The 576,716-nt window shown below is 36.9% G+C and overlaps 17 protein-coding genes and 3 long non-coding RNA genes across 37 annotated transcripts; 10 read left to right on the plus strand and 10 right to left on the minus strand.

Moving 5' to 3' along the window:
- Positions 1-98,019: 98,019 nt before the first annotated feature.
- LOC101895945 (uncharacterized) lies at positions 98,020-100,614 on the minus strand. Its single transcript, XM_005178631.3, has 6 exons — positions 100,422-100,614; positions 100,042-100,161; positions 99,813-99,973; positions 98,578-98,677; positions 98,461-98,511; positions 98,020-98,397 (listed from the first exon to the last, which is right to left on the minus strand). Exons 2-6 carry the CDS (start codon positions 100,153-100,155, stop codon positions 98,314-98,316), a joined length of 510 nt encoding a protein of 169 aa, XP_005178688.1. The 5' UTR covers positions 100,156-100,161; positions 100,422-100,614; the 3' UTR covers positions 98,020-98,313.
- Positions 100,615-102,055: 1,441 nt separating this feature from the next.
- LOC101895768 (ubiquitin-conjugating enzyme E2-17 kDa) lies at positions 102,056-117,710 on the plus strand. The gene is made up of 3 exons (XM_005178630.4): positions 102,056-102,406; positions 116,268-116,553; positions 116,625-117,710. The coding sequence occupies exons 1-3, from the start codon at positions 102,363-102,365 to the stop codon at positions 116,748-116,750; spliced, it is 456 nt and encodes a 151-aa protein (XP_005178687.1). The 5' UTR covers positions 102,056-102,362; the 3' UTR covers positions 116,751-117,710.
- A 2,402-nt stretch (positions 117,711-120,112) lies between these two features.
- LOC101895466 (FERM, ARHGEF and pleckstrin domain-containing protein 1) lies at positions 120,113-265,812 on the minus strand. Of its 8 annotated transcripts, none has more exons than XM_059123378.1 (17): positions 265,518-265,699; positions 261,121-261,332; positions 196,817-198,267; positions 167,076-167,308; positions 165,226-165,447; positions 164,907-165,150; positions 164,671-164,831; positions 164,404-164,478; positions 152,975-153,081; positions 152,653-152,771; positions 152,337-152,592; positions 125,569-125,825; positions 125,034-125,505; positions 124,454-124,966; positions 124,244-124,354; positions 122,591-123,047; positions 120,113-121,415 (listed from the first exon to the last, which is right to left on the minus strand). In XM_059123378.1, the coding sequence occupies exons 3-17, from the start codon at positions 197,069-197,071 to the stop codon at positions 121,343-121,345; spliced, it is 3,555 nt and encodes a 1,184-aa protein (XP_058979361.1). In that variant the 5' UTR covers positions 197,072-198,267; positions 261,121-261,332; positions 265,518-265,699; the 3' UTR covers positions 120,113-121,342. The 8 variants fall into 8 exon arrangements, 7 of the variants coding, with proteins under 7 accessions (XP_058979361.1, XP_019890661.1, XP_058979362.1 ...); XM_020035102.2 differs by having other exon boundaries at positions 120,114-121,415; positions 152,653-152,768; XM_059123379.1 differs by having other exon boundaries at positions 120,114-121,415; positions 124,334-124,354.
- Positions 265,813-266,895: 1,083 nt separating this feature from the next.
- LOC101895297 (tetratricopeptide repeat protein 1) lies at positions 266,896-268,165 on the minus strand. The gene is made up of 2 exons (XM_005178627.4): positions 267,389-268,165; positions 266,896-267,329 (listed from the first exon to the last, which is right to left on the minus strand). Exons 1-2 carry the CDS (start codon positions 267,958-267,960, stop codon positions 267,041-267,043), a joined length of 861 nt encoding a protein of 286 aa, XP_005178684.1. The 5' UTR covers positions 267,961-268,165; the 3' UTR covers positions 266,896-267,040.
- Positions 268,166-269,586: 1,421 nt separating this feature from the next.
- On the minus strand, positions 269,587-270,252 carry LOC131802779 (uncharacterized). The gene is made up of 2 exons (XR_009342383.1): positions 269,973-270,252; positions 269,587-269,899 (listed from the first exon to the last, which is right to left on the minus strand). It is a non-coding gene; the product is annotated as an uncharacterized LOC131802779 (long non-coding RNA).
- A 96-nt stretch (positions 270,253-270,348) lies between these two features.
- LOC101896273 (methionine synthase reductase) lies at positions 270,349-272,017 on the plus strand. Its single transcript, XM_005178633.4, has 2 exons — positions 270,349-270,575; positions 270,656-272,017. Exons 1-2 carry the CDS (start codon positions 270,462-270,464, stop codon positions 271,916-271,918), a joined length of 1,377 nt encoding a protein of 458 aa, XP_005178690.1. The 5' UTR covers positions 270,349-270,461; the 3' UTR covers positions 271,919-272,017.
- A 4,528-nt stretch (positions 272,018-276,545) lies between these two features.
- LOC101895127 (serine/threonine-protein kinase PAK 2) lies at positions 276,546-303,839 on the minus strand. Its single transcript, XM_005178626.4, has 2 exons — positions 300,605-303,839; positions 276,546-278,182 (listed from the first exon to the last, which is right to left on the minus strand). Exon 1 carries the CDS (start codon positions 302,886-302,888, stop codon positions 301,182-301,184), a length of 1,707 nt encoding a protein of 568 aa, XP_005178683.1. The 5' UTR covers positions 302,889-303,839; the 3' UTR covers positions 276,546-278,182; positions 300,605-301,181.
- LOC131802778 (uncharacterized) lies at positions 285,116-288,372 on the plus strand. Of its 2 annotated transcripts, none has more exons than XM_059123383.1 (5): positions 285,116-285,492; positions 287,508-287,593; positions 287,664-287,896; positions 287,976-288,129; positions 288,201-288,372. In XM_059123383.1, the coding sequence occupies exons 2-5, from the start codon at positions 287,512-287,514 to the stop codon at positions 288,314-288,316; spliced, it is 585 nt and encodes a 194-aa protein (XP_058979366.1). In that variant the 5' UTR covers positions 285,116-285,492; positions 287,508-287,511; the 3' UTR covers positions 288,317-288,372. The 2 variants fall into 2 exon arrangements, with proteins under 2 accessions (XP_058979366.1, XP_058979367.1); XM_059123384.1 differs by having other exon boundaries at positions 285,116-285,432.
- LOC109611820 (uncharacterized) lies at positions 297,616-298,294 on the plus strand. Its single transcript, XR_002194128.2, has 2 exons — positions 297,616-297,961; positions 298,027-298,294. It is a non-coding gene; the product is annotated as an uncharacterized LOC109611820 (long non-coding RNA).
- A 258-nt stretch (positions 303,840-304,097) lies between the features above and the next one.
- Positions 304,098-307,211, plus strand: LOC101894968 (fibroleukin). Its single transcript, XM_005178625.4, has 6 exons — positions 304,098-304,321; positions 304,385-304,527; positions 304,599-304,941; positions 304,995-306,156; positions 306,216-306,795; positions 306,870-307,211. The coding sequence occupies exons 3-6, from the start codon at positions 304,936-304,938 to the stop codon at positions 307,081-307,083; spliced, it is 1,962 nt and encodes a 653-aa protein (XP_005178682.1). The 5' UTR covers positions 304,098-304,321; positions 304,385-304,527; positions 304,599-304,935; the 3' UTR covers positions 307,084-307,211.
- A 2,531-nt stretch (positions 307,212-309,742) lies between these two features.
- LOC101894417 (uncharacterized) lies at positions 309,743-327,884 on the minus strand. Of its 3 annotated transcripts, none has more exons than XM_005178622.4 (13): positions 327,750-327,882; positions 326,672-327,043; positions 321,010-322,326; positions 319,490-320,936; positions 319,099-319,428; positions 318,834-318,994; positions 318,387-318,755; positions 317,653-318,142; positions 317,462-317,578; positions 316,590-317,394; positions 316,454-316,529; positions 316,267-316,385; positions 309,743-313,909 (listed from the first exon to the last, which is right to left on the minus strand). In XM_005178622.4, exons 3-13 carry the CDS (start codon positions 322,172-322,174, stop codon positions 313,283-313,285), a joined length of 5,706 nt encoding a protein of 1,901 aa, XP_005178679.1. In that variant the 5' UTR covers positions 322,175-322,326; positions 326,672-327,043; positions 327,750-327,882; the 3' UTR covers positions 309,743-313,282. The 3 variants fall into 3 exon arrangements, with proteins under 3 accessions (XP_005178679.1, XP_011290555.1, XP_005178680.1); XM_011292253.3 differs by having other exon boundaries at positions 326,672-327,060; XM_005178623.4 differs by having other exon boundaries at positions 318,519-318,755; positions 326,672-327,884.
- Positions 327,885-329,881: 1,997 nt separating this feature from the next.
- On the plus strand, positions 329,882-331,346 carry LOC101894802 (acylphosphatase-2). Its single transcript, XM_005178624.4, has 4 exons — positions 329,882-330,041; positions 330,724-330,882; positions 330,947-331,073; positions 331,135-331,346. Exons 2-4 carry the CDS (start codon positions 330,831-330,833, stop codon positions 331,247-331,249), a joined length of 294 nt encoding a protein of 97 aa, XP_005178681.1. The 5' UTR covers positions 329,882-330,041; positions 330,724-330,830; the 3' UTR covers positions 331,250-331,346.
- A 1,885-nt stretch (positions 331,347-333,231) lies between these two features.
- LOC101893683 (bifunctional methylenetetrahydrofolate dehydrogenase/cyclohydrolase, mitochondrial) lies at positions 333,232-355,664 on the minus strand. Of its 3 annotated transcripts, none has more exons than XM_005178616.4 (3): positions 355,497-355,664; positions 333,954-334,738; positions 333,232-333,687 (listed from the first exon to the last, which is right to left on the minus strand). In XM_005178616.4, the coding sequence occupies exons 1-3, from the start codon at positions 355,511-355,513 to the stop codon at positions 333,563-333,565; spliced, it is 927 nt and encodes a 308-aa protein (XP_005178673.1). In that variant the 5' UTR covers positions 355,514-355,664; the 3' UTR covers positions 333,232-333,562. The 3 variants fall into 3 exon arrangements, with proteins under 3 accessions (XP_005178673.1, XP_005178674.1, XP_011290552.1); XM_005178617.4 differs by lacking the exon at positions 355,497-355,664 and adding an exon at positions 350,829-350,986; XM_011292250.3 differs by lacking the exon at positions 355,497-355,664 and adding an exon at positions 350,360-350,534.
- Positions 343,908-347,967, minus strand: LOC101893515 (nuclear factor NF-kappa-B p110 subunit). Its single transcript, XM_005178615.4, has 2 exons — positions 346,389-347,967; positions 343,908-346,304 (listed from the first exon to the last, which is right to left on the minus strand). The coding sequence occupies exons 1-2, from the start codon at positions 347,322-347,324 to the stop codon at positions 344,133-344,135; spliced, it is 3,108 nt and encodes a 1,035-aa protein (XP_005178672.1). The 5' UTR covers positions 347,325-347,967; the 3' UTR covers positions 343,908-344,132.
- LOC101893968 (uncharacterized) lies at positions 347,942-359,604 on the plus strand. Of its 2 annotated transcripts, none has more exons than XM_005178618.4 (3): positions 347,942-347,967; positions 358,099-358,416; positions 358,566-359,604. In XM_005178618.4, the coding sequence occupies exons 1-3, from the start codon at positions 347,957-347,959 to the stop codon at positions 359,137-359,139; spliced, it is 903 nt and encodes a 300-aa protein (XP_005178675.2). In that variant the 5' UTR covers positions 347,942-347,956; the 3' UTR covers positions 359,140-359,604. The 2 variants fall into 2 exon arrangements, with proteins under 2 accessions (XP_005178675.2, XP_005178676.2); XM_005178619.4 differs by lacking the exon at positions 347,942-347,967 and adding an exon at positions 357,812-358,024.
- Positions 359,605-362,022: 2,418 nt separating this feature from the next.
- On the plus strand, positions 362,023-383,452 carry LOC101894252 (jmjC domain-containing histone demethylation protein 1). Of its 4 annotated transcripts, none has more exons than XM_059123259.1 (5): positions 362,023-362,181; positions 368,977-369,308; positions 377,044-377,204; positions 377,276-379,463; positions 381,636-383,452. In XM_059123259.1, exons 2-5 carry the CDS (start codon positions 369,258-369,260, stop codon positions 383,181-383,183), a joined length of 3,948 nt encoding a protein of 1,315 aa, XP_058979242.1. In that variant the 5' UTR covers positions 362,023-362,181; positions 368,977-369,257; the 3' UTR covers positions 383,184-383,452. The 4 variants fall into 4 exon arrangements, with proteins under 4 accessions (XP_058979242.1, XP_058979243.1, XP_058979241.1 ...); XM_059123260.1 differs by having other exon boundaries at positions 362,024-362,379; XM_059123258.1 differs by lacking the exon at positions 362,023-362,181 and adding an exon at positions 368,222-368,758.
- Positions 383,453-385,913: 2,461 nt separating this feature from the next.
- LOC101893344 (protein Red) lies at positions 385,914-387,764 on the minus strand. The gene is made up of 2 exons (XM_005178614.4): positions 386,160-387,764; positions 385,914-386,092 (listed from the first exon to the last, which is right to left on the minus strand). Exons 1-2 carry the CDS (start codon positions 387,723-387,725, stop codon positions 386,024-386,026), a joined length of 1,635 nt encoding a protein of 544 aa, XP_005178671.2. The 5' UTR covers positions 387,726-387,764; the 3' UTR covers positions 385,914-386,023.
- A 111-nt stretch (positions 387,765-387,875) lies between these two features.
- Positions 387,876-390,872, plus strand: LOC109611817 (uncharacterized). Of its 2 annotated transcripts, XR_009342365.1 has the most exons (6): positions 387,876-388,342; positions 388,403-388,516; positions 388,592-388,876; positions 388,952-389,261; positions 389,337-389,449; positions 389,519-390,872. It is a non-coding gene; the product is annotated as an uncharacterized LOC109611817 (long non-coding RNA). The 2 variants fall into 2 exon arrangements; XR_002194127.2 differs by having other exon boundaries at positions 389,337-390,872.
- A 113-nt stretch (positions 390,873-390,985) lies between these two features.
- Positions 390,986-402,669, plus strand: LOC101896319 (phenoloxidase-activating factor 2). The gene is made up of 2 exons (XM_059123263.1): positions 390,986-391,166; positions 401,237-402,669. The coding sequence occupies exon 2, from the start codon at positions 401,253-401,255 to the stop codon at positions 402,576-402,578; it is 1,326 nt and encodes a 441-aa protein (XP_058979246.1). The 5' UTR covers positions 390,986-391,166; positions 401,237-401,252; the 3' UTR covers positions 402,579-402,669.
- A 2,860-nt stretch (positions 402,670-405,529) lies between these two features.
- Positions 405,530-414,252, minus strand: LOC101896112 (uncharacterized). Its single transcript, XM_059123362.1, has 3 exons — positions 413,923-414,252; positions 410,121-410,319; positions 405,530-406,537 (listed from the first exon to the last, which is right to left on the minus strand). The coding sequence occupies exons 1-3, from the start codon at positions 413,975-413,977 to the stop codon at positions 405,583-405,585; spliced, it is 1,209 nt and encodes a 402-aa protein (XP_058979345.1). The 5' UTR covers positions 413,978-414,252; the 3' UTR covers positions 405,530-405,582.
- Between the last annotated feature and the right edge of the window lie 162,464 nt (positions 414,253-576,716).

Consider the following 576,716-nt stretch of genomic DNA (forward strand, 5'->3'; position numbering starts at 1 on the left):
AGGTATTTCACTCTTTTCATAAAGGAACTTCATGGGCTTCCCTTGTAGTAGACCTGCATATCAGGGAATTTCAGAGGGAATTTTAGAGATTTGCTTTTGCACAAGGCAGCTGTAGAGAAGCTCGGAAATGTGGCCCAGGGCCATCCAATAAGATACCTGCTGGGAGTCTTTGTATAAAGTGTGTAAAGTGGGGAGTTCTTAAGGAGAAACTGTGAAGAAGAGAGCTTTTACCGTCGCTCCACATAAAACTCGGAAGACTGGTTATACCCTACACCACAAGGTGGTCAGGGCATAATGTCTTTGTGTATTTGTTTGTAACAGGCAAAAGGAAACAAGATAGACCCATAGTTCCTTTTGATGATCTGCATAGAATCACATTCTGAGTCGATTTATGCATGTCCGTCCGTTCGTCTGTCCGTCTGTCCATGTATTTTTGTAAACAAAGTACAGTTCGCATTTATTGCCCTATCCAGATGAAATTTTGCACAAATCATTTGTTTGGCCAAAGGACGAACCCTATTGAAATTGGAGATAATCGGTAAAAATTTAGATATAGCTCCCATATATATCTTCGTCCGATTTGCCTTTTATTGTGCACCAAACGCGTAATATCAGTCCGAATTGTATGGAATTTTGCACTTACGATCAGAGTATGCCAAATTTGATCAAAACCGGTTCAGATATAGCTATAGCTCCCATATATATTGTTCATCCGATTTGTTATTTTTGTCCTCTGCAGCCGTAATATACACTCTGTAACAACAATATTTGGGGAAATATATCAAATACAGCTCAGAAATACATTTGCTAAATTTTATCGAGATCGGTTCAGATTTGGATATATCTCCCATATATAACTTCGTCCGATTTACATTTTATTGTTCACCAAACCTCTAATATTTGAACCAAATGGGATGAAATTTGGCACTTACGGCCGAATTGAGTCTAGAAGCTAGTGTGTCAAATTTGGTGAAGATCGGTTCTGATATAGCTATAGCTCCCATATATACTGTTCATCCGATTTGTTATATTTGTTACCCACAGCCGTAATATGCACTCCGTAACAACGATATTCAGGGAAATATATCAAATACAGCTCAGAAATACATTTGCTAAATTTTATCGAAATCGGTTCAGATTTGGATATAGCTCCCATATATATCTTTATCCGATTTCAAATTAATTGTGCACCAAATGGGCAATACAAGTCCGAATTTAAAAGATATGCTTCGGCATATTTAGTCCTTTGAACTTTAAATTATAATTATTTTTATTTGAAACAAGAATCGGTTATAAAGGGGATTTGTAATTGAGTAGAGCTTTTGCAGAAATAAACTAAAGATTTTGCAGAATCTTAGTCTCGAGGATTTCTATGTAATAAAGAAGGTCTCCAGGTCCTCTATGTCATGAAGAAAACTTCTTAGTGTTTCCTCTGGAGACCTGTTTAAGGAATCTTTCATATCCTATTAATTCATATCCTACTTCACATAGGAGCCCCTTCAGTCTTTCATTTCGTATAGAAGACTTCTACGTCTCTGAATATCGTATATACAATACATCTTCGTTATGACGGTCTCCACGTATTAATATTTACACAGGATACCTCCAAGTCTTCCGTTTACATTTGTAAAAGAACTCTGGGAATTATGTGGCTTTTCGGGGTCCCTTACTCATTTGGGTCTCTACTTTATATGGAGGAGTTATTGGGTTTTCACATAATGAGAAGACCTCTATGTATTCTAAATATATATAGAAGACTTCAAATTCTTCAATTTTTCAAAGAAGAACTCAAGGCTATCCATTCCACACGGGAGACCTCGAGGACTTCTATTTCATGTATTGCACTTAAGTCTTCCATATCACACTTATATCTTTTATTATAACACTTTTTCGATTCTGTATTTAACATAGCAATCTTCTAAGTCTTAATTTTCATTGGAGGGCATCTTAGTCCTCTGTTTCATAAGAAAGACCTTTATGCCTTTTAGTCAAGGTAGAGACACCTTATGCCTTTTTTTTCATAAATGTGTCTCCTGAACTTAATTAACATATAATACCTCTAGGTCTAATGGACATTATATGCCATATCGAAGAGCACTGGGTCCTTTAGATCTCTATTTCACACGGTGGAATTTTAAGCGTTGTAATCAAGGCTTCTACGTAATAAAGTATACTTCATTTCAATATATCTATGTCTTCCCTACCATTAGCTAACCATAACTTACTTTCAAATTCGCAACAAAAACAATAACAAATATTTCCCAACAGTAACAACAATAACCAACATACATTTCTTTCACCAAGCCAAATCTATCAACAAGTGTTCTAGAGTTTTAAAAAACCAAAGTTCCTTTACAACTTAGCCTGTGCGTGCAATTGTTTGTTACTTCTCCCAAAGATTCATCCATAAAATTTCCCGATAAATCAAACAGAAAAAATTGTTGCATGCCACATGAACGAAGAAGAGGCAGCAGCACATTGCATCATCACCAGGTCATTCACAGAAATTTGGAGTTCCGTTTTAAGATGCTTTCAACAGATTCGGTGATGGCTGCCATTAGAAATGCTGCACATATCATGATGGCAATATTATAAAGAAGAGAATTTGAAGGGGAAACACCAAAAAAACCTCTTAATGGTCTTCTATGCATAGCAGACTTCCTAACCATACCATAGATCTCCTACAGGCGGAGAAGACCTCTTACAAGTCCTCTAGGCGAAGAAGACCTCCAAAAGGTCTTCTATACGTAGACCTCCTACAGGTCATCTATACATATAAGAATTCCTACAGGTCTTCTATAGATAGAAGACCTCCTACAGGTCTTCTATATATATAGAAGACCTCCTACAGGTATTCTATACATAGAAGACCTAGTACAGGTCTTCTATACATAGAAGACCTCCTATAGGTCTTCTATACATAGAAGAGCTCCAAAGGGTTTTCTACACATAGAAGACCTCCTAACGGTCTTCTATACATAGAAGACCTCCCATACAGGTCTTCTATACATAGAAGACCTCCCATACAGGTCTTCAATACATAGAAGACCTCCTACAGGTCTTCTATACATAGAAGACCTCCTACAGGTCTTCAATACATAGAAGACCTCCTACAGGTCCTCTATACATAGAAGACCTCCAGGTCTTTTATACATAGAAGACTTCCTACAGGTCTTCTATACATAGAAGACCTCCTACAGGTCTTCTATACATAGAAGACCTCCTACTGGTCTTCTATACATAGAAGACCTCCTACTGGTCTTCTATACATAGAAGAACTCCAAAGGGTCTTCTACACATAAAAGACCTCCTAACGGTCTTCTATACATAGAAGACCTCCTATTGACCTACTCAAGGTCTTCTATACATAAAAGACCTCCGAAAGGTCTCCTATACATAAAAGACCTCCGAAAGGTCTCCTATACATAGAAGACCTCCCAAGGGTCTTCTGTTTATAGAAGACCTCCAAAAGGTCTTCTATACATAGAAGACCTCCTAAGGGTCTTCTATACATAGAAGACCTCTAAAGGTCTTCTATACATAGAAGACCTCCCATTAGGCTTTTTTATATGGAAGACATCTTGTTGGGCTTCTTTATATAGAAGATCTCCTAAAGGTCTTTTATATCTAGAAGACCTCATGAAGGTCTCCTATACCTAGAAGACCTCCTGAAGGTCTGCTATACCTAGAAGACCTCCTAATGGTCTTGTAAACATAGAAGACCTCCTACAGGTCTTCTATACATAGAAGACCTCCTTATGGTCTTCTATACTATATATAGAAGAAGACCTCCTAATGGTAGAAAACCTCCTAAAGGCCTCCTAAAAGTCTTCTATGCATAGAGGACTTCCTAAAGGTCTCTATTCATAGAAGACCTCTATAATGTCTTCTATACATAGAAGACCTCCTCCCCTATGCCTTCGTGTGACCCATTGTCCATCTTCCATTCAAACGTCTTTCCTTTTGTTTTCTTTCGCTGATGTAACATTCGAATCCTTTCCTCCTCAGATGAGTTGTTTCCTCCAGCTAAAGTTTTGTTATATGAAAACGTTTCGTTATCAGTTGGCGATCTTGTGTCATGTTCGGTTTTCATTTATTTCTTTGGTGAGATTTTTTCTTCGGTTTTCTACGCTCATTGCAGATCAGTTTTGGATTGTTGTTGTTGGCTGGACGTTAGCCAGGCATTGGTGGTTGGATGGATGGATGGAAGCAGCTATACTCTGGCATTGTGTGTTATAGTTGGGCCTCAGCTGAAATTGTTGTTGCTGTTATTTTGTAGATCTCTTGTCTAAGGTTGTTTTCGAGCTGGTGTGTGAAATGTTGTTGACTATCAAAATGGGAATTTATGAGGTGCCAAGCAAGGAATGAAACCCAACGAACAAACCAACCAGGCAGCCAGCCAGCCCATCCCCAGAAAAATATGTGTGAAAATACCAAAAGTGAATAGGGAGCACATGCTGGAGGAGGAGATCTGCATCTATTATAGGGTTGGAATTTTTCACACTAGATTTGTTTGGTGTTTTAATTTTTGTGTGGAAGAAGCAGATTTACTCTTCCTTGTCGAACATTCCTTTTTGCCTTAGATCCACATCAAGTGATACAAACCTCAACTACCAAGGGAATGACTTTATTATCTTTGATTTACGCTATAATTTTTCTAATTTAGATGTTATGAGCGGATGAGATTCATTGCGCGAGGTTAACGTCTGCTTAGATCGGCGATTAAAATAAATGTGAGCGCATTTTTGTGTTGTAATCGCCTGGTATGTTATTAGTTGGATATGAATTCGTTCTGAGAATAGTAATGTTCTAAGAGATGTGAGTGATAGTAAATTACCAAGGAGATGAGGTATGTGTAGGTTGGATGTGGGGGTTATCATTCTAAATAAATCCTCACGTTGGCAAGAGTTCAGTGTAGTACAGCGATGCAATCTACTGTGGAATAGAAAGGGGAGATTTTCCTGTTGTGTTTCTGGGGGTGAGAGGCTTATATGATTTTAGTGATGTAATTCACAACAGGCAGAGGACATTTTTATGGAATTTTTTCGGTAATACATTAATGCCATCTGCGGCCGAATAGAAAATTAATATTTAAAAGTGATGTCATTGACCTCCAGTAGAGGGGGCTTTATTGGATTTATCTATATTATTTAAAGAGTAAAGTAATTGACTGTGTGAATAACTGATTGACCTAACGATTCATCAAGTTCCAGAAACGGCTGAAGGCAGAATCTTGAAATTTTGGGTGAGAGTTACTCCTGGTCCGAAGGGGTCAGATAAGGCTGGGAAATTCGTACTAGAACCGTGCAAAAAGTACTAAATATGGTACCCTTTGTATTTGAGGAAGCAGAGAGAGCTAGAACACTTAAATTTGGAATGCGGGTCACTTATGGAGTATATGATGAATGTCCCAAAGGGTGTAAGGGTATGTGTACGAAAAGTACTATAATGTACCAGATTTGGTACCATTTCCCATCATGTGAACGGTTGGAACTAAAAACTTGAAATTTGAAATGGGAATGAAGGTTGAGAAGTACGGGTGAGATGAAAAAACTGCAACCAACTTCAGACTGTTGTCATTTCTAAGTCACTCGTCCGACAGCTGTTAAAATTATTCCAGTGGCAGGTTATTATATTGTTTCCAAGCGTACAAAAGCATTTTGGTGAGAATTTTCCAGAAAAAAAAATTATTCCGGATGGAATTCAAGCGTGACAGTGTGATTTCTTTATATTTGGCTGGAAAACCACAAGTGGCTATCGTTAGAGCACTCCAGGATTTAAATGTGAATAAATCTTTTGTATCTCGTACAATCGCATGTTAGACGGAAGAAACCAGCAACATCAGCAGAAATGGTTCGAAAAGTAAAAAAGCGTCTTGATCGAAACCCGCGTCGCAGTGGCCGAAAAATGGCTCGTGAGCTGAACATATCGCAATATTCCATTCGGCAAATATTGAAAAATGAGCTTGGGGTAAAGCCATTAGCCATTAAAATTCCAAAAACTGCAAGAACTTACACCGCAACAGAAAGAAAATAGACTCAAAAGAGCTAAAGAGTTGCTTCGCTTGGTTGAAAGTGGTGAACTGCCGAATTAGGTTTTATCCGTCTCCAATGAGAAAACATTCGCAGTTTGTAAACAAACAAAATAATTCTGATTACTTGCCAAAGAGGTCAGCTGAAAATGTGCACCTTCGGTTGGCCACCAGAACTCAAGCGCCGGCCATGGTGATGGTGTGGGCCGCCATAACTGCCGATGGTCGCTCTCCGCTCGTATTAATCGACTCGACCGTGGCATCAGAATAAATGCCGACTATTATAGCGAAAATATTCTGGAGGGTGAAGGACACGCAAAAATTTTGACCGCAGACCTTGGACATTACAACAGGACCCAGCACTATCGCACTCAGCACGCTCCACCCAAGAATGGTTACACAATGAGGTTCCTCGCTTCATTTCCAGCACACAACAGGGCCACCAAAATCTCCGGATACCAATCCGTTGGATTATTATGTCTGGAGTATTTTGGAAAGCAAAGTTGGCACTAAAAAATACCAAAGTGTCGATCACCCCAAGCAAGCGCTTCACCGGAAATGGCTAAAATACGGCAGAGCAACATTCGGTCAGCGTGTGAGGGTTTCATTGGCCGTTTGAAGGCCATAATTCGTGCCAAAGGTGACCAATTCGAACAAATCTAAACTTATTATAAAATTTGATGTTATTTCCGAAAGTTTTTGCTTTCATTCAATAAAATTTAAAAAAAATTTAAAAATTATGGCGTTTACTTAATTTTTTTATTTATTTATTTATTTTTTTTTTTTGACTGACTTTCATGACGATCCTGGTTGGTTTCAAGGTCTTTGTTTGTCTATTCGTTGGGCGCCACTGCGAACTTAAATAGGTTCCTCAATTTATGCGAAATTGTCGTTAATAGATCTAGCAAAAGTTTCAAAGACGTTGGCCAAACCTGAAAATGTTTTTTTAATTTTGTTGGAATTCTGTAACACATTGGGCGCCACTTTTTCCTAATTCGTATATAAAGGCAGTTTGTCCTTGAAGTTTATAGCTTTAGAAATGTTGATTGCATTTGAATGCTAAATATGTTGCTCACCAATGGAAAATATTCCCTGTTTCTATAATACGGGTAGAAGTCTCCATCACATTGGGCGCCACTTTCACCGAAGTTGCTTTAAAAGCTGGTTTCTTTTTGGAAATAGATTGCTTTGAAGGTCCTTGTTTGAAATTCTAAGCTAATTAAAACTATGTAATAATTTGTTCCATTTTTATTTCTTCGAAAAAAAAAAATTGTCATCAAGTCCTTCCAATTCGGGCAGAAGTTCAATTCTGGCAGAAGTCCCAGACACATTGGGCGCAACTTTCAATTTTTTTTTTTTTTTTGTATTTTTTACTTTATTTTTGTAGACTGGTTTGGTTTTAAGGTCTTTATTTATTTGTCTCTTAATTCGTTGGGCGCCACATCGATCTTAAACTGGTTCCTTAATTTATACAAAGTTGTCTTTAATAGATCTAATGGAAATCCAAAAGAAGTTGATCAAACCTGCAAATGTTTTATTTTTAATTTGGCAAAAAAAAATCCTGTAACACATTGGGCGCCACTTTTTCGTAATTTGTAAAGTAAAGCAGTCTGTTATTTGTAAATGGATAGCTTGGGAAATTTTGATTAGGGTGAAATGCTAAAGACGGGGGTCGGTCTTTAATACGGTTGGAAGTCTTCGTCACATTGGGCGCCACTTATAGCAAAGTTACCTTAAAAGCTGCTTGAAATTTGGTAAGAGATTTATTTCCAGATCTTTGTTTGAAATTCTGACCTCATTCAAGCTATCACCGCCAAAATCTGAACTTCAATAATCTATATAAGCCCCTCAAAACCTGAGACGACACCAAGTCCTTGCAATTTTCCTTAACTTCCTGCACAAAATTTGCATATCTTAGGTTTGGTATACCTTCACCACAATTTTGTGCTGGCAATAATGGTGGTGCTGGTGGTTGTGGTTGCGGTAGTGTTGAGCTAATGTTTATTTAACAATGGCTGCAGGTATATTTATGACATATCGATAGCCTTCTATTATATAATGGACAAAAAAAATGTGACTAAACCCCGACGAGCCAAAGTGGCCACCAAAACCAAACGAATTGCAAAAGATCTCATTGAGCGTGATAAGTTAATTTATGAAAATGATGCGGGCTTTTTGAAATAAAATAATTAATGAAATCATTTGTCAAAAATGGTTTCGAACAAATCACAGGGGGACACAACGTCACAGCAACACAGGCTTTGGGGGCAGGCGGGGTGAATTGGAGACTTGTTTTGACATCATTTATGTTTTTTTATCGCCAATGTGATCTAAAATGTTTGGCAATATTTCTTTTCTGTTTTTTTTCTGTTTTTTTTTTTTTTTTCTGTTTTGTTTTTTCTTTCTGTTGGTCTGTCTCTGCTGCTGATGCTTTCCAATCTCAGCCATGTCGGAATATGTTAAATGCCATTATTTAATAAATTGGAAATTTCATTAATAATGATAAAAATCAGTTGCTTTTTTTTTTTTTTTTGTTATTAAATTTTAGAGTCAAGCTAAACATGACCTTAATATTGGCTTTTGAGATGCCGGATATTATTGGAGTTTTTGCCATTGACCGGCAAAAGAAATTGCACTGCAATTGATTGGCTGTTGTTGTCTTTTTTTTCTGGTTTTGGCCTGGGTTATGAGCCATGGGTTCAAATGCAGCGGAAAAATCTCAGCAATTGAATGCTAAGCAATCATTAAGGTTAAATAGATATTTAAGCGATGAGCTTTTTTCTTGGCATCTCGCGGAACCTTTCCAAAACGGCAGATGAAACAATCATGACGACAGCTAAATAATATGGCGCTGAGTGGTGCTACTCCATGGCTGGTTGGCCTTTTTGCGGTCAACCATTGCCGTTTCTGTGGCTGCTGTAGTGGCTGTTGCATTTAATAATCCACCCAGCCAGAGAACCCGCACCAGACATGACAACCTGGCACAAAGACAATGCCAAAGACAATTATCCCAGTTGAGGGGGGAGAAAAAATTAGCCAAAAAAAAATTAGTCTTTTTTTCTGAAGGAACAAAATCTCTCCACTGCCATTGAACGATTCATTTCATTAAATTGCTGTTACTTTCACGACCTTTTTTCTTCTTCTGGGTGAGGTGACCCCAAACAATTACAAGCTGGCAACAACAACAACCACATCAGTGCCATTCAACACTCTAAGCAGCAGCAACAAACTCTGCCGCCACCAAGTCTCCACCATGTTTTTGTACCGAAAAAAAATTTGCCAAAACCAAGAGGATTATGAAAAGTCCATTTAAGGGGGCTTCTCAGCTTGGCCTGTCCTTCTGCCTGTCCAAAGCCATTGTTAATTTTCTTTTTAGGAAAAAAAACACAAGTTGCCACAAAAAAAAAAAACATTCAATTAGTACACATTAAATATTTAGTCTTGTTAAAAAATTTTCCCAGTACAGAAATGCCAAGTGGCGCCCTATGATAGGCAATGAAGATATCGTAGAAGGAAAAGTTATTCACTTCCTCATAAGAATACCTCTTTGATTCAAGGAGAGTGGGGGAGGGGGTATAGGGCAAGAAACTGATTAGACCGAGGAAAATTTTTGAAAAATTAGACATTTCGAGTGTTTTATAGAGACCCCTAAAATAAACTAATTAGGCCGGGGGGAAAATTTGAACAATTACAGGGTGAGATAAACAAAAAACTGCAACAAAGTCAAAAGCCATAATTTTTACATTAAAAATATATATATATTGAATGAAAGCTAAAAATGTCGGGAATAGCATCAAATTTCAGAATGTGTTTAGATTTGTTCGAATTGGTCAGGGCAAGAAACTGACTAGACCGGGGAAAAAAATTTAACAATTATATATTTCGAGTATTTTATAGACACCCCTAACAGGTTTCCATTCAAAAAGAAACTAATTAGGCCGAGGGGGAAGTTGAACAATTATAGGGTGAGATGAAAAAACTGCCACCAAATTCAGACTGCTATCATTTCTAAGCCACTCGTTCGACAGCTGTTAAAATTATTCCAGTGGCAGCTTATTTTCCAGAAAATGAGTTATTCGTAGTGGAATTTAAGCGGGATAGTGTGATATCTTTATATTTGGCTGGAAAACCACAAGTGACCAATGGTAGGGCACTCCAGCATTTAAATGTGAATAAATCTTTTGTGTCGCGTACCATCGCTCGTCAAGGAGTGCAAGAACGGAAACAGCAATATCAGCAGAAATGGTTAGAAAAGTAATGACGCGACTTGATCGAAACCCGTGTCGCAGTGGCCGAAAAATGCCTCGTGAGCTGAACACATCGCAATGTTCCATTCGGCAAATATTGAAAAATGAGCTTGAGGTGGTAAAGCCACTGAAATTCCAAAAAGTGCAAGAACTTACAACGCAACAGAAAGAAAATAGACTCAAAAGAGATAAAGAGTTGCTTCGCTTGCCCGAAAGTGATGATCTGTCGAATTTGGTTTTCTCCGATGAGAAAACATTCGTTGCCTAGCAGTTTTCAAATAAAGCAAATGATCGTGTTTACTTGTCAAAGAGGTCAGCTGAAAATGAACACCTTCGGTTGGCCACCAGAACTCAAGCGCCGGCCATGGTGATGGTGTGGGCCGCCATAACAGCCGAAGGTTGCTCTCAGCTCGTATTAATCGACCGTGGCATCAAATAAATGCCGAATATTATCGAAAATATTCTGGAGGTGGTGGTATTAAAGCCTTAAGCACGCAAACACATTGGCCGCAGACCTTGGACATTCCAACAGGACTCAGCACCATCGCACTCAGCATGCGCCACCCAAGAATGATTACAAAACTAAGTTCCTCGCTTCATTTCCAGCGCACAGTGGCCATCAAAATCTCCGGATACCATTCCGTTGGATTATTATGTCTCTGGAGTATTTTGGAAAACAAGGTTGACACTAAAAATTACCAAAGTGTCGATCAGCTCAAGCAAGCGCTTCGCCAGGAATGGACCAAAATGCCGCAGAGCAACATTCGGGCAGCGTGTGACACTTTCATTGGCAGTTTGAAGGCCATAATTCATGCCAAAGGTGACCAATTCGAACAAATCTAAACTTATTCTAAAATTTGATGCTATTTCCGATATTTTTTGCTTTTATTCAATGAAATTTCAAAAAAAAAATGTAAATATTATGGCGTTTGACTTTGTTGCAGGTTTTTTTTTTTTTTTTGATCGTTGCCCTCGTATCTTTAAAATTACGAACCCTATTTTATACCCTCCAACATAGTATGGAGGGTATATTAAGTTTGTCAGACCGTTTGTAACACTTCGAAATATACATTTTAGAACCCACAAAGTATATATATTCTTCATCAGCATAAAATTCTATGTCGATTTAGTGATGTCCGTCCGTCTGTGGAAATCACTCTGGCTTCCGAACGAAATGAAGTAGGTTGATAAAATTTTATTCAAATGTGTATTATGTCTGCAGGTTATTGAAAATGAGCCATGTAGGTCCACGTCTTCATATAGCCCCCATATAACGGTACCTCCCGATATTCGGTATTTTGATGATTTTAGCGACATTATTTACCGGAATTGTTTCAAATTTGGTATTTAAGTTCGTAATGGATACTACAGAATATGACAGAAAGTTGTATGTGCACATCTTCGAATAGCCCCTATATAACGGTACCTGCCGATATTCGGTATTTTGATGATTTTGGCGATATTATTTACCTAAATTGTCTCAAATTAGGTATTTGAAGTTTGTAATAGATACTACATCCTAAGACAGAAAATGAGCCATGTAGGTCCACGTCTTCGTATAGCCCCCATACAACGGTACCCTCCGATATTCGGTATTTTGATGATTTTAGCGACATTATTTACCGGAATTGTTTCAAATTTGGTATTTAAAGTTCGTAATAGATACTACAGCCTATGACAGAAAATTGTATGTGCACGTCTTCGAATAGCCCCCATATAACGGTACCTCCTGATATTCAGTATTTTGATGATTTTAGCGACATTATTTACCGGAATTATTTCAAATTTTGCATTTGAATTTCGTAATGAATACTACATCCTATGACGGAAAATTGTCTGTGCAGGTCCACGTCTTCGAATAGCCCCCATATAACGGAACCCCCGATATTCGGTATTTTGATGATTTTAGCGACATTATTTACCGGAATTGTTTCAAATTTGATATTTTAATTTCGTAATGAATACTACAGCCTATGACAGAAAATTGTCTGTGCAGGTCTACATTTTATAACCCCCATGGTACCTCCCTATATTCGGTATTTTGATGATTTTAGCGACATTATAAAAAGACTTGTTTTCAAGTTCCGCATTTGAATATTGTAATAGATTGTGACAAAACTCGCCTATGCTGGTCCACGTCGTCTTATAAACCCTAATATACGGCTACATTCGGTATTTTTAAGATTTTAAGAGAATTTTTAACGGATTTTATTTTTTTGAAAATTGCCAAAATTTTACCACATGGTTGAGGGTATTCAAAGTTCGGCCCGGCCGCAATTACAGCTTTTTTATTTGTTTTTTAAATTTTATTGAACGAAAGCTAAAAATGTCGGAAATAGCATCAAATTTCAGAATAAGTTTAGATTTTTCGAATTGGTCACCTATGGCACGAATTATGGCCTTCAAACGGCCAATGAAACCGTCACACGCTGCCCGAATGTTGCTCTGCGGTATTTTGGCCCATTCCCGGCGAAGCGCTTGCTTGAGGTGATCCACTCTTTAATATTTTTTAGTGCCAACCCTGCTTTTCAAAATACTCCGGACACAATAGTCCAACGGATTGGTATCCGGAGATTTTGGTGGCCATTGTGCGCTGGAAATGAAGGGAGGAACCTCATTTTGTAACCAAGGTCTGCGGCCAAAATGTTTGCGTGCCCAGGGCTTTAAAACTACCCCTTCAGAATATTTTCGAGATAATATTGGACATTTATTCTGATGCCAAGGTCGTTTAATACGAGCGGAGAGCGATCATCGGGTGTTACCACCACCTCCAGAATATTTTCGCGATAATATTCGGCATTTATTCTAATGCCACGGTCGACGAACGGAGAGCGACCATCGGCTGTTATGGCGGCCCATACCATCTCCATGGCAGGCGCTTGAGTTCTGGTGGCCAACCGAAGGTGCACAGTTTCAGCTGACCTCTTTGGCAAGTAAACATGATCATTTTGAGGGTTTTTTTTTTTACAAACTGCTGGACAACGAATGTTTTCTCATCGGAGAAAACCAAATTTGGCAGTTCACCACTTTCGGCCAAGCGAAGCAACTCTTTAGCTCTTCTGAGTCTATTTTCTTTCTATTGCGGTGTAAGTTCTTGTACTTTGTGGCATTTCAATGGCTTTTCCCCGATCTCATTTTTCAATATTTGACGAATGGAATATTGCGATATGTTCAGCTCACAACCTATTTTTTGGCAACTGTGACGCGGTCGCCTCTTTACTTTTCGAACAATTTCTGCTGATGTTGCTGTTTTCTTCTGTCCACTTCCTTGACGTCGGGCTTCGCTACCACGGTTGCACGGTAACGAGCGATGGTATGCGACACAAAAGATTTATTCACATTTAAATGTTGGAGTGCTCTAAGGATAGCCACTTGCGGTTTACCAGCCGATTATAAAGAAATCACACTTTCACGCTTGAATTCCATCACGAATAACTTTTCTTCTGGAAAATTCTCACCAAAATGCTTTTGAACGCTTGTAAACTATATAATGAGCTGTCACTGGAATAATTTTAACAGCTGTCGGACAAGTGGCTTAGCAAAGACAGCAGTCTGAAGTTGGTTGCAGTTTTTTTCATCTTGCCCTGTATATGCCTTAAATTCCCAAATGATTTCAGATAATCGAATTTTTTTCGATTTTCTTACCAAAATATGGTTGGTGGTAGGGAAACTGCATAGAAAATCCTGAATTGCACAAAAACCATAATAGCTGCATCATTGGTGCGGGGCTCAAATGAAAGGTCTCGAGGAGTACTTTCTATGTATATATGCCATATATATTTCCAAATGATTTATCTTCAAAGGGCATAACAATTATACATTTCGAGTGCATTACAGAATCCCCTATTGGGGTTCCATTCAAAAGGCCTGGGTGGAATCTTGTTCTGTGGAACCCGAAATTTCTCTCTTTAATCAAATGTTTTTATTGCACATCTTTAGAGAACAATAATGAAGCCCCTGTTACTTTTTTTTACCCCAAGACTCCATTGTTACCTTGTATCTTCAGGTCGACTTATTCTACCCATTTCCAAGGCTTACCTCACAATCATTATTTACCTTTGCCATATTCCATCAAGCTAAGCATATTTTTCTAACTCCTCATTAAATGTTATATTAACTAAGCCAAGTTCTGCTGCCTAAAAAATCTATCCTCCAAAAACCAAACAACAGCATTTTCTCAACATAGCTGCAATTTCTTTTTTTTTCTTTCTTGGTGATCAGTTTTTCCTTTAGTTGTTTGTTTTATTTTTTTTCTTTTCTGCTCGCTGGTACTTTCTTGTTATCACGATTATTGATGAAAAATTCACGATAATAAAATCGAAAACATTCACTGTTTTTAATCATTTCTGACATTTGACATGTTTGGTTTTTTTCCAACGTCCGTCCTTCCAATGCATTGATGGTCACTTTTTTTTGGTGGTTGAAACTTTAGCTAGTTTGTAGGCTTTTCAATTGGAAATGACGTTCAACATTTGCCAAAAAAATAGTTACAACAATGTATTTGGACAATTACATATTTGACTATAAATTAAGGAAATCTGAAAAAAAAAACTTGGAAGTTTGATTAAGGAGGTAGAGACATGCAACATCAACAGGGTCATAGAAGAGGCACAGAGCCACTACGCTAAGAAAAACAAAGGATCTACTCACAGCAATGCAGAAGGTTTTATCAAAGAAGAGCTGAAAGCCTTTTCAGAGAAGAGACGAGAAGAGAAGAAGGTCTTCTGATATTAGAAGACAAGAAAGTCTTCTCACAGAAGAGCTCAAGGAATTCAAATAGAAGAAGCAAAGCTCTTCTCACAGAAAAGCTCAAGGTCTTCCCCGAGGTGACTTTAAGTTCTTTTTTTATAGAAGAAGAACAGAAGGTCTACTTATCCATAAAAGAGCTCAATGAAATGTTTTTCTCCATAATAGAGCACAAGTTGGAAGAACTCAAAAAGTATTCTTCTCATAGAAGAGCCGAAGGTATCTTTTTATAGAAGAGCTGAATGCCTTTTTTATTCCTCTCATAAAAGAACTCAGAAGTTATTTATCTCACATAAGAGCTCAGAAGGTCTTCCTCTTACAGCAAAAGGTCTTCAAAACGAGCTCAAGGTCTTCGCCAGAGAAGAAGATCTGAGAAGGTCTTCTACAGAGAAGAGCTCCAGGGAAGATCTCAAGACCTTCTCAGAAAAGAGTTCAAGGTCTTCGATGAAGAAGTGCGCAAGGGATTCATCGGAGAAGAAATCAAGCTCTTCTCATAGAAGAGCTCAAGGACTTCTCAGAGAATGGCTCAAGGTCTTCTCAGTAAAGGGCTCACGGTCTTCTCCAAAGAAGAACTCGAGGTGTTCTTCCCTATAGAAGAGATCGAGGTGTTCTTCCCCATAGAAATGATCGAGGTGTTTTCCCCCATAGAAGAGCTCGAAGTGTTCTTCTCCATAGAATAGTTCAAGGTCTTCTCCATAGCAGAGCTCAGGGAGGTCTTCTCCATAGCAGAGCTCAGGGAGGTCTTCTCCATAGCAGAGCTCAGGGAGGTCTTCTCCATAGCAGAGCTCAGGGAGGTCTTCTCCATAGCAGAGCTCAGGGACGTCTTCTCCATAGCAGAGCTCAGGGACGTCTTCTCCATAGCAGAGCTCAGGGACGTCTTCTCCATAGCAGAGCTCAGGGACGTCTTCTCCATAGCAGAGCTCAGGGACGTCTTCTCCATAGCAGAGCTCAGGGACGTCTTCTCCATAGCAGAGCTCAGGGAGGTCTTCTCCATAGCAGAGCTCAGAGAGGTCTTCTCCATAGCAGAGCTCAGGGAGGTCTTCTCCATAGCAGAGCTCAGGGAGATCTTCTCCATAGAAGAGCTCAGGGAGATCCTCTACATAGAAGAGCTCAGGGAGATCTTCTCCATAGAAGAGCGGAAGGTCTTCTCATAGAAGAGCGGAAGGTCATAGAAGACTGGCCGGTCTTCTCATAGAAGACTGGCAGGTCTTCTCATAGAAGACTGGCAGGTCTTCTCATAGAAGACTGGCAGGTCTTCTCATAGAAGACTGGCAGGTCTTCTCATAGAAGACTGGCAGGTCTTCTCATAGAAGACTAGATGGGAGGTATTATCCTAGAAAGGGAGGTATTATCCTAGAAGACAGTGAGGTCATTTCCTAAAAGGCCAGAAGGTCTTCTCACAGAAGGCAGAGAGGTCTTCTCATAGAAGACTAGAAGATATTCTCACGGAAGACCAGAGAGTCTTCACACAGAAGATTAGAAGATATTCTCATGGAAGATAGAAGATCTTCTCATGGAAGATAGAAGGTCTTCTCATGGAAGATAGAAGGTCTTCTCATACAAAACCAGAAAGTTTTCTTATAAAAGGCCACAAGATCTTCTCATAGAAGAGCTATGATATATCTTTTAAAAGGAGACTTCCAGCTGATTTCCATTGCCCTCTTTTGGCAATTTTCCTCAAACTCTATTTTTGTTCATTTAACCCAAAAAATTTGAAAAAATTTACCCAAAATTATAATTTATATCTAGGCAATGAAAAAAGTTCCCATTAAGGCCGTTAACGAGTTCAACTTCCAGAAAATACGCTCATACACACAAAGACACACATACATATTGTGATTTTCTCTCAAATCGTTCATCTGCGCCACTTTTTTTCTTTTGCCCCGGCCAGACACTATAAATAAATGGATTAACAGAAGTAATTCCCATTAAAGCGGACGAATAACAGCAGCAGCGGCAACAGCAGCAACAGGAGGAATAGCAGTCAACAACAACAACAAAAACTAAAGCAATCAGAGCTTAGCTTACTTAACTGCTAACGATATTCAAATATTACCGAAGTAATGTAAAAATGTCATTGTTATTGTTACTACTCTTGTTGTTGGCATATGAAAATATTGCAAACAGGGATATGCGAATGGCATCACAGCAACAACACCAACAAAAAGCCAAGTTGCAGACAAGCGGGCAGCAGCAGCAGAAACAGCTACGGCAAGCGGCGCGACAACGCCAATGAAATGCCATACCGAATCCAACACCGCTGTGAAATGGCAGTAATGTGACCATTTAAGACCTCTTTCTGATGGCTTATGGAGTGAAAACGTCCTGCTGTGTAAAAACAAATTATAGGCATGTAATGTTGCATGTTGTTAGATGGAAATTTCTGTTGGTTGGTGGTGTTGTAAGACAGCGGCGCGGGGAGACCACAAATCAGAAATATGAACAAACGACCGAACAAACAGCCGAGATTGAGGAAGAAGTTAAGCTAAACGGTAAGCGTTTTGTTCACATTTGCATGGAGGTTCCTGGTTCCCCCCCAGTGGTGGATAATAAAAAAGAAAATAAAACAGCGAATCGGGGAAAAGGGATACTGAGATATTTGCTAAGACCTCCTGTTGCTATGTAGATTGCGAGGGGACAGTGGAACTGGCATAAAGAATAGCAAGAAAGGAAAGTCAATAGATTTTCCATAGGAAAATCAATGGATTTCCGTAGGGAAATCAATAGATTTTCCGTAGGGAGTTCAATAGATTTTTCGTAGGGAAATCAATAGATTTTCCATAGGAAAATCTCTAGATTTTCCATAGGAAAATCCCTAGATTTTCCATAGGAAAATCCCTAGATTTTCCATAGGAAAATCCCTAGATGTTCCATAGGAAAATCTCTAGATTTTCCATAGGAAAATCTCTAGATTTTCTATAGGAAAATCCCTAGATTTTCTATAGGAAAATCCCTAGATTTTCTATAGGAAAATCCCTAGATTTTCTATAGGAAAATCCCTAGATTTTCTATAGGAAAATCCCTAGATTTTCCATAGGAAAATCCCTAGATTTTTAATAGGAAAATCCCTAGATTTTCCATAGGAAAATCACTAGATAAGACGACCTTCTGAGTTCTTTTCTACAATAAGAAATCCTTCTGAGCTTGAGCTCTTCTCTGAGGAAGACCTTGAGCTCTTCTCTGAGGAAGACCTTGAGCTCTTCTCTGAGGAAGACCTTGAGCTCTTCTCTGAGGAAGACGTTGAGCTCTTCTCTGAGGAAGACCTTGAGCTCTTCTCTGAAGACGACCTTGAGCTCTTCTCTGAGGAAGACCTTGAGCTCTTCTCTGAGGAAGACCTTGGGCTCTTCTCTGAGGAAGACCTTGGGCTCTTCTCTGAGGAAGACCTTGGGCTCTTCTCTGAGGAAGACCTTGAGCTCTTCTCTGAGGAAGACCTTGAGCTCTTCTCTGAGGAAGACCTTGAGCTCTTCTCTGAGGAAGACCTTGAGCTCTTCTCTGAGGAAGACCTTGAGCTCTTCTCTAAGGAAGACCTTGAGCTCTTCTCTGAGGAAGACCTTGAGCTCTTCTCTGAGGAAGACCTTGAGCTCTTCTCTGAGGAAGACCTTGAGCTCTTCTCTGAGGAAGACCTTGAGCTCTTCTCTGAGGAAGACCTTGAGCTCTTCTCTGAGGAAGACCTTGAGCTCTTCTCTGAGGAAGACCTTGAGCTCTTCTCTGAGGAAGACCTTGAGCTCTTCGATGGAGAAGACCTTGAGCTCTTCTCTGAAGAAGACCTTGAGCTCTTCTCTGAAAGGCCTTCAATTGTCTCGTCTCTGTGAACGGCCTTCATCACTTCTCAGAAAAAAGAATACCTCCAGCTCTTGTCTGCAGAAGAGGACCATGAGCTTTTCTCTAAAGATGATTTTTTCATAGAAGATCTGTATATTTCCCCATAGAAAATTCGTAAATTTTACCACAGAAATTCTGTAGATTTTCCCACAGAAATTCTGTAGATTTTCCCAAAAAAAAATCAGTCGATTTTCTCATAGAAAATCTGTGAGATTTTCTTATAAGCAATATTTGAGATTTTCTCATAGAAAATTTGTGAGATTTTCTCATAGAAAATCTGTGAGATTTTCTCATAGAATATATCTGAGATTTTCTCATAGAACATCTCGTCAATTTTCTCTTAGAAAATTTGCAGATTGATTTCCCTTTAAAAATTTTTTAAATTTTCTAATAAAAAATCTATTTTATCTGGGCTCCACTGCCTTTCCTCCAACCACAATGAAATTTCGTTGTCATTTTTTTTTTTTTTTTTTTTTTTGTTGCCTCACACATATATGTGAGTTTTTCATGCCGGCAGTTTCTAGTTCAAACTCTTGGCCGATGGATGAAAAACAAATCGCTTATGCCCTGTTTAAATATTAAAACGGCTTTTCGAAGATTTTTATCAGAGATTAGTTTAGTTGGTATTTTCATATTTAGCTGAAAAAATGGATTAACGGCAATATTTCTTGAGAAGTTTTTGGAGAAGAAAATTAGATTTGTGTCATGATAGCGACGGCGGCAACGACAGCAGAGCGACATTTTTAGGTCTTTTTGACAAGAGCAGCGGTAATTTTTATGAATTTCCTTGGATGAGTGGATGGATACATGAAGGACGGCTAGGAATAAGTAACTCGCAAATATATGACCTATACGAGTATATAGGGAGGGGTATATGTGCATGGCAATTATTTTGAAGGACTTTTTTGTTGTTTTAGTCTCCCCTCATTGCTTTGAGACACTTTATGGCAAACTTTAGTATCGAAACTTAAAGAAAAACACTAATTTCTTGGATGGGAGGGCTTTGGTTAACCCCCTGTCCTTCATTTATGGATCCCCAGGAACTCACACACATGAAAATTATTTGAAAAATTAATTTCTTTCAGAGCGGCATTTTAGATCTCTTGACAAGAGCAGCGGTAGTTTTTATGAATTTCATAGAATAGAGAGATGTAGGGACGGATAGAACTAAGGAAATCGGCACATATGTGACCTATATATAAGGTGGTGTGTATGTGTATGGAAATTATTGATAAGGACCTTTTTTTGTTTTTGTCTCCCCTCAATCGTTTAAAGAATATTTTACCAAACCTAAAGATCGGAACATAAAGAAAAGCACCAATTTCTTGGAAGAGAGTATTTTGGGTGACCTCCTTCCTTCTTTTATAGATCCCCAGGAACTCACACACATGGAAATTATTTGAAAAAAAAAAATATTGAACTAAAAAAATCAATATTATTTTTGGGTCCTTCCTTCCTCTTTTCTAACTCCTTTGGAAGCACCACTTATTTTAAAGAATCTAATTTTAAACCTAAAAATATCCAATATCTTGGAAAAAAAAAATATTTATTTTTGAATTCCCTCCTCCGCCCCTTTAAAAGTCATCAGGGAACTTGAAAAGAAACATTAGTGCCTTTGCAAGCACTCCATCCTTTTAAGAAAATCATTTCAGATCGCAAGGTAGGGGTTTGAAAGAAAATATATTGTTTTTAAAGAAATATATATTTTTTCTTTTGGGTTCGGTAATCTTCATCACTTCTTTTAAATGTCCCCAAGGATCTCATACATGCAGGGTGAAAATAAAAAAAGTGCAACCAAGTCTAACACCATAATTTTTACATCTTTTTTTTTAAATTTTATTGAATGAAAGCAAAAATATCGAAAATAGCATCAAATGTTAGAATAAGTTTGGATTTATTCGGATTGGTCATATTTTGCACGAATTATGGCCTTCAAACGGCCAATGAAACCGTCACACGCTGCCCGAATGTTGCTCTGCATTATTTTGGCCCATTCCCGGCGAAGAGCTTGCTTGAGGTGAACGACACTTTGGTATTTTTTAGTGCCAACCTTGCTTTTCAAAATACTCCAGACACAATAGTCCAACGGATTGGTATCCGGAGATTTTGGTGGCCCTGTTATGCGCTGGAAATGAAGCGAGGAACCTCATTTTGCAACCATTCTTGGTTGGCGCGTGCTGAGTGCGATGATGCTGAGTCCAGTTGGAATGTCCAAGGACTGCAGCCAAAATGCTTCCAAGGCTTTAATACACCCTCCAGAATATTCTAATGCCAAGGTCGATTAATACGAGCGGAGAGCGACCATCGACTGTTATGGTGGCCCACACACTCACCATGGCCGGCGCTTGAGTTCTGGTGTCCAACTGAAGGTGCACATTTTCAGATGACCTCTTTGGCAAGTAAACGCGATCATTTTGCTTTTTTTTTTTTTTTTTGTTTACAAACTGCTGGACAGCGAATGCTTTCTCATCGGAGAAAACCAAATTCGGCAGTTCACCACTTTCGGCCAAGCGAAGCAACTCTTTAGCTCTTTTGATTCTATTTTCTTTCCGTTGCAGTGTAAATTCTTGCACTTTTTGCAATTTCAATGGCTTTACCCCGAGCTGATTTTTCCATATTTGCCGAATGGAATATTGCGATATGTTCAGCTCACGAGCCATTTTTCGGCCACTGCGACGCGGGTTTCAATCGCTTGTCGCTTCTTTACTTTTCGAACCATTTCTGCTGATGTTGTGTTTTCTTCCGTCAACTTCCTTGACGTCGGGCTATGCTACCAGTAACTCTACGGTAACGAGCGATGGTCCGAGACACAAAAAGATGTATTCCCGTTTAAATGCTGGAGTTCTCTAACGATAGCCACTTGTGGTTCTCCAGCCAAATATAAAGAAATCACTCTATCACGCTTGAATTCCATCAGGAACAACTTTTTTCCGGAAAATTCTCACCAAAATGCTTTTGTTCGCTTGTAAAAAATGTAATGAGCTGTCACTGGAGTAATTTTAACAGCTGTCGGACGAGTGACTTAGAAATGACAGCAGTCTGAAGTTGGTTGCAGTTTTTTTTTTCATCTCACACTGTATACTATGTTCCGCCACCGGAACTAGAACCCATTGCGAACTACAAATACGAATTTTTAGGCAAATCCGTAAAATAATGTGGCAAACATCAACGGTACCGAATATCGGGAGGTACCGTTTATTTAAAAAAAAATCTATTTCAGACCACAAGGTTGGAATTTGAAAAAAAAAAAAAACCTGATGTTTTGAAATAAATAAGTTTTCTTTTGAGTTGGGGGAAACATTTCTTTTAAATATCCTCTAGGACCTATATGTTGTTATTTATTTAAAAAGAAATTGATCCCTCCCTTTGGTATCCCTCCTCCTTCATTCGAATAAATCCCTCTCAAGCCCAAAACTTGGACCTTTCAAAAATTCCCATTATCTTCTAAAGAAATACTTTTTCTTTTGTCTTCCCATCTCCCCTTCCTGGGAACATCTCCAAGCCGAGTTTTTGTCCTTCTCATCCACCTCTGTGTTATGTATGACTGGGGAAACTGATCATCTGATCACTTCTCTGTCCAATTGATGTATTTATGTAAGTGGAAGAAAGTCTGGAGTGGGGTGCTATGTTTTGGTTGCTCCGCTCAACTTTTCCCAGGTAAAATGTCACTCATTGCGGCTCACCTGAGCCGCAATCGACATTATCTATTGATTCATGGCCTGGGATTGTTTTGGTTTTTTTTTTTGGGACACGGAAATGTCCTCTCGCCTGGTTTTAAATGTCTCACACCATAAAAGCAAATCATTTAATTTTAATATGACATCGAATTGTTGTTTTTGCTGGGTTGGCTGGATCGAGTGAACCATGATCCCCGAGGAAAATGAGGAGGAGGATGAGAGGCAGTTGGGGAATAGCTATAGCAAATTAAAGATGAAAGAAAATTTAAATGTGAACTGTTAAACTGTTAATGTTGTTTAACTGTCGAAGACTGTCTGCCATGGCAAGTAACCAACTAACCAACCAGGCAGTCAGCCTGCCTGGCTGCCTTGTGGTCTGTCCGTCCGTCTCCGTCTGTCCATTATGGCATAGTCAGAGCTTGTCAAACAGCCTTCGCTGTTTTGAAATCGAACTATAACTCAAATCATCAGACTAAACTTCCTTGCACCAGCATTGTCGGAGCTTTTTTTTACTGGGGATATTGGATATTGGCCATCAATGGGTTTGTTTTGCATAAACTCACACACACACTCATATACACCCTGACTTTAGATGACAACAACAAAACACAATTCGATTTAAATCTTCAAAACTGTATTTTCCGTCTTTCTGCATCCCACCAATGGGATGGTAGGGGGGCGAAGAAGAGCTGCCAGGACTCATTCACGATTGTTGCCGTAACCATTTCGTCGCTTGATTGTTTGCCAAAGCCAAAACGTTGGCAATTAAACATGACATGGTTGCAATAAAGATAAATATTTCGATTAGATTCTTCTATTTATATACACCAGCACACACACACACAGAGACACATAAATGGATGGATGCAAATGAACACACGAACAGAATTCGGATTTTTTTTTTGAGCAACTTGTACAAATGAGGCAACTAAACGACCAAAAACCCAATATCTTCACTCAATAACCATTCATTTACCTCAATTCCATGGTCCATTAAAAACGCTTGTCCCCAAAACAACAAATTAGGCACAGTGGGGGGGAAAATGGAGAATATTTTTTAGGTTAGTCATCCAACAAAAATATAAGAAATGTCACAGCACTTACGGGCTAGGTAGGAGTTCAGTAAGGCACCAAGTTCAAAGGATTTGGATTTTTCCAGCCAAATTACTTTTCTGGTCCTCAGGTTCTCAGGGCTTTTTAGGGCCCTCATGGGTACCTTTATATGTTTCACAGTGTGTTGTCAACAAAATTTTTGTGGGGGAGCTATCAGAAGGTGTTGACCAATAAACTTCATATTCAAATCAGATCTTCGATTAAAATATTAAGACATACCAAATTTTAAAAGGATCGTAGACATGTTTCGCAAGTTATGATTATGTTATAATTATGCTAAATTTTTATCCTTTGCGGGGGAGGTACCAGAAGGGGTGAGGCGATATTTATAAACTTCACACTAGATCTTTTTCTGTATTAATATAGGAAAGTGTGAAGTTTAGAAGGAATCAGAAGCATATTTCGATTTTATGAGGGTTTTGGTGACTTTAAATGTTAATCGCTTTGTGGGGGAGGTACCACATGGGGATGTCCGATGTATTCCATTTTCACGCCAGATCTTATACTGACAGAAATATTGAGATGTGCCTAGTTTCAAAAGATTCGAATGCACATTTCACGCTTTATGAACTTTCCGGTTATTCGAAATGTTGACCCGCAGTGAAGGAGGTACCACAAGGGATAGACCAATATATCCCATCTTCACATCAATTCTGGTGTTGCTAAATATATTCGGATGTGTGATATTTGAAGACTATCGGACTCTTATTTCATGTGTTATGTCAGATATAATTATTCCAAATTTTAACCCTTTGTGAGGGAGGTACTTGATAAAGTGGGCCAATATTGTTTATTTTCGCACCTGACATACCACTGTTATAAATACAGGGTTGCCCATATTCGACGGACCCATCTGGCAAAGCCATAACTTTTGACAGATATGTCACATCGCTTAATGACATACCGCGTTTGAAGCGTCAGTCCAAGCAGATTTTTACCATGAACCAATACACGCCACGCGAGCGCTCTGAAATAGTTGAAATTTATCTATTATTTATATCTTTCTAATTCGAAGAGGCCATATAAAAGTCGACCAAGGCGATCGGCCGAGAATATCGCTGCCGTACGAGCCAGTGTTGAGAGGTCCCCAAGAACGTCCCAAAAACGCCGTTGTCAGCAGTTGGGCATGGCTCGACCCACTTTACAACGGCTTATTCGCATTGATTTGCACTTGTTCCCGTACAAAATTCAATTGACGCAAAGAATGTTGTCTGCGGACAAGCCTCGTCGATTGGAATGGGCCCAAAGTGCCCGAAGGTCCGGGCAACCCTGTATAAGGACTTGCAAAGTTTGCACAAAATTGGATGAGCCTTTCATGTTCTATACGGTAATTTACAAGTTTTGGCCTTTTGAAGGAGTGGACCTATGTTACCAATTTCGGAACTCGATCTAAGTTTGAAAATATTATTACGATGTACCAAGTTTGGATCAAATCGGATACCCCTTCGAGAGTTATCGTGCGCACCAGCCAACCAGACAGACAGGCAGACGGACGTACGGATACCCCTAGATCGACTTCAAATGTCCTGAAACGGATTTGGTCCAAAGGGACCTATTTCGATGAGGCACGGTCTAAAACCGTTGTTCCGACGAGACACATTTTGGCCGTATCTGTAGATACCTCAGTTGGCCTGTTCTGTAACTTTTATCAATTGAAAAGTTGATCAATATGATCAATCAATCTATGGTTATTCTTAGAAACGTAGAGGCTAATTATAACCATAACCTATTACAATAATGGGTAACCTTTGGAGCCTTGTATAGATTTAAGGACTACAGCAAATTTTCTACAATTTGAAGTCTTTCTGTGGTTCTCTTGTATGGTGGAAGACCGTCTGTAAGTTGAAAAACGTCAGATTATTTTCGATAGGAGAAATTAACCCTCTGCCATTATCCATATATAAAATCCATCTGGTGACTCATATTAATAGAGTTATGGTGGTCTTTGTGATTAAAGTAATTTTAGTTTTTTTTTTTTCGATAAATTGAAATCATTTAGAGGTCTTCCATTAATGAAGAACGAGAAGGAGAACCCTTTCCGGGTTCTTCTACAGCTAGAAGACCCTTTGAGACGTTATATTTCCTAAATTTGTAATTCTACATATATATGTATAGCCGTCTGGAGCTTTCTCCAATTAGAAATCCTCCGAGGACTTTGTATAACGCCTCCACGCTCTTTTTTCTCTCTCTCTCTCTCTCTCTCTCTCTGTTTTTCTGAGGTCTTCTATTGAAGAAGTTCATTCTGAACCTTCTTAAGATGGATTACAGTGGTTTCTATTTACCTGCATCAACATTAGCTGCGCATTGGCCTTTGCAGACCAAAACACTTTTGTTATGCCATTTTTTTCTGAATCCCTTTATTTGAATTGTATTTAAGTGCCCAATCGATAGCTGCACATTGGACATTCCTGCCTCGAAAATTTGGTAATTTTTTTAATTTGGTTACAAAAGTTGTATTTATCTGCACAAGAAATTTTTTTGCAAACTCAAAAAAGACACTAAAAACTACCGCTTCGTTTTTGTTTTTGTATTCGCAAAAACAATAACAACACAAGAAAATAGCATGCATTAAAAACATATTCTCGCTTCCTCTCCCACACTAAAAGATGGTTATGCTGGATAAAACACCACTGATGCTCAAATACATACGAATAGAAAATTAAAGATACCTGCACTTTTTGTGCACGTAAGTAAAATTAAAGATACCTGCTTCATTGTGCAGATAAGTGCAATGAAGCTACCTGCATTTTGGGCATTGCTGCACAAGATGTCGTGCAATTTTTGATTGTGCAGGTAAGCAAAAAATACTGTATTATGTAGACCTCTGAAAACAATTCCTATCTATATTTAGAAGACTATCAGGAGGTCCTCTATACATGGAAGATACACTGAAGGTGAGCAGGGTGGTGGAGTACCTGGCCACAGAAAAACTAATTTTTTCTCATACTTCGCTAAAATTCGAACAAAAGAATAACACCCATGTTTTCCAAACTAGATATATTGTTCTATATTTCAAAAATATTTTCTTATTTCCTCCATCAATACCATTATTTGTGCTCATTTCTACTCTCTCACTTCAACACCTAACACAATTTGGCTTTGTTTGATTTTCATAATCATCTTCAACTCTCTCTCTCTCTTTAGACAAACTGTCTCGCATTCTGTCAACAAGGACAAATAACAAAGTTGAGCTGCTCTCAGTTCATAAAATTCAGAAATCCACTTTCTGAACAATCGAGCGTTTTTTATACCCTCCACCATATTATGGAGGGTATATTAACTTTGTCATTCCGTTTGTACCTCCCGATATTCGGTATTTTTAAATTATTAACCGGAATTGTTTCAAATTTGGTATTTGAAGTTTGTAATGGATATTACAGCCTATGACGGAAAATTGTCTGTGCAGGTCCACGTCTTCGTATAGGCCCCATATAACGGTACCTCCTAATATTCGGTATTTCAATGATTTTAGCGACATTATTCACCGAAATTGATTCAAATTTGGTATTTGAAGTTCGAAAGGGATACTACAGTCTTAGACAGAAAATTGTCTGTGCAGGTCCACGTCTTCCTATAGACCCCCTATAACGGTAGTTCCCAATATCCGGTATTTTTATGATTTTATCGTCATTGTTCACCGGAATTGTTTCAAATTAGGTATTTAGAATTCGTAATGGAATCTACAGACTGTGACAGAAAATTGTCTATGCAGGTCCAGGTCTTCGTATAGGCCCCATATATCAGTACCTCCCTATAATTGCTATTTTGACGAGTTTATTTCAAGTTTTCGAATTTGAATATGGAAATGGCTTCTGACAAGCAATGCCTATGTAGTTCCACGTCGTATAGAGCCCAATAAAACGGCTATATTCGGTATTTTTTAAAATTTAAACATAATTTTTTAAGGATTTTATTTTTTGAAAAATTCCAAATTCGTTCCAAATGGTGGAGGTATTCATGACAAAAAAAGCCTATGTAGTTCCACGTCGTATAGACCCCAATAGACCCCTATATTCGATATTTTTAAAATTTAAACAGAATTTTTTAAGGATTTTATTTTTTGAAAATTTCCAAATTCGTTCCAAATGGTGGAGATATTCAAAGTTCGGCCCGGCCGAACTTAATGCTTTTTAACTTGTTTTTTTAGGGATGTAGTGGGGAGTTTTGCTCTCAGTAACCATGTAATACCATCATAAGTCCTTAGACCGGACCATAGCACATATTTGCTCATTTTCACTTGAGAGCAAAAATTGCTTGAAGATTGGGAATTTTAACAGAGTCTAGCCTACACTCTTTTGTTATGTGCGGCAGCGCTCCCGAGTCACTCCTGTTTGAAAATTTTGAGTGAGGGCGGAATCGCTCGAACTAGACCAAGAGATGGCTCCAAAATGTTTATGTCCTAATTTGTGTGTACGTTTGTGTGTAGCAGCAATGGGATTTTAATGTTACGATGTACTGTCGATGAGTGGGAGAAGAGGGGTGGTGAAAGGGTAAGAGATCGGATGTGATGATGTAAAGAAAAAATAAATCATTTAAATAAATATCCACCGGGAGCCCGGAACATGTAGTACTTAGCCAGGTCTACTACGGAGCCACGACAAAAGGAAGCTCCACCATATCTGGAATTCCGGAGTTCTTAACCAGGTCGCCGTTGTGTTTCGAAGAAGTCCCCTAGACATAATTAACTCCTACCGCTCAACTGTCGTACTATCAACCCAAATAAATTGTGTTTCACTTTCTCAGTCATTTTATACATATCTGTGACGGACTCTGACACCCCCGCGATCTATCGCAGCAACCGGAGGAAAACTCGTCGTTACAACCAACGCCAAAACCAGTGACTCCGCTAAATTCCAATTTTCAATGTCATCTCCTTCGGTCGTCGTCATTATCAAATATCCACCAACGAATGACCTACATCCTAGTTAAGTAAAATTTTCAAATAAAAAATTTATTTATGTTTGGTGATTTGGTTTAGTCCAAAATCAATTTTTAGTCCAAAATCAATTTCGACTCTAAAAACCGGCCTAAGGTATAATCAAATTTAATTTGGGGTTTTGGCAGAAAATTCCAAAGATCCCGCTTTTAAACAGTGCTTTAATATTTTTCAGTTCAATATTTTTCATTACACCGATTAGTTATAACTTCAAATCCCAAATACGAACGATTTTTGGAAGAAAGTATGCGGTTTGGGTTCAGATATAATCATTTATCAAGGCCTCTTTTTGTATCCATAGCTATATTTGACTTCTATTGGCTCTCTTTAAGCAGCCTTTTTCAAATAATATCCAATGAGCTCTTCCCCCCAAAAAAATTCTTCCAGAAAACGCAAACTCCTCTATCCCCCACTGTTCCCCCATCGATTTTGTCATTTTCCTGTTTCCTCCATCTCCTCCAAACTAGGTATGGCGGTTTGTATGCAGATGGACTTGAGAAAGGCTTTCTACGTTGAACGTGAAGTAATTTGGAAAAAAATATTGAATGATCATGCCATAACTATTGCTTTGACTTCGCGGCATGGCAAAATGCAACAGCATTACCAATACCAACACCAGCTCCTCCATCCTGCAGCACTGGCAGACTTGCAGACCCTGCTATGCAAAAACAACAATTCCAACAACAATAAAAATCAAATCGAAGTAAAGCAGTGCCGTTTAATTTGTTCATGTGTTCATTTGTCGTCTTTTCAAATCGCCTATCTGTCGGTCGGTCGCTCGCTTGGTCTGGATGTCTGTCCATCCATCCATTTGGGCTACTTCCACAGATCTTTTGGTGGCGATTTGTGATTGTTTGCCATCGTCGTTTCCTTTCGCCCTCCCCCCTTTTCTTTTGGCCAAAATGGCAAATTTATATTTAAACATAAATGTTGTTGAAATGTGACAAACGATTAGAAAATTGATTGGTGGAGGAGGAGGAGATGATGAAGAAGAGAGGAAGGAGACGAAGAAATGCAAAGCTAAAAACAGCACAGATGAAGGGGAGCATAACAAAACGGCTTAAACGATTTATTTGGTCATTCGTCTTTTTGGCGCAGTCTCAGCCACCGTTAAACGGCTGACTGCCGAACTGGCTGCCTGACTGCCATGGGGTGCAGTAAGGAATTCCATTGCCTGCCTGCCTGCCTGCCTGCCTGCCTGCCTGCTTTCATAATGAGATTTTATCTAAATGGAACAACATTCTATTCGGGGCCCAAGTCACTTCTCACTTTGCGATAACGCTGTGAAATGTTGGAACTGATGAGATATTCTGGCCACAAATGATTTATAACCGATTTGCAGCAAGTCATTCAGGCAGCCACTTTTGCTGCCGGCAGGCTGGCCGGTCCATCTTCCCATGCCATGTCATATCAGTTGGATGCACGAATAGAAATGTTGTTATGCTTAAATACTTTAAATGATAAGCGTTTTAATAATTTCTTTTGCGGATTTGTGTGGAAATGTGAGGAGAAAATCAAATCCAGAATGGGGTTGCCATTCTGGAAAAATGACGTATCATATAAATTCAATGGAAGATCTGGTGGTAAGGTATAGCCAATCATAAGGTCTTTTATTATATGACCTTAAGGTCTTCTACGGCGTATAATCGGCCTTCCGGTCTTCTACGGCGTATAGATGACCTTAAGGTCATCTATAGCCTATAGAAGGACTTGAGGTCATCTATGGTCCATAGAAGACCTATAGGTCATCTATGCTTCATAGAAGACCTAGAGGTCATCTATGGTCCATAGAAGACCTATAGGTCATCTATGCTTCATAGAAGACCTAGAGGTCATCAATGCTCCATAGAAGACCTTAAGGTCATCTATAGCCATAGAAGACCTTGAGGTCATCTACAGTCCATAGAAGACCTCGAGGTCATCTATAGTCCATAGAAGACCTCGAGGTCATCTATAGCTAATAGAAGACCTTGAGGTCATCTATAGCCAATAGAAGACTTTAAGGTCGACTATAGGCAATAGAAGACCTCGAGGTCATCTATAGGCAATAGAAGACCTCGAGGTCATCTATAGGCAATAGAAGACCTTGAGGTCATCTATAGGCAATAGAAGACTTTGAGGTCATCTATAGGTCATAGAAGAACTTAAGGCCATCTATAGCTCACAGAAGACCTCGAGGTCATCTATAGGTAATAGAAGACCTCGAGGTCATCTATAGGCAATAGAAGACCTCGAGGTCATCTATAGGCAATAGAAGACCTCGAGGTCATCTATAATCCATAGAAGACCATGAGGTCATCTATAGTCTTTATAAGACCTTAAGGACATCCATAGCCCATAGAAGACCTTGAGGTCATCTATAGCCATAGAAGACCTAGAGGTCATCTATAGTTCATAGAAGATCTTGAGGTCATCTATAGTTCATAGAAGACCTTGAGGTCATCTTTAGTTCATAGCAGACCTTAAGGTCATCTATAGCCCATATGAGACCTTGATGACCTATAGCCAATAGAAGACCTTAAGGTCATCTATAGTCAATAGAAGACCCAGAGGTCATCTAAAGCAAATAGAAGGCCTAATGGTCATATTTAGCCTTCAGATCGTCTATTTTTCCATAGAAGACCTTGTGGACCTTTTGACCATTTCTTTGGTCGCAAAATTTGCCGAAAATTGGCAACATTTTCCCATTATTAATTGATCTAACGGACTTTTTTGCATACGCTCAATGGTTTTTCTCGCCAGCAGGTAGACAAACATTTAGCTGGTGTTAAATGATGTGGAATAAATATGTCAAATTGTTGGAGATTTTCTTTATGGAGCATCCATCTTTATTAACGAACATCGGCAAACGGCAAGTTTATGTCCTTATCTTTATGGCTGCATTTTGGGATAACAGCTAGCTGATGTGCGAAAAAATGGTGTTGAGTGGCTATTTGAAGCTCTCTATAAGTTCAGCATGCAGAGGAGGGTTATATAGGCTCCCAGGAGGAGGGCAAGAACAGGAGGGATCTAAGAAGACATCCAGGAGAAGATATTTATAATCTCCCAGAAAATAGTCTTAATATACGACCAAAAAGGGGTCTTTGAAGACAGCCAATAGAGGACTTCATAGACCCCCGGGGGAGGTTTTTATAGATACTCTGGAGGGTTTTTTATAGATACCCTGGAGGGGGTTTTTATAGACAACCTGGAGGGGGTCTTGATAGACAACATGGAGGAGGTCTTTATAGACACCCAGGAGGAAGTCTTTACAGACACGTCAGTGGATGTCTTCATAGACACCCCGGAGAAGTCCACCTTCAGGTCTTCTATCGGAGAAGACCATCAACTTGTCTTCTTCTTTCGGAGAAGACCATTAACTGGTCTTCTTCTTTCGGAGAAGACCATCAACTGGTCTTCTTCTTTCGGAGAAGACCATCAACTGGTTTTCTTCTTTTGGAGAAGACCATCAACTGGTTTTCTTCTTTCGGAGAAGACCATCGACTGGTCTTCTTCTTTCGGAGAAGACCATCAACTGGTCTTCTTCTATCGGAGAAGACCATCAACTGGTCTTCTTCTATCGGAGAAGACAACTAACTGGTCTTCGATCGCAGAAGACCATTATGTGGTCATCGATCGCAGAAGACCATCAACTGGTCTTCGATCGCAGAAGACCACCTACTGGCTTTCTATCGAAGAAGACCACCAACTGGTCTTCTATCGAAGAAGACCACCAACTGGTCTTCTATCGGAGAAGACCACCAACTGATCTTCTATCGGAGAAGACCACCAACTGATCTTCTATCGGAGAAGACCACCTTCTGGTCTGCTATCGGAGAAGACCACCTTCTGGTCTGCTATCGGAGAAGACCACCAACTGGTCTTCTATGGGAGAAGACCATCAACTGGTTTTCTATGGGTGAAGACCACCATGTGGTCTTCTATGGGTGAAGACCACCAAGTGGTCTCTATGGGAGATGACCACCAAGTGGCCTTTTATGGGAGATGACGGCCTTCTGGTCTTCTATGGGAGAAGACGACCTTCTGGTCTTCTATGGGAGAAGACCACCTTCTGGTCTTCTATGGCAGAAGACCACCAACTTGTCTTCTTTGGGAGAAGACCACCAACTGGTCTTCTTTGGGAGAGGACCAACAACTGGTCTTCTTTGGGAGAAGACCACCTTTATAGGAGAAGACGGCCTTCTGGTCTTCTATGGGAGAAGACGGCCTTCTGGTCTTCTATGGGAGAAGACGACCTTCTGGTCTTCTATGGGGGAAGACGACCTTCTGGTCTTCTATGGGAGAAGACCACCTTCTGGTCTTCTATGGGAGAAGACCATCAACTGGTCTTCCAGGGCAGTAGACAATCAACCGGTCTTCTAGGGTAGAAGACCATCAACTGGTCTTCTATGGCAGAAGACCACCAACATGTCTTCTTTGGGAGAAGACCACCAACTGGTCTTCTTTGGGAGAGGACCAACAACTGGTCTTCTTTGGGAGAAGACCACCTTCAGGTCTTCTTTGGGAGAAGACCACATTCAGGTCTTCTTTGGGAGAAGACCACCTTCTGGACTTCTATAGGAGAAGACCACCAACTGGTCTTCTATAGGAGAAGACCACCAACTGGTCTTCTATCGGAGAAGACCACCTTCTGGTCTTCTTTGGGAGAAGACCACCTTCTGGTCTTCTGGTCTTCTGGTCTTCTTTGGGAGAAGACCACCTTCTGGTCTTCTTCTATTGGAGAAGACCACCTTCTGGTCTTCTATTGTAGAAGACCACCTTCTGGTTTTCTATGGAAAAATACCATCTTCTGGTCTTCTATAGCCGAAGACCCCCTTATCCTCTTCTATGGGAGAAGGTCTTCTGGTCTTCCCTGAGAAGACCCTCAAGTCTTCTGTGAAGACTTGTTTGTCTTCTACAAGAAAACCTTCTTGTCCTCCATATAAAGACTTTCGGAAAAAGTCTTGTATCCAAACTCTCACTCGAATCCCCTTCCACCCTCCACGATTCACACGAGTGTGTTGCGCCGTTTTTCACCGATCAAAAACCATTTCCCAGCAATTATTTCACATACATTTAGAAATTACCTCGAGGCAGATTAGACACTCATATCATTTTGAAAAATGATATCAATTAATTTCCCTCGAACTCAAAAAAATATTGAAAGCAACGGGAAGAGGGAGAGTCAGTCCATCATAATTATGCTGCTTAAAAAAAAGTAAATAAATAAACAACAACAATAACAATAATAACAAATATTGCAGCAATAAGAAGCGTATGTTTTTCTCTTCTTTTCGGCCGGCTACAAATGATGTCGATAAGAAGCAAATTGCATTCCGACAGACGGTCAGACAAATAGCCAAATTTATATTCCCAAAAAAAAAAAAAAACTCGAAGAAGAAGCCGAAGAAAAAACAATATTTTTTATTAATGGAAGCACTAAAAACATTGACCAACTTACCTTTGGATACTCTGAGCAGACGTCCAGCATCAAACAGAAATAACGGCGCGAGACTCAATGTGCTGTGGAATACCGGATACGCTGCTGGCCGTTCGCACACACAAAATTTATTTTGTTTACTTTTTCTTCAAAAATGAATATTTTTTCTTTCTTTTTTTCCAATAAGAAAAACATTAACAAAATGTCAATAATTGCCAAAATCTGACAGTCCATACACTTGAAAAATGGAATCCGAAATGAGCCACACACAGACACGAGTACACACACACGCGGCAACGACACGACACACGCACTTACACTTTCCGATGTGGAAAAACTCTGAAATGAAAGCAAAGAAAAACAAATCATAAATATTCCATAATAAAAATGAGTAGCAATAGAGAGAGAAGAGGAGAGGTGGAGAGGGGAGGGTATGGGGATGACGGGTTTAAGTGCCAGAGGTAGGTTAATGAAACTTTTGCCGCTAAGTAGGATGGGTTGTGGTCTTGAAAGGTGTCAGTGATGAGTTGGTATTTTTGCTGTCGGTCGACGGCTGCTAGCCCCGAAGTGTTAATGTTTTTGGTCATAGGATAGGTTATGGTGGGTGTGAGGTAACACAGAGATATTAAGATGAAAGTGGTTTGGAGAAGACATGACCTTAACACTTCCAGCTACTTTTTACGAAATAGGTGAAATTTCTTTCATTAGATTGAGAGAGCCATTTAATTCAGATTTCCATAAAAATACCTTTGGTCTTGTGTTTGGTCTATGAGAAGACTATCTCGTCTTCAATGAGAATACCCTCTAGTCTTATATGAGAAGTCCTTCTCGTCTTCCATGAGAAGACCGTGAACTCTTCTATGAGAAAATCGTGAGCTCTTCTTTGAGAAGACCGTGATCTCTTCTTTGAGAAGACCTTCAAGCTCGTCTATGGAGAAGACCTTCAAGCTCGTCTATGGAGAAGACCTTCAAGCTCGTCTATGGAGAAGACCTTCTAGCTCGTCTATGGAGAAGACCTTCAAGCTCGTCTATGGAGAAGACCTTCAAGCTCGTCTATGGAGAAGACCTTCAAGCTCGTCTATGGAGAAGACCTTCAAGCTCTTCTATGGAGAAGACATTCAAGCTCTTCTATGGAGAAGACCTTCAAGCTCTTCTATGGAGAAGACCTTCAAGCTCTTCTATGGAGAAGACCTTCAAGCTCTTCTATGGAGTAGACCTTCAAGTTCTTCTATGGAGAAGACCTTCAAGCTCTTCTATGGAGAAGACCTTCTCGTCTTCTATGGAGAAGACCTTCTCGTCTTCTATGGAGAAGACCATCTCGTCTTCTTAGAGAAGACCTTCGCGTTTTCTAAGAGAAGGCCTTCTCGTTTTCTAAGAGAAGACCTTCTCGTCTTCTATGAGGTTGTCTGCTCTTCTCTGCGAAGACTGTCAATTCTTCTCTGAGAAGACTGTCTGCTCTTCTCTGAGAAAACTGTCTGCTCTTCTCTGAGAAGACTGTCTTCGTTCTCTGAGAAGACTATTTGTTCTTCTCTGAGAATACCTTCTGCTATTTTTTAAGAAGGCCTTATCGTCTTCTATGAGAAGACCTTCTCTTCTATTAGAGGTCCTTCTCGTCTTCAATGAAAAGACCTTCTCTTCTATGAGAAGTCCTTCTCGTCTTCTATGAGAGGACCTTCTCGTCTTCTATGAGACTGTCTGCTCTTCTCTGCGAGGACTGTCAGCTCTTTTCTGAGAAGACTGTCTACTCCTCTCTGAGAATATCTTCAGCTCTTCTCTGAGAAGACTGACTGCTCTTCTCCGAGAAGACTGTCTGCTTTTCTCTGAAAAGTTTGTCTGCTCCTCTGAGAAGACAGTCTCCTGTCTGCTCTAAGATCACCTACTGCTATTGTCTAAGAAGTCCTTGTCGTCTTCTACGAGAAGACCTTCTCGACTTCTATGAGAAGACCTTCTCGTGTTGTATGAGAAGACCTAAAGCTCTCCTTTAAAAAGAACTTCTGTTCTTCTCTGTGAAGACCTTCAGCTCTTCTAGGAGAAGAAGACCTTCAGGATAACAGTACCTTTAGCTCTTCTAGACTTTCAGACCTTCAGCTCTTCTGTGGAGAAGACCTTAGGCTCTTTGTGGTCCTTTAGCTCATTAAGCTCTTCTCGGTGAAGACCTTACGCTTTTCTCGTGGCAGACCTTCTGCCCTTCCCGGAGGAGACCCTCTGCTCTTCTATGGATAAGAGCTTCAGCTTTTCTATAAGAAGACTGTGAGCTCTTCTCCCGGAGAGGCCTTCTGCTCTCCTATGAGAAGACTATACGTTTTTCTCGGAGAAGAACATACCCCTTTTCTGAGAGGGCCTTTAGTTCTTCTCGGGAAAGACCATTAGCTCTTCTGTGAGAAGACCTCCAGATCTCCCAGCAGTAAACAATCGGCTCATTTGCAAGAAGAACTTTAGCTCTTCTCGGAGAAGAATGTCAGTTCTTTTTGGATAAGATCTATTGTTTTTCTACGAGAAGTCCTTTAACTCAGCGAAGAAGACATTCAACTCTTCCCTGAGAAGACCATCAACTCCTGTAGTTGTAGGCTTTCTTTTTTCTAAGAGAAGACCTTCGGCTCTTCCAGAATAGGACCTTTTGCTCTTCTATGAGAAGACCTCCTTCTCTTTTCAAACTAGAGACCATCAGCTCTGTTTATAGTCTTCTAATTTATTCTAAGAGAGGAACTTTTGCTCTTTTAGGAGCAGATCTTTTGATAATCATTTGGGAAGACCCTAAGCCTGTAATATACCCCTGAATTTCTCGAATTTCCTCTTCAATTTTATAGTCACTCTTTTTTTAATAAGGAAAACATTTAAAGATTTTCCTCGTTTTCTGTTTTTGTTTCTTTCATTTTACTTGGGAGATTTTCCATTACGCTTAGCCTTTTGTTTGAATCTCGGCTGCCATGCAACAATGCAATAAATATGAATGCAATTTTGAATGGACCCCGAAAAGCTGGTGGCTCAGATGGACCACTGGTGTTGGAGTGTTGCACTGCAACATGTTTTTCTTTCGCAAAATGTGGCACAATCAATGGGTGAACGCCAACCCGACTTCTCTATGGATAGTTACTTCTTCTTATTTTTATTCACTTGTTGTTACTGTTAGAGTTGTTGTTGCTGCTGTTGTTGTTGTTGTTTGCGTTTCTTTGTCTACTTAACAGCAATGTTGCAAAGTATTGTTCAATTGTTCCATGTTGGAGGTAGTTGTTGTTGTTGTTGCTGTTTGAAGTGAATCGAGCTTAGTAAGAGGCGCGTATTAAATGATCTTCACGACCTCAGAAGATTTTGTTATTGTTGTTGCGCAAAAAGGCACCAACAACAAGAAGAGAAGTGGTAAACGCCTTGTGCCAGAAAACAAAAGCCAGAAGAAGAAGAAGTAACTTTGCGTTACTTTTCGCTGTTGTTGCTGTTGTTGTTTTTTGTTCCATTGTGAAAGAAATGTCTGAAATCCAATACCCCCAAATCCAAAACAATGCATATCTCGGAGTATGTTACCGCTTACCGTTTAAACGAGACGCGACAAACGATAACACCATACCCAAGTCTACTCCAACCGATATATGGTCAGCGGATGATGATGATGCTGATGCTGATCACCTACTCCGACTATGGACTAGAGTGGCGGCAGCTGAAAAATTCACATTAGGATGATATTGAATACAAGTGGTGACCATATCGCCCAGACCCCATGTAACAACAACGCCACCGCATGCCACTTACCAATGTTTGTGTTGCACAGATTCGTGCCGGTAGCCGCCTAAAGGTATTTGGATACACCTAAAATGAAAAGGCCGAAAGCGAGACAAACAACGGAGTCAACGGTACCTATTTTAAGAAAGCTTTTCTTTGAATGTGATTGCTTAAGACGAGAGTTGTGACATGCGGGCGTAGGTGTGTGGAGGTGAAAAAGATTAGTTCCTTTAACAAAGGAGTAAAAAAGGGTTTTTATTAAAAGACCTGAATCTATTCTACTAAAGGAGCTGAAGAATATCCCCTAGAAGATCTTTAGGCCATCTCCAAAGAAGAGCTTTCAATCTCTATAAAGTGTCATTAGGTCTTCTCAGAGAAGGCCAAAAGATCTCGTCAGAGAAGACCAGAAGGTTTCCTAAGAAAAGGACAGAACATCTTATCAGAGAAGTCCGGAAGATCTTCTCCATAGAAGAGCTTCAGGTCTTCATAGAAGCGCTTAAGGTCTTCCCCATAGAAGAGCTTAAGGTCTTCTCCATAGAAGAGCTTAAGGTCTTCTCCATAGAAGAGCTTAAGGTCTTCTCCATAGAAGAGCTTAAGGTCTTCTCCATAGAAGAGCTGAAGGTCTTCTCCCATAGAAGAGCTTAAGGTCTTCTCCATAGAAGAGCTTAAGGTCTTCTCCATAGAAGAGCTTAAGGTCTTCTCCATAGAAGAGCTTAAGGTCTTCTCCATAGAAGAGCTGAAGGTCTTCTCCATAGAAGAGCTGAAGGTCTTCTCCATAGAAGAGCTGAAGGTCTTCTCCCTAGAAGAGCTGAAGGTCTTCTCCCTAGAAGAGCTGAAGGTCTTCTCCCTAGAAGAGCTGAAGGTCTTCTCCCTAGAAGAGTTGAAGGTCTTCTCCCTAGAAGAGCTGAAGGTCTTCTCCCTAGAAGAGCTGAAGGTCTTCTCCCTAGAAGAGCTGAAGGTCTTCTCCCTAGAAGAGCTGAAGGTCTTCTCCCTAGAAGAGCTGAAGGTCTTCTCCCTAGAAGAGCTGAAGGTCTTCTCCCTAGAAGAGCTGAAGGTCTTCTCCCTAGAAGAGCTGAAGGTCTTCTCCCTAGAAGAGCTGAAGGTCTTCTCCCTAGAAGAGCTGAAGGTCTTCTCCCTAGAAGAGCTGAAGGTCTTCTCCCTAGAAGAGCTGAAGGTCTTCTCCCTAGAAGAGCTGAAGGTCTTCTCCCTAGAAGAGCTGAAGGTCTTCTCCCTAGAAGAGCTGAAGGTCTTCTCCCTAGAAGAGCTGACGGTCTTCTCCCTAGAAGAGCTAAAGGTCTTTTCCCTAGAAGAGCTGAAGGTCTTTTCCCTAGAAGAGCTGAAGGTCTTCTCCATAGAAGAGCTGAAAGTCTTCTCCATAGAGGAGCTGAGAATGTCTTCTCCATAGAAGAGCTGAGAAGGTATTCTCCATAGAAGAGCTGGAAGATATTCTCCATAGAAGAGCTGGAAGATATTCTCCATAGAAGACGAAAAGGCTTTCTCATAGAAGACGAGCTACGGGTCTTCTCCGAGAAGAGCTTCAGGTCTTCTCAGAAAGGAGCTTCAGGTCTTCTCAGAGGAGAGCTTGAGGTCTTCTCAGAGGAGAGCTTCAGGTCTTCTCAGAGGAGAGCTTCAGGTCTTCTCAGAGGAGAGCTTCAGGTCTTCTCATAGAAGAGCTTCAGGTCTTCTCATAGAAGAGCTTCAGGTCTTCTCATAGAAGAGCTTCAGGTCTTCTCCAAATAAGAGCTTCAGGTCTTCTCCAAATAAGAGCTTCAGGTCTTCTCCGAAAAGAGCTTCAGGTCTTCTCCAAAGAAGAGCTTCAGGTCTTCTACAAAGAAGAGCTTCAGGTCTTCTCCAAAGAAGAGCTTCAGATCTTCTACAAAGAAGAGCTTCAGGTCTTCTCAGAGAAGAACTTCAGGTTCAGGTTTTCTTGAGCTCTCCTGAAAAAGCTGTAGGCCTTCTGCTAAAAGATCATTAGGTCTTCTCCTCGGATACCTAAAGCTTGTCTCACAACTGGTCGGAAGGTCCTCTCATCGAACTGCAACTCCATTTCGAGTGTAATTCCAGTAGCCAACACAACCACCATGAAAATCTCTCATACTTTTCATTTCGTTACACAAAATACATTATTTTCCGGGGGAACTTTGCCTGCCATTGTGGTCCAATCGCACTAAAACAACAACAACAACCACAGCCAAAAAAATTGCATTGTCCAAGCAGAGATATATTTCGTAAATTGGCTAGCCAAACAAAATTAAGACAATTTTTTGATGGTCAATTCTTTTTTTCCGTTTGTTCGGTTTGGCGTTATTGTCCCAAAGCCCAAACAGTTTCATATTCCAAGAGTCAGGGAAAAGAAATGGGAGACTATCTCATAACCATATGTGGAAGCCAATAACAACAACAACAATGCAACTCATAATGGCCAGGTTCATAGAAGTAGACAATTCGCACATTTCTCCCCCCATTATTAACTTCGCCATTGGAAGACAAAGTCATTTGTTTGTTTGCTGCTGTTGCTGCTGCTGTGGGCTTTCGCGGATACTGGAGGTACTTGGAGTGATGTCCTCCTTGTGGTCGTCGTCATTGTTGGTGGTGGTGTTTGCTGGCCCCCAAAAACTCCAATTGCAGTTTTATTTAGTTGAGTCTATAACGAATGAACGACGTCTATATTTAAAAGCTTATTGCCCGATTGGTAGTCAGTTAATAGTGTTTATGGTGTAGTTTATGCGTTTTAGAGATCTTTTTTCCGTGGATTTTCTTTTCGGAGGGGAATAGTAGGACGAGTTGGCAAATTTGATGTTGAAAATTAAAAAAAAAAAATTAGGTCACTCAATAGATCATAGGAGAGCTATAGCTCTTTTATAGACCATAGGAGAGCTATGGATCATAGGAGAGCTTCAGCTCTTCTATAGACCGCAGGAGAGCTTCAGCTCTTCTATAGACCGTAGGAGAGCTTCAGCTCTTGTATAGACCGTAAGAGAGCTTAAGCTCTTGTATAGACCGTAGGAGAGCTGCAGCTCTTCTATAGGACCATAGGAGAGCTGCAGCTCTTCTGTAGGACCATAGGAGAGCTGCAGCTCTTCAATAGGACCATAGGATAGCTGCAGCTCTTCTATAGGACCATAGGATAGCTGCAGCTCTTCTATAGGACCATAGGAGAGCTCCAGCTCTTCTGTAGGACCATAGGAGAGCTCCAGCTCTTCTGTAGGACCATAGGAGAGCTCCAGCTCTTCTATAGGACCATAGGAGAGCTTCAGCTCTTCTATAGACCATAGGAGAGCTTCAGCTCGTCTATAGACCATAGGAGAGCTTCAGCTCTTCTATAGACCATAGGAGAGCTTCAGCTCTTCTATAGACCTTAGGAGAGCTTCAGCTCATCTATAGACCATAGGAGAGCTTCAGCTCTTCTATAGACCATAGGAGAGCTTTAGCTCTTCTATAGACCATAAGAGAGCTTCAGCTCTTCTATAGACCATAGGAGAGCTTCAGGAAGACCTTCAGCTCTCCTATGACCTATAGAAGAGCTTTGAGGTCTCCTACGGTCTATAGAAGAGCTTCAGCTCTTATATGGTTTTCAGAAGAGCTGCTGCTCTCCTATGGTTTACAGAAGAGCTGGAGCTCTTCTATAGACCATAGGAGAGCTGAAGCTCTTCTATAGAACATAGGAGAGTTGAAGCTCTTCTACAGACCATAGGAGAGCTGAAGATCTTCTATAGACAATAGGAGAGCTGAAGCTCTTCTATAGACCATAGGAGAGCTGAAGCTCTTCTATAGACCATAGGAGAGCTGAAGCTCTTCTATATACCATAGGAGAGCTGAAGCTCTTCTATAGACCATAGGAGAGCTGAAGCTCTTCTATAGAGCATAGGAGAGCTGAAGCTCTTCTATAGAGCATAGGAGAGATGAAGCTCTTCTATAGAGCATAGGAGAGCTGAAGCTCTTCTATAGAGCATAGGAGAGCTGAAGCTCTTCTATAGAGCATAGGAGAGCTTCAGCTCTTCTATAGAGCATAGGAGAGCTTCAGCTCTTCTATAGAGCATAGGAGAGCTTCAGCTCTTCTATAGAGCATAGAAGAGCTGAAGCTCTTCTATAGAGCATAGGAGAGCTTCAGCTCTTCTATAGAGCATAGGAGAGCTTCAGCTCTTCTATAGAGCATAGGAGAGCTTCAGCTCTTCTATAGAGCATAGGAGAGCTTCAGCTCTTCTATAGAGCATAGGAGAGCTTCAGCTCTTCTATAGAGCATAGGAGAGCTTCAGCTCTTCAATAGAGCATAGGAGAGCTTCAGCTCTTCTATAGAGCATAGGAGAGCTTCAGCTCTTCTATAGAGCATAGGAGAGCTTCAGCTCTTCTATAGAGCATAGGAGAGCTTCAGCTCTTCTATAGAGCATAGGAGAGCTTCAGCTCTTCTATAGAGCATAGGAGAGCTTCAGCTCTTCTATAGAGCATAGGAGAGCTTCAGCTCTTCTATAGAGCATTGGAGAGCTTCAGCTCTTCTATAGAGCATAGGAGAACTTCAGCTCTTCTATAGAGCATAGGAGAGCTTCAGCTCTTCCATAGACCATGGGAGAGCTGTAGCTCTTCCATAGACCTTGGGAGAGCTGTAGCTCTTCCATAGACCTTGGGAGAGGTGTAGCTCTTCCATAGACCATAGGAGAGCTGAAGCTGTAATAAGAAAATTCCCATTGGTTTCCGAACACCGTGCCCCTCCGCCTCCTAACTTTGCAGCTCATTATTTTTTTTTCCTTACATCCACACATCTTTTTTTTCGTTGCTTCACGACACCCAATCGATGTTGGTCGTTGCATATGTTGCACATTAGTTTTCTTATCTGTAATGTCGCTTTAATGTTGTTGGGTGCTGCTAGTGCTGGTGTTGTTGGTATTACTATTGTTGTTGTCAGTGGATTTGTTATTATTACCAATGGTTGCTTGTTGCCATTTGATGGCAGTGGCAATATCTATCTATGCTTATGCGGTGGCGTTGGTGCTGGTCATTTTTTTTTTCTTTTTTTTGGGTGGCTGATGATGTGTTTTTTTCGGGTTCATTTCTCATTTGTGCTTTACTTTTGTTGTTGTTGTCGTTGTTGTTAATGTGAAAGTGTTAAAAATTTGAGCGGAAATTAAAAAATAAATACAATTTCTCCTCTGCTCCACCCCGCCTCCTCTTCCCTCTTGGAAAAAAATGATAATACAGTCCAGACGCAATGCCAAGACAAGTAGTTAATGCGATTTTTTTGCGAACTTTTTTTGGGTGTTTCAGTTTTTTCCGTTTTGCTACTGTTTGTTGTTGTTTCTGCTGCCTTTAAAAATATTTTGTTTTTTTTTTGTTTCATACGCTGGCGATTTGGTGTAATCTGGCAAAATGTCCAAACGTTAACGAATTTCAGTTTAAAGAGATCGTTAAAATTTATGGCGTCTCATTAAACGAAATGGAAAATGAAATCATGGAGTCCTTTGGAAGCCACAGAAAAAAATACAAAAAAAAAATATAAGTGAGATTTTGGGGATTTTCGGAAAGATTTGAGGGTGAGAGATTTATGTGAGGAAGATTCAAAAAATTGTGAAAATAATCTTGAAATGTTTCCAGGGATTTTTCTTTTTCTTTAAATTCTTGAAGGATTTATTTCAAGGACTACTAGTGCCATACAAAATGGAAAAAACTACAACCAACTTCAGACTGCTGTCAATTCTAAAGGGCTAAGTACATAAGAGGCTTGAAGTCATGGCTAGGCATATTTTGTGACTTTTCACAAAGCGATTACAGAGCCGCACTAAAATCCTGCCGTCGTTTTCCATTATAATTTGACATTAATATGCCAAGCCATGACTTCAAACGTTTTATGTACTTGAACCCTAAGCCACTCGTCCGACAGCTGTTATAATTATTCCGGTGACAGCTCATTATATTGTTTACAAACGTACCAAAGCATTATGGTGAAAATTTTCCAGAAAAAAAGTTATTCGTCGTGCAATTCAAGCGTGATAGTGTGATTTTATATTTGGCTGGAAACCCACAAGTGACTATGGTTAGAGATCTCCAGCATTTCAATGTTAATAAATATTTTGTGTCTCGTACCATCGCTCGTTACCGAGATACTTGTAGCGTAGTAACATCAGCAGAAATCTTTCAAAAAGCAAAGAAGTGACTTGGTCGCGTTGCAGTGGTCGAAAAATGGCTCGTGAGCGGAACATATCGCAATATTCCATTCGGCAAATATTGAAAAATGAGCTCGAGATAAAGCCATTGAGTTTCCAAAAAGTGGAAGAACTTACACCGCACCACCATAGAAATAAAATAGACTCAAAAGAGCTAAAGATTTGCTTCGCTTGGCCGAAAGTGATGAACTGCCGAATTTGGTTTTCTCCGATGAGAAAACATTCGTTGCAGCAGTTTATAAACAAACAAAATGGTCGTGGATGTCAATCCGCTGTACTATTGTGTCTGGAGTATTTTGGAAAGCACCGTGGCATCAGAATAAATGCCGAATATGATCGCGAAAATATTCTGGAGGGTGTATTAAAGCCTTGGGCACGCAACCATTTTGGCCGCACACATTGGATACTCCAACAGGACTCAGCCACATCGCTCTCAGCCCGCGCCACCCAAGAATGGTTAGAGAATGAGGTTCCTCGCTTCATTTCCAGTGCACAGTGGCCACCAAAACCTCCGGATACCAATCCGTTGGACTATTGTGTCTCTGGAGTGTTTTGGATAGCAAAGTTGGCACTAAAAAATATCAAAGTGTCGATCACCTCAAGCAAGCGCCTTGCGGGAATGGGCCAAAATATCGCAGAGCAACATTCGGGCAGCGTGTGATGCTTTCATTGGCCGTTTGAAGGCCATAACTGTGTCAAAGGTGACCAATTCGAACAAATCTAAACTGATTCTATAATTTGATACTACTTCCGCTATTTTTTGCTTTCATTCAATAAAAATTAATAAAATTTAAAAAAATGTAAAAATTATGGCCTTTTTTATTTCATCCTGTAAATGGGGATTTTTAAAAAAAAAAATTTCAAGGACTTTCATTGCCATAAACGGGGATTTTTTTAGAGAATTTATTTCAAGGACTATCAATGCCATAAGTGAGGATTTTTTAAAGAATTTATTTCAAGTACTTTCATGCCATAAATGGGGGTTTTCTAAAGAATTTATTTCAAGGACTTTCATTGCCATAAACGGGGATTTTTTTAAAGAATTTATTTTAGGAACTATCAATACCATAATTGGGGGTTTTTAAGGAATTTATTTCAAAGACTATCAAACCAAAAATGCAGATTTTTTTAAAGACATTTTTTCAAGAACTACCAATGCCATAAATGAGTATTTCTCAAAGAATTTATATCAAGGACTATTAATGCCATTAATGGGGATTTTTAATTTGGGATTTTCAGGGAATTTATTTCAAGGACTATCAGTGCTATAAAAGGAGATTTTTTAATGGATTTATTTCAAGGACTATCAAAGCCATAATTGCGGTTTTTTTAAGAAATTTATTTCAAAGATTATCATTGCCAAAAATGGGGATTTTTTTAAAGAATTTATTTCAAGGACTTTCAATGCCAAAAATTGAGATTTTTTAAAACATTTATTCCAAGGACTACCAATGTCATAAATGGGAATTTTTAAGAGATTTTTTTCAAGGACTATCAATGTCATTAATGGGGATTTTTAAATGAATTATTTCAAGGACCAAAAATACCAATACCAAAAAAATGGGTATTTTTTAAAGAACTTATTAGAATGCCATAAATTGGGATTTTTAGGGAATTTATTTCAAGGACTATCAATGCCATTAATCGGGATTTTTAAGCAATTTATTTCAAGGACAATCAATATCAAAGGACTATAGTATGCCATAAATGGGGATTTAAAAAAAAATAATTTTGGGGATTCATTTATTTATTTATTTATTTATTTTTTTTTTTTTTGAAACTTGGCAACCCTTTTCACCAACTCCCAACCGATTTACATGTTGGCACCTTTTTAAGACAATTTTCTCTTTGTCTTCATCATTTTTGTTCGTCAACCACCCAGTCCCCCTTTTTGCTGACCAAAACAAAATAGTTTGTCTTACTTTTCTTCCCCACCACCAGCGCAGCTATGTGACAGAGTGGCTGCGAAGTTTGTTGGTCTTCTTTGCTTGTTTGTTTGATGATTGACTACGAGTGCAGTTGTTCCCGAAGATGTGATTGCTGTCGCTGTTGTAATCCCATTACAGCACAGCACTACAAAAGTTATTTTTAAGTTAATACCAAAAATAAAATATTTTTTTGTTCAAATATTTCTCAATGCAACTCGAGAACAACTAGAAGAACTCTGCAGGCGACAGGCGGAAAAAAGCAGACAAACAGACATCAACAAAGACATTTCTCAATGGGACAGGGAAGAGAAACTGGGCACAGTGCTTGGGAATTATTCTGATTGATGGGTTTACAAATTATTTTCAGAATTTCAATGCATCTTCAAAAAGTAATTCATATTTGGATTACTATTTTGAAAAATAGTAAAATTCTTTAAAAAATCCACGTTTGTTGCCTGGATAGTCCTTTAAAATTTTCCGTAAAATTCCACAAAAGTGTGGAAATTAAATTTTTAAAAAATAAATTTTTGAAAATTTAATTTAATAAATCAACATTTATGGCATTGACAGTCCCTTCCTTAAAAAATACCCATTTACGGCATCGGTAGTCCTCGAAATAAATTCCATAAAAAATCCTTATTTATGGCATTGGTAGTCCTTGAAAAAATATCTTTAAAAGATCCCCATTTATGGCAGTGAAAGTCCTTGAAATAATTTTTTTAAAAATTCGCCATTTATGGCATTGATAGTCTTTGAAATAAATTCCTGAAAAAAAATTATGGCATTGATAAGCCTTGAAATAAATTCTTTGAAACATCCCCATTTATGGCATTGGTAGTTCTTGAAAAAATATCATTAAAAAATCTCCATTCTTGGCATTGAAAGTCCTTGAAATAAATTCCTTAAAAAAATCCCCATTTACGGCATTGATAGTCCTTGAAATAAATTCTCTAAAAAATCCCCAATTATGGCAATGATAGTCCCTAAAATACATTTCTTGGAAAATCACAAATTATGGCATCGATAGTCCTTGAAATAAATTCTTTAAAAAATCCTCATTTATGACATTGATAGTCCTTGAAATAAATTCCATAAAAAATCCTTATTTATGGCACTGATAGTCCTTGAAATAAATTCTTAAGAATTCCCCATTTATGGCATTGATTAAATAAATTCTTTAAAAAATCCTCATTTATGACAATGATAGTCCTTGAAATAAATTCTTTAAAAATCCCCATTTATGGAATTGATAGTTCTTGAAATAAATTCTGTAAAAACTCCTTATTTATGGCATTGATAGTCCCTGAAATAAATTCTTTAAAAAATTCTCAATTATGGCAATGAAGGTCCCTGAAATACATTCCTTGAAAAAACCCAATTTATGGAATTGAAAGTCCTTGAAATAAATTCTGTAAAAAAATCCAAATTAATGGTAATGACAGCCCTTCGAAAAAACTCTTTAAAAATCTTAGATTATGGCATCGAAAGACCTTGAAATATATTCCTTAAAAAATCCACATTTATGGCACTGATAGTCCTTGAAATAAATTCCTTAAAAAAATTCCCACTTACGGCATCGAATGTCCTTGAAATAAATTCTTTAAAAAATCACAAATTATGGTATTGATAGTCCTTGAAAGAAATTCTTTAAAAAAATTCCAATTTATGGCATTGACAGTCCTTGGAATAAATTCTTTAAAACATCCTTGTTTATGTCATTGATAGTCTTTGAAACAAATTCTTAAAAAAATCCTTATTCGTGGCATTGATAGTCCTTGAAATAAATTGCTTAAAGAAATCCCCATTTATGGGAATGACATTACTTAAAATAAATACTGTAAAAAATCCTAATTTCTGGCATTTATAGTCCTTGAAATAAATTCCTTAAAAAAATCCCCATTTACGGCATTGACAGACCTGAAATAAATTCTTTAAAAAATTCCCACTTACGGCATCGATAGTCCTTGAATGAAATTCTTTAAAAATCCTAATTTATGGCATCGATAGTCCCTGAAATAATTTTTTTAAAAAATCCCCATTAATGGTATTGGCAGCCCTTCGAAAAATCTCTTTAAAAATCTCAGATTATGGCATCGATAGTCCTTGAAATAAATTCCTTAAAAATATCCCCATTTATGGCACTGATAGTCCTTGAAATAAATTCCTTAAAAAAAATCCCGTTTACGGCATTGACAGTCCTTGAAATAAGTTCCTTAAAAATCACCATTTATGGTATTGATAGACCTTCGAAAAAATTCTTTAAAAACCCTAGATTATGGCATCGTTAGTCCTTGAAATAAATTCCTTAAAAAATCCTTATTTATGGCATTGATAGTCCTTGAAATAAATTCTTTAAAAAATCCCAAATTATGACACTGATAGTCCTTGAAAAAGAATCTTAAAGAAATCCCCATTTATGGCATTGATAGTCCTTGAAAGAAATTCTTAAAGAAATCCCCATTTTTGGCATTGATAGTCCTTGAAATAAATTCTTTAAAAAATCCCCATTTTTGATATTGATACTCCTTGAAATAAATTCTTTAAAAAATCCCGAATTATGACACTATAGTCCTTGAAATAAATTCTTAAAGAAATCCCAATTTATGGCATTGACAGTCCTTGAAATAAATTCTGTAAATAATCCCCATTTATGGTATTGACAGCTTTTCGATAAAACTCTTTAAAATTCTAGATTATGCCATCGATAGTCCTTGAAATAAATTCCTTAAAAAATCCCCATTTATGGCACTGATAGTCCTTGAAATAAATTCTTAAAGAAATCCCCATTTATGGCATTGATAGTCCTTGATATGAATTCATTAAAAAATTCCCATTTATGGTATTGACAGCCCTTCGAAAAAATTATTTAAAAATCCTGATTTATGGCATCGATAGTCCTTGAAATAAATTCTTAAAGAAATCCCCATTTATGGCATCGATAATCCTTGAAATAAATTATTAAAAAATCCCCAATAATGAACACATTCCTTGGAAAATTCCAAATTATGGCATTGATAGAAATTCTTTAAAAAATTCCCATTTATGGTATTGACAGTCCTTGAAATAAATTCCTTAAAAAATCCCCATTTATGGCATTGATAGTTCTTGAAATAAATTCTTTAAAAAATCCCCATTTATGGCAATGATAGTCCCTAAAATACATTCCTTGGAAAATCCCAAATTATGGTATTAATAGTCATTGAAAGAAATTCTTTAAAAATCCCCATTTATGGCATTGACAGTCCTTGAAATAACTTCTTTAAAAAATCCTTATTCGTGGCATTGATAGTCCTTGAAAAAAATCCTTAAAAAATCCTTAAAAAATCTCCATATATGGCATTGATAGCCTTTTAAATAAATTCTTTAAAAAATCCCCATTTATGACACTTAAAGACCATCAAATTTTTTTTTTTTAAATGCACGTTTTTGAAATTGATAGCCTCTTACACATTTTCCCCCAAAAATCCCCGACCATGTGCCCCTAGTTTCCAACTCCAAATACTTTGTCCACTTTCCAGCCACTGTCCTATGCACATGCCATGAACATAATTTAAGAACTCGTCATCTCGCAAGACTGCAAAATTATGTCTGATGCTCTTTCCTCATAACTTCTCCTTCGAAGAGTGTAGTTGTTATGGATGTTGCTGGCCCTTTGGACAATTTTATACTTCATTTGATTCATTTCTTGTGTTTTCTGTCTTCGTTTTCTCTCTTCAGTTGTTATTTTATCCTTCCATCATAAACTTCTCACTTAAATTGCGGTTGACTTAACTAACTGACTAAATGTCCAATTTCGTGTCAATTCATTTGTCTCCGTGGACATGGCAACTTAATAGAGAATATACAATTGTTGGGCAATTGGATGGCTATGATGATGGTGGTGCTGGAGATGATGGAGAAATCTTTGGAAACGAAAGAATCTTTAGGGATGGAAATGGGAAATTTTTATTAGAAGATAAATGAGAATGCAAAATAATACACTCAAGGAAATTTGTGAGTTAATTCCAGAGAGAAAAAAGTTCTCTGTGAGAAGACTTTCCAGGCCTTTTCCAGGTTTGGTCTACCTGGTTTTCAATGGGAAGATCAACCAACTCATCTATACGAAAATCAACCTGGTCTTCCTATAGAAGACCAGTTTGGTCTGCATATAGACCAAGGCCTTCTATGTGAAAATACCTTCAGGTCTTTATTAGAATAAGTCCAGTCTTCAATGAGAAGAAGCCCTTCTGGCCTTCTTTGATGAGAAGAAAACCTTTTAATCTTCTATAACAAAAAGAAGACCCTTTGCTCTTCTATGGCCAGAAGAAGAACTTCTGATTTCTCATGGCCAGATGGACACCTTCTGCTCTTCTATAGCCAGAAGAATACCTTCTGCTCTTCTATGGCCAGAAGAAGACCTTCTGCTCTTCTATGGCCAGAAGAAGACCTTCTGCTCTTCTATGGCCAGAAGAAGACCTTCTGCTCTTCAAAGGCCAGAGGAAGACCTACTGCTCCTATATCACGAGAAGAAGACCTGCTGCTCTTTTATGACGAGAAAAAGACCTGCTGCTCTTTTATGTCGAGAAGAAGACCTTCTGCTCTTTTATAACGAGAAGAAGACCTGCTGCTCTTTTATGACGAGAGGAAGACCTCTTGCTCTTCAATGGCCAGAGGAAGACCTACTGCTCCTCTATGACGAGAAAAATACCTCTGCTCTTTTATGACGAGAAGAAGACCTGCTGCTCTTTTCTGGCCAGAAGAAGTCCTTCTGCTCTTCTATGGCCAGAAGAAGACCTTCTGCTCTTCTATGGCCAGTAGAAGACCTACTGCTCCTATATCACGAGAAGAAGACCTGCTGCTCTTTTATGACGAGAAAAAGACCTGCTGCTCTTCTATGGCCAGAAGAAGTCCTTCTGCTCTTCTATGGCCAGAAGAAGTCCTTCTGCTCTTCTATGGCCAGAAGAAGTCCTTCTGCTCTTCTATGGCCAGAAGAAGTCCTTCTGCTCTTCTATGGCCAGAAGAAGTCCTTCTGCTCTTCTATGGCCAGAAGAAGTCCTTCTGCTCTTCTATGGCCAGTAGAAGACCTTCTGCTCTTCTATGGCCAGTAGAAAACCTTCTGGTCTTTTATGGACAGAAGAAGGCCTTTTGCTCTTCAATGGCCAGAGGAAGACTTTCTGCTCTTCTATGACGAGAAGAAGTCCTTCTGCTCTTCTCTAGCCAGAAGAAGTCCTTCTAGGTCTTTTTGGAGAAGATGTTCCAATTTTCTATGAGAAGACCATCCCGTCTTCTATAAGAAGACATTCCAGACTTCTATGAAAAGAGGAATCCCCCTCTTCTATGAAAAGACCTTCGAGTCTTTTTTGAGAGGAGACCTACCAGACTTCTATGGGATGAAGACCTCCCAGTCTTCAATGCGAAGACTTCCCAGTCTTCTATGAGAAGACCTTTCAGTCTTTTAGGATAAAATGTTCCAATTTTCTATGAAAAGAACATCCAGTCTTCCGTGAGAAGACCTTCGAGTCCTTTTTGAGAGGAGACCTACCAGTTTTCTATGGGAAGAAGACTTTCCAGTATTTTATGGGAAGAGTCTCTCCAATCTTCTAGGAGAAGACCTTCCAGTCTTCCATGAGAAGACCTCAAAGTGTTCTATTAGAAGACCTTCAAGTCTTCTATGAGAAGACTTTTCAGTCTTCTATGAGAAGACTTCCCAGTCTTCTTTGAGAAGGATTTAGAGTCTTCTTTGAGAAGGATTTCCAAGTCTTTTATGAGAAGACTTTCCAGTCTTCCATGAGTAGTCCTTCGAGCCCTCAATGTAAAGACTTTCTGCTCATCTATGGGAAGAAAGCCTTTGGTCTTATATGGGGAAAAAACCTTCTGGTCTTCTATGGCAAAAAGACATTCTTGTCTTCAACCGGAGGATCCATTGGTCTTCAATGACTTTCCAGTCTTCTATTAAAAAACATTCCAGTCTTCTATGAAGACTTTCCAGCCCTCTTTTATATGAGGACTCTCTGGTATTTTATGAGAATACCTTGTGATCTTTTATTTTCTCCCTTCGGCATCCCTATACCATCATTCTATTCAAACCCACAACAGCACCCATAAAAATTGCATCATTTAACGAAAATTTCAAATTACGAAATCTCAAAAATCTCTTATGACAACAGCGAAGTGAATGACATGGCCGTCAGCATCCAGCCAACCAACCAACCAACCAACCAACCATCCGCGCCATTGGGCGACTTCCTTCCAAGCCATAGAATTTAGCATCTTACATAAATGTTAATTTCCCATTAGAATCGACGGCGAATGCGTAGGGAGTTAAGAACATGTCCGACACAACGGCCATCTTGAGTGCTGTGGACCTTCAAGTGGATGATGCTTGAGTGTCCAAAGGAGAACATACTTGTTGCCTGAAAATGTCCAACATAACTTTTCAAGTACTTGTTGTGGAAAAGCCTCCACGCCATGCATGGCATGGTGAGGGAAATGCAAATCATGATCTCGATCATCATCATCAGCAACAGCATGGCCAACAGAAGGAGCAGCATCAGCACATCACATCAATGCCATTACCATCTCCGGAACATTTTCAACAACTTTAACTTCTCATAAATACTTCTAAATGGACATGGGCAAAAGGAAAATGTAATTTTTGGTTGCAGAGATGTCGAAGTTGCCAAATGGGAGATGGAGGAGATGGACATACATATGTGGAGTGGCATTTTAGAAAAGGGCTTCTTTAGGAAAAGGGTGAGACGAAAAATGGTTTTTGTAACGGAAATAAACCTTCAGGGTCAAGATATGAGATTATTAGCAGTTAAAACGTGGATAGGGTCTGCTACCTAGAAAATATCCTTCCGAATAGCTACTAAAATCAATTCCTCAACATCCACTTCTTTAGCATAAAAATATTTTTGGCGGCCAATTTATCCCCCCGACTTAGACTGACTTTTCCTCAGCAGTAATGCACATGTATCATCCAACCTATCTCATTAATGTACATTTTCTTCTGCCCCACCCTGTCCAACTTGCGACATATCTCTCAACACATGACCACTCTCATACATAATTTATTTGATTAGTTCCAAATGGTTGGCAATTGTCAACGCTTTGGTAATTAATTGGCAGAAAATGATTGATTTTCTTATTCCATTAGAAGGGTCTCCTCTATGTATAGGCGAACAGAATTGGCTGAGTGGTGCTACGATTCCAAATGATTGAAATATATTTATTGGCTACACCACAAATTGGAAGGCATGGCAAAACAAACCAGCTTTGCATAACGCAATATGTTTATTTTTATAACAACAATAATAATGGAAAAAATTCATAATTGTTCACAATATTCCGGATCTGATGGCGCCATAAAAATTGGAACTAACATTTCAAGGGCAAATTGTCATAAAAGACCAAATGAGCAGAGCATTGATAATAGAAACGTTGAACAACTACTCATAAGTACAGAGAGCAGGAGGTCTTCTAGAAGAGCTGAAGGTCTTCTCAGAGAAGAGCAGAACGCCTTCTCAGAGGAGAGCTAAAGGTCTTCTCAGAGAAGAGCTAAAGGTCTTCTCAGAGAAGAGCTCAAGGTCTTCTCATATAAGAGCATGAGAAGAGCTGGAGGATTTCTCAGAAAAGAGGTTTTCTCAAAATGGAGGTTTTCTCAAAGAAGAGCTGAAAGTCTTCCCAGAGAAGAGCAAAAGGTCTTCTCCGAAAAGAGATCAAGGTCTTCCCCGAGAAGAGCTAAAGGTCTTCTCCGAAAAGAGCTAAAGGTCTTCTCCCAGAAGAACTAAAGCTACAGGTCTTCTCAATTAAAAGCTACATTTTTTCTCATAGGAGACTTGAAGGTCTTCTCCTAGAAGAGCTGAAGATCTTTTCCTAAAAGAGCTAAAGGTCTTCTTCTAGAAGAGCAGGAGGTCTTCTTCTAGAAGAGCAGGAGGTCTTCTTTTGGAAGAACAGAAGATCTTCTTAAAGATGATGTGGCCGTCTCAGAAAATATCAGTTGTTCTTCTCAGAGAAGAGCTGAAGGTTTTCAACTAGAAGAACTGAAGGTCTTCAGCTAGAAGAGCATAAGGTCTTCTACGCCTAGAAGAGCAGAAGGTCTTCTACGCCTAGAAGAGCAGAAGGTCTTCTAGGTCAAGGTCTTCCCCGAGAAGAGCTAAAGGTCTTCTCCGAAAAGAGCCAAAGGTCTTCTCCCAGAAGAGCAGGAAGTCTTCCCAGAGAAGAGCTACAGGTCTTCTCAATAAAAAGCTACATTTTTTTCATAGGAGAGTTGAAGGTCTTCTCCTAGAAGAGCTGAAGATCTTTTCCTAAAAGAGCTAAAGGTCTTCTCAGATAAGAGCAGAAGGTCTTCTCAGAGAAGTGCAGAAAGTCTTCTCAGAGAAGAGCAGAAGGTCTTCTCAGAGAAAAGCAGAAGGTCTTCTCAGAGAAAAGCAGAAGGTATTCTCAGAAAAAAGCAGAAGGTCTTCTCAGAGAAAAGCAGTAGGTCTTCTCAGAGAAGAGCAGAAGGTCTTCTCAGAGAAGAGCAGAAGGTCTTCTCAGAGAAGAGCAGAAGGTCTTTTCAGAGAAGAGCAGAAGGTCTTCTCCTAGAAGAGCAGAATGTCTTCTCAGAGAAGAGCGGAAGGTCTTCTCCATAGAAGAGCTGAAGGTCTTCTCCATAGAAGAGCTGAAGGTCTTCTCCATAGAAGAGCTGAAGGTCTTCTCCATAGAAGAGCTGAAGGTCTTCTCCATAGAAGAGCTGAAGGTCTTCTCCATAGAAGAGCTGAAGGTCTTCTCCATAGAAGAGCTGAAGGTCTTCTCCATAGAAGAGCTGAAGGTCTTCTCCATAGAAGAGCTGAAGGTCTTCTCCATAGAAGAGCTGAAGGTCTTCTCCATAGAAGAGCTGAAGGTCTTCTCCATAGAAGAGCTGAAGGTCTTCTCCATAGAAGAGCTGAAGGTCTTCTCCATAGAAGAGCTGAAGGTCTTCTCCATAGAAGAGCTGAAGGTCTTCTCCATAGAAGAGCTGAAGGTCTTCTCCATAGAAGAGCTGAAGGTCTTCTCCATAGAAGAGCTGAAGGTCTTCTCCATAGAAGAGCTGAAGGTCTTCTCCATAGAAGAGCTGAAGGTCTTCTCCATAGAAGAGCTGAAGGTCTTCTCCATAGAAGAGCTGAAGGTCTTCTCCATAGAAGAGCTGAAGGTCTTCTCCATAGAAGAGCTGAAGGTCTTCTCCATAGAAGAGCTGAAGGTCTTCTCCATAGAAGAGCTGAAGGTCTTCTCCATAGAAGAGCTGAAGGTCTTCTCCATAGAAGAGCTGAAGGTCTTCTCCATAGAAGAGCTGTTGTTGGTTTTCTCGGAGAAGATCTGGTGGTCTTCGCAGAGAAGATCAGTTGATTTTCGCAGAGAGCAGCATCGAAGTCCTGTAAGTCTCCATGTTGATGGTCTTGTGTTTTTCTGTTTCTGTTTTTCTGTTACCTTGAATCGGCTGGTCTTCTCAGAGAAGTCTCTTAAATTTGATATTTTTATAGAAAACCGCTAATACTCTATTTTTTATTTTCCTTGATTTTAGCCATAGAATATAAGTCTCTCGCTGATTCTGGTAAAATTATAGAAAAAGCAAAGGTTTTTTATTCACTCTCCTCCGGGTGTTGTGGAATCTCTCATGTTCTTTTTTGTTGTTTATGTTTGTATGCACCCATTTGTTGTTGTTATTGCACATGCAATGCAATGTTGCAACAAGTACTTGCACTCCTAATGCAAGGCATTGTAGGTTCCTGTTGTTTAGGTTTATGTTATGGGTTTGTGGCTGTGTTGCTAGTTGTTATTGTTGTTACTATTCAGTGTGTGAGTGTGTGCGTTTTTGTTTATTTATTTAATGGGTATTTTGTTGTTATGTTTCCCCATTGCTTCTGATTTTTCTCTCCGAGGCGATGCACTCATTTCTCCAAAGAGACACAGGACCAATAGAGGGATTTTCCTTGTAGCCTTGTTGTTATTGTTTCCAGTCGTCTGATTTTTTTGTTGTTGCTGTGTTGTTGTTGTTACTGCCATCCACAGACATAGCCATCGATTGATTTGTGCCATAAATTTCCATTCAAAACAAACAGACAAAAAGTTCAATGACAAACAAATTGCTGCAGACACAGCCAACCAACCAACCGACCCCACAACCAGATCAGACCAGACCGGGCCAGACGTAATATACGAGACCATTGATATTAAACAACACTGCAGCAGCATCAATTTGGAGTGTATGTGCGTGTATGTGTTGGAGTTCGTTACATACATTTTTATTTATTTATTTATTAACATGCTCTCAATTGTCTGAAAGTAATTTTAAGAATTGTGGTTTTCGGTGTTTCTGTTCTCGCTTCTTATTGTTGGGTTGTCTTTGTTTGTTTTGATTTGTCTGCTCCACTTGGGGTAGGTTCTGCATTGGAGGTCACCAGAAGCGCTCAGCAACAACCATAACAATAAAAAAAAAAAACAAAGAAGGGCAGAACATCAGTGTTTTTGAAAATTTATACCCTAGGTCGTGGTTCTGGTTCTCAAGTATCGATAGCACAGTTTAACACCTAAATTCTGAAGTTCGAGTTTCAAGAGGTACAATTTTGTAATATTTTTTTTATCGCTTGGTGGGGAGAGGTTGATGGAAGATGTTGCCAATGAAGTAATAAAATTTTGAAATTTTGAATGGTCTTTTTGTCTGAGGAAGAAGACTACTGTTCGGGAGGTATGGAAAGTTGCAAAATGGTACAATATTTCTATTAAGATATCTATAGAAATTAGAAGTTCAAAATTGTGCATGAGGGTCACTCTTGGCCAGCTTCGTGCTACGTTACTAGAAAAAGTTCGAAAATATACCAAATGTTACCACATCATCAGATCACTTTTGAGTGAGAGATATCGATAGGAGTTCGAACTTAAATATTTGCATTTGGGTCGCTCTTACAATTTTTTATACCCTCCACCATACTGTGGAACAAATTGAGATAGAAGGCTAAAATTTTACACACATGTGTATTTTGCCAATAGGCAGGTTTATTCCATAAATGGGTCATATCGGTCCACATTTTCACATAGCCCCCCTATAACTATACCTCCCAAAATTCGGTATTTTGATCCTTGTTCACCGACATTCTTTCAAATTTCGTATTTGAAATTCGTAATGGATACTACAGCCTATAACAATGTAGTTAAAAAGTATCAGTCGGTTTTGCCGACAGATGCATATCCTCAGCCAATGTTCGATTATTTAAATATGTTTTGACTTGTGTTATGATTTTTCAAATGGTTGGCCCTCTATGGAGTAGGTTCTGAAGGAATGTGCCAATATTGTCCATTTCGTATCGGACCTAAATAAATGTGATATAAATATTACGACGTGCCAGGTTTGGTCTCTACTGGTTACATCCTTCACTTTATGTGAGATATGTGATCATTTTTAGAAAATGTTAAAATGTGCGTGAGGTACCAGATATAATCGAACGAAGTATTCATTCATTCATCGAATACAGAAAGAAATATTAGTATGGGCAGAATAACAAAAAAATCGATCGCAGGTTTCTGGTGGAGAGAAATTTTTAAATATGGCAAGGTATAAAGAATCCCTGACTTGTTTCGCAATTTATGAGAGATAAGAGTATGGAAAATTGTGACCTTTGTGGATGAGGTACCAGAAGGGGTAGAGTGAATTTAAATTTAAATTTTTAATTTTTTATAATTCTGTTGAATAAAACCAAAAAATGTCGGAAATAGCATCATTAGAATAAGTTCAGATTTATTCGAATTGGTCACCTTTGGGACGAATTATGGCCTTCAAACAAACGGCCAATGAAACCGCCACACTCTGCCCGAATGTTGCTCTACGGTATTTTGGCTCATTCCAGATGAAGCTTTGGTATTTCTTAGTGCCAACCCTGCTTTCCAAAATACTCCAGTCCACAAAAGTCCAACGGATTGGTATCCGGAGATTTTGGTGGTCAATGTGCGCTGGAAATGAAGCGAGGAACCTCATTTTGTAACCATTCTTGGGTGGCGCGTGTTGAATGCGATGATACTGAGTCCTGTTGGAATGTCTAAGGTCTGCGGCCAAAATGTTTGCGTGTCCAAGGCTTTAATACACCCTCCAGAATATTTTCGCGATAATATTTGGCATATATTCTGATGTCACGGTCGGCTGTTATGGCGGCCCACACTATAACCGTGGCAGGCATGCCCAAGGCTTTAATACACCCTCCAGAATATTTTCGCTATAATACTCGACATTTATTCTGATGCCTCAGTCGATTAATGCGAGCGAAGAGCGACCATTGGCTGTTATGGCGGCCCACACCATCACCATGATGCACCGAAGGTGCACATTTTCCGCTGACCTCTTTGGCAAGTAAACACGATCATTTTGTTTGTTTACAAACTGCTGAACAACGAATGTTTCCCCATCGGAGAAAACCAAATTCGGAACTTCACTACATTCGGCTCTTTTGAGTCTATTTTCTTTCTGTTGTGGTGTAAGTTGTTGCACTTTTTGGAATTTCAATGGCTTCACCCTGAGCTCATTTTTTAATATTTGCCGAATGGAATATTGGGATATGTTCAGCTTACGAGTCGTCAGCCACTGTGACGCGGGTTTCGACCAAGCCGCTTTTTTCTTTTCGAACCATTTCTGCTGATGTTGCTGTTTTCTTCCGTCCACTTCCTTGACGTTGGGCTACTCTACCACGGTATCATGGTAACGAGCGATGGTACGAGACACAAAAGATTTATTTACATTTAAATGCTCGAGTGCACCAGCTATAGCCACTTGTCGTTTTCCAGCCAAATAAAAAGAAATCACACCATTACGCTTGAATTCCACCCATCACGAATAACTTCTTTTCTGGAAAATTCTTGTAAACAATATAATGAGCTGTCACGGGAATAATTTTAAAAGCTGTCAGACGGGTGGCTTAGAAATGACAGCAGTCTGAAGTTGGTTAAAGTTTTTTCATCTCAACTGTATTTGTTTTGTAGAATCGGGTCTGACCCCGGTTCCTGGAACCAAACTTTTGGGTGGAATATTCGGGCATCCGGGTCACGGGAATAATTTTAAAAGCTGTCAGACGGGTGGCTTAGAAATGACAGCAATCTGAAGTTGGTTAAAGTTTTTTCATCTCAACTGTATTTGTTTTGTAGAATCGGGTCTGACCCCGGTTCCTGGAACCAAACTTTTGGGTGGAATATTCGGGCATCCGGGTCTATCCTCCAAGAAAAAAGACTTCCCCGGAATCAGGTTAAAAAAAATTCTTAAGCTAGAGTGAAACTCTGGTCTTCTCTCCAAGGAACTCCTGATATTCTATTGAAAGAACCCGTGATCTTCTATAGAAAGACCTCCTTGCCTTCTATGGCTATACTTTCCGATCTTGGGTGGTTAAATCTTCTGTTTTTACATTGGACGATCTCCTAGTTTTCTATGGAAAGTAATTTCTATAGGAAGATAACTTTGTCTTCTCTGCAAAAATTCTTTAGTCCTCTATGTCAAGAAGTTCTGGTCTTCTCAATTCAGACGATCTTGTTTTCTACTCACACATATTCTCGTGCACTTCATGCACCTTTGGAAAGGCCCTCTTATCTGCTAAGAGAATATCTACTGCTCTCTATCTGGTATTCTATATAAATACCTTGTAGTCTGATATTGAAAGAAACTTCGTATCTTCTATACTTATATTGGAAGTTCTTCCGATCTTTTACGAGAAAAAATTCTAGTTTTCTTTTGCGAGGACCTTCTGAATATCATTTGATTTTCTTCAGCATGAAATAATGATCTTCTATAGAAAAGCTTTCTGACCTTCAACGGAATAACTAATTGGTCTTCTTCGCTCCGATCTTCTATAGAGTTACCTCCTCGTTTGCAAGAATCTTTAGTCTTATAGGGAGATATCTTCTGCTCCCTTGCCTTTAGTTCTTCTGACACAAGATCTCCGGTCTTTTAAGGAAAAGAACCTTCAGATCTTCTATACTTCTATGGGAAGAACTTCTTACAAGAAATAATTTAGTCTTCTTTGCCAGGAATATCGGATTTCCTCGTTTCTCTTGGTTCTTATAGAAAACCCAAATGACATTGTTTAGGAAAATGTTTTGCTCTTCTATTGGAGAACCTCCTGGTCTCCTAGGTAAAGTCTTCTGACTTTGAAGCGGGATAGCTCCCTCTACAAGTGTTAAACACTTAAAATATCCTTATTATTTTTCCATCTTTAAAAGTCTTTTCTTGGCTCTTATTTAGTTCGGAGGCATAGAGAGTCCTATAAATTTAGTACATTTCTAGAAATCTTTTCTGCCCATTTGAGATTTACGAGATTGCCTTTACTTGGGCATTTTAGCTAAAACACCTTTCTAGAAGTCTTTTATGTTTAGAAGATCATTTTAGATTTTAATGCCGGAAAAAACAACCTTTCCCAATGTCTTCTACCAGTACTGCTCGTAGGAAATCTTGCCACATTTAAATAGGACATAATTTAGAGTTTTCTCTTCTGGTAAAATACTCTAGAAATCCTTTTTGAGACCGTAAATTTGGAGTCATATCAAAAAAGATGCCTCTTCTACAAAGAGACCCTTTTTGAGGCCTTCTCTTTTTAAAAAACCCTTCAGAGATTTCCAGGAGATAAAGGTCCTTCTCTAGGATTTTTTTCTGGAAGACCTAAGGCAGGCTTTCTGTAATTTGAACAGTTTCTAGAAGAATTAAACGATCCTTTAATGGTCTCCTAAACTTTAAAACTCTTCTGATCCTTAATATACTCTTTGAGAAGCTACCACGTCCTAGAAAATTTTCTAAAATTATTTTTATAAACAACCGACTCTCTGGGAGTCTCCAATCTCTCTTCCCCCATTCGTTCCTTGAAACAAAAATTATGTCATGCTTCCTGCAATACTCCACTAAATAAACACCTTCCAAACTGAACCCGTTCCTTGGCTCAAACACGCGATTTTTGCTGTTTTTGAGATCTACTGCTTCAAGAACACCATTCCAGATGCCTATTACACTATATGGGCCTTTTTAAGGTTATCTCTTCTAAGAAAACCTTCCAAGACTAACAGGTGGTAGAAGAACTTCTTGGGGTCTCCTTTTTTAGAAGACTTCAGAGAGGCCTTCTGCACTTTGAAGAGCAATCTAAAGCAATTCGAATATCTTATAACGATTTTCTCTCTCAAACCCCTTCTACAACTTATCAGAGTCTTTAACTCCTTCAAAACTCTCTAATTTTTTATGAACAACCGACTCTCTAGGAGTCTCCAATCCCTCTTTCCCCTTCGTTCCTTGAAATAAAAATTGTGTCATGCTTCCTGATATACTCCACCAAATAAACACCTTCCAAACTGAACCCGTTCCTTGGCTCAAACACGCGATTGCATGCAAGCGACCATTGTAACATTAGGTGTTATATATGATCACATTTGGCTAAGACTACACAGCGGACACCGTCGGCATCACCAGCAACAACACCACCGACCAAACGGCCAAAATGCGACCGGCTGACCGAACGACCGACCAATTGTCCAGTGTAAAATACACCTTCATTGGCCACAAAAACAGAACGAAACACAAAAAAACTATTTCAACAATGGATGTTGGCTAAGCTAGCTCCTAGTCGTCGTCGTCCTCATCATCATCCCCGTTGAGGCCTTGCCAAGGAAGGAAGAAAACCTTGTTTATCACCACAAAACATTCGTTTGCATCTATTTTGCTGTTACTGCTGTTGTTGTTGTTGGTGGTGGGAAATAATGTTTGTTGCTCGAAATGTTTCGTGTGTTGGCCGACCAAAAAAAAATATCTATCCGTCCGTCCAACCATTTATCTCGGTTTGTGGTTCGAAAGAAGGAAAAAAACATTTGCTGCTGCTCTCAGTGTGTCTCGTGTCTGGCCCGGCAAGGAAGAAAATTCGAAATGTGAATGAGGATGTTGTCGATGACGACAATGCGATGGCCCGATGGGTGATGATGAGGCACCAGTGATAGTGCAACGTGTTCATGTTGCTGCAACTTCGAGCACCGACTGCCTGGCTGGTTGCCGGCCTGCCTGCCTGTTTGACTGTGTTATTGCGTCAAGTTGAAAACGTAACACACGACGACTGAAAGTAGTTACAGCAACAACAACAAAAAAACTGAAACTATAACAAGTAACGACAACAACAACTACGGACATAACAACACCAACAAAAAATTGTTTAACAAAATAAATATTTATACAATTTAGCACACGCTCTTAATGTAGTTCTCTGCTTTAATTTCTTTTCGCTTAAAAGATGAAATTTTGATGGTGGGGAAGCGGGGTAGTATGGGAATTAAGGGAATACGTTTTTATACCCTCCACCATACTATGGAGGTCGATTTAGCGATGTCCGTCTGTCTGTCTGTTTGCACACATGTTTATTTTTCCAGTAGGCAGGTTAAGTTCGTAAAAGGGGCCATGTAGGTCCACGTCTTCGTTTAGCCCCCATATAACGGTACCTCCCAATATTCGGTATTTTGATGATTTTAGCGTCATTATTCACCGGAATTGTTTCAAATTACTTATTTAGAGTTCGTAATGGGAACTACAGTATGTGACGGAAAATTGTTTATGCAGGTCTTCGTATAGGCCCCATATACCAGCACCTCCCTATATTCGGTATTTTGATGATTTTAGCGACATTATTAACCGGAATTGTTTCAAATTTGGTATTTGAAGTTCATAATAGATACTACAGCCTATGACAGAAAATTGTCTGTGCAGGTCCACGTCTTCGTATGGCCCCATATATATGTACCTCCCGATATTCGGTATTTTGATGATTTTAGTGACATTATTAACCGGAATTGTTTCAAATTTGGTATTTGAAGTCCGAAATGGATGCTACAGCCTATTACAGAAAATTGTCTGTGCAGGTTCACGTCTTCGTGTAGCCCCCCTTTTAACGGTACCTCCCAATATTCGGTATTTTGATGATTTTAGCGTCATTATTCAACGGAATTGTTTCAAATTACTTATTTAGAGTTCGTAATGGGAACTACAGTTTGTGACGGAAAATTGTCTATGCAGGTCCACGTCTTCGTATAGCCCCCATATAACGGTACCTCCCGATATTCGGTATTTTGATGATTTTAGCGACATTATTAACCGGAATTGTTTCAAATTTGTTATTTGAAGTTCGAAATTGATACTACAGCCTAAGACAGAAAATTGTCTGTGCAGGTCCACGTCTTCGTATAGCCCCCATATACAGGTACCTCCCGATATTCGGTATTTTGATGATTTTAGCGACATTATTCACCGGAATTGTTTCAAATTTGGTATTTGAAGTTCGTAATGGATACTACAGCCTATGACAGAAAATTGTCTGTGCATGTCCACATCTTCGTATAGCCCCCATGTAACGGTACCTCCCGATATTCGGTATTTGGATGATTTTAGCGACATTATTAACTTGATTTTTTTCAAATTTGGTATTTGAAGTTCGTAATGGATGCTACAACCTATGACAGAAAATTGTCTGTGCAGGTCCACGTCTTCGTATAGCCCCCATATAACGGTACCTCCTGATATTCGGTATTTGGATGATTTTAGCGACATTATTAACCGGAATTGTTTCAAATTTGGTATTTGAAATTCGTAATGGATGATACAGCTTATGACAGAAAATTGTCTGTGCAGGTTCACGTCTTCATATAGCCCCCATATAAAGGTACCTCCCGATATTCGGTATTTGGATGATTTTAGCGACATTATTAACCGGAATTGTTTCAAATTTGGTATTTGAAGTTCGTAATGGATGCTACAGCCTATGACAGAAAATTGTCTGTGCAGGTTCACGTCTTCGTATAGCCCCCACATAAAGGTACCCTCCGATATTCGGTATTTTGATGATTTTAGCTACATCATTCACCGTTTATTTCAAATTTCGAATTTGAATATGGCAATGACTTATGACAAGCAATACCTATATAGGTCCACGTCGTATTAACCCCAATATAATGGCAATAATCGGTTTTTTTTTTAAATTGTAACAGATTTTTTTAAGGATTTTATTTTTTGAAAATTTCTAAATTCGTTCCAAATGGTGGAGTTCGGCCCGGCCGAACTTACTGCTTTTTAATTTGTTGTATATTTGGAGGGATTTCTCCCCTTTGGTGGAAGATTTTGAATCAATACAATCTATATCGGAATATTTGACATAATTCAAGCCATCCAAACAAGCCATTAAAACAACCCTTTCAAGCCTTTTGTTTGCCTTATAAAGCCTTTTGTTAAATACTAGATTTTGAAGAACATGTTCAAGCCTTCAAGACTGCATTTTTCAATAAATTATAAAGCCCCCCAAACTAACCATCATGTCTTTCAAACAGGTCCCAAATGCTGATAGTTTAAAATCTTTTTGAATTCTGCCAAACAAGTCGTGCTGTTTGCATTTTCAAATAAATTCTCAAGTCTTGTTTGAAAAGTTTGAAGGCCTTGACAAGGTTTGACAACCAACGCCCAGACGAAACGGCTGAAGCTAGAATCTTGAAATTTTGGTCGAGGGTCACTCTTGGTCCGAAGGGATTTTTGGAAATTCTTACTAGAACGGTACGAAAAGCACTAAAAGGTACTAAATATGGCAACCTTTGTATTTGAGGAAGCAGTAGAGGTAGAACTCTTAAATTTAGAATGAGAGTCACTGATGGAGTGTTTGATAGATGTACCAAAGGGAAATCCCTTTTTAAAATTCGGTACACAAAAAGAGTACCAAAAGTACTAAAATGTACTACATTTGGTAACATTTCGTAGCATGTAAACGGTTAGAGCTAAAAACTTGAAATTTGGAATGGGAATCAAGGTTGAGGAGTTGGATCGATGTAAGGAGATAATTTTGGTACTGATTTGGAGGAACAGATGGGGCTGGATTAGGATATGGAGGTACTTATCGTACGTACAAAAAGTACTAAATTTGGTACAATTTAAATTTCAGATTGGATTGTAAGATGTAAGTAGTTATAGAAATTTGTACATATGTGTACTAAGTACTAAATTTAGTACAATTTGAATTTCGAGGAACGAATGTGATCCTGAAATTTGAAAGTAACATTATTGAGGGAGTTTAGAATTGATATATTCAGGTAGTTTTCGAAATGTATACTTATGTAGACGAAAGGTACTAAATGGTACTACCTTGGTACAATTTTGATTTGGGTGAACCGATAGAGCTGGAATGTTTAAAATTGGAAATAAGATTACTTTGTCATTGCAGGACTGTGGGATGTAGGTAGTTTGGGAAATTCGTACTTATGTGTACTAAATTGTACAAAATTTGGTACAATTTAAAATGTGGGTGAACCGATAGGGCTGGAATCCTGAAATTGGGAAATAAGATTTTCATTGGATTGTACGAAATTTTTGTAATGGAGGAAATTAGATAGATCTTTGTAATGGAGGAAATTACAGATATAAAATTCTGAAATTTGATATTACTGACGATATCTGGAACTGAGATATGGAGGTGGGTTTCGGAAATGCGTACTATAATTGCGCGAAAAGTATTAATTGGTACTAAATTTGGTATTGGGCTAAGGGATAGATCTTATATTCTGAAATTTGATATTGAGATCTCTGTTGGTTTGTGTAATTGAGATACGGAGGTGGGTATCGGAGATGTGTACTACATATGTACGAAAAGTACTAAATAGTACTAAATTTGGTATGGGGATTAAGGTATAGAGCTGGAATCCTGAAATTTGATATGGATGTCACTGTTGGTGTCCGTAGTTGAGAGAAGGAGCTACCTATGGAAATGTGTACTATACCTGTACGAAAAATACTAAATGTTACTAAATGTATGAAAAATAGAGATAAAACTCTGAAATTTGATATTTAGATTGCTGAGTGTAAATGTATTTGAGATTTGGCCTTAGCTCAGAAAAACATCCTATATTTGTACCAAAAGTACTAAATGGTACAAAAATGGGTATTAGGTGAAGGGATAGAGCTGGAATCCTGAAATTTGATATGGATGTCACGGTTGGTGTCCGTAGTTGGGAGAAGGAGCTACTTTTGGAAATGCGTACTGTAATTGTACGAAAAGCACTGAATGGTGCAAAAATAAAATTCTGAAATTTGATATTCAGATTATTGAAGGTTTGAGATTTAGCGGTGATTTAAAAATTCGTTCTATATTTTTGTACGAAAAATACTAAGTGGTACTAAATTTGGAATTGGGTGAAGGGATAGAGCTGAAATGACGAAATTTGATATAAATGTCACTATTGGTGTCTGTGGTTAAGATATGGAGGTGGTTTAGGAAATATATATATATATATTTGGCTGGAAAACCACAAGTGGCTATGGTTAGAGAACTCCAGCATTTAAAAGTGAATAAATCGTTTGTGTCTCGTGCGATCGCTTGTTATTGTGATCGCTAGTGATGTGGACGGAAGAAAACAGCAACATCAGCAGAAATAGATCGAAAAGGAAAGAAGCGGCTTGATCGAAACCCGCGGCAGAAGTGGCCGAAAAATGGGTCGTGAGCTGAACATATCATTCGGCAAATATTGAAAAATGAGCTCGGGGTAAAGCCATTGAAATTTCAAAAAGCACAAGAACTTACACCGCAACGGAAAGAAAAAATAGACTCAAAATAGCTAAAGAGTTGCTTCGCTTGGCTTCGTGCTTTGTGGTGAACTGCCGAATTTGGGTTTCTTCGATGAGAAAACATTCGTTGTCCTGCAGTTTGTAAAGAAACAAAATGATCGTGATTACTTGCCAAAGAGGTCAGCTGAAAATGTGCACCTTCGGATGGCCACCAGAACTCAAGCGCCGGCCATGGTGATGGTGTGGGCCGCCATAACAGCCGATGATCGCTCTCCGCTCGTATTAATCGACCGTGTCATCAGAATAAATGCCGAATATTATCGCGAAAATATTCTGGAGGGTGTATTAAAGCCTTGGGCACGTAAACATTTTGGCCGTAGACCTTGGACATTCCAACAGGACTCAGCACCATCGCACTAAGCACGCTCCACCCAAGAATGGTTATAAAATGAGCTTCCTCGCTTCATTTCCAGCTCACAGTGGCCACCAAAATCTCCGGATACCAATCCGTTGGACTATTTGTCTGGAGTATTTTGGAAAGCAAGGTTGGCCCTAAAAATACCAAAGTGTCAATCATCTCAAGCAAGCGCTTCGCTTGGAATGGGCCGCAATACCGCAGAACAACATTCGGGCAGCGTTTGAAGGCCATAATTCGTGCCAAAGGTGACTAATTCGAACAAATCTAAACTTATTCTAAAATTTTCCCAAAATTTCCTGTTCCTCTCTCCAAATTAAAATAACACCTACCACCAAACTCTGCCATAGATTTGTTGTACAAGATTCTAGCCGACATTCTAAGACCTTTAGACGATTTTCCTTCTGTGTTCTGGAGCACTTGTAAAGTTTGCCTGATTTCTAACAAACAAAAAAACGCTAAACAACACATATGGTTGTTGTTGGTGTTATCACACACATCTTACCGTGATATTTACTTCACTTGCACTGGAGAACAACACAACATGCTCAACGAAGGTAAAAACTCTTTCCAGCTAGCTAAGGAAAAGAAGCGGAACGAATACAAGGGTTTTGGTTCGTTTAGATCCAGCTACAAATGGCAATGCGTATCGTCATCGTCAACGATGCTTGCCACATTCAATTTGAATTGGGGAACGGGGAATGCCGTAAAATGCACTTCAGCTGGCAAATGTTGTAGAACATTTTGAATTAAAGAAACTTGAAGTTCGGGGCAATTGGAAAATGGAACTGCATTTAATGATCCCTAGGGGTTTTTACTAATGTTCCATATTATTTAATATTTCGTTTTGGGAGGGGGAGGCTACGCGTGAGCGAAAAATTAGCTGAAGAAAATGGTTGTGGGGAAGGGTATGATTTACAGGGTGAAATAAATAAACTGCAACAAAATCAAACTCCATAATTTTTAAAATTTTTTTTCAATTTTATTGACTGAAAGCAAAAAATATCGGAAATAGCATCAAATTTTAAAATAAGTTTAGATTTGTTCGAATTGATCACCTTTGACATGAATGACCAATGAAACCGTCACATACTGCCCGAATGTTGCTCTGCGGTATTTTGGCCCATTCCCAGCTGAGTGCGATGGTGCTGAGTCCTGTTGGAATGTCCAAGGTCTGCGGCCAAAATGTTTGCGTGCCCAAGGCTTTAATAAACCCTCCAGAATATTTTCGCCATAAAATTTTAGATTAAGTTAAGATTTGTTCGAATTGGTCACATTTGGCACGAATTATGGCCTTCAAATGGCCAATGAAACTGTCACACACTGCCCGAATGTTGTTCTGCAGTATTTTGGCCCATTCCCGGCGAAGCTCTTGCTTGAGGTGATCGACAATTTGGTATTTTTTAGTGCCAACCTTGCTTTCCAAAATACTCCAGACACAATAGTCCAACAGTATCCGGAGATTTTGGTGGCCATTGTGCGCGGGAAATGAAGCGAGGAACCTTATTTTGTAACCATTCTTGGGTGGCGCGTGCTGAGTCCTGTTGGAATGTCCAAGGTCTGCGGCCAAAATGTTTGCGTGACCAAGGCTTTAATACACCCTGCAGAATATTTTTTAGATAATATTCGGCCTTTATTGTGATTCCACGGTCAATTACTACGCGCGGAGAGCGACCAACCTTGGTTTACAAAATACTCCAGACACAATAGTCCAACGGATTGGTATCTGGAGTTTTTGGTGTCCATTGTGCGTGGAAATGAAGCGAGGAACCTCATTTTGTAACAATTCTCGGGTGGCGCATGGTGCTTAGTCAAATGTTTGCTGGTTCGAGGCTATTATACACCCTCCAGAATATTTTCGCGAAAATATTCGACATTTATTCTGATACCACGGTCAATTAATACGAGCGGAGAGCGACTATCGGCTGCTATGAGGCCAACATTGCTTGCAAAATACTCCAGACACAATAGTCCAACGGATTGGTATCCGGAGATTTTGGTGGCCATTGTGCAGTGGAAATGAAACGAGGAACCTCATTTTGTAACCATTCTTGGGTGGCACGTGCTGAGTGCGATGTGGCTGAGTCCTGTCGGAATGTCCAAGGTCTGCGGCCAAATTTTTTGGGTGCCCAAGGCTTTAATACACACTCCAGAATATTTTCGCGATAATATTCGGCAGTTAATCTGATGTCGTGGTCGATTAATACGAGCGAAGAGCGACCATCAGCTGTTATGGCGGCCCACACCATCACCATGGCCGGCGCTTGAGTTCTGGTGCCAACCGGAGTTGCACATTTTCAGCTGACCTCTTTGGCAAGTTATCAGGATCATTTTGTTTGTTTACAAACTGCTAGACAACGAATGTTTTCTCATCTGCATCAGAGAAAACCAAATTCGGCTGTTCACCTCTTTCGGCCAATCGAGGCAACTCTTTAGCTCTTTTGAGTCTATTTTCTTTCTGTTGCGGTGTAAGTTCTTGCACTTTTTGGAATTTCAATAGCTTTACCCCGAGCTCATTTTTCAATATTTGCCGAATGGAATATTGCGATATGTTCAGCTCACGAGCCATTTTTCGGCCACTGCGATGCGGGTTTCAATCAAGTCGCTTCTTTACTTTTCGAATCATTTCTGCTGATGTTTCTGTTTTCTTTCGTCCACTTCCTTGACGTGGACCCACGCTACCAGTATCACGGTAATGAGCGATGGTACGAGACAATAAAGATTTATTCACATTTAAATGCTGGAGTTCTCTAACGATAGCCACTTGGGGTTCCCGGCCAAATATAAAGAAATCAGACTATCACGCTTGAATTCCATCGCGAATAACTTCTTTTCTGCAAAATTCTCACCAAAATGCTTTCGTACGCTTGTAAACAATATAATGAGCTGTCACTGGAATAATTTTAACAGCTATCGGACGAGTGGCTTAGAAATGACAGCACTCTAAAGTTGGTTGCAGTTTTTTTCATTTCACCCTGTAGGTCCACGGTTACACTTGAGTGGAGAATTATTTCAAAATGTATTACCATAACAAATCGATGCTCCAATTTATATAGGGGCTGCATAAAGACAGGATTTTTCAGAACATATTTTTATAACTTCCACAGTGAAAGGGGGTTATTAATTCTGACAACTCATTTGCAACGGCTCAAACATTGAAAAGGAATCACTTTATTTATATGCACTTTCGGAAATTATCACCTATCGAATTCTTTCTCCCAAAAAAATTACGAAATAACTGTATCCTCCTTATTTTCAAAATTTGAAAGAAAAATATCAACAAAAAAAGAAATACCCCGACGTTAAGCCTTCCACAACGGCTTTCAGTATTACGAAAGCTGATCTTTGAACCGTTTCGTCATATATTTCCCAATCCCTTATTTTACACATAGTATCCGACACAAAGAACGGTCTTATCCACAGCGACTGATGTGAATTTGTTGTTGTAACTGTTGTTGATGTTGTACAGAACTTCATGTTTAATTTGCACCACAAATAATCCTCCGTCATAATGAACAATGATCGGCAACTGGCCAGGAGGTAGTGCCTCAAAATTATAACATCATCATCATCTTCTTTGTCATCATGATTATGAATTTGAGTTAATTGCAACGATGATGATGATGAGGATGCTGCTGCCAGCTTATTTACAGATTAAGCTGATCCTCTGAATGGAAAAATTCTGAAAAAGCGAACTTCAGCCAACACTTGACATAAAATGCTGCGAGAGCTTAAAGCTGAAAACAAACATTTAAAACGTTGCAAATGAAGACCAAAAAGAAACAAACAAAAAATGACAAAATCGCAGAAAGAACGTTCTGCTAACGGCCATTAAATGGACGCAAAGAAAGAATATGTTTACCAAAAAAAAAAAAAATCTTATGTTTGTTGCTCAACGGGGAGGGTCAGGAAGACACATTTATGGCGATGGAATTATTTTTAGCGCTCAAATTTGTTGTTGTTAACCAGAGGAAAATATGGGTCACTAAGGGGATAGAAATGTGTGATTTCCATGGAAAACCCTCGAAATGGATCCTGAAGGCCTTCTATACAAGACCTTCCCAAAGCACTTCTATCAAAGCAGACCTCCCCAAGGTTTTCTATGGGAAGGAAAGTCTCATTGAAGGCCTTTAAGAAAGGAAGAAGACCTCCTAAAGGTCTTCTATGGAAGTTGACCTTTTCAAGGCCCTCTATAAAAGAAGGCCTTCCTCAAGGCCTTCCCAAAGGAAGAAGACCTTCTAAAGGTCCACCAGAAAAGAAAACCTTCCACAAGGTCTTTTATCCAAAAAGACCTTCCTCAAGGTCTTTTTCGAAGAAGACTTTTCCAAAGGTCATCTATTGAAGAAGACCTTCTGAAGGTCCTCCTCAATTTCTTCAATTGAAGAAGACCTACTGAAGGTCCTCCTGAAGGTCTTCAATTGAAGAAGACCTTCTGAAGGTCCTCCTCAAGGTCTTCAATTGAAGAAGACCTTCTGAAGGTCGTCTGTTGAAGAAGGCCTTCTGAAGGTCCTCTTTTAAATAAGACCTTCTGAATGCCCTCTTTAAAAATACACCATCCTCAAGATCTTCTATCGAAGAAGACCATACTCAAGGTCTTCCATCGAAGAAGACCTTCCCAAAGAAGACTTTCCCAAAGGTCTTACAAAAGGTCTTCCATCGAAGAAGACCTTCCCACAGGTCTTCTAGGGAAGAAGATCTCCTGAAGGTCTTCTATGGAAGAAGACCTCCTGAAGGTCTTCTATGGAAGAAGACCTTCCCTAAGGCCCTCTAAAGAAAATACGCATCCCAAAGGTCTTCTAACAAAGAAAACCTTCCCAAAGGTCTTCTAACAAAGAAAACCTTCCCAAAGGTCTTCTATGGAAGAAGACCTTCCCAAAGGTCTTCTATGGAAGAAGACCTCCTGAAGGTCTTCTATGGAAGAAGACCTCCTGAAGGTCTTCTATGGAAGAAGACCTCCTGAAGGTCTTCTATGGAAGAAGACCTCCTGAAGGTCTTCTATGGAAGAAGACCTCCTGAAGGTCTTCTATGGAAGAAGACCTCCCCCAAGGTCTTCTATGGAAGAAGACCTCCCCCAAGGTCTTCTATGGAAGAAGACCTCCCCCCAAGCTCTTCTATGGAAGAAGACCTTCCCAAAGGTCTTCTATGGAAGAAGACCTTCCCAAAGGTCTTCTATTGAAGAAGACCTTTCCAAAGGTCTTCTATGGAAGAAGACCTTCTCAAAGGTCTTCTATGGAAGAAGATCTTCCCATAGGACCTTCCCCCAAGGTCTTCTATGGAAGATTACCTCCCCCAAGGTCTTCTATGGAAGAAGACCTCCTGAAGGTCTTCTATGAACGATGACCTCCTGAAGGTCTTCTATGAAAGAATGCCTCCTGAAGGTCTTTTATGAAAGAAGACCTCCTGAAGGTCTTCTATGAACGATGACCTCCTGAAGGTCTTCTATGAACGATGACTTCCTGAAGGTCTTCTATGAAAGAAGACCTCCTGAGGGTCTTCTATGAAAGAATGCCTCCTGAAGGTCTTCTATGAAAGAATGCCTCCTGAAAGTCTTCTATGAAAGAAGACCTCCCGAAGGTCTTCTATGAAATAAGACCTTATAAAGGATTCAAAGGATTTTCGGAGGATAATTTAAATGGAATGGCCCATATGTTTCTTAAATTACATGCCACACGTGTTTATATCTCTGTGTGTTTGAAAATAAACATAAATATATGCATGCACATGTATACCTGCATACATACATATATATGTATATATTGGCATGTCCATCTATGTAAGTGTGTGTGTGTGTTTCGATGCATTCAATTTTATTTACATGTTAAACTGCACTTAAGAAACACTTCTCTCGTATTTTTTTTGTTTAAAAAAGTCCCCCCATTGGAAGAGGGTACCTCCTCTTCCTGACTGCAGCATCATGGCATGAAGTTTTGGAGGCAACTTGCTGAAGAAGAAGATTTTTGTTTTTGGGCAAGAAAGAGATTTTCAATTCAAAAAGTTCTTGCAGTTGTTGTTGGCGAGGATTTAGGTATTTATACGTATTTGGACTTATTTGCATACGAATGCAAAATAAAAAAAAATCTGAAAAAACACCAACAACTTGGCATTATTTATTTTAGAATTTTTCCACTACTGCTGCTCTAATCGTTGCACAGAGTGAGTGTTTTTTGGGGGATAAATCTACACACATATACATATCTACATACGTATGTATGTTGATGATTCTTCCTCTCGTAGTCCCGCAATAGTGACAACATAACACCAACAAACCGGACACTAGATGCACTGCAACACCAGCATATTCCTCTAATGCTACGCGCTGTGGTTCTGTGTTTGAGGAGAGAAACAACAACAACAAAGTGCACACCCAATAACAACAACAAAGTCTTCCCCACATCCCAAAATTCATGGGATGAATTCTAAATGCATGATCTATGTTAGAGGCTCTTCCGAAGAGTGTTTACTTGTCTGTATTTTTTGTCAATTTAGTTAGTCCTAATGTTGTTGTTGTTGCTGTGGTGTTTTTTGCAACATTTTTCGGCATTTTTAGTTTTGTTGTTATTTGTTTATTTTTGGTAATGGTTTTTAATGGCCAAACTGTGGCCAAGTAGCAGGTGGGGAGTTTTAAAGGCTTTTTGGCAAGAGGGCCTTTAAAGTCCAATTTTTAAAAGAAGAGATCGGATTTGAATATTATATTATAAAGAGAGAAGAGAAGAATAATAGAGAGAGAGAGAGAAAGTATTATCCGAAAGAAGGCCGAGGGGTCTTCAGTCCAAATGGCTTACACCGCAGAAGTCCAGAACGACTTATATGGCTGGCAGGAAGAACAGAAAGTATACAAAGACCAAAAAGCTCATAGAGATGAGCAGGGGTTCTTCAGGAATAGACCTACGGAAAAGTAGGAACTATTTTCTTAAAAACCAAGAACCGAACAAAATCGCTGAAAATTGTGAATTTTTCAAACTCGGGTGAGAAACGTGGATTTTTTCAAGAAAGAATATTTTTTCAAGGACCCTCATCTAAAAAATGTGGATTTTTTAAAGAATATTTTTTTCAAGGACCCTCATCTAAGAAACGAGGATTTTTTAAAGAATATTTTTTCAAGGACCCTCATCTAAGAAACGTGGATTTTTTAAAGAATATTTTTTTAAGGACCCAACAAACGTGGATTTTTTAAAGAATATTTTTTCAAGGACCCAACAAACGTGGATTTTTTAAAGAATATTTTTCAAGGACCCAATAAACGTGGATTTTTTAAGCAATATTTTTTCAAGGACCCAATAAACGTGGATTTTTTAAAGAATATTTTTTCAAGGACCCAATAAACGTGGATTTTTTAAAGAATATTTTTTCAAGGATCCAATAAACGTGGATTTTTTAAAGAATATTTTTTCAAGGATCCAATAAACGTGGATTTTTTAAAGAATATTTTTTCAAGGATCCAATAAACGTGGATTTTTTAAAGAATATTTTTTCAAGGATCCAATAAACGTGGATTTTTTAAAGAATATTTTTTCAAGGATCCAATAAACGTGGATTTTTTAAAGAATATTTTTTCAAGGATCCAATAAACGTGGATTTTTTAAAGAATATTTTTTCAAGGATCCAATAAACGTGGATTTTTTAAAGAATATTTTTTCAAGGATCCAATAAACGTGGATTTTTTAAAGAATATTTTTTCAAGGATCCAATAAACGTGGATTTTTTAAAGAATATTTTTTCAAGGATCCAATAAACGTGGATTTTTTAAAGAATATTTTTTCAAGGATCCAATAAACGTGGATTTTTTAAAGAATATTTTTTCAAGGATCCAATAAACGTGGATTTTTTAAAGAATATTTTTTCAAGGATCCAATAAACGTGGATTTTTTAAAGAATATTTTTTCGAGGACCCTCATCTAAGAAACGTGGATTTTTTAAAGAATATTTTTTCAAGGACCCTCATCTAAGAAACTTGGATTTTTTAAAGAATATTTTTTCAAGGACCCTCATCTAAGACACGTGAACTTTATAGGAATACTTTTTCAAAGACCATCGGCCGAAAAACGTCGATTTTTTTAAAAATATTTTTTAAGGACCCACGGATCAAAAAAAAAACTGATTTTATTAAGGATACTTTTATAGGATCCAATGTTCAAAACTTTTTTTCAAGGAACCTCGAATGTGAATCCTGGATTTTTTAAAGAATATTTCTTTAAGGATCCTCGGCTGATAAACGTTGATTTTTTAAGAAATATTTTTTTAGGGCCCCACGGGACACTGAAGGACCATCTGGGTTCCAATCATGGAAATTTTAGAGTATACCTTTCAAGGATCCATCTGGGTTCCAATCATGGAATTTTTAGAGAATATCTTTCAAGGATCATCTACAGATCAACTGATCTTCTCTATGAAGATCTATTAATCTTTTCTATGAAGATTAACTTAATATTTTTCACGAAGGTCAACTGATATTCTCCAAGAAAATCAAGTGATCTTCCCTATAAAATTCAGCTGGTCGTTCTCTGGTGAACAGCTGATCTTCTCTAAAAATAGCATCCGTTTCTTCTCTAAGAAGATCAAAGATTCTTCCTGAAGATCAACTGATCTTCTTCCTGAAGAACAACTGATTTTCTCTATGAAGATCAAGTGATCTTCTCTATGGAGATCAAGTGATCTTCTCCATGAAGATCAACTGACCTTCTCTGTACATATTAAATGATATTTACTATGAGAATCAAATGATCTTCCCTGTGAACTGGTGATCTTTTCTATACATAACAACTCTTGAGGATAGTATACATATAGAAATACTTTCAAAAGATCTTCTATCGAATGAAGGTATTTTCCAGAAGACCTACTGGCCTTCTATCAATAATATCTATTGGTCTTCCCCTGGAGGCAGAATATCTGCCATATTTGGCTCCCTTCTACATCCCCTAGAAAATACCTATTGTTGTTCTATGTTCCACCTGCCTTCGAGTAACTCCCTAACTGAGTATTTATGGTAAGTGTTATCTCTCAGTTCTTTTTCAGATTATTTTTCCTTGCTGCTGAAATTGGATTTTAGTTTCACATTTTCAGAATTTTAATTAATTTCTAGATTATTAAGAATAAAAACAAGACCAGATTGTCTTCTGGGAGATATTTATCTAGAGAACGCAATAGGCCTTCTTATATAAAATGTCTGGAGGTTTTCTTCTAAAGAATACCTGGGAAGAAATTCTTGAAAAGAAGTCCGGGAGGTCTCCTTATAAGGACGACCATAATGATTCCATCGAAAGGAGACAATTAGGTCTTCTCCAAAGCATCATAGTCGGAAAATAGCCAGGAGGTCTAGTTATGTTGTCTTCTTTTATAAAATCAGTTGGTCTTCTTCCACAACAGATATTTTTCTATTGAGGGCCCCAATAAAGTTTGTAGGGCCTTTACCCCACTTACCCCCAAAACGTCAGCCAAAAATACCCAATGCGTTTATATCTCCTGTTCGAGAGTGCTGAGCAGGCCGCCACAGAACTATGTTTGTGGAAATGAAGAGAAGAGCACTTTAAATTGACTGTTCTTTTTTTTATTTTCTTCCCGTTTTTTTTTTTTTTTTTTTTTGGTGTTTGCAAATGAATGGCATACATTTTATTTTTGTCCGTGCATTCGTTCGTTCTTTCGTTCAGCCGTTTTGTTGGTTCATCGTTTAGCCATATTCATTGGCTTATTACACACGATGTTAACAGTTTTTTTTTTTTTTCTTTTTTCAAGTTTTGGTCGGTCGGCTTTAGAGGATACTGACGACGATGACGATAAAAATTGCGATGATCTTCAGCGACTCCGTCAGCAGCATCATCATCTTGGTCGTCATCAGTGTCGTCATTAGCGGCAACAGCATCAGAACCACCATCGCCACCACCAAGAACATGGTGCGAGGCGAACAGAAAAATTAAATATAGGTCGAAATGATATAAGAATTAAAATATAAGCAAAAATATAACGGTTCCGAGAGGCACAGCAACATTTTGGGTTAATTTCTTCGTCTTAGGCCGGGACACAGGAATTCATGAAGTGTAAGTATTTTTAAGCTGGATATGGTTGTTTTTTGTGTTGTTTTTTTTCTGTTTTGGATTGGTAGGTATGTTTAATTCCCTGGTATTTGCAAAAGAGTTATCTCCACGAACAGAAACGCAAACATATAATGGATGAGGTTTGAAGAAAACAAAAAAAGTAAAGCACAAAACAAAATAATCCGAACAACAACAAAACAGCACACATTAAAAATGTATCAATTCCCCCCGCAAAACTCACACACGTAACCACCACCACCAGAGGTGGTGGGCCGGGGGACGAATACAAATCGAAATGAGGAACCCCACACCAAAAAAAAAAACCCAAACATACAACTCACGATCTGTTTCTTCACTTGCGCTTAAGATCAACCCACAGCGTTGTATTGTTTTTGTTATTGTTGTTATTATAAAACAGCGTAGGAATTGAAAACAGAAAAAAATTGAAATTAAAAGCCAAAATATCTGCCGCAAGGAACAACAACAACAAAAACCGCAAGACCAAAAAAACTTACCAAAAATATTCAGTTAGGGAGTTACTTTGAGGCAGGTGGAGTACAGAGCAACAAAAAAAAAAACAGGGTACTTTTTATGGGATGTAGTTGAGGAAAAAAGATGGTAGGAGACTCATTGGCCTTAAATCTTCTTGGAAAAGATCAATTGAATTTCATAGAGAAGATCACTTGATCTTAACAGAGAAGATCAGTAGATTTTCTAGGGGAAGGTCAGTAGATCTTCTTGGAGAAGATCACTTGATCTTCTTGGAAAAGATCACTTGATCTCCATGTTTGTCAGTCCTTGAAAAAATATTCTTTAAAAAATCCACGTTTATTTGGGTCCTTGAAAAAATATTCTTTAAAAAATCCACGTTTATTTGGGTCCTTGAAAAAATATTCTTTAAAAAATCCACGTTTATTTGGGTCCTTGAAAAAATATTCTTTAAAAAATCCACGTTTATTTGGGTCCTTGAAAAAATATTCTTTAAAAAATCCACGTTTATTTGGGTCCTCTTTAAAAAATCCACGTTTATTTGGGTCCTTGAAAAAATATTCTTTAAAAAATCCACGTTTATTTGGGTCCTTGAAAAAATATTCTTTAAAAAATCCACGTTTATTTGGGTCCTTGAAAAAATATTCTTTAAAAAATCCACGTTTATTTGGGTCCTTGAAAAAATATTCTTTAAAAAATCCACGTTTATTTGGGTCCTTGAAAAAATATTCTTTAAAAAATCCACGTTTATTTGGGTTCTTGAAAAAATATTCTTTAAAAAATCCACGTTTATTTGGGTCCTTGAAAAAATATTCTTTAAAAAATCCACGTTTATTTGGGTCCTTGAAAAAATATTCTTTAAAAAATCCACGTTTATTGGGTCCTTAAAAAAATATTCTTTAAAAAATCCACGTTTATTTGGGTACTTGAAAAAATATTCTTTAAAAAATCCACGTTTATTGGGTCCTTAAAAAAATATTCTTTAAAAAATCCACGTTTCTCAGCCCTTGAAAAAATATTCTTTAAAAAATCCACGTTTATTGGGTCCTTAAAAAAATATTCTTTAATAAATCCACGTTTCTCAGTCCTTGAAAAAATATTCTTTAATAAATCCACGTTTCTCAGTCCTTGAAAAAATATTCTTTAAGAAATCCACGTTTCTCAGTCCTTGAAAAAATATTCTTTAATAAATCCACGTTTCTCAGTCCTTGAAAAAATATTCTTTAATAAATCCACGTTTCTCAGTCCTTGAAAAAATATTCTTTAAGAAATCCACGTTTCTCAGTCCTTGAAAAAATATTCTTTAAGAAATCCACGTTTCTCAGTCCTTGAAAAAATATTCTTTAAGAAATCCACGTTCCTCAGTCCTTGAAAATATATTCTTTAAAAAATCCACGTTTCTCAGTCCTTGAAAAAATATTCTTTAAAAAATCCACGTTTCTCAGTCCTTGAAAAAATATTCTTTAAAAAATCCACGTTTATTTGGGTCCTTGAAAAAATATTCTTTAAAAAATCCACGTTTATTTGGGTCCTTGAAAAAATATTCTTTAAAAAATCCACGTTTATTTGGGTCCTTGAAAAAATATTCTTTAAAAAATCCACGTTTATTTGGGTCCTTGAAAAAATATTCTTTAAAAAATCCACGTTTATTTGGGTCCTTGAAAAAATATTCTTTAAAAAATCCACGTTTATTTGGGTCCTTGAAAAAATATTCTTTAAAAAATCCACGTTTATTTGGGTCCTTGAAAAAATATTCTTTAAAAAATCCACGTTTATTTGAGTCCTTGAAAAAATATTCTTTAAAAAATCCACGTTTATTTGGGTCCTTGAAAAAATATTCTTTAAAAAATCCACGTTTATTTGGGTCCTTGAAAAAATATTCTTTAAAAAATCCACGTTTATTTGGGTCCTTGAAAAAATATTCTTTAAAAAATCCACGTTTATTTGGGTCCTTGAAAAAATATTCTTTAAAAAATCCACGTTTATTTGGATCCTTTAAAAAATATTCTTTAAAAAATCCACGTATATCGGGTCCTTGAAAAATATTTTCTTTAAAAAGTCCACGTTTATTGAGTCCTTGAAAAAATATTTTTTTTAAAAAGTCCACGTTCTCAGTCCTTGAAAAAATATTGTTTAAAAAATCCACATTTCTCAGTCCTTGAAAAAATGTTCTTTAAAAAATCCACGTTTCTCAGTCCTTGAAAAAATATTCTCTAAAAAATCCACTTTTTTTAGATGAGGGTCCTTGAAAAAATATCTTCTTGCCGAAGATCCGTTGATCTCCTTCTATTGGGTCATTGCAAAAAATCTCTCTAAAAATGTTTGGAAAAACATTTTAAAACGTCTTAATTTTTCAATTCGCCATCCGAATGCCCTCCTCCATTCCATAATTAAAATGTTAAAATAATTTCAACATATCAAAGCCTCGTCTATCTCTATCTCAATCGCGTAGGGTATTCATGAGACGAGATAAAAAAGCTGAGATAAGAGACCCCCATTCGCCGGCAAACGGCAATGGCTTTGCCTCGCTTCACTTGTTCGTAAACAAATTACTAAGGAGCTACATTACGCTTACACGGCAGCGACAGCAGCAGCCAACACAACAAGAGCAACAACAACAATGCGTACGGAACCAACAAATAAATCACAAAGATTTCTTAACTTGTTGTTGTTGTTGTTACCGTTTGTTTTTGGCGAACAGAGAAGTATATCTGGTGAATGTCTTTCTTTTTGTTTTGGCCACAATGATGCTGGTGGAGCTGCTTTGAATGTGGCTCCGATGACGCTGATGATAATTGAATCAAAGAGTCTTCATTTATTTGCACACACACACTCACACACATAGAGACAATCTTACCTTAATTTGTTTCGCCAGAAATTAAAGTGGCCAAAAAGGCAACAGACATTGGACAACAAACAAAGCAGACAAAGCTAAAGAAGAAGAAGACCATGAAACCCCAACAACAACAACAAAAGCAACACATCATCTAATTATAGGAACTCATCCCAAAACTCAACGCAATTCAAAAGCAATTGAAGAAGATATGGCCAACGAATGAATGATTGCTGGCTTTGGACGACGGCGACGCACCAAAGCACCAGCATCGCCAGCCAGCCAGCCAACGCGGATGGTAGTGGGTCAAAGAAATGAAAACAAAGTGATCATTTCTTTAAGTTTGTGTGAGTGTGTGTGAATGTGTTTGTGTGCATATCGAAGTTGTCTGTTGTGATTTTGGCCAAATTCGTTTCACCATTCCGTTTTTTTTTCTTTTTTTTTTTTTTTTGGTTTATTGGCTGAAATGATTCTTTATCGTTATCGCAACTGTATATTTTAAATCAATTCAATTCATTTTTGTTAATAATTTTCTTAATGATTATTGTTTGCTGTTGCTGCTGTTGCTTTAGTTGTCGTTGTTGTTGTTGGCATATTCATTATTATTGTTGTGCTGCTGGAAAATAAGATGAATAATAGTCTGCTATCGGTGTTGAGAAATTTATGGAGCACTTTCATTTTTTTGGACTATGAGAGCTCAGGGGATTTCGGTAGCGAATCAGAGCTGCACTAACTTTTAAGGGTCAAAGGTTCAACAAAAGTGGAATTTTTAAAGGGACCCCTAGACCAATAAACGAGGTTGTTTTAAAGAATTTTATTTTAAGGACCCTCGAGGAGTAACAATTGATTTTTAAGGAAAAACATTCAAGCATTTCCAGAGACCAATAAACTTGATTTCAAAAAAAATATTAAGGAAACCCTAAGTTACTGCAATGAGATTTTCAAAATGTGCTTAAATAGTCGTGGATTGTTTAAGAATAGTTTTTTTTTTCAGAGACCATCCTTGTCTTAATCGCAAATTCAAAAAAAAATTACCCATACGGTAAAACGATACGGAAAAAACGAGCCTCATCGAAATACAGTTTTAAACCCTAGGTCTCTTTGGATCAAATCCATTTCAGGATATTTTGAGTGGGTCTAAATATTCTTTAAAAGATCCACTTTTCTCAGTCCTTGAAAAAAAATTCTTTAAAAATCCACGTTTATTGGGTCCTTGAAAAAAAATTCTTTAAAAATCCACGTTTATTGGGTCCTTGAAAAAAAATTCTTTAAAAAATCCACGTTTATTGTGTCCTTGAAAAAATCCACATTTCTTAGTCTTTGAAAAAATTTTTTTTTTTAAAAAATTCACTTTTTTCAGTCCTTGGAAAAATATTCTTTAAAAAATCCACGTTTATTGTGTCCTTGAAAAAATCCACATTTATTAGTTCCTTGAAAAAATCCACATTTATTAGTTCCTTGAAAAAATATTGTTTAAAAAATCTTCGTTTCTCAGTCCTTGAAAAACTATTCTTTAAAAAATCCACGTTTCTCAGTCCTTGAAAAAATATTCTTTAAAAATCCACGTTTCTCAGTCCTTGAAAAAATATTCTTTAAAAAATCCACGTTTCTCAGTCATTGAAAAAATATTCTTTAAAAAATCCACGTTTCTCAGTCATTGAAAAAATATTCTTTAAAAAATCCACGTTTCTCAGTCATTGAAAAAATATTCTTTAAAAAATCCGCGTTTCTCAGTCCTTGAAAAAATATTCTTTAAAAAATCCACTTTATTGGGTCCTTCAAAAAAAAATTCTTTAAAAAATCCACATTTCTTAGTCTTTGGAAAAAAAATTTTTTTTAAAAAATTCACTTTTTTCAGTCCTTGGAAAAATATTCTTTAAAAAAAACACGTTTCTCAGTCATTGAAAAAATATTCTTTAAAAAAATCCACGTTTCTCAGTCCTTGAAAAAATATTCTTCAAAAAATCTAAGTTTCTCAATCCACTCGTGGATATTTTAAGAAAAGTTTTTTTTTTTTCAGAGACCATCCGTGTCTTAATCGCAGATTAAAAAAAAATATATGGGTATATTATGGCTATAAGGGGTATATATCATTTGATACGGAAAAACGAGCCTCTCGAAATACAGTTTAAAACCCTAGGTCTCTTTGGACCAAATCCATTTCAGGATATTTTGAGTGGGTCTAAGGGTATCCCTCCGTGTGTCTGTGTATCTGGCTGGTGCGTACCATAACTCTTGAAGGGTGTATCTGATTTGGTATAAATTTGGTATGTCGTAAATTTTTTATCAAATATAGATCGAGTTCGGAGATCGGCCAATTTCTTCCGATACCTCACCAACCAAAGGTCGAAATTTTCTAGGAAAATATTAGAAAAGCGAGAGGATCATTCGATTTTGTTCAAACTTTACAAACTCCATTATTTGCATCAGTTCTATGGCAGGTGCGAAAATGGACAAAATCGGTCCACTTCATCTAGTACCTCCCCACAAAGGTTCAAAATTTTGAATAATTATGACTCTTATAAAAAGTGATGTAAGATTTCGATTGTTATACCCTCCACCATTCTATGGAGGGTAATTTAACTTTGTCATTCCGTTTGTAACTCCTCGAAATGTTTATAATAGACCCTACAAAGTACAGGGTGATATAAAAAATCCAGCAACAAAGTTAAACGTCATGATTGTTACATTTTTTTAAATTTTATTAAATTAAGCAAAAAATGTTGGAAATAGCATCAAATTTTAGAATAAGTTGAGATTTATTCGAATTGGTCAAATTTGGCACGAATTATGGCCTTCATTACCGCCAATGAAACCATCACACGCTGCCCGAATGTTGCTATGCGGTATTTTGGCTCATTCACTGCGAAGCGCTTGCTTGAGGCGATCGACACTTTGGTATTTTTTAGTGCCAACCTGGCTTACCAAAATACTCCAGACACAATAGTCCAACGGATTGGTATGCGGAGATTTCGGTGGCCATGAAAATGAAGCGAGGAACCTCATTTTGTATCCATTCTTGGGTGGCACATGCTGAGTGTGATGGTGCTGAGTCCTGTTGGAATGTCCAAGGTCTACGGCAAAAATGTTGGCGTGCCCAAAGCTTTAATACCACCGCCTCCAGAATATTTTCGCGATAATATTCGGCATTTATTCTGGTGCCACGGTCGATTAATACGAGCGGAGAGCGACCATCGCCTGTTATGGCGGCCCACACCATCACCAAGGACGGCGCTTGAGTTCTGGTGGCCAATCGAAGGGGCACATTTTCAGCTGACCTCTTTGGCAAGTAAACACGTTCATTTTGTTTTGTTGTTGTTGTTTACAAAAAGCTGCTGGACAACGATGTGTCCAGTTTTCTCATCGGAGAAAACAAAATTCGGCAGTTCACCACATTCGGCCAAGCCAAGCAACTCTTTAGCTCTGTTGAGACTATTTTCTTTCTGTTTTTGTTGCGGTGTAAGTTCTTGCACTTTTTGAAATTTCAATGGCTTTACCCGAGCTCAGTTTCAATATTTGAGAATGGAATATTACGATATATTCAGCTTACGAGCCATTTTTCGGCCCCTGCGACGCGGTTTTCGATCAAGTGGCTTCTTTACTTTTCGAACTATTTCTGCTGATGTTGCTGTTTTCTTTCGTCCACTTCCTTGACGTCGGGCTACGCTACCACGGTATCACGATAACGAGCGATGGTACGAGATACAAAAGATTTATTCACATTTAAATGCTGGAGTGCTCTAACGATAGTCCCTCGTGGTTTTCCAGCCAAATATAAAGAAATCACACTATCACGCTTGAATTCCATCACGATTAATTTTTTTTCTTTGGAAAATTCTAACCAAAATGCTTTCGTACGCTTGTAAACAATATAATGAGCTGTCACTGGAATAATTTGAACAACTGTCGGACGAGTGGCTTAAAAGTGACAGGAGTCTGATGTTGGTTGCAGTTTTTTCATCTCACCCTGTATTTGGTACTTTACGCACATTTCAACATTTTCCACAAATGATCGCATATATCATATAAAGTATAGGCAGTATTTGATATGGTTAAAATCTGGCAGGTCAGATACAAAATGGACAATATTAATTTCCTCCAACGGATCCTCCCCCGTAAATGAATTATCATAACGCACGTCGAAATATATATTTAAATAAACGGACATGTACTGAGGAGGGTATACGTCTGTAGGCAAAACCGACTGGATACTTTTTTGACTTGTTCTTCTTCTACAATTTACGGAATGTCAGATTTAATATTTACTTATCAGTCAATATCTTTTTTAGTAAATTAAAAATCAGTCAATGATCTTGGAAATCGATAAGCAATACCACCTATTAATTGATTTGCGCAATTTATTTGTATCTCAAAAATCAAGACGTGACGAAATTGAATAATGACATCTGTTTTGGTTACCTAGCACAGAAATGCAATGATATTCATACCTACACTGTAGGTATGTATGGATGTATTTCAATTTCCTGCATAATAAATTTCCCTTTGAATTTTACCGAAATCACTAATTGCTTGTAGAGTAGGCTTAACCAATTAAGCAAGAATATGCCAAATCGGAGGATCTGATTTACAAAAAAAAAAAAAAAAGAAAAAAACAACTTCTTTGGCATTCTTGTTTAGCGTTGGCAATAAGGATTTCCTTATTTGTGTGGCGATTATGCAAAACAAAGAAAAAAAGAACTTGTGGCGCCAATATCAGCAGAATTGATATTGTTGTTGTTGGTAATACTGAGATTATTAATTTTGTTGTGAAATCAACAAAGTGACTATTGGCTTGGGCGCCACAGGTCATTTAAAAATTTCCTGATCTTTCGAAAATCGTAGATTTTTATGAAATCTGCTAGGTCCAAATAATTAAGAAAAAAAACATTTTCCGAATCCCAATTTTTGATAAAGACTTTCATTTTTAAAAAAATCTGAAAAAAGTATCGTGAGAAAAATTATAGAACTTTTTATGAAAACCCTAAAATAATCAAAAATTGACCAATTTTGGAGGATCTGCAAAATATATGCCAAATTACTGGCTGAGATGAAGAAAGCTGCAACCAACTTCAGACTGCTGTCATTTCTAAGCCACTCGTCCGACAGCTGTTAAAATTATTCCAGTGACAGCTCATTATATTGTTTACAAGCGTACAAAAGCATTTTGGTGAGAATTTTCCAGAAAAAAAGTTTTTCGTGACGGATTTCAAGCGTGATGCTGTGATTTCTTTATATTTGGATGGAAAACCATAAGTGGCTGTCGTTAGAGCACTCTAGCATTTAAATGTAAATAAATCTTTTGTGTCTCGTACCATCGCTCGTTACCGTGGTAGCGTAGCCCGACCGACGCCAAGGAAGTGGACGTCAGCAGAAATGGTTCGAAAAGTAAAGAGGCGACTTGATTGAAACCCGCGTCGGAAGTGGCCGAAAAATGGCTCGCAAGCTAAATATATCGCAAAATTCCATTCGGCAAATATTCAAAAATTAGCTCGGGGTAAAGCCGTTGAAATTCAGATAAGTGCAAGAACTTACACCGCAACAGAAAGAAAATAGACTCAAAAGAGCTAAAGAGTTGCTTCGCTTGGCCGAAAGTGGTGAACTGCCAAATTTTGTTTTCTCTCTCTCTCTCTCTCTCTCTCTCTCTCTCTCTCTGATGAGAAAACATTCGTTGTCCAGCAGTTTGTAAACAACAACAAAACAAAATGATCGAGTTTACTTGCCAAAGAGGTCAGCTGAAAATTTGCACCTTCGGTTGGCCACCAAAACTCAAGCGACGGCCATGGTGATGGTGTCGACCGTGGCATCAGAATAAATGCCGAATATTATAGCGAAAATATTCTGGAGGGTGTATTAAAGCCTTGGGCACGCAAACATTTTGGCCGCAGACCTTGGACATCCCAACAGCACGCGCCACCCAAGAATGGTTACAAAATGAGGTTCCTCGCTTCATTTCTAGCACACCAAAATCTCCGGATACCAATCCGTTGGACTATTGTGTCTGGAGTATTTTGGAAAGCAAGGTTGGCAATAAACAAATACCAAAGTGTCAATCACCTCAAGCAAGAGCTTCGTCGGGAGCGGGAAAAAATACCGCAGAGCGTGTGTCAGCCACCAGAACTCATGCGCCGGCCATGGTGATGGTGTGGTTCGCCATAACTGCCGATGGTCGCTCTCTGCTCGTATTAATTGACCGTGGTATCAGAATAAATGCCGAATATTATCGCGAAAATATTCTGAAGGGTGTATTAAAACCTTGGGCACGCAAACATTTTGTCCGCAGACCTCGGACATACCAACAGGACTCAGCACCATCGCACTCACCTCTTTCCCCCCAAGAATGGTTACAAAATGAGGTCCCTCGCTTTATTTCCAAATGGCCACCAAAATCTCCGAATACCAATCCGTTCGACTATTGTGTCTCTGGAGTATTTTGGAAAGCAAGGTTGGCACTAAAAAATACCAAAGTGTCGATCACCTTAAGTAAGCGCTTCGCCGGGAATGGATCAAAATATGGCAGAGCAAAATTCGGGCGGCGTGTGACGGTTTCATTGGCCATTTGAAGGCCATAATTCGTGCCAAAGTTGAAAAATTCGAACAAATTTAAACTTATTCTAAAATTTGATGCTATTTCCGACATTTTTGTTTTCATTCAATAAAATTAAAAAAACAAACGTAAAAATTATGGCTTTTGACTTTGTTGTAGATTTTTTATCTCACCCTGTATATGCCAAATTATTGATTCTCTCTCTAATACTTCTAAAATACTATAGTATATATTATTTTTCCCTTTCCCCTGGATTCCAAATTCACCCCCCCCCCCCCCAATTATTTGCAAGATTTTCACATCCCCATTTTGAGAAAACCAGGCATTTCTTCCCAAAAAAAACGCCACACACGAACCTTCTCCTTGGGCAATTACAGCAAAATTTATCGGAATAACCTCAAAACAAAAAGTTTTTCCTTTTTTTTACAAAAAAAAAAATTAATCTCAAGCAATTGAAATGACTTTTACTTTGTTGCAGTCAATTTTTTGTATTTGGTTCACTTCACTGGGGATGGCGAGTGCGTAGGCTTCTTTGCTACATTTTGCAAAATTTATGTTTATGTTTTAAGCAGCCAACCAAAAAAAAGAAAAAGAAACAAAGCCAAAAGAAAACTAAAACTGAAAAACTTGAACATCATCACCCCAAGTAAAACAAACGTGCGTCCGTCCGTCCATTCGATAACCAAGACGACTATCTGTTTAGCATCAAAAATCAATTGCCGCCATTTGATGCTGTTACAATTGCCAGCAACAGGCATTCCCTGTCAATGGCAACAACAACTGCAGCCGGCAAGCAACACCGTTTTTTTCGGTTGGCTCTTCATCAATCCAGCAACAAAAGCAACAACAACAAGAAACTCCTCATGATTGCCATCAAGCGACAACAGAATTAGCCGAACGAACAGTAGCAACATTATTAACGATGACGACGACGATGGCGATGAACATCTCAACAGCAAAATCTTTGGGAAATAAAATGCGGCAACATCATCATTATCATTGGCATCGTCGACCCGTCACTGTCGTCAGCAACATCTGGAATATCCTCATTCGCATAAAAGCAAAAGGGACGGAAGAGAAGTAGATAAAAAAGAAGATCGGGTGATTTTGATGATTATACCCAATTTTTAAAAGAAGATCGACAGATTTTCTCGAATAGGAACACCTGAGCTTCCAGTTGATCTGTAGATATTTTTTTATACCATCCATACATATGGAGGGTATATTAAATTTGTCATTCCGTTTGTAACACCTCGAAATATACATTTTAGACCCCACAAAGTATATTTTCCTGATCAGCGTAAAATTCCATGTCGATTTAGCGATGTCCGACCATCTGTCCCTCTATCCGTCTGTGGAAATCACTCTAGCTTCCGAACGAAACAAAGTAGGTTGATAAAATTTTACTTAAATGTATATTATGTCTGCAGGACTTTTGGTATTAAAAACGGGCCAGGTAGGTCAATTTTTTTGGTATATGCCCCATATAACTATGCATTCCGATATTCGGTATTTTAATGATTTTAGCAACATTATTCACCGGAATTGTTTCAAATTTGGTATTTGAAGTTCGTAATGAATACTACAGCCTATGACAGAAAATTGTCTGTGCAGGTTCACGTCTTCGTGCAGCCCACATATAACGGCGCATTCCGATATTCGGTATTTTAATGATTTTAGCGACGTTATTCAACGGAATTGTTTTAAATTTCGTATTTGAAGTTCGTAATAATACTACAGCCTATGACAGAAAATTGTCTGTACAGGTTCACGTTTTGTTAAAGCCCCCAAACAATAGCACCTCCCTATATTCCGGGTATTGATTTTGATTTTAGCTACATTTTTTACCAATTTTTTTTCAAGTTCCGCATTTGAATATTTTACTGGCTTATGATAAAAATCACCTATGCAGGTCAACTTCATCGTATAGACATATTAGGGTCTATACGGCTACGTTCGGTATTTTAAAGATTTCAACAAAATTTCTAACGAATTTTATTTTTTTTTTAAATTGCCTAATTCGTTCCAAATGGTGGAGGGCATTTTAAGTTCGCCCCGGCCAAACTTAGTTGCTTTTTTACTTTTTTTTTTTTGGTCTTGAAAAAACTCCTAAAAAATCCACAATTGTGGTTTTGTGATTTATCCTGAAAAATATATATTTATATAACTACACTAGAGTTCCGACCTGCATTATTATTGGGACAGAAAAAAAAACGTCCCAATTCAAAGCGACAAATGTCAGGCCCTAGTGTAGATTTTTAAAAAAAATCTAGGGTTGTCTTTCGATGATCCTTGAAGAGATATTCCATAAAACACCCAATGATCCTTGACAAAACTAGTTTTGGAATCCGCGAGCGTTGACAAAATAATGTATAACCAGTAAGGAAACATCAAAAGTCGGTTGGGCTGAGTATATGATACCCTACACCACTCTGCATATTTAGTAGAGCTTCCGTAACAAAATAATTTATTTGGTGTAGATTATACCACCCATCAACATTTAGCTTTAGAGCAGTTATAATTTGGTTTCAGAGGGGACTAAGGTTTGAGAGGCATATCCAATTCTGAATCGATTTTCACTAAATTAGACGGAGACATTTTTATCTATTATACCAAATAACATTGCTATAGAGTGCATAATATCACTTCGAGAAGGATTTTATAAAATAAATATATTTCGGAGCCGAGTTCCGCCAAATGGAAACGTACGTCCCGAAATTCACTGCATTTGGGCTGATATTGGCCAAATAATAGCACAATAAACCTGAAATCGGATTGAGGATATATATGGGAGCTATATCCAAATCTTAGCCGATCTCGATAAAATTTGACTAGGGCATTTCCGAGCTCTATAAGATATCTGATACCAAATATCATTGTTGTCGGATGCATGTTACGAATATGAGGCACTTAAAGATCAAATCGGAAGAAACATATATATGAGAGCTAAATCCATATCTGGACCGATTTTCACCAAATTTGATGTACTTGCTTCTAGACTGAATTCGGTCGGATGTACCAAATTCAGGTCATTTGGGATGATATTGGCCATTTGGTGGGCAATTAATCCGAAATCGGCTGAAGATATATATGGGAGCTATATCCAAAACTAAACCAATGTTGATACAATTTATCAGAGGTATTTCTGGGCTGTGTCTGATATCTGGTACCAAATATCATTGTTATGGAGTGCATATTACGAATATGAGGGACTTAAACACCAAATCGGATGAAACATATATAGCTATATCTGAACTGATTTTCACCAAATTTTTTGTACTGGCTTCTAGACTGAATTCGGTCAAATGTGTCAAAATTCAGGTAATTTAGACTGATATTGACCATTTTGTGCGCAATTAACCCGGATTCTCATCAATTTCAATAAGGTTCGTTCTTGGGGCAAACAAATATTTTTTGGAAAATTTTATCTCAATTGGATAATAAATGCAACCTGCATTTTGTTCAAGAGAATACATGAACAGTCATACGGACGGACATACATGCATAAATCGACTCAGAAAGTGATTTTACGTAGATCCTTATCGATCCGTTCGTAACTCATCGAAATAATCATTTTAGACCCAACAAAGTCATTATATTCTTGAAAGTTGTCTGGTTTGATCGTGGATTCTGCAATGACAGAACTTGCACTATTCTTAAAGAAACACAAAATAGACCAATTTTCCCTGTCAGTACTGGATGGAGTTACGCTGAATCTCCTGAAACAAGAACATCGAGGAGAGTACTGAAAAAGGCCTCACTGCACTCTATTCATACAGGGACGCCATAGGAAAGAGCTATCGCCATTTAGCACCAGTTAGTACATTTCGAACCATTATAGTACACATGGCCCAAAACCACCTTCATATCTGAATTCCAGAGACCAACATAAACCGCAATGTCAAAATTGAGGATTGAGGATTACAATACACATGTCCCAAAACTACTTCCATATCTGAATTCGAAATACCAACCTCAATATCATATTTCGGGATTCCAGCTCTTTCATATCTCAATTCCAGTTACCAACAAAAACCTCAGTAGGCCTCAATATCAAATTTGAAGATGTCAGCCCTATCCCTTTACCCAATACACAACTTAGTACCATTTAGTACTTCATCCGTTCACCCTAAACCAAATTTTTCCAAATTTAGTACCATGTAGTACAGTTCTCACACTCCGTACGCATTTCCAAAACCACCTTCAGTTCGATATGTCCAGTCTACACATGAACAGCGATACCTATACCGAATTTCAGATTTCAAGCACAATCTCTTTAGCAAATACCAAATTGTACCAAATATAGTACTATTTAGTACTTTTTGTGCACTTTCCAAAATCACCTTTTTATCACAAACCTACCACAAACAGGGACCCCAATTCCAAAATTTCAAAATTCCAACTTCATCCATTCACCCTAAACCAAAATGTTCCAAATTTAGTACCATTTAGAACAGTTCGCATACTCTGTACACATTTCCAAAGAAACCTTCATATATCAAACTAACTTTCCAATCTTGATTCTCTTAACAAATTTCAAGATTTTAGCCCGATCCGTTCACACAATACCAAATGGTTCCATTTTAGAAGTTTTAGTACAATTTAAGAAGTTTAGTACCATTTTAGAATCTTAAAGTTCGAATTTCCAAAAATTCTTTGGTACATCTACCATGCACTCCATCAGTGCGTCTCATTCTTAGTTTCCGAATTCTAGCTCATACCGTTTGTCCTACATAAAATATTTAATTTTTATCCTTTTCACACGAATACGCACCTAGGCTGACTCTTTTGCATGATTTCAAAATTCTAACTTCAGCCGTTCCGTCTAGGCTTTGATTCTCACTGGGTCAGTTATTTCACTACTCATAACCAAAAAGACAGACGTACGACTAGATGTCCTAAAAGGCATTTTATCCAAATGTTCTAAAAGGCATTTTATCCAAAGAGACCTAGGGTCTAAAACCGTTTTTTTTTTCTTCGATGAGACATGTTTTGGCCGCATCAAATTATAAATATCCTCTGTAGATATATGGTTGAGGATAGAATAATAAGAGGTTCCTTTGTCCCGTTTCCTTAATATCCCATTTTCTATCATTTTTTATTTTAGGAGGGCAATTTTTTAATTTCCAAAAAAAAAATAATAATAATAATAATAATAACAATTATTTTAAACTTACCAATAGAAATTATTGCTGACGTACGGTAATCCTTTGTGGGTAATGACTTTCCAAAATTGTTCGATGTTTCAATAAATCGGCATTCGCACTACACTTCTCTCATTTGTTTGTAATAATTATTTTTTTTTTTTTTTGCAAAATAGGAATTCTCTTCTATTTTTTCGATAATAATTCACAATCAATTTTCCACTCGACAAAAATTAAATATTAATTTTCATATGTTTTTTTTAATTATTATTATTTCATAAAATATTTATGCAACCACTTGAGATCTCACTCTCTCTCCCCTCTCTCTTATGAAGAAATTCTTTACATTTTACAATAATTTTTTTCTTCAGTTCAAGATGTGTGCCAAGTGCGAAAAAATACCTTTTTTGTGCGGTGCGGTGATGATGATTTTTATCAACTTATATTTTTTTCGGTTAAATAAACAATAAATTTGTTATCTTAAGAATTTTTGTTGCTGTTGCTGTCGTTTTTATATTTTCTTCTCATTCTCAATAACTCTTCTGGGTTTTCATCTGACGGCGGCGTTGGTGTTTCATGCCCCCTTACGAAAGTACGGCACTCACTTCGCACTTGTTTGCCGCAAAAATACACGACGTTGTTGTTGCTGTTACTTTATACAAAAAAAAAAATATAAACCGAATGACGACACACATACACACACGCGCTCAGAATACAAAACGTACGTACCAATTTTTTTGTTTTATTTTAATTGTTTTTTTTTTCTTCTTATAAAAAATAAAATTAACTGAAAACAACAAATGGCATACAAATATTTTATTTGTTTTATTTTCAACTGACGTTCGTGGGTTTTAATAATTGTGGTGTTTTTGGAGGTATTTCACTTTTTACCTTTTTTATAAGAATTTAAATTTCTATTCTAATTGGATTCTTGTTTTGCACACTTCATTCAACTCCGATATTTGTTTGTTTTCTAATTAAATAACAACACTATTTTAAGAATATGCTCTTCAACTCCACTCTCTTTCTCTCTCACGCACATCAAAAATTATTAGCCCTTTTATGAACCTTAATGTTATTGTTATATTTTATTTCCGTATTTCACACAATTATTCTTTCTTTATTTATTGTTTTCAATATCACCAATTTTTCACAGACTCACGCCCGCTTCAGAAAAAAAATCATTATTCGTTACTTTTTTCCGTTTGCCGCATTTACCAAACAACGGTGTTCGTTCGTTCGTTTACTTCCTTTGCTGTTCGACATCCGCACGCTTCGATACGTTGTTGTTTAATGAATGATCCCATACCTGAGTACTCTGTAGTCTATCTATCTGCAGCAGTTGTTGTCCGCAATTATCATTAAGATGTGTGAGGCTGCTGGCAGATAGATCATAATGATGTTCAGTTTGGAGCTTGTGCCCAATGCACATTGGGTGCTCTATTTGGCGCCACTCAACACAAAACACACACGATCTCTCTCTGAGAAGAGAACGGAAAAAACCCCCCAATCATAAATAAACAACATATGTTGGTGCTCTTCTTCTCTTTGGGAGAAGGGTTAATGCAAGAGAGCAATCATTCGTTTGTTTACGTTATTTGAAAGAGGAGAGCGCATATTTTTTTGGAGGGAAAATACCAACATATAAACAAGGAAATGAAAGAAAACATTTCTTCTTTTAGAATTTGTGAATTTTTAAACGGAAACAGAAGTTATTTTTGGCTAATAAAGGAGTGTGGAAGGAGATTATTATTTAGCAATTGTAAGAGGATAATAGATAATATATTAAAGGCCTGCATAGTGGCAGCACTTTGTCATTTGTATGTATGTGGAATTGGAGGAATGTTATGGGCTGAAAGAACTTAGTATTGGAGTTTGTTTGTAAAAATGGTGGATATTCTATTCCTGCAATCTAAAATTGTTGGCAAACTAGTAGCAATTTTATGGGAATTCGAGATGTGATCAAAGAAGACATCCGACCCATGGGAAACTCGATTTAATTCGTTTTATTAATAGGAATGCGAAATGAAGACTTTCACGTAAAATGGGGTATAAATGGACTTTAAACTTGTATGTGAGTGTGTGTGTGTAGTTAAGTAGGTAACGCATATAGTAAATATTTCAATTCATTTAAAGGAAATAAAGACGTTCATCTGATTTTTCCTTCATGATATTAACAAAAAATTTAAAGCTAGTAGATTCTTGCAGCTACTGAAAAATATCATGTATTTTGTGTGAGTATTATAAAATATTAATTTATTTGAATTTCAGATTTCATTGTAAATATTTTATCTTTGCCGTCTGGACTCATCCCAGAATCTATGAATTGGCAGTGGAAGTCAACCGATTGGTACAGGAGCATAAGAGGAAAAATTGGCTAGACCATCTGAACTGTTGCAGCATTGGAAGCGATAAGAGTAAGCTGTGGGTAACTACTAAATCGTTCTCGAACTCTGGGAAAAAGGATAATAGAACCTGAGTCATCTTCAAATAGATCATTTGCCATTTTGGCTTAACGAAACTAGAAAATACAACACTGTCTTCAGCTACCATTGCCAACCGTGTTGTATTTTCCCTGTGATTTCGCAATTATCGAAGCATTTGGAAGATTGTTTTTGAAAAAATCACTTTGGTGAGTTTTCTTCGAGTCCTTTTGGTGACCAAAAAATGATTAACTGACTTGTATGATCGAAAAACGACTCGAAAATGACTCTCTTTAATGAGTGAAAAGAGATCAATTTAATATACAACAACAAAATGTAGGGGAATCGCAAATCAATCATTGAGATGTGCAAAATGTGACCATTTTCCGTTGTTTATTATCGTATTGCGATCATCTAGAGATTGAAAAATGATTAGTCTTAAAAAGATCTTGCAGCTGTTTGAAAAGTGATCAAAATTATATATTTTTTGATCATATTTTGCACAGATAGGTGCATAAATGCTGCTTGTTTTGTTATGCAAGGGCCGTTCTGTTTCTGGACTGACTATCAAAAAGTTGAATTACTGTTCATTTATAAAAAGTGCCTGGAGGCGTCAAAAGCAAAAGTGTATAATATTGAAAAGTAAAAAAATATGAAAAAGTGTACGTTTATCTCTTTGTTTATTTATTAATTTTTATAAAGGAAATGTCAGCAAGTTAAATTACAAAAATAAAAAAGGCTAAAATAAAAACGATGGCAAAAAAGAGGCAGAAAATTTAATTTTGCAAAAAAAAAAGTAGAACTGAATATGAAAAAAAAATGAAGAAAAGTCCAGAAACGTGAATTAGTGAAGCAAAATGAGACAGAACTTGATTTGTAAGTTAGAAAATTGGGTATTTGATTGATTAATTCACTACTTTATAAGCTATTAATACTTATATAATTTTTGATAATCTATTTCCAGAAAGAGTTTATTGCAAAAACCGAAAGGTTTTTTCAGATAAATTAGCCTGCCAATACAGCTGGAAGGGGACAGGGTAAATCTGAGTGCATTTTATTATTTTATTTAGTTACAGTAATCAAAAGTGAGTTTGTCTTTTTAACACATATAAAGAATTAGTAAAATGGACAGACTTGTACATATTTTATTTCAGATATATGTCATCTCAAATACTCAAGCAACGACAAGGATATGAACACAATCCTACAAAAACATTTTGTTCACGTTAGAGACCGCGTTACAAATAGAAAACGGCCCGATTGCAGTTCCTGATTTTTTGATTTTTTTAAATGATTTTTTTTTTCTTACTTATTTTTTTACAATCGCATTTATTGATATTACAGTACAAATTATATTCATAAAAGATGGATTATTTTTATTTTAAATAAATTTTTATATGAACATATATAATTAAATTCTTTTTTTTACGGTACATCCGAATATTTAGAAATCACGTACGTGATTCGTAGAATCGTAAACACTCATATAAGACTCATAAATGACTCGAATTTAAGACAAAGGGGACTCATAAAAGACTCCTAAATGAGTATACATATGAGTGATATATGACACTTAAAAGACTAATAAATTACCCACTTAAGACTCATAAATGATCAAAAAATGACTAAAAAAAGACTCGAAAAAGATTCACAAATTAAGCGTCTTAGCGCAATAAATGATTAGAAAACGACTCGAAGAAGACTCGTAGAACGATCAGAAAATGTTCGAAAAAGACTCTTAACTAATCTAGAGGAAGACTCATATGTGATTTATTTAGAAGAGCCGCGTGAAGTCACGTTTTTCTCCCGACAACTGAGTCTTTTATGATCAGAAAATGCGCTCATATTCCAGCTTTTTAATCGCGCTCGTTTCCGAAGCCTAGAAAATGCCCAGGGTGGTCACACCGTTGAAGCCAGACAAGAATGCCAGCAAAAGCGATTCATACAGGCCAATTTCGCTTTTGTCGCCAGTAGCAAAGACTCTTGAGGCTTTACACCTCTCCAGCATCAGAGTGAGCTATATGCACGCCATATCCACACATACCAGAGGAGGATCAAAACAGAACATATCGTGTGATAGCAAATTGCTGGTTTGAGAATGTTGAGAGAACTGCTCCCCAGCCGAGTTGTGTGGACGCAGTCGTACATGGAATTCCAGAGTATGAATTCCAAAACCCGTAGAGTAAAACAGAGATTCTCCCAAAGTGGGGTGATATCTCCGGAAATGTTTAACCTCTACCTTTCCGGAATTCCTTGCCCTCTAGACGACATAGAAATCGTAACGTATGCGGATGATTGTACGGTCATTGGGCCTCATTGTTGATGACATTTGTGTAAGGTTGAATGTCTATCTCGCAGAGCTTGCCGACTACTTCCACGCGGGAAATATAAACATATGCTTCGCTAAATCAATAGCCACAATATTTACCACATGGTCTGCGGAGATGAGAACAAAGCTGAATGTGCAGGCGAGGGAAATATAATTTTGATTACGAGCTACCTCTAGATCATAGGGATCACATTCGACAGCATTTTCAAACCACAGCGACCTGCGACAAAATGAAAAATATGAACAAGGTCCTCAAAGCGCCAACCTGCAGCACTTGGAGTGCGGACAAGGGGACCTTGTTGACCTTTAATAACGCGATATGTCGGTCTGTGGTCAGCTATTCAGCCGCAGTATGGTCTACGAATACAAGTACTGAGCAGTGGAAGAACATGCAGACCTGCCAGAATGTTGCACTGAGAACTACGACAGGATACCTACTCATGACACCAGTGTGAACCATCTATGGTTATGCACGTCAGCATAACCAAATGCTTTCGTTACAGTACCTGTTTTTGTGTTATTGTGGGAGTTATCCAAACCATGAAATAGTGGGAAGAGCTTATCAAAAGGACCCACACACTCTAGAGGGGAAGTCCCAGACCCAGAGTAGTATTCATACGAATGCTGTCACTGATTTTATTAACCAATACAGTACGAATGTCGTCCTTGGGGTCCACTTCCAATTACTTCAGCTCAAAAATCTCAACCTATTGCGGCAGCTGGAGTTACATGAAGAACCAGATTAAGATAATTCAATGTCAGGCAAGCAACAAAAAAAAACTTTGTCTTTATTTATATTTTTGTTTTTTTTTTTTTAACCACAATTAATGACCTACAAACATATTTTCAAATATGTAGGAAACAAGAAAGCAACCTAAGAAAATACCGTAGGCAAAAAAGGTTGCACTTTTAAGTGTAATAAATAAAGCATACTTTCAGGCGATGAAAAAATAGCCAACTCATTATCCATAATTTAACAGGTAATCTATTGGAATCTCTTTCCGAATTCAAAATTGGAAATGTTTTAGTAGTCTTTGATGTTCAACAGATATTACTTCGCCAAAACGTACATTCAACTACAATTTCAATAAAAGGCTAAAACGTGCGAAATGGGTCCCATCACATGCCTTTTGTATATTTTGTTTAGATATGTATTTCCTAAGTTTTCCGAGTTTGCACTAATTGGTCTGTACCAGAATTGCAAGAATGTAAAAGTTTTTACTACGATAACCGATTTGCCCTTTGTGATATCGAATAGCAAAACTAGTAGATCCTTGCAGGAACTGGAACAGAGTATGTAAGTATTCCTCATTGGCATCTGTAGATTTCTTCTTTATCAAGCCGTTCTTTTATAAGATTCCAGCTATTACAGATAAATTATCAATCTATCCACATAATTAAAAATATATATATATATTTATAGAAATTGTTTTAATTTGTGTGTTTGTGGTATATATCGTCATTGTATATTTATACATTTTATTAAAACTACAATATTTCATTGTAAAAATGTATAATTTTTTTGTACATAGTGTAAAAATGTATGTAGATATAAGGCAAAAATTGGTGTGTTTTCATTTTGGATTACCAAAACAACAATGGACGGAATGTAACATTAGTCTCATTAATAATTTAAAAAAATTGATATATATTGAAATGGAGTGTATAACTTAAAATCTATAAACTACTTTATGCGTCTTTGTTGGTCATCATGTTGTTTTTTGGACGAAAATGCATATTTTGTTAATGGGAATTAACTAATAAATATCTAAGTGAAGCTTTCGTTGATTCTATGGCATCAAAAGTTCAATATTGGGATTTTGTATTTCCAAAAATATTTGATACTGCGAAAAGACACAAAGCCAACAATAGAACTGAAAAGAAGGAATGTGAATATTAATTTTCAGGGAATTAAAATTATGGAGTGATATACTTACATTGTAGGACATCCAAACAAACAGCAAGAGGGCAGAAAATGTTTGCTCCAACTAAAAAGGAAAGAAACGTTTGGTTATTACTTTCCTAAGTAACCATTTACATGTATTATAGCTTACATAAATATAATAGCCGCCAATGAGCCACAAACCAAAGACCAGCTGGAATAATATGCCAACACCAACTAGGATCAACCAAGGCAATAGCCATCCTCTTGTGCTGGAAAGGTAGAAATTTAAGTGTTATTAAAACTTAACATTATAATACATAAGTTATTGTAAATATCGTCTTATATTTTTTGGACCATCTACGAACACCTCATTCAGGCCCTCTACAGTCCTTTTACAATCTCTTCCGGTCCTTGTAATGACGTGTCTATGAAGACTCACTTCTAACCTACTTCCTTCTGTCCATAAAGAAGCTCATTATGTCGAAAATAATGGATCCTTCAGATCGTCTACTATCGATACAATATCTTAGTCACTTCTAAAGACCTGTCTATGATGACAACTTCCTAAACCGACACCATTCGGATAGTGTATAAAGGACTCACGCAGCTCCTTCAAAAAAAATTGATTCTGTTTATCTGTCAACACACCTGCCATTGATTAACTTTTGTGACATTCTAGAAAGACCACCTTCAGTTGATCTAAAAAGACCACCTTCAGCTGGTCTAGAAATGCTATCTAGAAAGACCACTTTCAGCTGGTCTAGAAAGACCATCTTCAGCTGGTCCAGAAAGACCACCATCAGCTGGTCCAGAAAGACCACCTTCAGCTGGTCCAGAAACACCATCTTCAGCTGGTCTAGAAAGACCATCTTCAGCTGGTCTACAAAGACCACCTTCAGCTGGCCTAGAAGACCACCTTCAGCTGGCCTAGAAGACCACCTTCAGCTGGCCTAGAAAGACAACCTTCAGCTGGCCTAGAAAGACCACCTTCAGCTGGCCTAGAAAGACCACCTTCAGCTGCCCTAGAAAGACCACTTTCAGCTGACCCAGAAATATCACCTTCAGCTTGCCTAGAAAGACCACCTTCAGCTGGCCTAGAAAGACCACCTTCAGCTGGCTTAGAAAGACCACCTTCAGCTGGCCTAGAAAGACCATCTTCAGCTGGTCTAGAAAGACAGCCTGCAGCTCGCCGCCCTTTATCTTGCCCATAAAGATCCCAATGAGTTCGTCGGACTCTCTTCTGCTCGGCTAGGAAACACTCTTCAGCTAGTCTAGAAAGATTCGTTTAGCTTGCCTAGAAGGTTCCCTGCAACTCGTCTATAAAGGCTCCCTCGCCTCACTTCGTTATAGACTCCCTTGAGCTTTTTTAAATCCATAATTTATATATATGATCCGAATTCATACCTGATTTTAATTCCATAATACACCAAATACGAAGAGATGATGACCATAATGAAATAAAATATGAAAAAACCACCCACAATGGGCATGGAAGATCTGATGTCTGTTTCAAACAGTGGTGAATAGAGTTGAGACGAATCTCCGCCCGAAAGCATGTATGCAATCTGAAATGAAATTTCATCAGTAAACCACAATTAAATGAAACCTAGACAGACATTCACGCAAAACTTACCATTGTAATGAAAACCACAGAAATGGCAGCCGTATAAGCTGCCACCGCATAACTGCCAGTCTTAACATTGTTCGACCATATAATTGGAGACCAGCAAGATTCTAGGACGGCCATTTTAATCTAAAACAAAAAGTTGTTTTAAATCAGAGAAGCAGCCAAAATGAATTTCAAGTTAAATAAAAGAAATTGTTTGTTAGAGGCCTGTCTACCGCCCATCTCATCTATCCATTAATTCCAATTTGATGTCGTCGTTTCTGCATGTTGTTGTTTTTGTTATTTCTCACAGTCACACAGGCACGCCCTGATCACCAACCATTTGATTTGTCAAGCCAAGTTTTCTTTTTCGTGCTTGAGTCACATCGTCGTTTTATTATAATTACCTTTTATTTCGTTTGTTTGTTGTGTTATTTTACGTTTTATTTATTTAAACTATTATTTCATTTAATTTTCTTAAATTTATTTTAATTTGTAATCGTGTTTTTAAATGCTATATTGCTTGAAATGTAAACAAATTAATTTGAAACTGTACAAAGCCTCTCTTCATGACTACTTTGTACTCTCTTATTGGGTTCTCATGGGGTTCTTCTTCTTCTTACTATCGTTGCAATGTTGCCACAGTGAAAGAATAGCAAAGAGATATCGATATTTTCAACCATTAAAACTATCGATAAATCGTATTAATAGGTCATTTATACGTAGGCAGAGTTTGTAAGTGGGAAAATTTGACATGGTATTAAGAGAGGAAAGGAATAAAAATAAATAAATTATCCTAGTTGATTTGGGGATAAAATAGAAAATTAAAACTATTGGCCAAAATAAATTGACTTCTTTTAATTACTATACATATATATTCATGTGTTAATGACATTTTTCTCAAATGTCAAGCAAAGAATTGGCAGCTTCAATTGAACGATTTTCAAAGTATATTATTGAACGGTCTGAGTGGCATTCATACCGACGCAGTCGCGGATGCTATCAGCAGTTACAGGATGAATGCCATCCACGGAGTCCACTCCAATCCATTGCAGCTGAAGAACGCCAGCTGCCTAGACAAACCAGGGTAGTTTTGGCGCAATTACGTTCAGGATGGTGTAGTCGTTTCATCTGCCCGGCGTGTGATAAGCTGGACCTCTTTAATTTCACAGCCAAACATACCTAACTCACTCCAGAAGATCTCTGGCTGCAGCCCGTTAAAGTAGCAGAATTTTTAAACCTGGAACTTAAACCAGATAAGCATAATGCAAACACTCACATGTACTACTGCTACAACAAAAACAACATCAGTTTGGTCTATAATTTGACCATACAAACGTTTGGTCTATAAAAACGAACAACGCTTGAAAAGCATGGCAAACTTGGTAGATGGACTATTTGAGAACATGATATATCCTTTGTGTAAACCTAAGTCGACAGTATCTAGATCCTAGTTTAAAGGTGACGGTACATAAGCAGCTTGGTATCGTGGCTAGGCATATTAATGCCAAATTATAAGGGGAAACGACGGCAGCATGTGAGGTTCTGGAATCCCTTTATGATATTCGCAAAATATCCCATGCGAAGACACGTTAACATTTTTCTCTCGTGAATAAAAAAAAAACATTTAAGTTGAGAGTACATACAACAGCTTTTTTGACTGGCTTAATTCATCGGTTGGCTTTTTCGTAGAGGAACAAAGGAGTTTTAGGTTGACTCAGTTTGATTTTGACCCTATGCTCCTTTGTTCTTTTCCGAAGAAGCCAGCCGAGGACTAAGCCAGTCAAATAAGCGATTTATTTATTCTCACCCTTATTTTTCGTGGTGAAGCATATAAAAGTTTTTCACTCTTCACAGACAGAGAGACAAAAAACCCTTAGAAGAAATCCCCACATGTAAGTCTGCACTAAAAGTCTATGATCTCAAAATCGATTACTTTCGTAATCGTCAACATGACGATTTTCACCACTACCATAAGTCGACGTCTACTTTTGCACCTTTCCAACACACCAAAGGTCGACTAATCGAAAGTCGATTGACGCATCCCTAGTAAAATATTGTTCGTGTTAATAGAAAGACGTCGTAATTTGTGAGAAGTGACAACTCGAAGGGAAAACTTAAATATCGTCTCCCCCCAGAAAAAAAGCAGACTGAATTTTATTGAAAAAAGAAACAATTGCAAAAAAAGAACGCTTGATCAAGGGAAAGAAATATCATTGAAATACAAAGCGAAAACGACGATTTGCATTGCATTTTTTTTATTACTCGCCCAATACGTTGAAAAAAGTGGAAAGTGTCTCTTATTCATCGTCGAGCAGCACAACAGTTTTTATTTTGTGAAGAAAAAAATGTCGACTCCCGCACGAAGACGTCTTATGAGAGATTTTAAAAGGTATGTAGAATTTGAAGTTTCGTCATCATCGTCACTGCGGAAATAAATGAAATGCGCTGTGCTATGTAAAGGATATAAAAAACATTTTGTAGAAATCTTTGAATTGTGTGAACAGAGAAAAAATCCATTTCAACAAATTACGTGTGATTTGGCTTTGGATTTTGTGGTGTAATTTCTTTACATTTATTTCGGTGTGTATTTGTGTGTGTGTGCCTTTTTGAGGGAGAGTGAGCGCCAACGGTATGATTAGTTGGGAGAGCACTTTGGGGTTTTTTTGTCTTGTTTGTTTGCCAGAATTCAGTGGTGTTTTGTTGTTGCTTGGCATTCATATAAGACTAACAGCTCTCTTGCTCTCAGAGTTTATTGTTTTTTTTTTGTTTCTCACCACTGTATTCATATTAACAAAAATCATCGGCGTCTTTATTTTTACACATTCTTTATTGTTCTTTTTGTATAAAAATACTTCCCGAATTTTCTATTTTTTTATTTTTGTGTTTATTTGTTAGCCTTTGTTTGCTAGTCTGCTGTTGTTGTTTTGCAAAATAAATTTGGTTACAATTATTTTTGCACACACACAACATCTCTCTCCCAGACTCCTACTAGTCTGATAGTTTTCTCGCGTTGACTCATTCCTGTTTTTCTTGTATCTATTTTTATTAGTTATTTTCCTTTATGTCGTATTTTTCCTCACTTCTGGTGGATAATTCATTTTCTTTTTTTTTTTTTTTTGGGCCCGCTTGTGTTTTGCTTATTTTTTTGCCGTTTTTTTAATAACGTTATTTTTGCAAGCAAGGATCATATTGAAGAAGTCACCGAAATGTCAAGGATGTACGAAGGTGTGTTTGTGTGAATTTGCTCGCTCTACCCCAAATGGCTGTTATTATGCCATAAACAAATATTGCCAGCCAACCGCGCCACAACCGCCGAAGGTCATTGAAATTGGATTAATTTTTTTTTTTTTGCTTCGAATGGTTTATGTTTACACTTTGCCATTGCTGCCTGCCTGCATAGCCTCTGAGATATTCGTGATAACAGAACATAATAAAACAAATTGGGGCTTAACTCTAGTTTAGTAAAAACTCTTCAATTTTTTCGAAAATTTTTTCAGTGGTAGGTATTTTAACCATGATCCCGGGAAACTATTTTTTTCTTGGGGGACGGACCTGGGACCCCAGATTTTTGACCCGAAAGTCCGGGTTCAAGACCCCGACTAGACCCGGATCCACTTACCCGATATAGACAATATGGGTATCGTTGGAAAGCTTATGAAAATACCTATCCAACAAGTGGTCACATGATGGGGTAATGGGTTACGGTTCGGAAGTTATAGTCAAATTATCGATTTTTTGGACCCGGATTTTTTATAAAACCCCCAAAAAGTCAAAAAAGGGTCCATTATGGGGGACAACAAAATTGATGCCAAATTATAGCTGACACTTTTACCTTTCCAAAATGCTACAATTTGTGCTAATACCTTCACTGAGTCCAGAGATATGGGTCTTTCCATCCGCATAACCCGATTCTAACCAGTTCATTAAAACTATGTTTTCAATAAAAAATGGTATATTTTGCGTAAGAATGAAATTCAGAAATCTTTGGTACGCGTTAGCCGGTGTAGGACATACCCAGAGGAGAAAATCTCAAGCCCCGGCCGAAGGCCGGCTACTTACAAAAAGTATCCGATTCAGAAATCTTTGGTCCGCGTTAGCCGGTGTGGGACATACCCAGAGGAGAAAATCTCAAGCCCCGGCCGAAGGCCGGCTACTTACAAAAAGTATCCGATTTAGAAAACTTTGGTTCGCGTTAGCCGGTGTGGGACATACCCAGAGGAGAAAATCTCAAGCCCCGGCCGAAGGCCGGCTACTTACAGTATCCAAAGTATCCGATTTAGAAAACTTTGGTTCGCGTTAGCCGGTGTGGGACATACCCAGAGGAGAAAATCTCAAGCCGCGGCCGAAGGCCGGCTATTTACAAAAAGTGTCAAATTTAGAAAACTTTGGTTCGCGTTAGCCGGTGTGGGACATACCCAGAGGAGAAAATCTCAAGCCCCGGCCGAAGGCCGGCTATATACAAAAAGTGTCAAATTTAGAAAACTTTGGTTCGCGTTAGCCGGTGTAGGACATACCTAGAGGAGAAAATCTCAAGCCCCGGCCGAAGGCCGGCTATTTACAAAAAGTGCCGAAATTATGAACCTTTTGTTCGCGTTAGCCGGTGTCGGACATACCCATAGGTGAAAATCTCAAGCCCCGGCCGAAGGCCGGCTATTTACAAAAAGAGCCAAATTTAGAAAACTTTTGTTATTCCGACGACTGCTACGCGAAATAAACACTTTTTTATTAAAAACATCATTTTAATGAACTGGTTAGAATCGGGTTATGCGGATGGAAAGACCTATATCTCAGGACCCGAAAAAGGTATTAGCACAAATTGTAGCATTTTTGAAAGGTAAGAGTGTCAGCTATAATTTGGAAACAATTTTGTTGACCCCCATAATGGGCCCTTTTTTGACTTTTTGGGGGTTTCATAAAAAATCCGGGTCCAAAAAATCGATAATTTGACTATAACTTCCGAACCATGACAACTTACCCCTTGTTGGATAGGTATTTTCATAAGCTTTCCAACGATACCCATATTGTCTACATCGGGTAAGTGGATCCGGGTCCAGGTGGGGTCTTGATCCCGGACTTTCGGGTCAAAAATCTGGGGTCCCGGGTCCGTCCCCCAAGAAAAAAATAGTTTACCGGGATCAGGGTAAAAATACATACCTCTGGAAAAAATTTCGGAAAAATCTAAGAGTTTTTACTAAACTAGAGTTGTTCCCAAATTGGGAGAAAGAAATTAAAAATTATTGAAGAAAAAGCAATATTGATAGATGAGCTAAAAAAAGAAATGCCTACCAACAATAACAACCGGCGAAATTGTACCTAATTGGAAAATATTGGAAAGTTTTTTCGACGTAAATTAGAAGACTACAGAATATTTAGAGGACCTATGGAAAATGCCAGATCTATAGTCCATATCAGACCTATCTTGCATTGAATATAAAAGATCCATAGAAATCCTGAGGAAGACAAAGAAACGATATTCACTACAACGAGTTATTGAATGATGTCCCTACGGATCTTCCACTCCTTATTTCCAAATACCACTGGGCTTCAACATATTAAACTTGTCCGTAAGGTAGTACTGTGAATCGTGATAAACGTTCTGGTTGATTCCTGGATTAATATGTGTCGGCAACTGGACAGCTTCCTCTGATCATGGGGGAGTGTAGAGCCTCAAGAGTATTCGCTACTGGCAGCAAAGGATAAGTCTGCTTGTAAGATTGATTTTTTTTTTGTTGTAGCAGTACATGTGGATGCTTGTTTTTCGCTTCTGGTTTAAGCTCCAGGTTTAAAAATTCAGCTACTTGAAGGGGCTGTAGCCAGAGATCTTCTGGAATGAGTTTGGCTGTGCCATTAAAGAGGTACAGCGTATCGTACGAGCTTGTATCACACGCCTTCGTCAATTCGTGCCCAATACGAATTGAGACGACTGCACTATCCTGAACGTAATTGCGCCAAAACTACCCTGGTTTGTCTAGGACGGCATTCATCCTGTAAATGCTGATAGCATCAGCGACTGCATCGGCATGAATGCCACACAAACCTGCCAGAAAGGCTTCTTGATCTAGAGGTTCTCTCTTATTGCGTTGGACCTCTCTAGATCGGGTATGTCCTTCCTGACAAGCCTGGATGGGGAAGTTGTATCGACCATATGAAAGCATATGATTATGCTGACGTAAGGGAAGTACTTTCGCCTCCTCATGTAAATGGTCCACTAGTGTCATGAGGAGGCACCCTATCGCAGTTCTCAGGGCAGAATTCTGGCAGGTCTGGATGTTCCTTCACTGCGTAGCACTAGTATTCACAAACCACACTGGAGCCGCATAGCTAACCACAGACCGACCTATCTCGTTATAAGAGATAAACAAGGTTTTCCTGTCCGAAACCCAATTGCTGCCGGCTAGCGCATTGAGGACCTTGTTCCTACTTCTCATATTGTCCCAGATATGCTGTCGAATGTGTGACCTCCAGAATTTTGGGGTAGCTCTTGGTCGGTACTAAATTTCCCTCGACCTGCACCTGGTTCCTTTTCCAGGCTTCGGGAAATAACTTGGGTGGATAGCGACAGGTTGAGAACTTTCATCAGGTATTCGACTCCCAGTGTATCTAGTTGTTTCGGCCAGTTCTTTAGCCGCATAGCTGACCACAGACCGACCTATCTCGTTATAAGAGATAAACAAGGATTCCCTGTCCGCAACCCAATTGCTGCCGGCTAGCGCATTGAGGACCTTGTTCCTACTTCTCATATTGTCGCAGATATGCTGTCGAATGTGTGACCTCTAGAATTGGGGTAGCTCTTGGTCGGTATTAAATATCCCTCGACCTGCACCTGGCCCACTTTTTGGGCTTCGGGAACTATGTGGGTGGATAGCGACAGGTTGAGAGCTTTCATCAGGTACTCGACTCCCGGCGTATCCAGTTGTTTCGGCATTACCATTGAAATTCAGACTGGATTCTGGACCATTGAGATTCTGATTTTTGTGGGTACTCTAGACTGGCTTCAATAGTGGCACTAAACCGCCCATTTCCCATGTTTCCTGAACTAATAGGGTGGCAAATGATATTCTGGTGGTCCTAAAGTTTATGGTATCAATTCACTGATCAGATGAAGTTACGTATCCTAAGCAAATGAGGATAAACCGGAAATTTTTCGAGTGAAAAAGTGGTGATTCAAATTTAAGCAATCTCTATTTGTGAGCAAGAAGACATATCCAGCAGATATCATGAAGATATGAACAGGAAAGTCTGGTATCTTTAAATGTTCGCTCTTGAGAATTTCTAAGAACTCACTTGTGGTCTTCCAAAAAGACTTGCTTCCGACCGTCCCCAGGGTCTGGCTCGCGTCTTATATACACTAATTTAAACTCATTGCTCTGACTATGCGATGTATTGCTCGATCACCAACATGAGTGTTGACTTAAGTTTCTTATATTGGAAACCTTCGAAAAAGAGGATCTTTTGGTCAGTTAAAAAGGCTCTTGGCTGGTCGTCTATGATGCCTTCTCTTCGGTAATCTTTCGTACGTTTATATTTATTGGCCTATGAATATTCCTTTCTGGCCATCTATAATCTTTAATAGCCCTCTGTATCTTTAATTGCCGTATAAGTATTATCATGTTTTTCCTTACCTAAAAAAACATAGTCTAGCAAATATAACAGCAATAAACAGCTAAGTTTCCAAGAGCATTGTCAGATATGAGTCAATATTCCACAAATATTATCTTTGTATTTCAAACGAATATAGAAAGTAATTTCAAAAATAAATGCAGTGACTTCATTATTTAAATATTTCATATTGAAATAACAATACCCAACAGTCATCCTAAGTTGAATGCTTAAATTGAAAAAGAAAGGAGTGCTGTATGTCATACTAACCCCATTTCCCTATTCCTTTTCAAAGAAAAAAGCAAAAAGCATTCGTCTGTTAAAGTGTTGTTATGTGCTCACAAAACAACAAGAAAAGGAAATGAACATAAACAAAGAAATACAATCCTTGGCAAATTGCTTTGCAAATGGTCCGGCTGGTTTGTTGGGGGAGGAACAACTGGTATTACAAGTGCAATATTTTAGTTTTTTTCCATATTTTTTTCATTTGTTTTCATTCTTGTCATGGATCCTTAGGCTTGCTTGGGGTTGAAGACAATGTTTAAGGATTATTTTTTGCATTTGTCTTACAATAGATTAAATTACAAAGTTGCAGACAATTTTTAATTTCCTTAATGAAGTCAGCCTTTTAAGGGTTTCACATATCAATCTCATCGTTTAAAATAATTAAATTGGTAAATATATTGGGGTTTCCTTTATGACCAAAAAGTGGTCGATTGGTTTGTCCGCATAAATTTTCGGCTATGTTTTTATTTTGTATATGTCTTTTGGTCCTCGTCGATTATGAAATAGAAAAAATTCTTTTTCTTAAAAACACAAAAAGTCTAGTTTTCATTTTGTTTATCTTTACCCCTTTATAATATAAATATTTTTCAGCCTAAGAATTCCATTTTCATATTTTTGTTTATTTATATATTTTTTTAAATAAAAAACAAACACGCAATTCATTTAACCGAAAAGAAGGCTGCAGGGAAACTATGAGGGGTGCCATAGAGTGGCACAATGGGTTATGAGATTAGGCATGCATTTTCAAGGGAGCTGTTACGTATAGAACATCTATAGGAGCTCCTCAATAAATAGGAAATCCATCCATAATACTACATAGAAGACCGCAAAATAAATTTTCTTAAATGACGGACATAAAAAATGTAGATAAAACAACTATGAAAGCTATATTAAGACAAGAAGATTTTCTGTAGACGTAAAGCCTTTAGATCTTAACAAAAGCTATAAAGCACATGCAGTTATTCTATGATGATCGAATTTAAATGAGCGGATTTCCAGATAAATGGACTTAGCTCTGATTTCTTGAATAGTTTTTGAGCCTGAGCTTTATCCCTTCGAACTGATGATTTGATGATTTTGATATTATACTGCTAACTTTTTGGTCTTCTCCGCAGATTATCTATCAACCAAAAAGGTACTCTCTTTCGCATCTTTTCGGTTTGAAAATTTGGCTCTTCCATTGAGTTTTGTTCCGGCACTGAGCAATTGCTGCATTGTCAAGCCCAGTTTCTTGTATAAATCACCAATATCAGCCCGAAATGGTCTTGAGAAACTTCTTCTTCTCATTATATAGCATAGCAGTAGGGTCGCCGTCGGATCTGAAAGGGCATACGAACTGACTCCAAATACCATAAACAACACATTTCTGTTTGGTAAAAAAAGTTTGATCAATTGGATGTTTTTGTATCTCAAGACTTGTCTAGTGACATGCGTGATATGGATATGAACACCAATTTTAGGAGAGGGACCAAATAAATGAAAAGCTAAAAATATTAAACGGCCAAAAATTGCATTTTAAACCCTTGAAGAGAATATGTAAGAATACGTAGGTCTTTAAAACAAAGATGTGGAAGTGGGAGGCTTTATATTTTGCTATCTCATTAGAAAAAAGTCTTTAGTAGTACCAAAAAAGAGGCGGTCAACCCAATTTTCATCTTCGCAGTACCTGCACGTGACCGTGTTATTTAAATTTTTATACCCTCAGCCATATGGCTAGGGAGGGAATATATCATTTGATACGGCCAAAAAGTGCCTCGTCAAAATAACGGTTGAAGACCCTAGGTCTCTAGGTCTTTGGACCAAATGTTTTTCAGGACATTTGGTGTTGATATAGGGATGTTCGTCCGTCTGTCTGGCTGGCTGAATTGTGCGCACGATAACTCTCAAAGGGAGTACCCGTTTTGGTCCAAACTTGCTACATCGTAATATCATTATCAAACTTAGATCGAGTTCGAAGATGGGTAATATCGGTTCACTACTTCTGATACCTTCCTCACAAAAGGTCGAAATTTGCAAAGGATCATCTGATTTTGCTCCAACTTTGCAATACCTAATATTTGCATCAGTGCTAGGTCAGGTGCGAAAATGGAGAATGTCAGCCCACTCCATCAAGTACCTCCCCCACAAAGGGTCAAAATTTTGAATAATTTTAACTCTTATAAAATGTGATCTAATAGTTCGATTCTCTTCAAATTGAAAACATCACAATATTTTTATTAACCCAAGTTCTAGTGTGGAGATGGAAAATATCGGTCCACTACTTCTGGTACCTCCCCCACAAAGAATCAAAATTTTGAATACCCATAAAGCTCATGAAACGCGAAATTAACCTCCGATTCCGTTTACATCACATATCCATATTTTCATAAAAGCAAGATCTCTTATAAAGATGGTAGAGATCGGACCCCAGAAAGGGTCGATATTTTGAATAATATGATCCGAAATAAGTATCTAGTTCTCTTTGAATTTCACACATTCCAATATTTTTTATTAACCCAATGTTTTCGTTAATGTGGAATATATTGGTCCACTTCTTCTGATACCTCTCCCACAAATAGTCAAAATTTTGAATACTCATGAAACGCGAAATTAACAGCCGCACATTTCAGTATTTCCATAAAAGCAAGATCTCTTATAAAGATGGTAGAGATCGGACTATTCCTCCTGGTACCTTCCCCACAAAGGGTCGAAGTTTTGAATAACCAAAACGATCATAAGATCCGACATAAGCATCTTCTTCTCTTCAAAGTACACAAATCACAATATTTTTATTAACACAAAGTCTGGCGTGGAAATGGGATATATCGATCCACTCCTTCTTGTTCCTCCGCCACAAATGGTCAACGTTTCGAGTATACGCGAAGACGCGAAATTAAAATCCGATTTCATTCAGTCTTGGTACATCTCAATATTTCTTCCAACACAAGATCTTTCATAAAGATGGTACGGATCGGACTATTTCTTCTGGTACCTCCCACACAAAGGATCAAAGTTTTGAATAATCAAAGTGATCATAAAATCCGAAATAAGCATCCGATTCTCTTCATATTTCACACATCCCATTATTTCTACTAACAAAAGATCTGCTGTAAAGATGGGATGTATCGGATCATTTCTTCTGGTGCCTCCACCACATAGGGTTCAAGATTTTTGAAAAACAAAACGCTCAAAGAAAGCGAAATAAACATCCAATTCTCTTCAAATTTCACACATCAAAATATTTTGCCAATGAAAGATCTTTTGTGAAGATGATATATATCTGCCAACCTCTTCTGGTAACTCACCCACAAAGGGTCACAATTTTCAATACTTATATCTGTCATAACTTGCGAAAAAGTCGGCGACTCTTTACAGCTTGCTACATCTAAATATATATCTTAACCAAAAATCTGATATGGATGTGTAATTTATCCAAATTTTGTGATTTTGCATAAAATTCGATATAAATGTCCGATTCTCTTGTAATTTTGCCCATACCAATATTTTTTTAAGATGAAATATGAAAATGGAGTACTTCGGCCGACTATATATGGTACTCCACACACATTTTCTAAAAATTATCACATATCTCATATAAAGTAAAGTAGTCGATATAGTCCAAACGTGGCACGTCGCAATATTTATATCCTATTTATTTAGGTCCTATGCCCATTCCTTTGGCCCCTACTCCCATAGAGGGTCAACAGTTTGAATAATCATGAGACAAGTCAAAATATATTTAAATAATTGAACATTGGCTGAGGGTATACATCTGTCGGCAAAATCGACTTAGACGATATTTTACTTGTTTTAAATATAAATTGGCAATGTATCTGAGTCTAAGCCGGTACCTATGTCCGTATTTAAAAAAAAAAATATATATATATATATATATATATATATATATATATATATATATAAATGGCTAAAAAATACCGGCTTAATTAAAAAAACTAATCGAAAAAATACCTACATTTCATGTCATAGAAGAATCAATGAAACAAATACGTATAAATAATTTCAATCAAGGCAAGGCAAAAATGATAATTAGCAATGGCAATGAAAGAATTCACAATAACATTATGCCTGAATCAATTAAGGTACAATTTGTTGTTGTTGTTGCATTAGTTATTAATAAACACATGAAACAACAAATAAGACAAAGCAACAAAAAAGATGCGTCACTTTTACTTTTTTTTGCTTAGCTTGGCGCTTTTTTTTTACAAATTTGGAAACTTTTCACAAAATTGTAAGCAAGTAAAAGCCATAATTTCTAGCCAAACAAAGTAGCACTAAAAATATAATAGGTAAATGAATATTGTTGTATGCAGGCGCAGGCAAATTTATTAGCTGGCGGAAGACAGTAAAAATCATCATTAAAGTATTTTTTTTTTTCTGTTTTGCAGCAACAGGCCATCTATCGAGTCATCAGGCATAGACTGACCAAGCCCCAAGCTAACCGCCGAATCAATCTATATTTATGAGAATTTTTTCAAGTGATTGCATCAGGTGCTTGTCGCTCGCTCAGTTCAATTGTTTGTTGTACTTTTTGTTCTTGTTATTTTTCTTCTTTCTGCCATTGTAGCAGAGTCTTTGTGGTGGAGGCATGTGGGGTGTTGTGATGTTTGTATTTCACTGACTGACTGGCTGTTTCATTTCGAGTGCTGGTTAGATGACTTGCTAGCTGGCTGGCTGGTTGTTTAGTTGGCTAAAAGCCAGACATTGTTTTCATTAGTTTTGTTTTTGTTGTTTTTATTCTTTAATTTTTTTGTTTTTCGCCATCAAAAAACGTTGAACTTGTTATTATTAACAGAATCAATCTAAATATGTTACGTCGTACTTTTGTAGAAATACTGAAAAATACTAAGGAACCACAGAGAAAGAAAAAACAATAGAAAACAAAAAGTAACACAACAAATATAGAATGTAATCAAAATGTGTGCAATATGCGGAAATAATAACAGAATTGGCGTTGTTGTTGTTGCTCTCATTCTATAGACTACAATGATAGGCAATACGCGTGTATGCTGGGTGAGATGTTTTTTGTTTTTTCAATCTAGCTGATGGCAATCATTGCAAATTTTGCCGGTTAAATGCCGTATCAATTTATATTCCCACAAGAGGTTAATTAACAATAATACCATGTCAATATCAAATCAATAGATGGGAGGTAGGGTGCCCCGTGGCCTACATATTTGAAAAGAGAAGCTAAATGTTGTGAAACGTTATGAGTCCTAAAAGTTTGTAATTTTTTTTACAAAAAAAGGAAAAAATTCCACGAATATACGCTTGATATAGTTTGTGGAATATTGTCAAGATGTCCGTAATTTGGATCTTATAGTAGCTATGAAAATAATTAAAAAACAAGTTAAAAAGTATCAATCGGGTTAGCCGACAGATGTATACCCTCAGCCAATGTTCGATTATTATACCCTCCACCATAGTATGGAGGGTATATTAACCTCGAATTATACATTTTAGACCCCACAAAGTATATATATTCTTGATCAGCATAAAATTCTATGTCGACTTAGCGATTTCCGTCCGCATGTGGAAATCGCTTTAGCTTCCGAACGAAATGAAGTAGGTTGGTAAAATTTTACTCAAATGTATATTATGTCTGCAGGTCGTTTGGTATTGAAAATGGGCGATGTTAGGTCCACGTTTTGGTATATCCCCCATACAATGGTACCTCCCTATTTTCGGTATTTTGGTGATTTAAGCAACATTATTCACCGAAATTGTTTCAAATCTAATATTTGAAGTTCGTAACGTTTACTACAGCCTTAGACAGAAAATTGTCTGTGCAGGTCCACATCTTTCTATAGCCCCCATACAATGGTAACTCCCTTTATTCGGTATTTTAATGATATTTGCGACATTATTCACCAGAACTGTTTCAATTTTCGTATGTAAGGTTTGGAATCGTTACTACAGCCTATGACAAAAAATTACTTATGGTGGATTTTTTTTCGGGGGATTTTTTTTTTTTTTTTTTTGAAAAATTTCCAGTTCTTTCCGAATGGTGGAGGGTATAAAAATTTGGGCTCAGCCAAACTTACCTGCTTTTTTACTTGTTTAAATATATTTTACCAGATATTGTCGACCGAAGTATTCCAAAATTACGAGAAAATCGAAAATTTATATCCAATTTTATGCGAAATCATAAATTCCATATTCATTTCAGGTTTCTGGTTGAAAGAAATATTTAGTTGTATAGAATCGATGACTTGCTTCACAAGCTATGACAGATAAAGGTATTTGAATTTTGACCCTTTGTGGGTGAGTTACCAGAAGGGGTTCGCAGATATATATCATCTTCACAACACATCTTGGGTTAGCAAAATGTTTGTGTGTGTGAAATTTGAAGAGAGTTGGATGCTTTTTCTCTTTCTTCGAGCGTTTTGTTTTTTAAAAACTTGAAAGCATTGTGGGGGAGGTACCAAAGAAATGGCCCGATCTCTACTATGACAGATCTTGTGTTGGTGGAAATATTGAGATGTGCCAAATCTAAATAGAATCGGATGTTAATTTCGAGTTTTATGAGCCTCATGGATATTCAAACTTTGACCCTTTTTGGCGGGAGATACAAGAAGGAGTGGGCCGACATATTCCATATTCACATCAGGTCTTGTGTGAGTAGGAACATTGGAATGTGTGAAATATGAAGAGAATCGGATGCTAATGTCGGATTTTATAATCGTTTTGGTTATTCAAAACTTTGACCCTTTGTGGGGGAGGTACCAAAAGAAATGGCCCGATTTCTACCATCTTTATGATAGATCTTGTGTTGGTGGAAATATTGAGATGTGCCAAGTCTACCTAGAATCGGATGTTAATTTCGTGTTTTATAGGCTTCATGGATGTTCAAAATGTTGACCCTTTGCGGGGGAGATACCAGAAGGGGTGGAGCGATATATTCCATCTTCACACCAGGTCTTGTGTTAGTAGAAATATTGGAATGTGTGAAATTTGAAGACAATCGGAGTCTTACATCACATTTTATAAGAGTTATAATTATTCAAAATGTTGACCCTTTGTGGTGGAGGTACTTGATGGAGTGGACCGATATTGTTCATTTTCGCACCTGACGAATCATGGTAACATTAGAATTTTTTCAAGTTAGAGCAAAATTGGACTATCCTTTCCCTCTTGTGCAGTATAATATTTTTTCGAAAATCTCGACCTTTTATGGCGGATTTTTTTTTTCGATGAGGCACGTTTTGGCCATATCAAATGATATATACCCTCACTAGGCATATGGCTGAGGGTATAAAAACCACGAGTATGCCTTTGATCGAGTTTGTAGAATAATTTTCTCAGAAGACCGTGGACCTGAATGTTCAACGTTCTGCCGCCGGAGCTAGAGCCCATTATGAACGACAAATACCAATTTCTAGACAAATCCGTGGAAAAATACCGAATATCTTGAGGTGCGGTTATATGGGAGCTATACCAAAACGTGGACCTATATATACCATGTTCCGCCACCGGAGATAGAACTCATTTCGAACTACAAAACCAATTTTTAGACAAATCCGTGGAAAAATGTGTCAAAAATCATCAAAATACCGAATATTCTGAGCTGCGGTTATACGAGGGCTATTCTAAAACGTGGACCGATATAGCTCATTTTCAAAACCTAGACACTATACAAATTGTTCTGCTAAATTTTTATGCCCACGTCAAATAATGTGAGCTGTATCGTGATTTCAACAAACAGACAGACAGACGGACATTGTTAAATCGACTTAGAATTTTATGCTGATCATGAATATATACATCTTATGGGGCCAATGACGAATGGGAAATGGACGAGGTGTTACACGGTGGAGGGTATAAAAATATTGTTTAAAAAGTTACAATTATACCCCTGATAGAACTTGAAACAATATTGATGAGAATCTAAGATTATTTCCCTAATGAAGTTTGTAAAAATATTCCTAAAAATCAATTTGTGAAGTATTATTAAAAATCTACTACATAAACTCTGATAGATTTTGTAACAATATTCCTAAAAAATCGACCATTTAGCCTCTGATACAAGCTATAAAAATATCCATTTATTTGGCTGTAAAAAAATCCACAAGTATGGAGGAGTTTGTAAAATATTCTCAAAAGACTAGTGTTTGAAAAAGTTTGTTTAAAAAATTTTCAATTATAGTTTTGATAGAGTTTGAAAAAAGTGTCCTGGTGACTCTAGGTGTGTTTAAAAAATTCCTTTGGTAGTCATTGAAGACAAGATTGACAAAACATTTAAAAAAATTAAAAACAGACATACAATTTGCTTAAGCACCTCACGAAGATGTATTTATTTTGGAAGCTCTGGCTAACTATCTATTTCATTTTACTAATTCTATTGTTTTCGTTCTTCGTTCCATTTACAGACTTCAGGAAGATCCACCAACCGGTGTTTCTGGAGCGCCCACGGATAACAACATAATGATATGGAATGCTGTGATCTTCGGGCCACATGACACACCCTTTGAGGATGGAACATTCAAACTAACAATAGAGTTCACCGAAGAGTATCCAAATAAACCGCCAACAGTTAGATTTGTGTCAAAAGTATTTCATCCCAATGTCTATGCCGATGGTGGTATTTGTTTGGATATTTTACAAAATCGATGGAGTCCCACATATGATGTATCAGCTATATTAACTTCAATACAGGTAGGCTGCACGTTTAAATTTGTGTGGATAGTGATTTTAATGAAAAAATTCTCTTTTTTTTCAATTTACAGTCATTATTGAGTGATCCAAATCCTAATTCGCCAGCTAATTCGACAGCTGCCCAACTTTACAAGGAGAATCGCCGGGAATATGAGAAACGAGTGAAAGCTTGTGTAGAGCAAAGTTTCATTGACTAGCCATCCGCCGCCGTAGCCGCCGTTAAAGCCTTTAATTTAATAAAAATTAATCTTAAACAACAAAAACAACATTTTCACCTGGAGTTCATACTCACAATCATTTCCGTTTTATAAAACCAAACAACAAAATAAACTCTGTATTTGCCACTACACCAAAAACTAATCCCTCCTCTACTCTTGTTGCGCTCCCCATTTCACATGAAAAGGAAAACAAAAAAGAATATCCAAAAACCGAAAAAACCCAAATAATAAATCAAATTATTGTAGTCAGCAGCAGACACACATCCAGAGACACAGAATTGTTGAATAAACAAGAAAAAATATTTTAAATTCTATAAAAAAAACAACAAGAACAACAACTTAAAAAGTAAACAAAAGAGAAATTAATTAAAGTAATTTTTAATGAACTACAAAAAAACAAAACAAAAACAGGAAACAAAAGAAAATAGGCTTTTATTCTTTAGAAACAAACCACCATGGTTTTTTCCCCTACCGGTCCCCAGCAATTCTTTCTTAAAATAGCAATAAATAATTAATTATTATAATAAACAAAAATAAGCAACAACAACAAAATATAATGTGGTGGGAAGCGATCATTGTATTGTTTCAAAAAATACAAAAAAAGAAGTAGGAAGAGAAAATTAAAATATCAGCTAGGCAGAGACAGGCATTATAAGTAAAACAGAAAACAGAAAACAGAATCATAATAAAACAAAGTTATCCTTGTCCCATATATTCCCCCCCCCCCAGTCCCCCAGGAAAAACAAGTCGGCAACAAACAATCTTTTTAAAACTCCAAACACACACACACTTTCTCACTCACTCACATAAACAACTTACATTACATACGAAACTGAAAAAAAAACATAAAAATATTAATGTTTAAAGGAAACAAATCAATCTCTTCTTCTGTTCCTTCTCTTCGTTTGCCTTCCCCATACCGAAAAAAAACAAATAAATTCAAGTAAAAAGAAGTGAAAATTAAGAACACTTTATAATATAAACTTTGTTTATTACTATTTTATTTTCTTCGCTCTTAGCTTTAGTTCTCAATGATCTGATTTAGAAATTGTTAAAAATTGTTTTCTCAAAACAAAAACCAACAAACCAACAACTCTCTGAGATCTTTTTTTTTTTTAGAAATCCAGCATTTAGTTTGTTTTATTTTTCTTTTTCTTATTTTATCGTTAATTTTTTGTTTTCATTCTTTTTTCACCCTCTCCTTCACACCAATGAATAAACCTTTTTCCTAAGCGTTTTATTTTCTTTTTTTCTCTCTCTTATAAATATATATTTTTTTTAAATTATTCTCAATCTTAATCTTAGAATTATGTTAAAAAGTAAATTTATAATTACTACTATTATAAATGTAATTAAAAAATATAAAATAATAATAATAAAATAAAATCTGAAGCAAAGCATTATTAAATTATATGGTAAAAAAACATACAAATGATTTGTAATTAGTTTGGTTGGGGAATTTGGGAAAATGGGAAGAGGTCAAAGGTTTGGAGAAGGGTGGGTATGCCAGATTTGGAGAGGGCGCAAAGGCAATATTTGTGTATTTTTTTAGATTTAATTTGCAATTTCGATCGAGTATGTCATGTGCATAAATCTTACCTCAAATTAGACAGTGGGCTGTCGCAAATGACTATCGGAAGTGTTAAGCAAGGCACATCATCTTTTGGCAAAAATTATCTTCCAGATTGTATGTATTGTATCAGCCCAATTGCTATTACAAAACTCAGTTACCTCCGGATCAAAAACGCGCTTTTGAATGGCATAAACTATTGTATGCGAATAAGGATGTGTCTGGAGTTTACATGACATGACGTTAAGTTGCTGCACTTACAGTATTCTTGCCTTATTATTTATCAGATTTTTTTTAAGTTGCTGCACTTACAGTATTCTTGCCTCATTATTTATCAGATTTTTTTTTTTGATTACAACCTCTTGCAATGGGAAGAAAAAAGTCCGTAGCAGAATTTTTAGAGAAAGGGTAGTTAGGTTTAGGATGGTAGGAATTATATTATCGCCGACGCAGTGGCATAGAATCAATGGACTGTAATCGGTCGGAAATGCCACCACCAGCTTTGTTTCTGCAGAGGAAATTCAATGTAGAACCTTTGGAGTTGATATATGTTTCTCTGTTCTGTTCGTAATATTTGTATCGAACTTTTGTCGAGTTCGAAGGTCGGCAATATCATACTTTTATAGACAATATTTTTCAAAGAAAAGGCCCTCTCCTCTAGGTTACTCCGACGCAAACGGATGAAATTCAAGAAAAAACCTTAATCTTAATAATATGAAAAATTACTACACGTTGTTTTTTATACCCTCAGCCAAATGGCTACATGGGGTGTAGAGGGTAAGATAAAAAACTGGAACAAAGTTTAACGCCATAATTAATTTTGTTTTAATTTTATTGAATGAAACAAAAAATGTCGGAAATAGCATCAACTTTTAGAATAAGTTTAGATTTGTTCGAATTGGTCACCTTTGGCTCGTATTAGAAAACCAAATTCGGCAGTTCACCACTTTCGACCAAGCCAAGCAACTCTTTAGCTCTTTTGAGTCTATTTTCTTTCATTTTTCAATATTTGCCGAATGGAATATTGCGATATGTTCAGCTCACGAGCCATTTATCGGCCACCGCGACTCGGGTTTGGATCAAATCGCTTCTCCACTTTTCAAACCATTTCTGCTGATGTTACTGATTTCTTCTGTCTGTCCACTTCCTTGACGTCGAGCTACGCTACCAGTATCACGGTAACGAGCGATGGTACGAGATACAAAAGATTTATTCATATTTAAATGCTGGAGTGCTCTAACGATAGCCATTTGTGGGTCTCCAGCCAAATATAAAGAAATCACACTATCACGTTTGAATTCCATCACGAATAACTTTTTTTCCGGAATATTCTCACCAAAATGCTTTTGTACGCTTGTAAACAACATAATGACCTATCACTGGAATAATATTTTCATCTCATCCTGTATTTCGAGCACCACTTCTTTTTCAAAATTTCACAATTTTTTGTTTAAAACCTTTTTCGATTTTTGGCCATATATTTAGTGAAATTTTCTACCTTTGATAGGCAGAAGATATTCTCAAGGACTTGATAACACATAACTTCAGCCCTAGTAGAGTTAGATTAACCAATACAACTGGCATCAAATGGATTATATTTGACCTCATATCCAATGTGCCCTGTTATATTCAAATTTAAGGCTATTTTTTGCATACCAATTACTTTTGGTCCAATCGTTGTCAGAGTACTATGTCAAGACAAAATAATTACATTTTTAGGTTTCTTTTTTATTCATATTATATATCTTTATTTGTATTAATATATAAATGTAAATTGGTATTTTTCGTTTTCTCTTAATCAGCGTAAAAGTTGTTGTTAGCATAAAATATATATGTATATTATAAACCCTATAGAATACATACAAAAAGAAAAATAATACTTAACTTTTCTATTAGAATGAATGATAAAACTTGTATTTATTTTTTGGGAGAAAATAGAGTTTATGTTATAAAATTATGTGTGATTTTTTATTTTAAATAAAAATAAAATTAAAGAAATAAGGTTGCATCGTTTTTTAAGGCCACTTATCAAAGAAGTTGTTTTTCTTCGTTTTTTTGGGGGTGTTTTAAGGATTTTCAATAGATTTGTTATCGAGCTATTTATTATTATGTATATAAATGTATATAAAATAGATATATATGTATACTATATTTGTATGTATGACAAGTTGAACTTAATATTTAGAAGACATATAACAGGTTACATCGATATTATTTTATTATATTATATATTTATATTTTTTTTAGATTTGAATAAAGTACATACGTATACTTGTAGTTAGGCGTTGTTTGATATTGCAATAAGGTTAATATAATTGTATGATTTTTGTATGATTTTGGACTTGTTACTTTTAAAGTACTTTTTTAAAAAGAAAACAGAAAACAATTGATTATATTATTATATTAAATATTTACACACAAAAATAGAAATGCAAAATAGAGGAAAATTAGAATTCAATGTCTATTTTAAATACCTTTCTATTCAATAAACATAACCCCACTTTTCAAAAGGTTTCGTGGGGAAAAAATAGAAGATTTTCTTTTTAAATATTGGAGCATTTTATGATTATAAATGGCATAACTGCCGTATTGCCCCTTTATTTTGAATATAAAAACAAAAGTTTTGGATTTTAAAAGGGTGACTCCCTTCGCTAATTTTCATTTGTCGCCTGGAAACAAACTTTCTTCGTTCTTAAATACCTATACATATTTTTTCTGTAAATTATATGTGTAAATATTTATAACAATGAGTTTATTTGTCATTATATAAAAAAATATATTTTATTTTTCAAAAATACTTCAAGGCACTTTGTTTGCTAAGACTTTTCAAGGTATTTTCCATATTTTTTTTATTTTCATTTAGGTACATTGGGATGTACATTTGTTTGGATTGCGGGATTCATCCGTGATGTTTTTCAAACATTGGAGAATTGGGGTTTCAATTTATTTTTTTTTTTTAAATCAGGTTCGTACTTCGTTGAATATTTGTTCCTTTTTTTCCTTAATTATGAGCTGATGCATGAATATTTTTAAAATCCTGGGTCTGGGTGGTACTGCGCAAAACTTCCAGCCATCTAAAAAGGGAAGATAGAAAAAATAGTAATTATAAAAATTATTAATGCAGAAACCATTCAAAAATGTTTTTACAGAGAGAAGGCATGGTGGGGATGCTTTATGAAGAGAAGGCATTTGGAGTTCTTCTTTAAAAATGCGTTGGAAAGGTCTTTTTAAAGAGGCCTCCGAGAATATTTTATTAAAGCAAAGGATCGTTAAACGATTTTTTTATAAATTCATAAATTTCAGGAGCGTACGACGAGAGAAGGTGGGGCTCAGAGCGCCTCCGAATAGGTTACAAATCTCAAATTTATTGAACTTTTTGCAAATTTGGTTTTTTACCAGCTGGGTCGCCCAATATGGCTTCGAAAGACATTTTTCGGCATGTCCTGTTAAGATCTTTATAAGTATATTTAATATACAAAGAGGAAACGATGGAAGGCCTTTTAAGGGTCTCCTGTACCCAGAGAATTAATTTTGTAGAAATTCAGTTTCTATAAAAGACCTTTAAAAAAACTTCTTTTTCCTTGGAAGTCTTTTTAATGGTCGCCTGTAATCTTTAAAATATATATAAAAATCTATCTATGGACATCAAATATCTTAAAAATGGCTTTACGGAGACTTTTCAATTATCTTGTAAATTCGCAAAAAATACAATTAACAGTTTTTTTCCTAGAAACAAAGGACCTTAAAATTTCCTCTTAAAACAGCGTGCGTGCCTTTCCTTTTAAAGGTCGTCTGTAATCCTTTAAATGACTTCTTTAAATACAGGAGGACCTTAAGAATATCTTCTATGGGCACAGAAATTTTTTGAAAGATCTTCTATGGACATCAAATATTTTAAAAATGGGTCTATGGGCACAGGAGACTTTTCAAAAGTCTTGTAAATTCGCAAAAAAAACAATTAAAAGGTCTTCCCTAGAAACAGAGGACCTTTGAAACTCCTCTTATAACAGAAAGCCTTCTGCGTGCTTTTTATATACCTCTACAGGTATACTATGGACAGGTCTTCTGTAAATAAAACATCTTCCAAAGCTCTGCTTTTGACCTTCTTCTGAGTGATTTTTCTATATGAAAGACCCCATACAGGTTACCTATGGACAGATCTTCTGTAAATAAAACATCTTCCACACCTCTGCTTTTGACCTTCTTCTATAACACTTATTCTACTTCATCTTCTCCCGCTTCAACTTACCTCTGATATGTGTGTATACTTTCCGCCCTAAAGAAATACACATGATTCTTAAACGAAAGCTTGAATACAAACTCCTTTTGTACAGCATCTTGAACGCCGGGCGGTCCGACAGTGTAGCCCAACAGAGGCAGACTGGCCAGCGCTACTTCATCCTGATACGACTTATAGAAATACAAACAGAATGAGGTGAAGACAACCCAGAGTTTTTGCCAACCACTGGAATTCTTAAATTTACGCAACAAATAACCGGAAAGTTGATTTTCGGCCGAGATGAGATGATCGCCCAAACCGACGGTAGCGCCACGATGCCAACAGACGTGTGTGGCCGTATTACTTCTTGACGGTGGTGTTTTGTTTTGTTGCTGCTGCTGTTGTTGCTGGGCGAGTATCTGCATGGCTGTCATCGTTCCATTGCCATTCGTCAAACCTAACAGATCGAGACCTTCTTCGGAGGAGGCTGTAGGAGGAGAGAAGAGAAACGATTATTTTAGAATATAAATGATAAATGTTTGTAGGAGATATGGAAGATGTAATGGATGGTTTAAAAGTTCATTGTTAATCGTAATAAAAAAAAACTGGAGAAGTAGGGACTTTTTCATTCCTATGATGAACATCCTAACGGAATTCTATTCCAACGGAAAACATTGTCTTGAAAGACCATTCAAATCATAAATAATTCAAGAGAAATAATTTGTGAAGCTGGTAACGCTGATGGTTCCTTTTCGTACCTAGTGTAACCTAGTTGTTTTGCAAGTTGGAAATGCTATCGTTTTTTAAGAATTAAGAACTAAAAGTGTTTTAATAAACAAAATTTATAATATTAGCATTGGAATATACATTTTGGATGTTGATAAGTCTATGGAGCATTATAGAAATTTGAAAATACGACGCTTAACAGCCAACTTTATGAACGTTTCTTGATGGCTTGCATGGCCATGTTGGCTTGTTTTAATCAATTATTGGGTTAAAATGCAAAAATAATTTAAAAACATTGTATATGTTTATAACTAATTAGAAATGTGGTATAAATTAATGTTTTCTTAATTAAAAAATTCTTTGATGTGTTGCAAATATTTTTCGTCTAAGAAAGTGATGAAGAAATAATTTGCGAAGATGGCAACGCTGATAGGTCTTTTTCGTACCTAGTATACCCTGTTTCTTTGGCAAATTGGCGCAAATTTAAAGTAGATTCGTTTTCTTTTTTATAAAATTACGCAATTAAAATATACAATAATTTGATTCCATTAAAGGTTTGGATGTGGATTAGCCTGTGGAACAACATCGGAGTTTGGAACTATAATCTTGAAAGGCCACTTTCTAAAATACAAACGGAATCCAAACAACATTGTATACAGCGCGGCGGGTTTTTGTTGGAAATATTCCAATTTCTTTCCAAAAAAGTAATATTCAAATTTCGTTTCATTTCCAGCATTCTTTTGTAGAAAGATCTATCTAACTTCTCAAGGATGTTCTGTTCTCAAAGAATTTCTATTAATCTTTATTTTAAAATCTCATTTTTGGGAATCCATTTCTAAGGATCGATGATTAATATCCCTTGACATCCTATGAAGCACCCTTCGCTAACTGAACTAAAATGAAGCATGACTGATCCGCAAATTGATCCAAAAAACAAAAATTCCAAGACTTGTTAACCTTGACCATTCGCCGCAGCATCGCATCTGGGACGCAACACTTGCAATTTCAAGTAGAGGGATGTTAGGAAGTTTACAAAGCATTTCTTACTTGGCATTACATCGTCCTTTTCTTGGCAGCCAGAAAAAAAGATGAACAAGAATAACAACAACAACATATCATAACTACTACTCTTAACATAAACTTCATGCAATTACACTAAATACTCACTGCAATTTTTCAGATTTGTCAAAGTCAGCTGGGTATGGGGCTTGTTTTTGATATCCGCTGCCGCTTTCGATAATTCCGCTAGCCACAGAGTTTTCTCGGCCGTGGTGCAGGCACTCACAGTGATGGCACACTGGCCACCAAATATTGAAAACGAATTATGTTCACCATTTTCCGTCAGCAGAGATCGAACCGGTACATGGCCAAGAATGCGGAATGATTGATCAATGGGTGATTTGCAGCCGTAGAGAAGAATATCAGAGAATAAGAAAAACATTCGTTGTTGCAGGCCACGCTTGGAGTGTTTCAGCAGACATCCTTGACGTATCAGACGTCGTTGATTTTGTACTAATTTGTCGAATCCCTTTACATCACGCTGCAGTTCGCACAGGTGAATGAAATTCAGCGATTCGGGCATAAGATCGCGTATGTGTTTGTTGGTGCGGGATAGGAGTTGATAAACCGCCTGACAATCGGTAGAATCTAAATGCTCTTCGGTATAAAAGTCACAAAGTCCTGCAAAGGGAAGGAAAGAATTAGAATCTGTACTTTGGAGTCTTGAGGGGAGGAAAACTCCACTTACTTTCCAATATCAATTGATAGTGTAACATTCTCTGCAATGGCTTCATCAACAGCTCGCCAATAGGCAGATAGCATATCTTCTGCTGTTCAAATTCTTTGTAGATTTGTTGGAAACGATTATCGGTTTCATACATATCATTTAGACACTGCAGTATCTCGGCATGCGACTGGGCATATTCATCGTAGATCGGCAGAACAGCCATATTGCGTAGCATAACATCACCAATGCGATGACTATCATGGGTGCCACGTCCCTCCCACAACACCAGGCGATGTTCCAAATCACGCAAAAAGACATTATGATGTTGGGCCATTGATTCCAACATTTGAAAGAGGGGTTGTAGATTTTCCACATCATCCTCGGAGAGTTCTCGTCGGAAATTCGTATTCAAAATTTCCAAATCTTTCTTATACGTCCTCTCGCTCATCAGTAATTCCTTGGCCAGGAAGTAGGATTTTTCGGTGGGCCATTTCTACGAAGTAGGTAAGGAAGCTTATTAAAATCTGTTTAATATGTCAGTAATTTTCTAACTTACCCTCTTTTTACCTTCAGCATCACTATCGCCTGCATTCGTTGATCCACTGACGCTACCACCTCCCCCTACCGCACCATTTGTATTGACTACGGCCGCCTGCCCAGTGGCCAATTCATGCCGCTTGGCATGTTGTATCTCTGCCTGAATAACATCATAGGTACCCGCCTCGGACCGCGATAGCGATGAAGATTTATCTGAGCCAATTGTTAGATCTCGCCGATCCAATGACATATTGCCATTGATGCCATGGTAAACTTCTGAAATAAGAAATGGAAATTTTCAAATAAAATATGGGAAACAGCTGTTTGGGGGGCCTTTGATGATTATGGACAATTTTTGCATATTGAAAACCTATTAGAAAAAGGAGATTTACCCTCTTTAACATAGAAATTGAACATGTAAAAACTAACCACAAAAATGGTTCAATAAAAATGAAGGAATATCATCTGCGAGTCCCCTAGAAAGACCTCGTGGAATGTTTACTTCCCCTCTTAAATTGAAACTTCTTTATCAGGATTTTTTTCTTTAATGATTAATTTTTATTTATTTTCTCTTTTTGTTTCGTTTATTTTTCTTATTTTCCATTTCGCTTTTCAGTTTCTGTGTTCGGTTTTGGTTTTATTTCTTTTTGTAGATTAATAAATTTTTGGGGGATTTGATTAAATTGTTCGGTTGTCTTTTCTAGTTTCACTTGCATTCTTAACTGTTGTCCGTTTTATTTTAGTTTATTTTTTGTGAAAGTTTTTAGAATTTAAGTTTTTTTTTTTATTTTATTTATATTGCAGTTTTGTTGCTAGTTAATTTAGATTTTTTACGTGTTAATGGAAATGGTGTTTAAAAAATTCGTCACAAAAGATAATGCATTTGTAAATAACTTTTTTTCTAAATTAATGGAAGTTATTTTTTTTATTTTTTTTTTTTTTTGCCTTAGGAAATACTTAAAAAATTAAATTTGATTTCATTTTTCAATTAAATTATTGACACTTGATTTGGTTTGCTAATATAATACTGATTTTGCAAAACAAATTAAACTGTCTGCCTTGTTTCCCAGTTAATGACTTTTTTTAAAATTTGCATTTTAATGTTTTTTTGTTGTTTCTTGGAATTAAAACATTTAAGCCAAGTTAAAATAAATTGTTTGTTAATTATATATAATATTTGTAAACCACACAAAAATTATAAAAATTCCAATACAATATAAAAAAGCATTTTGGTTTAAAATATATTCAGCTTCAATCCAATTCGTTTTTCTACATTAATTATATATGGTTTTTAATTAAATTTCTTTTCTTGGCTCTTGTTTTTTGACACATATTGAACATTTTGAATGCTTTTTTCATTTCACTTTCATTCTGGCATCATTAGTTATAACAGGAAAAAGGTACAAGTTCTTATAATAAGAATGATTACTTAAATTTGTTAATATATTTTTTTCACTTTTTTTAATAAACGTTTGTTTGTTTTTATTCTTTTGTTAATTTGCCACTTGCTTTTGGGTTCTATAACATTTATAATTAAACCTTCATTTCGTTTGTTCGGTTTTTAATTTTTAAATATATAATTTCTTGATTTGTATATAATCTAAAATTTGGCACTAAATCCTAACTAATTGTAGTACTCGTTTTGAGGGGTGTTGGAGGGGGGAGTGGTTGTTGGGGAAGGATTTGTTATAAAATTTCTTAAAATTCTATGTATGGAAGTCTTCTATGTTTACAAGATATTAAATACGACTTCTATATTTTGTACACCCTCTAGAGGACTTCTATTTATAGAAGATCCTCAGGAGGTATTTTACGAATAGAAATCTCTCCAGAAGTCTTGAATATTCAAATTTGATATATTCATATTTGAATATCCAATCATGAATAATTATTCCGCACGGAATTTTTCCCATTTTCACTTTTTTTACCCAAAAAATAATTCCGAAGGAGATATTAGATATCATGATCGCGGCTTAACTCTATTATTTTTATTATCCCTGATCCCGGAAACATTTTTTTTCTTGGAGGACGGACCCGGGACCCCAGATTTTTGACCCGAAAGTCCGGGTTCAAGACCCCGACTAGACCCGGATCCACTTACCAGATATAGACAATATAGGTATCGTTGGAAAGCTTATGAAAATACCTATCCAACACTTTTTCGACTTTTTGGGGTTTTTATAAAAAAATTGGGTGCAAAAAATCAATAATTTGACTATAACTTCCGAACCATAACTTATAACTTCCGGGTCCAAAAAATAATTTGACTATAACTATATCGAGTAAGTAGATCCGGGTCCAGGCCGGGCCTTGAACCCGGACTTTCGGTCCCGGGCCGCCCGCCAAGAAGAAAATAGTTTGCCGGAATCAGGGTAAAAATAACTACATCTGGAAAAAAATTCGAAAAAATTGTAGGGTTATTCTAAACTAGAGTTGTTCCAAGATCGCTTTCAAAATTGTATTTTTTCCACGTTATATAGGTGTAGTGTTTATTATTTTTGCATTTTATTGAATAAATTGCTTTAAAGTGACCGAGAAATATTGGTAAAATTCGCCGTTCATGATTACTCTTTCAAGCTTCTATATATATTCTACATACATAAGACCCCTAAAATGGAAAATTAATTGTTTCAAGTCGCTTAATTGTTATACAAAATGCAAAACAAAAGAGCACTTCAAACTTTGCATCAATTGCATATGCAACATAGGTTACACAAGGTACGAAAAAGACCCATTCGCGTTGCCATCTTCACTAATTATTTTTCCTCAATTATTGGTGGATTTGTTTGAAGGATTTGTCTCTTTAGAAAAAAATGCATTCCGTGGGAAAGAATTCAAAAACCAACACCATCCGCCCCTCGTTAACCCCATTTAGAGTAATTTCATTTTTCTTTTTGTTGTGGTTTTTGTTATTTGGTTTGTAAATGTAATAATCTACAAAGAAGAGTTTTGGTTTTCTGTTTTTTTTTGTAAATTTGTTAAAATTAAAATCTAAATGCAAGTTTTGTTTTCGAATTTCGTTTTTTTTTTTCATTCATACTTCACCTTTTTAGATTTCTAACATTCAACTTAGACTCATAAAAACTAAAAGACACAACTAAATTATAAATACTATTTATGACTAAATAAATATACACAGACACATATTTATAATTAAATTAATTAGTTTGATTATATGTAGGAAGATTTGAAAGATTTTGATTATAATTGATAAATTAAGTTATTATATTAATAGGTAGGAAATTAATTGAGTATACACAATTTTTGATTACATATATATTTTTTTTAAATATTGTAATATTAAATTTAATAAAATTAACCTTAAAGAATTTTGATTTATTAAAGATATTTTTGATTTGTTAAAATGGAAACTATATTTTTGCCAATCGTGAAATTGAATTGTTTATTATAATTGTAAGCAGTTTTAGTAGAAACTAAATAAATGTTTAAATAAGAACTAAAATAATACACAGTGCTTTGTTATTGAATATTAATATAAAGATTCATGTAAAATTTTTGAAATTCGAAGGATAATTCTACCCTCAGTCATAAGAGGGTATATATCATTTGATACGCGCAAAATGTGCCTCATCGAAATAATGGTTTTAGACCGTAATGGGACTGCGGAATGATTTCGCATTTTATGAGGGTTATGTTGACCCTTTGTGCGACAGGTACCAGAAGGAGTCGATCGACACATCTTCATGCGAGATCCAATGGCAACTTATTGGGATATGTGAAGCTTGAAGAAAATTTCTTGAGAATTATTGGCATTTAAAATGTTGACCCTTTGGGTGGAGGTACGAGAAGCAGTAGACCAATATTTGCCATGTTCGCCCCAGACCTGAGTCTAAAATGGATATTACCACGGAAAAAGTTCGAGCTATATTAAGTACTCGATTCGTTTTAAAAAATATATGAGATATTAATGACTTTTGACTTTTTGACGTAGACAATTTTCACAATTTGGCAGAACAATTTGTATTGTATCTAGGATGGTTGGTATTGAAAATGAGATATATCGGTCCACGTTTTGGAATAGTCGCCATATAACGGTACCTCCAGATATTCGGCATTTTGATGATTTTCGCCACATTTTTGCACTGTTTTGTATAAAAATTGGTATCTGTAGGTCTTAATGGGTTCTACCTCCGATGGCAAAATATAGTATGTGTGGGTCCATGTTTTTGTATAGCTCCCATGTAACGGTACCTCCCGATATTCGGTATTTTGATGATTTTCGCCACACTTTTCCATGGATTTATCCAAAAATTGTTATTTGTAGTTCGTAATGGGTTCTAGCTCCGGTGGCGAAACATTGTATTGCCCACGTTTTTGTATAACTTATATATGACGGTACCTCCCGATAGTTGGTGTTTTGATGGTTTGTGCTACATTTGGATTTGTCCAAAAATTGGTATTTCTACGTCATAATGTGTTCTAGTTACGGCGGCAGAACATTGAAAATTTAGGTCCACGTTTTCCTTTAGCACACGTATAACGATACCCACCGATACTCGGTATTTCGATAATCCTAGTCACATTTATCAACAAAATTGTTTCAAATTTGGTATGTAAGACGATTTGATGGTAGATGACAATCCTTGTAGTATGGAGGTTCCCGTTTTGGTATGGGCCCCATGTAAAGGTCTCACCAACTATATGGTATTTGGAAAAGTTTAACAGCATTATCCAAACGGTCTTACTGGTATTTATAGTTTAAAGTGGAACACATGTGAATTCAGATACTTTTATATAAAAATGTTTTTTTTTTTACCCACAGGTGCAGGGTATAAAAAATCGACCCGGCGAATTTAATGTTTTTTGTTTGTTTCAATGTAAAATAAATTTTGGAAATATTTGACTTTATAGTCCATAATCCCTTTAGAATTTGGATATTTTCACCAATATGTCTTGATAGAGATGCATGGAGAGACCCGGGCCTACTCCGAAAAGGTTTCTATTCTGACATTAATAGCACCTGTTTCTACGAATTTTTTGTTTTTTTTTTTTACTGGTTGGGCGCCACCTCCCCACAAAATGGTTTCGAAACGTATTTCTATGTGGGTTCGTGTGCCTAGATATGGACCACTTAGACCTATATATTAACATTCAAAATTGATAGCACTCGTGACTTTATGTGTATGGATAGGATAGAAGTAATAGATTTCCATCTAAGGACAATGTCCCTTATTAAAGAGCAAAAAAAGGCAAATAACAATTTTAAAATATTTTAACTTAAATTTATGTAAATAAATTAATACAAATATATATATAAAAGAAAAAAAAAAAAAATAAAAATAATAATAAACTCAATATTGCAAAAAAATTGAAAATATGTAAATTTGGAGGACAGAAGTAATAGATTTTCATCTAAGGACAATAACACTTATTAAAGATACATAAAAAAATTAACATTTTAAAATTATTTTAACTTAAATTTATATAAATAAAAAAAGTTCAATAATAATAATTGAAAATAATAATAATTTTTTTTCTTTTTCTTATAATTTACGTTTTGCTTTGTGGTTTCGAACACCCTCTCCTTTCCTTTTTTCTTCTTCAATTTTGTTATTTGTCATAGTTGTTATGTTTCTTATTTCATTTCACTTCTTTCATTTAATTTTTGTTTTCTTTTCTTTTGACTAAACCTAAAATAACATTAGTTTCTCATTTTTTTTGTTGTTGTTGAGTTTTAAATAATTATCCTTTTTAAGTTTTGTTGTTTGTTTTTGTTTTAATATAAGTTCATTTTCTTCTTTGTTTTTGTTTTTTCCTCTTCTTCTTCGTCTTTTCATAATTCTCATTATTCGATGAATAAACAGTGCATTATATGTTTGTGTGTTTGTTGTTAAAATTATTTCACTTGAAAATAATTTTTGTAATTTTTCAACATTATTATTATTATGGGAACAAATTTGATGTTAATTTTTTGTTGTTATTGTTATTTATTTTATAAATAGATAACGCAACCTAATTAAATATTTCTTCTTTTTTTGTTCTTCTCTGTCATCTTGATTTAATTTTTAAATTATTTAGAATATTATCAGTTGTTTTTCCATTAAATATTTAATTTTCATTTTTCATTGGATTTTAACCTACGCAGACAACGCTACTTTAAAATTGGTGTGTATGTGTGTGTGAGTGTGTGTATGCAAGTTGGTTGTAGTTGTTTGTGTTTTATTTGTTGTTATTATTGTGTAAATTTATTAGTGATGCATTTGAAGTTTCAAAATTTCTTGTGAATATATTATGATCGCAATTTTATCTTATTAGAGTAGTGAGAGAAGATCCCCGGAGGGGCAAGGTGATTCAAGCGGATGTTATCTCGAAAAAAATGAAAAAACAGCAACCAACTTCAGACTGCTGTCATTTCTAAGCCACTCATCCGACAGCTTTCATTCAAAAAAATTAAAAAAAAGAAATGTAAAAATTATGGCGTTTGACTTTGTTGCAGTTTTTTTATCTATATATATTAAATATTTTTTATTTAATTTATATTAAAATATTTATTTTAAAATCGATTTCTTAATCGATTTAAAAAAATGTATTTTTCAAGAGAAATCCCCTCAAATCTTATCTCGCACCCTTGGAACTCTCTCTCTCTCTCTCTCTCTCTCTCTCTCTCTATTTATTTTCATATATTTGTTGACAACACACATGTATTTTCTCGAGTGTATAATTTTTTTTATTCTATTTTCATTGATTATTGTAGACCTCGGTATAGTTGTTTTCTTTATGGATTTCCAAAGGGAATACTATTTTTTTCGTTATGTTCAAAGTTTAAAAATATCAATAATTATTTTTCTTTTATTTATTTATTAAAAAAAGGTTTAAATGTTTAGACTATTTCCTTTTCGATTTTCTTAATATTTGTTTAAAACTTTTTGTTTGGTTATAAGTTTTCGTTTTGTTGTTTGTTTTGGTTTTGTTTTTTTTTTTTTATTTCAAGAGGAATGAAAATCAGTCTCAAAGAAATTAAACATTTTATTTTGGTTGGGAATTAAAAAGGAATTGTTGTTGTTGTCGTCATTCACAAAATTGTAATATTGTTCCATTTGTTAAGTAGTTTTTTTCATTTGTTGTTTATTTATTATTAAATAAAATTATTTGTTCTTAATGTTGACCATCAGTAGAATAAATCTAGACATATAGCATCCTTGTTTTCCTTGGAAGATTTGAAGTAGAAATTGGGAATATTTTTATTTAATTTTTTTTATTCGTTTAAAAAATGATGGTGTAGAGGTCTTTTAAGGCCTCTCAGACCTCAATTTTATAGAAGTTCAAGATTATATAAACTTATTCCCGAAGAAATCCTTACGGAGGACTGGAAAGTCTTTGTAGTTATGTACAAGGAATTTTGAATATTCGAATTCTATGAAGCTTTCTTGAAGCCAAGCTCAAGGGAATTTTTATAGAAGAAGTCAGAAAGAGTCCTTTTTGACGTTCGGAAGGAGGTTTATATATATGAGTTGAAGGGAGTCTTTATAGACGAGCTGAAGTGAGTCTTTTTTAGACGAGCTGAATGGAGTCTTTTTTAGACGAGCTGAAGGGAGTCTTTTTTAGACGAGCTGAAGGGAGTCATTTTTAGACGAGCTAAAGGGAGTATTTATAGACGAGCTAAAAGAAGTCTTTTTTAGACGAGCTAAAGGGAGTATTTATAGACGGGCTGCAGGGAATCTTTTTTACAGCCTGTGACAGAAAATTGTCTATGCAGGTACAGGACTTCGTATAGCCCCCATATAACGGTACCTCCCCATATTCGGTATATTTTGGCTACATTATTCACCGGAATGATTTCAAATTTGGTATTTGCACTTCATAACGAGTACTACAGTCTCTGACAGACAATTGCCTCTACAGGTCCAGGTCTTCGCATAGCCCCCCTATATCGGTTTCTCCTTATATTCAGCATTTTGTTGATATTAGCAACATAATTTAACGGAATTGCTTTAAATTTCGTATTTTAAAGTCCTTATGGATACTACAGTCTATGTCGAAAACCTGCGTATGCAGGTCCTAATCTCCGTGTAGCTACCAATAGCAATTTTCAAACGGTATTTGTCGACGATTTTTTTTTTATTTTTAAAGTTTTTTCAAGTTCCTTCCAAATGGTGAATGGTATTAAAAGTTCCGCTCAGCTGAACATAAGTGCCTCTTTTCTTGTCATTTTTTCATCATTTTATTTAAAAGAGTATCAAAATTATTGGAAAAAATCTTGACCTGCAGAGAGCTGTAGTTGAAGCCTCTTTTATAAAAAATTCAATTATATCTCCAGTTCCTTCTTCAAGAGAGAAGGTCCAGAAGGTCCATAGACGACATGTCTTTTAAAGGGAAGTGTCTGAAGTGTATCTAAATAGCGCAGCTGAAGACAATTTTTAGAGACGAGCTTAAGGAGAACTCCTGAAGATCAAATGGTAATTTCTGTATTCGAACTGAATAAGATTTTATACATAACCAGGTCATATATTCTGCTACAGGACGATTTATATGCCTTCTATAGAAAATTCATTCCTATTTGGACTTGAATATATGAAGAAAGTCCGCCAAGAAGATCTTAGCCCAAGTAACACAATATATGGAAGGATGATAAATTGATTTTTCGAATTCTGATGTTCTGTATCAAAAACAGCCAAACGCCCTCAAATGGAGAACTATTGGTATTTTACTTACGAAAATATTCTATATATTTATATAATAGTCATCTTCTTAAAAGGATTTTTCCAAAATAGAGTAGATCAAGAAGATTTTTGGTTTTAGAAATTCTCAAACCCTAAAAATCCTAAAAGTAACTCGCTTCTGAGTCAGGCCATTAAGTAACCTCAGATTCCATGAGGAACGCAACATATTCTGGATATCCCGAAAATAAATTTAAGGCAAGTTTACCACCATTAAAACAAAAAACATTTATTCTTCCTATGTTTTCCTTCAATTTTATATCCTATCACATTAAGAGATTATTTTGGTAAAACTACACATTCGGGACTAAAACCCTATTTAATATTTTTTTGGATTCCTACTTTACATGAACGCGTTTTATCGATTTTGAGTATTTTATTACAAAGGGATGATTACAGTTTTGCTATGTGGGTTAATTTTAAGGTTATATAGTTGCTATTCACGGAACACTATGACCTAAGCGGATATTCTGGAGAGCTGTGAATGGGGAATTGAAAGATTTTCCCACAGCTCTGTAGTAGGTTGATTGGATTGGATTTGCACAACATTGAAGTTTATGAAGTAATTTTCGATCTCTCTCTCTCTCTCTCTCTTTCAATTTAACTCTCTTTCTCTCGCATTTGTTCTATTATATTTATAAATCAGAGATGGAAATCGTTATATTGATCTGCTATGGATAGAAGAACCCCTCCTTAGTTAAAAAAGATAGAAGATTCCATACATGGAAGACGTGAAGGTCATCCGTCTTAAGAAGAACTTTTATGAATGGAAGACCTCTTACAGGACTACTGTAGATAGAAGACCTTCTAAACGTAGAAGCTCTGAAAAACCTTTTGTAGGTCTACTAGACATGGAAGACCTTCTGCAGCTATTTCAGATCTATGAGACCTTCTGAAGTTCTTTCAGACATAGAAGACCTTTTGCATGTCCTGTACATCTAAATGACCTTTTGAAGGTTTTTCAGACAAGGAGACCTTCTGCGGGTATTCTAGACTTAGAAAACCTTCTTCAAATCTTCTAGACCTAGAAGACTTTCTGCGGATCTTCTAGACCTAGAAGACGTTCTACAGGTATTTGAGGCCTAGAAGACCTTTTAAAAGTCTTCTAGACGTAGATCACCTTTAGCAGGTCGTCCAGACCTGAAATACCTTCCGCAGATTTTATATAGGTTTTCTAGACCTAGATAACCCTCTCCGAGTCTTTTAGACTTAGAAAACATTTTGCCGGTCTTCTATACGTAGAATACCTAAAAGACCTTCTGCAGATCTTCTCGGCCTAGAAGACGTCCCACAAGTTTTTTCTGAGAATATTCTAGACTAGCAGACCTTCTGAAGACGTTTCACAGTTATTTGAGGTCTAGGAGATCTTCTACAAGTTTTCTAGACATAAAAGGACTTCAGCAGGTCTTCCATATGTAGAATAACTTTAGCAGGTCATCCAAACCTAAAATACCTTCCGCAGATTTTCTATACGTAGAAGACCTTTTGCAGGTCTTCTAGACCTAGAATACCCTCTCCAAGACTTCAAGACTTAGAAAACATTCTGACGGTCTTCTAGATGTAGAATAATTTCAGCAGGTCTTCTAGACCTAAAAGACCTTCAGCGGATCTTCTATACGTAGAATACCTTCTGCGGATCTTTTAGACTCAGAAGACGTTCCACAGGTTTTTGATGCCAAGCAGACCCTCCACAAGTCTTCTAGTCTTAGAAGACCTTCTGCGAATATTCTAGGCAAGGAGACCTTTTGAAGATGTTTCACAGGTCTTTGAAGTCTAGAAGGTCTTCTACAAGTCTTTTAGACTTAGAAGACCTTCTGCAGATCTTCTAGACGTGGACGAACTTTAGCATGCCGTCCAAACCTAAAATATCTTCTGCAGATTTTCTATGCGTATAAGAGATTCTGCAGGTCTAGACGTAGAAGAGCTTCAGCGGGTCTTTTAGACGTAGAAGTCGTTCTGTAGGTCTTCTAAAAGTAGAAGAAGGTCTTCTACTCTATGTATGTCATTTATATGTAGAAGACCTCCTGCAGGTTTTCTTTACGTAGAAGACTTCCTGCAGGTTCTTCTATCGGACTTTCATTGAAATTTGGATAATCCATCATTGCTTTGGAGTAACTATCTATCTTTCCATTCTCTCTCTCTCTTTCTTTCCCTCTCTTTAGTTATTTTTCTTTTTGTATTTTTCTTTTTTTCTCTCTCTTTCATTTGGCTATTTTCTCTCATTTTTTTAATATTTTATTCTCTTTTTATAACTAAAACCCTATAAGGAGCTAAAAAATCAACAACCCTCCGTTTTTTCACAATTCAGTTAAGTTCCCCTCCCTTCCTTAACCTCACTGATCACTCAAATCATCGGAATCATGGAATTTCGGTGGTGGATCTACGCGTATATCTAGACCACAGGCAAAACGTTCATATTCTATGGGTTCGGTTTCATAGTCAGATAGAAAATCCGGATATGGCAAATCGAGATCACTTGATTTGGATTTACGTCTTTGATCACGTACACCACCACCACTGGACGTGGCACCACCACCACCCGCGCTGCCAACGCAGTCAACCGATCTACTGGCTGTGCTGCTGCCACTGCTGCTGGCTGCCGATTTGATGGCGGCTGCCGCAGCAGCAGCGGCCATGGCAGCTGCCGTGGAACGTTTGATGGTGCCGGTGCAGTGATAGAAACTATTGTTGCTGTCCTCACTACTATTGGCCATATCATCAGATAGACCACCCTTCGTTTCAAATTCACTCTCTTCGGGATTGCAATAGGAGCGACCATGATACTGGCTGGCCCCCGAGCTATAGGGCGTGCTGGAGGACTGCTGGGAACCCATTACCGAGTCTTCACGTTTTAGTTGGCGTTTTTTGGTGCGAGCAGGTTTAATGGGTTGCCCAGACGGTGGAGGCATGGGATGATTGGCTGGTGCTGGTCTACTACTACCACTACTGCTGCTGCCCAAGCCGCCGCCACAACTCTGGCTAGAGGATGCGGCAGCGGCTGCAGCTGCAGCTGCAGCCATGCGCTGTTGCTGGAATTGATGGGACTGTTGCTGGTATATGGGATTGGTTATGTGACTCAAGCGATCGTAACGTGGAAAACCCATTTCATCAACATTATCCGTGGCCATGTCCAAACTCTCAAAGGCCGATGATGTTGATGAAAAGGCCACTCCCGAATATTGCGGATAATCATCATACTCATCGGTCTCCTGTTCACGTTCCTCCAGCTCTTCGTCGAACTCATAGTATTCGCTGTGTCGATAGGAAGGATCTGAACCTCCAGAGTCCATTTCGGGCATGTAACCCTCTGAACATTCGGAACTTTCCTGTTCAACGAGATTTCTTTCGGAAGATCGTACACGTTTGGCGGTGATTTGTCGTTTCTTGCGATAGCCACGCGTCCTTAGCTTGGGATCTTGGGCGCGAACATCCACCGAGCTGTCGGTGTCATTGCCACTGGGCGGTGATTTGACCAGGGGTGCGGTGCGTGATATGGAACCCTTGCGTGGAGGTTTTTGTATCAACTGATTGGGTGGTGATTCGGAGCTTAGGCTGCTCGAATAGTAGGGGGAACATTTGATGAGTTTTTCCGCCCGGGCGGGCAGCATGGGCGAGGAAGTTTCATTGCTCGTTGTATTGCCACTGGTGACAGTGGTTGTGATCGTTGTAACGGTAGAGGATTCGGCATAGGTGGCTGCTGCCTCCTGCTCCTCCTCTTCAATGCGGGCCGGCGTCGTGGACTCCATCGATGATTGTTGCGACTGAGAGAGCATGTGCTCATGGAACGAATTCGATTGTCTTACTTTGCTGGTTTTGTATTCCCTGATTTGGGATTTGGACAGAGTTTTATCGTCGTAGCTGTGATGTTTGGCCAGGGGCTTTTCGCCCGGTGGTCCAATTTCAGTTTCTGGCAGATCTGTGGGTGAGGTAATTGGCGGCAGGGGTGGTATGGGTGGTGGTGGAGGTTTGACTTTTTTGGGTTCTTCCGTTTGCTTTTGTTTCTCTGCAGTAGCGGCGGCAGCTTCTTCCTCGGCCGCTGCCTGGGCTGCGGCAGCCTCGGCCACCCCGGGTTCCTTCATGTGCCGTAGCAGGGCCTGCATTAGGGGTTGTGTCACTGACATTTTGGGTTTTGTGGGTTTGGGTGGTGGTTGTGGGGCCTTGGGTTTGCTAACGGGAGGTTGTGGCGCCTTTCCCTTGACGGGTTTGGGTGCTGTGGCTGGTGGCCCTTGGCCACTGGGCTGGGCCGTGTGTAGCGGCACAAACTCCTGACTTTGATAACGTTCGGTTAACTTCTCACTGGGGGCATATAGTCGTTCCACAAAGGATTCACTTTCGGAGCACAACTCCTGGCTTTGATAGCGTTTCGACATCATTTCCAGGGAGCGTCGTTTCCTTGCCGCCGTGGTCTCTGCCATATCATCTTTTCCGGTAATACGCACCGGCATGCCTGGCCTGGCAGGCTCACCGGTTTTCCCTCCAGATCCCGAGGGTTTTTGGGCCACATCTTCATTGCTCATACGCTGTAGACCATTACTGCTACTGCGCCGATGTATCTGAGGAAGGGAACCCCTCTTTCCTTCCTCCTCCGGATTTTTCTCCCTGCTTCCAGTTTTGTGATATTTCAGAGGCTGATAGTCGATGTAACTACCCCGGCGACCATTCATTTGATCACCCACCTCGCCGGGGGCGGTTCCCACCAGAGTTCGACTACTCGAGGTAGACCACTCCGACATGGTTTGGGCCATTTCCGTTAGCGTCAGCGTGGTATCATCACTCTTGGTGGCCGATGTGGTGTCGGACATTTTATCTGTCTCCGAACTGGAGAGCATATCATAGCGCAGACCATCCGAGGAGCCATTGTCACACAGACTCTCTGCCGACTTATTTATGGAACTCAAACTTGAGCGGGTTTGATTGGATTTTTCCGATTTGGCACAGGATAAGTTGGACACAGCCGACAGGCTATCCGATCCAGATAAATTGGCATATTGCCTAACGGTATTGGTGCCCGTCGACCAATCGGATATGCTCAGCCCTATGGAGGTATCTTCCGAGTGAGAGCTATGGGTACATTTCTTTTGCATACCCATGCGTACCGTGCCATCCAAATCGGTGCCAATGGAACTGGTATCCTCCTCCGAATGGCTGGAGTGGCTACACTTGCGACAGCTACCCGAACTCAAACGATGTTCATAGTTATGTCTCACCGTACCCGTGGTTGGCGAGAGTATATCATCAATGGAGGTGTCCGAGTTATTAGAACCCCGCGACAGTTTCCTTATATACTCCTGGGTCTTGGTCTCATCGGGAGATAACTGGACCTTTATGGTTCCCGGCATAAAAACATCATCATTGGAGAACACCTCATCCTCGGAGAGAGGAGACCTGGGCGCCGGCGATCTTGTGGGTTGAGACATAATCACCGTTTCTGCACTGGAATCTTTCCTTAACGATGTGGCCCTAGGACCCTTGGGCGAGGTGGAGGAACACGAAACATTAAACGAGTTCGATAGACATGTGGCGGCATTCAATGTCGAACTTAGACATGTCGCCGTTGCATCATGCTGATAATCATCTGCCCCAAAATCTTTGTCCTCAAAGGCCGCCGACATTAGATAGGCTGTATCCTCATAGGGTATTACCTTGGCCATTTCTGGTGGGGAGATGGGAAAATCTTCAAGGGATAACTTATCCTCCCCCTCATCGTCCGTGCGTTCGGTGGTGGTAAACGACTCCACCATAACTTGATCCGCCTTTTGGGCCTCAGAGGTGAAATAGGTTTCAATGTCTTCCACCACCACCGGGGTACCCCCTGCACTGGAGGGTGGTGTGGGCCAATCTTGTGAATCCTCTGAGGGAAATGACATTCCAGCCTTCCAGCAGAAGGACTTAGGCACAGGTTTATCCAAATCTGGTATCTCATATAAAGAATCTATGGGTTTTACGGGCACATGATCATAGGGTATTTCCGGCAAAGGCCAATCCTCGGAATCCTGGCTCCCAGCATTGGAGAGACACATCAGGGTAGGACGATCCTCGCCACCCTCACCTCCCTGCTCATCCACATGGGTAACGGAAAATCTTCCCGTCACTCTAGTCGGCGATTTCGGTTCATTGAAACTGCTATTGCTGCGATCTCCCGTTGCCGAATCACAGGGAATATCAGGCATTTCTGCCGAGGTTCGACGATCCGTATCGGATATGTAATTCAAATTTGTATTGCTCCTCGAATCCGAGCTAAGACTGGCCTGATGATCAGTTGCCGAACCTATGGATTCTTCATGGATACTCATGGAATGTGTGGAGGCCTTGTCATCATCCATGCTAGATTTCTCCGAAGCTGTGCTGCGTTCGGATATCCTTGACAGGGTTCTTCCCAGGGTAAATCCTGAACTATAACCAATTATATCTGTGGGATTGACCCCAATGCCATTCAGCGAACTGGTCATGGCCGGATAACCGAAGGTTGTGGGGAAATCGTTGAGTTCATCCTGGAAACTGGTATCACTTTCCTTTTGCTCATCCGGTGAGACCTCCTTTAGTTCACTGTCCGAGGAGTCCCTCTGGGTATTTGTGTTCGTATCGAATCTCTCATAACCTCCATCCGTTTCCACATGATGCCAGGGGTCATCGGTACTGCTGCTGTTGCTGCTTTCAATGGGAAATGGTTTCCAGGTGGATTGTTGTTCCTTCATCAGCAACTCGCCCCGGCGATGGGCTGCCCCCATGGATCCGGAACTGCTTTCGGTTTCAAAAGAGCCACGAGATTCCACACTCAGCGAGCCTTTGGAATCAAAGCTAGATTTGGATTCCTGGGAGCTGCTGCCAGATTTGGCTTTTTCTCCCGCTGCCCCTCCTCCTCCCTCGGCCTTGTTGACTGCCAATTTCCTGGCGGGTTTTTCAATTTTTGGTAACTTCTTTTCCTTAATCTCTTTTGGAGATGGTCCCGCGGGAGTAGCTACCTCCTGTTCTCCCTTTGCCCCACTACTTTCCTTGTTGGCCTTCTCCTCTATGGCCTCCAAATAGGATTCCATGCTATTGCCAAAATCAATGGGACTTTGTTTTTCCAGCGTTGGGGTGGTGGGTTTCTTAGCCACCGGTTTTAGGGGTTCCATGGGTGCCGTTTCATTGGTGGGCGTGACATCTTTCGAAGACGAGGGACTGTGGAACTTCACATCCGCCGCCGTTGCATTGGCATCCACCTCCAGTTTCAACATTTTCTCCTTTAACTCCTGACATTTCTTGTTATCCAAATCTCCAAAATCTTGGGAAATACCCAAGGGTCGGGCAATGGAACAGCTAACACTGGATTCCTCCTCCACAGAGCTTTTTTCCCTGCCACCACTCACGGACAGACTCCAGTCGCCTTTTTCTCCTCGGGCCGGGCTCACATCCTTTTCACCACTGGTCCAGGAATCGGAACTCTTGGATTTGTCACTTTGTTTCTCCAGCAGGGGTTTACGTTTCGTCTCCACCTGCTGCTGTTGCTGCTGTTCGGCTTGTTGTTTTTCAAAGGATTCCAGGATATTTTTATCGGCCATGGGACTGGTATTGGGTGGTGTAACCAAAATATTCAAATCCGATGTGGGTGTGGCACAATTGGAGTATTCCAGGGGCACAGCATCATCCAGAGTGGCCTGGGTCTCGAGGACATTACGATCTGGTTCCAGTGTTCTTGGCTCATTCTCTGAGGTATCGGAACCCACAAATTCGTCGCATTCCACTGTCATCCAAGAGCCGGTTTCATCACTACGACTCCGATCCAAACTCAAGCGATTTGTATCCATGCGCGATACCTTCAAATGCCTGGAGCTGTCATCCTCCTCAATGCTTGCCTCCTCACATTCTATGGTGGGCACTCGATGTGGATAGCCACCCTCCTGATGGGGTATGGGTGATTTACTGGCCGGCGAGTGGCTATCATCGGCCGAGACAAAGGAATCCAAGCTATCGGCCGTTGAGGCCTTGCGACTATAGGTACAGTCGCTGTCCCTGGTATCCTCGGAGGGCAGAGACCTCTTCAATATCTCCAAAGATCTTCGTTCCGAGATGACAGCCTGCATATCAATATCTTCCTGGACATTGTATTGATGGGCAAACATACGCCTGTCGCCAATGGCACTGCGCAGTGGAGGTTTCTCCTCCTGCTTTTTCACCACTTCCGGTTTTTTGTCATCCAAACTGCGGGCCTTTACCTCGGCACCCAGCAAATGAGGTTCTGTAATGTGTGGAGGCTTTTCTAGGCTACTGGATTTGATGTCGATCTTATTGCTCACCACCACCGGGCCTTCGATTTTCTGTTTCAGCTCCTGGCTCTTGGCAATCTTCTTCGGCGACTTGATGACCATGTCATCGGGCACATCGGACATTTCCGAATTCTCAAAGGATTTATTGCGATCCTCAAAGCTGCGACTGGCCTTGTCCAGTTTATCTGGGCTGCGGCCCTCATCAAAACTGCGACTGAATTTGGTCAGAGATGTATCCAGTTTCCGGGGCGACTTGGCAATCAGGACATGGTCTTCGGCCTTGCTTTTGAACTCAGTTTCGATTATGATTTTATCTCCCTCCGTCTTTACCGATATCTTATCCTCCGGGGCCGGGAAGGGCGGCAAAGTGTCCTTGACGGGACTCAACATGGTAATGGTCTGCTTCATGGCCGATTCGTAAAGTTTCTGCTGCCGTTCCTTGCGTTTGGCCACATCGGCCTCGGTCTCCTCCTGGCTCTTGCTTTTATCCTTACTCAGACGTCGAGTTTCAATACTCCTTGGCCTTTCCTTGGGACTGGTTTTCTTACCCTTGCCACCCTCTTTTTTGATGTCATCCGCACTGGTCCTTCTCGACTCGGGTCGGGAGCGTGATCCCTTCCTGCCACCACCACTTACCTCACCCATACTAAGTTTTAGTTTCCCCTTGCCCGTACTCTCAATACTACTGGCCCGCGAAACACCCGGCGATGTTTTCCTGGAACTATTGGCCGAGCTGTATGGCGACCAATCGGTAAACCTATACTTGGGTATATTCAGAATCAAATGATCTCCACTCTTCAACTTCATTTTGGATTTCTTTTTATCCTTGATTTTCACACCCTGCAGGGCAATCTTTTCAATGTATTTCAGCTGATCGAGCAGCTGTAGCTCCTCATCATCTATGGTCACGGCACTGAGCAGTGAGTCCTTGGCCACCGAGGCATACGACGTCTGGGTGGGTATGGAGCCGGCACAGGAGTGTACACTGTCCGCCGTGTCCTCATCCTGGGCCGATTTGGCCTGTTCCAAAGACTTTTCTTCCAAAATCTCCGCCTCCTCTTCAAAGCCCACCGTGTCATCTTTGGACGAGAAGGCATTCATGTGCGGCAAACGATGCAGTGATATGACCGGGGTATCCAAGCTCTTGGTTCTCCTTTCCGTGGTGGGTGATTCCAGGGCAGATTTTTGCCTTTGCAGCGACACGGCAGAGCCCTCGGAAAGATTTAACCTGGCATGGGCAAAAAGTATGGGAGCATGACCCTTGGAGCGCATTACCATGGAAGAATCAATAACCTCATCGAGTAGCTTGACTTTGGCGGATTTGGTTTTATCCACCCGGGTTGTCGACGTCGTGGCCATCGAAGAGGTCTTCTTTTTGAGGGTGTAATCAATGCCCATTTCGGTGATCCTCTCCTCATGACATGTCTCATAGATATCATCATTGCTCCTAAAGAATTCGGTGTGCTCCAGTATGGGCGATGGTATATTCTCATTCCTCTGATAGTCATTGGTACACTCATCCATGCGTGAGCGATAGGGCATGTGTGGAGGTTCATCCTCGGATGAGGGTATGGATATGGAACGTTCTGAGATACGTCTCAACTCACTGGCATTGGCATAGTGAGGATCCAGTTTTTGGGTATGATAACGACTTTCCAGCTCTGCCAGCCGGCGACACTGAGGTGGCGAGCCCTCAATTTCGGTGGAACTCATGGTCTGGCCCCTACCCCAGGCTGCTGAAATGAGGCGACTTTGTTCAATCCTTAAAATTGGTTCAATTTCCTTTCTCGACTGGGGTGGTGAGAATTCCAGGCGATCTGGTATGGCCTCAGCCGAACCAAAGACATCATCTGAATCGAGACTTTCATCATCCGATGAAAAGGAGGTTATACGAGTCTTGGCTTTTTTCGGTTTACCCGTAACCTTCGTTTTGGGTATAACCCGGGCCTTCAAGGTTTTCCTGGCATTGGCTGCCAGTTCCGCTCTTAGACTTTGTATCAATTCAATTTGTTTTTGTTCCAACTTATTTTTTTGTTGTTGCAAAGACTCTGTCCTGGAACTGGTGGCCGAATCGCTTTCAATTTGACTTAGTTTTTTGTTGAGTTTCTCCAGCAGCGAGGGCTCAATTTGTTTGGTAATATCTCCTCGTTTGGTGGGTGAGGAAAGTTGTATTATCGGTATGGTCTTATCCACCTCCAAAGTAATGGGATCCACCTTGGACAGATCTATGTTTTGGGTAAACAAAAATTCCTTGGTCTCTGCCGGTAGCAGGCTATCCAAAATGTCGGGTAAAAAGTCTGTGTCGGGTTGTAGCAAACCCTTACCCGCCTCGGTTTTAGGAGACTTTGGTGATTTGGGCGACTTGGGGGATTTCGGAGACTTGGGTGATTTTGGAGACTTGGGTTTGCTGTATTTCTTTTCCACCGGCGAGGGCGCAGTGCCATTCATTATGTGGCGTTTATGCAGGACATAGGGTATATCCTCTTTCAGGACCTTGGTGAAACGCCGTTCATATTCCCGGAAAAATGATTTGGGCATTTCAAAGCCCATTTTGGGTATTTCCGCCGATTTTAGCGGAGAATCGTAACATTTGGGTATTTCAAAATTGCCATGGGCCTTACACAAAGGCGGGGCACTGGGTATTTGTTTGTAAATATAATCCTCATCACTGGAATCGGCCGGTGTGAGATCAATGGATTTCTGATGCATCAGGACATGTCGGCGGCTATTGCTGCCCAAACGATTCCTATTGGCCAGGGAGTTGGGATCACTTTTGGTTCTCTCCACCGTGGCATGGGCATAGTTCAGCGGCACCATAATGGGATTGTATTCCTCGAAATGGGTCTTGGCCATTAGCTCCTCTTTGCGGGTGATTTTCTGATTCATCACCCTGGATTGTTGTTTTTCAAATTCCGACACCAATTCCGGTGTCAAGGGGTATTCGGGACTTTGTTTGGTTTTCTCCTCCTTGCCGGGAGATTCCCACTGCTTGCCATAGTTTTGTATGCACTCTATGCGATCCCGATCGAAACTGAAAATATTCTCACTATCCGATCGGCGGCGAAAAGCGGACATTTTACACGACTGGGAATCGGATTTTTTGAAGGGAGCCGTTTGATCTATCGAATCATTGGTTTGTATTTCCTTTTCCTCTTTGCGTTTGGGTGTATTGGCCGAATCGGGGGACTTACTGCCAAATGATTTGGCATTGCGTTCAATTTCAACATTTTGCAGGCTAATCGAATGGACCTTGGAGGTCTTGGCCGATTTGTTGCTGGGGAAGGTGGAATAGGTATCACGACTGTCATAGAATGAGCTGTTCACCGACGAACCCTGGGTATCGGAGAGCAGGCAATCATGGGACTTTACCTTGGGCCGGGAACTCAGACCATCGGGAGGTTCCACTGTTTCCACGGCATCATAGTAATCCGATTTGGATTCCTGGCTGGATTGCAGGAATTTCTCAAATTTCTCTTTTTTACTCAAATGTTTGTAACCCTTGCCGGTGGTGGTGGGCATTTCATAGTTCTTACCCAAATAGTCGCCAATCAAAGACTCCTTGGAATCCTGGCTGGAGACCTCAGAATTCTTCGATTTGGTAGTCTCCCTGGACTTCTTGCTATCCGTGTGATATAGGCTGTCCCGAGACTTTTTACTTGAATCCGAACTCCTTGAAATCTTTGTCTCATATATATCCGACCGCGACTCCTGACTCGAAGTCCTCGACAAATTACCACCCTTGATTTTCTTATAAAAATTACCATCCGATTTCACCGACAATTTTTCCCTTGGCAAATACCTCGGATCCTCCATGTCCCATATCTCATTCATCAGCTCTGCGGCCGATTTACATTTCACATCCATGGCCGAACGATATTTGTGATGCTCCGACACCGACTCATCATCGGTGGGTATATAATTACCCGAATCCAATGAACACGAACGCATATGATCTTCGGAACGACGACGACCACTAAAGAAATCAATATCATATTTTTCCAATAGCTCATAACTGTCCTGGGAAATATCATCTTGAGACCCACAGTAGTCAACGTGATGGCCATAGCCACCACGATGGTGGCCATGGTGGCCGCGATGATGACTATGATTTAGCTGGGAGTTGTAGGTGCTGCCGGGATAACTAGAGGAGTAGACCTTGGTGTGGGACAGGGGTGAAAAATCTTGGGTGGCATCTATGCTATGGTTCTTGGTGAAGTACAAGGAGTGCCGTGAATCGTCATAGCGCGTGACCGGAGAATCAATACGATTAAATGAAAAGAATTCCTTGTCAAAGGCGGTCATCGGTTTCGATTGTTCCCGATCGTAGTGGGAGAAATCGTAAAGATCTTTGCAAGAAGAACTTTTCAACCAGGACTCCTTTTCCACTTGGTCGTATATGTTCTCCATTCTGGCCCGCCGTTCTTCCTCATCGTCATCCTCCTCATCATCGTCGTCGTCATCATCGTCATCCTCATCCTCCTCCTCATCGCGACTCTCACTGGAATAACCCACCGGCGGGGTTTTGTTATACGAAGCCGTGGAATACAAATTCGAGGAGGACATTTGATATTCCAATTTCTCCGACGATGTCTTAAAACGATCCAATGGCGAACCCGACGAACTACGATCATCCACCTGATGCTGCATCTTATGCTGCTGCTCCACCGCATGATGATGATACATGGCCGATCTATAAGCTAAATGAGATGATGTGGCGGGCGGTATATTCACCACGCCACCCTTTGCATTCAAATGACCCACCGAATGATGGGTCAAATAATGACTATCATAACTATCTACAGAATCTACTCCCGATAACTCGGAATTTCTAGGCAAGGAATGTGTATGTCTAGGCATATTATTCACCGATGTCGAACTCTGTGAATCCATCGAGGGATTTAGGTAATTTTCCGAAAAGGCCAATTTCACCCTCTCCGTATTCAGTGCGTTCACATAACGCTTGGTATTGAAGCCTGTACCGAAATACGAAGAGGACGAGTCCGAAGGATGATTTAAGTCATTGTGATATTGATACTGCAGCAATGAGCTCGAAAACGTATCCCCCCTCTCGTTGAGGTCATGATCTGTCAAGGTATTACAACTAACCGGCATACGTATATCCGCAGCCATACCCAACTGCTTGGAGCGGGTATAGGCCAAGATACTCTCATCAATGAACTCATCGGAGAAATGTTTCTCCCTTGACTTGGCCTTGGTCTTGCGATTGACCGTGGCATAGATATCATTGCGATCATTCAAATTGACCGTCTCACTGTTGGTCAGTTTGTTTTCCAGCTTAATGCTGGACGAAGATGAGGTCTTTGCAAAGTCCGGATATTTGTAGGGATGCAAGTCGTGTATGTCCGAGTAGATAATGTTGTCTGTTTCGGTCTCTGTCGAGGTTGCGTTATTATTTAACATGCACTGTTTAGACATCGAATAGCTGGTACTGCTATAATGTGTTGCCACCGCCGCCGCCGCCCCCGGCTCCATGTGAGATGGGGACTCCGGTAACCGATGCGGCGGAGGAGGGGCAATTATTGTTGCCACCACCGCCGATGAGGCCGGGCCCACTGCCGATACTGCCGTATGCATACTCTCCCGATTGATGGTAGATTGAGTCAAGTCCGAATCCACTTCCTCCTCGGGCAAATCCGATTCCAGCAATTCCACCTGATGCTGCTGGTCCACCATGTGCAGGTCCGGCTCCTGGTCCTCCAACTCCAATTCCTCCTCCTCCTCCTCCTGATCCAATTCCATAGAGCTGCTGAGATCCACTGAGAGACCCACCGTATTGGTGGTGATAGAGCGTAGGTAATTGTTGGTGTTGTTGTTGATGTTGTTGCTGCTGTTGTTGGTGGTGATGGTGTTGACATTGTTGTTGTTGCTGTGTTGCAACGGCGGCGACACAGGGACAAACGCCTGGGATGCCACTGAGACTCGACGAGGGGTGTTGCTGCTGTACAAGTGGGACAAGTGGCTCAGACCTGGTTCGATTTGGATTTTTCCGGAAAGCATGTTTGTTTTTTTGTTTTTGGAAAAATATGATTGGGAAAGGGAAATTAAATTGATTACAAATCGTTCCCTTTGAGGCAAAGTTAACATACAAACCGTAACGAAACATAATGGAACCAAGGAAAACTTTTTTTTTCCGCAAAAGAAAACACTCGAAACTGAAAATTGTAAGGCATGCACTGGGGGAGGAGGTTTTCACTTTGTTTTTGTTTTTTCAAAAGAAAAATGCTAGACACTAAAACTTATAACAAAAAATCACTTTTCTGGGGTGTAGAAAATAAGACAAAAAATAATGAATTCGGACCCCCTGTTCAGGCCCTCTAAAACAGAAGACCGTCTAAGGGATTCTATATAAAGAAGACCTGTTATGGGACTTCTATAATCAGGAATATTTTTAATAAATAAATAGATATATAAAAGATAGGATAAGATCTTCTAAATGTGTATTATAAACAGAAGACTTTTAGAAAGATATCTGTAAACAGAGGATCATCTAAAGCCTCCTAAAAAAAGGAGGTCCGAGAAGTATTTTAAGACAGGAATTTTTTTAAAAAATCCATGGCATTCTACGGACTGAAGACTTTTGAAACGTTTTCTGTAGAAAAAAGACCATCGCTAGATCTTCTATGGTCCTTTAAAGGGTCTTTCTAGGTCTTACATATAGAAAATATCTTCTAGAAGTCTTTAATATACAGAATAGCCTATTTTATAGAAAGGGGGTCTTTTAAACAAACAACATGACATCTTCCATACCTAGAAAATCTTTCTTGGGTCTTTTATAAAAAGGAGACCTTTCAGAAGTCTTCTATACACAGAAGACGTTTCATAGGTCTTCTATACAAGTAAGACCCACCAAGGTCCTTCTACGCCTCTTTGTATAGAAGACCTCCGAAAAGTGTGGTAAGAGGTCTTCTATGTAAAGAAGACACTCTAGAGGTCTTCTATGCTAAGAAGATTTTCCAAAGGTCTTTTAGAAAAGAAGAGCTTTTAGAGGTCTTTCATAAATAGAAGATCTTTCAGCGATATTTTATACAGAGAAGTCCTTTCAGAGGTTTCTACAAAAAAAGTACATTTTACAGGTATTCTGTATAATGAAGACCTTCCGGAGTTCTTTACAGAGGGTTTCTATACCTTTCTTCTTTCTTCTATTTAAAGAAGACCTCCAATGGTCTCCTCTAAATGTGTTATTGTACAAAAGATCTTCCAGAGAGGTCTTCTATAAACAGAAGATCTCTCAAAGGTCTTCCATACACAGGGGACGTTCCAGAGACCACTTAATCGCAGAGATCCTTCTCAAAGATTCCCTAAGGCCTTCTCTAAAGATGAAACCTTGAAAAGTTCTCCTGCTGAGAGGAGGTCATCAAAAAGGTATCTTCAAAAGTCTCCTACAGAGGCGAGTTCTTTGAATGATTTCCGATAGAAAGAAGGATCTTGGAGAAAGGAGAGCACACATATCGAGAAATCTTTAAGAGGTCTCTAAAGAGAGGAAAGATTCAAAGGGTTTCCAACAGAAGTGAGATGTTTAAAATATCTCCAAGAAAACTTTTGAAAGATATCCTTTTTAAAAGTCTCCCACCTTCCAAAGGTCTCCTGCTGGGAGGTGCTCAAAAACGTTTTTCAAAATATCTCTTATAGAGGTGAGCCCTTTGAAAGACCTCCAATATAGATGAGGACTTTGGAGAAAGGAGAGGAAACATAACGATCTCCTAGAGGGCGGAGATCTTTAAGAGGTCTTTAGAGGACCCCTTCGTAGGGCCCTTAACAGCGACGAGAAAGAAAGATGATCTTCAAGGTCTAGCTGCTGAGAGGAGGTCCTCAAAAAAGTTATTTCAAAAGTCTTCTACAGAGTGGAGGTCTTTGAAAGATTTTCGATAGAAAGGAGGGCCTTGAAGAATGGTGAGGATACATAACGGGAAATCTTTAAGAGGGCCCTATAGAGAGGAAAGCTACGAAGGGTTTTCAAAAAAGGCCAGACTTTTAAAATGTATCGTTAAAGTGTCACCAACAAAGAGGAGACATTCGTCTGCGTATAAATGCCATTCGTAGGGTTCTTATCTCTAACGAGCAAGAAAGAAGACTTTCAATAGGTCTTCCACAGAGGTTAGACCTAAGAAAGGTCTTCTGCAGAGAAGAGAGGAGGAAGAATAGCCACAGAGAAAACCTTCAAGGGATCTCCTATAAAGTCAGGAAGTCAGGATATTGAAAGTTATTTTACAGAGTCGAGATTATTTTTGAAGATTTTTGTGGAAAGAGGTCTTGAAACGGTTGCCCAAAGGAGAAGACGATTGAAGTGTCTGCTATTAAGAGGAGATATCCTATAGAAAGGGCTCCTACTGATGGGAGACATATCAATCTTCTATAGAGAGGGGACCCTCGAAAGGTTTCCAACAGAGAGCCTTTGAAAGGTCTCCTACAAAGAATATACCTTCTAAAGAGGGGAGATCTAAAAAAGTTCTTCTACAGAAATAGTCCTTCATAAAGGAGCCCCCGAAAGGTTTCTTGTAGAGTGGACACCTACGAAAAGAAAGGCCTTTTATAGAGAAGAAAATAGGTCTCTTATACAGAAACGGTTATTGAAAGGTCTCCTACAGGGAGGAGGTCTATGATATACTTCAGAGAGGGGAAACCCTTCTTAGAACTTTTAGGGAATTCCACAGATTTTCCACGGACAAAAGATCTTTAATGGATAGAATAATTTGGTCTACTAAAGGTAATCTACTGATGTCTTCTTAACACAAAAAACCATCTTCTATGGAAATACGGCCCTCTGTAGGTTTTTATGGATTTTCGATGGACCATAATAGACCTCTATTATGGTGGAAAGACGCTCTTGATGTCTTTTTTAAACAGAAAACCATCTGTAGGTCTTCCATGGATATAGGGTCCTCCGTATGGTTATTATGGATTTTCCATGGATAGAGGATCTTTTTGAAGTCTGCCCATATGGAGTTCAAAAATATTATCTATTCAAGAGGTATTTTATGGTTTATGAGTTTTAAAAGGTCCGCTGTAGACCTTTAAGTGTTCATATATTCATCGGGGACCTTTTGAAGCTTTTAAGTCTATTACAAACTTTAAGAACATCTTATAACTATAGAGGTCCTTCAGGAGATCTTTTTCCCTAGAAGACCTGTGGATAATATTCTGTGGATTTTATTAATTTTCCATGGATAGAGGTCTATTATGGCGGAAAGTCCCTTTGGATGGCTTCTTTTTAAATAAAAAAAAAAAACTATCTGTAGGTCTTCCATGGATATATGACCTTCTGTAGGTTTCTACGGTTAATTAATGAATAAAGCATCATTTTGAAGCCTGCCCATATGCAGTTGAAAAATATTCTCTATTCAAGAGGTGTTATCAATGCATGAGTCTTAATAGGTCCCCTGAAGTGCTCTAAGTGTCCATCTATTTATTGTGGACCATGTGAAGTTTCCAAGTCTATTAAGAACTTCAAGAATATCTTCTAACTATAGAGGTCCTCTAGGAGATCTTTTACCCATAGAAGACCTGTAGATAATATTCTGCACTAAGTCTTCTAAAGATAGAAGATTTTAAGGAAAGCGATGACACATCTTTTAATATTAGAAGACCAAAGTCGTCGCAGCATTTAAAAATATTCAAAATATTCAATTGGGGTTTAAAAAATAATGTTTTAAAATGGATTAACGAAATATTGAAAAAAGTATTTCAGATCAAAATTTAAAAAAATTAAATTGATTAAACAGTTTAAATTATTTTTCACTACAAATCAAATTGAAAAAATTGTCCTAAGAAATTATTTCAAAAAATTATTTCTCATGCAATAAGAAATCTATAAAAATAAATATCTTGAAACATTTTGGACTCACCTAAATTGTGATCGCTTTGATGCACACGAGCCTGATCGTGGCCGCGCTGCGGTTGGTGTGTTAGATGCTGAGTGGTGTTGTTGCTGTGTTGGGGTGAAGTCCATGATTGCGGACCCGGTGGTGAAGCAGAGCGATTCACATTCATTTGATGGTCCGCCGGCACACCCGTTGCCGAGTGGTGTAATTGTTCCGCCGAGGTTGGCGATTCCGAGGCATAGTTCTTCGTCTGATAGATCTCCACCTGGGCTGCTGTGACCTGTAAAAAATCCGAAATGGTGAGGAAGAGAATGCAAATAAGGGGAAGAGAAAATGTTACTTGAGAATGCTTGCGGTCGGTAGGATTGTCTTGTCGGCGATCCAAGGTATCCGCTGCCCTCTTCGTCAGAGAAGGCGTCATCGAGTCGGTGCATTGATTGCGATAATCCCAGGCTGCTGCTTGGTGGCGTTAGGAAAAACAAACATAAATTGTTATTAAAATAAATTATTTTGAAATTTTAGGCCAATTTTTGAAATAATATTAAAAAAAAAAAAATACAAAAAATCATAAATAATTAATAAAAATTTTAAAAACTAATAGTAAAAAAAATTAAATAACCAAAAATTATGAACTTAAAGTCTACTTAAAACCAAATACAAACCGGTATCAATTGGGAGTAAGGGATTGGCTGAAATGCTGGAATTCACATAGGTATGCGACTGACTTCGGCTACTTGCATTCAATGGCCCTTGCCGGAATGATTGTGACCTGCAGCAAGAAAAGAAAAGACAAGAGGATTGATACCACGTTTTTCTTTTTTCTCTATTTTTTGTTGTTGTTGTTGACAAAATTGCTTTCTTTTCTTTCTAACGTGAGAGTTGTTTAAAATTTTTGAAAATATTTTTTTTTAAACATTTTCTTAGCAAATAATTTGTTTTAGTGATTTGAAACTCATAAACAATGCATTGCAAATTTTGATTTTCAGTAGAATTTTAATCGATTTTTTATTGAGAATTTGTGACAAAAATTTATTGAAACTTTAGAAAAATATTAAAAATAATACTAAATACGAAAAAGAATTAAAATATGAAGATGAAATGATTGAGAAAAAATAATATTTAAAATTAAATTACGTCTACTTAGCTACTATCTACGAAAGTTTTCAAAATTTAAACAGCTCTACATTTTACTAATTTTATAAAAAGGAAATAAAATATTTTTGGTAATTTTAAGTTTTAAGCTAACTACGCAAAAATCTACAAGATGTTAATTTTTTATTTTTTAGTGAACTTAATATAAACAAGTTAAAAAGTATCAGTCGGTTTTGCCGACTGACTAAGACCCTCAGCCATTGTTCGATTATTTAAATATATTTTGAGTTCTGTTAGGATTATTTCATAACAAACATGTCATATACGAAAATTTTTAGAAAATGCCAACATGTGGGTGATGTACCAGAAATTGTCGACCGAAGTATTCCATTTTCATACTTCATCCAATACAGATAAAAATATTGATATGGGCTAAATTACAAGAAAATCGAACATTTATATCCAATTTATGGAAAAACATAAATTCCATATTCATCTCAGATTTCTGACAAAGAGGGATATATTTAGATAAAGGAAGTTGTAAAGATCGCTGACTTGTTTCGCAAGTTATGACAGATAAAAGTATTGAAAATTGTAATCCCTTGTGAGTGAGGTGCCAGAAGGGGTTCACAGATATTTATCATCTGGACAACAGAATTTTTTTTAGCAAAAACTTTTGTATGTTTAAAATTTGAAGAGTGTTGAATGCTTATTTCGCTTTCTTTTAGCGTTTTGTTTTTTTCAAAATCTTGAACCCTATATGGGATAGGAAGCAAAGGAAATGATCCGAACTCTAACATTTTATAACTGATCTTGTGTTGATGGAAATATTGGGATGTACCAAGTCTAGAATGAAAATCGGATGTTAATTTCGCTTTTTATGAGCTTCGTGGATATTCAACATTTTGAACTTTTGTGGGTTAGGTAACAGAAGGAGTGGACCGATATATCCCATCTTCACAACAGATCTTTTGTTTGTGGAAATAATAGGATGTGTGAAATATAACGAGAATCTGATGCTTATTTGGGATTTTATAAACGTTTTGGTATTTCAAAATTTTGACGCTTTGTGGGGGAGATACCAGAAGGGATGGTCCAATCTCTACTGTTTTTATAACAAATCTTGTGTTGATAGAAATATTCAGATGTGCCAAGTCTAAATGAAATCGGATATTTATTTCGCGTTCTATGAGCTCAATGGATATTCAAAATTTCGACCTTTTGTGGGGGAGGTACCGGAAGGATTGGAACGATGTATTCCATCTTGGTACCAGACCTTGGATTAATAACATTATTGGGATGTGTGAAAATTGAAGACAATCGGACTCTTACATCACATTTTATAAGAGTTGTAATTATTCAAAATTTTGACCCTTTGTGGGGGAGGTACGTGATGGAGTGGACGGATATTGTCCACCTGACCTAGCACTGACGCAAATATTAGGTTTCACAAAGTTGGAGCAAAATTGGATTATCCTTTCTCCTTCTGTGCAAAAAAAATGTTTTTAAAAATTTCGACCTTCTGTGTGGTAGGTATTAGAAGGAGTGAACCGATACATTCCATTTTCACACCAGACCTTGGGTTAATAAAATTATTGGGATGTATGAAATTTGAAGACATTCACACTCACAAGACATCACATTTTATAAGAGTTGTAATTATTTAAAATTTTGACCCCTTGTGGGGGAGGTACCTGATGGAGTGGACGTATTTTGTCTATTTTCGCACCTGACCTAGCACTGATGAAAATATTAGGATTCGCAAAATTGGAACAAAATCGGATTATCCTTTCTCTTTCTGTGCAATAAATTATTTTCTTTGAAAATTGTGACATTTTGTGTGGGAGGTACCAGGAGGAGTGAACCGATAGTGCCCTCCTCCGAACTCGATCTAAGTTTGACAATAATATCACGATGTACCAACTTTGGATCAAATCGGATACTCCCGTCGAGAGTTATCGTGCGCACAAGCCAGCTAGAAAGACAGACGGCCGGACATCGCTAGATCGACTCCAAATGTCCTAAAACGGATTTGGTCCAAAGAGACCTAGGGTCTAAAACCGTTTTTTCGACTTTGGCTGTATCAAATGATATATACCCTCTGTAGCCTTATGGCTGAGGGTATAAAAACTACGCCAAAAGCTCCTTGTTTAAAAAGTGCTTTAATGTTAAAAATGTTTTCTTTAAAATGACGTCAAGGACAAGGTTAAGGTTAGTCCTTAAAAATATATATTTTAATTCATGTCAAAAGCTCTGCCGATAGCCTTTAAAAATTTTATAAAAAAATGTACTTCAGCTTCCCTTAACAATATGATTTAAAAACAACGTCAAAGGTTCCTTAAAATATTGTTTAAAAATCCACTTCAAAGGTTCAGATGGACCTTCAACTTGTTTTTAAAATATTCTTAAAAAACACTTAATAATCCTTAAAAATTTTCGTTTCCCCTTCATAGCCCGTTAAAATATACTTCAAAAATCTATTTGATAGTCTTTCATATATTCTATAATTTCTTTTCTTTATATACTTTAAAAAATATCAGTCCACAAAAATCCGCTATATTCTTTAAAACTCTCCTTAATTGTCCTTAAAAATATTCTTTAAAAATCTACGCCAAAAACTGTAATAGTCCTTGAAATTTTCTTCAAGAGATCCATCCATAGCTCCTAAAAATATACTTTAAAAATCCAATACATAGTCATATAAATATCCACTTTACAGTCCTTAAAAGCATGCTTTAAAATTCCTTCTCAGAGTCTCCAAAAAAACTATTCATTTTCCTTAAAAATACTCTTTAAAAAACCATTTCGTAGACCTTAAAATTATTCTTAATATGCGTGTGCCAATTCTCAATGCTCTATCTTAAATATTGCGGTTTCTCTCAGGGTTTCAAGATATAAATCAACTTGGCTCAATCTTCATAGAATTTTATGCTGATTAAGAATTTATAACTTGTGCAGACTCCGAATAATATTATGAAGTATAGGATGACAAAATTAATATCCTGTTCTCCTTATGGTGGAGAGAATAAAACGTTGTCAATGCTTCGATTTAATTATTGTTTATAGCATACTTTGGGGCGCAAATTAAAAATAAAAAATACTGTGTTGTCACAACTGTTTAACAAAGGGAAACACATCGGGGTCCTGGCCAGCTTTCTTATATATTATTTTCCCCACCCTTTTTCTCTTTGTATGTCCCCATGTTTAAAAAATGTGTTATCCCCTTGTGGCTTCCCCCAAAAAAAAAACGGGAAATGTGTATATAAGCGCCCGAAAAACAATTTCAAATTTACACCTGATCGGAAATGGATAACTCACACAAGGACGAAATGACACAAACAACAAAAAAAAACTGATACAGCAAATAAACAATGGGGCATAAATAATGGATGGATGGAACGGATGTGCTCTGGCAACAACAAAAAAAAAACCGAAACGCAAAAAGTACACACACACACATATTGACAGGAGCCACCAAAGAAGATGGTGGCAACCAAAACGATAAAAATCAACACAACAACAACAGCAGCAGCAGCCCAAAAATGAAAAACATAACATAAAAGTTGAAAGGTCATACACATACTACATTAATTATTAAACACAACTACTAGCACATACATACAAACATATATACAAAGGCACGAACGAACGCACATACACACACATATATATGGATGTCAAAATTCATAGATGAAATGAAAGTGCCCAAAAAAGAAAAAACTAGGAAAGCAAACGCTCTCCACACAGAGCCTAAAGATTCAAGGAGGATAGTATATATGGCAGTTCGAGTCAAGAGATTTTGATAGAATGAATGGTTGGCATGGTGGCTGTGATACAATGCGCTGCAATGTGATGAAGATGAAGTAAGAAAACGAAACTTGTTAAAAACTGATGTTACGTTTTTGGAATGTAGCTATGTTTGGCCATAAAATGAATATTCATAAGATCATAAGAGTTCGAAAAAATGTGAAGAACTTTTCGGAATCCACTCACACAGATGTTACATTGTTGCGATTGGATGTTGATGTACATATTTGAGGGTGTGTGTGTGAATGAAGGAAAGTTTTTTTTCGGAAAATTGATTTCCCAAAAACAAAGCTTAAAATAGACCCAAAAATTAATATCAAATGGATAGGTGACGAAAAGATGACATGTGTGAAATTCATATGTGTATGAGTCAGGGTGGGAATACATAAAGCGCATATTTGCTGGCTTAAGTCATCGGCTGGTTTCTTCGTAGAAGGACAAAGGAGTTTTGGGTTGACTTAGTTCGATTTTGGCTCTAGGCTCCTTTGTTTATTTCCGAAGAAACCAGCCGATGACTTAAGTCAGTCAAATAAGCGCTTTATGTATTCCCACCTTCAGTTGAGACATTTTCAAATTGAGAGACAATGTATGTCATAAAGGGTAAAAATTATGTGTGATCTGAATAACGTATTCCTTCATTATCCTTCCAAACGATATATTTATTTCGAAATTCGACCACTTTATGAAAACTATACCCACCATGTTAGAAAGTGTTGACCTTTTTCGGGTAGGTACTGGAAGGATTTGATCTTTTTATCCCCTTATATGAACAGAAATGCTTAGATTTCCGAGGTTTTTCAGAAAAAACTTGCAGCACAAAAAATTATTACAGGAAGGACTTAGCAGATTTTGAAAGTAAACCCAAAATGAGCTTAAATCAGCAGGTACATATATATGGCCGCTACCCCAGAACAGGGATATTAAAATTTTCTGCGAAGCCGTATTCTAGGCCCTGCGAAGGAAAAATACCAACATTAGTCAAATCTATTGAAGAATAAAATCTCAAAGCTCTATATAAAATATCACAAAAGGGATGCCTATGTTGTAGCTAAAGATATTGGGGTCCCTACATATATGGTTAAGGCTATAAAAAGAGCCCTAAAGGTTTGTATACACATAATGTTAATGGCAAATGTAAAGTTAAATTTTCTACATTTATGTTACGTATTTTTATTGCATACTTTAAGGCGCTTCACACAATTTGTTAAGTATAATATACTATACAGGGTGAGATGAAAAAACTGCAGCCAACTTCAAACTGCTGTCATTTTCGCTTGGCCGAAAGTGGTGGACTGCCGAATTTGGTTTTCTCCGATGAGAAAACATTTGTTGTCCAGCAGTTTGTAACAAACAAATTTATCATGTTTACTTGCCAAAGAGGTCAGCTGAAAATGTGCACCATCGATTGGCTACCAGAACTCAAGCGCCGACCATGGTGATCGTGTGGGCCATAACGCCATAACAGCCGATGTTCGCACTCCGCTCGTATGAATCGACCGTAGCGTCAGAATAAATGCCCAATATTACCGCGAAAATATTCTGGAGGGTGTATTAAAGCCTTCGGCACGCAAACATTTTGGCCGCAGACCTTGGTTATTCCAATAGGACTCAGCACCATCACATTCAGCACGCGCCACCCAAGAATGGTTATAAATGAGGTTCCTCGCTTCAGCGAACAATGGCCACCTAAATCTCCGGATACCACCGTTGGACTATTCTGTCTGGAGTATTTTGTAAAGCAAGGTTGGTACTAAAAATACTAAAGTGTTTATCACCTCAAGCAAGCGCTTCGCCGGGAATGGGCCAAAATACCATAGAGCAATATTTGGGCAGCGTGTGACGGTTTCATTGGCCAAAGGTGACCAATTTGAACAAATCTGAACCTTTTCTAAAAAATGTTGTTATTTCCGATATTTTTTGCTCTCATTTAATAAAATTAAAAAAAAATTATGGCGTTTGATTTGTTGTAGTTTTTTTTATCTCACCCTGTATGTTTGGAAAAAATTTACTCTTTTGTGAGGAAGATGGATACCATAAAGGAAGTACCCATATTGCCCTTAGAGATGGGCTTTATGGATTTGATTTAATTTTGGTTAAATTATTGTCATATACCAAGTTCAGACCAAATCCGATATTCACTTTGAGATGAATTCACGTTAGATTCTTTTATATACCTTCAAAATATTGAAAAAAAAAAATATGAAAAAGTATCCTTAAAAAACTATGTCAAAAATTATGTCTCTCGGAAATATATATAAAATAGCTGACTTATGTTAAATATTCTCTACTAAAGCGTTTATATGTTCTAAGAGCTTAAAATGCACATTCAGAAGTAATTTGGATGAAAAATCAAAATTGGAAACCCGTAGACCATTTTGAACATAAACCATTAAACCATAAACCATTTTGAACACGAAACATTCCAGGAGAATTGTGAAAATACTTGTAGTTTTAAAGCTCTGCCTGAGATTTCAGTATTAATATAATCTGATCAAGAATACAGTAATATACAAGGTGAGATGAAAAAACTGCAACCAACTTCGGACTGCTGTCCTTTCTAAGCCTCTCGTCCGACAGCTGTTACAATTATTCCAGTGACAGCTTATTATATTGTTTACTTTTCCAGAAAAAAATTATTCGTGGCAAAATTCAAGCGAGATTTCTTTATATAATGGCTGGAAAACTACAAGTGGCTATCCTTTGAGAACTCCAGCATTTAAATTTGAATAAATTTTTTGTGTCGCTTCGCTGGGAATGGTCGAAAATACCGCAGAGCAAATCCTGGCAGCGTGTGACGGTTTCATTGGCCGTTTGAAGGGCATAATTCGTGCCAAAGGTTACCAAATCGAACAAATCTAAACTTATTCTAAAATTTGATGCTATTTCCGACATTTTTTGCTTTTATTCAATAAAATTAAAAAAAATGTAAAAATGATGGCGTTTGACTTTGTTGCAGTTTTTTTACACCGAAATTCATTTTTAAAACATTTCGGGGAGGGACCAAATATCAAAACATTAACTTTTCCATGTGAAATATCCAGAAGATAAGAAAATGCAGGGGAAGAGCACCACCATTCGTACGCCGCTGCAAGAATATCGGATCTCTAACAAATATTCCGAGGAGTTATATGCACAAAGACAATGATTGTCATTTTACTTTGATATTGCCTACTTTTAGGCGCAAAATTATTGCGGTGTTATGAATGCTAAATAAAAGACAAGATATTCTTATACGCATTCTCCCACAAAAGCAAAAGGGGACAAGGAAAAACCTAAAATTTACACTTGACCTTACATACCGACGAACGGACAGACATCGCTAGATCGATTTGAAATCTCCCAAAACGCTATTTTTTCGAAACTAAGCTCCTGTTTTTCACATACCCTTGCGAAGGTAAATACGTTAGAAAAATACAATGATGTTTTCATTCGAATTCAATTTCCTATCGCCACACAAAAACTATTCATAAAAATTGAATAATCCCTAACATGAGAAATAAAATTACTTATTTTGATCTTATTCATTACAATGTTCTTTTTTTGTTATTCTTCTCATCTTTTCTACGAAAACAAATATAGAATATTTTTATGAAAACAAATATTTTTGAATGGGGATGAATGATTGCAATGAAATTAAAAGTAAAATAACAAAAAGCCAATACATTAAATAACGCAATGTTTCGTGTTTGCTATACGTTTTTCAATAAAAAAATAAAAATAAAAAAAAAACAAAAATATTTTGAGACAAGAAAATTTGAAAGAAACACATTTATATACACACACAGAGAAAATACAAGGGGAAACACATAAATTCAATGTTTGATATGAAATTAAATATTGTAATATTTTTTGAAAATACATATGATTGTAATAAAAGAAAAAAACAAATAAAATATAATAATTATTTGGGTTTCATTTGATATCATTTACAAAATTATATATATAATTTTTTTCTGTAATAAAACTAATATTATTTTATGCCAATTAATAGTTTTGGTTTTTATGATTTTTACAATGTTTTTTGTTTTATGTTCTTTTATTTTTTGTTATCGTTTATTTGTATTTGGAAATCCTCTTTTCTTTTCTAGAATTGCTTTTTGTTCGTCAGATGTGAGAGAGAGAGATTCATCATCTCTCCTACGCTCTTTGCACCGTAAGAGAAATTAACGGTCAATTTAAAGGGGATGTTGTGGTGGTATGGGAATAAAATTTTGAAAATACTTTTATTTTCCATTGAATTTTTTTTTATATTTTATTTTTGTGTTCCTGTAGCCGAAGGGGTTTGTATTTATGCTTTTGTTCAACAAATGAAAAATTCGAAATAAAAATGAAAACAGAGAAATAAGTATAAGAACCTTTTCTGTTTTGCCGGTTGTTTTTTTTTTTTTCTTTGTTCTGTTTGGTATTTATTTTTTTCTTTTTTTTTGGTAAAAATTAATATCTGAACCATTAAAACGAGAATAAAAAAAACTTATTTTTTTATGATTGATGCAGGTGATACACGCAATGAGGAAAATTTGTAATTAGAATTATTAAGTAAATTAAATAGATAATAAAATTAATAGTTTTTTAATAAGAATAATAAAAATTGTTGTTCTTGGAAAAAGTACACTTAAAAGAATAAATTTTATATTTATTAATAAAAAACAACATTAAAAAATAGATTGGTTGGATAATAGGGTCTTCTAGGAATGAAATTTACTTTTTCAGATTTAGAAAAGAACCATATGAGGTCTCTGGAAGGATTTTTCATTAAAAAAATTTTTGGAGGATATATTTTTTGGAGGGTGGAGAGCAGGATCCCTGAACAAAAAACAACCTTTTTAGAAAGAAAAGGACAGAAGATGTGTTTTCGGAGAGAAGAGAGAAGGGGATTTCTCTAGAGAGAAAAGTTTTTTTCTGAAGGTTTTCTGGGAAGAGAGGATGTCTTCTCTGGAGAGAAGATACCTTTTCTGAAAAGAGAAGGTCTGTGGAGGGATTTTTCATTGACAAAATATTCGGAGGGCAGAGGACAATATCCCTGGACAAAAAAGCCTTTTTAGGTGGAAAAGGACAGAAGAGAGAAGAGGATTAATCCGGAGGGAAAAGGTCTTCTCTGGAGGGAAGAGGTTTTCTGGGAAGAGAGGATGTTTTCTCTGGGGAGAAGATATCTTTTCTGAAAAGAGAAGGTCTGTGGAGGGATTTTTAATTGAAAAAATATTCGGAGGATATATTTTTGGAGGACAGAGGACAGAATCCCTGGACAAAAAAGCCCTTTTAGATAGAAAAGGACAGAAGAGGTGTTTTTCTGACAGAAGAGAGAAGAGGATTACTATGGAGGGAAAAGGTCTTCTCTGCACGGAAGAGGTTTTCTGGGAAGAGAGGATGTCTTCTCTGGAGAGAAGATATCTGTTCTGAAAAGTGAAGGTCTGTGGAGGGATTTTTAATTGAAAAAATATTCGGAGGATATATTTTTGGAGGGCAAAAGACAGAATCCCTTAAAAAAACCTTTTCGGACAGAAGAGAGAAGAGGATTTCTTTGGAGAGAAAATGTTTTCTCTGGAGGGAAGAGGTTTTCTGGGAAGAGAGGATGTCTTCTCTGGAGAGAAGATATCTTTTCTGAAGAGAGAAGGTCGTACTTGTGGACAAGAGGATTCCTCTAGATAGCAGAGAAAGAGGTCCTCAGTCGGCAGATTCCTCTGAAGCCAACATATGAAGTATTTTGAAGACGGAAATTTTTCTGTGGAAAGTAGAGGTCTTCTGCGGACTGAAGAGGTCTTGTGCGTACAGAAGAGGTCTTCTGTGAACAGAAGAATCCTTCTATAGACAAATGAATTCATCTGTGGACAAAAAAATCATCTGTGGTCAGAAGAAGTCTTCTGTGGACAGAAGGGGTTCTCTTTGGGGGCAGAAGAGGTCTCCTGTGGGCAGAAGAGGTCTTCAGTGGGCAGAAAAGGTCTTCTGTGGGCAGAAGAAATATCTGGGGATACTAGAGATCTTCTGAGACAGAAAAGGTCTTGTAGGAAGGAAACGTCTTTTGTGGAGAGCAGAGGTCTTCAGTGGAGAGAAGGGATCTTCTGTGGCCAAAAGAAGTTTTCTTCGGACATAAGAGATCTTCTGTGGTCAGAAGAAGTCTTCTGTGGGCAGAGATAAGAGATCTTCTGTGGACAGAAGTAGTCTTCTGTGGACGGGAGGTCTTCTATGAACATAAGATATTTTCTGTAGACAGAAGATATTTCCCCTAGACAGAAGATATTTTGAGATCTTCTGTGGTCAGAAGCAGTCTTCTGTGGTCAGAAGAAGTCTTCTGTGGACAGAAGCAGTCTTCTGTGGACAGAAGCAGTCTTCTGTGGCAGAAGCAGTCTTCTGTGGCAGAAGAAGTCTTCTCTGGACAGAAGCAGTCTTCTATGGATAGAATCCATCTTCTATTTGCAGAAGAGTTCCTTTGTGGTCGGAAGTTTTCTGTGGTCAGAAGAAGTTTTCTGTGAACAGGAGACGTTTTCTGTGGTCAGAAGAGGATATCTGTGTTATTTTATGGTCAGAAGAGGTCTTCTGTGATCAGAGGAAGTCTTCTGTGGCAGAAGAAGCCTCCTATAGATAAATGAATTCATCTGTGGACAAAAAGAATTCATCTGTGGTCAGAAGAAGTCTTTTTGTGGACGGAAAAAGTCGTCTGTGGCCAGAAGAAGTCTTCTGTGGACAGAAGAGTTCCTCTGTGGACAAATGAGTTTCTTTCTGAATAAAAAAACATCCGTTGAAAAGCAGAAATGGATAGAAGAGAAGTAGAGAACATCTGTGGAAGGTGTTTTATTGAAAGCAGAAAGTCGTTGTCCATTTGTGGAATGTCTGTGAAAGATATTCCATCTGAAGGGGATTTAGGAGCCCTTCTGCCTTTACGACTAATTCTCACTTTCCTTTCTGTGGAAGCTCTGCTATATGTAGAAGAACTTGATAATAAAAATGTCTATAGAGGATTTACTACAGGTAATACCCTTAGGATATTTCGTTATTTTTTTTATTAAAAAAATTATTTAGATTTCGAATCTCATCATCATTAGAAGACCCTTTCCAAAAAATAAGTAAATTATCAAGAAACAAATTATTAAAAGGAAAACAACTAAAGTGTGAAAGAAAAGAAAACCATTTTGTACGTTCATCTTCTTCGTCTTCGCCTTTCGTTGAAGATTTCAATACAAAACTGCAAAAAACTTACCTTTGGAAATTTTGTCTTTTTACATAATTCTCACGAACAAAATCAATAATTTGCTTTTGTGTACGACCGCTATAACTAAAAAATTTTACAAGCAAAAAAAAACAAAATAAAATTTTAATACATTTTTTTGGTAAACAAACAGATTACAGATGAAGGCATGTTCAAAGTTGATTGGTCGGAAAGTGGTTGGGGGTATAGGGGGTTGGCTTCAAACTGTACTTGGTGGTGGTGAAGGAAGAAGAAACTAAACTCTATCGCTATACTTACCGAAATGAACTGCCGCGTGACATGACACGGGCCTTGCGGCGGGGCGTACTTTGTACCACTGTGCAACGGAAGAAACCATGATTTTCGACGCATTTTTTCCAAAAGTTTTTGCACTGATTACGACCGGGGAAGAGGAATTCCACGGTGTTATTATAGTAACCCTATAGAGGAGAGAGAAGAGAGAGGACGGATGAGTCATTTCGATTTTCAAAATCAAGGCTTCGTTCTCTACTCACATAACCTTCGGGATGTAATTTAACTAGGAATCGTTTTCGCTTAAAGGATATCTTTCGTATCTTAGCCCATGAGAATGTATTGATGCGTGTTAGATTCTGGAAGACTGCTATACCCATGTGAGCTACAGATAGATTGAGTGGCATGTCGTCATGATCCTTGGCCGGATGCATTTTCATGCCGTATAATTCACAACGTCTGGCTGTTTCTAAGAGATTTAAATCGGCCTCTGCGGGAGATTGGCCACTGCAAAAAAAAAAAAAGAGAGAAGCATATTATTTTATAAATCGCATATTTGCAGGTTGTTTGAGCTGAACTTACACATGCTTTTTATGATTCTCCATGATTTTTATCTGTATCGCCTCATCCTGATTTGGCACAAATCGATACGACGACAAATATGTGTGATCGGGATAGTCTTCGGCCACATAATCGCCACAGGATGCTTGAACGATGTAACTGGCCATGAGGGCGGCGGTATTTTCATTGCACTGGAGGCTACCCGTGGCCAGGTCACGTTTTATTTGGAGGCAGAATAGGTATCTGCGAAAGGGGAGATAGAGAGGGAATTAAAAGGAAACAAGGAATATGAATAGAGTATTTGTTATCTGAAGACAGAAGAGGTCTCCTGAGGACAGAAAAGGTCTTCTGTGTACAGAAAAGATCTTCTGCAGACATAAGAAGTCTTCTGAAGGCAGAAGAGGTCTCCTGAGGTCAGAAAAGATCTTCTCACGACAAAAGAGATCTTCTTTGGCCTGATAAGGACTTCTGTGGACAGAAGGGGTCTTTTGTGGACAGAAGGGGTCTTTTGTGGACAGAAGAGGTCTTCAGCAGAAGTATTTTGAATGCAGAAAAGGTTTTCTGTGGATAGAAGAAGTATTCTGTGGAAAAAAAGAGGTCTTCTGTAGTTAGAGGAGGACTTCTTTGGACAGAAGTGGTCTTCTGGTGCCAGAAGAAGACCTCCGAACACAGAAGAGGTCTTCTAAAGACAGAAGAAATCTGAAAAAAGACAGAGGAAGTCCTCTGAAGACAGAAGAAGTCTTCTGACAACAGAAGAGGCTTTTTGAAGAAGAAGTCTTCTGTGGCCAGAAGAGGTGTTCTGTGGCCATAGGAGGTCCTTTTTGGCCAGAAGAGTGTCTTCTTGGGTCTTCTGTGGTTAGAAGAGGGTCTTCTCTGGACGGAAAGGGTTTTCTCTGGACGGAAGGGGACTTCTCTGGACTGAAGGGTTCTACCGTGGCCAGAAGAGTTCTTCTCTAGACGGAAGAAGAGTTCTTCTCTAGATGGAAGAAGAGTTCTTCTCTAGACGGAAGAAGAGTTCTTCTTTGTACGGAAGAGTTCTTCTGAAGAAGTCTTCTGAGGCCAGAAAAGGTCTTCTCTGGAGAGGCAACATTTTCTGCGGTCAGAAGAGGTCATTTCTGACCAGTAGAGGTTTTCTCTAGACAGAAGAGGTCTTCTATTGACAGAAGAAGTCGTCTGTGGTCAGAAGAATTCTTCTCTTGACAGAAGAGGTCCTATGTGGCGAGAAGAAGTCATTTCTCGACAGAAGAGGTCCTCTGGTGCTAGAAAAAATCTTCTGTGGCCAGAAAAAAAAGTCGGTTGAGGCCAGAAGAACTCTTCTATGGCCAGAAGAAGTTTTCTATGACTAGAAAAGGTCTTCTCTCGACAGAAGATGTCCTCTGGGGCCAGAGTAAATCTATTGTGGCCAGAAGAAGTTTTCTGTGGCCAAAAGAAGTCTTTTTTGCCAAAAGAAGACTTCTGTGGTAAGGAGAAGTCCTCAGTACCAGAAGATGACTTCAGTGACCAGAAAAGAACTCTTTTTTCCGGAAGACTTCTTCATCTACTAGAAGATCTGTCTGGAATTTTATGTCATTCACCTCGACAGAAGAGGTCTTCTGGTGCTAGAAAAAATCTTCTGTGGCCAGAAAAAGTCGGTTGAGGCCAGAAGAAGTCTTCTATGGCCAGAAGAAGTTTTCTATGACTAGAAAAGGTCTTCTCTCGACAGAAGAGGTCCTCTGGGGCCAAAAGAAGTATTTTGTGCCAAAAGAAGACTTCTGTGGCCAGGAGAAGTCCTCAGTACCAGAAGATGACTTCGGTGACCAGAAAATAACTCTTTTCTTTCAGAAGACTTCTTCATCTACTAGAAGATCTATCTGAAATTTTGTGTTACTCACCTTGTATACTCCTCCTCCAGCTGTGATGGATCTGGTGTGTAAAATTTCACACAAAATCTTAGCATAGGATCTACAAGCGAAAGGCCGACCTGGCGATTTAGGGATTTTTCCAGATCCAGCCAATATTTGGTTTGTGTGGCCTTTTCCTGATACTCCAGGCCGAAATAGTCGGATTCCAAGAGATTTAATTGGCGGCACACTTGTTCGAACAGGACACGGCCCAGTGCCTTGGCCTAAAATAAGAGGGAGAAGAGAGGAAGAAAATTAAATGCAAATCAATTATTGTTGTAAATTGTTCTACTGCGGTTTGACTTATGCCATGTTTACGTTAGAACTTTTTGTAGGGTTAACCTACTTTGAGAGGATTTATTTGAAGTAAAAGTAATGGATATGACAATTTAAATCCAAATCCAGTGGGTTAACCCTCATATATATAAACGTACTATTATATTTTAAATATTTTGTTAAATTGTTTGATTGTCATTGTTGTTGTTGTTTGTTGCTATTATTAAATTGTTCAACCGTCTGTAAAGCTTTAATTAAAAATCTCAACATGGAGTGGCAGCTGAGAGGGGAAGGGGAGGCAAGAGGGAAAACCATTGTGCATAACCAGCATGACGGTGATGATGATGATGCTAATGGCAATGATGCCACTGCTGCTGTTGCTGTTGTAAATTTGCATCATTCCAGGCATAGCTGTGGCACACTTCACTGCACAGCATTCCAAAGTATCAAATTGCCGCTGTTTTCGTTGTTTCTGTTGTCATCTCTTTAATTAATTTGTTCTCAATTGATGCCAATGTTATTATTATTAATCGAAATGAAACATTAAATAAATGTAGGCAACAACAAACATAACAACAACAACAAAGCGCGAGGAATGCATAAATTAAAAAGGGAGGCCATTACAAGATTCAATCAAAATAATGGGAGTCGTAACTCTTCTCATGGTGGTCGCTTCAAAGAGCCTAGGAATTAAATGTGACTAGTTGTCGGGTCTATTAAATCGTCAATAATGACCACCATCCGCATATGCTGTTGTTATCTTTTGAGGCAATAACAAATTTAGGCCAACAATTTGTTGTATGACAAATCGGATGACATCAAATACAACTATGTGTGCCTCCGGTGCCATCACCACCAATCACTGTACCAGCGAAATAATAACCTCTGAATACAGGGTACAAATGTTCAAGTGGAATTTAATCGATTTGTTGTCGATACGCTGTGACGTGCCATGCCGTGCATCATCTAAAGTTTGCCAGAGTCACGCCAATTAAGTTTTATTCGTTGCGACATTAGATGAGGAGCAGTGAATACCTACGTCAATGCAATTGCTGTTGCCACAAATAACTTTGGGACTAAATCAAATTTTTTTAAAAAAAAATGGGCCATGGAATGATATATTTTCAAGTGGATAGTATATGAGAGAAGTTTAAAGTTTTTAATTTCAAAATATTTTGAACATTTCTTTTTATTGAAAATATTTTTAAAATATTTCCAAAAAAAGGGTATTTGTTCCGGATATTTTATAAGATCGTATTCGTAGTTAAAAAGCAGTAAGTTCGGCTGGGCCGAACTTTGAATACCCTCCACCATTTAGAACGAATTTGGAAGTAAAATCCTTAAAAATATTTGTTAAAATTTTAAAAATACCGAATATAGCCGTTATATTGGTGTCTATACGACGCGGACCCACACAGGTATTATTTTTCGTAAGTCATTACCAAATTCAAATTCGGAACATGAAATAAACGGTGAATAATGTAGCTAAAATCATCAAAATATCGTATATAAGGAGGTACCGTTATATCGAAGCTGTGCGAAGACCTGGCCCAGCATAGACAATTTTCTGTCATAGGCTTACGAACTTCAAATACAACATTTCAAACAATTTCGGTGAGTATTGTACCTAAACTCGTCAAAATACCGAATATAGGGAGGTACTGGTATATGGGGCCTATACGAATCACCAAAATACCGAATATGAGGAGGTATCGTTATATGGGGGCTATACGAAGACGTGGGCCTGCACAGACAATTTTCTGTCTTAGGCTGTAGTATCCATTGCGAACTTCAAATATCAAATTTTAAACAATTCCGGTTAATAACGTCGCTAAAATCATCAAAATGCTGAATATCGGGAGGTACCGTTATATGGGGGCTATACGAAGACCTGGACCTGCACAGACAATCTGCTGTCCATTACGAACTTCAAATACCAAATTTGAAAAAATTCCGATGAATAATGTCGCTAAAATCAACAAGTACCGAATATCGGGAGGTACCGTTATATGGAGGCTATATGAAAACGTGGACCTACATGGCCCATTTACGAACTTAACCTGCCTACTGAAAAAATAAACACGTGTGCAAAATTTTAGCCTTCTATCCCAATTCGTTCGAAAGAAAGCGTGATTACAACAGACAGATGGGCATCGCTAAATCGACTTAGAATTTTACGCTGATCAAGAATATATATACTTTGTTGGGTCTGACATGAGTATTTCGAGGAGTTACAAACGGAATGAATGGAGGGTATAAAATCGTAGTTACATAGGGTCGATTATATCAACATCTATTCGTGGCCGAGGTTAGCTTTTTCCAAATTATCAGAGCATACTTTAAGCTGCTCCATGCTGTTATGTCTCCACCATTATTTTGGGGATAAACAAAAGTTGGCATTCCGTTTGTAATTCCTGGAAATACTCGCATTGAATCCTATAGTATATACAACTGTACCTCCAGATATTCAGTATTTTGGCGATTCAAATTTAATTCTAACCGAATTGTTTAAAATTTGCTTTGTAGACTTTGTAGGGGGTTCTACCCCCTTGTGGCAGAATATTGTACGTCAATGTTAAACGTCAAAGCCCTCATATAACGATGAAGAACACTTTATTGTATTTCGAAGACTTAATTGAAAAAAATCCAACTCACTGGAATATTAAATCCCGAAATTTCGTTTAAAGTGTTCTTACAAGTTTCTAAGTCATATGCCTGATACCCTCATATCATATGGCTACAAAGGGCATATAGCATTTGATACGGGCAAAACGTGTCCCATCGAAATAAGGGTTTTAGACCCTAGGTCTCTGTGGACCAAATCCGTTTCAGGAAATTTGGAGTCGATCTAACGATGTCCATCCGTCTGTCCGTCTGGCTGGCTGGTTGGTGCGCGCGATAACTCTCGAAGGGAGTATCCGATTTTGTCCAAACTTGGTACATTGTAATATTATTGCCAAACTTAGAATAAGTTCGGAGATGGACAATATCGGTCCACTCCTTCTGGTACCTCTCCCACAAAATGTCAACATTTTCAAAGAAAATAATTTGCGCACACATCGCATTATTTTTATTAATCCAAAGTCTGGTGTGAAGATGAAATATATCGGTCCACACCTTTCGGTACCTTCCTCACAAAGGGTCACAATTTTGAATAGTTATAACTCTTATTAAATGTGAAGTAAGAACCCGATTATCCCTAAATTACACACACCTAATATTTTTATTAATCCGAGGTCTGCTGTAAATATGGACAATGTCGGTCCACTCCATCAAGTACCAGCTCCACAAAGGGTCAAAATTTTGAAAAGTTATAACTTTTATAAAAGTTTATGTAAGATTCCCACTGTCTTCAAATTATACACATCACAATATGGAAGATATCGGTCCAACTCCTTCTGGGACCTTCCCCACAAAGGGGAAATTTTAGAATAAGTTTCGATTTGTTCGAATTTGTCACCTTTGACACGAATTATGGAATATTGCGATATGTTCAGCTCACGAGTCATTTTTCGGCCACTGCGATGCGGTTTTTGATGGAGTGGCTAGAAATGACAATAGTCTGAAGTTGGTTGCAGTTTTTATACCCTCCACCATAGTATGGAAGGTATATTAAGTTTGTCATTTCGTTTGTAACACCTCAAAATACACATTTTAGACCTCACAAAGTATATATTCTTGATCAGCATAAAATTCTATGTCGATTTAGCGATGTCCATTCGACTGTTCGTCTGTGGAAAACACTATGGCTTCCGAACGAAATGAAGCAGATTGATAAAATTTTCCTCAAATGTATATTATGTTCGCAGGACTTTTGGTATTGAAAATGGACCAAAACGTGGACCTAGTTTTGGTATAGCCCCCATATAACGGTACCTCAGGATATTTGGTATTTTGATGACTTTAGCGACATTATTCATCGGAATTGTTTTAAATTTGGCATTTGAAGTTCGTAATGGATACTACAGCATATGACAGCAGATTGTCTGTGCAGGTCCACGTCTTCGTATAGCCTCCATATAATGGCACCTCTCAATATTGGGTATTTTGACGATTTTAGCGTAATTATTCACCGGAATTGTTTCAAATTACGTATTTAGAGTTCGTAATAGGAACTACAGTCTGTGACAGAAAATTATCTATGCAGGTCCAGGTCTTCGTATAGGCCCCATACATCAGTACCTACCTATATTCCGTATTTTGACGAGTTTAGGTACAATACCCACCGAAATTGTTTCAGATGTCGTTTTCGAAGTTCGTAATGGATGCTACAGCCTGTGCTGGTCCAGGTCTTCGCACAGCTTCGATACAACGGTACCTCTCTATATACGATATTTTGATGATTTTATTTATTTTCGGAATTTGAATATGATATTGGCTTATCATATTGGCTTAACAAACAATGCCTATGTAGGTCCACGTCGTATAGACCCCAATATAACGGCTATATTGGGTATTTTTAAAATTTTACCAGAATTTTTTAAGGATTTTATTTTTGAAAATTTCCAAATTCGTTCCAAGGTTCGGCCGGGCCGAACTTATTACTTTTTACTCTTTTACTTGTTACTCGTTTAATCTCACCCTGTACTGCAGCTGCACTTGAAGATAGATTTGAAAACTTCGAAATATTGAATTGAGGCACAATTACCTTCTGGTAGTTTTCAAAAAAGCCCCTATATATATTTGGAAGTAAAAAAGCGGAATAAAATTATCTATGCAGAACCTGTTGCGTTGTGTCTTTTGAAAATGTTGCCAATGATTAATGGGATTTGTTTTTTTAAGTAAATATTGATATATGATTCGTTGGGGGGCTTTGTTTTTATCGATGTGCAATAGCTTATCAAGAAGCCTTACAAAAGATAACAAAATATGAACAATAATTATAACATGCCGCCTATCCAATAATTTCATAAAATTTTCCAAATGTCCGATAAATTGCGAATAAACATATTTTGTAAACAATGAAACTCCGAGTGTAGGAGATATTCGACAGCTTTTCTATTATTAAAATAAAAAATAAAAAAAAACTTTGTTAAAACTTCCAATAAAAATTTCCTTCATGTCCTTCTACTTAAGGAGAATTCTCAAAATAATTCCCTCTTTGTATCATTCTCAATAACAATCTTCATTTAGCCTCAAAATCTATTGGCCATTTCTAGAAACTCAGCAAACCACTCAATGGAGCTTAACAAGGTAGTTAACTACTTATTTATAAATGAAGATATAAGTATGAGTGTGTTTGTGTGTGTGAGTGAGTGTGCGTTCATGTGTTTGTAATTCCCTTTTACATACAAAGAGCCATAAATAATTCTTTCCTAGGTTATTTTAATTTTAGTCTAAATGGTCAGCCAGTCAGCCGGTCAGGTCTTTCCTTGTGAACATTATCGCCATGCCGAAGAAGCAGAAGCACCAGCACCGGCGGGCGATAACATTGTGCATAATTTAGTATTTGCCATATAATTCATTGCACAACATCCCTCCCTTCCCCCGCTCATTCACCACCCCCTTTTGCGTTGTCAACAAATTAATTGTTTGAACGTAACTTCCAATTATAGTTGGGGATTTTCGTTCGAAGAGCTCGAGTCAAGAAGCCACAAAGACCCACAACTCTTGTGTGAGTGTGGGAAGTGAGGGAGGGGGTGTACTTTATTGTATGCATGTAATAATAATCGCTGTGTTCACATGCAAGGTTTATGTCTTCCACACCGGTTAGAGGTCATTTAAGTAATAAATGTACAAAATTAATTAATAAGAGAATTATAAATAAATTGAAGCTAGCAAGTAGTTGGATTATGATGGAGTGGATGTTGGATGTTGGCGGAAGAACTTCCTGAAAATGGATATTAAGAGCACTTGAAGGAGGTTGTGTAAATATGAAGAGGGTTCTTGGAAGCATAGATCAATTTTGGAAAACTTAAATCGAACATATTTTTTGTTACCCCTAATTGTGGCTGGCACTACATGTATGATTCTCAGAACTATTGTAGCAGATTAGTTCGGAAGCAGATTTTTCGTAGACCTTATAATTATACCCTCAGCCATATGGCTTGAGAGGGTATGTATCACTTGATACGGCCAAAACGGCTTTAATCCCCCGTTTGCTTTGGATCAAGTCCGTTTCAGGTCATTTGGAGTCGATTTAGGGGTGACCGACCGTCTGTCTGGCTGGTTTGTTGGTGTGAACGATAACTCTCAAAGGGGGTATCCGATTTGATCCAAACTTGGTACAACGTTACATTATTGTCAAACTTAGATCGAGTTCACAGATGGACAATGTCCCTGCACTCCTTCTGGTACCTCCCCCACAAAAGGTCAAAACTTTCGCAGAACATATTTTACCGTATAGAACACGAAAGGATCATCCAATTTGGTGCAATATTTGCAAATCACAATATTTGTATTAGTGTTATGTCAGGTATGAAAATTGGCAATATCAACCCACTCTAACACATACCTCCCCCACAAAGGATCAAGATTTTGAATAATTCTAACGCGAAATTCTAATGTGAAATAAGCATCCACTTTTCTTCAAATTTCACACATACCAACATTTTTAATAACACAAGATATGGTATGAAGATGAGATATATGGGACCACTCCTTCTGGTACCTCCTCCATAACGGGTGAGAATTTTGAATAATTAGTTATTTCATAAAATACGAAATGTGCATCCGTTTCTCTTCAAATTTAATATATTCCCATATTCTTACTAAGGCAAGATTTGGTGTGAAGATGGGATACATCGGTCTACTCCATCATGTACCTCCCCCACAAAGAGTCAAAATATTGAACAATTATAACCCTTATAAAATGTGAAATAACCATCCGATTCTCTTCAAATTTCAAATAACCCAACATTTTTAATCACAAAAGATATGGTGTGGAGATGGGGTATATCGGACCACTCCTTCTGGTACCTCCCCCACAAAAGATTAAAATTTTCAAAAAAATATTTCTTGCGTAGAAAGGGAAACGATAATCCGATTTTCCTCCAACTTTGCAAATCCTAATATTTGCATCAGTTCTAGGTCAGGTGCGAATATTGAAATGGAATATATCGGTTTACTCCTCCCCACAAATGGTCGAAATTTTCAAGAAATATATTTTTTTGCACAGAAAAAGAAACGATAATCCGATTTTGTTCCAACTTTGCAAATCCTAATATTTGCATCAGTTCTAGGTCAGGTACGAAATTGGAAAATATAGGTCCACTCCTTCAGGAACTTCACCCACAAAGGATCAACATTTTGAATAATTACAACTCTTATAAAATGTGTTGTAAGAGTCCGATTGTCTTCAAAGTTCTTACATCTCAATAATTTGTTTAATCCAAGGTCTGATGTGAGGATGGAATATATCGGTTTACTCCTTCTGGTACCTCCCCCACAAATGGTCGAAATTTTAAAAATAATATATTTTCTTCACAGAAAGAGAAACATTAATCCGATTTTGCCCCAACTTTGCACATCCTAATATATGCATCAGTGCTAGGTCAGGTGCGAAAATGAACATTATCGGTCCACTCTATCAAGTACCTCCCATACAAGGGGCCAAAATTTTAAATAATTATAACTTTTATAAAATGTGATGTAAGAGTCCGATTCTCTTCAAATTACACACATCACAATATTTTTGTTAACCCAAGGTCTGGTGTGAAAATGGAATATATCGGTCTACACCGTCTGGTACCTTCCCCACAAAGGCTAAAAATTTTGAATATCTATGAAGCTCCTAAAACGCGAAATTGGCATCCGATTCCATTCAGACTTGGCACATCTCAATATTTCCTTCAACACAAGATTTGTTATAATGATGGTAGAGATCGGACCATTTCTTCTGGTACCTCCCCAACAAATGGTCAAAGTTTTGAATAAGCAAAACGATCATAAAACCTGAAATAAGTATCCGTATCTCTTCATATTTCACACATTCAATTATTTCTACTAACATAAAATATGCTGTAAAGATGGGATATATCGGTACACTTCTTCTGGTACCTCTCTCCCAAAGGGTCTAAATTTTGAATATTCATGGAGCTCATAATAAGCGAAATTAACATCCGATTTCATTCAGACTTGGTACATCTCAATATTTCCATCAACGCAAGATCTGTTATAAAGATGGAAGAGATTGGACCATTCCTTCTGGTCCTCCCCCACAAAGGGTCAAGGTCAATTATGAATAACCAAAACTATCATAATATCTGAAATAAAAATTTCTATCCATTTTTCACACATCCCATTATTTCTACTAATATAAGATCTGCTGTGAAGATGGGATATATCGGTTCACTCCTTCTGGAAAATCTCCCAGAAAGGGGACAAACTTTTGAATAGCCATGAAGCTCGTAAAACGCAAAATTGACATCCGATCCCATTCAGACTTAGTATATGTCAATATTTCTATTAACACCATATCTGTTATAAAGATGGTAGAGATCGGACCACTATTTCAGGTACCTTCCCACAAAGGGTCAAAGTTTTGAATAACCAAAACGATCATAAAATCCGAAAAAAGCATCCGGTTCTCTTAAAATTACCCAATATTTTTAACCCAAGGTCTGGTTTGAGAATGGGATATATCGGATCACTCCTTCGGGAACCTCCTCCACAAAGGGTCAAAATTTAGAATATTCATGGAACTAATAATACGCGAAAATATCATCCGATTCCATTCAGATTTACACATCTCAATATTTCCATCAACAACAATTAACACAAAATCTGTTTTGAAGATGATATACATATATCTGTGAACACCTTCTGGTACCTCACATACAAAGGGTCACCATTTTCAACACCTTTATTTGTCATCACTTGCGAAACAAGTTGGCGATTTTTTATAACTTGCTATATCTAAATATTTCCCTCAACCAGAAACCATCTGTGGAAATCACTCTAGCTTCCGATGAAATTTTACTCAAATGTGTATTATGTCTACAGGACTTTTGGTATTGAAAATGGTTGATGTAGGTCCACGTTCTGGTACCCCATATAATGGTACCTCCATTTTTTCGGTATTTTAGGGGATTTAAGCTACATTATTTATCGGAAATGTTTCAAATTTAATATTTGAAGTTCGTAACAGATGCTACAGCCTATGACAGAAAATTGTCTGTGCAGGTCCACGTCTTCGTATAGCCCCCATATAACGGTACCTCCCAATATTCGGTATTTTGATGATTTTAGCGACATTATTCGCCGGAATTGTTTCAAATTTAATATTTGAACTTCGTAACGGATGCTACAGCCTATGACAGAAAATTGTCTGTGCAGGTCCACGTCTTCATTTAGCCCCCATATAACGGTACCTCTCGATTTTCGGTATTTTGATGGTTTTAGCGACATTATTCACCGGAATTGTTTCAAATTTTGTGTTTGAAGTGCGTAATGGTTACTACAGCCTATGACAGAAGAGTGTCTGTGCAGGTCCACGTCTTTGTATAGCCTCGATATAACGGTACCTCCCTGTAATCAGAATTTTTCGAAAATTGCCAACATTGCTACAAATGGTGGAGGGTATTCAAAGATCATCGGCCCGGTCGAATTTACAGCTTTTTTACTTGTTTTTTTTATGACAAAAAAATTATTTTACCTCTCTATAGGCTTCAGGCACAATGAGGATTACATATTTCTTTCCCCAGGTCCATTGCTACCACTCGCATCACGCACTCAAAATAGTTGTACTTTTCTTTCTCAGCTACGTTCCTTAAAACAAACAACACCAGCACACCATTCCATATACCCACAACTTCTGAAAAAATAACGCTATACATGTGTACAACACATGGTCGAACGGTCCTTCCCATACATGGATGGCACTCTTTTTCTCTCTCTCTCTCTCCCGTTTTTTTTTTTGCCTTGCAACATTGACCGAACCAAAGACCAATGAAGACCGGTAAAAATAGCAAAAACTACACTAAAAACAACAGCAACAACACTGGTTGTTATTGCTTTTAGTTGGACATGTACTTTTCCAATGGCTCATAAGTAATGTTAAGCACGTTCTTGACTTTCCAGTTACCAGCCGCAACACCGCCATCACTGTAGCAGTCTCCTCAATGCCTGGCCGGCCTATTTGGCCATCAACTACACGACCATGTCACCAACTTTGTTAATAAATAAGGAACAATTATTTTCATTTAAGGTTTGTTCATGGCAATGGTTGAATGGGTTCGGTTGGATGGGTAGTTGGTTTGCTGGTTGGATGTGTTGTACTTGGATAAAATTAAATATCTATTAAAAGAAGAAGACAAACTGTGGACAAAAAAATGGGTACGAAAATGATTCAATGTGTAAATGATATAAAAATTGGTTAAACGACAAAAAAAAAAACTATGGACAGAAGAGGAGTATGGATCTTATTTTTCTGGAAGACTTTTAAAAGATACTTTAAAGGTTTTCGGTAAACAAATATTTTTTGAAGGTATTCCAACAATGCTCTACAGAGAAATGACATGTTGAGGACTTTTATGGACAAAAAGGCGTCACTAGGGTTTTTAATAGATCGATGACCTTTTTAAGGATTTCCGTAAACTAGAACCATAATAAGGTCTTCTATAAACAGAAGTCGTTTTTAAGAACCTCTACATATGCACAGAAGATATATCACATGTCTTCTATTAACAGAAAACCTCTATAGGATTCTCTATAGACAGAAGGGTTTTAATAGGTTCTCTGTAGACAAATGACCTTTAACGGGTATTCTATGGTCAGGAGATGTCTAAAAGGTCTTCCACAAACAGAATCCCCTTGAAAAGTCTTCAATATACAGGAGATATTCAAAAGGTTTGTTTAAAGAGCTTCTGAAGAAGACATTTTTAAAATATTCTATTTATAGAAGACCTCTGGGTTTTTTAAACACAGAAGATCGTAAAAATATTATTTTTTAGATCTAAAAAATGTTCTATGAAGAGAGAGATGTTCTAAAAGGATTCCTATGAAGAGAGAGAGAGACCCTCTGAAAGATCTCCCATCCAATTTATATGGAGAAGAAAAGGTCTTCGATAAACGAAATATATTTTGAAAGTCTTTTATGGCCAGAAGACCTTTCAAACATCTTACCTGCAGAAAAAAATCTTCTCTACAGGTTTTCCAAAACCTGAAGACCTTATAACATTTTAAAGTCTTTCAACCAACCGAAGACCTTTCGCAAACCATATAGAGTCGGAATGTTCTTAGAAGATCTTCTGCAGCCAGGAAATCTTGAAAATACTATAAGAGGTTTTCTAAAGCAGGAGACGTTTTAAATTTCTTCTTTATAAAGTATCCTAGAACTAATAAGTCCTTTTAAAGGCATGTCATTGTCGAAAAGCCTTTGCAAGTCTTCTATAATCAATAGATATCTTCTATAGAGAGTTTTTTTTTTAATGGTTCTATTAGCATTATATCCTTAGCGTTTAGAGAGGGTATATATTATTTGATACGGCCAAAACGTGCCTCATCGAAATAACGGTTCCGTACTATATGTCAATAGGTCTATGTGTCTGGCAATATCCGATGTGGTCCAAATTTGGTACATCGTAATATTATTATAAAACTTATATCGAGTTCGGAGATAGCCAATATCCGTCCACTCCTTCTGGTACCTCCCCACCAAATTTTCATAGTATATATTTTACCGTATTGAACAAGGAAGGATCATCCAATTTGGTGCAAACTTTCAAAATTTGTATTAGTACTTCGTCATGTATGAAATTTGACAATATCGGCCCACTCCATAAGGAACCTCACCCAAAAAGGGTTAACATATTGAAAAATTATAACTTTTAAAAAATGCGAAATAAACACCCGATTCTCTTAAAATATCACTCATCCCAACATTTTTAATAACACAAGATACATATGGTGTGAAGATGAGATACATCGGACCACTCATATGGTACTTCCCCCACAAGGGGTCAAAATGTTGAATAATTACATATCTCATAAAATGCGAAATATGCATCCGTTTCTCTTCAAATTTCGTGTATTCCAATATTCTTACCAACGCAAGATTTGGTGTGAAGATGGACAATATCGGTTCACTCTCCCCACAAAAAGTCAAAATTTTCAAAAAAAAAAAAAAAAAAAAAAAAAAAAAAAAAAATATATATATATATACATACATATGTATATATATATATATATATATATATATATATATATATATATATATATATATATTACTGCGCAGAAAGAGAAAGGATAGTCCGATTTGGCTCCAACTTTGCAAATCCTAATATTTGCATCAGTTTTAGATCAGGTGCGAAAATGGTCAGGTCCACTATATCAAGGTTCATCAAAGGTTCACAATTTTGAATTATTATAACTCATATAAAATGTGATATAAGAGTCCGATTGTCTTAAAATTACACACATCACAAAATTTTTATTAACCCAAGGTCTGGTGAGAAGATGGACTTTTTCGGACCACTCCATCTATGAAGTTCATAAGACGCGAAATTAGCATCCGATTCCATTCAGACTTGGCACACCTTAATATTTCTATCAACACACGATCTGTTATAGAGATGATAGTGATCGGACCATTCCTTCTGTACCTCCCTCACAAAGGGTCAACGTTTCGAATAACCAAAGCGATTATTAAATCCGAAATAAGTCTGCGGTACTCTTCATATTTCGCACATTCCATCATTTCTACTAACAAAAGATCTGCTCCAATTTGTACCATAAATTTTATACCATAAAACGCTAAATTCACATCCGATTCCATTCATATCAATATTTCTATCAATACAAGATTCGAAAGAATTCATTCGAAAAAACTTTTCTATAGAAATCTTCACCTCTTCTATGGAGAGGACTAACTGCTTCAGCTCGTCTAAGGACACGACCCTCTATTTCAGCTCGTTTATAGAGAGAGAAAGACTCCTTGCTTCCACTAATCTAAAAAGAGAGAGAGTCTCTCTGCTTCAGCTAATCTATAGCAGTCCTGTTTAAGAACAAAAGATCTCTCGCCAGTCTAATTTCTCTTAGTTACTTTAAATCGTGAACAAATAAGTGTTATAACATTATTAATACATTTTTTGTATCGATATGCTTTATAAATAATCTTGGACAACATTCATATTAAAAAACAATTTAAATGGACAAACTTTTTTGGACAGCAACACCAGTACACGACTGATCTATGGAAAAAATCTTTGCTTCAGCTCTCTCTCTATCTCTCTCTCCCTCTCTATAGAGATATACTCCCAACTTGAAATTCCCCAAAAAAAGATGTTATTTCTAAAGAAGTCCTCCAAAAAGGTATTTAGTCCATCTTTTAAATGTTATAAAATATGTTTTGAAGGCCCTCTGTCGGAAGAAGACCTTCGAAAGCTCCTGTATCCTTCAAAATGCCTTGTGTCTATAAAATACCTTGAAAGTCTTGACATGGTCATCTATTCATATCAGATAGTCAAATTGTTTCTAGTCTTTAGAAACCATTAGGAAGTCTTATATTTATGGAAGACCATTGGGAAGCCCTCTATCTAAGAAGATCTTCAATCTGTTAGGAAGTAATCTCTCATCCCGTCTATAAACTCTAGTTTATAGGGACAATAGATTCTTTCCCCCCCCCCCTAACTCTTACATAAATACGCTCTGTAGCTTGTCTAGAATGTCCTTTTGAAAGTCTCAAAAAAAGGCCTCATATTCTTCCTTTAAAGACAAACCTCCATGTCCTCTATATCTAATATTCCTGTCAAAATACTCCATTTTGTAAAGATTTAGTGCAAATATATCTTAAATCCCTTAAAATTCGAAATGCATCTAAGCTCCCGCATTGCTATACGACAACAAAAGACTATGCCTATTCCCCTCTCCCCCTCTCCCACTCCCCTTCACATTCACATGAAGCATTCGTAAAGTGCCACTATTCCTAGTTTTTGTTAAATAATGGCTCTAAGGTTTAAGGGAAATACATTGCTCTGAACACCAAACAAAAAACTCAGAAAACTTTTATTCTCCTTCTTCTTGTTCTTCTTCTTCAAACACAAAAAGTTCCTTTGCAACATTTTTCCTCGTTTTTCGCCCTCTCTCCTATCTGGCGCAATGTTTGCTCTTTTGTGTGTTTTTTCGCAACTATGATTGTTGCCATTGTTGTGTTGCTTGCTGGCTGCTGCTGCTGCTGGAATGCCAAGCGCTCTTAAATATTTGAAAAACTATTTTCATTTTGAGGTTGAGGAAACAAGCTGGTGATGAATATTTCGTAACCATGGACCAAGGCTGGATTTCTCATCCAGAGAGGAGAGGGGGATAGGAAAGTTTGCAAATATTTTACTACAGCCCAGGGCATTGCAATGTAGTAGAATCATGGCTGATAAAACTGCGGCTAATGGTGTTGGAACAAGGAAATACCGGCCTAGCTAATGTTTTCAATCCATTGCAACACTTCAGATCTCACCTCCATAGGCTACCGACTTGCCGGCCGGCCGGCACGTCTCTATCCCATCTATTCCACTGCAGTAATAACTTATTGATTTGTTCTTTCATTCTTCTCCTCTCCATGCATAATGGCTTTTTGCTTTTGTTTGTGAAAATTACCGGCATTTTCTTTTCGTTCTTTGTTTATTTAGCGGAAAACGCCAATGCCGAACCAATACTCAACCAGCAATTGGTCGCGTGTCCATAAAACATTTTCCGGCGGGTTTTTCCCAGCCCATAACAATAAAGGAGAGTATGAATACACAAAACTGAAATGTGTTTGTTTTAATCAAAGAGAAAAGCGCAGCATAAAAAAAGGCATCATTAATAATTACTGAACGGACGGACAGTGAGGTGGGACGACATTGATGTTACATAAATTTGAGGAGCATCTAGGAGTATCTTCTGTTCATAGAAGTCATCTTGAGGGTATTCTATCTACGGAAAATCTATTTTCCATTGGTAAAAGACCCATAGAAGACCTCTTGAGTGTCTTCTATCCATAGAAGACCTCTTGAGTGTCTTCTATCAATAGAAGACCTCTTGAGTGTCTTCTATCCATAGAAGACCTCTTGAGGGTTTTCAATCCATAGAATACCCCTTGTGGGTTTTTATCTATAGAAGATCTCTTGAGGGTCTTCTATCCATAGAAGACCTCTTGAGGGTCTTCTATCTACAGAAGACCTGTTGAGGGTCTTCTATCTATAGAAGGCCTCTTGAGGGTCTTCTATCAATAGAAGACTTCTTGAGGGTCCTCTATCCATAGAAGACCTCTTGAGGGGCTTCTATCCATAGAGGACCTCTTGAGGGGCTTCTATCCATAGAAGAGCTCTTGGGGGTCTTCTATCCATAAAAGACCCCTTTGAAGGTCTTCTAACCATAGAAGACCTCTTGAGGATCTTTTATCCATAGAAGACCTCTTGAGGGTCTTCTATCCATAGAAGACCTCTTGAGAGTCTTCTATCCATAGAAGACCTCTTGAGAGTCTTCTATCCATAAAAGACATCTTGAGGGTCTTCTATCCATAGAAGTCCTCTTGAGTGCCTTATATCCATAGAAGACCTTTTGAGTGTATTATATCCATAGAAGACCCCTTGAGGGTCTTCTATCTACAGAAGACCATATAAAAGACCTCTTGAATGTCTTCTATCTATAGAAGACCTCTTGAGAGTCTTCTATCCATAGAAAACCTCTTGAGGGTCTTCTATACAAAGAAGAACTCTTGAGGATCTTCAATCTATAGAAGACCTCTTGGGAGTCTTCTCACCATAGAAGATCCTCTCTATCCATAGAAGACCTCTCTCTATCCATAGAAGAACTCTTGAGGGTCTTCTATTCTTAGAAGACCTCTTGAGGATCTTCTATCTATAGAAGACCTCTTGAGGATCTTCTATCTATAGAAGATCTCTTGAGGGACTTCTATCCTTAGAAGACATCTTGACGGTATTCTATCTATAGAAAACCTCTTGAGGATCTTCTATCCATAGAAGACCTCTTGAGCGTCTTCTATCTACAGAAGACCTCTTGAGGGTCTTCTAGCCATGGAAGAACTCTTGAGTGTCTTCTAGCCATGGAAGAACTCTTGAGGGTCTTCTATTCATAGAAGACCTCTTGAGGGTCTTCTATCCATAGAAGATCTCTTGAGTGTCTTTTATCCATAGAAGACCTCTTCATGGTAATCTATCTATAGAAGACCTCTAGAGGGTCTTCTATGTATAGAAGACCTCTTGAGGGTCTTCTACCTATAGAAGACCTCTTGAGGGTCTTCTATCTATAGAAGACCATCTGGGAATGAAATTTTCTTTGTTTTTCGACCCCCTCTAATATATCTTCGCATTGCGTGTTCTACACCAGTAATGTAAACAATTAGTTGTTGTTCATCATCTTGTCAGTGGGGACTGGGTGTCGGTTGTCGATGTAGTTGTCAGTCTCTGTGTCGGTGACTAGGTTTCTGATCTTGTTAATATCTTTGTTCTGGTTCCGAGTTCTTGGCGTTTCTTCAGATGTTTTGCCAGATGTTGTGGCAGCCAGTAGCTATAATAAACTTTATAACCAAAATCCTCCCCCGCGCTCCGCCTAAGATTTGTATGTGCCTTAAAGAAAATACTGCCGCAAGAAGTCAGCACGAATACCATAGCCATCATCATCACCACCATCATCATTAGCATTGGCAGTTTCCATGTCCAGCGTTTGCCGCTGCTTTTTTGGAAAATTTTCGTTTATTAAAACTTGATCATGCCATTAGTGCTGCGGCTGCTGCTTGCTCTTCTCCAGCAGTAGTTCATTTCGGCTTTCGCTAGAAGTATTTTATGGAGATTTTTAGCTAAACATACAGATGGGCATACATATGTGTGATGGCTGTTCTGGACTCCATCACTAACATATAAACAAACAAAAAAAGAAAATCGTTTTGTTTGCCAAAGCCAAAGAATAACATGTGTAGTTTTGTTGTATTTTATGGTGTTGTTGTTGCTTTGGACGATGGATGGCTGAATGGGTGCGGCGCGGTCCAAGAAAATTAAGTCTATTTAGTGTGGTAATTTAATATTGAATAAATAAACAATGAAGAGTTAATCAAGGCAAATGTTAGAGAATAGCTCAAACAATAACAACAAATTGGATTGGGGGTGGTAAAAAAATCGGGGGTGGAGAAAAAGAAGCTGGGCGATTAGGGGGATTGGTTATTTGTTTCGAATTTCATGGATAATTGAAAAAGATGTTAGAAAGATTTCGACATAATTCAGTGGCTCATAAAATGTAAGTAAGCATTAAAATAAATATACAGTGACGGATTCCCATCCCTGAGGAGGGGATTTCAAAAGAGGCGAGAATTTTTGTAAAGAAAATTTTATCCTTAGCTACTCTCTGAGAAAAGGATGGGAATCCTAGCCTCAGATGGTACCTGAGAAGAGAAATTTTGTATCGAATATTTCTCTCTTCAGCTATCCTCTGAGGCGAGGTTTTTCCTAGAAAATTTCTCTCCTCAGCTAAATACTGAGGCGAGGATTTTCTACAGAAAATTTCTTCTCTCAGCCTCTGAGAAGAGAAATTTCTATAGAAAATTTCTCTCCTCCGCTAACTCTTTGAGGGAGGATTTTCTATAGAAAATTTCTCTGCTCAGCTACTCCCTGAGGCGAGGATTTTCTATTGACAATTTCTCTCCTCCGTTACTGTCTGAGGAGAGGATTTTCTATGACTAGGTTTCTGATTTCTCTCCGTTACTCTCTGAGGAGAGGGATCAGCTCCTGAGGAGGGAATTTTCAATAAAAAAATGTTTCTCCTCAGCTCCTGAGGCGAAGATTTTCTATAGAAAATTTCTCTCTCCTCAGCTCCTGAGGCGAGGATTTTCAATAGAAAATGTCTCTCCTCAGCTCCTGAGGCGAAGATTTTCAATAGAAAATGTCTCTCCTCAGCTCCTGAGGCGAGGTTTTTCAATAGAAAATTTCTCTCCTCAGCTCCTGAGGCGAGGTTTTTCAATAGAAAATTTCTCTCCTCAGTTCCTGAGGCGAGGATTTGCAATAGAAAATTTCTCTCCTCAGTTCCTGAGGCGAGGATTTTCAATAGGAAATTTCTCTCCTCAGCTCCTGAGGAGGGAATTTTAAATAGGAAATTTCTCTCCTCAGCTCCTGAGTAGGAAATTTCCAATAAAAAATTTCTCTCCTCAGCTCCTGAGGAGGGAATTTTCAATAGAATGGAAAATTTCTCTACTCAGCTCCTGAGGCGAGGATTTTCAATAGAATGGAAAATTTCTCTCCTCAGCTCCTGAGGCGAGGATTTTCAATAGAAAATTTCTCTCCTCAGCTCCTGAGGCGAGGATTTTCAATAGAAAATTTCTCTCCTCAGCTCCTGAGGAGGGAAATTTCAATAGAGAATTTCTCTCCTCAGCTGCTGAGGAGGGAATTTCCAAAACAGAAAATTTCTCTCCTCAGCTCCTGAGGAGGGAATTTTCAATGGAAAATTTCTCTTCAAAGGAGGGAAAGAAAATCCTCATCGTTGAACTTTTCCTTCGCATGGAAAAATTAATTTCCGATTATATTTTCTCTATAAAAACTCATTTCATCCTTGAATTTGCTCTCCCACAGAACTCCCACTCACTTTGGCCATACTTTGGCCGCAGACACTGCAACAATATCCCTGCCTTGTTTTTTAGGCCATTTCCGTCAAAACAAAGTGATTTGATGATGACGAGGACGACAAAAAAGCGAATGGGAGAAAAAGAGGAGCCTGGAAGAAACAGCAAATCTAAATTCTCTTGACATGAGAGATTTAACGGAATGAGTAAGAGGGTACTTCAGCCTCGGCGGCATTTTGGCCCCACAGTCAGAGTACTTCAGAACTTTTTGATGTGATGACTATAAAACCCAATTTTTTCTTGTTCATGTTTAGTTTTGTTTGAAGTTAAGGACTTGTAAATACCTCTCCAAAGGGGGTCAGCATAACACACAAGCAGTGTGGTTCGAAATAGGCTATCATTGTACGCAGATGAGGTGGTGGGGAGAGGGAAATCACTCAATCGGATTTCAACAAACACAAGTTTTTAAGCCTTTTTCGTCTCACCTCTCTCTCTACCCCCACCTTATTTTTTCTGAGAAGCGTTTTAATGTCATCATTAATGGTCTGCAACGACGACTGTAACCGCATGACGGCACAATGGAAGTGCCTTTTTTGTTGATGGCCCACTCTTTTTCATTAGGTTTTTTTTTCTCGCATGCTTTTGTTTAAATGATTTGCTAGCTGACGGGCTGGCTGGCTGCCTGGATGAGTAGATACCTAGATACATAGCTGGAGAAGATAGCTGGCTAGGTAGGTAGGTGGCATTCATGCTTAATATGCCATAAAATGTGGAGTTCAGTTGTCATTCTTGACAATGTTGACATTAAGTATTCTGCTGTTCAGAAAAAAAAGAGTTAAATGCCTGTAGAATTTCTATACCGTCCGCAGCAGTTATGGGGAATTAAATAGCAGTGGTGGGAGAGACTTTACTTTCATGGAGATATTTTGAAAATTGTTAGATATTTAAGGCGATTTGCCACTGCTAGTTAAGCTGATATGAGAAAAGTTCTGCCTCTGTGTGCTATTTTGTGGAACATGACTGCATCTATAGTTCACATTATTACCTGCCAGCCATCTTCCGAATATATATGTTTGTCAGTCAACATACTCTGCTTTTAGGTATTAAATGTCTGAGCCGATTTGTAATACAAAGTATGATTTATGTAGTTCATTTGCGGTTTGTGGCGCGGAAGTGATTGACGGGTATTATGGGTCAACCATCTGCCGAGTGGTAGAAGGTAGATAACATGAAAATATTGAATACTATTTTTTTTCCAACAACCAAGAAGTTAGAAAGTATTCAATGGTTTGCCGATGGATATATATCGCCAGACTCCAATTTATATAGAAAAGAGTACGGACACAACTGACTGACTGAGATTCAACGCCCGGACGAAACAACTAAAGCTAGAATCTTGAAATTTTGCAAGAGGGTCAGTCTTTATGCGTAGTCGTGTGATAACGCTGGGTTCGTAGAAATTAGTATTTAAAAGATACGAAAGGTACTAAAATGTCCTAAAAAGTACGAAAGGTACTAAAATGTACTAAAAAGTTACGGAAGGTGCTAAAATGGTTTCAGGTTGAACGGATCAAGCTAGAATTTTGGGTTGGGTAAAGGGATGGAGATACAATTTTGAAATTTGATGTTTAGATTACTGATGGTATCTATGTTTGAGATAAGGAACGGTTTTGAAAATGAGTACTAAAATTATACGAAAAGTACTAAGTGGTACGAAATTGGGTATTGGGTGAAAGGATAAAGCTGGAATCTCAAAATTTCATATTGAGATCTCTGTTGGTATCTGGAATTGAGATATGGAGGTGGTTTTGGATATGTGTACTATAATTGTACGAAAAGTACTAAATTTGATATTGGGTGAAGAGATAGAGCTAAAATCCTGAAATTTGATATAGATGTCACTGTTGGTATCTGGAATATGGTATCTGGAATATGGAGAATATGGAGGTGGTTTTGAAAATGAGTACTAAAATTATACGAAAAATACTAAGTGGCACTAAATTGACTTTCGGGCGAAAGAATAAAGCTGGGAAGCCGAAATTTGATATTGAGGTCTCTGTTGGTATCTGGAGTTGAGATATGAAGGTGGTTTTTGGAAATGTGTACTATAATTGTACGAAAAGTACTCGAAAAGTATTGAGCTGGAAGCCGGAAATTTTATATTGAGGTCTCTGTTGGTATCTGGAATTTAGATATGGGGATGGTTTTGGATATGTGTACTATAATTGTACAAAAAGTACTAAATAGTACTAAATTTGGTATTGGGAGAAGGGATAAAGATGGAATACTGAAATCTGATATTAATGTCACCGTTGATATCTGGGGTTAAGATTTGGAGGTGGAAATTAGTACTAAATTTGTACGAAAAGTACTAAATGGTACCATATTTGGTATTGGGTAAAGGACAAGAGTTAGAATTCTGAAATCTAATATTTAGATTACTGATGGCATCTGTATTTGAGATTTAGCGGTAGTTTGGAAATACGTCCAACATATGTAGGAAAAGTACTAAATGTTATGAAATTTGGTATTGGGTGAAAGGAGGAGACATTTGTCTATCAAAAATTCCCATCTACAGTTCCAAAGGAAACGTTTTTCTATGGAAATCCACATACCAAGATTTTGAGAAATATTTTGTATACCCTCAACCACATGGCAAGAGAGCGTATATATTATTTGATACGGCCCAAAACGCGCCTCATCGAAATAAAGGGCCCAAGGTCTCTTTGGACCACATCCGTTTCAGGACATTTGGAGTCAATCTAGCGATGTCCGTCCGTCCATAGACTAACGGACGGACGAAGGGAGTATCCGATTTGATCCAAACTAGGTACATCGTAATATTATTGTCAAAGTTAGATGGGGTTTGGAGATGGGCAATATCGGTCCACTCCTTCTGGTATCTCCCCCACAAAATGTTAATATTTTTCAAAGAAAATAATTTACTGCACAGAAAGAGAAAGGATAATCCGATTTTGCTCCAAGTTAAATGTCCTAATATTTGCATAAGTCCTACGTCAGGTGCGAAAACGGACAATAGCGGTCCACTCTATCAAGTACCTTCCCTACAAAGGGTCAAAATGTTGAATAATATAACTTCCATAAAATGTGATGTAAGTGACCGATTGTCTTTACATTACACACATCACAATATTTTTATTTACCCAAGGTCTGATGTGAAGATGGAAAATATAGGTCCACTCCTTCTAGTACCTCCCCCACAAAAGGTCAATTTTTGAGTATTAATGAAGTTCATAGAAGGCGAAATTAATATCCGATTCCATTCAGACTTGCTACATCTCAATACTTCCGTCAACGCAAGATATGTTATAAAGATGGTAGAGATCGAACCATTCTGGCACCTCCCCCACAAAAGGGTCGAAGTTTTGAATAACCAAAGCGATCATAAAATCCGAAAGAAGCATTTGGTTCTCTTCAAATTACACACATCACAATATTTTTATTAACCCAAGGTCTGGTGTGAAAATGGGATCTATCGGTGCACTCCTTCCTGTACCTCCCCCACCAAGGTTTAAAATTTTGAATAACTGTGAAGCTCATAAAAATCGGAATTAACATCCGATTTCATTCTGATTTGCTACATCTCAATATTTCCGTCAACACAAGATCTTTTATACAGATGGTACAGGTCGGATCATTTCTTCTGGTACCTCCCCCACATATGGTTCAAGATTTTGAATCGAATATACATTTTCGAGAAAACATTTTATTGGAATTTATAATTTCAGATAAAATTCGATAAATGTTCGATTTCCTTCAAATTTTGCACATACCAATATTTTTATCTGTATTAGATAAGGTATGAAAATGGAATACTTCGGTCCGCAATATCTGTTGCTTCACGCATATTTCCACATTTTCCCAAAATGTGCCCTTATCTCATATAAAGTATAGGAAGTAGTCGATATAGTCCAAATCTGGCACGTTGTAATATTTATATCAGTCTTGGGTCAGAATATGTGCCAACTGCTTCAGAACCTTACCCATAAAGGGTCAAAAGTTAGAATAATCAGAACTCAAGGCTGGGGGTATACATCTGACGGCAAAACCGACTGATACTATTTTACTTGTTTTAAATAAATCCGTTCATTTGGACCATATGGAAATAATAACTTATTTCAAATGCCAATTGTGCCACCCATCCCATCCTCCTTTTCAATTTCCACAATTGAATAACGACAACTTCAATAATTGTTATCTATAAAATGACACCAATTCTCATATAAGCTTCTTCTCTATGGTAAAACTTTCGAATTAGTTTAGCTAGGATTTCGAATACAATGCCACAACATCCCAATAAAGTGGTTTTGAGAACTAGGCTGGCAGGCTAGGAGGCAGTCAGGCAGACAGACACATAACAGGATAAAAGTCATCAAGGCCATTAATTTCGCAAACTCTGGGCAATGAATGAATAGATAAAAAGTGTTATCCTTTCCCCCCAATACGAAGATAAACTCCGAAAGTTAGTCCTCCTCCTCTGCAACGACGAATAGTTTATAATCCAATTAGTGGCTTCCGTTTATTTTCGAAAAGCTGTGGCAAAGCTGAGGAAAATAAAGGGAGGCCATTGTTGGCGGTGACAATGGCAAATGTCATTTATGGAGCGAGCTCCAAACACAGGGGATGAGAGCAAGATTTTTTGTTGTTATTGTTGCTTGTTTACAATCTGTGTAAAGTCTAGTTTTTTTTCGATCTCAAGGATCCAGGGATTAGTGTGGGAGAGTATGAAAACTAATAATGCTACTGGCTTCACAAACAATAGCAAAAGGATTAAGGATAGCTCAACCGCATCAGGAAAAAATAGAAAAAATAATAAAATCAACAATGAAATAAAATCCAATTTTTAGTGTGACAATTAAACTATGGAGCGTAAACAAAGTTAGCAATCAGAGGTTTTTTTGGTGGGTTTTAATACAATTATGGCAAACAAATTTCCTCAGGAACGGAGGATGGGATTTTTCCATAGAAAAAATTCAACTGAGGATGGAATTTTTCTCCTCTGGAAAGGAGGATGGAATTTTTCCATAGAAAAATTTCTCCTCAGGAACTGAGGATGGAATTTTTCCATAGAAAAATTTCTCCTCAGGAACTGAGGATGGAATTTTTCCATAGAAAAATTTCTCCTCAGGAACTGAGGATGGAATTTTTCCATAGAAAAATTTCTCCTCAGGAACTGAGGATGGAATTTTTCCATAGAAAAATTTCTCCTCAGGAACTGAGGATGGAATTTTTCCATAGAAAAATTTCTCCTCAGGAACTGAGGATGGAATTTTTCCATAGAAAAATTTCTCCTCAGGAATTGAGGATGGAATTTTTCCATAGAAAAATTTCTCCTCAGGAACTGAGGATGGAATTTTTCCATAGAAAAATTTCTCCCCAGGAACTGAGGATGGGATTTTTCCATAGAAAAATTTCTCCTCAGCGACTGAGGATGGGATTTTTCCATAGAAAAATTTCTCCTCAGGAACTGAGGATGGGATTTTTCAATAGAAAAATCTCTCCTCAGGAACTGAGGAAGGAAGAAAAATTTCCTCAACAACAGAGGAAGGATTTTTCCTCAGCAATTGAAAATGGGATTTTTCAATATAAAAAATTCTTCCCAACAACTGAGGATGGTTTTCATAGAAATATTTTTCCTCATCTACGGAGGATGGGATTTTTCCATAGAAAATTTTTCCTCATCTTCGGAGGATGTGATTTTTCCATAGTCAAAAAAATATTTGGCTCGTTTACATTACTACATAAATTAATGGCCATTGAAACCACACCTAGTTGCCGTAACCTCAGCGGTCAAAGACCCCTCATTGCACAAAGGTCTGCCACTGATGCTGTTACATTTCTCATTGAAAGAGGTAAATTCATTTTGTCGTTGTAGTCATTTTTTGGTTTCCACAGCAGCATTTGTTTATTCAAGGCTTTTGTGTCACAGACATACGAAAAAATACAGTAAAATAGGATGGGTGCCAAGTTTTTTTTATGGGAGAGATTCCCCCTTCGTCCCCTGAAAAAACCCCTCTTGATTATGTCAGGATTTATTTGTAGCAGCCTGAATGTTTGTTTTTGCAATTTGCACTTTGTGTTGTTGTTATTTGTCTTCTTTTTCCATTTAACTCGAACTACAGTTGCATTCCAAAGTTGTCCTTTTAGTCTCTCTCTGTGCCACCACCACCATCATCATTTCGACTCTCAATTTGTCTTCCTTAAATTCTTTGATTGCATTACACTAACAACTGTTAGCACTAGGACTACCAGGACTAGTGGTGTTATTCTTGTTGTTTAGCTGATTCTTAATCTCTTCGGATTCTTTTCCCGGACGCCGATTTATTCATTCATCCATTTCATGGCGTGGCATGGCATGGCACATTCATTTCTATTCCCATTGTGTCGGGCGCGAATCTGCTGCATTTGGTCCTGCCAGGCTACCAAATTACTATGGTGTCGCTTAAGCCATAGTCGTTCTTGGCAAGCGCTATTTTTAGCTGTTTCTGTTTGCCATGCCATGCTGCGATGGCAGGCAGCCATCATAATTGCTTCGAGTGCTAAATGGATGCATTTCCAGTGAAGTGATGTGCGGTTTTTTCTTCTTCTGGAGTGTTGGCATTCGATAACAGTTTCCATTGGTCTTTGAGTGGTGAATGGCTTTATTTGTGAATGGAATGTGTTTTTGCGAAATTTTTATTGACTGATAAAGGGGGAGGGAGGAAGGGGGATGATAGGTTTTTTTGTCAGAAAAAAAATTTAAATTTCTGCTACGGATGAAAATTTTCAATTCTAAAAAGCCTCACCTTCCTCAGTTCCTAAGAAATTTTTTTCTATGGAAAAAACTGTTCCTGAGGAATTTTTTTTCTATGGAAAAAAATTTCCTTAGTTCCTAAGAATTTTTTTCTATGGAAAAAAATTTCCTTAGTTCCTAAGAATTTTTTTCTATGGAAAAACTTTCCTCAGTTCCTAAGAATTTTTTTCTATGGAAAAACTTTCCTCAGTTCCTTAGATATTTTTTTCTATGGAAAAACCTTCCTCAGTTCCTGAGGAAATTTTTTTCTATGGAAAAAACCTTCCTCAGTTCCTGAGGAAATTTTTTTCTATGGAAAAAACCTTCCTCAGTTCCTGAGGAAATTTTTTTCTATGGAAAAAACCTTCCTCAGTTCCTGAGGAAATTTTTTTCTATGGAAAAAACCTTCCTCAGTTCCTGAGGACATTTTTTTTATTTTTTCTCGATAGAAAAATTTTCTCGATAGAGGAATTTTTTTCTGTTCAAAAACCCTTCCTCAGTTCCTGAGGAAATGTTTTTTTATCAAAAAAATATTTCTCAGTTCCTTCCTCGTATTGTTTTAATATTCCAATTATTAATAATGAAAAGCTGAGTAGACTTGAAAGGTGACGAAAGGTCATATATCAACTGAAATCCATTCATAAATAACAATTACAAAATATGTCTAATACCGGAAATGTTATGGCCAAATACGGAGGAAGTTCTATTGAACACGTAGCCCAGCCATGTTAACGAACTCGTAAATATTCCTTCCTTCGATGGAAAAGAGGTCGTTGTTTGTCGCGGCCACGGGAGGAGAGAAATGTTTGCGACGACAACAGTTCATTTTTTTATTTGAAACTTATTTTTATTTTTTCAGCTTCTTCTTTTCCTCCGGTTTTTTTGGCAATAAATCACAGGAGCCTTGGAAAAAAATATCTTTTAATTATGTGGTGGCTAGTTGTGGTGTTCTTGTCTAAGAATTTGTTGGAAGTACAGGAGAATTTTAGTTTTTTTTTAGAAATGTTAGGCAGTGGAGAAATATTCATTTGCCTGAAGGGAAGAATTTTCTAATTCTGGAAACGGCCATTAAAGTCTTATGGATAGTTCAGAGACGTATCTAGAAGGTGGCTATCTTAAAATGGAAATTTTGTTATTCCTTCTATTTTCCCCATTTATGTGTCCTATAAGCCTCCCTTTACATAGGGTTTGAAACAAAATCCTGTCTGTGCTTCTGTCTTGGGCGTCTGGCCTAAAAACAGATGCATATTATCGAAACTGACGCTGGTGGCTTCTACTGATTACACCCTGGCTGCTGGAAAAAACAAAAAAACTAACTCTTGTTTTTTACTCAGCTATTTGGTAATGCAAAATTTCCTTCTTTTTAATCAAAAAAAAATCCTTTTTCTGGCATTCTCGAAGTCCTGCTAAATTATGCAGGAGGAATTGCATGCATACAAAACCAAGAACAAAAAACTAGATTTCATTCCTTATTTCCTGGCTTTGTTCCAAAAACCATGATCACATTAAAGTTAAAAGGAGACCAACGAACGAAAAAACACATCCCTATGGTCATTTTTGTCTTTTTTGGCTCGGGAGACTAACAACTCCTCCTGCCTTCATTGTGGTAACACACTCTCTGGCCTCCACATTTTTTGTCAAAAGTCTGGTACTCAATTTCTATTATTGTTTCGGTTTCTTTGTGATACTTTGGAATTAGATAGCAATATTGAAAGCATGTACTTCTTTGATAAATGAATGGGTGTTTGTTTGCTTCTTGGCAAACGGAAGTAATAAAAGGTATTGTTATAAATTGAGAAAAGGTAATTCATAGAGAATCTAGAGAATATGAGAATAGAATTTTCCTATAGTAAACTTTCTCCTCAGCTACTGAGAACGGGATTTTTCTATAGAAAAATTTCTCCTCATTTCCGGGGAATGGAATTTTCTATAGAAAAATTTCACACGAGTTCCTGAGAATGGGATTTTCTATAGAAAAATTTCTCCACAGTTCCTGAGGAAATTTTTTGGAAAACAACCTTCTTTAATTCCTGACGATTTTTTTTCCTATGGAAAAAACCTTCCTCCGATCCTGAGGATGTTTTTTTGCTATGGAAAAAAAAACAGCGCTCAGTTTCTGAGGAAATTTAGTACAATTATAGTACGCATTTTCAAAACCAGGTCCTTCACCATTTAGTATGCGATGAAAAAACTGCAACCAAATTCAGACTACTGTCATTTCCAAGCCACTCGCCCCACAGCTTTTAAAATTATTCCAGTGACAGCTCATTATATTGTTTACACGCGTACAAAAGCATTTTGATGAGAATTTCCCAGAAAAAAATTTATTCTTGATGGAATTCAAGCGCGGTAGTGTGATTTCTTTATATTTGGCTGGAAAACCACAAGTGACTATCGTTAAAGCATTCCAGAATTTTAATGTGAATAAAACTTTTGTCAGCAGAAATGGTTCGAGAAGTAAAGAAGCGACTTCATCGAAACCCGCTTCGTAGTGGCCGAAAAATGACTTGTGAGCTGAACATATCGCAATATTCCATTCGGCAAATATTGAAAAATGAGCTCGGGGTTAAGCCGTTGAAATTCCAAAAAGTGCAAGAACTTACACCTCAACAGAAAGAAAATAGACTCAAAAGAGCTAAAGAGTTGCTTCGCTTGGCCGATAGTGGTGAACTGCCGAATTTGGTTTTCTACGATGAGATAACATTCGTTGTTCAGCAGTTTGTAAACAACAACAAAACAAAATGATCGTGTTTACTTGCCAAAGAGGTCAGCTGAAAATGTGCACCTTCGGTTGGCTACCAGAACTCAAGCGCCGGCCATGGTAATGGTGTGAGCCATAACGCCATAACAGCCGATGGTCGCTCTCCGCTCGTATTAATCAACCGTGGCATCAGAATAAATGCCGAATATTATCGCGAAAATATTCTGGAGGGTGTAGCCTTGAAGGGGTAAGCCTTGGGCACACAAATATTTTGGCCGCAGACCTTGGACATTTCAACAGAACTCTGTAGCATCGCAAAATGGGGTTCCTCGCTTTATTTCCAGCGCACAATGGCCACAAAAATCTCCGGATACCAATCCATTGGACTCTAGTGTCTGGAGTATTTTGGAAAGCAAGTTTGGCACGATCACCTCAAGCAAGCGATTCGCCGGGAATGGGTCAAAATACCGCTGAGCAACATTCGGGCAGCGTGTGACGGTTTCATTGTCCGTTTGAAGGCCATAATTCGTGCCAAAGGTGACCAATTCGAAAAAATCTAAACTTATTCTAAAATTTGATACTATTTCCGACATGTTTTCGCTTTCATTCAATAAAATTTAAAAAAAAAATATAAATTATGGCGTTTGACTCGGTTGCAGTTTTTAATCTCGCCCTGTATAATGACTCCTTTAAGGGTGTCTACAAAGACTGTAAAGACCCCTTTGAAGTCGTTTACAAAGACCCTTTGCGACGTCTATAAAATGCCTTTGAAGATCCCATAAAAAGCGTCTAAGAGGGTGTCAATAGAGACACCATTAAACTCACTTACGGCATTACAAATAATCATTTAATGGCGTCTATAAATAATTAAGAAGGACGTATATAAAGCCTCATTATCGCGTCTATAAAAAAACTCTTAAGAGGCCCCTTATGGGAGTCAATAAAAACGTCTTTAGGGACGTCCATAAATACCTCTTTAGTGGTGTCTTCCTCAGTTCCTGAATTTGTTTCTGTTGAAAAATCCTTCCCCAGGACCTGAAAATGTTTTTCTATAAAAAAATCCTACTTCAGCTCCAGAGGAAGTCTTTTTCTTCTCTTGAATAACAGACCTTTACAAAATCTTTAAATACTCTCTAGAGCACTTCTGGGAAGAGAGAGAAATATTTTGTGAATAAAGAGAGGGATCTTCTTGATCTATATTTCCTTAATAAGTTATGAAGGAGATCTTCTAGAGATATTGTACGGATAAATGATTTTCCAAGGATATTTCATAAATAAAGGACATTCTAAAAGTTTTCTATGAATAGAAGACGTTTGAGGTGGACATACCTCTTACAGATTTTTTGTATTGGTATCTCGAAATTTTTGTGAAGATTTACAAAAATTGAACGGTCATTTATAAATCCTTATGTTCCCTATGTCCTTCCATTTTCCCTTATCCTAGAAAATCATATCAACATATTTTCAAAATTGTCACTCACCTGCACTTGAAATATTGTCACCGTATCGTCCAACATTTGTATTCGCACCGTCAACTTCTTGCCCCCCCGATGACGGGGTGTGGAGGGTGTGCCATCAACACCAGATGGTGTGCTCAACGAGTGTTTCATATTGGAGCCGACCATGTAGCATTCATCTGTGTTACGGCCGCCACCGCCGCCACCACCACCAATGCTGCCCATGTCTGCAGCACCACCGCCGCCGCCACCCACTTTCGACCTCTCGACCAGAGACATTTTGTACAACAATTTGTATGATTTGTTGTTGGCAAATCGAAGGAACAAATAAAGGACAACAACAACGATGACGACAACAACAATGGGGATGTAGATATAGCTGGAGACGTTGTCAGTGTAGATACTGGTGCTGGAAATCTAAGGATTGGTAGGTGCTACGTTGCGGAAATCGTGCTTATAAAACAAAAAAGCTTAAGGCTTAGATTTCGGATTTTTCGTGAACACAATTTCTTTGGGGTTTCAAAAATTCACTTTTTTTTGAGGTTAGAAAAATATTTGGAAATTTTGTTTTTGAATGAAAAAAAAAAACAGAACTAAAAATAATTCTAATTCCGGAATGTTGCGGTTACATTTAAATGCCAAGGGAGTTAGAAATTAATAAAAATTTGGAGCGCAGCTAAGCTTAGCTAGCCAACAATGTGATAGTTTTTGTTGTTGATTCTCTCTATGAAGTCGTTAAATCGCAGCTTTTCGTGGTCTTCGTTCTCATAGCAGGAAATAGAATTGGATGTGTAAAGAGGGCTGTGTGCTCTTCTACTACTAACTCAACTACATGAGTTGCTGGAGAGGGGCGGGGGGTTGGGTTGAAGCTCCACGCACGAGCTTTGTTTGTTGTTCTTGCACTTGTCCCTCCCAGGTGTCTTGCACTACTCTGTCGCGTTGTGTAGTTCTCAAGTGTTTGTTTGCAGCAGTGGTTGGAGGGGAAGGCGTCTCTCTGTGTCTCTGCGACGACTTCTTGAGATGATGCTGCTTAACTGGTGTTGCTGTCTGAAGAGGAGCAAGGAGTGTGGGGACTGGGTGTATATGCGTGGGAGGAAATCTCTTCAAATGTGATGCAGTTTCAAAATCGTTCGATTCGTTTCAAATGTTCTTCGCTTGGCTTTTCCAAAGAAACGGCTTGTCAGGTTCTTTGCTTTTTTGCTTTTGTTTTTATTTCACTCGATCCAGATTTCTTGATGTTTGTGGATTTTTAAAATGCAAGTGTTGTACTTGATGTTGTTGTTGCCCCTGCAGTTGCTGATGTTGTTGGTCAGTAAATGTTTGCTTTCGTATCGTAGCTTGTTGAAATTGTTTCCCAGATCGAAGAAAACTCCACATCTCGTTGTTGTCATAAAACAGAGTTGCTGCTGCTGTTGGTTTTGTTGTTATTGTTGTTGTTTGGAACGGGTGGAGTTGAGTAAAGTGTCCATTAAAATCTATAAAGAGAAAAAAAGAAGAAGAAAGAAAAAATGTGGGTTAAATTTTAAATATTTAAAAAATAAGTTAAAATTTTAACAGTTTCCGTAAGAATTCTGATGGTTGTATTTGACAGGTTTACGACATTGTATGTGTCGAAAATGTTACCAAAACCATTTAAAAATGTTTTAAATACAAAATCATTCAATTTTCAAGCAAAAATTGAAAATGTCAAAAATGTCACAAACTTGTAAAAAATGTATAAAATGTTGAAAAACTAAATTTTTACCATATTTTGACACAAAATATTGCTAAAAAACAAAAATTTTCAATTTTTAACCAAAAATTGAAAATGTCAAAAATGTCACAAACTTGTAAAAAATGTATAAAAAGGTAAAAAACTAAATTTTTACCTTATTTTGACACAAAATATGAATAAAATACAAAAATTTTAAATTTTCAACAAAAAATTGAAAATGTCACAAACTTGTAAAAAGTGTATAAAAAGGTCAAAAACTAAATTTTTACCGTATTTTGACACAAAATATGAATAAAATACAAAAATTTTCAATTTTCAACAAAAAATTGAAAATGTCAAAAATGTAACAAACCTGTAAAATATGTATAAAAAGGTCAAAAACTAAATTTTCGCAATATTTTAACATGAAATATGAGTGTTTGACTCAAGGCAGTCAAGGAAATGTCATTGTCGAAAATGTCAAAAATGTATATTTGTGTATAGAAGTGTATAAAAGTGTCAAAAACTCCGAAATAATTATACTTTACGACTAAAATGAAGTTACCTAGGACTAATTATAAGAATTAAGCACAAGAAAATCATGTTTATTATATTTGACATAGTTTTATACAGGTTTAAGACATGTAAATATTATGGAAATATCGAAAACAATGAGAATACATGTTTTAAGTGACATGAGCAATGAGTATTTGACCCAACGCAGTGAGAGAAAAATCAATGTCGAAAATGTCTAAAACGTATATTTGTGTATAAAAGTGTCTAAAACTCTGAAATGCGTATAACTTCGGACTGAAATTAAGTTACCCAGAATACATAATCAATATTAAGCTCAAGTAAATCATTTTTATTATACTTTACATAGTTTTATACAGGTTTACGACATGTAAAAAATGTGTAAATGTCGATTATAAGACGTATACGTTCTAAAGATGTTTTTAATGCATAAAAAAGTAATTATAAGTAAAATTTGTGTTATTATGGTCCAATGTACCAAATGTCAAAAATGTCACAAACTTGTAAAAAATCTATAAAAAAGGCGAAAACTAAATTTTCGCAATATTTTGACATGAAATATGAGTATTTGACCCAAGGCAGTCAAGGGAATGTTAATGTCGAAAATGTCAACAACGAATGTTTGTGTATAAAAGTGTCTAAAACTCTGAAATGCGTATAACTTAGGACTGAAAATAAGTTACATAGAAAACATAATCAATATAAAGCTAAAGAAAATCATTTTCATTATATTTGACACAGTTTTACACAGGTTTACGACATGTAAAAATGTGTAAATGTCGATTATAAGGCGTATATATTCTAAAGATGTTTTAAATGCATCAAAAATAAATTATAAGCAAAATTTGTGTTATTAGGGTCCAAAGTTCCAAATGTCAAAAATGTCACAAACATGTAAAAAATGTATAAAAGGGTCAAAAACTAAATTCTTGTACTATTTCGACACAAAATATGAGTATTTGATTCATGGGAGTCAAGAGAATGTCAATGTCGAAAATGTAAAAAACGTATATTTGTGTATAAAAGTGTCAAAAACTCTGAAATTTGTATAACTTCGGACTGAAATAAAGTTACCCAGAATACATAATCTATATTAAGCTTAATAAAATCATTTTTATTAAATTTTACATAGTTTTATACAGGTTTACGACATGTAAAATTATTGTAAATATGGAAAACATTTATAATATATCTTGAACATTTTTTTAATGTCTCAAAATGAAATTATAAGCAAAATATGTGTTATTAGAATCCAATGTACCAAATGTCAAAAATGTCACAAACCTGTAAGAAATGTATAAAAAGGTCGAAAAATACGTTTTTGCAATATTTCGACATAAAATATGTGTTTTTGACCCAAAACAGTCAAAAAAGAAATCAATGTCGAAAGTGTCAAAAATGTATATTTGTGTATAAAAGTGTCTAAAACTCTGAAATGCGCATAACTTCGAACTGAATTTAAGTAACCCAAAATACATAATCAATATTAAGCTCAAGAAAATCATTTTTATTATATTTGGCAAAGTTTTATACAGGTTTACGACATGTAAAAACTGTGTAAATGTCGATTAACAGGTGTATAGGTTCTAAAGATGTTTTAAATACATCAGAAAGAAATTATAAACAAAATTTGTGTTATTAGGATCCAATTTACCAAATATCAAAAATGTCACAAACGTGTAAAAAATGTATAAAGGTGAAAAAACTTAAGAAAATACAATGTTTTGACATAAAATATGTGTTTTTGACCCAAAGCGGTCAAAAAAGAAATCAATGTCGAAAATGTCTAAAACGTATATTTGTGTATAAAAGTGTCTAAAACTCTGAAATGCGTATAAATTAGGACTGAAATTAAGTTACCCAGAATACATAATCAATATTAAGCTCAAGAAAATCATTTTTATTATATTTGACATAGTTTTATACAGGTTTACGACATGTAAAAAATGTATAAATGTTGATTATAAGGCGTATACGTTCTAAAGATGTTTTAAATGCATCAGAATAAAATTATAAGCAAAATTTGTGTTATTGGGGTTCAATGTACCAAATTTGTATAACTTCGGATCAATATTAAGCTCAAGAAAATCATTTTTATTATATTTGACATAGTTTTATACAGGTTTACGACATGTAAAATATGTGTAAATTTCAAATATAAGGCGAATACGATGTTTTTAATGCATAAAAAAGTAATTAAAAGTAAAATTTGAGTTATTAGGGTCCAATGTACCAAATGTCAAAAATGCCACAAACTTGTAAAAAATGTAAAAAAAGACGAAAACTAAGTTTTCGGAATATTTTAACATGAAATATAAGTATTTGACTCAAGGCAGTCAAGACACAATGTGGACACAATGGACACAATGTACCAAATGTCACAAACATGTAAAAATGTCTAAAACTAATTTTTTACCATATTTTGACACAAAATATGAGTATTTGACCCAATACGGCCAAGGGTACGACAATGTCAAAAATGTATAAATTTCTCAAAAACTGTGATATTTCAAGATCTCCTTCTGCCGAAGATCTTGAAATGGGATTTCGTAAAGGTCGCCAGTCTTATACCCAGAGAAATTAAAGTATATACGTTCCTGTCTATTATAGCCTATTAGAAAGTATTTGATCTTGGGATCTAACTATGTCTATTGTAGAGCTCTAGAGGATCCTCTGTATACGGAAGCACCTGATAGAGTTTATCAAAGCCCAGGAGAACATCTACTGTTTATAGAAGCGCTATAGATGGTAATATGTCTGTCATAGAACATAAAAGAGTCTTCGGATTATAAAAGATCTTTACTATGTATTTTGTCAAGGGTCTTAGAAGTTCTCTAAAGGGTTTTCTGTCCATAGAAATGTTACAGATAGCCTTCTGTCTGTAGAAACCTCTAGGTATTATTTTAACTTAAGAACTACTCCGGAAGATATTTTGCCGGAAGAATATTTTATGTATAAAAGCCTCTATAGAATGTCATTTTTTTGGACGTCCTCTCAAGGTTCGATTTTTAGAATTCCTAGGTATTTGGTATATAAAAGCCCTCTGAAGAGGCTTTCGTCTATTGAATCTTTCCTTTGTATATTAAAGCTCTCTAGAAGTCTCTCTAGAGGGCTTTCGGTTAATACAAGACCTCCGGTAGGTCTCTTGTCTATAGAAGCCCTCTGGAGGCATTAGAAGTGACCTTCTCTAATTGAACCCTTCCCTCGTCTATAAAAGCTCTCTAGAAGATCTGCTGTCTGCCGAAAACTTGATAGGGTTTTCGGGGTAATACAAGGTCTCCGGTAGGTCTTTTGTCTATAGAAGCCTTTATCCTTAGTGAACCTCTCGCTGATATGCTATAGGTAAATGTACTCCTTCTTCTTCTTTGTGGTCTACAAATGTAGAAGGACCTACAAAGCAATATATGGAATTTCCCTTAAAAGTCTTGAATCTCTTCAGGGCTTTGGACTCTTAAAATTCTATGAAAATCTTCAGACGGGCCTTCTTTTTATGGAATATCAAGTAAAGGCCATTCAATCTATTGGGACTCTCTGAAAGGACAAAGTTTTTTTGTAAAATAACTCGGAAGGTTCCTCTTCTTGTAGAAGAAGTCTACAAGCACTGTAGAAGCTTTGCTGGAAGACCCATTAAAAATTCTTCTGTTGCCCATTGAAGAACTGTAGAAGTTAAAACAATTCGCAATATTATTTTTTATTCAATATCAATATTCAAGTAATATTATGGTCAATATTCTCTTAGAATAATCACCTAGTAGAAGTAGAATAGACTCCTAGAAGGTCCACTAAACACTCTGCTATTGTATACAGAGGAGGTATAAGGGGTCCTGTTTTCCATACTGTTTCTACTCCACGTCCCACTTTTCTCCACTATTTCAAAATAAGTATTTTCGCACAAAACCCCCTCCAACTATGGACACCACATCACTTTAAAAATAACAATGCCATAAATAACTTATATTGCGGTACATTGCTTGCCTATTACAAATTCCTGGGAAATCCTCGTCTCCAGTGGTGCAATACCATAATTGTGAATGATGGCCATGATGATGATGGCGATACTTATAAATCAAAGAAAGATTTCTTTCAGGTCAACATATTTGGTCAAGATTCCAGAACACGAAAAAAATCTAACAACCAAATTTGCCAATTGTCCAAGAATTCTAGCAAGTACCGATTATGGTCTGCTGATGATGGTGGTGGTGGAATCTCAATCTCAACACACACAATTCCTATTATGGTTAGATTTCTCCTTAAGACCGAGGTAACAAATTTGGACAAGGAATTCTCTTTCTATAGCTTCCCCCCTCCCTTCTCTGTGTGCTCACGGTTCAATTGGAAATTTATTACATTTTTCAAGATTGTTTGTTGCTTCGTATTGTTGTTGTTTTTCTTGTAGCTATTGCTTTGTTGAAGTGATGCATGGTAGCTTGACATTCTGCCACTGCTTACTGCCATGTAATGGCATGGCATGGTTTACTGGCTATCTAATGTCTACGGCTACTGATGACGGTGTTCTTCCCCACTGTCTTCTTGATACTTGTTCTCATCTCATGATATGCAGGCAGGCAGACAAGACGATTTTCCAGCTTTGTGTGACGCTATTTATTTTTCCTACCATTCCCCCTCGAGTCTTCCCTCCTCCTCTCCTCTTCCTCAGCATCATCATCTTTGCTCTGACGGAGTTGTTGTAAACTGGAACAGAATTCAAAACTATGCCACGTCAATCACGGGCGAAAAAAAAACTTCTCTAAGAACCAGCAAAGCCAGCATGTTCTGTCAAAAAGCCTTATCCTCTGTTCGCTATATTCTAATGGTTGTTGCTGCCGCTGTTTTTGTTGTTAAAACTTACTTTTCTTCTGCTTCGTCTTCTTGAGCATTGAGAACATACTTGAGTAGTTTTTCATATAAGTGTACTATGGCAAAATAAAGGGAAAAGTTATTCCGCCAAGAGGAGGACTTGGCATTTAAAATGAATTTGAATTTTTGTAACTTTGAAGATCTTCGCTTTTTAAAATTGAATTATTTTTCGAAATTGGATTATTTAAAAGGTATGCAATATCGTTTGAGGCGTTTTGTTGTAAAGGAAACTCCAACTACTGACCATGGATTTTTAAGAGGAGAAGGAAGTCCCTTCTAAGGGTTATTTTGAAGAACCCTATTGAAACTGGTCAAATTGGGAGTGTGAAACTAACCTTCGATTAGATTTAAGGCATACCATGTTGCGTATGACTAACGACGTTACTTATACGCTGTTGATTATTTTGAAGGCGTACCATGCTGCGTATGACTATCGACATTACTTATACGCTCTGGATATTTTTCGATTCGCTACTGAAGTAATTATGACTCTAAACGATACCTGGAAGAACTCTGAAAGCTCTTCTATTTAAAAAATACACCTTAAACGCTTATCTATTAACAAGGGATACCTTGCAATAATTGGGACCTACCGAAAACCCTTTAAAAAATCTTCTATCTGTACTACCATTACCAGGTCCCCCTTCTAAAACCCTCATATCGCCCCCGGTCAAAATCAAAGGCCATGAATTGATGACATAGTTATCATCAATATTCTCACTATCATCATTACCCCCCTGACACTTCTACAGCTACGACCCTTTTGGCATAACCTTCACTTTTTGACTTAGATTTTCATAATTTAATGCTCAGACGATGCTCAAATTGTTTGGTGCGAAAAACTCATATCCAGCAAAATAATAAAAAATATTATCCAAGAACAAAATGACGGATGGATGGCAGGATGGATGATGGAGAGAATGGATGCCTGCCTCCTCGAATGCTGACAACATGTAAAGATGAATGGATATGGAATGCAGCTGCAGCAGCTACAGCTATGCAGAATATGAAATTCTAGATTATGAAATATTACCGTAGTTATGCTCATACATGGTATAGTCATGCCTACGGTTTGTGAGTGAATTTTGCCTGGTAATGACTTTTTCTAAACTTCGTTAGAGAGAGATAAATTTGCAAGATGAGGAAGTTCTTTTTTTTTTTTTTTTTTTGAAATATAAATTAATTTCAAGGAGATTTTGTTACACAAAGGTTTCGCAGAGAAGAAATAAAAGATCCCTTGAAAAGACTTCTGAGCAAATATGACAAAACGGTGATTCCATACATATATTCCCTAGGGAGACCAGAAGGGCTACTCTGCTCTTCTATGAGCAGAAGAGCTGCTGCTCCTCTGTGACGAGAAGAACTACTGCTCTTCGGTGACGAGAAGAGCTGCTGCTCCTCTGTGACGAGAAGAGCTACTGCTCTTCTATGACAAGAAGAGCTTCTTCTGATCTTCTATGACAAAAAGAGCTTCTTCTGTTCTTCTTTGACATTAAGAGCTTCTTCTGTTCTTCTTTGAGAGGAAGAGCTTCTCTACTCTTCTATGAGCGGAAGAGCTTCCCTGCTCTTCTATGAGCAGAAGAGCTTCCCTGCTCTTCTATGAGCAGAAGAGCTTCTGTTCTTCTGTGACGAGAAGAGCTTCTCTTTTTCTGTGACGAGAAGAGCTTCTGTTCTTCTGTGACGAAAAGAGCTTCTGCTCTTCTGTGGCCAAAAGAGCTTCTGCTCTTCTGTGGCCAAAAGAGCTTCTGCTCTTCTGTGGCCAAAAGAGCTTCTGCTCTTCTGTGGCCAAAAGAGCTTCTGCTCTTCTGTGGCCAAAAGAGCTTCTGCTCTTCTGTGACCAGAAGAGCTTCTGCTCTTCTGTGACCAGAAGAGCTTCTGCTCCTCTATGACCAGAAGAGCTTTTGCTACTCTATGACCAGAAGAGCTTTCACTCCTCTATGACCAGAAGAGCTTTCACTCCTCTATGACCAGAAGAGCTTTCGCTCTTCTACGGAGAAGACCTTCTGCAGCTCTTCTGCGGAGAAGACCTTCTGCAGCTCTTCTGCGGAGAAGACCTTCTGCAGCTCTTCTGCGGAGAAGACCTTCTGCAGCTCTTCTGCGGAGAAGACCTTCTGCAGCTCTTCTGCGGAGAAGACCTTCTGCAGCTCTTCTGCGGAGAAGACCTTCTGCAGCTCTTCCGAGGAGAAGACCTGCTTCAGCTCTTCTGAGAAGAAGACCTGCTTCAGCTCTTCTGAGGAGAAGACCTGCTTCAGCTCTTCTGAGGAGAATACCTGCTTCAGCTCTTCTGAGGAGAATACCTGCTTCAGCTCTTCTCTGAGGAGAAGACCTGCTTCAGCTCTTCTCTGAGGAGAAGACCTGCTTCAGCTCTTCTCTGAGGAGAAGACCTGCTTCAGCTCTTCTCTGAGGAGAAGACCTGCTTCAGCTCTTCTCTGAGGAGAAGACCTGCTTCAGCTCTTCTCTGAGGAGAAGTCCTGCTTCAGCTCTTCTCTGAAGAGAAGACCTGCTTCAGCTCTTCTCTGAGGAGAAGACCTGCTTCAGCTCTTCTCTGAGGAGAAGTCCTGCTTCAGCTCTTCTCTGAGGAGAAGACCTGCTTCAGCTCTTCTCTGAGGAGAAGACCTGCTTCAGCTCTTCTCTGAGGAGAAGACCAGCTTCAGCTCTTCTCTGAGGAGAAGACCTGCTTCAGCTCTTCTCTGAGGAGAAGACCTGCTTCTGCTCTTCTATGAGAAGACCTGATTCAGCTCTTCTATGAGAAGACCTTCTACAGCTCTTCTATGAGAAGACCTTTTGTTATTCTATGGGAAGGCCTTCAGCTCTTCTATGAGAGGACCTTCTGGTCTTCTATGAGAAGACCTTTAGTACCTTTTTTACACTTTTTTTTCAATTTAAAATAATACCATTTAGCCAACATAGAACCCGAATACACACCCCAAATATCCACAACTACATTACCATCATCATTATGGTCATAATCATAGCACTAAATTGCAGTACGATAGGACGATGAGTCCTCGCTACTAGTCAAATTGAAGAAAATATGTTTGAGTTTCATGGTAGCCATGACAGTCACAGCAACTCCCTACACCATTTCCCAAACTGCAGTCGATGCCTGGGGGACATTTCAAATATGTTTTATTTTGAAGCGTGGTAGTTTTTTGTGGTGCCCCACCCAAACTCATTACGGGCTCCCCGATCCGCTATTTTCACTGCTAATGACACCGGGATGGTTGGCACTTCACGTATTTGTTGATTCTGTGTCTGTGTCACAACACAAGTGCTGTGCAAAAAGGAGAAACAAAGAGTTCCCTAAATGCGCCAAGTGCCGTCTCCAGAGTCAAAACAAGTACTGCTACTCCATATTATGTGAAAATAAGAAAAAGTATTCCTCCCCCTCCCTCCTTGTCTTTGCTGCAACTCTTTCCGCTGTCGTCACAATGCTCATCATTATCTATTTGTGGCTGCCCCGGCATATAGCATTGTCCCCGGCTGTCTGTTCCTGGATTTTTTGTTTTAACAAATTGGGATTAAATGTTATATTTTCTCACATTGTTGTTGTTGCCTCTCTTTTTTCTAGTCTAAACAAAAGGAGTGACAGTCTTTATGTTTATCATCATTATCTTCACCATCATTATTTTGTAGTTTGTTTGACATCACTTCCCCTTTGTAGTTGTTGTTTCAATGGAAACGCCAACCCTATGAGCCCATCATTAACTAGTCATCTTTTTTCTGTGAGCCTCTTAGCAGCTATTGTAGACAACTTCAGCTCAAAAGTGTCAATGTAGCAAAAGCACGGAATTTAATTATAAACACTTCGTCATAGTTCATTGGACAGGTGAGAAGTTGAACGAAAAAAGAAAAATAATTGAATGGAGTTAAAAAATGACAGAGGTACTTTTTCAAAAAGATTTCTGCTAAAGATGGAATACCCTTGCTTAGGGAAGATACTCTATAGATAATACTTGGAAAATATTCTTTAAAAAATCCAAGTCCATGGGCCCCTGAAAAATATTCTTTAAAAAATCCAAGTCCATGGGCCCCTGAAAAATATTCTTTAAAAAATCCACGTCCAAGGGCCCCTGAAATATATTCTTTAAAAGATCCACGTCTATGGGTCCTTGAAAAATATTCTTTAAAAAATTCGGGTCTACGGGTCCTTGAAAACTATTCTTTAAAAAATCCACGTCAATGGGTCCTTGAAAAATATTCTTCCCCATCTAACGAACTTTGGAAACTTTTCTTTAAAAAATCCACGTCTATGAGTGGGTCCTGGAGAAATTTTCTTTAAAAAATTCACGTCTATGAGTGGGTCCTGGAGAAATTTTCTTTAAAAAATCCACGACTATGGATGGGTCCTTGAAAAATATTCTTTTAAAAATCCACATTTGATGGTTCTTTAAAAAAATCCACGTCTATGGGTCCCTGAAAAATATTCTTTAAAAAATCTACGTCCATGGGCCCCTGAAAAATATTCTTTAAAAAATCCACGTCTATGAGTGGATCCTAGAGAAATTTTCTTTAAAAAATCCACGTCTATGGGTGGGTCCTGGAGAAATTTTCTTTAAAAAATCCACGTCTATGGGTGGGTCCTGGAGAAATTTTCTTTAAAAAAATCCACGTCTATGAGTGGGCCCTGGAGAAATTTTCTTTAAAAAATCCACGTCTATGGGTGGGTCCTGGAGAAATTTTCTTTAAAAAAAATCCACGTCTATGAGTGGGTCCTGGAGAAATTTTCTTTAAAAAATCCACGTCTATGTGTGGGTCCTGGAGATTTTCCATTGGCTTAAAATATGTTCTTTTAAAAAATTCACGTTTATGTGTCTTTGAAAATATTCTTCTGCAGGTCTTCTTCGGATCTTCTACGGAGAAAAGACCTTCTCCAGTGTTCTCATAGACCCAAGACTTTCTTCAAGTCTTCCTTAAACCGAAGACTTTTTTAAGGTGAAAACCTTTTACAAGACTTTCAGTCTACTACAGACATAAGAACTTCTATAGCTCTTCTAGTACAGAAGACCCTATAAAGCTCTTCTAGAACCGACAAATTTCTATAGTTCTTTTTAGATACAAGACCATCTTAAGGTCTTCTAGAGAAAGAGAGATAAGACTTTCCTCAGGTCTTCGATACACATAAGACTTCTTTCAGGTTTTCTATGGACAGAAAACCTAATCCATGTCTTCTATGGTCCGAAGACCTCCATCAGGTCTTCTACAGACAGAATATCATCTCCAGTGTTCTTATAGACCTTCTTATAGACCTTCTTCAAGTCATCCATAGACCGAAGGCGTTTTAAAATCTCTTATTGCCTGAAAACCTTCTACAAGACTTTCAGTCTACTACAGACAAAATACCTTTTAGTACAGAAGACCCTCTATAGGTCCTTTACCACAGAAGACCTTAAGGTTCTTTTACAGACCTTAAGGTCTACTAGAGAGTGAAGACTTTTCTCAGATCTTCGCTACACATAAGACCTTCTTCAGGTGATATATGGACATTAAAACTAATGCACTTCTTCTATGGTTAGAAGACCTTCTTCTGGTGATATATGGACAGAAAACCTAATCCACGTTTTCTATGGTCATTAGACCTTCTTCATGTCTGCTATGGACAGAGAACCTTCTCCACATTTTCTTCTCCATAGAAGACCGGATTATATTCTTCTTAGAAGACCTTTTTGCCTTTTGCGTAACTTTTCCTCATTAAATAATATAGAACTTTCTCCACAGAAGTCCAGAATGTCCTCTTTATGTTGCCTGTGTTTTTTTTTTTTTGTGCCGATACACTGCAGACATTATTCAAATGAAAAATTAAAGCTCAATTAACAACCAAAGATAATTGGGAAAATGCTATTAAAATTATGCTGAAGCATGACGACAACACGTGGGTACTGAAAACGTTTTTTTTTTTAAATTGGACTAACGGATCCCTAATATCCCTACAATTATCCAGAGGATGAAAAGGAAAACAAGGAGAAAAACAAAAATGATTTTTAGGTAATTGGGAAATTCACAAAAGCTATTAATTTCCAGGATAATTTTTCTTCTCTCCCTCTATGCCAGGCCAGCCAGCAAATCCTTGATGGGACCTAAGGTATACTTTGAATTATCCTTTAAAATTGCTGGTCTTCTATACCTTCTCATCTTGGGTGTGGTTGGGAAGAGAAGTAATTTTTTATATTCAAATTTCATGACGCCGTTGGCCTCTTTTTCCCCTTTCGAATGATTCTCTTCACCCTTGTTGCACCCTTTTGTTCCGGAATTAAATTTAATTTAACGGAATTATTCAAATTTGTTTCACTTGTGTGCAAAAGGGGACGTGGATTCATCCATAATTCCCATATTATAACAAAGGCATGTGGAAGACGACAGCAGATGATTTAAAAGATTAGCAATTGTCTGTGGTGTTGGGTCAGGCATACAGCATTGGGTCAGTGAATTACAATCGGGAAAACTTAGGACGATTTTTTATGAAAATTTCGATGCTTACTCAGAAACATACAACTCCGAATTTCAAGTTTAGAAATATGAAGGAGTCCTCAAGAATAGGAGACTTCCGAACTGATATAACTGTGTGTATGGTTTTATGTGAGCACTTATGTTACCTTCTCTCCCACCTACTTTGCCTTTTCTCCGGGTGAATACAATACGTCTACCAACGCCCCCATAAAAGTGAGTACCAGTTTGCTCGCATGTATTCGGAAAGGGTCCTACTTGATTAGGAACGGAACTTAGCTAAACTAATGATTTTCTATGTGTGAGGCAGCCGGTTGAGTCACCCGTGATTTGAGTACAAACCATTGCCATAGCGGGGCCTCCCACAAAGGGGGCCAACACCAACAACCAGGCTAGATCCAAATATATTGACAAAAGGTCTTGGTAACTCCAATGGTATGGGACCAGGATATCAAAGACCTTCTTAAGGACTTTTAGAGATAGCAGACCTTCTTTAGGACCTCTACAGATAGCAGACCTTCTTCAGGCCTTTATAGGTAGAAGAACTTCTACAGGTCTTCGATCACCTGAAGTCTTCTATAAAGCTAAGACCTTCTCTAGGAATGCTAGAGTCAGAAGACCTCCTTCTGGTCTTCTGAGGATAGAAGTCATGCTTCTCAAGGGCTTTTAGAAATAGAAAGAAAGAAATAGAAGACCTCTTCAAGGTCTTTTAGAGACAGCAGACCTTCTTTAGGATTTCTACAGATAGAAGAGCTTCTTCGGGCCTTTATAGATAGAAGAACTTCAACAGGTCTTCAATCACCTGAGATCTTCTATAAAAATAACTCTTTCTCCAGGAATGCTAGAGTCAGAAGACCTCCTTCTGGTCTTCTGAGGATAAAAATCATGCTTCTCAAGAACTTTTAGAGATAGCAGACCTTCTTTAGGACTTCTACAGATAGAAGACCTTCTTCAGGCCTTTATAGATAGAAGAACTTCTACAGTCCATCGATCACCAGAGGTCTTCTATAAAAATAAGACCTTCTCCAGGAATTCTAGAGTCAGAAGACCTCTTTTTGGCCTTCTGAGGGTAGAATTCATGCTTCTCAAGTACTTTTAGAGATAGCAGACCTTCTTTAGGACTTCTACAGATAGAATGCCTTCTTCAGGCCTTTATAGATAGAAGAACTTCTATAGGTCTTCGATCACCTGAGGTCGTCTGTGAAAATAAGACCTTCTCCAGGAATGCTACAGTCAGAAGACCTCCTTCTGGCCTTCTGAGGATAGAAGTTATGCTTCTCAAGGACTTTTAGAAATAGCACACATTTTTTCGAATTTCTACAGATAGACGACCTTCTTCAGACCTTTATAGATAGAAGAACTTCTATAGGTCTTCGATCACCTGAGGTCTTCCATAAAAATAAGACCTTCTCCAGGAATTCTAGAGTCAGAACACCTCTTTCGGGTCTTCTGAGGATAGAAGTCATGCTTCTCAAGAACTTTTAGAGATAGCAGACCTTCCTTAGGACTTCTACAGATAGAAGACCTTCTTCAGGCGTTTAAAGAAAAAATATCTTCTATAGAGCTTCGATCACCTGAGGTCTTCCATAAAACTATGACCTTCTCCAGGAATGCTAGAGTCAGAAGACTTCTTTCTGGTCTTTTGAGGATAGAAGTCATGCTTCTCAAGGACTTTTAGAGATAGCAGACCTTCTTTAGGACTTCTATAGATAGAAGACATTCTTCTGGCCTTTATAAATAGAAGAATATCTATAGGTCTTCGATCACCTGAGGTCTTCTATAAAAATTAAACCTTCTCCAGGAATTCTATAGTCAGAAGACCTCCACCTAGACCTACACCTAGTCTTTTTCAAAAAAGAAGACTTTCCTCATTTCTACAGAAGACATTCTTCGTCATCTCAACTTAAATAACTTCAGAAGGAGTATTCCAAACTCAATCCCGAAGTTTCAAAATATTTTTTAGGGAACCATCAAAGTTTCCCACCAAAAGTGACGTTTTTAGATTCTTCTGACCAATAAAGATATTCATATCAGCAAAGAAAATCTAAGTCCCCTTATTCTATTTTTTCCTCCCCATCCCCATTCAACGACCCAATGCCGTAGCTTCCCAGTCCCACTGCACTTGTATTGAGATTATAAAAACTAATGAAGTTAAATATAAATATAATTTATTTTATTCTCTGTTCTTTTTTTCCACAAATTTGCCATAATCAGTCCAATCAGCCAACACTCAGGCCAGAAGTAGAACCAGTGCAAACTTATTGTCATGCCAGCTGAGTTATTTATTTAAAAGCATCCATACATACAAACAAACATACTCGTAATCATACAAAACATTCGGATGACAACAATTATTTCTGTGACAAATCTGTGAAAAACACACAGAAACAGAATGCAATTCGTGGTGAGGATTCACACGGAAAAGGGGTGGGGTAGCTCCACAAACAAAGAATCAACCACACACAATCAGAGACGCCCAGAATATTGTGGAGGAAATACATATAAACAAAGATGATGAGCATGATGATGATGATGACGATGACTGTCATGACGTTGCGGTTAATGGCGATGATGACAAGAATATTTTTATTTATTTTAAAAAATATGTATTTCCAAGTCAGGGCCACAATGAAGAGTGTTGAAGGTCTTCTATATATAGAGAAGGAGTAAAGAGGTTATATATACGCCGAGGACCTGGAGAGAGTCTTCATAAGAAAGAAGGATCAGGTTCCACGTTATTCAGGTCTTCAAAATCCAGAAGACATTTATCAATTATTCAATGGACAGAGCACCTTTTTTCAGATCTTCGATAGAAGGAAGAGCTTCAGCGGGTACTTTATGGACAGAATATCATCTCCAGGTTCTCTAAAATCAGAAGACCTTCTTAAGGACTTCTATAGAGAAGAAGGTCTAGTTCAACTTTTCCATAAAAAGTCCTCCATTCGAGTCTACCTCTGGGTGTTCTAAAAACAGAAGAAAATTTTCCGAAGCCACTTAAAAGTTCCTCTATCCAAGAGTGCCTTTCACAGATTTTATTACTGTAGAGAAACTTCTCCAGGGCTTCTATAAATAAGGAACTTGCCCTCTTCCACTATAGATGGGTGCTCGAAAATCTGTAGAAGTTCTTTTATCTATAAAAACCTGAAGAAAGACTTCTGTCTGTAGAAGTCCTGAAAAAGGTTTGCTATCTCCAAAAGTCTTTGAGAAGGTATTCTATCCCTGGAAGACATGAAGAGGAAATTCTATAGCTAAAAGTCCTGAAGCAGGTATTCTGTCTCAAGAAGACCTGAATCAGGTCTTCTGTCTATAGAAGGCCTGAAGATGGTCTTCTGTCTTCGAGATCTATATTCTCGAAAGATCTTCTCTAGGCTCAGGTGATCTTCTATAGAGAGATTACCTTCCCAAGGACTTCACTAGGCAGAATACTTCTCCAGGTGTTCTAGAGTCTGTAGATCTTTTCAAGGAGATCTCCTTTATGTCTATCAAAAACAAAATACCATTTTCAGTTCCTAAAGAGACAGAAGATCCTCTAGCTTCTTCAGGTCTTCTAGAGGCAAAAGACATTCCTTAGGTCTTCTATAGACCGAAGACCTTCTAAAGGTCTTCTAAAGACCGAAGACAAAAAATCTTCTTCAGGTTTTCTATAGACCGAAGACTTCAATAGACAGAAGACGTCTTCAGGTCTGCTAGAGGCTGAAGATCTTCTTCAGGTCTTCTATAGACAGAAGATCTTCTTCATTTCTCCCAGATACAGTAGACCTTCTTCAGTCTTCTAGAAATAGATGTACTTCTTGAGGTTTTTAGAGACAGAAGACCTTCTTCAGGGCTTTCAGATACAGAAGACCTTCGTCAGGTCTTCCAGATATAGAAGATCTTCTTCAGGGCTTTCAGATGCAGAAGACCTTCTTCAGGGCTTTCAGATGCAGAAGACCTTTTTCAGGTCTTCCAGCTACAGAAAACCTTCTTCAGATCTTCTAGAGACAGAAGACCTTTTCCAGGTATTCAGTAAACATACGACGTTCTTCGGGTCTTCTAGAGACATATAACGCTTTTCAAGTCATAGACAGAAGGCCTGATTCTTGACAAAGAAGACCTGCTTCAAGCGATGATTATAGCGATATAATCACTTCTGAAGGTCATCTAGAGATGGAAGACCTTCATCAGGTCTTTAAAGATAGAAGAAATTGTACAGGTCTTAGATCACCTGAGCTCTTCCTATAAAAATAAGACCTTTTCCAGGAATGCTAGAGACAGAATACCTCTTTCAGGTCTTCTGCGGATAGAAGTAATGCATCTGGTCTTCTATAGAGAGAAGGCTTCCTTTAAGTTCTCTGTAGGAAAAAGTCCTTCTTCAGGTTTTTTAAATACAGACATCTTGCTTCAGACTTCTATAGGCTTCTGTTGTCCATGTCTTATATACAGAGAAGATTTTCCTCATTTCTACAGAAGACATTCTTTAGGGCTCCAGGAGGTGTTCTTTGTATAGAATATCTTCTATGTATAGAAGTCCTTAGAACTGTCTTCTGGCTTCTGAAATCTTCTGAAATTCATCAGAGAAGAGAAAATCTTCCGAAGTTCCTCTATTCTTGGAATACCTTTGAAAGCTTTTATTATTGTTAAAGGCCTTCAGTAGGTCATCTGTCTTCTGAAGACTTTTAAGTTCTCCTGTCATCTGGAGACCCTTCGTAGGCCTTTTACCTTCCACAGAGCCTTAGAAGGTCTTTTGAACCGCAGTATATACCGCATTGAGTTTTTGTCTGATTGTGTACATATTCTCAAACGTTATTCAATGAAATGTCAAATGCCATTTAGATTATCGATAATTATTTCGTAATTGACACAGATTTTCGTTCGATTCAACGACGACGAAAACAGTAAAAAAATATTGTGGTTTCATTTCATGACGACTACGGCTTTCATCATAAATTCACTTTCATAAATCGAAATTGATTTTCACTCAATGTGGAAAACATGCAAAGCCTTTCATCCGCAAACGCTCGTCATGGCGTGGCATGGCGTGTCAATGGAAATATTTGAATTTTCGTTTTGAGTAGCATGAAACCGAAATGCAATGTGTGTCAATAATCGTTTTTTGTTGATAATAGATTTTTAATGATTTTTTTTTTTTTGATGGCTACTACACAGTCAGAAGACAGCGGGACAGACATGTGCCGAGTCAGATAACATTTACAACGGCAATAATATATTTGTTAGTGGTAACACACCCATCATGACCTACCAAAAGAAAAAAAATACACAAACTATAAAGTACCTGGCCTCGTCGTCGTTATGATGATGATGATGGCATGGCCTGGTCTGGCCGGCCATCAGGCTATTCACACATTGTTGTTGTTGACCAGCACTGCTTGATGACCGACTGACTGACAGAGAATGCATTTTTAGTGCACAAAAAATGAAAGAATAGCTGTTGAAAAAATGCCACTGTAAAAATCAATTAAGGTCGATGGTCTCACAGAGCCTAACCATTGCTGGCTACTCATGCAACGATAAGTGTAACAAAATCTGTTCATATTCTTGCCACTGGACTCAGACACTTCATCTCTCTCTCTCCCTCTCTCGCACTCCCCTCCATCCATCATCGAAGGTAGGTCTAATGGTCATTAATGGTCAAATGCTAATTGACTTCGACACAGCCACGTTGTGGCATTGTTGTAATGGATCCACTGGCCTGGTAATTGATTGATTTGACTGACAATGTAAGTTAAGGCAACAGAGTTGCCAGATCGCCAACGGAAATTGGAAATGTTTTTAATTTAGGAAAGAAAGGACCTTCAATGTAAAGAAGTACTTCTGTAAAGAGAAGACCTACAAAAGGTAGTCTTCCTATAGAAAATCAGAAGAAGGTACTATTTACAAAGAACACCTAGAGAAAGTCGCCTTTCTGTTGAAGACCTGAAAAAGGTGTTCTTATAGACAAACATCTTAGGAAATCTTCAGTTTTCAAAAGTCCTCCTGATGTAAAGGAGGTCTTTTGTATGTAGAAATTTTTGAAGAATGTAGTCTTTCTAATAAACAGCCCGAAGAACATCTTCTCTCTTCTGTATCTATAAAAGGCCTGAAGAATCTTTTCTGTCTATGGAAGACCTGAAGAAGTTCTTCTGTCTTAGAAAAATTAGAGTATATCTTATGTCTTCAGAAGACCTGAATAAGGTTTTTTCTCTATAGAAGTCTTCTCTCTTCTTCTATCTATAAAGAACCTGAAGAGACTCTTCTGTCTATAGAAGACCTGAAGAACTTAACTTGCTTTAGCAGAATTGGAGAACATCTTCTGTCTTAGAGGACTTAAAGAAGGTCTTCTGTTTATAGAAGACCTAAACAAGGTATTCTGCTTAAAGAAGACCAGAAGAAGGTTATCTGTACAGGGAACTCCTGAAGAAGACAAGACTTGAAGAAGTTCCTCTATAGAAGACCTGAAGAAAGTCTTCTGTCTAGAAGAAGATCTGTTATCTGTAGAAGACATGGAGAATGTCTTCTGTCATTAGAAGACTTGAAAAAAATATCCGATGTGTAGATTTGATAAATGTCTCTGTTAATAGAACATCTGAAAAAAGTATCCTGGTATATAGGAGACCTGTATAAGGTATTTTTCTATAGAAATATTGAAGAAGGACTTCGTTCTATAGAAGACCTGAAGATCTTCTGTATATAGAAAACCTGTAAAAGGTCTTCTGTCTACGGAAGACCTGAAGAAGGTCTCCTGTCTATAGACGACCTGAGAAGGTCTTCGGTCTATAGAAGACTCGTAGAAGGTCTTCGGTCTATAGAAGACTCGTAGAAGGTCTTCGGTCTATAGAAGACCTGTAGAAGTCCTTCCGTCTATAGAAGACCTGTAAAATATACTCGGGCTAAAGAAGACGTCTAGAAGGTCTTCCGTCTATAGAAGACCTGTAGAAGACCTTCCATCTATAGAAGACCTGTAAAATGTCTTCGGGCTATGGAAGACCTGTAAAATGGCTATGGAAAACCTGTAGAAGGTCTTTGGTCTATGGAAGACCTGTAGAAGGTCCTCTGTCCTCTTTTCTCTATAGGAGACTTGGAGAAGGTCTTCTGTCTATAGGAGATCTCGAGAAGGTCTTTTGTCCATAGAAGATCTGGAGAAAGACTTCGGTCTATAGAAGATCTCGAGAAGGTGTTCGGTCTATAAAAGACCTCAAAAAGGTCATCGGTCTATAGAAGACCTGGAGAATGTATTCGGTCTATAGAAGACCTGGAGAGAGTCTTCAGTCTATAGAAGACTTGGAGAAGTTCTTCTGTCTCTAAAAATCTTCTATGTCTTAAGGTCCTGAAGTCTTCGATATCAAGAAGACCCTCTTGAGGTCTTCCGTAGTGAATTGTGAATTGTAGTAGGTTTTCTCTCTCTGGAAGCTGATTCTAAGCCCATGGCCGAAATTGTAAATTTTTCGAAAAAAAATTGTAGAATGTGTTCTCCCTATTTGAAGACCTTCCAAAAATACTAAAACATTGATAATCTAATCTTTTTTCGTAATAATAATTATCACCATTCTAAGAGGACCCCCTTCCTCCCACCCTCTTCCCCTCCAGTACCCCTTTTTTCGCTCATTACAAACATTTAATCGACCTTGTTTTAAGTACATTATCAAAAGTTGAAGGCCGTCGCTTGTCACCGTTTTATGCAGCCACCAAGCTTGTTCCAATATTATTTTCACGACAAGTGATACTTGATATGGAGGGGGAGCGTAGGGGGCTATCCATGTGACATCGCAAAAAAAGATACAAGGTCCACACGCCGATATTTTCTACTTTTTTTAGACGCAACGCTTAGTATTGACACAGAAAAAGCGGAATGCCATCGACATGCAGACATCAAAGCAAATACGAAAAGGATTTTTGGGGTGTAAGCAAGAAGCAGAACAAGAACAAGAACAAGGAGAGGAAGAAAACCTGAAAGTATCTAGAAAATTATAACATAATAAAATTTGTAGACGAGAAAAAAAATTGACAAATCATCACCAGCCTCATCATCATCATCATTATAGATGTCACCAGCAGAAGAAAGGCAGGGCAGGGCAGGCAGGCCCACTGCTGGAAGGACATATTTACACAGTACCTAACACACAAAGAAACGTACGAATAAAATACGTCACAGCAAAATTTCCTATTCAAAGCAGCATCCACAAACCAAATAAAAAACAGAGAGAAAGAAAAACAAATGTCCTGAGTCCTGAGTCCTGAGTCCCCCCCAGGAGAAAACACTTAAGGGCAAAAGTGTGTCATCGAACTGGTGAACTTTTGTTTCGTTTTTGTTTTTCTGTTTTTTTTTTTTTTTTTTTTTTTGAGTTCTCTTCTATTACATAATGACCAAAATCATGTGGATTGACGTCACTGCAGCAATTGTTTCGATATTCTTTTGTTTTTTTTTTCAAAAAAAAAAAAAAAAAAAAAAAACATAAAAAATGGATAAAGAGGTTACAAGAGACCAATCAATTAGGATAATCTGCGAAAATAAATACGCATAACATGATATCAAATCAATCACATGGAATCCCTTGAGATTAGGAGACCCCTAGAAGACCTTCCCCCTTTTAGAACATCTCTGTAAGGTCATATATTTTTAGAGATTCTATTAGACACCTCTGGTAAGGTCTTCTATTCATTGAAGATCTATAGAAGTTTTTTTTCATTCTTGGAAAGTCCATAAAAGGAAGATATCACCTACGAAGATTTGTATGTAATCCCAAACTGGGACAACTCTCGGATTTTTTTTTTTTTTGGAAATTTTTACTAGACTTAGGTTTTTTACCACGATTTCGGAAAAGTATTTTTCTCTTGGTGGACGGACCCGAATATTTGAGCCGAAAATCCGGATCAACGACCCGAATTAGATCTGGTTCTAAAAAAGGCCTTCTCCTTTATAGAACATCTCCGTAAGGTCTCCTATTTATAGGAAATATATAAAACAACTCTTTAAGGTCTTTTGTTAATAGCAGCCCCATATAAAAGTTTTTTATTCCTAGAAAGTCCATAAAAAGAAGAGATCTAATACGATTTGTGTGTAATCCCAAACTATAGAAGCCCTTCCCACTTAAGAACATCCCTGTAAGGTCCTCTATTTTTAGAGATTCTATAAAACACCTCTGTAAGGTCTTTTATTCATTGAAGAAGTTTTTTTATTCTTGGAAAGTCCATAAAAGGAAGACATCTCATAGGTCGATTTGTGTGTTATCCCAAACTGGAACAACTCTCGGATTTTTTTTTTTTTGACATTTTTACCAGAGGTAGGTATTTATACCTTGATTTCGGAACGGACCCGGATATTTGAGCCGAAAATCCGGATCCACGACCCGAATTAGATCTGGTTCTACAAAAGGCATTATCCTTTATAGAACATCTCCGTAAGGTCTCCTATTTATAGGAAATATATAAAACACCTTTTTAAGGTCTTTTGTTCATAGCAGCCCCATAGAAGTTTTTTATTCCTAGAAAGTCCATAAAGGGAAGAGATCTCCTAGAAGACCTTCCCCCTTTTAGAACATCTTTGTAAGGTCATCTATTTTTAGAGAATCTATAAAACACCTCTGTAAGGTCTTCTATGCATTGAAGATCTATAGAAGTTTTTTATTCTTGGAAAGTCCATAAAAGGAAGACATCTCCTAGGACGATTTGTGTGTTATCCCAAACTGGAACAACTCTCGGATTTTTTTTGTGCCTTGATTTCGGAAAAGTATTTTTCTGTTGGTGGACGGACCCGGATATTTGAGCCGAAAATCCGGATCCACGACCTTCTCCCTTAAAGAACATAGGTCACCTCTTACCTCCTTAAGGTCTTTTCTTCATAGCAGCCCTATAGAAATTTTTTTATTCCTAGAAAGTCCATAAAGGGAAGAGATCACCTACGACGATTTGTGTATAATCCCAAACTAGTTTAGTAAGAACTCTAGGTTTTTTTGGAATTTTTACCAGAGGTATTTATACCTTGATTTCGGGAAAGTATTTTCTTTCTTGGTGGAGGGAGCGGGATATTTTACCCAAAAATCCGGGTCCAAGACCCGGTTTAGATCCGAATATGCAAAACCAATATATATAATTTGAAACCTAATAAAAATACCTACCCAAAAAGTGGTCACATGAGTGGGGTTATTTGAAACGGTTAGTTTTTTTTTTTTTTTGATTTTTTAAAAAATCCCGCAAAAGTCGAAAAAGGCCCGATTATGGGAGTCCAGGAAATGTGTGGCAAATTATAGTTGACACTATCACCTTTCCAAAATGCTAAAATATGTGTTTTTATCTTTCCTGAATCCAGACATATGGCTCTTTAAAATCGGAAAACCCGGATTCTGTTCACTACGTACACCGAAGGTTTTTCTAAATTTGAAGCTTTTTAGGTAGCAGTCCTTCGGTCGGGGCTGGAGATTTTTTCTCCTCTAGGTAGACCCAACACCGGCTTCGCAAACCGAAGTTTTTCTAAATTTGATACCTTTTTTAAGTCGGCGGCCTTCGCCCTGGACTTGAGATTGTTACCCTGGATAGGACCAACACCGGCTTCGCGAATTAAAGTTTTTCTTAATTTGACACCTTTTAAGTAGACGGCCTTGGGCCGAGGCTTGAGATTTTCTTCTTTGGTATGTCCGTCCAACAATGGCTACGCGGAGTAAAGTTTTTTTTCATAATTAAAACAAGCATAATATCAATGTATGGTCAGAATCAGGTCGATCGGATTCAAAGACTCATATCTCTGGATCCAGGAAAGATAAAAACACATACGGCTGAGATAAAAAAAACTGCAACAAAATCAAACGCCATAATTTTTTCATTTTTTTTTTTTTTTTTTTTTAATTTTATTGAATGAAAACAACAAATGTCGGAAATAGCATCAAATTTTAGAATAAGTTTAGATTTATTCGATTTTGTATCCTTTGGCACGAATTATGGCCTTCAAACGGCCAATGAAAGTCACACGCTGCCCGAATGTTGCCCTGCGGTATTTTGGCCCATTCCCGGCGAAGCGCTTGCTTGAGGTGATTGACACTTTGGAATTTTTTAGTGCCAACCTTGCTTTCCAAAATACTCCAGACACAATAGTCCAACGGATTGGTATCCGGAGATTTTGGTGGCCATTGTGCGCTGGAAATGAAGCGAAAACCTCATTTTGTAAGCATTCTTGGGTGGCGCGTGCTGAGTGCTATGGTCCTGTCGGAATGTCCAAGGTCTGCGGCCAAAATATTTGCGTGCCCAAAGCCTTTACACACCCTCCAGAATATTTTCGCTATAATATTCGTCATTTATTCTGATGCCACGGTCGATTAATACGAGTGGGGAGCGACCATCGGCTTTTATGGAGGCCCACACCAACACCATAACCGGCGCTTGAGTTCTGGTGGCCAACCGTAGGTGCAATATTTGCCGAATGGAATATTGCGATATGTTCAGCTCACGAGCTATTTTACGGCCATTGCGACGCAGTTTCCGATCAAGTCACTTCTTTACTTTTCGAACCATTTCTGCTGATGTTGCTGCTGTTTTCTTCCGTCCACCTTCTTGACGTCGTAGCGTAGCTCGGTATCACGGTAAGGAGTGATGGTACGAGAAACAAAAGATTTATTTACATTTAAATGCTTAAGTTCTCTAACGATAGCCACTTGTGGTTTTCCAGCCAAATCACGCTTGAATTCCATCACGAATAACTTTTTTTCTGGAAAATTCTCACCTAAATGCTTTTGTACGCTTGTAAACAATATAATGAGCTGTCACTGGAATACTTTTAAAATCTGTCGGACGAGTGGTTTGGAAAAGACACCAGTCTAAATTTGTTTGCAGTTTTTCCATCTCATCCTGTATATCATCTTGAGAATTTGAAGAGAGTTGTAAGCTTATTCCGTTTTCTTTGAGCGTTGGGTTTTTCAAAATCTTGAACCCTATGTGGAGGAGGTACCAGAAGAAATGTTACGATCTCTATCATCTTTGTAACAGATCTTGTGTTGATGGATATATATTGAGATGTACCAAGTCTGAATGGAATCGGATGTTAATTTGGCGTTTTATGAGTTTCATGAATACTCAAAATGTTCACCCTTTGTGGGAAAGTACCGGTCCAATATTCCATCTTCACAACAGATCTTGGCTTAATAAAAATTTTGTGATGTGTGTAATTTGAAGAGAGCCGGATGCTTAATTGGGCTTTTATAATCGTTTTGGGGTTTCAAAACTATGACCCTTTGTGGGGGAGGTACCAGAAGGAATGGTACGATCTCTACCATCTTTGTAACAGATCTTGTGTTGATGGATATATTGAGATGTACCAAGTCTGAATGGAATCGGATGTTAATTTGGCGTTTTATGAGTTTCATGGGTATTCAAAGTTTTTAGCCTTAGTGGGGGAGATACCAGAAGGAGTGGACCGACCTTGGCTTAACATAAATATTTTGATGTGGGTAATTTGAAGGCAATCGAACTGTTAGATCACATTTTATTAGAGTTAAAATTACTCAAAATTTTGACCCTTTGTGGGGGAGGTACTAGATGGAGTGGACCTGACTCTGATGCGAGAATTAGGACTTGCAAGGTTGGAGCAAAATCTGATTATCTTTTCTCTTTGTGTGCTGTAAAATATTTTTTTTTCGAAAATTTCGACATTTTGTGGGGAAGTTACCAGAAGAAGTGGACCGATATTGTCAATTTTCACAACTGAAATAGCAGGATTTGCAAAGTTGGAGAAAAATCGGAGGATCCTTTCAATTTTTGTGCAGTAAAATATTTTCTTTGAAAATTTCGACCTATTGTGGGGGATGTACCAGAAGGAGTGGACCGATATTGTCTATATCCGAACTCGATTTAAGTTTGATAATAGTATTAGGATGTACCAAGTTTGGACCAAATCGGATACATACTCCCTTCCAGACAGATAAACAGACGGACGAACATCGCTATGTCCATCCCAAATGTCCTGAAATGGATTTGGTCCAAAGATACCTAGGGTCTAAAATCGTTATTTCGATGAGGCTCGTTTTGGCCGTATCAAATGATATATACCCTCTCTGGCCATATGGCTGAGTCTCAAAGCGTCCTATGATTTAGGAACATCTGAGTCAACTTTTTTGGTAAAGAAAAGTTGAGATCGCAGTCGACATTTTTCTTCGAGTGTATTCTAATATAAATCGAATAAAAGACATTAATTTAAACACTTTTAAACACATCATTATATATATCTTAAGTATTTATATTTGTATCTGCTATAAATACAAAAATAATCCGGTTTTGTGGCTGCGATACAAGTTTGTGACTCAAATGTGAAACCGGCACATCCAATGGTCGCACGGACGGACGAATGGATGAGAACTTCCAGTCAAACCAATTTTAATGTGTCTCAATAATTCAAATTTTAGCTGTTTTCAATTCAAACACAAGCTAAAAATAGATGTGCGATACAAAAAAAAAAAGCGCGAAGGTCTCCAGCAGAAACCTGACTACCATCGGTTCTACAAAGCCATTAACTTTTAATTAATTGTAGATTTATGTTAAACATCGGTCTCTTGGCGGAGACGAATGACATCGAGCAGAAGATGAAGACGAAGAAGAAAGGTTAAGTTGCTACGTCGGTTTGGATGTTTGGTCGTCTAAGACATGTTCGAATAAAACTCTCTGCGATGTGTCGCATCCCCCCACCAACCTCCAAGTAACGCGTTAGCTGAATTCTCATCTGTCAAAATAGACACAGTGTGTATTTTCATAAAATATTCAATAACTTCAAAGAGGAAATGTCACGTCACGATGATGAAATGATAACCGGTGTAAAGGTACTGCCACGAAGAGGGAGGGAGGGAGGGAGGGGAGTGCTGAACCATTACAAGAACAATGTTAGGAATTCCCCCCCCCCTTTTGGATCTATTGTCAATTTAAATATTCATTACAAAATTTATTGTAACCAGTTAAGGTAGAGCGTGTTTGAGTGTGTGCACGTGGTGTTGGTGTTCGTCTGGCAAAGGGTTGGGCAGATTTGACCTAGATTGAGCCATCAGAGTTGTTGAAAATTGGTAATTGAATGGAAATGCTTTGCATCAAAAAGACAGCCAATTCATATAACAAAATTGTAATGGTTATCCATGGAGCAGACACAAACAATTTATTTATACTCCTCTTCAAAAAATTGTAGCTGGTTAAAAAGCGGAGGTAGTGTGGAAGTGTTGAGGGTGTGTCGGATTGCAAGCAGAACGTACAAAACAATTCGGGGCTGGTAATCAACGAAAAATATTTTTTTTGCCATATTTAAGAGAAGTTACATATCTCTCATGTACCAAGGTCAGGGTGTGGTTCAGTGTTAAGGAAATTGTTAGACCAATTTCTTGAGCCTTTAGCCTTTTCCGGTGCCTTGCTACTGCGGTCAATAGGCGCACTAACGAGTATCTTGATGTAGGGAAATGTTGTGCCACGACCTTCCCTAGCCGGCTTAATTAAATTTGTTTTACCCTTATTTTAAGAGGTTTTTTTTCGGTTCTGAAGATAGGCTCGAATCAAGTTTCTATCTCGGATAAGATGAGATACTTAGGAGTAGTATTTCAAGGGAGGTTCGACCCCCATTCGTCGTATAGAATACGTACTATCAAGGGCCAAAGTTCTATATTTCGGATACAGTCGAATCTTGAGGATTCTATCCCACAATGCTAGTGCCACGGCCATCCTTGGTCGGCCTAATTTAAGAGAAGATATACTCTGAATAGATTTATGTTCCGGATAAGATGAGAAACTTAGGGGTAGTATTTAATGAGAGGTTCGACAATATTCGCGATATACCACGTCCTGCCTATGGTCAACGTTCTGTATTTCGGATACAGTCAAATCTTGAGGATTCTTTCCCACAATGTTGGGATTTTGATCTACTCTCAGGTGAGCAGACCTATTGTCACCTATGCCTTCTCCGCCTGGTTTGACATTTCGTCTCACCAGATGGAAAGGGTAAGATTGTGTGAAAGAAAAATTATTTTTCCTTGGCGGAACCTCCACCCCTTCCGTAGGGCAAATGGCTCCTATAGAGCCCATTTCTATGTGTCGTTCCACGATAGGGTGCAAATAAATAGGATAGACGTCATTATGACGAAAAGTAGACTGAACTTCTTAGACAGATGCCAGTTCATAGATAATAGCAACGTTGAGGGTATGTTTGCGGTATGCGGACCTGCTTCGAGTTCGGAAGTATTTCTCACCAGACGCCCTCTCCAGGCTAAACGAGCTGGACTTACTTCATGGGAATGGGATTTTAGCGTATGGGATTTTTAGCCTCGGAGATTTGTTTACTCGAATGCGAGCGGCATCACTCCTGAGAGTAAGAAAAATCGATCATATGCTGTTTTCCGATATCACTGGAACTAGAGCGGACATTATTTCTAATTTTCGAGTGGGAGTAAAATTGTTTACCCGAATGCGAGCGGCATCACTCCTGAGAGTAAGAAAAATCGATCATATGCTATTTTCCGATATCACTGGAATTAGAGCGGACATGATTTCCAATTTTCGAGTGGGAGTAAAATGATCTCAAAATCAAACAGATTCTACTTTTACCAAGTACTCGTTTAGTTTTTGTCATACCTTTGTTGCAAAGTACGATTTTTAGCTACTATCCTTTTGGCTCACGCAGCTTTCGCTCACACACGTTTCGTATTTTGCTTCACTGTCAAACATCTTCTTCTTACAAACGAACAACGCTTTGGAATTGTTAAAAGGCGTGGACCTGCACGGACAATTTTCTACTATAGGCTGTAGTATCCATTACAAACTTCAAATACCATATTTGAAACATATCCGGTGAATAATGTAGCTTAAATCACAAAAATACAAAAAAAAGGGAGGTACCTTTATAGGGGGGGCTACACCAAAACGTGGACCTACATTCAATACCAAATAGATATTTTCGGCTAGTTTTAGCTAAGGTTAATCAATTAACTCGTGGATTTTTCTTAACTTTACGAACGATTGTGCATCTGTAAGTTTCCCTGGACGTCCACTCCTTATTTTAATTTCCTTATTTTCAATTGTTTTATCTGCTTTGATTTTTATATATATATATAATGGACAGTAGTTCTTGGTCTTCCAACAATTTCTGATATAGAATTTTCAGATTTACCTTAAGCAAAATGATGAATTATGGTCTATGAAGCCTTATTGCCACTCAATAAATCGAAAGTCGACTTACGTATCCCTAAGACCGCATTTATACTCGATTAATCGACGTACGCATTCCAAAAAATTATGAACACTTGATGAATCTCAATGTAGACCTATGTATCCCTAAATTCTTACTAACAGCTCACAAGTTTTCATAAAACCCGTTATTTAAAGTGTCACTACCTTGGCCTATGCATCAAATAAATGCAGGATCTTCTTAAAACGCATAATTCAGGCATCGAACCTACATTCAGGCTTGAACCTACATTCAATACCAAATGTCCTGCAGACATAATATACATATGAGTAAAATTTTATCAACCTATTTCACTTCGTTCGGAAGCTAGAGTGACATCACTAAATCGACATAGAATTTTATGCTGATCAAAAATATATTAGGTTTGGAATCTGTGGTACAGTGCTCTCCCCATATTTTCAGAATTTTCTTCAATTGTAATTATATTATTCTCACTTTTCCATTCATCTTCTTCTTAAAAATTATAAACAAAGTACTTCCCCCAAATTATTTTTCAATTTCGTTAAGCGGATATTATTTCAATTATTTTATATCGCTGACCATCATCATCATCATCACCATCCATCATCACAGTTATATTACAATTCTACTTACTCAAGTATCATTAACCAAAACAACGAACAAAGAAGATTTATTACCTAAAAAGAGAAAAAGAAAAGAAAGAAATATTAAAAACTGAACCTAGAAATATTAGATTATTTATATTATATATATTATAAGCTGTTAAGAATATTAAAAGAAAATTAAAATGAAATTTCAATTTGGAAATAAAAAATATATGTTTTTGAAGCCAAAGACTCCCAGCTCATGGAAACCATTTGCAAAACTCGAAACCTCGAAATGTGGGAGAAAGTCCCACTCCAAATCCATTTACTTTTGTAACAAATTTATTATGTGTGCATCAATGTCAATCCATATTTGGTCTGGAGCTTCCCAATCCAAAAAAAAAAAAAACATAAAACGCCAACCATAACCTGACAAATTGGCTTCCAGCACGAAGCAGCGATTAGGTGTAAACATCAATTAAAAAACCCTTCTCACAATTTAGAAAATAACGCAACCACGCCATACACCCACTTAGACAGGGAGACAGCCAGCCAGCCAACCATTCAACTTTATAGCTTTCCCACTCCATGCTGGGCATGAAAGGTAGGCCGTGTGTGAGTGGGTGGGTGGCCCTTCAAAAACAAAATAAAGAAATGCCTTAATTTTTCTATTTCCTTTATTTCCATTTAATTTGATTTTATTAGCCGAGCGGCGGCGGTTAAGCGTGTCAGAGGTTAGCGAGTCTATTTGAAATTAAATTGAATTTTGTTTACTTTTCGAAACGCGTCTGTATTTTTTTGGGCTATAAATAAAATTACAATAGAATGGGTCGAAGGGAATAGAGTTCTGGAAGATTTCAGATCTCCTTGCCTTGAACAAAAACCACCTACTTTTCGATTTTATCTCAGCAAAATCGGGAAAAATCGATTTTCGATTTGGTCTTTTGAAAATAAAGTCGATTTAATAATTGTTTGTTGTTCCGACAGATAAAAAGTCTAAAATATTAAATAAATTTAACACCTCTGGTATTCGAACCTATGTCTTTGCCCTTTTTCCACAAGCAAAAGTCGACATTTGGACTTTTCAACGCCAAAATTCGATATATAGACCAATCGAAAGTCGATTTACATATCCCTAATAAATATGTTTATTATTTTCTAGGGATACGTAGTAGAAAAAAAGGCGACAAGAGATCGAAAGTCGATTTACATATCCCTAATAAATTTGTTTATTATTTTCTAGGGATACGTAGTATAAAAAAGGTGACAAGGGATTTGTAAGCCGACTTTGTATTAATCAAATGTTGGTCTTAAAAATCAACTTTTTTATTATTATCTATTAGTCTGCATTTAAAAACTGGACTCCACGGACATATAATTAATAAAATAAATAAATCACAGTTAAACTTAAGCTAATGTTATCACAGACCCGTTCTACATAATCCCAATTGAATACTGAAGCTTAGTATTATATTTGGCTTCTTTTGTGTTTATCGATTTTAATATACTCAGTTGTATTCGTAGACTTTCTAGTGTGTATCTGTTGTTTTCTTCCTTCTATCTATTTAGGATCTTGACGTTTGCCAAATCACACAGCTGATTAGTTTCCTAGTCCTGTTTTTCGTTTCCTCTATAACTGTTTCATATTCTCCGACGTTTTTCATTTGCAATTCTACAAGTCTACATAATCGCAACTGAATACTGAAGTTTATTATTATATTTGTCTTATTCTTTTGTGTTAATCGATTTTGATATCCTCAGGTGTATTCGCAGGCTTTCTAGTGTGTATTTTCTGATTTCTCTCTTCACTCTATATAGGATCTTGATATTTGCCAAATCAGCTATGTTTATTCTCCTTTAAGCGTTTTTTAATGTTGTTATTTGCTTGCTCTACTTACAGTGATCAAAAAAGGTATTCGACATCTAGACAACATTTTACTTTCTTTTCAATACGACAATTCGACATTTGGAAAGTTATTTTAAACTTAAACTCTTATGGTTATTCTAGTAACGAGTTGCTTTACCTTTGCCTCGCATAAATTCTTTCAAACATCCATGCATAGCCGTTACCAATGACATTGTGCATCCTGGATCAATTGTTCCATTCTTCCTAAAGGATAACTTTTAATTTTTATTTGTAAACTCGCGAAATCTAACTGTTTTTTTTTTCATGTAACCCCGAAGATGTTCAATTGGGTTAAGATCTGGAGATTGTGGCGGTGTTGTTCTCAATTTAAGGCAGTTGTACAAAAGCCAACGATTAAGTATTCATTGCAGAATGTTTAGGATCATCATTATCTTGTTAATATTTACATTTTCGCGCATGTCCCAAACTTTCTGCGCTAGACCGTAAAATTTTCCTCAGAAGGTCAATAAGTTTCAAATGATCCTTATCCATCAATGAATGATAAATTACTCACTCCTAATGCCGACATACATCTTCAGACCGTAACACCATCTCCACCGTGTTTCTCTCCTCCGAATCAGTATTCGGTTTTCGATATACTAAGACCTTGCCATCACATCCCAAAAGTTTATATTTACTCTCGTCATTCAGCCAGAACTTTACTGGCTTATTTGCATATATTTTGGCGAACACTAATCGCGTATTTCGATTCTTCTTTGAGATGTGCGGACTTTTTCCTAGCTGAAAATTCTTATTGTCTGGGGAGTAACTGCAATGCCTTCCGGGTAGTTTTAGTTTAGGTTAATGCATTAACTCGTGGATTTTTCTTAACTTCACGAACGAATGTACATCTGTAAGTTTTACTGGACGTCCACTCCTTATTTCATTTCCTTATTTTCAATCGATTTATCTGCTTTGTTTTTTATATATATAATGGTCTTTCAACAATTTCTGAAATAGAATTTTCAGATTTACCTTAATCTAAATGGTGAACTATTAGATTTTTATATTTATAGAAGTATATTTTCCTTTGCGCCCCATCTTGTGTAAATGCGTACAAATAATACTTGAAAAAAAGCTATGATATAAACTCCTAATGGTATAAACAATACGCATAGTCATACAATGGCTATATAAGTGGCAAAATAAGTAATAAGTGTTGTCGAATACTAAAATCTTGATATTTTATTAATTTTTCTCACTTTTAATAATTGAATGCATCCTCGGCAATAAAAAATCACTTTCTGCATAAAACACAATAAATGATATTGAAAAATAGGACATGTTGTCGAATACTTTTTTTTGACACTGTATGTCTGTTTGATATTCTCCTGCTTTTTCCATTTTCAGTTTTATCAAGATATGGTAAATCGGTTTTTTACTTTTTTACTGGCATTGTCCGGAGTAAGGCTATTATAAATATATATTTGACTTGAATTAAAGCGAAAAGTCGACCAAAATCTATTATATAAAAATCAATTACTGAAGGTAGAGACATTGTGATTCTTAACACTGGCAAAAGTCGGCTTTGATTTTGGGACTTTTTGATGCCAATAAATTGCAAATATACCTATGTTTCTGTGAAGCTTTATTGCCAGCCAAGAGACCGAAAGTCGACTTATGTATCCCTAAAGCCTCATTAATAATCGATCAGTCGACCTACGCATCCCAAAGCCCTATTAATTCTCGATTAATATCAATGTCGACCTACTTATCCCTAAAGTCTCACAGCTCACATGTTTTCGTAAGACCCGTTATTTAAATTGTCAATCCCATAGATTATACATCAAATAAATGCAGAATTGCATAATTCAGTCATCGGCGTGTGGAGCGTTTAATTCCCCCATCTCTTTCCATCTGACTCCCATGCTCTTGTCTCTGACCCATTTCAATATCCACCTGAAATTTTCCATGTCATTGCGTCTGCTTGTTTGTTCGATTGTGGTAAAATCAAATTTCATATATAAATAAATAAATTTTATTCTGTCGAGTGTTGCCGAACTCGCGCACAAACGCCCGCCAAAAACCAAAAAAAAATACAAGCACTTCCCCTAGCGTACAATTATAATTGGGCGCCAATAAATGAGTAGGTTTCCGTGGCACGCTTTCCGTTTTCATGGCACACCAGTTTTCAACAGCAGCACCAGCAACAACATCACCGGTTTCACAATAACTTTTATTCGCTTTCATTGTTGTTGCCTGCGTTCTGCGCGCTGCGTTTGCGGTGGCGTGTGCTACAAGCCAAATTTGATTGTGGGTTTTCAGTTTTGTGACGGTTTACCTTTTGCAATGAATCAACGAACGAGCGAGTTTGAATGGGAATGGAACTAATGGAGGTGTTGTCGGTACACGCTCGCTTTGAAACCCCCAAATTATATTTCATTTGGATTTTGAATGACTTCAAAGTTTGCTGCTGCCTCAGTCAAAGAACCAAAAATCAAATTTTTTTGAAATAAAAGTTAATAGAGAACCCTTAGCTAAGGTGAAACCATATTGGAACAACTTGGTCCTGCATTCACATAAAGTTTGGAAGCCAAACTTAATATTGACAAAAGAATCCGACAGCTCAACACAATCCGACTCATCACCAGTAATGTTTACAAAAACTATGCTCCCCAATAGGCCCCATAAACTAATATTCGAATGAATCTACTGCTTTATAATTATTAATAGTATAATATTTTTCTGGAGTAAGAAAATTATAAAAAAAACTCTTTGGTAGAAAATCTAAAGGCCGCTTTAGATCAATTTAAAAAACCAAGTAAAATAGTACCTATCGGGTTTGCCGACAGATGTACAGGGTGAGATAAAAAAAAACTGCAACCAACTTCAGACTGCTGTCATTTCTAAGACACTCCCCCGACAGCTGTTAAAATTATTCCAGTAACAGCTCATTATATTGTTTACAAGCGTACAAAAGCATTTTGGTGGGAATTTTCAAGGAAAAAAGTTATTCGAGATGGAATTCAAGCGTGATAGTGTTATTTCTTTATATTTGGCTGGAAAATCACAAGTGGCTGTCGTTTGAGCACTCCAGCATTGTGAATAAATCTTTTGTGTGTCGTACCATCGCTCGTTACCTTGATACCGGTAGCGTAGCCCGACGTCAAGGAAGTGGACGGAAGAAACCAGCAACATCAGCAGAAATGGTTCGAAAAGTAGAGAAGCGACAGTGGCCGAAAAATGGCTCGTGAGCTGAACATATCGCAATATTCCATTCGGCAAATATTGAAAAATGAGCTCGGGGTAAAGCCATTGACATTCCAAAATGTGGAAGAACTTACAGCGCAACAAAAGAAAATAGATTCAAAAGAGCTAACGAGTTGCTTCGCTTGGCCGTAAGTGGTTATGGTGAACTGTCGGCGGCATTCGAATAAATACCGAATATTTTCGCGAAAATATTCTGGAGGGTGTATTAAAGCCGAAAATGAAGCGAGGAACTTCATTTTGTAACCATTCTTGGGTGGCGCGTGCTGGGTGCGATCGTGTTGAGTGTGTGGACACGCAAACATTTTGGCCGCAGACCTTGGACATTCCAACAGGATTCAGCACCGTCGCACTCAGCACGCGTCACCCAAGAATGGTACAAAATGAGGTTCCTCGCTTCATTTCCAACGCACAATGGCCAGCGCAATATCTCTGGATACGAATCCGTTGGACTATTGTGTCTGGAGTATTTTGGAGTCAGAATAAATGCCGAATATAACCGCGAAAATATTCTGGAGGGCGTATTAAAGCCTTGGGCACGCACACATTTTGGCCCCAGACCTTTGACATTTCAACAGGACTCAGCACCATCGCACTCAACACTCGCCACCCAAGAATGCTTACAGAATGAGGTTCCTTGCTTCATTTTCAGCGCACACCAAAATCCCCGGATACCAATCCGTTGGACTATTTTGTCTGGAGTATTTTGGAAAGCAAGGTTGGCACTAAAAAATACCAAAGTGTCGATCACCTCAAGCAAGCGCTTCGTCGGAAATGGGCCAAAATACCGCAGAGCAAAGGGGACCAATTCGAACAAATCTAAACTTATTCTAAAATTTGATGCTATTTCCGATATTTTTGCCTTCATTTAATAAAATTTAAAAAAAAATGTAAAAATTATGTCGTTTGACCTTGTTGCAGTTTTTTTATCTCACCTTACTTCTCTTACTATACTCCTGCGAATGAACTTGTACTGGTAGAACCCTGTAAGTCCCATAGACTAATATTCGAATAACTCTACTGCTTTATATTTATTTATTCTGGAAAGCAAAATCATGTCAGGATTCTATAGAACCTTGGCAATTTTGTGGAAAATCAGGCGGATTGAGATCAATTAAAGAAAAATTAACTCTATTCATATGAATGACCTTGTACAGGTAGAAACCTTTAAGTGATCTTATATAGAAGATATTTTCCTAGACTATTTAGATGGAAATGATTCATTAATTTTTTATATATTTAAGTCCTTCCGCAGGTCTTGTGAAGTAAGGAAATTTGTTTCAAGTTCTTCAGCAGAAAGAATATCGTTCCCAAGTTTCCTGTCCGAAAAAATAGCTTTCTCCAGGCCCAACCCCCAACCATTTTATCTTGGCATGTTAAATCTTTCTCAAGTTCTTTTGCAGAAAGAGAATCATACCTAAATTTGCTATCCGAAAAATTAGCTTTCCCCCAGGCCCATCCCACAAAATTTTATCTCGTAAATGGTAAATAGTTTTCTCTCCTCAATCGCTTTTTTACAAATTAATTCCAAATTAAATGCTCCAGTTAGTTTAACGACTACAACAGAGAATGCATTAATTTTGGAACCTCTCATCGCCGCCACACAATATGCAAATGCTGGACATAAATGAAATTCATGTGAAATATGGCCGGCCAGTAATCTTCCAAAGATACAACGTGGCTGCGGCCGATTCAGTGAAAAGCATCTACATAATTAGGCTACGTTTTGAAATGAGCCATGAAAATGTGTGGTGCGCTTTTCACTCACAGCCACTACAGCACAGCACACCCAAATGCTTTGGCGTAGTATCCCAAAATCATACAACCTACCCACAACCGGCATTAGTAACAATGCATGGTCGTGGAAAGCCATCCATCCATCCATTCGTCCAGATGTTGGAATTTTTGTGCACCTTTTTTTTCTGTGTTGATGTGTTGTAAACTCTCGCCGGACAGAAGGTATTATTTTGTCCGGTAATTTATGGATAGCTTTAGCTTTCCTCCTTTGTTATTGATAGGATGAACAATATGGTGGATGGATGGGTTGACGATGGCCAGTTAGCAATGTAGCCAGCCAACAGGTTTGTTAGCGGATTTTGTGAAAATGCTTTGTTTTTCGCACCTTCCCCATTAAATGCAGCAGCAAAAAAAAACACAGAGCTGTCAATTATCTTTCTACGAAAAAGAGAGGTGTGAGAAGATACTATATAACCATATGTGGTTATTGCTAATATATGCAGACATTGGAGCTGAGGATGGTTTAACATTGGTTTTGGAAGATTTAGTGGAAATATATCATAGCCCTAAGCAGGGAGAAATAAGGTGAGACTTTTCTTTTAGAGAAGGTGGGGCCATAAACAAACACTCTTCGAGAGAAGAGCTTCGGCAGAAAACTTACAAAAATAGAACTTATCTAGGAGATAAGAAGGGGAGAGATGGTGATGCCTTCCTTTCAGAGAAGTTGGGAAAAAAACAAACACTCTTCGAAAGAAGATCTAGGAGTTGATCCAAAGGCACAAAACCTACAAAAAAAATAGAATTTGTCTAGGAGCTAGCCAATAAACTACCGAATCCTTACTAATTTCCATTCACGATTATTCGAATGACTCCACTGCTTTATATTTAAAATAAGATTAATATTTTCAAATTTACAAAAAATACAAAATATCCAGGACCTGATCAATGCTAGTCAATAAATATTATTCGAATTACTCTACTGCTTTATATTTGCGATAATTTCAATATTTTTAAAATTATGAAAAATAGAAATTATCTAGGATCCGACCAATGCTGCAAATAATAGAAAAAAACTGCCGAATCCTTATTAATTTTCATTCAATATTATTCGAATGACTCTACTGCATTATATTTATAATAAGATTAATCTATTCAAGCTTTCCAAAAACAGAATTTATCAAGGAGCAGAACAATGGTGAAAATAATCCAAATCCGTAATAATTTCCCTTCCCTCCTCTAATATTCGAATTGCCCTACTGCTTTTATAATAAGTCGAATCTTTTCTAACTTACGAAAAGTGGAAATTATCAAGAGCCTTACCAAGACGAATCCATACTGATTTCTACCCACAATTATTCGACTAACTCTACTGCTTTATAATAAGACAAACCTTTTCGGTGTAAGCCAACCCATACAGGATTCATAGAATAGAATTCTCGATCCTTCAAGATAGGTTTTCAAGGAGGGGAGTTCTTCGAGAGAAAAGATTTTGCAGAAACCTTCTTCAAATAAAATTTCTTTCTCCGCAGTGTGAAGACAGAAGACCACTATTATTCGAATAACTCTACTGCTTTATGCATCGTTTCAATGTAAGCTATACCGTCAAAGATTGTATAGAATTCTCCATCCTTAAATGGGTCAAAACAATGTTTGTTCGATAGAAAATCTACCCCTCCTAGAGTTATTCCTCTGTAAAGAAGTGCTGCCACATATCTTTTCTATGACTTCCTCATATCTTCTTCTGACATTCCACTGGCAGAATACATCTTCTACTGAAGACAACATAACTTCTGACAACACAGGACCTTCCCAATGCTTTCTATAGACGGAAGGTCTTTCAGAGACAACTTTTCGCAGAAGTACATGGACCTTCTATACTTTTGCAGACAAATGGTCGTCCATTCACTATTATTCGAATTATTCTACTGCTTCAAATAAGACAAATCTTTTCAAAGTAAGCCATGCAGGATTCTATGGAATTCTAAATCCTTCAATTGGCCAAAACAAATATTGTTCGATGGTAAAACTTCCCCACAGGCAGAAAACTTGCGAAAAGATTTCTTGAAATACATAACCTCCCAGGTTTTTGTTTTGGAAACAGGACGTTTTACATATCTTCTACAGGCCCTTCTCTGATCTTCCACAGATATTTTTCAGACTGAAGACATCTACTTCTGTATGCAGGCTTTCTATACGCAGAAGATTTCCGAGAGAGAAAAATTGGCAGAAGACTTCTTCAAATAAAACCACCGACCTTGTGCAAACAGAAGAATTTCCACGGACTTTCTGCAGACAGATGTCTATTCACCTCCCAGAGTTATTCTTTTAGAAATAAGACACAGACTGAAGACATCTACTTCTGTATGTTGGCTTTCTATACAAGGAAGATCTTCGAGAAAGATTTGGCAGAAGCCTTCTTCAAATAAAATTCTTTCCACCGATCTTAGGTAGATAGAAGACCCCTATTCCACTAATATTCGAATGACTCGACTGCTTTATTATACCCTCAGCCATATGGCTATAGAGAGTATATATCATTTGATACGGACAAAATGTGCCTCATTGAAATAACCGTCTTTGACCCTAGGTCTCTTTGGACCAAATCCGTTTCAGGGCATTTGGAGTCGATTCAGCTATGTCCGTCCGTCCGTCCGTCCGTCTGGCTGGCTGTTGCGGACGATAACTCTCGAAGGAAGTATCCGATTTTATCCAAACTTAGTACATCGTAATATTATTATCAGATCGGTCGTTCATAGATGGGCAAAATCGGTCCAATCCTTCTGGTACCTCCCCCAAAAAGGGTAAAAAATTTAAATATTCATGAAGCTCATAAAATACGAAATTAACATCCGATTCCATTCAGACTTGGTGCATGTCAATACTTCTATCGATACAAGATCATGTATGATGACGGAAGAGATCGGACCATTCCTTCTGGTACCTCCTCCACAAAGACAAAAGGGTCAACGCGGGCAGTCCGCACTACTGCGAGATATGATCCTTCAAATACCTTCGGGATATAGAGGTCCTTTTGTGGCCATCTATTGATCTTTCTGTAGACTCAATAGTATTTTTCAAATAAAAGACCTTCCGCAGACCTTGTTTAGATAAAATAGCCAGCACGGGCCTTCAGCACTTCTGCCATGGATGATTCTTCAAATGCATTCTGGATACAGACGACCTTCTCTGGCCCTCTCTAGATCGAGTACTTTTAACAGGCTTTTTGTAGCCAGGGGACTTTTATAACTAGGAGACCTTCGGCGGACCTTTTGTAGACAGAAAACTTTCTACAGGTCTTCTATCAGATCTGATTATCGTCCATGGGTATTCTATATACAAAATGATCTCCCACAGGCTATTCACTGAAATGTACTCGGCGATTTTTATTTTTTACTTTTAAGGCTCCTAAATTTTGGCGGTGTCTTTGGAGGTTTAAAACTGGGTTCTACGGTCTTTGTTTCATTTTTTTATATCTTTCATATCTCCAGAATTTTATTAAAATATTTTTTAAAAATGTCATGTAATTGATATTGTTTTAGAATCTGGTCCAACATTGGGCGCCATTTTGTCCCAAGTCAATGAAAAATTCAGAATATATCTAAACACCAGTTTGGGCGCCATTTTCACCACTGACTTTATCTTTCAAATACATTCGGGATACTGATGTCTATCTCTGGCCCTCTTTAGATCGAATACTTTTAACCAGATTTTTGTAGCCACGAGACATTCCACAGGACTTCTGTAACTAGAAGAACTTCGTCGAGATTTTGGTAGACAATGAGCTTTCTATAGGACTTCCATGATCGGATTATCGTCCATGGGTATTCTGTTTACAAAAAAGTCCCCTCAGGCTATTCTCTGAACTTCTATGCTCCGATCATCCTTTCTTGAGTAGTGATATTTAAAATATTAACTAATTAAGTCCCACATTGGGCGCCATTTGCAATGATGTGCTTTAAAAGCTGAATCCTTTTCCAGAATTCTGTCAGTACCTTCGGGGTCAACTTTCCTTGGCTACAAAGACTCACTGATCCATAGATTGCCTATGAAAACCCCTTGAGGTACAAAGGTGACACTTAAGACTCTCTAATTTACAGAACACCTCCAAATGACAATTTCTGCTTCACACCTCTCTCGTGAAGAAATCCCCTCTGGCTCACTAGTTTACGACTCCAAGTAAAATTTCCTCCTTCACACCACCCTCGTAAAAAATCCCCTCAGAATATTGTCAGTAACTACGGAGGTCAATTTTCCTCCTTAAATTTAGGTACAAAGACCCACTGCTCCACAGATTGCCTATAAGGACTTCTTGAGGTACAAAGGCTACACTCAAGACTCCCTAGTTTGGAACTCGTCTCCAAATGAGACTTCCTGCTTCACACCTCTCTTTGAAAAAGTGCCCTCTGACTCTTCAGCAGCTCGTCTCCAAGTAAAAATTTCTCCTTCACACCTCTCTCTCGTAAAAAATCCCCTCTGGCCATCCTATAGCTCTGCAAAATGACAACATGTGTTGTCACACAATTTATGACACAACTCAAAATAGGGTCCCAAGAAAATTCACAATAAATCTTTACCAATTCCGAATTACACCCCGACATTCATCATCATCGCCGAACTAAACCAAAACACGTTGCTAAGCCCACAGTTTTGACAATTTATTGGCTAAGCTTTCAAAGCGAGGGAATACAAGTTCTGTTCAGTTCGCAACTACAACAAAAAAAAAACACAACTCGTTAAAGCAAAACTCAAGCCAGCCGATCAATGACCGTTGACGGCAGTAATCTTCTGATTGACTGGCTGACTGACTGAGCGCTGGCTAACTTTATGACTTATGGTTGAGAGTTGTTGTGGGACACTGACACCCTCATCAGCTGCACTCAGGCCGCACCGCACTGGAGGATTGGCTGTCAGTCACTCAGAAATCATGCCATTATGACAGTCAATATTTACCAGGCAGCCTACCCAGGCCAAGCATTTGAAAATGTACAGAACGACACGTAATTGACACAAATCAACTCAGTGCAGCTCAAAGTAAACGAGACTTTTTAATGGCCCAGTGTCTGACTCTTTCTGCTGGTGATGGACAGCAGCAGCAGCAGCATCGGCCGTTTGGATCATTGTACTCCCATGCGAAAATGAAACCAAAAAAAAACAACTTGATGTGTGTGGGGATTTGAGAAAAAAAAATCGAAATAAAAAAATGTTTGATATTTTTCAAGTATGACGTTCAAATCACGTTCCATTCGACCCGCATTATATGCAAGCGCACACGCACACACAAATACTCGCCGGAATTTGAAGTGCCTCTGTGGCGTCTTTGTTCTTCGTGGGAAAGATATTAAAACAGTTGTGTTTAAACAAATTATTGTTAATTTTCGACAACAAAAAGTCGTTGCATTTTCTTCCCCGGCTTCTTTCAGAGTCATCAAACGGTAGGGAAGCCCTTCTGGAGTTTTGAACTAGCCGACTATACCACGGAGCTGGGCAGCGCATTTTTACAATTTCTTTTGAATTTTTTTTTCGTTTTAGAAAGTTTGTAGTTCTAATTGTCATAAATACATAATTATGCTAATTACGATGACTAAATTAACCAAATTTACAGTTATGAATGCATTTTGTCGAGAGAAACGTCTGTGTGTGTTTCTTTCTCTCTCTTTTTGTTGAAGGGATTGAAATTCTCTCTCGAGGTCAAATGCGTTAATGAGGTGCATGCACTCTTTGATGTGAAGAATGAAAGTGAAAACAAAGAGGAAACGGTTGAATAAAATGGACATCAAATTAACTGCAGTAAGGGGGGGAGTAGGGGGGAAATTGAACCTTGAAATAAAAAAGCTAAGTGGAACCGAAGCGAAAATTTTATGCACTCTACGGTGTAAAAACTTAAATTATTGCCAAGTCAGTTGTCTTAGAATTCCTGAAATTTCCTTTGAAGAATCATAGATACAGGACTTGAGCGAATGTTATTGCACAGGACCTCAGCCACATGCTGTTAAGGCCTAGAATCGGTTTCGACACTAATTGACGTGGATAATCTTAATATTTGCCAAACTATTGGGCGCCATTTTCTCTTTGAAATTTTTTATACCCTCAGCCATATGGATAGAGTGCCTCATTGAAAAAAGGGTTTTAGACCCTAGGTCTCTTTGGACCAAATCCGTTTTAGGACATTTGCAGTCGATCTAGCGATGTCCGTCCGTCCGTTCGACTGTCTGGCTGGTGCTCACGATAACTCTCGAAGGGAGTATCCGATTTGATCCAAACTTGGTACATCGTAATATTATTGTCAAACTTAGAATGAGTTCGGAGATGGGCAACATCGGTCCTATCCTTCTGGGTCCTCCCCCACAAAATATCAATATTTTCAAAGAAAATATGACTCTAATAAAATGTGATGTAACAGCCCGATTGTCTTCAAATTACGCATATCACAATATTTTTATTAACCCAAGATCTGGAATAAATATGAAATACATCGGCCTAATCCTTCTGGTACCTTCCACCACAAAGGGTCAAAGTTTTGAAAAGCTTTGAAAATCAAAACTATTATAAAATCTGAAATAAGCATCAGGTTATCTTCATATTTCACACATCCCATTATTTCTACTAATACAAGATCTGCTGTGAAAGTGGGATATATCGGTCTACACCTTCTGGTACCTCCCCACAAAATGGTCAACATATTGAATACCATAAAGCCCATAAAAGGCGAAATTAATATCTAATTTCATTCAGACTTGGCACATCTCAATATTTCTATCAACACAAGATCTATTATTATGATGGTAGAGATTGGACCATTGCTTCTGGTTCCTCCTTCAATGAGGGTCAAAATTTTGAATATTTATGAAGCTCATACGACGCGAAATTAACATCCGATTCCACTCAGACTTGGCACATCTCAATATTTCTATCAGCACATGATCTATTATAAAGATGGTAGGGATCGAACCATTCCTTCTGGTACCTGCCCAACAAAGGGTCAAAGTTTTGAATAACCCAAACGATTATGAAATCCGAAATAAAAATCCGATTTTCTTCATATTTCACACATCTCATTACTTCTACTAATACAAGATCTGCTGTGAAAAAGGAATATATCGGTCCTCTCCTTCTGGTACCTCCCCACAAAGGGGAGGGACATTTGAAATAATCACAACGCAAGTCAAAATATATTTAAATAATCGAACATGGGCTGAGGGTATACATCTGTCGGTTAAACTGGCTGATATTTTTTAACATGTTTTTTTTATTTACTTAGAATCCCGCCTTGCATTTGGGCGCCAATTGGATCGAAGTCTTTGCGTCTTAGGCCGAAATGTAATTTTCCAACATTTGGACCACCAGTTTGGGCGCCATTTTCACTATTAACTTTATCCTGGTTAAATTCAAACAGAAATATTTGATTCTTGTTCGGGACATTTTTTTTATTTTTTTCTTTTCATTCCTCCTTGCATTTGGGCGCCATTTGCATAGTTTTACCTCAATGGCCGAAATGTTAGTTTTCCAGCATTTAGAAGACCTAGTCGTCGACGGGGAATAATTTAAAATTTGACCCGCATTGGGCGCCATTTTTAAAGACTAACGATTTATTTTTCCAAAGTTTTGGAGATGTCTGTTTATATTTGCTTCTTGTTTGTCTTTTTTGTTTCTTTTTAAGGGCAAATATTTTCTTGGCAATTTGGAATCCAGCTTTGCATTTGGGCGCCATTTGTATCGCCGAAATGTTAGTTTTCTATCATAACTTTATCGGGGCATTTTTTGACACTACGTAGGAATCTCGCCTTGCATTTGGGAGATATGTGCATTCTAGTCTTTACTTCTAAGGATGAAATATTTGTTTTCCTCATCTTCGACGGGGAGTAATTCCAAATTTGACCCGTGTTGGGCGCCATTTTTAAAACTAACGATTTATTTTTCCAAAATTTTGGAGAATAACAACCCTTAGGAATTTACTAAAGGAAATGTTATTTTTTTTAGCATTTGTAGGGCCTTGTCATCGACTGGGAGTAATTCAAAACTTGACCCATGTTGGGCGCCAATTTTAAGACTAACGATTTAGTTTTCCAAAATTTTGGAGAATAACAACCCTTAGGAATGCATACAATTGGTATTAATTTTTTTTCTTGATTTCTTAGATTTTTTTATTTTTATTTCCTGCTCCACATTCGGCCCTGTTTGTTATACCTTTTTCAAAGTAAAATAAAAGTTCACAATTTGCATAATATCCCAAAAATATATGTGACTTATTGGGCGCCATTTCCTTGTTAAACCCTGTTTTTTGAATGGCTTCATACTTAAGCACCTCTTCCCGAATTGGACGGTATTTTACATATGGAATTCGCTCAAAGGACTGGTATTCCTATTTTTTTTTAGATCACAGTTTTCAATTTGCATCGTTTAAGCGCTAAGCCCCGGTATGAACGCCACTAATTTTACGTTTGGGATTTTAATGTTGATTGATTAATTTGCATCGTTTAAACGCCAGCCTCCGGATTGGGCGCCACTAACATTACCTATAGGATTTTGAATGTTGATTATCCTGTGTTTAAGTGCCGCGTTTGGGAAATAAAGTTTTTTACTGGGTCACAGTCTTTGCGGTCATCATTTAAAGCTCAACCGATATTGGGTGTATTTTAGCCCCACATTGGACGCCATTTCCAATCCGTATTTAAAACTGTGTTTAAGTGCCACTTTTGGGAAATGAAGTTTTTGCTGGGTCACAGTCTTTGCGGTCGTCCTTTAAGACTCAACCTATATTGGGTGCATTTTAGCCCCACATTGGGCGCCATTTCTTATCAATATTTAAATCCTCATTATAACAGCATACACTAATAAAAATTCCCCATATTTTGATTATATGCCAAAAGTATGTATTTCAATTTCAATACCAGATTGGGCGCCATTTCCATAATTAAACATTTTTTCCAATTCATGCTTAAGCCTTCCGAATTGGACGCCAATTCGCATATAAAATTTGCTCGTATGACTGTAATATAAGTTATACTGGGTGTGGGAGCCAATTTTTAGAAATTCTTTTTTTATTTTGAGTGTACTTTTAGGGCCTTTTATGAAAATTTTCTTATTGTATTTCTGGGTGTAAGATAACAATAATCTACGGAATTTTTTAAAACCCTAACAGAATTATGAGCCTTTAATTCCGCATTATAACATTTTATCCATTCATTTCAAGTTAATAAAACTACACCACATTCTGATTATCCTTCAAATATTTTTCTTTAACTCAATGCCAGTTTGGGCGCCATTTCCTCAATAAAACTCATTATTTTGTTTTTCCTCTGGACTTATGTTCCCATAACTCAATATTATTTTAATATACCAATGAATTTCCTTAGGCAATTTCTCGAGTAGGTTTCCGAAATCCTCCCACACGCTTGATAAGATAGTTTATGCAAGACACCACAATATTAAAAAACAAACACAAAACAGAAAATAAGAAAAGTCTAGAAGGCGATGACGATGATTTGAGCTTGAAGGCAGACACAATGATTGGAAATGAAGATAAACAATTTCTTTGGGCAAATATTGGAAATGAAGACACGCACTCCAATGACACGATGCCAGACGGCACAGACAAAATCAAAATAATCTACAAGAAAACAAATATTGGCATAAAAGAGTAATATTTTGAGTTGGTAGGTTCATCAGTAATAGTTTTTACCCCCCTACCATAGGTTAGAGACATTAGAGGGGGTCTACAACATTTTTTTTCCAAAAAAAAATTATGTTCATTCGTTATGTCCCCATTAAAGGAGGGATAATAGATGCCCTTATCCAAAAAAAATTCAGTGGCGAAAATAATTCTCATTTCAAACTCTTTACCCACCCTATGTTACCATTGATCTCCATCCACCTAATTATGTATTCATTGCATAGTGTATAATCCCATGTGTATGTATATGTTTGTCTTCATGTATGTTTCGATGTTTGTACTTGGGCGTGAAACGTAGCTGTGTTTTTCGTTTCGTTTCTTCTTCTTTCCAAAGAAAACAAACAAATGATAGATACTCTTCTATCTGTGTTTACTTTCATTTCTACCAGCTACTGTCTTTCGTATGCCCAGCAATTGGTTTGTTTGTTTGTTGTCATGATTTTTCTGTGGGTGTGTGTGAGTGTTTTGTGTATTTTTCAGTTATTTCAGTTTTTGTAGCTATTCCCGGCTTCGTTTCATTAGCGGGGCAAAGACACTCAAAGAAATTTGGGTGTTGAAAGACATTTAATTTTGAAGTCCGAATTTTGGGTATGGAACTTAAAATTTGTTTGAGAATCTGATCCCACATTGGGCGCCATTTGTTAAAAGCTGAACCATTAGGTCCACAAAATTTGGTCATTATTTTTGAAGACAGCAATCTTTTTTTCTGGAAAACAATTTTTTTGGAATTTGTGTGCATTTAAATATTTAGCACCCATTTTGGGCGCCAATTATAGCACAGTGGTAGATTTGGACGCCATTTGTTAAAAGCTTAATCATTAGTTCCACAAAATTTTGTCAGTATTTTTGAAGATAGCAACCTTTCTTTCCGGAGAACAGATTTTTGCAATTTAAATGCAGTCGGAAATTTAGCACCCATGTTTGGGCGCCATTTGCAGTGCAGTGATACATTTGAGAGCTGAACTTGGAGGTGTTGCAAAGTCTCTGTTTTTTCCCTATCGTCGAATTTGTAACGTTGGGCACAAGGGACTCAGGTCCAGACGCCCTTCAAATACAGTTCTGGTTACATTGGTGTAAAAATTGATTTCAATGCGTTGAAAGACACTTCGATAAGCTAGGATTATAGGCCTAGGTTTTCAACGTTGGGCGCCACTTTCAATATGAGTTTATTTTTTACAGTAATTAAGTCTATGCAGAGCGAATTACTACCCCAAACTTTGTTCATTTTGTGGCTTCTGGAGGCCAATTACTCGACCGTAGAGGCCTATAAAGGCCAGTTATAGGACTGTAGAGATCTCTAAGGTCGGCTTCACCCAAGCAGTATACTGCGACGGCCAATTAATCTACAGCAGTGGCCTCTTAATGCTAGATACTCAACAGCAGTGACCTCTGAAGGCCAAGTACTCTACGGAGTAGCCTTTGAAATCAGAAACTATACAGCAGTTGCCTCTGTGGCCAGCTACTCTCGAGCAGTGGTCTCTGAGGTTAGCTTCTCTACGGCAGTGGCCTCTGAAGGCTAACTACTCAAGGGTAGTGTCATCTGAAGACCAGCTACTCTACAACAGAGTTCGCCGAAGCCAGCTACTCTGCAACAGAGGTCGCTGAAGCCAGCTACTCCACAGCAGTGGCCTCTGAGAGCAGTTACTCTACAGCAGTGGCCCCTCTCAGTGGACCCTCATGCTAGCTACTCTACAGAAGTGGCCTCTGAGAGCAACTATTCTACAGCAGAGGTCTCTGGAGGCCAGTTACTCTTCAAATGTGGCCTCTAAGGCCAGCTACTCTGCGACCTCTGGAGGCAACTACTCTACAGAAGTGTTCTCTTAGGAAATTGAAGTCTCTGAGGACAGCTACTTTACAGTACTGGCCTCTGAAGGCCATCTACTCTACAGCAGTGACATTCGAGGCCAGTTATTCTACAGCAGAGGTCTCTGGAGGCTAGATGCTCTACAGTACTTGCCTCAGATGACAACTACTCCACAACAGAGGTCTCTGGAGGCTAGCTGCTCTACAGTACTTGCCTCAAAGGACAACTACTCCACAACAGAGGCTTCTGAAGGCCAGCTATTCTACAGTAGTGGCCTCTGAAGGCAAGCAACTCTACAGCAGTGGACTCTTAAGGTCAGGTACTCTACAGCAGTGGCATCTAAAGACTGTTATTCTACAGCAGAGGTCTTTGGAGGTTAGCTGCTCTACAGTACTTACCTCAAAGGACAACTACTCCACAACAGAGGCTTCTGAAGGCCAGCTATTCTACAGTAGTGGCCCCTGAAGGCAAGCAACTCTACAGCAGTGGCCTCTGAGGCCAGCTATTCCATGACAGTTGTTTCGGAAAATCAGCTACTCTACAACAAAGTTTCCTGAGGGCAGCTATTCTACCACAGAGGTTTCTGGAGGCCAGCTGTTTCACAGTAGTGGCCTCTGAGGACAATTACTCTACAATAGAGGCTTCAGAAGGCCAGCTATTCTACAGTAGTGGCTTCTGAAGGCAAGCTACTCTACATCAGTGGACCCTAAATGCCAGCTATTCTACAGAGTAGCCTCTAAGGCCAAATACTATATAACAGTTGTTTCTGAAGCCCAGCTATTCCACAACAGTGGTCTCTGAAGATCACCTACTCTGTCTCTGAAGGCCAGCTACTCTAATGCAAAGGCCTCTGGAGGCTGCTATTCTACGGAGTAGATTCTGAAAGCCAGCTTTTCTACCACAGAGGTCTCAGAAGGCCATCTCAGTGCCCTTTGATAACCAGCTAGTAGACAGCAGTGGCCTCTGGAGGCCTGATTCACAATACTTCGCCGTTGTCAAATTGGAAACTTTGGGCGACATTTACCTGAAGAGAGTTTTTATGAGTCCAGAAAAAAAGGATACCAAGGTACGTTTTCTAATTCCTATGTCATCCACGCCAACTCAATTGCTGCACCTTAGTTTTTAAATTTGGCATCTGCATCTTAGAATTAGTATTTTGAACGTTGGACGCCATTTTCAAAATTAGATGTTTCCTAACTGAAATGTTGTTCCTACACATCGCTCATAGGCTCAGATTTAATGGATTAAATATCAGTTCAACTGTATTTTCTATTCTCAGAAGAGCTCCGCCACACATTGGCCGCCATTTACAACCTACAGCAATTTTTAAATCAAGATCTGTGATCTTCAATATTTTTCTTTTCTTAAATTGTCCACCAAAACTAAATCTCTCACGTTCTTCCATTGGGCGCCACCTCATACATTAAATACGAAATCTTGCCTTCCATTTCACAAACATTTTACTTTGACTGTCTGCCAAGCACTGATGCTGTGGCTAGCAGTTTCATTTCAATACTTAGTTGTTGTACACAAATGTAAATATCTCGAGCGCGCAAAAAAACAGAACAAATATCTGCGGATTTAGACATCATTTAATTTAACGCTTTGTTAAATCAAGAGCTTGGGATGCCAGCCAAACAAATTTTAGAAAATTATTACAAACAGAAATAAAGGGAGAAGGAAGAGAATGAAGAAAAAGAAAAGACAAGTAAAACTAAGGCAAAAAAACGATTCAACTGAACTACAGAAAAAATAGAACGCCATTAGTAATAAAATCCTAGTAAAGCCACTCTAAAAAGGCGACAAAGGCAAGCAATGGAGGAAAGCTTTGCAAATGCGAGAATTTAGACAAAAAAATGGAAAACAGGGGAATACATTTCTCCATTTTTTGAAAAAGAGAAAAAAAATACAAAAAATAAAATATAAAAAAAACATATCTCGACAATCAACTTGATGACGATGATGACATCATAAGAATTAAGTTAGCAAATCGTGATTTCATTTTTTGTTTAACTTTTTTTTTTGGTTTGTGTTTAAATTTGTTTTATCTCATTCTACCATTTTTGTGTGTTGTTTTTTTATATTTATTTTGTGATTTGAATTGTACGATAACAAGGTTTGGTTTCTTTTGTTGTCTTCTACTGCTTCGTTTTCTATTTTTCGTATATTTTTTTGTTTGCACTGCTTCAATTGTTAGCGTCATTTGTTTGACATTATCTTTGGGGGGAAATGAGTGGGGGTGAAACACAAAACAATTACTTTGTGTAGAAGCCATGTTATATAAATATAGATCAGTGGAGATTAAAAAAAAAAGAGAAACTATTGGTCTGGAGATGAACGACTTAATTGTGATTATTACAGGTAATGTGTTATTGACTGAATTCCAATTCATTCGGGCGCCATTTGCGGCTTTATCAAGTTCGATGACCATTGAACTTTATTTTTTGGCACGAATTACTTTCTCCGTCTGGCTGAGGATAATTGGATCGCATCGGAACATTTTTATCGTGGACTGTTTTGAGAAACCACAATTTCAATTGTCATTAGGCGTTTATTTTTAGGCTAGGCCACAATTCACCCAGGCCACACCAAAATAAGATTTGGACGAAACATAATCGCCCCTGAAGCAGAGGGCTCTGATGTAACTACTTCACAGTAGTGGCCTCTGAAGACAGTTGCTCCACAACAATCACATTTAAGGACAACTACTCCACAACAGAGGACAGCTATTTCACAATATTCGTCTCATTCGCCACTCATCAGCAAAGTTAAATTTCAGGCCTCCTGATTTACAACAGAGTTCTCTGATACCCGGTATTCTACAGCAATGACATCTGAGGCAGTTACTTCACAGCAATGACATCTGTTGCCAGTTGCCCCACAAAAGAGGCCTCTAAAGGACAGCTAGAGGACTCTGAGGCAAGCCCGTCTTCAGCAAGGGTCTTTAGGCTACTCTACATCGCAGATACCTGAAGGCAATTACTCCACAGCAGTAGCATTTGAGGGCAGCAGTGGCTTCCGAAGATCAGATATTCTACAGCAGCGGCTTCCGAGGCCATCTACTTTACAATGGTGACATCTGTGAGAAGCTACTCCACAGCAGTGTCGTCTAAGGCCTGCTACTCTACAATAACGATCTCTGAGGACAAGAGAAGTCCCTGAGGCAATATATTCTACAACAGAGATTCCTGAGGCCAGCTACTGCCCAGCAGTGGCTTTCTCAGCGTCCTCTGAAAACAACTTCTCTACAACAGAGGTCTCTGATGCCCGGCAGTGGTCTTTTATAGCCAGCTACTCTCCTACAGAGACCTCTGAAGATCAGGTATTCTACAACAGCGCCTCTGAGGCCAACTACTCCACAACAGTAGCCGCCGACGGCCAATTGTTCTATTGCAGTGATATCTGAGGTCTCTAAAAGTCAACTACTCTATAGTAAAGGTTTCTGAGGGCAGCATCGCCGCAGCAGCGGCTTCTGAGATTAGCTTCGCCATAGCAGTGACCTCTGAGGCCAGTTACTCTACAGCAATGGTACACCAAGGGCCAATTAGTTTACAACAATGCCCTCTAAGGCCAGCTATTCGACTGTAGAGGGCTCTGAAGGCTTGTTACTCAACTATTTAAGTCTATGAGGCCAGCTACTCTACTCCCTGGCACCTAATCTACAACAGAGGTTTCTGAGGGCCAGCAGTAGCCTCTAAAGCCAGCTTTTCAACCGAAGAAGTTTCAGTTTTCATTGTAAACTTCTCGTCTCTGAAGGTCAGGCACTACAGTAGCGGCCTCCAATGGCCAACTACACAACAGTAAAAGTCTCTGAAGATCTACAACAGAGCTTTTGAGGGACAGCTAATCGACAGTAGAGGTATATGAACGCCAGCTACTTGACCCTAGAGGTCTCCAATGCAGTAACAGGCCTTTAGAGGTCTCTTCTCCAAATCAGTAGCCTCCGAAGCCCACTTAATTTTTAGCAGTGGCTTCTAAGGCCAGCTACTCTATTGCTGTGAAGTCTAAAGGTTATCTAAACTACAACAGAGGCCTTTTAAGGCCAGGCAATCGACAATAGATGTCTCTGAAGACCAGCAGTGGCCTCTAAGTCCAGCTACTCGGCCGTAGAGATATCTGAGGCCAGCTACTCCACACCAGTACTCCCCGATACCCAATTAATCTACAGAAGCGGTATCTGAGGTTAGATTCGCCATAGCAGTGACCTCTGAGGCAAGTTACTCTACAGCAGTAGCATACCAAGTTCCAATGTCTTTACTGCAGTGGCCTCTAAGGCCGTAGATGTCTTTAAAGTCTAACTACTCTACTGTAGAGGTCTCTGGGGCTAGCTTTTTCACAGCAGTAGCCTCCAACGGTCAGTTACTCTACTGCAGTTGGCTCTAAGGCCATCTACTCGGTTTTCGGTTGTAGGGGTCTCTGAGGCCAGCTGCTCTCTCGCTGTGCCATCTGAAGATTATCCAACACTCTACAACAGAGGCCATTTGAGGCCAGGTTATCGACCAAATGAGGTCTTTGAAGGACAGCAGAGGCCTCTAAGCCCAGCTACTCGACCGTAGATGTAATCGAGGCCAACTACTCAACAGCAGTGACATCTGAAGGCCAGCTACTCAATTCTAGAGATATCTGAAAACCAGCTACTCAATTCTAGTGGACTATGAGGCTACCTAATCCATAGCAGAGCGTTTCGAAAGTCAGACACTCCACAGCAATATCGTCTTAGAACAGCGACTCTACAACAGTAAGATCTTAGGAAAGCCACTAAGGTCTTTAAAACCCATTAATCGACAATAGAGGTCTTTAAAGGCCAGCAGTGGCCTCCAATCATAGCTACTCGACCGTAGATGTATCTGAGCTCAATTTTTCTACAGTAGTGACCTCTGAAGGGTAACTACTCAATTCTAGAGGCATCTGAAAACCAGCTACTCAATTCTAGTGGCTTATGAGGCCAGCTAGTCCATAGCAGAGCGTTTCAGACACCTCACAGTAATGGCCTCTTAGAACAGCTACTCTACAACACTGGCATCTGAGGAAAGCCACTAAGGCCTTTAAGGCCACCTAATCGACAATAGAGGTCTCTGAAGGCCAGTAATAGCCTCTTAGAACATCTACTCTACAACACTGACATCTGAGGAAAGCCACTAAGGCCTTTAAGGCCACCTAATCGACAATAGAGGTCTCTGAAGGCCACAAATAGCCTTTTAGAACATCTACTCTACAACACTGACACCTGAGGAAAGCCACTAAGGCATTTAAGGCCCGTTAATCGACAATAGAGGTCTCTGAAGGCCAGTAATAGCCTCTTAGAACATCTACTCTACAACACTGACATCTGAGGAATGCCACTAAGGCCTTTAAGGCCCACTAATCGACAATAGAGGTCTTCGAAGGCCAGCAGTGGCCTTAAAAACTTAACTCCTCTACAGCAGTGGTCTCTGAGGACAGATACTCTACACTCTGATCTCAGCGACCACTGGCTGAGATCAGGTACTCTTCAACAGTGACCTTTGAAGATCAACTGATGAAGTTACCTCTGAAGATACGCTACTCGACAACAGTGTTCTCTGAAGTCTGCTACTCTACATCAGTAGCCTCTGCGGCAAGCTAATCTACAGCAACGTCCTCTAAAGATTGCTATTCTAAAACTGTGGTCCCTGGGGCTAGCTACGGCCCAGCTAAAGACCGCAAAATCTTTCCGTATATAAGAAGTGTCTTTGGTTTTCGTTTTTGGGATGCCTGCTTGTGTTTTAAAACATCAGATGATGATTGGAACTACCCCGCTCAGGCATGTTGGAAAGAACTTACAGGAGCAGGTCCAAAGACATAACGGTGAGGCAACAAGCCTGTCAAGCAAGTCTGAGTAGAATTCCATGCTTACGTTGGGCGCCATTTTCAATAAAAAATTATTTTCAAAAATATATAATTTTTAAGATATTCGCTGTTGTTTTCCGGAATCCTATTTAGTCCCTTAATTCCCGTTTTCGTTTCAGAGCTTTTGTACCGATATTGCTATTTTTATATCCCACCAAACGTCATTAATAATAATGTGTTCTACTACCGCAAAATGTTCAAGATCACATTTATCTAGCCACGTGTCCTTAATTTCCAAAGTGCTCTGCCTAACAAATCCTCGCCCAATGGCCTTTTATTAATATATTCTGGCCAGAATGTTCTCTGCTCGCCCGGTCTATGAATTATGAGTTACACATTTTGGAAAAAAAAAAACATATATATTTATTGTTACAACAGAGTCATAAACTTAAGTGCTCCTCCATTCGAGCTATTTGGTCTTGTTTTTCGTTAAATAATAAAATAAAATGAAAACAAAATATGAATAAATTGCCCTTTTGGGGATCGTTGTGGAGGAATTCAACTGTGTGCTCTGGTTGTTGGATGGTTGATTGGATAGCTGAATGGCTGGCTGGACTGAATAGCTAGCTAGTTGGCATGCATGTTTGCCTTATTTTCCACTTTAGTCAAGAAATCGGGTTAAGTGGCTTCTACATGTACATGTATGTATTTTATGTTCTGACACACACACACACACAAGCCAAGTAAAAAACATTGGACATTGGACAAGGTTTCGAAAGATTTTCGAGTGTATGGAGGGTAAATGAAAAGTGTGAAAAGAAATGTTCTGACAGAGGGAAAGAATGGTATATTTTGGGATGTAATCCATGGTTATTGATATGCTGACCAGAGAACCCTAATTTCCTATTTTTATTAATATTACCTTAATTCTATCTAGATTTGTGGGACACCATCCTCCAATTGGACGCCATTTGTGAGCTAAGTTTTTCTAAATTTCATCTAACCTCATGGATTTAATATTTCGGACAAATATACAAAATATCTCAAACCTTATACCCATTTATTTATTTATTAGCCTCTCTCCCCCTCGCTAGCGGATTAAGTCCGACAACAATCATTTAATTGATAATTAATTTGTAGTCAACAAATTGCTGGGGTATTTCAAATTGCGCTGATTTTCTCCAAGTTCAACGCAGAACCACAAATTTTAAATTTGTCACGTTATCACTTTCAATTGCGACAGTTCTGAAATTTTGCAATTATTTTTAGTATTCGATGTTGTTGTTGTAAAATTGCTGTTATTGTCTCGGCATATCTTATCTACGTAGTTTCTGAATGACAAATAAATTGTAGATAAAACAAAAGAATCGCTTTGCCATTCGGAAGATAAGAAAATAATGTTTGAGGTATTCGGGAATGTCTAGCAAGGCGGCTAAACAAGTTTTATGGTGCCCATGGATACAATACCAGGTGATAAAAGGGGGGAGATTTTGTGTTCTTTCCTAGAAACACAAGGTTGTGAAAAAGATTAATTCCAAACTCCAAAATTGGCTAAACTATAACTAAATATACGTTGGGCGCCACTGGAATCTGATGACTTACAAATACACAGGGCCTCTTCTGTCGATGCGAACGTGAATGCGAAAGAAAAACGTCGTTCCTTATGTGTTTTTCATTCATATTTTCTTTCGCAATGACACCGAGGAACAGGTCCTGCCGTTCCTTAATAATCTGAAAGTCAATGGTGTTTTTGTGAATTGAGTCTGAAACTGCAACACAGTCTTTTAATGTGTAAGCGGCACAATAGTATGAGGTCAGCTACTCCATAGCAGAGCGTTTCGAAGGGCAGACACTCTAAAGTAAGGCTTTTAGGGCCACAGGCCTTTTTAGGCCAGCTAATCGACAATAGAGGTCTCTGAAGGCCACCTGTGGCCTCTAAACACATCTACTCGATCGTAGAGATATCTGAGACCAGCCAGAAGCCTTTTAAGGCCAGCTAATCGACAATAGAGGTCTCTGAATGCCACCATCAGTGGCCTCTTAGCCCATCTGCACGATCGTAGAGGTATCTGAGACCAGCTACTCAACAGCAGTGCCTCTGATGGTCAACTATCCTATTCTAGTGGCATCTGAGGCCAGCTTCTCCATAGCAATGTATGTTGCGAAGGCCAGACACTTCTCAGCAATAGCCTGTTAGAAGAGGTACTCTACAACAGTGACATCTGAGGAAAATTACAAAGGCCTTTAAGGTCAGTTGCTCCACAACAGCTGAGCTTAACATCTCTACAGCAATAGCCTCTGGAGGCAGCTACTCTACAGCAGAGCGTTTCAAAGGGCAGACACTCAAAGCAATAGCCTTTTAGGGCCAGAGACCTTTAAAGGCCAGCTAAACGACAATAGAGGTCTCTGAATGCCACCACCAGTGGCCTCTTAGCCCATCTACTCGATCGTAGAGGTATCTGAGGCTAGCTACTCAACAGCAGTGGCCTCTGAAGGCCAACTACTCTATTCTGGTGGCATCTGAGGTCAGCTTCTCCATAGCAATGTGTGTTCCATGGGCCAGACACCTCACAGCAATAGCCTCTAAGAACAGCTACTCTACAACAGTGATTTCTGGCTGAGGGTATAAAAAGAATCTTTAAAAAAATATTCCTCAAAATATCCACGGTTTTTGACCTGTGGCCCAAAATGTCCTCGATTTTTGCAACATACGAAAATGTCCGCTAAGCTTCTTAAAAAGTATTCAAATATTCTTTAAAGTTTCCTCATTATTGTTTTAGAGACCCATGAAAACATTTAGGATTATTTTCTAATAGGTCCTTAAAAAACATTCTTTAAAATATCCAAGATTATTGACCTAAAGATTCTGGTGGGTTTTTGAAAAATATTTAGGATCATTGACCTAAATGCCCCTTAAAATGTTCTTTAAAATATACACTATGTTTGACCAGAATGTTTAAAAAATATTCTTTAGAAGGAAGAAGAAGGTCCTTGAAAAACATTCTTTAAACTATGTGATTATTGACCAGAAATTTATTTAAAAAATATCCTTTAAAATAGCTGAGATGTTTGACCAGAAGGTCCTTAAAGAATATTCTTTAAAATATCCACAATATTTGACCAGAAGGTCCTTGAAAAACATTCTTTAAAATATATGATTATTGACCAGAAATTTATTGAAAAAAGATCCTTTAAAATATTCACGATGTTTGACCAGAAGGTCTTTGAAAACTTTCTTTAAAATATTTAATTATTGACCAGAAATTTGTTTAAAAAATATTTTTCAGAAGGAAGAAGAAGGTCCTTGAAAAACATTCTTTAAAATATGTGATTATTGACCAGAAATTTATTAAAAAAATTCCTTTTAAATATCCGAGATGTTTGACCAGAAGGTCCTTAAAGAACATTCTTTAAAATATCCACGATATTTGACCAGAAGGTCCTTGAAAAACATTCTATAAAATTTCTGATTATTGACCAGAAAGTCCTTAAAAAAATATTCTTTAAAATATCCACAATGTTTGACCATAAGGTTCTTGAAAAAATATCCTTTAAAATATCCACGATGTTTGACCAGAAGGTCCTTAAAGAACATTCTTTAGAATATCCACGATGTTTGACCAGAAGGTCCTTAAAAAAATTTTCTTTAAAAGATTTACGATGTTTGACCAGAAGTCCCTAGAAAAAATATTATTAAAAAAATTCAAGATGTTTGACCAGAAGGTCCTTTAAAAACCCCTTTTTCATTTGATTTGATTACTGACCAGAAATTTATTGAAAAAATACCCTTTAAAATATCCACGATGTTTGACCAGAAAGTCCTTGAAAAAATACCCTTTAAAATATCCACGATGTTTGACCAGAAAGTCCTTGAAAAAATATTCTTTAAAATATCCACGATGTTTGACCAGAAGGTCCTTAAAAAGCATTCTTTAACATTTTTGATTATTGATCAGAAAGTCCTTGAAAAATTCTTTAAAATATCCACGATTTTTGACTTGAAGACCCTCGAAAAAATCAGCGAAGATTCCTAAAAAAAACCTTGAAAATATCCACGATTATTGACCTAAAGATGGTCCTTGGAAATAATTCAGGATTATATTTTTATGATCCGAAGGCCATAAAAATATCCAAAATTTTAAATCTAAAGTTCCCTGAAAACAATATTCTTTAAAATATTTGATTATTGGCCCGAATCTTGAGCGGAAGTTCCTTAAAAAGGTATTCTTTAAAGCATTCACATCTATTGACGTGGGTCTCTACTCAAATCTCATTAAGAATTGTTTCTAAAATAACATCGAAATTATAGAATTTCCAAGTGGCACCTGTAATGAGCATTCAATGCAAAGGATCCAACAAAACTATTGGGCGCCATTTTCACCTTGTCTTACTTTCTAGTTTCTTGCAGTATGTGCCTTGTTTTTTGGTCTAGTAATGGAATTTATCATCTTCGGCTAGGATATGGCTAGGTGGCCTACATTCTGCTTCTGGGAAATTGAGTTTGAAATTACACCCGGACCTCAAAATTATTGAGTGACACAAGTAGTGTGTAATCTCTTCTAGCTCTATAACACAACCGTTGGGCGCCACTTTTCAACTCGACCCATATTTTTAGCTTCCCTTGACAATTTTCTTTCAGTGCACGCAATATTTATGACCCGGTAACACCATCGAACGCCTATCCTCCTCATCTTTGTAATGTATTTTCATCTTCAATGCCTAGGATATGAAATGTTAGCGAACACTCTCATCTCATCTCGTCGACAATATTTATCAATATTTTATCATATTTTATGATTATTTCATATTGTGTTAATGTGTTATGAATAGAAACTTCTGGCACAAATCAACAGCAGAGAACAAAGATATGTTGAAAAATAAAGAGTGGAGAAAAAAGTAGAAAAGTGGATTAAACAACAATGCCATGTCTATTGCTCCCTCTCCTCCTCCTCTTGCTTCTGCTCCTGCTTTACATCAATGATAGATAAGGAGCAGCAACGGCATTGGGAGAATCTGCTTCGTTTAAATTATGAATACCATTTAGGATGCTATACACAATTCCGCCATGCTATGTTATCTACTGCAAATCGTTGAGCGATATTTAGATTTGTAATGGTGATGGTAGTGGTGGCGGTTCATTAAAACCAGCAAAGATGACTAAACAAACATGCCGTTTAAAATCTATGCCAACTGGATGAATGGGCTGGGCTGCTGCTGCTGCTGAAATTTAAGATTATTTCATAATGTGTTCTCATTATCCTTTTTGCCGTTGGAATACTTGGAAAAAAAGAATTTAGAAATAAAATATCTTTAGTTTTGTTTGTTTTGCTTTGCTGATAGCATAACAGGGATAAAAGGATAATAGATATTTTTATGAAATGGAACACACTAATTATTTTTAATTGCTTCTTTTGTTGGTATGTGTGTTTTTGAGAATCTTCAGAGGATTGTGCATGATTCTAGGAGGAAGAAAATATTGAGTTTTACAAAATTTGGAGAATGGTATGGCATTTTGGAAGGAGAATCCAGAAAAGCTTAAAAACTTTATTCGCAGAGATTTCAATAATATGCTGCTATACCGGCAATAAGTATGAATCGTTCATATCAGCCCGAATAGGGGATGGAGGCGATATTCCAAGGAAGACATGCCGGGGGAAATTAGGAATAACGGAAACGACCGACCTTCTACGTGGCCACTGCGAAATGTCAAATGGGGAGCTGTTCGCTAAGGTTCTACAAAATCTTGAAAATATCCACGATTTATTACCTGAAAGTTCTTGAAAAAATGACTCTTTGAAATATGATATTATTGAAAGGTCCCTGAAAAAATATTATTTTAAATATCCACAATGATTGACCTGAAGGTCAGATCCAGAGGTCCTTAAAAATAGTCAGTAAAATATCGACGATTTTTGATCTGAAGGTTCTTAAAGAGATTCTCTTTAAAATATCCTCGATTATTGACCGGGTGTTATTGTCTTAACATTCTACGATTATTGATCCGAATGTCCTAAAAGAGTATTTCTTAAAATGTTAGACTATTATCAAGTGGGGAGCTTTTCGCGAAGGTTCTAAAAAATCTTGAAAATATCCAAGATTTCTGACCTGAATGTCCTTGAAAAAATGACTCTTTGAAATATCATATTATTGGACCTTTCAAAAAAATATTATTTTAAATATCCACGATGATTGACCTGAAGGTCAGATCCGGATGTCCTTAAAAATAATCAGTAAAATATCCACGATTTTTGATTTGAAGGTTCTTGAAGAGATTCTCTTTAAAATATCCTCGATTATTGACCTGGTGTTACTGTCTAAACATTCTACGATTATTGATCCGAATGTCCTAAAAGGTTCTAAAAAATCTTGATAATATCCAAAATTTATGACCTAAATTTCCTTGAAAAAATGACTCTTTGAAATTTGATATTATTTATTAAAAATAGTCAGTAAAATATCCACGATTTTTGATCTGAAGGTTCTTGAAGAGATTCTCCTGGTATTATTGTCTTAACATTCTACGAGTATTGATCCGAATGTTCTAAAAGAGTATTTCTTAAAATGTCAGACTATTATCAAATGGGGAGCTCTTCGCGAAGGTTCTAAAAAAATCTTGAAAAGATCCACGATTTATGAACTGAATGTCCTTGAAGAAATTACTCTTTGAAATATGATATTATTGAAAGGCTCCTGGAAATTATTCTTTAAGAAACGTCGATTATTGATCTGTAAATTCTTGAAAAATGTATTCTTTAACATATCTCATTATTAACTAAAATGTCCTTAAAAATATTATTTTAAATATCCACAAGTACCTGAAAGTTATAGAGAATAAATTCTTTAAAATATTCACGATTATGAACCTGATTATGGATTAATTATCCCAACATCCTAAAGAAGTATTCCTTTAAATATCTGAATATTGATCAAAAGGTCCCTGGAAAAATATTATTTTAAATATCCACGATAATTGACCTGAAGATCAGACCCAGAGGTCCTTAAAAATAGTCTGTAAATTTTTGATCTGAAGGTTCTTGAAGAGATTCCTTTTAAAATATCCTCGATTATTGACCTGGTGTTATTGTCTTAACATTCTACGATTATTGATCCGAAATTATCAAATGGGGAAATGTTCGCGAAGGTTCTAAAAAATCTTGAAAATATCCACGATTTATGACCTGAATGTCCTTGAAATAATGACTCGATGAAATATGATATTATTTAGAGGCTCCTGAAAATTATTCTTTAGGAGCGATTATTGATCTGAAAGTTCTTGAAAATTGACTAAAATGTCCTTAAAAATATTATTATAAATATCCTCAATGATCTGAAAGTTATTGAGAAAGTATTCTTTAAAATATCCACAATTATGGACCTGATTATTGATTATGGATTATTTATCCCAACGTCCTAAAAAGTATTCGTTTAAATATGTGAATATTGATTAAAAGGTCCCTGAAAAAATATTATTTTAAATATCCACAATGGTTGACCTGAAGGTCAGACCCAGAAATCCTTAAAAATAGTCTGTAAAATATCCACGATTTTTAATCAAGAACCTTCTTGAAGAATTTGTCTTTAAAATATTCTCAATTATTGACCAGGTGTTATTCTCTTAACATTCTACGATTATTGATCCGAATGTCGTAAAAAAGTATTCCTTAAAATATCAGACTATTGACTAAAAGGTCCTTGAAAAAATAATATTTTAAATAGCAACGATCATTGATTTGAGGGTCAGATCCAGAGGTCCTTAAAAATACTTTGTAAAATATCCACGATTATTAACCTGAAAGTCCTTACAGGACTTGCAAATATCGAAAGGTATTGACCTGAGAACCTGAGGTATTGACGTGAAAACTTTTCAGAGAGAAAGTCAAAGCGAGCTGCTACAACGAACCACGGCGCAAGATATCAAAACAAATCTGCCTCAGCATCTATTAATAATGAATCATATATCGTCGTTTCGGATTACAAGCCACTGTCACTTACGATCAAAAATGTTCAGATGGGATAACTCTAACGCCGAATACTGCAGGCGGTGTGAGGATGAGGAAGAGAATGACACAATCGAATATTGGTAATATCTGATTATACACTCAGCCATATGCCTAGAGAAGGGGGTGGATACGGTCGAAATTTGGTACATCGTAATATTATTATCGAAATTAGATCGAGTTCGGAGATGGGCAATATCGGTCCACTCCTTCTGATACCTCCCCCACAAAGGTTGAAATGGTCAAAGAAAATATTTTAGAACACAGAAAGAGAAAGGATAATTCTAGTATTTGCATCAATGCTAGGTCAGATGCGAAAATTAAAAATATCGGTCCACTCCATCAAGTACCTCCCCCACAAAGGGTCAAAATTTCAAATATCCATGAAGGTCATAGAACGCGAAATTAACAATTGATTCCATTCAGACTTGGAACATCTCAATACTTCCGTCAACACAAGATATTTTATAAAGATGGTAGAGATCGGACCAGTCCTTCTGGTACTTCCACCACAAACGGTCAAAGTTTTTAACAACTAAAACGAACATAAAATCCGAAGTTAGCATTCGGTTGTCTTCATATTTCACACATCCCATTATTTTTACTAACACATGGTCTGCTGTGAAGATGGAATATATCGGTCCACTCCTTCTGGTATCTCCCCCACAATGCGTTAAAATTTTGAATATCAGTAAAGCTCTTAAAAATCGGAATTAACATCCGATTCCATGCAGAAGTGGACGGAAGAAAACAGCAACATCAGCAGAAGTGGTTCGAAAGGTAAAGAAGCGACTTGATCGAAACCCGCGTAGCAGTGGGCGAAAAATGGCTAGTGAGCTGAACATATCGCAATCTTCCATTCGGCAAATATTGAAAAATGAGCTCGGGATAAAGCTATTGAGGTCAGGGTAAAGCCAAGCTAAAAATGTGCACCTTCGGTTGGCCACCATAACTCAAACGCCGGCCATGGTGATGGTGTGGTCCGCCATAACAGCCTTGACTTTGTTGCAGTTTTTTTATATCATCCTGTAAACGTAACTCAAAGCTGGGGTATACATCTGTCGGCAAAACCTGATGCTATTTAACTTGTACTGGTTAAAGACACATAGGTGAAATTAGTATAGGCCCAGTGTAGAGGTGTGGTTCGGAGTGCATCAATTTAATATGAATTTTCCGAAAAGAACATCATTCTCATATTTTTTAGCTGTGGAAGACCCTACAATTTCATCTGACTTCCACATCATGTTATACTTCACTAGACTTCGAAATTCTTCGCACAAAAAATAATCACGATATACCTGCAACGCCACAGGACATAATCGTTTCGTAGAAGAAGAAAATACGACATCACCACAAAATTCCACCATCCTAGAAAATCACCTGATCGCACATAATATAGATAAATTATCTTCACTCTCTGCATGCCCCATAAATTGTGAATTATCCTTATTGTGTATCCTTCTGCCTTTTAAATTATTATATAGAATTCCTTTAAAAACACAATGAAATAAATGAAAACACGTAGTTTTCTCTTAGTACTACTACCACCACATCACACACACACACGCACACAGATTCAATGACCTGGATTTGAAGGGACAAACAAACCCGAAGAAAAAAAAAAACAAGAAAAACAGAGGAAGCAACAAAACAAGAATCTGTATTTTATGCGCACAGAATTGTAAACTAATGATAAGCCCCTTGGAGTACAGGAACAGACAGACAGACAGAGGGATAACTTGTACAGCAGGACAAAAAAAACCTGGGAGACAAACTGCCAAAGGCCTGGTAAAATTGTTAAGAATGCTTTAAAAAAATGCATAAATAAATTAAATTTTTACAATTCATGTCCCCTCGTTCACCAAAAAACTGAGGGGCTAACACTACAAAATTCAATCTAACACCTTCAAAGAGAAAATATGTCGAATATTACAGCTCAATACATATTTACTTACCATTTGATAAGACAAACTGATAGGTTCTCTAGGAGACAGACAGCAAAACAGGAGAGGGGTAACGAAAACAAGAAATGCACCTGATGATGATAATCGTAGAGTTGTTGCTGCAATTGTTGCTGTTTGATTGTTGTTCTTGTTTCTCTGTTCGACGTCAGTGATAATATTCAAACTTTCACTTCTTTAGTTTTGTTTTTTTTTCGTTTGTCTCTCTGCACAAGGAGTTGAAAAAAATGGGACATTTATATTAGAGGAAACACGTATAAACACATACACGCACACTAACACACACACATATAGGGAAACGCGGAAAAAATAAAACAAAAACACACTCGCACACGAATAACGGTAATCAAGGTGAAACAGGATCAGCAATGCAAATGGGTAATTGATAACACCAATCACCTATCAACGAGGAGGATGGCAACACTAATTGCCTTGTGCTTCCTCTTGGTTTTTCTTGTTATTGTTGCTCTTGTGTTATATATTTTTGTAGTACTATTAATTTTCGGCCAGGCTTACTTTCCGCTGGCTGGATGGCTGGCTGGCTTATTGGTTCAGCTCAGTTATTTGTATGAATGAATTTAGCTCTCACACCTACGCGCCTTGTATCATGTTGTTCTCTCTCTGCCTCATTCTCTCCCGCACACACAAAATAACTCTCTCATGTTCGTTTTGTTACACATTTTTTCTAAGGTTGTCAACATGAATCTTAGTCGTCTTTTTTTGCTAGATTTTGTTTTTTTGTTAAGGTTTCAGCAATTTTTACTTTTTTTGTTTCTCAAATGCGGGCTATGTATCCGCAAGCTATTAATGTCCTTGTAAACTAGCTAGCTCTGGCTGACACAATAAGAAAAAAGGTTTTTTGTTTTGCTTCTCCGCCAAAAAAATGTAACACATTTAATTACACATACACACACACGACGACGACACGTCAAGGAGATACAACAATGAAAAATGTTGGAAATATGACACCCATAAACAGTGTGGCCAATTTGGTGATTTTTGCGGGTTGATTAGGGATTTTTAACATTATTTAGTGTAAGAATTACTGTATATCCAAAATATATTTATATAACGCATATGCCAGGTCTCAATTTAGTTATGAGAGTCTAGGGGAACCTAGGACATGGACAAAAATGCGCGATTCTCTAACTCATATTTTAGAGTTACCGACAAATATCGATTAAAATTATTAATACAAGTAAAATAGTATCAGTCGATTTTGCCGACATATGTATACCCCCAGCCTTGGGTTATGATAATTGAAACTGTTGACCCTTTATGGAGGAGGTTCCGAAGCAGTTGGCCAATACATATTGACCAATTTGTATCTCAACTAAGACGGATATAAATATTACAATGTGCCATATTTGGACTATGTCGACTACTTCCTATACTTTATATGAGGAATGGTCCGATCTCTATCATCTTTACAACAAATCTTGTGGTGGTAAAAATACTGAGATGTGCCAAGTCTGAATGGAATCTGATACAAATTTCGTGTCTTATGAGCCTTATGAATATTTATAATTTTGACCCTTTTGCGAATACTAAAAGGATAGAACCGATATATTCCATTTTCACACCAGACCTTGGGTTAATAAAAATATTGTGATTTATGTGATTTAAAGAGAATCGGATGCTTATTTCGGATTTTATAATCGTTTTGGTTATTTAAAACTTTGATCCTTTGTGGAGGAGGTACCAAAACGAATGGTCCGATCTCTACCATCTTTATAAGAGATCTTGTGTTAATGGAAATATTGAGATGTAGCAAGTCTGAATAGAATCGGGTGATAATTTCTCGTTTTTTGAGCTTCATGTATATTCAAAATTTTGACCCTTTTGTGGGGGAGGTACCAGAAGGAGAGAACCGATATATTCCATCTTCACCCCAGACCTTGGCTTAATACATATATTGTGATGTGTGTAATTTAAAGAGAGCCAAATGCTTTTTTCGTATTTTATAATCGTTTTGGTTATTCAAAACATTGACCCTTTGTGAGGGAGATACCAAAAGGAATGGTCCGATCTCTGCCATCTTTATAAGAGATTTTGTGTTGATGGAAATATTGAGATGTGCCAAGTCTGAATGGAATCGGATGAGCTTCATGAATATTTAACATTTTGAACCTTTGTGGGGGAGGTACCAGAAGGAGTGAACCGATATATTCCCTCTTCACAGCAGACCTTGAGTTAATAAAAATATTGTGATAAAAGAGACAAACGTCTTATGTCTTACTTTTTCAAGAGAAACAGCAAGAGTACATTTACGTTCTCTAAGGTTTTGAGAAGAGAAATAAGAAGAAAAGCACTACCGCTTTGTTCGGGTGTAGTTGCAAATCTCATTTTTACATTTGGTTCTTCGAGCCGGGTTTGAATTGAATCTACACCCGAACAGCACGGTTGATTTCTCCTCTCATTTTTTACATTTGGTCCTTCGATCCGAATTTGAGTATTGAATCGCCCGAACAGAACAGCCGGTTTCTCTTCTCACTCTGCGTGTCCTGGGGAATTGTTCTTTTCGAAACAAATTTAAAATTCTGAAATTTACGATCGAAAATTTTTCCAAATCTATAACAGATTTTCAAATCTGCATTGCTAGAAGTTGAGAGATGTCGGTTTGAGATGGGAAAAACAGAGAATTTCTATGTTATGCTGGACAAAGTGAATGTAATAAGTTGTCTCTAGAGTTGAATAATTTTCGAATTTATCCGTTTAAAAATGAATTATAACAATATTAAATAACTGAAATAGACACACTTCTTTCGTATTTTTTATTTCGCTCATAATGTACATTGAATATTTTATGTAATATGGCTGTCAGTTTTATGTTATGGCTGTCGGCTTTGCCCCTACAAAAAAACTCCAATAAGAAAATAATTGCAAATTTCCTTTCCCTTTTTCCAAAAATCGTTTATTCACTGAAACTTATTATTTATTGGTAAATTCAATATTTTTTATTATCTTTTTTATTGCTACATATTTTTTTTTCAAAATGATGCAATAAGTCTAAACTTTCAATTGTCCGCTGAGAAAATTTCATGAATTTTTATTATATTCCAATTTATTTTAACACCAAATCTATTTCACGTTATTTTATTTTATGTTTAGATATTTATGCAAATATATATTTTTGTTCGACGCAAGTAAATGCCGGTTCCGCTGACATTTGTTAACTGCCGTATTTCATGTCAATTCACCGGATATAGCCGTTATGGGCAAAGTTTGCGTTTTTGCAATTCCAAAAAGTTGGCAGCACTAATTGTCACTCTATCCGTTAATGAAGTGAGCAACAATACAACATTGACATTTTTGAGAAAGAGAGTATTTACTAACTGTGTTGGAGCACTCAGAGAGTAAATGTGTGTGTGCGTTAGATGGGGGGAAAATAAAGCAAAACAACAGCAACGCAACACCAACAAAAGAAGGAGTTTCATAGTAAATAACGAACAATTTGTCATTTCTTTCCACTAAACACAACACAAAATGGGTTGAATCAATCCATGTAAATAGGAAATAGGAAACACAAAAACACTTGTTTCCCTCAGATGGCAATATGGCTTTTAAAGGGTGCCTTAAACTTTTTTGGTTATTTCCAAAGGAAATGGAAACACTTTTTAATGGATGGTAAATGATAATGATTAGCAAACAAAATACGATAACAACAATTGGGAGAGAAAAATCAATAATTAATTTGTTAACATCACAGCCGATAATGGATTTGACTGTTTTGCTTTCTTTATTTCACCGTTTATTTTCCGCAATTAGCAAACAAATAACTGAGTTGAATAATAATTTTATTTGAACAAAAACATTAACACCACATTAGCGACAAACTAATTTCTTTGAGACACAGATATGTAGGTCTTCTCTACTTGACACACTATTTGATTTTTTGGCCATTACACCTCGTTGTTATTGTTATTTTCTCATGTTGTCATTGATGGCTTAGCGTTGTTATTGGTTTATTTTGTATTTCTTATTTTTTTGTTAATCAAGGGTAGGGTTTTGTAAAGAAATTTTTCACGTATACACAACGAGTCGGGTCTTGAGAAGACAAACACACAGCCACACTTGCATTGCTCTCTTTCTCTCTATCGCACGCTCTCTCACACCCAAATAAAACACACGCACATCAGTCACTCACTACAAATACACGCACCCCAAACGACCGACCCTACACTGACACACACACATATATAGATATACATATATAGGAATTCTTTTTTTCATTCTATTTTTTTTTTTTTTCTTATTTGATTTTTTGCAAAGATTCATGTTTTCTTCAAAAACTCCCATAATTTGGTGTAATTTTTTGAAAATTCTTATCACAATTTTATCACAACAAAACACACTATAATTTGCATATAAATTTTCCATAATTTCATTACATTTTCAATGTAAATTTTTGCACTGAATTTTCTTATTCTACACTTTTCTTTGCTGTTTCACACCAGATCTAGTGTAAAAAATTCTTCTTGTTTTTTTCTTGTCACGCAGCGTATTATTTTATCTCTTGAAAACACACCCGTTCACGGTCTCACTGCTACGAAATGACTGCGATGTGAACGAACAATATGCCTTGCCATGGGCTAACACAGATGTTGGACAGATTTTTTCATTGACTATGGCAATGCATGGCATTTGTGTAGAGGTATTTGTTAGTTGGCTCGTTAAAGTTACATTCCAAGCGTTGAGCGTCATTGTGGGCGATTCATGGCATGAGTTTGAGGATAAAAATTTACTAAAACTACAAGAAATTATGTCGAAATAATACGTAATAGAGTATTTAATTCTAGAAATTATTGGTATAAATGTTTTTTTTTTATGTTAACATAGCCATAACTTATTTTGTTTTATTTTTATTGCTAAACGCAAGCGCTTTTTATTTAACCGAGCGGAAGCCGCCCCTTGTCTTTGGCAACTCTCTGCCTAATCGATTACAATGGTTGGCAATACATGGTTTAGAGAGGGAGATCTACAGGAAATGAGAAAATTCAAGCAGCTGCTTTTGTTTTTATTTGATTCCCATAAGAAGGTTCATTTCTCGATCTGTTGAACCCTATAAATAGTCATTTTCAGCCGGTTGTTCCCTAGTAGTATACGGTTTTCAATCTGTTGATCCCTACAGAGAGTGACTTTTCAATCTGTTGATCCCTTGAATTTATTTTTAAACGTTTAATAATTTAATTTAATTTGAAAATTTATGCCAAGTATAGTAATAATATTAATAATGTATGTAATTTTTAATAATTACGATAATTGTGCGTAAGAATGTATTAAAGGTCGTCTGTCAGTCATTAGAAATATTTTCAAAGAAATTGTTCTACAGGATGTTCTTTTTAATATCTTCCTATTCAGAGTATGTGCATTGGCACTGTCTTCTTTGTGCGTAAAGGATTAACTTCGATACCACTCCGAGACCTTCTTACAAATTATTAAACAATGCTAGGAGGATCCACATCGGATAAAAACGTTAGTGCATCCAATTACATTTATAATTTTATTAATACATTTTTGGGTTATATTCATGGATACTTCTAGATTTTTATATATTTCTAAAATAAATTAAATTATAGGGGAATTCATATTGCGTTCTTCATTACAAACAAAACATATAATAAATTTTAAAGTTAAAATCACCAGTATTGGTTATTCCACAACAAACACATCCGTACCATAACTAAAAGATGCAATAAATGTAATAAAATTTTTGTCATAAGGTCTTATCCGCTGAAAAACAAGCTATGCATCATTAAATTAAGTAAATTCTGTTTTGTAAGCTTTTATTTTATCACGCCACAAACGCTATTTGCGCTCTAATCTCTAGTTGAGAAAAATCAAATTTCCTTTTTTTACATAATTACACATAAAATTAATAGAACGTAAATCTTTGGCCATCAAGCTAATGTTTCTAGCTGGGATTTTGATTAAAATTAATGGAATAACCACCGGTAGCTGGATCTTGTTGCATTTGGAAATTTGATGTAGACAAACCGAAGGGTTTCAATATCAAATTTCCCAGGTCTTTAAGTTTCTCCATCATTTCCCCCTTTAGACGTTCATTACGCTCGGTGATAAGTGGTGGTAGGCGAATCATGGCTTCGCGAGCTTCATGTTGACCAGGATCCAATTCAAAGGCGCGCTTATAATCAGCCAAGGCTTCATCCAATTTGTCTTCATGCTCATACAGCTTGGCGCGCCTAAAGGCAATAAAACATCAAACAACTAAATCTAGAGAAAATCAACAAAACTACCATACCTCATCAGCGCCCTAACGTATTCCGGCCACAGTTCAATGGCCTTGGTGCAATCTTCGATTGCCGCTTTTTTATTCTCGATTTTTATTTTGGCCGCCGCTCTATTGGCATATAACACCGCACGATCCTTTGTATATTTTGTGGGACAAACACCCAACGCCTCGGTATAAATGTCGATGGCACGTTCTGACTCATCATTTTTAAACAATTCATTGGCTTCCAATTTCATTTTTAGAGCTTTTTCTTTATTGGCCTCCAACTCTTCGGGGCTCATTGTTTTCTCTCGTTCCTTAAGGGCTTCCTCGTCAACTTCATCATGCAAATACACAGGGCCCTCTTTGTTGTCATTACTACAGCTGGCCGTCTCCTCCTCCTGCTCTTGACCAGCATGTGGGGTGCCATCGTCTAGTTTTAAATCGCCTATACCGCTTTGTTGTTTAATAATTTCTTCAACAATGGATGAGTTTGTCTTGACTGTGGCATCATCAGATGCTGGCTTGGGAGTTGGAGTTGGTTCATTAACGGCATCTTGAAACTCATCATCACTGTCAACTAATTCTGTAATTTCTGGCATGTTGTTTTTGTTTTCTTTTTCTACAAGTTTCCAAGAGAAAACACAAAATTACAAATTACGCCTTCTTCGCACACGTCCGTCAAAGTTCGCCCTTCTTTTCTAGAAGTTTCCTCCACCTCATTTTGGGAAACCAAAATGAAAGACGTCCCCAACGGAACAAATAAGAAATCAAAAAGAAATGCCCGATAAAAAAGAACGAGAAAGCAAAATCCCCGAGGGACCTCTGTTGTTTACGAATGAGTGGAATGCATAACCCGATTTTATTAATTCGAAGTCCGCCCTTTATTGAAATGACGCCGTCCAGATGAAACAAGAAAAATTAGGGATCTAGTAGTCGATGTTTGATCAAAGAAACAGCTAACTAGTTGTTGGATTTTCGAACTCATTTTTTGAGTTAGGGTGGAAATACATAAATCGCTTAACTGGCTGGCTTAAGTCATCGGCTGGCTTCTTCGGGAATGAACAAAGGAGCCTAGGGCCAAAATCGCACTATGTCAACCTAAAACTACTTTGTTCATCTACGAAGAAGCAAGCCGATGACTTAGGCTGGAAATACATAAAGAGCATATTTGGATGGCTTAAGTCATCGGCTGGCTTCTTCGGAAATGAACAAAGGAGCTTAGGGCCAAAATCGAACTAAGTCAACCTAAAACTCCTTTGTTCATCTACGAAGAAGCCAGCCGATGACTTAAGCCAGCCAAATAAGCGCTTTATGTATTTCCAGCCTTAAGCTTGCCAAATATGCTCTTTATATATTTGCAGCCTTACAAAAAAATAGCCATGGCAAAATAATACGGGTAGTTACATCACATATAAATAAGAAGTGTTGACAACAACGGTATCTATAGGCAGGTCTTAGCGACGACTTTCATTTCGTCGCTGGCTTAACGAAAAATTTCGTTAATTATCAAAATTATAAGCATTTGAATTTTACCGATTTTTTCGGTAACTCAGAAAATGAGTTACAGAATTCCACTACAGGGGCTGGATTCTTGTTTTATGAAAATATGAAATGAAAAATATTTCCTTCATAAAAGTTTTCATTTGACAGTTCCTTTCTTTATAAAAGTTTTTATTTCACATTTTCATAGAACATGAATTGAGGCCCAGGTCTACCTAATATCCGACGTTTGTTAAAAATCATAGTAAATAGAAGACGGGTTTAGCAATACTCAACGTCTCCGTGTGGTTGTTTTTTTTTTATTGGTGGTTTTTAACGCGTAAAATGGTAATTTACAGCCTGTTCCACGATCTCGAAAGAAAATTTGTGCGAACGAAGGTTACTCACTCACTTTCGTATAAGAATGCGTTCCACTAACTTTCGTTCTTTCTTTCGCATAGCCTTACGTGATTCAGTGTTGCTAAATATTTTTTTGGAAAAATTAATCTCGAAATAAGGCAAAAAAAGCGCCAAATGTCTAATTTAAACGCGAAAAAGCAGCAGTGGCTCTGTCTTAACTGACATTTCAGTTGTAAACAAACAAATTGTAAATAAACAAACAAAATAAAATTTCTAGTGATTGTGTTCAAACCATTTGTGCTCTTAGAAAATAAAAAAAAGAATATTTCCGTAGTCCTATTTTTTATGGATGATGTGAAGGAGGTTCAAAATGTGCCACGGAGGCATTTAAGAGATGCTTCGAATTTATTTGAAGTACCTAACAACCAGTAAGTATGATTGTATTTTTACATTTTTGAAATAATAAAAAATGATTTTTTCTAGGTTTGTGTCCAATTTTGGTGTGTCGAAGGAAGTTTTCGGGCTCTTTTGGATATGATGGAAGAGATGTGGGTGCCCGGTTGCAGAACTACCCAAATCCGCCCCGATTTAAAACTTCTTCTGCTGCTTCCAAAAATTGGCACTCCTCTGGCGAACACAGGATTCTCCTCCATATACTCAACTAGTGCCCGCAGCTGTGTAGTTGATGATTTTTTCGTGCTGGAATTGAGAAAATAAAAAAAATATATATTTGTTTTTCACATATTAAATTGCATTTATTATTTTTACTTACATTTTTGTTTCCATTTTCAATCAAGCAATGTTTATGTTAAAACAATTTTCCTTAATTGTTATTATACGATAGCAAACACACAAGTGACTGATTTTGACATTTGTGTTCGCATGCGTACGAAAGAAAAAAGATAGTGGAACGCAAAATTACACTGAAATGCTTACGTTTTCGTTCGCTTTGATTTTCGTGCAAATTTTCGTTCTGATGGATTTTAGTGGAACGGAAAACAGCTGTTTGTCGTGTAAAAGTTGTGCGAACGTGTTCTTTCGATATCGTGGAACTGGCTGTTAACATTAACTCTTAGTGTTATCGATAACTTGTGCAAAAATTACAGAAATCAAATCGATTTACTAAGACCTTGGTTAATCTCTTTTCTATCTAGAAACCCCTACTCTTTTTACTTTTGTTTGTACAGTGCGTGGTATTTTCATCTTTGGAGGAGATTTGATTTGGGGATTAAGAGTACATAGAGAAATTCCCAGCACTATCATGGATGCGACAAGGAGTCCAATTAACATCCACGACTTTATACTAAAATCATACACAGAGGCTAAAGCATTATCGGATTCCAATTTGGAAGTGGTGTTTGATGAGGAACATGTGGTAAGTTGTGAAATACATAGTACCGTCATTAATCTGTTTTTTACATCAGCACACCATCTCAATTTGTCTCCTTTTTTTAGACACCATCGAAAGGACATGGCCAACAAAAATGCACGAATTTAGTGTATCCCTTTGCAGCTTCTCAACTCTTTGAAGTTCCAATTAAAGAAAGCAAAGTCTTGCTCGAATCAAATCCTGAGGAGAATATCAATAAATCAATTGCCGAAATAACATTAAATATTGAAAAAACCGGCATAAGTTGGCAACCTGGTGATACAATAGCTATTCTGCCCTGTAATCCCAGAAAAGAAGTCGAAAACTTGTTGTACAACTTGGATTTGAACGATGAAGCTGATGTGAAGTGTCACATTAAAGTTAATCCTTTGTGTACAAAGAAAACAGTAAAAGTGCCAATGCACATACCCTCCACAAGTACACCACGGGAATTATTGAGAGATTGCATCAACATTAGAGGTGTACTCAAGAAACAGTTATTAAGTAGTCTAGCCAATTATTGTAGTGATAATGACGAAAAATCATTTCTTAAATGTTTATCCTCAAAAGAAGCCACGACATTGTACAATGATTTGATAATGAGCAGAGGTTTTACGCTGCTGGATATTTTGGAAATTTGCCATACATGTAGGCCACCTCTGGCTCTACTCATAGAACACTTACCCAGACTTTTGCCCCGGCCCTATTCTATTGCAAATAGTCCCTTGGTGGATGACAAAGAAATACAAATAATTTTTTCCATCCTGAACGACAAACCTGGTGTGGCAACAAGTTTTCTAATGGAAAAAATTCAAGAAGAAAATCCTACAATCCTCATGTATTTAAGAGAGGCCAACACATTCCGTTATGTGGAAGAAGATTATGGCAAAAATCAAATATTGATAGCTGTTGGAACGGCATTGGCACCATTTTTGGGTTTCCTGCAACACAAAGAGCAACTCGCCGGACAAGAATCAAATATTCCAAGTGGACAAACTTGCTTATTTGTTGGGGCCACCAAAGAACAAGCGATACTTCATAGAGATCACCTAGTAAAGTGGAAAACAAAAAATATTCTAAATACATTTTCGGAAGCCTTTTCGCGTTCTTCTCAGCCTCAATATGTACAGGATGTGCTGTTAGAAAATTCTGCCAATATTGTGGAACTGTTGTTGCAACCAGATACGGTGCTCTATCTATGTGCAGATGGTGGAGAAATCTCCAAGAGTATAGAAACATGTTTGTGTCGAATATTCCATGAAAAATTACAAATTTCCGAAACGGAAGCTGGGCAAATGTTGAAAGATTACAAAGCCCAGGGAAAATACAGAGTTGATGTATGGCTTTAAAACTGATATCTTTTTTGTTAGAACAATTGTTATGTAATATATTTTTATACATATTGATGAAAAATATATAAATTATTAAAATATAACTAAGGCGTTTTATGAGCTCTAAGGATACTCAAAATTGTCACCATTTTATGGGGGTGGTACCAGAAGGAGTGGACCGATATATTCCATCATCACACCAGACCTTGGGTTAATAAAAATATTGTGATGTGTGTAATTTGAAGAGAGAAACGGTTGCTTATTTCGGATTTTATGATCGTTTTTGTTCTTCAAAACTTTGACTCTTTGTGGGGGAGGTATCAGAAGGAAAGATCGGAGCTTTAACATAGTCCTACAAAAGGCGTTAAATCTCACGATCTAGTCCGAATAGACGCTTCAGGGGGTCGATTAAATTTTTCATATTTCACGCATTTTGATAAAATTGAATGGTTTGCACTTTTTGTAAATTATGGACCAAACTAAATATGTTTGAAAGTAAAATAAAACACGAAACGTCCCGTAGCTGTTTAAACCAGTGTTGCCATGTTGTAAATTTCCCATGTTCCATTATAATGCAAAAAAAGAACAATTAAATTTAAAAATAACGAATATATTTAACAAAAAAAAGTATACGTAAATATTGTTACAAAGTGGTTACATTTTACAAACTAGACGTGCATGTATGTGTGTGTGTTTGGGTCAAAAATTAAAAATAGCTTACAAAAAATTACAACTAGAAAAAAGTTTGTATACAAAAAAGGAAGAAGTAGAAGAATAGATGGAAGGACATAAGGTTTAAAAAAATAAAACTAATTTTATGTTTATCATTTACTTTATTTTTGAAAATTTCTAGTTTTTTAGTTATGTTTTTTTTATATTTATTTTAAGTTTTACGATAGTTTATATATAAACGGAATATTGTTTATTAATACAGATACTTTACGTTAACAGGCTTTTTCTTTTTCGTATTTTTTCTTGTTTTTGTTTTTTAATTAAGTTCTCTCATAGAAATTGTTACGGTTTCACATATATAATATATGTATGTATGTGTGTATGGCGATCAAATAAATGATCTCAAAGAGAGAGTTTAAGTTTGTGTGTGTGTTTTTTTTTTCGTTTTGTTTTGTTTGATTGAATTTGTATTATTTTGCATTTCCCAATTAGGGGTTGATTTTCATTTTAGTTATATGTAGATGTGTTGGATTGGTATGTATTTTCAATTAATTGTTTTCTTTTTTTGTTTTTGTAGAAAAAAATGCAGTAACAATACTGTTTTATTTAGAACTTTATTTCGTTGCTAATACATGGTTCAAAGGGGCGTAAAAGGGGTTTGTGTTTTTAATTTTTGTGGAGTTGGTGTTTTTGGGGCAAAAAATGTTGGGGGGAAGTTTTGGGATTTTATTTTCTTTGTGTTTTATTAAAAGTTCGTTTAATATTAGTTCCATTAGAAAAAAATTAACTATATATATTTAAATTTATAATACACAAATATATAATATAATATGGTATATATATAGTATATGTAGTAAAATTAAAGAATAACTACAGATTTGAATAAAGCCAAACTATATAATTTTTTATTATTATGTATATATAAATTTGTTTTAAATTATGTTTTTTACAGGGCACTTTAAAATTTTTTCTTGGTTTTTCTTCTCGATACTAATAAACTAGTATTTTAATTTGAATTTTTTTGTTTTGTTATGATTAAATGATTTTTGAACATTTTTAAACTACATTTCGTATAAAATTGTTATATGTATTGTTGTTGTAGTTGTATTACAATAATAATTAGGTTTTTTTTCTTGTTGTATATATGTATATTGTATATAATTGTGCGTTGTATTCCAAATATGTTTTTCGTTTCAAATTCAAGAAGCTATTGTAAAATTTATGCTGTTGCATTGTTTTTGTTTTTATACACAAATTGTATTAGATATATATTTTTGGAAAACTAAAAAGAGTATATGAGAGAAGGAAGATTTAGGACAGTCTACTTTTCAGTTGATATTTCGGTTATGTTTGGCAAAAAACTATTATTTAAATGATGCCAGAAAATTGTTTCCATACAAAACTGAATTTAAAAAGAAAACAGTATAGATAGACAAAAGTCGACTTTATGTTAACCAACACCACTATGAACATTTTGTAGAGGTACCCGTAAAAAATTAACGTTTATATTGGGAATTTATGTCAAGTAGATAATATGAGCCTTTTTTAAATGCGTATTATGGCTTTAGATCAGAGCGGATTTCCACCAATTTGCACCATTTGTACCTATCGTACCAAATAACATTGCCATAGAGTGCATGATATGACTTCGAGAAGGATTAAATTTCATATTCCAGTATGACTGTTTGGATAATGCAGTTAAACTTATCAAAAAACCATAAAGTGAGTGAGCCCGTTATATGGGGCCATAGCAAAACGGGAACCTCCATAGACAATTTTATACTTCAAGGATTTTCATCTATCAATTCTTCTAAAATACCAAATTTGAAACAATTCTGTGGGTAAAAGATGGGTGGGTACCGTTACATGTGCGCTATAGGAAAACGTGCACCTATACATACACTGTTTCGCCAACGGAGCTAGAACCCATTATGACCCACAAATACCAATTTTTAGACAAAATGTGACAAAAATCAACAAAAAACTAAATATCGGGAGGTACCCTTGTATGGGGGCTATATCAAAACGCGGACCTATACATACAATGTTTCGCCACACGAGCAAGAGCCCATTAGGACCCACAAATACCAAGCTGAAGCTGTTGGCCAATTCATGTAGCCGTGCATCCTTCAAACAAACCAATCTTTATAGAATACCCTTTTTTTTCTCTTTTTAAGAGCCATAGGGTTATTGACAGGGGAGAAACTTTAAACTTCTTCTCAGACATAGATCCCATTACCATTGACAAATTTGCCAATGGCATTCCCTGGCTATGCAGATACCACCGTCCTAACACACTTCTCATTTCTATGTCTCTCCTTATTGCCAACATTTTTCATTTCTTCCTAGGATAACAACAATGGACCAAACAAACCAGTAGAATAACCTTTTTGCTCTTCTCATAGAGGTATATTGGTCTTCTGACATACACTATGTTCTCTTGAAAGATCAATTCGATGCCTCACAACAGTCCACTGAAAAGAAATGCCAGCTGTTTCCAAAACTAAAGGTCATTGGCTAATTAAACGCCCCAATTCCCAATTCCACCCTGTTTTTCAAATATGAGAGGGAGAGACAATACTAGCTAATACAACTAGGTGCAATTTATCCTGATAGACTATGACAATGCATAAAAAACATTCTATTTTTTGATCAAAATGTTAAATTTGTGAAATATTTTTTATTCTTTCTTCCATGACAAGAGAAGAATAAATGTGAGAATACATAGAACAATTTTTTACTGGCTTAAGTTATCAACTGACTTCTTCGTAAAAGAGCAAAGGGAACGTAGGGTAAATAAGTGTAACTTATGGGTCGAAATTGAACTAAGTCAACCTTGAACTCCTTTGTTCTCTTACGAAGAGGCCAGCCGATGACTTACGCCTTTAAAAAACTCTTCAGGTGCAAATAGATAGAATGCTATTTTTACCGGTTTATAGGTGAGAATATATAAAACGCTGGCTAAAGTCATAAGCTGGTATCTTCGTAGAGAAACAAATGAGTTTTAGTTCGATTTTGGACTTTTGCTGATTTGTTCTTTTTCCAAAGAAGCCAGCCGATGACTTAAGCCAGCGAAAAAAGGGTCTTATGTTTGCTCACCTTTAAGCCGGTAAATAGATTTCTATGTATTTGCACCTTAAGTCTTCGGCTGGCTGCTTCGTAAGAGAAAACAGGAATTTAAGATTGTCTTAGCTTAGTTTCGGTCCGTAATTTATAATTGTACACCCAAAGTGGACCTGCATAGGCAACATTAGTCATAAACCATTACAATATTGAAATGCGAAACTTGAATGAAAAAATTCGGTGAATAATGTCGCTAAAATCATCAAAATACCGAATATTGAGAGGTACCTTTATATGGGGGAAATACGAAGACGTGGACCTACACAGTGAATTTTCTGTAGTATTCATTACAAACTTCAGACATCAAATTTAAAACAATTCCTGTGTATAATGTCGCTAAAATCACCAAAATACCGAATATCGGGAGGTATCGTTATATTGGGGCTATACGAAGACGTGGACGTGCACAGACAATTTTCCATAGGCTGTCATACCTATTACGAACTTTAAATACTAACTTTTAAACAATTCCGGTGAAAATGTCGCTAAAATCATCAAAGTACAGAAAAAAGGAAGGTAAAATTAAATGGGGGCTATACCAAAACGTAGACCTAAGTCACCCATTTTCAATACCAAAAGTCCTGCAGACATAATACACATTTGAGTAAAATTTTATCAACCTACTTCATTTCGTTCGGAAGCTAGAGTTATTTCCACAGACGGGCCGACATCGCTAAATCGACATAGAATTTTATGCTGATCAAGAATATATATACTTTGTGGGGTGTAAAATATATATTTCGAGGTGTTGGAGGGTATAAAATATAGACCATAGTATTTTAAGAATTTAAAAAAAAAAGAATTGTGGTCAATATTACAATAGATATATGCCAAAGCAAACAAAAATAAATTACAAAAAAATAAATGATTTTTATTGTGCGCAAATATGATGCTCATATTCTATATATTTGCATTATATATAGAACAAAATATTTCACAAGGTATAAATAAAAACATTTCTCTATATAATCGGAAAAAACTGTATTTATATGCTATTATATCTTCATTTACGGGTTTGGGTTTTCTTTTGTTTTTTGGAATATTTTGGCACCATAACTAATCTGGTCGTTGTTGGTTGATTGGTTTATATATCCGTTTTTTTTTATATAGAAATTTTTATGGACTCTGTGTGTGTAGTGTGTATACATAAAATAATATAACTATGCCCTGGGTAACTGGACAGAAATAGTGCCATATATATAAGGTGACAAACAAAAAACTACAAAAATGTATACAAAAACTATAGCAAATGAATTTTTTACAAAAATGCCTTGACTTTCGATTTCGAATTATTTCCTTTTTAACGGTTTTCAGTTGTTCTTGGGTGTGATGTTGTTTGTATACATAAATATGTTGTTACTTTTGGAAACTAATGGCACTTTTGTATACTTTGAAAACTTTAAATTACACAATGATATTGTTTTTTATATAACTGTAATTAACTACATAACTAAATACAAAAATCAAAAAAAGATTGCAAAAAAAGAACTTATCATAAAAAACTTTGTTTAAAAAAAATCATCGCCTGAATCACATTTCTCTTGTTGTTGTGGTTGTTGTTTTTACGCTTTTTCTTTAGTCATAATAACATTACACTTTACATACATGTATAATAATAATACATAAACTATTATAATTAAAAAAAGAAATTAATAAATTTACAGAAAAATAATTAAAAATTTAAAATTAAAATTTTGGCAATAGGGTTTTGTTTTCTTACAACTTTTGTTTCTTTTTCTTTTGTTATTGGTAATATATAAAGATAAGCAATAATATTTTATTTTATTTTAGGTTTTTTTTTTCATTTTCAGCATTTCATTAAAATAACTTAATTATTTTTTTTCTACATAAAATAGCACATTTTCATTAATGTATTTCTTATACTTTGCTTTTGTTTTCGTTTTTTCTTTGTAATTCTATTTAATATTTTCTTTTGTTGTATAATAATGCACAAAGTACGTTTAAAAAATTGTTTATGATATTTGTTTACTACACTACGAAAAATTCCTACAGAAGACAATATGTATTGCGTTTTTATTCATTTTTTTTTTGCTTTTTTTGTTGTAAAATAGTAAAGTTTTATTTTGTGTGAGTCTAGTTTTCGTTTAGTTATTCTTTTTCTTTTGTTTGGTTTTTTCTCTCTCTTTTCAGAATGATATTGTTTAGTTAATTGAAAACGTTGCGTGGGGTGTTGTTCTTCTCCAGTTTGGTGTGTAGCATCATCAGCATCATCATATAGCCAGCCATCAGCGGTAGTACTAGTAAATTATAGATCGAGTAGAGGAGGAGGAGGTGGAGTAGCAGCAGAAGGAGCAGGAAATTAATCAAAACCAATTTGTGATGTGATAATTTATTGTTGTTCTGCCCGGCCGCTTGTTATGGAAAATACATGAGGGGGCTGCTTTTTGAAATATATTATTCCACATCGATATTCGTTGTCATCTGATTGATTGGCAGGCAGGTAAGTATTTCAAAATTTCGTTACATCTGAAAAATTGAGTAGAAGAAATAAAAAATAAATAAAAGCTTGATTTTTCCAATAAATGATTATAGATATTTGAAAAAAAAGCAGTATAACAGTTTTAAGAATGTTATACAACAATGAAATTATTAGTATGTCAAGTTTTTTTTTTTCTTATTTTAAAAAAAAATGTGCAGTATAATAGTTTTCCCGAACTGTTTTACAACTATTTAAACTATGAAGAATGTCGTTTTTTTGCCATCTTCTGAAAATCTTATGAATTTTAAAAATTTTCGTTAATTCTGTACAGTGTAACAGATTTTCAAAACTGTTATACAACTATTCAAACTGTGAAGAATGCAGCTTTTTTGTCATCTTTCGAAAATATCATGAATTTAAGCAATTTTCGTTAATTTTGTACAGTATAACAGTTTTCTAAAACTATACAACCATTAAAACTTTGAAGGATGTATTTTTTGTCATCTTTCGAAAATATTATGAATTGTAACAATTTTCGTTAATTCTGTACAGTATAACAGTTTTCCAAAACTGTTATACAACTATAAGGAATATCGTTTTTTTGTCATATTTCGAAAATATTATGAGTTTTAAAAATTTTTGTTAGTTTTGTACCGTATAACAGTTTTTCAAAACTGTTACACAACTATTCAAACTATAAGGAATATATTTTTTTGTCATATTTCGAAAATATTATGAATATTAACAATTTTCGTTAATTTTGTACAGTATAACAGTTTTCCACAACTGTTATACAACTATTTAAACTATGAAGAATGTCGTTTTTTGTCATCTTCCGTAATTATAATGAATTTTAACAATTTTCGTTAATTCTGTACAGTATAACAGATTTCCAAAACTGTTATACAACTATTCAAACTATGAAGAATGTAGTTTTTTGTCATCTTTCGAAAATATTATGCATTTTAACAATTTTCGTTAATTTTGTACAATATAACAGTTTTCCAAAACTGTTACACAACTATTCAAACTATAAGGAATAAGGAATATAGTTTTTTTTGTCATCTTTCGAAAATATTATGAATATTGACAATTTTCGCTGATTTTGTACAGTAAAACAGATTTCCAAAACTGTTATACAACCATTCAAACTATGAAGAATATAGTTTTTTGTCATTTTTCGAAAATATTTTGAATATTGACAATTTTGGCTAATTTTTATTGATATAACAGGTTGGCGAAAAACTGTTATACAGCAACATAAAGGTATGAATAGAATTTGAAAATAGATTATTTACCTATATTGTGAAAACTAACAAAAGTCTCATTTTATTTTGAGGGTATAACAGTTTTTAAAAACTTTTATGCAACAGTTTTGGAAAACTGTTATACAACAATTATATAATAATTATTATGGCATGTTTTTTTTATTTTGTAAAAAAATTTAAACTTTTTGCACAGTATAACAGTTTGAAAAAAACTGTTATACAGCTTCGAATTAGCTTCTTAACACAAATAACACGAAAACTAACAAATGTCCTATATTTTTTGAGAGTATAACAATTTTTAACAGTTATAACAGTTTCTAAAAACTGTTATACTACAATTCCAACAGATTTTGGGGAACTGTTATACAACAATAAAATGATTATTATGGGAATTTTTCCCAAACTTTGTAATAACATTTAAAGTTTTCAACTTTTTTAAACAGTATAACAGTTTGAAAAAAAAACTGTTATACAGCTTCGAATTAGCTTCTTAGTACATATATTACGAAAACTAACAAATGTCCAATATTTTTTTAGAGTATAAAAATTTTTAACAGTTATAACAATTTCTAAAAAAACTGTTATATAACAATTTAAACAGATTTTGGAAAACTGTTATACAACAATAAAATAATTATTATGGGCATTTTCTTCCAATTTTGTAATAAGATTTAAAATTTTTAAATTTTTTACACAGTATAACAGTTTGAAAAACTGTTATACAGCCATTCGAACTTTTAAAAATGTAGTTTCCCCTTTATTTTTCAAAAATATTATAAATATTACAATATTTTAGTTGTTATTGTTACAACAGTTTTGGAAAAAACTGTTATACAACAAGCCAAATGTTTGGAAACCGGTTTTTTTTTTTATTAAATTCTTAACATATATTTTAAAAACTGAAAATTGTCCATATTTTTTTAAGAGTATAATAGTTTTGAATATCTGTTATACAACAATTCAAACGCTTAAAATTAGTAAAAAAAATTTGGTATCTATTTCAAAATTTCAACGAAAAACTTATCCTTTTGAAAGTTTTTTGTTATTTCAAGAGTTTAAGGAAAACTGTTATACAGCAAGCCGATTTTCAAGAATCATATTAGGCGTTTTCAAATATTTAAAAACATTATGCCCATTATGACGCTAAATTTCCATATCTTAAAATTCCAACTGTAGCAGGGTATCACATGCCTCCTAACCTTTTCAGCAAATTTTCATGGAAACATTTTATATAATCTTGAACTAGCCCGTACCAAAAACTAAAATTAACAATAAATTTAATTACATAAATAAATAACGAAAAAGGAAATGGAAAACAAGCGTATAAAAATTCAATTCAATACCAAATATTGCATTTTTTACGCCACATAATAAAAAAAAAACAAAGAAATATGAAAACCAACATTAAATGAATGAATTAATAAATAATAATAATAGAAAAAAGAAACACAGGCAAAACAACATGAAAACAAACGGGGCGCTATGTAATTATTTTGCAATATGAAAAATTGGCTTGGAAAATTCAAAATTTTTATGACACTGTAACCTTCATTAATGGCAAAACTGCTGTTGTTGATGTTGGGGCTGCGATTACGTTTTGAACAATAATCACGAAACAAAAAAATGGTAGCAGTAGCGGTGAGCGACGATTGAATCAATGAATGAGCCAACAAATCTAATGGCAAACGATCAAACAGAGAGGTGGCTGGCAGCTAGCAGTGAGTTGTAGTGTTTTCGGATGCGGCGGCGGCGACGACATGTTCTGGGAACAATGGAATCGAATACAAACGAAAACAAAAAAAAAAAAAAAAAAAAAAAAACACAATATCAATTGTTAATATCAAAAAAATAATACGTATGTACCTACATACATACGATTTTTAAGTAAGTACATAGACGCGGTATTATATGGATGATAGACGACGGCATTTAGAACAAAAACAAAACAAAAATGTCATACACCCAAACGTCCGTCGTAGATACCAAACAGAAAATTATTAGGTATTAGGAATGGTTATCAGCAAAAAAAGAAATTAAAAATGATAACAGGGTATTTTTTTTTGCTTTCGTTATATACCACCAACCTACTTCATAGATATGAGAAGAGGAAGTTTACAATAATTTTGCTTTAAAATATTTTCACAAAAAAAATTAAAAATATTTTATTAATGCTAAAATAAGGAAAACTCTCTCTATTCTTTCTTCTCACATCGCTCTATTTTCTTCTTGACGTATGTACTCTTTTCATTTTGGATATTTTTTCTTCTCACATCACTATTTTCTTCTTGACATATGTAGTCCTTTCTTTTTGTCATGCTTTAACTAACAACTATTTTTGTAATTAACAACAAAAATTAACATATCTCCAGTGGAAAAAGCTAAGCAGCATCAACAACGCGAACCATAAAAAATGACATTATTTTAACAACTTTCATCAAAGTGATGAGAGCAAGAGAAAGGGAAGCGGTCGAGATGCTGTTGCATTGTCATTGCTGTCAGCTGGTGCAGAGATGGACGGTTTGAATATTCAAACAATTGTGAAGAAAAAGGCGTGTGATTTCTTAAAAGGCATTTGTCATGACATTGTCATTTTGGAAAGAGGAAATATTTAATTTCCATTCAAAGTCGAGTCGGTAAACACATATATACAGCATTTTTTTGCACACGTTATGGTATGACATTTTCGTACAACATTCTATGTCTGGCCGCAATCGAAAGTTGTCGATAATAAGTTGTGTACGAAAGCACCGATATTTTGTAGATTACAAATTTAATTCCTAATTACGTAATAAGGAAATATTTGAAATAGAGATCTGCATTATGCATTACCACAGGGAATGTGAGCTCTCTCAAATGGCATCGGAGAATGCAACTTGATGATACGATAATAATATAATTTTATATAGCGACCTTGATAATTTTGGCGATTTGTAATTCTTATAGGAAATTTCACCAAGCTTCTCTACTAATTTAAACCAAATCTTGTAAGAAAAAGGGATAAGCTTGTGAAAACTTGACTTAAGGCAAAAACTGTCATTCCCAAATTTTAGAGTTTCCGCTGTATGGGAGTTATGCCTGAATTTTGAGAGAAGTTAGTATACATTCAGTGAGCTAATAATTCTAAATTAAACTTGACCGAAAACCAGAGAGACTACACCATAAAATGGACGATGCTTAACATTTTTTTTTGTATGGAAACTGAGGTCAATACCGAAAAAGTACATAAAATGAGGCGGAAACTTTATAGAGGACTATATCAAATATTGGGACCTACATTGAATATATTTTACGAAAGGTTAAACAATACATTTATATCTAAAGTATCAATTTCAAACTGACTTGTTTTGGAAATTGTGGTCTAAACCTTAAAAGTAACCTAAATCAGGAGGTGCCAATATATGAGGTATACCAAAAATGGACGAGGAATTAAAACTACCCACTAAGAATCGGATATTATAAATGATAGCCGATTTGTCTGAGATTTAGGGTCTAAAACTTAAAAATACCGAAAATCGGAAGAAAACGTTATAGTGATTATATAAAAAAGTGGACCCGTATTGAATTTTTATTTTTCGGGGATTGATTTGGGGTCCAGTACTTAAAAATAAAAAAAAAATTGGAGTTATATGAACTTATATCAAAAAACTGGACCTACTTTGAATATTTTTTTCGCGGAGTTAAAATATTTACCGAGACTCCAAAATATCAAATTATTGCCGATTTGTATGAGAATTGTACAGTTATATGAACTTATGCCCAAAAACTGGACCTACATTAAAGTTTAAACTGTTAAATTAACCACTGAGAACCCGAAATGTTAAATTGCAGCTGATTTGGTTGCAAATTGAAGCCAAAAGCTTCAAAATTCCTTAAAGACGGGGGTTACCGGGGGTTGAAGGTTATGAAGGTTACACTTAAACGTGAACTAATTGATGCTACTAATTGATGCTACATTTTTTGAGTTACCGACAAATATCGGTAAAAAATGTGAACGCAAAATTATGAATGAAAAGTCGAAATTAAAGTTGGAAACTCAGTTGCTGTCGGTAGGGCTTATAGCATGTTTCCATTGAAAACCGAACAACGTTGTTCGCTCTCAGAATTAGGTACACGAATTAACCCGTTCACACGGCACGATTCGTTATTCATAGTAAAATAATTCATTTTTTCAAAAATTTTGTTTGTTGATTTTAATGGGAATTTATACTAAAATACATTAAATTCTCACTAATATGAGTAGAAGAAATGATTGTTTTTCTCCCAAAGATTTATTATATCATAAATATTATAATTTTCATTCATGTTTTCAACTTTTTGTGTAAATGTTGACATTTTTAACATATTTTTGTATTTTTCTGTTTTTTAATTCTGCTGGAGAGACACTTGTCAAACATTTTTTTCTGCCGATACAAACATTTTGAAAATATTGCCTCTTTTGTTTCCAGTTTTCTGTGGAAATTTCAACTCGTGGACAAAATGCGTACCTCGGATGAGAGAGAAAACAAAATTTACTTTCGTTTGAATGTACATACGCTATTCAACATTGTAGTTTTAATTCATAATTTTCAGTCTTCCCAAAAATTATCAAAATTTCATTAAATTTTTCTATTTTTAATTTTTAAATGTCATAATTTATTTTTTCGATAAATGCTCTCATTTGTTAGGGATGGGACACATTTTTCGTTGTTCTGAGAGTGATTTGATTTGAACAATGTAAAAATATGAGTGTTCGCTCAGGAAATGTTGTGTGAAGAATTAAGTAGTTTTTTCATAGTTAAGGGTCAAACAACGAATAGAGAGCGAATCAAGTGCAGTGGAAACGCCACATTAGCTTGTTGTAAATTTTGGTCGATAACCCGTCGTTTCAAACGAAAGACGTTCTGGCATTGTGAAAATATTCGAATTCCTATTTGCATTTTCAACGATTCGAGGGTATTCGTCTAATATTTAGAGGTGACTAATTTTAGGGTGGCGGTAGAACAATAAAAAAAGAAACAGTTTCGCTGGTGAACATGGACGACATTCGCCAAACTAAGAGTCTTTGCACAACTAAAGAAAGGAAACACTAATAACTATGCCCACACTCTTGGGTAGAGTGCGGGCCTTGACCCGAGTCACAAAAAACCGGAACAGTGGGAGGACTTCCCCTGTCTGATAATGAACAATCATAATTCATCATTTCATTTTTTTTAATTGGTTAACCATTTATGAACCCTTTTAAATAAATAACCAATTTTCCATATGCATAATTGCTCACCGTATCGGCCATAGGAATTCGCATTGCAATTATATTCATATTGCATGTCCATCTTTTTCGCATAAAAACATGTCCCTGTGTAATAAATACAGACTAGACTAGACTTTCCAACCCTGTCTGAAGTGTTTGACAAGATGTCAAAGAGACTACACTCTCACGAGAATAATTGTAAAGATGTACAACACATGATGGAACGAATAAAGAGAAGTGGCAAGTACTAGGTAGATAGAAATGGCAATATGCAACAAATATGTTACAAGATAAAAGATAAGTGGCAACATAGGGTGAAAAACAACCAAAACAAAAATAACATCAATGATTGGTTTGTTCATTGCTACAAGAAAACTATTGTTGCTGCTACTGCTGTTGTTGTCATTAATACTCCATCATCATGTCACTCGATGGCTAAGTTTAGTACGTGGCGTGCATGTGTGTCCCCCGACTCTATGGACAAACCCAGTAAAAAATATTTGGAGTAATCCTCAACCGAGCAATAGAGGAGTAATGATTTCTTCATCCATTTGGAGTAATAAGCGAGCAATGTATGAATTTTGTTTTGCCAAAAAATTCCACGAAGTTGGAAAAAAATTGATGTCTCGCCTTATGCTCCAAATGGATCAATAAGGGATGCATCAAAGCATTTTTGGCATGTTTTTTTTTGTTTGATGTAACTGTTGTTTAACTGTTGCTTTCGTCATGTTCGATTATTTCTTTATGGTTGTCCGTCCATTTGCTCAGTTTTCTTGTGTCCGTCTGAAGTGAAACACGTGTTGTAAGTGTAAATAAAGTGTAATTAAAAAAATTAAAAAAGTGTAATTAAAAAAATCAATTGGTAAAATAATGTGTGATAATTTTGTTTCTAAACGTCATCTTAGACGGCTTGTAAAAAAAGAAATTGAAAATTTCTCAAATTGTACTCGGCAGACTCTTACTGATCAGGAACTTTCGGCACCTATAGAAATTAATCAGTCATCAAATGAGGGTAGCCAATCGGAAAACTTTAATATTCATGACGAAATGAATCCAAATGATACGAGTTTCAGCAGTGAAAAAAAAGATTGTATTGATCGGAAGCTTGCTTCGTGGGTAATAAATAATCGCGTTTCCAACGAATGCTGTAATTCGCTTCTTAGCATTTTAAAAAGTGAAGGTATTAATGTTGCACTATGCAAGGAAACATTGTTGAAAGCGTTATATGCAGAAAACTCTTATTGCCCTAATGAGAGCCCGTCAATATCACAAATGCCACCAGGTGAATATTTTCATTTTGGATTAGAAAAAGCGCTGATGATGCATGGCCAATACTTGCTGTTGAATGCAAAGTCCGAATTACTTCTTGATGTATTTGTGGATGGAATGCCGCTTTATAAAAGCTCATCAACGTCATTATGGCCAATCTTATGTTCTTTCTCAGAGTTCAAAAACTCACAACCATTTTTAATTGCTACTTATATTGGTAAATCAAAACCTCCGGATGTAAAGGATTTCTTAAAAAGATTTGTGGAGGAATACATCTATTTGAAAAATGAAGGTTTTAAAATTGGTGATAAATACTTTACACCCAAAATTAGACTTTTTGTTTGTGACACACCTGCAAGGGCTTTTTTAACCGGTACAGTGGGACACACTTCTGCGCAAGGATGTTCGAAATGTGAGCAAGAAGCTTCATATAAAAATAAGAGACTAAATTATGCTATAGTACCCGGAAATGCCAGGACTGATGAAGCTTTCCTAGCACGAAAAAGTCAAGCATATCACATACAGCAATTTCGTAGCGAAACTCACCCTTTGGAATTATGCAACATTAAGATGGTCACACAATTTCCGCTTGACACTATGCATTTGATTGACCTTGGAGTGTTTAAAAAGATGTTGCGTTTAATTTTACAAAACAAGCATACAAAATCAAAGTTAAATGTAGCGGAAATAAATGAATTAAATCGCAAAATATTGTATATTGCGAAGTATACCCCAAAGGAGTTTGCTCGAAAAGGTAGACTATTTGACGAGGTATGCAGGTGGAAGGCAAAGGAATTCCGGCAAGTTGTGCTTTACACGGGAATAATTATTTTTAAAAACATATTGCATGAGGATTTATATACACACTTTTTACTATTACATACAGCATATCGGATGGTTTCGTGTCCTTCAAATTGTCATAAGAATTTGCAATGCGTTCAACAACTAATGGAAGCTTTTGTTGCCGATTTTGCCTTGATATATGGAAGTGATAAGATCAGTTATAACGTGCACAATTTACTACATTTGGCGAAATGCGTGGAAAACTTTGGAAATGTAGAAAATTTTTCATCATATAAATATGAGAACTTTTTGCAAACCTTAAAAAAAGATTGTCGGAAACCATCATACATTAGCCAACAGCTAAATAATCGATGCATGGAGCGGCATTTGCTTTTGAAAACAAATGATCCTAAATTCTTACCACTTGGGCAAAAACACAGAAACAACTTGTTTATGAGATACAAGTTCGACACATATTTCTTATCCGGAAAATCTCCTGACAATTTTTGCTTCACTATGAGTATGGTTCCAATTAAAGTATATGGTTTCTTGGTAGATAGCGGCGAAGAATACGTAGTCGGTAACGCATTTACAGATGCAGTAAGCTTGTTTCAGTACCCAGTGGACTCTAAAAAGTGTTTAGGAATTTGTAAGGCGAAAACACTAAATATCCACCGAGAGAAAATTAACATGCGTGACATATATTGCAAGATATTTTGCGTACCTGATGGGGAATATTTTGTATTTATTCCTATTCTACACCACTGTCAAATTTAGTAAATACTAATATTTAAACTATATTTCAAACTATTTTTCTACCTTAAGAACCATGAATTTTAATGCGAACATATTCCAAACTCAATCAGTTTTTACGGATGAAACTGTACAAAGCACACCGAATAATGTCGCAGGTAATGTTAACTCATAGCTCTTTTTATATTTTTTATCATAGTAATTATTTGATTTTATGTTCATTTCTAGAAACAAACAATGAAACAAAAAACACCAATAAAAAATTGGAAAACAAAATTGATCTCCTTCAAACTGAAGTCGAAGCTTTAAAGAAAATTATGTGTAAACAGACAATTTTGTTAGAACAGGTCGTTAAACACATACGCCCAACTAGCAAGGATCTCAAAATTTTTCCAATAAATTCACTAGAGGAATTAAATTCGGCAGAACAATTAGTTAATAACGAGCCTGAATCAGAAGTGGTAAGCCAGAGTTTTTAATGCATAATTTAAGTGAATTTGGTACTAAAAGCTAATTATATTTATCTTTAATTATTTTCAGATATCATATATGAAACTAAAATTTGGCAAAGACAAAATAGAAAAGGCGTTACATGCAATGATTGGTGACAATATTTTGCTTCGGGTAAATTGGGATGGAGCTAAAAATAAGACAGCCATAAACAAATATCGGTTGTTTAACTTTTTTTATTTCGGTAATAGCTTGATTTTATAACGTGTTTTAAATAATATGTACATGATGTTTATTTTTCCTTTATTTTTGCAGAATCACTCAGAGACACCTACGAAACTTATCCTGAATTTGAAAAATCTTTTAAGTTGGCCTTTCGCAAATGTAAGGCAACATTTTACCGGCAAACCTACAGCCTAAAATCTAAATAAATAAAGTATTTAATATGTTTTTTTAATTATAAGAAATTATAGTACAAAAATGAATTATTTGTTTTTTTTTCGTTAAAAATAAATGATAAAATATATATTCTTTATTTTACTCTTTTCTTTTACTTCTTTACTTTCTTTTACTCTTTCAGGAGATAACAAAGATTACTCCCTTGATTCTCCTTTCCGAGATCAAAAGGAGTACTCCCTATATGCTTTTTCAGGAGATAACAAAGATTACTCCCTTTGTCCTCCTTTCCGATATGAAAACGAGTACTCCGTCTATGCTCTTTCAGGAGATAACAAAGATTACTCCCTTTGTCCTCCTTTCCGAGATGAAAACGAGTACTCCGTCTGTCATCCAATGGGAGCTCAAAAGGAGTGCTCGCCTCCTAGGACATGCAATGTTAAAAAAGAGTATAAAATGCAAGAGAGTCGGAGATTTAAGGAGTACTCCATTGCTCGAAAAGGAGCGTCCTACGATTAATCGTTGGATGATCCAATTTTTTACTGGGAATGAGTGGTGGTGATGCATACATGCATAGGAGGATGGCATGGACACAAATGCATAATCGTCGTCATCGTCTTATTCTTTTATAGTCTGAGGGCAGGGTTATGAGCACAAATTTACTCACTTCACTAAGCACCACATGTATGCATGTATGTATGTAAGTATGAACATGCAACTAAATATATCAACAAAGACACTTAACATTTCGTTATTATCGACTTTTCTGCTCTTTCTTTTATTTTTTGTATTTCCACAATATTTCGATGGGAGTTTAAAATTAGATGAAAGAAGTTATGGGAAATGAAATAAAACTATGGATGCATGGATAATAATAGACTTTGGAGGCAAGGCATCACAGAAATTATGGCAAAAATGCATTTATTTACGATCCAGAGCCAGTCAGTCAGCCAGCAATCATTGTCGCCAATCGGAAATGTTCAATTTGTTGCTGTTTTTGTTCTAAGCAGGATGTGAAAATAATGGGCCCTTGGCAACATCAGACACAAACATGAAAGAAGATTTTTTCTTGGGAGAAAAATTATCTAGACAGTTGCTTAATATACAGGGTGAGATCAAAAAAACTGCAACCAACTTCAAACTGCTGTCATTTCTAAGCTACTCGTCCGACAGCTGTTAAAAATTATTCCAGTGACAGCTCATTATATTCTTTACAAGCGTAAAAAAAGCAATTTGGGGAGAATTTTAATACCCTCCACCTTGAGTAATGGAAACATTAGAACCAAACAAACAAAATGATCGTGTTTACTTGCCAAAGAGGTCAGCTGAAAATGTGCACCTTCGGTTAGTGTTGGTCTCTCTCCGCTCATATTAATCCAACGTGGCATCAGAATAAATGCAGAATGTTATCGCGAAAATATTCTGGAGGGGGTATTAAAGACTTGGGCACGCAAACATTTTGGCCGCAGACCTTATACATTCCAACAGGACTCAGCACCATCGCACTCAGCACGCGCCACCGAAGAATGGTTACAAAATGAGGTTCCTCGCTTCATTTCCAACGCACAAGGGTCACCAAAATCTGCGGATACCAATCCGTTGGACTATTGTGTCTGGAGTATTTTGGAAAGCAAGGTTGGCACTAAAAAATATCAAAGTGTCGATCACCTCAAGTAAGCGCTTCGCCGGGAATAGGCTAAAATACCGCAGAGCAACATTCAGGCGGCGTGTGACGGTTTCATTGGCCGTTTGAAAGCCATAATTCGTGCCAAAGGTGACTAATTCGAAAAAAATTTTAACTTATTCTAAAAGTTGATGCTATTTCCGACAATATTTGCTTTCATCGAAAAAAAATAAAAAAAATGCCGAAATTATGGTATTTGCCTTTGTTGCAGTTTTTTATTTCACCCTGTATTTGTTTAAGTTCTCATAAACGTTGAGAACTTTTGTAAATTAATTTAATCAACGACGTGTTGCCGCCAATAATATTGCTCATATGACAGTTCGTTTTATTATTTTATTTATTTTTTTTTTTTTGTTTCGAAATGCCTAGCACCAATTTTTAGTTATTATTCAAAATGCGTGCATTGCATTTTTTTTGTTTTAAATAAAAATAATCATGCATATGTATGTCGTCGTTTAGTTGTTGCCGTCGATTATCCGTTTCGGAAATGCCTTCAATAAATCAATGCAATAGCCACCATTACTGGAAGTACGGCAATGAATATGTAGACAAACCGGGCTATGTGGAGGGGGCACGTGGGCTCAACTGGCGGCCTTACACGATAACAACGAATTCCTAATTATGTGCGCTTTGATCGAATGATAGCAAAACAACAACAACGACCACAGTTGTAACCCCACATCTAATTGACTTACAGCTCCAGTTTTTGCCTTTTTTTCTTTCTGTTTTCCATTTTCCTTTGTCTTTTATTATTAACACACTTACGTGAAAGATTCTTACAAAGCGAAGGAGTGTGTGAGTAGTTTATACAAAATCCGGCATAGGCAACCAGTTAAGGTTCGTATACAAATTACAAAAACAACAAAAAACACTGGTGTAGCTCATTGAACTTGGAACGCAAAATGCATATAGGTATGTGTAGTCTATGTATATTTTTGTAAACAGCTGAATGCCATTTACTTATTACTAGCAGCAGCTCGGGCCAAGACGCAAGCACAGCCCATAATGGATGGGCAGGCAACCAAGGCGCTATATCGGTTTCGTGCTTTGCATATGTACATATATGTACTCTTTCTTTCATAGTTCCAATAACACGTTCATATACCATTCGACAATACAATGCTGGCGTGCAGTTTCATTTGTTGGTCCCTCGAATGGGAATGACGGCCGGCGATTTGGTTTGTCCGTCCGTACGTCGGTCTGTCTGTCCGTCTGCCTGTCTGTGTGTGTCATCACAACAAAAGAAACTCAGTTTCGTTTATGCAGAGTTTAATGACGCATTAAAATTTACAATATATAAGCATTTATGGATCATATAGCAGCTACGTCCATTGGTGTGGACATATATTTAGCTATAACAACTAACCAAGCAACCACAATCGTACAATAATAAAATATAGATATTTCATACTTAACATTGTCTAGGAATTCGATTAAGAAATGTTCGGACAATAGAAAAATTACACACTAAAATGGTCTTCTATGCTAATGATAACTACAGCTAATGGGCGACAATAGAACATTATATTCTTAACTAGATTCCAGAATAGTTATATAAAAAAATCTTAAGGTCATCGGTTTTAAGGAGAATCCTGAGAGAAACCTACCTAAGATCTTATACGCCTTTAAAAATACCATGTGGATGTCTCAACAATCTAAACGACACCAAGAATATTTAAAGATCGTCGGCTTTAAAAGGCCACTGGGTTTTATATACAATCAAGAAGGCTAGATGGTCTTCTGAACTAGGGGACCGCAAGGTCTTCTTTTACTATATGGAAGAGCACAAGGCACAAGGGTTTTTGCTGGTAAGAACATTAGAACTTGGTTTAAGTCTAGTTTGGTAAAAACATTTCGATTTTTTCGAAAATTTTGCCAGAGGTAGGTATTTTTACCCTGATCCCGGGAAACTATTTTTTAGATTTTTACCCGAAAGTCCGGGTTCAAGACCACGACTAGACCCACTAGATCCACTTACCCGATATAGACAATATATGTATCGTTGGAAAGCTTATACCTATCCAACAAGTGGTACCATGATGTGGCAATTTTTTGGACCCGCATTTCTTATAGAACCCACAAAAAGTCGAAAAGGGGTCCATTATGGGGGTCAATCATATGTATGTTACATTAATGCTGACACTGTTACCTTTCCAAAATGCTACAATTTGTGCTAATACCTTTTCTGGGTCGTAGTCCTGATGATCTTCTTATACTATATGAATGGTTTATATACAATAAGGAAGACTTGATGTTATTCTAAACAATCTAGGAGGCAGGAAGGTACTTTTTCTTTGTGCTATACAGGTTGAACTTCTTTTTTGAGAACCACAAGATTTGTCCAAGTTACAAATAAACATTTCATTCCATCATTGTTAAAGGCGCTCATTCTTCAAACGAGGAGTGTTTCCGGCTCCATCATTGTACTCCAAGAATATACACATTTGAAATTTAATAAATTTGATATTAAATCCAAAAAGAGCTCCGCTAATAGAAGAGTCCAGGTCTCTTGTACACTTTGACTAAATGGCTATCTACCAAAAAATGACATTTAATTTGACAAGAGTTGTTTTTTTGGCGCCATAGTGTGGCCAACACATCACTAAAGAAAAAACGTTAAATTTAGAAAATACGAAGTAACACCTTTGATGAATAGAAGAAACTATTGCGAATTTCCAAAAATTATCACATTTTATTGTCATGTCCTTTCACAATTTAACTTTAAATTGTGATAGCAACTTGGTAAGCAATTAACAAAAAAAAAACAAAAAAATTTATGGAGCGCAAATCTGTTGTTCTTCGCTGTGAGTGTTGTATACGACTCACATAGGAAATAACGACAAATTCAGAAAAAACACTAAATCGCTATCGGCGTTAATAATTTTTTGTTAATTTGAACAAAATATGGTTTCTTTAATTTTCAATTATTGTTTCTTTAATTTTCAATCATGCAATCATATATTTCCATTTTTTTAAACTATTCATTTGACAACATCTCATTATCAAAATGTATTGAATGACTTTCTACATTTGTTGGCTGTGTAAAAAGTTTCTAAATATAACCTACAAAACGAAGAAGAGAGCGCAATTTTTGTTCAAAGGGAAATTAAAGTTTCACACATTTTTGGAGTAAAAGAGAGAAATGTTACATTTTATTCAAGAGAACGGAGAAGCAGTAAAAATGTAAAAATTATATGGCAACAACATTTATATGGCAACAACATTTTAGCCAATTAGAAGCCAAATTCGACTAGTACAATGTGTGCTCTCTTTATTTTGCCTGTAATGCCATGTTTACGTTAGAACTTTTCGTAGGGTTAACCTACTTTGAGAGGATTTATTTGAAGTAAAAGTAATGGATATGACAATTTAAATCCAAATCCAGTGGGTTAACCCTCATATATATAAACGTACTGTAAGTTTCAAGGAAAAAATTATAAAACAATGAAGTACTATACAAATTTCGCATACACATCACATGGAAAAAACGCCAAATTCACAAAAATGTCAGCAAAGGACAAAAATCAAACTGAACTTGGCATTTTGGCCAATGTCGCATACACATCACAAGAAAAAAAACGTTAAATTCACGAAATTATCAGCAAAGGACAAATATCAAACTAATTTGGCATTTTTCGTCAAATTGCATAAAATTCGCAGTTTCAAGTGTCAAATTTTCCATAATAACATAATTTGTTTTCTCCTTAATTTTTTTGGTTGGCATGATTATAAGTTCAATAAATAACAAAAATTTCACTTTTAACCAGCATCACTAAATAAATCACACACAGACGTACACACACACGATGTGTAAATGGAAAACTTGTAATTTGTCCAAAATGATAACATAAATTAATGTCTTAAAATAATATACAATGTTTAGAAAAAACAGACAATTTGAAAAGCGAATGTCCAAGAAAGAAAATTGTGAGAAACCGGCAAATAGACATTAAAACTAAATCTCCTGGTTTGTTGTTGGTGAATCATAAGCACACACAATGATTGCCGGTAAAAAAATCTATTGGCACCATAACCGGTTAACGTGTTTACATTTCCAAGAAAATTAAATCCATATCTAATTAGCCTAACAACTAAAGTAGTTAGGTCTTTATAAATTGAATAGCGGCGAGCGACACTTTGGCGTGACAATTCAATTAATCGTAAAGTAGAAGTAGAAAAAAAGAAGATAATAAACTTACATTTCAATGGATAACATCAAACACAAATGGTTATTTTTCAATATGGAATGGTGATAAGGAAGGGAGTGGGGGGGGGGGGGGGGCAAAGACTTGGGTGCCCAAAGAAAATCAAATAGGCAAACAAACAAACCTATAAAAACTTTTTGAAGCGGACAAATATGGTGTGTAAACATTATCACCAAGAAGTACAATAAATTTTTTCCATTCATGACCACCCTCCCTATATAAAATGACTGACTGACTTGGGCTTCACAACAAAGAAAAGTTCAATTTGGGTTTTATATTTCAAAACAAAATAATAAGGGATTTTTTATTACACACACAACGATTTTTGGGCCATGTAATGCCGCTAAGAAAGAACGTCATCAGCAGCAGCAGTCACTCATTTTTGATGGTTGGTTGGTTTGTAATGCATTTTAAGTTTACCAAAAAAAATACCCCCATTTCTTTGTGCGTTTTTTTTTTTGTTTGCTTTTGTCTGTCACCCTAACCCATTATAGTATTATTTTTTTTTCGAATACTTTCCAATTCCAAGACGACAATGACGGCGACATACATAACATACTTATTGATACACTCTTGATAAAATATTCAAAATAACCACAAATCGTATCACTTTTAATTTTTCTTTAACTCTCCTCCCTCCCTCTACGCACCGTGATAATCAAATGCCGCATAAAGCCAATGAGCCAGGCCGGGCCAGCCAGCCAGCAAGTCATTCAGCCATGGTCACCACCACATCGTTGGATAGTATAGCCATCAAAACAAGAGTCAACTATTTTCAACGACACAGAGTAGTATATTCAATTTTATGTGTGGTGATTCATCTTTTAATTCCAAGTAAAAAATGGTTACGTTCGAAATTGAAAAATGAAATAAAACAACAAGAAATATGTGAATTGATGTTGTTGTTAGTGTTGGCATTTCGTATATGCATACAGTGGCTCCATGTGGCGACCAATTACACTTTATTCAGAAAAGTAAATGCAGATTGTCTGGAATAAAGTGGGAAATATTCACTTCTTAGCTTTTTTCTCCCTTATTTACTCATATTTTTTTGTGGTAATAATTATTTTTAGTCAAATTCTAAATTTTCTTCTTCATTGCTATTTATTTAAATAAAGAAATTAAAATTATAACTGTTTTTTAGTTTATTTAGACTGCGGCGATTACGGCATACAAAATTCAATGTGTGGCCAGGCAGTTTAAGCACTTGTAGTTTAAAACATTCTCCCCCTCTCATTAAAGAACGATAACTCCAATCAATTCTCTTGCAAATAAATGAAAAACAAAACGAGACCACAAACTGTGTAAACAGTTGATTCTCTTTTCACAGTCAAGAGAAGAGTACAAAAAAAAAGAATAAAACTAAATGAGCAGTTTGAGAAACGACTTGTTAAAGCAAAAAAATATACCATTTTGAATGGATGTTATATTAAAATTAAAAAAAAAAATTAAAAGTGTTTAATGAAGTACAAGCAATAGTTTTAACACAATGTTTTGAATCGATTTTGACATACTCTGCTTTGAAACGATTTAAACATAACATAGCCAAATAACGTGCATTGACGGCGTCGCAAAATTTCGTCCTAGGCTTTGGGGAAAATACAAACAAAAAATAAATGAAAAAAATGGATTGATATTCTTAAAATAGAAATTCCCACAAGTTAAGTTAAAACTTATCGAAAATAAAAATCATTCTTTCCACACACACTGAGCCACTGTTGAATAACACACACAAAAACCCTCACACAATAAATATAACCAATTACATTGGGTGAAAAGATGATAACAGTTGAATAGAAAAAATAAACGACAAGAAAGAGGCAATAAACGAAAGAGGTCTGGGGAAGCAGCCGCTATGGGGTCTATATAAAGATTGAGCTTTAATTTATGCAAAGATGAAATTTCCCAACAAAATAGTTATTTTTTAAAATAAAAAATGATGGTTGCAAGGGATTTGCATTTCGTTCGACGCGAGTGTGTGTTTCGGCGAGTGTGTTAACATTTTATTGTGCGTAATAATGTAGAGATGATTGTTTCATTGGAATTCCGTTTTACATTCATTTTCATTTGTTTATAAAATCCAAAAAAAGAAAACAAAACAAAGCGCAATCAAAGAAATGAACAAAAAAAAAAAAAAAAAACTTTTTTTACTGGTGACTGGTTATGTTATGGAATAGGTTTTTGCTAAATTAGGCAACAGCAAAAAAAAAAAAAAAAAAAAAAAAAAAAAAAAAAAACAATGTTAAAATTTGTGTGAGAATTGGCCTTATATTTTCCCAATAGATTACACCAAATGTTATCTATCATTCGATGTATAATTTGTCTAGTTTAAAGCGCCCCAACAAAATGCAATTAAATGCAGCCGTCTGGCCAACAGATTCGTTTTCAGTTCGTTTTCACTAAAATGATAATTTGTTCGACGATGCTGCTCCCCCATCTCTCCCTAACCTTTCTTATCGCCATTCTAGATTTGTTGGGGGATTTTTTCTTCTATTTGTTTAGTTTCATTCATTAGAAATTGATGAAGAAAATTCTGAAATGCTTTAACGATGAAAATCCCGAAAACAAGGAAGAGAACATCACCACCATCAACATCATCGATTGAATGCCACCAAAAGCAAAAACAAAAAGAATACAATATAACCATCTGCTTCAGATAATTTAGACGATGATGAAAAAAAAACACCAAAATAAAGAAGCAGAACATTAAATGTTTGTTTGGGTCAACGACATTTTATTTTATTTTGTGTTGTTGTTGTGCTTTTTGAAATGTTTCAAACATTAAATGATGGATGACGATGAACCAAAAACAAAAAAAAAAGAGACGGGAAAAAGAATGGCCCATTTGAAAATTATGAATAAGCATTTAACTTCAAGCATACTTCTTTTTTATTGCTTAAAAACGCTTAATTATTAACGTTTTGTAACATTTAATAATAAGAGGTTTGGTCTCTGGGAAGAGATTTTTTTTACACAAAAGTTATACCTAACTACTTAGGTGGAATGAGATATAGAAAACCTAAGGATTTCCCAATGTGAATCTTTAGGTCTATTTTACAACGACACCTAAATTACGCAGTTTACAAATATAGCCCATTTATTTGACATATTGGTAATCTATAGCACGTTTTATTCCAACATATTCGACTTTAGTCTTAATGTTTTCTGCTTTAATTTAATGAGATATATTTTATTATATGCAAAATTAAAAACCAAAAGGTTTTACACAAAAACCACCAATCACTCATTTGAACAAAATTAATCTTAGCATTTATCTATAGAAGACCATTTTGCTATAAAATGGTCAAAGCAACCTTAAAATTCTACTTTTCAAGTGAGTCTGATGTGTGGCCCGACCGCTTTACGTATTCAGCATAACGGTGGCAACATCAAAATCCTTTTTATCCAGTAAAGCTAATGTGTGGCCCGACACCTTTAAGAATTTATTCAGCAAAGACAGAAGAGTCTCTCTATCAATGTTTATATATTCAATATATATTGTGAGCATAACAACTCCTCTTATCTTACTTGTCAATTACAATTACTCTTTCTCACTTGTCAAATTGTTGGGAGATCTTCAGAACACATGCCATCATTTGGCGCAATTCATAGACATGGCGTCCCTAACAAGTGATTTTGTATAACAAGAAAACATGATGGAAATTGCCACAGAAATCTATATAAATGCATCTCAAACCTTGGTGGTAGCGATTGATTATTTCCTGAAACGATGAAAATAGCAAATATATGAACATTTCTGCAAAGGAAAATGTGAGGGGAGGCTGACCAATGTAAGTTAAAGACTTGAGAATCCACGGCTTTCGTTTTTTATACTATTTAAAATATTTACTTTCAGAACTAGTTCCTTTGGCCTGTTATTCAGGAAAAAAGAAACTTGTGAAATATTTGCTCTGCTCCAAAACTGCAAGAATGTATAACTTTTTACTGCGACAAATGCTGAATTATCTTGTCGGAAAAAAATTTTCCGATGCAAGAAGTAGATTCTTTTCAGGTTGTGGACCATCCTCTAGACGGTCTGACACGAGGGCAACGGTGATGATGTAATAGCATAACAGGATCAGTGATTATATTTTTGCCGATTGTCAGGCGGCCCGTTAAGCAATCGAGACAAGTATCATTATATAGAGAGCCGTTATTGACCTCAAGAAAGTTCTACTTGAAAAAAGTGAACACATTCAGGTTTGTTGGGTCTCAAGACATTCGATTGATCTGCCCATCGATGAGATTGTTAAACCACCTATAACCTATTTGTCAGCCTTCACTTCCCTTCTATGAATTGGTAGGCCTGATCTAAGTATCGTGGTGACTAGTCTTACCTCAAGGCGAAGTGGAGGTAGAGATAATTGAACATGCCGTCATCTTAGAGACATAGGTTGTTCGGCTGTTAAAAACTCTAGCGTTCTTCGTATATCTTAACATCATCATTGCTACAGAATGCATAGAATACATGGGAAAGAACATATACATCACTGTGGTGAAAATTAACCGGTCAGACCCAGCAGGGAGATGCTGAAAAATAAAATTTAAATCCATATCGGTGAGGATAACCAACAAAAAATTACTTAGTTACAAACTTATGTTTTGGGTTTGTTACATCCAAAGTTTTGTGGTGTAAGTTTGCACCAATGAAAAAGGGTAGCGTGACTCATTAACATGAGTCAAGTTATTAAACATATTTGAGTGTTTGAAGTCCTTTATAAGGGATGGTTTGTGAATTCCTTAAACAAAAAAAAAAAAAAAAAAAAAAAAGAAGAACGCTTCAAATAGAATGCAAAATATTAATTCTTCTTCCTTCTTTTTACTTTCACTTAAAAATATCATTCCATTTTTATACACATTCCTTAAAACCTGCTCTGCTTTGAAAGTCTATAAAAATATACACCTTCATTATATAGTGGGGTAATTAAAAATTATCTAAAATTATGTAGAACAGGAAAATACAAAACGAAAACGTCTTCTGTTCTGTTTACATAAATATAATTATCTAATAAATTCCATGGTGGAATATATTTAGTTTTATCTAATGAATCACTGCCAACCAGCCAGCCAGCCCACCAACAACCACACATTATTTTACGTACATAGGTTTTTTTGAGTCTTTTCAAACCAAGTTGCTATTTATTTAATTATATGCCATGTCTTATTCATTCAAGTTTATAGAATGCGAAAGTAATGGTTATGAATGAGTAAACACGCACAAAAAGTAGCAGGAGTAGACTTCTAAAAAAAAGCTCCAAGATGTAAAATCTAAATTCAATCAGTGTTCTTTAGAGATATGATTAATAAGACCATGCATGTCTGTGTGGCTGTTCGCCCAACATTCAAAGCATGTATGCATTTGGGAAAACACACACACGGAGGAAACGCAAATGAATATCGGAAATCGGCAAAAAGGGCAGTTTGGCGCTTTTTGGGGAGTGAAACAAAATGCATGCTTTGTGTGTGTGTGGAAAAGCGTAAATGTTTACATTTTGGAATTTTCAAGAATGTATGTTTATTTCCTGTATATTATATAAATACTAAATGTATTTTTAGTATTTCTCTTGATAGATTCAAGGAAAAAAGAATTGGAAAATGTGTTCATCATCAATGGAAGTAGGAAAATATTGTTCTGGAAAAGCTGGCTAGATAAACATAAGGTATTCGCATTCTTCTGACCCATGATTTCCTCAGCTCATCTAAGCACCCCATCTCAATACTTCACTCTTAATTGAGGAAAGGTATTTCAAAGTCCTGGCTAGATAAGTTATCCGTATTGTATTGCACCATGAGTTCTACAGGTAAAAGCGGTCTTATCTAAGAACCTCATTTTGATTTTCGACTCTTAATTCCTGAAAAGATCTTCTAAAGTCCTGATCTACAAGCGTGTAATGTGATGAAATTATGTCTCTTTAGGTAGAAGTCTTACTTCGTAAAACGCAATTTTTTTATTATATACTAATTTGATGTGTGCCCAGCTAGTATGAAGTTGTTGAAAACAATGCGGTAAAGTGAACCGTCGTTATCTTACTTTCCTATGGTTAAATAATAATTCTCTGCTCTCAGGTTTCATGTGTTTGTGGGAGAGAATCTAAAAAAAACAAGTCGTGAGATGTTTCTCACAATTTTTGATAGGTGCTATCTTGATAAATTCGCAACTCCCTTTCACATTTCATAAAAATTAATAACTTGCAATTTGTGTGTGCAAAATTGATGAGTGGCCAGCTACTTTCTAGTTGATGGCAAAAATTGACCGTTATTTTATTTTTGCCATAATTATGGCAACTGCCATTTCTTCTCTCACATTTCTCACACAATTGACATCACTATCAAGAGCAACAAAACAAAAACAGCTGATTTCAAGTAACACCAAAAACTTTCAACGTTTCGTTAAAACAAAAATAATGAAAAGTCAAGATAAAACAACTACTTACCCATAAAGAAATGTAAAAAAGAGTATGAATCCGCATAACATTTTGTTAAAAATCGTCCAGCGACTGCAATATTGGATGAGAGATGGTGCCATGTAGATAATAATAGGTAGGTATGATGTTGTTGCAGCATTTACATGGAGAGTTTTAACCCCATTCTAATTTGTGTATGGTTGTTATTGTTGTAGATTTATTGATGTCCTTACATCATGGAACGTGATATATTCATAGGTATATCTAGTTATGTCTGAATATGTTATATATTAATGTAGTTGCGATAGTTTTTACTAGGGTCTGTCCCGTCCTCATTTATCATTTCGTCAAATACCATTGAATTCCGTTGGCTTAGTAGCTTTATACTTAAAAAATTAGTCGCAGCACTGTATTCTATTCTATTTTTTGCTTTTTAAATATTTACAAGTTTGCAATTTATCACACGCCTTGAACTTTTTTTAAAAACGTAGTGAAGTGAAGTTCGGTTGTTTTGTGATTTTCATTTTCATAATAATTTTCCATTGATGATAACATTGCATGGTTTTTTTCATTAGGCACGTACAAAGATACCCACACAAGGCCTTTTCTATGTACCCTTGCGCAACACCTTTTTGGCTGCCTTAATATTTGGCACTAGAGCCTTCAATTCACTGCAATCATCTAGGAATGGATGTTTTAGCAATTCATCGGCTGTTGCTCGCTTATCGACCTCAACTTGCAGACAGCAATCAAGGAAATCTTGTAAATTTGGGCTTAGTTTATCCCAACTTTTAATGTCTGGCCTACCGTTGGCCGCAATCAAATAGAGTGCTCTCAGCGGCGTCTCATACAAATAGGGCGGCTGTCCCTCAATCATTTCAATGGCCATAATACCAATGGACCAGATGTCGACTTTTTTGCCGTACTTCTTACGCGTCACCACCTCGGGGGCCATCCAATAGGGTGTGCCAACCATTGTTTGTCGTTTCTCATCGCCCTCAATGTTGGCACAGAATCCAAAATCGGTTACCTTTACTGAACCATCCATGCCCAAGAGGACATTGTCGGATTTAATATCTCTGTGTATAATACCCTTTGAGTGTAGGAAACTAATGGCATACAATACTTCACGGCACACACAGGCAATTTGTCTTTCCTTCATAACGGTCTCGGTAACCACATCCGTTAGCGGACCACCATCCATGTACTCCATAATGACCCACAGATGATCCTCAGGTTCCAAAAGATATGCATCCAGAAAATTGACCAAATTTTTATGATTGAAATCTTTTAGGACACGAATTTCCGTCAAAATGAGATCTTTGGAGGACTGGTTCTTTAAGTCGATTGTCTTAACAGCCACCTGATTTTCGGTTTGCTTATCAGCGGCTATGAAGACGATGCCCGAAGCGCCTTTACCCACTTCCTGGGTAGTTTTGTAACGTTCACGGGGATCATCTAGATTACATATCGCCCTGAGTTCCTCATAGATCTCTGAATCGGTTTTTTGGCCACGTTTGTCCTTGGAACGTCTGAGAATGGTCTCGTCACCATCGCCCTCGCCATCAGTAGTGGCCGGTTTAATGATTATGGTGTCGGTGTTAATGACTGGATGACCATCATCTTGGCTGGTCAGTTTGCTCAAATCGGCTAAACCTTTGGAATGTTTATGCGATATGCCCTTGGGTTTAGGTTTGGTCTGAGGTTTGGGTGGCAAAGTTTGTGTTTTTTTGGCAGGCAGAGGAGGCGGCGATTCACCAGTGGCATCGGGTTTTAAAGTTTCACGTTGCTGGTCCAGTGTGGATACCAACTCTTTGATCACGTCATTCAGTCCCGTCAGACGTATGTTGTTTTGGTGTTGTTGATCATTAAAACTATTGTTGCTGCTACTGCCGGCTGTGCTCGAACCACTTATGGTACCACTGCCATCACTGCTCCGTTCGTCCTCCGACTTGTCCAAGTCTTGGGATTTGTGTTTGTTCTTGTAATTCACATAATTATCAATTTCCTTGGATTCTTCGTGTATGGCTTCCTCGGTAATGAATGGCTTGAAGATGACATCGTTCTCTTTCTTCTTAATGGAATAATTATAGAACTTAACAGCCTGGTAAGCGGCATCGGGATTTTTATCTTGTTCATCGCGTGTGATTTGGGCATTCATTAAACGTACCCATGGTGCGGGCAGACCCTCTAGTACGCCAGTCTCTTCGTTACGTGACACATGAAAGTGTCGTTGGAAGTTGGTGGGATTACCAATTTCGGAAATGGGTTCCTTTTTGCGGAACCAGCCTTTAATACCTTGAAAACCGGACATTTTGGTATCTGTTGTTGTTGTTGGTATGGTATATACGGGAATATAGAATTGTGTATAAATTCAATAAACTAATATTGTTGTTGTTGTTGAAGTGTGTATATATGTATAAAAGTGGGACACTTTATTGTCTATTTGGTTCAATTGGAATGAAAAGCGAATTCGTTCCTTTACTGCTCTTCTGATATGAGAATCATTGAATGTTTTGATTCTCCTGCTGCTGCTGCGGGTGCATGTGTGGCGTGTGAGTCATGCAAGTACTCCCTGTGCCGCTAATTCCAGCAGCAACACCACCAACAATTCCGTCGTTTAGCAAGAAAAAGCGTAGCAACGATAGCAGCCAACACACAACTGCACCACCACCACACAGAGTACTACTACGATTTTTTTCACTGCCGACGACTTTTGAACTCCCGACGAAATTCGCTCGCCTTTGTTATCACTTCGCTCGCCTTCTACTTTACAATCAATTTTTTCTTTCTGAAGTATCGCCTGTCGTTGTAAATTTTATTTGCTTAAAATCATCTTTTTCTTTGCAATTTATCTACCTTTGTTCACTGCGGATCACTTCTCGAAGGGCTTTTCTTGTAATTTTTTTTATATCTTTGGAATTTTGTGCCTTCCTTTATTTTTCTACTTTGTTTCGTTTTACACTTACACATACACAAACAAAAGGAGTGGCATTCATGTTACTCTTCTTTTATCTTCTCTCCTTGATGATTTTTCTTGTTTTCTATTGTGCACATTTAATCAAACGAATACTTTTAAATTTTTTTTATTAAATTTATTTCTTACATTGAATGCATTTTTTCAATGACCTATTTTGGAACTTTTTTCCATGTTATGTGTTTTTGTATCGTTTCTCCGCGTTAATGTTTAATTAATTCACCTCCTCCGTCGTTGAAACTAATGAAAATTTAGTCTTCTTCTTGGTGCGTGTAACTCACATAGGATAGAAAATTGGTTCTTCTTCTTCTCGATGTGTTTAATTCACTGGGATTGATAACAAATTCATTGAATCGATAATGTGTGTTATCGAGTGGTTTCGATTACATGTCGCAATGGTTTTAGTCTATTTTTTTATGTTGCTTTATGGCTGTCAACATGTTTCCGGCCTCTTTTAAGCGCCATCTACCGATTTAAAAATGTGACTACGGTGATAGTGACAAAAGAGAATCCGCGAATGCCCTCATCTCACACATTAATAAAAAAGGAAGTAGAGAACGCCATCTATGGTTTGTAATAACTAACTTTTTAATTTTGTAACTGTTAAAGAGAAAGATCACCAGAATAAAACAACAACGGTAAAAAAAGGCGGCAAATGTGTGCGTCATATGGTTATTGATTGGATGCTTATCAAGAAGTGTGGTTGAAATGAAAAATAAGGCTAAACAACTCAAAAACGTATTGTTAAATATGTGCACCGGACGTCTGTGGTAAGCAAGTAATTTAAACAAATAAACTCTGTGAAAAAGATGTTAATCATTTCCATTTTATAGAAGAAGAATTCATGCAAAACTGTTGCAAATAGAAATGAGCCCACATGATCACTGCAACAAATGGATACCAACAGGAAGTAACCAAGCCGTTGGAAGCTGTTCTCAATACTAACGCCATCTACAGTCCGCTGTGGTCCTATATGGTATGAAATACCGTTTCAAATTAGATTTTTCAAATTTCTCATTTCGTTTCGATTTCATGCACCCCTTTTAGTTCAACACAACACAAGACTGGCCAGAAAGAGGGAACATATGTTGGCATCTGATGCCTTTATGGCGGTGACCCCCAAAACTTTTTGCATGCTTTATATTGTCGATGACAGTGAAAGATGAAAGATCAACACACATACTAATTCAATATTGCCAACATCTGGAAATAGTTTATTTTCTTTTTGTATATATTTGTCTGGTTTACTTAAAATTCAATTTGCGCTCCCCCATGGATTGTGAGTTGGTACAAGGCATACATAGGGCTTTTCAGTTGATTTTGAATATTGGAGGAGACAACAGCATCTTAGGAAAAACAACGGATAAAAGGAATTGGAAACAAAATGATGGTAATTATTAAAATCATGGATACAAAGGACATTAAAATATTTTTGTTTTCTAGATTTCGTATTTGTTTATGGCAATTTTGGCCGGTAATCTATATAATCAGGTCAACAGTGCTGGCTTACCTAAACCCACACCCCTTACCCGCATTCTAAATGAAGGGCGTCTGGAAAATCAAGGCACCTTGGAGCACAAAATTGAGTTTATGCTTGAATCTATTACACGCATGGAAAGTTCAATACAAAATCTCCAAGAGAAGTCGCATACCTGGTCTATATTTCAACATCACATTGAGTCGTGGAATGATGGTTTGCGTGTCTTGGAAAATAAAATAGATTTTTTGAAACGTTCACACGAAGATCAACAATTGGCCTTGAATAAAATGGATATTACTTTGCACGAAAATACGGATATAAATGAAATAAAGGATGCCCTGAAAAAGGAGCAAACCTTGCAAAAGGAATCGGCCACCAAAGTAAATGCAATACTAAGGCACTTGCAGACAATGCACAAGGAGAAGAATGGAAACATAAATGCTTCGCATGGCAAGAAAAAATCAAATCTAATAGCAGGTGATGCTGCCATGGCAGATACCCAGTCATCGACAGGCCACTGTAATGGTAGCCATAAGCTGGAACAACGTTTAAATAGCATTCAACATCAAATGGCATTGCAAAGGGATTTGAAACAGCTGCATTCCATGGACAAACGTATGAGCAAATCTATTGAACATTTATCCCAGTCTATGACTCATGCCTTGGATAAACAAGACGAGTTATCTTCACGTCTGCAGCGATCAAATGAATGCTGTTATGCTCTGTCCAGTGAACTGACCACATTTACCGAAAGTTCTGATATTTTATTGAAACGTATTGAACGTCTCATTAAAAATGTAAATGATAAATTGAATCGTATCCAGGAAAATAATGCTGAGGAGCATCATCATCATCAACAAGAAGAAGATGGAGAAGAAGATAGAGAAGAAGAGGAAGATAATAACATCAATGAAGGGGATGAATTTGAGAATACAACCAACCACATACATTTGGAAGTGTTTCATGAGGAAGTTGGGGTCAAAGAAGAAGAAACTGAACACCACCGAAGTCATGAGGAGGGGGAGGAAGAGGATGAGGTAGAAGAAGAGCCTGTTGTGGGCAACGTAAATCACGAAAGAAGTGAGCATGAAGACTCTCAAACAGAATTGTATGGCCGAGATATTGGTAAGTTTTCCAATATTAATCAGATTAGGAACTTCTAAATCCCTATTTTTTTTAAACAGAATTTCTACGCCCCGATTTAAATGGTTGCCATGAATTGACTAATGAAAACGGCGTTGATGAGTCATTGCGCATTGATGGAATATATAAATTTGCCAGCCCCGATATCAATGAAATCGAAAGAGATTTTAACGAACGTCTTTGTGTCTTTGTAAATAGTAGTTCGCCAACAGATGTAGCCTGGACCGTAATACAACGCAGGTTACCCTTGGAACATCCGGAGAATTTCAATCGCTCTTGGTCAGAATATCGCAATGGTTTTGGTTCTTTGCAACATGATTTTTGGTTTGGCAACGAATTTATACATCGTTTGGTCTACAATGAAGACTATGAGCTGCGCATCGAATTGGAAGATTTCAATAGCACTAGGGTTTGGGCTGAATATGGTATCTTTCGTTTGGATAGTGAAGAATTCAATTATAATCTATTAATTGGAGAATATAAGAGTGAAAGTACTGTGGCCGATGCTATGCAGTATCATAACGATAATGATTTTAGTACATATGACAGGCGCAACGATAAAACCGTTGATGCTTGTTGTTCGTGTGCCATGGGTTATGGTTCGGGTTGGTGGTTTGATAAGTACGTGAAGAAATGGGGAGAAATGAGGCGATACGAAGAATATTATTAATATTTGTTTGGTTTTTTGTTTCTAGCTGTTCCGAGGCAAATCTAAATGGCATCTATCGTTTTACACCTTGGGGCAATAATTACAATGGCATTATGTGGGAATTGTGGCATGGCGATTATTCACTGAAAAGTACTCGCATGATGATCCGGCCAAAGCAGCAGCACTCCGAAGATCGTGATGTTTTATATTCTTCCTCATCATATTATGATATTCAGGAGCATCATAACGAGGATCCTTAAGAAGTGCATTTAATTACTTCAGTTTTTTTCCAAATTGCATTGGATTTTGCTTTCTTAATGAACTTTTATCTGATTCCAAACTAATTTTTTCTTCCAAATAAATATATTTTTCCGATTTTGTTAGTGAATTCCGTTTTAAGATTTTTAATTTTAATTTATAGGCACGGCAGACGAAAGAGCGAATATTCGTTTCGGTCAAAGAGTGATTCGAGTTCGAAGATTGTTTGTTTAGTTTGCGCAGCAACAGACAGCAGCTGTTTCACTCGACGATCTTGGCTTCATTTTGATCATCTAAGGAAGAATAATTTTGATGTGGGATAGAGGGACGATAAAGAAGTATTGGAATGTCTGAAACATGAAGAGAAACGGATGCTTATTTCGGATTTTATAATCGTTTTGGTTATTCAAAACGTTGACCCTTTGTGTGGGAGGTACCAGAAGGAATGGTCATATATGTACCATCTTTATAACAGATCTTGAGTTGATGGAAATATTAAGATGTATCAAGTCTGAATGGAATCGGATGTTAATTTCCCGGTTTATGATTTTCTTGAATATTCAAAATTTTGATCCTTTGTGGGGGGAGGTACCAGAAGGAGTGGACCGATACATAACATCTTCTCACCAGACCCTGGGTTTATAAAAATATTGTGATGTATGTAATTTGAAGAGAACCAGATGCTTGTTTCGGATTTTATGATCGTTTTTTTATTCAAAACGTTCACCCTTTGTGGGGAGAGGTACCAGAATCAATGGTCCGATCTCTACCATCTTTATAAAAAATATTGTGTTGATGGAAATATTGTGATCTGCCTAATTCTGAATTAAATCGGATGTTAATTTCGTCTTGAATCAGCTTCATGAATATTCAAAATTTTGACCCTTTGTGTGGGAGGTGCCAGAAGTAGTGGACCGATATACAACATCTTCACATCAGATCTTGTGTTAGTAGAAATAATGGGATGTGTGAAATATGAAGAGAATCGGATGCGTATTTCGGATTTTATGATGGTGTTTGTTATTCAAAACTTTGAACATTTGTGGGGGAGGTATCAGAAAGAGAGGACTGATATATTCCATCTTCTCACCAGACCTTGGGTTCATAAAAATATTGTGATGTGTGTAATTTGAAGACAATCGGACACTTACATCACATTTTATACGAGTTATAATTATTCAAATTTTGACCCTTTGTGGGGGAGCTACTGGATGGGGTGGTCCGATATTGTCCATTTTCGCACCTGATCTAGCACTGATGCAAATATTAGGATATGCAAAATTGGAGCAAAATTGCATTATCCTTTCTCTTTCTGTGCAGTAAATTGTTTTCTTTAAAAATGTTGACATTTTGTGGGGGAGGTACCAGAAGGTGTGGACCGATATTGCCCATCTCCAAACTCGATCTAAGTTTGACAATAATATTACGATATACCAAGTTTGGATCAAATCGGATACTCCCTTCACGAGTTATCGTACGCATCAGTCAGCCTGTCAGACAGACGGACAGACAACGATAGATTGACTCGAAATTTTCTGAAACGGATTTGGTCCAAAGAGACCTAGGGTCTAAAACCGTTATTGCAATGAATTTTGCATTAATTTACCAAAAACAAAAAAAAAAACAAATCCTTTGTTGTAGTATTTTTAATTTGTTTATATATTTTTATTTGTTTATGTTTATTTCTAAGTGTTGTTTGTTTTTTTTTTTCTTTTTCTCTCATTATATTATATATATACGATGAATGCAATTATAAATTGCATTTTTTTCATTAGCTTAATTCGTAATATAGAGTTATAAACCAAAAAAAAAGTGATAATAATAATAATAGTAAACATTACGAACAAATTATGAATAATAATTAATAAAATTTAATTTTTTAGTTTTCAGTTTCATGTTTTTTCTTTTTTTTTTAGTTTGACGTTACAAATAAACTTGTGGCTTTCAACTATAAGTATAAGTGAATAGTAATATATATAAGTAAATATGTAAGTTGTAAAAAATTAGGGGTGGTTTGGGGGAGGGGAGGGTCGCTTGGTAAATAAAACAAAACAGCAAGTAGTAAATCTATAATTAACAAAATTTCTAAATCTAAACAGAATAATAAGTATGAAATTTTTAAAATTGAAAAGTAATTTTTCTTGATTTTGTTTTTTTTTTCAAGTCTAGGATGGTTTGTTTGTTTCTTTGTGTGCTGAGTTGTGAGGAAAACAATTAAACGCATTGGGGGGGCGGGAGCTATGTTGATAAGTTAAAATATTTTTTCTTTCTTTTCGTTTAAAATAATAATTTTCTTTTCATTAATTTTTATTACTTTTGTTTTGTTTTTTTTAAGGAAACTAAGAAGCATTATAAAGTTGTTGCATTTGAAAATAAATACATATATGTTGTTGTTTTTTTTTTGCCAGAAATATTTGACACGCATCTAGGCTGAAATGCGTTAAGCTTAATTATTTTACATTTTAATTGTTTGTTTGTTATTTTCTAAATGGTTTCGTTTGCTTTAAGTTTGTTTTTCCTTTTTTTTGTTTTCTTTTCTTTTTTATTTTGTCTGTCTCAAATATGTAAACTTGTCTTAAATTATTCAATAATAAAAACAAAAACCCGAGGAGTTTAGGCTATTTTTATATAAATATTCCTTTTTTTGCTGATTACACTATATTTGTTTTAAATTATATATATACAGAATCTTATGGGGTGTATTTAAATTTATAAAGTCGCATCATATTATTGTATGAGTTAATATAAATATTATTTATTTTATTTTGTTTTTTTATATATACAAGTTGTGTCTATTTGTTTTTAAGCTCTCCATAAAATGAAAAGACAATTTTTTGTCTGCAAAGAATGAGGTGAAGCAACTAAAAAAAACGCAACTTCAATAAGTCAATAATGGGTAAAATAATCCAGCCAGAAGTAAAGGTAAAATAAATTATTTTTGTTTTAAATTTTATTCGAAATGGAACTCGAAAGAAAAATACTAATTCTATAAGTACTTTTTTAATTAAATTGAAATCAAATGAATGAATTTGGCATTACATAGAGTTAAAACAAAATAATCGAGAGAGCGAGAGAGATTTTCTATGTTCATCTTCTCCCTTCTCTAACCAAATAAATTCGAACTTTCTTGCATACCATATTCCTCCAAGCAATTTAGGCACAGTGAAAAATCTGATTTTTTTGAGGTTATGTTTTTGAAAAAAAACTCCATTTTCCTATAGATGAACAAACTAAAGAAAAACTCCGAGATTGAGTGTATTTTTGTAAAGCTGTAGATTTTGCAATTTTGTGGAGGGCGAGGAAAAAAGACTCCAAAAAAATTTTAATTAAGGAAAATTATAAAATTTTTATTTTTTGAGGTTATGTTTTAAGTTGACCACAGTGGTTGGAAAAGCCAAAGAAAGGCTCCGAAATTTTCAAATTAACAAAAGTTGTGAAATCTTTATTAGTTGAGGTTATGTTTCACAAATTTTGACCCCAGAGGGCGAGGATAAAAAAGACATACGCGAAAAATGTAAATTAAAGAAAATTGTATTTTTTTTTTGAGGTTATGTTTGCCAAAATTTGACAAGTCATAGAAAATCTCCGCAATTTTTCACTTTGACGAAAGTTGTGAAATTTGTATTTTTTGAGGTTATGATGACCACCTTCTCCATTCTCCAAACATATCATCATATTCTAAGGAATTTAGGGACAGTGGTAAATCTCAATTTTTTCAGGTTATGTTATTTAAAGAAGCTCCAGTTTTCTATAGATGGATAAACTAAAGAAAAAACTCCGAGATTGAGTGTATTTTTGTAAAATTGTAGATTTTGCAATTTTTAGGTTTTTGGTTTTAAATTACAACTCCACAGAGGGAGAGTATAAGAAAGACTCCGAAAAATTGTAAATACGGAAAATCGTAAAAATTGTATTTTTTTAGGTTATGTTTGCCAAATGTTGACCACAGTGGAAAAAGCCAGAAAAACTCTCCTACAATTTTAAATAAGGGATTTTGGGAAATCTTTTTTTACATAGAGAGATTTTTTGAAGTTATATTTTCCAAAATATGTCCAATAAGCGAAAAAATATTTAGGAATGTGGAAAATTTTGAATTTTGAGGTTATGGTTCTGAGCTGTATTTGATATAATTCCTCGAATATCGTTGTTACGGAGTGCATATTATGGCTGTGGAGGACAAAAATAACAAACCGGATACTTGTTTCTAGACTCAATTTGGTCGTAAGTGCCAAATACCATCTCATTCGGGATAATATTACACGTTTGGTGCACAATAAAAGGCAAATCGGACGAAGTTATATATGGGAGCTATATCAAAATGTGACCTGATCTCGATCAAATTTAGCAAAGGTATTTCTGATCTGTATTTGATATAATTCCTCGAATATCGTTGTTACGGGGGGCATATTATGGCTGTGGAGGATCAAAATAACAAACCGGATGAACAATATATGTGGGAGCTATAGCTATATCAGAACCGATTTTCACCAAATTTGACATACTTGTTTCTAGACTCAATTTGATTGCAAGTGCCAAATACCATCTAATTCGGGATAATATTACACATTTGGTGCACAATAAAAGGCAAATCGGACGAAGATATGTATCTAAATTTTGACCGGTTTTCTCCAATTTAAATATAATTCTTCTTCGAGTCAAACAAATGTGCTTGTACAAATTTTCATCTGAATCGGACAATAAATGCATGGAGAGACAGACGGACGGATGGACCTGCGTAAATCGACTCAAAATTTGATACCATCCAGGTCATCAAAAGGAACTATGGCTATATCTCGCTTCCTTCTCCATGTTACAAACAAATACATAAAAGCATAATACCCTTACACCACCTATGTGGTGTAGGGTATAAAAATCGAAATTCACAATAGTGTCTGGTATGGGGATCAATTCTTGTTCTGTGAAAATCTGGAATAAAAACTTTTCCAATAATAGAGAAAATATTTTAAATTCCATATTTTCATGGAACAAGAATTCTAGTCTAGGGGCTGAAAGATTTTTTTCTTCATAACCTGGTGATACATTCGATTTTTCTTTCCCATATAAATGTTTACATTTCCCATGTTCATGGGACAAGAATTGAGGCCCTGGTCTCTCCAAAAACTTTCAAATTAAAAAAAAAAAATTGTGAATGTTGTATTGTTTGAGGTTATGTTTTGAAAAAATTGACAAAAGAGGAAGAAGTTAAAGAAAGGTTCCGATTTTTTTTTTAAATTAACGAATGTGGTGAAATTGCTATTTTCTGAGACTATGTTTCCCAAAAAGGGAAGGGGCTAATTAGAAACTGCGAAATATTTTAATTGAACGATATTGTGAAATTTTTATTTTTTGAGGTTATGTTTCCAATATGTGGACCACAGAGGGAAAAGCCAAAAAAGACCTCAAAAAACTACAACTAATTTTTACTTTTTTGGCGTTATGTAATGTAAGTCAAAAAGTTTTTCAATCTTAGTTTTTGAGGTTATGTTTCATAAAAGTTGACCACAGATGGTGAGGATGAAGAAAGACTTTGAAAAAATTTAAGTTAAAGGTTAATGAGGTGCTTTGTAAATATATGCAATTCTAGAATCCTGTCCTCTTTCTTTATTTTCAAACTTCTGGCTGGATTATTTTGACGAATTTTCATATTGTAGAATGGTTTGTTGTGAGGTTGTGGTGTGGTAGGGGGTAGAATTTTATTATTAAAAAATATTTATTTTTAATAATTAATTTAAAAAAAATAATAATAAAGTTGTAAACTTTCATTGATTTCATGTTTAGCAACGCATACACACATAAATATACATACATACATACATACATATCATGATATATTGTATGAGGCTATGAAATTATGTATATAAAAAACTCTGTTGTAATATTGATATTCTGAATTTAATTAATGATAATAATTAATTTTTTTCATTTTTGAAATCGAAAAACAAAAATGTTTGCAATGAAAGTAAAGTATAAGAAGATTATGTTATGTAAAAAAGAAAAACACAACAAGTTTTTGTTATATGTACGTACGCATATGCAGCATATAGAATTACATAATATTTAGAAGGAAAAAAATTATAATAATAAGTTACCTCTTTTTTTTTTCTCTCTCTCTTCCTTCTATATCATCTTAAAAAGAACGAAGAAAGAAAAGAAAATTCAAACGCAAAAGCCGCCGAAAGCGTTAGGGGGGTATACATTTTTTTACACCGCTTTCTTACGCGATCGATCTTCGGTTTCACCTCGCCACTCTGGATCATTTGGATCATCATCTTGAAATGGTTCCGTTTCTGTGGAATCACCATCACTGTCGCCGCCATGTTTACGCCGACTATTTGCAAAGACATAATCACCATCTTCGCCATCGCCATACATCATCATATCGTCGTTGTGAATGCCACCCGGATCATCACAGTCATCGGCCGTCAAATGATCATCATTTGTGGCCAAATGATGTTTGGGATAATCATCGTAGTCTTCATCATCCATATTATTGTTATCAGTGCAGTTGTTTTCGAGTGTCATCATGGCATTGACATCTTCGATGGAAGAAGTATTTTTTAAAGAACCCTTGGGTCGTCTTTCTCCCCCACACATTGTGGAGGAGCGTGAGGAACGTTTTGATGATGAGTTGCCCGCTGCAGTTGTAGGGCCACTACAGTAACGTGTTCGCATGCCAACACCAAGACCACCACCGCCGCCGCCGCCGGGAAAATAACAATCATCGAAACGTTTACTATCCTCATTGTGTTCGCTGGGCATAGCACTTTGTAGTTCCTCAAATTGTTCATCGGTAAGGGGAAATCTCATGGGTTCATAGGGTGGAATAAGCTATAAAATAGAAAAACCCAAAATAAAATAAGGTAAGCAATGATGTAGCTGAAATAGTCTCTATAAGGGAAATAATCTAACAGTGTCTTCCATGTGTAGAAGAAGTCCGTTCATATGTCTTCTACCGTGAACAGAAGAGTTCTAAAGGTTTAGCATTATACTGTGCAACAGCAAAAATAATTTCAGATTATGAAAGTAGAGCTAAAAATAGAAGACACGTGTATCGGCATTTTAGAAGTCTACAAAAAAACAAGTAAAATAGTATCAGTCGGTTTTGCCGACAGATTTATACCTCCAGCATGATTATTCAAATTGTCTACCCTTTAGGGGGGAGGTTCCGAAGCAGTTGACCAAATCGTATCTGACCTAAGACTGATAAAAATATTACAAGGTGCCGTACGTACTTCCTATACTTCATATGAGATATGTGCAAATTTTTGGACAATTTGGAAATATGCGTGAGGTAGCAGATAAAGCGGACCGAATTGTTCCATTTTCGTACTTCATCTAATACAGATCAAAAATATTCGTATGGGCAAAATTTGAAGGAAATCGAAAATTTATATCCAATTTTATGCGAAATTGTGACCCTTTGTGAGAAGCTGATATTCATCAACTTCACAACAGATCTTGCAAATATATTTGGTTGTATGACATTTTGTTTTTCAAAAATCTTGAACCCTATGTGGGAGGGGTACCAGATGGAATGATCCGATCTCTACCATCTTTATAACAAATCTTTTATTGATAGAAGTCTTGAGATGTACCTAGTCTGAATGGAATCGGATGTTAATTTCGTGTTTTACGAGCTTCATGAGCTTTGTGGGGGAGGTACAGAAGTAGTGGACCGATATATTCCATTTTCACACCAGACCTTGGATTAATAAAAATATTGAGATGTGTGTAATTTGAAGAAAATCGAATGCTTATTTCGGATTTTATAATCGTTTAGGTTATTCAAAACTTTCACCCTTTTGTGGGGGAGGTACCAGAAGGAATGTTCCGATCTCCACCATATTTATAACAAATCTTGTGTTGATGGAAATATTGAGATGTGCCAAGTTCAAATGGAATCGAATGTTAATTTCCCGTTTTATGAGCTTCATGAATATTCGAAATTTTGACCCCCTTTTGTGGGGGAGGTACCAGAAGGAGTGGTTCGATATATTCCATCTTCACAGCAGATCTTGTGTTAGTAGAAATAATGGAATGCGTGAAATATGAAGGGAAAATAAATGATGCTTATTTTGGATTTTATAATCGTTTTGGTTATTCAAAACGTTGACCCTTTTGTGAGGGAGTTATCAGAAGTAGTTGGCCGATATGTACCATCTTCACACCAGACCTTGGGTTAATAAAAATATTAAGATGTGTGCAATTTGAAGAAAATCTGACACTTACATAACCCTTTTTTAAGAGTTATAATTATTCAAAATTTTGACCCTTTGTGGAGAAGGTACTTGATGGAGTGGACCGGTATTGTCCATTTTCGCACCTGACTCAGCGCTGATGCAAATTTTAGGATTCGCAAAGTTGGAGCAAAATCGGACTATCCTTTCTCTTTCTGTGCAGTAAAATATTTTCTTTGAAGATGTTGACATTTTGTGTGGGAGGTACCAGAAGGAGTCGACCGATATTGCCCATCTCCGAACTCTTTCTAAGTTTGTCAATAATATTACGATGTACCAAGTTTAAATCAAATCGAGAGTTATCGTGCGCATGAGCCAGCCAGACAGACAGAAGGAGGGACGGAAATACCTCGATCGACTCGAAATGTCATGAAAAGGATTTGGTCCAAAGAGACCTAGGGTCTAAAAACCGTTATTTCGATGATGCACGTTTTGGCGGTATAAAAAAAACTTTATGGAGGGGGCAAGTTCCCTCCTCTTCCACATTTTGTGTCCAATTTTCCGATTAATATTCCTTGGAATCTATACATATTACAAAAACAATGTTCTACTGATTACTGCAGGTAGAATCTGCCATTGTGAGAAAGAAATTAAGACAGTCGAACATTCACTCTGCCATTCTCCAACTCTAATCAGTGCGAGAAACAGGCTCGTGGAAGACGAATAGTACACAATCTGTCTTCATTCTCTAACACAGAGTTATTCTACAACTAGTCAGAAGCTTCAAGTGGCTAACCACACGATGAACTTTTAGTCGTGGACGGCTATATCATCATCATATTATATCTCCCATATTTTCTCATTTTCTCCCTTCACTTTTTACAATTTAGGATGAACATTGTGGCCTGATCAGCAGGTCTCCAAGTGACCTAACCTAAACCTGTTATGTTCCTTGAAATTATCCCAATGCATAGCGATCTTAAATGTCACAAATTAAATACACCCTACCTCTTTGGAATCAGGTGTGGAACTGCGCCGCTCAAAATCACGCTTCGCCGATGTGGTACGCCTTCGTTCCTGGCGTTTACTACTGTGACTTGACATAAATCCAACACCCAAAAATGAGGCTAAAAATAAATTTTAAAAATATGTATTTAATTTAATTGAAATTCAAAAAAAAATTACTACGACTCACTTGAATTATCTCCCGCTTCTGAAATCGTATCCAATATATTCAAAGGCGTCGAGGGAGTTGAGGGAGATGGTATGCTCTAAAAAATACAAAATAATATTATTTCACAAAATCATTCGATAAGACTCCGTGAACCTACATCTTGATCGCCACCACCAACAATGGGTGTATGCGGAGCTGGTGAACTGGGATCTGGTGTATTTGCCCCACTCGATTCAGCCCGACTATCAATACGTCGATTGGCTCTTGATCGTGTACTCCAGGGGAATTTTAAGAATGTTTGGAATTTACGTCTTTCTTCAGTCAAGGCTCGTTCATGCCGCAAAATCATTGCTTCATCGGAAATATCTTCACAATATTCATCGTCTGGCCCAATTGCATCGACCACTATCCTCCTATCGTTGGTATCTACATTGTGTACTAGAGAGGCAGAGGCAGAGGACGTGCACGAGGAGGTTGATGGTGGTTGTATATGTTCATTTTTTATCACATTTGGTTCCATTTTCGGTTTCTTTTCAACTGGTTCCTCCACCATAGCAGGTTCACAGCTTCCATTGTTTAGAATAGTTTCTCCATTTTCCAAACACTTTGAGCCCTTATCGACACCAACAACAACAACATCCTTACTAGTAGTTGGACACATTGAAGTTTGTCGATGTGATGTTGCCTTATCGCTAATTTTGTGATCACTCCTGCTGCTGTCGCACAATGATGATGACGGGGGGGCCAGCATTTTTATTTCATCTCCGTTCGTAGGTTTAATTTCATTTTTAGTGAACGTATTGGGGGTGGTGTTATTGTTGTTGTTGTTGGAATTTCGATTATCGCCATCATCACTCAACACATCACCATTTGTTGTTACATTCCGATTCCCATTATTATCCGATGTTTCTACATTTGCGGTTTCATCGCTTGTTGTGGTTGTTGTATTTACAATACGCCATCTATAATCGAATAGCATAGCAGCAGTATATTAGCATGTAGTTTATACCGAATTTGAAATTTACTTACTTTGGCGTTGGAATTTCCTTATAGGGTAGTATCTCTACTCTGGTAGCTGCGGCAACACTATATGGAATCACAATATTATCAATATCGTACGATACCCGATTCTTACGATCAAATGATCTGTTCGCAAAAAAAAAAAAAATTCAATAAATTATTGCCATAAGTTTTGTAGACATTCAACTCCTGAATCTTACCTTTCATTTTTACTATGATAATTGCTGCTGGTGCTGCCACCACCATGCGTTGGAGAAGAGGTTCGACTACGGGCAGTTATTGCATCGACTCCACCCGCCGCACCCGACCAATCATAATTATGATGTGTAAAACCTGATTCGCCATTATATAGATGGTTGTTATGCTGATTGTAATGATGAGATGTTGCAGCTGTTGAGGCTGATGATAGTTTACGATGTTTGTTACTTTTGCTGCTGCTGCTGTTGCTGTTGTTGTTGGAGATCGATGATGAATGTGTTGGGTTGAGATTGTATGGATCGTAACTTGTCGGGTGATGACAATCGCTCGTTTGATGAATTGAATTCATCGCTGTGGCTGTTGTCACAGTTGCTGCCGCCGAACTGGTTGTTGACAATCGTAGAGGCGATGGTTGCTGATTGCTGGGATTCTTCAATATCACATCGCTCAGTATCTGGCAGGTTTGTTTTTTCCCACTTTTGGTCACCGATTCTATTGATTGGGCAGCAGACCAAAACAAAAAATGAAAAGGAATTGAAATAGGCAAAAGATACCATCATTTGTTTGAGACACAATCATTGTCCACCATCATCATCATCCAGCCAAGCAAAAGAAGCCAACATTGAGATGGGAAAAAGAGAGGATAAATGAAAAGAAAAGAAAAAAAGATGCAAAAAATTGTTTTTGTTTTATGTTAATATCAATTATCGAATTTTTCATGTTTACAATAATTTACTGTTGGCCACAAGTGGCGTTGTGGACGTTGTAGCCAATGTTGTTGGTTGGTCGTTGTTGACTGAACAACTCGACGCCGACGCCATTTGTGTGGCCCCAGCAGCAGCACCATCAGTTGACGTTGGCATTGTACCTCTTGCTTGTTGTTGTTGTTGTTGTTGTTGCGTGCCTTTATCGTCCCGATCTTTCTTCTTGACATAACGACGCTTGATTGGCGGTGCCCCACCATCGTTGAACTTTTTCCCAGCCACAGCCTCACGTTCAGCCTTCCACACACTCTTTGCTATGTGTTTTGCCTGACAGCGCATTACACGTTGTTGCCATTCCGGCTGCTTGGCAATGGCTTCAAAATGTAAGGCATTATTGACATCTGAAAAAGGAAAAGAAAAAAAACAGAGGATAATAGATTGAGTGGCTCTTCAATTTGACGAATTTGATTATATATTACTTTCTCGGAAACTAAGCACAGGATGATAACCAGCATCTAATAATGCTATCCGTTCAGACATCATCATGGTGTCGGGTAAATCTCTTGGCGCTGTTGGATCTGCTCGTCCCGTGCATAATGCACATGGATGTATTGGCCATTGGCAACCGCATTTGATTGTGCTAAAAACAAAAGATGGGAGGGGAGTTTAATGTAAGATTTTCATAACATGTGGCTTGTTCCCCTCGTATGCATTTCTCATTTATCTACAAAGAGTTAAACATACCTCGGTCTTGCTGCCTTTTTCGATATCGTATGCATGTTTGTGGTTTGTATCAGTTTTCGTTTGCGAAATTGGGCCGGATTGAAGCCACGTGTTCGACAAGAGGAACCTTCAAGGGCATCATCATCCAAGTCCTTGTCGTTACGATCAACCTTTAGACCATTGTCACGGGGACACGATATCACCGGCCCCTTGGCCTTGAGAATTTCCTGATATAGTTCACTGTGTTGGCGTATCTTGATTTCTAAATCGGCAATTTGAGATAGCAGCCACGACCAGCGTGAAGCAATGGCAGCACGATCACGTGAATAACGCCAGGCGGCACGTTTTGTTCTGGAACAAAAAAAGCAATTTAGGTTTAGAATTAGAATTAAAAAAATATGTAATTTCTTACATAGGCAGAGTTTGTTGTTGCTGATTATTGAAAACAACCATTTCATCGGCCGATTCACCACCCGAACTTGATTCTGTGGCATCCGAATCGATGGCTCTTTGTACTTCATACATTTCGGTTTGCAAAAGGCCCGTCACCTGGGTTAACTCGGTGGTTACATTCTCCTCCAATGTAGCCACAATTATATCCTCGGCATTACGGCCTTCAGCTGAGCTGTCCAGGGTGGTGGTATCATTTTTCAAACTGCTGCCGGTAGTTCCAGCAGCAGCTGCAGCAGCGTTTTGTTGAGCCTCCAGTAAAGCTTTTTTCGATTTTTTGGTTGGTGCTATGTGAAAGTTGTTGGGATTGATGTTATTGTTGTTGTTGTTGTTGCTGGCGTTGACAGGCGTCAGACAATGCTGTTGGGCATTGGCCACTGTTTCAATTTTCCGTAAAAGCGTTGAGATTTGTTTAGCAGGTACCAATTCTTCTTGTTCGCTTTTCCAATCTGAGGCAGGTGGTCGTGAGGCAATGACTTTTTGAAAATACTTGGTAATGTCTTGACTATTTGGATCACTGCCAATCGGATTCTCCACCACGTGATTGGCGTTCACACCTTTACTGCTCTGTCGGGCAGTCAATTCAAAAAGCCCCGCAATTTCTTCGCTAGTATGTTTACACATGTAACGAGCTTGCAGTTTCCTAAGACGTCGCATCAGGATATCTACTTTGCGTTGCATTTGCCTCTGACGTTCCTCAATGTCTTTTTGGGCCTCCTCTAGTTCTGTGGGCTTAACGGGTTGTATTGAGGGATTTTCTGTGGCCACACTGACGTGACTATGGCTAACATGGCTGTTGCTAATGCTGCTGCTGCTGCTGCTGCTAACTCCAGCCACTGCAACCTGACTATTGCCACCCGTCGTGCCGCCTATGTCACTTTCGTTCATTTTCATATAGGCTTCATTGAAGAGGACATTTAAATCGCAGACGTTTAAATCGGATGAGCCACCTCCCTCAAATCCTTTCAATACTTTGAACACCTCTTCGATATCTTGATCCTCCAATTCTGTGCCGGCTTCGGCTTCTTTTATAAAGGATTGTGGTATGTTGCCACTGCCAACTGTGTTGATTGAGGATGCCGTGCTTTGGGGAGTTAAACAATTTTGCTGGGGCAGCACCTGCTGCAGTTGCTGTTGTTGCTGCATTTGATGGTGGTGGTGAGCCTGCACTTGTTGTGCCACCGGGGTGGGTGGAGTATGCTGCAATTGTTGTTGTATATCCTGCATGTCCTTGGCTAGCGTCTGTTGATGTGTGGGAGTACGAGGAGGTGTAGTGGTGGCAGCAGCAGTATGCGTTGACTCCATAACAAGTTGAGCGGATTTAAAGACATCATCCTTGTCATCCTCAACATCATCATTATTTGGTGGTGGCGAATCAATTGCCGTGCCATCCAATTGGCTAAGGCGCTCTAGAAAATAAAAATAAACAGATCACTTTTACATTGCCTTGCTTGACAAAATATATGAATGGCTAACACCTACCTTCCAAATTATCTTCCACCTCTGAGGCTGTCATTGTTGAATCTGTATTTACGGGGGGCAATTCTTGAACGGATATAATTTCTGGTTTAGAATTTCCATCTTTCTTGCTTTCCTCATCGGATTCCAGGGGGGAATCAGGAGGATATGAATCCAAAACATCGCTGGATAAGTGACATTCATTGGTGTTTTTATTCGTTTCTTCTGTGACGACGACATCATTCGAATTTTTAACATCTTCTGGTGTTACATGATTGGTTTCTTTTATTTGGGAGCCCTCCTCCTCCTCCTCCTCATTTCCTTGCTGTACAGTTTGATATTTGTTGCCCTCCTCATCATTGGTATTGGTGGTGGTACTTGCATCTTCTTCACCACTACACTGCGTATCCATGTGCGCAGTGTCTAAGCTGTTGCTGGGAGGAGATGATGTCGAGATTGACTTTATAACAACAATGTCACGGTCTCGCTGCAGCGGAGATGAAGATCCTTCTGCCACTGCTTTAACCAAATTCACGTCCTTCAATTGTTTGCGCAAACAAATATCAGCTGTTATGGCCTCGTTTGTTAGATCGGCCAAAAGTTGGGCCGTTGACGTGGTATCTGCTTCCTTTGTTGCTGCTACTGCTGCTGCCTTTTGCACAGCGTCCGGATTCTGATGTTCCTCCTCCGCCGCGGCAATTAATTCAGTCGTTGCAGTATTTGTATTTTGATTGATTATCTGATTTTTGGTTTCCAACACGGCCGTGCTTAAGCCCATTTGCTCATTATTTACTGTATCGCCAGAGGTTGTGAGAATTGGGGGTTTGCTCTGTGTTATTATTGGCTGCTGGTGCTGCTGCTTGTCCTTACACTTGGGTGAAGAGGAGAGCAATCTTTGCTGCAAATCCCGGGAACGTGTCAAACGTATCGTTGATGTAGTTGGCACCTGGACAACTGGTATGCTATTGCTATTGTTGTTATTACAATTTCGCTTTTCACGTAATGTGGGCGATTGTTTGAGGGGTGTGATGGTGGTGTTGTTGTTGTTATTATTGTTATTATTTGTTATATAGTTCTCTGTGTCGATTTTCCTGCTAGCTCTTGCAGCTGTAGCTGGTGTTGCGGTTGCAGTTCCAGAACTCGTTAGTTTCTCCTTTGGACTTATTGGCTCTGTTAGAGCTGGCGCCATATTGCTAAAAGCTGCAGCATTTGGCTAGTAGTTCATGGTTGCTGATCGCGATGATCACGGCTTCTGCTTTGGTTTCTTTTTAAATCGATATTACTGTGTGGCAAAGAAATGTTGCCAGAGATCTGTTCCGATATCAATCCTATAGCATGTCTCTGGAATGAAAAAAAAAAGAAACGGTATTATTGAATATATTTACAATGAAAGAACCACATTGAATGGTATTACAAGAGTATATCGGTCGGTTACTCTATTTTGAATGAGGATTGTGGGCTTCAACGTTGTCATTACTACAACGCATTTGGAAAAGATGGACAAATGTCGGAATTGTGTTTCTATTGCGCCACTTCAAACAATTCTATTGCTCCTTTATGCAACTGAAATCATAAAAATGCAAAATGCTTGTGAACTGAATATATCGCAATATTCCATTCGGCAAATATTGAAAAATGAGCTCGGGGTAAAGCCATTGAAATTTCAAAAAATGCTACAACTTACACCGCAACAGAAACAGAAAGAAAATAGACTCAAGAGAGTTGCTTCGCTTGGCCGAAAGTGGTGGACTGCCGATTAGAAACCATTCGTTGTCCAGCAGTTTGTAAACAACAACAAAAAATGATACAAAGAGGTCAGCTAAAATGTGCACCCACGGTTGGCCACCAGAACTGAAGCGCCGGCCTTGGTGTGGGCCGCCATAACAGCCGATAGTCGCTCTCCGCTCGTATTAATCGACCGTGGCATCAGAATAATTGCCGAATATTATCGCGAAAATATTATAGAGGGCCGCAGACCTTGGACATTTTAACAGGACTCAGCACCATCGCATCGGACTATTGTGTCTGGAGTATTTTGGAAAGCAAGGTTGGCACTAAAAATACCAAAGAGTCGATCACCTCAAGCAAGCGCTTCGCCGGGAATGGGCCAAAATACCGCAGAGCAGCATTCGGGCAGCGTGTGACGGTTTCATTGGCCGTTTGAAGGCCATAATTCGTGTCAAAGGTGACCAATTCGAACAAATCTAAACTTATTCTAAAATTTGATGCTATTTCCAACATTTTTGCTTTCATTCAATAAAATTTAAAAAAAAATGTAAAAATTATGGCGTTTGACTTTGTTGCAGTTTTTTTATCTCACTCTGTATGTGGACCTGGATAGACAATTATCTGCCGTTGAACGTGGGACCTATTAGGAACTCCAAATACCAACTCTGGGAAAATTCCGTTGAAAATGTGTCGTAATTCTTCAAATATCGAATATCAGGAGAAACCGTTACTTGGGGTTCATACCACAATTGAAGCCCTACTCCCGAGAATCGTGTATTTGTGAAGCTCTCGAAGTCCTGTTCCCAACGATAAAATATATTTTCCTGAGGAAGTTCTTACTTTCAAAGATATGGGAATTGAACATTGACTTCTTTACGTGAGCGGGATTTTAACAACGGCTATGTTACAATATCTCCCTTTGGAAAATACACTTTCGTGACTGGAACTGAAGTATAGACATTGTACTTCAATGTATGGCCCCTTGAGGTCTTGATACCAACGATATAGTTTATTTTCCTTAAAAAGTCCTTATGTGGGCTTCCATATACCACTGCACAACAAAATCTTTTAAAAATGTACTTCTTTGCGTGGAGCGGAAAAAAATTAACAATCTCCCTTTGAAAAAGACGCCTTTGTAGTTGGTTGTGAAATGTCGACTTCTTTTGGAGAAAAACAGAACAGTATCAATGTAAAGGTCCGAATTGTCTTTTCATTTATAACTGATTCCTTCGCGAAATGACTTTCACACTAAATCAATATTCCATTTCATTTGCTAAATTTCGGGGAACCATCCAAATGGAAGTCCTTAACTATGACCTGATGAACAGTTCCATGTCCATTGAAATAAAGTTCTGACTTTTAGAGCGAAGAACCCTAGCACTGGCCAATGTAAAATTTCATGAGGATCGAAACATGACTGCGGCCTGTAGATGATTAAAATGTAACATGGACAGACAGATGGACGGACACAAATTGCTAGATCGGACGCAGCTCGTCATGAATTTGATGATTGAATGATCGGTGTAGAACATGGTCTAGGATATATTTCGAGAGTTTTTTTTGATCCATCTCCACAGATTGAAATATATAAAATATACAGCTATATTATTACCGGTTCTTTTTGCATTGAATGTATTACTATGCCAAATTATATAATTAAAAAATCAATGCTTTATTTCTAACATACATCAATTTTCCGATCAGCTTTTTATGCCACCAAAAAACATTTTGTTTTATTAATCATCATCGATTTAGGCTTAACTCTAGTTTAGTAAAAACTCTTCAATTTTTTCGAAAATTTTTTCAGTGGTAGGTATTTTAACCATGATCCCGGGAAACTATTTTTTTCTTGGGGGACGGACCTGGGACCCCAGATTTTTGACCCGAAAGTCCGGGTTCAAGACCCCGACTAGACCCGGATCCACTTAACCGATATAGACAATATGGGTATCGATTGAAAGCTTATGGAAATACCTATCCAACAAGTGGTCACATGAAGGGGTAAATTTGAATGGTTCGGAAGTTATAGTCAAATTATCGATTTTTTGGACCCGGATTTTTTATAAAACCCCCAAAAAGTCAAAAAAAGGTCCATTATGGGGGACAACAAAATTGATGCCAAATTATAGCTGACACTTCTACCTTTCCAAAAAGGTTCAATTTGTGCTAATACCTTTACTGAGTCCAGAGATATGGGTCTTTCCATCCGCATAACAATAAAAAAAGGTATATTTTGCGTAAGAATGAAATTCAAAAATCTTTGGTTCGCGTTAGCCGGTGTAGGACATACCCAAAGGAGAAAATCTCAAGCCCCGGCCGAAGGCCGGCTACTTACAAAAGGTATCCAATTTAGAAAACTTTGGTTCGCGTTAGCCGGTGTGGGACATACCCAGAGGAGTAAATCACAAGCCCCGGCCGAAGGCCGCCTATTTACAAAAAGTGTCAAATTTAGAAAACTTTGGTTCGCGTTAGCCCGTGTGGGACATACCCAGAGGAGAAAATCTCAAGCCCCGGCCGAAGGCCGGCTATATACAAAAAGTGTCAAACTTAGAAAACTTTGGTTCGCGTTAGCCGGTTTAGGACATACCCAGAGGAGAAAATCTCAAGCCCCGGCCGAAGGCCGGCTACTTACAAAAGGTATCCAATTTAGAAAACTTTGGTTCGCGTTAGCCGGTGTGGGACATACCCAGAGGAGAAAATCTCAAGCCCCGGCCGAAGGCCGGCTACTTACAAAAGGTATCCAATTTAGAAAACTTTGGTTCGCGTTAGCCAGTGTGGGACATACCCAGAGGAGAAAATCTCAAGCCCCGGCCAAAAGTCGGCTATTTACAAAAAGTGTCAAATTTAGAAAACTTTGGTTCGCGTTAGCCCGTGTGGGACATACCCAGAGGAGAAAATCTCAAGCCCCGGCCGAAGGCCGGCTACTTACAAAAAGTGCCAAATTTAGAAAACTTTTGTTATTCCGACGACTGCTACGCGAAACAAACACTTTTTTTTATTAAAAACATCATTTTAATGAACTGGTTAGAATCGGGTTATGCGGATGGAAAGACCCATATCTCTGGAACCGAAAAAGGTATTAGCACAAATTGTAGCATTTTGGAAAGGTAAGAATATCAGCTATAATTTGGAAACAATTTTGTTGACCCCCATAATGGGCCCTTTTTTGACTTTTTGGGGGTTTCATAAAAAATTCGGGTCCAAAAAATCGATAATTTGACTATAACTTCCGAACCATTCAAATTTACCCCTTCATGTGACCACTTGTTGGATAGGTATTTCCATAAGCTTTCAATCGATACCCATATTGTCTATATCGGTTAAGTGGATCCGGGTCCAGGCGGGGTCTTGATCCCGGACTTTCGGGTCAAAAATCTGGGGTCCCGGGTCCGTCCCCCAAGAAAAAAATAGTTTCACGGGATCAGCGTAAAAATACCTACCTCTGGAAAAAATTTCGAAAAAATCTAAGAGTTTTTACTAAACTAGAGTTGTTCCTCGATTTATTAATTTACCGGTTAATATTGCCAATAAACTTTACATTAAACTCAAGCCATTGCACGACACCATTGCACTTTGACATCACTTTTTGTTTTCCCACATTTCAATTTGGAAAGGCTTGCTGTCGTCCTCTCCGATGATCTTTGAATAACAACATAATTATTTGCAATAAGACTGCAAATGGATACACACATCCTTCAAATTGGACAAAAACATTTGTAAACTCTTCAAATTCTTGTGAAATTGAGGCGCACCGACAAACGACCGACACAAACAACACTATATAACAATAACAACAATGGGCGCAAAAGAACATAATAAACTACTATCCACAAACAACCATGTTTTTGTGGCATGATGGGAACGAAAATAAAAATGGTTGCAAAAACATTTCTGGCATTTCTTTAAAAATAAAGATCCAGGTTAACAATATTACACAAATAGCTGGCCAAATACTCACCTTTGTCTCCAGTTTCTTGCTTTCGTTTTTTAATTCACATCAAGAACTGAGAACAAAAAAAACACGAGTTTGCCAATTGTCTGTGTGAATTAATGCATGGCCAACATAGACGACACAGCGTTGATCAATTCACGTAGTAATCAGCCAGCCCCAACCAACAAAGATTAACAAGTAGAAGCGAACAAAAAAAAAACACTCGCTATGTATATAGGTTTATATACGTTTTCTTTATTTTAAGTAGACATATATTGGAGCTCGTTTCTTTCTCTGCTTCTTCCGCCTCCCTTTTTTTGTTACGCGCACAAATTTTCCTTTTTTTCAGTTTCAAATAAGGCTGGAATTTTATTTCAACACTGACCCAATGGATGAGCTCTAACAAAAATAAGCCACTTTAATTTTAAATTATTATACTCTTTATTTTGTTAAAACATATAATTATGTTTTGTTCTCTTATTTATATAATTTCATATAACATATTCTTTTTTCTTCAATATTAGAATTCAATTGAAAAAAACTGAAGAAATACTCGCGCGCGCCCTTCTCCACACAAACGCAACAACAATACGACGAAACGTTTTATTTGTTGTTGTATTGGTATTAAAGCAACAACAACAACAAGAACAGCAGCAGCATATCAAAGACAACGTTTACTACTCTTTTTCACAATTCTGAAATATTTACTGCTTCCTCTTGTTCTTAAGTAATTATTAACATGTCCCAGATTCAATCAAGAAAATGTTACAATTTGTATCTTGTTTAGTTTTGTTTTCGAGCACTGTTTAGTCAATTGCTTCAAACCAAATTAAACCACTAAAAAATTCCATTCTGGGATACACGTAATTTTTTTATTCGAAATCGTTTTCGGCTATTGCTGTTTTTTTTGTCTTTGATTGGTAAAGAATACGACGGCGACTACGACGAACGAGTATGCACGACGACAACGACCGTACCAAAAATATGGGGAACGAAAAACGTTTTCAACGTGAATCTTTTCTTTTTTCTTGCCGTAGCTAAACACTTTAAATTCACTTGGGTTTTCGTTTGCGATTGTTGTAATAAAATGCATGCACTATTTTACCGCTTTTATTCTGTAATTCCAAAACAATCACAATGAGCAACCGCAGTAAAAAATTTTATTTCTTTTATTTTTACGGGGAATATAATAAATCTGCGTCGAAGAAAAAACGACTGTACTAACTGGCTGCAGCGTACTAGTTTCGTATCATCGATACGAACGAATAAACACAACCAATTGGGAAAAAACCAACGAGTCATACTCCAGGGTTGTATATTTCGTATAATTGCGTGCAATAATGGCGTGTGGAATGATTGACTACTAATCGTTCAACTGTACACAATCACACTGTTTACACACATGACTATTTTGATTTAGCAAAAAAAAAAAAGTTTGCTGTAGTTGTAAAAATGTGAATTATAAACCTAAAGGAAAAATATGTCAAATAAAATATTTAATTTTTGGAAAATATTTTTCATTTCAAAATTTAATAGATCAATAACCCCTGGATTCTTGTTCTGTGAAAATGTGAAATGAAAACTTTCATAGAGAAAAGAAATGTCAAATGAAAAATATCTTAAAGGAAATACTTTTCATTTAATATTTTCATAGAACAAGAATCCAGCCCCAGTACCAGAACCTGCAATGCATTGTACATCCAAACTGTGTAATATTTAAGTTCTATTACAAAACGGGTTAATATTCCAAGCATGGTAGAATAATGCAGGTATTCGCATTGACGCAGCTGCTAAGACAATGAACTGTCAAACCAATTTTGAAATTGAACATTTTGAATGAAAAATTGTTTATATTTGTTAAAATTATTAAAAAAAAGTGCATATCATAAAAACATCCAATTGGTGTCGTATGAAAAAAAAATCTACTTATTTTTGAAAAAAAAAAAGATTTTAAAATTTTCGACATATCAATGTTCTCAAGCGTCCCGCCGTGTACGTTAAGCTGGGAATACATAAAGCGCTTATCTGGCTGGCTTAAGTCATCGGCTGGCTTCTTCGTAAATGAACAAAGGAGGTTTAGGTTGACTTACTTCGATTTTGGCCCTAGGCTCCTTTGTCCATTTCCGAAGAAGCTATCCGATGACTTAAGGCAGCCAGATAAGCGTATTTAGCGCATTTATTAAGCTGGGAATACATAATGCGCATATTTGGCTGGCTTAAGTCATCGGCTGGCTTCTTCGGAAATGAACAAAGGAGCCTAGGGCCAAAATCGAACTAGGTCAACCTAAAACTTCTTTGTTCATTTACGAAGAAGCCAGCCGATGACTTAAGCCAGCCAAATATGCGCTTTATGTATTTCCAGCTTGGGTAAAAAAGTTTTTTGTCAGAGAAGTTATATTTACAATAAATTCTGGGGAGAACATCCCAGACAAAAAACAAGGGAACTGATGAAGATTGGTGGCTCTTTCCGAAACCTAGGTATTACCTGCCTTACCCCCTGGTAAACATTACCATCGTTCTCCACCATTAAACAGACGTTGATTTTATAAAAACAACAATAAAGGGATTAAGACTGACCATTTTGCTACAACGATTCCTAGGAATTCTTGAATTTTAGGCCTGACCTGAAGACATTAGGCTGGAAATACATAAAGCGCATATTTGGCTGGCTTAAGTCATCGGCTGGCTTCTTCGTAGATGAACAATGGAGTTTTAGGTTGACCTAGTTCGATTTTGGCCCTAGGCTCCTTTGTTCATTTCCGAAGAAGCCAGCCGATGACTTAAGCCAGCCAAATAAACGCTTTATGTATTTCCAGCCTTAGGCATTATAAGCTCTACATTTTTCCATAATAGCACGTTTAGATACCGAATTATATCCTGATATAACCAAATTATCAGTATTTATTGCTTAATCCGCATTTATTTAACCAAATTGATCAAACAAACCCGTATATTTATTATAAATCCGGTGCGGAATCTACATACTAATCATTTTAGAAGTCTGCAAGTAGATGCATTAACGCTTGGGAACATTGATATGTCAAAAATTTTAAAATGTTTTTTAAAAAATAAGTAAATTTTTTATACGTTTTCTCATCGACACCAATAGGAGGTTGTTTGATATGCATTTTCAACAATTTTTACAGATTTGAATAATTTCTATGCCTTGCCACAGCTGTTGAACTAGTTCCCAAGCTCTCATTTAATGAATATGTTCAGCTGATTGCATTTTCCTCATATCACATTCGTAAAGAACAGTTCTTTTTACCTCCTCATTTCTTTCGTTGGGGACGTTTTTTATTTTGGTTTCACACGCAGATGGGCATGCACCCACCTCTTAACAAGGACATTAGTTGAATAGTATTATCAGGATATTGGATCATATATTGGAAAAACAGTGAGTAAAATCCCATTACTTGATTACTTTAATCATACTTGGTTGGTATGAGTCTTTTCCCAAGGATCGGTTCACAGGTGGGAAGCTTAAATCGATGAGCGCATAACTTTTACCATCTGTCTGTTGGAAGACCATAAACTTCAAACTTCGTCTATAGGAGGATAGCCCTCAGCTTTGTAAATTAAAAAAAACAATTAGACTGGTCTTTTGGTGTTCACACATTCAAATCATAAACTAATTCTCAAACACCCAATACGGAAACCACTACGAAAAAATTACTTTGCCGTTATAAGGTTTAAAACTGCTGCCAATTATAGAAATTTGAAAATGATACGACCATAGCCCCTAAACTCAACTTGCTCTACACGATTCTCTTCACAGGCAAGATGCAACCACGATGAATGGTGGGGGTGTTTTAAACCTGATAACGGTAAAGTAATTTTTTCGTGGGGAAGTACCCGGTTATTCGAAGCGGAAGTTTGAATATCCGGTTCAACAAAACCGATATGTACAATGTGGGTATCAATTGAAAGCCAGGCTGCGAAAACTACATGGCAAGACCTTAGAGCATTAATATTTCCATGATTGCTGTTAAGAATGCATGGATGCTATTTCTGCAGGATTTATATGGAATATCCATAAATAATATAACTAATGCTTTCTTCTTATTTATTTCTTTCAGCGACCGAAGTCCTGTAGGCCTAAAGATTTTTAGATTTTGAGATACTACATTGAGGAATAAGTTTCCCTTTGTGACACCTTTGTTTTTCGTTTATAATTTCGCACATTATGGCCCAGCGATTGTTTGCCATCGATTTTGAGGTCTTCGGAAAGGTTCAAGGTAAATAAATTGCCTTTGAGACACCTTTACCTTTTCCCAGCTACACATGTTATGAAATCCATAGGTGTTTTCTTTAGAAAATATACGGAAAAACAGGCCAAACAATTGAACTTGCGAGGTTGGTGTATGAACACAGCAGAGGGAACGGTTAAAGGACAATTGGAAGGACCACAAAATGAATTGAATGAAATGTAAGTATTTGCACTACAGTTTAATAGTGAGAAGATATTTTTATCAATTATTTCTTTTTAGGAAACATTGGCTCCAAAACAAAGGAAGTCCCAGTTCTCGCATAGATAAAGCTGAATTTTCGTCAATGAAACCAATAGATGAATATAGTTTTCAATCATTTGGAATTAAACGTTAATAGCAATTGAGAGGGTACAAAACCAAACAAAAAGAGGCTTATGATGTTACTACATAGATTTGAGATTTATAAAATAAATCAATGAAAGAACCCTGAAGATGCAGATGTGGAAATAAATTTTATTTGAAATATGACAAGGTCTTTAAAGAATGATTGCCATATTCGATTTAGCAAATGTTCTACCACTATTGCTTTGCCAAACATAAAAAATAGAGATTTTAAAGCCTTCATCTTAAGGAGACACTCTCGGTGCTGTTGATTCTTGTGTAGTCCTCGGATGACGTTTTATTTTAAGTCACTCTTTAAGGACCAAATCTCAGAATAAACGGCTGAAAAACGATGTAAAAATATTCACAATATCTGCTATATGGACTCTGTTTAAAACGACATCATACCCCAAAAAATTTCCTGCATTTCGATTCGACTGAAATTCAGGATGAAAGTCCTCTACCGGTATTATGGCAAAACAAGCCGCAAATTATACTATGAGACAATATTCAAGCGTTTTGTTCTACAAAATCTTGTACCCTATGGGCAGGTAGCAAAAGAAATGATCCGATCTCTACCATCTTTATAAGAGATCTTGTGTTGATGGAAATATTGAGATGTACCTAGTCTTGGATGGAATAGGATTTTAATTTTGCTTATTATGAGCTTCATGCATATTCATAATTTTCAGCCTTTGTGGGGGGAGGTACCAGAAGATGTGGACCGATATATCCCATCTTCACAACAGATCGTTTGTTAGTGGAAATATTGGGATATGTGAAATATAAAGAGAATCTGATGCTTATTTGGGATTTTATGAACGTTTGGGTTACTCTAAACTATGAGCCCTTGTGGCGAAGGTACCAGAATAAATGGTCCGATCTCTATCGTTTTTATAACAGATTCTGTGTTGATAGAAATATTCAGATATGCCAAGTCTAAATGGAATCGGATGTTAATTTCGCGTTGCATGAGCTTCAAGAATATTCAAAATGTTGACCCTTAGTGGGAGAGGTGACAGAAGGAGTGGACCGATATATTCCATTTTCACACCAGACCTTGGGTCAATTGAAATATTGTGATGTGTTTAATTTGAAGAGAACCTGATGCTTATTTCGGATTTTATGATCGTTTTGGTTATTCAAAAATTGAACCCTCTATGGGGGAGGTACCATAAGGATTGGTCCGATCTCTACTATCTTTATAACAAATCTGGTGTTGATGGAAATATTAAGATGTACCAAGTCCGAATGGAATCGGATGTTAATTTCGTGTTTTATGAGCTTTTTGAATATTCCAAATTTCGACCTTTTGTGGGAGAGGTGACAGAAGGAGTGGACCGATGTATTCCATCTTAGCACCAGACCTTGGGTTAATAAAATCATTGAGATGTGTGAAATTTGAAGACGATCGGACTCTTACATCACATTTTATAAGAGTTGTAAATATTCAAAATGTTGACCCTTTGTGGGGGAGGTACTTGATGTAGTGCACCGACATTGTCCATTTTCACACATGACCTAGCACTGATGCAAATATTAGGATATGCAAAGTTGCAGCATAATCGAATTATCCTTTCTCTTTCTGTGCAATAAATTATTTTCTTTGAAAATGTTGACATTTTGTGGGAGAGGTACGCGAAGGAGTGGACCGATATTGCCCATCTTCGAACTCGATCTAAGTTTGACAATAATATTACGACGTACCAAGTTTGGATCAAATCGGATACCCACTTCGAGAGTTTTCGGGAGCACCTGCTAGCCAGACAGACAGAGGGGCGAACATCGCTAGATTGACTCCAAATGTCCTGAAACAGATTTGGTCCAAAGAGACGTAGGGTCTAAAACAGCTTTTTTCGACTAGGCACGATATGACCTTATCAAATGATATATACCCTCTCTAGCCATATGGCTGAGGGTATAAAAAATTGTAATCGTATGATTGTATGTGATTTCCTTGGTAATGGTGCCATGGATTAAAAATAAAAAAAAAAAAACTTTTTAGATATTTATTATTGGAAATTTCCATTTTCCATTTTATTTAATTGTACATTGAGATTAGTTGTTATTATTGTTACAATATTATTACATAATATTTATGTAGTAGGTATATTTTGTAGATTTTGCAATAAAGTCAAATCAATTGAAATTTTCAAAATTCTAAATGTCCATTCAATTGTTACAATCAATCCGATGAAATGATAAACATATTTATTTAGCTATATTTAAATATTGTTTAGTATTAATAAAATAATATGCATGAAATAAAAAAAAAATACTATTCATATTTATTGCCAGCAATAACACAATTCCGCTGATTCTAAAACTAACTTTTATTGATTTTAGCCAGATTTTTGGCAGCCGTAAAAGTGTTGTGCATTAACATGGCAACGGTCATGGGTCCAACGCCACCGGGCACGGGAGTGATGTAACCAGCTACTTGTCGTACTTCTGCAAACAAAAAAAAAACGAAAGGAATTAAAGGGAGTGGATAAGTGGTTATGCGGGATAACTTGGAACTAATGGCCTGTATGACATATTGATCTGTCCCTGGAACCTGCAGAAATCTACTAGCTTTGCAATTTGGTTTTCGATATCATCGTTCGTAATAACATTTTTTTTATCTCTTGCAGTTCCGGAACAGATAACATGCCGTGAGTCATGTTTTTTTTTTCTTTTTTTTTTTTTTTTGGGTCATAAAACTATACACTCCTTACCTTCGAAGTCAACATCACCCACCAGCTTGGTTTTGCCCGTATTTGGATCGGTTATGCGTGTTATGCCCACATCAATGACACAAGCACCTGGCTTGACCATTTCTTTGGTAATCAAACCCGGCACTCCCGTAGCCGTTATAATAATATCGGCCATCGAACAATATTTGGCCAATTCTTTGGGCGGTGTAAACCGATGACATATGGTCACGGTAGCATCCATGGCACCGGTTTCATTGCGACCATCGGCATGCATTAGCATGGCAATGGGCATACTGACATTCTTCGAACGTCCCACAACGACGGCATTTTTTCCAAACGTATCGATGCCCGCACGTTTCAGCAGTTCGATGACACCCAATGGTGTGGCGGGAATCATTGATTTCATGTCCAAACACATGCGACCGACATTGAAAACGTTGAAACCGTCCACATCCTTCTCACACACAATTGCATTACACACCTTACGTTCATTCATGTGATCGGGCACGGGTAGCTGGACCAAAATACCATCGACGCTTTCATCCTTATTTAGTGTGTCGATTATATCCAGCAGTTCGTGTTCACTGGTTGTGGCCGGCAGACGTCTGGTTTCACTTGAAATACCCACATCTTGGGCGGCATTCATTTTCATGCGAACATATGTTTCACTGGCCTGATCATTGCCCACAAGAATCGCTGTTAGATGGGGTTCACGATGACCCGTCGCTTTAAAGGCTTCGACATCTTTGCGTAATTCGGCACGAATTTCAGCGGCTATCGCTTTGCCATCAATTATTTGGGCCATACTGAAACGGAAACAAAAATAATTAGAAAAATATCAAAATTAAACATGCACAGAAATTGGATCAAACACATCAGCTAAGTTTGGCCGGGTGGAACTTTTAATATCCTCCACCTTCCAAATGGAATTTGCAAAATGTACAACCCCAGCCTTGAGTTATGATTACTCAAACTGTTGACCCTTTAAGGTGGGGGGTGGTGGTGTGTTCCGAAGCAGTTGGCCAATATTGTCCAATTCGTATCTTACCTAAGACTGATATAAATATGCCAGATTTGGACTATTCCGACTACTTCCCATTTTTGATATGATGAGATATTGGCAAATTTTTGGATAATTTGGAAATATACCTGAGTTAAGAGATATAGCGGACCGAAGTATTCCATTTTTGTACTTCATCTAATAGAGAATTAGATAAAAATGGGTCTGTTCCAGAACGGCAAGAATGTACAACTTTTTACTACGACAACCCATTTTCCCTTTATGATATCGAAAAAAAGTTGCAAATATTGGTATGGGCAAAATTTGAAGGAATTCGAACTTCGATATTCAATTTTATGCGAAATCATAAATTTTGATAAACCACAAATTCATAACCGATTTCTGGTCAAGAGAAATATTTAGATGTAGCAAGTTCTAAAGAATCGACGACTTGTTTTGCAAAATATGAGAGAGTTATGACAGATATAAATATTGGAAATTGAGACCTATTGTGGGTGAGAGGTAACAGCAGGGGTTGGCAGACGTATATCATCTTCTCACCGAACTTTGGATTAATAAAAATATTGGGATGTGTGTAAATTGAAGAGAGCCTTATGCTTATTTCCGATTTTATGATCGTTTTGGTTACTCAATATTTTGACTCTTTGGGGGGGAGGTACCAGAAGGAATGGTCCAATCTCTACCATGTTTATAACAAATCTTGTGTTAATGGAAATATTGAGATGTGCCAAATCGGAATGGAATCGGATGTGTATTTCGCGTTTTAAGAGCTTCATAAATATTCAACATTTTGTACCTTTGTGGGGGAGATACCAGAAGGAATGGACCGATACATTCCATCTTCGCATCAGATCTAGTGTTAGTAAAAAAATGCGATGTGTGTATTTTGAAGAGAACCTGATGCTTATTTCGGATTTTATGATCGTTTTGGTTACTCAATATTTTGACTCTTTGGGGGGGAGGTACCAGAAGGAATGGTCCAATCTCTACCAAGTTTATAACAAATCTTGTGTTGATGAGGAACCAGAAGGAGTGGACCGATACATTCCATCTTCACACTAGACTTTGATCTAATAAAAATGTTGCCATGTGTGTAATTAGAAGAGAACCTGATGCTTATTTCGGATTTTATGATCGTTTTGTTTATTTAAAATTTTAACCCTTTGTGGGGGAGGTACCAGAAGGAGAGGACCGATATATTCTGTCTTCACATCAGATCTTGGTTTAATAAAAATATTGTGATGTGTAAAATTTGAAGAGAACCGGATGCTTATTTTAGGTTTTATGATCGTTTTTTTTTATTCAAAATTTTTATCCTTTGTGGGGGAGGTACCAGAAGGAATGGTCCGATCTCTACCATCTTTATAACAGATCTTGTGTTCATAGAAATATTGAGATGTGCCAAGTCTGAATAGAATCCGATGTTATTTTCGTGTTTTATGGGCTTCATGGCTACTCAAAATTTTGACCCTTTGTGGAGGAGGTACCAGAAGGAGTGGACCGATATATCCCATCTTCACACCAGACCTTGGTCTAATAAAAATATTGACATGTGTGTAATTTGAAGACAATCGGAGCCTTACAACAAATTTTATAAGACTTATAATTATTCAAAATTTTGACCTTTGTGAGTGAGGTATTTGATGTAGAGCATCGATATTGTTCATTTTCACACATGACCAAGCACTGATGCAAATTTTCGGATACGTAAAGTTGCAGCAGAATCGGATTATCCTTTTTCTTTCTGTGCAGAAAATATATTCTTTGAAATTTTCGATGTTTTGTGGGGGAGGTACCAGAAGAAGTGGACCGATGTATTCCATTTTAACACCAGATCTTGGGTTAATAAAATTATTGGGATGTGTGAAATATGAAGAGAACCGGATGCTTGTTTTGGATTTTATATGTCTTAGTTTTTCAAAATTTTGACCCCGTTTTTTTTTTTTTTTGGGGGGGGAGGGGGGGTAAGAGTCCGGAATATTAGGATTTGCAAAGTTGGAGCAAAATCGGATTATCATTTCTCTTTCCGTGCAGTAAATTTTCTTTCTTTGAAAATGTTGTGGGGGAGGTACCCGTAAGAGTGGACCGATATTGCCCATTTCCGAACTCGATCTACACTGGTGGCCAAAACTAAAGCAACTGAAATTACAAGGAGAATGAATGCCCTGTAACTTTTTAAAAAATTAAGAAAATGAGAAAGTTTTTCTTGTTTTAAATTAGGTACTTTATTCAGTTTTTAAAAACCTTAAACAAAAAACCAAAATTCATTTTTATACAAAAAATAATGTATGGTAAAGTCAATTAACCCGATTTTGGCTTGGACAAAACAAAAGCAACTCTGTTGTATATTCATATAACCACTGCAATTTCAGTTGTTTTTACCGTGATATTTATCGCTTTTTGCATCCTTCGACAATTTCGCTTGTCATAAATCCTTTTTGAGAAGTTTTTTACAACAGCATGTGTTTTTCTTTTTGTTTTTTAAGTACTGTCCAAAAAAATTTAAAAATGGCTAGAAGCAAATACAGTACCTGAATAAAACAGCAATTTATCAGTAACTATGAAAAGAACATATCACAGAATATGATTTGCGAGAAATATTTCATAAATATTTATGTGATTTCATAATTCTTTCTGTATACTAAGTCGGTTTTTTGAAACTGTATCAGTAGTAACAGTCTATAACGGATGAAGGCCGTGAAAAACTTCAGCCCGTACTGATCCACAAAAATTGTGAGAGAAGTAAAAAAACAACTATTTAAGAGTTCAACTGGATTGGTGAGAGAGCAATCATTGGATATAAGCTCGAGATCAGTGCGTAGACGAGTAGTGGCAGCTGGTCTGCATGCCCGTAAGACATCAAAAAAGACATTTACATCTGAAAAAATCAATAAGGCTTTCGGAAACGATAATATTAAGTGGAATCAAGCTTAATGGAAAAACATTAGTTGTGTTCCAGAACCTGCAAATTAGTACTAATTAGCACTAATTCTGCTACAACGCGTTCCCGTACTCCAAAAACTAGCAAAACTTGCAGCTCTCTCGAGAAAAAAATGGCGCTGAGTGGTGCACATTTCTGCTTGTTTTAGCTACATGAATTTGGCCGAGCAGAAATGTGCATATTGTAAATTTGACATTTAATTGGCAGGGCTAACAAGGTTGAAAAATGTATTGATACATTTCAATAAAGAAAATGATCAACTTGAAAACTAAAGGAAAAACTAATATTTGTCGTGCAAAAAACAAAAAGAGAAAATATGGAGCAACTGATGTATTCACTTTTGGATGATTCCAGCAGTGAAGAGGACTGGCTGAATGAGGAATCAGATTATTAATTATTATTATAAATTATTAATTTTAACTTATCGTCTTCAATACTCATTTTTTAAATGTTGGCGCTCTTTTCAGTAAGGTTTCACCAGTCCGATTTAGGCTGTTTACTTTTGGAATTTTGAATTTTGACATTTTATCGCATTTCTGCTAATTTTCCGTTCCCTTATTTTTTGAGCAAACCTAAATGAGAATGACATTTCGAACTGTTTTCTCTTCTGCTAGTTTTACTACTAAAAAAGTACTGGAACACAACTATTATTTCTGGGATGAGTCTACTTTTAATATTAAAGGCTCAGACGTGAAAAATTTTACAGTGAGAAGACCAAAAAATGAAGGACTCAAGCCGCAGTGTTGCAAAGGTACAGTGAAGCATGGGGGAGGGTCAAAAATGGCGTGGCACTGTTTTTCTTTCTATGGATTTGGGCCTATCCATGAAATAAATGAAGTTATGGATCGGTTTGTTTACAAAGATGTATTGGACATCACGTTGTTCCCTTACGCTGAGTAAAACATTCGGCTCATTTGAGTGTTTCAGCATGACAATGATCCCAAACTTGCATAAAAACTTGTCAAATATTGGTTGCGGGAGTCAAAAATTGATGTTTTGTCATGGCCGGCACAATCACTTGGCCTAAACTCCATAGAAAACCTTTGGAGTATCGTAGATAGGAAGATCAAGCGAGATTCGGAAACAAATAAGCACAACATTTTTTAAAGAATCGGGGTGCCTGGGTTAGCATACCACAGGATCAAATTGAGCGTGTTATAGATTCAATGCCTCGTAGTGCCTCGTAGTGTGCAGCTGCTATCAAAAATAATGGATCCTATCGACTACTAGCCAAAATTTAATTATTTTAAAATAAAAAATCAAAAAGTTGCTTTAGTTTTGACCAAGCAAAAATTGGGTCATTTTAGTTTTCGATATATTATTTTTCGTTCAAAATTATTTTTGTATTTTTATTTTTAGTTTCTTTAAAGTGAATTAAAGACCTCATTTAAAAGTGGAAAAATAATTACGATTTGTTTATTTTTGTAAACGATACAGGACATTTATTGTCTTTGCGATTTTAGTCGCTTTAGTTTTGGCCACCAGTGTATGTTTGACAATAATATTACGAGGTACCAAGTTTGAATCAAATAGGATATTCCCTTCGAGAGTTATCGTCCCCACCAGCCAGGCATACGGACAAATGGACGGACATCACTAGATCGACTCCAAATGTCCTGAAACGGATTTGGTCCAAAGAGACGTAGGATCTAAAACAGTTTGCTGGTCTGCGGCATCTTGCAACAAACTGTATGTAAACAGACGTTAACAATGTGATTTTGATAGGCATGTCTCATCGGGGTTATTACCATTAAAGTGGAATACGTCTACCCTCCGCCACCCCCATCATCAATAAAAATAAATATAAATATAGTATTTCCCATTTATTTTAATTATTTGTCATTCTCCTTTTTTTTTTGAAATAAAATTGTAATTACATACAGACATACCCGCGGGTGACACACACACACCACATGTATACATCACGTAGCAAGCAAGCGAGCAAAAAAGAAAAAATCGAACGTCGTCACACCACCACATGGCATATGTGATTCCCCACCATTTGCTCGAGATTTTAAGCTGAAAACCCACAACAATTGGCCTTGTTCAACGCTCTCTATCTCTCATTATTTGGTAAGTCCCCCATATATACTACTCTACACCATTGAGAGATCTGTGGGGCAAGTATGTGGTGGCTCATAGGTTGCTATGCACTTCCACATCACCCATGAGAGGTTGTTAAACTACAATTCCGAAAAAAAAGAAATAAAAATCTATTCTCACTACAAATGGAATGTTTGTATATGCGAGGCGTTTTAGCAGCAGAGCCAACTCATTGCAACACCAGCAGCATTTTGTTTTGTTCAATGTGTGGAATAAAAGGGAAATCCCCAATGTGGTTCCCCTTATACAGAAAAAAGAAACCAAATACAATTGTACATTCATATTTGACTTTTAACATTTGAGTTTAACAAAACAATAAAAGAAAATGATTAAAAATTGCTTTTCATGGAGAATGGGCATTAGACCTTTGCAGGAGATTCTGTTTGGAAACTTTGGAAGGATTATTTTAGATGGAAGCCACATGTTTTGAGGAACGAAAACATAACAGATGAGATAAAATTGATAAAAACCAGTAAAGAATGTATAAAAGTCAGGCGGGCCTTTTGCATATTTAGTAGAGCTTCATATAACAAATAAGAAATATAACAAACCGGATGAATGGTATATATGTACAGCTATAGCTATATCTGAACCGATTTTCACCAAATTTGACATACTGGTTTCTATGCCCAATTCGGTCATAAGTACTAAATTTCATCCCATTTGAGCTAATATTACAGGTTTGGTGCACAATAAAAGCGAAATCAGACGAAGATATATATTGGAGCTATATTTAAATCTTAACCGATCTCGAAAAAACTTGGCAAAGGTATTTCTGAGCTGTATTTGATAAATTTCCCCGAATATCGTAGCTATGGAGTACATATTATGGCTGTGGAGGACAAAAATAACAAATCGGATGAACAATATATATGGGAACTATAGCTATATCCGAACCGATTTTCACCAAATTTGACATACTTGTTTCTATGCCCAATTCGGTCATAAATACTAAATTCAATCCCATTTGGGCTAATATTACAGGTTTGGTGCACAATAAAAGGGAAATCGGACGAAGATATATATGGGAGCTATATTCAAATCTGAACCGATCTCGAAAAAACTTGGCAAAGGTATTTCGGAGCTGTATTTGATATATTTCCCCGAATATCGTAGCTATGGAGTGCACATTATGGCTGTGGAGGACAAAAATAACAAATCGGATGAACAATATATATGGGAACTATAGCTATATCTGAACCGATTTTCACCAAATTTGACATACTTGTTTCTATGCCCAATTCGGTCGTAATTGCCAAATTCCATTCCATTTGGGCTAATATTACAGGTTTGGTGCACAATAAAAGGGAAATCGGACGAAGATATATATGGGAGCTATATTCAAATCCGAACCGATCTCGATAAAACTTAGCAAAGGTATTTCTGAGCTGTATTTTATATATTTCCCCGAATATCGTAGCTATGGAGTGCACAATATGACTGTGGAGGACAAAAATAACAAATCGGATGAATAATATACATGTGAGCTATAGCTATATCTGAACCGATTTCGATGAAATTTAACATACTTGTTTCTATGCCCAATTCGGTCGTAATTGCCAAATTCCATTCCATTTGGGCTAATATGACAGGTTTAGTGTGCTCTAAAACGGAAATCGGACGAAGATATATATGGGAGCTATATTTAAATCTGAACCAATCTCGATAAAACTTGTCAAATGTATTTCTGAGCTGTATTTTATATATTTCCCCGAATATCGTAGCTATGGAGTGCACAATATGGCTGTGAAGGACAAAAATAACAAATCGGATGAAAAATATATATATAGGGGCTTTAGCTATATCTGAACCGATTTTCACCAAATTTGACATACTTGTTTCTAGGCTCAATTTGGTCTTAAGTGCCAAATTCCATCCCATTTGGGCTAATATTATAGGTTTGGTGCACAATAAAAAGGAAATCGGACGAAGATATATATGGGTGCTTTATCTAAATCTAAACCGATCTCGATAAAACTTGGCAAAGGTGTTTCTGAGCTGTATTTGATATATTTCCCCGAATATCGTAGCTTTGGAGTACATATTATGGCTGTGGAGGACAAAAATAACGAATCGGATGAACAATATATATGGGAACTATAGCTATATCTGAACCAAATTCCATCCCATTTGGGTTAATATTTTACAACAAAGTCAAACGCCATAATTTTTACATTTTTTTAAATGTTATTAAATGAAAGCAAAAAATTACGGAAGTAGCATCGAATTTTAGAATAAGTTTAGATTTTTCGAATCGGACACCTTTGGCACGAATTATGGTCTTCAAACGGCCAATGAAACCGTCACACGCTGCCCAAATGCTGCTCTGCGGCATTTTGGCCCATTTCCGGCGAAGGGCTTGAGGTGATCGACATTTTGGCATTTTTTTTTGTGCCATCCCTGCTTTCCAAAATACTCCAGACACAATAGTCCAACGGAAATGCGCTGGAAATGAAGCGAGGAACCTCATTTTGTAACCATTCTTGAGTGGCGCGTGCTGACTGCGATGGTGCTGAGTCCTATTGGAATGTCCAAGGTCTGAGGCCAAAATGTTTGCGTGCCCAAGGCTTTAATACACCCTCCATAATATTTTCGCAATATTCGGCATTTATTCTGAGGCCACAGTCAATTAATACGAGCGAAGAGCGACCATCGTCTGTCAGCTTTTATGGCGGCCCACACCATCACCATGGCTGGCGAACCGAAGGTGCACATTTTCAGCTGACCTCCTTGGCAAGAAAAAAAAACACGATCATTTTGTTTTGTTGTTGTTTACAAACTGCGGGACAACGAATATTTTCTCATCGGAGAAAACCAAATTCGGCCGTTCACCACTTTCGACCAAGCGAAGCAACTCTTTAGCTCTTTTGAGTCTATTTTCTTTCCGCTGCGGTGTAAGTTCTTGCACATTTTGGAATTTCAATGGCTTTACCCTGAGCTTATTTTTCAATATTTGCTGAATGGAATATTCAGCTCACGGGCCATTTTTCGGCCACTGCGACGCGGGTTTCTATCAAGTCGCTTCTTTACTTTTCGAGCCATTTCTGCTGATGTTGCTGATGTTTTCCAGCCGTCCACTTTCACTTCCTTGACGTCGGGCTACGCTACCACGGTATCACGGTAACGAGCGATGGTACGAGACACAAAAGATTTATTCACATTTAAATGCTGGAGCTGCTCTAACGATAGCCACTTGTGGGTTTCCAGCCAAATATAAAAAAATCACACAACCACGCTTGAATTCCATTACGAATAATTTTTTTTTTTCTAGAAAATTCTCACCAAAAAGCTTTTGTACGCTTGTTAACAATATAATGAGCTTTCACTGGGATAATTTTAACAGCTGTCGGACAAAAGTGACAGCAATCTGAAGTTGGTTGCAGTTTTTTCATCTCACCCTGTAAAGGCCTTCTACACACCAAAGCACCTCTCGAGAAATCTTTAACACTGAAAAGGGATAACGCATTAAGAAATTCACGATTATGAGTCCTTCAGGAAATATTCCGTAAAAATCCACGACTATGACTTTGTGAGTTGTTCTTCAGGAAATCTTAAATCCTGGATAGTCCTTCCGAAAATATTCTTTAAAAATCCACGTTCAGTGATCTGATGATCCTTCAGCTAAACTTCTTAAAAATTAAAGTTTGTTCAAGTCTTTTTTTTCAGTCTAATAGTCTTCGGAAAGTATCCTTAAAATACGCGTTTGTTGGTCATGGTTAATCCTTCAGAAGATATTACGGAAAAATCCACGTTTGGTGGACTCTATAATATATGCTTTAAAAATCCACGTTCATTGGTCTCAAAAAATAGGCCACATTAAAAATTCGATTTCGTAAAACCACCAACCAGAAGAAACTCCTAAAAGCTTCATTCCATGGACATCCCGAACCAAAAGATCTCACATTGCACATAAATGTATACACATATTTTCCTTTATTAATATGATGATGGATGATGATGTTAGAACTTAACAATACGGTAATTTTACATTTAATTTCTTAACGAATAAATAAAGGTAGGTAAAGGCCTAAGTATAACGTAAAAATAATAATCAATAAATCGCTTCGGAAATGATTACTTTTATAAACTTAAAAAGAACGATAATAGGTATTAAACAAAGTTAGATTTACTTCAATTATTTCTTTATTAAACCCAAAATGTTTGGGTCAATTTCTTGTAGGGTCTGGGCAAAGAGCTGAACATCAATACTTTCTATGTTGCGTTTAACATAGTTCAACATGAAATCAGCTTGATTGAGATAAAAATGTGGTATGGGCAATTTCTTTTTCCACAAATCGTTTGCCTTTAGGGCTTTACATAATTGCGAAAATGTGTTGGGGTTTTCCAAGGCCTCTTTTAGGTCTGATGAGCTAAATTGGCCAACAACATTCTCACCAGCATCATTCTCCTCGGGTTGTTCCACTTTTATTTGTACATCCATGGCACTTTCATCGTCTGGGGAAATGGTTGGCAGCGTAACCATTGGCATAGACTGATGCAGCGATGCACTATTGCTTTCCTCATCTTCGTCGTCGTTGTCGGTGGAGGAGTGGGATGAGGGCTCTTCTTCTTTTATCACCAGATTGGAGCAACTGTCCTCCATGTCACTGAAAGGCATTACCACGGTGGTATTGGCTGTGGCAGCCGGTTTTGTTGTTGGACACCGTGATTGTAATAGACTTAGAATTTCCGCTGCCTGTTTGTTGGATGTGGCTAGTTGACGGGCCAGATCTAGGGGGGTGTGACCGGCTGTATTACAGGCATGCAGTAAATATTCGCCCATGCTGTGATTTTCCAGCATTAATTTGACCAATTCTAAATTTTGTTGCTGTACTACGATGTGCAGCGCATTGTTGCCGTCTATAGAACTCGATACTAATGATAGGCTATCGTCATGTTGTATCAACTTGGAGGCGATTTCATAATTATTATCCCGTACGGCCAGATGTAGGAGCGTAAAACCATCATCATTGCGTAAATTTAATTTCAATTCGTTGTTCGTTTTCAAAAAGGTTTCCAAACATGAGGTGTGCTTTTCTCGCACAGCAATGTGCATGGCGGTATCGCCCTTTTTATCCTGTAAATTGGGATTACAGCCTAGATTCAGCAGCGGCCGAATGTAGTGGGGACGATTATACAAGCAGGCAGTATGCAAAACTGTTTGATTGTTGTTGTTTACAACGCTATTCAATAGATTTTGAAGTTGAAAACATTTCAAGATATGACACAGTTGTATGGCAAATTTGCTATTGTCATTCACCACCATTTCATGTAACAGAGATTCGCCGGCATTTAAATCTGAATAATCATTATATAGCTTGCTTATGTCCTCAGCAGCTTGTCTGCGTTCTGTGTCCGTGAAGGCGGAGCCTTTTGAACTAACAAATATTTTGACGATTTGTTGCATATAACTTTGGGCGGAATTATTCACCGGGATACTGTTGTTATGCTTCTGCTGGTCCTGTTGTTGCTTTTCTTTGGCTGTGTCCATTAGCTTTTTGCTTATCATTAATTTTTTATAATGTAATAACGATTTACTTCTTTCTGAAGAATTTGTGGCAGCACCATCCTTTTCCGTTTTACCTAAACCGCCGCCGCCGACACCTCCAATTACAGAATTGTCATCAACAGCCAACATTTTCAATAAATCATCACTATAGCCCGTACCTTCGAGGTATTTTTTACGCATGTTTTCGTCGTTCACCAAACGTTCGATTTCTTCGCTCAGAAATTTGTAAAAATTGCCCGATTGTTGCTGTTCTTGTATGGTCCTTGGTATTTCGCCCGAGCTAAGCGAGCCTGAGTTGCCACTGCTGCTACTACTGTCGCCACCAGACATAGAGGAACAGATGCGTCTCCTCTTACGTGATGTCACCGCATCACGCGGCTTGTAGCGAAACAATACCGGTGGTTCACTACGCTCATCATCCGTTGGTCTAACCAATTGTATAAACACCTCAACCGGTTTATCAATATCCTTATTTTCATATGGAGGCGTGCGACAAACAATGGCATATTGATGATGTACATCGGATTCGCGGAAACTTGCGTATGCCTCCCACACCAAATCGTCTTCGTTCATTTCGAAGAAACGAACTTTGATGTTTTTCTTATTCACCTTTTCCACCAACAGAATAAGGTCTTCGCCACCTGTTACACTGCCCGTGGCAATACTTAGGCGGGTGATTTTCAATTCACCTGTCTGGGCGGATTTACGATTATTAATGGTGTTCGAATAGACCGGGGCTGCAATGGGTATACACTTGTTGTTCTGGTCATAACCAAAGGCCTCGAAACATAAACGAACCTAAGCAGAGACCGAATAAGAAATGAATAAAATAACGTAATGAATTATCATTCTTAGTGGTTGATTAGTGTTATTTAATTTTACCTGATTCAAATTCATATCCTTGGCCTCCTTTTCCGTTTGTATACTCAACTCCTGTTGCTCCTTGGTGGTCAAATTATCCCGACCCAATTCGAATTGCAAACGTTTACGTTTCTTTTTCAAGAGTTCTTCAACAATGAACTTCTTTGCCGTATGAATAATTCCCATGTTTTTAAATTCCACGAAAAATCCCGTTTGCTGCGATACCTTCAATTCATGTGGATCACAGATGTCATGATCATCTTTTCGCACCACCAACTGATGGGAATGCGGGCTGTCGCGATTTGCCTGAAATAGACTGCAACGTATTATGGCTGGTTCCTTATAGTCGCACAACTCGATTTCGGGAAAGCTTTTCGTGGTACGCTGTGAGTTGGCACCGTTGAGAGAACCATGTGTTCCATGCATTTCCGATTTGTAACGAAAACGGAACTTTTCAACTGGTTGTTCCAATATGCGCAGCGTGGCGGGGTAATCACGTTTTACTGGCATATATGATGAGGATAATTGTGCCGATTGTGGCTGTTGTTGTTGGAAATTTGTGGTATTTGGAATAGTCCCCATCACATCATCAAGTATATAGTTACCAGACATGTTGCTGTTGTTATTGTAATTGCCATAACCTGCTTGATTTAGTGGAACATTCTGTAATTGAACATATTGCTGCTGCTGCTGTAGTAATTGTGGCGGAGACGATGAAGGCGGTGACGGTGAAAGATGCTGATAGCTGTTGGAGAATGTCAAATTAGAAAGCTCAGTTTGCAGGATTGTTGATGGTGAATGTGCTGGCGAGTTTCCCAAAGAACCTTGTGAACGTGCCGGCGATGCGTTTGTCGAATAACCACTGGTGCCAGACATTGACGATTCACTCATGTATCGTATCCTTTCATTAGTGTCCATATCGACAATATCCTTGCTACCAAAATAATGTGGCAACATGGCGTCGTTCTTTTTCTTCGTTCTCTTTAAATTTAAGTTGGCAATTTGTTTTGGTTCTTTCTTTTTAGTTTTCCAATTTTTCCGTTATTTTAATCCCCTGTAATGTGGGACTGGAAAATTTTCTTTGTATTTCTACGAGTTTTTTCTTAAATGCTGCGTAATTCACTGTTTACAATTTAACGTTTAATATTGCAATGGAATAAAACTCTCTCTGTCAATTATCATTGACTAACCAAACAGGGCCGCGGACTGTGTGTAAGTGAGTGTGTTATCTCTTGATTCATTCGTTGAAAAATAAAAATGGTTCTTCCCCGTCATGAACGTACAGGCACACACTAATCACACGAATTAAATGGCGTTTGTTGTTGAGAGAGGCACAGCCAGGGGAAGAGAGACATCAACTTGGCCCCGTCAAGCAACAACACCAACAACCAAATATGTGAAATATTAGTATTGGTGAGTCAACAAAACTTCCACGTAAATATTCAAATCTTCTTGGTGTGTTGTTTTTGCTGTTTTTGTTTATTGATGATGATATTTGTTCTTGTTGCTACACATATTTGTTTTTAATAACTTGTTTCACGACCCGCGACGACGTCAAATGCACGACCGATCTGTTTGAAAGTCTCAACATGAATAAAAGGTAACTGTTGGTTATTTGTTCTCGAAAGCACATATATTTTTTTCGCAAACTCCAAGATGTACAAACATCGTTGTTACGTCACAGAATTCGATGAATGCCAGTGTGTTGGTAGGTAATAAAAACACACAAATAAACAGAAAATCACATTTTTTTTCTTAAAAAAAAAACACATTCTTTCTTTTGCAAAAACTACGGGCTCTAAATGCTTAAGGGTGGTTCGCACTCAACCATCAAATGCAGAAAAAGCTTCATCATTATAAATTTACAAAACGGGGAAGTACGCGGGTCAAGTTTTTGTGTTATAAGTGTATTGTTTTGCCTTAATCACCACACAATGAAAAAGATACGACATAATACATTAAAAACTCTCAACATTATGAAATAAAAGATTTTTTTTGATATTGAAAAAAAAATAAACGCTCCAAATTGCTTGAACACAAAAACAACAAATATTAATTAATTCAAAAAAGTTGCATGACATCTAGTCATGTTTTATATTGATTTTACGGAACTGGTTATGTAACAAAGGTACCTTTTCCTTAGGTCAATGCGTTTCCATTTGGGAATACAAAAACACGAAAGAAATCTTAGGGCAAAATCGAATTAAAGATTCAAGGAAAATATTGCTTCATCCAAAAACAAAAAAAAAAAAAAAAAAACAAGCGTTATCTAGAATTCGACTTCGGCCGGTCAATGTATTTCACCACTCAAGTAAAACACATATATTTTTATGAATGTTATACAAATGTGTCGATCGTTGTTATATAGCGTTACCTAAAATTCGATATATTTAGGTAACGCTGTTACGATAAACAGTAAGTCGAATTAGTTGGGTTTTAGGCCGCTATCAAAATTGTTTTAAGTTTAATAAATTGTTAACATCTGCGAAAATAGGATTATATCAACAAACTACAAAACAAAAATTGTAAGAGTTTTCATTGTTTTTACCTAACAAGTAAAAATATTTAATGTTCTGCCAACGGAGCTGGAACCCATTATGAACTACAAATACCAATTTGAAAACAAATTCGTGGAAAAATGTGGCAAAAATCATTAATATACCGAATATCGGGAGGTACCGTTTTATGGGGGCTATACGAAGACTTGGACCTGTATACAAAAATGTTTGTCATAGGCTGTAGTACCCATTACGAACATCAAATTCGAAATTTTAAATAATTCCGGTAAATAATGTCGCTAAAATCATGAAAATACCGAATATCGGAATATCGGGGCTATACGAAGACGTTGTCCTGCACAGACAATTTTCTGTCTTGGGCTGTAGTATCCTTTACGAACTTCAAATATCAAATTTAAAACAATTCCGTTGAATAATGTCGTTAAAATCTTCAAAATACCGAATTTTGGGAGATGCCGTTATATGGGGGCTATACGAAGACTTGGACCTGTATACAAAAATGTTTGTCATAGGCTGTAGTACCCATTACGAACATCAAATACGAAATTTTAAATAATTCCGGTAAATAACGTCACTAAAATAGCCTTGACTTCAAGCTTCTTATGTATAGGTTTTTAAAAAAAACGTATCTGAAGCGATTTTTAAGTCGAAGCTGTTGGCATCCCTGATGTTGAAAATTTTGTGAGTGAGCTTTTTGAATAGGTATAAAATAGAAAGGTTCTTTACAAGGCCTATAAAAGGCCAACTAGTAATCTAATCTCTGAGTTTTTCGGTCAAAATACATAATTTTGATTTGAAATTTAATATAATAAGTTTATTGTCAAATTGTTATTACAAGTAGTCTTCTTGTCCAACCTTATATAGGCTTTGGTCCGTTTTTCTTTTTTGTTTGCTTTAAATGTTATGACAATAAACAATTTTGCGTAAAAATCGCTATAACTACTACCTTAAACAGCCAAAATCGTGCTACTATGGCGATTTCAAAAAAAAATCTCTATAATACTTAAACAGTGGTTTTTTGTGCGTCAAAAATCACCAAAAGTAGCGGGAAAACCACCAAATTGGCATCTCTGGTCAACATTTAGCACTCTCTCTCTCTCTGGCATGCGAAGCTTTCTCATATATACAAATGCCAGATAACACATGCTTGAACAACATTTTTCCAATAGGGTATACTAATAACACTAACAGCTGTTCAATAATTATTAAAATTATTAAAGAAATATTAATTGAAAGGCATTTTATAAAGATAAAATGTACAATAAATTGAATTAAATTGTATTTTTCAAATCACTAACATTTTTAAGTTATAACAATTCATTGTTCGTTCGAACAATTTCTCGTTTAGTTTACCCTATTTCTTTTTGCCTCATTCCGATAAAATTATGCTGCTAAACACATAGTTTAGTTTTTTATACTGGTTTCAGGTACACACATGTAATGTCTCAGTGTTTCTTTCACATGTTTACAAACCTGAAATTATGTTTGTGGGCATAGAATTGTTGTTGCTGCTGCCGCTGCTGCTGCATTAGAACACATTTTACAATACATTTGTAATTTTGGGTTCTTAGAACCCAACGAACGCCCAATAACATTTTTAATCGAAATTACAAAACAAACCGGACACCTTTATTTTCTAATAAACACTGAAGAAGAGAGTTTCCACCAACCACCCAGTCGCAGACAGTGTGGTGCAACAACAACAACAACGTCAATGAAACGAGCCAGACGGACAACAACAACAAACAGAGCTGTCACGTTCTATTCTTCTTCATTCACCGTTTGGATATCAGCAGACATTAAAAGCAGATTGTATTTGAATTTGAATACAATGACATTTAATTTTTTTTCTTTGAATGTAAACACAGGATAACTGATTTGAAAACGCCGAATTTAGAAATTAAAAATTAAATAATTGTAAAAAAAAAATTTTAATAGTTACCCTCTTGCAAAATATCAATTATTTAACACAATTCACAACTTTTGTCACACAACGTGGTTTGTTCTTTAAAAATAACTCTGCGCGCTTCGAGCTGTCTTCAATTCAAGAATTCTGATTTGAATGAGAGCAGCGATCTGCTATATTTTCCATTTATCCAATTTTATTTTTCTTTTTGTTTACTACTTCTACACATGTCCCCCACATACACGCACACACGCAAGATCATTGCCAATGGCGTAGCTAAGTTTTCTTGGTTCTTTTATTTACGTTTGTTACTTTTGTGTGTGTGTGTGTGTCCACAAAACGAAATTTGGGTAGGGTACAACGTGAATAGATGGAATTTAGGTACAACCCCTAATTTCAGCAAGTTCAGCCATAGATTAAATGATCGTACATTTCATTGTCATTGTCGAGTGTGTACAAAATATTGTTCTTTGCCTGTGGTGGGATTCTCAAACTGTTTTGCCTGTACAACGTGTATTTGACATTATTTGAAATGAGACTAAAGGGTGAGGCAACGTCAAATGCCATAATTTTTACATTTTTTTTTTAATTTTATTGAATGAAAGCCAAAAAACATCGAAAACATATAATTTTAGCATAGGTTTAGATTTGGTCTGCGAATTGATCACCTTTGGCACGAATTGTGGCCTTCAAACGGCAAATGAAACCCTCACCCGCTATCTGCGTGTTGCTCTGCGGTATTTTGGCCCATTCTCGGCGTAGCGCTTGCTTGAGGTGATCGACACTTTGGTATTTTTTTTAGTACCAACCATGGTACAATGAAGAGAAGGTAGGTCAACTTTGAAAAAATTTCAAGTATAGAGGTCTACCTGTTTGGCTTGTAATGTCAGAATTGCTATCAAAACAATAAAAAAGCAAACAACTTGTTGCATTGATTTTGAATAAATAATTTAAAACCGCGAAAACTGAATGAATGGTCAAAATTTCTTTTCAATATCATGTTCTATATATCTCTTATGGTTTATTTCGCGACAAAAACTGTAGATTTTGTCGATGCATTCGTTGCAATAAGCATTTTGAAAACACCCGAATTTGAATATTTTCTGAACAATTTTTTATTATTGAAAAGAAGACACACACATAAGCAAATGAAGTTGACATATTAAGCCAGAAAAATAAAAAAATTTAAATCATATGGTAGTTCTGCCCTACCTTGAATTCATTGTACCATGGTACCAACCTTGCTTTCCAAAATACTCCAGACACAATAGTCCAACGGAGTGGTATCCGGAGATTTTGGTGGCCATTGTGTGCTGGAAACGAAGTGAGGAACCTCATTTTGTAACCATTCTTGGGTGGTGCGTGCTGAGTGCGATGGGTGGCGCGTGCTGAGTGAGAATACAGGTAGTTACATCAACGCTTGGGAACATTGATATGTCAAAAAATTGTATTTTTAAATAAGTAGATTTGTATATGTTTTCCTATACGACGCCAAACGGATGTTTTTGTGATGTGCATTTTTTAAAAAATTCTACAAATTTCAATAATTTTTCATTCAACATTTTCAATTCCAAAATCGGTTTGACAGTTTATTGTTCCAGCAGCTGTGACGATGCGACTACCTGCATTCTTTTACCATGCGTCCAATAATATCCACTGGATTTATGAATACGATTTACGTGACGTATACGCTTTGACAATTGACGTTTAAAATCGAGTGGATTTAGGAAACAACAAAAGCGTTTGATGTAAATGCGCTATTAATGTATGAATGCAATTGTTGATGTTTTGTTATAAATAATTTGTTTTTGTAAACATATGTTTTTATAAAAAAGTGTAATATGCATAACTATATATAGAACAAATAAACACGTGCATTAGTCTTTGACAGCATGTTATGACAATCACATTCTACAATCCTTTATATTCTCGAATATGTCATTGTACCGCTATGGATGTACGTCACTTTTAATCAGACATTTGTTATTGACTGCATTACGGTATTTCGCATTACAGCATAATTTCTTAGCTATGCATGCAAAAACAAAATTTCTGCCGGCGACCTTCCGATACCCCCTTTTTTGTATAATATTTCTTATCAATGTAAACAAAATGATGAAATCTTTATCAGCCTGCAGGAATGTGCATTTGATTATTTACGTAGCTCACTGTTGTTGTCCGAATGCAAGAAAGAAAAAAAAAACACAATATTTTGTTGCCGAATGGAATTAAAAACAAAAAAACATGATTGATAAGCTTTTTTCTTTTTACAACAAAATCACAATAATAACAAGGCTTGACATGTGCATTTGCCTTTGTAAACAGACCCCCAGTCAAGTCTTATATTTCACTTAGAAACAATGGTTACAAAAAAAAAATAAAAAAAAAAAAGGAAAACAGCATCTATTGACGTTGTTCGTTGCCATAGTCTGGGGGCATTCTTAACCGCATTGCATCGGAAAAGTGTTCATTCCCAAGTATTCCAATAAACAATAACATGTTTACGTTCAATTATATTTCAAAAAAATAAATAACTTTATTTATTTAAGCATCCTCTTGTCGAATTATTGATAAGTTAATGGAAATGAAATTCTCGTAATTAAAATGGAAATAAAAAATGTGGAATTTTTTCCGAATCATTTATATTTTATATAATTTGTTCGAAATTTTAAAATTATATCAGTTAACAAAAAAAATAGCTACCAAAATTAAATTCACATTTCTAAAAGTAAGGGTGGGAATACATAAAGCGCATATTGGACTGGCTTAAGTCATCGTAGAAGAACAAAGGAGCCTAGGGCCAAAATCGAACTAAGTCAACCTAAAACTCCTTTGTTCATCTACGAAGAAGCCAGCCGATGAGTTAAGCCAGCCAAATATACGCTTTATGTATTTCCACCCTAAGAGTGGCAGGCTTAAAGATGGGAATACATAAAGCGCTTATTTGGCTGGCTCAAAGGTGGGAATACATAAAGCGCATATTTGACTGGCTTAAGTCGTCGGAAAAAAATTATTCGAATTTGTAAAAATGGTTGAAAAATGGGCATCATAACAACTTCCGATGTTTGTCGTTTAAAAAAAAACTAATAAAAATCTAATTATTTTTGAAAAAAAAAAATTAATGTTTACATTTCAATGTTCCCAAGCATCGGATCATCTACCTGTATTCTTCTACCATGGATTTTTAACTCAATGAAAACTTAAAACATTTGACAATTAACTGTCAAACCAATTTTGGAATTGAAAATTTTGAATGAAAAAATATTTAAATTTGAAAGAATTGTTGAAAAACGCGTATTATAATAACCTCCGAATGACGTCGTATAGGAAAACATTTAAAAATCTACTTATATTTGAAAAAAACATTTAAATTTTTTGACATCTCAATGTTCCCAAGCGGCGGAGCATCTACCTGCATTCTTCTACTATGCTTGGGAACATTGATATGCCAAAAAATTAATGTTTTTTTCAAAAATAAATAGATTTTTATGTGTTTTCTTATACGACGCTTACCGGAGGTTGTTATGATAAGTATTTTTCAACGATTTTTATAAATTTCGATAATTTTCCGTTCCAAATTTCAAAATTGTTTTGACAGTTCATTGTCCCAGCAGCTGCATCCATGCGACCACCTGTATTCTTCTACCTCAAAATTGACAGTTCACTTCACTAGATTTGTACTATGTAAATATACTATAAGTTTTCATAAAAGGCCATGATAAAATAATGCAGATAAACATCTGTGATAAAATAATGAATTGAAATGTATTTAAATTTGTTGAAAAAACATGTCTTAAAAAGGAAGGTAATCTACCTAAAAATCTATTTATTTTTACAGAAATATATTGATGTCTTTGACATATAAATGTTCACAAGAGGTGATGCATCTGCACCAACTTTCAAACTCTATATACATTTTTTTTTTTGAAAATTTATCAACTTATCGTAACAATATTGCTACTAAAAATTGGTTTTTCTATGATAAAATTAAGAAGGTAAAGTAATTTCAAATAAGCATATCCATCTCTGCATTTGCTGTAATTTACCTTGTCAAATTTCACTGCAAACAAAAGAGGTTCCCATATCTGATGTGTGTGGGTATACAATGGATTTGTAAATATAAATTTTTGGACAATGAGATGCTGTCAAATGAATAATTTTGAAAAAAAAAAAAATTGTAAACACATGATTACATGACTTTACCTTCTTAATTCTACCATGGATTTTTTTCCTTCATGATATCAGAAAAATAGTTCTGATTTGCAAGTTTTGAAACACTCAAATAATTTTTTTGAATTTTTTTAATCATTGTCAAATGAATAATTTTGAGAAAAAATTGTAAACACATGGTTCCATGACTTTACCTTCTTAATTCTATCATGGATTTTTTTCCTTCATGATATCAAAAAATAGTACTGATTTGCAAGTTTTGAAACACTCAAATAATTTTTTTAATTTTTTTTTAACACTTGGGAAATGATCATTAATAAAAGTCACTCAATTATGTTGTTGTAATTAATAATAATTTTTAGAGGATTTTAATCCTTTTAAAATTTTATTTATTATCACGTATTTTTTTAATTTCAGTCACATCCTTTCAAGTATTTTGTATTCAACAACTCTCATTTGAAATTGGAAAAATCGTAAAAATTGGATTTTTTATCAATATACACCAAAACAAGATAATTTCCAAAAAAAACTTACCTTGTAATGTAACGCATCTTGAATAAATATGTATCTTTCCTTTTTTTATATAGTATAAGTTTTAAAAATTATTAACGAACTCAAATATATTCCTTTTTTCTTTGCACAGAAATTGTGAAAATTTAAATTTAATTGACTAGTATAACTGGTAATCACTTTGTACTGTTTGTTTTTTAAATGTTTTCCTTTTAAACGTCGAAATCGTAACTTAGCTTGGCTTTTATATCAATTGCAGTAATTTCGAAAATCTCTGTTGTATCTCTTGCAGCCGTGTTGTGATTATTCGTGACGTGTTTATTAAGCTCTGTCTGTCGCTTTCGCTGTGTACGTAAACAATTAGGTGAAGTGGCACATTGATTTAGATGATAGGAATTGCCGGTGAAAAGATAATATATATATTCAAGGGGTCAGATTACGCAGCAAAATTGTGGAATAAAGCTAGAGTTTGCCTGACGTTTACACCAGACAAATTGTGTCTCCGTCAACTAGGATTTATAATTCATTTTAAAGGGAAAATATTGAGATAGGAAAGTAAAGTGGAGAGTAAAAAGGCTTAACCAGATGTTTTTAGTTAGCAGTTAAATATGACTCATGGTAGAAGAATATGGGTAGATGCATCGACACAGCTGCTGGGACAATGAACTGTCAAACCAATTTTGGAATTGAAAATGTTGAATGAAAAATTATTTAAATATGTAAAAATTGTTGAAAGAAAAATTCTTTGACATATCAATGTTCCCATGCGTTGATGCCTCTACCTGTATTTTTCTACCATGATATGACTTAAGCTCGACGAAAAAGTGTTTTATGTATTCTTCCCCCTTTAGACCGGCCTAAGGCCCAAATCGAACTAAGTTAACCTAAAACTACTTTGTTCATCTACGAAGAAGCCAATCGATGACTTAAGTCAGCCAAATAAGTGCTTTATGTATTCCCACCCTTAAGCTGCAAGTACATAAGAAGCTTGAAGTCATGGCTAGGCCTATTTTGTAACATTTCATAAAGGAAGTGTAGAGCCGCACTAAAATCCTGCCGTCATTATCCATTATAACTTGACATTAATATGCCTAGCCTTGACTTCAAGCCTTTTATGTACTTGCACCCTTAGACATTTCCATCTGTCCGTCTGTTGTAATCATGCTCGAGTCAAAACGAATAAAGATAGGAAGCTAACATTTTGCACAGATTAGTCTTTTGTCTACAGGCAGGTCAAGTTCGAAGATGGCCTATATCGGTCCTCGATATCGTATAACCCCCCATATAATGGTACCCCCGACATTCGGTAGTTTGATGATTGTAGCCAATTTTTTCAATGAAATTGTCTGAAAGTCCCCAAAAGGAGTTTCTTCTGAGTACTTTACCCCCTGGAAAATAAATGTCTGTATAGGTCCTCGATATCGTATAGCTCGCATACAACGGTACCCCCCGTTACGATTTGATGGGACATTACGATTTCAGGACATTATACACCGAAGTTGTTTCAAATTTCGTATTTAGAGTTCGTAATGCGAACTACAATCTATGACAAGAAATTTGTCTACACAGGTCTAGGTCTTCGTATAGGTCACTTATATCCGTACCTCCCTATATTGGGTATTTTGGCGATTTTAGGTACAATATTCACGGAAATTGTTTGAAATTTCGTATTTGAAGTTCGCAACAGGTACTACAGCCTGTGACAGAAAGTTGTCTATGCAGGTCTAGTTCTTCGTATAGCCCCAATATAGCAGTATCTCCCTATATTCGGTATTTCGATGATTTTAGCTACGTTATTCACCGGATTTTTTCAAGTTTCGTATTTGAATATTGCAAGGGCTTATGACAAAAGTTGCCTATGCAGGTCAACTTCTTCGTATAGATCCCAATATAACGGCTATATTCGGTATTTTTAAGATTTTAACAAAATTTTTAACGGATTATATTTTTTATTATTATATTTTTTCAAATGGTGGAGGGTATTCAAAGTTCGGCCCGGCCGAACTTACTGATTTTTTAATTGTAAAATGTATTAGATGTATTAGTTAGTAAGGTTTCCTAACATAACTTGTATTACTCTGCGAACGCTTTGAAAATTTGACTTTTTTCCTACATTTCCCCTTCTATTATTTTCTGATTGAGCTGTTTTCCCAATGTGTTTTTAAAATTTAATTCATTTATTAGTTCTGTTTACAAAAATATGGGATTTCTCGAAATCCCCAGAACAATGCGCATTTTTTGTCATCCAAATCAAAATTGCGTTCCCATTAAAGTACCACTCTACTTGTTAGAGTCGAGTGTGAACCCTCCTTTATTGACATTTTACACAGAAAAGTGACAGAATTTTCTGGAGTGGCTCGCTTTTCAATTTGGTTGAACACAGGATAACAAAACACAACATTTGTGTTCTTGTCAGTGACACTGACATTTGAGATTTTGCACAGCACCGAGAGAAAAAGGATCATTTTCCTGTACTTCACGTCAGTCATTCAAGTGTTTTTGATATAGAAGTTTTTATTGAAGCTACAAAATAGATAAAACAGAAGAATGCAGTAAGTTGTCTCGTGCGTAGAATGTAAACAAAAATTGGTGTATGAAATATTTGTTTTTTTTCTACCAATTGTAGAAGGCCGGTAACAGCAGCGGCTGGTTATCTACCACAGCATCCTCTTCATCATCCACAGCCACAACAACAGCAGGAGACACATCAAATGTTCTTGCCAAATGTGATGTTGCAACAAACAGTATCGCAACCGCAGCCAGTAGCGGCAAATATGCCGACACCAACAACAAATTGGAGTATGGAATCAATGCCATGGAAAATACAGAAAGCCGATCACACCGGAGATGTAATGGAATTTACAGCACATGGACCGCACAATAATAGCATACATCGTGCTATATTGCATCAGAAACGGAAATCGGAACCAATACCATCACCGTTGTAGGTATTCGTGTGTGAAAATGATTCCCTCAAGGCTTTTGAAGCCCTGCATAGCTTTCAAGTAGATTTTTGTAAAGAAGAAACCCTTTGTTTTTGCCCCAGATACTGCCTTGGGAATTTTTATAACTCATTTCTTTTCTTTGTTCCAGTCCCGTTAAACAATTCATATCGGAAGAGAAGATAACAGCCCATTTCAATGGCCTACACATATCCAGTGATTATATACAACACGATACCGGCGGAGCCATAAGCGGCATTAACCTCAACGAAACGGCAACAACAAGTGGCAAATGTTTTTCAAATCTTACCTATGAAGATTACCAAATGACTGCCAAAGAATTGGAAAAGAAGTTATTGAATGCAAATCGCATTACAATTTGTGAAGAATTGAAGAAAATCAATGAACAACCAGCACAGCACAGTGTTTCGTGTTTGCCCGAGGCTCTGTTACATCGTTTGAATAAGCCCTGTACTGCTCTGGTATTGTGGCAGCCCCCACCGCCCATCATAAATATGCTCAAACAGAACACTACAAACAACGAGGAAATAGAAGAAGCTCAACGTTTGCACAGGCAGTCGATTGACGAAGATGGAATACCCGATGTAGACTTACCACCCGAACCGGAAGATGATGACGATATAGATGACTATGTGGACAACAATAATACATGTAGTTTGGATTTTAACCACATTAAACCCGATAGCATGGATGAGGATATGTAGTTATTGCTATTTGTTTTTGAATCCATCGTTTTTTTTTTTATATTGCGATAATATTTGTAAAATATTTGTTTAGTATTAGGATTTTAATATTGTTTTGAACTTTATGCGACTGCGACCCATTTGTTTTTCTACAACACTATTATGCATTACAAACACGAAAATATCGAATCATTTTTAGGTTTTTTTTTATATATATAAATATTTGAAATAATTATGAAAATGTGATTTTAGCTGATGCAGATATAATTTGTATCGCCGATAACGACGACGAGTGAAGATGATCGATGGTAGCGATAACCCCATACTCCTTGACTCCTTCATTTTTAATGAAATAGATAAACATTAACAAATTTAGTTATATAAGATTTTACTACTTTGCTTTTTTTATATATACTTAAAATTATTTTGAGCCAATTTTTATGATATAATAAAAAAAAAACAACCAAATTAATTTTGATAAAAGTATTTGAATTATTCTATTGAAAAAAATTCGCATAAAAAGGGTGTCCCAACTAAAAGGCAATTTTTAAAATTTGAAATACATTATGCCGACAGATGTATACCCCCAGCCTTGTGTTATGATTATTCAAACTGTCGACCCTCTATGGGAGAGGTTCCGAAGCCGTAGGCCAATATTGACCAATTCGTATCTGACCTAAGACTAATATAAATATTACAACGGATGTGTGCAATTTGATCGTTTTGGTTTCAAAACTTTGACCCTTTGTGGGGGAGATACCAGAAGGAATGGTCCGATCTCTACCATCTTTGTGACAGATATTGTGTTGATGGAAATATTTAAATGCGCGAAGTCTGAATGGAATCTGTTGTTTATTTCGTGTTTTATGAGCTTCAATGATATTCAACTTTTTTGACCTTTGTGGGGGAGGTACCAGAAGGAGTGGACTGATATATTCCACCTTCACATTAAACCTTGAGCTAATAAAAATATAATGATGTGTGAAATACGAAGAGAACCGGACGCTTATTTTGGATTTTATGATCCATTTTGTTATTCAAAATTTTAACCCTTTGTGGAGGAGATACCGGAAGGAATGTTCCGATCTCTACCATCTTTGTAACAGACCTTGTGTTGATGGAAATATTGCGATGTGCCAAGTCTGTATGGAATCGGATGTTAATTTCGTGTTTTATGACCTTCATGGATATTCGAAATTTTGACCCTTTGTGGGGGAGGTACCAGAAGGAGTGGACCGATATATTTCATCTTCACTCCAGACCTTGGATTATTAAAAATAGTGTTATGTTTCTATGTTTTATGAGTTTTATGAGCTTCATGAATATTCAAAATGTTGACTCTTTGTGGGGAAGGTACCAGAAGGAGTGGACTGATATATTCCATCCTCACACCAAACCTTGGGCTAATAAAAATATTGTGATGTGTGTAATTTGAAGATAATCGGATGCTTATTTCGGAATTTATAATAGTTTTTTTTATTCAAAACTTTGACCCTGTGTGGCGGAGGTACCAGAAGGAATGGTCCGATCTCTACCATTTTAAAAAAGATCTTGTGTTAGTGAAAATATTGAGATGTGCCAAGTCTGAGTAGAATGGGGTGAGCCTTTTAACCCTTTGTGGGGAAGGTACCAGAAGGAGTGGACCGATATTGCCCATCTCCGAACTCGATCTAAGTTTGAGAATAATATTACGTTGTACGAAGTTTGGATCAAATCAGATACTCCATTCGAGAGTTACCGTGCGCACAAGCCAGACAGACGAACATCACTAGATCGACTCCAAATGTACTGAAACGGATTTGGTTCAAAGAGACCTAGGGTCTAAAACCGTTATTTCGATGAGGCACTTCAAATACAAAATTTGAAACGATTCCTTATTTGAAATGTAGATACAATCATCGAAATGCCGAATGTAGCGAGGTATCATTATATGAGAGCTATACGAAGACCTGCTTCTACATAGACAATTTTCTGACACAGGCTGTCAGTACCTGTCAGGAACTTCGAATACGAAATTTCAAATAATTTCGGTGAATATTGTACAAAATTTCTTGCCGTACAAAATTTCTTGCCATAGGTTGTAGTACCCATTAGGATCTTCCAGTACGAAATTTGAAACGATTCCGGTGAATAATGTTGCTGAAATCATCAAAATACCGAATATCGGGAGGTACGGTTATATGGGGCTATACGAAGACAAAATTTTTTGTCATAGGCTGTAGTATCCATTACGAACTTCAAATTCCAAATTTGAAAAAATTCCGGTGAATAATGTTGCCAAAATCATCAAAAAAACGAATATCGGGAGGTACCGTTACGTGGGGACTATACCAAAACCTAGACAAACATGGCCCATTTTCAATACCAAAAGTCCTGCAGACATAATATACATTTGAGTAAAGTTTTATCAATCTACTTCATTTTGTTCGGAAGCTAGAGTGATTTGCACAAACGGACGGACATCGCTAAATCGACATAGAATTTTATGCTGCCCAAAAATATATATTTTCTTTTTGGGGTCTAAACTGTATATTTCGAGTTGTTACAAACGATATATTTGCGTCTACCTGTATTCTTCTACCATAAATACAATTGTTTGTTCATGATAACAAGGCGGTCGTCAAACCATTTGTATAGTGTATTTTTATTATAATTATTGAAGTGACATAAGCAACGAATGTCCTTATAAACGTATATTTTAATTTTTATTCTAAATAAAATGAATAGAAAGTTATTAAACCAAACAAAATCATTTTTCAAAAATTAAAGTCGTCGTCGACTGTAGCTGACTTTTAGCCGCCGCCGGCCGTTTATTGCTTTAGCCGTCGCCGTTGATTTTCTTTCGGCTGCAGTCGACTTTTAGCCGCCGCCGACGGGAATTTCACATCGTCTTCGCCCTCTGACAACACTATGCATTGGGGGTATTATAAGTTTGAGTGGACGTCCATCAAAACGGATGGCGGATAGCGTTGTTTCTGAAGTCATTCAATATTCATTCGCTGTGTGTGTCTTGTATCCGTAATTTTAACGAAGCAGAAATAATTTTCATTTGGTGCAAAAAACGTAAGAAGGAAATACGCTTTATAGAAATGAAATAAAAAGCCTCAAGTTGGTCTCAATTACAAACAGTAACAGTGCTCAATTAAAAATGAAACACAGTGAAGTTTAAAAGAAAAAACAAAACGAAAATAGTTTAATCAAGATAAAAAGCAAGAATTTTGCTCATAATCAGAACTTCAACGCCGTATGCAAAAGCAAAAGGTGAATAGTTTTGTCTCTACAAATCAAAGCAAGCAAATGAAACAAAAACAAAATATTCGTCGTTCTTTCGCGTGGATGGATGGATGGGAGGGAGAGAGGGGGGGTCAATAAATGGAAAATTAAAGAAAAAATCGTCATCAATGACTGCTTTTTTTTCGCAGCTACTCAAGAAGAATATGTGCAAAAAACCAACAAAAACAACAACAGCAACACAAATAAAAAAAAAGATAAACGAAATAATTTGTATTATTTATTTGCCAGCCTGCCTGCCTGCCAGCCAGCCATCATCATTTGGAGGCAGAGTTGTGCGCGTCGATGTTTGTGTGCGTTACGGGTGAATGTTGTGTGCCTGATAAATAAAAAAAAGTGTGTGTAATTAATCGATCTGCGAGAATTAATTACAAGCAAATCTCCAGATACGATATTTCTGTGCGTGCCAGTGTAGTATTCGTCATATTTATGTGTTACTCTTGTGCCAAAGTTACTGTGCCGATGGCTGCTGGCTCCTCTTATGCTAAATTAAGCATGCACTTGTTCGAAAAAAAAGAAACATTACGGCCAAGAAACCATCCAATTAAATAGAAAAAAACTGTGTGATCTTTTTTTCGGCAAAAAAACAACGCCAGAGGAAAAACAAAAAATCTGAATCTGGAAGTTAGCTTTTGGTTGATTCGGGGCGGGGGAACTCTACTAGCGGTGGGACTTCTCCTCGTGTAAATCAAGGTACATATACTAAAAGTTGTTTTATATGAATGCTCTGCTGTCGCTGCCGCTTCTTGTATGAGGAGGGAATAAAAGAATATTTTTTTTCGCAGCGGCGGCATGTTCGTGAATCACGAAAAAGCGAGCAAAACGAAAAATTTAGCTCGAACGAGACAAACGCCCTCAGACAGTCTTTGAAAACATCCGCGGCCAGAGAACACAAGCGTTCAGCGACTTGAGCAGACTGAATAAATTTTCGATGATCTGATCCAATGTAGGCAGCAGGGTTGCCAACTGAGCGAAAATTGTTGATGATAGGGATTGCGGCGGAAGTTTTTTGCTATTTTCTTTGAAATTATAATTATATTTATACCCTCCACCAGGGTCATTCCTTTTGTAACACCTCGAAATATACATTTTAGACCCAACAATGTATATGCAGGGTGAGATGAAAAAAACTGCAACAAAGTCAATTGCTATAATTTTTACATTTTCTTTCAAATTAAATTTTAAATTTATTAAATTTTATTAATAACTTTAGATTTGTTGGAATTGGTCACCTTGGCACTAATTATGGCCTTCAAACGGCCAATGAAGCCGTCACGCGCTGCCCGAATGTATTTGGCCCATTCCAGGCGAAGCGCTTGTTTGAGATAATCGACACTTTTGTATTTTTTAGTGTCAACCTTGCTTTCCAAAATAGTCCAAAGGATTGGTATCCGGAGATTTTGGGGGCCAGTGTGCGCTGGAAATGAAGCGAGGAAGCTCATTTTGTAACCATTCTTGGGTGGCGCGTGCAGAGTGCGATGGTGCGATGATGACACGGTCGATTAGCGACCATCGGCTGTAATGGCGGCCACTCCATGGTCTAATTGCCTTTATGAGTCCGCGAAATTGCATATCCCCCATATAACTCTACCACCCGATATTCGGTATTTTGATGTTTTTAGGCACATTTTTCAAAGGTATCGTCTGAAATTCTACACAAGGAGTTCTTTGTGACTACTTTACCCCTTGAAAAAGAATTGTCTATATAAGTTCGCGATATTGTATATCCCCCATATAACTGTACCTCCCGATATTTGATGTTTTGATGATTTTAACGACATTATTTACCGGAATTGTTTCAAATTTGGTATTTAAAGTTGATAATGGATACTACAACCTATGACGGAAAATTGTCTATGCAGGTCCACGTCTTAGTTTAGCGTCCATACAACGGTACCTCCTATTTTCGGTATTTTGGTGATTTAAGCGACATTATTTACCGAAATTGTTTCAAATTTGATATTTGAAGTTCGTAATGGATACTACAGGCTATGGCAAAAAATTACTTATGCAGCACCACGTCTATTTATAGCTTTTATATAAAGGTTTTTATTTGAGCGGTATTTTTCTGCGGATTTTTTTTTTTTTGAATAAATTTTCAATTTCCTTCCTACTGTTGGAGGGCATAAAAAGTTTGTTCCGGCAGAATTTAGCTGATTTTTTACTTGTTTCAATTGACGTCTCCTTATTTTGTAATTCCTCCTTAGATAGAGACGTACAAATGACAAGAAATTTACGTCCGTTTCCGACCATATATTTTGTAATTTTCACGCCTTTTGTGCCGCCTATAAAGGCAGAATATAATATTAACTAGTGGCCTCATAGCAATGGCGAGATTTGCTTATGAAATGGTTTAATTTTGCTTTGAAGTATAATTTTCCTGTTTAAGGTAGCTAGTTTAAGTATAAGGATCGACAATGTTGAGCCTACTTGTGCTATAATACTGGCAGAAGATTATCATCCCGCATTTTCCGTCCAACTGACACATAATTTATTGCAGGAATTTAGTACAGAATTCATATAGTCAGTATTGTAAAGAATTTGCCACTCGTCATACGCGAATATTTTAGATACAAAAATAATTATCATCGAATTCGTTGCTAAAGCTTTGTCACATATTTTATTTAGCAAATGAGTCTACCTCTATTGTTTTGCATTGATTTTGTCATAGAACTTCGTTAATACCCACATTGGGCGTTGTTTTTCCTCGAATCAATCATTTTTTTCTACCACCACGATAACCCTAAACAACACACAAGAAGAACCAACAAAACAAAAACAAATAAGAGGAAACGGAACGAAATGAAACGAAACATTTAACGTTTACCAACTAGCTGGTGGCTTGCTCATGGCTCAATGACTATTTCCGAGTCCGTGTGTGCTGTTTTTTTTTATCGTTGTTGCTGTTGTAACCTTTTATCGTCAATATGTGAAATATTGAGTTTTAGATGTGTGTTCGTTCTCACTAGTTAGCTATTGCTATCGAGCTATGTGGGTAATACACTTAGTGGAGCAGTGTATACAAAAACCTGGAATGTCTGTCGACCACCACCACCAGTAGGAGTGATGGACTCTTAATTTGTCGAGAAGTATTCGACTGTATGTACCTATCGCGGGCATATTACTAACCGACTAAGTTCAAAGTGAATTAAAGTTGTTTGGTAGGAGGAGGAGCAGTATGTAAAATTTAGGATGATGCCGTATTTTTGACGTGAACTCGGGAAATAGAAATGATAAAACCCATGGTAAAACAATAGAGGTTGACTCATTTGCTATATATTGAATATGGCAACCCTTGACCAAAAAACTTGACATTGTCATTTTTGAAATAAAAAATCATTTTCATATCTTAAATATTTACGTATGACGAGTGACATATTTTACAAAAAAAAAAAGTAAATAATCGCTAATTTTCGGCCTTCATTGGGACATTGGGAACAAAATGCGAAATGGTGAATCTTTATATTTGTCCAGCTGCGGAAAAATGGTACTTTGAAGCAAAACATAGTCTCACATTTTTTTAAGCTAATATTCCGTTTTCTGTTTTAGATCGTATTCTAACTTATAGAAGGGCATAAAAGGTGGGAAAATAGCGAATTTTTGATCGAAAATAATGTAAATTTTCTTGCAAGCTATAAGTCCATATCTAAGGAAGAATTACCATTGTATGGGGGCTATACGTGGACCTGCACAGACAATTTTCTGTCATAGGCCGTAGAATCCATTACGAACTTCAAATACCAAATTTGAAACAATTCCGGAGAATAATGTAGAAAAAAATATTCAAAATACCGAATATCGGGATATGCCGTTATATGGGATCTATACGAAGGCGGGGACCTGCACAGATAATTTTCTGTTGTAGGTATCCATTACGAACTTCAAATTTTATATACCAAAAGTCCTGCAGACATATACATTTGAGTGAAATTTTATCAACCTACTTCATTTCGTTCAAAAACAAGAGCGATTTTCACAGACCGACGGACATCGCTAAGTCGACATAGAATTTTATGTCGATCGAGATATGCAGGGTGAGATTAAAAAAACTGCAACAAAGTCAAACGCCATAATTTTTACATTTTTTATTGAATGAAAGCAAAGCAAAGTCGGAAATAGCATGAAATGTTAGAATAAGTTTAGATTTGTTCGAATTGGTCACCTTTGGCACCATTATGGCCTTCAAACGACCAATGAAACCGTCACACGCTGCCCCGAATGTTGCTCTGCGGTATTTCATCCCTTTCCCGGCGAAGCGCTTGCTTGAAGTGATCGACACTTTGTAATTTTTTAGTGCCAACCTTGCTTTCCAAAATACTCGAGACACAATAGTCCAACTGATTGGTATCCGGATATTTTGGGTGGCCATTGTGCACTGGAAATGAAGCGAGGAAGCACATTTTGTAAGCATTCTTGGGTGGTGCGTGCTGAGTGCGATGGTGCTGAGTCCTGTTGGAATGTCTAAGGTCTGCGCTTAAAAATGTTTGCGTGCCCAAGGCTTTAATACACCCTCCAGAATTTTTTCACGTTAATATTCGGCATTTATTCTGATGCCACGGTCGTTTAAGACGAGCGGAGAACGACCATCGGCTGTTATGGCGGCCCACACCACCAACACCATGGCCGGCGCTTGAGTTCTGGTGGCCAACCGAAGGTGCACATTTTCAGCTGACCTCTTTGGCAAGTTAACACGATCATTTTGTTTATTTACAAACTGCTGGACAGCTAGTGTTTTCGGAATGTCATCGGAGAAAACCAAATTCGGCAGTTAACCACTTTCGGCCAAGCGAAGCAACTCTTTAGCTCTTTTGAGTCTATTTTCTTTTTGTTGCGGTGTAAGTTCTCGCACTTTTTGGAATTTCAATGGCTTTACCCCGAGCTCATGTTTCAATATTTGCCGAATGGAATATTGCGATATGTTCAGCCCACGAGCCATTTTTCGGCCACTGCGCCGCGGGTTTCGATCAAGTCGCTTCTTTACTTTTCGAACCATTTCTGCTGATGTTGCTCTTTTCTTCCGCTCACTTCCTTGACGTCGGGCTACGCTCCCAGTATCACGTTAACGAGCGATGGTACGAGACGCAAAAGGTTTATTCACATTTAAATGCTGGAGTGCTCTAACGATAGCCACTTGTGATTTTCCAGCCAAATATAAAGAAATCACACTATTAAGCTTGAATTCCATCACGAATAACTTTTTTTCCGGGAAAACTCTCACTAAAATGCTTGTATACGCTTGTTAACAATAGAATGAGTTGTCACTGGAATAATTTTAACAGCTATCGGACGATTGGCTTAGAAATGACAGCGGTCTGAAGTTGGCTGCAGTTTTTTCATCTCGCTCTATATATATTAAAACAAAATAACATCAATTGCGGGGCACGCATTAGAAATATTAACTAGATATGCCATGGAATTGAAAGATTGAAAACTTAGGATCATATTTTTGAGAAAACATCCAGGCATTTCGTTCATCTTTCGCGCTATTTGACTCATTTTTGAAATGGACAAAAAGCATCAAATAAATGAAAACAACTTGTTGCCTATAATTTTGAATAATACTGACAGAAAGCGGGCATAGCCTCAGGGCTGTATTTCTGTAGTTTTAAGAAGCTGTTCTACCTCCTTTTTGTACCATGGTTTATTCAGTTTCACATAAAAGTCATTTCTAAACGAAAATTTTGTTCAGGGAGTTTTGTTTTCAATAATTCCCTTTTGAGATAATTTGGCAACACCTGTATATGTGTCAACGCAAAGAGAGCAGGGGTTTTAAACTCTTCCTCCCTTTTTCGCTCTCTCTCAGAGTAGGGGAACATTGTAGGAAATAGAACACACACAAGAGCAAACGTGCTTCGGAATGAATGAGAATTATCAAATTCAGTCCGTTAGAGACGCTTGGTTCTGTTCAGACGTGCGAGGTATCTGGATTTGGGCGCACGACCACGACGACGACGCGCAATACCAACCAACGGCAAACAGTGTATTTTCGTCGATATATTTTTTTTTTGTAATTCGGGCTGTTACCATATTAGCAGGCAAGGCAGTAAAACGAAAAAAAAAATACAACAACAAATAATACCAAACTTTTTTTTTAACTAAACCGACCTGCGGTAATGATAAACGCGATAATAGTGTTTTAACGTCATACGAACCAACGAATTGTTGTTACACATAATAAATATATGTACTACAAATATTAATAATAATAATTTACACAAATGCTGTGTGGTGTTGTTGTTGTATACCTACCCTACCTACCTATATCCACTGCTGCTGCTGCTGCATATGGGAAGAAGATTAAATAAAAGAAATGGAAACATCAAGTGACGTCGTACATACATACAAACTTGTACGGTTTTGCAGTTCACAAAAAAATATTTTTGTTTTGTTGTTTTAAATAAAAAAATAATTAATTTTTATTTCATTGATTGGGCGTGTGTGTGTCTGTGTGCGAAAATGAAATGATGACAGATTTAAATATTATCTTTATGAGAAATTAACATCAAATAAAACTCAAAAATTAGTGGTGAAATAAATTTTTTAACAATTTGTTGTAAATATTTGTAGGCGCTGTCCGAATTTTTTTAATTTTTTGTGAAAATAGTACGCCGAATAAAAACAACAACAAGAAACAAACAAAAAAAAATACAATCACGCACAGCCAGAGATCAATTGGTCGGACGTACGAATGGTTGTTCGTCGTTCGTTGGGTTGGTGGTGGCCATAAAAATCAACTTTACAAACAAGCTGCTGCGGCTGCTATTCAGCTTCTTCTCGAAATAAAGAAAAAAAAAAACACTGAAAACAAATAATAAAAAAAGGAAATCAACAAGAGAGCTGTGGCGGCGATGTCCGAATCGGAATCGCCAGGAAAACAGAAAGGGCTGCGACGCCAACTGGTAAGTAGTAGTTTGTTTCAAAGTACAATCAAATTTATCATCACTTCGGTCCAGTGCATGCCTGCATCTTTGGGTAGATTGCAAACATCTCATGTGGAGTAGGCGTTGTTAGTGCATGGAAATAGTTAAGATTGAAAAAAAAGGAATGAAAACAAGACAAAATAGTTTTATTCTAATTATACAAATAATAAATTGTTGTGAAAAAAACAGAAGGTGTTTATTGTGCGTGCGCCCTCCTCTCCATAAGTGTTGATTATGATGATGATAATACCACTAGAACTGTGCAAAAGCAGTCGTGTTTCATATGAATCAAGAAAAAAAAAAAACAAAAAAAAAATCGAGCGATAAAAACGCATTAACCCGCTATTTGCTTGCAAAGCCGACGGCATTCGATTAGCGCTCACATCGTCTTTTGGCGTGGTTAAACGACCAAACTAAACTAACGCCGCATGACGAATTCTTTTCGATTTTATTATGATTTTTGTGTTTTTTCCATTTCATTTCTTATTCTTCCACGTTGTCGTCTTTATCTCTTGTATATATATTCGCTTTCATTTGTGCCATAGCTGCCGCTGCTGCTGCTGCTGCTGCTGTTTCTCCTCGGCAGACAGTTCGTTCGTTTCGTTGACTGCAGCAGGCCAGTAGTGTTATACACTCGCACACAAACGTAGGCGGTGGATTATCAACAAAATACATTGGCACGAGAGCGCGCTGCCCTCGTTTACAGAGAGTTTACAGCAGAGTGGCTGTGTCAATGTTGTCAACATGAATGTATTCTAAAGTGGCAACTTTATTGGTAACGTCTGGCAAAAATGACTAAACTCTAGTAGACTATTAAAAAAAGGGTTTTAGCAAGGAAAAATGTGGATTTTTTTTAGAAAAATTGAAGATTAAACAAAATATAGTTGAAAGGGTCGTAAAAGGTCAACATGAAGAAGCTTTAAATGGGGGAAAAATTAAAAGTAAAATCCACAAAATTGTAAAAAATAAAATGAAGTGTGGAAAGAAAAAAAAAATAAATAAATAAATAAAAAAGGATATAATGTAGATCTACCAGCTGATTACAATTTTTTTTTTCTAAGTGCGCCCGACTTCTGCCAATTTTGTGCGTGTTTTTATTGTTTGGATAATAAAATCAGAATATCAATAATAAAAACAGAATATCAAAATCAATGATTGGAAGACGCGTAAATTGCATGTCGCGCATTAAAGCTATTCGCCAGTTTTGCCATGATATGGACAAATCCAGGCATTTCATTCATTTTTCCCGCTGATTTAACTGATTTTGAAAATGAGGAAAAATATTGAATAAATGAATACAACTTGTTGCACGCAAATTTGACAGGAAGCGCGGTCATAGCCTCAGGGCTGTATTTCTGTAGTTTTACGAAACTGTTATTTTACCATAGATGTAATGCCATGTTTACGTTAGAACTTTTTGTAGGGTTAACCTACTTTGAGAGGATTTATTTGAAGTAAAAGTAATGGATATGACAGTTTAAATCCAAATCTAGTGGGTTAACCCTAATATATATAAACGTACTATAACATGCCACAACTTGACAGGTAGTTTGAAGTGGATACTTGAGTGGCAACGTATGGCAAATATGACACGAATAATAGATTTCCAAGCGAAAAGAGGATTTAACAAGGAAAAAATGGGGAAAGATAGGGCAGGCATACATTTGAGTATAATCCCACAAAAGTATGGAAATTTCTTCACATAGAGTTTTTGCCAAATGTTGAGAGCTCAAAGTGCCTAAACGTGAACGTATGGCAAAATATTAATAAAAAGTTAAAAGTCATTTCGTTTGTAACTCATCTATATCGGTCCACGATATTGTATAGCCCCCATATAACGGTACCTCCCGACGTTCGGTACTTTGATGATTTTAGCTACTTTTCACTTTACTCCCTGGAAGAGAAATGTCTATATAAGTCCACGTTATTATCGTATAGCCCACCTATTCGGTATTTTGATGACTTTATTCACCGGAATTGTTTTAAAATTGGCATTTGAAGTTTGTAATGGATATTGCAGCCTATGACAGAAAATTGTCTCTGCAGTGTACCTTCAGTGTGCAGTGTACCTGTCTTCGTAGAGCCCCCGATATTCGGTATTTTGATGATTTTAGCGACATTATTCACCGGAATTGTTTCAGAATTCGTATTTAGAGTTTGTAATGGATATTACAGCTTATGACAGAACATTGTCTCTGCAGGTCCACGTCTTCGTATAGCCCTCATATAACGGCACCTCCCGATATTCGAATTTTGTATTTAGAATTCGTTATGGGTACTACAGCCTATGACAAAAATCTGAGTATGCAAGCCCATGTCTTCGTATAGCCTCCATGTAACGGTACCTCCCAATATTCGTTATTTTCATGATTTTATGTCCAATTTTCACCCGAGTTGTTTCAAATTTCGTATTTAAACTTCGTAACGGGCACTACAGTGTATGCCAGAAAATTGCCTATACAGGTCCAGGTCTTCGTATAGGCCCCATATATCAGTACCTCTCTATATTCGGTATTTTGAAGATTTTATGTGGAATATTATGCGAAATTGTTTGAAATTTCTTATTTGAAGTTCCTAATAGGTACTACAGCCTGTGACAGATAATTGTCTATGCATGTAGATGCATGTAAACATTAATTATAGTTCGGTAGTAAATGTCATTTAATTCAAATTTTTCCAGTTATAATAGGTTCTCTAATGGTTGCCGCATTTTTGCTGTAAATGGCGCCCAACGTGATAAAGGGTCATCTGTGTTCTGGAAACAGAAAAAATTAAATTGCAGCTTAGTGCTGATGGCTGAATCTTATATTTCTATGCATGTTATGTAATATGGTCCATTTGAGAGCGCTTCACGACAAGAATTATATCGAAAATTTGCAAATGGCGCCCAACGTGTATTAAAAATCAAAAATATTTTTTATGAGAATTGATTTCGTCATATCAATTAATTATAATTGTAATGGCAAAATTTGCCATATGAAATTGCGAGTGGCGCCCAACGTAAAACTTTAAGTCACATGTGTTCAGCGATCGTAAGGATTTTTTTTTAATTTATCAAACCTTTTTAACTCGAATGATGCTTGGTTTTCTGTGGAGACCAAGCAAAGAGTGAGTATTATTAAGGGAAGTAAAATTAAATTACATCTTAGATGCAAATGGCGCCCAACGTGTATAGGAAATCAAAAATATTTATTTTCCCTTACGATTGATTTCAAGGCATATTATGATGCATTATATTCAATGAGCCATAGCTATAATGGCGAAATTTGCCATGTGAAACTCCGAATGGCGCCCAACGTAAAACTTCAAGTCGCATGTGTTCACCGAACGCAAAGATAGTGTTTTTGTTAATTTCATTAAACCTGTATAAATCGAGTGACACTTGGTTTTCTGTGGCGCCCAACCAAAAATAGGAGTAATTTATGTTATTAAGGAAATTAAAGGATCTGTTCCAGAACTGAAATAATATAAAAGTTTTTACTACGATAACCGATTTTTCCTTTATGATATCGAAAAAAAAAATTGAAAAACTAGTAGATTCTTACGGGTTCTGGAACGTAGAAAAAATTGAATTACAACCTCGATGCAAATGGCGCCCAACGTTAGGAACTCAAAAATACTTATTTTCCCACACGATTGATTTCAAGGCATATCATGACTATCATGGCGACATTTGCCATATAAAATTCCGAATGGCGCCCAATGTGAAACTTCAAGTCGTATGTGCTGACCCAACGCAAGCAGAGTGTTTTTGTTAAATTGTTTAAACCTGTTAAACTCGAGCGACATATTGTTTTCTGTGGCCCCCCTCTTGGATCATTTTACGATAAAAAAAAAATTATTCAAAATGACATTGGATGAGCTATCACAACAGTTGTGACAAGATTTCAATGTTAATGGCGCCCAACGCAAGGTTTTAAATGTGTTGACTGACCGATCGCTGTGATAGTGCTGTTTTAAATTTATCTAAACCTATGCAACTCGAACGATATTTGGTTTTATGTGGCGCCCAACCAAAGGGCAGAGTTTTTATTTTATCAAGACAAATATACAATACAATTTTGACGTCTGGTTCGGATTACTTGGCAATCATGGTTTCCTTTAATGGAATTTGGTACGCAACAGATTTTATGTGCGAGGCCTAATGAATCAACATTATATTAAATTGACTTAATCAATCGATCGGATAAACCGAATTTTGTCCGGAAGGTTTGAAAAAAAATTAAGAAAAAAAATAAAATAAAAAAATAGTGGCGCCCAATCTAAAGGGAATCAAATAGTTTACAAAATCAGCTATCTGTTCACGAATTGATTCGAATTTTGAAAAACATTATCAGATTAGAAATGAATTTTCAAAATTCTTTGCAAAAAGTTGATGCCATTCTTTGGCGTTTTCGACACCACTCAAATGTATGTCGATTGCCAGGTAAGCAAGCGCAAGCCGGCCGTAGTAGTGTGTGATTGTAGATAGTTCTTTTGGTAGTAAAAGTATATATCAATGGCATTCTTCTCTTAGTGAGGTTGGATGGATGGAGGACGACAATGGTGTTGCTCTTGCTATGTCTCCAGTGCGGGACAAATAAAACAGGTTGGCAAACAAGTTTGTTTATATTTTTCTTAAATCCATTCCTTCACAAAAACACACACACTCTAAAATAAGGATGAAAATAAAAGGAGATGAAATAGAAACTTAAATAAAATTACGTGATGATGTATGTACTGCTGGATTCTGGTCGGTTTATTTTTTCATACAATTTTGGTTCTTCAAAAAAAAAAATCAGGTTTATGTGCGATCGTGTTGTTTGGATAGTGCGGATAATGGTTTTTACACTCGTATCAATATAAAGATTACGAACATTATTGGGATAGTGTGTGTGTGGACAGAGCTCTTACGGTATTTGGATAATGTGGATATTGGCATGGGTTTTACATTACTCGGTGGATAGTGGAGGATAGGTTTTTAACAATATTTGAATAATGTGAATTTTTCACACCCTTAGTCATAGGGCTAGAGAGGAAGGAATATATCATTTAAGACGGCAAAAACGTGCCGCATCGAAATTACGGTTTTAGACCCTAGGTCTCTTTGGACCAAATCCATTTTAGGATATTTGAAGTCGATCTAGCGATGTCTATCCCGCCCGTCAGTCTGTTTGGCTGGCTAGTTCGCACGATAACAATCAAAGGGAGTATCCGATTTGATCCAAACTTGGTATATCGTAATATTATTGTCAAACTTAGATCGAGTTCAGAGATGGGCAACATCGGTCCACTCCTTCTGGTACCTCCCCCACAAAATGTCAACATTTTCAAAGAAAATAATTTACTGCACAGAAAGGGAAGGGATAATCCAATTTTACTCAAACTCTGCGAATCCTAATATTTGCATCAGTATTACGTCAGGTGCGAAAATGGACAATAACGGTCCACTCCATCAAGTACCTCCCCCACAAAGAGTCAAAATTTTGAATAATTAAAACTTTTATAAAATGGGATGCAAGTGTCCGAATGTCTTCTAATTACACACATCACAATATTTTAATTAGGCCAAGGATTGGTGAGAAGATGGAATATGTCGGTCCACTCCTTCTGGTACCTCCCACACAAAGGGTTATAATTTTAAATATCATTGAAGCTCATAAAACAACAAAATTACCATCCGATTCCATTCAGACTTGGTACATCGCAATATTTCCATCACCACAAGATCTGTTATAAAAATGGTAGTGAACGGACCATTCCTTCTGGTACCTCCCCCACAAAAGGTCAAAGTCATAAATAACCAAAACGATTATAAAATCCGAAATAAACATCCGGTTCTCTTCAAATTACACACATCACAATATTTTAATTAAGCCAAAGTCTGGTGTGAATATGGGATATATCGGTCCACTCCTTCGGGTACATCCCCTGCAAAGGGTTAACATTTTGAATATCATTGAAGCTCATAAAACATGAAATTAACATCCGATTCCATTCAGACTTGGTACATCTCAATATTTCCATAAACACAAGATCTGTTATAAAAATGGTAGAGATCGGACCATTCCTTCTGGTACCTCCCCCCACAAAGGATCAAAGTTTTGAATAATCAAAACGATCATAAAATCTGAAATAAGCACACGGTTCTCTTCAAATTACATACATCACAATATTTTAATTAGGCTAAGTTCTGGCGAGAAGATGGAATATGTCGGTCCATTCCTTCTGGTACCTCCCCCACAAAGGGTTAACATTTTGAATATTCATGAAGCTCACAAGACACGAATTTCACATCTGATTTCATTCAGACTTGGTACATCTCAATATTTCCATTAACACAAGGTCTGTTATAAAAATGGTAGAGATTGGACCACTCCTTCTGGGTCCTCCCCCACAAAGGGCCAAAGTTTTGAATAACCAAAACGATCATAAAATCCGAAATAAGCACCTGGTTCTCTTCAAATTACACACATCACAATATTTCAATTAGCCCAAGGTCTGGTGTGAAGATGGGATGTACCGGTCCACTGCTTCGGGTACCTCCCACACACAGGGTTAACATTTTGAATATTCATTAAGCTCATAAAACGCGAAAATAACATCCGATTCCATCCAGACTTGGTACATCTCAATATTTCCATAAACACAAGATCTATTATAAAAATGGTAGAGTTCGGACCATTCCTTCTGGTACTTCCCCCACAAAGGGTCAAAGTTTTGAATGACCAAAACTATTATAAAATCCGAAATAAGCACCTGGTTCTCTTCAAATTACAAACATCACAATATTTCAATTAGCCCAAGGTGTGGTGTGATATTGAAATACATCGGTCCACTCCTTCTGGTACCTCCCCCCTCAAAGGGTCAAAATTTTGAGTAACCATGAAGCTCATAAAACGCGAAAATAACATCCGATTCCACTCAGGCTTGGTACATCTCAATATTTCCATCAACACAAGATCTGTTACAATGATGGTAGATATCGGATCATTCCTTCCAGTACCTCCGCCACAAAGGGTCAAAGTTTTGAATAACCAAAACGATCATAAAATCCGAAATAAACATCCGGTTCTCTTCAAATTACACACATCACAATATTTTTATTGGCCCAAGGTCTGGTGTGAATGTGGAATATATCAGCCCACTCTTTCTGGTACCTCCCCTACAAAGGGTTAACATTTTGAATATCATTGAAGCTCATAAAACATGAAATTAAAATCCGATTCCATTCAGACTTGGCACATCTCAATATTTCCATCATCACAAGATCTATTATAAAGATGGTAGAGATCGGATCATACCTTCTGGTACCTCCCCCCCAAAGGGTAAAAGTTTTGAATAACCAAAACGATTATAAAATCCAAAATAAGCACCCGGTTGTCTTCAAATTACACACATCACAATATTTTTATTATCCCAATGTCTTGTCCGAAGTTGGGATATATCGGTCTACTCCTTCTGGTACCTCCCCTACAAAGTGTCAAAATTTTGATTTCCATCCGATTTAATTTAGATCTGATACATCGCAATATTTCCATAAACACAAGATCTGTTATAAAAATGGTAGAAATCGGACCATTCTTTCTGGTACCTCCCTGTTGGCAAAACCGACTGTGATGCTATTTGACTTGTTCTGATTTAAGAACCTCCATTCTCTTAAATTTTTACTTCTCTATTAAATAACTCAATATTTATTCAAAATCTCTCTTTTCTCCCTTCCCCTTTATTGCAGCGCGAGCGCAAAGAACGCAAACAGTATCTGGAAGAATGGGCCTTGGGTGATGATGATTTGGAGGGGACTCGCGGTTTTAGTGTGGCCGAAAAGCTGGAGTCCTCAAAATTTGCCCAGACTGGCATGGTGCGGGAAATGCGCGGTAGTGATTTAAATGTTGCGTAAGTTCTGGCAATTTCAAGTCTTGCAAATCTCCTTCTTTAATTGCATTTTTCCTCTTCCTCCCCCCCAGATTACTGCAGCAACATGGTTTCAATATGCCTCTATTGTTTCGTGACAAAGCCGGTCTGGGTCTACGCATGCCCAATCCCAATGAATTCACAGTGAACGATGTCCGACTGTGTGTCGGATCGCGACGCATACTCGATGTCATGGATGTGAATACACAGAAAAATCTGCAAATGACCATGAAGGAGTGGCAGCAATACTATGACAGTCCACAAAAGGATCGTCTGTTGAATGTCATATCGCTGGAGTTTTCGCACACCCGTCTGGACAATTACATACAGAGTCCGGAAATTGTACGACAAATCGATTGGGTCGATGTTGTGTGGCCGAAACGTCTAAAGGATGCCCAAAAGGAGGCCACTAACCTCCTTGGCAATATGATGTATCCCAAGGTGCAGAAATATTGCCTAATGTCGGTGAAGAATTGCTATACCGATTTCCATATAGATTTCGGTGGCACCTCTGTGTGGTATCACATACTCAAGGGTAGCAAGGTGTTCTGGCTAATACCGCCAACCGAAAAGAATCTCCAGTTGTACGAGAAATGGGTATTGTCCGGCAAACAGGCGGATATTTTCTTTGGTGATACCGTGGAGAAATGTGCTCGAGTCTATTTGACGGCGGGCAATACATTTTTCATACCCACCGGATGGATACATGCTGTCTACACTCCCACCGATTCCCTGGTGTTTGGTGGGAATTTTTTGCATTCCTTTGGCATTGTGAAACAGCTGAAAACGGCCCAGGTCGAGGATGCCACTAAGGTGCCGCAGAAATTCCGCTATCCCTTCTTTACGGAAATGCTGTGGTATGTTCTGGCCCGTTATGTCTATGTGCTGTTGGGTCATTCCCATTTGGAGGGAGAACCATCGGTGGAGGAATCGGAAATGGCCGCCAGACCTCACATTCATTTGACCCATTTCGAATTGTTTGGTCTGAAGGAGATCGTCATGTATCTGTACGATTTGCCACCGAATAAGAAAAACGTACCGGAATTAGTACGCGACCCAGTCGCGCTGATAAAGGATGTGCGCACCCTGGTGGAGAGACATTGTAAAGATAAGCCGGAGTTGGCCATTACAGGGGAATCGGTTTTGAAACCACCCGGTCTAATGCATCCCCCGTTTCAGGAATACGAACGTACCCGGGTGAAACAGGAAATAAAGCAAGAGATTGCCCGGAAAAATGCTGAAATTATAAGGGAGCAGCAACAATTGGAGGCGCAACAGGCAGCCGAATCATCGGCAGCAGGTGGGGGAGGTGGGGGAGCCGCCGGTGCAATTATGCCACATTTGGCTTTTAGTGGTACAACCACCGTAACAACGGATAATGGTATTACCATTAAAAAGGAGCCCATGGAAAATGGGACTGCAATTTCCCAGCATCAGCAGCAGCAACAACAGCAACATAATCAAAATCCAAATCCTCCACAGCAACCCACATTTGTATCTCCCACAGATAATATCAAATATCGACCACCCAAAAAAATGCATTTAGCCAATGCAGTGGCGGCTGCGGCGGGTGGGGGCAATGGAAATGCAGTCAGTGTTATTGCCTCTTGCTCCAATTACAACAATAACACTAGCAACAACACCAATAATAACCATAATCATCAAGCACCCTCTGCAGGAGGTGGAGGAAGCGGAGGCATTACCATAACCAACAACTTGACGCCCTTGCAAACATCTCACACGGGATCGGCCGATAATTGCCTCTCCCCGAACAATGAATCATCGAAAATATCACCCAATGTTACAGGTCTAGGTCAACCGCGTCGTCGACGGACCCGTTGTAAAAATTGTGCTGCCTGTCAACGATCGGATTGTGGCGAATGTAGCTTTTGTCTGGATATGGTGAAATTTGGTGGTCCCGGCAGAGCCAAACAGACTTGTATGATGCGCCAATGTCTATCGCCAATGTTGCCCGTGACGGCCCAATGTGTATTCTGCCATCTGGATGGATGGCGTCAAACACCCGTCTCGCCACAGACCAAACAATTGGCCGCCATCGATGGTCCCTCAGCTTTAATGGAATGTTCTGTATGCTATGAAATTGCTCATCCCGATTGTGCTCTATCCGCATTGGATGGCACCGAATATGCAGCCGATGCCAAGGGTATTGTCAATGAGGATTTACCGAATAGTTGGGAATGCCCAAGCTGTTGTAAATCGGGGAAAAATAATGATTACAAGGTAAGTGAAGCAGAGAGGAGGGAGGGGGAGAAGAAAGGGAAGGGCGGAATTTTACTACTCCATAAGAAGATCTTTGAGAAAAAAGGAAGGGCCGAAAGCGCAGGCATTTTGGCGATCCATGAGAAGTTCTGTGATAAGAAAGAAGAGCCTCTCAGGCGGTCGAATTTAAGAAGATCGGGAGCATTTAAATTGATGGCCATAAAAACAAGTCTCAAAATTGTTTAAATTAACCAGGATGTGGGGCTAGGAATGGTAGGACGCGCAGGAATTTTGGTGCTCCATAAGAAGTTCTGTGATAAAAAGGAAGATACTGGTATTCAGTTGATTTTGAGAAGATAGGGAGCTTTCAAATAGAAGGCCAAAAAAGCAAGTCTAATTTTTTTTTTAAATTAACCAAGGTGCATCATACGAAGTTCTGTGATAAGAAGGAAGATACTGGCGGGCAGTTAGTTTTACGAAGGTAGGGAGCTTCCAAATTGAAGGCAAAAAAACAAGACTAAAAGTTTTAAAAACTAATCAAGGAGGGGGGGAGGTTAAGAAGGAGAGGGGAGGGTATTTTACTCCTCCAAAGGAAGATCTTTGAAAAAAGGAAGGGGTCCGCTCTTAAAAAAATCAGAATTCTTCAAAGGCAATCAGTGCCAATAACATCGAACAAATCAAGGTATATCAAAGCCTGGAGATTTTTTCCTCGGACTATCAGAGTCGAAAGTGTTGACCCTTTTCGACCCTTTTGACCAATAGGGAGGAGGAAAAATAATCATATTTTTAAAAGAGGACAATCACTGTCCTTAGTGGGAATTAAATCAAGGGCCATCGAAGCGACACTCATTAGCTTTTAAGCCAGACTTTCCTGGAGCCAAAATCGTAGACCCATTCAGAGGTATTTCTAGGACATCCTAAGGAGATTTCGACGTCTATGAGAAGGATACATGAAGGTAGACAAATTTTATCTTCAAGAAAGAACGTTTTGTACCCTCAGCCATATGGCTAGAAAGGGAGGGTATATATCATTTGATACGGTCAAAGCGTGCCTCATCGAAATAACGGTTTTAGACCCTAGGTCTCTTTGGACCAAATCCGTTTCAGGACATTTGGAGTCGATCTAGCTATGTCCTTCCGTCCGTCCGTCTGTCTGTCTGGCTGGCTGGTGCACACGATAACTCTTGAAGGGATGATCCAATTTGGTCCAAACTTGGTACATTGTAATATTATTATCAAACTTAGATCGAGTGCGGAGATGAGCAATATCGGTCCACTCCTTCGGGTACCTCCCACACAAAATGTTGAAATTTTCAACAAAAAAATTTACTGCACAGGAAGATAAAGTATAATTCTATTTTGCTCCAACTTTACGAATCCTAATATTTTCATCAGTACTACGTCAGGTGTGAAAATGGACAATATCGGTCCACACCTTCTGGTACCTCCCCCACAAAAGGATTAAAATTTTGAATAATTTTAACTCTTATAAAATGTCACTTACATCACATTTTATAAGAGTTAAAATCGGATTGTCTTCAAATTACGCACATCACAATAGTTTTATTAACCCAAGGTCTGGTGTGAAGATGGAATATATCGGTGCACTCCTTCTGGTACCTCCCCCACAAAGCGGTCAATATTTTAAATACTCATGAAGCTTATAAAACACGAAGTTAACATCCGATTCCATTTAGACTTGGTACATCTCCATATTTCCATCAGCACAAGATCTGTTATAAATATTGTAGAGATCGGACCATACCTTCTGGGACCTCCCCCACAAAGAGTCAAAATTTTGAATACCCAAAACGACCACAAAATCCGAAATAAGCATCCGGTTCTCTTCAAATTACACACAACACAATATTTTTATTAACCCAAGGTCTGGTGTGAAGATGGAATATATCGATCCTCTCCTTCTGGTACCTCCCCCACAAAGGGTTCAATATTTTAAATACTCATGAAGCTCACAAAACGTGAAATTAACATCAGATTCCATTCAGATCTGGCACATCTCAATATTTTCATAAACACAAGATCTGTTATGAAGATGGTAGAGAACGGACCATTTCTTCTGGTACCTCGCCCACAAAGGGTCAAATTTTTGAATATACATGAAGCTCATAAAACGTGAAATTAACATCCGATTACATTGCTTGCTAACAATTTTTTCCGATTTTTCCTTTTCAGCCTCGTCACTTCCGTGCCCGTCAAAAGTCCTCCGAAGTTCGACGGACCTCGGTGGGTGGTATTGTCAATATTGTCAGTGGAGATTTCATTGATGGTGTTGGTGGTGGTGGCCACATTGCGGGAAATATCCACCAGAATCATCAATACAATGATTTTGTATTCACCAGTGAATCGGAAATGGAAACCGGCAACGTAACGACCAACAACAATTGGAAACATGGCGTTAAACGTCACATGGCCATTGAAGTTAAGACGGAACGTAGCTATGACACACCCTCGCCAGGCATATCACCCACTGCCGTGGATAAAATCAAACGGCGTCGCAGTGATGATGGTCTCAGCATGTGTAGCAGTATGCAGGATAGTATTGATGCAAATGCTTCCATTGATTGTAATGTGGCTGGTCCGGGTGGTATGGGCTCCGGCGGTGGTAATGGTAGCGGTCATGGCTCACGTAAAAAGAATTCCGTGCGATCTCATTTGGCCCAACAGATGTTGAACTCGTCGACAAGGGTTTTGAAAAAACCACAGTATGTGGTGCGACCGGGTTCTTCGCACAGCGCAGCGGCGGGTGGTTATGGCACCAATATGGGTGGCGCCGGCGGTTATGTGGGACCCAATTTGGCTTTGGATCCCACGCTCTTGAAAATCATCTTCCGTTATTTGCCGCAAGAGACATTGGTCACCTGCTGTTCGGTGTGCAAGGTATGGTCCAATGTGGCCGTGGACCCAGCCCTGTGGAAGACCATGAACTGTTCGGAAATGAAGTTATCTGCCTCCCTGCTGACTGCCATTGTGCGGCGCCAACCCGAGCATTTGATTTTGGATTGGACCCAAATAGCCAAACGTCAATTGGCCTGGATCATTGCCCGCCTGCCGGCCTTGAAAAATCTCTCTCTACAAAATTGCCCCATCCAGGCGGTTTTAGCCTTGCACACCTGCCTCTGCCCTCCCCTGCAAATATTAGACTTAAGTTTTGTGCGTGGTTTAAATGATGCAGCCATACGTGATATACTGTCGCCACCCAAGGATTCCCGGCCCGGGTTGGCGGACTCGAAAACCAGGCTAAGGGATCTCAAGACTCTCAAGCTGGCCGGCACCGATATTTCCGATGTGGCCTTGCGTTACATTACCCAATCATTGCCGCATTTAGTGCATTTGGATGTATCATCCTGTCAACGCATAACCGATGCTGGTGTAGCACAAATTGGCACCTCGCCCACGGCCATTGCAAATTTAATTGAATTGAATTTGAGTGCATGTCGTTTGGTCTCCGAGCTGTCGTTGGATCATTTGGCCAAGTGTGATCAGCTGATATGGTTGGACTTGAGGCATGTGCCGCAGGTGAGCACCCAGGCGGTTATCAAATTTGCTGCCAAATCCAAACATGATTTGTGTGTGAAAGACATAAAACTTGTGGAGAAACGGAAACCACCTCAGACGCCGCAGTCGTCGGCCGGCGGAGGAGGCGGGGCAAGTAGTAATTTCTCAGCTTCCACCACACCCATTTCCTCGGCTGCTGGTTCAGCAAGTAATTGGAATGATTAAAACTATGGAAGAAAAAGAAGAAGAAGGGGTAGACAGATAATGGAAATCTAGGCCAAAGATTTTTCGAAATCTTTCCCCCCACCCCCTGCCTGCCACCGTTCCCCCCAGCGCGAAAGAAGAAACAAAAATATCTCATTTTGTGTAGTTGTAGCATTACTCCCCTCCTACTCTTCCACCATTCGTACTTCATTTTTAAGACTTAAAATCGGTTAATTAAAGTATGTATCTCTTTAAGAAGGCATTCCTCCCCCAGAAAAAACAAAACAAAACAGAACCCATAATTTGGTGTGCATTGTGCAAAAGCTTTAAAAAAGTGACAGAGACAACAAAGAATCCAGTTTTAAACTTCGACGACACCACAAAGAAAAACAAACACAAAATATTAACAATTTCAAACCTCCAACAACAACAACTAAATGTCAATAACATATTAAGAATAAAATATTATTATTTTAGTGTTTAACCCCCCTACTCCCCGCCCTCCCTCAACAGAATTAAGCAGCATACATTACTAATTACATTTCAGCTAATAATAATAATAATAATAATTCAGAATTATAACAATAACAATAACAACAACCAACACGCCCCTTTTCCATTTGCACATTAGGTGTCATACTTATACACACATACATTTAAAATTTTATAAATTTTAAATTAATTTACAAAACAAAATATATTGTATTATAAAATATATATATTTACATTAATATCACAATGAAAATAATATACACGTAAATATATTTAAAAAAAAAGTCTATTTTAAAAAAATTATGTTTAAGAAAAAAAAAGCAAAAAAAGGAAAAATTATGAAAAACAATAAATGTATAACACAAAATTAACCCAACATTTTTGTTTGTGGTGTTATTTTTTTTAAAGGGGAATGGGGGTGATTTCGGGATTTATCGAAAAAAAATATAAAATATATATTTCCATATGTTTTAAAGAATATATTTTCAAGATCTTCCATTGAGAAAGAAATGTTTCTTTATGGAGAGCGATCGTTTGCTAATAAAAACCATTCTTGCCATTTTTTTTTGTTATTTCGGTTTCGTTCTAAAATCTCCACAACGCCAAAATTTCTGGGGTTGGTGTTAAGGCAAGAAATATTCTATATCAAAATCCAGCATGAGCCTCCAAACAAAAGAAAGTGACAGATTTAATATATATCTCTTAAAACTTGAATTTAAATAGGGAAGGACGAAAATGTGCAATTTTTAGGTTATGTCTATTTTGGGCGAAAATCTTTGATAAGTATTCGTTTTAGAAGGATGATGTGAAAGAAAAATATATTCTAAATCAAATTTCAATATTAGTCACCACACAGAAGAAAATTGTATATACAATATATATTTATAAAATATGTCGATTTATAATGGGTACACCAAAACTAAAATCGTTTATCATTTTTTTAGTTTTTTTTTTTCATTTTGTGGCATAATCTCGGAAAATTTCTGGTTTTAAGAGGTTGATGTGAAGGTAATATATGTTCTAAATCATATTTCATGACTAGTCCTCAAACAAAAGAAATCTGTAAATATAAGAAAATTTATTTAATATGGTTTTACAGTAGGAGTTTTATTTGCCTTTTTTAGATAATTTTCGTTTTGTGCCAAAATCTCCACAACGCCAACATTTCTGGCGTTGGTGTTAAGGCAAGAAATATTCTGTATGAAAATACAGCGTGAGCCCCCAAACAAAAGAAAGTGATAGATTAAATATATATAATTTAAATCTTGTATTTAACAAGGGAAGAACTAAAACGTGAAGTTTTTAGGTTATGTCTGTTTTGGGCAAAAATCTCGGAGAACGGTTAATTTTAGAAGCTTGATGTAAGAGAAAAATATATTCTAAATCAAATTTCAATATAAGTCTCCAAACAAAAGACATTCGTATATACAATATATATTAACAAAATATGTCGATTTATAATTGTTACTGTGAAACAAAAATGGTTCCCATTTTTCGAGGTTATTTTCATTTTGTAGTAAAATTTTCGGAAAGTTTTGGTTTTAAGAGGTTTTGTGAAGATAAAAGATGTTTTAAATAAAATTTCACTACTAGTCTTCAAACAAAACAAATCTGTAAATATAAGATAATCCATTAAATATGGGGTTATGGTATGGGTTTCTTGTCTTTTTTGGTTATTTCCGTTTTGTGCCGAAATCTCCACAGCACGAAAATTTCTGGGTTTGGTGTTAAGGCAAGTAATATTCTATATCAAAATCCAACATGAGCCACCAAAGAAAAGAAAGTGATAGTTATAATATATATCATTAAAATCTTTTGTTTGAATTGGGAAGAAAAAAATGTGAAATTTTTAGGTTATGTTTATTTTGGACGAAAATCTCTGACAACTATTCGTTTTAGAAGGTTGTTGTGAAAGAAAAATATATTCTAAATCAAATTTCAATATAAGTCTCCAGACAAAAGAAATTCGTATATACAATATATATTCATAAAATATGTTGATTTATAATTGCTATCGCATTTTTCAGAGTTATTTTTATTTTGTGGAAAAATTTCGGATTATATTTTGTTTTAAGAGATTGATTGCTTGATTAAGCAAAGGCATTCTAAAGAAAGATCTTTTAAGGTAGTTCTTTGTTTCTGCTTTATGTGTACCACATTTTATCGTTAAAACCTGGTGATAAAAATGCCCCAGCTTTTTCTCAAATATAGTTGGTCTAGTGTTTCCCAAAGTCGTTGCATAAAATTAAAAAAAAAACATTTTCTATTCTCTTTTACTACTACATATTCGCTTATAATTCCATTTATTTTTGAAAATAACCATTTCAAGTTGTACATCATTGTAAGATAAGTAAAATTCCACTTTCGTATTAATATTTAGTTTGTTTATAATCAGGTTCATCTGACGAAGATTTCGCCTTGCGTTTTTGTATAATACCCTAAAAGAAAGAAAAACAACATAAATAAATAAACATTTTTCAAAATATCCAACACTTCCTCACTCACCTGAATCTTTTGCCATTCCCTGTCCAGTTCGGCTTTTTCACTTTTCTCTGTTTTATTTTTTCGTGTCTTGCGTCCATCTTGCATTTTCACACCATACTGGAAGGCGGCCTTGGGCAAAGCTTCTTTGGTACTCATATAATCTGAGTACTCTTCCTGTGTATCGAAATCCCAACGACCAATGGGTCCTTTTTTATTACCCAAATCCATTTTGGTGTAATCCACTTCATCATCCGAATCATCGATGGCATCGTTCATTTCTTCCAATCCCGGATAACATTCAGCATAACCTTCCGGTTCATTGGCAAAACGAGCCACAGCGGCTTTATTGATTTTGGGCGGTGCTGGTATGGTGATAATCGGTTCCGGTTCTTCGGCTGCTTTGTTGGTATCATTGAAATAGGTTGGAGGTTTTGCAGTTGTCGATGCATTCGATCCAGAGGGGGCCAGGAACTTGTCATTTGTTTTGGTTTTATTGTCTGCCTTCAAGGTTGGCTGATAATCTCCAATGTCATCGTATATTGAATCTCCAACCGGCTGTGACTTATTTAAAGCCTTTGAAGAGGCATTCAATTCGTGTATATCCCTTTCATGGAACAAAGGTTTATCTTTGTCACGTTTTTTGTTTTTCTTATTGCGTCCTCCTGCCCTCAAATATGAGAGAATTTGTGAAAGCTTATTAATGACAATGTCATTGGTTGTGAGTGTGGCTGCATCTTCACGATTTAGGGGAACCTCATATTTCGATCTTATCAATGTAGTGGGAATATCTGTCTCGGCATTTTCATCATCTTCCAGATCGATGACATAGGCCATTCTGCCCGGTGCAAAAAGTTCACAACGTTGAATTTCTTTGGACCTCCGTGCCTGTATCAAATTGAATATATTACGTGCCATGGGTCCCTTGATGTTCATGTTATCTTCCATTTCCCGTCGTTCTGCCTCCAGGCGCTCAGCTGCTGCAGCAGCTTCCATTTTCTCTGTGGCCGCGGCTGCCAATTCCCGTTCTCTCTCCTCTTGTTCTTTGACCTGTAATTCAGATCTCACCTTTTGCAGCAAAGCATAATCGAGACCCTTGACCAAATGGGTATGTTCCATATCACCACCCAAGAATTTGGATTCTTGAATAATTCGCCGCCTTCTTTCGGCAGCATCTATGCCAGATTTCATATCGGGGGCCACAGCCCTATAGGCATTTGTGGTGCTGTTGTGACCAGGCGTCCCAACATTTTGATAATCCGGATTGGCACCATCTCTTCTTTCGCGTGCACGATCTCTGTATTTTTCGGAGAGTTCTTGTAATTTGTTATCCTCCTGTTTCTTGAGAGCGGCATAATAGTTTTTCTTTTTACGTCTCAGGTCACCACGTTCGCTGGAGCTTCCATGGCTTTTCTTTTTCTCAGCCGAGGAAGCTGGCGTTCCGGGGGTGGCAAATGTGGCTGGTGTGGCAGCAGAACTTGCTGCTCCTGAACTGCCACCTGGAGGGGCCCGCGGTGTGGCCAAAAGTTTACGAAAATCATCGTTTGTTAAACGCACCGATGGTGGTGCTTCTGTGTGGGCTTCCGACATTATTTATAGTGCTTTTGGAATCCGTTGAACTACCGTTCAATGTGAACTAGTTCTTGTTTGTGTGACAACAGCTGATTCGATGATAAGAATAGGGGAGCATCTTTAATTGCACGGACATTGTGTGTCAACTTATTCTGTTTATTATTATTTATTTCTCTTTCAATATTAGCAAAACTACAACAAATTAAATATAAAAACAACCACAAAGAAAATTGTTATTGTTAGTAATGCTAGTGTCAGTTATTTGTCCAAAAATGCATTGCGTCTTAATAAAGGAGTACGAATAGTAATTGTGGTAACGTAACTTACGCAACGTAAGATGTTTAAAATGAGGTCTGTTACAAAATGCTGCCTTGCAGGAAGCTGCTGAGAGTCAAACAAACTTAAATACCCCATTTTATTTCGAAAGGGTCTGTTTATATATCCAAACAAAAGAAATATGTAAAAATAACTTTCTTCAATAAGATCTGTGTGGGCGTTCTTTGCTTTTTTAGGTTTTTCCCGCTTTATGGCAAAATCTCCACAACGCCAACATTTTGGGGGTGGGTATAAAGGCAAGAAATATTCTATATCAAAATCCACCATGAGTCTCCAAACAAAAGGGTGCGGTAAATAAAGTATATATCGCTTAAATGTCATATTTAAATAGGGATATATTAAAAAATTAAAATTTTTAGGTTATTTTTGCACTGTGCCAAAATCTCCGACAATACTTCATTTAAGGAAGTTGATGTGAAGGGAAAAAATTTCTAAATCAAATTTCACTATTAGTCCCCAACCAAATCCAAACGGTAAATATTACATAAATCCATAAATTATGATGTTTTTAATAGTGGTTTGATGATAAACGTTGCTTTCATTTTTAGGATATCTCCGTTTTGTGAAATTCCCCACAACACCAGAATTTTGGAGGGATGGTGTTAAGGCAAAAACAAATATCCACTATGAAAAAACTTAAGTAATTGGCAAATAGAAGATATACCAATTAAATGTCATGATTAAATGCGGATGCAAAAAAAAAGATCAACATTTTTAGGTTATATTGGTTTTGTGCCAAAATCTCCGACAATACTTCAGTTTAGGAGGTTGGTGTAAAGGAAAAATATATTCCTTATAAAATTTTACTGCTAGTCCCCAAACAAATCCAAAAGGTAAATGTAACATAAATCCATAAATGATGGGTTTTTTAATAGAGGTTTGATGACAAATTTTGCTATTATTTTTAGGTTATTTCCGTTTCGTGCCAAATTCCCCACAACACCAGAATTTTGGAGGAATGGTGTTGAGACAAAAAATATACTATATATATATACCAATATCTACTATGAGCTTCCAAACTAAAGAAAGTGATAAATAAAAGATATACCAATTAAATGTCATGATTAAATGCGGATGCAAAAAAAAAAGATCGACATTTTTAGGTTATATTGGTTTTGTGCCAAAATCTCGGACAAATTTTCATTTTAGGAGGATGGTGTAAGAGAAAAATATATTCCCTAGCAAATTTCACTACTGGTCCCCAAACAAATCCAAATGGTAAATATAATATAAATACATAAATTATGGGGTTTTTAATAGAGGTTTGATGATAAATTTTGTTTTAATTTTTAGGTTATCTCGTTTTTGTGTCAAATTCCCCACATCACCTAATTTTTTAGGGATGATGTAAAGGCAAAAAATATTCTTACCAATATCCACTATGAACTTCCGAACTAAAGTAGCTGGTAAATAAAAGATATACCAAATTAAAATTATGTTTAAAAGGAGATGTAAAAACAGTTCAACATTTTTAGGTTATATTTGTTTTGTGCCAAAAACTCCGGCAATTTTTCATTTTAGAAGGTTGGTGTAAAAGAAAATTTTATTCTAAATCAAATTTCAATATTAGCCTCCTAACAAAAGATATTTGTATTTACAATATTTGTTAATAAAATATGTAGTTTTACAAACGGTATTGTAAAAACCAAAAATGGTTTTCCATTTTTCTAGGTTATATTTGTTTTGTGCCAAAATCTCGTACTATTTTTCCTCTAAGGAAGTTGATGTTAAAGGACGAAATATTCTAAATCGAATTCTACTATTGGTCTCCATACAAAAGAAATTTCAAAATAGTAGTTATATTAACATATTATATGATTTTATATTGGGTTTTGCAAAAGCTAAATGGTTTTGCATTTTTCTAGGTTATATTTGTTTTGTGCCAAAATCTGGAGCAATTTTTCGTTTTCAGAAGTTGATGTTGAAGGACAAAATATTCTAAATCGAATTTCACTATTAGTCTCCACTCAGCAGAATTTTCTATATAATATGTATATTAATAAAATATGTGGTTTTATAAACCAAAATGGTTTTTCATTTTTATTCTTAGTTATTTTCGTTTTGGGGCAAAATCTCAAACAATTTTTCTTTTTTGGAACTTGATGTTAAAGGACAAAATATTCTAAATCGAATTCCACTGTTAGTCTCCATACAAAAGAAATTTCTATATAATTTCTATATTAAGAAAATCTGTGGTTTTATATTGGGTTTTGCAAAACCAAAAATGGGTTTTCCATTTTTCTACTTAGTTATTTTCATTTTGAGGCAAAATCTCCTAAAATACTTCAATTTAGGTAATTGCCGTTAAAGCAAAAATAAATCTATTTCAAAATTCACTATTGGTCTCCAAACAAAGGAAATGCGTAAGTATGATATAGACCACAAAAAAAATGTAATAAAAATTTAGTGTTTTACATTTAAAAAATCAACGACAGTGTTCGCTATTTTTAGCCCAGCTTCCTTTGTATGGAGCAATCCACGCATTCTTTGCGATTATACCTCCAGCTCAGGCGAAGATCTCTTCACCGAAATGACAGCTCACAGTGTGGCTTCCATGTTATGCCTCCCAAAAAGGGGGGAATTTCCATTATATCCTCATCCAGCAGAGCAAAAAATTGGCAATCATTTTAAATTTCTGAGACACATTACACACTTCCCAAGAAGACTACGATGATGGCGGCTCCCATTCGTTGATCGTATTGAAAAGAAAAAAATAAATGAAATAAAACGAAATTATAACAGAAACAAGTTTTCGAAGACACACTTCAAAAACAAATTAATGAAGAATACACACAGAGGAGGCGGCAGCAGCAGCGACAGCCACTGAAGTCGATGCTTTAATTCTGCGATGCACATGCCTGATAACCAGATTTCTAGACACAGTTTGGTTGTTGTTTTTTTTTTTCAAAATGATTCAGACAAGGCTTTTTAAAACATTCCCAGCTTGTGTAGACTTCAGTTAAACAAAAGCAGCAGCCGCAAGCGGTAATAAATCGATAATAAAGCGGCAAAACCCACAGATAATCTGGAATAAAGAAAAAAAAATAAACTAAATAAAATTAACAAAAACGAAGTGAACGAGCGGGATAGACAAGAGATTACGAATTTTGTTTATAAGAAATTGTAAGAAAAAAAAAAAAAAAAAAAAAAAAAAAAACAACAAAAATACCCATTAAACCTAGAATATCAAGACCTTTGAGGGTTAAAACGGAAATTTCAAACAGATTTTTAACCTATTTTAAGTGAGCTCAAGGTTTCTGAAAAAATAAACTTTAAATTTAAAATCTTTTGTTGGTGTTTCTGCTGCAAAGAAGAAAAAAAAAAAACAATTGCAATATTTAAACGTGTACTCCACTACTGGCCTCAATGGGAGGAAAGCTATTGAACCTAAACTACCTGCCATTCATTGTTAAGGTCAAGAATATGAATTGCTGTGCTTAAATGGAAATCAAATGTTTATGGAAATGAAATCAATGATACAGTTTGTCAAGTATATGTTTTCAAAATGTACACCTTATCGGGGAATATGCAGTTTCCATATTTCCTGACATTGCTGGGTGGGCCCTTGGCTGGAATGAAACCCATTTTCTGGGCACTGACTGCATCTTCGGGCAAAGCAAGCCAAGTTTAGAAATTCCTTAGGATAATATACTATACACTTTTGATCCTTCCCGACACAACAGCTGATCTGATTGTAAGGTTGGAGTTTCCTGCCAAGAATGAGCTCCACAATGTAAATTTGGAAGAAAAAATTAAAGTAATTAAATATCCAAACATTGCAACTGACCTTGTATGCCTTAGGATTAGATCTTGCTTGGAATAAAGTCCACATATTATTGTATACCAACATCTCCTGGGCAGACTGCACATTTGAACAATTTGAAAACTCTGCTTGGAAAATCCCCTGGGTAATTTGATAGTTACTTTATTGCTGCTACAGAACAGGAGTAGCAGCATTTGCCCACCATCGGGGGGACTATTTGTATATATCTGTGTGTATGTGTGTTTGTACTCGCATGTGACGACAACAATTTAGTGCGTTATTAAAAATTCTCAATGTTCGTTTTTAATTCTTTCTATGAGTTTGTGACTATTCAATCTCTATTCGAAAGTTCCAAAACCAGTTTAACTTGCAAAAATCCCAATCAATTTTTTTGTTATTGTTTTTGTTTTTATTCTCAGAAGCCAAGAGATCTCTTCAAGGTTGCCATTAGTACGTAAAATACCCCCACAACAAATATATGACAGTTATGAGTAATATTAGAAGAGAAACCTTTTTTTGTGAACCTCTCGGCGCAAACATAAGCACACACAAACATGCGAGCGAAATTGTTTTATATGTAAATATATATTTACATATATGTTAATGTAATTAACAAATGTCTGACATTTGTTTGCAAATAATACAATTCTCATAAATGCCGTAATAAAATCAATAGGAGTAGGAAGAATAATAAATAAATTGATTTTATTATTAAACAAATATAAATAGTTCGGGGAAATAAAAAAACCCGGGGTATTTAGAAATACCCAAAATGCGTTTGGAAAAGAATTTGAATTCCCAAGAAAAGTGTAATTTCAAATGATAAGATATATTAATATATTATACATACATATATTATATTATATTATATTATATTATATTATATTATATTATATTATATTATATTATATTATATTATATTATATTATATTATATTATATTATATTATATTATATTATATTATATTATATTATATTATATTATATTGTATTATATTATATTATATTATATTATATTATATTATATTATATTATATTATATTATATTATATTATATTATATTATATTATATTATATTATATTATATTATATTATATTATATTATATTATATTATATTATATTATATTATATTATATTATATTATATTATATTATATTATATTATATTATATTATATTATATTGTATTATATTAATGAAATAACGGTATTTTTATGGATATATAATGAAATGTCAATTAACTGTGTTTTTGAGGTTATTTTTGATTTATGTCAAACTCTCCCACAACACTTAATTTTAGAGGGTTGCCATCAACGATAGAAACATTCTCCATAAATGTTCATTCTAGGACTTCAAACAAAATACACCTAGAAATATAATATTAATTAACAAAATATCGGTTTTAAAAATGGGAAAAATAAAAAAAAAACTCTTTCACAACACTTCATTATAGAGGGTTGCCATCAATGACAGAAAAATTCTTCATAAAATTTCATTCTAGGTCTCCAAAAAAATACACTTACAAATATAATATTAATTAACAAAATATCGGATTTAAAAATGTGTAAAATAAAAAAAAATAAATCATTTTTAATATTCCCCAAAATCTCCCAATATCCGTTATAATAAAAGGATGCTAACAAAGGAAGAAATAATCAGCATCAAATGTCAACATTAGCCCTTAAAGAAACGATATCGATATTTATAATATATATCATTAAAATATCGCCAACAAACGGCTAGGTATATAAAATAATTTTTATAATTCCGTTAATTAATATTAATCGTATTATTCTTATCTTCAAAAAATTTGAAATGAACACAACAATAAATTGTTTGTGCCACTTTAACCCTCTGGGGGTCAAGAGACAATGAACTGATAATATGAAGAAGAAATTTATTTGTTTTTCATAGCGGGAAGAGAGATGTTTTGGGGGTTAATATTGTCAAAAAATATATTTTTTGTCATTTTCGACAAAAATGTTTTCGAAATAAATAGGGAGTTATAGTACGTTTACATTTTAACGGATTTAGTAAATTCAGTTGATTTAAATTGTCAATTTCATTGAATATACGTCAAATTGATCCTCATAAAGAAGGAAAGAAAGAGGAAGGCAAAAAACTCTAATATAAACATTCTATTAGATAAGGAAATTTCCTTTGGAACAAAGAGAATAAAGGCGTGGGAATTTCTCCTTCCAAATCTTGCCAAGAAATTCCCAAAAATTGGGAAAAATGCCCAAATTTATGCTGACCAAAATCCAATGTTAATTTTGTACCAAATTTAAAGTTATGTGTTATTGAATAATAACACATCTACCTAATTCTCGTTATTGGAAAAATATATAGATTTCCGGTGTTATATTTAGGTTTTTTTACCCATCTCCTAAACCAGAGGTTTACGGGTCTTTGGCGTCATTTGAAAAATACCCAAAAATAATTTCATGGAAATTAGTTAAAAATTGCATCTAAATTGTATAATTCAATATTCTCGATAATTCACAGTGAATATTGAGGTAGAATATTTCCCTGATTGACACTAACTCGCTACATTGCAGTGATGCGTAAAATTTAGCCATAATTGCAAAAAAGACCCAAAAAATCTAAAAATATGCAATTCACAATTTCTTGTTTAAATAATTAATTTGTAACTGATATTTTTCTTAGCAAATAATAAGAATTAAAATTTCTTCCCCTCGGTGACTCATAGTGCAATACTATTTATAACATGTTTCTCTTTAGCATCAATTCCAAAAACTGTTGTTAAGTGAGATATTTTGCCACAATTCGCAAAAAGGCCCAAAAACAATCTCAAGAAAAATAATTTATAAATTGCATTTACATTTTCATTATTATATATTATATATATTGAATTTTTCTGTTTGGCAACCTATAGTGAAATTAGATGTAGAATGTATCTGCCTTTACATCATCCCCAAAAGATCGCAATTTGTGGGACAATTCGTCACAATTTAAAAAATACCAAAAAATAATACCAAAAATTTAATAGATACTGATTTTTAGGGGCTCGTTTTGAAACTAAAATCTCCATGATAAATAATATATTTAGAGAAATCTTTATTTCAGAGACTTATAGTGAAATTTGTTGTAGAATATTTTTTCCATTGACACCAACCTTTGAAAATTACATTTTAAAAGGAAATTTGCCACAATTTAAAAACACCCAAAAATGGCATAAGAACATTTTTAAGTAATTTTTTTTCAAATGAATTGAGAAGTTTAGAGAATTCTTCTGTTTGGCAACCCATAGTGAAATTTGATGTAGAATATAGTTGTGTTCCAGTACTTTTTTAGTAGTAAAACTAGCAGAAGAGAGAACAGTTCGAAATGTCATTCTCAATTAGGTGTGCTCAAAAAATAAGGGAACGGAAAATTAGCAGAAATGCGATAAAATGTCAAAATTCAAAATTCCAAGAGTAAACAGTCGAAATCGGACTGGTGAAACCTTACTGAAACGGACGCCAAAATTTAAAAAAATTAGTATTGAAGACGATACGATAAAATTAATAATCTATAATAATAATTAATAATCTGATTCATCATTCAGCCAGTCCTTTTCACTACTGGAATCATCCAAAAGTGCTCCATATTTTGCTTTTTTTTTTGCACTACAAATATTAGTTTTTCCTTTAGTTTTTAAGTTGATCATTTCTTTATTTTTGTTATGACGCGGGAACATTGAAATGTATCAATACATTTTTCAACCTTGTTAGCCCTGCCAATTAAATGTCAAATTCACAATTTGCACATTTCTGCTCGGCCAAATTCATGTAGCTAAAACAAGCAGAAATGTGCACCACTCGGCGCCATTTTTTTCTCAAGAGAGCTGCAAGTTTTGCTAGTTTTTGCAGTACGGGAACGCGTTGTAGCAGAATTAGTACTAATTAGTACTAATTTGTAGGTTCTGGAACACAACTTATATCTTACTTTCACATCATTCCCGAAATAACGCAATTTGTGGGACAATTTGTCACAATTTAAAAAATACCCAAAAATAATACCAAAAATTGATAAGCTGATGATTTTGTTTATGTGTTCGTTTTGAAAATAAAATCTCCATGATAAATAATATATTTAGAGATATCTTCACTTCAGTGACTTATAGTGAAATTTGACACCGACCTCCAAAAATTACATTTTGTGGGTAATTTTGCCACAATTTAAAAAGACCAAAAAAAATGGCATAAATAGTAATTTTTTATAAAAATATTTTTAAATGAATTTTTTTTGGATGATTTTAGAGGTTTAGAGGATTTTTCACTTCAGGGACTCATGCTAAAATTCAATGTAGTATATTTTTTCAATTGACATCGAGTTGCAAAAATTACACCTTGAGGGAAATTTTACAACATTTTGAAAAATACCCAAAAATAATACCAACAATTGGATAAATTTATTAACCTACTAAATATTAGAGTTAGACATTTCTCCTATTCTGTGACATATAGTGAAATCCAATGTAGAATATCTTTTGCTTTAACACCAACAACCAAAAACGTAGTGGTGTGGAGATTTTTGTTAAATTTGGAAAAGGCCCAAAATAATCATAAAAACTGGTTACACTTATTGTAACACCATTTTTATTGATTTATATTATTTCTAACCATTTCTACTGTTTTGAAACTTATAATAAAATTCGATATAGAATATTTTTTCAATTGACTTTTATCGCCAAAAATTACATCTTTTGGGAAAATTTGCCATATTTTTGGAAAAGACCCAAAAAGCATAAATAATATTTTGTCTTACAAAAGTATTTTTAAAATGAAATTTTGTCAATAAGCTGAATGGTTTAGAAAATTCTTTACTTCAATAACTCATAGTGAAATTCGATGTAGAAAAATTTTTCCATTGACACCACCTTCCTACAATGACACCTTGTTGGACATTTTGAAAAATACCCAAAAATAATACCAACAAATTGGATATATGATTTTACCAAATTATAAGCATTATTTTATTGCTAAATATTAGAGTAAGAGATTTCTTCTATTCTGTGACTTATAGTGAAATCCAATGTAGAATATATTTTGCTTTAACACCAACAACCAAAAACGTAGTGTTGTAGAGATTATTGTTAAATTTGTAAAAGGCCCAAAATTATAAAAAATTGTTTCACTTTTTTGTAAATATATTTTTATTGATTTATATTATTTCTAACGATTTCTACTGTTTTGAAAGTTATCTTGAAGTTCCGTATAGAATATTTTCTTCAAAGACTTTTACCCCCAAAAATGACATCTTTTGGGAAATTTTGCATATTCTATGCAAAAGACCCAAAAGTGGCATAAATAATATTTTATTTACACAACCATTTTTAAATGAAGTTTTGTCGATAATTTGAAGGTTTTAGGGAATTCTTCCCATCGGTGATTTGAAATTTGGTGTAGAATATTTTTTCCGTAAACACTTATTTCCTTAAATGCCATTTTCTGAGAAATTTTGTCACATTTTGAAATATACCAAAAATAATGCCAAAAAGTGCAATTCCCTTTTTTGAAAATTAAATTTAGTTGAGAAATGATATTTTTACAGATTTCTTCACTTTCATGACTCATAGTAAAATTTGATATAGAAAACGTTCTCCGTTGGGAACAACTCTCTAAAATGGAGTGTTACCAGACATTTGGGCGTAAATTGAGAAATACTACAATAAGGGCAGTAAATATTATACCTAGGGATTTCTTTACCTCCTCGACTTATAGTGAAATTCGATGCAGAATACTTTTTCCATTAACACCAAATCTATAAAATGAAGTTTGAATAGAGTTTTTGCCAAATTTTCTAAAAGACCCAAAAACAATACCGCCATGTGCAACACTAATTTCGAAAATAAAATTTTGTTGATATTGTTTTTACAGATTTCATCACTTCAGTGATTTGTAGTGAAATTTGATGTAGAAAACGTTCTCCATTGGGAACAACTCTCTAAAATGAAGTGTTGCCAGAGATGTGACCATTAATTGGAAAAGACCCATAAAAAATCACCAAAACGGTCATCCCTTATTTTTATGCTGAACTTAAACTAGTTAATGTTATACATAGCGATTTCTTCCCTTCTGTGACTTACATTGGAATTCGGTGTAGAATATTTTTTCCATTAACACTTATTTCCTAAAATGTCATTTTCTAAGAAATTTTGCCACATTTTGAAAAATACGGAAAATAATACAATAAATTGCAATACCCATTTTGAAAATAAAATTTTGTCAATAAATAATATTTTTACAGATTTCTTCACTTCCATGACACATAATAAAAATTGATGTGGAAAACATTCTCCATTGGAATCAACTCTCTAAAATGGAGTGTTGCCAGCGATTTGGCCGTAAATTAGAAAATACCCATAAAAAATCCGCAAAACGATAATTTTTTTATTTTTTGCTGAAATTAAACTAGTTGATATTATACTTAGGGATTTCCTCATTTTGGTGACTCATAGTGAAATTCGATGTAGAATATTTTTTCCATTAACACCAAGCGCATAAAATGATGTTTTGATGCAGTTTTGCCTAAAATTATAAAAGACCCAAAAATAATACCAAAGTTCGTAATACCCATTTTAAAAATAAAATTTTATTGATAAATACTATTTCTGCAGATTTCTTCCCTTCAGTGACTCATAGTAAATTTTGATGTAGAATAATTTTTCCATTAGGACCAACTCTCTAAAATGGCGTATTACCATAGATTTGACTATAAATTTGAAAAGACCCACAAATAATGCCCAAAAAATTATATCTTATTTATATACCGATATTTTAACAGTAAATACTATACATACGGATTTCTTCACTTCGGTAACTTATAGTGAAATTCGATGCAGATTATTTATTTCATTAACATCAACTCTCTAAAATGTGATTTTCTAAGAAATTTTGCCACATTTTAAAAAATACACAAAAAATTATACCAAAAAGTGAAATGTCTTTTTTGAAAACGAAATTTTGATGATAAATAATGTATTTAAAGATTTCTTCACTTCGGTGATTCATAGTAAATTTTAATGTAGAATAATATTTCCATTGGGACCAATCCTCTAAAATTGAGTTTTGCCGTAGGTTTGGCCATAAAATGGAAAATACCCACAAATAATGCCCAAAAAATTATATCTTATTTATATACCGATATTTTAACAGTAAATACTATACATACGGATTTCTTCACTTCGGTAACTTATAGTGAAATTCGATGCAGAATATTTATTCCATTAACATCAACTCTCTAAAATGTGATTTTCTAAGGAATTTTGCCACATTTTGAAAAATACACAAAAAATTATACCAAAAAGTGAAATGTCTTTTTTGAAAACGAAATTTTGATGATAAATAATGTATTTAAAGATTTCTTCACTTCGGTGATTCATAGTAAATTTTAATGTAGAATAATATTTCCATTGGGACCAATCCTCTAAAATTGAGTTTTGCCGTAGGTTTAGCCATAAAATGGAAAATATCCACAAATAACGCCCAAAAAAATAATTTCTTATTTATATACCGATATTTTAACAGTAAATACTATACATACGGATTTCTTCACTTCGGTAACTTATAGTGAAATTCGATGCAGAATATTTATTCCATTAACATCAACTCTCTAAAATGTGATTTTCTAAGGAATTTTGCCACATTTTGAAAAATACACAAAAAATTATACCAAAAAGTGAAATGTCTTTTTTGAAAACGAAATTTTGATGATAAATAATGTATTTAAAGATTTCTTCACTTCGGTGATTCATAGTAAATTTTAATGTAGAATAATATTTCCATTGGGACCAATCCTCTAAAATTGAGTTTTGCCGTAGGTTTAGCCATAAAATGGAAAATATCCACAAATAACGCCCAAAAAAATAATTTCTTATTTATATACCGATATTTTAACAGTAAATACTATACATACGGATTTCTTCACTTCGGTAACTTATAGTGAAATTCGATGCAGAATATTTATTCCATTAACATCAACTCTCTAAAATGTGATTTTCTAAGGAATTTTGCCACATTTTGAAAAATACACAAAAAATTATACCAAAAAGTGAAATGTCTTTTTTGAAAACGAAATTTTGATGATAAATAATGTATTTAAAGATTTCTTCACTTCGGTGATTCATAGTAAATTTTAATGTAGAATAATATTTCCATTGGGACCAATCCTCTAAAATTGAGTTTTGCCGTAGGTTTAGCCATAAAATGGAAAATATCCACAAATAACGCCCAAAAAAATTATTTCTTATTTATATACCGATATTTTAACAGTAAATACTATACATACGGATTTCTTCACTTCGGTAACTTATAGTGAAATTCGATGCAGAATATTTATTCCATTAACATCAACTCTCTAAAATGTGATTTTCTAAGGAATTTTGCCACATTTTGAAAAATACACAAAAAATTATACCAAAAAGTGAAGTGTCTTTATTGAAAATTAAATTTTATTAATAAATAATGTATTCATAGACTTCTTCACTTCGGTGACTCATAGTAAATTTTGATGTAGAATAATTTTTCTATTGGGTCCAACTCTCTTAAATGGAGTATTGCCGTAGATTTGGCCATAAATTGTAAATGACCTACAAATAATCCCCCAAAAAATCGTTGTTTGTATATGTACTGTTATTTCTATAGTATATGTTATAGTTAGCGGTTTCTTCGTTTTGGCGAATTATACTGAAATTTGATGTAGAACATTTTCCCCATTACTACCAAATTTATAAAATGAAGTTTTGATGTTGATTTGGTCATAAATTGAAAAAGAGCCATAAAAAATCCGCAAAACGATAATTTCTTAATTATATACCGACATTTCCATGGGAAACATTATACCTAGCGATTTCTTGAATTTGGTGACCTATAGTGAAATTTGATGCAGAACATTTTTTCTATTGACACGAAATCCATAAAATGAAGTTTTGATGATGATTTGGTCATAAATTGAAAAAGACCCAAAAATAATCCCCAAAACGATCATTCCTTATTTATATACCCACAATTCAATGGGGAACATTATACCTAGCGATTTCTTGATTTAGGTGACCTATAGTGAATTTCGATGTAGAACATTTTTTCTATTAACACCAAATCCATAGAATGAAGTTTTAATGGAGTTTTTGCCAAATTGTGGAAAAGACTCAAAAATAATCACAAATACCCAAAATTAGTTTATTTTTTATCGATAAATAATGTAGCTGACTTTAATATCCTGTTCCAGAACCTGCAGGAATGTAATAATCTTACATAATTGCAAAACTATTGGATTCTTGCAGTTTCTGAAACAGAGCATCATTAAAATTTTGGTAGAATTTTTTTATTTCAAAATTATTTTTTTCGATTATTTTTGATATTTTCAATCTCTCATTTCGTTTTTTTTAATTCTTCATTCTAACATATCCCCCTTATCTTCTTTTTCCAGAAATCCCAGCACCGATATGTTCCTTTTGCGGCTGTTATTGGTCGCCCTTGCCACCGTGGCCATTGGGGTGATGGCATTACCTCAACAAAACTCTGCCTATGATCCAGAATTGGCAAAACTGGTGGATAATGTCTTCAACTCACAGAATCCACAACAACAACAACAGCAACAGCAGCAACAACAACAACAACAGCCCAACCCTACCCGGGCGCCAAGTGGTTTTGCCCAAATTGTTACCCCCGATCCGAATGGTGGTGCCACCATAACCGGTTCCATTAGCGGCAAACAGCTGTGCAACTGTGTACCATATCACATGTGTGACCCATCCTCCAATTCCCAGGTGTCCAATAGTGGCCAAGTGGAGACACCCACCGATGATGTGTCGCTGCTAATTGATATTCGTTTCAATGCCGACGATCCGGTGTGTCCACATTTCCTTGATGTCTGCTGCGACGGGGAAAATACCCGGGATAATAGCATCATGCCCACACCGCAGGAACAAAAACCGAATCGTCCCAAGGGTTGTGGTATACGCAATGTGGGTGGTATTGATTTCAACATCACCGGAGCCTTGGACAATGAGGCCGGTTTTGGTGAATTCCCCTGGACTGTGGCCCTTTTGAATTCGGGCAATTCCAGCTATTTCTGTGCCGGTTCGCTGATACATCCCAGCGTTGTATTGACCGGTGTCCATTGCGTGATCGGTCGTCCTTTGAATAGTTTCAAAATACGTGCCGGCGAATGGGATACCCAAACGACCAAGGAACGTTTGCCTTACCAGGAGACCATGCCAGCCAAGGTGCTGCAGCATCCGCGCTATAATCCCCGCAATGTTGGCAATGATTTTGCTTTGATTATTCTACAGACACCCTTTACGCTGGGTGATCACATCAATGTGGTTTGTTTGCCCCCCGCGAATAGTGTACCTACGGAGGGTACCACCTGCTTCTCCACCGGCTGGGGTAAGGATCAATTTGGTGCCCAAGGAAGATTTAGTGCCATCATGAAACGTCTGCCGTTGCCGATTGTGGAATTCAATCGGTGCCAATCACAATTCCGTACAACTCGATTGGGACCGAATTTTGTGTTGGATCCCTCGTTCATTTGTGCCGGTGGCCAGGTGGGTATTGATACCTGCCAGGGTGATGGTGGTGCTCCGTTGGTGTGTCCCACAGGCCCTCCCTCCGAGAATCGTTATCAACAAAGTGGCCTTGTTGTTTGGGGCATTGGCTGCAATGATCCCATTCCGGCAGCTTATGCTCACATTGGATTGGCTCGCAGCTGGATCGATGAACAAATGTATGCCCACAATTTCGATACCACTTCGTATAGCGTTTTTTAAATGAGAGAATTTAAAAAAAATGAATAAAATTGAGATTGAAAAATGTTCCATTTCTTTTCAAATAAAAGACTAACAGAGCTGAGAATCCGTACATTTTTTGGAATATTTTTGGAATATTTTTTGAAAAAAAGTAAAAAAGCAGCTGAGTTCGACTGGGCCCAATTTTGAATACCCTGCTCCATTTGGAACGAATTTGAATATTTTCAAAAAAATAAAATTCGCTAAAATTTTTGAGAAAATCTTAAAAATACGGAAACAGGCGGTTATATTGGGATCTATACGAAGACGTGGACCTGCATAGACTATTTTCTGTCACAGGCTGTAGTACCTATCAGGAACTTCAAATACGAAGTTTCAGACAATTTCGGCGAATGTCGAACCTAAAATCTTCAAAATACCGAATATAGGGGGGTATTGATATATGGGACCTACACGAAGACCTAGACCTCCGTAGACAATTTTCTGGTATAGGATGTGGTATCCATTATAAATTTTAAATACGAAGTTTGAAACAACTCCGATGAATAGTGTCGCTAAAATCTTCAAAATACCGAAAATTGGGAGGTACTATTATATGGTGGCTATACGAACACCTGGACCTGCATAGACAAATCTCTATCATAGGCTGTAGTTTTCATTACGAACTTCAAATACCAAATTTGAAACAATTCTGGTGAATAATGTCGCTTAAATCACCAAAATACCGAATATAGGGAGGTACCTTTATATGGAGACTATACGAAGACGTGGACCTGTATATACTATTTTCTGTCATAGGCTGTAATATCCATTACGAACTCTAAATACCAAATTTGAAACAACTCCGGTGAATAATGTCGCTAAAATCATCAAAACACCGAATATTGGGTGGTACACTTATATGGAGGCTATACGAAGACCTGGACCTATATACGCTAGTTTTTGTCATAGACTGTAGTACCCATTAGGAACTATAAATACCAAATTTGAAACAACTACGGTGGATAATGTCGCTAAATTCTTCAAAATACCGAATATTGGGAGGTACGGTTATATGGAGACTATACGAAGACGTGGACCTATATAGACAATTTTCTATCACAGGCTGTAGTACCTATTACGAACTTCAAATACCAAATTTGAAACAATTCCGGTAAATAATGTCGCTAAAATCATCAAAATACCGAATATTGGGAGGTACGGTTATATGGAGTCTATACGAAGACCTAGACCTGCATAGACAATTTTCTGCCAAAGGTTGTAGCTCTTATTATGAACTTCAAATACCAAATTTGAAACAATTTCGGTAAATAATGTCGCTTAAATCATCAAAATACCGAATATTGGGAGGTAACCTAATATGGAGGCTATACGAAGACCTGGACCTGCATGCGCAATTTTTTGTCATAGGCTGTAGTACCTATTAGGAACTTCAAATACCAAATTTGAAACAATTCAGGCGAATAATGTCCCTAAAATTGTCAAAATGCCGTATATTGCGAGGTACCCTTATATGAAAGCTATACGAAGTCCTGGACCTGCATAGACAAGTTTCTGGCACAGGGTGTAGTACCTATCAGGAACTTCAAGTACGAAATTTCAAACAATTTCGGTGAATAATATCGTTAAAATCATCAAAATACCGAATATTGGGAGGTACCCTTTTATGAAGGCTATACGAAGACCTGGGCCTCAATTCTTGTTCTATGAAAATGTGAAATGAAAACTTTTATGAAGGAAAGAAATGTGAAAGGAAAAATTTTATAAAGGAAATATTTTTCATTTCATATTTTCATAGAACAAGAATCCAGCCCCTGGACCTACACAGACAATTTTCTGCCTTAGGCTGCAGTATCCATTATGTACTTCAAATACCAAATTTCAAACAATTCCGGTAAATAATGTCGCCAAAATCATCAAAATACCGAATATAGGGAGGTACTGATATATGGGGCCTATACGAAGACTTGGACCGGCATAGACAATTTTCTCTCATAGGCTGTAGTATCCATTACGAACTTCAAATACGAAATTTGAAACAATTCCGGTTAATAATGATGTTAAAATCATCAAAATACCGAATATTGGGAGGTACTGATATATGGGGCCCATATGAAGACCTGGACCTGCATAGACAATTTTCTGTTACAGGCTGTAGTATCTGTTGCGAACTTCAAATATTGAATTTGAAACAATTTAGGTGAATAATGTCGCTAAAATCGTCAAAATACCGAATATTGGGGGTACCCTTATATGAAGGCTATACGAAGACCTGGACCTGCATAGACAATTTTCTGGCACAGGGTGTAGTTCCCATTACAAACTCTAAATACGAAAATTGTAACAATTCCGGTTAATAATGTCGCTAAAATCATCAAAATACCGAATATCGGTGGGTACCGTTGTATGGGGGCTATACGATATTGTGGACCTATATAGACAATTCTCTTCCAAGGGGCAAAGTACCCACAAAGGACTTCTTGTATAGAATTTCAGACAATTCCATTAAAAAATGTGACTAAAATCATAAAAATAACGAATATCGTGGGGTACCTTTATATGGGGGCTTTCCGATAACGTGGACCTATATAGATAATTCTCTTCCAGGGGGTGAAATACTCACAGAGAACTCCTTGTGTAGAGTTTCGAGCAATTCCATGTGGATGAGATCATAAAAATAACGAATATCGTGGGGTACCGTTATATGGGGGCTATACGCTATCGTGGACCGATATAGTCCATCTTAGAACTTGATCTGCCTGAATTTTTGAAAATAATTTAATGATCCCTTAAAAGTGGATTTTAAAACATTTTTCTTCAATAATGGTTTTTTGGTTTTAAAATTAACAAAAATATTTTTCAATAATTTTTTGTTTTTTTTTTGTTTTAAAATTCAAAAAAAAAATCTTTTTTTTCAATATTTTTTTTTTTTTTTGTTTTCAAAATTCCTTATTTTATTTTTTTTTTATTTTCTTCTCAAATATATAAAAAAAAAATTAACAACTAGACTATGAAAAAAACCCCGTTAATCCTCCTTCAAATGATATTCAAATTCATTTTCGCCACCGCTGCGATTAAAAATGCTCACATATGCCCAGGTGGTGCCAAATTTCAAAATCGCCAGATACGGCAAGTATTCAATTAGCAGTTCATTTAACCACGCCCGGAAATTCAAATAACAACGAACAATGTCGAATTTGTGCAGATATGTGATTAGGATGAGGGCATAGAAGACAATGAAACGATCGATCCAACTCAGGTCCTTGTAGTACAAATGTTGTTGGGGATCGGGTTTCCGCCAGGGGGGATAGTCAAATTTGAAATATTCATAACCTTTGACATAGCATAGGCGTTTGGTGAAATAGACAAATGAACCAACGGTCAGTGTGGTGTTGATGTGCCACAGGCCTTCTAGCAGGGCCTTGGACATTTCTTTAAATTCCTCTGAGGGATTTTCCAGGGCCGGTTCGTAGACTTTACGCATGACAATGGAGAGGCGTAATTTCGTCTCCAGCCAATTACGTCCGCAAATATTGTATTCATCTTTGATGCCGAGTAGGTAACCCAAAACACGCCACATGTGGGATGTTGCCTCCAGGAAGTGTTCGTCATCCAATTGGATGCGATGGGCCCCCAAAGATAGGAATCCAATAAATCCAAACTGGGTGAGAGCCAAATCTTTTTGTGTTATTTGTCCCGCCCCCAGTTTAGCACAGGCTCGACTTGATCTTGAATGGGCCTTGCGCACCGCTCTCAGGCTAGTCCAAAAACGGGAGGATTTGTCAGATGCTGAATATTTATACCAGGAATTTGTGTGCAGTAGGGTTCGTACATATCGGCGATAGGCTGTGGCGGGACTCGATGATTGCCGGGTGCATATGAGGACTTTGAGAATGGATGGTATGGCCAGAACGGCCACTAAGCCGGATAACATGCCCGATTGTATGACAAATCTGTATTTGTTCATGAAACTTTGACCCCTGAAAGAGAAAAAATGGAAAAAATTATTTAAAAAAATTAAAAATTAATAAAAAAATAAAATTAAAAAAAAATAAAAAGATATTAAAAAAAATTAAAAGATATTAAAAAAAATTAAATTATTTAAATTAAATTAAAAAAAATAAAAATTAAAAAAAATAAATTAAAAAAATTAAAAAGAAATAAAAATTAAAAAAAAAATAATTAAATTAAAAATTAATTAACAAAAATTATATACACAAAAAAATAAAATTAATTAAATTAAATTAAAAAAATAAAAATTAAAAAAAAAATAATTTAAAAAAATTAAAAAGAAATAAAAATTAAAAAAAAATTAATTAAATTAAAAATTAATTAAGAAAAATTATATACACAAAAAAGAAGATATTAAAAAAAATAAAATTAATTAAATTAATTTAAAAAAATAAAAATTAAATATAAAAAAAAATTAAAAATTAAAAAAAAAAATTAAAAATTAAAAAAAATTAATTAAATTAAATTAAAAATTAATTTAAAAAAAAATTATATAAATATTTCAATACACCCCATTACACTCGTTGATTTGAACTGAGCTGTACAGATGTGCCTGTGTGTGTGGGTGGGTATTAAGAGAATGTGTTTATACCCTCCACCATAGCTGCTAGTATGGAGGGTATATTAAGTTCGTCATTCCATTTGTAACTCATCGAAATAATAATTTTAGACCCAGCAAAGTATACATATTCTTGATCAGCGTAAAATTCTAAGACAATTTAGCCCTGTCGATAGGTCCGCCTGTTCGTTCGTGTGTCTGTCTGTTATAATAACGCTAGAGTCAAAACGAATAAAGATAGGCAGCTAAATTTTTGCACAGATCAGTCTTTTGTCTGCAGGCAGGTCAAGTTCGAAGATTGACTATATCGGTCCACCATATCGTGGCCCCCATACAACAGTACCCCACGATATTCGGAATTTTGATGATTGTAGCCACATTTTTTTAATGGAATTGTCTGAAATTTTACACAAGGAGCCCTTTGTGGGTGCTTTGTCCCCTGGAAGAGTATTGTCTATATGGGTCCACGATATCGTATAGCTCCCATATAACGGTACCCCCCATATTCGGTATTTTGATGATGGTAGCTACATTTTTCAATGGAATTGTCTGAAAATCCACCAAAGGAGTTCCTTCTGAGTACTTTACCGCCTGGAAGAGTATTGTCTATATGGGTCCGCGATATCGTATAGCCCGCATGTAACGGTTCCTCCCGATATTCGGTATTTTGATGATTGCAGCCAAAGTTTTTAATGGAATTGTCTGAAATTCTACACAAGAAGTACTTTGTGGGTACTTTATCCCCCGGAAGAGAATTGTCCATATAGGTCCACGATATCGCATAGCCCCCATATAACGGTACCTCCCGATATTCGATGTTTTAATGATTATAGCCAAAATTTTCAATGGAATTGTCTGAAAATCCACAAAAGGAGTTCCTTCTGAGTACCTTACCCCCTGGAAGTGAATTGTCTATATAGGTTCACGATAGCGTATAGTCCCCATACAACGGTACCCCCGATATTCGGTATTTAGATGATTTTATCGACATTATTCACCGGAATTGTTTCAAATTTGGTATTTAAAGTTCGTAATGGGTACTACAGCCTGTGACAGAAAATTGTCTATGCAGGTCCAGGTCTTCGTGTAGGCCCCATATATCAGTACCTCCCAATATTCGGTATTTTGAAGATTTTAGTTTCAATATTTAGCGAAATTGTTTGAAATTTCGTTTTTGAAGTTCCTGATAGGTACTACAGCCTATGCCAGAAAATTGTCTATGCAGGGTCAGGTCTTCGTATAGCCCCCATATAGAGGTACCCCCCGATATTCGGTATTTTGAGGATTTTAGCGACATTATTCACCGGAGTTGTTTCAAATTTTGTACTTAGAGTTCGTTATAGGAGCTACACCCTATGCCAGAAAATTGTCAATGCTGGTCCAGGTCTTCATATAGGCCCCATATATCAGTACTTCCCAATATTCGGAATTTTGACGATTTTAGGAACAATATTCAACGAAATTGTTTGAAATTTCGTATTTGAAGTTAGTAAAAGGTACTACATCCTGTGACGAAAAATTGGGTATGACGGCCCACGTCTTCGTATAGACTCCATAAAACGATACCCCCCGAAATCGGTATTTTGATGATTTTAGCGACATTATTCACCGATGTTGTTTCTAATTTCGTATTTAGAGTTCGTAATGGGAACTACACCCTCTGCCAGAAAATTATGTATGCAGGTCCAGGTGTTCGTATAGGTCCCATATAAATGTACCTCCTAATATTCGGTATTTTGACGATTTAAGGTACAATATTCACCGAAATTGTTTAAAATTTCCTATTTATAGTTCGTAATGGGAACTACACCCAATACCAGAAAATTGTCTTCGTATAGGTCTCATATATCAGTACCTCCCTGCATTCGGTATTTTGATGATTTTAGCGACATTATTCACCGAAATTGTTTAAAATTTCATATTTGAAGTTCCTAATAGGTACTACACCCTATGCCACAAAATTGCATATGCAGGCCCACGTCTTCGTATATGCCTCATATATCAGAACCTCTCTATATTCGGTATTTTGAAGATTTTAGGTACAACATTTACCGAAATTGTTTGAAATTTCGTTCTTAAAGTTCCTGATAGGTACTACAGCCTACGCCAGAAAATTGTCTATGTAGGCCTAGATCTTCCTATAGGACCCATATATCAGTACCTCCCGATATTCGGTATTTTAACGATTTAAGGAACATTATTTCCCGGAATTGTTTCAAATTTCGTATTTAGAGTTCCTAATGGGAACTACACTCTAAGCGAAAAAATTGTCTATACAGGCCCACGTCTTCGTATAGGCACCATATATCAGTACCTCCCTATATTCGGTATTTTGATGATTTTAGCGACATTATTCACCGAAATTGTTTAAAATTCATATTTGAACTTCGTGATAGGTACTACAGCCTATGGCAGAAAATTGTCTATACAGGCCCAGGTCTTCCTATAGGCCCCATATAACGATACCCCCCATATTCGGTATTTTGATGACTTTAGCGACATTATTCACCGGAAATGTTTCAAATTTGGTATTTGAAGTTCTTGGTACGTACTACAACCTACGACAAAAAATTGCGTATGCAGGTCTTCGTATGGGCCCCATATAACCGTACCTCCCAATATTCGATATTTTGACGATTTTAGGTACATTATTCATCGGATTTTTTTTCATATTTCGTATTTGAATATTGTAATAGCTTATGACAGAATGTTGCCTATGTAGTACCACGTCGTCGTATAGTCCCCAATATAACGGCTATATTCGGTATGTGTAAGATTTTAACAACATTTTTAACGGATTTAATTGTTTTTCTGAAAATTTACAAATTCGTTCCCAATGGTGGAGGGTATTCAAGGTTCGGTCCGACCGAACTTACTGCTTTTCTACTTGTTTTTATCAATCTATTTTATACTGTAACCTGACAAGCTAATATATATGAATAGTAAATTTAAAATGAGGAGGGGAGGAGAGGAGGTGGTGTAGTATTACTTACTGTTTGAACAAATGCTCATCATACCAGGGTGGCAATTCCATTTCATAACCACTGTCCCCCTCATTGCATCCATTCTCCAGTAGATGTTTCAAATAAGCTTCAGCTTCTGGCTGTTCCTCGATCGCCGTTTCTGCATCGCCATTCAAGCATGTCACTCGTTTGTTTTGATTATTGTCGATCGCATTGCACTTTTCCCCAGCTGTAGGCGATAAAAATGTGAAGCATTTCGATTTTATTGTCACTTGTTATAATTATCGGTTGAAATGATAATGAGGGGCAATAAAACATATAGTTTTCTTTCTTTTTTTTTGCGATGGATGATCATCAAGGGATCGTGTTGTCAAAGTCCAAACAAACACTTGCGGATTTATTCGGATTAACTATTTTCTATATTACGAATGTATTTCCTAATGGCCAATCTGTCATGGAACATTGTAGATAATTTATGAAGATGAAATAATTGGCGTATATTAAAAAATAATTATTTTGGGTGGAGATTTTTCTATGGTCCAGCAGGCGTAGAGAGATCTCAGTTTCCAGTTCTTTGATAAAGCGACCCAGTTCCATTTTTATATCCTCAGCAATATGGATAGAGAGGGTATATATCATTTGATGCTGCCAAAACGTGATTCATTGAAATAACGGTTTTAGACCCTAGGTCTCTTTGGATAAAATCAGTTTCAGGACATTTGTAGTCGATCTAGCGATGTCCATCTGCCTGTCTGGCTGTTTGGTGCATACGATAGCTCTCGAAGGGAGTATCCGATTTTATCCAAACTTGGTACATCGTAATATTATTATAAAACTAAGTTTCAGTCCGGAGATGAGTAATTTCGGTCCACTCCTTCGGATACCTCCCACACAAAATGTCAACATATTCAAAGAAAATATTTTACTGCACAGAAGGAGAAAGGATATTCCGATTTGGCTCCAACTTTGCAAGTCCTAATATTTGCATCAGCGCTAGGTAATGTGTGAAAATGGACAATATCGGTCTACTCCATCAAATAGCTCCCCCACAAAGGGTCAAAATTTGGAATAATTATAACTCTTATAAAATGTGATGTAACGGTCCGATTGTCTTCAAATTACACACATCACAATATTTTTATTAACCTGAGGTCTGGTGTGAAGATGAAATATATCGGTCTACTCCTTCTGGTACCTCCCCCACAAAATGTCGAAATTTTCAAAAAAAAAAAAAAAAACACATATCTTCTGCACAGAAAGAGAAAGGATAATCCAATTTTGCTGCAACTTTGCAAATCCTAATATCTGCATCAGTGCTAGGTCAGGTGCGAAAATGAAAAATATCGGTCCACTCCAACAAGTACCTCCCCCACAAGGGGTCAAAATTTTGAATAACTACAACTATTAAAAAATGTGTTGTAGAAGTCCGATTGTCTTCAAATTATCCACATTACAATATTTTTAATAACTCAAGGAGTGGTGCGAAGAAGGAATACATCGGTCCACTCCTTCTGGTACCTCTCCCACAAAGGGTCAAAATTTTGAATATTCACGAAGCTCATAAAACGAGAAATTAATCTCCGGTTCCATTCAGACTTGGTACATCCCAATATTTCTATTAACACAAGCTCAGTTGTAAAAATGGTAGAGATCGGACTATTATTTCTGGTACCTCCCCCACAAAGGGTCATAATTTTGAATAGCCATGAAGTTCATAAAACACGTAATTAACATCCGATTCCATTCAGACTTGGCACATTTCAATATTTCCATCAGCCCCCAATCTGTTATAAAGATAGAAGAGATCGGACCATTCCTTCTGGTACCTCCCCCACAAAGGTTTGAAGTTTTGAATATCCAAAATGATTATAAAATCTGAAATAAGCATTCCATACTCTTGCTATTTTACACATCCCATTTTTTCTACTAACACAAGATTTGCTATGAAGATGGGATATGTCGGTCCACTCCTTCGTATACCTCCCCCACAAAGGGTCAACATTTTGAATATTCATGAAGCTCATAAAACACTAGAAATTAACATCCGATTCCATTCAGACTTGGTAAATCTCAATATTTCCATCAACACAAGATCTGTTGTAAATATGGTAGAGATCGGACCACTTCTTCTGGTACCTCCCCCACAAAGGGTCGAAGTTTTGAATAACCAAAACTGTTATAAAATCCGAAATAAGCATCCGGTTCTCTTCATATATCACACATCCCATTATTTCTAACAGCACAATATATGCTGTGAAGATGGGATATATCGGTCCACTCCTTCTGGTACCTCCCCCACAAAGGGTCAAAATTTTGAATATCATTGAGGCTCATAAAACGCGAAAATAACGTCCAATATCATTTAGACTTGGTACATCTCAATATTTCCATCAACACAAGATCTGTTGTAAATATGGTAGAGATCGGACCACTCCTTCTGGTACCTCTCCCACAATGGGTCGAAGTTTTGAATAACCAAAACGATAATAAAATCCGAAATAAGAATCCGATTCTCTTCATATAACACACATCTCATTATTTCTACCAGCACAAGATCTGCTATGAAGATGGGATATATCGGTCCACTCCTTCTGGTACCTTCCTCACAAAGGATCAAAATTTTGAATATCCATGAAATTCACAAAACACGAAATTAACATCAGATTCCATTCAGACTTGGCATATCTCAATATTTCCATGAAAATAAGATCTGTTGTAAAGATAGTAGAGATCGGACCATTTCTTCTGGTACCTCCCCACAAAGCTTTCAATTTTTTTGAAAAACAAAACGCTCAAAGAAAGCCAAATAAGCATCCAAATCTGTTCAAATTTCAAACATATAACGTTTTTGTTAACACAAGATCTGTTGTGAAAATGATATGTATCTGCCAATCCCTTCTGGTACCTCACCCACAAAGGGCAACAATTTTCAATACTTTTATCTGTCATAACTTGCGAAACAAGTCGGCGATTCTATACAACTTGCTATATCTAAATATTTTTCTCAACCAGAAACCTAAGATGAATATGGAATTTATCGGAATTTATGATTTCGTATAAAATTGGATATAAATGTTCGATTTTCTTTTAATTTTGCCCATATCAATATTTTTATCTGTATTAGATGAAGTATGAAAATGGAATACTTCGGTCGACTATATCTGGTACTTCACGCACATTTTGACATTTCCTAAAAACATTTCCTAAATATCTCATATAAAGTGAAGGAAGTCGTCGATATATTACAAACTTGGCACGTCACAATATTTATATCATATTTATTTAGGTCCGATGCGAAATGGGCAATATTGGCCTATTCCCCCGGAGCCTTCACCATTTAGGATCAACAAATTAAAAAAAAAAAAAAAAAAAACTTAAAATAATCCAACTTTGGCTGGCTTTTTAACTTTTTAAAATACCATTCTCTTAAGTGTTATCGATTAATCCTCTCGAAATGCTTGAATTCCCCCCATTTCAATGCCAACTGCCACTCTGCATTCTTGTTTGTTTTGATTCTCGGCCAAAGAGAAAGTTTTCACACGTTGGGATGAACACACAAACACACCAATGTAAACTGTGTGTGGCAGCAGCATTACATTTATTTTTTGGGAGGCCACTCTCTCTCTCTATTGGCATGGTAAACATTCCAATTTGATTTTTGTTGTTGTTCTTCTTCTTCGTTACCATTCATTATCATGATTTCTATTTATTTTTGAGCTAATTTTCCTTTTTTTTGCAATTGTCAGTCAGGCATGCCTTCGAAAAATATATTTTGTGCTCTCAGTCACGCAAATAAAACTCGCCCCTCACCGAGCAATTCGTATACGCTTACCCGTGTTGTTATTTTCATAATTTATATCCATGTCCATGGCTTTGCATTTATCCATTGTAGCTGTATCATCCGTTGTAGTGCACCCAGACTTGAATTAAATTACATTCGATTACAGCAGCAGAGAAGATGAAACGGAAATCGTTAGCACCTCGCAGTTTACATAACCCAAGCCCCAACCGACAATTCAAAACCCTTTTTAAACGATTGTCTTGTTAATCTTCTTTGTAAACAATAAACGAGATAGTAAAGTTGCGCAAAGCTTAGTTGCCGCCGTTTTTCCCGAAATGCCCAACCGTCGTTCACCAAAGATAGTAATGCACTAAGGCACACACACAGGTGGAGCAGCAGAAAACATTGAGAACACACCACAGAGCCCACCATGCCACAGACTTTCACTCACCACTCTGTTGTTGCCATTGATGTGGTCAATGTTAGTTAACATCAGACACAATGTTAATAACAGCAAAGAAATACGACATAAAGACGGGTATTTCTGTGGCTCTTTTCAAGAGAGGAGTAATTTAATGGAGTTGAACAGAAGAAGAAAAACTGACAACACGAGTGGATTTGATCTCTGAATAGTTTTTCTTTATATGTGTTTCCTTTAAATTTTTTCCGAAGCAGATGGCCAATATTGATTAATTGTTATCTGACCTAAGAATGATAAAAATATTACAACGTGACAGATTTGGACTATATCGATATAAGATATGTGCAAATTTTTGGAAAATATGCGTGGTAACAGATGTAGCGGACCGAAGTATTCCATTTTCATACTCCATCTAATATAGATTAAAATACAGGTATGGGCAAAATTACAGGAAAATCAAACATTTATATCCATTTTTATGCGAAATCATAAATTCCGATAAATTCCATATTCATCTCAGGTTTCTGGTTGAGAGAAATATTTGGATATAGCAAGTTGTAAAGAATCGCCGACTTTTTCCGCAAGTTATGACAGATGATAGTATTGCGGATTGTGGGTGAGTTACCAGAGTGTGTTCGCAGATATATATCATCTTCACAACAGATCTTGTGTTAGCCAAAATGTTTGTATGTGTGACATTTAAAGAGAGTTGGATGCTTATCTCACTTTCTTTGAGCGTTTAATTCTTCAAAACCTTAAACCCTATGTGGGGGAGGTACCAGAAGTAATGGTCCGATCTCTATCATGTTTATAACAGATCTTGTTTTGATGGATATATTGAGATATACCAAGTCTGAATGAAATCGGATGTTAATTTCGCGTACCAGAAGAAGTGGTCCAATACCTACCACCTTTATAACATATTTTGTGTTTATGCAAATATTGAGATGTACCAAGTCTGAATCAAATCGGATGTTAATTTCGTGTTTTATGAGGTTCATGATTTTTCAAAATTTTTCACCCTTTGTGGGGAAGGTGGGGAAGGGTTAATAAAAATATTGGGATGTGTGCAATTTGAATACAATCGGACTCTTACGTCACATTTCATAATAGTTGTAATAATTCAAAAATTGTACCCTTTGTGGGGGAGGTACCTGATGAAGTCGACCGATATTGTCTATTTTCGCACCTGACGTAGCACTCACGCAAATATTCGGATTTGCAAAAACTTCTCTTTCTGTGCAAAAAAATATTTTTTTTAAATTTTCGACCGGGAAGATACCAGAAGGAGCGGACCGATATATTCCACTTTAACACCAGACCTTGGGTTAATAAAAATATTGGGATGTGTGAAATTTGATGACAATCGGACTCTTACATCACTTTTTATAAGAGATGTAATTATTCAAAATGTTGACCGTTTATGGGAGAGTTACTTGATGGAGTGGGCCGATAATGTCCATTTTCGTACCTGAAGTAGCACTCACGCAAATATTAGAAAATATATTTTTGAAATATTTCGACCTTTTGTGTGGAAGGTACCAAAAGGAGTGGACCGATATTGACCATCTCCGAACTCGATTTAAGTTTGATAATAATATTACGATGTACCATGTTTGGACAAAATCGGATACTCCCTTCGAGAGTTATCGTGCGCACCAGCCAGACAGACGGACGAACGGACGAATATCGCTAAATCGACTCCAAATATCCTAAAACGGATTTTGTCCATAGAGACTTGAGCCTCGTTTTGGCCGTATCAAATGATATATACCCTCTCTAGCCATGTGGCTGAGGGTATAATGATAAGTAGTTAATGATAACATAATGTTTTTTTCAACCAATTTAACTGTTTTAAATAAATTGTTCATTTGTTGAACAGCTACCAGTTTCATTGTATTATGAATTGTAAATTTGTAATGTAAACAAAAATAACATAACATTTATTGGCACTGTAAAATCCACCATATTCTTTGCCTCTGTAGTTGGCAACACTTGTAATTGCATGTGCCTGAAAGTATGCTACGAATATGTGACAATGAAATGGAACAATTGATACGTTTACACAGAACATCGTGATTTGTAATTGCATTTGTTGTTAACACTTGGGAATAAAGAAATAGAGAATATGGAGAATAAAATATTAAGTTCGCCATTCCGTTTGGAAATAAGCATTTTAGACATTTTAAGGATTTATGTCACATTTTTCATCGGAATTTTATCAAATTTGATATTTACAGTTCGTATTGAATACTACTTTTGCTGACAGAAAATTGCTTATACAGATCGACATCTTCGAACAACTTCGATAGGAGGGTACCTCCCTATATTTGGTATTTTAATGATTTCAGCTAAACAACAAAATTTCGGTATTTTAATGATTTTTAGCTGCATTTTTCAAATGAATTATTTCAAACTTGTTATTTGCAGTTCGTAATAGGCGCTGCCTTTTCTAGAATATATGTCCACTTTTTCTTATAGTCCCATATAAATATAACACCTGATATTCAGAAGGAAAATAAAGAAAAAAAATCATTTTACAACGGACTTTTTAACACATTGAGAATTCCTTCCTTCCAAATGGTAGAGGGTATTAAGTGTTTGTCCCGGCCGAACTTAGCCGCTTTTTTACTTTACCGTTTTTGTTTGGTTAAGGCTTTCTGTATGGTCAAGGCCATATAAAAATGACTCTAAACAAAGTTTGACTGAGAATATAACATTTTTTTGGAATTGTAATATACCAACCGAATATTAACAAACCCACTGAGAATTTTCCTCTCACCGCAGATTGACTGTTGCAGAGTGAAACTTTAAGCAAATTTTCAGGGCATCCGAAAAATACATACATTTGTCAAAAATTATTTTTTACCCCAATATTGATGATATTATTTTTTGGCATCTATTAAATTTACACACTCCATTTGCTCAGAGACACATAATGAAATTCGGTGTAGAATATTTCTCCCTTTGACACTTTTTCTAAAATGTCGAAGTATTATCGAAGATTTTGACTCAGATTTGAAACGGATAAAATTAATAGTCAAAAACGTACCATAAAATTTTTTCTTGTAATATAAATTTCGAATATAATTTTCATAAAAACTATTTTACCTAGATGTGTAGTTTCTTTTGAGACTTATAGTGAAATTTGATGGAGAATATTTCATCTTTTGATACTTTTTATCTACAACGAAGTTTTATGCTACTATCATGCATCAAATCCAAAAGGGACCGAAGAAACATCCATGAAAAATAGGAAATATTTTTGCGTTATTTTTAGCAAAATTTAAATAACAATTTTCTTGATATAGAATAGAAACAGAGATTTCTTTTCTTTGGTAACTTATTGTGAAATTTGATGAAGAACATTCTTGTCTTCGAAGTCATCTTTCTTCAATGATGTTTTGTGGGAGAATTTTGTATAAACTCATAGCCGTTAAAAATAACTTATCACATAATCATTACTTTTAATGCATATAAAATTCCAATGTAATTTTCTCAAAAACTATTATACCTAGATGCACGGGTTCTTCTGAGACATTTACTGAAATTTTATGTAGAATATATCCTCTTTTGCAATATTTTGTCTAAAACGAAGTTTTATGTCAGTTTCATTCATTAACTCGGAGAAGAATATAATTAAATCGATGAAAAAATAGGATATATTTTCTTTTTTTTTTACGACAAAATTGAATTGAATATTTTCTCAATATTAATTAAATAAAGAGATTTTTTGTTTTTGGTGACTTATAGTGAAATTTGAGGGAGAACATATTTCTCTTTGACGTAATCCATTAAAAATGAAGTTTTGTGTGCGAATTTTGCAGAAACTCATAGCCGTTAAAAATCTCATCACATAATTATCACTTGTAGTACATATATAATTCCAACGTAATTTTCTCGAAAACTATTATACCCAGATGTATAGGTTATTCTGAGACTTATAGTGAAATTCGATGTAGAATATATCCCCCTTTGCAATATTTTGTCTAAAATGAATTTTTATGTTACTTTCATGCATCAAAACGAAAAAGGGCTGAGGACAAATCCATGAAAATAAAAACGAAATATTTGTGACTTTTTTGACAAAAATGAAATGAATATTTTCTTGATATTAAATAAATATAGAGATTTCTTGTCTTTTGTGACTTAGAGTGAAATTTGATGGAGAATATTTTTGTCTTTGACGTCATCATTCTAACATGAGGTTTTATTTTACTTCCAAGTATCAACTCGAAAAAGGATGGAAGTAAAATCTATAAAAAAACTGGAAATATTTTCCTGTTCTTTTACGACAAAATTGAATTTTATATTTTCTCAATATTAAATAAATATAGAGATTTCTTGTCTTTGGTGACTTATAGTGAAATTTGATGGAAAATATTTTTATCTTTGACGTCATTCCTCTAAAATGAGGTTTTATGTTACTTCCAAGTATCAACTCGAAAAAGGATGGAAGTAAAATCTATCAAAAAACTGGAAATATTTTCATGTTCTTTTACGACAAAATTGAATCGAATATTTTCTCGATATTAAATAAATATAGAGATTTCTTGTCTTTAGTGACTTATAGTGAAATTTGATGGAGAATATTTTTATCTTTGACGTCATTCCTCTAAAATGAGGTTTTATGTTACTTCCAAGTATCAACTCGAAAAAGGATGGAAGTAAAATCTATCAAAAAACTGGAAATATTTTCATGTTCTTTTACGACAAAATTGAATCGAATATTTTCTCGATATTAAATAAATATAGAGATTTCTTGTCTTTAGTGACTTATAGTGAAATTTGATGGAGAATATTTTTATCTTTGACGTCATCCCTCTAAAATGAGGTTTTATGTTACTTCCAAGTATCAACTCGAAAAAGGATGGAAGTAAAATCTATTAAAAAACTGGAAATATTTTCCTGTTCTTTTACGACAAAATTGAATTGAATATTTTCTCAATATTAAATAAATATAGAGATTTCTTGTCTTTGGTAACTTATAGTGAAATTTGATGGAAAATATTTTTGTCTTTGACGTCATTTTCCTAAAACGATGCTTTGTAGGAGAATTTTGCAAAAACTCGTAGCCGTTAAAAAACTAATCATATAAAAATAATTTGTAATAAATATAAAATTCCAATGCCATTTTCTCGAAAACTATTATACCCACTTGTATACTTTATTTTCAGACTTATACTGAAATTCGATAGAGAATATATCCTTCTTTGAAAGTTTCTGTATAAAACGAAGTATTATGTCAGTTTTATGCATTAACTCGAAAAAAGACGAAAGAAAAGATATCCAAAAATATAGGAAATATTTACTATTTTTGTAGACAAAATTGAATCGAATATTTTCTCGATATTAAATCAATCTAGAGATTTCTTGTCTTTGGTGACTTTTAGTGAAATTTGATGGAGAATATTTTTGTCTCTGACGTCATCCTCCTAAAATTATGTTTTGCAGGAGAATTTGACATAAACTCACATAAAGTACGATTTTAACCCTAAAATGCGTTAACAAATTAATATTCCTGGCATCTAGGTAAGACTTAGAGTTTTGGTGTATTCTAAGACCTATAGTAGAATTTCATGACGAATAATTTTGTGGAACATTTTCCATTTTTTCTATCCCATTTAAGGGGAGTTTTTAAGCATTTTTTGGAAAAAGGACCAAAAAGACCCCTTTGGTGACTCGCTAGAGGGTTAAAATTGTCGACCAAAATAATTTTCGAAGTGTTATTAGTAATATTGCCAAAGACACTATATACCTAAAATGAATGGATTTCAAGATATCATGATTCGAAATTTTCCAAAAAAAAAAAAAATTGGAAGATGAGGGGGGGTAAACTTTTTCCCTCCATTTAGGTTACTGCCCAATGTAAATTTTAACAACCTTAATACTTCTTTTTGTTTATCTTCTAATTTTTCTTCTTCTATTCTTAGCTCTATTTCCAGAATCCACTGGGCTTTTCCTGCAATTTTCGAAAAAAAAGGAAAGAAGCAGCTAAGTTCCGCGGGTCCAACTTTTTATAATCTTGGAAGGAACTTGAAAAATTTTAAAATAAATGCCATCAAAAAATACCGCTCAAATGAAAATTTGAAATTTGAAACAATTCCGTTAAATTATGTCGCTAATATCATCAAAATACCGAATAAAGGGAGGTACCACTTTATGGGGGCTATACTAAAATGTTGACCTGCATAGACAATTTTCTTTCATGGGTTGTAGTACCCATTACGAATTTCAAATACGAAATTTGGTGCAAATCCGGTGAATAATGTTGCGAAAATCCTGGAAATACCGAATATTTCCAAATAGCGTTATATGGGAGCTCTACTAAAACGTAGAGCTATATAGGCAATTCTCTTCCAAGGGGTAAGGTACTCACAAAGAACTCCTTGTGTAGAATTCCAGACAATTCCATTGAAAAATGTGGCTAAAATCATCAAAATTCCGAATATCGGAGGGCACCATTGTAGTGGGCTATACGATATCGTGAACCTATATAGAAAATTCTTTTTCAGGGGGTAAAGTACTTACAGAGAACTCCTTGTGTAGAATTTCAAACAATTCCATTGGAAAATGTGGCTAAAATCATCGAAATACCGAATAACGGGAGGTACAATTATATGGGGGCTATACGATATCGTGGACCTATATAGACAATTATTTTTCAGGGGGTAAAGTACTCAGAGGAAACTCCTTGTGCAGAATTTCAAACAATTCCATGAAAAAATGTGGCTAAAATCATCAAAATACCGAATATCGGGAGGTACAGTTATATGGGGGCTATACGATATCGTGGACCTATATAGACAATTCTTTTTCAGGGGGTAAAGTATTTACAGAGAACTCTTTGTGTATAATTTCAGAAAATTCCATTAAGAAATGTGATTAAAATCATCAAAGTTCCGAATATCGGGAGGTACCGTTATATGGGGGCTATACGATATCGTGGACCTATATAGAAAATCTTCTTCCAGGGGGTAAAGTACTTACAGAGAACTCTTTGTGTAGAATTTCAGACAATTCCATTGAAAAATGTGGCTAAAATCATCGAAATACCGAATAACGGGAGGTACAATTATATGGGGGCTATACGATATCGTGGACCTGTATAGTCAATTCTTTTTCAGGGGGTAGAGTAGTCACCAAGAACTGCTTGTGTAGAATTTCAGACAATTCCATTAAAAAGTGAGGTTAAAATCATCAAAATACCCAATATCGGAGGGCACCATTGTATGGGGGCTATACAATATCGTGGACCTATATAGACAATTCCCTTTCAGGGAGTAAAGTACTCAGAGGGAACTCCTTGTGGGGATTTTCAGCCTATTCCATTGAAAAATGTGGCTAAAATCATCAAAATACCGAATATCAGGAGGTACAGTTATATGGGGGATATATGATATCGTGAACCTATATAGAAAATTCTCTTTCAGGGGGTAAAGTAGCCACGAAGAACAGCTTGTGTAGAATTTCAGACAATTCCATTGAAAAATGTGGCTAAAATAATCAAAATACCGAATATTGGAAGGTACAGTTATATGGGGGCTATACGGTATCGTGGACCTATATAGCCAATTCTTTTTCAGGGGGTAAGGTTGTCACGAAGAACTGCTTGTGTAGAATTTCAGACAATTCCATTGAAAAATGTGGCTAAAACCATTAAAATACCGAATGTAGGGAGGTACAGTTATATGGGGGCTATACGATATCGTGGACCTATATAGCCAATTTTCTTTCAGGGGGTAAAGTAGTCACTAAGAGCTGCTTGTGTAGAATTTCAGCCTATTCCATTGAAAAATGTGGCTAAAATCATTAAAATTCCGAATATCGGGAGATACAGTTATATGGGGGCTATACGATATCGTGGACCTATACAGACAATTCTTTTTCAGGGGGTAAAGTACTCACAGAGAACTCCTTGTGGGGATTTTCAGCCTATTCCATTGAAAAATGTGGCTAAAACCATCAAAATTCCGAATATCGGGGGGCACCATTGTAAGAGGGCTATACGATATTGTGGCCCGATATAGCCCATCTTCGAGCTTGACCTGTCTGCAGACAAAAGACTGATCTGTGCAAAATTTTAGCTTCCTATCTTTATTCGTTTTGGCTCTAACGTGACTACAACAGACGGACGGACGGACATGCGAACGGACGGACAGGGCTATATGGTGTTAGGATTTTTACGCTGATCCAGGATATATATACTTTCTTGAGTCTAAATTTATTATTTCCATGAGTTACAAACGGAACGACGAACTTAAAATACCCTCCTCCAAATATCCTCCATTTACGTCATTCAAATAATACGGTTAAAGTGGTTCATTTTTATCCGCTTCATATTATTTTGGAAAAATGTTGGAATATATTCAATGGCTCCGTTATCGGCATTCAAAATTGACCACTTTTGTCCATTCTATTTAGTTCTAATTTACATAACCTCAAAATCTAGTTAATATGCAGATCCAAGATGAAGAACCGACAAAAAATGACTCCCTAATGAGTTTTTTTTTCTTTCTAAAATCCGAAAAAAAAAAATCGAAAATGATTTCTTCTAAATCTGCCAAAGCAAAGAAATTTTACTTTTAAACATGACAATCACTTTTTCTGTTTTTTGGACGATGCCATACTTCAACGATCATCCAAACAGCCAACCGAACGACCAATCAGCCAGCCAGCCAGCCAACCAACTACCGCAACACAACCCACTTTTGGTCTCGTTTAGCGGACACTGGGGCAGAGAATTGGCATTACAAAAAAAAATCCCGCTGCAAAAAAGTAGAAAAAAGAGAATAACAATAATGCGCAAAAAATCCCAAACTGAGGGGAGGAAGAAAGGGAGGGGGTCGCTGAGGGGCCAATGTTGGTTGGCCAACGTAACCTTAATTCTGATTCACTTTCATATGTGACACGACCACGTTAACAATGTTGCTTGGCCAACACTGTGCCATAAGGGCCATAAGAAAAAGTGAGGGGAGGGGAGGGAGGGAAGCGAAGAAGGAGAAGAGGCTTTAAGTGGTCAAAAAGAAAGACACAAAGAACACAGAATATTAAGCACAACAGTCGGTCAGTCAGCCGCGGTGACCAACAGAATTTTTTTAACCGCCAAACAATGCCGCAGACGCAAATGCCTCCAACAACAACGCCAATACTACAACCACAACCACACCAAAAACCAACAAACAAACCGAACAGATACGAACCGAAGCGACCACAGATTTTTTATTTGTTTAACAGTTTGTGGCATTTGCTGCTGCGGCTGCCACTTTTGTGAATATTTAATTTACGGAAAAATATATTAACGACAACGTTGACCCAGTTAACCAAAAACACACACACACACTCACACTCACACTCACGCACTTGGCTGTCCCACAACACCGCCACTCCAAGTGATCAGCGAACCGGCATTCATGCACGCACACACACACACACCGGTAAATTCAGACTCACCCATTTCTCCCCGCCGCCAGAGTGAGAGAGAGAGAGAGAAAGAGAGAGAGGGTTCTAAGACTGCGTTCCCAAGTTGCTAATTAATCGATGACAGTGTCGGCAAAGTTGGAGCTGAAAAAAACCCAACTTCCGAGACAAGCTTCGATTTTCGGATTTTTTTCTTTACTTTTCATGATCATGGTTCGGAATCTGTTGGGCGTCGTTTTTTTTTTGCATAAAACGGAACAAAAACAAAGCTGCATTACAAAGAAAGTGTAAAAGTGGTGGCGGACAAAGTTCGCAGCAAATTCGGTGTTTTGAGATCATTTATAGGTAGAAGTTCTTTAAATGCTCCTTTGCTATATTGTAGCTGGTTCTCAGAGACCATCATGGTCATGGTTCGGAATTTGTTGGACGTTGTTTTTGCATAAAACAGAACAAAAACAAAGCAAAGAAAGTGTAAAAGTAATGGGGAGGACAAAATTCGTAGCAAATTCGCCGTTTTGAGATTTTTTATAGGTAGAAGTTCTTTAAATGGAACTAATAGTCACAGAGACCTCTGTGGATTATCCCAGATTCAACTGATGTTGAGTAGCTGCTTATAGAGGACGCTGTTGTAAAGTAGCTGGCCTCAAAGGCCGCTGCTGTTATTTGGGTGGATTTCGGCATTTTTTCTGTCTAGTAAATGACCTTCTGAGGCCTCTGAACCGATAATCTCGACTTTTAACCCCTGGTGTAGGGTCGATGGTCTTCAGAGGCCGCTGCTGTTGAATAGCTGGATTCCGGTATCTTTTCTATCGAATATATGGCCTTCAGGGGCCTCTTTTGCCGAATATCTCGACTTTTAACCTCTGAAGTATAGTAGATGGTCTTCAGAGGCCGCTGCTGTTGATTAGCTGGATTCCGGTATCTTTTCTGTCGAGTAAATGGCCTTCAGAGGCCTCTGTTGCCGACTATCTCGAATTTTAACCCCTGGTGTAGGGTAGATGGTCTTCAGAGGTCGCTGCTGTTAATTGTGTGGATTTCGGCATATTTTCTGTCTAGTAAATGACCTCCTGAGGCCTCTGCTGCCGAATATCTCGACTTTTAACCTCAAATGTAGGATAGATGATCTTCATAGGTGGCTGCTGTTGATTAGCTGGATTCCGGCATATTTTCTGTCGAATATATGGCCTTCAGAGGCCTCTGTTGCCGACTATCTCGACTTTTAACCGCTAATGTAGGGTAGATGGTCTTCAGAGGTCGCTGCTGTTAATTGTGTGGATTTCGGCATCTTTTCTGTCTAGTAAATGACCTCCTGAGGCCTCTTCTGCCGAATATCTCGACTTTTAACCTCTGATGTAGGATAGATGGTCTTCAGAGGCCGCTGCTGTTGATTAGCTGGATTCCGGCATCTTTTCTGTCTAGTAAATGGCCTTCAGAGGCTTCTGTTGCCGAATATCTCGACTTTTAACCTCTGATGTAGGGTAGATGGTCCTCAGAAGCCGCTGCGGTTGAGTAGCTGGATTTCGGTATACTTTCTGTCGAGTAAATGGCCTTCAGATGCCTCTGTTACCGACTATCTCGATTTTTAACCTCTGATGTAGGGAAGATGGTCTCCAGAGGCCGCTGCTGTTTATTAGCTGGATTCCGGTATCTTTCCTGTCGAGTAAATGAACTTCGGAGGCCTCTGCTGCCGAATATCTCAACTTTTAACCTCTGATGTAGGGTAGATGGTCTTCAGAGGCCGCTGCTGTTGATTAGCTGGATTTCGGCATTTTTTCTGTATAGTAAATGACCTTCTGAGGCCTCTGCTGCCGAATGTCTCGACTTCTAACCTCTGATGTAGGTTAGATGGTCTCCGGAGTCCACTGATTTTGATTAGCTGGATTCCGTATCTTTTCTGTCGAGTAAAAAGCCTTCAGAGGCCTCTGTTGCCGACTATCTTGACTTTTAATCTCTGAAGTAGGGTAGATGGTCTCCCGAGGCTACTGCTGTTGAGTAGCTGGATTTAGGTATTTTTTCTGGAGAATATATGGCCTTAAGAGGACTCTTTTGCCGAATATCTCGACTTCAAGCCTTCAATGTAGGGCAGATGACCTTCGAAGGAGTTTGTTTTCGGACAGCTCAACTCCGAGGTCTTTCCTATGGTGTACCTAGTCTTTAGAGGCCACTGATGTTGAGTAGGTGGATTCCGTTGTCATTTCTGTCGAATATATGGCCTTCGCAAGACTCTTTTGCTGAATATCTCGACTTCATGCCTTCGATGTACGGTTGCTGGCCTTCAGAGGAGTTCAAATCCGAGGCCTTTGCCAGAGTATAGCTGGTCTTCAGAGGCCGGAGCTGTTAAGTAGATAGATTTCGGTATCTTTTCTCTTGAGTATATGACCTTTAGAGGCCTCTGTTGGCGAATAGCTCGACATCAAGCCTTCAATGTAGGGTAGCTGGCCTTCAGAGGCCTTTGTTTTCGGACAGCTGGTCTTTAGAGGTCAACGCTGTTTTGTAGCTGGATTTCGGTATCTTTTCTGTAGAATATATGGACTTCAGGGCCTTCTGAACGTCAAGCCTTCGATGTAGGGCAGCTGGCCTTTAGAGTTATTTTTTCGAGTAGCTCAACATGGAGGTCTTTGCCTCAGTACTACAGTAAAGTAACTGTTCCTTGAGATCTTCAGAGCTCTCTTCTATCGAGTAGCTCGACTTGAAGTCCCCTGCTGGAGAGTAGTTTACCTTTAGAGCTCTCTGCACCGAGGTCCTAGCGGCAGAGCAACTGCTGTAGAGTAGCTTATCTCAGAGACATTCAGAGCTCACTGTTGTCGAGTAGTAGTTCAACTCCGTGACCTTTAACGTATAGAAGTCGGCCTCTGCAGTAAAGTCACAGTTCCTAAAGATCTTCAGAGTTGTCTGCTGTCGAGTAGCTCGACTTCGGAGTGTTTGCTTAAGAGCGTGTCTTCAGAGCCAACTGCAGTCAAGTTGCTAGACTTCGAGGTCTTTGCTGCAGAGAAACTGCACTAGAGTAGCTGATCTCAGAGACCTTCAGAGCCATAGCCGGCCCTTAGAGGCTCCTGCCTGGAGTGGAGTAGCGTCCGTTGTAAAGTTGTTCGACTCCGCGACCTATGCCATGTAGTAGTTGGCCTCTGAGGCTTCTGCTGTTAACACGATGGCTCTTAGAAGCTCCTGTCATCGAGTCTTTGGCCTTCAAAGTCGTCTGCTGTAGGGTAGCTCGACACAGAGGCCTTTCCATTTGACTACCTGGCCTCAGAGGTCACTGCTGTTGAGTAGCAAGATTCCGGGATCTTTTCCATCGACTAAATGGCCTTCAGGGGCCTCTGTTATCGAATATTTCGACTTCGCGCCTTCTATGTAGGGTAGCTGGCTTTCAGAGGCCTTTTTTCTAGTATCTCGACTTGGAGGCATTTGCTGTAGAGTATCTGGCCTCAGAGGCCACTGCAGTATAGTAACTGTTCCTAGAGATTTGCAGAGCACTTTGCTGCAGAGTAACAGCAGTTGTGTTGCTGATCCCAGAGAGCCCTTCAGAGTCCTCTATTGTTGAATAGTTCGACTCCGTGACCATCACGTATAGTAGTTGGCCTTTGAGTCCTTTGCAAGCAGCTGGCCTTCAGACTCCTCTGCTGTAGGGTAGCTCGACTCCAAGGCCTTTGATATAGTGTAGTGTAGTTCCATAGGATATTGTAGCTGGTTTTCAGAGGCCTCTGTTGTCGAGTAGCTGGCCTTCAGAGACCCCTGTTGTCGAGCATCTCGTCTTTAAGGCTAGTTGATCTTCAGATGCCTCTGTTGTTGAGTAGCTCGACTTGGAGGCCTATTCTGTAGAGTAACTGGCCTCAGAGGAAACTGCAGTAGAATAGCCGGACTATTGTAGAGTCCTCAGCTGCGAGTAGATGGTGTAATTGGTTTCTGAGACCATTGGCGTTTCGAGCCCTCTTCTGGTAGATCGACTTCGATAGCTAGAATATTCTTTAAAGTACCAGAAAACCTCTTTAAGCTTTTCCATGGCCAGGAGACGTTTTAGAACCGTTAAAATGCTTTAAAGCTTTTCTTCTTTAAAGCTTAAAAGCTTTTTTAACCAGAAGACCTCTTAACCTCCATAATCAGAAGACGTTTTATGACCATTAAAGCTCCTTAAAAGCTTTTAGATCAGAAAAAGTATTAAAGTTTATCTATGAGCGGGAGATGCTTTAAAGCTCTTCTATGACCGAGCTAAATCAATTATATGGCCAAATGTTTTCAATGGTCAGAAGATCTTCTGAAACTATCCGGTAACTATAGAAGATCCCTTGAAGCTCTTCTAAGGCTAGAGTATCCTTTCGAGAACTTTAAACCTTTTTTATGGACCAGAGAATTTTTAAAGCTTAAAAATTCTCTGGTCCATAAAGCTTTTTTAAATTTATTTATTATCCGACATGACAAATATATACACTAATGTTATTCCATGAATAGGAGGCCTTATAAAGCTTTACATTGTGAAAGCTCTTCTATATCCAGAAGACATTAAGAGCTAGATGACTATCAAAAGCTCAAATCAACAACAAAGCTTTCCATTGTGAAAGCTGTATTATAGACAGAAGGAATTTATAGCTAGGAGACAATCGAAAGCTCTTCTATGGCAGAATAATTTTTTAGGATATATTTAAGGATGTGTAGAAGACCTTAAAAGCTCATCCATGGAAAAGTATATTAATGTTATTCTATAAATAGAAGGCCTTAGAAAGCTTTCCATTTTGAAAGCTCTTCTATATCCAAAAGGTATTTATAGCTAGGTGACCATCAAAAGCTAAATCGACTTTGAAAGCTTTCCGTTGTAAAAGCTTTAGAAAGCATTTATAGCTAGAAGACCATCGAAAGCTCTACTATGACAAAATACCATTTAAGGATACATTTAAGGATGGATAGAAGACCTTAAAAGCTCTTCGATTGAAAAATGCCTTAATGATATTCTATAAATAAAAGGCCTGATAAAGTTTTCCATCGTGAAAGCTCTTCTATATCTAAAAGGCATTTGAAAGCAGTTCTATACATGGGAGTAATGTAAAAGCTCTTCTATGACAAAATACCATTTAAAGCTCTTTCTCTAAAAAAAGGTGAAATTTTTTGTCTTCTTCTATGGCTAAAAGCTTTTGCATTGTTTGAAGATATCCTTAAACTCTTCTATCGTCAGAAGATCTTTAAGAAACCTTTTTTGAGCTAGTAGCTAAAGTTGTTGAATGAAAAGGCATTTGAAAGCAATTCTATACATGGGAGTAATTTAAAAGCTCTTCTATGACAGAATACCATTTAAAGCTCTTTCTCTCTAAAAAAGAATGACATTTTTTGTCTTATTCTATGGCTAAAAGCTTTTGCATTGTTTGAAGATCTCCTTAAACTCTTCTATCATCAGAAGACCTTTAAGAACCCTTTTTTTAGCTAGAAGCTAAAGCTCTGACTGAAAAGACATTTGAAAGCTATTCTATACATGGGAGTCATTTAAAAGCTCTTCTCTGACATAATACCTTTTAAAGCTTTTTCTCTAAAAAAGGAAGGCTTTTGCATTGTTTGAAGATCTCCTTAAACTCTTCTATCGTCAGAAGATCGGTAAGAACCCTTTTTTAGCTAGAAGCTAAAGTTCTGCCGCTAATTGTGGGTATGTTTCCCTATTGACCTACCTCCTCCATAACACATGACATTGAAATAGAAAAAACCCATTGTTAGATCCGAGATTATAATTTTATTTAATTTTCTAGAAAATCTAGGTCAAATAATAATTATTATGGCCAATGGATGGATGGTGGTGCGCATGCGCTCAGCCATAATAACAACGAAGTCTGTTTGTCGATACCTGAGAATATGCATGAAAAGTAAAACTAAACTAAATTAACACCTAAAAGAAGTTGGCGAAAAATACCAACAAAAAACAAATTTTTGAAGACCGTTGTTACCCGGAATTGTTACTTTCTTTGTCGCCTGGCTAGGCTGCTGACGACGATCATGATGGTGGTGTTGGTGATGTTAGCCTTTGGTTCCAAAATTAGGTAACCATTATTTGTGTTCTTTCGTTTTCATGTTGTTGCGTTGCCATGTGAGTAACAATGTATGTGTGTCTGTCTGTCTGTGTGAATGTTGTACTACATGCCGATAATTATTATGGTATGTCCCAATTCCATAGTTTACTTTTAATAACACTTTGCTCCGGTCTCCATCAACAGAATCTAATGGCAAGAGCAAACATGGGAGAGGGGAGGGGGGTTGGGTACTCCCCTCTCCTCACAAGCATCATGTGCACGACAATGGTGTCAGCCATATAGCAGGCTGACAACAACAATTGAGGTGACTAAGATTACGTGCTTAGCAAGACGCCCCGGGCCGAGTGCGTTATGTGGGGAGCTTTGTTTTTGTTATTGTTTTTTTTTTGTTGTCTTTTTTAACTTTAATTTACTTCTGATTATAACTCTTATCGATAATCGTGCTGTTGGGTTGTAATGCCACAATTCTGCTACATCTTGAAGAAATAAAAAAAACAAGTAAAAAAGCTGCCGGGCCGAACTTTGAATACCCTCCACCATTTGGAACGAATTTTGCAATTCTCAAAAACAATAAAATCCGTTAAAATCCATTCTGTTAAAATCTTAAAAAATACCGAATGTAGCTGTTATATTAGGGTCTATACGACGACATGGACCTGCATAGGTAGATAACTTTTGTCACAAGCCATTGCAATATTCAAATACGAAGCTTGAAAAAAATCCGCTGAATGATGTAGCTAAAATCATCAAAATACCGAATATTGGGAGGTTGCCTTATATGGAGGCTATACGAAGTCCTGGACCTGAATTGACAATTTTCTGTCACAGGCTGTAGTACCTATTGGGAACTTCAAATACGAAATTTCAAACAATTTCGGCAAATATTGAACCTAAAATCTTCAAAATATCGAATATAGGGAGGTACTGATATATGGGGCCTATACGAAGACCTGGACCTGCATAGACAATTTTCTGTCACAGGCTGTAGTACCTATCAGGAACTTGAAATATGAAATTTCAAACAATTTCGGTGACTATTGTACCTATAACCTTCAAAATACCAAATATAGGGAGGTACTGATATATGGGACCTATACAAAGACCTGGACCTGCATAGATAATTTTCTGCCAGAGGCTATAGTATTCATTACGAACTTCAAATACAAATTTGAAACAATTCCGGTGAAAAATGACGCTAAAATCATCAAAATGCCGAATATTGGGAGGTACCGTTATATGGGGTCTATACGAAGATCTGGACCTGCAGAGACAATTTTCTGCCACAGGTGGTAGTATTCATTTCAAACTTCAAATACGAAATTTCAAACAATTTCGGTGAATATTGAACCTAAAATCTTCAAAATATCGAATAAGGGGAGGTACCGTTATATTGGGGCTATACGAAGACGTGGACCTGCACAGACAATTTTTTGTCCATGGCTGTAGTATCCATTACGAACTTCAAATACCAAATTTGAAAGAATTCCGGTGAATAATGTCGCTAAAATCATTAAAATACCGAATATCGGGAGGTACCGTTATATGGGGGCTATACGAAGACCTGGATCTGCATAGATAATTTTCTGGCATAGGGTGTAGTCCCCATTACGAACTCTAAATACGAAATTTGAAACAGCTCCGATGAATAACGTCGCTTAAATTACCAAAATACCGAATATCGGGAGGTATCTTTATATGGGGGCTATACGAAGACGTGAACCTGCACAGACAATTTTCTGCCATAGGCTGTAGTATCCATTACGAACTTCAAATACCAAATTTGAAAGAATTCCGGTGAATAATGTCGCTAAAATCATCAAAATACCGAATATCGGTAGGTACCGTTATATGGGGGCTATACGAAGACATGGACCTGACAAACAAGAGGCTATAGTATTCATTTCAAACTTCAAATACCAAATTTAAAATAATTCCGATGAATAATGTCGCAAAAATCATCAAAATACCGAATATCGGGAGGTACCGTTATATGGGGGCTATACGAAGACGTGGATCTGCATAGACAATTTTTTGTCCATGGCTGTAGTATCCATTACGAACTTAAAATACCACATTTGAAACAATTCCGCTGAATATTGTCGCAAAAATCATCAAAATACCGAATATCGGAAGGTACCTTTATATGTGGGCTATACGAAGACCTGGATCTGCATAGATAATTTTCTGGCATAGGTTGTAATATTCATTTTAAACTTTAAATACCAAATTTGAAACAATTCCGATGAATATTGTCGCAAAAATCATCAAAATACCGAAAATCGGGAGGTACCGTTATATGGGGGCTATACGAAGGCGTGGACCTACATGGCCCATTTTCAATAGCAAAAGTCCTGCAGGCATAATATACATTTGAGTAAAAATTTTTAACAATCTACTTCAATTTGTTGGGAAGCTAGACATGACGGACTGACGGACGGACGGACGTGACTAAATCGACATGGAATTTCATGCTGATGAAGAATATATCTACTTTGTGGAGGTCACTTAAACTTAATATACCCTCCATACCATATGGTGGAGGGTATAAAAACAAATCAAAAAATCGTGGGCTAGCCTGTCTTTCTGGAGGTTCTTCCAAGTGCGTGTGCGTTTTTTCTGCCCCCTTCCTGTTCCCCACTTGGCCATTCTGTCTTAGCCTTATTTGGAACAGCGAAAGAGAGTTCTTTATTTTACAATTTCTGGTGCGTTGGTGTTTCCCGTCCAAACTTTGGTCACGCTGCCAATTGCTGCTGACTTTCTTTAGCTGCCTTGTCCTTCCCTCACCTCTGTCTTCTTCCCTTTTGCTTCTTTCTTCCACACACTTACACACACACGAAAATTTTGTAATCGCTTAGCCATCATCATCGCCGAAACGTCCAAAACGAAAGGGAAAGAATTTCTTTTGGCTGAGGTAATACCTGTTTTGCGTTCTCATTTCACTTTGGTTGGCGTTCTCCTTCTTCTTCTTTGTTTGTTTGTTGTGACTGATTGTTGTTGTTGTTGTTGTTATTATTATTGGTGGAAATTAAAAAAAAATGATGAAATTCATTGGAAGTTAGCTTTCGATTTTTACATAAGAAAATGAAATGATTTCCGGGAATTTTGAAAAAAAAATTGAATTGTCGTCGCCGGCGGAAATATTTTTGTAAGCCTGGGCATGACTAAGCTAAAAATTCTGAAAAATTAACCGTTCTAACAATTATTTCGGCAGGTGATATTTTAACGGTATTTTACGATTCTCATAAGAGAACAATGAAGACGCAGCAGATATAGCTTTGCTTTGAAAAAATCTTCTTTTTAACAGAGCAGAAAATTCCTTCGTTCAGTAGAAAAATTTTCAGAAGACCTTCAGACAACTACTTTTAGAGGATTTAATATTTAAATTTTGGAAAAGTTCTTCTATCTATGTCCATAGCAGAGCTTTCACAGTCCCTCTTCCTAAAAAACCCCTTTAAAGTTTCCGAGCTTTAGAAAAGCCTTTTTAAGGATCTCTACATATACAGAGTGAGATAAAAAAAACAGCCACAAAAACAAACGCCATAATTTTTACAATTTTTTTTTTTAAATTTTATTGAATGAAAGCAAAAAATGTCAGAAATAGAATCAAATTTTAGAATAAGTTTAGATTTGTTCGAATTGGTCACCTTTGGCACGAATTATGGCCTTCAAACGGCCGGTGAGACCGTCAGACGCTGCCCGAATGTTTCCCTGTGGTATTTTGGCCCATTCCCGACGAAGCGATTCCTTGAGGTGATTGATATTTTGGTATTTTTTAGTGCCAACCATGCGTTTTAAAATACACTTCAGACACAATAGTCCAACGGATTGGTATCCGGAGATTTTGGTGGCCCCATTGTGGGCTGGAAATGAAGCGAGGAACCTCATTTTGTAACCATTCTAGGGTGGCGCGAGCTGAGTGCGATGGTGTGCTGTTGAGTCCTGTTGGAATGTCCAAGGTCTGCGGCCAAAAAGTTTGCGTGCCCAGGGCTCTAAACACCTTTCAGAATATTTTTGCGATAATATTCGGCATTTATTCTGATGCCACGGTTTACGGATTAATACGAGCGAAGAGCGACCATAGGCTGTTATAAATTTTCAATTGGTCACCTTTGGGACGAATTATGACCTTCAAACGGCCGGTGAAACCATCACAAACTGTCCGAATGTTGCTCTGCGGTATTTTGGCCCATTCCCGGCGAAATGCTAGATTGAGGTGATCGACACCTTGATATTTTTTAGTGCCAAACTTGCTTTCCAAAATACTCCAGACACAATAGTCCAACGGATTGGTATCCGGAGATTTTCGAGGCCCCATTGTGCGCTGGAAATGAAGCGAGGCACCTTATTTTGTCACCATTTTTGGGGTGGCGCGTGCTGAGTGCGATGGTGTCCTGTTGAGTCCTGTTGTAATGTTTAAGGTCTGCGGCCAAAATGTTTGTGTGCCCAGGGCTCTGAACACCCTCCAGAATATTTGCGCGATAATATTCGGCATTTATTCTGATGCCACGGTTGATTAATACGAGCAGAGAGCGACCGTCGGCTATTATGGCAGCCTACACCACACCATCGCCATAGCCGGCGCCTGAGTTCTGGTGGCCAACCGAAGGTGCACTTTTTCAGCAGACCTCTTTGACAAGTAGATACGATAATTTTGTTTTGTTGTTGTTGTTTACGAACTGCTGGACAACTAATGTTTTCTCATCGGAGAGGAGAAAACCAAATTCGGCAGTTCACCACTTTCGGCCAAGCGAAGCAATTCTTTAGCTCTTTTGAGTCTATTTTCTTTCTGTTGGGGCTGCGGTGTAGGTTCCTGCGCTCTTTGGAATTTCAATGGCTTTACCCCGAGCTTATTTTTCAATATTTGCCGAATGGAATATTGCGATATATTCAGCTCATGAGCCATTTTTCGGCCAATGCGATGAGGGTTTCGATCTAGTCACTTCTTTAATTTTCGAAGCATTTCTGCTGATGTTGCTGTTTTCTTCCGTCCACTTCCTTGACTTCGGGCTACGCTACCAGCATCACGGGCGATAACGATCGATGGTAGGAGCCACCAAAGATTTATTCACATTTAAATGCTGGAGTGTTCTAACGATAGCCACTTGTGGTTCTCCAGCCAAATATAAATAAATCACAATATCCCGCTTGAATTCCACCCATCACGAATAACTTATTTTCTGGAAAATTCTTACCAAAATGCTTTTGTACGCTTGTAGCCAATATAGTTATAGTTATAGAGCTGTCCCTGGAATAATTTTAAAAGTCTGTAGAAGGGCTTATATTTGTTACAGAAGAGCTTCATTGGACAATCTCTCTATAGAAGATATTTGATGGGTCTCCGCTCAATAGATGAGCTGTTATCGGCATTTTCTCTCAAATAATAGAATATATTTTCTCTACCGGATTATTTTAAATAGTCTTTTTCTTCAGAGAAGAAGGTCTGAAGAGCTTCTATAGGTTTTTAATCCATTGAAGGGTTTTAATCTGGAGAAGAGCTAATTAAATGTATTCTATCTCCAAAAAGAGGTCTTCTATCTGTATCCTTATAAAAACTACTAAAGTTCTTAGTTTTTTTTCTAGATCCGTCAAAACTTTGAGATCCATGTCAAAGATCTTCAATCGGTTCTAGAATTCTAGTAGGTTTTCCTATCGAAAAAAAGCCTATGAGAAATATCTATCCCGATTACTTTCCGCTATGTTCAGATTAGGAACTGATTGCCATTTCCATGGCCTACAAATGGGAAATACCTGCCCCTAACTTTCTTCTCAACCGATTACTTTCCGGAATATTCAGAGAAGGAACTGATTGCCATTTACATAGCCTACAAATGAGAAATACCTACCCCTAACTGACTTCCCAACCGATTACATTCCGGAATATTCAGAGTAGGAACTGATTGCCATTTCCATAGCCTACAAATGAGAAATACCTACCCCTAAATGTCTTCTCAACCGATTACTTTCCGGAATATTCAGAATAGGAACTGATTGCCATTTCCATAGCCTACAAATGAGAAATACCTACCCCTAACTGACTTCCCAACCGATTACATTCCGGAATATTCAGAGTAGGAACTGATTGCCATTTCCATAGCCTACAAATGAGAAATACCTACCCCTAACTGACTTCCCAACCGATTTCTTTCCGCAATATTCAGAGAAGGAACTGATTACCATTTCCATAGCCTACAAATGAGAAATACCTACCTCTAACTGTCTTCCCAAGCGATTACTTTCCGCTATGTTCAGATTAGGAACTGATTGCAATTTCCATGGCCTGAAAATGAGAAATACCTACCCCTAACTGTCTTCTCAACCGATTACTTTCCGGAATATTCAGAGAAGGAACTGATTGCCATTTCCATAGCCTACAAATGAAATAATTGTCCACAAAAAATGTCCTCAAAAAAGTACTTCGACATATCTTTGAGAATTTGCCGACTTGGTATTCAATCTCCCAACTTTGTGGGCTACCTTGGCCACGGAGAAGTAATAAATCTCAAAGCCAACAATTGTTTTCTGTAATTTTGAGAAAAAAAAAAAACGAAGAAAGAACTGAAGAAAACACCTCATCACAAAGTTCAGGGCAAGAGAAGTGGAGAAAGGCAACGAAAGAACGCCAGCTTAAGGCATGGTCTAGCAGAATGCTGGTCTGACAGAATGCCAAAACAGAATGAGTGACTAAATGCCTTACTCCGACTGACTGGCTGACGGGTTGCTTCTTTGGCCATTCGACGGACTGTATCACCACCTGACCAAACCAGTGAATTCTTGCTGTTGGCATAAAAAATTCTGCTTCTTGTGTTTTTTGTTATTTCTGTTATGTCGTTTTTTTTTTGCTCGTCGTCGCTCGCTGCCATTTCAAGCGGGAAAAAAAGTCGGTCATGAAATCGCAAGTGACCCACATTTGCTGCTGACGTGACGGCCAAGGAAATAACACAGATAACACACAATTCCCCGCCATTCATGGTAAGCCAAACCAAGCCAGAGAACGACAACAACAAAAAAAAACTTGGAGATATATACGTAAGTGCGCGTGTGTGTGTTAAAGCTATGTTGGTTCTAATGCGTGGTCGCCAAGAGGTGCGCAGACTCGTGGACACTTTTCTCTCTCTCTCTCTCTCTCTCTACTCACTTGCTGCCATCACATTCACTCTCCCATTGATAGATTTTGTTATTGTTGTTTTTCTTGTTATTGCTTACAACAAATCAGATTGAATGCCGCCGATATGTGGCCAGCATTGTTGTCAGAGAACTTGGCTGTTTTAGGAGGCAAAACAAAAGACTTGAGCAACAAACGTGAAGTAAGATTTTTTGTTGTTGTTGCCGTTGTTGTTGTTCTTGTTTTGTGTAATCATTAGCATTGACAATGTCACTGCCAGGAAATTCAAGAAACAGATTGAAATGAGATCACTGCCATTGATTGATCAATGGCCAATTCTGGTGTCGGAAAAACGAACTCAAGAAGGTCTTGAGACGAGCCATAAAAGAGCTTCACTAGGTCTTTAATCCACGGAAAAAGGTTCAGAAGGTCTTCCATATCTAGAAAGAAATTCAGAACATCATATATTCAGAGAAGATCTTTAAATGGTCTCCTATTCATAGAAGAGTATCTAAAGACCTAGAAATCATAGAAGAGCTTCAGAAGATAAAGAGCTTCAGAAGGTATTCGATTCATAGAAGAGCCTCAGAAGGTATTCGATTCATACAATAGTTTTGGAAGGAAGAGCTTTTAAAGGACCTTATAGGCAATTTTATCTTTAGAAGCAGAGCTTTACAAGGTCTTATACTCTTAGACGGGCTGTAGATTGTATCAGAAAAGCTTCAGAAGGTCTTCTCTTCATAGAAGAGCTTCAGAAGGTCTTCTATTCATAGAAGAACTTCAGCAGGTCTTCTATTCATAGAAGATCTTCAGAAGGTCTAATATTCATAGAAGAACTTCAGAAGGTCTTCTATTCATAGAAGAGTTTCAGAAGGTCTTCTGTTAATGGAAGAGCTTTAAAAGGTTTTCTACTCATAGAAAAAATTTAGAAGATCTTCTATTCATAGAAGAGCTTCAGGAGGTCTTCGATTCATAGAAAAGCTTTAGGAGGTCTTCTATTCATAGAAGAGCATCAGAAGGTCTTCTATACATAGAAGAGCTTCAGAAGGTCTTCTATTCATAAAAGAACTTCAGAAGATCTTCTATTCATAGAAGAGCTATGGAAGGCCTTCTATTCATAGAGGAACTGTTGAAGGTCTTCTATTCATAGAAGAAGAGCTTCAGAAGGTCTTCTATTCATAGAGGAGCTTTTGAAGATCTTCTTTTCATAGAGGAGCAGTTGAAGGTCTTCTATTCATAGAAGAACTTTAGGAGGTCTTCTATTCATAGAAGAACTTTAGGAGGACTTCTATTCATAGAAGAACTTTAGGAGGTCTTCTATTCATAGAAGAACTTTAGGAGGTCTTCTATTCATAGAAGAACTTTAGGAGGACTTCTATTCATAGAAGAACTTTAGGAGGTCTTCTATTCATAGAAGAACTTTAGGAGGTCTTCTATTCATAGAAGAGCTTCAGAAGGTCTTCTGTTAATGGAAGAGCTTTAGAAGGTCTTCTGTTAATGGAAGATCAGAAGATCTTCTATTCATAGAAGAGCTTCAGAAGATCTTCTATTCATAGAAGAGCTTCAGAAGATCTTCTATTCATAGAAGAGCTTCAGAAGGTCTTCTATTCATAGAAGAGTGGGTCAGAAGCGTTAGAAGCGTTTTTATCTTTAGAATAGCTCCTGAAGGTCTTATATTCATAGAAGGTCTACTTTTATTCAGCGACGTAGGGTAGATGGACCCAGGGCCCGTCTACGTTAGAATAGATCACCCGCAGGAAGGTCTGCTTTTATTCAGCGACGTAGAGTAGATGAACCCAGAGGCCGTCTACGTTAGAGTAGATGTCCCCAGGGTCGTCACCTGTAGAGTAGATGTCCCCCAGGCTCGTCTACTGTAGAGTAGATGTCCCCCAGGCTCGTCTACGGTAAGTAGATGTCCTCCAGGGTCGTCTACGGTAGAGTTGATGGACTTAAGGTCCGTCTACTATAGAGAAAATGACCCCGAGGGTAGTCTACCGTAGAGAATATAATCCCGAAGGTTATCTACTGTAGAGTGGGTCACCCCAGGGTCGTCTACGTTCGAGTAGATGACCCCCAGGGTCGTCTACTGTAGAGTAGATGACCCCCAGGATCGTCTACTGTAGAGTAGATGACCCCAACTGTGGAGTAGATGACTCCGAGGGTCGATTTTAGCCAGCTGCGCTTGAGGCCAAAAACTTGATTTTTTGGTCAAAAGTCGAAGTCCACAAAATGTCAGGGCAAAGAATCTCCGGTGCAAAAACTTCTCGTAATTTCCAGGTCTTTCTTCGAGAACTTTCTTTGGTTAGCTACTCTGTAATTTCCACATAGCCATACATCAAACCCCTCCACACTCCTTTTTCCTTCCATTCAGCTTGTCCAACCACCTTGCTGGTGGCAGCATCATCAATAACGAGATCAACAAGAGAAGACATTTTATCGTTGTTTTTTTTATTCGGTTACAACCAAATCTTTTTTCCAAAACCTGCAAAATCCTGCCAATCCTAATTGGAGCTTACAAGAATTCGCAGCATTTTTGGTGCGTGTCAGGAACATTTAATTTCATCATCAATTTTCGGTTTTACGATTTTCAAGTGGATGCTCAGTGTTCTTCTTCTTCTTGGACTCATCTTCTCCTCAGTACAAGGGGTGGGGAAAGGTGTTTTGGGGCCAAATGCCCACATGTTTCCATTAATGATGAGGTAGTTGCAACAACATCACCACAACAACAACAACAAGAAAAACGTTATTCTTATTGATGGCAAGTGGAATAGCTAACCTTGTCGCCTTAATAAATAAAATGCCATCTCTCCCTCTCTCTCCATGGGAGGGAGACCAAATGCCGATGCAAAAGAAGAAGAAGAAGAAAAAGAACTGGAAGAAGACACCAAACGCTGAAGATTCACATGAATCAAATTCACATGAAATGCATGAAATTATCTCCACTTCTGGAGGCTGAGATATGTTGCTGTAATCATCAACATTGTTGTTGTTATTATTATTCTCGTTGTTGTTGTTGTTGCTGGAGTACGATTAAATCGACTCGTTTTTATACCTCCCTCTAGGGCATGACCGCTTTTCATTTTTGTGGTTGGCTTTATTTTTTGGAAAACCAAAATCCTTGCAACAGGTACTTCTGTCATCGTCACAGTTGGTGTTGCCGATGTTGTTGTTGTTGTTGGGTGCAGTACTGGCATCAACATATTTGGATATGGAGCTCCCACCATCCCGAAACCAATTTTGATTTAAAAGAATTTTAACCAGCCAGCCGATGGAAATTTTTGTGGGTTTCACATGACTGCAGCAATGGACAGTGGTTGAGAGGGGAATTAAAAAAAAAAACAATTTAAGAAAAAAAAATTAAAAATTGTATTTTGAAAAAAATTTAAAAAAGTTTTTAAAAAAATAAAACTAAATTTCGTTTAGAAAAATATTTCACAAGATTTAGAATTTTATTTTAAAAAATTAAAAAAATGGACAGTGGAAAAATATTAACTTTTGGAAATGTTATCTTTTAAAAATTGCAGCAGCAGCACAATAAGACCGACAACCACAACAACAACAACGAGAACTTGCATTGCTGGCAAAGAGGACAGCATCAACCATCCACTCCAGTATTCCAGTTGGACCGCGTAACGGACAATTTAGTTGTCGATAATATGCCGTTTGCCGCATAAGGCAAATAATTCTCATTCACTTGGCCGGATACATATATTGTTCGGTTGTTCCGAACATATTCACATTCATTCACATATGGGTTTCGGCTCATTGTTTCGCAAGAGTTTCGGCTCTCTGTTCCGCAGGAGCTTCTGCTCTCTTCTCCGCCAGAGTTTTGACTGACTGTTCTGTAGGAGTTTCGGCTCTCTGTTCTGCAGGAGCATCAACTCATCGATCCGCAAGAATTTCGCCTCATTGTTCCACAGGAGCTTTGGCTCGTTTTGCCACAGGAATTTCGGTTTGTTGGTCCACAGAAGTTCCGGGTCGCTGCTCCCCAGGAGTTTCGACTCGGTTTTCTGCAATAGCTTCGGCTCGTTGTTCCACAGGAGCTTCAGCTCGTTGTACCGTATCATAACTCAAACGTTGGTAGTTAATTAGAGGTAGTAATGAACCGAAACGCTAGCTAGAATAGTTGCCAAGCCATTCTAGACGACACAAACAGTTAAAGCCGAATATACCCACAGGGAGCTGCCGAACGCGAACGAGTTCCCATCCATCTGCGTAGGCCTAGACATCGGCTTACGAGTACCGATCCATCTGCGAAGGCCTGGACATCTGCTACCGAACATATTCACAGTGAACTGCTTCCGCACATACCTAAAGTGAGATGTTGAACCCGAACAACCTAAGACGAACCTGGACATCATCTCCCGTGTATCTCCACAGTGAGCTGGCGAGCCTGAATGAGTCCCCATCCATCTGCAAAGGCCTAGACATCGGCTGTCGAACACATCTTCATTGAGCTGCCGAACCCTAACGAGCCCCAATCCATGAGAAAAAGGACTGAACATATGCTCCCGAACATATCTACCGTAGCTGCCGAACCCTAACAACCACCTAAAACGACCTGGAACCCATCTCACGAGTATCTCCACAGTGAGCTGTCGAATCCGAACGAGTTCCAAACCATCTGCAAGGGCCTAGACATCGACAAGGGCATTCACAGATTACTGATGGCATTTGTGTTTGAGATTTGGCAGTGGCTTGGAAATTTGTCCAAAACTTGTACGAAAAAATACTAAATTGTACTAAATTTGGTATTCGGCGATGGTATAGGTCTGGAATCTAGAAATTTGATAATGAGGTGGTATCTGGTATTAAGATGGTGGTTTTGGAAATGTGTACTACAATTTTACGAAAAGTACTAAATAGTTCTAAATTTGGCATTTAGTATTAACAGTTAAAAAAAGCTGTAAAAGTTCGGCCGGGCCAGCTTAAATCATCAAAATTCCGAATATAGGGAGGTACCATGGGGGTTATAAAACGTGGACCTGAACAGACAATTTTCTTGCATAGGCTGTAGTATCCATTACGAACTTCAAATGCGAATTTGGAAATAGTTCCGGTAAAAAATGTCTCTAAAATCATCAAAATACCGAATACCGGGAGGTACCGTCATATGGGGGCTATACGAAGACGTGGACCTGCGCAGACAATTTTCTGGCATAGGCTGTAGTATCCATTTCGAACTTCAAATGCGAAATTTGAAATAGTTCCGGTAAATAATGTCGCTAAAATCATCAAAATACCGAATATCGCGGGGGGTACCGTCATATGGGGGCTATACGAAGACGTGGACATACATGGCTCATTTTCTGTCCTAGGATGTAGTATCCAATACGAACTTCAAATACCAAAATTTAAACAATTCCGGTAAATAATGTAGCTAAAATCATCAAAATTCCGAATATGGGAAGGTACCATGGGGGTTATAAAACGTGGACCTGCACAGACAATTTTCTGCCATAGGCTGTAGTATCCATTACGAACTTCAAATACCAAATTTGAAATAGTTCCGGTAAATAATGTCGCTAAAATAATCAAAATACCGAATATCGCGGGGGGTACCGTCATATGGGGGCTGTATGAAGACGTGGACTTGCACAGACAATTTTCTGTCTTAGGCTGTAGTATCCATTACGAACTTCAAATGCGAAATTTGAAACAAATCCGGTTAATGATGACGCTAAAATCATCAAAATACCGAATATTGGGAGGTACCGTTATATGGGGGCTATACGAAGACGTTTACCTACATGACCCATTTTCTGTTTTATGCTGTAGCATCCATTTCGAACTTCAAATGCGAAATTTGAAATAGTTCCGGTAAAAAATGTCGCTAAAATCATCAAAATACCGAATATCGGGGGTTCCGTTATATGGGGGCTATACGAAGACATGGACCTACATGGCTCATTTTCTGTCTTAGGATGTAGTATCCATTACGAACTTCAAATAGCAAAATTTAAACAATTCCGGTAAATAATGGTGCTAAAATCATGAAAATTCCGAATATCGGGGGGTACCGTCATATGGGTGCTATACGAAGACGTTTACCTACATGGCCCATTTTCTGTTATATGCTGTAGTATCCATTTCGAAGTTCGAATACCAAATTTGAAATATATATACTTTGTGGGATCTAAAATATATATTTCCAGGTGTTACAAACGGAATGACAAACTTAATATACCCTCCATACTATGGTGGAGGGTATAAAAAAATATTGAAAAAAAAAATCTTGAAAAAATATTTTAAAAATCCTTTAAAAATATTTTTAAAAAACAGAACCCCCGTCTTTTCCTGTTTTTTTTTTGTGAATATTTTTGGCATATAATTTCACTTATTTCTCTGTCTGTCTGTCTCTCGGTTGGTCGGTCTCTCCCCAGCCGGTCTTTCTATCCCGCCAGCAGAATCATTTATTTTCCTGTTTTTTATTTTTGTTATGCTGGCAGCATAACCATTGAGCACCTCTTTGGTGCTGCTGCTATTGTTGTTGTTGTTGCATTTTTTGTTGTCAAACAAGTCGCATACCAAAAACAACGTGATGTGGGCCAAGTTATCACGTTCCTCCAAATGTGTGTGGAATGGGGGAGAACGTTGAAAATAAACATGACAATCAAAGACCGCAGTTAAAACAGACGGAATAACAGAAATGCAGTGCAGAGGGGAGAGGGGGGAAAAGGGGATGACATTAACATACCAGCAACAATGCCAAAGAACCCAACCCAACCCAAAAGCCAAGAAAGAAATGAAGAATAAATTTACCACCAAAAAAAACAAAAAAAATATTCAAAACAAAAATCAAAGATAATCAAAGAAATGGAAGACACGCTTTTAAATTAAGCGAACAGCCACAAAAACAACAGCGACAACAGCAACAAAATTTGGGGAACCTCAAGCAAATCAACAACTTTGGCAATCAATGAGGCAACAACGCATGTCATGTTCGACGGACAAGTATGGACGACGATTCTTCTCTTTTTTAATGGCACCACAACAAACCATTAACCGGGGCCCCCAAAAAAAAGCTTCTGCGGTGGCCAATGCCAAAGAAATGGCTGAGAGGGAGGAGGAGATGAGTACATTTTCATTTTAATGTCGCCTTTTTTTTCGAAGCTAATTCTAAGGCAAGTCATGTGAATTTTGGGTTCAATTCAATAATTTTCGGGATAATTGCAAGTTTAAGGGGGAGGGGGAGGAGCGGGAATTTAAGACCTTAGCCTTCTTTAAACTCTGAAGATCCCCTGCAATGATTAACGGATTATTACCAAAATGACCAGATCATAAATAATAATTTGAATATTTTTTGAAGATTTGAATATTTTTTGAATATTTTATCTTAAATTTTCCAATCCAGGAAAAAAATTGAAATAGGGCCATGATTTATTTGTCATTTTCTAAAAAGTCGGCTCCCTTCACCCCCAACCCTCCATTCCAACTCAAACTTGAAACTTGTCTCAAACAATGAAAGGTTTGTTTCTTAAGTCTTTTGTTTTCTTTTAGCGGCATATTGTTAGAAGTTTTTTTCCAAACATTTTTGGGTGTGAACAGGTGAGTGTAAATTATTTGTAAGACATGCCACAAGCTTATGACGATAGCTTATCGAAGCTTCCATAAATTCAAAAATGAAAAGAACACACGAATATCAAAACAAAAGAAAAAAGGGGAAAACAAATACTCTACGACCCAGTGGCCAGTGGCATCGATTTGGAATGGATGGTCCATCTAATCTACGGTAGACGACCCTTGGGTCCAGCATTTTGTCCACTTTCACAACCGAAATAATCCCCAAGGGGCTTATGTCTGAATTTTTTCGCACACCCGGTTATGTCCGCACTCGCTTTGGACCTACCCAGTTCGATACTTTCTGGGGATTATGACTGATTTCTTCATGGACATAATCCCCATTCCATTATGGGGGTTACGACCGAAAAAAACGGACATAGTCCCCATAATTGTAATGGGGATTAGTCCGTGGGGATTATGATAGGGCACCGATTTTTTAGTATCAAAATGTTGATTAATGGAAAGTCGATGTAGGTATCCCTAAGAACCACCAGACAACAAGAGTATTAGAAAGATTTTCAGAATTTTTAAGAATATTTTTTCAGACGTGGTGTTTTTATATCCTCAGCCATATATTTGATACGGCCAAAACATGCCTCATTGAAATAACGGTTTTAGACCGTAGGTCTCTTTAAACCAAATCCGTTTCAGGACATTTGGAGTCGATCTAGCGATGTCCGATCCGTCCTATCTGTATGTCTGGCTGGCTAGTGCGTACGATAACTGTCGAAGGGAATATCCGATTTGATCCAAACATTGTAATATTATTATCAAATTTAGATCGAGTTGGGAGATAGGCAATATCTGTCCACTCCTTCTGGCACCTCTCACACAAAAGGTTGAAATTTTCAAAAAAAAAAAAAAAAAATTACTGCACAGAAGGAAAAGGGAAAATCCGAATTCGGCCCAACTCTGCAAATCAAAATATTTACATCAGTGCTAGGTCAGGTGCCAAAATGGGCAGTATCGGTTCACTCCATCAACTACCTTGTCCACAAAAGGTCAAAATTTTGAATAATTTTAACTCTTAACAAATGTGAAATAAGAGTCCGATTTTCTACAACTCACACATATTGCAATATTTGTATTAAATCAAGGTCTGGTGTTAAGATGGAATATATCGGTCCACTCCTTCTGGTATCTCCCCCACAAAAGTTCGTAATTTTTCAAAAAAATATATTTTCTGCACAGAAAGTGATAGGATAATCCGCAAATAGGTCAGGTGCGAAAATGGACAATATCGGTCCACTGTATCAAGTACCTCTCCCACAAAGGGTCAAAATTTTGAAAAATTATAACTCTTATTAAAGATGATGTAGAAGTCCGATAATCTTCGAATTTTACACATCCCAATTAACATCCGATTTCATTCCGATTTGGCACATTTCAATATTTCAATCAACACAAGATATGTTATAAATATGGTACAGATCGGACCATTGCTTCTGGTACCTTCCCCACAAAAGTTAAATATTTTGAATAACCAAACAATCATAAAATCCGAAATAAGCATTCGGTTCTCTTCATATTTCACACATCCTATTATTTCTACTAACACAAGATCTGCTGTAAAGATGGAATGTCTCAGTCAACTTCTTCTGGTACCTGCCCCACAAAGGGTTCGATTTTGCTCAAAATTTTGCACATACCAATATTTTAATATTTCGGTCCGCTACATATGGTACCTCTCGCATATTTCCAGATTTTCCAAAAATTCGCACATATCTCATAGTATAGTATAGGAAGTATACCATATAGTCCATATATGCCACGTTGCAATATTTATATCAGACTTAGGTCAGATACGAATTGGACAATAATGGCCAACTGCTTAGGAACCTCCCCCCTAAAAGGGCCAATAGTTTGTCGGCAATCTAACTTGTTTCACTTGATCAAAACATCTTGCAGACATTACCAATGTCAATAAAAAACAATTGTTTTTTTTTTGTTTTTGTTATTAAAAAATAAAAGCAAAATCAAATCTCACCCCACCCGGCCTCGTTTTACAAGGGGACAGCAGCAGAAAAATAACAAAAAAAAAAAAACACTGAAATAACCAACATCACTTATAAGTGAGTGAGTGACCCAGTTTTAGACATGACGGAAGTTCTGGCCTTTAGCAGAAATGAAAACAATATACCTGCCTCCCCTCCCGCAGGTCCCCATGTGGGACCACATTACCAAGAAGTAAACCCACTTAACAACAACAACAACAGAAAAAAACTTGACTTTGATCAAATACGGCTTTGGGAGATCAGGTTATACTCGAGCACCACACACATGTATGGCCGTCATCATCATAGACGGATGGACGTATGGTCGGATGGTTGGATGGATGGATGGAAACATGTTTGTGGCCACTAGGAAACTGGAAAAAAATTACCAATTCCCCAATTCTTCTTGTCGTCCAATTTTGTTACAGATATTTCAAGTATCTCTGGTCAAGTCAAGAGTGGTGGAACGTCGTCGTCTTCTTCTTCTTCTTTTTCGTACGAGACGCAATGTTGTCCACTGTCCACCACTTTTGGATGATTACATTGCTCGTGGACATAATTGGGTTAATATTTTTTGTTGTTGTTGCTGTTGTATGAAATGTTGTTGTCCGTCGTCAATTGACAACATGCCTATCGACTCCAGCTCCAATTGTCCACATTTCGAAAAAAACGAGTTCCCAATTTAATGGCTTCACTTAAATGTGGGCTTGATTTGATTGAGTGATAATCCGTCAAGAGAGCCAAACAATGTCAATTCGTGGCTTCAATTTGCAGATTTGCTGAACTCCATTAGATGATGATGATGATGACATCAGATATGGGGTTTTTAATTCTGAATTAATATAAGATCTGCAAAAAAAATTACAAAAAAATTTTGTTTTGAAGGGAAAAAAGGTCGGGCCGAACTTTGAATACCCTCCACCATTTGGAAGGAATTTGGGAATTTTCAAAAAAAAAAAAAAAAAAATGCATTAAAAATTCTGCTAAAATCTTAACAATTCCGAATATAGCCGTTATATTGGGGTCTATACGAAGACGTGGACCTGCAGAGGCCACTTTTGTCATAGGTCATTACAAATAGGAAATTTGAAAGAATCCGGTGAATTACGTAGCTATAATCACCAAAATACAGCATATAGGGAGGTACCCTTATATGGGGCCTATACGAAGACCTGGACCTGCATAGACAAATTTCTGTCACAGGCTGCAGCACCTGTTAGGAGCTTCAAATACGAAATTTCAAACAATTCCCATGATCAGGACTGCCATAAAGACACTAAGGATAAGTGGTCGAAAGAAGAAGTCGTCTGGCTGTCTTCGACTTTGGCGGAGCAACTCTAGTTAGGTAAAAACTCTCGGATGAAATTTTTTCCAAAGATGGCTATTTTTATCCTGATTCCGAAAAAAATATTTTTTTCTTGGGAGACGGACCCGGATACCCGGATATGTGACCTATTTTTTTATTTATTATACTTTCAGCCATGTAGCTAGAGAGAGTATTTATCATTTGATGTGGCCAAAACGTGCCTCAACGAAATAACGATTTTAGACCCTAGGTCTCTTTGGATCAAATCCGTTTCAGGATATTTGGAGTCGATCTAGCGATCGATTCCCATGAATATTGTACCTAAAATCGTCGAAATACCGCATATGAGGAGGTACCGAAACATGTAGGCAATACGAAGACCAGAACCTGCATAGACAAATTTCTGTCACAGGCTGTAGTATCTATTAGGACCTTCAAATACGAAATTTCAAACAATTTACGTGAATATTGTACCTCAAAATCGTCAAAATACTGAATATAGGGAACTACTGATATATGGGGCCTATACGAAGACCTGGACCTGCAGAGACAATTTTTGGTCACAGGCTGTAGTACCTATTAGGAGCTTCAAATTTCGGTGAATATTATACCTAAAATATCGAATATATAGAGGTACCGAAATATGGAGGCTATAGGAAGACCTGGACCTGCATAGACAATTTTCTGTCATAGACTGAAGTACCCATTACGAACTCTAAATACAAAATTTGCTCCGATGAATAATGTCCCTAAAATCATCAAAATATCGAATATCGGGAGGTACTGTTATATGGAGGCTATAAGAAGAGGTGGGCCTTCCTACGCAATTTTTGGTCATAGGCTGTAATACCCATTATGAATTCCAAAAATACGATATTTGAAACAACTCCGGTGAATAATGTCCCTAAAATCGTTAAAATATCAAATATCGGGAGGTTCCGTTGTATGTGGTCTATACGATATCGTGGACCTACAGGGTGCGATAAAAAAACTGCCACAAAGTCAAACGCCATAATTTTTACATTTTTTTAATTTCATTGAATGAAAGCAAAAAATATCGGAAACGGAATTTCAGAATATGTTTAGATTTTTTCGAATTGGTCACCTTGGGCACGTATTATGGCCTTCAAACGGCCAATGAAATCGTCACACACTGCCAGAATGTTGCTCTGTGGTATTTTAGCACATTCCCGGTGAAGCGCTTGCTTGAGGTGATCGAAACTTTGGTATTTTTTACTGCCAATCTTGTTCTCCAGAATACTCCAGCCTAATAGTCTAACGGACTTGTATCTTGGTGGCCATAGTGACCATTCAATTGGTGGCCATTTGTAACCATTCTTGGGTGACACCATCGCGTGCGATGGTGCTGAGTCCTGTTGAAATGTCCAAGGTCTGCGGCAAAAATGTTTGTGTGCCCAAGGCTTTAATACAACCTCCGGAATATTTTCGCGATAATATTCGGTATTTATTCTGATGTCACGTTCGATCAATACCAGCGGAGAGCGAGCATCGGCTGTTATAAATTTTCAATTGGTCACCTTTGGCACGAATTATGACCTTCAAACGGCCGGTGAAACCATCACACGCTGCCCGAATGTTGCTCTGCGGTATTTTGGCTCATTCCCGGCGAAGCACTTGCTTCAGGTGATCGACACTTTGGTATTTTTTAGTGCAAAACTTGCTTTCCAAAATACTCCAGACACATTAGTCCAACGGTTTGATATCCGGAGATTTTGTAACCATTCTTTGGTGGCGCGTGCTGAGTGCAATGGTGCTGAGTCCTGTTGGAATGCCCAAGGTCTGCGGCCAAAATGTTTGCGTGCCCAAGGCTTTAATACATCCTCCAGAATATTTCGGCGATAATATTCGGCATTTATTCTGATGTCAGGGTCGATTAATACGAGCTAAGAACGACCATTGGCTGTTATGGCGGCCCACACCAACACCATGGCCCGCGCTTGAGTTCTGGGGGCCAACCGAAGGTGCACATTTTCGCCTGACCTCCAGAATATTTTCGCTATAATATTCGGCATTTATTCTGATGCCACGGTCGATTAATACGAGTGGAGAGCGACCATCGGTTTTTATGGCGGCCCATACTATCACCATGGCCGGCGCTTGAGTTCTGTTGGCCAACCGAAGGTGCATATTTTTTCAGCTGACCTCCAGAATATTTTCGCTATAATATTCGGCATTTATTCTAATGCCACGGTCGATTAATTGCGAGCGGAGAGCGACTATCGGCTGTTATGACGGCCCACACCATCACCATGGCTGGCGCTTGAGTTCTGGTGGCCAACCGAAGGTGCATATTTTTTCAGCTGACCTCTTTGGCAAGTAAACTCGATCATTTTGTTTTGTTGTTGTTGTTTACAAACTGCTGGACAACGAATGTTTTCGGAATGTCATTGGAGAAAACCAAATTCGGTAGTTCACCACTTTCGACCAGGCGAAGCAACTCTTTAGCTCTTTTGAGTCTCTTTTCTTTCTGTGGTGGTGCGGTGTAAGTTCTGGCACTTTTTGGAATTTTGAATGACTTTACCCTGACCTCGTTTTTCAAATTTTTGCCGAATGGAATATTGCAATATTCTCAGCTCACGAGACATTTTTCGGCCACTGCGAAGCGGGTTTCGATCAAGCCGCTTCTTTTATCATTTTCGAAACATTTCTGCTGATGTTGCTGTTTTCTTCCACCCACTTCCTTGACGTCGGGCTATGCTACCAGTATCACGGTAACGAGCGATGGTACGAGCCACAAAAGATTTATTCCCATTTAAATGCTGGAGTGCTCTAACGATAGCCACTTGTGGTTTTCCAGCCGAATATAAAGAAATCACACTATTCCGCTTGAATTTCGCCACGAATAACTTTTTTTCTGAAAAATTCTCACCAAAATGCTTTTGTACGCTTGTAGACCATATAATGAGCTGTCACTGGAATAATTTTAACAGCCGTCGGACGAGTGGCTTAGAAATGACAGCGGTCTGAAGTTGGTTGCAGTTCTTTTCATCTCATTCTGTACATGGACTTTTCTTCGATTTTATTTCAAAGTGATGCCTGAAAGTACCATAAATCTTCATTAGAGACAGAAAGTGTCAAAGGAAGAAATATTCTACACCAAATTTCACTATAAGTCTCAGAATGAACTATATATCTATGTATAATAGTTCTTATAAAAATTACATTCGAAATTTATATATTAAAATTGATTCCATTTTTTAGGGTTTTCGTCTTTACATTTTATACATTTCTCATCTGAGCCAAAAATCACCCATGATTCGGAATTTTTTGGGGAACATGTCAAAGGAAGAAATATTTTAGATCAAATTTCATTATGAGTCTCCGAACAAAAGAAACGTCTAGACTTAATAGGTATCATAAAAAATCGTCTCCAATTTTTGGTATCTAAATAAAAAATATATATTTTTTTATTTTTTATAAATTCAGAACTTTTTCCGAATTCACAGCAAATTTTCTTAAAATGCCATTGGGCAACAGCTAATCTGGGATAGCGGGGGAGATTCCAAGTGCATTTCATAGCATTCGGATACTTAAAATTTGCTATAGACCTCTGGGTTACCTCAAGAATAATTCGTTTCAAAAACGGTTTTATCTGTCCATTTGGGACCTTTTCCCATATGAAAAATGCCGATCCTTATAAAAAATTTTTTTCAGGATGTCTATTTAAAAAAAATTCATATTCCTTTCCTCAAAATCAGATGTCAAAAATCCCAATGCATCCGACACCTTTCCTCCTCAGCAAACAGCGTTGCAACTTGTCCATGGGCGAACATTAATAACAGAGCTTTCGGGGGGGCTACCCAACAAAGCCCACTGAACTCGCCACATTTGAGCTTTGCCGCTGCGGGCTGAATTGCAAAGAGGACACATCAATGATTGGTAGAACAACAGCAACAATAAAAGTAACCACTTCCAGGAGCTGGAAAAGAAAATGAAAAACGGGAAAATGCCTCGAACATTTGGCGGGAGGAAGATACCAAAGTATGACCAAAGCAACAATAAAAGTGACCACCACCAGAAGCTGAAAAAGAAAATGAAAAACAAAAAAAAAAGCCTCGAATATTTGGCGAGGAGGTCGAGGGAGAACATGGCCAAAAAAAATGTTTGTAAAGTAGCCACCTCCATGTTTACATTGATGGTGGTGTGGATAGCCGGCTGGCTGGCCCAGCCCCAAACCATAATTTTTATACCCTCCACCATAGTATGGTACAGGTATATTAAGTTGGTCATTCCGTTTGTTACACCTCGAAATACATATTTTAGACCTCACAAAGTATATATATAAAATTCTATGTCGATTTAGCGATGTCCGTCCGTCTGTCCGTCTATCCGTCTGTGGAAATCACACTAGCTTCCGAACAAATTGAAGTAGATTGATAATATTTTACTCAAATGTATGTTATGTCTACAGGACTTTTGGTATTGAAAATGGGTCATGTAGGTTCACATCTTCGTATAGCCCCCATGTAACGGTACCTCCCGATATTCGGTATTTTGATGATTTTAGCGACGTTATTCACCGGAATTGTTTCAAATTTGGTATTTGAAGTTCGTAATGGATACTACAGCCTAAGACAGAAAATTGTCTTTGCAGGTCCACATCTTCGTATAGCCCCCATATAACAGTACCTCCCGATATTCGGTATTTTGATGATTTTAGCGACATTATTTATCGGAATTGTTTTAAATTTGGTATTTGAAGTTCGTTATGGATACTACAGCCTAAGACAGAAAATTGTTTGTGCAGGTCCACGTCTTTATATAGCCCCAATATAATGGTACCTACCGATATTCGCTATTTTGATGTTATCGACATTATAACCGATTTTTTTAAGTTTCGCATTTGAATATTGTAATGGCTTATGACAAAAGTTACCTATGCAGGTCCATGTCGTCGTATAGACCCTAATGTAACAGCTACATTCGGTATTTTTAAGATTTTTTTTAACAGAATTTTTAGCGGATTTTATTGTTTTAGAGAATTGCCAATTTCGTATCAAATGGTGGAGGGTAGTCAAAGTTCGGCACAGCCTTTTTACTTTTTTTTGTTGGATTTTTGCTCCTAGTTATTTGTAGTTGTTGTTGAAAAATTTGTCTGTTGTTTTTTATTTTGTTTGCCTAACCTCCCATTTTGTCTGTCTACATTCTGTTTGGAGGCCATGTTTTATTGTCTGGCTTGTAACAGTAGCCAGCCAGCCAGCCAGACAGCCAGACAGCCAGGTTACTGCAACTCCTCTTCCCCAATCGACTTTTTTTTATTGGAGGCAACGGAGAGCCAGTCTACGACGATGTCTGCCGGCCTCTATCGCTGACCAACTTTTATGGCTTTTCTAATGTTTTAGGACTTCTGGACTGGTCCATGGCCTGTGAATGACCATTGCAGTTGGCTGTTGTTGTTGTTATTCGTGGCTGTTGTCTCGATGTTCGTTTGCATGTTTCTAAATCACTTTGGAGCATCTTTGTCATGACTTTAGCACTTTGTCGAACATTTTTATGGCATTTTCCAGTAGCTTTGGGAAGTCCATAAAAATTGTGAGTTGTTGTAGTTGTTGTTAACTTCTAAATTTTTTGGGAATTAAATTTTAATGGTCGAATTGTCAATTGTTGTTGTTTGTTTGTTTTTTTTTTATTTTTTTGGGGGGACATTGGAAGGGGATATTTGTAGAGATTTTGAATATTGAAATTTTTAATGGAAAAATAAAAAATAAAAACAAATAAAAAAGCTGTAAGCTGTAACTTTAAATACCCTCCACAATTTGGTAAAAATTTGGCAACTTTCAAAAAAATATAAAACGTAGACCTGCACAGAAAATTTTCTGGCATAGGCTGCAGTATCCATTAAAAACTTCAAATACAAAATTTGAAACAATTCCGGTAAATAATGTCCCTAAAATCATCAAAATACCGAATATCGGGAGGTACCGTTATATGGGGGCTATAATAAGACGTGGACCTACGTAGACATTTTTCTGTCACAGACTGTAGTTCTCATTACGAACTCTAAATACGTAATTTGAAACAATTCCGGTTAATAATGGCGCTAAAATCATCAAAATACCGAATATCGGGAGGTACGGTTATATGGGGGCTATACGAAGACCTGGACCTGCACAAAGAATTTTCTGTCATAGGCTGTAGTATCCATTTCGAACTTCAAATACAAAATTTGAAACAATTCCGGTAAATAATGTCGCAAAAATTATCAGAATACCGAATATCGGGAGGTACCTTTATATGGGGGCTATACGAAGACCTGGACCTACATGGCCTATTTTCTGTTTAAGGCTGTAGTATCCATTATAAACTTTAAATATCAATTTTGAAACAATTCGGGTAAATAATGTCGCTAGAATTATCAAAATACCGCATATCGGGAGGTACCGTTATATGGGGGCTATACGAAGATGTGAACCTACATGGCCCATTTTCAATACCAAATACCAAAAATTCTTCAGACATAATACATATTTGAGTAAATTTTTATCAACTTCTTCATTTCGTTCGGAAGCTAGAGTGATTTCCACAGACGGACCGACGGGCAGACGGACGGACATTGCTAAATCGACATAGAAATTTATGCTGATCAAGAATATATCTACTTTGTGGGTCTAAAATATATATTTCGAGGTGTTACAAACGGAATGAAAAACCTAATATACCCTCCATACTATGGTGATGGGTATAAAAATGTCAGTTAAAATGTGTGTGTGTGTGTGTGTGTGTACCAGATATAGTCGATCGAAGTATTCCAGTTTTATACTTCATCTAATACAGATAAATATATTGGTAGGGTGAAAAATAATTTCAGGACAATCGGAGCAAAATCGGATTAACCCTTTCTATCTGTGCAGTTAAATATTTGTTTTTTCTTTGAAAATTTCGAATTTTTGTGCGGGAGGTACCTTAAGGAGTGGAGCGATATTGCTCATCTCCTATAGATTCTATCTCCGATCGATTTAAGTTTGATAACTAAATTACGATGCACCAAGTTTGGACCAGATCGAGTCCAAATATCCTGAAACGGATTTGGTCTAAAGAGACCCAGAGTTTAAAATCGTTTTTCGATTAACATTGGCCGTATCGAAACTGACATATACCCTCTCTAGCCATATGGCAGAGCGTATAAAAAGTTATAAAAGATGCAAATGCCTCGTAGAGAAATCAGTTCTGTTTAAATTTCTGATAAGAAAAGTCATCCCTAATCCCCTCGACTCGACTCCGATCAAGTTTTCTAATAAAAAAAATTGTTCTCCATGAACTTTTTTTAGAAGAGTCACTGCTGATGAGCATGAAGAGAAGTCATATCGTATGAAATATATAAAGATCAACGCATATGACCTTTGCTCTAGGAATATTCGTCCCTGAAAATGAAAAGTCGCTGTTGATGACCTTCTCGGTTATCAAACTCCAAGTCGAATTTCGACAGCTCTTTGAAAACCAAAGATTTCTTAGAATCGTTTTTTTTTTTTCGCAGAGAAAGCAAAAATGTCCTTGAAACAAGAAAAAAAAATGAAAAAACATCCTATTCTTTGTTGCGTAACAGTAGTTAACCTCTTGACCTTGAAGAAAATATCGTTTTTTTATTTTTTCCGCACACTTTAGCATAACATGTTTGAATGTTACGTAACATTCAAAATCCATAATTTTAGCATGTCATTGCATAATATTACATATGTCCTTGCTCATGGAGATATTAATGTGTTTGTTGTTGTTGTTGGTGTTTCTAAGGGCACACATATGTGTGCTGTCGCGTGTCGGACGTGTGCAAAAAGTTAGACACATATGTGCAACTCACCATGAGCCAATATTACGTAAACCAGGATCTGTTTTTAAATATCACGGGGAAATATTCGTTTCGTGTGGTAATAGAAAATATGCGCCAAAAACGAAATTTTCCCGAGGAGAAGAAAAGTAAAAGCAATATGGAAAGAAATATTAGACCATTTGTTTCAAGGGTTCAACAGGGTAAAAATTGTTTTCAAGGACTAAGTTATTTTCTTCCACCACTTTTCTCAAGGGAAACTCTTTCCAGCGATGATTTTCTTTAAGAAAAATCGTATTGACAACTTATCATATAAAAAATGCCAGCTGTGGTGACTTCGGTCTTAAAGGACATTTTTTTAGAAAGGTCAGTGAATCAATTCCTATCGAAGAGGTCTCAGCGATGAATGTTCCTACAGAAAAGGTTACCAGTGGTAAATATTGTACCCTTTGTATTTGAGAAAGCAATAGAACCGATTCTTTTCAAATTTCACACATACGAATATTTCTGCTGTCATAAGAACTGGTGTGAAGACGGTATATCCTTCTTGTACCTCCCCCACAACGGGTAAAAATTTGAAATAGCCATGAAGCTCCTAAAACTCGAAAATACCATCTGATTCCTCTCAAACTAGGTATATCTCCATATTTCTATCAACACAAGATCTGGTCTAAAGATGAAGACATTTCGGTCCAACCCTTCTGGTACCTCCCCCATAACGAATCAAAATTTAAAATAATTATGTCTCTCATAAAATGCGAAATAAGCATTCGGTTCTTTTCATATTTTACACATCCCAATATTTCCACTAGCACAAGATCTGCTGTGAAGATGGGATATATGGTCACCCACAAAGGGTCAAAATTTTGAATATCCATGATGCTGAAAAAGTCGCAAAAATAACATCCGATTCCAGTCAAGCTTGATCCGGAACGTTGAACGAAACGGCCAAAGAATCTTGAAATTTTGGGTGAGGGTCACTCTTGGTCGAAAAAGGGTGGGATAAGGCTTGGTTTTTGGAAATACGTACTAGAACGGTACGAAAAATATTAAAAGGTGCTAAATACGGTACCCTTTGTATTTGAGGAAGCAGTAGAACTCTTAAATTTAGAGTGAGGATAACTGATGGAGGTAACTGATGGGTTTTAGGAAATTCCCACCATAAGTGTACAAAAAGTACTAAAATATACTACAGTAGCATGTGAACGATTACAGCTAAAAATTTGAAATTTGGAATGGGAATCATGGTAGAGGTAAATAAGAGTCGATGTAATGAGGAAGTTTCGGAAGTGTGTACTCATGTATACGATAAGTTCTAAACGGTACTAAATTTAGTACAATTTGAATTTGGAGGAACGGATGGAATCCTGGAATCCTGAAATTTGAAATAAACATTATTGGCGAAGTCTAGGATTGGGATATGGAGGAAGTTTTCGAAATTTGTACTTGTGGGCACGAAAGGTATTAAATGGTACTAAATTTGGTATAATTTGAATTTGGGTGAACCAGTGGAGTTGGAATCCGGAATTTGGATATAAGATTACAATTGCATTGTAGGACTGAGGAATGTAAGATGCTTTGGAAATTCGTACATATGTGTACTAAATGGTACTAAATTTGCTACAATTTTGGGAGAACCAATTGATTCGGAATTCGGAATTTTAGAAATAATATTTCTGTTGGACTGAGAAATGTAGGCATTTATGATAATTTGCACTTATGGGTACTAAAAGGTACAATTTGGATTTAGGTGAACTAATAGAGTTGGTATACTGAAAATTTGAAATAAGATTTCTGTCGGAGTTTAGGATTGGGTAGTTTGGAAATTTGTTTTTTATATGTACTAAAATGTACTAAATAACGTACAATTTGTAATTCGTGAACCAACAGGGTTGGAATCCTAAAATTTGAAATTGGAATTACTGTAGGAGTGTGGAATTGCGTTATATAGGAAGTTTTGGTAATTCCTACTATATGGTACTTAATTTAGTACAATTTGTATTTAGGCGAACCGATAAGGATGGAATTCTGAACTTTGGAATTGGATTTACTGTGGCTGCGTAGAATTGGATTTTGTACTAAAATGTACTAAATTTGGTACTATTTGGATTTATGTGTGCCGATAGAGCTGAAATCCTGAAATTTAGAGTTGGGATTACTGTGGGAGTGTAGTACGAAGTTTTGGAAATTCATACTTATTTGTACTATATGGTACTAAAATTGGTACAGTTTGTATTTAGGCAAACCGATAAGGATGGAATGCTGAACTTTGGAATTTGGGTTACTATGGAAGTGTAGGATTGTGGTAAGTTGGAAGCTTTTGAAATTCATGGGCCCTCCACAATATGGTGGAGGGTATAAAAAACATAATCTCGACCAGCAGGTCTTCAAGAAAAATTTACATTTTGGCACGGAAAAAGTTTGTTAAAAATATTGCTTATAAACATAACTTTCGGTTGGGAGGACCTTGATTTTTTTTTGTTTTAAAGCAGAATTTTGGGACGTAAGGTCTTGATTTTTTTTTTAAATTATCATTTTTTCGATGAAGGTCTATGAACGATGAAGGTCTATATACGTATTGAATCAGGGTCATTATATTTACAACAACGTCCTTAATAATATTTAAAAAAAAAAAAACCTCATTAGTGATCGGGAAGTATTCTAAAAGCCCAGAGCTAGAGCTCCCTTGAAGAAATTTTCCTGAAAAATCCCAAAAATCCTTTTTTCTTGAAGTATGTTTATGAACGCTCTCATTTTTATACCCTACACCACAAGGTGGTCAGGGTATTATGTCTTTGGGCATTTGTTTGTAACAGGCAAAAGGAAACGAGATAGACCCATAGTTCCTTTTGATGATCGGCATAGAATCACTTTCTGAGTTGATTTATGAATGTCAGTCCGTCTGTCCGACCGACCGACCGTCCGTCTGTCCATGTATTCTTGTGAACAAAATGCAGGTCGCATTTATTATCCGATTAAGATGAAACTTTGCAAACAACATTTGTTTGGCCCAAGGACGAACCCTATTGAAATTGGAGATAATCGGTGAAAATTTAGATATAGCTCCCATATATATCTTCGTCCGATTTGCTTTTATTGTGCACCAAACGTGTAATATCAGCCCGAATAGCATGAAATTTTGCACATACAACCAAATTAGGCCTGAAAATCGAAATCGGTTCAGATATAGCTATAGCTCCCATATATATTGTTCATCCGATTTGTTATTTTTGCACTCCGCTGCCGTAATATGCACTCTGTAACAACAAGATTTGGGGAAATATATCAAACGCAGCTCAGAAATACCTTTGCTAAATTTTACCGAGATCGGTTCAGATTTGGATATAGCTCCCATATATAACTTCGTCCGATTTACCCTTTTTTGTGCACCAAACGTCTAATATTTGTCTAAATTGGATGGAATTTGGCACATACGACCGAATTTAGTCTAGAAGGTAGTATGCCAAATTTGGTGAAGATCGGTTCAGATGTAGCTATAGCTCCCATATATATTGTTCATCCAATTTATTGTATTTGTTATCCACAGCCGTAATATGCACTCTGTAACAATGATATTCAGGGAAATATATCAAAAACAGCTCAGAAATATCTTTGCCAAATTTTATCGAGATCTGTTCAGATTTGGATATAGTTCCCATATATATTTTAATCCGATTTCAAATTAATTGTGCACCAAATGGGAATTTAAAAGATACAAATGCTTCGGAATATTTAGTCCTCTGAACTTTTAATTATAATCGTAGCGTGTATGATTGAATTCTCCCATAAAAACTTTTAATTATTAAGTGGAGCTCAACTAAATTAGCAAAGTGGTGTAGGGTATCATAAAATCGGCCCCGCCCGACTTCAGGACTTTCTTTACTGGTTATTTTTTAACGATGATTTATATATTGAAGCAGGAAGTCCTTGAAAAATATTTCCAACAGTGTCCTTAAAAATATTAAAAAAAAACCGCTTATTGACCGGGAAGTCTTTAAAAAGCCCAGGGCTAGAGCTTCCTTAAAGAAATTTTCCTGAAAAATCTTAATTTTGGTTAAGCTTATGAAAATTATTTTAAAAATTATTGAAATATTTTTAAGGACACAATCTTTGATCAGGAGATCCTTGATAATTTAAGTCCTTTACTTTTGGAGGTCTAGGCCATTAAGTCCTTAAAAAAATAAAAAAATAATGATTATTGATCAGAAAGTACTTTAAAAATATCACGAATTTCGGCCGGAAGGTCATCGAAAACATTTTCTTAGGAAAATCAAAGATTTTCGACCAGGAGGTACTTGAAAAAATTTTTGAATAAAATTCTCAATTTTGGTTCAAGATTTGTCCAGAATTTTATTTTTCGAGGGCTCCTGCAAAGAATATTCTTCATTTTTTGTTAAGCTTAGGAAAATATTAAAAAATTATCCGAGAGAAAAGAGGAACTTATTTAGGAAGAAAAGCTCAATGTCTTCCTAAATAAGTTCCTCTGGTTGGTGGATTTTTTATCGTTATTTTTATTTGGCACAATTTTGCTCGTATTAAATGATATGTGTACCCTCTATACATCCATTATCCCAAAATGTATACAAATCGTTTGCAAATTACGCAGGTAGATGCTCTGTGTGTTCGTGTCTTAAGTCTTTTGTTTTTCGTTTTGCCATAAATTTACCTTTACCCCGGGATTAAGGAAGAACAAATTGACAAAATATTTACATATCCCGAAATAAAATGAGTCCGGCAATTAACCTGAAAGTAACCTACCATTCTCAATGGCAACCTGTGGTTTTTCTCGGGTCAAAAACAAATAGAACGCCTTCTTTGTAAACAGCACCACCCTGCCAACTGACTTCGTTATGGAATTAGATCAAAGCAAATTCGCAAAACTAGAGCAAATCTCTTTGCGAACAAAAGAAATTGCATTTCAAGGTAGGCAAAAGGGCAGTAACAACAACAACAATTCAATTTACCTGATTTTTATGATGGGCCAAAAGAAAGACGGTAGGGAGATTAAAATTTTTGCCATATTTACACTTTAATGCAAATATGGCGTGAAGGTTCCGATGCGGTTTTTGCAGTTGCAATTTGTTTTGCATACCATCTTGAAAAGAAGGTGAGCCGGAGGCAAACACTTGCTGGCGAGGAAGAAAAGGCAAATATTTTGGGCACTACTGTGTCGAAGATAAGATAAATTGTCGCAATAAAGGTGACGGAAGCAAATGCCCTGCTGTTTGTTATCTTTGTTGGAATTCTGTTTACAGGCAATTCACGGGAAGTGGCACAGTGGGTTATAATTTTGAAAAATGTTTTTTAATTTTCTGTAGCAGAATTTGGAGCAACCAAAGGCCTTTTAGAGGCCTGATGTGACACACAGTCCAATAGAAATCTTATTTTCCAATTTCAGGATTCCAGCCCTATTGGTACACCCAAATCCAAATTCTGCAAGATTTAGTACCATTTAGAAACGCCATAATTTTTACATTTTTTTCTAAATTTTATTGAATGAAAGCAATAAATATCAGAAATAGCATCAAATTTTAGAATAAGTTTAGATTTGTTCGAATTGGTCAGGTTTGGCACGAATTGTGGTCTTCAAACGGCCAATGAAACTGTCACACGCTGGCCGAATGTAGCTCTGCGGCCCATTTTGGGCCATTCCCGGCTAAGCGCTTGCTTGAGGTGATCGAAACTTTGGTATTTTTTAGTGCCAACCTTGTTTTCCAAAATTCTCCAGACCCAATAGTCCAATGGATTGGTATCCGGAGATTTTGGTAGCCCCATTGTGCGCTAGAAATGAAGCGAGGAACCTCATTTTGTAACCATTTTTGGGTGGCGCGTGCTGACTGCGATGGTGCCGAATATTGTTGTCCAAGGTCTGCGGCCAAAATGCTTGCGTGCCCAAGGCTTTAATACAACCTCCTGAATATTTTCGCGATAATACTTGGCATTTATTCTGATGCCACGGTTTACGGATTAATACGAGCGGAGGGCGACCATCGGCTGTTATGGCGGCCCACATCATCATCATGGCCGGCGCTTGAGTTCTGGTGGCCAACCGAAGGTGTACATTTTCAGCTGACCTCTTCGGCAAGTAAACACGATCATTTTGCTTTATTGTTGTTTACAAACTGCTGGACAACAAATGTTTTCTCATCGCAGAAAACCAAATCCGGCCGATCACCACTTTCGGCCAAGCGAAGCAACTCTTTAGCTCTTTTGAGTCTATTTTCTTTCAGTTGCGGTGCAAATTTTTGCATTTTTTGAAATTTCAATGGCTTTACCCCGAGCTCATTTTTCAATATTTGCCGAATAGAACATTTCGATATGTTCAGCTCGCGAGCTATTTTTTTGCCACTGCGACGCGGGTTTCGATCAAGTCGCTTCTTTTTTCATTTTCGAACCATTTCTGCTGATGTTGCTGTTTTCTTCCGTCCACTTCCACTTTCTTGACGTCGGATACGCTACCAGTATCACGGTAACGAGCGATAGCATGAGACACAAACGATTTATTCACATTTAAATGCTGGAGTGCTCTAAGGATAGCCACATGTGGTTTTCCAGCCAAATATAAAGAAATCACACTATCCCGCTTGAATTCCATTACGAATAACTTTTTTGCTGGAAAATTCTCTCCAAAATGCTTTTGTACGCTCGTTAACAATATAATGAGCTGTCATTGGAATAATTTTAAGAGCTGTCGGACGAGTGGCTTAGAAATGGCAGTAGCCTGAAGTTGGTTGCAGTTTTTTCATCTCACCCGGTTCATATGTACGAATTTCTAGAGCTTCGTACATACCCCCAGTACTACATTCCCGCAGAAATTCCAATTCCAAATTTCAGTATTGTAGCTTTATTGGTTCTCTTAAATTTCAAAGTGTACCAAATTTAGTACATTTTTGTACATATAGGTACAAATTACCAATAATGCGACCATCATTCCACAATCCGACAGTTATCTTATTTCCAAAATTCAAAATACCAACCCCATGGGTTCGCCCAAATCCAAATTGTATCAACTTTAGTACCATATATTACAATTAAGTACGAATTTCCAAAAATTCCTTCATGACCCAATCCTATACTCCGACAGTTATCCTTTTTCCAATTTTCAGGATACCAGCTCCACTGGTTCACCCAAATCCAAATTGTACCAAATTTTGTACCATATCCATCCTTATCGGTTCGCCTAAATACAATTTGTACCCAATCTAGTACCATAAAGTGCAGATATGTACAAATTTTCAAAGCTACCTGCATATCTCAATCCTAAACTCCGACAATAATCTTATTTCCAATTTTTAGGATACCAGCTCCATTGGTTCACCCAAATCCAAATTGTACCAACTTTAGTACCATTTAGTACACTTAAGTACACATTTTCATAACTACCTACATCGTACAGTTCAATAAAAAATTCATTTTCAAATTTCAGGATTCCAACTCTATTGGCTCTTCCAAAATTTAAATTATACCAAATTTAGTACCATTTAGTACACATAAGTACGAATTTCGAAAACTACATACATACATCAGTCCTACAATGCAATATTTATCTTTTTTTTCCAAAATTCCGGATTCCAAATCTATTGGTTTTCCCAAATCGAGTTTGTACTAAATTTAGTACCATTTAGTACACATACGTAAGAATGTCCAAAACTACCCACATTCCTCAGTCCTTCAATGCAATAATAATTTTATTTCTAAATTTCCCGATTCCAACTCCATTGGTTCACCCAAATCGAAATTGTACCAAATTTAGTACCATTTAGTACTTTTCGTGTACATAAGTACAATATTCGAAAACTTATTCCATAGCCCAATCTTGCACTCCGCCAGTAATGTTAATTTCATATTTAAAGATTTCAGCTCCATCGGTTCACCAAAATCGAAATTGTACCAAATTTAGTACCATTTGGTTCATTTTGCGCATATAAGTACAAATTTCTAAAACTTCCTCTATATCCCAATTCTACACTTCGCCAGTAATGTCACTTTCAAATTTCAAGATTCCAGTTCGATCCGTTCCTCAAAATTTAAATTGTACTAAATTTAGTTCCGTTTAGTACTTTTCGTACACACTTCCAAAATTACCTCCTTACAGCGACTCTACTTCTCAATTTCTGATTCCCATTCAAAATTTCAAGTTTTTAGCTCTAACCGTTCACATGATACGAAATGGTACCAAATATTGTACATTTTAGTACTTTTTGTACACTTATAGTGGGAATTTCTTGTGTTGATGGAAATATTGAGAGGTATCAAGTCTGAATGGAATCGAATGTTAATTTCTCCATTTTTTTAACTTCATGGATATTCAAAATGTTGGTCTTTTGTGAAGGAGGTACCAGAAGGTTTGGACCGACATAACCCATCTTCACACCAGACCTTGGGTTAATAGAAACATTGTGATTTGTATAATTTGAAGACAATCGGTCTCTTACATCACATTTTTAAAGAGTTATAATTATTGAAAATTGTGACCCTTTGTGGGGGAGGTATTTGATGGAGTGCACCGATATATCCCATATTTATAGCAGTTATTTTGTTGGTAGAAATAATGGGATGTGTGAAATATCGGGAGCACCGGATGCTTATTTCGGATTTTATTATCGTTTTGATTTTTAATAATCTGGAAACCCTATTTGGGGGAGGTACCAGAAGAAATGGTCCGATCTCTACCACATTTATAAAAGAACTTGTGTTAATGGAAATATTGAGAGGTACCAAGTCTGAAAGGAATCGGATGCTAATTTCGCGTTTTATCGAGTTTCAGGGATATTCAAAATTTTGACACTTTTGTGGGGGAGGTACCTTAAGGAGTGGATCGATATATCCCATCTTCACACCATATCTTGGTTTAATAAAAATATTGTATGGTGCGTAATTTGAAGACCAAATCGGACTCGTACATCACATTTTAGAAGAATTATAATTATTTAAAATTTTGACCCTTTGTGGGAGAGGTCCTTGATGGTGTGGACCGATATTGTCCATTTTCGCACCTGACATATAACTGATGCAAATATTAGGATTTGCAAATTTGGAGCTAAATCGGATTATCCTTTATCTTTCTGTGCAGTAAAATATTTTTTTTTTTTTTTTGAAATTTTCGGCTTTTTGTGGGAGAGGAACCAAAAGAAGTAGACCGATATTGCCCATCTTCTAACTTGATCTAAGTGCGATAATATTATTACGATGTACCAAGTTTGGGCCAAATCGGACAATCCCTTCGGGAGTTTTCGTGCGCAGCAGCCAGCTAGACAGACGGACGAACATCGCTAGATCGACTCCAAATGTCCTCAAATGGATTTGGTACAAAGAAAACTACGCTGTGTAACCATTATTTCCATGGAGGCACCTTTAATAATAATCGTGGGCTTAAAACCTAAGAAAAATCAATTTCCTAAAAATTGCCATTAAATCCAAAGATTTTGCCTTCGTTGACTGACCGGAAGGCCAAATGATTCTTTTATTTTCGTTGTAAATTTTCAATAATTTTTTTAACCAAAAAGCAATAATTTCCCATTTCCTTCCTTTAACAATAATTCAAAAAAAAAAAAAAAAATCGAAAATGACCTCCCCCCAAGAGAACACATTTTTTTGGCCATCGAAAAGAACTGCCAATGACGTTTGTGTCTTAAGTCTTTTGTTTTGTTATTTGCTTTTCCGATACCAAACCAAGTTGTTTACAAAAAAACACCCCACATTTTGGCACACATTAACCAAACTAAAATTATAGCAATAAATTAAATAATTATTATCTGAATTTTATTTTTAAAATCCGGCAAATAGCAAAATAACAGCAACAACAACAACACCGCAGAGGGGAGCGAATTAGCAATCAAAAATTTTAAGAGCAAACGAAATTAGGTCAACTAACTCATAAATATTTCAAGAGCTTTAAAACCGGAGAACAACAACAGCAACAAAAAGAAACAAGAACAGCAAGCTGACATACAACAACAATATGTCTAATATAATTCTGCATAATGTTATAAACATATCAAAATTGTTATGTTTTTTTTTCAGAACACAACCCACCCATATTTTGAAGTCTAGTTTTTTTGCGATTGGTAAAAATTATTTAAATTTAGCCCCCGAAAGCCAATGCCATTGCCCAGGAATAGGTTAAGCTTTTGTGAAGGTGAGGAGGAGAGAGAGAGAGAGAACACTAGAACATAACCCAGCGAGAAAAAACACAAGAACAACAGCAACAACAACAACGAAACAAATGAGCAAAAAGTTCAACGAGTGGGCGTTTGTGAATTAGTTTAGGTCGATTTGTAAGCCAGCCGAGACATATACATATGTATGTGTGTGTATGTTTGTATGTGTCTATGTTAGGATAAACAAAATAACATCTGTGCAACCAGAAACAACATCAAATGTTATTAAACTTGGCATTGTTTGGGTGTCTGCTGTTGTTGTTGCTCGAATGGTAGCATTAAAGGCGAAGGGTTTCTAATGGAGGCTCTTTAAGACAGTGAGGTCTTAAGGAAGGTGTGGGGGCATGAATAATTTTGCTTAACAGAATTTTCGAAATATTAGAAACTATTTATCCATAATAGTCAGATTTTTTATCCGCGCTATCCAAAGCTGGAAGATCATTTATCCATGCTATCCTAAAAACAGTCAGGTTAGCTTATCGTGTTATCCACAGCAGTTAGACTCCTTATCCATTATATCCGTAACAGCTAGACTACTTATGCGGACTACTTATACACTTTATCCAAATAACGACGACTACTTATCCACTGCAGTCAGACTACATATCCGAGTTATCCGACAAAAGTTAACTACTTAACCGCGATATCCATAGCAGTCACAACACTTATCCGCATTATTCATTGCAGTAGGACTAATTATCCGAGTTATTCAAACAATGAAGAATACTTATCTACGTTATCCATAAAAGTCATACCATTTATCCGAGTTATCCATAGCAGGCAGACTAGGAAGACTATTTATCCAAAGCAAACAATATTTATCCACGTTATCCATAGCAATCGTACAACTTATCCGAGTTATCCAAGTAACCTAAACTACTTATCCACGTTATCCATAGCTATTAGATAACGTATCCACGTTTTCCACAGCAGTCATAAAACTTATCCGAGCTATCCAAGTAACCTAGACTACTTATCCGCGTTATCCAAAGCAGTCAGACTACTTATCCGAGTTATCCAAAGCAGCCAGACTACTTATCCGCGTTATCCAAAGCAGTCAGACTATTTATCCACGTTATCCAAAGCAGTCATAAGACTTATTCCAGCTATCCAAGTAACCTAGACTATTTATTCGGGTTATCCAAAGCGATCAGACTACTTATCCACGTTATCCAAAGCAGTCATAAAACTTATCCGAGCTTTCCAAGGAACCTAGACTACTTATCCGCGTTATCCAAAGCAGTCAGACTACTAACCCGAATTATCCAAAGCGGTCAGACTACTTATCCACGTTATCCAAAGCAGTCATAATACTTTTTTGAGCTATTCAAGTAACCCAGACAACTTATCCGAGTTATCCAAAGCGATCAGACTACTTATCCACGTTATCCAAAGCAGTCATCAAACTTATCCGAACTATCTAAGGAACCTAGACTACTTATCCACGTTATCCAAAGCAGTCAGACTACTTATCCGAGTTGTCGAAAGCAATCAGACTGCTTATCCGCGTTATTCAAAGCAGTCGGACTACTTATCTGAGTTATCCAATGCGGTCAGACTACTTATCCACGTTATCCGTACCAGTCATACCACTTACCCGAGTTATCCAAGCAGGCAGACTACTTATCCGCGTTATCCAAAACAGTCAGACCACTTATCCGCGTTATCCAAAGCAGTCAGACTACTCATCCACGTTATCCAAAGTAGTCAGACTACTTATCCGCGTTATTCAAAGCAGTCAGACTACTTATCCGAGTTATCCATTGTAGTCAGACTACTTATCCGTGTTATCCAAAACAGTCAGACTACTTATCCGCGTTATACAAAGCAGTTAGGCTACTCATCCACGTTTTCCATAGCAGTCATAAGACTTATTCGGGCTATCCAAGTAACCTAGACTTCTTATCCGAGTTATCCAAAGCGATCAGACTACTTATCCACGTTATCCACAGCAGTCATAAAACTTATCCAAGCTATCCAAGGAACCTAGACTACCTATCCGCGTTATTCAAAGCAGTCGGACTACTTATCTGAGTTATCCAATGCGGTCAGACTACTTATCCGAGTTATCGAAAGCGATCAGAATCCAAAGCAGTCGGACTACTTATCTGAGTTATCTAAAGCAGTCAGACTACTTATCCGCGTTATCCAAAGCAGTCAGACTATTTATCCACGTTATCCAAAGCAGTCAGACTACTTATCCGAGTTATCCGAAGCAGTCATAAGACTTATTCGAGCTATCCAAGTAACCTAGACTACTTATCCGAGTTATCCAAAGCGTTCAGACTACTTATACACGTTATCCAAAGCAGTCATGAAACTTATCCGAACTATCCAAGGAACCTAGACTAATTATCCGAGTTATCCAAATCGGTCATACCACTTATCCGAGTTATCCAAAGTAGTCAGACTACTTATCCACTTTATCCATAGCAGTCATACCACTTATCCGAGTTATCCAAAGCGGTCATACCACTTATCCGAGTTATCGAAAGCAGTCAGACTACTTATCCACGTTATCCACAGCAGTCATATGACTTATCCGAGGTATCCAAGTAACCTAGACTACTTATCCGCGTTATCCAAAGCAGTCAGACTACTTATCCACGTTATCCATGGCACTTTTTCGAATTATCCAAGTAATGTAGACTACTTATCCATTTTATCCAAGGGAGCCAGAGAACTTATCCGAGTTATCCAAAGCAGTCAGACAACTTATCCACGTTATCCATTGCTGTCGTATTACATATCCACGGTGTACACAGTAGCCATACCAATTATCCGAGTCCTCCCTTGCAGTCATACCACTTATCCGAGTTATCCAAGTAACGTAGACTACAGGGTGACATGAAAAAACTGCAACCAATTTCAATTCTAATAACTGCAATTTCTAAGCCACTCGTCCGACAGCTTTTAAAATTATTTCAGTGGCAGGTCATTGTATTGTTAACAAGCGAACAAAAGCATTTTGGTGAGAATTTTTCAGAAAAAAAGTTATTCGTGATGGAGTTCAAGCGTAAAAGTGTAATATCCTAATATTTAGCTGGAAACTCACAAGTGGCTATCGTTAGAGCATTGCAGCATTTAAATGTGAATAAATCTTTGGTGGCTCCTACTATCGCTCGTTACCGTGATACTGGTAGCGTAGCCCGACGTCAAGGAAGTGGACGGTAGAAAACAGCAACATCAGCAGAAATGCTTCGAAAAGTGGAGAAGCGACTTGATCGAAACCCGCGACGCATCGCATTGGCCGAAAAATGGCTCGTGGCTGAACATATCGCAATATTCCATTCGGCAAATATTGAAAATGAGGTCAGGGTACAGCCATTGAAATTCCAAAAAGTGCAAGAACTTACACCGCACCGCCGCAGAAAGAAAATAGGCTCAAAAGAGCTAAAGAGTTGCTTCGCATGGCCGAAAGTGGTGAACTGCCGAATTTGGTGTTCTCCGATGAGCAAAAATTCGTTGTCCAACAGTTTGTTACCAAACAAAATTATCGTCAGCTGAAAATTTGCACCTTCGGTTGGCCACCAGAACTCAAGTGACGGCCATGGTGATGGTGTGGGCCGCCATAACAGCCGATGGTCGCTCTCCGCTCGTATTAATCGACCATGGCATCAGAATAAATGCCGAATGCTATTGTAAAAATATTCTGAAGGGTGTATTAAGGCCTTGGACATGCAAACATTTTGGCCGCAGACCTTGGACATTCCAACAGGACTCAGCACCATCGCCCTCAGCACGCCACCCAAGAATGGTTACAAAATAAGCTTCCACTTCATTTCCAGCCCCCAATGGCCACCAAAATCTCCGGATACCAATCCGTTGGACTATTGGGTCTGGAGTATTTTGGAAAGCAAGGTTGACACCAAAAAAATACCAAAGTGTTGATCACCTCAAGCAAGCGCTTCGCCGGGAATGGGCCAAAATACCTAAGAGCAACATTCAGACAGCATGTGACGGTTTCATTGGCCGTTTCAAGGCCATAATTCGTGCCAAAGGTGACCAATCCGAACAAATCTAAACTTATTCTTAAATTTGATGCTATTTCCGACATTTTTTGCTTTCATTCAGTAAAATTTATCGGGCGGGGCCGATATTTTAAAGATATTCCAAAGCTGTATTTGATATATTTCCCTGAATATCGTTCTTACGGAGTGCATATTACGGCTGCGGAGGACTAAAATAGCAAATCGGATGAACAATACATATTGGAGCTATAGCTATATCTGAACCGATTCCGATCAAATTTGGCATACTTATTTTCAGGCCCAATTTGGTTGTATGTGAAAAATTCCATACTGTTCGGGCTGATATTACACGTTTGGTGCACAATAAAAGGCAAATCGGACGAAGATATATATGGGAGCTATATCTAAATTTTGACCGATTATCTCCAATTTCAATAGGGTTCGTCCTTGGGCTAAACAAATGATTTGTGCAAAATTTCACCTGGATCGGGTAATAAATGCGAACTGTACTTTGTTTACAAAAGACTGAGGGACGGACGCACGGACATGCATAAATCGACTCAGAATGCGATTCTATGCAAATCATCAAAAGAAACTAGGGGCCTATATCGTTTCCTTTTGCCTGTTACAAACAAATGCACAAAGACATAATACCCTGACCACCTTGTGGTGTAGGGTATAAAAAATGTAAAAATTATGGCGTTTGACTTTTTTGCAGTTTTTTTTTTATCTCACCCTATATATCCCTGGATGTCCGGGACATTTTATCCAAATGATGCAGAAAAATATTTTATCCACCATATAAGTATTTATTAAATCATTATTTTATCCTCCTAATTAAATATTGTTTATTCGTGAATTATTGATCCGTCATATCCTGAGATATTTATATCCATGAAAATTTCTCTTCATTCTTAGCCATCCCTTTCAACGGACTATCTGCCTACAGAATGCGTTGGCAGTCCCTCTCCCTCCTCCCTTATACACACATATGATAATGACCCACACTCCCACTATCCAACTGATCTAGGCTGGAGCAGACATGTCGGAAAATGGGTAAAATAAACCCGAATGGCTTCAGAAAAAACAAAAACCGGAGAAGGCATTGACGGCATGTAAAACACGAGTCAATTTGCTAATAGCATCTAAAAAGGTGGCATAAATAAATAAAATGCAGCAACAACAACAAATATATGTATAGTGTGTGAGCGTGTGTGTGGATGGCGACCAGTCAGCCAGCCGGGCAGGCAACCCAAAAAGTCATTGTCATTGCAAAAAGCAACGAGCCAACACCCATTACACGATGCAATAGCAGCAGCAGCATCATCTCTCTATGGACACACACGTGTGACTGCAATACTCAGACTCACACACACACACGCACTCACACGAGGAGGCAGACTATGCAAAAATAAATAGTCACCGGAAGTAGGTCACATGAAGCTAAATATATATATAAAAACCGGATCTTATCATAGCCATTAGTTGTTGGTTGTTTTGTGGCATTGCATTGTGTGCTGTGGAGGCATGCAAACTCCACAATACCACAGCCACATGCAACAATAACAAAAAAAAAAAATAAATAAATAAATAAACAAGTAAGAAAGCTATAAGTTCGACCAAGCCGAACTTTGAATACTCTCCACCATTTGGTACAAATTTGGCAATTATCAAAAAAAAAAAAAAAAAAAATCAGTAAAAATTCTGTTAAATACTTAAAAACATCGAATGTAGCAGTATATTAGGGTCCATGCGAAGACGTGGACCTGCATAAGCATCTATGCGATACTTGAAAAAAATCTGTATATAAAGTAGCTAAAATCATCAAAACATAGGGAGGTACCATGGAGGTTATAAAACGTGGACCTGCACGGAAAATTTTCTGGCATAGGCTGTAGTATCTATTACGAACTTCAAATACCAAATTTGAAATAGTTCCGGTAAATAATATCGCTAAAATTATCAAAATACCGAATATCGGGAGGTACCGTTATATTGGGGCTATACGAAGATGTGGACCTACACAGACAATTTTCTGGCATAGGCTGTAGTATCTATTACGAACTTCAAATGCGAAATTTGAAACAAATCCGGTGAAAAATGTCGCTAAAATCAACAAAGTACCGAATATCGGGAGGTACCGTTAAATGGGGGCTCTACGAAGACGTGGACCTGCACAGACAATTTCCTGTCATAGGCTGTAGTATCCATTACGAACTTTAAATACCAATTTCGAAACAATTCTCGTAAATAATGTCGTTAAAATCATCCAAATTCTGCATATCGGGAGGTACCGTTATATGGGGGCTATACGAAGACGTGGACCGACATGGCCCATTTTCTGTCTTAAGCCGAATTATTTATTACGAACTTTAAATACCATATTTGAAACAATTCCAGTAAATGATGACGCTGAAATCATCAAAATACCGAATATTGGGAGGTACCGTTATAAGGGGGCTATACGAAGACGTGGACCTGCACAGACAATTTCCTGTCATAGGCTGTAGTATCTATTACTAACTTCAAATACCAATTTTGAAACAATTCCGGTAAATAATGTCGTTAAAATCATCCAAATTCCACATATCGGAAGGGTCCCTTATATGGGGGCTATACGAAGACGTGGACCTACATGGTCCATTTTCAATACCAAAAGTCCTGCAGACATAATACACATTTGAGTAAAATTTTATCAACCTACTTCATTTCGTTCGGAAGCTAGAGTGATTTTCACAGACGGCCAGACGGATGATAGACAGACAGACGGGCGGACATTGCTAAATCGACATAGAATTTTATGCTGATCAAGAATATATATCTACATTGTGGGGTATAAAATATATATTTCAAGGTGTTACAAACGGAGCGACAAACTTAATATACCCTCCATACTATGGTGGAGGATATAACAAAGTAACAAACAGCTAAAACGTGCTGCAAAATGCAAATTGCAATGTAAACGCATAAAACATTTTCTTTTCTTGTTGTTGTTTGTATAACAACAACAACAGCAGCAACAACAACAAACGCCAACGATAATAATGAAAATATGTTCATATATTTGGCGGGTTCGCCGGAGGTGCAGCACCAGCACCAGCACCAACAACAGCAGCAACAGCAACAGCAACATTGCAAACATATGAAACCGCAGAACGTAATGCCGGGCATGGGCTATAAATAAACCCAAAGATACGAGTAATGAATTGAACCAGCAAAGCAAAAAAAAAAACTGAACATATAGGAGGATATTCGATAGGGATGATGGGTTCTGGCATAGGGTGCCTCAAAGGCTTTTCTTTAAAATACGAAATTTTCGTTGAAATCAAACTTCTAAAGATCCACATTTCTATGGACCCCAAATTCCAAGAACTTTTAATATGCATTTTAGGACTATCTTTCACTCTCTCTCTCTCACTCTCTCTCTCTCTCTCTCTCTCTAAGAAAATGTGATTTTAAGGCTCTTTCTAAAAACCCTTTTAATTTACTGTGATTTTAAGCTCAATCTTTCAGAAAAGTTACTTGCAAGGACCCTCTCTCGAGAGAAGGCGGGCTTCTAAGGGCCATGGGTAGCAGTGACAGTGAGTATGGATTCCGTTTTCTATAAAAGTGCGGTTTTAAGGAACCTTTCTCTATAAAATTAAATCTTGGGAAAACTTGAGGAAGACAGGGTACTCTCTTTTTGGGAGGGTACCTGAAAGGACCCTCTTTTCGGGAAGAGGGTGTTTCTAAGGATGACATGTGACAAATGCAGTATTCTAACATCGTTTTTTAGAAAGAAGAATTTTAAAAATCCTTCCCAAAGATGGGATTATTCTAAGCCCCGAAAGAAATTCCTTCTGAGAAAGGATGCCTTAGGAACAGAAGGAGTGCCATAGACGACACTCTTTATTGAAATACTTTCAAGGAATATTTTTTTTAGTCTTTTTTTTGAGAAATTGGAGTTTTAAAGATCATTCATCATCATTGTATGGCCTCTTTAATAAAAAACGGTTACATTAAGGACCCTTCATGTAAGTATATTTTTCACAGGACTTTTTCTCTAAGAAAGAATTTTTATAAGTCTATTCTGAGGGAACTTTTCTCTTAGAAAAGTTGTTTTGAGGGACCCCTTTACCAAAAAAATTTTTTTTTCATTGAAATCGATCTTCTTAGGACCCAAATTTTTAAGGACGTCCAATGTGCATTTTATGCCTAACTCTCCCTCTCTCTCTTCTCTTTCTGAGAAATGGGTTTTATTACAGAAGGTGTGCTATAGAAGACACTCTTTCTTGGAAACAATGCTTCCTTAAAAAAGAATACTTTCAAGGTTTAAAATGGGTTTTTTCTGCTGGTGGTTTAAGGGAACACTTTTTTTCAAATGTAGAGCTTCTATGGAACCTGTCTCAATGTAAGGACACTTTAGATAAACCTGAGCTTGCTTTATTAAAGAGGAAGATGTCGAAGTTTCCTACCTAAAGATAGTATACCTTTCGAGGCCCCCTTTTCGAGTATAGCGTCTTCCAAAGGTATATTTTTGAAGGAAATGCGGATGAATCTCTGTAAAAAAAAGGGGAGGGTGTTTCTACTGGATAGACCCGTTTGGCGTCCTTTTTTGAGGACAGAGCTTGAAATCATCCTCCTTAGGTGTCTCTCTCTCTTTCAAAAATTTGCATCTTCTCATGTCCTTTTTTGAGGAAAATCGAATTTCTAGGGTCCTCAGGGCCCTTTCAGGAAGATTCCTTCGGATGTCCCCTTATAAAGGGAATTATCAGAGGTTTACAGCTTAAGATTTGGGTTCTTCTTTTGAAGGAGAGTGTCTACCAAAGAAAACGTTTCCAAGCGAATATACCTTCTGAGGACTTTGGGGGGTTTCTAAGGACTTTTCTGAAGAATATACCCTTCTAAAGCCCTTTTTAGCAAGGGGATTTCCTCAGATTCCGTTTAAGAGAAAGCACCATTCTAATGTACTTTTTCTGGAATTCGGTTCTTCTATTTTTTTTTTTTTTGCTTGTGCTTTGGGGATTTCCCTATGAAGGGAAGGGAATGTTTGAAGGTCTTTGCTAAAGCTAGAATACCGATTGAGTACATTTTCAAAGGAAGTCGTCTAGCTAAGGTACCTTCTGAGATTCACTTATCGGGAAAAGGGCTTTTTAAGCGTTGTCTCGGAAGGAAAATGTTCTTCAAAGGACCCTTGGCCAATTAATTGGTCAATTTTTTTCTGAAGGAAATGGCCATGATTTTTGGTGAATATGAGGGGAATATTCGAAGGTCCTTGCTAAAGGTTCAACACCTGTTTGAGAACACTTTCAAAGGAAATCGTTTACCTAAGGTACCTTCCGAGATTTGGTTGTTAGGAAAGGGGTTTGTTAGAGGTTGTTTCGGAAGGAAATGTTCTTTTATGGTTGCTTCGTTAAGAAATGCCTACTTTTCAATTTTATTGGAGGAAATGTCCTTGGAGCAATGTGTTCATAACCAGTTTATTTTTAAGAAAAGCACCATTTTATGGCCTTTAGCCCCATAGGGATGTAGGGATTCTTTTAAGCTGAGATTTTCCTTCTAAGGCCCTCTCCTCAAAAAATGTCCTTCTGATAAGTATTTTTTTTTGTGGGGGGGGGGGGGTTATGTGCTGCGATGTCCTTATGAAGCAAAGGACTTTAAAAGTTTCTTTTGTGAAGTATGGATCCCTCGCGGGTGCTGTGCAGATGGGAATATTAGTTCCAATGTTTCTTTCCAAAGAAATGTGTTCTTCTCAGATTTTATTGAGGGAAAATGTCCTACCAAAATCTCTCTCAAAAATAGGGCCTTCTGATATCTATTTTTGGGAGAAAAGTCCTTCTGTAGAAAATATCTTTCAAAGTTTCCTTTGCGAAGGCATCGATCCATGTCAGGTTCTTTGCAGATGGGAAGTTTGCTTTCAATGTTTTTTTCCAAAGAAATGCGTTTTTCTCAGATTTTATTGAGGAAAGGTATCCTTCCCAGATGTCTCTCTCTCTTATGGAAAATTCTTCTAAGTTAGCGTTTTTTGATTGAAACGGTTCTTTTAAGGTCCTTTACCGAATAGGAATGCAACTTTTAAGGTTCTTTCCTAAAAGAGTGTCCTTCTAAGGTCCATTTCTGAAGCAATTAACTATTTTTTATAACGAAGAGAGAGAGAGAGAGAGAGAGAGAGAGAGAGAGAGAGAGAGAGGGAAGTCCTTGATCCAAATTTTTGGCCAAGACTACTTTTCAAGACCACTTCTATGACTCTTTTGGTCTCCTTCAAATGCTAAGTATTCTGCTGTAGCCCTTTTCCTAAAGAAAAAAAGTCTTCTGAAGCCATTACTGAGCTCATCTATAAAGTTTCCTTCTTTTGGAGGAATTTTAGAAGTGTCCTTCTAAAATTCTTTTCTAAAAAAGGGAAACTTTTCTGATAATATTTTCTGAAAAAAAAACGTCCTTCTTAAGTACCTTCCTGAGGATGATGGCTATACTAAGAACCTGTTTTGATGGTATGTTGTTTTCTTGGAAAAAGGTCCTTTTCTGAGGTCCATTTCTGAAGGAATTGTTTTTTTTTTAAAGCCTTTGATACAAATATTGGGCTTTGACTACTTTTTAATGGAAATCATCATCCATCTATGGCCCTTAGGTCCCCTTCAGATGCTAAGTATTCGTCTGCTGTCCATTTTCTTAAAGAAAGAAAGTCTTCTAAAGCCTTTATGAAGATTACTTCTTTTGAAGGAATGATTTGCTTTCTCGTTATTTTGTAAGAGAAAGTATCCTTCTAAGGTTCCTTTCTAAAAAAGGGAAATTTTTGTGATATCATTTTCAGAAAAACCTGCCCCCTAAAATACCTTTCTTAAGATAATGACTATACTTAGAGTCCATTTTCGGTGGTAAGTTGTTTTCTGAAAGAAATAGGATCACTTCTTGGAAAAAGGTCCTTATGAGGTTCATTTCTGAAGGAATTGATTATTTTTATAAAAACTGAACTTGATGCAAATATTGGTCTCAGACTACTTTTTAATGGAAATTATCCATCTAATGCCCTTAGGTCCCATTCAGATGCTAGGTATTCTTCTGTAGTCCTTTTTTTTTAAATAAATTCTTCTGAAGCCCTTTTTGAGTTCGTTTATGAAGATTACTTCTTTTGAAAGAATGATTTACTTTCTTGTTATTTTATAAGAGAAAGAAAGAAAAAAACCTCCTTCTAAAATACCTTTCTTAAGGTAATGACTATACTTAGAGTCTCTTTGGTGGTAAGTTGTTTTCTGGGAGAAATACGATCACTTCTTGGAAAATGGTCCTTACGAGGTTAATTTCTAAAGGAATTGATTATTTTTTATAAAGAAGAGGCGCTTTTGAAAGCCTTTGATACATATTTTGGGCGGAGACTACTTTTTAATGGAAATTATCCATCTATGACCCTTAGGTCCCCTTCCGTAGTCCTTTTCTAAAATAAAGTCTTCTGAAGCCCTTTTTGAGTTCGTTTATGGCGATTACTTCTTCTGAAGGAATGTTTTCCTTTCATGTTAATTTTATGAGAGGAAACGTCCTTGAAGGGGTTTTTCTGGACAAGAGGAATTTTTTGGATATAATTTTCTGAAAAAAAAACATTATTTTTAAGATAGTGGCTATACTAAGATCCTTTTTCGATGGTAAAGACAAGATCACTTCTTGGAAAAATGTCCTTATGACCTTCAAAGTCCAAAGAAACCATGTTTTTCATAAAAAACATAGCCATCCTGAAAATCTTTCTTAAAGATTTTGAGTTCAGATTCTTTCTAAGGTGGACGTCCTTCAAAGGTCTTAGTCTGAAAATAAGGTTTGTTTTGAGAACGTTTTCTGAAAGAAATTGTCCTTTTCTAAAAGAGATTTCCATTGAAGTCTATTTCTAAAGTAAAACGTTATCCCAAAGTCCTTTCTTAAAACTTTTATGCCTCTAAAAATTCTGCAGAACCCCTTTCATAACTCTGTTAGGTGGTATCATTCCTCTTATCAACACCCCATCTTCGTTTGCTATTTTGGTGGGGCTTTGATATGGAAAATATTTTTGTTGCTATTGTTGCTGTTCAACATCATCTGACAAGCGCAAAAAATTAACATTGTCATGGTCTCTGTCATAGTTTCAGAGTTGTAAGTCAAAGTCAGTGTCTGGTGGTGGTGGTGGTGGGCTCGAATCCTCGCATGATGAGAACGAGACGGCTGCAACGATGACGACGACGACGTCGATGCCGACAATGATGATGAATGTGATGGCTAAGGCGACCCACAGTCAAGTCGCAGCATTTAAGCGAGACAAACGCCTCTTTGACTCTTGGCCAGACCGAAATAGAAGAGCGGCCAAATACTATCGGCAGCTACTTCATCTCCCACCAAATTCGTTATCTCTCCAAGAGTTTGCAGCCAACCATTCAACCAAATAACCAAACAAATATGCGGTTTTGTGTCAAACCACACAACCAACTTGTGGCCGGTTTTGTGAGACATTGTGAGTGGGAGGAGGGGTTGCCTCGCCATATGAGTGTGTGCCTCCTCATGTGTTGGAGGACACAATTCATTTAAGACATTGTGTCGGGCCGAATTTGATGAACATTGTTTTGCATGTTTGATTGTTGTAATGGTTGGTTTTGCTGTTGTTGTTGTATTTAGCAGCAAATGTTGTTGTTGTTGTGGTTGTCGATGTTAGATGAGATTTGATGTTGCATTCGGAGATTATCTCTAATGTGGTTGTTATTGTAGTTATTTAATGTTGTTAAATGATATGTATGTGTGTCGTCGGTTGTGGCCTTTAACTTTTGAAGATGGTTGGGTTGACTTGTGTTTGGGGGGAGATTGATTATCGGACAGAGATGCAGATTAAAATTGTGTTGGGAATTTATCTGCTTTTTTTTGGGGTAATGATGTTGGCGAAGAGTACACGATTGGAGAATGAAAATAACTCCTCATAGCTAATAATATAATTTATAAAAAAAAAATTTATATTTTTTAAATTCAAAACTGCATCAGTTTTATAAAAAAATAAATTATAAAATTTTAAATTTTGTATAAAAATTAATAAAATTAATTTTGTGAATGAGTAAAAATTTTGGTGATATTTTTTCCATGTTTGTGTCTTAAGTCTTTTGTTTTATTTTTCACGGTACTAATTTTAAATAAAAATTTGAACTCCAGAGAATTAAATAATTTTCCGAAAAGTAAAAAAAACTGCTATTTATATTTTTAATTTAAAAAGTCGGATTAAAAAAATGATATAAAAACCAGTAACGAAAGTCTTAAAGACGCGCGTGGCTGACTTTATGATACCCTACAGCACTTTGCTAATTTAGTAGAGCTCCACATAACAATTAAAAGTTTTTATGGGAGAATTCAATCATGCACGCTATGATTATGATAAATAATTTAAAGTTCAAAAGACTAAAAATGCCGAAGCATTTGTATCTTTTAAATTCGGACTTGTATTGCCCATTTGGTGCACAATTAATTTAAAATCGGATAAAGATATATATGAGAGCTATATCCAAATCCGAACCGATCTTCACCAAATTTGACATACTAGCTTCTAGACTCAATTCGGTCGTAATTTCAGCCCATTTGGGCAAATATTGGACGTTTGGTGCACAATCAAAGGTAAATCGGACGAAGTTATATATGGGAGCTATATCCAAATCTGAAACGATCTCGATAAAATTTAGCATAGGTATTTCTGAGCTGTATTTCATATATTTCCCCAAATATTGTTGTTACAGAGTGCATATTACGGCTGTGGAGGACTAAAATAATAAATCGGATGAACAATACATATGGGAGCTATAGCTATATCTGAACCGATCTTCACCAAATTTGACATACTAGCTTCTAGACTCAATTCGGTCGTAAGTGCCAAATTTCATCCAATTTGGGCAAATATTAGACGTTTGGTGCACAATCAAAGGTAAATCGGACGAAGTTATATATCGGAGCTATATCCAAATCTGAACCGATCTCGATAAAATTTGGCAAATATATTTCTGAGCTGCATTTGATATATTTCCCCAAATATTGTTGTGCACTCTGTAATATTACGGCTGCGGAGGACTAAAATAATAAATCGGATGAACAATATATATGGGAGGCTATAGCTATATCTGAACCGATTTCGATCAAATTTGGCATACTTATTTTCAGGCCTAATTTGGTTGTATGTGCAAAATTCCATACCATTCGGGTTGATATTACACGTTTGGTGCACAATAAAAGACAAATCGGACGAAGTTATATATGGGAGCTATATCCAAATCTGAACCGATCTCGATAAAATTTGGCAAATATATTTCTGAGCTGCATTTGATATATTTCCCCAAATATTGTTGTTAAAGAGTGCATATTACGGCTGCGGAGGACTAAAATAATAAATCGGATGAACAATATATATGGGAGCTATAGCTATATCTGGACCGATTTCGATCAAACTTGGCGTACTTATTTTCAGGCCTAATTTGGTGGTATGTGCAAAATTCCATACTATTCGGACTGATATTACACTTTTAGTGCACAATAAAAGGCAAATCGGACGATGATATATATGGGAGCTATATCTAAATTTTGACCGATTATCTCCAATTTCAATAGGGTTCGTCCTTGGGCCAAATAAATGATCCGTGCAAAATTTCATCTGGATAGGGCAATAAATGCGACCTGTACTTTGTTTACAAAAATACATGGACAGACGGACGGAAGGACGGACATGCATAAATCGACTCAGAATGTGATTCTATGCAGATCATCAAAAGGAACTCTGGGTCTATCTCGTTTCCTTTTGCCTGTTACAAACAAATTGCACAAAGACATAATACCCTGACCACCTCGTGGTGTAGGGTATAAAAATTTATTGATATCTCTTCTAATGCTTGTGTCTTAAGTCTTTTGTTTAATAATAATAGTCTTCTTAGTGAAAAAGCCCAACTATTTTCGTAAATATGTCATCCTCCAAAAAAAAATGTATCGATTTTAAAATTTCATATTCCATGCCATACCCACATTCTTTTCTGGAATATTGGCTGGCAATTAAACATTCAATAACGGAATGGTGGCATAAAAATGAGTCACAAAACAAACTTTATTACCACCAATGCTCATCATCAAAATGTTCGACATGAAATGAAAATATAATATTTGGAATGCATCTTTTTTTGTTGTAATTACTTTGTATGTGTTGTAATTTGGAATGAAAGAAGTGCGAATGAAAAGGGGAACTTTGACTGAAGATATTTTCCATTTTTAAGGATTTTTGTAAAAAGGGAGGTCTTTTTAGAACCTTTTCTAAAATTAACGGAGCTTCTTTGAAGTTTCCTTGCAGAAAGCACTCTTTTAGAAAGTGTGCTTTTTTGGACTATTTCTTGATGCAAAGGATGTTTTTTTTGTTTCTCAAATTTCTGATTCCAAAAAAAATTTAATTTGGTGGTTTCTCGGTCAAAGTAAGGTGCCACTTAAATGGGGGCTTGAAAGGATTCTTTTCGCATCAAAAGGATTATTTTATAAAGGTGTGCTTCTAAGAACCTAGTTTTGGTGGTGCTCTCTTTAAGAAAGATTGCTTTTACGCCTCTTTAAGAAATTATGCTTTAAGGACCCCTTTTATAAGAAAGGATTACCTAAGAACCATTTCCTCTTTTAGAAGGGCTCCTTGCTTCGGTGTAAAAGATGAATTTAAGGGTCCTTGAGAGTCCTTTGTAAAATAAAGCATGCTTCTGAGTGGTTTTTCAAGGTAGTAACTTTGGAGCCCCTTTTAAAGGAAAGGAGGTCAAGACTGGACTGTTATAGAAAATAATTATTTAAATATCTGTGCCAAGTCATAACCTAGTCCTAAAAGAAAATTCCTTTCAAAAAAAAAAAAAATTAATAAATAAAAAAATAAATGAATAAATAAATAAATAATAATAATAATAATAATAATAATAATAATAATAATAATAATAATAATAATAATAATAATAATAATAAATAAATAAGTAATAAGCAGTAAATTTGGCCGGGCCGAAATTTGTATACCCTTCACCATTTGGAACGAATTTAAAAATTTTCAAAAAAAAAAATCCTTAAAAAAAATCTCTTAAAATTTTAAAAATACCGAATATTGGGGTCTATACGACGTGGACCTACATAGGCATTGTTTGTCATGAGCCATTACAATATTCAAATTTGAAACTTCAAATAAACGGTGAATAATGTAGCTGAAATTATCAAAATACCGTATTTAGGGAGGTACCGTTATGTGGGGCCTATACGAAGACCTGGACCAACATAGACAATTTTCTGTCACAGGCTGTAGCATCCATTACGAACTTCAAATACGACATCTCAAACAATGTCGGTGGGTATTGTACCTAAAATCGTTAAAATATCGTCGAATATAGGGAGGTACTGATATATGGGGCCTATACGAAGTCCTGGACCTGCACAGACAATTTTCTGTCACAGGCTGTATTTCCCATTACGAAATCTAAATGCCAAATTTGAAACATTTCCGGTTAATAATGTCGCTAAAATCATCAAAATACCGAATATAGGGAGGTACTGATATATGGGGCCTATACGAAGACCGGGACCTGCATAGACAATTTTCTGTCACAGGCTGTAGTTCCCATTACGAACTTTAAATACCAAATTTGAAACAATTGCGGTGAATAATGTCGCTAAAATCATCAAAATACCGAATATCGGGAGGTACTGATATGTGGGGCCTATACGAAGACCTGGACCAGCATAGACAATTTTCTGTCTTAGGCTGTAGTATCCATTATGAACTTCAAATACCAAATTTGAAACATTTCCGGTGAATAATGTCGCTAAAATCATCAAAATGCCGAATATTGGGAGGTACTGTTATATGGGGGCTATACGAAGACCTGGACCAGCATAGACAATTTTCTGTCACAGGCTGTAGCATCCATTACGAACTTCAAATATGACATTTGAAACAATTCCGGTAAATAATTTCGCTAAAATCATCAAAATACCGAATATCGGGAGGTACCGTTATATGGGGGCTATACGAAGACGTGGACCCGCACAAACAATTTTCTGTGTTAGGATGTAGAATACATTTTGAACTTCAAATACCAAATTTGAAACAATTCCGGAGAATAATGTCGCTAAAATCATCAAAATACCGAATATCGGGAGGTACCGTTGAATGGGGGCTATACAAAGACGTGGGCCTGCACAGACAATTTTCTGTCACAGACTGTAGTGTCTATTACGAACTCTAAATACATAATTTGAAACAATTCCGGTGAAAAATGTCGCTAAATTCATGCAAATACCGAATATAGGGAGGTACCGATATATGTGGGCTATACGAAGACCTGGACCTGCATAGATAATTTTCTGCCTTTGGCTATAGTATCCATTACTAACTTCAAATCCAAATTTGAAACATTTCCGGTGAATAATGACGCTAAAATCATCAAAATATCGAATATCGGGAGGAACCGTTATATGGGGGCTACGTGGACCTACTTGAGCTATTTTCAATACTAAAAGTTCTGCAGACATAATATACATTTGAGTATATACCCTCCATGATATTGTGGAGGGTATAAAAACATTTTCTGAGAATGGATGGTTTCAACGGCTCTTTCTCATGGAGAGGGTTCCTCCAAGGAATCTTTTTCAACAAAAAGTTTTTTTTTTTTTTCGCCTTATGGTTCTTCTTTAAAAAAAAATTGCTCCTCAGGATCACTTCTGAAAGAGAAGTTTTCAAAAGTATCCTTCTTCGCAAAAAAATAAATTGGCTATTCTGAGGATCCTGTCAGAAACCAATGGTACTTCTTTGAACCTTCTAATAAAAGAACGATATATCTGATCTTCCCATAATCGATGGGCGGATTGTATTCGCCAGGTGTAATACAAAATATTTTTTATTTAGGTCTTTCAAAAAGCTTTTGATTTACTCAAAACCTTGATAAAGATATTCTTCGTTTCAATTTTTGAGATTTTCAGTCTCATTTGCATTCAGACATCGAACTTCGAACAATTGTGTCAGAAAAAATGCAATTGAGACAATTCTCTTAGACTACACGCACATACTCTCTCTCTCTCCCTCTCCCAACTTTTGCTAGGATCAGCCACGAGAGTCATAAAATTTAAACCATTTTTCACATGCCACTATTTCTAGTTGTTGCCGTAGTTTGTTGTAATTTTTATGTTACGAGGGCGTGTTTTGTTTGTCAAATTGTCATCAGTTGCAGACACACACACACACACCCACCGATAATATTATTACCTGACATTTACAATATTTTCTATTTGACATTTACATACCTCGATTGTTGTTGTTTTTGTGTGGTGGTGCTGATGGCGACCAATGTGTTGACACCCCGACAAAAGTCATAAAACCAATTCTCCTGATTTGTGAGTATCGGAAAAGTAACTGTTTTGGAATAACTTACAATGTCAAAAAGAAGAAGAAAATGTGGCAGAAGACGAAGAAGAAGAAGTAGATGTGTTAATATTTTAAGTGGAAAATTTAATATTTAAGACAGACAGACGCTGCCTCCGGGAATTTCCCTCTAAGAACTTCATTATGCAATGAAAAGTCATTACGAAACGGCAGACACAGACAACCGGTAGTAATTCCAGATAAGGATGCGGAAGGATGCTCTTTCGAGAGAAAAAAAGGATTTAAGGATGATAAAAGGATTTCGGGCGATATTTTTATTGTTTTATTTTGCTTCGGTTGGTTAACCTGGTTTACATTGGCGGATGTTGCAAATTCCAATGGCTTGACCTTAATGCGGTTGGAATGGTAATTTTTGACGTGGGTTTTTCATTTTCAGGTCAATTTGTGTTGAAGGATGTTAGTAAGGATGCTACGATTGGGGTGTTCAAGAGCTATCCACCGAGAGAAAATAGCAGAGTATGTGGGTGGAGATTTCAAGACAAATTTAGATGACTTCCAGGATTTTTTTTCAAAGGTGCCTAAGTATGGTTTGGAATTAGGCCACTGTGTAGGTGTTGGCTACGAAGGAACTTTTTGAAACTTGAACTAAACAGCTACAAAAAGTAAAGGAAATAGCAGAGTGTGTGGGTGGAGATTTCAAGACAATTTTAGATGACTTCCATATTTTTTTTTCAAAGGTACCTAAGTAGGGCTTGGAATTAGGCCACTGCTAGTGTGTAGGTGTTGGCTACGAAGGAACTTTTTGAAACTATGGAGGGTATATTAACTTCGTCATTCCGTTTGTAACTCCTCGAAAGACTTATGTCAGACCCAACAAAGTTTATATATTCTTGACCAGCGTAAAATTCTAAGTCGATTTAGCGATGTCCGCCTGTCTGTCGGTCTGTCTGTTATAATCACGCTATCTTTCGAACGAATTGAGATAGAAGGCTAAAATTATGCACACATGTTTATTTTTCCAGTAGGCAGGTTAAGTTCGTAAATGTGTTATGTAGGTCCGCGTTTTCATATAGCCCCCAAACAACTGTATCTCCCGATATTCGGTATTTTGATGATTTTGGCGACATTATTTGTCGGAACTATTGGAAATTTGGTATTTGAAATTCGTGATGGATGCTACAGCCTATGACAGAAAATTGTCTGTGCAGGTCCACGTCTTCGTATAGCCCCCATATAACGGTACCTCCCGATATTTGGTATTTTGATGATTTTTGGGACAATATTCATCGGAATTGTTTTAAATTTGGTATTTGAAGTTCGTAACGGATGCTACAGCCTAAGACAGAAAATTGTCTGTGCAGGTCAACGTCTTCGTATAGCCCCCATATAACAGTACCTCCCGATATTCGGTATTTTGAAGATTTTTGCGACAATATTCATCGGAATTGTTTTAAATTTGGTATTTGAAGTTTGAAATAAATACTACAGCCTATGACAGAAAATTGTCTGTGCAGGTCGACGTCTTCGTATAGCCCCCATATCATGGTACCTCCCGATATTCGGTATTTTGATGATTTTTGCGACAATATTCATCGGAATTGTTTCAAATTTGGTATTTGATGCTCGTAGTGGATACTACAGCCTATGACAGAAAATTATCTGTGCATGTCCACGTCTTCGTATAGCCCCCTTACAACAGTACCTCCCGATATTCGGTATTTTTATGATTTTTGCGACAATATTCATCGGAATTGTTTTAAATTTGGTATTTGAAGTTCGTAACGGATGCTACAGCCTATGACAGAAAATTTTCTGTGCAGGTCCACGTCTTCGTATAGCCCCATATAACGATACCTCCCAATATTCGGAATTTTAATGATTTAAGCTACATTATACACCAATTTTTTTGTAAAGTTTCGCATTTGAATATTCTAAGGGCTTATGAGAAAAGTTACCTATGCAGGTCCATGCATTCGTATAGACCCTAATGTAACAGCTACATTCGGTATTTTTATGATATTAACAGAATTTTTAACGGATTTTATTGTTTTTGAGAATTGCCAAATTCCTTGCAAATGGTGGAGGGTATTCAAGGTTCGGCCCGGTCGAAATTACAGCTTTTTTACTTGTTTAATACGAAAATATTCTTAAAATTTCTTTGCATACCATCACCAACCAACCACCTTCACCCACACCTTGATTTCATGTTCAACAGCTACTCTGGTACCTAAACTCAATTTTTTTGTTTTTCACAAAAGACCCACCAAAGAAACCCTAACCACGAAGTGAGACAAAACCATAAAAAAATTGTTTTATTTGTTATTGTCCCCCACCTTCTGTCGTCTGCGCCAAGTTCAAATGTCTGTTGCATTTCAATTGCATATCTAAATATGTACGAATGTCTGTACAACCTTAGAGTTGTTGCTGTTGTTGTTGCTGTTATTGACTGATATTTTTACGGCATTGATGCTGTCAACAACAACAACCAAAAAGAAAAAAAAGAGAATCAAACAAAACACTGCCATGGCCATAAATCATCATCATTGGCATCAACGGCAGAAGTAGCAGCACCAACAGCCATAGCCATAAATTTACTGACTCGAAGAAAGTACCAACTGTCTAAAACAGTTTATGACATCGAGACCCTGGCTTTGTTGTTGTTATTGTTGTAAAATTGTCATCGTAAAAATATTTTGCATTTTTATAATGTCTCGTTTGTTGTTGTTGTTGCTGTTGCTGTCGTTCTCGGTTGTTTGATTTTTATGAAGTGCCAACAAGAGATTTGCCAAAGATAAACTGTGTCAGTGGCTTATCTTTGATCGAGGAAGGCAAGGAAGTGTATTTGAGGGAAGTGAGGGAGATCGTTTATGATTTGGAATCACAGGAAACATAATTACACCTGGGAGTTTTCTAAGCGACTTCTGCTGCTAGAATATTGTAAGAATTGTATTAAAACAAGTAAAAAAGATTTAAGTTCGGCCGGGCCGAACTTTGAATACCCTCCACCATTGGTAAAAATTTGACAATTTTCAAAAAATAAAATCCCTTAAAAATGTTGTTTAAACCCTAAAAATACCAAATGTAGCCGTATATTAGGGTCTATACGGCGACGTGGACCTGCATTGGCAACTTTTGCCATAATCTATTGCAAAATTCAAATGCGAAACTTGAAAAAATCTGTTTATAATGTAACTAAAATCATCAAAATACCGAATATAGGGAGGTACCATAGGGGTTATAAAACGTAGACCTGCTCAGACAATTTTCTGTCATAGGCTGTAGTATTCATGACGAACTTTAAATACAAAATTTGAAATAGTTTCGGTAAATAATGTCTCTAAAATCATCCGAATACCCAATACCAGGAGATACCGGGGCTATACGAAGACGTGGACCTACATGGCTCATTTTCTGGCATAGGCTGTAGTATCCATTACGAACTTCAAATACCAAATTTGAAACATTTCCGGTTAATAAAGTCTCTAAAATCATCAGAATATCCAATATCAGGAGGTACCGTTATATGGGGGCTATACGAAGACGTGAACCTACACAGACAATTTTCTGCCTCAGTCTGAAGTATCCATTAAGAACTTCAAATTCCAAATTTAAAGGAATTCCGGTGAATAATGTCGCTAAAATCTTTAAAATACCGAATATCTGGAGGTACCGTTATATGGAGGCTATACGAAGACGTAGACATACGCAGACAATTTTCTAGCATAGGCTGTAGTATCCATTACAAACTTCAAATACCAAATTTGAAATAGTTCCGGTAAATAATGTCGCTAAAATCAACAAAGAACCGAATATCGAGGGGTGTCGTTATATGAGGACTAAACGAAGACGTGGACCGACACAGACAATTTTCTGTCTTATGCTGTAGTATGCATTACGAACTTCAAATACAAAATTTGAAATATTTCCGGTAAATAATGTCTCTAAAATCATCAGAATACCCAATCTCAGGAGGTACCGTTGTATGGGGGCTATACGAAGACGTGAACCTACACAGATAATTTTCTGTCTCAGGTTGAAGCATCCATTAAGAACTTCAAATACCAAATTTGAAATAGTTCCGGTAAACAATGTCGCTAAAATCATCAAAATACCGCATATCGGGAGGTACCGTTATATGGGGGCTAAACGATGACGTAGACCTGCACAGACAATTTTCTGGCATAGGCTGTAGTATTCATTACGAACTTCAAATACCAAATTTGAAACAATTCCGGTAAATAATGTCGCTAAAATCAACAAAGAACCGAATATCGGGAGGTACAGTTATATGGGGGCTATACGAAGACGTGCACCTACACAGACTATTTTCTGTCTCAGGCTGTAGTATTTATTACGAACTTCAAATGCGAAATTTGAAATAATTCTGGTGAATAATGTAGCTAATATCATCAAAATACCGAAAATCGGGAGGTACGGTTATATGGGGGCTATACGAAGACGTGGACCTACATGGCCCATTTTCAATACCAAAAGTCCTGCAGACATAATACACATTTGAGCAAATTTTTATCAACTTACTTCATTTCGTTCAGAAGCTAAAGTGATATTCACAGACGGACAGACGAACAGACGCACGGACATTGCTAAATCGACACAGAATTTTATGCTGATCAAGAATATATATCTACTTTGTGGTGTCTAAAATGTATATTTCAAGGTGTTACAAACGGAATGACAAACGTAATATACCCTCCATACTATGGTGGAGGGTATAAAAAAGGAATGTGACTATTAAGCCTACGACCAAATTTGAAAAGCCTTTATAATTTGAAACGTAGAAATCTTTAATTATTCTAAAAAACACACGATTCTTTTTTAGGAAATTCTACAGAGGTCTTCTCTAGATAGATAATATTTTAATATCGAATGGATCATAACTTTGTCTTATTCTCCTTCTGATGTGAATAACTTCTGCTGATGCTTCTGCAACTGTTGGTTAATTCAATTAACAAACCGGCCATTGTCATTGTGGATCGTACAATTGACTGTACCATTTGATTTGTATACCCTACACCACAAGGTGGTCAGGGTATTATGTCTTTGTGCATTTGTTTGTAACAGGCAAAAGGAAACGAGATAGACCCATAGTTCCTTTTGATGATCTGCATAGAATCATATTCTGAGTCGATTTATGCATATCCGTCTGTCCGACCGTCCGTCTGTCCATGTATTTTTGTAAACAAACTACACTTCGCATTTATTATCCGATCCAGATAAAATTTTGCACAAATCATTTGTTTGGCCCAAGGACGAACCCTGTTGAAATTGGAGATAATCGGTAAAAATTTAGATATAGCTCCCATATATAACTTCGTCCGATTTGCTTTTTATTGTGCACCAAACGTGTAATATCAGCCCGAATAGTATGGAATTTTGCACATACAACCAAATTAGGCCTGAAAATAAGTATGCCAAATTTGATCGAAATCGGTTCAGATATAGCTATAGCTCCAATATATATTATTCATCCAATTTTTTATTTTTGTCCTCTGCAGCCGTAATATGCCGTCTGTAACAATAATATTTGGGGAATTATATCAAATACAGCTCAGAAATATCTTTGCCAAATTTTATCAAGATCGGTTCAGATTTGGATATAGCTCCCATATATAACTTCGTCCGATTTACCTTTTATTGTGCACCCAACGTCTAATATTTGCCCAAATGCGATGAAAGTTGGCACTTACGACCGAATTGAGTCTAGAAACTAGTATGTCAAATTTGGTGAAGATCGGTTCAGATATAGCTATAGCTCCCATATATACTGTTCATCCGATTTGTTACCCACAGGCGTAATATGCACTCCGTAACGACGATATTCAGGGAATATATGAAAACAGCTCAGAAATTCCTTTTGCTAAATTTTATAGAGATCGGTTCAGATTTGGATATAGCTGCCATATATAAGTTCGTCCGATTTACCTTTGATTGTGCACCAAACGTCTAATATTTGCCCAAATGGAATGAAATTTGGCACTTACGACCGAATTGAGTCTAGAAGCTAGTATGTCAAATTTGGTGAAGATCGGTTCAGAATATAGCTATAGCTCTCATATATATTGTTCATCCGATTTGTTGTATTTGTTACCCACAGCCGTAATATGCACTCCGTAACAACAATATTCAGGGAAATATATCAAATACAGTTCAGAAATATCTTTGCCAAATTTTATCGAGATCGGTTCAGATTTGGATATAGCTGCCATATATAAGTTCGTCCGATTTACCTTTGATTGTGCACCAAACGTCTAATATTTGCCCAAATGGAATGAAATTTGGCACTTACGACCGAATTGAGTCTAGAAGCTAGTATGTCAAATTTGGTGAAGATCGGTTCAGAATATAGCTATAGCTCTCATATATATTGTTCATCCGATTTGTTACCCACAGGCGTAATATGCACTCCGTAACGACGATATTCAGGGAATATATGAAAACAGCTCAGAAATACCTTTTGCTAAATTTTATAGAGATCGGTTCAGATTTGGATATAGCTGCCATATATAAGTTCGTCCGATTTACCTTTGATTGTGCACCAAACGTCTAATATTTGTCCAAATGGGATGAAATTGAATCTAGAAGCAAGTATGTCAAATTTGGTGAAGATCGGTTCAGATATAGCTATAGCTCCCATATATATTGTTCATCCGATTTGTAGTATCTGTTATCCACAGCCGTAATATGCACTCCATAACAACGATATTCAGGGAAATATATGAAATACAGCTCAGAAATATCTTGGCCAAATTTTATCGAGATCGGTTCCGATTTGGATATAGCTCTCATATATATATCACATGGGCAATACAAGTCCGAATTTAAAAGATACAAATGCTTCGGCATATTTATGATTGAATTCTCCCATAAAAACTTTTAATTGTTATGTGGAGCTCTACTAAATTAGCAAAGTGTTGTAGGGTATCATAAAGTCTGTCCCGTCCGACTTTAGGACTTTCTTTACTGGTTAATTTTCAATCAGATTTTTGTTCAAAATCCATTGGTTTTTTCTCCCTCTCTTCCCCCTTCCCTTCCTTCCCCAGGGATAGCTTCAATCACCAATTTATGCAGGAATTCCCCTCCCTCCCTCTTAATTTTTGTACAATCCGTTCCGCCTGCACCATTCTCTTTACAACGAATGGATTCAATTGTTTGTCTTTTCTTTAAATTTGATGGAGTACTTTATAGATTTCGGTTTGGGCATTGTTTGGTGGAATTGGTGTTTGATGTCTTTGGCATGGACCTTTCAGGTCCATTATACATATGTGATTGTCCGTCTGTCCCTCTGTCCCTCTGTCTGTCCATCAATATTTGAACACTTTTAAGTTCTTAGGCCAAAGAACAACCACCAAAAAAAAAGTAGAGAAGGTGCTTTTACATCCAATCATTTGATTTGAACTTTGAATATAATTTTTGTGTGTGCTCTTTTGTTGTTGTTGTTGTTGTATTTATTGTTGTTTTTGTTGTCGTCATCAATTCGTTGGCTATTGAAATTTATTGATTTTTCCACGAGATTACCATTTGACACTAAACGTTTTGTTCTCTATTAATATTCGGGATTTTTTTTGGTGTTGGATGGCTGCTTGGGCTTTTATCTTCAGCCGATATTGGATGTTGGTATCTGGAATTGAGATATGAAGGTGGTTTTGGAAATGTCCACCATGGTTTCGAAATGGGTCCTATATTTATACGAAAGGCTCTGAATAGTACTAAAGTCGGTATTGGGTGAAGGAATAGAGTTCACATCCTGAAATTTGATATGAATGTCACGGTGGATGCCTGCGGTTGAGAGAAAGAGTTGGTTTTGGAAATGGAATATCTGGACCTGCATAGGCAATTTTCTTTCACAGGCTGTAGTACCCATTAGGAACTTCAAATGCGAAATTTTTAACAATTTCGGTGAATATTGTACCTAGAATCGTCAACATGCCGCATATCGGGGAAAACTGATATATGGAACCTACATAGACAACTTTCTATCATAGACTACTTCGGTGGGCAATGTCACTAAAATCATCAAAATACCGAATATCGGGATATACCGTTATATGGAGGCTATACGAAGACGTAGACCTGCATACGAAATTTTTTTCCATAGGTTGTAGTAACCATTAAGATCTCCCAATACGAAATTTCCGGTGAATAATGTTGCTGAAATCATCAAAATGCCGAATATCGGGAGCTACGAAGACGTGAACCTGCATACAAAAATGTTTGTCATAAGCTGTAGCACCCATTACGAACTTCAAATACGAAATTTGAAATAATTCCGGTAAATAATGTCGCTGAAATCGTGAAATACCGAATATCGGGAGGAAACGTTATATGGGGGCTGTACGAGGACCTGGACCTACACAGACAATTTTCTGTTATAGGCTGTAATATTCATTACGAATTTCAAATACGAAATTTGAAATAATTCCGGTAAATAATGTCGCTAAAATCATCAAAATACTGAATATCGGGAGGAAGCGTTATATGGGGGCTATACGAAGACGTAGACCTGCATACAATTTGTTTTGTCATAATTCCGGTAAATAATATCGCTAAAATCATCAAAATACCGAATATCGGGAGGAAGCGTTATATGGGGGCTATACGAAAACGTGAACCCATAATACTCTTCAGGGTGGTAAAGTCCTCGGAAGGAACTCCTTTTGTGGATTTTTAGACAATTTTGAAATTTGGCTACAATCGTCAAAATACCGAATATCGGGGGGTACCGTTATAGGAGAGCTTTACGATATCGTGGACCGATATAGCCAACCATCCGTAAACTAAACCTGTCTGCAGACAAAATATTGATCTATGCAAAGTTTTAGCTTCCTATCTTCATTCGTTTTGACTCTAGCGTGATTGGAACAGATGGACCGACCGAAGGGCGGAAAGGGCTAAATCTTCTTCTAAGAATTTTACGCTGATCAAGGATATATATATATATACTTTGTTGGATCTGAAATTATTATTGCGATGAGTTACAAACGGAATGACGAACTTAATATACCCTCCATACTATGTATGGTGGAGGGTATAAAAAAACTTGAATAACATATAAAACCTTGAAATTCGGAAACGATATATGAAGTTGTGATTCATTTTTTTTTTTTTCAAATTGAACAAATTGTGAATTTTGAGTACTCAAAAAAGGCCCTAACATGAAAAATTGGCTTGAATCTAAAATTTTAAGGGTGGCCTTTTCGCTGACAAAGTAGCGGGCACTCGCTGGTCATCCTAAAATATACCTTCCCGAGACTATTGTAGAGCTTTGTATTCAAAGGGGGGCTTTCAAGAGGTCTCTGGCACTAAGAGTACCATTTGAAGTTCTTTTATTCCCAGAAGACCTTCTAGAGGTCTCTTTCACTACCTCCCTCCAGCCCGTCCGGCAGGCATTATTTGTCGATATCCATGGTTTATTTACAAATCGATTGTTGTTTCGTGTTCCATACAAAGCTTTTAACCTTTCTAGATGGGATTATCTCTCTCTCACTCTCAAAGACTTTGGCTTTTGGGCCACCATCAATTGTTGTTGGTTCTATTCGGCCAACAATCCAAAAAAAAAAGTTCCCAGCAATCATCCTCATCATTGGCGGCAATGGCATTAGCAGCGAAAAGGGGGAACCCTTATTGACGGCCAGTATTGTTTTGTTTGAAGAGGTATGAGTGGTGGGTTGATAGGTTGGTTGGATGGTTGCATAGATGGATGGATGGATGAATGGCTGAGACCATCCAAATAAATGGTAATTTTTGTTGTTGTTGCTGTTGTTGTTGGAGTTGTTTACTGGCGGTAACTGGGTAAATGGTAAAATGATGTTATTTGGTTGTTATTGTTTGTTGGTTGGTCTGTCTGTCTGTCGGTTGGATGGATGGTTGGTTAGTTGATCTGTCCACACATCTATGCATTTGTCTGTCTGTCTGTCCGTCTCTCGGTTTATTGTTATTCCTTCAATTTGAAAATTTTTGGTGGTACTTGTCTTTTTTTTATTATTTCATTTGAAAATGCAATTGGTTTTTGTTGTTGTTTGTTGTTGTCATTTTTAAGTATTTGTAAGAGCTTTTGTTGGCCATGCTGTTTTGTTTGTTAAGCTAGAAAAATAAATGTTTTTTTTATTATTTTGAAGGCGGGATAATCTGGCAACAATTTAAGTAATAGCTTTTTTAACACCGAATTTGGGCTACCATTTTTGTTTTTTTTTTTGATGGAAAAGTTATGGAATTTCCTTACGGGTTTTAAGATGGGAACTTAGGATAGAAATGGGAAATACTGCAACTTAACGTAGAAGTTCTACTAAAATACATCTTTAAAGACTTGAGTGTATGCAATTCCTCTTCGAATTATGGAAAAACTCTTCTGTTTAAATAAAGCAGGAAAGGAAAAGTCAAAAGTCGGGAGGGGTCGACTATATGATAACCTACACAACTCTATGCATAGTAAGCAGAGCTCACGTAAAAACATAATTTATTTCAAGTAGATCATAGCACCTATCAACATTTGGCTTTGGAGCAGATACAGTAAAGTGCGAAACTTGAAAAAATCATCAAAATACCGAATATAGGGTGGTACTATTATATGGGGCTTATACGAAGACCTGGACCTGTATAGACAATTTACTGGCATATGCTCTAGTATCCATTACGAACTTCAAACACCAAATTTGAAACAATTCCGGCGAATAATGTCGCTTAAATAATCAAAATACCGAATATCGAGAGGTGCCGTAATATGGGGGCTATACGAAGACGTGGGCCTGCACAGACAATTTTCTCTCTTCGGCTGTAGTATCCAATACGAACTTCAAATACCAAATTTGAAACAATTCCGGTGAATAATGTCGCTAAAATCAACAAAATACCGAATATCGGGGGCTGCCGTTATATGGGGGCTATACGAAGACCTGGTCCTGTATATACAATTTTCTGGCATGGGGTATAGTTCCCATTACGAATTCTAAATACAAAATTTGAAACAATTCCGGTGAATAATGTCGCTAAAATCATCAAAATACCGAATATAGGGTGGTACTATTATATGGGGCTTATACGAAGACCTGGACCTGTATAGGCAATTTACTGGCATATGCTCTAGTATCCATTACGAACTTCAAATGCCAAATTTGAAACAATTCTGGTAAATAATGTCGCTTAAATCATCAAAATACCGAATATCGGGAGGTACCTTTATATGGGGGCTATACGAAGACGTGGACCTGCACAGACAGTTTTCTGTCATAGGCTGTAGTTTCTATTACGAACTTCAAATGCCAAATTTGAAACAATTCTACTGAATAATGTTGCTTAAATAATCAAAATACCGAATGTCGGGAGGTTCCGTTATATGGGGGCTATACGAAGACCTGGACCTGTATAGACAGTTTTCTGTCTTAGGCTGTAGTTTCCATTACGAACTTCAAATACCAAATTTGAAACAATTCCGGCGAATAATGTCGTTAATATCATCAAAATACCGAATATAGGGTGGTACTATTACATGGGGCTTATACGAAGACCTGGACCTGTATAGACAATTTTCTGGCATGGGGTATAGTTCCCATTACGAATTCTAAATACCAAATTTGAAATAATTCCGGTGAAGAATGTCGCTAAAATCATGAAAATACCGAATATCGGGAAGTACCGTTATATGGGGGCTATACGAAGACGTGGAGCTACATTGCTCATTTTCTCTTTCATGCTGTAGTATCTATGACGAACTTCAAAAACCAAATTTGAAACAATTCTACTGAATAATGTCGCTTAAATAATCAAAATACCGAATATCGGGTGGTAACGTTATATGGGGGCTATACGAAGACGTGGACCTACATGATCCATTTTTAATACCAAAAATCTTGGAGACATAATACACATTTGAGTAAAATTTTATCAACCTGCTTTATTTCGTTCGGAAGCTAGGGTGATTTCGACAGACGGACTGACGGATACATGGACAGACGGACGGACATCGCTAAATCGTCATAGAGTTTTATGCTGCTGAAGAATATATCTACTTTGTGGGGTCTAAAATGTATATTTCGAGATGTTACAAACGGAATGACAAACTTAATATACCATCCATACTATGGTGGAGGGTATAAAAATATATTTATCGAAGCCGAGTTGCACAAGATGGAAACGTACACTCCGAAATTCACTCCATTTGGGTTGATATCCAGCCATTATTTGCACAATAAACCTGATATCGGATTAAGGATATATATGGGACCTATATCCAAATCTGAACCGATTTTGATATAATTTGGCAGAGGTATTTCCGAGCTCTATAAGATATCTGGTACAAAATATCATTGTTGTCGAATGCATATTACGAATGTGAGGATTTATATGGGAGCTATATCCAAATCTAAACCGATCTTGACAAAATTTGATACACTTATTTCAGAGCTGTACCTGATATCTGGTACCAAAGATCATTGTTGTGGAATGCAAATTACGCTTGTGAGGGAATAAACATATATATGGGAGCCATAGCTCTGAACCGATTTTCTCCAAATTTGATTTACTTACTTCTACACTGAATTCGGTCGGATTCAATTACCCCAAATCGGTTGAAGATATATGAGAGCTATATTTAAATCTGATCCGATTATCAGCCCTTGGGCCAAACAAATGTTGTTTGCAAAATTTCATCTCAATCGCATAATAAATGCGACCCGCATTTAGTTCATAATAATACATGGACGGACGACTGACATGCAAAAATCGACTCAGAAAGTGATTCTATGAAGATCCTCAAAAGTAACTATGAGTCTATCTCGCTACCTTCTCCATGCCTTTACTACTATGTGGTATAAAAACCAACCAATGAGTTATTTTACCTAGAAAACAACATTTGAATGTATAAAATGCAAAATGAAGACCTGCTTTCTTCCCTATATTCAAGGTATCTAAGAGGTTTTAAATCGACCCTCAAAGATGAAGTGGATTTCAAAAAAAAAAAAAAAAAAAAAAACGAATGTTCTGCCTCAAACTAAGGTATTTTAAAAATATTCGTCTATGAACTTTTATGTGGACTTTTGAATATCCCTCGAATATCCCTCTGGATTTCAAGAATTTTTTTAAAGAACTATTAAACACAGAAATTTTTTTTGTCATTTTTTCATCGACTCTCAAAATGTGGAAAAGCATTGACAAGAATTTTTAAAACGTGAAAATCTTCAAAAATTTTTTTTCAAGGACTGTCAATCCTTGAATCTAGAAATATTTGAGAATTTTATTCAGTGGTCAGCGAGGAATATCTTTTAAGCTACTTTGCTTCACACAAAATTGATTTTTAGGTATATTTTTAGAGGATCTCTCATATCTTAACTTATTTTAGAATATTTTTTCTACAACCTCTGGATTGCAGTTTATTGGGTTCGGAATCATCGACTTTGAAATCGTGATTTTTGAATGGATATGGTAAAAACATCATCCTATTAAATGTGGAATTTCAAAAGACAAAACTGCAAACGTGTTTTTTTTTTTTTTTTGAAATTCTATTGACCTTTGAATTGTTGATTTGTAACAATTTTTAATCGATTTTCTAAATTTTCATTGATTTTCAAATCGAAAATTATGAAAGGAATTTTCCATGAACTACTAGCCCGTTTTAATTATTTTATTATTTTTTTAAGGCCAATAATGGCCTTTAAATGGTGGATTTTAAAGATTTTCAAAAGCTCCATCGAACTTGTTTTTATTTTTTTTTAAGATTTTTTCAATTCTTCACCCTCGAAACAGGGATTTTCAAAAAAATCATCAAGGGTCTTAAAAAAAAAAAAAAAATGGGAATTTTTAAATTTTTTTCAAGGATCACAAACTTCAAAAGGCGCATGGATTTTTTTTAATTTATTTTTTTTAATTTTATTTTTTCTAGGAACCATCGAACCTCGAAATCTGGATTTGAAGGTCATCAAATATGGATTTTTTTTCTGTAGAGTTTTCGATAACAATAGTATTTTAAAGCCTGGATTTTTCCAAAATTATATCAAGGACTCTTGAACTTTAAAGAGAGAACTCTTCTAATAATTTATTTTCAAGAATCCTCGAAATCTGGATTTTTGAAAAACATTTTCGAAAGTCATCAAATATTGATTTTTTTCTGTAGAGTTTTCGAGATTAATAGTCTTTTAAAGTCTGGATTTTTCAAAAATTATATCAAGGACTCTTGAACTTTAAAGAGAGAACTCTTCTAATAATTTATTTTCAAGAATCCTCGAAATCTGGATTTTTGAAAAACATTTTCGAAAGTCATCAAATATTGATTTTTTTCTGTAGAGTTTTCGAGATTAATAGTCTTTTAAAGCCTGGATTTTTCAAAAATTATATCAAGGGCTCTTGCACTTTAAAGAGAGAACTCTTCTAATAATTTTTTTTTCAAGGATTCTAAGTCTAAAGAATTTTTCTAAAAGAACCTAGCTGTTCAAAGCCTTGATTTTTTTTAGAAAATCTTTAAATCTGTATTTTTTTTAAGATTGTTTGAAGGACCCTAAGCCTTTAAAGTGAGGATATTTCAAGACATTTTTTTAGGTACGGCAAAAAAGGGAATACTTTTTAAAGATTTTTTCTTGAGAATTCTAGCTCTTCAAAGGCGTGATTTTTAAAATATTTTTTCTAGGATATTTGGCAGGATTTTTCCCTCAAAGCCTGGATTTTCTGAAGATTTCTTCCAATGGAATCTAGCTGTTCAAAGCCTGAATTTTTCAAAGTCCATGTTTTCTCAAAATCTGGTTTTTTAAAAGATTTTTTTGAAGGGCCCCAAACCTTTAAAGTGTTGATATTTCAAGACATTTTTTAGGGACGGTAACTGTTTAAGCTTGGATTTCTGAAGAATTTTTCTAAGCCTTTTATAGAATTGCCAATCGGTCCTACCTTCTCAAAAGCTAGACTTTTGAAAGATTTTTTTTGAAGGACTAAATCAATAAAGTGAGGATATTCTAAGACATATTTTTAGCTCTTAAAGGGAATTTTTGATAGATTTTTCTTAAGGAATCCAGCTCTAGGACATTAGCTCTTTAAAGGTATGATTTTTTCCAAAGCCTAGATTTTATAAAGAATTTTTTGAATGGACCCTTGATCAGCTTAAAATTCTAAGTACATTTAGCGATGCCCGTCTGTCTGTCTGCTGTCTGTCTGTTGTAATCACGCTATCTTTCGAACGAATTGAGATAGAAGGCTAATATTTTGCACACATATATATTTTTCCAGTAGGCAGGATAAGTTCGTCCACGTCTTCGTATAGCCCCCATATAACGGTACCTCCCTACATTCGGTATTTTGATGATTTTAGCGACATTGTTCACCGGAATTGTTTCAAATTACGTATTTAGAATTCGTAATGGGATCTACAGTCTGTGACAGAAAATTGTCTATGCAGATCCAGGTCTCCGTATAGGCCCCATATATCAGTACCTCTCTATATTCGGTATTTTGACGAGTTTAGGTACAATACCCACCGAAATTGTTTAAGATGTCGTATTTGAACTTCGTAATTTATGCTACAGCCTATGACAGAAAATTGTCTATGCTGGTCCAGGTCTTGGCACAGCTCTGATATAACGGTACCTCCCTATATTCGGTATTTTGATGATTTCAGCTTCATTATTCACCGTTTATTTCAAGTTTCGAATTTGAATATGGTAATGGCTTGTGACAAACAATGCCTAAGTAGGTCCACGTCGTCTATAGACCCCAATAAAACGGCTATATTCGGTATTTTTAAAATTTAAACAAAAATTTTTATTTTTTGAAAATTTCCAAATTCGTTCCAAATGGTGGAGGGTATTCGAAGTTCGGCTCGGCCGAACTTACTGCTTTTTAACTTGTTTCATTTTCTTCGTTTTCCAAAAACGAGGATTTTTTTTAAGAATATTTTCAAAATGACTTTGAAAAATTAGTCTCAACGGCCCTTTATGTTTGGAAGCCGTCTATAAGCCCCACATGTACAAAGGAGTCTTTTATGTATGTATACATGTGTGTATATGTATGTGTGTCTCCTTGTACATCTGGTACATTGTAACAAATATTAATTACTGTATAATTTGTAAGTTTGCCGCAAGAAAAAAAAACTAGGCATTTGACGAATGGCTGAAGAATGGCAAGTCATTCATTTGTGGCCAACTAACCGGGCAGCCATTCATCCGTCATTTCACTGAGCGAACTCCAAGAACACCATCGACCACAATTGGTTTTGGTAATGCAATACCTTGTAATCTTAGAATTCTGCGCTGTGCAATCATGGCAAGAATTTCGAATTGAAAGAGAATATTTTTCAGTGGCGGCGGCAGTGGCACTCACATGAGGTGGCATCATCATCCAGCCAAGCAACCGACCATCCAGCCTGCCACCATGTGTGGAAAGGTAACACAAATGACAAATAAACATGACAACATTCCCGTAATTCAATGTGGAATAACAATTGGCAACAAATGGCTAAATAAGAAGAGGAGGAGGAGAAAAAAAATAAAAACAAAGAAAATGCAACAATGTTGTAAAATACGAGGGGCAATGGGAAAATTTCCTCAATGGTAATTTTTCGCCATCTAAACTGAGGTTCTCCTTCGTTTTTTTCCAAAGCGATTCATTTTGGGGAATAACAATTGGCAACAAATGGCAACAATGTTGTAAAATACGAGGGACAATGGCAAAATTTCCTCAATGGCCATTTTTCATCACCAATAAACTGAGGTTCTCCCTCGTTTACTTTAATGAGATTTATTGTATCTGTATGTTTTGTTATTATTATACCCTCCACCATAGTATGGAGGGTATTTTAAGTTTGTCATTTCGTTTGTAACACCTCGAAATATATATTTTAGACCCCAAAAAGCAGATGTATTCTAGATCAGCATAAAATTCTATGTCGATTTAGCAATGTCCGACCGTCTGTCCATCAGTGGAAATCACCCTAGCTTCCGAACGATATGAAGTAGGTTGATAACATTTTACTCAAATGTGTATTATGTCTACAGGACTTTTGGTATTGAAAAGGGGCCATGTAGGTCCACGTCTTCGCCCCCATATAACGGAACCCCCGATATTCGATATTTTGATGATTTTAGCGACATTATTTACCGGAATTGTTTCGAAATTAGTATTTAAAGTTCGTAATAGATACTACCGGCTTAAGACAGAAAATGGGCCATGTACGTCTTCGTATAGCCCCCATATAACGGTACCTCCCGATATTCGGTATTTTGATCATTTTAAGCGACATTATTTACCGGAATTATTTCAAATTTGGTATTTGAAGTTCGTAATGAATAATACAGCCTATGATAGAAAATTATCTATGCAGGTCCACGTCTTCAAATATCCCCCATATAACGGTACCTCCCGATATTCGGTATTTTGATGATTTTAGCGACATTTTTTACCGGAATTGTTCCGAAATTGGTATTTAAAGTTCGTAATAGATACTACGGCTTAAGACAGAAAATGGGCCATGTAGGTCTACGTCTTCGTATAGCCCCCATATAACGGTACCTCCCGATATTCGGTATTTTCATGATTTTAGGCGACATTATTTACCGGAACTATTTCAAATTTCGCATTTGAAATTCGTAATAGATGCAACAGCCTATGCCAGAAAATTGTCTGTGCAGGTCCACGTTTTATAAGCCCCATGGTACCTCCCGATATTCGGTATTTTGATGATTTTAGCTACATAATAAACAGATTTTGTTTTTCAAGTTCCGCATTTGAATATTGTAATAGCATGTGCCAAAAATTGCCTACGCAGGTCCACGTCGACCCTAATATACGGCTACATTCGGTATTTTTAAGATTTTAACAGAATTTTTAACGGATTTTATTTTATTTTTTTTTTTTTGAAAATTGTCCAATTTTTACCAAATGGTGGAGGGTATTCATAGTTCGGCCCTGCCGAACTTACAGTTTTTTTACTTGTTTTTTATTTGTGTGTTTTTTCTTCTTTTCCTCCTTCCCCTGCTCTGTGGTTTGCTTGGCTTGTGTGTTGCATTGAAGCCACCCTGGTTGCTCTACTAGAACCTACCCACGAATGGCAGGCAAGTACCACCAGCCAACCACAGAGACTGAGTTTGAAAATTTATTACCACTTCTTAGGGAGTTGGAGTTGGTTTCCGGGTCTCAGAATGTTCTCCGTCTAACAGCTAACCAACCACCCACCAACATTGCATCAAACATACGCTCCCAACATCCATTCATACTTCTTCTGTCATTAGAATTGCCAAGACGCAGTTGATAAGTTAATTGACAATGCCTGAAGCAACAACAATAACAATAACAGCAACAACAACCATTGGAGGACCGACCGACCTCAGCGAAAAAAGCAAGTAATGAGTGGGAAATTGAATACAAATTAGTTTTTGAGATTAGCAATGTATCCCAGGGGGGGGGGGGGGGGGAGAAGAATTGTCACACCGGAGATTACAACAACAACAAAAATAATGGCAAAGGAATTCAGAATTCGTGTTATTTTCCATGGCTTGAAAGCAGTGCATATTTTAAGATTGCAAATTCGAGATAAGCTATGTTTTGGATAAATAAATAAATATTTTCCCCCAGATTACAGTTAGAATCATTTAATTAGAATTTATTAAAAAAAAAATAAATAAATAAATAAAAAAATGGGAACTACTGCCCTAATAAAAATCGTCGCTAGGTGAGAGGAGCGCAAAAATATTCAGAATTAAAACAAAGATGTTGAAATCCACAAAACGAGACTTTTTGAGAGCTCACTTCTCTTGATTCAAGGGGATATTTAAATTTTAGATTTTTATTGAGTAGATGAACCCACGGTCGTCTACTGTAGAGTAAATGGATCCAAGGGTCGTCTACGATAGAGTAGATGACCGCCAGAGTCGTCTACGGCAAAGTAGGTGACCGCCAGTGTCATCTACGGTAGAGTAGATAATCGCCATGGTCGTCTACGACACAGTAGATGACCGTCAGGCTCGTCTTCTGCCGAGTAGATGACCACCAGTGTCGTCTACGGTAGAGTAGAGGAATCGTCTACTGTATAATGACCCATTAAAAAATCGATCCTACCAAATATTGGAAGAACTACAGATTTAAAAATTTAGATGAGAAAACGTTTTTTGTAGATTTTTATACCCTCAGCCATATGGCTAGAGAGGGTATATATCATTTGATACGGCCATAACGTGACTCATCGAAATAATGGTTTTAGAGTCTAGGTCTTCTTGGGCCAAATCCGTTTCAGGATATTTGGAGTCGATATAGCGATGTCCGTCCTTCCGTCTGTCTGGCTGGTTGGTGCGCACGATAACTCTCGATTGGAGTATCCCATTTGATCCAAACTTGATACATCGTAATATTATTGTCAAACTTAGATCGAGTTCGGAGATGGACAATATCGGTCCACTCCTTCTGGTACCTCCCACACAAAATGTCAACATTTTCAAAGAAAATAATTTACTGCACAGAAAGAGGAAGGATAATTCGATTTTGCTCCAATTTTGCAATTCCTAATATTTTCATCAGTACTAGGTCAGGGGCGAAAATGGACAACCCCTCCAGTACCTCCCCACACAAAGAGTCACAATTTTGAATAATTATAATTCTTATAAAATATGATGCAAGAGTCCGATTATCATCAAATGACACATATCACAATGTTTTTTTAGTAACCCAAGGTCTGGCGTTAAAATGAAATATATCGGTCCACTCATTCGGGTCCCTCCCATACAAAAGGTCGAAATTTTCAAAAAAAAAAAAAAAAAAAAAAAAAAAAAAAAATATATATATATATATATATATATATATATATATATATATATATATATATATATATATATATATATATATATATATATATATATATATATATATATATATATATATATATATATATACATATATATATATATATATATATATATATATATATATATATATATATATATATATATATATATTTTCTGCACAGAAAGAGAGACGAAATCCAATATTGTTCCAGCTTTGCAATTATTGATATTTGCGTTAGAGCTAGGTCAGGAGCGAAAATGAAAAATATCGGTGAACCCCTTCTTCTACCTCCCCCACAAAGCGGTCAAAATTTGAAAAAGTTATAACTCTTATAAAATGTGATTTAAGAGTCTGACTGTCTAAAATTACAAAAATCTCAATATTTTTATTAACCCAAGGTCTGGCGTTAAAATGGAATATATCGGTCCACTTCTTTTGGTACATCCCCCACAAAAGGTCGAAATTTTCAAAAAAATAAATAAATAAATATTTTCTGCACAGAAAGAGAAATAATAATCCGATATTGCTTCATCTTTGCAAATCCTAATATTTGCGTCAGTGCTAGGTGCGAACATAGCCAATATTGGTCCACTCCATCAAGTACCTCCCCCACAACGGGTCAAAATTTTGAATAATTACAACTCTTATAAAATGTGATGTAACAATCCGATTGTCTTTAAATTTCACACATGCGAGTATTTTTATTAACTCAAAGTATGGTGTTAAGATAGGATATATCGGCCCATTCCTTCTGGTACCTCCCCACAAAGGGTCAACATTTTCAATATCCATGAAACTCATAAAACGCGAAATATTCATATCAGAAGTCAAAATATATTTAAATAATGTGGCATTGGCTGAGGGTAGAAATCTGTCGCCAAAACTGTAGGAGACTGATACTTTTTAAATTGTTCTATACTGGCTTCTAGACTTAATTCGGTCGGATGTGCCAAAATTCAATCCAATTGGGCTGATATTAGTGGCATTGGTGGCACAATTAAAACCAAAATCGGTTGAAGTTATGTATGGGAGCTATATCCAAATCTGAACCGATCTTGACAAAATTAAAGGCACATATTTCTGAGCTTTATCTTATACCTGGTACCGAATATCATTGTTGTATGGTGCATATAACGAAAGTGGAGGATTTAAATACCAAATCGGATGAAACATATATATGGGAGCTATGGCTATATCTGAATCGATTTTGGCTATATCTGAACCAATTTTCTCCAAATTTGATGTACTTGCTTCTAGACTTAATTCGGTCGGATGTGCGAAAATTCAGGTTATTTGGTACACAATTAATCCGAAATCCATTGAAGATATACAAGGTAACGCAAAAGTAATCCTCCGATCGAAAAATGTTATAAATTATACGATTGGCCCCTAATGTCAGTTCTGTTTGGACATTTTTATACTAAGCACATGCAAAATACGCAATGCTATGCTACACTGCTTCAAATTGCGAAATATTGGTGGCTACTACTTATTTGACCAATAATCGGTCTGTGACTTTGACAGAATTTGAATGTCGTCCCAGATTCCCTGGCCGTCCGGTGAAACACTGCGACATTTAGCCACTCGACTCGAAGAGATTGGCACAAGAAAAGATGCTGTCAGGCGTGTCGGTCCTCGGAGTATGTGTTCTGCAGAGAATATTGCTGCTATAGCCGAGGATGTCATGAAAGTGCCGTCCACATCGACCAGACGAAGTGCCACGCAAATGGGTGTCAATCGACGATCTTTACAGCGAATTTTGATACAAGATTTCAAGATGTAACGGCACACATTGTACGCGCCACAACCGATATGCTGAAGGATGCATTTCCCGGGCACCTAAGCTCCCGTTTTGGCGATTTGCACTGGTCAGCAAGAACGTCTGATTTGACCGCTACAGACATTTTTTTAGGGCTTTTTGAAGCCGTTATATTAGGGTCTGTACGACGACGTGGACCTGCATAGGCAACTTTTGTCACAAGCTATTAGAATTTTCAAATGCGAAACTTAAAAAAAAAATCTGTTTATAATGTAGCTAAAATCATAAAAAAATACCGAATATAGGGAGGTACCATGGGGTTATAAAACGTGGACCTGCACAGATAATTTTCTGTCTTAGGCTTTAAATGACGAATTACGAATTTGAAACAATTCCGGTAAATAATGTCGCTAAAATCATCAAAATACCCAATATCGAGAGGTACCGTTGTATGGGGGCTATATGAAAACTTGGATCTACATAGCCCATTTACGAACTTAACCTGCCTACTGGCAAAATAAACATATGTGCAAATTTTTAGCCTTCTATCTCTATTCGTTCGAAAGATGACGTGATTACAACAGACAGACAGACAGACAGACGGGCATGGCTAAATCGTCGTAGAATTTTATGCTACTTGTTGGGTCTGACATGCGTATTTCGAGGAGTTACAAACGGAATGACAAAATGAATATACCCTTCATAGTATGGTGGAGGGTGTAAAAATAATACACAATAAGAATTAAAGTTTTTTTTTTGGAAGTTTACTTATGCTCCACCTTGTATAGGAGAACTATATCTAAATTTTCAGCCGATTCTCACCAATTTCAATAGGGTTCGTTGTTGGACCAAAAAAAACAAAAAGAAAAAAATTGTTTGGAAAATTCCTTTATTATCGAAAATGATAAGTTGTCCTTATTCTATAGCAGTTATGTGGCGAACCCTGTATTAGATCACCACATCCAATCTAGATTCCTCACAAATTATTCGTACTCTACACACCGGAATTTTTATAATACATATTGAAATGATCAGCTTTGGTTTTTCATGTAAGGTTTGTGGGTCCTTGAGACTCCAGTTAAAAAAAAATCTCAAAATCTGGATTTCTTTGACTAAAAATCCCTCAACGACCCATGGTTCCGCAAATCTTGGAATTTTAAAGATATTTCTTGAAGGACAATAAAATTATGCCTTTTTATACCCTCCACCTTGGAAAGGAGGGTATATTAACTTTGTCATTCCGTTTGTAACATCCCTAAATATTCGTTTTAGACCCCATAAAGTATATATATTCATAATCAGCATAAAATTCTAAGTCGATTTAACGATGTCCGTCTGTCTGTCTGTCTGTCCGTCTGTCTGTCTGTCTGTTGAAATCACGATACAGCCCACATTATTTGACGTAGAGCTCCAAAATTTAGCAGAGCTATTTGCATTGTGTCTAGGATGGTTGGTATTGAAAATGAGATATATCGGTCCACGTTCTGGTATAGTCCCCATATAACGGTACCTCCCGATATTCGGTATTTTGATGATTTATGCCACATTTTTTCACGGATTTGTCTTAAAATTGGTATTTGTAGGTCATAGCGGGTCCCTGAGCGTGTGGCAAAACATTGCATGTATAGGTCCACGTTGTGGTATAGCCCCCATATAAAGGTACCTCCCGATATTTAGTATTTTAGTTTTTTTACCACATTTTTTCACGGATTTGTCTGAAAATCGGTATTTGTTGGTCATAATGGGTTCCAGCTCCGGTGGCGAAACAATGTAATTATAGATCCACGTTTTGGTATAGCCCCCATATAACGGTACCTCCCGATATTCGGTAATTTGATGATTTTTGCCACATTTTTTCAGGGATCTGTTCGAAAATTGGTATTTGTTGGTCATAATTGGTTCCAGCTTCGGTGGCGAAACATTGCATGCATGGATCCATGATTTGATATAGCCCCCATATAACGGTACCTCCCGATATTCGGTATTTTGATGGTTTTTGCCACATTTTTTCACTGATTTGTCTAAGAATTGGTATTTGTGGGTCATAATGGGTTCCAGCTCCGGTGGCGAAACATTGTAATTATAGGTCCACGTTTTGGTATAGCCCCCATATAACGGTACCTCCCCATAATCGGCATTTTAATGGCTTTTGCCACATTTCTTCTAATGTTTCTTTTACCCTAAGGTGGAGGGTATTAAAAGTTTGGCCCGGCCGAACTTAATGTTTTTTTACTTGTTTAAGAACTCCGAGGATTACTCACAAAAATGCAATTCACGACCATTTCCTGAGCTATACGGATTTTGTTAAAGGGAGTAGGGACGGCTCTTAATTCTCGTCATGAGTCATCAACTAGGTCTGAGGATGGTTATCATTTTACCCCAAAACAGAACAAACCTAATGAGATTATAAATCAAATAATAACTAGGACAGATATTACATCGACCATAAAATGTTAGAATATCTAACATTTCCACATTTGGCTACGTCGAAAATAAAAGACTTAGGCAACAAACTTGAAAAGCAGTCGTCATGGCAAAAGAAAAACGAAAGTTTTACCCCAGCCACTAAAAGTACCACACACACAGATTCTCCACTCTATACCCAATTCCCATTAAATATACCCTAGAAACCCCTTAAAAAAAAAGATTCCGAAAAATTCTAACTGTAATTACAATAAAGTACACACGGCGACTTGAAGTACTCTGCAAATGTCTATAATTACAACTCTCTGTCTCTCTTTTCGCTTGGATTGAAACTTGTAAACAATGCATGACAGACAGTAGTGGTGGCATGGTGTAGCGGTGGTGAAGGTAGTATATCAGTCTACCCCCAAAGGAGTCTACCCGGGAGAGGAGTACCACTTGGCTAATGATAACAATAACAATAAAAATAATAATAACTGTGACTTGTTTTAGGCCATAATATGCTTGTGGCACGTCTTTGCCCCCCTCCTCAAACCAAAACCAATGAAAATATTTTTTTCTTTTTTTTTTTTTTGGTGGAAACAAGAAAAACTACCCAGAAAACCCAGAGCCACTTCGGAAAGTAGAACAAACAAGTCATTTTAAAAAGCAAAAAAAAAAAAAAAATGACAAAACCAAAACTAAAAAAAAACGAAATAAAATAAAAATAAAAATTAAACCCGCTTCATAACCCATAAAAGACATCTGCATACGAAACGAGTCAAGAATCTCCCAAAAAAAAAAAAAAAAAAACACCAACAAAAAGTATCAGCATAAAAAATTACAATGCGATACGATACGCCAAAACGAAATTCCTTCATCGAAAAAAATGGGTGGTTTCTACAACAAAATCTACAGCACTCTTCGCTGAACATTAATTATAGTCGTTGTAATGGTAATAAAAGAAAAATAGTTGCTGCCACCTCTGCTGCTGCGATGACTGCTGCTACTTGTACTTAAAACACGCACAATTTCTCATTACCCAGCTGCAGAACTTCATTCCGCAATTGGAGGCAAAAAAAAGTGAAGATCTTTCCCCCTCCAAAAAAAAAAAAAAAAAAAAAAAAAAAAAACACAACATAGCCAGAATCATTAACCCGACCCATTGAATGACTGGCTGCTGCCGGTATAACCACCAAAATATTGACAGCGCCCACCATTGACAGCAGAGCAAAAAAGAAACAAAATAAACAAGCGATGCTAAAATGAAGGAGTATCATCTTTCTGGAGGCAAAGAGACCATTATTAATGACAGCAAATATTTTGTGCAAATGTATTAGGGTGGAATCGGAAAATGATTTGATATGTCAATTTTTGGTGGTCTTTAAAGATCCCAGCTCTGTAGACGAGCTCAAAAGACTCTAATTCTTCGAGAGACTCTATAGACAAGCTGAAGCTTCTCAGAATCTCAATGGACAAACTGACATCTGGAGAATCCCTATGGAGGAGCGGAAGACCCGAGAATCCTCTTGATCGAAGGCTCAAGTATCCCTATGGACGAGCTGAAGGCTCCAGAGTCTCTATGAACGTGATGAAAGCCCGAAATTATCTGCGAATGAATGAATGTCCGAAAATACCTATGGACAAGCCAGAGGATCGAGAGTGTATATGGGCGAGTTTACGGCCCGAAAGTCACTATGGGCAGGTTAAAGCCTCAAAAGTCTCTTTGCACGAGTTGACGTTTCGATAGTCACTATGGGCAAGCTGAAGGGCCAAGAATCCATATGGAGAGCTAAAGCGAGAGATTTTGTAAGGAGAAGGTCCCTAGAGTATCTATGGACCCACTGAAAGTCAGAAAATCTCTATGGACGAGCTGAAGGCCCGAGAGATGCAGGCTGCATGCCCAAAAGTCTCAATGGAGGAGCTAAAGGTCCAAGAATTCCGAGTTGAAGGCCATAAAGTCTCTGCGGAAGAGCAAAAGACCAGAAAGTATCCATAGAACACTTAAAGAAAGCAAGAGCCTCTATAGACAAGCTGAAGGCCCAAGGCTCTCTATGGACCGCCTGAAGGTCCGAGACGAGCTGAGGGCGAAAAAATCCCTACGGACGAGCTGGAGGCCAAAAAGTCTCTACGGAGGATCTGAAGGCCCAAGAATCCCAACTGCAGTCCGGAAGACCAGAAAGTCACTATGGACGAGCTTCGGGCATTAGCTCGTCCATAGTGACTTGTGTCTAGTGTCTCTATGTAAGAACTAAATGCCAGAAAGCCTCCATAGAAGAGCTAAAGGACCCGAGAGTCTTTATAGACGAGCTTATGGCCCAGGGAGTCTCCATAAAAGGCCCAAGGATGAGCTGAAGGCTCAAGGACGAGCTGGAGACCGAGAAGATGAGACGAAGTCTCGAAGGCTCGGGTAGTCTATATAGGCGAGTTGAAGGGCCAGGAAGTCTCTATAGACGAGTTGAAGGACCTCTAGAGACAAGTTGAGAGCCTCTACAGACGAGCTAAAGAGCCCGAGAGTCTCTAAAGACGAGCTGAAGGGCCCGAGGGTCTCTATAGACATGCTGAAGGGACCAAGAGTCTCTATAGACGAGTTGAAGGGCCCGAGAGTCTCCACAGATGAGCTGAAGGGCCAGGGAGTCTGTATAGACGAGCTGAAAGGCCAAGGAGTCTGTATAGACGAGCTGAAAGGCCAAGGAGTCTGTATAGACGAGCTGAACGGCCAGAGAGTCTCCATAGACGAGCTGAAGGGCCAGTAAGTCTCCATAGACGAGCTGAAGGGCCAGAGAGTCTCCAAAGACGAGCTGAAGGGCCAGAGAGTCTCCATAGACGAGCTGAAGGGCCAGAGAGTCTCCATAGACGAGCTGAAGGGCCAGAGAGTCTCCATAGACGAGCTGAAGGCGCGGGGGGAGTCTCCATAGACGAGCTGAAAGCGCGGGAAGTCGCTGTAGACGAGGTGAATATCCAGGGACTCGCTGTAGACGAGGTGAATGTCCAGGGAGTCTCCATAGACGAGCTAAAGGCCCTGGGAGTCCTCATAGACCAGCTGAAGGCCCAGATAGTCTCTGTAGACGAACTGGATAAAATTATCCAGATAAAATTGTTATCCACGTGAGCGGATAAAATGTGTCAATTTTATGGATAATATTATCCTATACTTATCCACATTTATGGATAAAATTATCCGCATAAAATCAATGGATAAATCTATCCATAATTTCCCCCATTTTTTTTTTGCCATTTAATTTACCTGACAATTGTCAACAGCAAATGAACAACCAACGATGACAACTGACAACAGCTAAATCAACACCAGCTCCAACTCCAACACCAACTTCGGACAATGCGGACAACATGTTTGTAATTAAGACTTTGTCATTAAATCGAAGACAAACGCCTATTGGCCGCTAGGAAAAGTGGTTTCGCCGTTGATGGATAAATTAAAAATGCAAACCAGACGAACCGACTGAGTGGCCGACTGACAGAGTGGCTGGTTGAGTGACATAAACACCGATCTTGGCCAAGGAGTAGCCTAGATGCGGGCTCTTAATCTCTGGCTGGCTTGTAGAGCCATGGCAATGATGGTGGTAGTTGGTGTGCCCGCTGCTGATGCCGGTGGTGGTTGTGGTGGCCATAAAAATCTGGCTCACGGAAAATGGCACAACATCTTCAGTCTTCGGCAAAACCAGTAAAACTTCATTTGCCTGACTTCTATGTGTCAACGGATTCAACTAATGTTGAAGAGCAACCAACACATGCTGTTTTGGGTTTAAACTTGGCTAAAACTCTTTTTTTCCTTCTTCTTCTTCTATGGCAGACAAGATGTGGGCCTGGGTGCGTTTTCGTTGGAGGTGATGGTGCTGGTGTTCCGCCATTTATTTCAAATTCATTTAACTAACCACAAAGTGTAGGCCAAAGGCATTTCCATTGCTGGGTTGTCTGTTGCTGCTGGCTGATTGGCTGCAGCCTCAAAATAGCTTCATGGAGGTAATGTTGCATCTGCCTCCTCCACCACCATCTCCAAATGAAGTGACAAAAAATCCATTACCGGCTTTTTGTTGGTGTTCGCAATTTGGTGGCATAATCTCGGGAAATTGCCAAAGGCTAAATTGCAAGACATATTGTGCATAAAACGTTGAGAGATAATTGAATGCCAGCTTAGAGTTCAAGCTCTTCTTGGGAGAGAAGGTTTCATCTTCGGAGCAGGACACATCTAGCCTGGGAATGAAAGTTTCGAAGGAAACTCATTGAACCTTTTCCATGAGAAAAAGTCAAATCAGAAAAAAAAAATAAAAATAGATGTGGCTTTCAAATACTTATATTGGTTTAGATTATATATAAAGGATCCAAGAGTATCAAGCTGAAGGCCCAAGACACTCTATGGATCTGCTGAAGGCCCGGGACAAGCTGAAGGCGAAAAAATTCCTTTAGTTGAGCTGGAGCCCAAAAAGTCTATAAGGAGGAGCTGAAGCTGCAGTCCTGAAGACCAGAAGACCATTATACCCTTAGCCATATGGCTAGAGAGGGTATATAAAATTTGATGCCGCCAAAACGTGCCTCATCAAAATAACTTTTTTAGACCCTTGGTCTCTTTGGACTAAAGACTAAAGACATTTGGAGTCGATCTATGTCCGTCTGTCGATCTCGCTGGTGCGCGAGATCTCGAGAGTTATCGATCTCGAAGCATAACTCTCGAAGGATCTAATTCTCAAATTTTCATAGAAAATATTTTACTACATATACAGGGTGGGATAAAAACTGCAACAAAGTCAATCGCCATAATTTTTACATTTTTTTAAATTTTATTGAATAAAATTTTAAAATAAGAATTGGTCACCTTTGGCACGAATTATGGCCCTCAAACGGCCAATAAAACCGTCAAACGCTGCTCGAATGTTGCTCTGCGGTATTTTGGCCCATTCCCGGTGAAGCGCTTGCTTGAGGAGATCGACACTTTGGTATTTTTTAGTACCAACCTTGCTTTCCAAAATACTCCAGACACAATAGTCCAACGAATTGGTATCCGGAGATTTTGGTGGCCACTGTGCGCTGGAAAAGAGGCGAGGAACCTTATTTTGTAACCATTCTTGGGTGGCGGCGCGTGCTGAGTGCGATGGTGTCGATTCCTGTTGGAATGTCGAAGGTCTGCGGCCAAAATGTTTGCGTGCCCAAGGCTTTAATACACCCTCCAGAATATTTTCGCGATAATATTCCGGAATTTATTCTGATGCCACGGTCGATTAATACGAGCGGAGTGACCATCGGCTGTTATGGCGGGCCACACCATCACCATGGTGCCGGCGCCTGAGTTCTGGTGGCCAACCGAGGGTGCACATTTTCAGCTGACCTCTTTGGGAAGTAGACACGATCATTTTGTTTTGTTGTTGTTGTTGTTTACAAACTGCTGGACAACAAATGTTTTCTCAACCGAGACTGAGAAACCCAAATTCGGCAGTTCACCCCTTTCGGCCAAGCGAAGCAACTTTTTACCTCTTTTGAGTCTATTTTCTTTCTGTTGCGGTGTAAGTTCTTGCACTTTTTGGAATTTTAATGGCTTTACCTCGAGCTCATTTTTCAATATTTGCCGAATGGAATATTGCGATATGTTGAGCTCACGAGTCATTTTTCGGCCACTGTGACGCGGGTTTCGATCAAGTCGTTTTTTAATTTTCGAAGCATTACTGCTGATGTTGCTGTTTTCCACTTCCGTCCATTTCCACTTCCTTGACGTCGGGCTACGCTACCTGTTCCACGATAAAGAGCGATGGTACGAGACACAAAAGATTTATTCACATTTAAATGCTGGAGTGGTCTAACGATAACCAATTGTGGTTCTCCAGCCAAATATAAAGAAGTCACACTGTCATGCTTGAATTCCATTACGAATAATTTTTTTTTCTGGAAAATTCTCAGCATAATGCTTTCGAACGTTTCTAAACAATATAATGAGCTGTCACTGGAATAATTTTAACAGCTGTAGGACGAGTCGCTTAGAAATGACAGCAGTCTGAAGTTGATTGCAGTTTTTTCATCTCATCCTGTATTTAAATAATCGTACATTGAACTGATACTTTTAAACTTATTTTCTTAACCCAAGGTCTGGTGTGAAGATTGAATATAGCGGACCACTTCTTCTGCTACCTTCTCCACAAATGTTCAAAATTTTAAATATTCATGAAGCTCAAAAAAAGCCAAATTAATATCCGATTCCATTCAGACTTGGTAGATCTCAATATTTCTATTAGCACAAGTACCTCCTTCACAACGGGTCAAAGTTTTGAATAACTCAAAGGATCATAAGATCCGAAATAAGCATCCGATACTCTTTATATTTGGCAATTTCCATTATTTATACTTACACAAGATGTGCTGTGAATATGGGATATATCGGTCCACTCTTTCGGGTACCTTCCCCACGAAGGGTCAAATTTTTGAATAATTATAAAACACGATATTAACATCCGATTCCATTTAGACCTGGTAAATTTCAATATTTCCATCAACCCAAGACCTGTCATAATTATGGTAGAGATATGACCATTCCTTCTGGTACCTCCACCACAAAGGGTCAACATTTTGAATAACTAAAACGATCATAAAATCCGAAATAAGCATCTGGTTCTCTTCAAATTGCACACATAACAATATATTTATTAACCCAATGTCTGATGTTAAGATGGAATATATCGGTCCACTCCTTTTGGTACCTCCCCCACAAAGGTTCAAAATTTTGAATATTCATGATGCTCATAAAACGCCAAATTGACATCCGATCCCATTCTGACCTGACACATCTGAAAAAATATCTCCATAAATACAAGATCTGTTATAAAGATGGTAGAGATTGGACCACGCCATCTGGTACCTCTCTCACAACGGGTCAACATTTTGAATAACCACAACGATTATAAAATCCGAAATAAGCATCCGATACTCTCTATATTTCACACATCCCATTATTTATACTAGCACAAGATCTGCTGTGAAGATGGGTCTTACCTCCTTCTGCTACCTCCTCCACAAAGGGTCAAATTTTTGAATATCCATGATGATTATAAAACGCGACATTAAAATCCGATTCCATTCAATATTTCCATCAACACAAGATCTGTTATATATTTGGTAGAGATCGAACCTCCGCCACATATGGTACAAGATTTTGGAAAAGAGAACGCTCAAAGAAAGCGAAATAATCATCCAGCTCTCTTTAAATTTCCCACATACAAACATTTTTGCTAACACAAGATCTGTTGTGAAGATGGTACCCCTTATGGTACCTAACCCACAAAGGGCCACAATTTTCAATACTTTTATCTGTCAAAACTTGCGAAATAAGTCAGCAATTCTTTACAACATTAGCTATATCTAAATATTTCTCTCAACCAGTTACCTGAGACGAATATGGAATTTATTTCGCATAGAATTTCGCATAGAATTGGATATAAATGTTCGATTTTCTTGTAATTTTGCCCATGGCAATATTTTTATTTGTTTTAGATGAGGTATGAAAATGGAATACTTCGGTCGACTATATCTGATAAACATACACACTAAGATTTTTAAAAATTATCAAATATCTCATAAAAAGAAACCGATATAGTCCAAACCTGTTACAATCGCAATATTTATATAATATTTATTTAGGTCCGATATGAAATGGCCAATATTGGCCCACTCCTTTGGAACCTATTCCATAGAGGGTCAACAGTTTGAAAAATCATTACCGAAGTCATAATATATTTATATAATCGAATAATGACTGAGGGTATACATCTGTCGGCAAAACCGACTGAAACTTTTTAATCTGTTTTTTTTTTATTGAAAGGAAACTTCTTAGGTCTGTGAAATGCAAAATATCCTGTTAAGGTGCTCAATGGGCAGACGATTGTGGGTTTTGGGTCCGAAGTATGATTTTAAATATCCCTTTATAGCGAATTCCCCTTGTCAGCTCTTTAAAAAACGAAAGACTTAAGACACAAACTTGATTTACATATGTTAACCCCCCACCCCCCAAAAAATCACTTCATTATACCCTCCACCTTGGAAAGGAGGGTATATTAACTTTGTCATTCCGTTTGTAACATCCTTAAATATTCGTCTTATACCCCATAAAGTATATATATTCATAATCAGCATAAAATTCTAAGTCGATTTAACGATGTCCGTCTGTCTGTCTGTCCGTCTGTCTGTCTGTCCGTCTGTCTGTTGGAATCACGATACAGCCCACATTATCTGACGTAGAGCCCCAAAATTTAGCAGAGCTAGTTGCATTGTGTCTAGGATGGTTGGTATTGAAAATGAGATATATCGGCCCACGTTCTGGTATAGTCCCCATATAACGGTACCTCCCGATATTCGGTATTTTGATGATTTATGCCACATTTTTCACGGATTTGTCTGGAAATTGGTATTTGTAGGTCATAACGGGTCCCTGAGCGTGTGGCAAAACATTGCATGTATAGGTCCATTTTGTGGTATAGCCCCCATATAAAGGTACCTCCCGATATTCGGTATTTTAATTTTTTTTGCCATATTTATTCACGGATTTGTCTAAAAATTGGTATTCGTGGGTCATAATGGTTTCCAGCTCCGGTGGCGAAACATTGCATGTATGGGTCCATGATTCGGTATAGCCCCCATATAACGGTACCTCCCGATAATCGCCATTTTAATGGTTTTTGCCACATTTCTTCTAATGTTTCTTTTACCCTCCACGGGTATTAAAAGTTTGGCCCGGCCGAACTTAATGTTTTTTTACTTGTTTTTTTTTTTCAAGTTTCTTCACAACTTTTTTTGTGGATGCTTGGTCCACTAACATGATTTCAGAACTAAATTCCTAAGTACTTTGAGGCCAATTTTTCACTTTAGATCTTATCGGATTTTCATATTCATAATCCTAATGGCCTGGCAAATGTTCTAAGATTTTCTCTCGTTAGCTTTTCCTTTACGCACATTTTTCGACATTTAACAAATACAACATATTTATGTATCCGTGTGTTAAAAAATACTGCAGTTTGGCCCACATATGTCATGTTCGGATATATGTTTCTGGTGTGTAACAAATGTACCCGCTGTTTATTTATTTTTGTTATTTTTTATGTTTTTTGTATTTTTCATACTCTTGGCTCTTAGGCCATGCGTTTTATGGCAACCGAATGTGGGTCATTTTCATCTTCATGCGTCGTCTTACAACCACCTCCCCGGCTCTGTTGTGGCAAACATGCTTCGGAGTAAGTGGACATCAGCTATTGCTTTCTTATGGCACCTCATTTTAACGCCACTATGTCCACTAACCACTTGGACCAATTCTTAGCACTTGTATGCACTTAGAATAATCTCCTCTCTCTGCCACTTCACTCTCTCTCTCCCTCTCTCTCACCCTATATTTGTCTCCGTTTTCCCCCATCCGTTTATGATGTTGTTAATTTGTTTGCCATTATCAATAATAACAGCAGCAGCATAAATTGGATGTCGATAAATAATTACAGCTGCAATGAATTGTCACACAGTCAGTCGCATTATTAATAACCATAATAATGATGACGACGATGATGATGATGGCGATGGTGATAATCTAAACCGGTTCTAGAGGGGAAAGGATATACAGTGCATTGCAATGACCACAGAAACTCTTTGTCAGGGAAACAGGGTAATTTATAATAAGTTTTTTTTTAGATTTTCTTTATTACCTTGTTAAGCCGTAATTATTGTAATTCTGAATGGATTATCTACTGGGAAAATTAGCAGGTTATGGACAATTTTTCTTATAACTTTTCGTTGAGTAATTCACAATGTATTCGTATATATCCTTTTGGAATAATCTTAGAATAGATTTTAGAAATGTCATAATTTTCGAACAAAAATTTTTTCAACTGTCTAAAATTATAATTATTTTTTTAAAAAATGTATTTTTTTATTTTTTTTAGCAAGTTAAAAGGTGGCGGCCGGTATTGCCGACGGATCTATATCCTCAGCCAATATTTGATTATTTAAATATATTTCGACTTCTGTTATGATTTTTTAAATTGTTGACCCTTTATGGAGTAGGTTTCAAAGGAATGGACCAATATTGTCCATTTCGTATCGGACCTAAATTGGAATACATCGACTACTTCCTATACTTTATGTGAGATATGTGCATTTTTTGGAAAATGTAGAAATGTGCGATAGGTACCAGATATAGCGGACCGCAGTATTCCATTTTCATACTTCATCTAATATAGATAAAAATATTGGTATGAGAAAAATTTTAAGAAAATCGAACATTTATATCCAATTTTATGCGGAATCATAAATTCCGCTCAAATACATATTCATATCAGATTTCTGGTTAAGAGAAATATTTAGATATAGTAAATTGATGTAAATATTGGAAATTGTGACCCTTTATGGGTGAGGTACCAGAAGGAATTGGCAGATGTATATCATCTTCACAATAGTTCCTGCGTTAGCTAAAACATTTGTATGGGTGAAATTTGAAGAGTACCAGATGCTTGTTTCGGATTTTATGATCGTCTTGGTTATTCAAAGTTTTGTGAGGGGTGAGGGAGAGGTACCAGAAGGAATTTTTTTGAGCGTTTTGTTTTAAAATATTGTACCCTTTGTGGGGGAGGTACCAGAAGGGATGGTCCGATCTCTACTATCTTTATAACAGATCTTGTATTGATGGATATAGTGAAATTCTCAATTCAATTCTGAATGTAATCGGACGACATTTTTTGCGTATTATGAGCTTTATGGATACACAAAATGTTGACCCCTTGTGGGGGAGGTACCAGAAACAGCGGACCGATATGTCTCATATTCACACCAGACCTTGGGTTAATACAAATATTATGATGTGTGTAATTTGAAGAGGACCGGATGCTTATTTCGGATTTTATGATCGTCTTGGTTCTTCAAAGTTATGTGAGGGTGGGAGATGTACTAGAAGAAAGGATCTCTACCATCTTTATAAGAGATCTTGTGTCAATGGAAATATTGAGATGCATCAAGTCTGAATGGAATTGGATGGTAATTTCGTGTTTTTCGAGCTTCATGGTTATTCAACATTTTGACCCATTGTGTGGGAGGTACCAGACGGTGTGGACCGATATATTGCATCTTTGCTGCAGATCTTGGACTAATAAAAATATTGTGAAGAGTGTAATTATTCAAATTTTGTTGACCCTTCCTGGAGGAGGTACTTCATGAAGTAAAGCGACATTGTAAGTTTTTGCACTTGACCTAGTACTGATGCTAATATTAGGATTTGCAAAGTTGGAGCAAAATCGGATCATCTTTTCTCTTGCTGTGCAATAAAAAATATATATTTTTTGAAAAGGAGTGGACCGATTTTGGCCACCTTCGAACTTCAATTAAATTTAACAATAATATTACGATGTACCAAGTTTGGACCAAATCGGATACTTCTGGACTTGAGATTTGGTGGTGGTTTGGCAAATGCGTGTTATATTTGTACGAAAAATACTAAAGTGTACTAATTTTGTTATCGGGTGAAGGGTTAGAGCTGTAATACGGAAATTTGGTAGGGATGTCACTGATGGTGACTGTGGTTGAGAGAAGGAGCTGGATTTGTATATGCGTACTATAATTGTACTAAATGGTAATAAATTTGGTAATGGGAAAAATTACAAAGCTGAAATGTATATTTCCCTTTTGTTCTTTCCGAAAAAGGAAAACTTGAAAAATTTTTAAATCCTTGAGAGTTTGAAAATTTAGAACGATGTATAAAGTTTGGATAACAAAATATTGTCAAACTGAACAAATTGTGCATTTTGAGTTCTGAAAAGGCCTTAAACGAATTGTTGCTATTAATCTATTAAAAAATCTTGGATTTTTTCAAGCATCTCCAAATGTTGAAGTTTTTTCATTCACATTTTTCCAATGAAATTCTCACATATTTTACTCGTTTCTTAGAGGCATTTATAAATTCTATGGGAATCCACGTTAGAAATGGCGCCCAATTTAACCTTTAATACTTTATTTTTTATTTCATAGAGGAATTTTAAAGAATTTCCGATGGTCTTTTATAAAATAAAAAAAACCTTGTAAATGCAGAATAGCAGACATTCTAAAGTTATTTATTAGAATCAAAGATATTTGAAGGTCTAGTGGGCGCAATTTTAATTTTTATAAAAACATAAACTTTGCAAAGGATCATTAGACAATCTGAGTCTATGTAATAAAAATACTATTTTTTTGGATTTGGATATTGCACTACAAACAAAACAAAATACCTCAACTCCCAAAAAAAAAAAAAACAAACAACACCCCAAAAAATTGATGACCCACAGGAAGCCCCGAACGAATCCATCGAATTTACAATAAATACCGTAAATCCCATTACACCCATTTTGGGGTATCACCAAAACTGCACAATCATCCATTAAACGGCTTAACAGGCAAACCTCCACGTTTGTAAAGTCACTTCCACCTCCCCCCCAGAAACTCCCTCCCGCTCTTCCTAAGTGCAACATTTAAAAAAAAGAAGAACCAAAGGTAAAAATGAAAAAGAAATGCATATCATGATTATTGGACGACTTTAAAGTTGGAGGGGGTTATTTTACTTTAAATTTAATGGCAGTTAAATCGGGCAAATGTGTGTATGAACATGGGCAGCCGGTTATACAAGAGTTAATACTAGTACGCTCACAATAATGGGCCAGACAGTGGTAGTGAGCAATTGAATTGGGGGGACAATCAGGATACCAGCTTTATTGGTTCCCCCAAATCCAAATTGTACAGAATATTGTACAATATAGTACAGATAAGTACGTCTTTCCAAAACTTCCTACATAACCCAATTCTACACTCCCACAGTAATCTTAATTCCAAATTTCAGAATACCAGCCTTACTGATTCACCTAAATCCAAATTGTACCAAATTTAGTACCATTTAGTACACTTATGTATAAATTTTCGTAACTACCTACATCGTAAAGTCCAATAGAAATCTCATTTTCAAATTTCAGGACTCCAACTCTATTGGTTCATCCAAAGTGCAAATTTCCAAAACTACCTACATTCCTCAGTCCTAGAATGCAATAATAATCTTATTTCTAAATTTCGAAATTCTAACTCTGCAGTTTCACTCAAATCCAAATTGTACCAAATTTAGTACCATATAATACTTTTTGTACACATAAGCACAATTTTCGAAAACTTCCTCGATATCCCAATCCTACACTCCGTCAATAAAGTTAATTTCAAATTTCAGAATTCCAGCTTCATCCGTTACCGTTTAGTACCTTTCGTATACATAAGTACACACTTTGAAAACTACCTCCTCGCATCGATTCTTCACCTTCAAACTTGATTCCCATTTTAAATTTCAAGTTTTTAGTTCTAACCGCCCACATGATACGAAATGGCACCAATTGTAGTACATTTAAGTACTTTTCGAACACTTATAGTGCGAATGTCCAAAAACCCTTCAGGACATAAATAATACACTCCATTAGTGACACTTATTCCAAATGTAAGAGTTCTAGCTCTACTGTTTCCTAAAATTCAAATGGTACCATATTTGGTACCTTTTAATACTTTTCTTGCTGTTCTAGTACGAATTTCCAAAAATCGCCGGCCTTACCTGATCCCTTCGAACCAAGAGTGACCCTCATTCAAAATTTGAAGATTTTAGGATCTAGCTGGGCGTTGACGAACCGTTAAGTCATTCAGTCAGTCAATTACTTTACTTTTTCATTAACGTAGTTTATAAAATATGGCAGCTTGAAACTGGCGCCCAATATAAGTCTTCGAGCAAGTACAGTAATGTAGTTTGGACTCCACTAGATAGTCTTTAACTATGGACCACAGAAGATAATTTGAAACCCAAAATCCGATACCTAGGTGGGAATATGGTTTTCGGAACCTCTGTGTCCATGAAATCGTGAAATTGAAAATGGCGCCCAATATGAGTCTTCGAGCAAGTGTACAGTAATGTAATTTGGACTCCACTTGATTAGAAGAAATTTTGAAACCCAAAATCCGATACCTAGCCGGGAATATGGTTTTCTGACCCTCTGTGTCCATGAAATCGTAAAATTTAAAATGGCGCCCAACATAAGTCTTCGATCAAGTACGGTAATGTAGTTTGGACTCCACTAGATTAGATCTTATCTATAGACTACAGAAGAAAATTGGAAACCCAAAATCCGAGAAATAGGCAGTAACATGGGTTTCGGAATCTCAGTGTCCACAAAATCGAAAAATTGAAAATGGCGCCCAATATAAGTCTCCGAGCAAGTACAGTAATGTAATATGGACTCCACTAGATTAGAAGAAAATTTAAAACCCAAAATCCGATACCTAGCCGGGAATATGGTTTTCGGAACCTCAGTTTCCATGAAATCGTAAAATTGAAAATGGCGCCCAATATGAGTTTTCGAGCAAGTACAGTAATGTAGTTTGGACACCACTAGATTAGGCCTTATCTATAGACCACAGAAAAAAATTGGAAACCTAAAATCCGATATCTAGGCGGGAATATGGTTTTCGGAACCTCAGTGTCCATGAAATCGTAAAATTGAAAATGGCGCCCAACATAAATCTTCGAGCAAGTACAGTAATGTAGTTTGGACGCCACTGGATTAGGCCTTATCTCTACACCACAGAAGAAAATTTGAAACCCAAAATTTTGAGATCTCGGTAATATGATTTTCGGAACCTCAGTGTCCACGAAATCGTAAAATTGAAAATGGCGCCCAATATGAGTTTTCGAGAAAGTACAGATATGTAGTTTAAACTCCATTAGATTAGAAGAAAATTTGAAACCCAAAATCTGATACCTTGGCGGGAATATGATTTCCGGAACCTCTGTGTCCACAAAATCGCAAAATTGAAAATGGCGCCCAACATAAGACTTCGAGCAAGTAAAGTAATGTGGTTTAGCCTCAACTAGATTAGATCATAACTATGGCCACAGAAGAAAATTTGAAACCTAAAATCCGATACCTAGGCGGGAATATGGTTTTCCGATTCTCTGTGTCCACGAAATCGTAAAAAAGAAAAAAAATCCCTCCAATTTTGCCCCTCCATGTAATTTTCCCTTTTGAACCACAGTTTTGTTCTGTTTTGTTTTTTTACAAATGCGGTCGGCCAAATAGGCCACACGGCTGGGAACCTGACTTGAAAAAAGAACAACAGCAACAACAACAACAACCTCATATAAAATTGAGATTCTAAAGTTAACAATGTTAAATGGCCTTTGGTAGTAATGGTAACGCACAAAAGTGCGCGCTTAAAAGTGAAAAAAAGCACTGCGACCCAAACAACGAACGAAGCAGATTGAAAACAATTCACGCATATGAAGGCATGCACTCAAACACACACACACATGCACTCACGCTCAAATATTCATAGCTAAAAAGGGAATACACGTTTGGGCCATTATTTAGGCCCTAAACAAGAATACCTCCCCACAAAAAAAAAACCCGAAGAAGCAATGCTCGCAACAACTTGACTTGACGCGTCTGGTAATGAAATGAAAAATTCGAATGGAAAGGAAAATCAAAAATGTGGAGGAAGAAGAAGCAGCAGAAGAAGAAGACCACGACCACGACGACAACAAAAATAAAGTTTTGTTTTCGGTGGTTGCACCGTTATAATGCGTTTGCTTCAATGATTTTACACTGCCGTTGTAGACGTTGTGGTGGTTCTGCAGAGCGTTGTGTTTTTTTTTTTTTTTTTGAGGTTGTTGTTTTGTGGCAAGCTATGTAATTGATGGCAGAAGCGACCACTGGAAGCAGCCGCCAAGTCCCCAAGCCGGCACACACAACAGTAGAATTGTGTGCCTTGTTTTTGGAGGTTTTCCACCGAGTCATGGTGTTAGTGGTGGCTTGCCTGGCCTGGCTTCTCGCTGTCATGGCAAAGCGTTGTTACCTTGATAGCGGCTACGCAGCATAAAATTGCGTTCACATACCGTTACTCCATTTCTGGTTGGTAGTGTTGCTTCTTCTTCTTCGACTTCGACTTCTTTTACTTCTCCCGGCTGTGCTCAAATATCCATGATATTCTGTAATAGTCGTCTACATTGCCGAAATCAGTTAAAAATCTGTGTGTGTGTGTGTTTTTGAATTTTTGGTAATTATTCGGCAGCGATGTGACAGTGTTCGGAGAGGGTAAAAGCAGATATATTAGGCTTAGGCTTTGTTTATAAAAATATTAAAGATTTCTTTGCAGAATTTAAATTTACACTCATTGAGGAAACTAAGACTCTTTACGTTGGGCGCCATTTAGTGGTTGCAAGTTGTTTTCTAAAATGAATCCGAAATTCTGAGGCCAGTTGGCAAATTCTGGTTTCAAATAAATGCGGGCTTTATTTATAACAAAATTTTCATCCTCTGATTGAACCCCTAATCCATTTGGGCGCCATTTAAAGCAGGTTTTTGTTTTTGAGATATGATTATTTACCCCTTCACTCTTTGGGCAGCCATAAACTTTCGAAATTTAGGAGATTTAAAAAATGGGCCTTATTATTAGGACTGCACACTTGCTGAAGACATGTTGGGCGCGCGATCTAGAGTATTCCTCGCCATTTTAATGTTGGATAGTTTAAAATAATTTTTTGATTTTTTTTTTGAACTTTGCTTTTTTTTCAAAGCCAGGATCTGTGTCATTAGTTTTTTTAAAGTCGGATTATTTCTAAAAAATTTATTCTCTGCGATCTACAATTGGTCCTCATTTTTTGGGGTTTTTGGGAGCCATACCCAATTCCGTCCATAAAACGTTAAATATTTCTGTCTGTGAGTCTCCAGAGATGAGGCCCGAGAATCTCTCTAAACGAGCTGAAACGCGCGAGATTCTCCATAGACGGGCTGAAGGGCCAGAGAATCTCTAGAGACGAATTAAATGGTATCTGTGCCTCCAGAAACGAGCTGAAGGGCCCAAGAGTCTCTAGAAATGAGCTAAAGATCCCGAGAGTCTCCATAGACAAGCTCAAGAGCCCAAAAGTCTCCATAGACGAGCTGAAGGGCCCGAGAGTCTCCAGAGACGAGCTAAAGGGCCCGAGAGTCTCTGGAGATGAGCTAAAGGGCCCAAGAGTCTCTAGAGATGAGCTGAAGTGCCCGAGAGTCTCCATATATGATCTCAGGAGCCCAAAAGTCTCCATAGATGAGCTGAAGGACCCGAGAGTCTCCAGATGCGACCTGAAGGACCCGAGAGTCTCTAGAGACGAGCTGAAGGGCCCGAGAGTCTCTAGAGACGAGTTAAGCGCGAGACCTTCTGGTCTTTATGAGAAGACCTTTTGGTTTTGTATACCTGTTCCCCTATAGGAGGAGCTTTTGGTCTTCAATAGGAAGAGCTTCAGGTCTTCTATATAAAGACCTTCTGATCATCGCTTTTTTAATGTTCTATAGTTAAAAATTATTTTTTGATATTTCACTCTAAAAATCTGCATTATTTACAACTTTGATTTTTTTCAAAGGCAGAATCTGTGTCATTGCCGAATGGACGTTATCCCTAGCTCTTGGGAAAGTTTTTCTAAAGTCGGATTATTTCTCAAAAAATTATTCTGCGCGGTTTACAATCGGGCCTCATTTTTAAGGGATTCGTGGGCGCCATACCTAATTCTGCCCGAGAGTCTCTGGAGACGAGCTGAAGGGCCTGAGAGTCTCTATAGATGAGCTAAAGTTTCTGATAGTCTCTAGAGATGAGCTAAAGGACCCGAGAGTCACTAGAAACGAGCTGAAGGGCTCGAGAGTCTCTAGAGATGAGCTGAAGGGCCCGAGAGTCTCTAGAGATGAGCTGAAGGGCCCGAGAATCCCTAGAGATGAGCTAAAGATTCTTTGAGTCTCCAAAGATGTCGCTAGAGACGAGCTGAAGAGCCCGAGAGCTTCTAAAGATGAGCTAAAGAGCCCAAGAGTCTCTAGAAACGAGCTGAAGGGCCCAGGAGGCTCTAGAGACGAGTTAAAGGGTCTTTGAGTCTCCAGGGATGAGCCCGAGAGTTTCCATAGACGAGCTGAAGGGCCAGTGAATCTCCAGAGACGAACTGAAGGGCCCGAGAGTCTCTAGAGACGAGCTAAAGAGCCCGAGAGTCTCCATAGACGAGCTGTAGGGCCCGATAGTCTCCATGGACGAGTGGAAGGTCCCGAGAGTCTCTAGAGACCAGCTGGAGGGACCGAGAGTCTCTAGAGACCAGCTGAAGGGCCCGAGAGTCTCTAGAGACCAGCTGAAGGGCCCGAGAGTCTCTAGAGACGAGCTGATGGGCCCGAGAGTCTCTAGAGAGGAGCTGAAGGGTCTTCTATGCGAAGAAGACCTTCTGGTCTTCTATGCGAAGAAGACCTTCTGGTCTTCTATGCGAAGAAGACCTTCTGGTCTTCTATGAGAAGATCCTTTTGGTCTTCTATGAGAAGACCCTTTTGGCCTTCTATGAGAAGACCCTTTTTGTCACCTAAGATTAGACCCTTCTGGTCTTCTATACGAAGACCTTCTGGTCTTCTATACGAAGACCCTTCTGTCTTCTATGAGAAAATCCTTCTTGTCTTCTACGAGAAGATCCTTCTGGTCTTCTATGCGAAGAAGACCTTCTTTCTGGTCTTCTATGAGAAGAAGACCTTCTTTCAGGTCTTCTATGAGAAGAAGACCTCCTGGTCTTCTGTGAGAAGAATACCTTCTGTCGGTCGGCCAAATAGGCCACACGGCTGGGAACCTGACTTGAAAAAAGATCAACAGCAACAACAACAACAACCTCATACAAAGAGAAGAATGAGAAGAATACCTTCTGGTCTTCTATAAGAACATCTTTTGGGCTTATATAAGAACATATTTGGGCTTCTATAAGAAGGCCTCCTTGTCTTACGAAGAACTCCTCGTTTTCTATAAGAAGACCTTCTGCTTTCCTATGAGAAGACTTTCTGGTCTCCTATGAGAACACCTTCTCCTCATCTATACGAAGACCTTCTCGTCTTCTGGTATAACATACCTATAAGAAGACTTTCTGGTCTTCTAAGGATAGCTCTTCTAGTTTTTGGAACCACGAATACATCGGTACAACCCATTAAACCACATTTAATTTATTTCGAATTTTTTGTAGTTTTGTTGTTGTTTTTTTCTTCACTGTCTTCTTTAATTAAACAAACATATTCTCAATGCACACACATACTCACACACGGTTTTATAAATTTAACCAATCATGGTGTAGTTGTAGATTTTTTTGCTTTTGGTAATTTCAGCTGTTTGTTGTTGTCGTACAAACAACCGCAAAATTCAGGAATAATTTAAAGAGGGCACACACCACAAAATTCCTTGAAGAAAAGTACCCCTCCAACGATGTTGCCATTAAAATAGGCCACGACGCAGATAATTATGGTAATTGTGAATTTATGACAAGTCAGCCGATTGCTTGTTTACTAGCTACGTAATGTGATTAATTTCAATTATTAGGCTTTTTTACGAAATTGCCGATTTTTTATGAAAACAGTGAATAATTGCAAAACTAAAGACTTAGGGCATAAACGTGGAAAAAGAAGAAGGGGAAAATGGGTTTGTGTCTTAAGTCTTTTTAAAAGTTTGAAGAAATTTTATGGAAGAGATGAAGAGGACCCTTGCAGAGAAACTAAAGAGTCAGGAAGTCTTCTGATCTTAGAACAATGGGCCTGAGAGTCTCTTTAGACAAGCTGAAAGGCTGAGATTCTTTTTAGAAATGGAGATAGAAGTAGGTAACATTAAGTCTTTTTAATAGCTAAAATTAAAGAATCTGGAAGTCCTCTTAGCTTAAAAGTTTTTGAAGCTCTCCATACATAAAACGGGACGGGCTTCTCGTAAAAGACCAAAAAGTTTTTTAATGAAAACCAGAAGCAATTTTCATAGAATAGAGAAAGGTGTTCTTACTAAAGACCAGTTCTTCCATAGAAGGCCGGGAAGCCTCTCCACAGAAGACAAAAAGTTTTCTCACAGAAAACCAGACTTTCGTAGAGGAGGACTTTCGTAGAGGAGCACAAGGTCATTTCGCAGAAGACAAGAGGATATCACAATAGAAAAACAAAAGGTCTTCTCTCAGAAAATCAGAATGACTTCGCAGAGAAAACCAGTTTGCCTTATCATAGAAAACCACATAGAGGGTCTGAGGGACAAGCGAGACTCGATAGCTGTAGGTAGAGCTGAAGAGCCCGATAGTCTCTATAGACCAGCTAAAGGGCCAGTGAGTCTATATAGACCAGCTGAGGGGATTGAGAATCTCTATAGACAAGCTGAAGGGTCAGGGAGTCTCCTCAGATGAGCTGAAGGCCCTGATAGTCTCTAGAGACGAGCTGAAGGCCCCGTGAGTCTCTATAGACGAGCTAAAGGGCCCGAGAGTCTCTATAGATGAGCTCTAGAGCCAGTGATTCTCTATAGATCAGCTGAAGCAACAGCGAGTCTCTATAGACCAGACGAGCTGTAGGCCCGGTGAGTCTCTATAGACCAGACGAGCTGAAGTCCCAGTGAGTCTCTGTAGACGAGCTTAGGGGCCCGAGAGTCTCTAGAGACGAGCTGAAAAGCAAGGAAGGCTCCATAGAAGAGCTTAAGGCCCAGTCTCTATAGACGAACTGGCTGAACGGGGAGTCTCTATAGACGAACTGGCTGGCCAGGGAGTCTTTATAGACGAACTGGCTGGCCAAGGAGTCTTTATAGACGAACTGGCTGGCCAGGGAGTCTCTACAGACGAGTTGAAGGGCCACTGAGTCTATAGAGACGTTCTGAAGGGCCACTGAGTCTCTAGAGACGAGCTGAAGGGGTCCGAGATTCTCTAGAGACGAGTTGAAGGGCCAGAGTTGAAGGACCAGAGAGTCTCTAGAGACGAGTTGATGGGCCAGGGAGTCTCTACAGATAATCTGAAGGGCCAGTGAGTCTCCTGAAAAGAACTGAAGGCCCACTGAGCTTTTAAAGACGACTCGAAAAGCCACTGAGTCTCTAGAGACTACCTAAAAGGCCACCGAGTCCTTAGAGACGACCTAAAAGGCCACTGATTCTCTAGAGATGACCTGAAAGGCCACTGAGTCTCTACAGACGACCTAAAAGGCCACTGATTCTCTAGAGATGACCTGAAGGGCCACTGAGTCTCCTGAGAAGAACTGAAGGCCCAGGGAGTCTCTATAGATGAGCTGAAGGACTAGTGAGTCTCCTGAGAAGAACTGAAAGGCCACTGAGACTCTAGAGACGAATTGAAGGGCTCGATGGGGCCTATAGACGTGTTAAAGGGCCCGAGAGTCTCTATAGACGAACTCAAGGCCCAGTGAGTCTTTTTAGCCCTTATATTGGGTGATTTTTTTGAGGTTAGGATTTTCATGCATTAGTATTTGACAGATCACGTGGGATTTCAGACATGGTGTCAAAGAGAAAGATGCTCAGTATGCTTTGACATTTCATCATGAATAGACTTACTAACAAGCAACGCTTGCAAATCATTGAATTTTATTACCAAAATGTTGGCAGAAAATCCGCTTTTTTATCGACAAATTTTGTTCAGCGATGAGACTCATTTCTGGTTGAATGGCTACGTAAATAAGCAAAATTGCCGCATTTGGAGTGAAGAGCAACCAGAAGCCGTTCAAGAACTGCCCATGCATCCCGAAAAATGCACTGTTTGGTGTGGTTTGTACGCTGGTGGAATCATCGGACCGTATTTTTTCAAAGATGCTGTTGGACGCAACGTTACGGTGAATGGCGATCGCTATCGTTCGATGCTAACAAACTTTTTGTTGCCAAACATGAAAGAACTGAACTTGGTTGACATGTGGTTTCAACAAGATGGCGCTACATGCCACACAGCTCGCGATTCTATGGCCATTTTGAGGGAAAACTTCGGAGAACAATTCATCTCAAGAAATGGACCGGTAAGTTGGCCACCAAGATTTGACGCCTTTAGACTATTTTTTGTGGGGCTACGTCAAGTCTTTGGAAGACAACATTTCCGAAGAAATTCGGGCTATTCCGGCCGAAATCGGTATCGGTTTTCAAAGGGGATATCTTAGGAAGTTTTGGTATTTTTCCCCTATTTATCTTTAAAATGTCTGTAGGCATACCAGTTTACCGAAGGAAAAGCAAGTTTTTTTTTTTTTTTTTGAAATTTTTCCTTTAAAACATTTTTTTTAAATCTTAAAAAAAATAAAATAATTTCTTTGGCCATGAATTTCATCACAAGACTGCTTTGTTTGTTATTATTTTGTGTTATTATTGTTATTTATTATTTTTATTTGACTTTTCATGTTGCCACTATTCGTTTGTGTTATGATTTGTTGTTGTATTGGTATTCCAGTAGATTCTTCCACTTGCCATTTATCGTTGGCGTACTACCATTATTTTTACTGATACTGGCGCTGCTTCTGGTGTAGTTGTAGTCATGTTGTGGTTGTTTTTTGCTTCTTCGTCTCTTTTTTTTTTGTTTATACATAACGGTATCAGTGCGAAAATGAAAGCTATGACTATCCGCACAACAATTCATTGTTAAATAGCTCTGTTTTTGTTGTTGTTGTTATTTTTGTTCGCTTCCAACCGTATTGAAGTTTGTGTGAATTTTTTTGTTATTCTGACGACGAAGTATGAGCGAATGCGAATTATATGTATTTGTGTTAATTCACACAAAAACACACACAGACACAGAGGCACGCACACAAACTCACACAACCCATTTCTCAGTCGTGTATGATAAAAACAACAACAACAACACAACTCACAACAACATTAATTCTTTTGCATGTAATTTTATTATTTTATTTATAATTTTTTTCATTCTATGCTGACTGGGCTTGATCATGCTCAGCGACGTTCATGTTGTTGCCAATTGTTTAAACAATAAATCTTGTAAGACACCCAGAGTCAAGGTATGAAGAAAAAAAAAAACTCACTTAGAATTCATGGGCCAAGCCTAATATTTTTGGTTGTTGTTTTGTTTTGCATTAATCATTTCTTTTTTCCCCAGGCGGAGGGAGAGAGAGGTGAGAGGAGATTTCACAACAAGACGAAATTATTTTCAAATCCCACCGAAATTTTAATAATTTTTGATAATTATTTTTATGAATATTTACGGTTGGGTTTCTCTTCCTCAAAAGTAGCAACAAAAAATTGCAGAATATATTTTTTTTATGTAAATCTCATAATGACTTGGCATATTTGTGTTAAACATGTTTAATTGTTTATATTTAATTTCAATTAATAATTTTTTTAATTTGTTTTCTTTTGTTTTGCTGTTAAATTAACAATTATACAGAATTAATTTAATTATTTTTTTTTTTTTGGTTATTTGTGAACCTAGACCTAGTTGTACACATATTTCCACAAAAAAAAAAAAAAAAAAAAAAAAAAAAAACAACAGATGAAAACAAAAGACTTAGGAAACGAACTTGAATTGTCAAACTTGAGACGTCAGTCGTAAATTAATTAATTGACAGAAAAAGGTTTGCTGGGACAGAAATGGGCATATCAATAGGGAAATTGCAAATCGTTTATTGAAACTCTAGGTCCCTCGGGTCCTCCAGCTCTCTTGAGCAATTCAGCTCTTCCAAGACATTCAATGGTCTTTAAAGTCTTTCGGGCTCCAGCTCGTCTATATATATTCATTGGCTTTCCCGTTCGTCTGCAGAGACTATCTGGCCTTGCAAATAGTCTATGGAGAATCACTGGGCTTGCACCTCGTCTATAGAGACTTTCGAGCCACACAGCTCGTCTATAAAGACTCTCGGGCCCTTCAGCTCGCCACTAGCGAATCACTAGGCCTTCAGTTCATCTCTAAAAACTCACTCACTTCACGCCCTTCAGTTCATGTATAGAGACTCACGGGCCCGCAGCTCATCTATAGAGACTCACGGGCCCGCAGCTCATCTATAGAGACTCACGGGCCCGCAGCTCATCTATAGAGACTCACTGGCCCTTCAGTTCATCTCTAGAGACTCACTGGGCCTTCAGTTCATCTCTAGAGACTCACTGGCCCTTCAGTTCATCTCTAGAGACTCACTGGCCCTTCAGTTCATCTCTAGAGACTCACTGGCCCTTCAGTTCATCTCTAGAGACTCACTGGCCCTTCAGTTCATCTCTAGAGACTCACTGACCATTCAGTTCATCTCTAGAGACTCATCGGCCCTTCTCTCTTCAGCTCGTCTCTAGAGACTAGGGGCTCGCTGACCCTCAGCTTGGGCCTTTGTTCGTATCTAGGTTTTCTCTGGCCCTTTAGCTCGTCTATAGAGACTCACTGGTACTTCAGTTCATCTCTAGAGACTCACTGGCCCTTTAGCTCGTCTAAGGAGACTCGTTTCTAGAGATTCGGTGGCCTCTCGAACCATCTATAAATATTCTCTGGTTCTTTGTGTGGTCTTCTAAGAAATGTGTTCTGGTCATCTGCATGAATACCTTCCTACCTATAAGAATGCGAATGAGAATATGAGAATCTCCTCTTGTCCTCTATGAGAAGATCTTTTACTGTGGTACGACCGTTGATTCTTCTTTAAAAAAGTCTGTGGTTTTCTGTAAGAAGTCCTTCAGGTCTTCTTTGAGGAGACCATTTAGACTTCTAGAAAAAGACATTTTGGCCTTCTGCCGGAATATGCTTTGATCTTCTTTCAAAAGAAGTTTTTCTCTTCTGGGGGAAGATCTTTTGTTTACCTGAGAGATGACCTACTTTAAGAAGTCCTTCTTCTGGTCTTCTATGAGAAGACATTCTGGTCTTCTATGAGCAGACCTTCTGCTCTTCTGTCAGAAAACCTACTGGTCTCTTGACAGAAAATTCTTCAATCTTCTATAGGTAAACGTGCTGGTCTTCTGTGAGAAGACCGTCTGTTCTTCTATGGAGAAGGCCTTATGCTTTTCTATGAGAAGATCTTGTGATCTTCCATGCAAAGACCTTCTCGGCTTCTATGAGAAGACCTTCTAAGAGAAGATCTTCGCGTTCCCTGAGAGAAGAACTCCTGGTCTTATGTGAGAAGATCCTCTGTATGTCATTGGAAGATTTTATCGTCTTTGGAAAGAAGACATTCTGGTCTTCTATGAGAAGACGTTCTATTCTTTTATTAGAGGACTGTCTGGTCTTCAATGAGAAGATCATCCGTTCTTTTGTGAAAAACCCCCTCTTGGCCTTTTGTAAGAAGACCCTCGTCTATATGAATCTCATTTTTTTTTTTTTTTTTTTTGAAAAAAAGGCAGATTTATTAACCTTTTATCTGCTCGAAGTACTTCCCTTCATTTCTTCTATATCGGCTCCCTAGAAAATGTGGCTAAGACCTTGAAATCGCCTGAGGTTGCGAAGGGTTGGTTGGAAATTGACTGGCAGAATCCTCAAAAATGCAATAAAATCAGTAGATTTTTCAATGAGAGCATCTAGAAACAAGTGGACATTTTGTGAGAGAATTTTTTTGCACTGAGAACATTAATGGCCGAATTTTAGTAAATTTGTTTGAAAATAATTCTAAGGGGCTCCATTAGATATTGAACTTATATTTTATAATATAACTGCAATTTCAACCTTCTTATAATCGAGAGCTACAACTGTATGGGGGGTACAATAACTTATCCTTTTTTTTCGGAGAATAGAGTCTTTCTATGAAGATCTCGAAATGTCAAATTTCAGTTGATTTGGTTTGAAATTGCTGCAGATGCCTCAAAAGCCCTTAAAATCAATTACATGGAAAATGTTCCTAGACTTGTAAAAAATAGGCAATTTTTAATACCTATCATCCTAAACATAATTTAAAAATTTTCACAGTTTTTTTTAATTTTTTTCAAAGCTTCACACAATATAATGCGGATTCTGTAGCTATTTCAGCAAATCGATAATCAGACTTTGTCTATTTGACTTGAAATTTTGTGCTGATCTGGGTTTGGAGGCTGGTTCTATGAATATTTGGAAATTGTATTATTTTTTAAAATTTTTTGGTTATTTTTTATAAAATTTTTCACTTCTCATTTTTATGGAAGAAGAATTGAGCCTTCAGCAATAAATATATTCTATGAGGTCTCCGATGAAAATGTTGAGGTGTCAGGCTTTCAAATGCAAACGCCTAATCCCCTCTTTAATCTTCATCTTATGCTGCGGCCTCTAAAAAAAATGGAATTAACACCATTTTATGTTAATCTTCCATCAATCGACCATCCATGCCAAAAAGAACCAACAAAACTCCTCAAGCAGCAACAATTTATTAATTTACAAGGCAACATGAATGGCATTATCGCCAGAGGCCTGCCTCTGGCACCATGTTGCACACATGCAGTTATGGTATCTACATATGTATATACGTTCGGATCATCAGCATTGTAAAAATCAATGTTAATTTCTAATTAAATGCAAAAAAATACGGTAACAATACGAGCGGCGAACAAGTCAGCAACAACACCTCAAAAGCCCCAACAGCAGCAGCAACAGCTATAAATATCCAGAAGCATTACTGGGCATCAAACGAGCTTATAAACATAGCAACATACATATGTATGTACATACACATGTATGTATGTATGTATGTATGTTGCCATGCACCATGCCATGATCCCCTCCATCTATACAAATTAAAATTCTATTTTTTTTTTCGTTTCATTTTATTTTTTTTTATCGAATAACATGCATCGCGTGTTTTATTTATTGGTGTTGTTGTTGTTGTTGCTGGTTTTGTTATTAATTTACAATCAAACAACTGTCTAACTTCCAACCAAACCAAACACCACCATCCAACAACAATGGAATGGAGCAACAAGTGCATCAAAGTCAGCAGCAAATGAATTTTCAGTTGTCGCTCAGTCGCTCATTCACTCCAAAAGTCGGCAATACGAATTGAAGAACACACCGACAAACACACACACACTGATATGATAGGAAACTTAACTGGCGAAGAAGAAAACAACAACAACAAAAAAACCAAAAATAAATCAAACCACCAACTATCGGCCAAGTCAAGCCAAGCAACTAGCAAAAGAATAATAACACACAGACACCACCAACACATCTTTAGGTTTTAATTAAAACACAAAACACCAACACTTTGCCTCTTTCTCTCTCTCGATTCTCTCTCCCATATAATTGCCAATCATTGCCAACATATTGCCGCAACATGTTGAACAACGGTACATTTTATGTTTACAAGGCGAAATAACAGGAAAAAATGTTTTTTAGGTCAAGTTGCTGGCATGTCGTCACAGCACACCAACACAAAAACAACCACTCAGAAGCATACACGAACCACGAACACACACACGAGTGGAGAGGCAGCACAACGTCGTTGTGAATAACTTATAAACCAGAGTCAGCGACTCTGACTCTGGCCCACAGATGTTGTGGCGTTTGTGTTGTTGTGGTTGTTTTTGTTGTTGTTGCTGCCATTGGCAGAACACTTTGTCATCCCAACCAAAGCCATAAAGCTAAATTAAATGAGTAAGTCTGCGGCATACTCTGAGCCAAGAGAAAGAGAGAGAGAGAGCAAAAATTAAATGTAGAGGAATATTTGGCTTACAAGGTTTAAGCTCTTGTTTTTGGTGTGTGTTTGGGGGGCTCATTGGAATAATTTGAAAAATTGAAAAAAAAGAAACATGAGAGCATTTTTTGAGATTCTGAATGAGGAAGAAAATAAATTAAAAATACTTAAAATTATACTGGACATTTTTTAACAAATTTAAATAAAAACTTAAAAAAATTGAAATTAGTTTTGACTTCTGATCTGGGGGAATATTTAGTTTACGAGTTTTATGCTCTTGTTTTTGCTGTGTTTTGGGGGGCTCATTTGAATGGAAATTGGAAAAAAAAAACTGAAAGAATATGTTGAAATTCTGAATTAAAAAAATAATGTAAAACAAAAAACAAAAAAAAAAAAAAAATACGAAAGTCTTAAAGTCGGTCGAGGCCGATTTTATGATACCCTACACCACTTTGCTAATTTAGTAGAGTTCCACATAACAATTAAAAGTTTTTATTTGGAGAATTCAATCATACACGCTGTGATTATAATTTAAAGTTCAAAATACTAAATATGCCGAAGCATTTGTATCTTTTAAATTCGGACTTGTATTGCCCATTTGATATATATATGGGAAAATCTAAACCGATTTTGATAAAATTTGGCAAATATACTTCTGAGCTGTATTTGATATATTTCCCTGACTATCGTTGTTACGGAGTGCATATTACGGCTGTGGGTAACAAATATAAAAAATCGGATGAACAATATATATGGGAGCTATAGCTATATCGGAACCGATCTTCATCAAATTTGACATACTAGCTTCTAGACTCAATTCGGTTGTAAGTTCCTAATTGCATCCCATTTGGGCAAATATTAGACGTTTGGTGCACAATAAAAGGTAAATCGGACGAAGTTATTTATGGGAGATATATCCAAATCCGAACCGATCTCGAAAAAATTTGGCAAAGTTATTTCTTTGCTGTATTTTATGTATTTCCCTGACTATCGTTGTTACGGAGGGCATATTACGGCTGTGGGTAACAAATATGACAAATCGGATGAACAATATATATGGGAGCTATAGCTATGTCGGAACCGATCTTCATCAAATTTGACATACTAGCTTCTAGACTCAATTCGGTCGTAAATGCCAAATTTCATCCCATTTGAACAAATATTAGACGTTGGGTGCACAATAAGAGGTAAATCGGACGAAGTTATATATGGGAGATATATCCAAATCCGAACCGATCTCGAAAAAATTTAGCAAAGGTATTTCTGAGCTGTATTCGATATATTTCCCCAAATATTGTTGTTACAGAGTGCATATTACGGCTGCGGAGGACAAAAATAAGAAATCCGATGAACAATATATATGGGAGCTATAGCAAATTTGGCATACTTATTTTCAGGCCTAATTTGGTTGTATGTGCGAAATTCCATACTATTCGAACTGATATTACACGTTTGGTGCACAATAAAGGGTAAATCGGACGAAAATATTTATGGGAGCCATATCTAAATTTTTACCGATTATCTTCAATTTCAATTATCTCCAATCTGGATCGGGTAATAAATGCGAACTGTACTTTGTTCACAAAAATACATGGACAGACGGACGGACGGACATGCATAAATCGACTCAGAATGTGATTCTATACAGATCATCAAAAGGAATTATGGGTCTATCTCGTTTCCTTTTTGCCTGTTACAAACAAATGCACAAAGACATAATACCCTGACCACCTTGTGGTGTAGGCTAAAAGGCTAGGCCAGAATAGATCTTTGAAAAAAAAAAGATTCATGGCCGAACTATTGATAACCTCCACCATTAGGGAAAAAATCCAATTTCTTATATATTTCATAAGATATTCACTTAAAATAGCATATTTGAGAAACAATGGATCAATTATTGGAAAATGATTATTGTTTATTAAGACTACCTCAAAATATGACCCACGAACCCAAACCAATAAATAAACTGGCTATTATTACGAAAAAAAAAAACATTGAAAAATCTGACTAAATTCATTAAAATATCGAATATGGAGGAGTAGAGAATTTTCAGCTAGGGAAAGAACTGTCTAGAAAACAACAACGTTATGTACAGAATTTCAGAAAATTCCATAATTTTTTTTTACCAAATCATGGTGATATAAGCAATCGATGGTCTATTTACAAATTTTTTTCAGAGTCATAAGTTCCCATTAAGAACTTCACACATCGGATTCCAGAAAACCCACTGCAAAAATGTAGGCAAAATCACTACCACAATGTAGACCTATATTAACTTTTTTGTGGGTTAGGGACCCGTGAAAACCGTCAAAGACCAAATTCCAGAGAAATCAGTTGAAAAATGTACCGAAATTCGTCGAAATGCTAAAAATGAAAGGGTACCGTTATGTGAAGGCTATATGAGAAAGTTGCCCGATATAGCCCATATTCGATATTGATCTATGTTCAGACCCTGAAACGAATTTGTACCAAATTCTAGCACTCTATTTCAATTTCTCAAATGCCATAATTTTTACATTTTTTTAATTTTTATTGAATGGAAAATGTCGGAAATACCATCAAATTTTGGAATAAGTTGAGATTTGTTCGAATCGGTAACCTTTGGCAGGAATTATGGCCTTCAAACAGCAAATGAAAAAGATCACACGTTGCCCGAATGTTGCTCTGCGGTATTTTAGCCCATTCCCGGTGAAGCGTTCGCTTGAGGTGATCGACACTTTGGTATTTTTTAGTGCCAACTTTGCTTTTCAAAATACAGCAGATACAATAGTCCAACGGATTGGATTGATCCGGAAATTTTGGTGATCGTTGTGGAGCGAGGAACCTCATTTTCTAAGCATTCTGGGGGTGTGCTGAGTGCTAAGTCCTGTTGGAATGTCCAAGGTCTGCCGCCAAAATGTTTGCGTGGCCAAGGCTTTAATATACCCTCCAGAATATTTTCGCGATAACATTCGCCATTTATTCTGATGCCACGGTCGATTAATACAAGCGGAGAACGACCATCGGCTGTAATGGCGGCCCACATCACACCATCACCATGGCCGGCGCTTGAGTTCAGGTGGCCAAATGAGGGTGCACATATTCACCTGACCTCTTTGGCAAGTAAACGCCATCATTTTGTTTTGTTGTTCTTTACAAACTGCTGGACAACGAATATTTTCTCATCGGAGAAAACCAAATTCGACACTTGATCACTTTCGGCTTAGCAACTCTTTAGCTCTTTTGAGTCTATTTTCTTTCCGTTTCTGTTGCGGTGTAAGTTCTTGCACTTCCTGGAATTTCAATGGCTTTACCCCGTGCTCATTTTTCAATATTTGCTGAATGGAATGTTGCGATATGTTCAGCTCACGAGTCATTTTTCGGCAACTGCGACGCGGGTTTCGATCAAGTGGCTTCTTTACTTTCCGAACCATTTCTGCTGATGTTGCTGCTGTTTTCTTCCGTCCACTTCCACTTCCTTGACGTCGGGCTACGCTACCAGTATCACGTTAACGAGCGATGGTACGAGACACAAAAGATTTATTCACATTTAAATGCTGGAGTGCTCTAACGATAGCCACTTGTGGGTTTCCAGCCAAATTTAAAGAAGTCACTCCTTCACGCTTGAATTCCATCACGAATAACTATGTTTTTTTTTTTTTTTTTGGAAAATTCTCACCAAAATGCTTTTGTACGCTTCTAAAAAGAATACAATGAGCTGTCACAGGAATAAGTTTAACAGCTGTCCGACGAGTGACTTAGGAATGACAGCAGTCTGAAGTTGGTTCATCTCATCTGTATTTTGGTATTTATACTTCAAAATGGGCTCTACTACGGGCGTCAAAGCATTGTCGATATTGGTCCTACTCATCCTAGTCACATTTACCCACATAATCATGTAAAATTTGGTATTTAAAGCTCGCAATAGCTTGCAATTGTCGTTGGATAAAATTGTCGAAGTAGGCTCCCGTTTTAGTATGGCCCTCCATATAACGGCTCCAACCATTCTCCTACCGATTGTAGTTTAAAATAGAACAGGTTTGAATCCAGATACTTTTGGTATTTGTTATTGGTTTTCTTTACCCAATGGTGGAGGGCATTAGAAATTCGGCCCAGCCGAGCTAAATGTCTTTTTACTTGTTTTTTGTTAGTTTCGGCACACCCTCCTGAAATGTTGTTTTTAGCGTCATTTTTAATTATTTTATTTCACATAAATTCTTTTATGGGAATTTCCATACTTTTCCTAGCATAAGCCAAAATTTGAGGAAAATTCAATCAAAATATTTATTTTTAGTATTTTCAAGAAAAAAATGTTTTTAATCATGTTATCTAAAACAAAAAATCTATTATTAATTAATAGACCAACAAAAATAAAATATTAATAAATTGTAATTATGAAAATAATTACCACTCCGTTAGCACGTTAGGTTAAGCGAAACCTGTCTCTCTCTCTCTCCCCCATCTTTTCACAAAATACCTCAAGCATAACAAATTAAATATCAATAGAAGAAAAAAAAAAAAAAAAACAAATTCCCATTTAAAAAAAAAAAACTCTAAAGAAAATTACACCATTTATTGAGGCAAACACGACATCCCGAGATTATCAATAAATTTTCATCTGGCCAGTAACAACAATAACAATAAAGAGACGAAGAAGAAGAAGATACCCCATCACACAAAAGACAAATCGTATATTTACATATATTAGACACATTACATTAGCAGTGGAGATAATCTAAGAGTTACAACAACAAAACACGATTTTTTTTTGTTGTAATATTCCAGATAGGAAAATGTTTTTTTTTTTGTCCAAAATAGTCTCATTAATTTGTAGTCAATCATCTAATAAGAATTTATGGTCGATGGAAGAAAATAAAGGAGTCCGAGAGAGAGAGAGAGAAAAAACCAAACAAAACAAAAGACTTAAGAAACAAACTTGTTTCGTTTGTCCAGTATTGCTCTGCTGCTCGCTCTCTTTCTCTCTGTGCTCTCCTTGAGATAAAACCATGCAACACTCGATTGTAACTCTTTTTTGTTTCTTTTTTTTTCTTGGATACTATGACTCTTGTTGTTGTTGTTTTTCCCGGCCCCCAAATGCCAATCAGCCATGATGTTGGAAACCAAAGAAAAAAAGCCAAACAAAACAAGAGCCACAATGGATGTCAAGTAACAAGGCCTGAATATATTACCGGGAGTGTTAGTGGAAGAGAGAGAGGGAGGGGTTTTTGGGGGGAATAAAATAAATCTATGCCACATTGATCACGTCTTGAAACACATTGCAACACTGAGACACACACACAAACAAACACAACCAGTTAGCCGGCCCCAGCCATGCCACTTCATGTTCATGCTGTCATGAAGTTTGTTTTATTTCATTGATCAACGAAATAAAATCCAGGCTGAGAGAGCTTTAAATTTATTTTCAAAATGAGAGAGTGTTTTGTGTTACTCTCTTAATCTCTTTGCTCTGAAATTGAGGACCCCCAGGTAAACTGAGTTCATTTCGAAATCAAAACAAACTTGTCCCTGACTTTGACCAAGACGAAGGTAACATTGCTAAAGGTTAAACAACATGTTGCCGCAACATATGTTGTGAGAGGGAGAGAGAGCAAGAATGGGAAAAGAGAGGCTTAACTTCTATTGGGCATGAGTGTCTGTGTGCCATGGTTATGAACAGGTTTATTGTGTGTGCCACAATGGTCATTCTTGAGCTAATGTTGCCGCGAGTTTTTGGTCTAAAATTGTATGGCTTTCCGTTATGTTTGATGGTATGGTTGTTGTTGTTGCTCGCATGTTGTGTGAGTAGTAGTAGAGGTTTATGCTTGCTTTTTGTTGGTAGCAGCAAACAAACGGCAGCAGCATCGTTACGAATTTCTTTTACACAGACGAGCGCCTGCGCACAGTTGGCTTTCTACCGTTGGCGTATGCGGATTTGTAAAAAATTTTGAACGCGCGACGCTCATTTTTTGGATTTATAACAAAAAAAAAAAAAAAAACAAACAACAACCACAAGAAGAAGAATTATAAGAAAAACACACAGAAAATAAAATAATACGGGAAAAACACCCAGAAATTCTATAAATGTTACACCCGAGAAAAAATTGAAAAAAATAATTTTTTTACGGAATTTTTACACTCAAAGAAAAATCACCGTGAATGTTTTTTAAAAAATAAAATAAAATTTTGAAATAAAAAATGAAATAAAATTGCAATACAGCATGGCAATGGAAAATACTTAAGGCCCAAGGCACTACCCCCCAAGAGTGTTCGAAAAGTGACAGAATTTTTCAAAAATCAAAAAAAAATATATAAATGTACTAAAAGTGATTATTACAACAACAACAAAAATAAATAATTTTTTACAAAACACACAACAACAACAAGAAAATTAAATAATTAGTGTTACACAGTGCAATTTTTACATTCAAGCAATAATACCTCTCTTCCCCCACAACTACAACCGACCAACAGCATAAAAGGAAATAAAGAAAAAGTTGCAATAAATAACAACAAAAACAAATTAAAAAAAAAAATAAAAACTAAAAATTCAAAAATAAAAATCTCCAATTTCAATAAAACTGTTGTAAATATTCTAAAGAAAAAAAAAAATAAACACCAACAACAACCAATCAACGCAAGAATCCAAAAAAAAGATATATAAATTAATGATATTAATATCTAGCCCCCTTCACCCAAAACAAAAATAGAAAAAAATAAAATATTCAATGTTTTTAACTAACTCATAAAACCCTCACCCCAGAAAGAAATATCTACAATACCCGTACGCCCTGCTTTTTTTCCAACAACAAAAATTCTTCATCTCTCTATCTTAGTGTGCTACAAAACGGACGGTCGTAAAAACCCCTCTCAAAAAACCTGTGAATTGGATTATATCGTACAAAAGAAAAAATCTAAAAATCCCCCAGTGGCGCCCAATTGTTAAAAAAAATTTACAAAAAAATCATAAATTAATTTTGTATATAACATTCCCCTACAAAATCTATCAAAAAACAACCCATCCTCCATCAGTGCCAAACATCAACAAAAAAACAAAATCAAAATTTTCGACCCACCCTGGAATTGCCATTGGAATTCCTTCAAAATTCAACATCAACCCTCTCTCTGTTAGCATCTCTTAACTGGATATATATCTACCGCATCTACATACTGTTATCATCATCATCATCAAAAAAACACACACCCAACACCAATACCACCACTTCCAGTCTGCAAAATCTCAATCTCAAGAAAATACTCCTCCTATATGTGTGCTAAAACTATCATTATTCTAAATATATAACCAACCGATTGTTTTGTGAGTACCTTCCCCGGGCCCCATTGGCTTTGGTATCAGTTATACATATGTGTAGTTTTTTGCTAGAACTTTTGTGGGATAAATATATATGCATGTGAATTAAAATTATTTTCAATTTGAACTAACTTCTTTCTTTGGCTGTAAACGAAAAATAAGACAACTTTAAGAAATATAAATTAAAAAAAAAAAAACAAAATATTATTAAATATAAAAAAGAAAATTTCTTGGACTGTAAACGCAGAAAAAAACCTTAAGAAATATAAATTTAAATTAATTAATAAAATTTAAAAAATAAGACAAGAATAACAATATGTTACATTTTGAAAAGAATTAAAAAAATAAAAAATTGAAATTAATTTATTTAAAAAGGAAAGAGATAAAATTTGAAATATACCCTTAAATTTTTCCCTTGATTCTAAAAATTAAAAAAAAAATAAATTAATTTAAAAAAAAGTAAATAAAAGGACACAATTTGAAATATATTCGTAAATTTTTCGCTTGATTCTAAAAATTGAAAAAATAGGGTTTTTATTAAAAAAAGAAAAGGACAAAGTTTAAAAATATATATTCGAAGTTTTTTCCCTACATTCTACAATGAAATTTTACATTTTTTAAAAAAATAATGCATATAATAATTTATATAAAAATTAAATAACACAAGATTAAGATTCGAATACAGCTTAAAAATAAAAAAATTTAAAAATTGTAATCAAAAATTTTGAAAGGTTCCTCGCAATTAAGCAGTTCAGAGTAGTCATAGAATTTTTTTCTTTCAAAAGAACCACTATCACTCATGAAAATCGCAATGATTTTGAGAAATATAAAAAAAAAATCACATTTCAGATAATAGCTCTCATTTGCCGAGGTCTGAAACTTTCTTTTGGAATTACGAAAAAAAGTCAATATATTTTTATAAAAAAAAGCCTCAGTTGTTGTCAAGTTAGGATTTTTAAAAAAAATAAATAAAATAAAAAACCAGAAAAAACTTTAAACGTTTTAAATAAAAACCTAGAATTTTCCAATTCTGGATATTTTTGAAAAGGTTTGAATTTTAGTTTATTTTTTAATAATATATTTTTTTTATGTTTTTTCAAAAGTCTCAATAGTAATCGTGTTAATTTTTTTTTTTCAAAAAAAAAAATGAATAAAACAAAAATTCAAACGTTTTAAATGAAGACCCGGATTTTTTCAAACGTTTAAATTTTCTATTTTTATTTTATTTATTTATTGTTTTTTTATTTTATTTTTATTTTTTTTTTTCAATTTTTTTTTTGGAATTTTAAATAAAATTATATTGATACTTAATCCTAAAATAAGAACGAGGGCTGAGATCTCTCCAGTTATCGGAATTATGTTTTAGTTTTTGTAGAGTTAGAACTTTTTTCCAAAAAAAATCAAACGTTTTAAATGAAGACCTAGATATTTTGAGGACTGGGTATTTTTGAAAATGTTTGAGTTTTCGACTTTTTCTATTAAACATTTTTTCAAAAAAACTGGGAATTTTTAGTTTTTGTAGAGTTACAACTTTTTTTTTTCGAAAAAAAATCAAACGTTTTAAATGATCCAACATTTTTCCAGGTCTGGGTATTTTTGAATAAAATTATATTGATAATTTTTTAATAAAATTATATTGACACTTAATTCTAAAATACGAAAGAAGTCTCAGTCATCCACAGTTTTCGGAATTATGTTCTATAATTTAAATTTTTTTTTCGTATCTCAAAAATTTTTTTTTTATTTTTCCTTTTTGTTAAAAGTACGTTTTTTTATTTAAATGTAGCACAGTTTTTGCCTTTTATTCTTTGAAATAATTATAAAAAGTATTAATAATATGAGTATGATCATATTAATATTATTCAATAAACATATTTTATAACAAAAAAAAAATCTATCACCCCTTCCTACTGCTTAACGAAGTTTGATTCAATTTTTTCCCTTTTGTTCTTAAAATAAGTCTTTAACAACTTCATAATACACGTTTGATGTATGAGTATGAAATGATGTGGTTAAGTTTTGGCCTGTTTGTTCGGGATACCATAAAAAAACAACTTTTCGAAAATCACATTTACATTCAATAATACTTAAAAGACTTCTTAATACATGTTCGTTGTATGAGTATGATCAAAAGAGTATCAGCAAAACATTTTTTCTTTAAAAAAAATCATTGATTACCAATCCTTTTTACTTCTAGACAAGGTTTGATCTATTGTTGAAATTATACTTACAAGACTCCATAATACATGTTCGATGTATGAGTATGTTGATAAGAGTCCTATTCGAATAATATATTTTTGAAACCTAATTAGAGTTTAAAACTCCTTTCTATCTTTTAAGGAAGTCCAGTCAAGTTGTAACCTTTTATTCTTGAAATAACACTTGAAAGACTATACAATACATGTTCGATGCATGAGTATGAAATTTTAAAGTTGTATTTCAAAGAATATATTTTGGACAGAATATCACTCATTTTTGTTACTCTTTATTAAAAAAAATGTCATATTTAATTTAAACATTGAGGTAAAAGCACTCGTAATACCTGTTCGATGTTCGTGTATGAAATGAATGTTTCCATCAAATTTTGTTATTTTTTTTACATTATTCTTTGTGATTCTTAATTTTTATGTTGATAAGATTTCCTTTAATTTTTGTAATAATACTTGGAATACTTCTTCATACATGTTCGATGTACGGGCATGATCATTAAAATATTTTTTGAAAAATTAATTATTGATAAACAATTCAAGTTTTTGCCATTTACTCTTAAAATATTTCACAATACACGTTCGAAGTATGAGTATGATCATAAGTGTGTCGTGCAAAAATCTCTTTTAGAAAAAAAAATTGTTTACTGCTTCATATTTTTTAACAACGTCTTGGATCAAGTTTTTGTCTTTAACTTTTGAAATAATACTTCAAAGTCCCCATAACACATGTTCGATGTATGAGTATGAAATGAAAACTGTCATTTAGCAAAGACTGTTTTTCCTAAAAACTCATTTATCACAACTCATTTCTACTTTTTAACAAAGTGTGGTCATTTTTTACCTTTACATTGACATTTTAAAGATTTCTTAACACATGTCCGTTGTATGAGTATGAAATAAGTGGGCCATTCAAAAACAATGTATTTTCGTTACAACTCCTTTCTATTTTTTAAAGAAGTTAGTTTAAGTTTTTGTCAATTACTCTTTAAATGATTCCATTATACATGTTCGATGTATGAGTTTGATGTTGTTGAAATTTTGCGTTTAACAAATGTCAGCATGGAAAATAGTTTCTGCTAAAACGTTATTTAGTTAAGTTGCAATTTTTTAGTCTGAAACCTTTTCTAACACGTTTGATGCCATGTTTTTTTTTTTTTTTTTTTTTTTTTTTTTTTGAAAAAATAGTTCCTTGGGAAAAAGATTTATTTGTTTTCCAAAGATATGCAAAAATTCATAAAAATTTAATTTTTAAATAATTTCGGGGCATAACACTTCAATATACACGCTCGATATGCAAGGACGATATGAAGAAGGAACCCAGGAAATCATTTTCTACTCTGAGAAATTCCGCCAATCCGGTATCTTTCTGGAACATATCACCTCTAAATTTCCCATAACCTGTTGGACGTTTCTTTGTGCCAATAACTTTTTTTAAAACAAAATTTCGAGACATGAGAATTCATCATACATGTTTGATGTATGAGCAGATAATGGAGAGTGAAGTCTGACCCACATTTTTTTCTAAAGGGCATTACTATCTGATATCGATGTTTCCCCCAAAAGTGACCTTACTACCGAATTCATGTCTACTCAAAAATTAAATTAGAAAAAAATATTTTTTTGGTATAAAAAGTATATGAATTTTCTTAAATTAAATTAAAAAAAAAAAACATTTTTTATATTCCTTAAAGTTATTATATTATTTTTTCGTAATTTGTAAATACACGGCCTATTAGCTCTACTAACCATTTTTCATTGTGGCCACATGAATCATGCTGCATTAAGCAACGTAGCTGCTGTTGGTAATTGGTCATAATTAAGGCTTAATCACATGGCATGTACATATATATCTACGTATGTGTGTGTGCACACACCTATGTTATTTCTGTAAATTGTGGTCTGGTAGTTGCTTGTTTAAAAATAAAATAAAAAAAACCAAAAAAAAAAAAATTGTGCCATTTCGGGGTTTTCACCAGAAAAATCTGTTTGTCATAGCCTGTCTTTCCTTGTAGACCTGTCTCTTGTAGTTCTTCCTTGTTTTCAATTTTTGTTTTTTTTTTTTTTTTTCACCAGTAATAACATTTTTTGTATATTTTACTCACAGTGTTTTTTTGTTTTTCTTTTTTTATTTAAACATTTATGGAAGTGTTTTATCTCTCTTTTTATTTCTTTTTCTTCTCTTCCCCCCCTCAAAAACAAAAAAACATTTCATTTGAAATCAAAACAAAAAATAAAACAATAATTAAATATTTTATAAAAAAAAAACATTTGAACAACAAATAACACAACAATAACAAAAAAAACCTACCAAAACTGTGCCAAAGGATTAAATATCGAACAACGTAAAAAAAACGCCCTCTCTCTGTGAGGGTTTTGAATGTGGATTATTTTTAAATATTTTTGAACAAAACAAAAAAAATTCAAACAACAAACAGCAACAGGAGCAGAAAACTTCATCAGCCGTAACCTGCAATGGATTATTTTACAACATTATTGATTTAAGGATTTATTTTCGAATAAATGAAAATTGTAAGTATTTTTCAATTTTTATTTTTTGCTTTGTTTATTTTTTTGATTTAAAAAAAAATATTAATTTATAAAAAAAATAGAATAATGTAAACACACCCCATAAAATAATTAAGAAATTTTTCAGAAATCTCTGTAAAGTCTTGATTTTCATGAAACCAATCTCTTTCTCCGTTGTTTGCGAAATCGTATTTTTAAAGGCCTCTTTCTAAAACTTACTTTGAATTCACTACAGTTTGCATTTAAATGTTTTTTATGAGTATGCAACTTCATCATACATGTTTGATGTATGAGTCTATAGAACATTTGCTCCATTCATTTACTATGTCCAAAGTTTCTCTGTAAAAATGCCTTCAATTCAAATCCGATTTGGAGGTATAAACCTTTATCAAACATGTCTGATGTATGAGTATGAATTGAGGAGAGATATTTGAAGAACACTCTCACCAAGGATACTAGGTCAAAATAGGATTTTTAAACGCATAATCCCTCTAAAATAATGATGAGATGTATGTTTATGAAGATATACATTTAAAACCAATATTTTGAATTCCATAGATTTTTGAGACATAAAACTTCATCATACACGTTCGATGTGTGAGAACGATAAGTAAAGAGAGCTCAGGAGAATATTTTTCTCTTTAAGCTTTATCGTTTATCTGGAATCCTTGTACAACATATTACCTACCAATTACTTACAATCTATGCGAAATTTCTTTATGAGAATACGTTCATTTCAAACTGTATTACGAGTAATAAATCTTGATCAAACATGTTTGATGTATGAGAGGAAAATGAAGGATAAATTCTGAGGATTCTTTTTCCCAAAAAATAATAATATGTAACTAGGGACCTTGAGGCACATAAGCCCTCCAAATGATCATAATATAACTAAATATTTTTTTAGTAATTGTAACTTAATATTCAGTGGTTTTCCGGGCATAAAACTTCATCATACAAGTTCGATGTGTGATAACAATATGTAGAGTAACGTCTGAGGAGCATTTTTCTCTTTGAACATTTTTGCCCACCGGGAGTTCTTCTGGAACATATCACCTCTACATTTCTCACAGTCATCTTTACATTTTTTTCACGGAAATATCTTCCGTTCAAACTCTATTTTAAGGTATAGGGCTTCATCATATACGTTTGATGTGTGAACAGAAAATGAAGAGTATAATCTGAGGACTCTTTTTCCCAAAAAACACTAACTTCTAACTAGAGCCCTTGGGGGACATAAATCCTCCAAATTATCAACATATATCTAAAATTTCTTTTAGTAATTGTAATTTAATATTCAAAGATTTTCGAGGCTTAAAACTGCATCATACACGTTCGATATGTGAGAACAATATGTAGAGAAACATCTGAAGATCATTTTTCTCTTTGCTTATTTTTGCCCACCGGGAGTTCTTCTGGAACATATCGCCTCTACATTTCTCACAGTCATCTTTACATTTTTTTTCACGGAAATATTTTCCATTCAAACTCTATTTCGTGGTATAAGGCTTCATCATACACGTTTGATGTATGAACAGAAAATGGAGAGTATAATCTGAAGAAACTTTTTCCCAACAAACACTAACCTCTAACTAGAGCCCTTGTCTGCATAAACCTTCCAAATTACCAACAAATATCTAGAATTTTTTTTAGTAATTCAGTCATTTTCGAGGCATAAAACTTCATCATACACGTTCGATGTGTGAGAACGATATGTTGAGGAACATCTGAGGAGCATATCTTTCTTTGAATATTTTTTCCTATCTTGAGTTTCTCTGGATCATATCACCTTTATATCTTTCATAATCATTCTGACATTTTTTCATGGCAATATCTTCCCTTTAAATTCTTTTTCGTGGCATAAAACTTCATCATACTGGTTCGATGTGTGAGAACGATATGTAGACGGAATTCAGAAGACCCCTTTTTCTTTGATCATTGTTGCCTATCTAGTATCCTTGTTGAAGATATCATTTCTACATTTCTCAAAATCATTCTGAAATTTTTTATGGCAATATCTTCCGTTCAAACTCAATTTCGGGGAATAGGGCTTCATCATACAAGTTTGATGTATGAACAGAAACTGGAGAATATAACCTGAGGAAACTTTTTCCTAGCAAACACTAACCTCTAACTAGAGCCCTTGAGGGACATAAACCCCCCAAATAACCAACATATATCTAAAATTTTCTTTAGTAATTGTAACCTAATATTGAGCGATTTTCGGGCATAAAACTCCATCATACAGATTCGATGTGTGAGAACGATATGTAGAGGAAAGTCATGAGAATATTTTCTTTTTTGAAAATTTTTGCCCATCTGGTGTAATTTTGGAACAAAGGATCTCTACATTTTTCACAATCATTCTCATATTTTATGGTATACCTTCATTTTAAACTTTTTTTCGAGGTGTAAGACTTCATCATACAAGTTTGATGTGTGAACAGAAAATGAAGAGCATAATCCGGGGAATCTTTTTTCTAAAGGATATTTCTATCTATCTTCGAACCTTGAGAGTATTAACTCCTCCAGATTCTCAGGATATATTAAAATGTACTTGAGGAATAATAAATTAGTTTTCATCGATTTTCTGCCATAACACTTTATCATACACGTTCGAAGTGTGAGACGTATAAGTAGAGGGATCTCGAAAGAGTATTTTTCTCTTTAAACATTTTTGTCTATCTGGTATTTTTCCTGAACAAATCATCTCTAAATTCCCATAACTAAGTCGAAGTTTCTTTGTCATCATACTTACAATTCAAACTAATTTATGAGGTAAAAGACCTCATCATACATGTATGATGTATGAGAAGAGAATAAAGAGTAAAGCTTAAGGAACATATTTTTAAAAGAGTATCTGTATGACATGAGGAATAAATTCCAAATAACTTCCTTAACTTTTATTTATTTATTTTTTGGAAAATTGAAACAATATTACTACTTCATTTTAGAGGATAGAACTTCATTGTATATGTTTGATGTATGAGTATGAAATATAGAAGAACTTTATGCGAATATATTTGCTAAATAACAATACTATATATTTTATCTTTATCTTGTCAAATTTTACTCATAATATTTTATTTTATTTTTCATGGTCAAAAAGTGATCTCGAAACTTAAGCCAAGTTAAATGTCTTTTTTGGCATATAACTGCTTTGCACATGTTTGATGTGTGAGAATGAAATGTAGAGGACCTTCCTATGAATATTTTCTCCAAAGAAAGAATCTATCAATTTTGTCTCCATCTTGTCGAAATTTGCCTGTAAATATATATTCAACGGCCAAAAAATATGAAAAAATATCAAACAAATTCCTGGTCTTTCTATCATACATGTTTGTCATACTCGTATGAAATGATGAGAAATTTCTAACGGAAAATTATTTCAAAGAAAGATCTACTTACCTCATCTCCTTGTAGCCAAAATTCGCTCCAGGAAATCTTATTTGCGGTTATAAAATTTCGTTAGAAATTCAGACCACCCAAACTAAAATTACATATACCCTGTGGCCATCTCTTCTTAACATATAATTTTAATAAATCACTTTAATCTCTTACGCCAAACAAATTCAAATCGGTAAATAACAGAATTATCAAAGATCAGCAAAATCATTTTTTTGCCCTCCAAAAGTTCTTACTTCTAAAAGCCTACCATAAAAATTCTATCTCAAAAATATCAAGCGTTTCCTTAGCGATGACGTAAATTCTTGAGTCAATTCATGAAATTCCCAAAAGTCAGAATGAGAAACAAAAAAAAAAAAACAACAACAAAACTTTACGCAAATAATTTAAGCCAAATACCTCGAAAGCAGGAAAGTAAATAAGCTACGTTATTCGTAACACTCAACAGCTTCGCCGCAGCCGTAACCGCAGCAGCAACAGCATCCATCCAACTCATCCCCAACAATGTAAAGCCACAATGACACCAATTTAGCTACAAAGAAGAACCAGAATTTGAGAAGAAAGGAAACAAGAAGAAAGAAGAAAAAAAATACGTTTTACATACTAACGTGCTTTGGGAATAGAACACTTAATTTAATATTTTTTTTTGTATTTTTTTTTTCATTTTTTTTAAGAATTAAGCGGTTCTTTCTGTTCGAGATTAACAGACATTTAACATTAAAAGATTAAAAGTTATGATTTTTATGTGTGGGAATAAATATTACGAGTAGAGATGGATATCAAATGCTTACACTAGGCAACAGAAAATTTGAAGGGTTAAAACATATGATGATGAAAACGACTTCTTAGTCAGGTATTGAACTTCACTTCCTACATACATATCAAACATGTATGATACAATTTAAAGGAGTTAGAAATGGGGCAACTACCTTTGGGTAGTGCTTTAAAATACAACTTTTTCGTAGGAAAGAGCGTTTTAATGTGGCAACTACCTTTAGAAGAATTATTTGTCAAGTTTCAAACTTCATTTGGTTCTCCTACAAGAAATTGATAAAATAAAGTATAAGCATTCAAATCGGGACACTAAGAGTCTGACTAATTTTTTAGTAGTTTTTACTTATTGTCCATTTCAATGAAAGTTTTCAGTGGCAAAGAGTTAAAAAATGTGACAGCTACCTTTGGGAAAAATATTCACAGGAGTATCTTCTTAACATCACTGCTAAAATTGAAGCATGTTCATTCATGCTTAATACCTGAAAATACAAGATAACTGTCTTAATATATTATTTCGTTTTTCCTTGGTAAATAAGTAGTACTTGAGGGCTATTTTCTTGCGGGAAAGAGTGCTTCAATATGGCAACTACCTTTAGAAGAATTATTCGATAAGGATTGAAGTTCATTTGGTTCTCTTACAAGAAACTGATAAAATAAAATCTAAGCCTTCAAATCGGGACACAGAAGATCTGATTAAATTTTTAGTAGTTATTCCTTATCGTCTATTTCGATGAAAGTTTTTAGCGGTAAGGAGTTAAAAAATGTGGCAACTACCCATGGCAAGAATATTCACAGGAGAATCTTCTTTACATAATTCCTACAAATTGAGCATGTTTATTCATGTTTAATGCCTGAAAATTACATTTTACGTCATGAAAGTTTAATTTACGTTTGTAGAATGATGCATTTTAAGTGAGTTTTTCGTAGAAAAGTGTGGTTCAATGTGGCAACTATCTTAGAAGAATTATTCGCCAAGGGTTAAACTTCAATTTGTTCTCTAAGAAGAACGTGATTAAATTAAGTTTAACCCTTTAAATGGGGATTCTAAGGGCCTGACCAAATGTTTAGTAGTTTTTCCATTTCGATGCAAGCTTTCAGCGGTAAAGAGTTAAAAAATGTGGCAACTACCGCTAAGAAGAATATTTACAGGAGCATCCTCTTTAATTTATTACTATATATTTAGCATGTTGATTCATGCTTAATGCCTGAAAATACGAGATTACTGTCTTAAAGTATTATTTCATTATTCCTTGATAATAGATGGTATAGAGGGCCAGTTTTTCGTGGGAAAGAGTGGTTGAATATGGCAACTACATTTAGAAGAATTATTCGCCAAGAGTTGAACTTCATTTTCCTCGTTTACAAGAATATTCTAAAACGAAGTCTTAAGCTGTTAATTGAGACACTGAATGCTTCAGTACAATTTTTAATAGTTTTTCAAATTATTAAATCCATTAAATTAAAATTTTTAACGTATAAGAAGTCAAAAAATATGGCAACTACACATAAGAAAAATTTTCTTTGTATTATATTCTTTATTTCATTCATACAAATCAAGCAGGAATAATCATGCTTTACACCTCAAAATGGGGCTTAAGTGCCTCAAATATAGGTTTACTTACATTTCTTCACTTATGGTCGAGTTTTCGACGGGAAGGAGTTATTTTAGATGAAAGACCCCTCAGGACAAACGATTCCTTTAGTTTCAAGCTTTTTTCCATGCTCACACAAGAAACAGATATAATAAAGTCTTGGGCCTCAAAGCTGAGCCTGAAAGTGAATATTAAGTTTTTTACAATAATTCTGAAAATTTCATATTCAGAGCACATTTTGAACACGAAGGAGACAATGGAGATAATATCCTCCAATGGAAAAAATATTCCTAAAGGACTTCTCTTTGTATCCTCCTCCCAAATCAAAGAGGTATAAACAAGTCCAATCGATCAAATCGGACCATAATCATGCTATATGCCTTAAAATGGGGCTAAAATCCCTCAAAATATGATTTAATTAAATTTTCATGCACTTGGTAATAAGATTTCGACAGGAAGATGTCATTTTAGAAAAAAGAGCTCTGAGGACAAACGATTCCTTTGATCTCAAGCTTTATTTCGTGTTCACACACAAAATGGATATAATGAAGTTTTGGGCCCCAAAGTTGGGTCTGAAAGTGGGAATTATGTTTTTTCAAATAATTTTGATAACTTTGCATTCAGAGCACCTTTTGACCATGAAGGAGACAATGGAGATAATATCCTTCAATGAAAAAAATATTCCTAAAGGACTTCTCTTTGTATCCTCCTCCCAAATGAAAGAGGTATAAAGAAGTCCAATGGATCAAATCGGACCATTATCATGTTATATGCCTCAAAGTATGATTTTATTTAATTTTCATGCATTTGGTATCGAGTTTTCGCCAAAAGGAAGTTATGTTAGAAGAAAGACCTCTGAGGAAACAATATTCCTTTGCTCTCAAGCTTTATTTCGTGTTCACACACAAAGCTGATAAAAGGAAGTCTTGCGCCACTACTCTGGCCCTGAAAGTGAGTATTATGTTTTTTACAATAATTTTGAAAATTTTATATTCAGAGCACCTTTTTACCATTAAGGAGACAATGGAGAAAATATCCTTCAATGGAAAAAATATTCCTAAAGGACTTCTCTTTGTTTCCTTCTCTCAAATGAAAGAGGTATAAACAAGTCCAATCGGTCAAATCGGACCATCAAACAGCATACCCAGTAAATATTTGAGAAAAAATATGAACTAAAGTATTTGGTAGTTCTTCGAAATTGATTGCTTAAGTCTGGAATATTCTATACTGGCTTAACCTCATACTACTCCCTATTACAGAAGAAGCTGATTTTTGCAATATTAGCTGATCTCCCTACCAATATCATGGCTTCATTCCGGTGAAGAGAGTGGTAAGGTGGTTTTTCCGAATTTTGAAGTTAATACGTTTGCAATTGGTTCTTTGGATTTTGATAGGGACTATACAACTCCATATCTTCCTAACAATTCATAGCCTCACCTTTCCCCAGCTTCCCAAAAATTCATAAAAAATTCAAATTCCCAATAATTTTTTCCCAGTGTCATCATCATCATCAAAAAAAATCCATTACTTCATCCACAATTCCCAAACCAAAAAAAAAAATAAGATTGTTTGACAACAAGATATTCTTAAACCCATTAAGAACAACAAATATGTCGACAACAACAATAACATCCGCCATAACAAAAAACACTCCTAAATCAAACACATCATAAACATTAAAATTTATGTCGAACATCATTGATTATTCGGCTTAGACTCTCAAAAAAAAAAAAAAAAAAAACAAGAGATGAAACAACCCAACCTCAAATCCAAAAAAAATTAAATTCAAAATTACAACAACAATAATAACAACATTACAACCTCATAGCTCAAGACGCACGCCAAAAGAAAGCACCTAGACCAAATTGAGGCAGAAGAAAGCTTTACAGCCAGCAAAAAAAAACTCTGCCAATGGATCTCCACAGAAAATCATTGATGGGTATCTGTGTGAAGACAAGCACACGCACACAGATACCAATCAATATTAGTGTGTGTGTGTGTATTTCAAACTATGACTGAGTTTAAAAATTAAACAAAAAAAATTGTTCACCCAAATTTTTATTTTTGTATGCTTTTGCGATTAAGTTCAGTGACCCTTTTACGCTTTGGCTGGCTGGCCGGCGAGCTAGCCAGCCAACTGACTGGCTGTCTATTTGATTTAGCTTTAACAACAGCAGCTTTGAATATCGATGAATATCCAAAGAAAACAAAAACAACAGCGTTGCTCGCACACGACTAAATGTATGTATCATCCGGCACCCTCTGCTTCTTGCGCTCTTTCTCTCGCTCTGGCATTAGATTTTTTGGGCAATGACCAGTAACAGTAAAAAACAAAAAATAGCCAACAAACAAAGTATGCGATTTGCCGGCTATCAGCTGTTTTGATTGGCAACGAATTGCCAATGCTCTACGCGTTATGAATGCAAGCCGATTAGGGCGTCAAAATGAAGCTAGGAAATAGGGTTTCGATTAAAGATTTTTGAACAAAGGTTTCCTCGAAATTGCTAACCTTTGATGAAACTTTATGTAAAATAATCCTCAGAGCTTCTTCCTCTTCATTTCGTTCTCTCACAGAAACTGGAAAGCCTGGAAAATATCGCTTCAACACCTCCATTGTGTTTCCTTCCTATTTTCTACGTGTTTCTCTTAAAGAGATATTTCGGGGGAACTTGAGTTGAGAAAGGTGGCATCTATATTCAGGCAAATTATTCACAGACTCTTTTAGAGAAAATACTATTTCATTTTCACAAATAAACCGAAAAGCATAATGCTGTAGGCGTCAGGATAGCGCTTCAAAAACGTTTGTATAATCACGTAAATTTGCGTATCTATTAATGGAAACTTTGTGGGTACAAGCAGTTGAGGGAGATAGTTTTGACCTGCGGAGAATATACTCCCAAAGAAACCATCTTCATTTCTCTCCCACACGGAATCCTGAAAAAGCAACGCGTTGTGCGTCAAAACGAAGCTTTGAAGCTTTAAAGTTGTTTTTTGCTCACACGAATATGCGCTTCCGCTAATGGGAGGTTTAGAGCCACAAGGAGTTGAGCCAGAAGATTTCGATATTCAGAGAAAGTATTTCTAAGACACTCATTTTCATTTCTCTGTTACATAAAACCTGCAAAAATTACGCGTTGTGCGTTAAAATGATGCTTAAAATCTTCAGAATTGTGTGTTCACTCAAATTAATTTGCGTTTCTTGTAATAGGAGGTTTAGGGGCACAAGGAGTTGAGGCAGATATTTGCGTCCTTCAGAGAAAACAATCCCAAGACTCTCAGCTTCATTTCTCTCTCACACGGAATCCTGAAAAAATAACGCGTTGTGCGTCAAAATGATGCTAAAATCTTCACAATTGTGTTTCACTCAAATGAATTTGCGTTTCTTGTAATAGGAGGTTTCGGAGCGGTTGAGGCAGATATTTGCGTCCTTCAGAGAAAATACTCCAAAGACATTCATCTTCATTTCTCTCTCACATGAAATCCTGCAAAAATAACGCGTTGTGCGTCAAAATGATGCTTAAAATCCACACAATTGTATTTCACTCAAATTAATTTGCGTTTCTTGTAATAGGAGGTTTAGGTGCACAAGGAGTTGAGACAGATATTTGCGTCCTTCAGAGAAAATACTCCCAAGACACTCATCTTCATTTCAATTCCACATAAAATACTGGAATAACGACGCGTCGTGCATCAAAACGAAGCTTTTAAAGCCTCAAAGATGTTCTTCGCTAAAACGAATATGGCTTTTGGTAATGGGAGGTTTGAGGCCACAAGGAGTTGAGCCACAATATTTCGATATTCAGAGAAAGTATTCCTAAGACTCTCATCTTCATTACTCTCTCAGTTGAAATCCTTCAAAAATAACGCGTTGTGCGTCAAAACAGAGCTTTAAAGCCTAACAGTTGTGTTTCAGTCGCACAAATTTGCACTTTTTTAATGGTAGGTTTAGGGATACAAGGCGGTGAGGCAGGTGGCTTCGAACTTCAGAGAAACTGCTCCATAGACTCTCATCTTCATTTCCCTCTCACATGAAATCCTGAGAAAACGGTGCGTTGTGCGTCAAAATGACGCTTTAAAACCTCAAGGTTATGTTTGACTCGCACAAATTTGCGTTTCTTGTAATCGGAGGTTTTGCGGATACAAGAAGTTAAGCAGGTGGTTACGTCTTTTAAGTAAAGTACCCCCATGAATTTCATCACTATTTCACTTTCACGCGATCTTGGAATAATGCCGCGTTGTGCGTCAAAAAACGGAGCTTTAAAGCATAAAATACGTTTTTCACTCACATGAATTTGCGTTTCCTGTAATGGGGAGATTAGGGGTATAAGGAGTTGAGATAGATGGTTCCGTTCTTCAGATAAAATAATGACAAGACGCTCATCTTCATTTTCCTCTCACATAAAATCACGAAATAACGACGCGTTGTGCGTCAAAATGGAGCTTCAGAGCTTTACAATTGTGTTTCACCAATACGATTTCGCGCTTCTTATAATGCGAAGTTTACGGGTCCAAGGAGTTGAAAAAGATGGTTTCGATCATCAGAGAAAATACTCCCAAGACTCTCATCTCCATTTCACTGTCACATAAAATTCTGGAATATAGCCGCGTTGTGCGTCAAAACGAGGCTTTAAAGCTTTACGATTGTGTTTTACCCACATATGTAAGTGTTTCTCTTCAGGGGACATTTGGGGTAAAGCGGAGTTGAAGGAGGTGGTTCCGACCTTCACAGAAAACACTTGCCAAAGCTTCAGCTCCCTTTGTCTCTCACATGCGATGCGGAAACAATTACGTTTTGAGCTTCAAAACGGAGCTTTAAAACTTTGAAATTATTTTTCACCAAAGATGAATTTGCGTTTCCTTTGGGGAGTGGTTTATGGGTACAAGAACTTGAGTTAGCTTGTTATTATCTCTAGAGAAAATATTTGCAAAGGTCTTATCTAGATTTGGTTCTCATATACGTATGCTGGATTATGACGCGTTGCGCTTCAAGCGGCGCTTCAAATATCTGAAGTAGTTTTTCACTCACATTTTTGAGTATTTCCTTGAGGAGTGATTTATGGCAAGATGGAGCTTGGGGAGACCTTTTTGACCTTCAATGAAATTACTCCTTAGTGATTTATCTTCATTTTGTTCTCCCACTGCAACAATATTTTATGATGCCTTGGGTCTCAAGCAGACGCTTTGAAAGAGGCGTTTAATGGGTTTCGGCAAATTTCTCTTTTTTTTGGGCACAAAGGTTAAATCAGGATTGTTTTCTAGAAGCAATCACGGAATCTTACTATTTTCTTCGGGAAATATATTCCTTGAGGATCTACCTTCATTTCATTCTCAGGCATCAAGCGTATCAGGGCACGTGCAGCGCGTCAAAATGCCGCTTGAAAATATGCCTTCATTCAGTTTTGGCAAAAACTTGGAATGTAGAATACGGAGGGGTGTTTAGGGGAATTGTTAGGTGAAAAATTGGTATAATCTTTAGAATAGTGATCCTTAGGCAGTAAATCTTAATTATTTTCCCAAAGGAGGCCCCAAAATATGCGGACTTTTGCATAAAAACAGGGTTCCAAGGCCTTAGGATGAAAAGAGATATCTTGGAAGAAAACTCTTCTTCAGCCGAGTTTTCTGAGGGAAAACTTTATAAAGACGGGCTGAACATTAATTTCCTTTGAAAAATCTTTTTGAATAGCTTCAAGAAATTATCATCTGATAATCTAGGAACGTAGTAGCTTTACAGCTGGCACACGTCCGCAAAAGTCCATAAAATCATGTAAAATGGCTAGTTTTCAAGAAATTATATTTTTTGAGATCAAGATTTCGAATTATGGCTTCAACTATTTCTGTTAACAAATTGTCAATGTCGTGTTTTCAGCTGGGCCTTGATCAGTCATTTTAAGCCGGCGAGAAGTTATGAGGCGGATATCATAAAAAGAAGACGGAGAAAGAAAGAAAGTCCAGATATTACCACGAATTTCTAGAGGTAAACGAGGCTTTGTACGTGTTTCCATCATCGTCGGCAGCGTTGTCACAAGCCAGAGATTTGTTACAACGTCTTTGTAGTTGTTGTTGTTGCTGCAGCAAACTTGTCTCTCGGGACACATTAGCAGACATTTAGACGTAAAACAAGAAGCCATGGCCACCATTAACGAATACATCATCGCCATCCTCGTTGTCGTAAAAAAAAAGACAATGAGTCTTTAAAAGATTTGCTGGCCAACTAACAATTGTTGGCCATGTTACAACAAATGTTGCTACAACTTTTTGTTGTTGTTGTTGCATTGCCACAAATTTATGATGACCAAGTTTTTTTCTTCTTCTGCTTCCTTGCCGTCTTCTATGAGCCGGAGTTTGCAGTAGCTGCAGCTAGTTTATTACCCATTTCCATTGCTGCCGCTGCTGCCTGCTGCATTTTTCATTGCCACATATGGTTGTGGTGGTGGCCATAACATCGTGTATGGAGTTTTCTTCACAATTTTCCTTCCTCCAATGCAAGGCGATATACCCAGCCCCATTAGAAGTTGTAGAAGAGAAAAAACAAAACGAACAGAAGACTCTTACATGCCCCTCGGCCCTCGTCAGCAACAACATCGAACAACAACAAGCCAATAGACGATTAACCAAGTTTACCATTCATAGCAATTTGGCTTACAATCCGCCACCAGTGCCAGTCCCACTGACTGGCCAACAACGTCTATGGTCATTGGCAGAGTTTGGGGTATTTCTTTTCTATTTTTTTTTTGCTTATCAAGTGGCACGTGCGATCACTTGATTTAGTTTTTCTTTTATGGTTATATTTTTTATTACCTGCTTTTCATCATCAGGTCGTCGTTGCTTCATTGTAAAACTAATTTTTATTGACTTCCAAACAAAAGTGGGACAATGGCTTCCAAAAGAAGCTGGAGAGATTAATAACTTGAGATGCTGGCAAGGGGGTTTTAAATAATGACGACTATATTTAATCAGACAAAAAATAATTTTTATATAAGATTTTCCATAAGAAGCCCCATTTTCAGAACTAAATATTTAATATAAATTTTGAATATTCAAAAATAAATTGGAATCCTTGAGGATCGCATTTCTGAAAATTATAAATTATTTTATTTAATAAATTTTGCCAAAACACATTGAAAGCCTATATTTCATGCGTCATTTTGACGCCCGAAACGTCGTCTAATATGGATCATATTTGAGAATGAAATGGAGCCAGATCCTTAAGAAATATTATTCCGCAAGAAATTTTAAGATTCCTTTATTACTTCCTAGGGAAATCCTTATTTTACCCTCTGTGCTCATTTACACCATGTCATTTGCAGAAACTCATTGCATTCCTATCTTAAAGCGTCTTTTTGACGCCTTAGGCATCATTAGATACTGTTACACTGTGAGAGCAAAATGAAGATAGCTCTCTAGGGAGTATTTTCTCTGAAGGTTGAAAATGCCTAGCTAAACTCCATCTTGCCATAAACTACTCTTCTCAACTTAATGTACCCTTTGTGCTCAATAGCAATGTGGCATTTGCCGAAACACAATGAATTCCTATTTTTGAAGCTTTAAGCATCATTTAATATTATTTTAATGCGAGAACAAAAGGAAGAGAGCTCCTTAAGGAACATTTTCTCTGAACATCGAAAGTGTCTAACTGAACTCCATCCTTCCATAAACTACTCCTCAAGAGAAACACTTAAAAAAAGAGTGTAAAACACTAATTCAATACTTTAAAGCGACATTTGAAGCACAAGGCGTCATTTTTCGGCATTGTTTTTGGAGAACGAAGTTGAGGTGAACTCTTTACAAATCTTTTCTCCAAAGATAATAACCGGCCAACTCTACTCCATGTTGCCACAAACCACTTTCCAAAAAAAGCGCATAGTCATTGTGGCAAAAACACAATTTCAAGGCTTTGAAGCGTCGTTATGACGCATGAAACGTTATTATTCCGAATTTATATGTGAGAGGGAAATGGGGCCAGTACCCTCACAAGTATTTTTTCCAAAGGTTGGAACTGCTTACCTTTACTCCGTTTCGTTTTAAATGTCTCTTCAAGAGAAAGACTTTAAAGCGTGGTTTTGACGCATAACGCGTCATTATTCACGGATTTCACGTGAGATCGGAATGAAGATGAGTGTCTTGGCATGACTTTCTCTGACGGTAGAAAACATCTGGCTTAACACCTTGTACCGCTAAACCTCCCATTACCAGCAACGCATATTCATATGGGTGAAATGCAGCCGTAGGGCTTTAAAGCGCCATTTTGACGTATAACGCGTCGTTATTCCAGGATTTCATGTGAGATCGGAATAAAGATAAGTGTATTAGCAATACTTTCTCTGAAGACCGGGACCTTCTGTCTAAACTCCTTGTACCCATAAACCTCGAATTACAAGAAACGCAAATTCGTGTGGGTGAAATACAGCAGTAAGGCTTTAAAGCTTCGTTTTGACGCATAACGCGTCTTTATTTTAGGATTTCATGTTAAAGTGAAATGAAGCGGGGTATCTTGGAATCATTTTCTCTAAAGATCGGAAGCGTCTGCCACAACTCCTAGTACCCATAAACCTCCCTTTACTAGCAACGCAAATTCATGCGAGTAAAACACAATTGTAAGGCTTTAAGGCGGCGTTTTGAAGCGTAACGCGTCTTTATTTTAGGATTTCATGTTAAAGTGAAATGAAGCGGGGTATCTTGGAATCATTTTCTCTAAAGATCGGAAGCGTCTGCCACAACTCCTAGTACCCATAAACCTCCCTTTACTAGCAACGCAAATTAATGCGAGTAAAACACAATTGTAAGGCTTTAAAGCGCCGTTTTGAAGCACAACGCGTCTTTATTTTAGTATTTCATGTTAAAGTGAAATGAAGTGGGGTATCTTGGAATCATTTTCTCTGAAGATCGGAAGCGTCTGCCGCAACTCCTAGTACCCATAATCCTCACATTACAAGCAACGCAAATTCATGCAAGTGAAGCAAAATTGCATGGCTTTAAAGCGTCGTTTTGAAGCACAACGCGTTTTTATTTTAGTATTTCATGTTAAAGTGAAATGAAGTGGGGTATCTTGGAATCATTTTCTCTGAAGATCGGAAGCGTCTGCCGCAACTCCTAGTACCCATAATCCTCACATTACAAGCAACGCAAATTCATGCAAGTGAAGCAAAATTGCATGGCTTTAAAGCGTCGTTTTGACTCATAACGCGTCATTATTCCAGGATTTCATGTCTGAGTGAAATGACGAGAGTCTTGTGAGTACTTTTTCTGATGGTCGGAACCATCTACCTCAATCGCTTGTACCCCTAAACCTCCAATTACAAGCAACGCAAATTTGTGTGAGTGAACATGACTGCTTGGCTTTAAAGCTTCGTTTTGACGCAAAACGCGTCATTATTTCAGAATTTTATGTGAGAGTGAAATGAAGATAAGTATATTGAGAGCATTTTCTTTGGGAGTCGAAACCATCTGGCTCAACTTCTTGTATCCATAAATCGCCCATTACAAGCAACGCAAATTCATGTGGGCGAACACACAACTGTAAGGCATTAAAGCGTCATTTTGACGCACAACACGCCGTTATTCCAGGATTTCACGTGAGAGTGAAATGAAGATAAGTATCTTGGGAGCACTTTATCTGAGAATCGGAATAATCTACCTCAACTCCTTGTACCCCAAAATCTCCCATTACATGAAACGCAAACTCATGTGAGTGAAATAGAATGGTAAAACTTTGAAGCATCGCTTTGACGCAAAACGCGTCTATATTTCAGAATTTCATGTGAAAAGGAAATTAAGATGAGAGTCTTGGGAATATTTTCTCTGAAAGACACAAATGTCTGCCTCAACTCCTTGTACCCCAAAATCTCCCATTACAAGAAACGCAAATCCATGTTAGTAAAACGCAAGTGTAACGCTTTAAAGCGCCGGTTTGACGCATAACGCGTCTAAATTCCACGATTTCATGCAAGAGTGAAGTGATGATGAGTGTCTTGGGAGTAATTTATCTGAAAGTCCTTGACCTCTGGCTCAACTTCTTATACCTATAAATCTTCGATTACATGAAACGCAAATTCGTGTGAGTGAAACACAACGGTAAGACTTTAAAATGGCGAAAAGCGCTCCATTATTCGTTATTAATATATGAGAACGAAATCGAACTGAAACCTTTACAAATCTTTTTGTAGATGTTAAGGGGAATCGGATTTTTTTTTTAAATTTCCAAATAACATTCCAATTTGCATGGTTTTCCATTCGAACACATTAACCTTGACTAAACTTCTAATACAATTTTAGAATTGTTAAATTTTAAAACTTCCGTTAAAGGGTCAAGTTGAAAATGTTTTGTGGAAGCTGTTTATTAGTTTGACCCTCCCTCTCCGAAATTTGGGTCAGTGTCTTGTGTGCACTCAAGTGAACCATAACCGTCAGAAATTGTTTGAAAATTAACCAAAAAAGAAACCACTACCAACCACAACAACAATAGCAGCAGCAAGAAAAAAAAAGAACGGAAGGAAATGTGTTTGACTCTGACTGTGGCTTGAGGTGAACGTGTGGTGAGGTCGAGGTGATTTCATTAACTTGGCTAAATAAAAGCGAAACATATGGCTCGCACAAGGTTAAGTTCTTTGCTAACCAAAAAAAAAAAAACACATTCCCCCTCCCTTCCAACTCTCCTCTCCGACCCTATGATCCGATCTTTGAATGCCAACAGCAACAAATAAACAATGATTTTGGTCTTCAAGATTACCATCAATGGCAGCCAAATCCGCAGAGCATCAAATAGAACTTGACCAAGACCGAGATTTTTTTCTGAGGTTTTTCTTCTTCGGTGTTATTGTTGTTGTTGTTGTATATTCTGCAATATTTCATTTGTGTGTTTGCCATACAAATTGTTCTGTGTCAGCTGGCTGTATGTGAGCCACAGACTCTGACACAGTGCCATGCCAGCCATCGAGTCAAAGCACGTCTCTGCAGCCTTAGCATCATCCGCTCGCTGGCTGGCTGGCTGGCAGTGGCATTGTTTTCCATTGGCAAAATGAAAAGCCACAAGAAAAAACCAGCACATTGAGGTCATTTGCCATGAAGGCTAATGTTTTGGATTTTATTTTGGCTTCAATGCAGGCTGAGACAAGAGCCGGGGGAAGTGGTAAAGGAATGAGTCATACAACGAAATGTTGAAGAGGCATGCAAAAAAGTTAGAGGAAAATCCCAAAAAATATCGCTACAGAAAATTCCAATCAGATGACAAACATTGAAGAGGAAATTGGTGGTAAGAGAGACAGAGAGAGAGGGAGAGAGAAGAGATTTTTCCAAATGGTGTATATAGAGGCTGAAAATATAGTTGGCCTAAAGAAAATCCATAATCAGCCAGGTTAAATAGAGTTCTCTCAAGGGAGATCCGAATAAAGGTTTCCTGGAGAAAATCAGGAAGGCTAAAAAAGGTTTGATCTGAATAGAAGATTTTCTTGGGAAAACCCTATTCAGCCAGGGCCATTTTCCGACGGGCTGAATAGAAATTTTCCTTGAGAAAATCCTATTCAGAAGTCCACAAGTGTCTGACGAGGAGAACAGTAACCCTCAACGGGTCCGATGAATGGTGGAAAAGCCCATAAGGGTGGCGACTGATAATGGAAGAGTCCATAAAAAAATTCCAACTGGTAATGAACTGGCTATTAGAAATCCGAAATCCTTCGAAAAAGGTTAATTTAGTAAAGGATGGAGTCAGAGGAGGTCCACCAGGAGACTATAAGGTGTCTGACATTTGATAAGGACGTATTCCAATAAGGCCGAATTGACTGGGAGTCAACAAGAGGTTGGATGAGTAGAGGAGAAGTCCACAAAGGGGAGAAGCCGAGCTTATAAGATGTCGACGAACACGGATGAAGTCCACAACTGTTAGACGAGTAAAAAAGTAACCCTCAACAGGTCCGATGAATAGAGAACGATTCCATAGGGGTTGTGACTGATAATGAAGGAGTCTATATACAGACCGACTGGTAGATGAACTGCCTATAAGAAATCCGTCTAGTAGAGGAAGTGTCCATAAAAATACCGACAATTAGATGTGCTTCGAAGGTTTATTTAGTAAAGAATATAAGGAAACCATGAGTGTTCCGACAATTGATCAGGAGCCTATGAGAGGTCTAACTGTTTGAGAAGGAGTCCATAAGAATTTCGAGTAGAAACTCTAACGAATAGAGGTGGTCCACAAAGGGTCCGGCGAGTAGAGGAGAAGCAAGAGAAGAGATTTGAGGAATAGATGTGGACATTAGAGGTTCAACAAATAGAGGAGGAGCTCATAAGTGTACCGACGAGTAGAGAAGTGGTTCATTAGGCGTCCGAGGAATTGAGGAGCTCACAACCGGACCAATAAATAGAGAAACAGTTCATAATGGTTGCGACTTATGATGGAGGAGTCCATAAACAGTCCGACTGGTAGATAAACAGCCTATAAGGAATCCGACTAGTAGAGGAAGTGTCCATAAAAATGCCGACAAATAGATGAGCTTCGAAGAGGTTCATTTTGATGGGGTCAGAATAGGTCCGCTAAGTAGGTAAGGAGACCATAAGGGATCCAACAATTGAGAAGGAGCCCATAAGCGGTTCAACTGTTTGCGGAGGAGTACATGCGAATTACGATTAGTAGAGAAGCTCTAACGAATAGAGGACGAGTTCATAAGGGGTAGGCCGGGTAGAAGAGAAGCAAACAAGGTGTCTGATGGATAGATGCGGACACAAAAGGCTCCACGAGTAGAAGATGAGCTCATAAGTGTACCGACCAGTAGAGAAGTGATTCATTAGGCGTCCGATGAGAAATTGAGGAGCTCACATGTGATTCGACTAGAATTGAGAAACTCAGAAGGCGTCCGACAGGGAAACGTACTAAAGGTTTGACGAACAAAGGAACAGAACGCCTATTAAATGAGGTAATCCAAACACACACTCAACCGGACCGATAGATAGAGAAAGAGTCCATAAGGGTTGCGACTGATAATGAAGGAGTCCATAAACAGTCAGACTGTTAAATGAACTGTCTAAGGTATCCGACTAACATAGGACGTGCCCATAAACGTCCCGACAATTAGATGAGCTTCGAAGAGGTCAATTTAGTAAAGGATAGGGGTCAGAAGAGGTCCGCCAAGTAGGTATAAATTAATAAGGAGGCCTTAAGGGGTCGGACAATAGAGAAAGAGCCCATAAGCGGAGGAGTACATGAAAATTACGACTAGGAGAGAAACTCATAAAACTCTAACGAATGGAGAAGAGAAGCAAACAAGTGGTCTGAGGAATAGATGCGGACACAAGAGGTTAGACAAGTAGAGAAGGTGCTCATAAGTATTCCGATTAGTAGAAAATGGGGTTCATATGGCATCCGGCGAGGAATTGATGACCTCGCATATGATTCACCTAGAATTGAGAAGCTCTGAAATTGTCCGACGGGGAGTTTAGCATCTTATTTCGGGCATTGCCCGACGAGTAAAGGAGCAGAGTGACTATTAACTGATGTAATCCAAACACACACTCAACCGGATCGATGAATAGAGAAAGAGTTCATAAGGATTGCGACCGACAATGGAAGACTCCATAAAAAGTCCGACTGGTAGATGAGCTGTCTATAATGAATCCGACTAGCAGAGTGTCCATAAATATAACCATAATTAGATAAGCTTCGAAAAAGGTTCATTTAGTTAAGGTTGGGATCAGAAGAGGTCCGCTAAGTAGGTAAGGAGACCATATGAGGTCTAAAAATTGAGAAGAAGCCCATTAGGGGTCCAACTGTTTGTGAAGAATTTCGACTTGTAGAGAAGCTCCAACGAATAGAGGAGGATTCTCGACTAGAATTGAGACGCTGAGAAAGTGGCCGACAGGGAGTTGAGAAACTTACAAAAAGTCAAATTCGCGCAAAGAAGGAAACCGATTATTAAATGAGGTCAGACTGGTTGAGGATGTGCCCATTGGACGTTCCTCTTATAGAGGAGAAAACTGTATTAAGCTGCTGAATAGAAGTTTTCCCTTGGAAAATCGAATTTAGCCCCGCTGAATATGAGTTTTCCCTTGGAAAACTTTTTTCCAAGAAAATTCCTATTCGTTTTGGCTGATTTTTGGGAAGTTTTTTTTAATTTCCCACCATGATTTCCCCATCTTATCTCAAGAATCAAATTTTGTGATTTATTTATGCTCTGCACCTCCACTCTCTTACCCCACAAAGAACCACAATTACCCTCGAAAAATCACAGTAATATATCAAAAGTCATAAACCACAATGCACCCGCAACAACAACAACAACCAACCACACCAAATTATCAACATTGAACTTGATATTCATAACCCCTTCCGCAACGCCTTTGAAATAACAGTTTTTGAAAAAAAAAAAACAAAACTAAATATTTTAAAGTTCAAAACAATCAAAAAATGTTTATGACCTCCTCCGTCACTTTTTTTTATTGTTGTAGATTTCCACCACAGCAACAGCACCTCTGCCTGGGTGTGTGTGTGACTTTTTTCGGTGGTCATCCCCCATGACAAAAAAGGGTCTCCGCCGGAGCAATAAGTAACTGTTACTAAAAAACCGTTAAAAAAATCAAACCAATTTTCTGGGTATCATTGTTGTTGTTGTTGGTGGTGGTGGTGCTGCTTCAAACACGTCAATACAATGAATCACCGGCCGGGATGGGAGTCGCCGAGCTTTAACACTTCCACCCCAAAATAAAAAAAAAAATTAAAGCCACAACCAAAAAAAAATGAAAAACGACGATCCGTTTTCAAGAGCTATTGTTCGAAGCGAACAACAGAACAAACCAACAACGGAGGTGTCTAACAAAACTATTTATGGCCATGTTGTTACAAATTTTTTCATTATTATTTATGACAATTGAATTCCAACAACAACAACGGCAACAAAATTGTTGCTTTGTGTGTGGGGAAATGTTAAAGAAGTCACAAAAAAAATGTTCGAAAAAAAAATAACAACACCCACCTCAAAGCCACACAAAAAAAAAACTGTCATTTGAATAACTCAACCATGGCAAAGAGAACAACAACAACAGCAAAAAAATGTGGACCTCTGCACCAGCGTTTAGTATAACAATGGAGCTTTTTCAGAGACTACAGAGCCTATGGCCTGAAAACTGTCAATTTTTTTTATGCCAACCAATGATGAATGTTCAAAATCGGCCATTGTTTTTTTTTTTTGTTTCGAATTAGAATCAAATTTTTAAAATTATTCAAATAATAAATCATATTCACTGTAGCCCCAAATCAATGCATAAATAATTACCAATTTTCCGGGGAAAAATCATATGCTCGGGAAGAAAGGAGTTTTCCGAAAAAAATTGTATTGAATCGGACTGAATAGTTTTCCGAAAAAAATCTTGTATTCAGCCGGGCCTGATATAGCTTTTATTTAGGAAAACTCATTTTTGGAAAAAATCATACTCAGCTGTATAACTTTTGCCTCGAAAAATTCTATTTCCGAGGCAAAATTTATCCAGCCTGGCTGAATAGAGATTTATAGAAGAAAACTTATATTTAGCCCCAGGAAATCTTGGATTTAGGTAGGAGTTTTCTATGGTTTTTGGGCTTCTCCTCTACTCGCCGGACAACTTATGGACTCTTCCTTAACTCATTGTCGGCTCCTGCAGACGGACCTCTTGCGACCTGTTCTACTAGGGTTCTAGAGAGGGAAGGAGTTTTCCCAAGGCAAATATTTATTTACCCACGATGAAGAAGGGTTTGCCCAAAGAAGACTTCTATTCAGACGGACTGAATAGGGGTTACCCAAGGAAAACTTCTATTCAGCGAGGCTAAATAGAGATATTAATCCGGTTGTATAGGATTTTTCGTTTTTCAGTCTGTTCTACCTGGCTGAAAACAGTTTTCAGGGCTTAATACAGTTTTCTCCTCTATTGGACGAACCCTTAATGGGCACATCCTCTATCAGTATGACCACATTTGACTACCTCATTTAATAGTCGCTCTGCTTCTTAACTCGTCGGACGTCCAAAGTCCCTGCCGGACACCTTCTGAGCTTCTCAATTCTGGTCGAACCACTTGCGAGCTCCTAGTCGGACGACTAATGAACCGCTTCTTAATAATCGGAATACTTATGAGCTCCACCTCTTCTCGTGGAGCCTCTAATGTCCGCATCTATTTCTCAGACCTCTTGTTTGCTTCTCCTCTACTCGCCGTGGACTCTTCCTCTATTCTTTAGAGTTTTGTGAGCTTCTTTTGAACTCCTTCACAAACAGTTCGACCCCTTATGGTCTTCCTGTCGGACACCTTCTAAGCTTCTCAATTCTTGTTGAACAACTTGTGAGCTTCTCAATTCTTCGTCGGACGCCTAATGAAATGGTCGGAACTCTTCTCGTGAAGCCTCTTATATCTCCATTTATTCCTCAGACCTCTAGTTTGCTTCTCCTCCCGTCCCGTCCTACGCCTTGTTAACTCCTTCTCTATTCGTTAGAGTTTTGTGAGCTTCTCAACTACTCGAAATTCTTATCGACTCCTTCACAAAGAGTTAGACCTCTCATGGGCTCCTTATCAATTGTCGGACCTCTTATGGTCTCCTTACCTACTTGGCGAACCTCTTCTGACCTCATCCTTTATTAAATTAACCTTTTTCGAAGCTCATCTAATTGTCGGCATTTTTATGGGCATTTCCTCTACTAGTCGGATTCCTTATAGGCTGTTTATCTACCAGTCGGACTGTTTATGGACTCCTCCATTATAAGTCACAACTCTTATGGATTCATTTTCTATTTATCGGTCCGGTTGAGTATGTGTTTGGATTACCTCATTTAATGATATGTCTCCTTCTTCACTCGTCGGACGTTTTGTAAGTTCCGCAACTCCCTGTCGGATACCTTCTGAGCTTTTCAATTCTGGTCGCATAAAGTTGAGCTCTTCAATTGTTCGTCGGACGCACAATGAACCTCATTCTCTACTGGTCGGGCACTTATGAGCACCTCCTCTACTCGTCGAACCTCTTATGTCCACATCTATTCCTCAGACCTCTTGTTTGCTTCTCTTCTACCCGGCCTACCCCTTATGAACTCGTCCTCTATTCGTTAGAGCTTCTCTACTAGTCATAATTCGCAGATACTCCTCCGCAAACAGTTGAACCGCTTATGAGCTTCTTCTCAATTGTTGGATCTCTTATGGTCGCAACCCTTATGAAGTCTTTCTCTAGTTATTGGTCCGGTTGTGAGCTCCTCAGTTCCTCGTCGGACGTCTAATGAACCACTTCTCTACTAGTCGGTACACTTATGAGCTCCTCCTCTATTCGTTGAACCTCTAATGTCCACATCTATCTTCTCCTCTACTCGCCGGACCCTTTGTGGATTCCATCTCTATTCGTTAGAGCTTTGTGAGTTTTTCTACTACTCGAAATTCTTATGGACTCCTTCACAAACAGTTAGATTTCTCATGGGCTCCTTATCAATTGTCGGACCCCTTATGGTCTCCTTATCTACTTGGCGAACCTCCTCTGACCCCATCCTTTACTAAATGGACCTCTTTGAAGTTCATCTAATTGTCGATAATTTTTTATGGACACTTCCTCTAATAGTCGGATTCTTTATAGTCACTTCATTACCAGTTGGAATTTTTATGGACTCCTCCATCATCAGTCGCAACTCTTATGGGCTCTGCCTCTATTCATCAGACCGCTTGAGGTTTACTTTTCTCCTCGTCAGACACTTGTGGGCTTCTTCTCTTCTCGTCGACAACTTATAGGCTCCTCTTCTCCCCTTGGCCCCCTTGTGGACTCCTCTTCTACTCATCGAACCTCTTGTGGGCTCCCAGTCACTTTGGCCTTATTGGAATATGTTTCCTTCAAGAAAACTTCAAAAACCCAGCTTGAAGGTTATTCATTTCTTTAAAGTTCGCCCCTTGGGCTAAACACATGTTCAGTCTTGTTTCGTTAATTTCAATTATCTTCACAGTATCATCTGAGCCCCTGTATACAGCCTTAATGGGAATTTAAATACTGAGAATACCGTTTAATTTAAATCTCATTAAGTTGTCAAATTTGAAAATTATTACAATTCGACAAGGGATAACAAGAATTTGTTATATCCAACATGCTGATGCACGACGACAACGACAACGACGGCGACGATGATGGCACAGAGAATGAGGTTAAGAGGTGTTATTAAAAAAATGAATGCTCATCTCAAAAAAGGGGGAGAGAGAACACACGGGCTGTTCTCTAATTGTAGGGGAGAGGAGAGAGAAGCAAAAAATGTGATTTTTGTTATTGCTTTGGAGATCCCCATCCCACTATGCGAAATATGCAAACCGAAATGAATTCATACGACATGACCAACAACAGCAACAACAACAACGTGGAGGCAAAAAAATCCGCACAGCAAACGCCAACGTTAATCATGCTCAACGAAGCCTAGCAAATGATGGAACAAAACCATACCAACCAACACCACCCCTTATTCATGTGATTCTCAAAAAACACACAGCAACACGCACACACTCTCACATCTCCATACCTCAACGGAATGGAGAAGAGACCATTAACAACAAAAAACAAGAAGCGGAAAAGCAACAACTCCAAAGCTGGCTTTGGTGCTTTGACGACGACGACGATGGTGGTGTCGGTTGGTTGCCGGTTTTTCTTTCTCCATTGCAGGCCATAATCAGCAACATCATCATCATCAGCAGTGGTGGTGTTGTTGCTGTTGCTACGACTTTCGTGTTTGTGCACCATTAAAAAAACCCAAGTCAGCTAAGACACACATCCACACACAACTGGGGAATGAATTCACGAAGTCTAGATATAAAGAAAAAAACCATTGCCACGAAGCTGTGGCCCAATATACGACAGCAACGAAGAAAGACGACAACGACGACGACGTCGAAAATAGTCGTGAGGAGCGCGTCACCATTTCTAGCCAGCCACTCAGCCAGATACCACCAACTTTGGAATGGGGTTTGAGCTTAAGTTGCTGGGCAAGTGATGGTGTGGTGGTGGTGGTGAGGAGAGCAGAAAACTGAACAATAACAGACACTACATAACAATTGTACCGTTATACGAAAAGACCTGCTGACATACTTCCGTGATCTTCGTGTTTGTGTTGTTGTCGCTATTGGAGAAGGGGAAGGAGATGAAGAGAGGAAAAAGAAATGAAACAACAACAGCAAATGTAATTACAATTTAAACTGTTGAGAGAGCCACCGGTTTTGTTTGTGGCTGCTCTTTGGGGAGCCAGCTGAACGTGTGAGAGACATAGAAATGGAGTGTGTGTGAAAGAGAGAGAGAGGCTGAAATGTAGGGGAATTTAAATACCATTTGCTGTAACAATGAGAATATGTGGGGTTTTCGATGCCAAAGAAAGAAATAAAATGGTCGGGTTTCATTTCGAAGGGGGAATTTAATGAATTGATAGATCGAAAAATATATGTGCGGAATTAAATTAATGGGAAATGAATGAGGTATTAAGGGGGAATACAGGGTGAGATAAAAAAAAACTGCAACAAAGTCAAACGCCATATTTTTTACATTTTTTTAATTTTATTAAATGAAAGCAAAAACTGTTGGAAAAAACATAAAATTTTAGAATAAGTTAAGATTTCTTCGAATTGGTCACCTTTGGAACGAATTATGGCCTTCAAACGGCCAATGAAACCGTTACACACTGCCCGAATATTGCTCTGCAGTATTGTGGCCCATTCCCGGCGAACCGCTTGCTTGAGATGATCGACACTTTGGTGCCAACCTTGCTTTCCAAAATACTCCAGACACAATAGTCCAACGGGTTAGTATCCGGAGATTTTGGTGGCCATTGTGCACTGGAAATGAATTGAGGCATCTCATTTTGTAACCATTCTTGGGTGGCGCGTGCTGAGTGCGATGATGCTGAGTCCTGTTGGAATGTCCAAAGTCTGCGACGAAAATGTTTGCGTGACCAAGGCTTTAATACACCCTCCAGAATATTTTCGCAATAGTATTCGGCATTTATTCTGATGCCACGACTATCGGCCCAAGGCCTTAATATACCCTCCAGAATATTTCCGCTTTAATATTCGGTATTTATTCTGATGCCACGGTCGACTAATACGAGCGGAGAGCGACCATCGGTTGTTATGGGGGCCCACGGCTCACACCATCACCATGGCCGGCGTTTGAGTTCTGGTGGCCAACCGAAGGTGCACATTTTCGGCTTAGAAATGACAGCAGTATGAAGTTGGTTGCAGTTTTTCCATCTCACCCTGCCTTTAGGTCCGATACAAAATTTACAATATTTTATGTCGTAAAAATTTTCGTTTGGTCGAAAAATAAACTTAATTCTTGGCAACCCTGAAATCTTCTCAGACAGAGAAGAGTTCTTTTTGAGAATCTTCTCTTTATTTGAGCTAATTTTTATAATATTTTTTTGATGTTGTTCCTCTTCTTCGTAAATATTTTTTATTGATCGGCTGATATGGTAATAAAGTTTCATTTAAATATTTTTATATGATTTGAATTTAATTGCGAACGGCGTACGTGCAAAGTTAAATGGATGCTTCAAAGCCATAATTTAGCAGCTGCCGATGAATGGTTTAGCGCCAGTTAAACAAAATTGAATACAAAATAAAACTCTTTAAAATATTTTCAGATTTATGTCTTCATTATGGGAATTTTAATTATTTTTTGTAAATGAACGTGAAATAGATAAATCGGCGAATTATGGGGGTAGTAAAAATGATAAGGAAAAGGCAGCAAAGACACTTTTTTTTAGAGGATATACATATATATTTAAAAAATATATATCATATATTTTTCAAATAAGTAGTCTCATGGAAAGTTATTATTATTATTTTTAAACGAAAGACTTAAGACAGCAAATCATGAATTAAATCATTAAACACAAAGACTTAAGACACAAGGAGTATTTACTTTGAAAAAGAGAGAGATAGAGAAGGAGAGTAAGTAAATGGGGGTTTTTGATTCACAGAAAAAAGACTTAAAACAGATAGCTTAAATAAAAAAAATTAAAACTATTAAAAATGTAACTATTTAAAAATGTATAAATTTTGAAAAATTCAAAAATAAAACATAAAAAATTATCAGCCAATTTAACTTAAATTGTTTGAATCATTTAAGACATAAGGAGCATTTAATTTGAAAGAGAGAGGGAGAGTAAGAACGGGGTGTTTTGATTCAACGTAAAAATACTTAAGACAAGTATATACAATTAAAACATTTAAAAACTTTAAAAAATTAAAATATTGAAAACAAAAATATAATTTTTGAATATTTCAAAAATAAAAAAATCTGTGAATTTTCGTTTTAACTTAAATCATTTAAGCAGTGGTGCTCAAAACCGTGTTCTAGAACATGAAGAGAAAAAAGAGATAATTTAAGAGAAAATTAAAATTTTGTTTTTCTTTATATTTTACGGTTCTATTTAATTGTTTTTAAACACGAATGTTTGCCAAAATAATTTATAAAGCAAATGGATAAAAAATATTTGTATAAATAATGACTTAACACTGTTTTGTTCTTGATTTAAATAAGCAAAGAGAAATTTGACTGAAAAGAGATATTTCTTTTTGAGCACCCCTGCATTTAAGACACAAAGCTCCTTGTGAAAGAGAGAGAGGGAGAGTAAGAGCGGGTAGTTTTTTTTTTTTCAAAGTAAAAAACTTAAGACAGATACATACAATTAAATCATTTAAAAACAGTAAAAATTAAATAAAAATAGTAAAAAATATATAAATATATAAAAAATAAAAAAAAAATTGAAAACTAAAACTTAAAAAAACAATTTAAAAATATCAGCCAATGTTTGACTTTAGGCACAAGGAGCATTTACTTTGAAAGAGACAGAGGGAGGGGAGAGAGAGTAAAAATGAGGACCTTTGATTCATGTAAAATAGACTTAAATTCGTGTAAAATAGACTTTAAACATTTAAAAACTTTAAAATTTGGAAATATTAAAAAATTTCAAAAATTAAACTAAAAAAAACAAATTAAAAATATCAGTCAATGTTCGACACAAGGACCATTTATTTTGAAAGAGACAGAGGGAGTGAGAGATAGAGAGGGAGAATAAAAATTGGGAGTTCTGATTCCCAGGAAAAAAGACCTAAGACAGATATTTTAAATTAAAAATTTTAAAACTATTACAAATCAACATTAAAAAAATATATAATATTTGAAAAATCCAAAAATGAAAATTAAAAAAGAAGAACAAATTAAAAAGTATCAGTCGGATTTACCGACCCCATCCAATGTACGTTTATTTAAATATATATTGACTTGCCTTATGATTATGCAAACTGTTCGAAGGGGTGGGTCAATATATTCTCATCAGATCTCTGGGTGAAAGAAATATTTAGATTGAAAAAAATCGCTGACTTTAGCAATTAATGAGGGATGCTAGCATTGAAAATTTTGACCCTTTGTGGGGGAGGTACCAGAAGGAGTGGACCGATATTTACCATCTTCGCAACAAATCTTGTGCTAATAGAAATATTGCAATGTGTGAAGATTGGAAAGAACCGGATGCTTATTTCGAACTTTATGAGAGACAAAATTTTTTAAAAAATTGGCTCCTTTATGTGGGAGATACCAGAAGGGGTGAGACGATATCTACCATCTTCACACCAGATCCTGTGTTAGTAAAAATATTGCAATGTGTGAAAATTAGAAAGAATCAGATGTTCATTTCGGATTCTATGAATATTTTTATTATTCAAAATTTTGACCCCTTTGTGTGGGAGGTACCAGAAGGAGTGAGCCGATATGTACCATCTTCACAGTATATCTTGTGTTAATAAAAATATTGGAATGTGTTAAGTTTAGAAAGAATCGAATACATATTTCGCCTTTTTTGAGCGTTTCGGTTATTCGAAATTTTGAACCCTTTGTGGGGGAGGTACCAGAAGGATTGGGGCGATTTATTCCATCTTCACACAGGATTTTGTATTAGTAAAAATATTATGTTGTGTGAAATGTGAAGAGAATCGGATGCTAATTTCGCATTTTAGGAGAATTTTCATTATTCGAAATTTTACCCCCTTTGTGGGGCAGGAGCCAGAAGGAGTGGAGCGATATCCACCATCTTCACACCACATACTGTGTAGATAAAAATATAGCAATGTGAGAAATTTAAAGAGAATCAGATGTTGTTTTCGCGTTTTATAAGCATTTTGGTTACTTAAAATTTTGACCCCTTTGTAGGGGGAGGTACCGGAAGGAGTGGAACGAAATCTACCATCTTCACACCCGATTTTGTGTTGCGAGAAATATTGGAATGTGCCATATTTAAAAAGGATCGGATGCCTATTTCGAATTTTTTGAGCATTTTGATTATTTGAAATTTTAACACCTATGTGGGGGAGGTACCAGAAGAAGTGGTCCAATAAATGTCATCTTCACACCAGATTTTGTGCTGATTGAAATATTGAGATGTGCTGAATTGGAAAGGGATCGGATGCGAGTTTCGAATTTTATAAACATTTTAGTTATTCGAAATTTTGACCCCTTTGAGGGGGAGGTACCAGAAGGAGTGGACCGATATATTCCAACTTTACATCAAATCCTATGCTGATCAAAATAAGAGGATGTGCTGAGATTAAAAGAATTGTGATGCTTAGTTTGAATTTTATAAGCATTTTCATTATTCAATATGTTAACCCCTTTGTGGGAGAGGTACCACAAGGGATAGAGCGATGTGTCCCATCTTCACACAAGGTCTTGTGTTATTAAATCTACTGACAT

The sequence above is a fragment of the Musca domestica genome, unplaced genomic scaffold (assembly GCF_030504385.1).
Source record: "Musca domestica strain aabys unplaced genomic scaffold, Musca_domestica.polishedcontigs.V.1.1 24, whole genome shotgun sequence".
Classification (NCBI taxonomy): domain Eukaryota; kingdom Metazoa; phylum Arthropoda; class Insecta; order Diptera; family Muscidae; genus Musca; species Musca domestica.

Coding starts and splice junctions, on each gene's coding strand:
- LOC101895945 (XM_005178631.3), bottom strand. CDS start 100,155: ATGGCCGTCCTAGAATCTTGCTGGTCTCCAATTATATGGTCGAACAAT. Junction 99,974..100,041: donor CTGTGGTTTTCATTACAATG/GTAAGTTTTGCG, acceptor ATTTCATTTCAG/ATTGCATACATGCTTTCGGG. Junction 98,512..98,577: donor TTGGCGGCTATTATATTTAT/GTAAGCTATAAT, acceptor TTTCCTTTTTAG/TTGGAGCAAACATTTTCTGC.
- LOC101895768 (XM_005178630.4), top strand. CDS start 102,363: ATGTCGACTCCCGCACGAAGACGTCTTATGAGAGATTTTAAAAG. Junction 102,407..116,267: donor CTTATGAGAGATTTTAAAAG/GTATGTAGAATT, acceptor TTCCATTTACAG/ACTTCAGGAAGATCCACCAA. Junction 116,554..116,624: donor CTATATTAACTTCAATACAG/GTAGGCTGCACG, acceptor TTCAATTTACAG/TCATTATTGAGTGATCCAAA.
- LOC101895466 (XM_020035103.2), bottom strand. CDS start 197,071: ATGTCTCTGGTCGAGAGGTCGAAAGTGGGTGGCGGCGGCGGTGGTGCT. Junction 167,309..196,816: donor TGACAATATTTCAAGTGCAG/GTGAGTGACAAT, acceptor CTCTTATTTTAG/GCCAAGGCACTGGGCCGTGT. Junction 165,151..165,225: donor GAGAATCATAAAAAGCATGT/GTAAGTTCAGCT, acceptor TTTTTTTTGCAG/TGGCCAATCTCCCGCAGAGG.
- LOC101895297 (XM_005178627.4), bottom strand. CDS start 267,960: ATGCCAGAAATTACAGAATTAGTTGACAGTGATGATGAGTTTCAAGAT. Junction 267,330..267,388: donor TACGTTAGGGCGCTGATGAG/GTATGGTAGTTT, acceptor TATTGCCTTTAG/GCGCGCCAAGCTGTATGAGC.
- LOC101896273 (XM_005178633.4), top strand. CDS start 270,462: ATGGATGCGACAAGGAGTCCAATTAACATCCACGACTTTATACTAAAA. Junction 270,576..270,655: donor TGTTTGATGAGGAACATGTG/GTAAGTTGTGAA, acceptor TCCTTTTTTTAG/ACACCATCGAAAGGACATGG.
- LOC131802778 (XM_059123383.1), top strand. CDS start 287,512: ATGAATTTTAATGCGAACATATTCCAAACTCAATCAGTTTTTACGGAT. Junction 287,594..287,663: donor CACACCGAATAATGTCGCAG/GTAATGTTAACT, acceptor GTTCATTTCTAG/AAACAAACAATGAAACAAAA. Junction 288,130..288,200: donor GTTTAACTTTTTTTATTTCG/GTAATAGCTTGA, acceptor TTATTTTTGCAG/AATCACTCAGAGACACCTAC.
- LOC101895127 (XM_005178626.4), bottom strand. CDS start 302,888: ATGTCCGGTTTTCAAGGTATTAAAGGCTGGTTCCGCAAAAAGGAACCC.
- LOC101894968 (XM_005178625.4), top strand. Junction 306,157..306,215: donor ATTGTATGGCCGAGATATTG/GTAAGTTTTCCA, acceptor TTTTTTAAACAG/AATTTCTACGCCCCGATTTA. Junction 306,796..306,869: donor TCGGGTTGGTGGTTTGATAA/GTACGTGAAGAA, acceptor TTTTGTTTCTAG/CTGTTCCGAGGCAAATCTAA.
- LOC101894417 (XM_005178622.4), bottom strand. CDS start 322,174: ATGGCGCCAGCTCTAACAGAGCCAATAAGTCCAAAGGAGAAACTAACG. Junction 320,937..321,009: donor GGTGGAAGATAATTTGGAAG/GTAGGTGTTAGC, acceptor TTTATTTTCTAG/AGCGCCTTAGCCAATTGGAT. Junction 317,395..317,461: donor AAGGAAATTCCAACGCCAAA/GTAAGTAAATTT, acceptor ATTCGATTATAG/ATGGCGTATTGTAAATACAA.
- LOC101894802 (XM_005178624.4), top strand. CDS start 330,831: ATGGCCCAGCGATTGTTTGCCATCGATTTTGAGGTCTTCGGAAAGGTT. Junction 330,883..330,946: donor GGTCTTCGGAAAGGTTCAAG/GTAAATAAATTG, acceptor TGAAATCCATAG/GTGTTTTCTTTAGAAAATAT. Junction 331,074..331,134: donor CAAAATGAATTGAATGAAAT/GTAAGTATTTGC, acceptor ATTTCTTTTTAG/GAAACATTGGCTCCAAAACA.
- LOC101893515 (XM_005178615.4), bottom strand. CDS start 347,324: ATGTTGCCACATTATTTTGGTAGCAAGGATATTGTCGATATGGACACT. Junction 346,305..346,388: donor AGGATATGAATTTGAATCAG/GTAAAATTAAAT, acceptor GTCTCTGCTTAG/GTTCGTTTATGTTTCGAGGC.
- LOC101893968 (XM_005178618.4), top strand. Junction 358,417..358,565: donor GAACCAATACCATCACCGTT/GTAGGTATTCGT, acceptor TCTTTGTTCCAG/TCCCGTTAAACAATTCATAT.
- LOC101893683 (XM_011292250.3), bottom strand. CDS start 350,481: ATGTTATTGGGCGTTCGTTGGGTTCTAAGAACCCAAAATTACAAATGT. Junction 334,739..350,359: donor GCCCACAAACATAATTTCAG/GTTTGTAAACAT, acceptor TTTCCGTTTCAG/TATGGCCCAAATAATTGATG. Junction 333,688..333,953: donor GGGTGATGTTGACTTCGAAG/GTAAGGAGTGTA, acceptor TTTTGTTTGCAG/AAGTACGACAAGTAGCTGGT.
- LOC101894252 (XM_059123259.1), top strand. CDS start 369,258: ATGTCCGAATCGGAATCGCCAGGAAAACAGAAAGGGCTGCGACGCCAA. Junction 369,309..377,043: donor AAGGGCTGCGACGCCAACTG/GTAAGTAGTAGT, acceptor CCTTTATTGCAG/CGCGAGCGCAAAGAACGCAA. Junction 379,464..381,635: donor GGAAAAATAATGATTACAAG/GTAAGTGAAGCA, acceptor TTTCCTTTTCAG/CCTCGTCACTTCCGTGCCCG.
- LOC101893344 (XM_005178614.4), bottom strand. CDS start 387,725: ATGTCGGAAGCCCACACAGAAGCACCACCATCGGTGCGTTTAACAAAC. Junction 386,093..386,159: donor GGGAATGGCAAAAGATTCAG/GTGAGTGAGGAA, acceptor TCTTTCTTTTAG/GGTATTATACAAAAACGCAA.
- LOC101896319 (XM_059123263.1), top strand. CDS start 401,253: ATGTTCCTTTTGCGGCTGTTATTGGTCGCCCTTGCCACCGTGGCCATT.
- LOC101896112 (XM_059123362.1), bottom strand. CDS start 413,977: ATGGATAAATGCAAAGCCATGGACATGGATATAAATTATGAAAATAAC. Junction 410,320..413,922: donor TTATGAAAATAACAACACGG/GTAAGCGTATAC, acceptor TATCGCCTACAG/CTGGGGAAAAGTGCAATGCG. Junction 406,538..410,120: donor GATGAGCATTTGTTCAAACA/GTAAGTAATACT, acceptor TTTCTCTTTCAG/GGGTCAAAGTTTCATGAACA.